A 461,946-nucleotide genomic window follows, 5' to 3' on the forward strand; every position below is an offset into this window, starting at 1 on the left:
GAACATTATAGAAAATTCACATCTCAGTGTCCATAAGTAAAGTTGTATGGGAACACAGCCATAATGAAGCATGTACTGAATACCTGTGGCTGCTTCTGCCGGGCAAGGGTAGAGCTGAGCGGGGGTGACGGGGACCACAAGGCCTCAAAGCCTGAAGCATCTCCCATCTGTACAGAAAACGCTTGCCCTTTCCAGGCGTTGGCCGACCCCAGGTCTGAGCCATTAGACCATGTGCAGGGGGAGAGAGTCCGGTAGTGTTACCATCTTACCTCACGGAAGTTGTTTGTTTGTTTGTTTGTTTCGGGGAAAAGGAGTCTCAAGACCCCAAAACAAAATAAACAGATAATTAGACAATTTGATCCTTATTTTTAAAAACAACTGCTGGGGATCATTGGTAAATCCACCATGTCAACGTCAGAACTGATTTCTCATGAGAGACCAACGGACTCCAAAGAATCTGCCTCTTACTACCACTTGGCAAAGAAGCCCCCACCGCCCGTGGCCACCCCCTCCCGTCTCTCCTTTTTTTTTTTTAAGCGCTCTGAGGGATAGCAAATGTATCTCTTCTGTGTAAGTAACAGTATCATTGGTGAAAACGACTGCTAAAGAGCCAGGACGCATGACCCAAATCCCCGCTCAATAAAACGGTGACTCTGAAAAGGAAATTGCCCTGCTCGGGATGGATTCTATTTCAGCGTCGTGACCCAGGTTGTGCGGGCGTCCAGGGACCGGGGCCTGGCGCTTCCCGGCAAAGCAGCTGCAAAGCCCCGAGGGGGCCGTGAGACGCCCTGTGCAGGGCCAAAGGCGACCCACAGCCCCACCGCCCCTCCGGGCTGCAGCACTCCGCGCTGGGTCCCCAGAACCACCTCCCACCCACGTGACCCCCTCCTCTCCACTGACCGACCCCAGGCCAGGCCTCACTGAGTTCCCAGCCAGACAGCGCTGACTCCGGGCTCCTGACCATCACCATGTTGTGGGGTTGTTGTTTTGTTTTGTTTTGTCTTATCATGTGTGTGTTCGCTGTTCTGCAGCACGGGAAGGAAGATCCGCAAGCACAGGCAGCCGCCGTTGCTTAGACGGCCTTCCGTGCGAGATCCCCAATCAAGCTCCCCGAAGACCACGATCATGGGAAGTGAGTGGGGTTTTGAACGTTTCTCGGAAAGAGGACAGGAGATGCTTGAACGGTGCTTGTTTCTCCCTTCCCGGTTCCCCAGGCGGGGTTTTCCAGAGGCAAGGCCGAGATCCAGGGCCGAGGTGCGAGTTCTGGGCGCCGTGCTGTTGATCATGGGACCGTCTGCCCGTTCGGAGCAAAAACGACGCCGCACATGGTTCTCTCCGCACCTTGCGGAGGGGCACCTTCAACCGAACCCTTTGTTTCCTCGAGGAAAGAGGGGGTGGCGCCAGGAGCTGTGGCCGTCCCTCCTTTCAGCGTCGGGGTGACGCTGCAAGGTGGTGACATGGTGCCCACCACCAGGGGGGCGTCCTCGGGTCCCCACAACATCAAATGCTTCCTGGCAGTCGCTTGGGAAGAAACTTTGTTTTTCATGGTCTGTAAAGGCAGGTGTGAGCAGATGTTTGTCAATATCGATCCATCACTGTCCGTTCCAATGTTGGGCTCTGTAGCAGGGGAGCTTGAAAAGGTGAAACCTTCCCACCTATCCCGTGGCCATCCAAGCGCTGTAAACACACAAACAAATGTTCTTCCAGAACTAGGAGTATTTGCCTTTTCTCTACATTACATTGTACGCTTTCCTTGATATTACTGTTCCGAGGTAATTGGCAGTATTTCGAAAGGGATGCCATATTTTGGGACAGTCCATCTTAGAACCTATCAAGATCAGTGGATCTCTTAGTTTTGTTCTCCAGAAGAGCCGTACGGTGACTGCAGTCAGTGAGAATGAATCAGCCGATTGACACCACAACCCGGCTGCACACAGAACCGCCTGGGGACGTTTCCAAAATGCCACCTGGGCGGCAGTGCCCAGGAGAGTCCCCTTTAGTCACCCAGAAATCGGTCTAGAGGTGGGGTTTTTTTTTCCCTGTAATCTCCCCAGGGTTTCACTGACCACGTAGAGACCGGACCTGAGCACCTCATACTCACCTTTGGGAGAGGACTTGTCACTTTACCCTGGGGTGACCTGTGTGCACATTGCCTCCCTCTCTCTGTAGACGGTGAGCTTCCGAGGGGCCGGAGTTGTGTCTCCTTCATCTCTGAGTCTCGTGGTGGACCGAAGTTGGTTCAACTCCCAGAGCCTGCCACAGAGTGCCAGCCCCGCGGAGGGAAGGCAGAGAGCAGCCCTAGGAGGTTTCTTAAGCAAGCAAGGGTGGCCGGGCCATCTGTACCCTGTGGCCCAGCCCTGGGGGTGTGGGTGATTAGATTAGCCCAGAAATAAGCACCTGAGCTACGGGGGTCCCGTCACCCATAAGGAGGCCTCACGCAAAGCCTCAGTCCAACACCAGCACCTGGTTAGTGCCCCGCAGGGCCGATGAGTGCCTTCCACTAAAGGAGCTTAAATGTGAGACCAACAGAGAGCTGAGCAGTTGGTAGCAGGAGCAGAAGCCAAGGGACACCCGGGGCAAAACAGCAAGAGAGAGAGGAACTGAATCACCTTGGCGGCTAAGCCTGTGAGTAGGGATCGGAGGCAGATGCCTGCAGCTCAGGGGGCAATGAGAGAACCCAGCCGCAGATCCGTATCCTGAATGACCTTCCAGTTCCTGAACTTCAATCCAGTGTTCGTGAGGCCTGGCTGGGTGGCCTTTCCGGAAGGCTTTTCGGAGACACGTGGCTGAGTGGCGGAGATTCCGGTCAGCCTTCCTTCACAGTACACTCCCGCTCCTTAGGGTACACTCCGTGGTGTGTCTGTTCCTCGCGCAGCCCCCGAAAGCCCCCATCCGCACAATTCCCAGGGCCGGGCGAGCACTTTGCCTGGCACGTAACAAGTGCTAAGTCATTTCAGGTGCTTGGACGGCGTGACCATCCCCCCGTGAACATATTTCTGAAAATGAGGGAATCATTCACGGTCGGAACAGGGACCGGCGTTGCCTTCGAATGCCAAACACAACGCTAAACCGGGACAAATAGATGGGGCTTAGGTGTTGCTCCCATTCCCAAGCCCATCCACACCCCTGCCGGAAATGTATCAAAGGGCAGCACGGTGCTTTCTGCAGAGCAGCGAGCATCCTGACTTCAGCTCAGTTTGTTTGGAGGACAGGATTTTCCTTCCGCCTAGCCTTCCATCACAGGGACCTTCGTAAGAGCAATGTGCCTTGCATGCTAGCTTCCCTGAGAAACCTCCAAAGTAGGTGATCTTTGCCTTTTAAGAAGTGTCCTGCTACCCGATCCCCCCCCACACCCACCTTGCCACACACATTTCCCCCGTCTATTGTCTGTATCAGCCACTTGAGGAGCACACGCTCCCCAACACACCGGATGAGTCCTAAAATAAGAGGTGCGTGGATGTAAACTGAGCCTGTTGACGCTTGCCCTGGCTCCAGCTGATAAAGTGAAAGAGGTCCCACTGAACTCACGGCCAGTGGCTTCCAGCAAGCAGGTTTCTGCTGAACACAGACGTAACCGTTTTAGTACCTTATTTTAAAGGTAGAGCTAAGTCCGTGCCCGCTGCCTGGGTAGGGTCATGTGCAGGGTATGTAAGGACTTGCCCTCCTCAGGTCCTCCATCTACCGAAGAAGGCTCTGGCTGCTTCTGGTGGCAACTAACCCCCAGGCAGAATGCCTGGAGGGTCTCCCAGAGATCAGGGACGGGGAGCTGGGTCCCTGCTCCCTGAGAACTCAGCACCCAAGCCACGCTGCCTGCCTAGGTTTCCCATCTGCATTTTCGACAATCTGGATAAAAGCGAGTGTAGCCCAACCTCCCCTGACCTGTCCCTGATGAGGTGACCTTACGCCTCTGGAATTGGGATTTCGAATGTATGTGCCTACCCCGTGTCTGGTGTTATATTACAACAGCATGAAAATGGAGCCTGGGATTGAGGAGCCGGCCAGCCTCAGAAGCCTTCTTCATTGCCTGCCATGTAATACGTGATATGCAAAGCCTCTGACTTCAGCCAGCAGATATTTGGAGACCGTGTTGGCCCAGCATGGGGACTCAACTAATGTGTGTTTAGGTCAGAAAGCGAATCAGAAAAGCCACTGGAGGGCACGTCACGGAGCGAGCGCCCTATAAATCCGTCCCCACTCGCAGCGGCCCCTGGCAAACGCTCGGCCTCCCTCGCTGGCTGCTCCACACCTCTCCTTCGTCGTGCTGGGAGAACTCCCGCCCGCAGCTCCTCTCCTCGCCGCGGCCTTCTTCTGCCCTGCAGAAACGTCAGAGGGCTAGACACCGAGGAGGAAGCAGAGCCTTCGACAGGCAGGCGCGAGGAACGCTCAGTGCCCCCCTCCCCCCCGACAGCGCGCCCTCCTTCAAAGCGCCGGGACGAAACCGGGCGCGCGCGCCACCGTCAAGTTCGGATTGCCCCCTCGGGCTGGACCGCACCGAGCTCCGCACAGTCGTCCGGATCTAGCCCGGGAGGAGGAGGCACGAGCCGGCAGCGTCTCCACGCGCTGAGCGCTCTCCCTGCACCCCTGGGAGGGGCGCCTCGCGTCGCCCACTCGCACCCTGAGCCCCCGCCTCCGGAGCTCCGGCGCGCCTCCTCGCTGCTCTGCTTTCCCTCTTCCACCGCCGCCTCCGGACCCCTCCCCTCCCCGGGCCCCGCGCCTCCCCTCCCCCCACCCCGGCCCCCGGCCCCCCGGCCCGGGCTCTCCAGGACCAGCCTGCGCTCCTGGCGCCCTCATGTCTTCAACCGACTCCCTGCGCTGGTTGACGTGGTGTCTCCTTCGGATTTCCAGGCAAGATCTCAGCTCCGGCGGCAGCATCAGCCCGGCCCATCTCGTGCACCCAGGCGCTGCGCCCCGAGAAGGCGCAGAGCGCGGCCGCCGCCGCTGAGCCGCCCGCGGCGCCCAGGGCCGGCGCAGCCTGGTCACCCCCCACCCAAGGCGGCTGCAGCTGCTCCGACCTCGACTTCTGGGGGTGCGGGGGTCGGCGGGGGAACTGTCGCCATCCTTCACCCTTCTCGCGGCGGAGGGCGCTGGAGCCTTGGCCGCCGCCTCCCGCGCGCCCTCGCAGCCCCGAGCGGCCCCAGGATTGCGAACTCGTCGCGCCCTGAGCGGTGGGGCGGGGCTCCGCACTCCTGCCCTCGGCCCGGATGGGTGTATTGGCTGGGACTTGGGGCTCCTGGAGTTAATGTCCAACTGGGGGTCTGCGGAGACCGGATCCGAGGTAAGTGGAGGAGCGGGCCCGGGTGGAGGGGGCGGGTGGTGCCTGAGTAGCCGGCGGGCACAGCGGGCTCCGGGGCGCCGTCAGAGACAGGGGGCGCGGCTGCACCCCGGGGCAGGCGGTGAGACGGAAAAGAGCAAGGGCTAGAGGGAACCGAGGCGCCGGGCGGACAGAGGGGAGAGAGGCTTGCCTGGCGGAGGGGCGGGTTGCCTTCCCACGTGGGCAAAGATCCTTGGTGCCCCTGACGACTGTAGACCTCGGAATGTTGGAGAAGGACAAACAGTTTCCCTCCCCGACTGCGCGGGGCTCTGTTCTGACCAGTCCCGGGACGGTGCGGGGCTGAGATCATCTTTGAACCCACCGCCACCAGAAGGGGGGGGGGGGGACGTGTCGCTGCACAGATAGCTTTGCCGGGAGTGAAACTTACTGACGAGCTTGTTTGGGTTGGTTCCAAGCAAGGTACAGCGCAGGCCCCCGAGGGGCTGCTGTAAAGGTGCTCGGGAACCTAAAAATAGAGGGCTCACCTCCTCCGGGCGCGGTCTCGCAAAGCTACATTCCTCGCCCTTGTCGGATCCCGGTTGCTCGCACGTTTCAAAGGCCCGCGCCCCCCAGCTAACCGTCCCAGCAGTAAACTCAGGAGAGGGGCTCCCTGGCCAGGTCGGGACCCCCGTCCCCCTCGGAGAGACACTTGGAACTCCCCCAGGCTTCTCCGTAGGCCCTCGAAGTGATCGTTTCAATGACCTCTTTTGTCCCGGACTCGGCCGCCCCCCCCCGCCCCCAGCACCCGCTCCGCTACCTTGCACCACCTCGGGGCAGATTTCCTCGCGGTTCGGTTTCCAGCCCCACTCGGTGCAAACCAGCCCTCATCTTGGTGGGGAGTGGACTTTCGCCGGACCCCCCCCCCCCCCGCTGCAGCCGGTTGGCGCCCCCCGCCCCTAGTTTCGGCTCCGGCAAACGGGTCCGCAGGGCCGACGTGCGCGCCCGGGTGGGCTGGGGGCCGCCCAAACCCCGCGCTGCCTACGTTTCTGCTTATTGGCGGGGACAAATACAGTTCTTCCAGCCCCGGCCGCGGAGGTGTCAGAGCGCGCTGGGCTCCTCCTCAGGGTTGTGAACCCACACCGAAAGTACTCCAAGGGAGAGATGCCGCTTCCAACCTCATGCAAACACCCCTTCCCCCCAAGCCCTTCCAGTGGGAGCCCGGAGGCCCTGCGCTTCCACCGGGCCCCGAGGAGGTCTCGCTCCCGCGGTTTCGCAACGCCTCCGCTTTGGCGGGGAGAGGGGACAGTGTCGCCTCTTCAACAAGCGTTAGGTGTCCGGGAAGCCCGCAGCGTCCCCACCCCCACTCTCTCAAGGGGCTCGGGGAGGCCCCCTGGACCTAAAACCCAGTCTCAGGCCCTTTCACAGACAGACGCCTCCCCGGGCTGTCTACAGAAGCGGGCCTTATTCTTTTTCCTTCCCGGGGTCTTGGGCCCGACCTGGGGACAGTTGAGTCCTCGGACAGTCTAGGACACGAGACACACAGTGAAGCGAAGCAGTACATCTTTCGGCAACTTGCGTTCCCACCCCAGAGGAAAGCCACGAGTCGCAGCACGCACACCCCCACGCGCCTCCCTGTTCTCTCCCTGAGATCCGGATCTTGGAGGCGAAGCCCCGAGAAACCTCCCAGTCTGCCAGGCGCGAGAAGGCGCGGGGGCGCTGGCGGCGGGAGCGCTCGCCGGCTGCGGCGACGCTGTCACCCAGACTCGGGGAGGGGGGGTGTGTGTCTGGGGAGGAGTTCTAGGTGTGGTTTGCGGGAAAACCAGCCCAGGTGCGGTGGGGCGGGAACAGCCAGGGAGAGAGGACAGAGAGGTGGGAGGCTGAGCAGCGGGATGCTGGTGAGGACATCCAGAGGTTCCGGGAGTCGTTTGAATTCTAGAGGATGGTAGGGGGAGTCCTTGTTCCCCGGTTTTATGCACAAAATGACCACGCAGCCTCCCGGACGCGTGGGCGCTGCGTGCTGCGGCGGTTTCTGGTGCCCCCTGGTGCCGGGAACTCAGAAGCGCCCCGGTGCGAGCGGCGGCGGCTGCGGGCGCGCCAGCTCTCCCGGGGGTCCTTTCCGCCCCGGGCCTGGGGACCACCAGGTGCCGACGCCCGCGACACACCCCCTTTGCCCTGCCTGTTGGGTACCAGAAGGGGTACGGAGGCCGATTTCGTGGCCAGAGCTTAGTTACCGCACCCGGCAGCGGTTTAAGAAACTTGGGCGCGTAGTCCAGGCGACAGAAATACGTCGGGCAGAGAGGAGCCGGGAAGCCGCGGGCCGGGGTGGCGGGCGGCAGGGCTCGGAGAAAGCGTCGCTGCAGACAGACCGCTGCGTGTGCCCAGCCCCCAGATCCCCTGCTCCTCCCCCGGGAACTGGGGAGCCTCTCCGGCTGGAGCCGGCCCTAGCGGGGCTCAGAGCGGAGACGGTGCCCTCCCTCGTCCCGGGTGTTGGGAGACCTCTTTTGGGGCCTGCGCTGCGCCCGGCCGGGGGCGGGCTCGGGAGCCGGGAGCCTCCTCTGGCGAGGCGGAGTTTTCCACCGTTTCCTCTGTTGCCAGCTTCGCCACACTTCTAATCCAGGATCTGCACGTCCAATTTAAAAAGCCCTCTGTCGGCCAAGCGAGGGGGGAAAAGGAAACCCCCTCTTAATGCCGAAGAGAAATCGGGTGCCTCCATCCTTCCTGCGGGCGGGCACCGCGACTTGGGATAGTGCGCGTTCACCCCGCGGCCGCCTGCTCCTCGGGGCCGCCAGCCATTTCGCACGCTCCCGGGAGCTGGCACCAGGGCGAGGGGGCGGGAGGCCTCGCGTCCCCTCGTCCTCCCTGCTACCGCGGCGCCTCGCTGCGCTCGCTCGGTTTGCACGGCCCGCGCGCGGTGCTGCCTGGGTGGGTGCGCCCGAACCCAGGGCCTGGGCTTTTTCCCGGGGTTGCAAACTAACCGGCGCGGATGAGGCGCCTGGAGCCGCAGGTCGCCCAGGTTCCTAGTCCCCGCCAGCTCGGGGATCCCAACAGCTGCGTGGCGAACCAACAGACGCCCTAGGGATGGGAAATGCATTAGTATCCGCGGCGGCGGCAGGAGGTGGCGGCCGAATTAAATGCTTCCACGGGTGGCCTGCGCAGGAACCCGGGCAGCAGCTCTGGGTGGAGACCGGGAGGAGAAGCGGCGGCGGCTGCTGGAAGGGAGGCGGCAGGCCTGGTTTTTCATAGAGACGCAAGGCTCCCGGGGTTTTGCATGACCTGGAAACTGTCTCCCCTGCGAAAAGTTCAGAGGTTTTCCTAGGAATCGGTTTTATTTGGAAGAGGGGGTGATCAACTGCACGAATCCCGTGGTCTCCACTTAAGAACTTCCTTTGGAAGCTGGAACCCCAGCTTTGGGTGACAGCCGTAGCCGCGCCCGGGTTCCCTCCCCGCCTCCTAAGTGGAGAGTTTGGCCCGGAGTTGACGGAGCCTTTTTCTCGCCGCCCCCTCCCGCGTGCGTGGCCCTCTCCTCTGGGAGTGCCAGGGCTGAGAAGCCAAACGGAGCCCCTTCGCTGAGAAGGGCTGAGCCCCCCGCGAGTGAGTGCGCGTGGGCGGCCTAGGCCTTCTGGTGCCGGTGTGAACCGCAGAGGCCGGGACCCGGGTACCACGGTCCGGGAGTGACTAGGAAGGGGGGGGGGGGCGGTGAGGCTCCTCTGGGAGGGAAGGGATGTAGGTCGGAATCTCACAAAACTGCAACAATAAAGGTGTCCGGATATCCCCCGAAGGATGAACATTTGTCAAGACAAACGCAATCCCCACCTAAAGCCAATGCCGAAGCGCTGATGGGACGCTTACTTGACGCTCCGCCAGGCTTTTTCATACGTGACTTCATATTCACACCTTCAGGAGGGGGAACCAGTAGTATTTTAAACCGAGCCGATGCTGCAGGGCGTTATGTAACGTAATCTCATGCCGGCCGAAAGTCTGCACGTCTCCACTAACTTCTTGTTCCGACGACGGAATAGGTGGGAAGAAAGAGGCGCGGGCGGCGGGTGGGTAGAAGGTGGCACCGAGCCTGCCCCGCCTCTCTGGGAGCAGGATCGGGACCCCCGGGGCCAGGGTCGCTTGCTTGGGGTGAGAGGTGGTTTTCCGGAGGCCACGAGAGCCGCCGCCCGGCGGGCAGGGGAGGTCTCTGGCTGGGGCAGAGCGCGGGCACAGCGTGGGGGCTTCCCGGGGCCGCCGGAGGACGCAGGTGGTGCGCACCAGAAACAGGGGCTGGTGAGGAGCCCCGGTGTCATCGAGTTGACAAGGTGTCCTGGTGTCGTGGTGTTGGGGACCTGCGCTGGCAGCGGCCCTGGTCAAAAATAAGACCTCCGGGAAAGGGCGACAGGGGAGGAAGGCAGTTGTGTCTGGACACCGAGAGAGAGCGCCTCGCGCTGGGGGCGCACCAGGAGGGGGAGCAAGCAGGGGACTTGGAAGGAGGACGGAGATGCCCGGGGAACCGCCGGGCTGCCGCGGCCTCAGTGGACCGCGGCGCCTAATTTGGAGGGGGCGCGGGGATGCTGCACCCAGGGCGGCGCCCAGGCTTAACTCGCGTTCTCCGGTTCTCTCGCCCGCGGGCGCAGGTGCCGCCGCCGGACGGGACTCTAAGATGAAGTTATGGGATGTCGTGGCTGTCTGCCTGGTGCTGCTCCACACCGCGTCCGCCTTCCCGCTGCCCGCCGGTAAGAGGCCTCCCGAGGCGCCCGCCGAAGACCGCTCCCTCGGCCGCCGCCGCCGCGCTCCCTTCGCGCTGAGCAGTGACTGTAAGAACCGTTCCCTCCCCGCGGGGGGCCCGCCGGCGGACCCCCACGCGCCCCTACCCGCCGCCGGCACACCCCCGAGCCAGCCCCGACGGCAGCACCGCCTCCCCGCCCGGCGGGCAGAGCCGCGCTGGTGCTGCGGGCCGCTGCTGTCCCAAGGCCCGGCCGCCTTGTCTGTACAGGACACACCTGCTGGTTTGCCCCGCTCAGACCGAGGGCATCGAAGCTTCGTCCTGTCCACTTAGCATTCCGATGAGCAGGTAGTTCCTCCGCCACCACGGGGAGCTGCACCTGTGCCCTTTCTCCTCTTCCTCAGCCCCCCCCCCCCCCCCCACACACACACCACGCATTTTTTCTTCCTCCCCAAGCCCTTATCTGTCTGGGCGCGCCGGGCTGTGCTGGGTTCTGAAAACAATTGCGTTTCCATCTGAAACTACCCTTGGAAAGGAGGAGGAGGCCTCGGCCTTCCCCAAACCACGCCAGAGAGTCAGAGGAAATGCAGGGGGGCCTGGGTTTCCAGAACAGGCGTCTGTCTGGGCCGTGTCAGATCTGTTCAGAAAAGTCCTGGTTCTAGAAAGACGGAGGGTGAACCGTGGTAGCAGCGGGTCCTGGGGTGGGGCGGGAAGGGTCGCACTCTAGTTCACTCGGCTCGTGACAATGTTAACTCCCAAGAAAAGAAACCAGGTTCTTCATATCAGAAAATAAATCCGTCATGGTGCTTCTCACAAATGTTTTAGGGGGCACTTTATTAAGGGCATGCTAGCTAGGATTTGATGGAATTTACCCTCCATGCTTCCGTGAACAGAAGTTTGTCTGTTACGTAAGGCAAGGCATGCCACAGCACAAGTCAGAGATCGTTGGGGAGGCATGGAGGTAACGGGGAGAAAATCGGTCCCCAAATACAGCAATGGTGAGCTACAGCCAGTGTGCCACCCTGGCTGCTCCCCCCTCACGCGACCCCTGCAGCTGTTGTGCACTTGAAATACCCTGTAGTCATGTGCACGGTGGAAGCGGTCCCCCAAGTCAGCTGTATGTGTGGCAAGGGGCCCCCAAACCCTGCAGCCTTGGGCTGAGCCCAGCCCAGCAAATCTGAGGCATTTCCCTCATGCTTCATTACAAAAACAAAAGCATATTGTGCCAGAAGTCCCCCAAAAGGAGGAAAAGTCCATTTTTCAAGGCAAATTAAGACTCCGAGAGTGACTTCGGTTAAAAAGAGGACCTGCTTGATTCGTTAAGATTTGAATAACTGTTGCGAGAGCTTCTGTCAATTAGTTGTAATCTACAATCCTATTTTTTTAAAGATTTTATTTATTTATTTTTAGAGAGGGAAGGGAGGGAGAGAGAGAGAGAGAGAAAGAGAAACATCAATGTGCAGTTGCTGGGGGCTGTGGCCTGCAACCCAAGCATGTGCCCTGACTGGGAATCGAACCTGCGACGCTTTGGTTCGCAATCCGCGCTCAATCCACTGAGCTACGCCAGCCAGGGCTACAATCCTATTTTTAAAGGCTTTGGTTTCAACCGCAAATTTCCATCTTAGTCTATATAAATGCTTCTCTAACAGAAACTTAAATTGAAAAGACCCCTCGGTACCATGGCCTTTAGAACCGTATGCATGAGAGCGCTAAGTGCATGTTTACTTCATTCATGCAGCCCGGCCAGAGGGCCGGGACCGGTGGGGGGTAGGAGCTCTCTAACCGGCCGTGCAGGATGGCAGACTGACTGCCTGATCTGGACAAGGCCTAGTTAGCACACTGATGTCCTGTCTCCCTGGGCTGAGGTGGGCCTGGCTCCTGGTTCTGATTCTGCCTCTACCTGTCTCTGTGACTTGGGACAAGTTACTCGCTTGGTGGGAGAACGTTTAAATGAACAATTTAAAAGTGTACGGTAAAGGAAGGCCTTTCCCCTCCAAAACGCCAGTGGGTGTGAGTTTTGCCCCCTGGCCCAACCGCCTCTGGGGAAAGAAAACTCCAAAGAGACACCTGCTCACTGGGACCGCCTGGGAGCGAGAGTGAACGCTGATCCGGGGCCTCACCCTACGAGGTTCTGCTCTAACAGGGTGGGGTGTGGCCTGGGCATCTGGATATCAGATGTGCCCCAGGTGAGCCTCCTGGGGCCGCCAGGGTTCGAGTCCGTCTGACCTGATCGTTGCCCACGAAAATCCGTGCCTCGTGGAAGGGGCCCTCCATCCCAGAGCCAGGCGGCGTTGTCCCTGCTGACTGGGCCGTGGGTGGGGAGCGTGTGTTGTGGGGGGAGGGAGATCACTTCCCTTTCCCAGAGCCGATGCTAGGTCACCGGTGGACAAGGTCCTGACCATGCTATTTACATGGGAACCCATGGGACAGAGCCAGTTCTGTTTGCCCGGTGGGGAGGCCCAGTAGATCCTAGAGGAAACTTGCAAGGGAAGCTGAGCGGCGTCCTAAGCCAAATTGAGCTCTTTCCAGGTATGTTCAATTCGGTAGCAGGCTGTCAGCGCAGGGAAGGCGGTCTGAAGTCTGCACAATGACAGTGTGCAGGCTTCGCACACTCGAGCGTGTCAACGCACCCCTGTCACTGTGCTGACATTTACATCCTGCTCCGCACGCCGTGCAACTGGTCCGGGCTCGTGCAGAAAAGCATGAAGGCGCTTGTTCTAGTTGAGAGTGTGAAGGACCGTCAGTCCTGGCCCCTCTTCTTTTCAAAGGCTTGTCGCTTAGTGACGGAGCAATAGGCCCTTTGATGCCACCCGAACCGTCGTTCTGTGCTGTTCACAGGGGCCTGGGCTGGACCCCACCCACACACTCACCCTGAGGTCGCCTGTGTTCTGCGGGCCCAGTGTCCACGGAACAGCCAGAGTTCTATTCCTGGGGTGAACTATCCAACTGGAAACTGTAACCGGCTCCCTGGCTTCCCATTCCCAAGTGAATGGGCTGCGGCTGCCCCTATACCAACCTTGAACTTGTCCGAACTCAAGGCCTTGTGATTTTCCTAGTGGGGCATCCAAGACCTTTTCCTTTAGCTAGCGTTGTTCTTTTATTTTGCTTTTTTTTGCCAGTGTCTTCTCCAAAGGGCGACTAGAGGAGGCAGTGAGGGATCTAGAAGGGGAAACTCACAGATGTCGTAGTATTTCAGAGCCGAGAGGGAGCCCCCAAAGCAGACTGTGCACGTGCCAGAGGCCCACGGTGGCAGGAGGCAGGTCTTCTTCGGGCGCCGGGGCCAAACCGCTGCAGTGCACAGAGAGAGTGTGATGCTGCTCCTTAGGGGACACACTTTATGTGGGAGGAAGGCCTGCAGCTGATGACCAAAGCCATGTTGCAGAAGGTCACCTGAATGTCATAGTGAATTGCAGTCACTTCCCACATGGCAGCCACGTGTGACGGCTCCCAGTGGGCCTCACCAGGAAACGTACGATGTATGTGCAGCTTTAAAAAATCTGTGGTCTAAAAACATTTATTCACTCAACAAACGGTTCATGTGCGCCTGCATGCACCAGGCACTGTCCTGGGTGCTAGGGACTCCTGGCTCCGCATGAGAGACGAAAGCCCTGCCTTCGTGGCACGTGGTGTCCTGTACACGTGTGACGTGTGGTACAGTCTGGTCGAGTTATAAACTGAAGCTGCACATGAAAACCCTTGGGCTGGTAGAGTGGCTTCTTTTGTGGGCCTGGAGGCCAATGAGGAGAAACACCGAACATTGCGAAACTGCAATTACAGGCCATCCACAATCTATTGTAATTCGACGGGATTATATTCCGTCAGTTTGGTAGCGAGTCACAAAATTGCCTGTGGAAACAAACTTCTGAATCAAGCTATCAAGTTCCCAGGCTAGCCCACGAAAATCTATGTAAACCGGCATGTGACCAAAATCTAACTCACAATATTATTAGGCTAGAGAGAGAGCCCCCTCCTGGGGTGCCAGGTCCCTATGCCTGCAGGAGGGCCTAGAGCGAGAAATCAGGGCGTTTCAGGAAGCAAGAGCTCAGGTTCACACTGTCAGGTGAGACCATGGTTTGGATCCCAGCCTTGCCCCTTCGCCGGCTGTTACTGAGCATCTATCTCTTAAACCTCAGTTTCCTCATCTGTGAAATGGGGATAATGTGCAGCCTGCCTCTCGGGGTGGCCGCGAGGGTTAAATGAGGTGATGCTTTGTAAAGCCCCAGAGATACAAGGACTGTAGTTGTCATCTGTCGCCCTCCCACTCCCAGCGGCCCCTCCCCGGGCTCCTGCCGCAGCCGGCCTCTGCCAAAGACGGGGCTCTAACTGGTGGAATTCCAAGCAGCACGACATAATTTGCAGCGTGAAAGAAATGCAGGCCTTGCGGCGAGGCTATTTTGGGCTCCCCGGTCACTCGGCTGACCGGCACGTAGGCGGGTCAGCCCTGCCTGGGATTCTGCCCCTGGGTCGGCTCCCCCCTGGCTCTTCCCAGGTCTCCCTCCCCCCATCTTCTGAGCCCACATAGTTCCTATGGGATTTTTCCCACCAGACTCCCGTAGCCAGGTCAGGGGGCCCCTCTCCCCTGTGGGGAGACAGGAGCCGGGGCAAACGTGAGCTCCACATGCGGGTGGTAAGGGGTCTGTGAGTCGGAGGCTACCTGTATTGAGATACAGTGTTACTGTTTTGCATGATCACGGCTGGGTATTTAATGGAAGACGTCTCATATGCTCAGCAAAACACTTCTAGGGAACTTCAGTGCAACCCGCTGGTGCAGTGGTAAGCTTCCACACGTGAGATTCTGGGAGGTTGGGCTCAGAATCAATGCAGTGTCCATCTGTTGCTTCCTCCTGCTTTCGGGGCTGCGGGGATGAGCACTGCCGTCACAAAGTGACTGCGTGAGCTGGAAAAGGGCTCCGCCATGTGGGACCCGGCTCTCGGCATCCAGAAATGGCACTTCGGACTCTCGGGAGGCCCTGATTCCTCTCTCGAGCGCTGAGACCGACGTCTCACACTGGCCCCTGCGTGGAGACCTATTTCGAACTGCGGCTGTTTAGAGAAATCTATTTCAGGCTTGATTTGAATTGGCCCGTCTTTGGACCTGAGGCTGATCCAACAGCCAAAGAATTCTGCTCAAAAGATTCTACTTCTACTGATATAAAAATAAAAGGAATATCCAGCATGTTCCCCTCTAGCACCCCTTTCATCTGTGTTTATTTAGTGCTTAAGGGTCCGTGGCTCCTTCATCCCATTAAAACACTGGTTCTTTAACCACTGGAGCTTGATCCAGAAGTTAGTACCAAGTATCTTTCCTGTGCGAGGGGCAATGTGGCATCTGGAAGGCAAAGCCGAACATGAACAGTTTATGATGTAGGTGTAAACTACGGGCGGGTGGGTGGGTGAGGGTCAGCCAGACAGGCAGCTTTGTCTGCTGAGGGGTTGACCTTGGCTGTGGTCACGATAAGAATTCCCAGCAATGAGGTCCCTGGGTCTGGAGATCACAGCAGGGGGGGATTGGGGGCGAGGGAGGGTGTGAGCTGTACTTGGAGGATGGATCTTAGGAAGGGGAGGGAGAGGGAAAAGAGCACATTCCAGACCCAGGAGCAGCCTGGACACATTCATGGCCACCACATGGGGAGGGGGCAGGTGGCGGACACAGGAGACCGGACCCGTCGCCAAGGACTGGGAACAGGTGGCGGGAAGTGGCGGGGCATGGAGGCTGTCTCTGTAGGTGACACCCAGATTGCGAGACGCCGTGCGATGCAGGAAAAGGAGGTGCTTGCTCTGTTCTGGGTGGCAGTGAGCGCCCCGGCACACGCTGTGCCAGCAGGCGACGGCGATTGGGCCCCGGCCGCAGAGCTGTCACGCGGCAAATGTTCGCGAGCGTCAGGCTGCCCCTGAGTGGGGTCTATATAGCACGGGCGTAGTTTTCCCTTTGAAGTGTGGTGCCCTTGTTTTCAGAAACCTTATTTTTAAGAGGCCCGGCTGAATCAACCTCCTAATCCCCTTGCAGGAGAAGGGCACCTCTTAGCTACCCACACGGTAAACCCATTTTTAACAAACAGGTTCTCTATCTTGTCCTAGACTCGGGTGTGTCTGAGCCCCCGCAGGCAAGAGGAGATGTTAGTACCCCTGGTTTACAGATGAAGAAATGAGACCCCCAGAGATGTTCAAGGTCGCAAAGTCAGTGCCGGTGCAGCCGGAATGCCAACCTCCAACTCCTAGTCCCGCAGCCGGCAGCTTAGGTTCAACCCAGGCTGTGCCGCTGCGTCCGTAGATTAGTAAAACGCAAACACTGGCGTGCTAAAAACGCACGGAGTGACCCTGATGCGCAGGTTTCCAGGAAGTTGATCAGGCGAGCTGACCCAACGCCCTTCCTGCCCTTTCCTTGGTGTCCCGTGGGCTGCAGTGGGGCGTGGGCTCCGGGGACAAATGGCCATTTCACAGACCAGCCCAGGGCGTCGGGAGGAGAGAAACCTGGGTTCCTCCACATACTCCTGTGAGACGGATGCTTTTGGCAGTGACAGAGGGCCCCCTAACTGTTCAGGACATAGCGAGGACTCGTCAAGGGTTTCATAGGATGACAGCCTCTGGGAGGCCTTCTAGAAGGTTCTCCTCCTCAGATCGCTCCTCTGCTGCCCGGGGAAGTGGGGAGCTCACGTAGGGAGTCAGGGGTGACAGTGCACACACCAGACAGGTGCCCCAGCGGGCACAGGCGTGGGGTGCTCGGGCAGTTTGGGTGGCCGCTGAGGAATGGCTGGTCAGCTCTGGTGAGACAGGGACCCTCTTTTGCACAACTTCAATGACGGGCGTGGGAAGTCGTGGTTTTCGGTTTTCAAACCGTTCTGCACTGTGAACCTGCACCAGCCCTGTTGTCAGCTGCTGTGCACATCTGAAGTGACCGCTGACATTGCCTTACCAAACGCTTCATGAGTCGCACCAGAGGTAGTTCCCAGCCCACATGGGGACCGCGTATGTGCCTCCCGTGTCTTTTTGGCAAAACTGTGAAGCTGCAAACGGAGCTTATTCAAGTCATTGAAAACTATTAAACTAATCAGCTCAAATAAATTGAATTTTGGGGGTCAGGAAAAGGTCCGACTTCATTTTCAGTTCAAGTTCACCCATGAAAACCATCACACTTCTAGGTCCTCACTAGGAGATGGACAGAGGGATGGGTGGACGGACAGACAGGCAGGGGAAGCGCCAGGCCTTGCCGGCGTGCCTGCCAGAAGGGAACGTGGAACCACCTGCTTCAGTGTCGCGTGGCTGCTCGTGTGGGGCTTGCCCTCAGCGAGTGTCACAGTGCCCTTCGTGTGTGCACCGTGGGCATCCTCGCGTGCCCTCCGCCAAGGCTGACCTCTTGTAAGCACTGTGCTTCACTTTTTTTCTGAATCATTTGAGAAATGGTTGCGAGCATACCATTAAATACAATGGGGATCCCCCAAAACAATTTATTTATTTAAAAAGTGTGTATTTCTTCCATGTTAAACTTCAGTCCCCTTTGAAGTACTGTCCATTTGAGGCAATACACCTATGGAGGTGTTTTTTCCCACTGCTCAAAACAGTTTTTGAACCTCATCAATTTTGATGCCTTTTAGTGCTTCTGCTGGGGTTTTTTTTTGTTGTTGTTGTTCCACTTCTTCAAGTTGGCAAAACATTTCCCTTTCAGGATGTTTTTCTTCAGGGGAAACAAAAAAGAAATGTCGCTCGGGGCAAGATCTGGTGAATAGGGAGGGTGGGGCACGGAGGTCAGGCTGGTTTTGGTCAAAAGCTGCTGAACACTCAGTGCAGTGTGGGTGGGTGCACTCGTAAATCCCCTGTCATGAGATGGGCAAATGCATTGAAACAGCCTTCAGAAAAGTTCACTGAAGCTGAACACAGCCTCTCACAACACCACCAGCGGGTGCACTGAGACAGATGGGTTCCTAGAACACTCACCCCATGGGGGAGGCCTGTACTACAAGGGGCTCACCCTCCAGGAGATAATTCCCTGGTTTTTGGGGGTCCCCCCTCACAGCTCAGGGGTAGCTTCTAGTAACAGGGACATTATCTTATGTAACCACAATCCGGTTATCAGTCCCAGGAAATTTAGCGTTGATACAATACTGTTATCTAATAGAGAGTCCATACTGAAATTTCCCCAGCTGTGGCAATAATGTCCTTTAGAGTTTTTTTCTTTACCGGGGTGGGTCACAAGTGGCATTTGATTGCCATGTCTCTTTATTCTCCTTTATCCTAAAATGGCTCCCACGCCCTTCCCCCCCCCCCACGACATTGACATTTTTTGGAACGTCAGGGCCGTCTGTCCTGCTGTTCTGCAGACTTCTCTTCAGTGCGGGTCTGCCCGTTTGTCTGCACACGACTAGGTCTGGGCGAGCCTCGGTGCCCTGGGTGCGCCCTGCTGAGTTCCCACACCAGGAGCCGCTGACGGCAGGTCGTCCCCGGGGCCGTGCAGGCCTCACCGTCCTCTCCTGGCACCTTCGGGTGTTCAGCCCTGGGACGGTGCCTCCGAGTGAGATGAGTGGGGTGGGTAGGAGGCGCTCCTCTCTCCCGAAGACGGGAGGGCGGCCGCAAAAGGAGAGCCGGCTGCCGGAGTGTGGAGTGTTCATACGCAGACCAGCTGCAGGTCCGACACAGCACCGGGAGAGGGGTGGTGTTTGAGGATCTGGACATTGACCCTCTTAAAACCACCCATTGGCTCTATGGGAGGTGGCCCAGTGGCCCCAGAGGGGCGCGTGCCTCAGTCGGAAGACGCTGGTCTGTGCCACCTAGGACAAGGCGGAGGCACTGCACGTGGGCCGCGGGGTCAGCTGGTGCCCGGGGGGGTTGTTATCGGGCATCTCCAGGCGCTCAGCACGCATTCCCACCGCAGACCTGCTCCTTCTGCACGCAGGCAGCACGCAGACCGCCTGCTGGGCGCCAGGCCCTGTCCTCTGGGCCAGCCAGACGGACGAGGGACCGGTGTCTGCCTCCACGGTACAGGGTCTGCACACCTCTGCCCCCTCCGTAGGTGTCATGGAAGAGTTGTCACGGCCATGACAACCGGAGGGACAGACTTCGGGCGCGGTTTGTTGAATGCTCTCGGGCACCGAGCGGAACACGGTGGCGAAGGTGCGGCCGCCCCCGTTTCAAAGGGGCAGTTGGGGCTCCGTGCATGCAGTGAAGCCGCGGAGCCGGACGCTGGACCCGGGGCAACCTGAGCCCAGCACCTGCTCTTGTGACCTTGTCACACGATCACTTCCTGCCAGCCCAGGACACCGCCACGTAACTCTTCTGGCCACGACAGCAAGTCAGCAAGAAGGAAAACCAGGCATCGGGGTTTCAAAAAGGCGGTCGTTGTGGAATGATACCGAGAGCTGATTGATTATGTGAAGAATCAGAGGTTCCAGTCAGTGGAGTCCTGGGGGGTACAGAGTCCCTCCTCCTGCCTGACCACAAAATCCATCCACCAGGCCTGCTTTGCTGGTCCCTCGGGCCCTTTCCCCCCCAGCTCAGCCGGACCCCTGGGAAGGGCCATGGGAATGCTGGGCCTCTCAGCCCACAGATGGAGGGGGCTTTGTGCGAGTAAGAAGCCGAGGTTCCCCTGCCTCCAGGTTCCACTGGGGTTTCCCTCCAAAACCACCTGCCTTGACAACACCACAAGGACTATTTTCCCAGGCAGCTTTCTGTGCACATAATGTTATCGGGAAACTTTCTCGCCCTTGCCCGAGAAGGTCATCCTGAGGGCAGTGGCGGAGCTCACGGTGCGCCCTCATCAGCGTGGGGCACTTGCCGATGACCGCCCTCCCGTGCGCTCCCACCGGGTGTGCGTGGATTAGCTGGCAAATGGGCGCCCCGCTGGGTGTTTTTCTGGCTTAAAAGCAGGAGCAAGGACAATCTCCCCCCAGGGGAGCCGGGCTCCATTACTGTGAAATCACTAACACGACTGTAATCAAAGCACGACCGACCGCAGTGGTGGAAATCAGGGCGAGGCGGGTGGAGTCTGAGTGCGTGAGTGGACGCAGTCTGCCTCTGCCCGGGCGGGGGGGGTTCCGGCTGTTCGTGTTCATGCAGCAGTTTCCATCACACTCAGGACGGGTTTTCTTCCTTCGGCTGCAGGATGCAGCCTCACGAAGAAGTGTGTGCGGTGTCGGTCCGTGTGGGTGGGGACGGGAAAGAACACGACCGTTGGGTGGGCAGGGCGGCTTTCGAAAGATCACCTGTCACAGCCCCTCTTTCTGAGTCTGAAGCGGTTTGCATTCTGGTTGGCCTTTTCCTTCTGCCGTGAGAGCATCCAGAGATGCCAAACACTGGCGTTTTTACAACGCAGATACTTTTCAGACTAACCCATGTCCTTATGCTTTATGGTCAACCAACCGCGTGGTCGGGGAGAGGACGCACCAGTAGCTCCGGCCGTGGCACAGCGACTTCGGAAACTGCCCCTGCTGGTGATTGTTCTTAGGACACCACAGGCGCCGTGGGCCCCTCTGGAGGCTGACCCGGGAGGAGAGGAGTGTGGGGCCAGGCCGGGGCTCCTCGGCAGGTGCACCCTCAGGCAGGCACGATGGGAAGGCAGGGATGGCCATCACCTGATGTGCATGTGACGCAGCGCTTTCCAGAGCTGAGCGCCTTCACAGGCTTTTTCTTTTTCTTTAATTAGTTCAAACAAGTGGCAAAATTAACACGTTAAATAGTGGCAGACGACAGGACTTGCAGAATTGCTCGGGGAGCTGGAACGTGCTCACGGACTAGCATTACGCACCTCGGGGGTCAGGGAGGGCCCAGGGAGAAGGTGGGTGGACAGCTGCCAGGACAGGCGGCAGGGCCCCCGCCCCCCCACCGAGGCCCCTCCAGCAGCAGCCGCAGGGGGTGAGTCCAGCCTCGGCGTCGTGAGCTGCCCGCACCGCCGCACGCTTGAAGCCGTGAAAAGAGAAATGGATGACACGGACTTTAAGACAGGGGCGCGTTTCTGGGTTTGGCTTCTGGGTGCGGCAGACGGAGGGAGTGCGGCTCGGTGGCGGCGGCGGGTGTTTTCCCAGAGGGAAGCTGCGGGCTGAGGGGCAAGGATGCTCCCCACTGGAACCTGGGTATTTTGAGGCTCAAATACGGGAAGGACCTTTGGGCACGGCTTTTCTCCCCTCCTAAAGGAGGGAAGGGAGGTGACTAGGTGTGCTGAGACACGCCTGGTGGGGATCATCTCAAATGTAACATGAGGTCAACTGAAAAGGTTGAGGACTCCTGGAACCTGCAGCACACCCTGCGGGGTTCCACAGCCCCCCCCCCCCCCCGCCGATGGCAGGGGCTGGGTGGCATGCTGCCGGGGTGTCGGCCGAGGCGGTCCCCTCCGAGAGAAAAGGCACTCGAGCAGCACTTTCCACCGAGACTTGGACCGTCTGTGTCTTAGGGTTTTACCCCTGGGAAGGGCCCCAGAGAGGGTCCGGTTGACCTCATCAGGCTTCAGTGCCCTAGTCCAAGGTCATGAGGCTGGGCAGGCGCTGACCCAGACTGGAATCCCAGGCGCCGTCCTCTCCGGCTCTGCAGCAAGAGCCATTTGGTGCCAGAGTGCGTTTGAGGAGCTTCCGGAGACGGGGCCTCTCTGTCTGAATCTGCCGCCACCCTTGGCTGCCGGTTTTCCGGTTTTACCTGGGAAAACGCCAGATCTGCCTGAGACTGATATGCACGAGCCAGGACACAGGAGAGATGCCCCTGAAGGCCACGGCGTTCCCTTCCGTGGAGACAATGTTCTGAATCCTGGGGCCCGGGGCAGCCTCGTTGTAGCACTCACACTGAATTCTCAGCAGCGAACGCCCCTCTCAGGTCCTGCTCTGAGCTGGGTGAGCACCTGCGGAGGACAGCGGCGCACCTGGCGCGCGCTCCAGGGGGCACTCCACGTGCCCGAGACTCGAAAGCTGCAGGGCAGTCGGATTTTTACTTAAAAACAAACAGCGTCGTGGAGCACTGCAGCCAGGTGGAGCTTTGCAACCAAGTCGTCTTGAGTCCACATTCACGAACCATGTGACCCGGGCAAATACCAATCTTGCCGGCCTCAGTTTCCCCATCTCCAAAGCAGAGATACTGTGCAGTCCCCGCTGGAGCCTGGAGCCTGGCAGGGAAGTTGCTGGGTTTCAAGCTCACGTGGTGCGAGAGTCGGCGTCCCCCCCACCCTCGTGTTGGCCATGTTTTCTGGTGCCTCAAGGAGGCTGTTACGTAAAGTGTAGAATCACGAGATTCTCTCATGTGAGGAATTATACAAGGGAGACTCTGCTGCGTGGTTCTTATCATATTTCAACAGCAGTGAAAGGAAATCGTGCCTGTGCCTTACCGAGCAGTAGAAATAAGCTGGTCTAATGGAGAACATTCTCTGGGAGATGCGTGTGTGTGCATAGATATATATATATCTATGGATATATAGATACATGACTGCATAGATATAGGTATATAAAAAGAAAGAAAGAGAACTTCTCTTTGTCATATACTTGGTCTACAGAGCAATTTGTACTTGAGCTGGGGAATAGGTAAGCAAAGAATATTAGACCACGTGTCCCCCAAACCCCACTTGCCGCCTCTCTGCGGGCAGCCTTGGGGAAAGGGGCTGTCCACGTGGACAGCTGCCCAGCACCCCAGCTGCCCCAGGCACAGCACACCTGGGGGCCAGCCCTCCCCCGCCCCCAGCGCCGGGGCACTGCCAGGAGTGAGGGTGCCCAGGTGCTGGTTCCAGACACCCCTCTCACGGCGGCACTGCCTTGCCCCAGGCAGCCGCTCGCCCCTGTGGACCTCAGTGCATTAGCCCTTGCCCTTGTGACACGCAGGAGCTGAGTGCTTCACAGCAGGGGACGGAGGCAGATTCTCCCCAGGGCAAGAAACTGCTGTGGTCCCTGGACCCCCAAGGCTGGCTCTGGCTTGGCAGGTGGCTCCTCTACAGAGAGCCACTAGGGCTGAGGGTCCGGCCTCCTCTTTCCTGGGAGCCTCAGAGACCCCCTCAGAGCCCACTTCCCTCGGGTAAGGGGTCCTCTCCTCGCCTCCTCTCCTAGATGACCGTGTGCGGCCCCCCTCGTGGGCCCACGGCTTGAAGACAGGCTGCAGGCCGGCTTGGCCCCCAGCCCGGTGGGGGCGAGGAGGGGCACAACTGTACTCAAGTCAAAAGTGACCCCTTGATGGCCATGTAGTCAGCCCGGACTGCACTGGAGAGGAACCTAACGTGGAAGAGACTCTCCCGTGAAGGTCAGGGTCGCTGAGAGGCCGTCTGGAATCACGCACCTTTCAGTTCGCAGTTACGGGGAATCCTCGAGGCCTCACCAGCGTTCCCATAAAAACTCAGCCAGCTCTGCAAAACAGTCCATACCCCCGTCGCCTCCCTTTGTTCCCGAGGTGACGTGCTCTCTCCCCGTCATCGAGTGAGGCAAGGACTCGGCAGCAGCGAACGGCCTGTTCCGAGAGCCGTGCCCCAGCTCGAGGGCTCATTTGTTTACATAAGGCTGTGTATACAGAGGGCACATCAAAGTCAGAACCCTTTAAATAGAATAATGCCAAAATATTTGGTCGCAAACTGAAAGATGGCTTAAAACGCATTTGGGTATTTTGGTTTTTCAAAAGCGGGAACTTTTCGACAGAAGTGCTCTTCCAGCTGAGGTCTCCCCGCGCCCCCCCCCCCCCCACCGAGGTGGTCCAGGGAGTGAGCGAGCCTTTCAAAGCCGGCAATGGTCCTCTTCTGTGGTTGGCAGGGGTGTTACTATCAAAGTCAATACTAACGAGGGCCATTTGTGCAGCTGACGTGCTGCCAGGCTCTTTACCGGATGAAGAACAAAGTGCTACGACATTAAGTCTTCATTTAGGGAACGACTCCAAGCCCAGACGCCTCTCTTCCCCTGAGCTCGGAGAGTTCCTGGAGGATTGAGGCAGCTTTGGGCTTCTTGGTTGGCCCGGGGAGCTGGCCTGCCTGGGCCAGGTTCAAAGCCTCTGCAGAGTTTTTGAGGCCAGGCTCAGTGAGGTGCTTGGCTCCCGCTATCCCCCCACGGCCTCGTGTTGATAAAGGGAGACCTCTCTACTCTGGAACTCAGTCCACACCGATAGGCCCGGGATTCAGAGTTTAGTTGGAAGGAACAGGGCTCCTTGCTCTGTGGTTTGGAAAGTATAAGCTTGCCCTTTTCTGGTTTCCAAAAAATTATATCCAGGTAAAACGTTCAGCATAAATATTTGTATTTGGCTTTTTGCTGTATTTTTCAATAAGAAGAAAGGGGAGGAAGGGAACCTTTCAGCTCAATAAGAAGCGCTTGTGGCCTGAACTTGGGGCTTAAATAAATATGTCTACGTTAACAATGAGGTGTGAGGGGGGTTTCCCATCAGGAGGGGAAGTTCTCATTAACTACACAGTTCGGTTTAACACACAGAACACTCACTGACCGCTTCCCAGGTGCCAGGACGCCTTTCGGTTCAGGGTCACAATGACTTGTTCATCACACCACCCTGAAAAGCCCAAGTGGCCAGTCCATGCACACCGCACCACCCCAAAAAGGCCAAGTGGCCGGTCCATGCACACCACGTCACCCCGAAAAGCCCAAGTGGCATTTGAAATAAGAAAAAGGGACTAAACATTCTCATAATGAAGTACAAGTATGTCCCAATCATTATGAGGGACTGCTTACACTAAAAATGTATTCACTATTTATCTGAAATTCAAGTTTAACGGAGTGCTCTGGGTTGTATCTGGCCAGCAACGCCAGAGGACAGAGCTGTGCAGCCACAGCGTCTTAAAAAGGAGGAAGCATGTTTTTCAGAGACTTTGAAAGTCTGTGGTAATAAATAACATTATAAAGGCTGATTCAAACCATTATCATCACTCTAGTCACACTGAATTACGTAATTTATCATGTGCTATAAGTTAATGAGTCTGTAAACCTGTGTAAGTTGAACTTTTGTAACTCACATGTGTTTAGGTTAAAATTTCAGTAATGTTTCATCCTCGTTTATGACTAATCTTCAGTTGATTCTTCATTGATTTTAGCTTCCTATGTTCCCAGGTTTCTAAGTTAATGATCTATTTGGGAATTCTTAAACCAGGGACCCCATTGTGCGAGTCCTCTTGTAAAACAAAGAGTCTTTTTTTCTTGGAATTTGAAGACTTTTCTTGTATTTTCATTAATCACCTCTACTATCTCAGTTTTAGAAGTTTGAGCATGGATTTTTCAAATTGAGCACACCTAATTTCCTCTTGTATAGCTTATTACTGGAAAAAACCCCACAAACAACATAAGCAACTCATTTTTCAAAGTTTAAGTAGTTCATTTCTTTAAATCGGAGGGATTTAAAGTTTTGTTTTAAGAAAAAAGAAAACTTCCCCAGGGAGTCCCGTGAGCGCGTGCTCAGGGGAAGTGACACATCGAATTGGAGTGCTCTCCCACTCTCTGCCGGACCTCGCAGTGGGGACAGGTGACCCCCAGGGGCACGGCCGTTCAGCACACTCAGGGTGGGGTGGGCCTGCCCGCAGACGCTCCGAAGCCCCAGGAAGCGGGCCTGGCAGGGCAGGTGGGCCTGGAGACGATTACTCCGCTCCGCCGTCAGCTCTCAGGTGGAGAGTGGCTGGGCCATGCTTTAGGGCCTCACAGCCTCCCGGGCGAGGTGCGCTTTTTGTGTTGGAGCCTCCCCGTTTCCCCACGGGGCAGGTCACGGTGGAAGCCCAAGGACTCCTTCCTTCCCCTCGTCATGCGAACTGGTTCCTTCAAAAATTACCGTGGGCCTCCCAGAACCAGACCCTGTTTAAGCCCTTGGGATCCACCAGCAAGCAAGCCAGGCCACCTGGCCCCTGATCCTCGAGGTCACATTCGACCGGAGCGGGCAGGCAGTGAACCACAAACACGAGAAGTCGGCCGCACAGACCCAGTGTTGGAAGGGAGGGAGGAAGTGTCGGGAGGGCAGCCGGGTCTCGATGGGGGCCATGGGGAGGAACTGCGTTCGAAATGAGGGGGGTCAGGGTGGGGCTTGGCGGTGGGGACGGTTGAGCCAGACTTGGAGGGGACATGGGAGGCCAGCCCCTGGGTGCTCTGAGGAACAGGGTCCCAGGCAGGAAGAAGACAGCCCGAGTCCCTGCCTGTGTCTGACCTGTGGTTCTCGGCCCATGACGTTTTGCCCCAGGAGACATTTAGCAATGTCTGCAGGCACTTTAGTCTGCCACTACCGAGGGGCTGGGGAGACTACTGGCATCTCTTGGCTAGAGGCCAGAGATGCTGCCAATCATCCTGAAAAGCACAGGACAGTCCCCCACCTCAGAGAATGAAGGGTCCAGCCCAAAGCCCGAGGTGGAGAGGCCCTGCATTGGAAGAACAGTGAGGAAAAGACAAGGTCAGAGGTGGCAGAGGCTGGGGGATGGGCCGTGGCCAGGTCAGGTAGGGCCTGAGACACTTGTGGACTTTGGCTTTGCCCCCGAGAGAAATGGGGAACCCCTGGAGGGTCTGGGGCAGAGGAGGGGTGTGAGTGTGTGACCAGTTGTGAGCCCCACGCTGGCTGCAGGTGAAAGTCAGGCTGCAAGAGGGAAGGCCAGCATGAGGGAGCTACCCAGGCAGGAGGGGGTGGGGCTCGGAGTGGGGGGAAGCAGCTGCAAACTTTAGACTCTGGTACCGAGGTGCTCTGGGGGTTCACGGGATCCCCGCTCCGCTCATTGCTACAGATCATACATCTCCCATGTGTTATCTGTATCCAGATAGATGGATGGGGGTGCTTCAGTACGTTAGCTGGATTTTGTTTTACGCAGTAGGACACCCGAGGTCTTTTTAAGCAATCGGTTCATGACCAAACAATTAGATGTGGGTTAGGTGCAGTGTAATCCTCTGCTTTAACATGGTCTCGGCCAAAAGCATCGACTCTTGCTGACAACTCTTTTGTGGTACATTTCTCCAAGCCACGAGTAATGCTGAACAGACTAGATGATGTGAAAATGGGATGAGGGGAGCATGAAACGTCCAGTACCTAATAAACAGGCATCGGAGTTGCTTCGCTCTTTGAGAAATGTATCACACTGTTCAAACGGTGCCTCTTCTCTGGTTCAGTCAAAGCAAGGGCTGAAACACAGCAGAAAACCCCGAAGAGGTAGCTAATTCCTGCCTTTCCCCGGAGGTCTCAGGCATCACAGCAGGGACCTCGTCATTCCTCCCTGGGATGTCCCTAAAGTGCGTGTTGTGTCCTGTTTGCAACCCAAGACAGGGGAGGTGTGTGATGGCCTGCAGCAGGGGCCCGCGGACCCCGCCCCAGGGTCAACGGCATCTCATTCTGCCTAGTGCTGTGAAACCTTTTAATGATCAACTCACAGTATTACTGTGTTTTTTAGTCTCATGCTGTTCCAAGGAGGTGGTAAATCAGCGTCTTTGTTCCTGAAAGGTAGGCTGTGTTTCAGCCTCTTCATGCTTTTTAAGGAAGTTTTAAAATGTAGTTGCATTCATGAGCTTTTCACGTGTTCTATCAGAATGATTCTGGCCCCTCGGACCCGTGCGGAGCTGCTAAATGGGGTGGGTTTCAGGGACGAGCACGCGGCGGCAGCAGTGTAGGGTGACCCCCCATCCGTGGTGACCCTTCTGTCAGCATCCCCGCGGCACAGCTCCCGGGTCGGGCCGCTGCGTGGGAATTCCTCCAGGGCTCACTGGCCTCCCCGCACCTACCACTACCACGGAGGGTCGTGCTCTGCTCTGGGGAGCATCCCCGCCCAGCCGCACTGTTCGCCACCTTCCACTCCAGGCTCTGTTTTCAGACGCGAAAACTGGCCTTGGAGGATCGGCCAGCTTGCAGCCACCTCAGTGCAGCCTTGTGAAAAGTGACAGGTGTTAACCAAACGAAAACCACGCCCCTAAAGATCTGTTCTCTGCCAGGAAGGGTGTCCCCCACTCCCCCACCGTGTCAGTCTCCCCCTTCGACGGGATTGTTTTCCTTCCACGGAGGGTGCGTGTCCGCCTCTGCTCTCTCAGGGCGGTGGAGGGGTGGGGGTGACAGTGGCCACTTAGCTGGACAGGTTGACTGTCTTGCTCTGCGTCCAGCCGTGGTTGACTCTGGGAGGCCCTTTGATCTAGAAGATGGCTCGAAATGACCATTGTTGTTGTCTCATGTTTTCTGTTTTCTGTTTTCTTGTCGAACAGCAAATATGCCAGAGGATTACCCTGATCAGTTTGATGACGTCATGGATTTTATCCAAGCCACCATTAAAAGACTGAAAAGGACCCCGGACAAACAGATGGCTGTGCTTCCCAGAAGGGAGCGAAACCGGCAGGCCGCGGCGGCCGGCCCGGACAACCCCAGGGGGAAAGGCCGGCGGGGCCAGAGGGGCAGGAACCGGGGCTGCGTCCTCACCGCCGTCCACCTGAACGTCACGGACTTGGGGCTGGGCTACGAAACCAAGGAGGAGCTGATTTTCCGGTACTGCAGCGGCTCCTGCGAGGCCGCCGAGACGACATACGACAAAATATTGAAGAACTTATCCAAAAGCAGAAGGCTGGCGAGTGACAAAGTGGGGCAGGCCTGTTGCAGACCCGTCGCCTTCGACGACGACCTGTCGTTTCTAGATGATAACCTGGTTTACCATATTCTAAGAAAGCATTCCGCTAAAAGGTGTGGATGTATCTGACCCCCGCTCCAGGGACTGCGGCGTATTGCATTCCTGCTACCGTGCAAAGAAGGGGACCAAGGTTCCCAGGAAACGTTCGCCCAGATGGAAGATGAGGACCAAGGTGGAGAAGGAGGAGGAGGAGGAGGAAGAGGAAGGCAGCCATTGGGGGAGCCTGGTACAGAGAGATCCAGCTGCAGCAAACTGGACAGGAGAGGGAGAAGACAGCCGTCTGGACCCTCCCGGACGGCGGCCGACGCCACAGAAGCTCAGGGCTGGGGTCCCTGGTTGGGTGTTGCCATTGTTCCACCTGACACCGTCCACCGGCCACCGTCCACCGTCACCGGCCTTGGGCACAGTTGCGGATGCACTTGAAACCAAACCAGTGTGTCTCCTGTGGTTTGTTCTCACGCGTCGGGAGACACCGGGGAAACGTGACCCCGGTGTCGTTCCCTGTCGTTACCTTTTACTGCTGAAAGCGAGAAAGGTTTATTTTTCTGTCACTCCGTGGAGACATGCCCCAGAAAGAAGGGGAGGAAAACAAGCAAAGACACAAGACGCAGTAACCTTGGACTCTGAAAGCGAAGGCCTGAGGTTTTACTACAGCCAGCACGTTGTGAACGGCTGGCGGTTCATTTTGAACTTGGTGTGTGGGGTGGGAAGAAGCTGGCTAGGAACCCAAACGGCTGTCCGCGTGACTGGAAACCAACCTGAAGGCATTTCCCTTCTGGCCCTGGAAACGGGAGACCAGTTGTGGCTTTCGGCAGCATTCTTGCAGGAGAGCAAGTGGGGAAGCCCGCCCCCCGCCCACCCGGGGCAAGGAGGCCCGCTGGCCCGCCAGTTTACAGAGAGACAGACGTTACATACAGCCCAGCTCCACTCGTGCGTGGTCACCAGTGACCAGAGAAGCTACTCGATGCAATGCATCCGTTTCAGATACAGAAATATAGAGAAGATATTTATTGAGATTTAAGTTATTGTTATTTATTGCCGTTCACTAATGAGTTTCTCTTTCTTCCCTTATTTATTAAAGTTTCTTTTCAAAGGTGCCAAAGTATATGTGCTCGCAAAATGCAAAGAAGGGTGACAAAGGAAATCTTTAAATTGGGAACAAGGGTCCATGCTTTTCAAAGCATTAAAAAACATTTTTCACTAGGCAAAAATCACTTACTTTACCTTTTTAAGAAACGCCCTCATTAACTCCCCCAGATTTCAGCATTTTTCCCAATTTTTCATTTTTCACAAAAGGAATGTGTCCGAAGGGCCGTGTCTGAGGTGTCCTTTCCAGGAGCGGAGCGGTGCACAGAGACCATGGGCACTCGATTTTATTTCTTCGTTGCTCCAGCTCTGAACAGAAATGCCATATGCTGCATGTTCTGTTGTATTTAAGCTCTTCCCCCGACCATGTGTAGCTGTGATGTGCATAACTGTACACACGAAAGGTTCAGTTCCTTGTGGTAGGTAGTCCTGCATCCCCTGTCGACCTAAAAGCAGGAGTCCTGTCAGGTGGCCAGGTTCCACCCTGACCAGGGACTCTTCCTCCATCCTCCCCACTGCTCCTGAGACACGGGCCAGTGCCAGGTGCAGCCGAGGAGCACCCTGCCGCTGGAACTGGGCTCTGCTGGTGGCCATGAAAGCCCGGGGCTGTCTTCTGGGGCCACTGCCGCCATCCCTGTACACCTGATCCCTCCCCTGGAAGAAGGCGGCCTGGAAAGGTGGGCGAGGGAGACGTGTCTGGCCTGGCCATTCGCCAGCCTGGTGCCAACTTCATGATCAACTGTCTTGGCGGGTGGAGAGAGCCCCTCCCACACAACCCAGGCCGCGGGCGCGCTGCGCCCTACAACAGAGCCCGTTGCGCCTCCGTGGTTACTGGTCCCAACGTAGGGCAGGCTTAGCGAGGCTTACTGGCCTCCCTCCAATCAGTGTTATTTTGACTAAGTAACAGAGAGGCAGCAGTTACCAGGCATCTCCTCCCTCCAGCCCCGAAACACCCCAGTTCTCGCTCACCCTTCCCCTTTCTGCCCTTCCTGCTCCCCTTGCACGGCTGGGAAGCACAGGAACAGGGCCTCCCCTCCCCCTCTGCTGGGGCCGGAAGTGAGGGGACCTTGCTGAGGAGCAGCCCCCCCCCAGCACAGTGGCAGGCCCAGCCGTCTGGTGGTTCAGGTGGCACAACCTGATGCCGCCCCAGGATCATCTGTCTGATTCAGAGACTCCTGGCAGGTTTGGTGGCCGGTGTCCCCGGGTGACAACTCGGTCAGCCCCCAGCTCCCCATAGAGAGTCCCCGCCCAGAGGGAGGGCTCACCGGTTCTGTGGGTGTTGACGACTGGTTCCCAGCATCACCTGCGCACCACAGGCAGGTCTTCACCGAGACAAATCGCTCCACCAAATCCGCAAAAGGGTAAAGTTTGTGATTTTTCTTTATCATTGCGATTACCACCTGATGCAGTAAGGAGTGCCCTTCTTTGGAAGTTCTGACTTCTCTGATCTGTCTTGGTCGTTTGTGTTATTCAACCAAAGTTCTCTACAGACTTTATTTTTGTACAATATCATTTTGTAACTTTTTACAAATAAAGACTCATTTCTATTGCTCTCTGTACTTCTGTACTTCCTCCCGTGTCCAGGGACTACCACTGGGCCAGGCAGCCAGGCAGGAGCATCCAGGAGGGCTACAAGGCCATCCCCGCGGCCTCACAGCTTCAGCCTGCTGGTTGGTCAGTGGCCTTGTCTATCAACTCTCCACAGCCAATCACTACCCAAGGAGGAAAAACCTTCCTTTGTTCAACACAGATACTTAAGGGTGCCCACACTGTTCAAGGCACCAGCCATCCAAAAGTGGAGTTGATGTGTCATTTGAATAGAGGAGGAACTATACAAAAAAGTGATAGTAAGTGCTATAAAGAATCCAAAAAGGGCCCCAGCTGGTGTGGCTCAGTGGACTGAGCACCGGCCAGCCAACTGAAAGGTTGCCCCTTTGATTTCCCGTCAGGGCACATGGCTGGGTTGTGGGCGGGGTCCCCAGTGGGGGGCGTGCATGTGAGAGGCAACCAATCGATGTATCTCTCACACACTGATGTTTCTCTCCTTCTCTTTCTCGCTCCCTTCCCCTAAGTTTGGAAAACTTTGAGTTAAATAAGATCAAACAATGTTTTTTTTAAATTAAAAAGAGAAGTGTGGAGCTTCTCGGAGCATGTATCAGACTAACCACCTACATGACAGTCGTGGGGGTGGGGGGATTGTGACACACAGCATGCCCCAGGTGGGTGGTCCCATGAAACCACCCACTGTGCTTCTGTTTTCTTTCTCCTGACACCTGTTAACTGTCCCTGGGAACTACTTTTGGGCCATATTCCCTGCTCCTTTAAGCATTGGGATGAAGGGGATGGAGCTAGAAATCAGTGAGAGGCAGAACCTACCGGGCAGCTCCCACGGGAAGGACACCTCCCGCACACACACCACTGGGGCTCTGTGGTTTCTTGCTCAGCGTGGTTAACCCGTGGTCAGCGTGGGGAATCTCACTTCCCAAAGGAGACTGCAGAAGGAATTCCTCCAGAGAGGGGGAGGATGTGTTGAAAGCTGGGGAATTCTTAGCAATTGGAAAGGGCACTTCCGCCATGCTTCCTGGGAGACCCCACCAGGCTCCAACGGCTTCGAACAGCCAGGACTTTGGCTGGTCCACTGTCCCCAGGGACCGAGTGCCCCTCGCACTGGTCCCCGGGGGGATGCTGCCTTCCTCGGGCTTCTAGCTCTGAATCCTGCCCTTGCACCCGGCATGGTGTCAGAGCACCGAGCCTGGAGCCCAGACGCAGGGGCTGCCAGTCTCACGTGGACCGCGCCAGGAGATCTTCTGGGGCCGGTTTCTTCCAGGGTAGCCAGTGCTGAGTGGAGTAAAGGTTTAAAAGAACTTTAAAAAGAATCGACCCAGGGTAAAGGTGGAGAGTCAGCATTTTCTGAGCTAAGTCTCAAAAACAGAAAGGCTCCTGACACCCTTCCCATGCAGGGACCTGCTTGAGCCACTGCTGAGTTGCTATTTGACTGAGAATGACAGGGAGGAGGGAGCCTGGGGCCCACACTGTCCCACGTGGCTTCTCAGGACCACGGCAGGGAGGGAGCACTGGCGGCAGCCACGGACTGGGGCTCTGGCGTCCCTCCATCAGGTAATGAGCCGTTGGAGCCCAGGATGTCTTCTTGGGACACCGCTGGGTGAAGAGAAGTGCGACCGTCACCCCACGCAGGAGTTAACTTGACTTCTGTCTCATGACACCACATCCTGAGTGAAATCAAAACCGAATGTTGCCAAGTCATCCCCGAGGGTAACTAGATAGTGAGGGAAATAAAGGGAAAGCACCACTTACTCACATGTGACCACGGAGGCATTGCCACATCCCGCCCGTGGCAGGTGAGGGCACCAATGACGCCAGCGGGGTGGAGGCCGCGTGGTGACAGGTGCAGAGGGTGCGCTGGACGGCCCTGGCAGGTGGGAGGAGACGCTGAACGGAAGAGGGGCCGGGGCAGTGGCAGAGGAGGGGCGCCAGACAACCCAACACCCCCATAAACACGCCCCGTTCCCTCCTGTCGCTCTGTCTCACACAAAACTGAGGAGACGCGCTCTTTGGGACAGACTTCTACCCAAGTGATTACTCATTGTTTATCTGAAATCCGGCTGGGCAGCCTGCATCTTAATTTGCTAAACCTGGCGAGAGAACATGACATTTGAGCCCGGCCTTGAGTATGAGCAGGAATCTGTCAGGTGGACGGGGACAAAGGGTGGAGCTGGGATGAGGGACAGACATTCCAGGTGGAAGGAACAGTGCGACCCGCAAAGGCAGGCGGCCCCTGCATGGTCCAGGAGCCGGGGGCGGAGGGCGGGGGGGTGGGGGGCAGGGCCTGGCTCCGGCACCGCGGGCATTGCACCGGGGGCCACGGGGTTTTCACCAGTCCGCACAAGGTTTGAATTTTGATATTTTTAAAATCAGAAAAAATTAAACATAGCAATAATGAATACACAATAGCAAATCCAGCCTGGATTATATTCCTCCTTCTCTACCAAAGCAGTCGTGTAATTTTCAATACATTTGTATAAAAAACAGGACCCAGAAAGGTCATCGTGCAGCCCTGGGCACACTGCTAATACACTTCCTGGGTCTCTCCTACACTTTCTGTCTGATGTTCCCTGCCTCACTCCATCACCAAAGCCAACCTCCTCTAGAAAACAAAACAAAACCTTCCCACTCTTCAAGATAGTCATCTTGAGATTTTTGCATTGACTTCCTACTCAGGGAAGCACACTTAAGGGCAGGCCATTCCCATTCCAAGACACATTCACGTCGTAGTGGAGAAAGGACAGCATGAACCAGGCAGCCCAGCCCAGGTGCAGGTACGGCGGGAGGGGCAGGTCGGGCTGGGGGCAGGAGGGGCAAGGAGAGAGAAGGCTGCGGGCTCCCGGGGAAGAGGGAGCCAGTGGACAACAAACAAGGATGAGGCGTTTTAACGGGCAGACTAGGTTACTTTAACCTGGGAAATCCCTGTGAAGGGGCTGTGATGTCGGGGGTTGTACTCCTCCCCTGCTCCGTGCCTGGGCCTCATTCGATCAGTTAATTATTGAGTGCCTACCTCCTACCAGGGGAGGATATAAAGGTAAAGCCCTAATCTAGGGGGTCCCAGAGGGACAGAAATAGAGAATTAAAATAGGCATGTGATGAGGCTCCGGCCCGTGGCTCAGCTGGAGTGTCATTGCAATATGCCAAGGTACCAGGTTCAATCCCTGGTCAGGACACATACAAGAAGCAACCAATGAGTGCATCCACGGATGGAACAACAAATCGATGTTTCTCTCTCCCTCCCCCCTTTCTTCTCTACCTAAACTTGATCAATAAGTAAAACATTTAAAATACATGTGATGAGGGCAGTAATGAAAATTTTCCATGATGGGAGTTTTGAGTGAGGACAAGACCCCCAGCTGAGGCTAGGGGGCAGGGAAAAGCATCAGGGTCTGCTTCTGCTCCCCTTCAGACCTCCGCCCCCTCCCCCCAACCACTCCCAGGAGCCCCATCGGTCAAGGCTTTGCCTGCACTGGGCCCAGTCCCCCACAGAAGGCCCTTCCCGGGGACATCTGCCTCCCACGGGGGCTCAGGAGAACTGGCAAGGCGTCGGTCGGGACCAGCCTTCCCCGAACTGCCTCAGGGACGCTGGGCGGTTCGAACATCGGGGAAACGCTGCACGTGCCGGTCCCTTCTCAGGCAGCAGACCACGCACGTTAGCACAGCAAACCAAGCCTGGAAACGGCCCTGTGGAGGGAAAACCTGTTTCGTTCCGTTTAACCCAGCATCTCACATTCTTCTGTGACTGAGTAGCCCCTGTTGACACCTCACAGGAGAGTTCTGCTGCACACGACTCAGAAAATGCTACTTTAGAACCAAAGGAATGAATCTCTAATAGAAGAACTGCAGCCACCAGAAGGTAAGTCATTTCTGGGCGGGGGGGGGGGTCTTTCTAGCCCACCATCAGTACCAGGTACCCTTCCTCGGCCTGAAGAACCATACAAATGGCCACCACGATTTTCTTACATGCTGCAGTGGGACTGGCCCCATGAGCTTCCAGACCCAGCCTTGTTCCTGCTCCTCCTGGAGCCTGAGCTGGGGTAACCAACACTCCTCCTGGTCCTCGTTTTCCAGCCGCCTTCCACCCTAACCCCTCCTGCTGGCCCTGCCATGGTGTGCAATCGCTGGGTGGGAAGACAGGCCAAGAAATTTTCATTTTTGCCACACACACAGAAAAATCCATTGTTGTGCTCATCATCAGTGCTATGTCCCCAACGATTACCGATCCCTTCCCCTCTCGCCTCATGGTTCCCGGGGTTGACAGAGGCCAGTAACCAGACAAAGGCCACGAGCACTCACGACGTGTTTGTGCTGAGCCTAACACTTAATAGCACTGTGAGACTCTGCAGAATCTCTTTCTTTTCTCATGGGACAGCCACCTGTGGAATGCAAGACGGTGGCTGTTCTCCACACTTGGGGCGACTGTGATGAACAGAGCCACTCTGCCAACCCACGACAGTCGTGGCACAGCGAGTGAGAGATGACCTTTGCTGGGGGAGCCACTAGGATCGGGGGGCTGTTTGTTACTGCAGTGTATCTTAGCTTCTTCTGTGGATACGGGCTTTCATGAGGTTGGGGCACACCACCAGTGTGAGGAGGAAGAGCAGTCCGCAGCGGGAGGGAGTGTGTCGAGACATAAAGGCTCAAAGGGATGGGAAAGTCGCAGCAAATGAAGTTGAAGAGGCAGCCGCTGACTGGATCGTGACAAGTCAGGTCAAGTCCTCAGGGCCATGGTAGGGATTTAAGATTTCATTCTGAGGGTTATCAGCGGGGAAGGGGAGGGGTGGGGATGGGGGGAAACATACAGGGAATAAGTAGCATAAATGGTAGGTAGAAAATAGACAGGGGGAGGTTAAGAATAGTATGGGAAATGGAGAAGCCAAAGAACTTATATGCATGACCCATGGACGTGAGCTAAGGGTGGGGATGTGGGTGGGAGGGGCTGTGCAGGGCAGAGGGGAATAAAGGGGGGAAATGGGACAACTGTAATGGCATCACCAATAAAGTTTTAAAAAGATTTTATTCTGAATCAGGCCAAAAGCCATCAGGAGGTTTTAAGAAGAGGAGTGACAGGATCTGACTTGTGACTCGAAAGGGTTGTTCTAGATTCATGGTCAAGCACAGACTGTACAGGGCCAGAAGGAGAAGGAGAGAGATCAGCGAGGCCCCCGTCGGGATCCAGGTGGAGCAACGATGCTGTCCTGGACCAGAGACAGCCACGCCGGGACAGGCTCGAGGAGTAGGGGGCACAGGGAGCCAGAGGAGTGGTGGGGAGGCCAGAAAGGCGCCCAGTCTGCAGCCAAAGCCGTGGCACCTCCGAGTGTCGGAATGGCCCAAGAAACAGACTAACAGAAAAGCCAAACCCTCCATGTCGGGGAGGGTCGGAGGCTCATCTGGATCTTCTCTCGCTGGGAAGGGCACCAAGTGGGAAGACAGACGCCCCTCCCCACACCCTAACTCCGGCGGCGGCAGGAGCTGGCGCAGGGGCGGGGACCCGAGGGAGCCCGCCAGGCCCAAGGTCTGGCACGCTGCCGCTGAAGGTGTGCATGCCAGGCCGCTTGGCTCACGGCCAGGATGAATCCGCATTGCTCCTGCTGACAATGTTTAGCATGAAATAAAAAGTATGGCTTTCCAATGATACCAGCAGGAGATTCTTGAGCAAATATGGCCAAAGACTCTCCGCGGACTGTTTGTGGAGGCTGGGATTCCATCCGCCTCCAGCCTTCTTTCTCCGTCTCGCCCCGCCCAGCCTGGCCCCGCCCAGCCCGGCCCTGTGGGGCACCCAGACCACCTCACCGTCCGCTCACAGGCCCGGCCTCCCGCCCTTTCATCCTCGCTCCGCCCCCGGCTCCCAAAGTCATCTTCCTCGTCCTCCGCCCCTACCCCGAATCCTTCTCCACCTCCCGGATCCCCATCAGATCCCTCACACTGCCAATCAGGGCCTGCACAACTGTCCCAAACACGTCTTTTCTCTAGTTCTGTTTTTGTCCCCCCAAATCTTCCTTTTTGCCCTAACCACTGCCCTCAGTCACTACAGATGACCTACAGAACCTCAAAATACACACTGAGCTTTTCATGCTTTCCACAGCTGGACTCTTGCCCACGCCTTTCTCTCCGCCAGGGAGAACGGCCCTCGTCTCTCAAATGCTCCAGCTGCTCCCCAGGTGACACCCACCACTGGCTCCCTGCGGTCCTCCCGCCGAACTCCTCGTGTGCAGATCCGACTGCTGGCCCGGGCCCCCTGGCCTGCAGGGGCCCTGATTGGCTCATCTTTGAATCCCGAAGAGCCAGCCCCGGGTATGTGCCTTCACCCGTGGCCGGTGCTCAAAAGTCGTCTGTATTTGTCAGGACTTCGGGTTACAAGTAACAGAAACCCAACTTCAGTTGCCTTAAACGATGAAAGAGAATTGATGGGCCCATGCGACTGAAAAGTCCTGGGCCTGCTGGCTCCAGAAAAGGCTAATCCAGGGGGTCGACTGACACCGTGAGGAACAGCCAACCACCCCCACCCCTCCTGCCTCGCTGTCTGCCACTGCGCTGGCCCCATTCCGAGGCTGCCTTCACCCACAGGCTGGCAAAGATGTCCAGTGGGTGCTACAGCCTTAGAACCCACTCTCTTAGACCCTCGGTGGAAAGAGTGAGTTTCTTATTTGATAATCCACCAAGGATCTTATGAGGAGATTCTGATTGGCCAACTAGAGCCAGATGTCAGTTTCTCAACCAATCACTGTAGCCCAGTAGGGCACGTACCCACCGCTGGTACCAGCAGTTGGACAAACCCCACTGACCCACGTGGAGTAAGAACACAGGAAGTGAGATTCTGCAAAGGAAACTGGGTGCTGCGACCTAAAGAAGGGACAGGGGTCCTGAATAGGAAAAAAAGACAGATGTCCACGACAGAGTCATTTTCTGTGATCACATTCCAGCAAAACGATTTGGCACCTCTTTTTCAGCTTGACTTTGACAGCCATCTGCTCAGAGAAATGAATGCGCCCATCTTGGTTTACTCATCCGGCCGTAGCAGCAAGCTTACACAGCATTTCAGACAGAGCAGCAGGGAGTGGGGGCTGTCCGTTAGGGCAAAACTGGGAGAAAAATGAGGATTAGCCTTCAATTTTTTTGCGAAAAAGAGGAAATATCAGCCCTGGCCAGGTGGCTCAGTTGGTTGGAGCCTCATCCTATACACCAAAAAGTTGTGCGTTTGATTCCTGGTCAGGGCACATACTTAGGTTATGGGTTTGACCCCTAGTAGGGAAGCAATTGATCTCTCTCTTTCTCTCTCTCCCTTCCCCTGGGTGAGGATTTAAAAAAAAAAAGAATATCGGTGGGATACATAGATGAATAAATGAATGAATGGAGGAGTATTTTGTTTATTTCACTGTGCCATTTAGTAGATTAAAATCCTGTTGTAATGGAGTCCATGGGAAAGAAGTTCAATGAATAGAAAACCACACTGCAGTGGTTTAAATGGAGGCTTACTTATCGCATGCGACTGAGCATTTGTGAATACTTGTATATATCTGACATGTGCCACAGTAATAATTTTTGCAGAAAGATCTACCACTGGATGTTAAAATTAGTAGGCATATGTTTGAGGAGAAAAGGGTATTTTCAGAATCTGCAAGTCTCTGCCCTAAGATAGTTATCAATTATGAAGGGAACAACAGTAACTTGACCATAGAGAAACTCGGCACTGTGCAAGACACCCCACAGGACACCCTCGCCTCTGCCATCCCCACGTGGGCTAGCAAGGCCATGGCTGCGGCTCTCCGCCTGCTGCTGGGCACAGACTGGTTCCTTCCTGCCTCCCTGGACATGCTCACTGCCCCACTGCACCCCACGTAGTGAGAGTCTTTCCTTACAACTGCCTTGTTTCTCCCCAGACCCTGCATTACAGCCACGAAATCCTCCCAAACCCCTTTGCTCTCAGTGCATGGATCCCACACTCTGGCAAGCACAGCACATTGCCCACCCCTCCTCCTTCTCTGCCCCCCACCCCCATATTCTGAGAAAAGGCCCCTGCTCACGCCCCTTCCCCCTGGTGTTTGCTTGATCCCCTCACACTAGCAATTGTGGGGAGATGATTTCCCCCTTTCCCATCCAGATCCAAGTACTTCAGTGAGTGGTCACTGCTGTCAGCTTGGAATAAACATTAGGAGGTTTTTGCTACAAGCCCAAACTCATCCCTTAGGTGTCTGATGGATAACGTTCTTCAGGTGCACCTTGAGGTTCATTAAGATTCCGTGTATCTCTGGGTTTCGTTTTCATAAAGTTCATCCAAGTTTAGCATGTACCAGAACTTCATTCCTTTTCACAACTGAATACTATTCCTTTTTATGTATATACCACAACTTGTTTACCCATTCACCTGTTGACAGACATTTCTGTTGGGTGTACATCTAGGAGTGGAATGGCTGGGTCACGTGCTAACTCTGCATTTGACTCTCTGAGGAACCAGCAGACTGCACCTGCAGCAGTTGCACCACCACACTCTCCCTCGTTGCCGTAGCCCTTGTGGTCACTGCAGAGCCTGCGTGTGTACTGGGTGCGCCATGGGCTGGACGCTGGGCTTCAGAACAACAGTATGAAGTTGCTACTGAAGGAAACCAGAATATGTCAGCCAAAAATATGCCTCGTTGACATAAAATTATTTTCAGCTAAAAGCAATTAAGAAGGAACAAACTCGAAGAAGAAGCTCTCCCTTTTCTGCCCAAAGACAGGTTATAGATTCTCCTTTTACTGGAGACAGATTCTTATCAGTCCAGAGACACATCAAAGGAATCTTGCAAGCAAACTCCAATAGTTCCCTTCCAGGTATTTAGCTTCCCCCAGTTTGCCTCCCCCTGGAAATGTAAAACTACTTTCCTTGGTCCTATCGTTTCTCTGCAGATCAATTGTTCTTTGCTGAAGAAGTGAGACAACCCAAAATTGTGAGCCCAACTTTGAGTTCCTTCTTGCTCGGGCTTCTCCCACGTGATGAGTACTGCATGGACTAATCAACTGTTTTTCTTTTGTTAATCTTTTTTGTTAAAGAGGCCCAACTGCAAAGCTAAGATGGGTAGAAGTTGTGTCTTCCATACAATATCACCACTGTCTTCATTTCACCGATGAGGAAACTGCAGCGTAGCGACTCACTCGCTGGAGATCCTGTGAACACAAGAACGAAGAGCCGCGTGCAGGTGGCCCGGGACGCACAGGAAGGACAGTTCCAGGGCAGCTCCATAAAAGAGGGGGCCCTCAGCTGGGACTCGGGAGATGTGTGGGCATCTGCAGGTGGAAGTGGGGGAGGAATGGGCGGCCTCGGCAGAGCAGCAGAGAGAACTGAGCTTGGAGCAAAGGCACTGAGCTCGGAGCAGCCTCACGGCCGGGGCTGCCGCATGTGCTTGGAGAAGATGAACCGTAAGGTTCAGGGGGAGAGCGCTGTTTACCACTGTATCCCCAGCGCCTGCCTGGGCCTGGCACACAGTAGGTACCCAACACACATGTACTGAGTGTGGGAGTTAGGGGGGAATTAAAGAGGAAGCTGGAGAGAGAGAGACAGGGCCCAGATCCCGAGAGCCTTGCCCACCTCCGGGAAGAGTCTGGGCGTGGTCCTGTAGGTGACACGCAGCCCAGCAAGGGCAGCGGCATGACAACACCTGGGTTGCAGAAAGGTCACTGCGGAAAGAGTGTGGAGCATCGCTTGGAGCGGAGAGGAGTAGGGGCAGCAGACACATTAGGGGAGAATGGCAATGGCCTGGGAGAAGGATGCGGGTGAAGTTTGAACCAAGGTGATAATAGTCAGGGCAGGAAGGAGAGGAGGCAACCAGTACAATGAATAGAAAAGAAAGATAACCCACTGGATGTGGTGGTAGGTCAGACGTGAGGGCAGAGGGAGAAGGTGGGATTATGACTCATCCCCAGGTGGATGTTGGGTTGATGATGAGGGTGCCCATGCCTGGTGATGCGTTCGCCATGTTGGATGCGGTGTCTTTAGGCTGCCCGGGGATGTGAAGGCAAAGATGGACGGTGAGCAGCTGAGTCCCAAGCCCAGGAGAGGAGAGGAAGGGTTAGAGAATTAAGAGTCACCAGCGCCCGTGGGACCACTGATGCCGAGAAGCAGATGCGCTCCCAGGGGTGCTGGTAGAAGCAGAGAGCGGGACCTGGAGACAGAGCCCTGCTGTGAACTGTACCGACCTACCACGACCCCTGCGCCTTCCCCCATCCTCTGAGATGTGTTCCGCTTAGTTCCTTGTTCTCTACAACGTGAACCCCTCGGCTAGTGGGAATCCAGTTTTCCACACCAAGGACCACCTTCCTTTCTGACCCTGCCCCCACACATGTGGTGGCATCACCTCACGCTTCCTTCTCCTTCACACAGAAAAGACATTTTAAGAACCAGGCCCTCGCCCCGTTTCTTTGCCATCCTGAACAGCTCGCTCATTAGCTGGAATTCATCACTGCCCATCTTTGGGGAGCAACACCCTCACCACTTTGTGGAGGAGAGAAAACTTGCTTTGCTCCTTGGGAAAAAGGATGTGCCCCTCGGACTGGGGGTTTGGGGTCCCTGAGAGCAGAGCAGATGTGACCGGTGTCCTCCCAGGAACAGGAGAGAATGCAGAGACGGGCGGGGGGGGGGGGTGCTGAGGTGCTGCCCTGGGACCTGGCACCTCCCCCAGGGCCGTGGCTTCTGCGTGAGCTCTCCTTAAACTGGGTCCCCGCCACCTCTCTCCGCAACCGCTTCTCCGGAGATCACCCCCGAGTCTGCTGTGCAGTTTTCCTTTAAATGCTGACCACGAAAACACATTCTCATTTTACACCTTCTGGCTGAAACTTCAGGGATGGTGTTTTTAGACTTCGGCTTCAAGACTGGGAAAAAGTCCTCATAAAATGATCGCCCTCAGCTCAGTTGCGTAAGTTCCTCAAAGCACTGTCTCTGGGTGCACTTTTGGTGAAGTCCCAGCTTACAGAAACAAAGCTCCCAAATGGCTTTCAGAATAAAACCATTCTCAGATTGGCAATCAGACTAATTTATAAACATTTCCTCCCATTTGTTTTTTTTAACTTTCCCCATCCAAGTGCAGAGACGGGAAACACGATTTGTTTGCGCACAAGTGCGTTAAGGATGCCGGGCCAGGGGGAGCTTCTGGGACGCTGCCCACCCGCCCCTCCTGCCCCGTGAGTGAGCGCTGCACACACAGCAGGCGTGACACATGACACACGGGGACCCTCATGACACCAGGAGGCCACCCACAAGACTGCCACCGGAATACGATCCATGTCAGCCTGCACACTGGCTCGCTCACCCACAGCCCCAGGGTTCTTCCTGCCCTTCTCAAGAGCCCCTTGCCCTTCCCCACCCAGAGGAGGGCCCTTTCCAATGTTTAGCTCCTCAGCGTTGTTGCTTCGGGCTACTTCTGACGTGAGGGTAAGTAGTGGCCACAGAGTGCCTTCTCTTTCTCTGTGTCTTATCAGAACGACCTCAGTTAATCCCGAACAAAGCTAAGGAGAAGCAGTCAGCAAGTGCAATTTACAGCCAAAAGCCCAGGCTCAGAAGGTTCCTATGAAGCAGGTTGGGTCACCGAGTTGTAAGTAGCAGAGCTGGGATTTGAACCCCAGTGAGGCTGACTTTGAAGCGCCGATACTCCTTTCCCATGGACACCCTTCGACTTCGGGCAGTTTCATGTGACAGGTGGAAGGGGGAGGGGGCTACCTAGTGCGCAAGGAAGAGAAGGAGGCAGAACTTGGCTTCGCTCACAGCTGTGGCTCCCTGGCCAGCCCATTTCTCACCAGCCACAGAGTTGCCCACGAGTTCGTTTGTAAGAAGTGCAGGGTGGTACAGTAGGAAAACCATCTGCCCAAGAAGCTGAGGGAACTGGTCAGGCATTTGCCCTTGTAAGGTGGGTTGGCCTGGGGTGGTGACGTAAGGCACCTGCATTCTCTGTTCTCCTTTTCTCCTCTGTAAAACGAGGATAAACAATGCTTACCCTACCTTGTTCTCCAGGCTTCTGTGAGGATCAGGGAAGCAATAGAAATGAAAGTTACAAAATGTGCTACACATCATGTGTAAATACAAGTTTTCGCATGTATGTATTTCTGCCTCATAAAAGACCATTCGTGGGACATTGCATCCATTCCTTAGCTCAGCTCCTGGGTGAGACATTCAGTTTCTCTTGGACTCCGTTTTCCCACTGGTAAAACGTGGCCATGGGGCTCACTGAACCTTCAGTTTCTCTCTCGTTCTGACGTTCGGAAGGTCGGTGATTTCCTCCTGCCTCCTACCACGCTCCCCCACCAGCCCTTGGTGGCCAAGAACACCCGGAGATGGGGGGTCCCTCACACACAGCCACCTGCCCCACAGCCGACGGGAGGCTGGAGATGGAAGAGCAAAGGACATTTAACTGCAAAAAGTGGAAGAATTGAGTTCCGAGAGAAGTGATACACTTTATCCCCTCCATGACACCGTGACACTGATCGATGGGGGTCAGGTCCCGAGGGGTGTGCTGGGAATGGGGCTGGGCTCCGGGAATGGCCCAGAGTGGGAGGCAGACTTTAAACAAACACACTCCCAAGTGACAGGAATCTGTGACGTGTGCTATGAAGGAGTGGCCTGTTTATCAGATTAAATTATGGGGGGTCAGGGGTGAAGCAGAGGGTGTTTCAGGAGGATTTCCTGAGGAAGTGGCTTTTCAAACTAGTTCTTCAAGGAAGATCTGGAGTTAGCAGTGCAAGGGAGCGAGCTTAGAAGGGGGGAGAGCATGTTCTACCAGGGGCGTCCAACATTTTGGCATCTCTGGGCCACATTGGAAGAAGACGAGTTGCCTTGGGCCACACGTTAAATACATTGGGACACATAATCGCAAGAAACTCTCATAATGTTTTAAGACAATTTATGATGCTGTGTTGGGCTGCATTCACAGCTGTTCTGGGCCGCATGCGGCCTATGGGCCACAGGTGGACACCCCTGTAAACAAATCTAAACAGAAGAAGTGTCCAGGGCAGAGGTTTTCCAACAGGGCAGGTTCTTGGTGTGTTTGAGCTGCGCACGGGGCTGGAACACTGGAAGAGGGGGACAGTGTGGCCCCACGAGAGGCTGGAGACACGGACGGGCACAGGCCAGGCAGGGTCTCGGGGTCAGGATGAGGAATCTGGGCTCTACCCGCACAGCACAGAGACGCCACTGCAGAGTTTTAAGCCACAGGATATGTCCCAAGTGGGTGTCCAGAAAGATCACTGTGGATGTTGCAAGTCTACTGGAGGGCGGAGGAGTGGGGGCAGGGAAACCCGCCAACAGGCCAGTGTGGTGGTCTAAGGCAAGACGGGACAGTGGCAGGGACCAGGATGGTCGCCATGGAGACAGAGAGCCCTGGAAGGAAGGAGGTGAGAGGTACTTAGAGGCAGAAGCCCAGGGCATGGCCAGGCACTGACCCGGTGTGGAAGGGGAGAGACACAGAGGTGATCTATACGCTGTACCTGTTAACCTGTGGGACTGCTGGCGCCATGAGCCCCGACCTCCAGATGAACAGAGGGCACCTCTGAGAGCCACAGGGCCTAGTCCAGACCGAAGGGCCAGAAAGTGAACTTCCCAGAAGTCTCGGCTCTTATGTCATAGTTATTCCAGGTATGCAGAGGCTCTTCCCCCAGGGATTCGTCCGGAGCGCTGTCACTACTGCACGGAGAACCCCGTGGAGGTCCGATTTCATCCGTACTGAATTCCAACCCCACCACGGCGAAGGCCATCGGATGAGCAGGGACTGGGCTGAAGAAGTGACATCATGGGCCGAACAGAGTCGCTATTCAGATGCGCGCCGAGGACTCATTACCCAGCCACCTAATTATAGCTCCCGAGGAAGCACCGTACAATAACACACTGCACAGAGGCCGGGGGCTGGCTGTCCGTGGGCCGGACGGGCCTTCCAGTCTGAGCTGACATTTGGGAGATAATGTGTGACCAGCCTAATGAGGTTTTTGTGTGGGGGCTTTGGCCGAACGGGTCATAGATCTTTCATGCCCCAAAGAAAGGCCTGTCCAGCTTGTGAGCTGACCGGGCTCTTCCAAACTCCGGAACCAGCACAAGTGAAAGTATGCCTGACCTCGGAGCCTTCTCCCCCTCCGTCCCCAAGAAAGGGAACCTAGAGGTCACCAAGTTCACGAAAATACACGTGTATCTGATGCGTGCCAAGACGTTCACGGACCATTGCTCTGCCAACTGCCCTGGCCCCACGTGATCTGGTGAAGACGAAAGTTGCCTTCTTCCCAAATACTGCAATTTTAGTGTCTGTGGTTAAATAACTCCCTCAAGTCCCACAGAGAGAGCAGGCAGGGTCTGGAAATGGAGTCTCTCCGAGCAGAGTCACGCTGCCTCGTGACCATGGGAGCCTCGACGTGCCCCTACGTGCCCCCGAGGGCGGCCTGCCTCACAGAGCTGCTGTGACGCTTAATACCAGGGAGGCGCCCCCCCACCGAGCTCAGCTCACAGCGAGAACTCCACAAAGGGCCGTAGCCAGTTCCAACAGAGCGGTACCTGGGTTCACGAACCATTCGAAATGGAATCTAAATAAGTGATGCAAATAGGCCACTCTGATCCGCCCAGAATGTCTGAGACTGATGTTGGAAGATCACACCCTTAGCTGAGCTACTAGTTCCCAAAGAGCCACAGCAGCCACTTGAACCATTCCAACGACTACGCCTTCACTGGTCCCAGCCGCCGCCCTCCGCTCTCCCCAGATGCCTCGGTCCTGCTCGGGATTCCCCAGGCCGGCGAGGCCTTGCTGCTGGGTTTCGGGTCCCTGAAAGCCGCGTAGCTGTGGACAGTGCACACAACATTAACATCAGTGCTGTTTGCTACCCAGCCTGGGTTTCACCTTCCTTTGGCTGACACTGATGGAGCTTACTGAATTTACTCGCGTCAAGTACAGCGCTGGGTCCCGGCCATACCAGTGAGCAGCACCCTGTGCATGGTTCACGTCCTGGTGGGGAAAGGCCCAGCGAGGACGCAATGCAGTGAGAGCTATGAAGGCAGTAGAGCGGTCCCCTTTGTCCGCGGCTTCGCCTTCTGCTGTTTCAGCTACCGGCGGTCAACCACGGCCGAAATTATTAAATGGAAAATGCCTGAGTTAAACAATTCATGTTTTAAATTTCACACTGAATGAGTTCTTGTGCCGTCCCACTCAGCCCCCTCCATCCCACCTGGGACGTGAATCGTGCCTTTGTCCAGTGTCTCAGCGAGGCTTATGCCCCCGTCACTGGTCACTCAGTGGCCATCTAGGTGTTTAACAGACGGACTATCATGGTATCACAGGGGTTGTGTTCGAGTCACCCTCACCTTACTCCAGGCTGGACTATTGTCCCCCAGCCACAAGAGCAGTGAGCTGGCGACCGGATACGCCGAAGAGAAACCATGAAGTGCTTCCTTTAACTGAGAGGTGCACATGTATAGGGAAAAAGCACAGTATGCATAAGGTTGGGTACTACCTGCGTGTCTTAGAACGTAGGCCTGGTGGATAAGGGGGGATGGCTGTATGTCCCACCTGTCGGGGGAAGGGAGGGGTATTCACAAAGAGCCTGCCTTCCCTTCCATTCCAGAACCTCGGGGGAACCCAGAGGGAGATGCCAAGCATCGGTTAGCCCATTAGCCAGCACAGTAAGAAGTGGGTTTCTGTGGGCACTCGTGAGGAAAAAGAGCTGTAGACCCATGGGACAGAGCCCCAGCTGAGCCCCAGTGACTCAGTCGCCCCGAGTCCCCACCACATAGGACAGGGCAGAGGTGATGCTGAGCTCCTCACAGCCCCGGCTGTGGACCCGGCCAGGGCCCAGCCTCTTCTCCTCGCCTCACCCCGCTCTCCTCGCTGTATCACTTTCTTTCGCCCTATCCTTAGCTCCTGCCACCCAGGAGTTGCTCTCCAGATGGGAGGACTGGCAATCAGCTCTCATCCCCTGCGTGATCAAATATCTCAGCCTGAAGAGGTGCTCAGGTTCCCTGGCCCGCCCTCTGCCCTCTGGTTCGCAGCATGGCACGGAGGAGCCGGCCAGCGGCTGGCACCCCACCGGTTTCTCATTAAAATGAACAAGTGTTTCTCTAGATGCAGAACAATTTCTTGGAGGAGAAACCGCAGGTTCCTGTAAGGTTAGCCTGCGGGTCTCACACTGATGGGCTGTTTGTGAAGGAAAGGCACACGGGCTGGTTTTAGAAAGGACAAATAGATGTACTATTGTTATTTGTTGTTATTATTATTGTTTTAGCTATACTGCTACCTGATGCTGACCACAAAGAATGTGAAAGGACATTCAGTAAGTTGAAAAAAAAATCACATTATCTCAATGGGCTGGGGCTGCAAAAAAAAAATAATTTCCTGTCTCCCTTGGATTGTAAAAGTCCCCCTAACCATCCCCAGATTGATCACTCAGCACCACGCAATGGAAATGTCACAGTTCTGAAAATAAAGCCGTTTTTACAGTGAAAAAATTTTTAAAAGATCAACCCACACTCCAGAGCCGTCCGTGACCGGACACTTCCCCTGCGCAGGAAACAAGGTCACATATCCAGCCAGAGGCCACAGACCTCCTGTGTGCGGGAGTGACACTCAAGGTATTTAACAGCCCCTGCGACCCAGGGCGAGGACCAGGCAGCAGATGGGTGTGAGACCACGTGCTGGCGGAGGGAGCCAGAGGCCCGCAGCCCTCCCAGACTGGGTGGAGCCTCTTCATAGCCCGATTATAGGGAGCGGAACTCGGGGAGCTGCGGGGGAGGTGCCCCCTGCAGCAAGGGGGGCACTGGTGAAGCTCAGAAAAGCTACTTACCAACAGAATAGGAAGGTTCTTACCAATCTAACAGCTGGTTCAGGGGTACCACTCCACCCCCACTAAATACTGGCCCTGCCCAAAGGGAACAGACAAGACCTCAGTGGGGGAACCGCTGGCTGAGGGGTGCCATGCCTCAGCTCCCGCCCACTCGAGGCGAAAAATCTGTGTTTTATTTTGGCAAGTGCTGCACATTAGAAAATAATGCTAACCAAACAGGTTGGTAAGTGACCATTTTACACTGCAGCTGCCAGTGACGAAAGGGGTCAGGGCCACCTGGATGCATGACTTCCACATACGCATGGACCCCCCAAGTTGTTCCAAGAGCCCGAATCTCTCTCCACCCTCAAACCCTTTACCATGACAGACCACGCTGGTCTTCCCACAGCACTGTGGACCTTCTCCCCCGCCCCCATCCCCTGTTATAATGACATGTCCCTCTCACCCAGGGGCTGTGTCTTCTTTATGGCTGTGTCTGCCAGGCCGCACAAAGAGCCTGGCACCCGGTAGGAAAAGAAAGGAGGAAGGAGAGAAGTTTGGTTCAGACACTTTCAGGTCCTTCCCTGTTGTGTCCAACAGTAGCCCCTAATGGCGATGGGAGGTACTGCAACCCAGCTTTATTTGACTTGGAAGAGGCTCACTCGCCAATGAGGAGATTAATAAAAACCGTGATAGCTAACAATTGCATACCATAGGAGAAAACCCCCAAAATAAAACATGTGGCAAAGACATCTGCAATGGCCAGCATGTTAACTCTTTCTTTTAAACTCAAGTACTGAAGGATTTTTTTAAATCATAAAAACAGTGCCGATTCTTCAATAAGTTTTTAGAAAATCAAATGTAAACTTTAGAAAGCTAGTCTATAGCCATTGCTCCTAGACCATTCCATTCCTCATAATTTATGTATATTTCAGGCCTCAGGAGTTGCTTTTAAAAAGAGGTATTTCTTGTTTCCCAGCCTGTGAATGTACTTACTGCAGCTGGGGTGTACACTTGAAAATGGTTAAGATGGTAAATTTCAGGTTGTGTCATTTTTACCACAATCAAATAATTTTTTTTAAAGCAGTCCTCAGCCACCCTCTTTCTTTGAGGGTCCTTATAAGGGAGGAAGCCGGGGCCACCACAAGATAAAGAATTACAGTGAGCCCTGGATGGCGTGGCTCAGTGGATTGAGCGCAGGCTGCGAACCAAAGTGTCGCAGGTTCAATTCCCAGTCAGGGCACATGCCTGGGTTGCAGGCCATGACCCCCAGCAACCGCACATTGATGTCTCTTTCTCTCTCTCTCCTTCCTCCCTTCCCTCTCTAAAAATAAATAAATACAATCTTTAAAAAAAAAAAGAAAGCACAGGGAGAGAAACCAAGAAGGAGCCAGCACATCCCAGGGTCCAGGCTGAGGAACTGCTGTGCCCAGAGGTAAATGGTTTGTTTCTCTCTAGTCCTTACGATCTCATCCTGTCAGGGATGTTCATTCACTCAGTGGGCATTTATTCGGCGCCAAGACTGAGGCTCTGAGGGTGTCATTAAAGAACAGCCCCTGCCCTTGACTTACCCTACATCCAGATTCCAGCGCATGCACTGCCAGTGTCCTGGGGGTTGGGGGTGAAGGAGGTGTCTCCTAAAGCTCAGCCTCTCCGTGACTCGTCAGTCCCCAGCAACAGTCCCGTGCCTGCTCACGAGGCCAGGCGGCCCCGGGGAGCCCAAGCCGGGTTGTCGCTGGAAATGCCCACCACTTTCTCCGTCCCTTCCAGGCATGAAAGCGTCCAGCATCTCTTCATTAGTGTCCTCCTTGCCGCACGCTGCTCTGGCTGCAAGGGGTCCTGGGCTTTTCTCAGGAAGCGAAACAAAAGCTGAAGGCCAAATGAATGCTGGAGGCCATCGTGGGCTTCCGTATGTATTTCCGGTGGACAAGAAAATGTCACCTCACCCACTGCCACGCTTTCCCCAAGCCCTGAACCCTCTGTCTTTTGTGCTCCTGGACGTTCACTAAGCAACTCCCTACCCTCTGGCCGGCTCCCGGGGAAGGCGCCCATTCACGTATCCCCAGCACCCCAGTGGGTCGGCGGGAGTTCGCTCGAAGGAGCGTGGAGTCAAGAAACCTCATTGTACAGGTGAAGAAACGGAGCCTCCGAGACAAGCGTGAACTTTCCAAGCTCACAGGAAGGCCCAGGCCAAGGCTGGAGCAGAACCCAGGTCTCCCAGCGCCCACCATCATGCACAGCGAGCTGAGCGACTGGCCCTGAGAGAGCGGCAGCAGAGCGGCCCGCGACAGCTGGCCTGACCTCAGACTCCGGTCACGTACAGGCTTCAAGGTCGCTCCTGGTCATTTAAAACTCCTTTCGGTAGCTCTCTGGACAGACGTACTAGTGGCAACTCTGGTCTCCAGTGTCCGCACCATCAGTCACGTGATCCTCCATGGACCGTACACACAAGGCGGAAGGCCCGCCCCCCCGGGAGACTGCCCCCTCTGATTGGGTCACGCTGCAGTTCCGGTCTAGGTGCCTGAGAGCTGGGGCAGAGAGGCAGAGAAGCGGAGGACGTCAAGGCCGAGTTCAGAAGACGGCCCCAGCCAAGCCCCACAGCCCAGCACCGTGGTGAGGACCCCTGCCCTGTGGGCTCTCCAGCGGAAGGCTTGAAGGGCGGGGCCCCAGGTCCAAGCTCCGCCCCCTGGCGGACAGAATGACGGGTGTCCCCGTGGGCCCCAGAACGTGCCTCTGCGCCCCAGGGTCTTCCTGGGGGACATACTTTATTGTGAAGTTCTAGCGAGATCATTGTGAAAATCAAAGGTAAGGTAAAAGCTATTCTTAAACTTATTGTGTCTAAGTTTAAAACAACACACTTTTTACCGATGTTCCTCTACCTTCACACAGTACCTTTTGTCTTAGGAGCTCCGTGGACCCGGTGCTTGGTTTTACAGACAGAAAAAGAGATGAGCAAGAGGTCACAGCGCGGCCAAGCCTGAGACACTCCGTGGGGCTCCCCGGGCCAGCCAGCCGTTCTCTCCACTCAGCACCCGAGGCACCGAGTCTCCCAGATGCCCTCAAGCTCAGAATCAGAAGCAGCACGAACACCCCGTACTGCCGGGCAGCAGAGTGCGTGACCTCCCGTGTCGGGGTCACCCGGGACCCCTGTGACAAACGCGGACTCCTGGCTCCGCCCCAGGAACACTCTGCAGGGGAAGGGCTGGGAGTGGGGCCCAGGACGCAGTGATTCTAACACTCGCCCCCAGATGACTCCGAAGCAGCCTAATGTGCAGAATCAGGTTCTCCCGAGACTGGATCGCCAGTCTGCAACAGGACTGTACAGGGGAGGCCTTCACCCGCCGCCGGGGGGCCTCCACTCAGAGAGCTCCAGCTCCCTCCGGGCAACATCCCTGTGGCCACGTGTGAGATGCCACAGGCTGTTGGATCGGGTGGCACGGAGAAGGATGCCGCTGGTGGCATTTGGGGTTTCAGAAGGCAAAGGGTCCAATTCTTGTTTCCCAAAGAATGACAGTTTCAACAAGTGGCTGAGCAAGAGGTTAGCAATGCAGCAATGACCACAGTTATGTCCTGCCCAGACAGATGCTGCCCAGGGGCATGACTTACTCCCCAGTCACGGGTTTGACTTTTGCGGGATCTCTGGGCTGGCATTTTCTGAGACCAGATCACTTTTCCTCTCTCTGAGGGTTAACAGGATGTTTGTGAACACTGCCCCTAAAACACTACACAGGGGTACAGAGACTCTTGATGCCAGGGTTTAGCCACACCTGCTCGTTTAAGTCTAGTTAAGTCCCTGTCCCTTGGTTTCTTTAGAAACAAAACAGAAACTCTTTTGCTGCCTGCCTCTAAGGGGCATGGCTGGGAGAAGAACACAGGGCTTGCAGGAGGCTGAGTGTGCAGAGGACTAAGCTCAGCCCGCCCGCGGGTTCCCCGGGTGAGTATGTGCTCTGGGATTCTCGGCCCCGCCTGAAAACCGGCAGGGCTCCCACCTGCCGCAGCTCTTACTCGAGGTCTGTCTAGCAGCACAAATGAGGGACACAACGGAAGGGAAGCCAGCTGCCCCTTCTAATCCCATACAAGACTTTCTGATGTTTCAGCATTCAAGTTCGTCAGCCTCCCCTCCCACTCGGTGCCCCAGCCTGTGGGGTCCGCTGCCACCACCACTGGAACCCACCAGCCCCGGAGCCTTCCAATGCTGCCACCAAGCTGGCATGCCCCTGCTTCCCGCTTCTGCATCTCCCTCTCAGGAGGCCCTGGGGGGTTACGCCTCTCAAGGCAGCCTTGACATTGTTGGTTTAAAAAAAAAAAAAAAGCAGAGAGAGAGAGAGAGGGAGAGAGAGATCAGGAAGACTATAGAGATCAAGAGTGATCTGCACTCAAAACCCTCAACATCAAAAGTCTTCCGTGAGGACTCCAAGTATTTGGATATCCCCAAGGTCTGTTTTTAAAAAAACAATCTGAATTTTAGGTAGAAGTCTCATAGTAATGAAAAGACTGCAGTAGGACTAATGGTGCCGGCTAAGGTTGGCAAGAACAAGTGGAGGATGTGACTCTGGTTTCTGGAGCTGCAGTGTTTGAAAGGCCAGCCCAGGCCCACGATAGCAGGCAAACCAAGCCGAGAGAGCCACCTGGAGCTGCTGGGAAACTCAACGTAGGCCCAGTTTATGTCACAACAGAGCTACTTATGCGCCCTTTGTGGTCTATTGGCCCTGTGTACGGCCACAACAACTGTCCCCTTCTGAGCACTTACTGTTGTGCTGGTCACCAGTTCGGGCTTTTCCTTACACTCATCTCGTTTAATCTTGACAACACCCCGTGAGTTAATGTTAATGTCTCAGTTTCATGGACGAGACAGCATGCTGTCCAAGGTCACAGTACGCGGCAGAGCTGGGATTCCAGGCTGGGTTGGCCTCGTTCCCATCGGTGACCCCCAAGGGGAGTGGAGCAGGAGGGACCCCTGGCTGCTCTTGAAGACCCTTCCTCCCGCCCCTGCTCTCCCGCCGGCCAGCAGTGAGTCCCGCCGCAGGGGCTGCCCCCCAGGGCTTCACTGTCTCCACTGGGGACTCGGGGAGATGGTCACCAATGTCCTTTCCAGGTCCACCAGTCTCTAATTACAGTTCCCCTCTCCCACGTCCTTCCGGCCACCTCCTGCTGCTTCCTCTGGGTTTGATGACACACGACGGGTCGTAACTGTGACTTCTGGGGTGCTCCGCCCTTGGCCGTCTCCCAGTCACAACAGCGGTCTTACAGGCAAAGGGCAATCTGCCTGAGCAGGGTCTGCTGTGCTACAGGCCACATCAGGACGTGGCGTCCAGGCACATGAGGCCAAGGGGAGGGGCAGCCGGTCGGACACCTCCTGAGATAAAAACTGTAGCCTTTGTGTGCTGTGCTGTTCTGTCTTCCCCTTGTTTGCACCCCCGTGACCTTGTAAAGGGGAAACACGGAAAGCTGACCACCTGCAAATGAAAAGAGTTAATGCTGACTGCTGTGGACCGTTCCCACTGACTGGGATCTTGGAAGAGGCAAGTGGATCAAAGCCCAGCGAGGTGAGGGGCACACACGCGGCCCGGAGCGGATTCACGGGGCTCTTGTCCAGGGCCCACGCTGCCAGAGAAATAATCTCATCTTCAACGTGTAGGTGCAGCCATAACTGTTGGGGGTCACTGAGCAGGTGGGAGCTGGATTTCAAAAGAAAGTTTGCAAAGTTTTGAGGTGAGCGATGGACCCGCAACATGTTCTTCGGGACTGTCTTGTTTCAGATCAGATACGCACATGCCACGACACAGCATTGCCAAGGAATGCCCTGAGCCAGAGCGTCCGGAAAGCCTGCCTACTGCAGCCCGCCGCCTCGAACAGAGAAGCAGCGATGAGAACATCTGCGTAGCATTTTGTTATTCGAAAAGGGCGTTCACGTTGTGGTCCTCAGAACATCCCAAACGGTCACTGAAGTTCCCAGCAGCTTATGCAACTCACCCAGCCCGGGATTTGAACCCAGGTCTCCTTGACTTCAGAGCTTTTCTCTGTGCGCTGTATCTCTGAAGAATAAAATTATTTCCTCTAAAGGAAAAATACCTTATTATTTTTAAAACAAAATAAGGGGACAAAAAACGTCCCTGTACTTTGGAGGCAGATCGCTGCTGGCCATTGGTCACGGTCGGCTTACTGTTCTTCATAAACAAGAGAGAGGCAGCAGCGTCCAAGGCACCCAACAAAGTGAACACGATACTTTTTAATGCTGGGGAGAAACGAGGGTAAAGAAAATAAAGCAGTATCAAAATAGCCTATGAGAAGTGCAAAAGACAACTTTCCCATTCTCCTAAATGTGGACAGGTTTCAACGCTGTCGCCACCAGCACCACAAGGGTGGCCGTGTCGCCCAAGGCCCACAGGGAGGCCCCCCAGGAGGCCGGGCAGGGGCCTAGCGGCTGAATCAACCCAGACCAGAGTCCACCTGAGATCACCGTCATTGCCAAAGCCTGAATAACCTCCACTCTGGATAGCAATGTCTCGGACACACTGAGTCCAATCCTCCCTGTGGGCAGGGTGTCCCATCCACTACCACGATGAGTCTTAATTGTGGGGCTGATACGCATTTGGGCTTGTTGTCTCAGCGTGTGCACTGCATGCACATTCCCTGAGACACTAGTCACAGACAACCACAGGGGCCGGCAACTACACTAGCATTTCAGAGTTCGCCAAGGTCTTCCTCGTTCCCTCCCTCTCACACGGGAACCGCACGCCCCTCTGACACAGGCTGGGCGATCCATGTGGTCCCCATTCTCCTGACGAAGAGACCAGGGCTCCCAGTTTCCGTGACTTCCCTCAACTCACGCGATCAGTGAACAGTGAAGGAGGAACACGAGCCCCAAACTTCTGACTTCATATTTCATGCTCCATCCAAGGTACCGGCCCTACCAACAACGATCAAGCCCCTTGATTAGCAGGGTAAATATTCTTCCATCCTGTGTTTAATCTTTTGCCACGGTCGATCAGATTCACAGATCTGAGGAGCAGCAGCAGACATCCCGTCCTGCCGGCTCCGCCAGGCAGATCCCAGCGGCGAGGCCGGCTGTCAGCCTCCCGCACGTCAACGAGCCTCGCCTCGTGCACAGCCAAGCCATCAGCAGCAATGCGGCCACAGACAGGTCAGAGGGAAGAGAGCTGTGGGCAGAACTCACCCAGACGCTCCCAACCTCACGAAGACTCCAGATTAGGAGGCTACAATGCTGGGCATCTGTCTGTCCGGAGGGTCGGGGACAAGACGGAGCAGCTCAGGGAACCACTTCCAACCACATCAACTTGGGGGGAGAGGGACCAGGGGCAGAGGCCCTGCGGGCTCAGAGGAACTCAGAGGAAGACCACTGTGATTATTTCCTGAGTCCTTCCATCCCGGAGAGACTCCGTTCCCCCCACCAAACCTGTCCCCTCACCTCCGCGCCATCGAGAAAAGCCAAGTGACCTCACCGCCTTAAGAAGTTCTTAATACTCAGGAATTCTTAATTCTTCGATACTCAGAACATAGGCTGAATTGGCTGTCTAAATCGCTGCATAACAAACTGCCCCACACTGAGTGGCTGAGAACAGCCACCATCGTAAGTCAAGTCCATGCCGACTGTTGAGGCCTGGGTGGGGGAGGACAACGGGATTCTGAACATTGAGGTCGGACCTTGAAAGGCTTCTTGTGAAACTTTGTCTTTTCCTGAGCGCTTAATGAATTGTGACATGCAGCGGCACAGAGCCCCAACCTGGATCGGAGTGTCCCCAGGGCTGCCTTAACAAATGACCACACACTGAGGGGGCGGGGTGGGGGCGGGGCTGAGGGGCGGGGCTTAACCCACAGAGATTTGGTTTCTCACTGTTCAGGAGGCTCCAAGTGTGAAATCCAGGAGTCAGCAGGGCCAGCTCCCTCTGCGGGCTCCAGGAAAGGTGCATCCTGGCCTCTCTGTAGCCTCTGGCCGAGGTCCACCCCCTGGGAGGTCCTCCACTTAGCAGCTTCCTCGCTCCAGCGCCCGCCTTCTTCTCCACTTGGTCTTGACCCCTCTGTGCATCTTCACGTGCCCTTCCCAGCAGGATGCAGCCATTGGCTCCAGGGCCCACCCCCCTCCACCACGGCTGCCTCTGAACCAATCACAGCTGCAAAGACTCAGATGCGATCACGTTATGAGGTTCCAAGGGGGCGGGACTTGTGAGGGGACACCGCTCAACCCAGGACACTAGGAATATTTCCCAGAATCATCTTTGACCTCCCCAGCTGAGCACTCAGCGATAAGGTAACTACCAAGGTTATATGAGTCCATCGTTGAAGCAAATATGATTCATTCTTTTTGACACTCCATGATTCCATTTTGATAACCAATTCTAAGAAAAGAATCCTACATACATAAACTTTGGGCATCGAACTTCAGGCAAAGCAGCCTTGCTTGTAATAGCAAATTCTAAAGCAATCTATGTTTCCAAGAATAGGAGAATGGTTAGTATAGGAGACACATCTATAAAATGGATTTACGAAGTAGCTTCTAAAAGTGTATATAAGGTTTGATGTAGACAATTTACATGTTTATTTAACAAGTGAAAAATATACCATATTTTAATAGCTATTATTATTGTTTTAAAAAGACTAAATATATCTTAAAATGATACATTAAAGAAAAAATTATAAAGTATCAGTACTGTCTTTGGATGATCAAATGGCTTCGTCTTTCAGGTTGTTCCAATTATATATTTCTGCATAACAAACAACCCCACAACTTCTTACAATGGCAACAATCACTTATTGTCCTCATTAATGTGCAATTAGGGTAGGGCTCTGTTGGGGCTGGCTCACCTGTCTGCTTTACGCAGCCACAGCTGACGTGGCTCACTGGGCCCGAAGGCCCTGCTTTCCAAGGTGGCTCGGTAGCATGTCGGTGCTGGCTGGTAGCTGGAGTTCGGGTGGGGTGGCCGAGCAGGGGGCCTCCATTCTCCAGGTGGGCCTCTCTGTGGGGCTCCCTGGGCTTCCTACCAGTATGGCCGCAGAGTGACAGGACAGGTGTGGAAGTAGAACCTGCAGGTTCCTCAACGCCTGGGCCTGGTCACCAGCACAGCGTCACGTTCTGCGTGTTCCGTGGGTCGTGCTGTCACAGAGCCTGCTCAGGTTTAAGGCAGGGCGGTCCTCTTATGTCAAGGAACTTGTGGCCATCTTTGAATCTACCATGGCAAGGCAACACTTTCCAAATTTTCTTTAATGAGTGTTAGTACCAGCGGGGCCATGGGAAGTACCTTGAAAATGCTTTTAATCATTGTTTTGAAAACACCCATATGAACTCTCTGATAATCCATAAAACTGCTTAGAACAGCAAATGTCTCTTTGCCCTCAAAGCGCCTTCTCCACCTGCACACCTCTAGACACACACACACACACACACACACACAGTTTCCCATCTTTAGGCACTTTGCTCCTTGCCTGGTCTTCTCTCAGTTTTCTGGTGAGGAAATTATTAAGTAAAACTTACAGTACTGGTCAATGGTGGTTCGTGGTATACCCCACTATGGACAGATACCTTTCCAAAGGTGTCTGTCAACAGCCCCCCAGTTCCTGATCACCTCGTGCACAGGGAGCCCGATGAATGAGTGGAGCCCTCCACCTGTAAAGGGCCCCCGGCCCACTGTGTGTGCGCCTCTGAGCAGGCACCTGGGTGCCTCCAGCCTCCCACCACATCTGCTCAATCAGTGCTTATTAAACACTAAAGGGCTCACAGTTGCCTGATACAGTCATACTGATTCTTAAAAGCTTTTCTCAGATTGGCTCGTGTCTTATGATACATAAGATTTTACATAAGGAAGGGCGCATCTTAGGAAGCTGCCTTCAGGTAATCATGAGGCTGATCTCTTCAGTTTTTGATGGAGCAGAAGGCTAATAGCTTTTCAAAGAATAATTATTAAGATTCAACTACAAAGCGGTAAGATTCACTGCCTAAGATGAAATGGGAACCAGCATATCAGAGGTGTTATGACTTGTTCCATTTGGTTGTGTGTGTGTGTGTGTGCGCGCGTGTGTGTGTGCACGTGTGTATGTGAGTTTTGTCCCGGTTTTCAAGTCTGAGTGGCCCAATTGTATACAGTCCCCTTGGGTGATGACAGAGCTGCCAGCAGTACCCAATATCCTAGAATTTTGACGAATGCTATGGAGCCCCTCTACAGAAGCAGGTACGTGCACACTGGCAAAGTGTGCTGGGTACGCTGGGGGGTTCACAGACACCCTGCCGAGGTTAAGAGAGCCCCAGCTAGAGATACCTCAGCCCTCTGGTGACTCGGGACAGGAGGTGGGTGCCTGAAGATGTCACAGTGGCCTAGGGCTTGCTGGGCCGTGCCGGGAGCACAGACAACTGTGCACCGTCCCGCTTCTTCCCTGAGCCATCACCACGGTGACCTGTGACTCACCCCAGCAGAGAGGCACAGCAGCCTGGATACAGACCGAGCATCGGGATGAACGACCCTCCCTCCCAGCTACGAGGCAGACACGCTTCCCACACCTGACGCTCTTCCGTCCTTTCCCCTGCCCCACACACTTAATGGGCGCCTTCAACCCCCTTCTCAGGGCCAGGGTCAAAAACACACAGGTGAGTGCAATCTGGCTCTTCTCACTCATTCAACTACTTCATTGAACATTCACAGAATCCAACGTGCTTTAGCCTTCACAGTCTGCATCCCACCAGCCACGCGCGCGCACACACGTACAATGCAACCCGAGAGAAGGGTGGAGTGCAGAGACGTGTGAGCAAGGATGGGGGCACGGGAGGGCAGCTCGCCGTCTGCCAGGGTGGGTCACGGGAGGCTGAGTGGACAAGGCGAATTGATACCATATATTTTTTTAAAGGCAGGCAAGGAAGGAAGAAGGGACAACATGCGGGAACGTATTCAGGTAGCAAAGAACACGGTGCTTTCTGGGTTCAGTGTGGCCAGGCCTCAGATCAGCAGGAGTTAAAGCAGGAGGGATGGGAGAGGCTAGGTCTCGCATGGCCTAAGTGCCGTGAAAAAAAAAAAAAGAAGTGCGGACACGGGGCCTCTGGAAGGCTGGGAGCAGAGGACTGAGACGGCAGGGCCGGGTTCAGGAAGCTGACTCTGACGGCGGAATGAAGGGCACATCAGGAGAGGCCCATGTGAGAGACCGGGCAGTGGGGGGAGGCTCCTGCAAGGTCCTGGGCAGGGGCAGGAGAGGGCCTGAACGCCAGCGGGGCAGCAAGGAGAGAGGTGAAGGGCAGATACACAAGATTCAGAAGACGGCACAGACAGAGGCTGGATGAAGAGGGGCAAGAGGGTGAGGGGGGAGTCATCACGAGGACCTCCAGGTCCCTCGTGTGAGCAAACAGAAACGTGGTGGACCAGACAGGAAGCAGAGGTGTGTACAGGTGGGGTCGTGAGGCGTGAAGGGTAGGAGGGGTGCGAGGACAGGGAGACATCCGTCCGGGGGATGGGGCCATGGGCCCAAGGAGTGCCATGACTTGTCCAGTCCCGGTCGAAGGCCCCGGCTCACCGAAATCGAGATTAAAATACTTACGGGTGTCCAGAGTGAGACAGGTCACGTCTGGCAGGGCCACTCGTGCGTGGGTAACAAGGAGGAAATCGTCTCTGTGCTAACTGTGCCTCCCTCCCCCCTTACATCACCGTGATCGGGTTTTCCTTCCTCCAACTGTCTGCAACGCCTGGCTGTGCGAGGCGAATGCTTCCATATGGTGCAATGTTTGTATTAAGACGGGAAAAAAATATGAAATGCTTTCAGTAAATTTTATCCAAGAAGCAATAAATTTACAAAATCCTAAACAGCTGGAACAAAATATTGGCCTGTAATTGATTTTGGACGAAGGTATTTCAACAGGAATAGGAAACTTGGGACAGAGTTAACTGGTGTTCAGGGACCTTGGGTGTCTTCCTCCAGCCCTCCTGAATGTAACCTTGCACAAATTATTACCTATCATGAACCTCTTTGGTCTCATCTTTAAAATACATTCGACAATTTCACCTACTCATGGGGATTTTCTGAGAATTAAATGAGCTACTGCAGGTAACACCTTAGACTAGTAGTCATAAACTAGTAGGTACTCAGCAAAGGTTAGTTCTTCCTCGTGTTACCCATGACCTATGAGCTAGGTGACAAGGGAAGGGATGTGGTGAACGGGGTGGGAGGGAGAGGATGGAACAGTGGCCAGGAACGAGTGTTAGGGCTCTTCTATGGAAGGAGGCCATAATGCCGCCTGGGACTGCCGGGTGAGGGAGCTGTGTGGGCGGGAGTGGTTGTTAAACAAGATTTGGGGGGAGGGGGTGGTCTGTGAAGCCTGTAGAACCAGGAGCCTTCATCTATGTTGGATCCGCACTCACCATTATAATTATTTTATTCACCAGCACAAATGAGATTGTCCAGCAGGAACTACAAGACATGCAAAAACTACCCCACGTCTACACAGAATCAGTCCACAGGATTTTATTCTACTGATTCACTATGACTTCGGACAAACTGCCAGCTTTTGTTTTAGCATCCCAGTCACAAAAGCACAAGGATCCTTCAGAGCGATTCTTAGTGTCTTCTACTTACATGGCTCTTACAAAGCATTTCTACACCAAGTACTGATAAGAAATAGGCAGAGTAGATATCATTAATTCTATTTTAAAAGAGCAGCTATTGAGTGTAGATTTACTGTGCGCTACCAGGAGTGTCTCCTCTAATACTCTTGAAAAATGGACAAGGGCATACGATTATCATCTGAGGCTGGAAGACAGAATTTAGCAACTCTCCCAAGGTGAGCCAGACAGTAAGAGCAGAGGCTGGATTTGAACCCACACTAGTCTGACTTCAAAGCCTGCTTCCCAACTCTGAACCGCTGTATCTGCTGCTGAAGGATCATCAGACACACATTCTTTCCTCGTATGGCAATGCTTGTACTTTGAGCTCAGCCTAATTATTTGCAGTCATGTAAACAACTGTTGTGATATTGCGCAGAAATGCTAGACTTTTGATGCCTGTTTCCACACTGCGCCCTGGGGATCGCTGGAGACAGCTGTGCATGGCGATGTGCAGCCCCTTCCCCAAGGTCCGGGGGTCTGCACAGGACAACAACTGTCGGATCAAGTCTCCAAATACCCGAAGGATGCGGTAATAGGCTAAGAACCTGTTTCTTATTTACTTATAATACAGTTTAATAGTTGCAGATAAGAAAATGTAAGCATAATTTTAGGGAAGGGTAGCTACCAATCTTTTGAATAGTTCAATAAGGCAACGGACAAAAGCTGTTCATAAAAATGTACTTTTCATTTCCTTAAAAAAAAAAAAAAAAACAATTGTCCAACATCCCTCCCATCATGCAAACAGCTCTCATGTGAGATTCTTCAGATTTTACGTTTTTTCCATTCTGGCTCATTCTTTGCTTCCTCATCATCGGATTCAACTTGTGCAAACATGGTTTTGGGCTGAGTCCTAAAAGAAAGTTAAAGAGAAGAGGAAAAACGTAGTTGGCAAGTGTTTATTAGATTAGACTTTGCTACTTTTCATCACGTGGAAGCGCATTTGGAAAATTACATTTTGATTATTAAATATCCATCGTTAAATTTCTGGCGATGAAAAGAATCATGGAAATGTAATGATGTTCAAGAAGACAGCCGAAGAGTCTTTTAAAGGGTTTCCCTCTACAGTTCCAGAATGGTAGCCTAGGGATGCTATCCTTCCCTTGAATACAGTGGAAGCGCATCAAGATCAGCGGCTCCTCACACATCCACAACCACCCTCCACTTCAAACCCGAGCTCACCGGAACCCTTTGGAGGGGTGGGGGGCGGATTATAGTCACCACGCAAGAATCCACACGCTCTTTATTTATAGCTCTCTGGGCCGTCCCTAGACTTAAGTGGTCCAAATACATGTGACCACGGAACTCATGGATGGGAGACTGAGTTAATAGTTATTTTATCCAGTGAGTTTAAAACAGCAGACAGCGTTCACAGCAACTGGAGCACTGCCAGCAAAAACGAAACGAGACAATCGAAGGCACATTCCCTCTGACGTGCAGACCGCCGAGTGGGGAGGTCAGGCGCGTGGGAGACACGGCTGAGGACCACTGCTGGAGCCCTGGCCATGTCTGCGTGAGGACTCACTGTGCTCTGCAAACACCCCTGGTTCAGTGACATTCCTTTCACACTGTTCACACAGGAAGTAATTCCAAAAAAAGGTCAAATGTGCCCCCTTTGGTCGTGCTAAACAGCTCTCTCACCTTATAAGGAAACATTAAAGCATTATATGTGACGATGATATACTTTAGCTTAAATCTTCATTTAGAGTTCAACTCATCATACTGATGTAATTCCAGAATGGTAAATATAATACCAGTGACAATTACTCCTTTTGCCTGGCAAGTGAAAACAGGGATAAAGCCTTACGCTGTGTCTTGCTGTCCCTTTACGGTCCTGGGGAAGAGGCACAAACCGTGTACGTTCGTGCCGTTGTTGTTCTGACGTAAGCCAGGTGCCACGTTTCCTCCGGCACAAGCTGGTCACGGTTCCTGCCTCTCCAATGACCTCACACATGGACCTAGACACCCCAAGCTGTCCCCATACACAGCACAGGTGGTTAAACTTCTTGTTGTCACTTCCAGACACCTACAAACAAGCCACAGCGCTAACATTTCCAGGAGCAGCTGCAGATTTCCATAGGTCATGGTCGCCGGGTCACCGGAAAGCGGGGCCCCGGCTCTCTAACAGGCAACCTGCCACTCCCTCCGTGGGCCCTCCGCTGGCAGTGCCAGCGGCCGCTTGGGCACGCACAACCCATACAGGAATACATGTGTCTGGTTCAAGAAATCCTTCGAATTAGATGGTTAATCTGAGGGCAAAATGAAGAGAATATGGTCTTCTAAAGATAGCGGGCAGTGCTTCATGAGATATCTGAAGAGATCTGAAAATGCTCGTTAATTTTAGTTGTAATAGGACTTGGGATCCTGCTTTTTTGGATATAAAAAAAAAGAAAACAAACAGCAGATCAAAAGAAGGAAGCCTAGAGCTTAAAAAGGTTCTTTCATTGAAGTCTTCAGTCTTCTCTGTTCCACCTACTCCCTGAGCACGTGCAGCAGACCGGGGGCTGACACCGAGGGGCGCAGGCTGAACTGGGGCAGAGGGGGAGCACAGTTTGCAAAGAGGCGCGGGGGAGCCCTGTGGGGGGGACGGAAATATTCTGTCACCCTGACTGCAGTGCTGATGACACAGACATAGGTATGCGTTTGTCAAGACTCGAAATGAGTGCTTTTTGTGCTTCATTGTAGGTAAATTGTACCGTAATAAAACTGACTTATAAGGAAAAACAAAACCAAACCAATGAGCAAGCAGAAGGTCAAGAACCAGGGAATGAAAGGGTGTGCAACTGAACCCAAAACTTAGCACTGAAGTTCCCAGCAGCCAAGACAGAAGAAAAAGATTAGTTTTTCAAAGGAGATGCTTTTTCCCCCTCTAGCACTGAACTCAGCAAAATTCACTGAGTAAATTTGTACATCACGGTCACTTATACTGTGACTTCCTATTTTTATTTATTTTTATTTTTTAAAAGATTTTTGTGGCTTCTACCTTGCTCTTTTTTAAAGCTTTTATTTATTGATTTTAGAAAGAGAGAAACAAAAACATCAATTTGTTGTTCCATTTATTCATGTATTCGTTAGCTGATTCTTGTATGTGTCCTTACCAGGGATCGAACCCACAACCTTGGTGTATTGGGATGATGTTCTAACTAACTGAGCTACCTGCCCAGGGCTTCCCTTTCCATGTTTAGATCACACAATTTCCATTTCCTCTCCAGCTATTTTAATTTAGAGGATATCAACTGGTTTGGAGGGTAGAATCACCCTCTTTGTGAAACTCCACAGAATTTATTTTAAATTCCACTTTTGAACTATTTAACGATACTGTCAGCAAAAGAGTCACATTATGTGTATGTGACATCAGATCATGACACTCAGCTTTCATACAGCCATGCTCCCCTTCCCCAGGTTGCCCAAGTCGAGGCACAAACCAGTGTCTGAATTTTCCCAGCAATGCTTGTTGCCCACCTGTTCTTTTGTTCTGTTGGCCAAGCAGGTAAAAATAAGTGTAAGAAGTAGGCTCCTTTCAATACGTGGTGTTGGCAAAATTACATATTCACATAAAACGAAGGAAAAAACTGGACCCTTACCTTATACCAGATACAATAATTAACTCAAAATGGATCAAAGACCTAAACCAAAGAGCAAACACTGTAAACTACGAGAAGAAAACACAGGGAAAATGTATCCCACCACTTCAAGACAGCATTTCCATTACCCACCCATTCTACTTAATCAGTTTCTCCAGAATTCTGTATTTCCTTTCTCAAGAGACAGGCAGCCATTAACTCAAATTTACAGCTGCATAGCAGATTTATCTCGGTTGCCCAGAACAAAAGCCTATAAAGGGATCAACTTGAAGAAAAAGAAAAGAAAGAGAACATTTCCTTCAGCCAAAGGTATAATCATTGTGGGTACTCAACAGGTTATTGGGATAAGGCAGCCTCAGCAGAACCAGCTCAGCGCCCACCTCACTGAGATCAGCTTTGTCTAGACTATTTATTCTACCATTGGCTTGAGGCCCTCCCCCACCCGCTATTCTCGTTGTTAACTGGAAAGTTACACGTACAGAAGGCTGATGTGAAACTTGTCTTCCAGTCTGATTAACGCACTTGGTGAGTAGAAAACATTTTTCACTTAACAATATGTGTCAACTTGCTTCCTAGGGTTACCGAGAAAAGAAAAGCAGATTTTAGATATCCACACAGTTCTAGATGCTAACCACTCAGTGAACCAATTGGAAGAGGGCTGTAGGGTTTTTCATTCTGTTTTAGCCTCAGTAAACTCCGCATTTGCTAATATTATTTCGTGATGCAAATATAAAAGCTTAAGCAAATGTCTTTCTCGAACTTATAAAGTATGATTATCTGAGACTCTGTGCTAACGAACTTCCCCTGGGAACATCGCAAAAACTGGATTCTCTAAGTTGTTTGTACACAGAGAGTCTCTGCCAGCAACTGTGGGCTGCAGACAAGAGACAGATGCCCCAAAGCAACGGAGTCCCACCTTCAGTGCTTCCGGCCCACGCCACGGAATTTCATGTGCGACAGTCAGTGATGAATCAAGATTTCCCCTGCGACCGTCTGGAAGGGCGCTTGGGGGGCGCACCGTCTGTGCGTGCGGGAGATTCACGCGTGCGCAGGGCTGCCCTTTCCCTCTGCCGCCCTGCCCCAGGCCTCCACACTCCTGCTGCGGCGCTCGGGCCAGGCCGAGGCCTCAGAATGTTTTCAGCTGCAGTGAGAGGTCCGCAGGTCACATTCTTCGTAATTACGGATGTTCTTCTGACATGATTCATTCAAAAAGCATAAAGTGAGCTCCAGGGGAATGCGCATGAGGGGAAACCACTTGTAATAGTTAGTCATCAGTATGTGAGTGTAAACCACAAGCTTTTCTGGCCAGGGGCCCGCTGTTTATTATGAAGGAGAACCTCAAAGCCAAGGCCAATTATAGCCATGACTAGACAATCTGACACACTTGTTAGCCCTGGCAGAATGAAGACAGTCCGACGAACTCTGACCCAATCATCACAATTGCAGAATTATTAAGACTAAATAAAGAGTTTGACCAAAAGATTCCACTTGAGACGGTCCCTTCTTTTTGGTGAAGAGCTAGCTAATCAAAGATAATTTTTTAAACAACGCATTAGAGACACAAAAGAAGAGGAGAGGTAACAAGATGTTTCTAGATAAAGAAAGTTCTATTTTCTTCAGGAAAGGGACAACAATATTTTGGAACATAGATAAACACATCTCGGGCTCACTAACGGGCATGCTAACTCACAGCGGTGCGCACGGGAGGGCGAGGGCAGGGCGAGGGCGGAGACGGGGCCTGGGGGAAGCCCTGCGCACTGGTAACCGAGTGAAGGGAAAAGGAAAACGAGAGAGCCCTCCACAATCGCCCTTCGCTGGCCGCCTTACCACCAGGTGGGTAAGCAAGTTGCAATGGTTAAATCTTTTCTTTTTCTAATTGTTGTTCAAGTACCCTTGTCTCCATTTCCCTGCCGCCGCCACCTGGCCCCATCCATCCCACCCCCACAAATAAGATTGAGTCTTTGAACAGCACATAGACCTGAGACGGCCCGGGCACTACCAGGGCCCTCTCTGAGCTCACATTTACGACATGTTAACTTGTATACTGTGGGTGCCACCATGTCCCTCCAAAAACGCGCACAGAAGCTGAGCAGCACAGCTGCAGCCCTGCTCTGGTGCTCACGGGCGGGAAGGGTCTCGGTGAAGGCGCGTGAGTCTCAGAGCAGCAGCTGAGCCCGGGGCGCCGCTCCCGGCCCTCACGGCTCCCTCAATGGTCTCTCCGGCTTCGCTGCCACTCAGCTTGCCCAGTGAGCACTGTCGGCTGCGCGGCGACGGGAGGCAGTGCCCGCCGTGGTCAGAGAGGAAGTCTGACTCCGAAGCCTGACCACTGTGCTCCAATTCCAACTCTGCCACCCGCAACCTGTGTACCTTTGGTCACGTTACAAGCCTCGCTTTCCTCATCGGTAATGGGGATGATAATATCACTTACCTCGTAGGACTGCTGGGAGGATTAGATGAAAAACATAACATTTTGAAACAAGCCTGGCAAGGTGTAAGTATATGAAAATGGCATTATTATTATATACCTTGCTCTGGCTATTAGGTGCTGCTTACTCTATATAATTGATTTACCTTTAAAAGGTTGTATTTAGAACATATTCAATAAAATAATTTGCATATTAAATATAACATAGTCACTTGCTATTTTTTTTAAATCCTGGGGGAAATACTTTTATTATATAATCTATTTTCAGTATGAATCTCTATAATCAAAATAATCTATTATAAACATTTGAATTTTCTTAAGAGCTAATCATTTGCAGCCTATTTAAATAATTACTTTTGTATTATTACCAAACTTCAGTGTATAAAATAATCACCTGGGGAGACTTCTTTAAAATGCAAATTCCCGACCCCGATGCCACAGGCGCGGTGGGTCCATCTGGGGCAGGGTCTAGAAACCCGAACTTTTAACCTTTCCACCTCCACCCTGGACTCCGACACAGACGCCTCACAAAACCACGGGGAGAGAACACTGGCCGTCGCGTAGGAATACGGTGGTCGGCGACGATCAGTCACCTGAGTACAACCCAGGAAAACAGTTACATTTTCCCCTGTGGGTGTACGTCTCTTGCTGACACAAGTAAACCTTTGCTCACTCCTTTGAAAGAGGGACTCCTTTCAATACTGCCCACTACCTCGACGTGGCTTTAAACGCCTCCTTTAACACACTCGGACCCCCATCTCCTGGGCCAGACAGAACAGGCACACTGAGAGTTACCCGGGCTGAACCAGCCGTGGTGGCACTCGTCCGGCCAGAACGGCGACCGCGGCTGACAGAGCTGTCGGGCTGTCAGGCCCTGGCCGGGGCCCAGGCTCCCACACACGTCTACCCCCGTCTGGTGCGTGAGCCAAGGGCACTCTGGGTCTCTGTTCTGCCCCCTCCCCAGCCAGCTCCTCTCCCCTCCCTCCAGGAACATCTTCTCACGAGAAACTGTAATCGAATCCACCCGTGTGCGACTTGAACAACAGTCCTCCGTGATCCCGCCGTGTCTTAAAGCTGTCATGGCTATTACACAGCCAGTGCCAGAAATGAAGCCGACACACTCGATCAATAGGTGGGAAGCGCTCAGAGACCCTCTGTCCTTGTCACTGGGGAATAAAGGTGAGCGCACATCATGCGCCAGCAGGGAGGTTTGTGTAGGGTCTAACTGCGCTTTCCTGTGATAAAGTACGACACAGTAAATCTTCATTTCATCACTGACAGAAGTCAACTGCAGTGAAGAAAAACAACCAGACACACATTCTCAATTACAGTGACCTTTATGAAAGGATCCTTTTAAATATTAGCTTCCCTTCAAACACTTTGCACTTGGCAGTAAACCGTACACCCTAGCAGGTGAGCACAGGAGACGCTGCCCCGCCGCTCTGGCTAACAAATCACATGCCACAGGCAGACCGTGCCATGAGCGTATTATGCAATAGATGTAAGGTGACAAACTTGGGTGGAAGGAAAGGGAGGGGAGCGAAAGGCGGCAGCAGAAAGGTGTGTCCGAGGAACGGTCACAGTCCTCTGGAGAGCTCAGCCTCTGAGCTTCAGAGTCCTTGCTTGGAAGGGGAGGACAGGCCTCACCAAAACCTGCTCAACCCACTTTGCAGAGCGACCATTAACTAGCATGTTATTCAACTGTAAATGTAACTAAATCGCCTACAACGCAGGAAAATACTGTTAGGTAATGGTCAACAATGAACAAAAACAATGTCCACTTCAACTAATTCTATTTAAAGAAAGCTGACAATCTAGATGAATGATTTTCTAAGAAAATGTTCATTACCAAGCAGATTCAGAAGAGCCAGAAAATCCAAACAACACTACTCACCATGAGGGGACAGAAAAGAAAGAGAAATTAAGGGATTGCTACTCACCCTCCCCTCCACAAAAGCACCAGGCTTGGACAGTTTCACAGGGGAATTCTACCAAGCCCTACAAAGCAGATCGAATGGTATTCAAAACAGTTCAAGAGCCATGACCTTGTGCGGGTCACACAAAGATGAAAGGATGATTCAACATTAGGAAACTCGGTAATATAATTCATCATACTCAATGATCAAAGTGGAAAAATCATATGGTCATTTCCAAAGAGAGACGATGAAGGAATTCAATAAAGTTCAGCATTGACTTCAGGTCAACGTGCCCCTCTGGTCTCCGCGTGGTGCCTTCTGGGCGTGGGATGCCCTCCCCGGGGCATGTGCACAGCTCACTCCCTCACTGCCCTCGGTCAAAGATGACTTTGGCGGGGTTCCATTCCATCTGATCGCCCTATCTAAAGAGAGCACCCTTTTCTCCCCCTGGTGACCCGATATCCCCCGTTTCTATTTCAGTTTTCTTCGTACTGGCCACCATGTAACATTTATGGAGTTACTCATTCCCTCTTTCTGTCTACTGGAATACAGGTTCTTCACACACTGCTGTAACCCTGCAGCCTGGAACAGGACCTGACATCTACTGGGTGCTCAATAAATCTTTACAGAAAGAATGAATAAATAAATACACAAATACATAGATAAATAAAACTATGGATTCTTCCTTAAGTTTCTATTTTCAAAAGTCATCACACTTTATGGGGGAATACCATTAAATTGAGTAATATGAAATTGCTGCTATTTGACTTTTTCCCACCTACAAAAAGGGCAATTCCATGTTTTAACCTAACAGAGTCACTGCTGTTACAGTTCAGGCGAGGAGAGGGTGTGTGCTATCACTGATGGCATTCAATGGTGTCTTGGCCGTCCCCGTCAACACAATTAGACGAGGGAAAGAAATGGTAGGTCAAAAGGAGGAGGTAAATTTCTTATTACTTGGATATGATGTAACTTTAAGTCTAGAAACCCCAAGAAAATGAAGTAAGAAATTATTTAATACAATAGGAAAACACAGTAAATAGGCTGGATATAAAACAAGAAAGAGAAAGACAGAAAGACAGAAAGAAAGAAAGAAAGAAAAGGAAAAGAAAAGAAAAAGAAAAAGAAAAGAAAGATCTGTCTCCACATGGCATTTCCATACACAAAGGAATTATAAATTCAGAAGGAAAGGTCCCACAGCACACTGAGTGTTCAGCAGTTTTTGACCAAAAAACAGCATGATGATGTGGAAGAGGTGAAACAAACATGGCAGAAGCACTGAAAGGCATCAAAATCGATGAGTGCAAAACTGTTTTGAGCAGTGGGGAAAAAATCTCAATAGGTGTGCTGCATCAAATGGAGAGTACTTTGAAGGTGACTGAAGTTTCAACATGTAAGAATTAATACACAATTCTGTATAAATAAATTCTGGTATTTTGCACCCCCCTCCCTTGTATAATAAGAGTAAAGTCATGGAAACCTGCAAGAATTTATAGAAAAATTCTGATAAAAAGAATAATGACAAGGGGCAGCTCTACAATAATGAGAACTGTTTGGAAGTAATACTTAGACCAACAGAACAGAACAGAGGGCCCAGAAATTAGCTAAAATTCCTATGTAAGTCCAATGTGTAAAGAAGTCATTTCAATTCAATGAGTAAAATTAAGCCATCCTATGAAAAACTGTTGCAACACCCGGCTAACCAACTAGGAAAATTAAATTGAGCTCTACTGTGGAACGCTGGAAAGACCCCTTCCCTGCAATGTCTGCCTTAAATCCCTGAAATCTGCGACTGTTACCTTACTTGGAACAAGGTCTTTGTAGGTGTGATTAAGGATCTTAAACTGAGGAAATGATCCTGGATTATTTTAGGCAGACCCCAATGACGTCATAGGTATGCCATAAAGAGAAGAGGAGGCCCACACAAGGAGAAGGCCGTGCCAAGACGGAGCAAGGCTCGGAGTGACGTGGCTACGAGCCAAGGGGGCAGGAAACCTCCAGGGCTGGAAGAGGCACGGCTCGAACTCTCCCCCAGAGCTTCCGTGTGGGGGGCGGCAAGGGCCAGCACCTTAACTTCAGACTCCTGGCTTCCAGGCAGTGAGATAATCAAGTTCTGCTTTTTAAGCCACCAAGTCTGTGGTAATGTATTGCACTGGCGATAGCACATGAAGATACCTACATCACTGAAATAATTCCAGGTGAAGCAAAGACTTAACTCTGAAAAGAGCATTCCATAGAAAGATGGGGAATTTACATAATCTTGTGAAGTGAAATAACAGAGAAAGACAAATACTGTATGTTATCTCCTGTAGGTGGACCCTGCCCCAAATAAATAAATAACCAAGCTCCGAGAGAGAGAAAACAGATTGGTGGTTAGAGAAAAGGGGGGTGGGGAGAGGGAGGAGTGGGTAACGAGGGTTAAAAGGTAAAAAAAATTAAAAATAATAATTTGAGATAGTGGAGGACTTCCTACCTAAAACACAACCTGAGAGAAAAAAATTTCTAAAACTGACTACATTAAAATATATTTTTTCACATGGGAAAAATGCCATGAACAAAGTAAAATAAAAATGACTAAGAAGCATTTTCAGTATATGACATGCAAAGTCCTTGCTATAAAGAGTAAGAACAAGACCAGTCAACCAATACACAAATGGGCAAAAGACATGAATTAAAGTTCACAAGAAAAAGAGGATTTTAATACATGAAAAAATGCTTAAAAGTGCAGAAATGTAAGTTAAGTACAACAGAATACAAGTTTTCATCTATGAGGTTGGCAAAGATAAAAAGGAATACCCTCTTAGTAAGGCTGAGAGGGAAGCAGGCAGCAAGGCATTGGGTAAGTGGGCTAAAAAGTCTCTTTGGAGGAAAACTGGGCACTATCTGTATGAATTTAAAACGCGAATACCCTTTGACTTGGCAATTTTATGTCTCAAGTTTTGAACACGTGGGCAACTACATATGCCCAACGACGTTAACTTCAGTACTGTTTAGGGAAGCGAAAGACTGAAAACAATGTAAATGTCTTTCCATAGAGGATGGCCTTAGAAAAGTATACCCACCAAAGGAAAATATCAAGAAAGTAAAAAGAATGAGCCAGATATGTATGGTTGGAGCTGGTCCAATGTCCTAAGTAAAAAAAAACAACCAACCAACACAAGCCATCTTGTAAAACACGCTATATACTGTGTTTTTAAATAATGAGTGACTCTCAGCATGCACCTGCTCATTTCTACATGGACTCCCTCCCAGAGGAAATACAGGGATCTGCCAGTGGGGGGGGGGGGGGGGGGGCGGGTACATCTCAGTGCAGAATGAAGAAACTGGGGGTTAAAGTGAATGGGGGGCTTTTGAATTTCCACTGTCCACCCCTTTTGCATTGATGGATTTTTTTCCACTGTGTGGAAGGGTAGTATGGGTACCTGCCTAGTTTTCACGCTCAAGAATAGACAGAAATGGTGAAGTTAGAGCCTCAAAGCACCCATTGTTATGCTCTTCCCCATTCGTTAAATCCAGTAACTTTTCTGTGTCAGAAGGCGCGTTCCTTACTTGGAGTATGCCGGAGAGACCCAGTACGGGTTGTCTTCCGCGGCCTTGGCGTGGCGCAGGATGGCCTCCCGGGGATTGCTGTCATCGGTCTTGTCCAGGGCGATGTTCTTCACGATGTACGATGACAGGGTGCCCCCGTGGGTCCCCACCCGGCCGCCGCGGCCTGTTTCAGAGGGAAGAGCCCGAGTCAGAAACTTAACGAGTGTGACAATGTGACACGGCCTGCGTGCACGCTGCGTGTCTGGCAGGGCTGGGCGTCCCTCGGGGCTGCCTCCTGAGGTGGCCCCTCAAATGAGTACCAGAGTGGGTCCGGGCTTCAGATCTGCCTGGTTTCTGTTATTCCCCACGAGATTCCGAGCGCGCTGAGGCCTCTTCGGCCTTGTCTGCGGCACACAGATCTCCAGAGCACTCGAGTACTGTCCTTGCAGCTTTCACTGATGACAATCACCGCCAGAGCAGGAAATCACTAAACCTTCGCTTCCCCGTGACATTCTTAAATCGAAAAAGACATTTTTGTTGGCCCTGAATCAAGGCCAGCAGTTGGCTAAAGGTTCTGGTTTCAAGCAGGAGCCTAAAGCATTGTCTTTCCGTGGTCTGTTGGCCATTTCAGAACTTAGGAAATGTAATGGTCAATTCATTGGAAAGAAACATCTGGGTCGACTCCCTTCCCTCTCTAAAAATGACTGAATAAATAAATAAAATCTTTAAAAAAAATAAAAAATTTCATTAAAAAAAGACATTTTTGAAATATATAGACATTTGTAAATTAAACAACAAAGATATATCAACAAAGATATATAATGACACTCATGTAGAAAGAATTACGAGGAGTTTGCTATGTACACCCCTTTAAAAAATTCCTCGGTGCTGGCCTGCTCATTTGAAACTCAATGAATCAAAATGACCAATATTTGTCAGAGGCTGGTTTGGTTTTAAACACACATGTCTTGGGGCTCACCGTCCTCTGAGCACCGTGTGGGAGAGGAAACCAGCAGGCGGAGCACGCTGACTCACGTCACTTCCCTGCACCGCAGCTGTGCCGGCGGAGAGCCGGGCTCCATTCCCCACCATGCCGGGCACTCAAAAACGGGTGGCTTCTCAGGGAGGTTTTTAAAAAAGACACATGAAAAGCCAAATAACACTAAAAGATTAATTGTATAAATCAAGACATGAAGAGACTAACTAAATAAGGCCAGAAATAATTAATTGCCAAAGAGTTTGTGTGGCCGGTCACGGCAACAGGAGAGAACTCTGCAGGCTGCGCTGGTTGAGGGGGTTTTAGGGAGAGGAGACTCCACGCTGGGGAAGCTCAGAGGAGTGAGGAGGTTGTCTTCAATGAGCAGGACGGTTTCGGCACAAAAATAGAGGAAGGAGAATTCAGTGGGCATTTGGGGGCCCGAGTGAACCCACGGTCACCCCGGGGGGCCAGACGGAGGCGGAGAGCGGTGAGGGGCGGAGCTCCCGAGCGCGGTGACAGTCAGATGGCAGAGAACGCTGCATCTCCGGAGCTGCAACCGGACAGAAGCTCCTGAGGGTGCGGGGGCAGCTGCACAGGAACACCGGAGGAGCCGGCAACGCCAGCTGTGCGCGAGGTGCACCGTGCAGGCGAGGCAGGGAGAGCGCCACCTGAGATAAGCTGCCTGGCTGGAAGGGCTTGTCAATAATCCGGGCCAGAATATTATTTTAGGAAATTTGACCAGGATGGTGGCAGAGAAAATTGTCTTAAAAGTGAGATCGACGTGTGGCATGGTTACAGTGCCGAAGAGGCAGGCCACACGGAGGTGCAGCAGGTCCCGAGCTCGGGTTCAGGTGAACGAACGGGTAGAAAGCCGTAGGTCTGTGAGCCTAGGACAGGACACAGGAGACTGCACGGGTGACAGGAGGAAGCGGGGTTCCGGGACAGGTGTGTGCTGTGCTACCTACCGCCCGTGCTGATGCGCTCTCTTCCAGTCCCAACACGGTTAAAAATTCTAAGGACTTTTGTTCATCTTCCGGGGAAATGGACAGCTCCGTTTTACGACACAGAACTAAATTTCACACCATTTCACACCTTGTGTGAAGCCCGACGCCGCCTGGATTCTGCCCGAAGTGCCCACGTGGCGCACGGAGCTGGAGCTGCTGAGAGCAGCGGTTTGACCGGCGGGTTCCCGGGGGCCCGGGCTTCCACCCGGGTCGCCCACGGGGCTCACGTCGGGTGGCCGAGCAGACAGGCCGCAGGCTTCCTCTCCACTGCAGCGCCCACCGCAGCTCCGTTCTTACCAGCTGCGCGCAGTGGGTCCTGCCTGCCTCGCAGATTTCAGCCAAGGCTTTTGATGCTTAGAAGAAAATGCCTGAAGACACCTGTTTAATGAAATCTCTCCGAAGACAAAGCAGCATCCAGGCCCAAAAGACTGTCCCACCTCTATGGGAATCACCCCACCCTGCCCTCGTCCCCCCCCCTCCCCCAGGTCACCGGCGAGGTCGCAGTCACCTGGGCCCGCCACAGGAGGCTCGGGCTTGTGGGACTTCACGGGGTCCAGCCTGTCCTTCTCCAGCTGCTTCCTGGTGCTGCGCTGGCGGGGCTCGCGGAACATGGGCAAGGCGTGGGCTGCGGGAAGTCACATTAGAGACATTTCACTGAGTGATGATAACAACCCTTCCATCCAGAAACAGGGCTAGGGCAAGACCGACGAAAAGATGCAATGGAAGCCACAACGACAGCCTTCCTCTGATCAGAGCAGACTGCCTTACTGTAACCCATCAGCCAGTCCGGTTTGGGGCCCAGACTCATCACTCCCCCTCCCGGCAACCCGGGCCACTCAGGAAATGCCGGCCAGCACGGCCACGGAGACCCTGGGGAGGCCCCCGGTCCCCAAACCCAAGCCCCGGGTGGCAGAGAAACTGGATTTCCGTGGTTTTGAGGAGAAACACTTGTGGGGCCGCCTCTCCTCTCTCCTTACGGCCTGAATGACACGTGCCTGCCTGTTTCAGGGCCGAGGCTCCCTCGGATGCCTGGCAAGCACTGGAACCACTTCACACGCCTCTGAAATGTGACCACCTCTCAGCCCCAGCCACCGGAAGGCAGCAGCACTCACTGAACTGGGACAAAGGTTGCCCTGAAGGCAGGGGCTGCTGGATCCCCCGCCCTGGGCCCTGGATGGGGACCCATTCCCAAGTCTCCATGTGGGACAGCACAGAACAGCAAGACCAAAGCAGTATTTGTCCAGTCACTGTTGTTTGTTTGCTCAGTGCGAGAACTGCGTGTCAGGGTGTAAAAGAGCGTGTGAATTTAAAAGGGAAACTGACATTCTGGGGGAGAGGGAGGACATGGCAGGGGGCTGAGGGAGGGGTTAAACATCTCCTTTTTGACCCCAAAAAGGCACCTGAATAATTTCTTCAGATGCTTGTGTGCAGACTAAAACCTCTTTTAAAGGGGAAGGCTTTCTCCCAGAGGACCGAGAGAGGCAGGGAGAGGGACCACAGGGCTCTGAAAGGACCTCACAGTGTGTACGGCAGAGACCCCCGCACCGCCTCCAGTGCGCTTCCGGCACCCACCCCCTGCACCCCACTGGCCGGCCTGGGCCAGAACCGCATAGCACCGCACCATGCCGGTGAGACAGGCCCGCCTGGAGTCGGGGGAGCTCAGGAACAGAGCCGCCCGCCCCTCGGTCAGGCAGCACGGCACAGCAGTATTTTTTGGGGGGGGGGGGGAATAGCTTTTCCCTTCAAACGACTGGAGGAATGCAAGTAGGCCGCGTGTAATTGCATAAGCCAGACGGGCTATGACACCGACTCCAGCACTCCCACTCCTGCAGGGAGTGTCGTGGGATCCCCTGACTGGCCCCACGCTCCGAGGGAGTCGGTCTCACGGGAGACCCAGCCCCAGGGAGAAAGCCCAGCAGCCATGCAGCGCCCCCTGGGCTCTGGGCCGAGACAGGGAGAGAGTCCATGGACAGGGGCACCCGCCGAGGACAGTGGCTCTAGCACCCAAGATTTCTTTCCCAGCTGCGACCTCGTCCTGGTAGGACTTCTGGTCATACCCCAGGGAGTTCATTTAATATCTGAGTATCTCTGAGTCGGTCCAGCCCCTGGTCACAGGACCTCGGAGGGAGACGGGGGGACCCTTCCCTCCCGCCCCTGGAGAGTTCGGCTGCCCGGCCACACGCTGCCAGCCAGCAACTGGACTGGACACGTCCAGCTGCCCTGGTTCCAAGGCCAGCACTCTTTCTTGTTTATCCTTGGAACACATTGTTATTCTTTAAAAGGCTGCGATGGAGCAATGCATCAGGCTCACACGGGCTTTTCCGTCTCGGGTTGGAAGTGACATGAAACAACTCTGTCTCCATGATGAGTCACAGAAGCTACGGGGGCGAGCTGGTGCACGACCGGTGGGCCCGTCCACAGGAATGGGGGGTTCTGTAGCACATGCCCGGCCCCGGGGGCCTCTCCTGGTGCTGGAGCCCCGAGACCAACACTGCGCCAGCGCAGGGGAGGGCTGTTCGATGGGGGGGGGAGGCCGAGAGAGCAACTTACGGGTGATGATGTAGTCCTGGGTCAGGGTCTCGGCCTGCTTCGCCTTCCGCTGGGTTTTAACCACACACAGTTTCGCTCCCCTGAGGAGGGAACAAGTGTATTACTCTCCTTCCTGGGTCTCAGGACCATGAAGTCCGTGCTGACAGCATCAGACCACGTGCTGTGCGCGCCATCACCCCAGCCCTCAGTGTTCGGGGATGGCACCGGGGGGAGGAGGGCCCGTATGCGCGAGCTCCCCTGCCGGTCAGCGGCTGCCACAGAGAGAGGGTTCCTCTGGAAGGAACTGGGCAGCGGAAGGCTGGTGTCACACCTTATAGGAATAACCTGAAATTAAAGTCTTAAGGAGATACTAATAACATCAACCGACCTCTTCACCCTGCAGATCGGACAGAGGGTTCAAATTGTCGCGGATGTCCTGGAGGAAAGCCATCTGTCTGGGTGGTCGAGACCCCAGGTGGCATTTGTCCACGTCTCAAACACAAGGGCCCACGTGCCTGGGACCGGGCCGGCAGGGCAGCGTGACCGAGGGGCTGCAGCCCGGGGATGCGTGGGATCAGCCACGCAGCGCCCTCGGAACACGTCACTCCTCCCTCGCAACACGAGCCGTCCGTTCAGGAGGAGCTCACACGAATGCGCGTGCTTCTTAGAGACCCCAAAGGCAGTGCTTCCCAAACGGAACGGGGCTACAGAGTGCAGTTCACCGCGTCCTCGAGGGGAGCGGGCTCCCCCTCGCCCTACCTAGTTCCATTAGCATTTTCAATCCACTTGTTCTTAAACACCTTGATATCTAGCTCTATTCAACAGGACAAGGGCTCCAATCCCAGTCCCGAAAGCTCTGAAGGGAGACCGGACCGTCTGCTCCCACTCAGAGCCCAAGTGTGGTCAACGAGTAAGGGCTCATGAATAAAGGACGGGTGTCCTCTCCCCCTAAGGCTGTGGGCCCTCAAAGCATGTTTATGGGGAGGGGGAGGGGTTCAGTGAAATGTGAGCGTGTGAATTTTAGTGCTAGCTAACCAAGGCTCAGTCTACAGAAAGAACTAGTCAACCACAGTCGCCCAGTAGGGAGGCATCAAACCACCGTTTCCCACGCCCCTCCAGGTCCACCTTTGTGCCCGCAGACAAGGGGCGGACCCGAGGGACCGGCTCGGCCCGGAGTGCGGTTCTCTGAGACACGCGGACGCGCTCACGCCTGGCATCTGGGGTGGGCCTGGGGCCGGCAGAGGGAAGTGTTTGTGCCGTCCTTTCTGCTGGCAGCGGACTGCCACGCTGCCCCACACCCACACCGGTGTCTGATGAAAGGGCAGACAGAGAGGGGACAAAACGGACCAGCCGGTCCCATTTCCTGTGTGTGGCCGGTGCCCCGCTTTGCTAATCCCCGACACGCATCGCCGCTAATGCCGCCGTCCAGGGCAGAATGCAGAGTGGGCAGGGCTCCCCCCCCGCCCGCCACATCTCAGCCGAAGGACTGCAAATCCCCAGGAAACTTGCACTCTGAGTTCTGCAGGGATCAAGGGCGACTCCGAATCCTCTTTCAAGTACAATGCTATACAAGTCTGAGGCGTCACTCTGTGCCAGCTGCATTTTCTGCCAGGGCGGATCCCCATCAGAGGAGGAGATAAATACAAGCAGGGTGAAATGAGAGAAGGCCCTGCCCCCAGCCGCTGTCGTCCCTCCAAAAGAGGCAACACTCCCAAATACCTCTGACTCTTGTTGGGGTCGTAGTAGACTTTGGCCAGTCCGTTTCCGGTCCCCACCATGATCTGGTTCAGCTTGGGATGCCACAGGCAGCGGACCACGCTCTGAAAAGGAAAGGCATGGTAACCAACAGAGGCCGAATGCAAAGTCAGGAAAGCCTGCTGCTGCTGCTCCGACGGCTAGTTTACTAAACTGAACGCCACATGAACAGTCGCCCCAAGTTCTAGGGCATTTTCTTCTAACCCACAAGGTCCTATTCCTGAGGTTAAGCTCCATACTGTCACTTCTTTGGGTGACACCGTAAAAACAACAACAATGTCCCCCTCCTAACATCCCTTCTCCCTGCTCCTGACGGCTGTGAACCCCGCCCCACGGCCTCCGGGGGCTGGCAGCCTGCGATGCCCGGCACCCGGAGCTCGGTCCTGCTGCCGCTGAGGCAGATCTCGGTGGCTCATGCCTCCGCACTCACAACGTGCTGCTCTGCAGAGCAGACTGAGGCCAGGTGGTTACTGTTTTCAGCTCCCAAAGATCCAAAGCTCATAAAGCTTTCTCAGGACCAACGCATATTTGCAGGCACCGAAGGCTCCCGCCCTAACTCTGAGATAAACCAGCAGGACAACTGCAGAAGTAAAACAGAGACTCGGAATGCAGAGACTGGGCAGGGACCTAAATGGAAAGCTGTTGAAGAGAAGGTTCGAGGAAGTCCTGATCCTTTCATTTCGTTCCTTGTGGGGGAAGTGAGTGGTGCTCCGGGCGGGGGGGGGGGGGGGGGGGGGGGGGCGGGGGGAAGAACCAGCGCAACTGCCACCTGGCTTTAATTTCTGTCTGCGGGGAGAGGGCAGCAGGGACAGAACTAAGGGGAGAAGAAGACGCTCGAGGTGACAGGCACAAACACGCGTGCTGGGCCTGCCGCTCTCCCCGTGGCGGGGTAAGAAACGTGGGGGACATCACGGCAACGTTTACTAACAACCTAGCACGCCCCGAGCGGGGCACGAGGACCAAGGGAAAGAGAGTACCACGAGGCCCTGCCCTCTTGCACTCCAATAGTAAAATGAGAATCATGGGGTTTGTCTCCCAGATCGGCCTTGGGTTGAACTTCTTTGGTCCCTTTTCCCTAACCATCTCTCTCTCCCTTTTGTTAGGACAGACTCTCGGGGAATCTCCAAGGTCCCTTTTGATAGCAATTCTGGCTCCCACGTGACCGGCTAAAAATACGTGTGAAGTTTCGACGGCTGCCCGGCCTCTCCTCAGACTCCCGAGGACCCAAGGAGGAGGCGTGAGGGGCCGGCAGGACCCCCGACTCACGGCGGGTGGAACCCCCGAGGGGGGCTGAGGTGTCCTACCGAGAAAACCTCGCCCCAGCACGGCCGTGCTCTCCCTGCTGGGGTGGGGGAGATTAAGCTAGATGGGTAGATTTTCACAACTTAAGTTTTCTTCCCACAGTGTTTCTTAACTCTAACTCGATGGTGCCTGCACTTAAAGGGACATAAATATATATTTAAATATATTCACACAGACAATAGTGAGTGGCTATTAACGGGAAAACTTAAAAGAATCATAACTCACAAAACCATTCGCGGTCTGACTTTTGGGGGAGGGCTGTCCTTGCCGTGCACACGGTCTGTGCGTGTCTCCTACAGAGACTGCCCGGCGGGCAAGCGGGAATGACACGTGTCGACAGTTCGGGGCCTGCACGGCGCAGCCTGGCCGCAGGTGCCCCGCCCCCAGACCGACTGGAGAACCACTCCCGGACCACCGGGACCCCCAGAGGGATGTGGCCAGGCGCGTGGAAACGTGAGGAGAGTCACACACACAACCCCCTAAGCCCTCTGTGGAGTAAGTTCATCCACGCCCATGTTCATCCCCTCGAGTCTCTGCTTCGGTGTTACTGCTGCACAGCTGCACCCTAAACTCCCTTTATTCCGCTTTTTCTCTTTCCATAGCATATATCACCTTTTAACATAACATGTAATTTGTTGTGAATTATGCTTACCGTCCTGCCTTCCCCACTAGAACGTATGTCCCACACGGGCGGGGACCTTGGTCTGCTTTGTGTGACCGTGTATCCCGAGTCCCTAGACTGGTATCTGGTGCTCGGTGAATTTTTGCTGAAGAGATGGATTAGAAGTCACAGTTCACCTGTGCCTAAATGGATTGCTCCACCAACTGGAGTTGGAGATCGTTTTCAAGTTAAAATATTAGTACCTATGAGGTAGTAATCATTTCCCCTATGAGGGAAAATAATTTTATTTCCCCAGGCCATTGTTGTACTCAAGTACCCTACAAATGCACTAGGGTCAGGTCTCTCCTCACGTGGTCCTAAAGAGGAATGTGCCCAAATCAGAGAGCAAGAGGAAACTGGGGGGGGGGGCGCTGGGGGGTGTTCCACGACCTTCAGGAACCTCAGCTACTCACAAGTGGCCCTGGGGCAAGCTTAAGGACTCGGTACTATCGTTATTCCTCTTGCTTGGTTCTCTGGAGGTCTGGCTAAGCAGTCTGAGATTACTGGTTCCCAAATACGTTTTCAAGTGTGTAGGGTGCAGAACTGGAAAAGATCCACAATGCAGGCCTGGTAGATTCCAAGACACCCAGCCAAACGGGCAGTTTCCAGGGGCAGCAGGTTACTGTTCTCTCTCCCTCCACGCAGAGGGTGTGAATGTTCCAGAGAGGCACCTGCCCGGGCGAGCGGACCAATGTCCGATTGCTTTGCTTTCCAGGGAGGCCAAGCCTGGGCAGTGCACCTCTCTAGTCCTGCTCGTGACCTTTGCCCTCAGAGCTCTCACACACACGCACACCTGGCTGGTCCCCGAAAGCTCTCACGGAGAAGCGCATTTGCACTGCTTCTCACACAGAAGCAAGGAGAGGGCAAACAAGAGCCCCGGCACTGACAGTCACCCCGGAGCCACCGTCCACCCACTGCGACAGTGAGTCACCAGCGCGGCCAGCTCGGGCTCTGTGAGCCGTCTGGCTCTAGTGAAGGGTCCTTAAGGCTCAATTACCCTGCAGGCTGGTTATTAATCAAATGCTTCAGGGATTCCAGGGCATGGAAAGAAGAAACAGAATTCAAAGTCAAAGGTGGGTGGGCCTTTTTTGTTTATTAATATTTATTGTGTGTGTTTAGCTAACCTTCATAAACTCTGCAGCTAATGCGGCTCCGTACTCTGCCCTGTCAAGGAAATGCATCTTATAGCAGAGAGCTGGCCCCCTGCCAAACCAAACAATCCCCGAGACGGCGGCGGGGCTGGGGAGCAAGCTGAGCGGCCACGCTGCCGACTTGTCAAACACACGTCCCAGGCTTCACTTTGCAACAATGGGACACGTGCCTGCGAGAAGCCCGGGGAGCCAGGGGAAGACAGATGAGGCTACAGCTACTTCAGAGAGTGCATTCACTCCATCAACCATCCACCCAGCTTCCCCCATCCTCTGCTCTGGAGGAGGTGCTTCTGCAGCCGGGGGTCCGACACGTTCCGACCCGCAGACATACTGAACCGTGCAGCAAATGAAGAAAGCGCATCTGAATGAAAGGACCAGAGAAGAATGCCGTGAGGAGGTCTACAGGGATCAAAGCGAGAGCCTTATACATTGTATCACAGGTTTCAAATGGCAGCAGACCACGGTAGAGCAAAGAACTAGACCCTGAAATGAGCCTGCATTATCTTAACACACCGATGTGCTTAGTTAAACTGCTAAAACACTTTATTACCACGCTTATCTATTTCATCTCACTAAAACACATGAACGGCGAATGTCCTCCTTGGCTGCCTAAGCTCAACTCCATGTGAACACCGAACTAGGTTTATAGTCTTTTCAACCAAAGCCCACTTTCATTTTAGCATTCTAAGCTGGCCGTGCACAGCAACGCCAACCTGCCCCAGAGCACTCAGCTCTCGCGGCGGCAGCCCCAAAGGGACACCGGAGCCGGAGATCGGGAGCCAGATGACAAGGAGGAGTTACAAGCCTTGACGTGCTCAACACAGAGATCTTTCTTCTCCACAGAGACCAGAGGAGGAAGAGGGGGGTGGGCTGGGGCAGAAGAGAGCGCTGTGCACGGATGGTGGTGTCCAAACTCTGAAACGGGAAATTCTGGAACCACCCCTGAGCAAAAGTGAAAAGGCCACAAAAAAAACCCCAAGTAATTTCTTTCTGTGGTTTGGGGGTTTACTTTAAGTGAAATCATGGAAGCAAATAAAGAAGGGGAAATTAAACCAGTGAGAGAAATAAATTCATCTTTTAGGACGCGGCAGGAAGGGAACTAGGAGGTATCTGGACCATTGTTATGTAAAGCAACTGAATCCTGACAACAGCAACACTACAAAATTACTCGACTCATTTCCACTTCACGAGAAAAAACCGGGTCTGCAGGAGGCCGGGCAGCCTTCCCGAGGTCACGGCCCCGCACGCAGAGCAGCTGGGAGCAGCGGGCAGGTTCCTCCAGCTTCAAGGCTTGCTCCCTTATACGACCTAATTACAGCAAGTCCTGTTTTAGAAGATGGGGAGGAAGGGGCGCCGGAGAGTTTATATCATTTCCAAACTGACCTAACCCAGAAGTAGAAACCTTAGCAAGTTTATATTAAAGAGCAGATGGTATTACTAAAATCGCAGAGGAAAAAAGCCCACCACTACCCGGCCCACAAATGTTACTACAAAAGAAATCAATGCCTGCGTAACGTCTTCGGCGTCTGTAATGCACATCCAAACCCCACCCCGAGTCCACTTCACAGGCGGAGAGGAGCCCAACGCCCTTCGTAACTTTGTATCTGAGACACGGTTATGATGAAACACCATTTCCTGATCCTTCCCAGCTGCTGACCCGTCCTGTGAGCCGAACTGCATCTGGTTTTTTCCTGTTGGGTTGGGGTCATGAAGTCCAAGAGTGGAGAGGCTAACTCGGTGACTCTTGGGTTAGGAACAAGCGTCTGCCAGCATTTTCAAGTCAAGGGCCTTGCACCTGCCAGTGCAGGAGACTGTCCCACCGTCCTGCAGACTTGTCCAGGGGCAGCCTCCCAGGCACGGACGTCCTGGCGTGCTGGCACGGTCGTGTGCGAGCGTGTTGATCCCCGGGGCTAAGAACACAGACCAAGATGTGAGTCCAAGACGAATAAAAAGCAGCCAGAGAAAATGGAAAAGTACTGGAGAAAGAGCTTCAGACTTTCAAAGTTGTATTTCACAGAGAAAGAAAACCGCTTCCCACGTGCAAATGCTGGACTGGGGAGGTAGAGGGGTGAGTGAGAATTCTCCAAACTTCTCCAGGCCTTGTCCTGCCTTCCCAGGGCCTTGCCTTCCCCGAACGAACGTGGGTGATTCTGCAGCGCGCACAGGCCGGGGGTCTTGGCCTCACCCCTCCGCAACTCAGGAAGCAAACCTGTGAGCCAGCCGCAGTCTCCAATAAATCAGACTTCCCAACGCCCACCCGCCCCCACAAAGACATCCCTGGCAGGACACAGACTGAAGACAGACCCTTACCCTGCTCCTCCGGTGCGCTCATGCCTATCCTGTCTTCTTCCTCCACACCCCTCCAGCTCCAGGGAAGTCCCCCGCAGGCCCAGGCCTGCAGCGACGGTCGCTCTTTGCTGGGAATCTTCTCCCTCTCCTCCCTTCCCTGGCCCAGCGACTCCTCTCCCCACACACCAGCAGAATCCCAGTGGCGAACAGGAGAGCAGGCCACGGCACTCTCACCGGACGAGGGGCTGCTACAGGGAAGCCCTTGGAGGGCAAGGGTGGCTCCGCCCCTGCCACAGATATCTGGGGCAGACGCACAGGTGACACTTTGTAAAAACTGTCATCTCATGGTCAAGTTAATTCTCACCAAGCCCATGAAAAGTGCATGTGTTAACATCCGTTCACCTACAGCCTCTGCTCTGAAATGAAGGGGAGCACTAAAGCAGCAAAAATCTGGAATCTGGTAGTGGTCCTTGGCCCTAAATGAGTCACATCTGCATCTGACAGCAAACCTGCCTTAAGGATTTCATCACGAGAAAACGTTCTCAGAGAAAATGGAAAGTCTCTCGGGTAAGAAAATTAAACACAATTCTCTTCATCTAATTCAAAACACTAAAATTTTAGTTCGGTCCAATCCTGCTGTTTGAGAAGAACTGATAAAGGCAAAGAGAGCACAGATTACGATTGAAGAAAATCTGGCGATTATTCTTATCGACAAGAGTCTGGGAGCTGGAGTCCATAGACTGGGCAACAGTTGCCCCGGGGGCCCCACGCCGCAGAGATCCACCGAGGAGCAGCACTTCCGGGAAGCTCTTCCCAACCAGCACCCCGGCAGAGCCTCCCACTGTGGGCACCCAGGGAGTTGTGGGCACCCAGGGGGGCTGCAGGTGGGTGCAGACAAGGAGCCCCCGGGCCTGAGAGGGGCCTGGCGTGCTGGAGCCTCAGGCAAGGCGCTCCGGGTCTTGTCTGTCTGTATCCCATTATCTCTTACAGGACAGGGGTGGCAAAGCGTGGGTGGCACTACCTATGGCCACCTCTCTCCATCGATCCACACAGACCCAGGCCCTTGAGCCTTCTTCCTTCATCACTAGTTAAGAGGGGCACAAAGACGTGACCATAAATCCTGTCTTTGTGTTAATGGAACAAAGCATAAATGGATAAAGCTATTAAATCCCTAACTGCTAGATAAAAAATACAATGATCAAGCCCTGGCTAGCATAGCTCAGCAGACTGAGCACAGGCTGCAAACCAAAGTGTTGCAGGTTCGATTCTCAGTCACGGTACATGCCTGGGTTGCAGGCCATGACCCCCAGCAATCGCACGTTGATGCTTCTCTCTCTCTCTCTCTCTCTGTCTCCCTCCCTTCCCTCTCTAAAAATAAATAAAATCTAAAAAAAAAAAAAAGAAAAAGAAAAAAAAAAGAAATACAATGATCAGGGCTTGGAAACCATCAAGTATGTAAAACCAAAAATGTACGGGAAACACTAATTCTTCAAAGACGAGCTTCACAGGCTATGAAGAGCACTATTTACCTTAACACAGGACAGGGAAAGATGCTTCACAGATCAACCCTGTCATCTAGCTCTTTGGAGGTCTCACAACCTCTCCTCACACAAGACCCAGCACTATCGATCACTCCAGAAAAGGAAAAAACACGACCCTGGGAGATGTGTTCATTATAGAGCTCGTTCTTTCCCACATTATATATAAGAGTGGAGGTTTGGCCGGAGTTCTGATGCAACAGCTGGAAAACTTGTTCCCAAAGATCATTCATCACACTCAGGCTGGGAGAGGAAACACGGCCAGAAAAAATTCTGCAAGACATAAAGTCCTTCTCGTGGTCTTCTGTCAGTGGTGGGACACGGTGCCGGGTTATGTGTGCATACATCATGTAAAGAACAGTGTGTCATCTTGAACACCTTCAAACATCTACAAAATCAAGTCCTCCTTTTCTGATGTTTTACAGAGGAGTCAAGCGTGCTTCTTCATCAGGGTCGTATTATCGAGCGTCTGATTCTTCACCCAGTGTTGCCATTCATGGCAGTTATGTCTACATAAGGGAATATGCATACATTGAAACACCAATTAAATAAAGCACTAAACTCTCGTGTAGAGAAGGGGGGCGGAGTTTCTGTTTAACGAAAAGGGAAAATGCTGACGTTTCTACTGTTCCAAAGGACCGGAGATGAAAGCACAAAAGTAGACAGAATTTCTTTGAAACCACTGACACCAAGAAGTGGCAGCTGCCCTTTGCTCCAAGGTGAGATGACACTAGAAGATGGGGAATGGTTAAACGGGACAGCCCTCCTTCTGTCCTCATTCCTCTGCCTTCAGTGACACATGGCTCCCAAAACAGCGTGTGATGGGCACTTTGCCGCAAACACAGCTCCAACGGCGAGATCGCCGCCGTCGAAGGGATGCTCAGAGGAAAAGGCATCTCGCTGCGGGTTTGGGATGTGGATCCCTGCGGTGAACACTTCAAAGAATAGTGTGCTGACGATCAAAATGACCGCACCTGAATTAAAAGTCTCCAGAAACGAAGTGATATGTATTAGCATTTGCCTTCTCTTCTAAGGGACAGTAATGATTGGACTTTTGAAAAAATACAGTGACAAGTTCCAACCAATGCTTTTTACTTCAAAGCAGAGAGTTTTCTGCAGAATAGATCCCGGGCACAGATCATATTCATTAACATTGTAACAACCAAAACACATTATACTCATTAGAGTTTTAAATTAGCAGTATTTTTAAGCATCCACAGTAAATGTGTGCTTCCTCCATGGAACTTGAAACACAGCTATTTTTAGTAAGACTGAAAAAAGGATCATCTCAAGTTTTAAAAAAGCAGGCAAAATAAAATGTGTACTTTTTAAAAACATATATAAATCTAGTTTTGACTCTTATTTATTTATTTATTTATTTATTTATTTATTTTTAGAGAGGGGAAGGGAGGGAGAAAGAGAGGGAGAGAAACATCAATGTGTGGTTGCCTCTCATGTGGCCCCACTAGGGACCCAGCCTGCAACCCAGGAATGTGCCCTGACTGGGAATCGAACCTGCGATACTTCAGAAAATGTGTACTTTTTTAAATCAAATCTAAAATAAAACATTTATACTCTGAAATTCCAAATTAATTTTTTAAAAATCCATTAACAAAAAAAACAAAACCAAGACAGGGTGGTAGGAAATATGCCATTACAGTAAGTCCAATAAGGACATATTAGAATAAAGTAAGAGGTAAAGCAAAACTAACAAACGCATTTTCACCAAACACCTACTACGTGCCATGTATTACGGTGAGCATTATCAGCATCCCTCGGCACCCAAACAGCACCGAGGAGTCTCTTGCTCCAGTTCGGTCCCTTAAGGATCTAGACACAGCTGAGAAGAAAGTGTCAAAGATAACAGGATGTTGAGAAAATACCCCACAAGGAAATGTTAAAAAGAACAACAACGAACTGTGGCTCATTCAGACGAGAGAAGACTGAACAGTGACTCGGTAACCCTCAAGGACACAGAGGATGGTGTTCAGCCGCCCTCTACCTCCATGAGGATGGGAGTGAAGGAGGTGGGCGCTAAGAAGGTGAGGCTAGAAGTAAAGAAAACAAAAAAGATCTGATGGTAAGGGCTTTCCTACATAGGCATGAACTCTTTAGGTGAAATCTTCTGCTAAAGTCAGGCTAACTTTCACACAGGCGAGTTAAGCTGCAGTTCTCAGGTAGGCAAGAGGGTGGACCCTGGAAGGTGATGCCTAGAAATGATGCCAGATGGCAGCTGATTACCGTATTTTGTCATGTATAATGTGCACCCATGTTTTTGGCTCAAACTTTCAGGAAAAAACCTTTCATTTTAATTTTTAATTCAATTTTTATTTATATTTATATACTTTTTTGTATTATAAAGAAATTTTAGCATTTTATGGCACAAGAAATTTCATGTAACAAATAATTACAAAACACAAGAACAGATACACGATATTTCAGGTACTACCCATGTATAATGCGCATCCTTCTTCTTCCCTCAAAAATTTGGGCAAAAAAGTGCTCAATATACATGGCAAAATATGGCGAGCAACAGATAGAAGGTTTGCCTGTGGCACATTCTGTCTTAGTTCCTACAATATTAATGTCTCTGCAAAAGGGCAGCAATCTTAGAAGATTCCTCCTAGCCACATCTGCTGAAATTTGTATTGTTTCATTGTAAGTTTTCCATCCCTGCTGTAATTTTTTTTTAAAATTTAAAAATAGTCTTCCTTGCCCTGGCTGATGTGGCTCAGTAGACTGAGTGCTAGCCTGCAAACCAAAGGGTCACCAGTTTGATTCCCAGTCAGGGCACATGCCTGGGTTGCGGGCCAGGTCCCCAGTAGGGGGCGAGGGAGAGGCAACCACACATTGATGTTTCTCTCTCTCTCTTTCCCCTCTCTAAAAATAAATACATTAAAAAAATCTTTTAAAATAAAAAATAGTCTTCCTGGTTCTGGGTGAGATAGAGAAAACACATGCCACACAGTCTCTCCCTCTGAACACAGTTACAAAACCTGACAAAAGGCATGGAGCACCTATTCGAGGGCTCTGGGGAGTAAACAGTGGTAGGTACATGGGGAATCAGTCCCGAGTTCCATGTATCACTGAAGCGGAAGTCAGTTTACAGTTTTCCCCATACTGGTACTCCAGCTCCTCCCCATACCCCCAGCCCCCAAATCTGTGATGAACCAAATGTCAAAACTTTAAATAAAGACAGCATTAGACAAACTGATTTTTTTCTTGTGCCTGAGGCTTTGATACAGCTTGGCATAGCACTGTTACTGATCCTACTTTTATTTAGAATATTGGTATTTTATTCGTCATTATTTTTGACAGTAATTTTGATTTTTAAATGTTGAATTAAAATATTATTTATCTTCATTACTGAGGGTTTTTTTTTGCATCACCTTAAACTTTGTGCTTGAACCTGACCCTAGTCCTAGCCCTGTCTCAACCTGTAATTCACTCTATTACACAAAATTAGCTCTAAATGGACCATACCCCTAAATGTAAAACATAAAACTTTTATTTTATTTTATTAAAATATTTTCTTGCCCTGGCTGGCGTAGCTCAGTGGATTGAGTGCGGGCTGCGAACCAAAGCATTTCAGGTTCAATTCCCAATCAGGGCACATGCCTGGGTTGCAAGCCACGGCCCCCAGCAACCGCACATTGATGTTTCTCTCTCTCTTTCTCTCTCTCTCTCCCTCCCTTCCCTCTCTAAAAATAAATAAATAAAATCTTTTTAAAATCTTTATAAAAATATATTTATTTATTTTTAGACAGAGGGGGAGGGAAGGAAAAAAAGAGGGAGAGAAACATCAATGTGTGGTTGCCTCTCCCACGCCCCTCACTAGGGACCTGGCTCATAACCCAGGCATGTGCCCTGACTGGGAATCAAACTGGTGACCCTTTGGTTCATAGGCCAGCGCTCAACTACTGAGTCACACCAGCCAGGGCTAAAACATAAAACTTTTAGAAGAAAATCTGTGTGACTTGGGGTCCCTTAGGGAGTTCTTAGATGTAACACCAAAAGCACATTCTACAAAAGAAAAAAACTGATAAGTCAGACTTTATCAAAATTAAAATCTTTTGCTTCATAAAAGACACTATTTGGAAAAAAGTTAAAAAACAAACAACAGAGAGAAAATATTTGTAAATCATATATCCAACCCCCCCCCCCAAAATATCTTGGCACATACAATATATAAAGAACATCTAAAACTTAACAGTAAAAAAATACAACCTGACTTTAAAATGATAAAAAAACAACACCCCTGAATAGGTATTTCATCAAACATGATATAAAAATGGAAAATGAACACATGAAGCTATTCCTCAACATAAGCCAGTAGGAAAATGCTCATTGTAACCATGATGAGATACTACACCACATGTATTAGAATGTATAAGGTTCAACATGCCAACAATAAAAAATATGGGCGAGGATACAGAGACAGTGAAAAATGTATATACCATTGGTGGGAATACAAAATGGCATTGTTTTTCTGAAGACTGGCTTGGCATTCTCCTATAAAAATATACATACACTCACCACATGACCCAGCCAGCCTACTCTAGGGTGGTTACCTAGAGAAGTGAAAACTTACGATCATATACAAAAACATGTATGTGAATGCTTATAGCAGCTCTACCCATCATCTCCAAAAACGGGAAACAACCAAATGTCCTTTAACAGATAAACTGTGCTAGACAGTGGAAACTACCCAGGAATAACATGTAACAAACTAGTGCTTCGCACAAACGGCCTGGATGAATCTCAAAGGCATTCACTCTGTAGAAAGAAGTGGGTCTAAAAAGGTTACGTCCTGCATGAGTCCACTTGGAAGGGGTCCTTAGAAAGGCACCCCTGTGGTGAGGAAGAATAATCAGTGAGTGCTGAGGGCCAGGAGTGGGGGCGGGGCACGGGCTGGCAGGGTGGTGACGGAGGGACGGCACACGAAGGGGACCCGGGGGTGACGGGACTGCTCTGTGTGTGTGCTGACGGTGCTGCGGTGGCTATACGAAACTAAACGTGTGCTGAAAAGCACAGAAATACACACTTTACAAAGAGATCCATTTCACAGTGTGATTTTTTTAAATACTAAAAGAAAAAAAAAACCTTCAAAACACTCAACTGGTGCCTGTCATTCTTCCCCATCTAAGCCTTTTAAGACTTGCTCAGGGAGATACCGGCAGTAAAAACACCATGACATCAATGGTCCCTTTCCTCTGTCCTCTCACATGCCTACAGGCAAGCACCGGCCTGTAACCTTCAAATCCTGAAAACCACTGTCCTGGACACCCATGACCTGAGACCTTCAGAGGCAACAAGAACCGAGAAGGAACTTCATCGAGGTTCGCTGACACCAGCCCCCACTCTCGGGCAGTGTGAAGCTAATTTAGTGAGGCGTCCAGGCTGAATTCCAGCGACTGTTTAAAGTGAGCTCTGGTGTGTGCGCTGCCAGCTTCGGAATATCCCAAGAAAGGTTTCACTAATCTGAATCACGAAAGCGGCAAAAATGCAGTAGTGTTTTTCATCATAGCCCGACGGCATCTCTTTTCTTCAGTGATTAAAGAAAACAATCGTAGGGAAAGCAGTGCTGGCCACTCACGGTGCTTCTTGACAGTGAAACGCCAGCATGGGAGCCAGGCTGGGGCTTATCCCTGGACCCTGGGAAGGGTGGGGCTAGAGAAACCACTAGGCAACTGCTGTGCTGGCAGATCTGCACTAAAACGTCACCACTTCCTCCTACTCCCAGCTTCCCTACCGAACATCCATGCATCTCGGAAGACCGGGTTCAACCAGTGCTCACTGCCCTGCCTTCCTGGTCTCAACGAGCAAACGCTCCGTACACCGCTGATGGGTGTTCTGTCCCACCACCCGGCTGCGGGAAAAGGCGTATTTTATTAAACAGAAGCGTGTTCATTAGGATCTGCCTAGAATGCTCACTGTTTAATCTTCCCAAGAAAGTGAATTACAGCAAATTTCATTAAGTTGATACCTCTTTATTCAAAATGATACATAATTCAAAGCACCTGCTATTCCCCAGTCCATCAGTTGCCTGACTGCTCTTTAATGAAAATCAGATCATGGAAAGCCAGCGAATTCCAAGTCCAGTTTTTCCATCCCCGTGTGCTACACATGAAGAGGGCTGTACCGTATCTGAGGAGGCAGGTCAATGCCAAATGTGGTCTTTGTTTCACGGTCATTTTCGGTTGGCATCTGCACGGCCGGCAGACAGCTCGAGCTCCCTGGGTGCACGGGTCCTTGAATAATCCTGACTGAGCGAGGACCCCACCTGACTCATCTCTAGAAAACGGTTTCCAAAGAGGCGCGGTCCTGCCTGAACTGGGACTCTGCACCCATGAGACAGATGGGGAGTCCGGTCGAGGACGAGACAGGAGCACAGGTGGGTCCAGCTCCTTCAGGGACAGACCTTCACAGGGTGCTTATCTCTGTATTCCAACGCAAGAACAAAGGCACATTCCAGAGCCAATTCTGAGGACTACTGGAATGTCCCTTAACTTGAATGACCTTTCTGTTCTCCTCCATATGCACAAGTAATGGGAGATGACCATCGGGATGGCCAGCATGTCCCCCGACACTAATGAGTTAAGATAAACAACTAGCTTCATGGAGGGTCCGTTACTTAATGGCCCTGTTATACCCATTTACTCTTCCTCTTCAATCTCTTTGGATTTAAAATATCAATATTCTCTCCAAATAAGAACATAAAAACTTTTAATGGGAAATAAAAGTGGCAATACTTTCATTTCATATAGTATGTCACTTTATATGTTAACACATATAATAATTTTCTTGGACATAAAAATGTATTAATTTAAATGTCATATCTGGGAATAATCTATGGGTGATGTGGTTACATTTGATATTTATTTTCTTAATAACCTTTTCTTCATTGTCAAGCTGGGATTTAATATATACTATTTTTATAATCATAAAAATACAATTAACATACAAAAAGCTAATCTGATAATCCTCATTGATATGTATGTATGAAGCATCAGCTCTTATAAGGTAAGGAAAAATAATGTAAACTCACGTTCCCTTCAAAACTTCACCCAATTAAATAAAAAAGAAAATGCCATTGATCTTCATCAAAATTTGGTGTTTTTTCTTTTAATAAATGATTGTTTTATACAACTTGGACCTTATTTTCTCAATATACAAGGTCTGTCCAGAAGACATCCAGCCATGTAGTAGGAAAATAGAGACATTCATTGAAGTATACACAGGATACAAGAAACACTGTACATAGGACAACAATGCCTCAATTCCATTCAAAGTAGGCCCCTTGGGACCTCACACAGTTCTCCCAGTCACTATCAGCTGCCCCATTGTGTTTTCTTGAATCTCATCAACGGTATGAAACCTCTTCCCTTTCAAAGGAGATTTTAGTTTTGGGAAAAGCCAGAAGCCACAGGGTACCACATTTGAGCTATGGGGGGTTTGAGTCACCTGTGTGATTTAATGTTTCCCCAAAAAACTGTGCGGGAGACGTGATGCAAGAGCGGGCGCATTGTTTTGATGAAGCTGCCAGTCGCCAGTGCCCATAGCTGCGTCCTTCTGAGTCATCTGAATAGTTTCCATGGAGGAATGTTCAAGCTTAACGTAAAATTTGATGCAGACATGTTGCTCTACTCACTAAGGCATTTTGCTCGCAGGCCGGCACTCAATCCACTGAGCCACATCAGGCAGGGCTCCACTCAGTCATTTTGAATGCAATGGCCACACAGCTCACATGCTCACTCAGCAGCATCTACTGCCCCCACTGACCAGTACAGTGAAGTCATCATTGTTCACATATGTGCACTCCAGTCCACTCTCCTTGGCTGTCAGGTTACAGCGATGCCCCTCAAACCATTTGTTAATATTAACAATGGCTGGACTTCGTCCGGACAGACCTCATTGTATGTAGTAAGCTACTTCTATAATCAGACATACGGGCCTTAAATAAGAAATTTTCCATCCTTTTGGTAAATATGTAAATTGCAACTTAACGTAATTTTAACAATAATTGCATCTTTTTCCATCAATGCCCATAATAATAAGGGGCATGGATACAGCTTGTATCTATAGTTCTTAAGTAAGCAAGCACATAAATCTGGTAGAAAAACTTCAGGTTCTCCCTGTCTTGTAGGAGAAGTCCCGAGTTCGGACTAACAACAATATAAAAGCCATTTTTATTTCACTTCCCTCCATTTGATGTAGATGAAGATAACTGATAAAATTCCAGGAAGACAGATTCAGAATATGTACCTTCTCTAGCTGCAGAGCTGGCTCCATGAGAAAAAATTAGTAAGATTTCAAACTGATATAGGATACCTAATACTTGACATTCTGAGTGTTTTTTAAAGAATGTAAGTGACATGTGCATAATCTAGATTTCATTTTCTCTCACAGGAAAGGGATGTTCTTGAAAACAAGTGAAAAGAAGCAAAAATCTAATATATCCCTGTTCTTTGCTATCTATTCTCTTCAGAAGTTAAAGAAATGTTCTTAAAGATAATCAAATATCCTTTAGGTAATCACAAATAACTCTTTTTCTTCCTTAAAAGAACTTTACCATTATATGTTGATTCTCAACTTTGAAATGTTTAGGGTAGTCTAGTTGAAAATATCAAAGCAAATTTTCTTCCCCTTCCTTTCAGCTAGACCAATTGTGCTAAATGTTATAGCTCTTTTAAAAACAAAGGTTGTGTTTTTTTATTTCCACTCCTCACTGTGCTCAGTCAGGTTTACAGACACAGAGGGCCCTCGCCAAGTACCTCAGCAAACAAACAAACAAACAAACAAACAAATGGAACAGAAGTCAGGGTCAGGTGTCAAACGCCTGGCTTTTTCCTCTCTACCTTTCTTCTCTTTGCCCAAGGAAATGCCTGGCACGTCTTTCAAGCTACTGCGAAATGCAACTGAGGTAAAGAGGCCACCATCCTGAATAACACCAGGCCAAAACAACTGTTTCTCACTCCACTTTGGTTAAAGAGTATAAATGGTGACATGCTAGTACAAGGTCATAAACAATGTCCCTTGAACTATATCAGTTAAAAAGGAAATTCGGTTAGTCACTCTGCAATAAACTACAGTTTGATGAAAAATTACTTAGCTAATAATAGTTTATGATGTTATTTAGGAGCATTTCCTAAAAAACTAAAATTCCGAAAAAGTTTAAAATTTTGTTTCTTCTAAATATAATTATTTTCTTAAATTTTGATACATATTTTTGTCCATTCTTTTACTCCTCTATTTTTATCACATAAAATAGGGTAATAAATAACTTTTGTACAACATGAAAAGTTTGTGGTGTCCTACACAAAAACAATAGTAAGCGTGCAATGGAATTCATTTTAGAAAAGAGGCTACCGTATTTTTCAGACTATAAGACGCACTCCCCCCTCCCCCCACCTCAAATTTGGGAGGAATAATGGTTGTTAATGCTGCTGTTGAGTTCTGTTTACATTGACATTGGTGAAATATTATGTTATTTATGTTATTAAGTATTTTACCACATTTTTTGCTTCAAAAATGTTTTTTCCTATGTTCCTCCTCTAAAACCTTGGTGCATCTTATGGTCTGAAAAATATGGTAATCACACTCTCAAATTACAAAGAATTAGATATGTAAAGAATATGCACGTGTTTTCTCTTAACTTGAGGAAATACCATTGGACTACAGAGAACACATCTAAAAATAGCTGCAGCAGAATTATAAAATGTGTATAAACATCACACAGTAAAAACAGAGAATGCTAAACACTTGTCATCTCCTAGTGAGGAGGCGTGAGAACCTCAACACTGAACAGAGAAAAAAAATTCAGAGCACATGACAAGGCAGATAGTAAAATTATAGTAAAATTATAGCCAGCTTTTTTCTAAGTTTGCTTCAAAAATAAAAGTGGGAAGTGCAATTGTTCTATCTTAAAAGGCTATTTATTGTGAAAATGATAGGGCAGTTTTTAGTCACTAGTAAATTAATTACACAGAGTCTCACATCCCCTGACTGAGAACAATGTTTGGATCCACATACACGTTGAGCTTGGCCCTCTAGAACACAACTCCAGGAGTCTCTGTTTTCAAAGAGGGTGTGCAAGCACAATCAATCACACCCAGGACAGACCCCAGGCCCCCACTGCCTGTGCTAGTCACACAAGCACAGCACTGAGGTGTCCACCCCTCACCCCTTCCAAAGAACACATTTGTTTATTTTCTTTCATTCCAAGAAGGCTGTCTTAAAACCTGAGAAAACAGATCAAAGAGGCAGTTGGAAGTCTCTCTAACATTCCATTCTACTGTATAAGCAGACAACAATGTTGTCTGATGTCAATAACAATAAAAAGACACACAAACCCTACATCAATGATTTACAAGGCCCCTGGAAGGTACCTGACATTTCTAAGACAATTCAGTATATGGTCTGGTCTGCTGGTTCACTGACCCTTCTCCTTCGCTTGCTTCTCTTCACTTGCTCATCCTTTAAATGCTCAAGTTTCCTACAGGCTCATTCTCTCTCTGCTTTTTGCCTTTCTTTAACCTAACTAATCGGTAACCAACATTTCAACTATGAACTATCAATGCTGCTTCCAAAACTGTCTTCTTTTTCTTAAGCACCAAACCCACCTACCCACCTACCCAGAGGTCCTGCAGGTACTTCCAGTGCAACACACCCACACCAGAACTCACCGTCTTTCTTCCAACACCTGCTTTCTTTCTTTTCTTTCCTTTTCTCAATCACACAGAACGCCGACTCAGTCTCCCAAGTTACAAACTTCAGCCTTCATCTATAGATGAACACTGAATATTTTAAGTCTGACCTTCACACTCCAGTCAAAATTAACTTTTAAAACACAGATCTGAATGTGCCATTCCTCTGCTTAAAAAAAAAAAAAAGCCACAACACAATGTCACCTTCCTGTATGGTCTCCAAGGTCAGTTTGCTTTTCCATCTCTAGACACGTCTCTCGCGCCTCACTCTCCACAGACGCACCAGAGCTCCACAATGCGCGTTACCTACTTGCCTTCCCAGGTACAGTCCTCCCTCAGCACCTGCGGGGGGATCGGTCCCAGGACCCCTGGCCCATGCCCAAATCTGCGGATGTTCAAGTCCCTTTTATAAAATGGCATAGTATGTGCACATCCTCCCACATACTTTAAATCATCTCTAGGTTACTTATGACACCAAATACAATACACCGTAAATACTATGTCGTAAATACTATGTAAATGATTGCGATGCTGTAATGTTTAAGGACCAATTTTCTGCAACTAAAAAAAATAGTTTTCAATGCAAAGTTGCTTGAATCCACAGCTGCAAAACCCATGGATATGAAAGGCCGATTGTGTGCCATCCACTCATTCGGTAAGTATCGACTGAGTACCGCCTGTGTAACAGGCGCTCTTCTAAGCCCTCGGGACATCCCAGTGAACGAAACAGAGTTTCCGCCCTCACAGACTGGCATCCTGGTGGCAGAAGACGGATGAGAACACACACACAATAGGTGAAGGGGTGGTGAGTGCTCTGGAGAAAAAGGTCTACCTGGAAGAGCACCTCAGAGCAACACGGCAAAGAGCATTTCCGTACGCTACAGAAATCCAGCATGTCTTTAAAGGTAAATCATGTTTCCACGCCCCTTAATTTATTATGTTTCCATTTAAATCACAATTTAAAAACATCATCATAAATAATACTGAAATAATACTGAAATGTGTAGTCGCTGAGAGGCATAACAGAATAGCTCAATTATAATCATTTTATTTCTTGAGATTAAAGTTGATAGAATCAAGAGTGTTTTCTCTTTGATCCTAGTGTTTTAGGTGGCTCCTGGATGCACCCCAAAAAAAGTATTGTTAGTGCTGGCACATTTCAAATGATGTCATGAGACTGGGCCCTATAAAACTTAAGTATGCATCTAGAATTAGTCTCATTGTTATTTCTACATTGTCTCTAACTATACTGTGGCTTCGACTGTGGGGCCTACAATTAAGACTCCAAAGTAATGCTAGGACATTAGAGACAGAAGCCTTTTACTGGTGATTTAAAAACAGTTGTTTGATTGTCTGAACAATTTAAGTGCTTAGTATGTCTCAGATATATACAAAGAACTGAAACAACTGGCGAACCTACATAAGAGCACTGTGTAAGACACAGGATATTACTGCTGATTTTGACAATGAGCCAAAGAAAATTTGCACAGACATTAGTTGGCCTGTTGCATACACAGAAAATAACAATGAATAGCACCATCTAAATAATAATAATACATATTTGAAAAGACTTTAAAGGAATTCAGATTATACTCTGGGAATCTTCACTAGTATTATATTATTATAACATGTCCAGTCTCAGGACATGAATAAATGAATAAATAAATGTAGTGCAAATGTTAATCTGTAAAGAAAACTAAAGGAGCTTTTTTTTTCAGATGTGTAAGTTAAATTTAAAATGTCTTGAACTTCCAAATAACTACACAGAAATTAAGTTCATTGTGATGGAGAAAAAAAGTAGCTACCATTGAAGTGTATGGGCCAGGGCTCATGTTCTATTTTAAAACCAAAACGCAAGACAGCCAACAGGCACACTTCACTGCATCCTCAGAGCTGGGGGGGGGGGCGGGGGGAGAATATACATACTGCATCCGTGATGTCTATCTCGTACACCCTTTGGAAAGTCCTGCGCTCGAAGAACACAAGTTTGCCGCTGCCACACCCCCTTTGAACAGACGTGCCGGTGACTATGAGTTTATCATCTGGACTGAAACAGCAGTCGGTCCTGCAGGCAGAAAGAGCGTGTCAGTACGAGCCTGTGGCCCCACAAGAGAGCGGCAACAATAAGTGAGTTCAATAAAACATAAACAAGATCACGGTAATAAGAGGTAACTCTTAAGTAGGACTTAGGAGTCAAGCACTTAAATTAATTCACTTAATCTTCACAATAATCCTGGGAGGTGGCTATTAGTATACCCATTTTACAGATGAGGAAGCTGAGGCAGAAAGAGATTTAGTAAACCTTGTCCAAGATCACAAAAGAGGGTGGTGCGGCTGGGATCCACACGTAGGTAGTCTGGTTCCGGGATCTGTGCTTCTCACTCCCACACACCAGAACGCTTTTCAGTGCAGGGAGCGTGGGAAGACGCCGCACGGACGTGACGGCGTCGACGTAACACACAGACACTGCGTGACTAATGTCAAAGGAGTGATTGCTGTAGCCGGTTTTGGAACCATTTTTTTACCGCCGCCACCACTCAAATAATTTGAGCAGTGTGGAGTCAAACACCATGAAATGAGGAGCAGGCCGCACCGCTGGAACCAAACTGGTGGCTGTGATTCAGTAACTGTTGCTATTAGAGGCCTGGCCACTGCCTGTGAATGATCTAAGCCGTGACCCTAACAAGTCATGGAGTGAGTCCTGCTTGTGGCCGACAGAAGAGCTCAAAAAATCCTCACCGGCTGTGAATTCAGGCGTGCCCATCAGTGTGGTGTGCCGTAGCAGCCCAGCGCCATGGGCTGTGGGCCGAGGCCGCAGGCTGTGTTCAGGTCGGTGCTGTCATTGCACAGTGCTCCTCCCACCCGCCCCCCGCCCGACGCTCCCCGGACCTCCACCTTCTCCTTGCTTCTGGTCACTAGTGAGCACAGACGTGAAATCTTGTTTCTACAGAAACAGAAAATGTGGCTGGGGCACCAACTGCAGGGTACAGATGTCAAACTCCACCTCAGCTGCCTCGGGAAAAAATGTGTACATGCTTCACTCGTCAGCTTAGAAGGATGGAGAAAAACGGTGCTCCCAGAGCGAGAGAGCGTGAGTGAATGGAGGTGACGGAATCCCTGACCGGAAAGGTGAGTTAAAACAAGCAAGGAAATGATATGTAAAAATGCTGCTAACCCTTTGATGGTAAAGGGTTCAAGTTATAAAAGACAACAAAAATGTAAGCCTGCCCTGTCATTCGCACAGTATGAAAAGAACATGTCAGTCCCTTAAAGTATTTCCACTACCCCGAGACCTAAGCACACATCCGGAATACATCCGGGGCTGTCCAAAAAGGATCCAGCCACGTGCTATGAAAAACAGAGGCATTTGTTGAAGACGATACCCAGATACAAGAACCACTGTACACAAGACAATGACCCCTCAGTCCCCTTCCAAACAGGCACCCTGGGACCTCACACAGTCCTCCCCGTCACCATCATTTTTTGCCCCGTCGTATTTTCCTGAATCTCACCAACAATATGAAATCTCTTCCCTTTCAAAGGTGATTTTGGTTTTGGAAAACACCAAAAGTCACAGGGTGCCAAATCTGGGCTGTAGGGGACTGAGCCATTGGGTGATTTGATGTTTTGCCAGGAAACTCTGCACGAGATGCATGAGCTGGTGCGTGGTCACGGTGGTGCTGCCAATCACAGCTGCCCGTAGCTGCGCCCTTCTGAATCTTCCGAATAGGGTCCACAGAGGCATGTTCAAGCTTAAGGCAAAATCTGATGCAGATTCTTTGCTCTACTCGCTCAGTCATTTTGAATGTGATGGCCACATAGGACATGTACTCACTCAATGGTGTCTACCGCCCCCCTGACTAGTGCAGTGAAGTCGTCATTGTTCACGCATGTGCGTTACAGCCCACTCTCCTTGGCTGCCAGCTTACGTCCATGTGGCACAAACTGTTCACTAACAATGGCTGGACTTTTCCTGGACAGACCGTGTGTGTGTGTGTGTGTGTGTGTGTGTGCGCGCGCGCACAAAAACACATGAAAATACATCATTTCAACTTCAAAAAAAGTTCTAAAGTCTAAGAATGTGCAAAATAAAAAGGGAAAATGAAAGGTATTTCTCAAAAAACCTATTTCAAACACTCTTCAAATCCCTTTTTGAGAAGATCTAAAAAGCGTATGATATAAATTAACATTAAGCTGAATAAATTTGTTTTTCATTCTCTTACGCTTATCGAATCCCAAAAATGTGCTACTTACATGGGGAACATGGTCGGAAGGCCTGACGCTGAAAACAGTGGCTTATTAAACTGCCGGATATCCCACAGTTTTAATGTATCATCACCTGAGAGAGAAAAAAGAAAGAAAAAAAAAGACAAAGTGAATTGTGCAATAAGACCTGGTTTCACGTTTGGAATTTGCTAAACTTAGCATACAAGGGGGATCCCCCCAAAACCGGAATTATCTTCTGGAGGGTGGGCCCCGTGTAGTACAAGTTCCCCAAGCTAGGTGAGTGTTCTAGGAACCCATCTGTCTCAGTGCACCGGCTGGTGTCATTGTGAGAGGCTGCGTTCAGCTTCAGAGAAATTTTTTTGAAGACTCTTTCATCAATGCGTTTGCCCGTTTCATGGTGGGTGATTTATGAGCGCACCTGCCCGCAACAAGCTGAGTGTTCAGCAGTTTTTGACCAAACACAGTATGATCCCCGTGCCCCACCTCCCCTATTCACCTGATCTCCCCCCAGTGACTTTTTTTTGTTTGTTTCCCCAGATGAAAACAGTCCTCAAAGGGAACTGTGTGGCCGATGGGGAAGAGGTGAAACAGAAAATGACAGAAGAACTAAAAGGCATCCAAATCAACGTGTCCAAAAACTGTTTTGGCAGTGGGGGGAAAAGGTCTCAATAGGCGTATTACATCGAACGGGGAGTACTCTGAAGGTGGCTGGGTTTAAACATGTAAGACTAAATACACAATTTTGTGTAAATAAGTTCCATTCTGAGCCCCCCCCCCCCACATAACTATCAGAAGGGGAATGAAGGGGAGGAAAGGAGATGCCCACAGGCAGGTTTTACATTTTTTAACTGTTTGGGGAGCTTGGAAGCACTATTTGGGGGAACAGTAGAGGATGCATAAATAACGAACTGGTCTTCTAGAAGTTACTCTCCAGACTGATGCTGCAGCTGCGGTGGACGGAGCCCGAGAGAGACAGCAGACCCTGAAGAGTGGTTTTGGAGCAGCTGCGAGTTCCCCTGCGGCCGGCTTGAGCACAACCTGGCTTTTTAGGAAGATATTAATTTAGCAGCCGTCACGGCTGAGAGTAGCTCAGTTCAGAGCAGATCCTTTCCCCCTCGGGTGTGTCTGTGAGGCTGCCCCTTAAGGTCAGTGAGGGTGAGCCACGGGACCCCCGCCCCTGCACTGTAACTGTCTCTGTGGCTGTCGTCCTTCACTCTGCTGGGCAGCACAACTGCTCCAAGCTAGTTCAAGTGTCGTGAATATTCCTTTAAGAATCACTTCTTCACATTTCTGCAGAACTCCTAATTCCTAACCATGACGAAAGCCAAAACTCCCATCAGAGCGTCTTCGCTGCTCTTTCTCCCCAGCGTCCGCAGCTGAGACCTGCCTCCAGCCCTCGGGTCCACTAAGGATCAGCAACAGGTGCAAGTGAGGTGAGTGGAGAGTTCAGCAGAAACCCCACTCTCCCCAGTGACCCCGCCTCTGAGATGCAGCTTGGGCAGCTGCACTGGTCCACAGTAGGCTGGACTAGGGACCTGCTTATAATGGAAGAACTTTGTTAAGACTCACCTTTCTGCTCTAGTCTTAATAAAAAGGTTACATTTCCTCCCTCACAATTCTCGACCAGTAAGAAAACGTTAACCTCCAGTGAACAGTTCAGCTAACTGGTGGGTTCTGGAGCTAGCAGAGCGCCTCACAACATCCTGGGGACTCTCCTGAGTGGACCTCCTCTGCCGAACTCCACACACCCGGGAAGGAAAACGACGGAGCACAGTACACGTGCTGGGTCGGCAGCCGACTCGTTCCCCGGGAGCTGCTACAGGGTGGAAGGGGAAGGTACGAATCACCACCCAGATGACTGACTGAAATGGGATCCATCCTATACTCCTAAGGGACTGATTATCCACGGGGTCGGGGTCGGGGGGACGGTGAGGTACGGGAGGCTGGCCTCGTGGAGGATCCTCTGGGAAGAATCTTCAAACTACACTCCTCTCTCACTCCTCTCTCCTCTACCATCTCTGCCTTGGAGACTTGGGTATATTAAGCTAAAGATGCAAGACTGAATGTGAGGATTTCTCAGTAGAGCATTTGTCATCGGAGAAACTTTCCCAGGGGATTCAGAGACCACCCCTCCCTGGCCCTGCCTGGGTAAGAACCACTGTTTGTAAGTAAAAGTATATACGGTCCTAATTAAGAATCACCTTAGGACCCAAATACATATTTTGTACGTATCCACCTTTGCCATGTGCACCATAAATAGGAAATGCAGGTACATGTGCTACGGTTTAGTTTAATTATGCAAATGAGAGCCATCCTCTGCATGGAGTTCCGGAGGGTAAAGGCTCCGGACTGGTTCGGCGGGGGAAGCGGTGCCCCGTCTCCCCACCTCCTCCCAGCCTCCTCCCCGCTCCTCCACCCTCTGCACCAGGCTGAGGACTCTTCCAGGGAAGGAGCCCGGTCTCTGATGTTCACAGCGCATACTCATCACGGCGCTGCCTCAGAGTAGCGCTCAACACGTAGTAGCTGCGTAAGGGAACGAAAGACCACGTGTAGCGCTGCTAGATGAACTTGGCCTGCAGCAGGAAGACTAAAGTCCTTTATGTGGTAGTTAAGGCTGTCCATAATACAGCTCCAGTCTCCTTACCTGCTATTGCCTTTCTGTCCCCACAAACGGGCCTACCTGGCGATCCTGGGTCGCCTCCCATACTTCCCCATGGTGCTTTACTCCTGAGCTGCCCTCACTATTCTCTCATTTCTTTCTGCCAACACACAGCTGACCCGTGTGAGAAAGGTTTAGGAAACAACCAGGAACCACCTCTGCTCCATTGTATAAGTGTGGTAAGTAGCCTTACAATACGATCACAAACAACCCTGGAACCATTAAAAAACAACAGCCAGGCATACAACTTTCTTTAAAAACTGAATTGAAAAAAAATAATAAAATAAAAAATAAAAACTGAATTGAGTTAGTGCTTGAATTGGGGAAAAAAAATCAATGGTCAGCAAAGAGAAGACTTTGATATACCAGATGCAAAATTATAAAATGGTATAAAAATATAGACTGTCATCTACAAAATTGCATCAGGTAGAGGCAAAGTCATAACTGGAGGCTTCAAACTCAGATGGAATTTGAAGCTAAAACCAAAACTTAGGTACAAAAGTACAGATTTTCTAAGTTTTACTTGAGACCTTTTAATAAAGGCATATTGCCAGGTTGGGCATGCATTTTAATGAAAAAAGACTGGGCTGGTAAAGGTACGTCAACCAAAGCACAGCTGGCTTTACACAGTCCTAGGATATTAGAGTGGCATTTGTCAGCGTTAAATACGATCGCTTCACATGCAGAACCACCTCAAGGAGGAAGTGTCTAACCTACCTCCGCGGGTGGCAAGGACGTTGCCATCATAGGAGAAAGTCACGCAGGAAGTGTCCGTGCCAGGGTCGTGGGCCTGCTTGTAGTGGAATTTCGGGTGGACCTGTTCAGGGGGACAAGCAAAGGGTCACCATCTCCTCCAGATTCAGATGCAAGCATTGTTGTGGCAAGAATATTTCACTTTATCATCCAGAAAGTGATACACGTTTATCTACATGTAAAATATGATTTTCACCTGATTATGGTTTTCTTTATTTTGGGGGAAAAGGTTTTAAAAGGCTTTTTAAAAACATCCAATTGCTTTAATAAGGGACAAAAAAGAGGTAAGGTGAGTCTTCCTAGAAGACAGTTTTCGGACCGACTGCCTTAGTAAGAAGCCCCGAGCAGCTCAAGAGCACCACAGCACTTAGTGTTCCTACTCTACTAACAACGTGCGTCACGTAATGATCGGAGCCGTTCCCTATGGTTATCTGAGAGGGTAAACATAAGTGAAAACCACACCCGGGTATCACTCACTAAGTGGAAAATGCCCTGCATGCGTGGCATACAGACACCATGCACATGGCCACAGGCCCCAAACCACCTGCGATGTGCCCGTAGGATGGGGGTGGCAGGGGTGGCAACAAGGATGACAGGACAACGATGGTGACAGCTAGCCCTTTCACAAGGCCGCTTATATCCTCGGCGCCGCATCCTTTAGTCTTCCCTGTTTAATTCTCACCATCGCTCCACGCGGCAGGTTCTCCCATCACCATCTCCATTTCACTGAAGCACAGAGACCCGGGCACCGTGTCCAGGTGCTCACCTCACCCAGCGAGCAGTAGAGCTGGGAGCGTGAAGCCAAGGGCCTGCTCTCAAACACCGCGTCACCCTCTTCTGCTAACGGGTGGCAACGGTCTTTTTAACTCCAGTGTCGCTTATGCACTGTTAAAGACTCATAAAACAGCAGCCCTGCTACACTGCTCTGGCCACTCAGTTGTGAGTCGGGGACCAGCACAGGCCAGCACACTAGGGAGTCAATGATCCCAGATGCACCAGGCTGGCTGCCTCCACAGTGAACGCACGGGGACGCTGCTAGTGATGGAACATGTGGGTCTGTCTCTCCCTGGAGTCCCAGGCAAAAGGACACAGGCCGGCCCTCTCCACTGGGCCCACAGAAACAGAGAACGCCTCACAGAGCGGCTCACGCACGCCAGCCTCCCAACAGCATCAGCGACGGAAGCCCACCGCGGAGCTTCCGTCTAAAAGCGTCCAGGAAGGAAGAGTACGCTGCCTCACAAACACAGGCAGGCTCCTCTCTTAGTCCTCCTCCGAGGATTTGTTGTCATTGATCTTAGAGGGAGAAGGCGGTGAGGGGAAAGAGAGAGAGAGAGGGAGAAACATCAACTGGCCAACCAGGGATCAAACCCACAACCCAGGCACGAGGGGGGGATCCCCCCAAAACCTGGAATTTATAAAAAATTGTGTATTTATTCCTACATGTTTAAACTTCAGTCACCTTCAAAGTACTCTCCATTTGATGCAATACACCTATTGAGACTTTTTCTACTGCTCAAAACAGTTTTTGAACTCGTCGATTTTGATGCGTGTTAGTGCTTCTAACGTTTTTTGTTTTACCCCTTCACATTGGCAAAGCGTTCCCCTTGGAGGACTTCTTTAGTCTGGGGGAAAAAACTGCTCAGGGCAAGAACTGGAGAATAGGGAGGTAGGGCACCAGGGTCAGGCTGTTTTTAGTAAAAAACTGCTGAACACTCAGTGCAGTGCGGGCAGGTGCACTCATAGCTCACCCACCATGAAATGGGCAAATGTGTTGAAAGAGTCTTCAAAAAAACTTCACTGAAGCAGAACGCAGCCTCTCACAACAATGCCAGCTGGTACACTGATACAGCTGGGTTCCTAGAACACTCATCCAGTGAGGGAAGGCTGTATTACAAGGGGCCCACCCTCCAGAAGATAATTCCATTTGTTTGGGGGGGGTCCCTCCTTGCACACACCCTGACCAGGGATGGAGCCCACAGCCTTTTGGTGCACAGGATGACATTCCAGCCAATAGAACTACACAGCCGGGGCTGTTTGTTTGTTTTAAATAATTTGTCTATATTGAGTTAAAATTGCCCTCTTTCTTCCTCTGGGTCACACTTTTAGAAATTCGTATCAAAGACAATTATCAGGCTTCTGCCTTTCATAGATACAACTAATTCACTGATTCATCCTTTTTAAAGAAATTAGCCATCAACTGCATGGCAGACACCAAGTTCAGCAGGGAAACACAGAGGCGCCCAGACAAACATGCCTTCCCCCCACAGAGCTGACCGACAGTCCCCTGAGAGGATATGGATGAGCACACAAAGTGACAGGTGGTCACTTTGACAAAGTGACAAAGTGACACTGGGGAAGTACAGAGAAATCCCTGAGCACTGAAGAGAGGTTCCAATCCCCCCCTTGGGAACAGGGGCAAACAGGGGCAGAAGGAAATCGGAGGCCCAGTGGATAGAGTAAGAGCCAGCCGACAAAGCAGCAAGACACGGGGACAGGGAACAGCACCCCCGTCCTGAGCACTGCATTGTGGCAGGCAGGGTTTTGACCCCCATACCCTCTGGCCCCTGGTGTAATGATGCCCATGGATATGTTACTCGATGTGGCCAAAGGGACTCTGCAGGTATAATCAAGGTTACTGATCAGCTGACCTTAGAACAGGGAGGTTTCTCCTGGCGTAAACAGGTGGGAATGAAGTAGTCGTGTGACTCCTTAAAAGAAGAGCTTCCTGCTGGCTGAGGACAGAAGGGGAGGCCAACGAGAGGAGTAAATCGGAAAAACTCCAAGTTGGGAAGTGTGTGACATGCCAGTGTTGACTTAAAGATGTGTCGAGGAACTGAGAGCTCTTGCTCCTGCCAACAACCAGTGAGCTGGAGAGAGGACCCCGCCCCTGAACGAGCCGCAGCCCGGGCCAACAGCGTGGACCAAGGCTGTGAGTTCATTCAGCCTGCTGACACCCTAAGAAGAGAACCGAACCACACCGTGCCAGACTGCTTATCTACAGAAACTTTAAAATAACAAACTGGTATCTTTTAAGTCACTAAATTTGCGGTGGTGATTTGTTAAAAGCGGGAAACTAACACTTGCCTATGGAAAGGCCCTGAGATAAAAGAGCTGGGTGCAGTGGAAGCACGAAGAGGTCAACCCCAGCCGGAGGGGGAGGAGAGGCGGGGAGAAGGCGGGCAGGGCTGGGACCACTGGGGGCCTGTTGGGGTGGGGGGGAGGGCCAGGCTGAGGGCTTGGATTCCATCCTGAAGGCAAACGGGAGCTGCTCAGGGGTTTTCCCAGCACAGTGACCGCACGCGTGTGGAGAACAGGTTGGAAACCTTTTGTTCCTTGGAAAAACAAAACTCTGCTACCAACCTCAGTAAGAAAAATTTGCCACCTCATTATATTTCATCGAAGTCATAAACCACCAAAACCTAAAAAGAAGCTTTTGGAAGACATCACAGCAGTAACAGTGCCAAAGAGTCCTATACTTAAATTCGGCCGCTCGGTGAAATTAACTTAGTTCTTTTTTTTTTAATTTGTTTTCAGTGTTTTGTTTTTAATGCTAGTAAGTACGAATCCACATCCAAACAGAAGGAAGACCCACATTTTGCGAGTGGTAAGGCAATGTGGTATCATAAAGAGAGCACCGGGCCCTGAGCCCTGGCCGGTGTGGTTCAGTGGGTGGGGCGTGGTCCTGTAATCCGAAAAGTCCCTGATTTGACTCCCAGTCAGGGCACATGCCTGGGCTGCCAGCCAGGACCCAGCCAGGACCCCACCACCCGCCTCCCAAGGGCATGTGAGAGGTAACCAGTTAATGTTTGTCTCCCACATCAATGTTGCTCTCCTCTTTCTCCCTCCCTTCCCCTCTCTCTAAAAATAAATAAATAAATAAATAAATAAATATATATATATATATTTTTTAAAGGGAGCATTGGGCCAGGGCCAGGAGATATGAAACCCATACTTAATTCAGTCAAAAACTCGAAGTGTGACCAGAGGAAAATTACTTAGCTTTTCCAGATCATAATTCAGCCTGCTATAAACGAAGTGATTGAGCTAGATGATTGCTAAGGTCACTTACCACAATATGATTCTTAAGGGAAAGACAAACCCTGGCAAATAGATGATATTGTATAATTCGACTAGTGAATCAATATGTATATTTTATTATTAATAGGACAGAACAGATCTTGATTGTCAACATTCAAAAATATACATTCACATGTACATAGAGATGTATACATGCACACAGACCAGTAAAGTGGGAGCGAGAACCTTAAAGGTGTAGATGCCAAAGGAATCCTATCCTGGAAACCACAGCCCAGGAGTCAGTGGGGAGGTCCCACCTGACATCCAGTCCCAGCCCTCTGGCTCCGGGTGGTGGGGTCGGGGAGGGGACAAGATGGGCTGGGAAGCTGCCGCTCCCCAGGTGTGTCTTGCTTCCCTGTGCTTTCAACTGTACTGATTTTAGGTCCTAGCATTTAAAGAAAAATACCACATGGTGATCAAGTAAAGGAAAAGTGATCCGTTGCTAAAGTTAGGAAAAGCTTCTGACAGGTGACTGTAAATTCAATACAATGAACTGAATGCACAAAAGGGATTTTGACCAAACGTGACTGCCTTCATTTAGTAAGAGAGGACTTTACCAGACACTCGTCTGCCACACTTTGAAGTCACCTCACACAGGTACTACTTTAAAGGGCCATTCTGGAGGTGGGGGGTTCCGAAGGTTTTTCAATTCGTTGTTTATATGGCACAAAAATAAAACCCAGCCCGTCCTTCTGACTTCCGTGGAGTTTTTCTACCACTGCCCAGACTTACATCTTAGCACAACACCCTTTAGAGTCACAACAAATGGCTGCATACTGATAGTTAATACTGCCAGGGCAGGGAAAGACTGCACTCAAAATAATCTAATCTGTCCCCTCTCTCACAGGACCTAATGAAATGAAGAGGACCAGGTCTCCCACTGAGACAGGTGGCTCACAGAATGTGTGTCCAAAGCGCTCTGCTGTTGTTGACTTCCCTTGAAGCAGTAACGAAAGCTGATTCCAGTGAAATCAAGTAGACGGCCAGAGGGTGTCTGAAACGTGCACAGCACATCAACACCGAGCAGTCCACACTGACAAAGACCCTCGCACTTCTACCGCAGTCACCCTGACGGAAAACCACTTCTGCCTTAACGTGGGAACCTGAAACCGCACCTTCTCCTTCGCCTGTTTTTATAATCGTCCAGGGCAAAGGACATCGTTCTTCAGGGAGGCTGAGTGATTAGCTCCTTTATAGTGGTTTCCTATTTACGGGAGTGCCTTATGTCACGATTTGGGGAGTATCGAGTCTCAAATATTCACAGTGATGGAAAATGCAAGCACAAAAACCTAGTGTTTTAAAAGCCCTCTCTGAGATCACGCAGTACAAACTCACAACCGGTAAAAGTGTCCCCATGTCCCTTCTCTGCAGAGGGTTATGGAGCCCCTGGCAGTGCAGAACTCACCACATAACAAGCAACGCCAGCCCATTTCGGGTGGCTCCACCTGGGAACACCTTTCTTTTTTTTTTTTTTGTTTAAGATTTTATTTATTTATTTTTAGAGAGGGAAGGGAGGGGGGAGAGAGAGAGAGAGAGAGAGAGATCAATGTGCGGTTGCTGGGGGTTATGGCCTGCAACCCAGGAATGTAGCCTGGCTGGGAATTGAACCTGGGACACTTTGGTTCCCAGTCCGCACTCAATCCACTGAGCTACGCCAGCCAGGGCGGGAACACCTTTCTTAAACTCAGTCCAAGACGCCCTCCTTCTAATGCCTACTTGAGAGTCCCGGCCCTGCCTTCTGTGGCCGTGCGAATTCTCGTGTTTCTTCTCTAATGCAGTCTGCCAAACTCTCCCAGAAAAATATGATGTCTTCCCCAAAGTCTTAACTGTATTTTAAAACAATATTCTACAATGTCTGTCACTTCCTAAAATTCAAAACCTTTCATTGCCCGAAATCCCAGATCATCCAAACATTCTCTGTGGTACCAATGGCCCGTGAGTTTACCTCTGGTGGCGGCCAAGAGCCCGATAATCTCCTGTTGCTCGAGTGTGTGTTTATCAGTGGAGAGGACAGACAGCCCTCAAAGTGATACAAATATGTTCTGTAATTAAGAGAAACCATGGAACAAACTATTTTAAGTGAAAGAATTTAAAGGAATTGCTGGGCTGAAGATAGAGAAAAATTCAAGGAAAGAGTCCTGGTGCTAGAGCCAAGCCAAATTAACCTAAAACTTCAACTTACTGCATTTTAGTCTGAACCTGGTCAAATTACTTCATCTTTCTGTTTCCGACTTTATTAATCTTTACGTGGCATGCTCTACACACTGCCCCACCCCTCCCTTTCTCGCCAACGCCCAGAGAGCGGAGCTGTATTGGACGGCCGGTCTCCCTGCCTCGTGCTGAACCGCAGATTCCTGAAGCCCGCAGTGGGCACCTCCTCTCAGAAAGCTGTTGAGCTACAGTCAGCTGCAATAACGCAAACTCCGGGAGCAAGACGGAGCCAACGCCAGGCTCTCTAGCAAACGAGGGGTAATAACATTGGGTTGTCTTCTCAAATCCCTTCCTAGGACCCCCTCAGTTGATACAAATTTTCCTTCTCTTTCATAAGTTTTTATTTTCATTTCAAGCTTAGTGATAACCAAGCAATTCCAATCAATTCTGCATTTTCTTTTTTTTTTTAAAGATTTTATTTATTTAGTTTTAGAGAGGGAAGGGAGGGAGAAAGAGAGAGAGAGAAAAACATCAATGTGCGGTTGCTGGGGGTCATGGCCTGCAACCCAGGCATGTGCCCTGACTGGGAATCGAACCTGCGACACTTTGGTTCGCAGCCCGCGCTCAATCCACTGAGCTATGCCAGCCAGGGCCAATTCTGCATTTTCAATCATATATTAAGGTTACTTACTATACTAGTGTTAAAAATGTGCCGAAATTTTTTTTTAAGTATCAGGATTAAAAAATGAAATAAATATAGGTCTAGGCTGGATATAATTCCCTCCTGTCTCTCTAATTTCGGAGACTTAGAGTAAAGATAAGGAGGATAATGCACACAGAAGTACAGGAACTCTGACTCCCTATTCCCATGAAGCCTTCATTGTAGACACTGAAAGCTCTCCAATTGATTCTCAAATGTTTCATAATGATATTCAGGTTAATATATTGCATGAAAATATGGCATAACACAAAGAGTACAGACTGTGGAGCCAAACTGACAAGTTCAAATCCAGGCTCCTCCACTTACCATCTATATATGATCTTGGACTAGTTAATCCCCCTACGCACCCCCAGGCCATCTACTGAGTGAGAGTAATAGTAGTGCACACTTCACAAGCTGCTGGGAGAACTCAGTGAGTTGATTGATGCAAGTGTGGCACAGTCCTTTGCAACAGAACTTTGCTGTTCTTCTCAGCGAGATGTGGCACCTCTTTCTCTACACCCTAAGTCTAGGGCGTGTGACTTACGCTGGCTCACAGGACACGGAGACGTGCATGGGTGCCTCCCAGATCGCCCACTGCAGAATGTACAACTGACCGGCACTCCTGCTGCCTCTGCGCCTCCGAGGGGGGCCTTGCCAGGGCTGCTCCCGGCGACGACCGAGCACAGGGGACACAGGGGACAAAGGCCCCCAGTCGGCCTGACTGAAACCGCCTTGGCACTGTGCCACGGTCTGAGACTCCTCATGCACAGCCCCCTTTTCCTTCTTTTCTTTTAATGTAACAGTTTTGTATGAAAATACCGTTTACACGCCATGGAATCTGCCCATTTGAAGTGTGAAGTCAATGTTTTTTAGTATTTTCCGAGAGTGGAGTGAACATCACCACAATCGATTTTAGAACATTTCTATCACCCCAAAAAGAGACTTCACAGACATTAGCAACCACTCCCCAATTGCCCCCAACCCCTCTGCCCTAAGCAACCATTAATCTAGTTTCTGTGTCGGTATATTTGCCTGCCTGAACATTTCACATACATGAAATCATACCACATGTTACCATTTGTGAGCGGCTTTCTTTCACTCAGCACAATGTTTCTGAGGTCCACCCGTGTTGTAGCAAGTATCAGTACCTCATTTCCTGTTATTGCCAAGTAACATTCCATTGCATGGCTGCACCACATGTTACTTATCCACTCATCAGTGGATGGACATTTAACCCTCCTTTCTTTCCTCTCTCTTTCCTAAGGGTGTGGCCTGCATCTTGCTGTGACTCTCTCCTGCTTCTAGGGCCTTCCGCATTTCCCCTCACAGGCCTTTCGCCTTCCATGTGAACTCTCTCTTGGTGCCTGCTTCTCAGAGGACCCAGGCCAGTGCAACCCACATGGTCGGAAGAGAACCTGGGGCCACCTGGCTGGCAGGTGAAGAGGGCACTGTCCCGAGAGGGACGTGGAGCGCAGGTACACTGCAGCACTTGATAGTGGTCCAACTGCTACAGATTTCACCAGAGGCGACCAGAGAAAACCTCCCGGTGCAGAGGAATGTCCTCGTTGGTACAATGTTCTAGGCACTTAAAGGACACGGGAGGAACAATGGCAGAGGAAGTAAGGTTGGCTGGTTACTGCTAAGTCGGCTGGATGCCTGCAGGGGGATAAAGAGAACCTGAGGGCCTCTAACGGTTAGAGACCACGTGGGAGGACCAGAGGGCCACTCCAGCTGCTTCCACGGAGGCCCTTCCATCTGCCGCAGTGGAAGAGCAGCCACAGCTGAGCAGCAAACGGAACAGACCTGGCGGTTAGATTTATAGAGCTCCAAAGACACTGAAACGCTCAGCCAAGGCAGGTCTGCTATTCTAAGGTCAGGGCCGTGGCTGGGAAAGCCTGAGATCCTGAAACATAAGGAGAAGATGCTTGGATGGGCGCCCACGCATGCTGGATCTGTGGACCCCCTGGAACACTCACAGCTTCCAGAGTGGCCCAGCCCTGCCTAGTCAGAGCTAGAACTTCCCTTGTGCTAGAAGATGCTACAAGTCTCCCACCCCCCACAAGGCAGCGGATACCTTCTTTCAGGGTGCGCCCCTACCTCCTGGCTGCTAGGGCAATAACTCGGGTGGAAACCAAGCATCACTCAGCTGGGGAAGTGGCTGGGCCCGATAAGGGAGGAGAGACATTATGCACCAACAGTGATGCAAGAACTAGCTAGCAGCTCCTGGCAGGCGCCATGAATTGCCTTGAGCTGTAGATTTTGAAGATGCTTAATCAAGGAGGCTTCGATATAAGACTAGAGAAGCAGGAGTCATTAATTTGGGGACACATTTTTGAACAGGACACCAGGGGATGGAGAAAACCTGCTGCTAGGGTGCTCTTAGAGGCCTGGAAGAGTGATAGCCAATGTTGAATAAAATAAAAACCCCCCATGGCCCGGGCAGAGGACAGAGAGAGGAGTAAGCAGACAGGGGGATGTGGGCATGCTGGAATGCATATACTGTGTCAAGCCACAAAACACAGAACATTATCTTCCATGGGAGAGCCCAGAGAAAATACCATTCACCAAGGCCACCAGGAATGCACAGGGCAGAGGGAGCCAGCCTCGCCAAGAAGTTCAGTGGCAACTCTCCTCTGCAGTCCCAGACCAATGTCACTGCCAGGCCATGCATGTCCATGCGTAAGATGAGGCCTGAAGTAACAAAATCCAGGTTGCGGTGTTCAGTTGCTAGAAGCCAAAAGGCTACAACTAATAATGACTTTGAAGGTCAGAGAGCCCCCTTGTATAGCATGGGGGCTCTTGATGTGCATAGAGTTGTGGAGATGGCTTTCCTAAGGGCAGGAGAGATGGGCAGACCACAAAGGTATTGCTCAATATGTACAATCAGAGAGAGAAATGGGGGAGCAGGGGCTAAGGATGATCACCCCAATAAAGAGACATGATCCTTTGCTCTCTTTCCCTATTTCAGCCTCATTTCAGAGCAACAGCCTAATGGCTACAGAGGTAGCCAGATTCTTAAGAGAAAACGCTGAGCTACTCAGTGGGACAACACTTCCGGTCCTTCCACGAAGGGATTGTTGCTACAGACGTAAGCAGCCAGAACTGTCGTGCTGCGCTGAGTGGGGCGGCACAGCCAGAGCACATCAGTAAAGCCTTGCAAGACTTTGCTCGAGGACTTCCCATTGGTCTGGCCAAAGCTTCCTCAGAACTGTGTGGCAGCCTTGGAACCTTCCTAGCCAACCCCTCTTCCTTCCTTCCCTCCCTCTTTCCCTCACAGGGGTCCGACTTGTATCACCATCTGACACTCCTGGCCTCCGGTGGTTCCCCACCAACTTTTCTCTTATAGGAGTTTTGACAATAAATCTCTTATGAACCTAATGCTGCCTTAGCATCTGCCTCTTAGCATCCCTAACAGCAGAGCACATTAGCAAACAGGACAGCAGGGAACTGTAAAGGCATGTACATCGGGACTTCCTCTCTTGCTGCTTTTGGAATCCAGCCACCTTGTGGAAGAGCCTGAGCTAGCTTCCTAGGCAACCAGAGTCATGTGCTCAATCCTCCCCGTAGCACCAGCTGACACCCGGCCAATGGCAGACATGTGGGTGAGGCCCCCCGGACTGTCTAGCCCCGCTGTTAGTTAACCGCAGATGCAACCGAGAACCCAGGAGAAATCAGCCAAGCCAGTTCAGGCCAGAAGTACTGCCCAACTGACCTACAGAATTATGAAAAACAATAAACGTTTGTTGTTTTAAGCTACTAAGTTTCAGGGTAGTTTCTTATGCGGCAAAAGTTAACTGATGCAACGTATAAAGAATGGAAATAGTGCCTGACAGATAGGAAACATTATGTGAGTGTCTGTCCCTATTATAAGTCAGATGATACTTTAGGATCATTGATAACAGCCATTTCTTCTATGTATTCTTTTGACACCACATGAGACAAGGATCCCAGCAGACGACATTGGAATGAGAGAAGAAAATGCTTGGAAACATGGAAGGGAGAATTGCATTTAAGTTGCTTTTCCTTATGGTACTGAGATGAAAGCTCTGTCCCCACATTTCTGATCTTTCCTTCAAGTAGGTCGGCCTCCGATCCCTCCTTTCCCAGGCACGCCGTCTGAACTCCAAGAAGCCCAATGAGTTTGGGAGCACAGTGAGGTATGTTACGCATCATGTATCACGGTGCCACGAGAGGATCGTCCTTAATAAATACAGCAAATGAAACTCTGGACTTCTGAGCATGTTTCAAGGAAACCATATATTTCATAGTAGGCTGACAGTTATCCAAGTTTCTAACCTTTTAAAAAAAGATAATTGTTGTTCCAGCCAAGATGTTTTTCCCTTCCCTCCTTCCTTCCTTCTCTTTCCCCTCTCCCTCCTTCTCTTGCTTCCCTTTTTTTTTTTAAAGAAATCACTTAGAGAAAAAAGAAATGATATCTGACAGAGGTTTCTGAAAACTCTGTTCATCATCCCCCATAAAAGTGTGGCGCTGAATTTTTAGGATTCACGTTTCCAACGTCAAGCACGTTTACTGAGGATCCATTACACACGCCACACTGAGGTATATCAAGGGAGAGAAAACGTGGCACTTTCTTCAAATGACGTACAGGTTGGGAAAGGGGGAGAAGCATGTTGAAACCCTTTACTCTTTCATAAAACATTTACTGCATCAACTTAAAGCCGGGTTTAGAGGGCATCACATGACTGAGAATCGGCCTCTGCTGTACGGGAAGCTCCCGGGTCAGAGACAGAGAAGGACCGGCGCAGAGAGCCACCGAGACAGATGGAGCATTTACTTATGACGAGAGCTGAACTCTCTAGCAGAGTTCTCCAGCCTTAGCTCCGGTTCACTTTGTGAGTCCGTGATATCAGAAAACAGCTATGACTTAGCATTTATTTCCCGACTGTGTTCGGCCAAGAGAGAGCCCAGCCTTCATTCGTAACGAGACAATGTTGCAATGACATGCCTGCTTGGTCACCTCAAACCTGGCGACGGCAGTGTGTGACTACCTAGGGCTCTCTGATGACCAGCTGGACGCTGCAGCTGCAGTCACTGAAATGTGTGAGTCACAGGCTGAGCATGACGCCACTGCCCGGGAATCTTCTGGCTCCCCATGTGCTTGCTACTTGAAATTCAAGGTGTTTACTTCAGTCTGTAAAACAGACCCCTGATGGCTAAGGTGCAAGTTCCCCTCACATTCATCTTTCTTCTCGTAAACCCCAGCTGAGATCAGCCGGTGTGCTAGTTAGGCACTGTGGGACTATGCTCCAGAAATTTAGGTGTAAAAAATCGTACAGGCCTACAGAAGACCCACAGCTATGGACTTTCAGGAAGGCATGAAATAAAACCCTGAACTTTCATACTCCTTTATAATCTTTAGACATCATAGAGAATCATGTAAACATGGGCATGTTATTACCTGGTCTGTTTTGCTGCTCTGATTTTAAAGAAAGTATCATTTTCTTGTGGGGATAAAATGAGGTTACACAGAATCTCCTGTGATGTTCTGTGGGTTTCCAAATGAGCATATCACCTAAATCACCAAGAGGAATGATCTAAGAAGAAAATCCTTCCAGAGAGGCAGCCCAACGCAGGCTTTCCCAGAGGATGTTTTGTGTAACATCATCCTATCCAGGGGTGGGGTGGCGGGGGGAGGGGGGGGGGGGTCTTTCTGCAGCCAAGTGAGTCTGGGAAACTAGAGTTCATTTGCATACCATGGCCTTGTCTTGAAGATTCACAAAGCACATCAGTATAGCACAAGGCCGAGTCTCTCCAATAGTAGTCCCAGGATAAATCAAGCTCTTTAACCTTTCCAAAGCTTACTTGACTCTGGAACTTTTTTCGTTTGTTTCAGCTAGTCCTTACTGGACGCAGAGAGAACTGTTTTCTGGACTTTGATGGGGAAACACGACTTCAGAGTAAGGATCAGTAAACGTTCTCTGGGAAGGGCAGGCAGGGAACGTCTAGGCCACTCACTCACGCTGCGGCAGTGTGAGAGCAGTCGCACACAGCACGTAAACAGAGGGGCGGACGTGCGCTCCAACGTGACTTATCCACAAAGGGGGGCGGCAGGCTGGGCCGGCCCGTGGTTCGCTGACCTCCGATCTAGAGAGGACAGAGAGCTCAGGAAAAAACACTCCACCTGTAAAGTCACTGTCACACAACTAAAGCCTTCAATAATAATTTCAACTATGTCACCAACCAGCAGCAGTGGCAACAACGGTGACAATGACAAAGGCACACTTATTGCCGTGACATGGTACTGCCTAGTGCCGTGAAACACTCCTCTCCTAATCCCATTCCTAAAACGAGCTTCCTGAGGCGTGTAACTATTCTGTCATTTCAGAAGCAGAAAACTGAGCCTTAGAGAGGTGACCGACCCGAGGACACAGGACTAGGAAATTGTCACAGCGAATATCCAAACCTTGATCCTCACTTCAGGAACTGCACCTCAGTAAAGCACCTCTATTACTTGTATTATTTTTCGTGTGTGGATTAGGGCACAGTTATATGTGTTTTACATGTGTATAACACACGCACATGTGCGCGCGCACACACACTACCACGCTTTGCTAGACTTCTTTCGGATTTGTGAAGATTATTACAGCGATGGCCCAAAATGAACATGAAACAACTTTTTTCTCCTTCAAGCTACGTAACACGTTTTTTAACATTATTAAGAACTTCTGAAAGAAGAATTCTATTACAAATCCCACCTAAGGCAGACGCGAGCAGTCTTTTATCCATGCACGGGCAGGAAAAGTCGCCAGCCAGTCACCTGTCACACCCCTCCAGTCCCAGGCAGTGGGCTCTGGGCATGACAACAGCTAACACTCACTGAGCATACACTAGGGGCTACACATGCTGTCCTAAGTACAAGGGACATGTTAACCCCTTGAATCTGCCGATGCCCTTAGGAAGTGAGTATTATTGTTATCCTCACTTTCCACGGAGGGCATGGAGGTGCAGAAGGAGAAGGCTCCTTGCCCGGGTCAGGTGGCCAGTGAGCGGCAGAGCCAGAATTTGAACCCAGGCGACCTGGCCCCAGGGCCTGCACTCTTAACCAGCGGTGCACACGCATGTACTCACAGCTCTTCTGCTTTCGGGCTCCCTCTGCCCTGACCCCGGTTTGCACCTAGGCCCAGGCCTGCGCTCTGCCGCACCCTTGCTCCTTCCTGCCCAGGCCAGTCCCTTCCCCGACCACCAGTAGAATGGGGAGGTGAACGGTGCAGAAGTGTGAAGTGTGAAGTGTGGAGTGGTGGGGGGGGCCCTACACGAGTGTCTGGAAACAGATAGAACCGTCGTCCACAGCTAAACACAAGTCCCAGCCACTAGCTACACTCAGCCCAGAAGCACAGGCAGATCGGCCTTCACTGATCACACCAAGAGTCCCTGGAGTAATTTAAAACTTGGTAAGTCACACAACTTACAACTGGCCACGAGGAAATCCCACTAACTGCGTGGATCTCCTCAGCCGCCCTTCGTGTGGTGTTACCTTTCCCCCTCCGGCTTTGCTGTTAAGTTCAGGGTGACAGGGGTTAAGATCTCAGCCCGCCCATGCCACACAAGAAACCCAAACGCGAACACAAGTGCAGCTCTCACTGCAGCCCTTTAATTGAAGAGGAACTTGAAAGCCACCGTGCCAACACCGGAAGCACAGCGCCACGGAATGACCTGCCGAGACAGGAGGGAAAGCCCGGCGGTGCCCCCTTTGAAGTCCAGCTGCCTGAGATTCGCTGGCAGCCGACCTTCAAAGAGAGCCGATGCTTCCTTCCCTCAGCCTGGCCGCCAAGCTTCCCGGGCAGCTGGGCAGATTTAGCCGCTCTCTGCCCAGCTGTCTGTGAACTCTGGCAGCCAGTTCAAGTGAGGGATAGAGAGGTGGTGGAGAGGGGGCGGGGGGGAGGAAGGGCAGTGGGGGGAGGCGGGTGGCGAGCCCAGTGGCGCCAGGGCAAAGAGGATGCTGGGTTTCCTTGGAGCCAACCTCATCAATGTCAGTCAAAGACCGGGCTTCCAAGGGGAGCATAATCCAACTCCACTACAAAGCGACTTCTGAGAGACCAGAGGGATCTCCAATGCATAACCTTCAAAAGCTGCCTGAATCTCAAATGCACTCTTGTAAAGATGGCCCAGTTGCCGCAGAAAACAGTCTAATCTCTACACAGGGATGTGGAGGACAGAGCTAAGGTCAAGATTCCAAAGTGCACGGTCCTTGACTCGTTTTGATTTTCCAGTAGCGTGAGTTGATGCTTCTTGGGGACTTTGGGGGGTTGTTTGCCGCGGCTGTTGTGGCAACCCCTCGGTTCCCCTGGCAGCCGGGGCTGAAACCACTCATCTGCTTCTGCGCCTGTGCAGCAGACGCCTGGAGAAGACCGGCTCCCTGAACACAGCCACGGCCCACGTGCTGGTGGGTTATCCCCCGGAGCCTCCGCGTGGAGCACAGAGAGCGAATGTCACCAGCTGCAGGTGCACGAGGGATGCAGGCCGGTTCTGTAAGTGACAGCGACCTTTCAGAAGAAGTCTCGCTTGGAACAAGATCTCCAGGTTTGTAAAGTGGGAGACTCGGAACGCTCCTAAAACAGGAAGAGGTGGAAACGAGGAGTTGCAGGGTCACGAGCGGAAGACAAAAGCATCAGACCTGCCGTCCAGATGGAGTCGTCCAGTAGCTGCACGGAGATGAAGGGGAGGGAGACTAGAAGCCAGGGGGAAGATAATCATAAATTGCATGAAATCTCTCCTCTGATTCTGGACAATTTGGTTAGGAAGGTGATGTATGGAGGAGCTTACACGATCCACCATGAAAACACGACGACTGTCATATAAAGTCACTAGCCACAAACACACCCTCTTCCCTGCTCTTTACATCTCTTTAGAACTTATGGCATCTCTTATGACACAATAAAAAATAAAAATAAAAATAAAAAAGGTATATGACACAGCAGCCAGCATTAAGTACAGTGATATCAAAGACCAACAAGCCAAAACTTATCCAAATGTAAAAGTATAATGCTGAGCCCACAGAGGCACCACCAATGAATATTTGATAAAACTAGTCCAACTGTTCATTCGCTCATTCTACAAATATTTACGGAGTCCTTGCTACGTGCAAGGCACTATGCTAGGTGTTACAGATGAGTAACAGATCAGGAAGATGGCTCCTTACTCTCCAGGAGATCGGCCTAGAAAGGAAGGCAAACCTAAAAACAAACATTTGCAGTACACAGTGGAATAAATAATGGCAGTATCCACAAACCACACAGTAATCCCACAAAATAATGGTCAACTCGACCACGGCAGCGTAACGCTGATGTGCTGGGAGTGGAGGGAAGAGAAGTCAGGTACGGCCTGGTGACGACTGTTGACTGTGGCTTTGAGGGTTAAGTGGAAGATCACGGGGCGTGTAGAGGAAAGTCGCTACAGCAGGGCCTCCGAGCAGAAGAGACTCAGAAGTGTGACAAGCCCATTGCTTTTGGAGCTACAGGTGGCACTGAGAACAGACCAGTAGCAGGGAAGCCTGAGAAGCTGGGGGTCAAATTATTAGTGGCCTCATATGTCCTTCTGTGGAGCTTGAATTTGTGACCTGTGGGCAATGTTGAGCCTCTACAGGGTTTTGAGGAGAAAGGGGTAGTCTGATTCTATCTGTATGTTAAAAGATGCCCCTGAAGCCATGGGAAAGAGGACTTGGAAGAGGGAAGACTGAGGACAGGGAAATGAGTTAAGGAACATTTGTCCAGGGGAACTAGTGAGGGCTAGAGGCTGAGTAACGAAGAGGATGGCTGACGACCTTTCAGCTGCGTCAGTGACTTCGGTACAGGCCGTTTCAATGAGTCTGTGAAGTGGGCACAGCCAGTACCGTCTACGCTGGGTAGAAGCCTGAAAATAAAAGGAGGAAGAGTTGGAGGCAGCTTTTGTTAAATCAAGTAAATAAAAAGCAGAAACTTGAGCATATTTTCTAGGAGCCAATAGGGATGAAAAGGATAAAAATACAGGAAAGGGAGCGACTGATAGAATTAGGCCTTAGAGGAAGCAGGAAGGACACGATCAAGCAGGCGCACAGGTGGCCGGATTAGTGGGGAGCTAGAAGAGAAAGACCTCCTCGGAGACTGCAAGGAAGGAGGCTGAGAGACCACGGAGACGCGCGTGGTGCAGACGACGGTGCAGAGTCCAACAGAAGTCCGGCCTACTGCCCTTTCATTTTTCCAGGGAAAAGGAGGGGAGCTACAGAGTAGGGATGGGGGATTGTAAGGTGAACAGACAAGAGCTGGACAAGTTTGAAAATACCCGATGAGATGAAATGACACAGATAACTGGACAGGAAAACGGAAGCAATTATCAAAGGCGAGAAGGCCAAGAAGAAGATGTATATCATATATCTGAGTGGAACCACCCTGCAAAATTGTGGGTTTGATAAAGCTGGACTCACAGCCAGAGCAAGGAAGCAAAGGGACCACACGGCTGGGGTTGCAGGGCAGAGAACAAACACACCGTTTAAAACCTTGGGAAATATATATTGCAGAAGTCAAATGATTTTTTTTTGCCTTTTCTCCAAGGACTATGCCCCAGAGTTAACTGGTTTAAATTTGTGTTTTTGCCCCGAAAGTCAAAGTTGAGGTCAGTGAAATGTAACTTGAACTTGACAGCTCACTGACCCAATAAAACATTTCTCCTTTTTAAAATGTATACTTTACTAGAGAAAATGGTTTCACAACTAAAAATAATAGTAATAGTGTTTTTCTTATTCTGAGCATAGCAGAAAGCAATTTCAAAAAGCAGGTGTTCCAATTCCGCTCACGTAAGAAATCATCTTGAAGGGGTTTCCAGGGACAACTGTGAAGGACGCAAGGGCGGAATCCAGGAGGCGGAGGAATCAGGGCAGGGAGCTGGGGAAGGCTGGGGTGGCGGGCAGTGGTGGGGGGGCAACGCAGACACCTGTACGTGAACAACAATAAAAGGATTTTTAAAAATAAGATAAAATAAAAAACAAACAAACAAAGAAGTCAACTTGAAGCACACACTCGCTGGCTGACTTCCGGGTCCCTGGCATCATGCCGTGCTGCAGGAGCACGGGCGACAGCACCATCCCCGCCTGCAAGGTGATTATGCTCTCGTTGATATTCTAAGAGTTTTAATAACATTTCTCACTTGTTAAAGTGTGCATTTCCCCAAGTCACCCCAACAGATTGTAAAACTTGTTTAAAAACTTCTGACATTTTTTTTTTTTGCTCATTATATTTGTTAATGATCCCGGTGATGTGATCATTAACACATCACCTGATTTTTTCACCTAAAACCACAAAAATGAACATTGGCCAAGTAGTAACTATCAGAGGAAAACTATTTTTTTAAGTATTTTCATTTATTTATTAATTTAAAAACAAGGGAAGATGGGAGAAACAAAATTGTAAATAATCTACAGGCATTCAAGAAGGTGCAGCTTCTCTTAATAAACTAAAGGATCGGACAGCCCTTATTTTCACCCTGCAGGAACAGGCTGACGGAGCACGTGCCCGGTGGCTGGGAAACCCGCCCTGTCCCACCCACGTTCCTCCTTTCCTGCGGACACTGAGCACTGCCCTGTGACACCCTGGGCACCAGTCGTGTGGAGCTTCTCCCCACCCGGCAGTTCTCGTGACACCAGCTCCATCTCCCACAATTGAATTCACTTCTTGGGTCTTAAATTAAACGAAACAGAAGCCATGGCTGGCGAGTGGTTGGCAGAGGGAGAGCCGCTAGCCTACCACTCTTGTCAAACACCTGAATTTTGGCTATTCACTCATTAACTGGTCCACGCTCTAAGCCCGTGGGAACTCACAGTGGGGTGTAGGAAGAGAGTCCGAAGGGCCCTCACCCAGGCAAAGAGGGACAGGTGTGGCTAATTCTGCCCGGGGGCAGGGATGTTTTTACTGGGGTAAAATGCCCAAGGAGTGTTTTGAAGGAAACTAGGTCGTCAGACAGAAAGGGGCAAGGCGTATTCTAGCAAGAAGGAAGGTTATTATCTGAGGCAAAGACTAGGAAAGGGCACAGTGTGTTTAGCAATGACGAGGTAGCCTGATATTCACGCTGACCCTTCTGGCTACCATCTAGGACTAGAGAGTTGATTCCATTTGAATTTCCACTGAAGCGCATCTTCTGTGAATATGTAAACCTTATTTACCAGCACACAAATGCTTTATGGGAAAACAAGAACGTGTGTACCTAAATATTTTCCATGTTCCTAGTAAAAACAGAAATAGTGTGGGAGCATTAACTATCATCACATCAATCCATTTTCATACTTTGAAGAGACCGGGTGATCCCTGTTAATTAATTAAAAACAAGTCACCCAAACAACAAAACGCACAGTTAGGCTTCCTGACATTTCTCTACACGACTTTTAGTCCTAACTCCTCTGCCATCACTTGGGCATAAACAGGTCGCTCGGGTAAAGACAGTGAGCAGCCTGTGTGACGTGATTAAGGCGCATGTGCCTCGGTGTTTGCGAGAGAGTATCCGAGTGAAAACGGGGCAGTAGTTTATGAAGGAGACCAAGCAAAGTATTATCCTCTCAGTTTGGATTGGAGGACACTGCGGTTTCAAGGGAACAGACCCGAAAGTTGCTGCTGCTCCGTACTAACAGGCGGCTCCTCAGTCCATATAACCAGTCGCTGAGCTCCCACCGCACAGGAGGCACTGCGCTCGCCCCGGGGGAGCAAGATAGCTGCGACGGAGGCCCTGACCCCAAAACCCTCCTGATCTTGCAGAGGAAACAAAAATGCATACAAGTATGCAATTTCCTATTTCTATGAGGAACAAAGAACTTACAGTTACAAGACATAATGATCACCATAAATAGACGGTGCCATGCCAGGGTAAGTAAGCACCATGTCTGACCCTGGAACTTGACCTCTTTTCTATACCTGACAAAAACCCGGTGGACACAAAGAAAGGGACGGTTATTTCTCTCCTGGCGGACCAGCTGCAGCTTCACAGAGACGCCATTTGACCTGGGCCTCGAGAGGAGGGCGGTTTGTCCGTGGCCGGAGAAGGTGGGGAGGAGTCCTGAGGCCGAGGAACTGCCTGCTCGGAGGAACGGAGCGGGGAGAGTCCACGGCACGTTCGTGTGGCCAGAACACAGAAATGCAGCATGCACGGCGGGGGAGGACTTACTGGGGTCAGACTATCTGGGCCTTCGTGACAGGCGTAACCTGCTCAGTCCTGCCAGGTGGCCCAGAGGAGGGGCTGAGGCTGCAATACGTGTCCTGTCCCCAGGGCCACGTTCGCTGGTTCTCATCCTTTTTCACCATCACACCGACTTCAGTGTGTGGGGGGAGGGGTGTCCTTTCACCAACCCGGCCCCCAAGTCAGCACAAGAAATGAAGTGGGAGCGGGGACGTATCCAGAGATGAAAAGATGCCCTTTCCCCTTTCAAAGCCGGGAGTGATAAGTAGCCAGTTACCTCCTTTAACACCCGCCCCTATAAAAACAAGCGCGTTTTGCTGACTGATGTTCTGAAAGCCCTCAGGGAAGTTCTGCTGCAGGAAGTGTTGCTGTTTCAAGATGGTAGTCTAAGGAACAGCAGGTGGATGAGCAGTGGAGGGGGTCAGAGAGGACAGTCTCAAAAGCGGGAACAGGGCACCTGAGGGAGAGCTGGGAGGGAACAAACATCCGCATGGAGTTGCCTTGAACTTGCCTGCTTTCCCCTCCACGCCTACTGCCCCAGAGCTCAGGAATGCACAGGCTCAACGACCTGCTATGCAAATGACCCCCAAATTCTGTCTCACTCTACTCCATAACTTTCTCTGCAGAAAAGCCTTCCATGTCTAACACTACTGTCATTTCCATTTACATACACGAACATCTCTTCCAATCAATAATCTTAGAATGAAACTCATACATTTTTACTCCAAACCTGCTCCCAGTCCCGCCTTCCTTATTTCGGTTAACCTACTACACTGTTCTCAGTCACCAACCATCATCTTTGATCCTTACCAAGTATCCCTCTCACATCCAGTGCCTCTTTTCAGTAACTAGTACGATGGCCCACATCTCCTGAGCTGCCAATCAATCAATCCCCATAGTACAGTAAGTCACATCAGCCTGAATGGATACAAGCTGCACAGTTTACAAAGCACTTTCACATGTGCTCTCACATCTCATGCTCACGACAACCCAGTGAGACCACTAGGAAAGATGTTTTTATTCTATCCATTGTCCGCACGCAAACCCCACACGGATCAGAAAGGCTCATCAACCTGCTCCAGATCCCGAGTCCCACCTCTCATCGCGCTCCTCTGCTTCACCCCAGCTGTCATTGTGATAACCACTTAAGGTGAGCAGAGGTCTCCTCTCTTTCGTCCCAGCCGTCTATATATCCTCGCCAAGTTAACCTGTCTCACACTTTCTGCTGATCGTGTTACTTCCACATGCACAGACCTTTGAGAACTGACACTGCAAAATAAGAGAGTAAGTAAGTAAATAGTTAAGAAGTGAGTGAATGAATGAATGAATGAATGTCTAAAATCAGGCACCACAACCGTTCATGATCCTCCAAGGTCTGACCCAAACATAGCTCCCTGGTCTCACTTCCTGCTACTCCCAATGAAACCCTTGGCTCTGGATAAACTCAGTCGGTCTCTTAGAAGTCCCTCCTCCACGTTACTACGCCTTTGCCGGGAGGACTAACTCTCGGCCTTCCGCCTGCTCTTGCCCTCAGCCTGCACTTCTCTGGCCAGGCACCCTGTGCGACAGGACGCTTTTCTAAAGCACACACGGCACTCTTCTTAAAACACCTTTCGAAAAATTCGATGTGCTTTGATTTTTATAAAGTTGGGCACAGGACTATTCTTTCAGAGAGTTTATCATTGAAAATTCACACTGTTTTGTTTTGTGTCATTTCTAAGGGATTTCTAAGGATCACTTCAAAAAATCATTCAGAGTCCACTGACGATGTTAATAACAGAAAGCAAGTTAAAGTCTTAAAAGTAAAAGTCAACAGGATCACAAGGAGCAAAATTCAATAGGATTGATGAAATTTAGAAGAGAAAAAATGGCAGAAAAATTCTTACTATGACATTTTTAAAGATCAATTTATTTAAACTAAAGAACCATGAAACAAAAACAATTTGCCCATTTTCCCCACCCCTACCCCACCTCTGGCACACGGTAATTGTCTTTCTCTGCCGCACTTATTTCACTCAGCATCATGCCCTCAAGGGTCAACACATTCTCACAAATGGCAAGGGTTCATTTTTTATGGCTAAATAATATTCTACTGTGTACAATAAGTTGTACACAATTTATCAAAAAAAATAAAACACAGAAATAAAATTATATTTGAAAAGCCCAATTACTTTTCCTTTCATAAAGAAAACACACTTATTTATGCTATAACTCAAAATCCTGTGGATAACAAACTACAAGGAAGTAGCAAACGCTCGATTTCATGGTATTTTTTCATGAAAACCACAGAAATACCTCCAACCGCTATGTTTATAGACAAACTTCAGATGACAAAAATTTGGTGCAGAAAACTGAGCTTGTTCGTTGGTGTTTTATTTTTAAGTGACCTCTAACAATTTAGCTTCTGACAGATTATCACTAAAAGAACAGCTTTTCTCTCTGGAAAATTTAATTTTTGGGGGAGCAAATTTTATTCTCTGAAAGAAGTAACAAGCTCAAGTCCATACTGTGAGCTGTGAAATTATAGCCTCATATGACGGTAGAGTGGCTTTGTTGTAAATTTACAGAAAAATGGAAGCTCCACGTGCCTGGAAGACTACGCCCTTTAGAACAGAACGCAAGGGCTCCTCGTACGTGGCAGATACCATCACCACCTGGTCAAGCAAGTCAAGTAAGAAAAGATACTGAAGAATAGGACTTATTAGTACATCCTTTCAAAATAAACATTTCCATTTGATCTCTATATATATTTACTGAGGAGCATTTTTTTAAATATGGGGGTTCCTTGTGGGGAGAAAACTGGAAAGCAATCTGTTCCCATGAAACAACTATTTCATATGTTGGAAACGTCTCTTTTACATACATTTCAGGCTGTGAATCATATTTATTGTGCCTCCCGTGTGGGGCAGTCAAAGCTAAAATGCAAATTCTTCTCATGAGAAAAGTATCAACGTTTAGCATTTTGTGTCACGGAGCCAGCGTACAGACGTGTGGCCCGAGTTGATGTACGACAGCGTGAACTTGGGAAAAGGGCCAAGTGAGCTCACAAGTGCCACGGGCACAGCACAGGATCAAAGACACTGAACTCACTCTACTGACTGGCACAGTTTTTTAAAATAAATTTCAGTTGCGCCTCAGCTCACTTAACACGGGGCACGGTTCAGCGAGGCTGGAAATGTCACAGGTTATCAAGGCGTGCAGAGCTGTGGTTTTTCTTTGGTAAATTATGAGCTACCTAGAAGGACAAGCATCAGCTCTGCTTTCAGATCCCATGAGAAATTTCCCAGAGTCCAGGCGGCCGCTCGCTGGCCTGGCCGGGTCTGGTCCGGTCTGCGCAGCCTCACGCTGCTGGGAAAGGTCCCACCGAACCTGCCTCCTTCTCTGCGAGTGCTGCGTGGCAAGCGGCCTCCGAACAGAGCTGCAGCCTCAGGCTGGAGAGGGAATCGTCTCTTACTTTGTCTTTTCATTTGCGTGAAGGTTAAAAGATTTTGGAAACTCTGAAGATTATTTCCCAAAATGCCTAAGGGAGTCATGAAAATTAAAGCTCGACAGTGTTTTTGAAAGTATAATGTTCATTTCCCTAAAGAAGAATGTTTATTTCTCGTCGAATCCTTATTTGATAGAAATAAGACCTATCATTACAAGTTCAAAGGACTTTGGATTTATAAATTAATTAGCAAATAAGCTTTCATTCTCTTTAGGTAACAAATCACTTATTGCTCACCCAAAACAAACAAACAAACATATATGCATAATTCTGGTCTTCAGCTTTAAATTGTTTCATACTTGGATCTGGCTCATAATCTTATAAAATAATGGAACTAGCAGCAAGTACTTGTTCAGTAAACATTAGTTGAACTCAAAGTGCTGGGTTATTTTCGCTCTTTATGAACCTCTGATGGAATTAATAAGAAGCCAGTGGTAAGAAACTGGAGGCAGAAAAACAGCTACAGGGTGAGTTTGTATTGATCTCTCCCTCTGTGCTCGTCTCTCCCCCACGCACCCTTAGGTAAGCGGGGCTGAGCCTTTCTGCCCCAGCACTCTGTGGGTCAGCATGAAATGCATGCCCGGGGGTCACTCCTAGGCACGGTGCCTCCCACGGGGCTCCTGGTTCTGATTCTAACTCTACTTCCCCGAGTCCTGGTTGTCATGAGCACCTGGTATGTGTCCTGTCTGGACAGTTTTGTGCTGGAAATACTGTCTTGGGAACAGCTCAAATGGGACCCTTAAATATCTGGATATAGGAGCATAATCCATATGTTCACTTTCAAATGCCTCCTCTGCATTCCTATTTTAAGTCTTGGCAACAGGAGTCACGATTAAAATGTCAAAAATAAATACCAATAGGACAAAGGATATAATCCTTCTTTTCTAAATTTAAAGAATGTGGTTAACTTACTTTCTGTAATAAGATGGTAAAGAAACGGAGGGGGGTAGAAAGAACTCTACGAAGCATCTTGCAGGGAAAACTACAGGTAATATAGATTAGAACAGAAGAATAGTCAGTTAAGGAACTAAAATGTGAAATAAATCACTACAATTAGCTGACCTTACAATAATGCTTGTGAACTTTACATACCCGCAGCAAGTCCATTCCAATAAAGGCAGACCTACTCTAAGTAAACAGTTACCACACTTTTAGTAATCATGCTTTCCAACTCCTACTGGTATATTTAAATCAAATATTCTACTGAAAGTCGCTAGATCTAGAACACTTAAAGTAATCTTTAATTATACCTCCACCCCGGCCAGTTTTCTCTGGCCATACACAGGCCTTTCTAAAATAGTTCACATGACTATACAGAACAACAAAAAACAGGTTGTGAAAATCAGTATGTCAGTGATTACTTCCTATAGCAAAGAAGTGAACCCGAGGTCGTACTCTCTGGAACTAGGCAGAATTGGGCGGGAGAATCTGGGAGAGAAATTCCAAGCGTAAGAAAGTGTGCTATGAATCAGAGAAACAAAGAGGAAAGGCTAAAGGTCATGTTCTTCAGTGGTTTGTGGTGGTGGTAGAACTGAAGAAAAACAGTTCAGAAGACCCACAGCAATTCTGTTGTAATGAACAGAGTATTGGAAAACAAGTGAAATGTCAATCATGCTAACTCAGCAAAGCAGGCTATGTTCAGGGGAGCCCTCAAACACTCTCTCACTGGCTTTACTCTGCTTAATAAAGGTAATCCTAAACAGAATTTTAAGGATGCCTCACTATGTCTCTTTCATTCAAGTGAGCATAAAATTCTGTGATTTTATACTGCCTCGTATTTCTAGCTTAAATGGCGGATTGAAGAAAATTCCAACTCTTCAAGCAGACAAAACGGAAAAGTATAAACTTGTTTCTTTAATTATCTCCTTTAAGTGCCTAAGTGATTTTTCATTTCATAGAGTATTTCCAAATTTGGAAGGACAACAGAATTTACTGAAGTCAAGAATAAGTGCTTTAAGATCAAAAGGTAAGCTCACACAGAGAGCAAGTATCTGTCAGAGTTTAAGCCCAAAGTGTGACCTACTTTTAAGACTTTATAGCCTAGGGGAAAAAGTCTTTAGATCTAAATGTCAGCATGTTCTTTTAAAATTATTATTGTGATTATTTTTAACTCCATCATTCTCTCAAAGAAAAAAAAAAACCCACACAATAGCCTATTTATCAAAGACTGGTGAATACGCCATCAGAAAGGCTAAGACATAAGACACAGCTATAGAAGAATTATTATGGAAACACAAAATGTATCAACACTGACAGTTACGATCAGGAATGTTCACTCCCACAAAATAGCATTAACACAGGTTTTGCGAGGTTAGACAAATGGCATAAGATGTTTTTAGAATTATTTTTCCCTAATCAGTGAAGACAAATCAGCGAGATATACTTGTTTTTCAATGGTTTGGTATTAGAACTATGGTAACTCCCTATAAGCATTCTATAACAAAATATAAATATATATTACAGAGACACAGAAGAATCAGTAGCATGTGCAAAAATCCAGGGGATGCAAGAAAGGACCGAGAGACAGTGACTGAAAGCAGTGCCTTTGGAGTCGACAGACCCGAGTCCTTGGCTTTACCACTATTTCTGACTGTACACAACAGAAGAGTTATTTCCCTTCACCGAGCCTTCGCTTTCTCATCTGTAAAATGGGAAAACAATACCAATTTCAGAATTAGATGACATAATAAATGTAAAGTGCTCAAACACACTTCTGGCACCCAGACAATGATGATGAACAAGAGCTATTGTTTTGTTTTGATATGACCCAAGCAATTGGAAAGCAGGTTATTAAGAAACTGTTGCAATATCATTAAGTCTCAGACCATGCTAAGCAGAAGTCAAGAGTATATTCCAAATCAAAGGAGCAAACTACTTTATCATCAAGACAACCATCAAAAGTGTCATCCAACCCCGGCCAAGAGTCACTGCCCTCAAGGAGCTTATAATCCATAACCGAGACACTGGCATCGATCACCACGTGAAGGGCCAGAGCCGCTGACAGAGAATTAACGGTACAATGAACTCAGACCCGAAAGAGCTCAAGAACCAAGAAAGTGAAAGAGTTTTTAAGACAACACACCACGCATAAATAATGCTCATAGGTCAGAGTTCGTGGATCCACAAATGGCGCAGAAAAAGTATTTAGAGGGCAATTTTAACTTTTTCCAGTCCCACTCGCAGCCCAGTGAACTCTCCGGCTTTCCTTTAAATAGACTGCTAACTGATTCCAATAAAACTCGGCTGATTCCAGTAAAACTCGGAGAAAAGTTCCGACGGGTCTTCACAGACGGGTAATGACATCCGCATCCACCGGGAAAGAATCGCTGTCATAATGATTAAAATCGCTTCACTGAGTCGTAATCACAACGTCAAAAAGTGTAACGTTGTAGGGAAAATTTTTCAGGTTTTCTTCCCCCTCGTATTAATATGATAATTCTTAAAGGAAAACTCACTGCAATAGGCAACCAGGGGAAGCATTTCAAAGGCTCCACACAATGACGCTGTTGTTCCTTATTTAAACGCATACCCCTCTGGGGCTGTTTTTCTGTTCCCCACTTCTGATGTTCTGACTTGCTCCCCCCTTGGGCAGCCAGTGAACTGCTTGATGTTATCCACCCAGCTAATAAAACTCCATTTAATGAAGTTACAATTTTAAAGTGCCGTGCACATTAACTTACTCTAAAATGGTTAAAGATAATTCTTTGAAGCTAATATTTTGGGTGTGCTTTTGAACACAACAAACATTTCTTCCTGCAGTTGGGCTGGCAGTTATCACTTTCCACTGTGAGCGCATCAGCCTACAATTCACAGGCTGTGTGGATTCTAGTAACTGCCAGAGCCAGAGTTGATTCAGAAACAACCAATTCACAAAACGTGATCTGCAATCTCAGCATCAGTGTGAACTGTCTTCTCTCACACATGCTACAGAGGTTCACCAAGAGGAAAGGTACTACGGACAAAAAGAGGGTCTAAGGCATCACATATTAAGTCAATCAGAAAAAAAAACAACAAATAAACTTCTGAACTGATGAGCATCAAAATAATAACAATAGCTAATACTTAAATAGAGAGCTTACTAGCAGCCAGCCTGCTCTAAGTGTGCGTACACAGACACACACACACACTGCATATATACATACACATATGCAAGGTCTGTCCGGAAAGTTTCCAGCCGTGCGCTATGAAAAATAAAGACGTTTACTGAAGAAGATACAAGATAAAAGAAACATTGCACACACGAAAACGACACCTCAGTCCCCTTCAAGGTAGGCACCTTGGGACCTCACACAGTTCTCCCAGGCACCATCAGCTGCCCCGTCATATTTTCCTGTGTCTCATCCATGGTCAGAAATCTCTTCCCTTTCAAAGGTGATTTTAGCTTGGGGAAAAGCCAGAAGTCTCAGGGCATTAAATCTGAGCTGTAGCAGGGCTGAGTCTCTGGGGTAATTTGATGTTTCACAAAAAACTGCACGGGACGTGATACGTGAGCGGGCATATTGTTGTGATGAAACCGCCAATCACCAGTGGTCCATAGCTGCGGCCTTCTGAATCATCTGAATAGTTTCCGCAGAAGAATTCAAGCTTAATGCGAAATTGGATGCAGATTCGTTGCTCTACTTGCTCATTTTGAATGTGACGGCCACACAGGACACAAGCTCACTCAGCAGTGCCTACTGGCCCACTGACTAGTGCAGTGAAGTCATCATTGTCCACACACACGCATTCCAGTCCCCTCGCCTTGGCTGCCAGGTTACATCAATGTGGCACAAACCGTTCTCCTTATATTAACAATGGCTGGACTTCCTCTGGACAGACCTCCTATGATACACACATACATACATGCACATGTAGCTACACATATAAATACATTCATTTAGTCCTAACAAGCCCAGGGGACGGTGCCATTACACCCCTTCTTATAACTGGAGAAACTATCATTCAGATAATAAATGGCAGAGCCTGGATTTGAACTCAGGCACATCCAGAGGTGCACTGTTAATCATTTCACTGTAAGGATTCTCAAATTCAACTCTCTAGCTCAACATAACACATGTAAAGCACATAAACCTTGAAGTGCTAAAAAATACATACATGCCTGAACTCTTGCAACATAAACTCATTTTAGTGTCCTAACAGACAGGATAAAAAAAGGTGACGACAGTTTCAAGTTCCAGGGATCTCTATTAGTTAACAGGAAAAGTTATTAAGCCCGTTAAACACCTACTGGATTCTGTCTTCCTCCTCAATCTTGACTAACATCTAAACGTCAGTAGAGCTGCACATGCCGGTCAGACTTCTCGGCTGTAGCCGGAAATGAATGACCTGAGACGGCAGCCTTGAAGCAGCACGGCACAAGGCCCGGCCCGGCCCCTTCCTCCCCCACACTGCAGCGCTGTGTCCTCTCCGGCCCCACGAAAATGAGCGCAGGGGGGACACGGAGACAGTGCCACCTCTGTGAGCGATCGCTGTGCCCCTCTCTCAAGCACACACATCCAGGAGGGGTTCTGATCCGAAGCTGAGAGAGACAAGCGGGGAGCGGGTAAGGGGCACAGTCAGACGTGGGCCAGAGGCCCTAAGCAAAGTCGTAAACAGGGACAGCGGGCAGAGGGTCAGGGCACGGACATTCGATCAGCAAAAACAAGGAAATTAAGGTAGGAGATCATAAAGGAAAAAAAAATCAGTGAAGTTTTGGAAATAGAAGTCCAGCCTTAAGACAAAAAGTGAGGGCATTTCTCAGTCAAAATTCAGGGAAAGAGAGCAATGGGCATGGATACAAGTAATCAGTCAATTCCTTCATTGTTCAACTGAGCTGGAGATGGAGCTGAAGATGTTTGACTCAACACGCCCAAAACTGACTTTCTGGCGGGCTGCCCTTCCCCCTCCGCTCCCTCAGGCAACTCTCCCTGCCTGGGTCAGTGGCCTGGGACTCCCGTCACTCAGCCTCATCAGTCCCTCTCCTTCATTCCTCAGATACAGACACCTACCAGCTTACATGTGCTTTACATCCTAATAACGTCTGATCCACGTCTCTGGGTTGGTCTGCACTATCATTCCACACACTCGGCTGAGCTCCTCCCCACCTCTCCTTTGGGACTGGACCCACACGAAAGCTCTTAACTGAGCCCTCTGCCCCCCTTAATTCCCTCTGATTCACCTCCCATGTGAAGAAAAAGCGATTCCTGGAAAACTTAAGGCTGATCATGCATCTTCCTTGCTAACAGCTATGAAAGGGGAGAAAGCAGGCCACCTCTTCCACATCGCCCCGTCCCAACGCCACCGAGGGGGTCGTGGCAAATTACTGTGTGGGGCAAGGACAGAGATTCGCTTGAAAAGCATATTCAATGTACCCACTGTTTCTACAACAGAGTACAGAACACAAAGCTTAACAAAGTCTTCTAAGCTAACTGGAAAACACAGAGTGTGTACTGGTGTTTCCAATACTGAGAAATACTCTCCCGTAAGATAAAACAGAAGCATCTGGTCCAAGTCTATCTTTGGAAATGGGAAACCCCATACAAATGAGCAATCACTATCAAATTCAAACAGTCAAACACACACACATACACACACACACACACACCCCTACTGTATCCGTTTCAGATTTATACAAGAGGGTCACTTTCTAAGAATGTGGATTCAGGGGTATGACAGAGAATTATTACTTATTTATTTGGCTTATCGTACCTAACGAAGGTACTCTTAATTTATCAATATAAAATAATAAGTCATCATGTATTTTGCTATAGCCTCAACCTAGTATTTCAGGGGAATGTCTAAAATACCCTTCCCTCCTTGAGATGCACATTTTATGTGTGGGAAAACACTCAAGCCTCGTGCGAGTATCTTTAGCGTCTCCATATGTTTTAACTCACAGCATTTGGAAAGTCTGCTCTGCTACGGAATGGTTTATGGGCAAATCTTCCTAGATTTAAAAATAAAATAGCAAAATGTCATCTGCCTACTAGATCTAGTCAATGGCAAAGAATTCCACTTAAGTTATGGCCATTTAAATTTAGCAAAATGTTTAAATTTTACGCCACTTCTTGATTCACTATCTCAGTAACAAAATACGTAAAACACACATATAACACAGAATGAACTGCTTCTTCAGTTTAGGTGGACTCCCACATTGTTTTCACACCAACGGAAATCCGAATACCATTCAGAAGTAATTCTAACGCGGCCCATTTAGGTGGCCGCACTGGGAAGCAGAGCAAAGGGGGAGAGACTCCGGCAGTCACTCCCCGCCCAACTGCGTGAGTCTAAACTCATGTCTTCCTCCACCTCCTCTCCATTGGGTCCTGGTCAACTGTGATGGAAGGGCCCGGGAATCCCCCACCCGTCCCTTCTCTCCCAGTGCCTCTCCCCACGCACCCACCTCGGCAGGCCCTCTCTGGAGAGACAGACAGAAGCTGAATCTTTTCTGTGTGAAACAAAGCCTCTATCAGACAGTTTCGCCCTCGGTAATACGTAGCTCCTGGCTTCTGACAACCTTCAGGGGAGAAGGAGCCCCCCAGAGTCTCCTCTGTGGTGATGGTCCCTTCGGCTGGCGTGGGAAACTAGGGAGCCACTCTCCGAGAGAGGCCCAAGAGATGGTTAAAAGCACAGACTGGAGCCAGACCACCTGCTCCTTACTGTGTGTCCTTGGGCAAATAGCTCCCCTCTGTTCACTTCTCGTTAAACTGGAGACAAGAATACTGACCTTGCAGCTGTATAACAAGCAAATGCATTGAAAGCATTTAGAAAAATTCCCGGAACACAGTAGGTGGGCAATGCTAACTCCTAGTCTAATCATGATAATTCTTACTAGTCCTGCTCTCACCACCACCATCACTAATGCTGGGGAGGCAGCAGTAACAGGGGCGGATCCTCTGGCCCGGCGCTGCAGGTCACAGCGGAACGATGCTGGCTGAATCACGGGGCCAACAGTCGTGACGCAGTTCCACTAACGCGCTGGAGAGACTATACGTATAAATGACTGAAGGAAGAGTGAATACTTGTTTACCTGCCACCAAGTGCCAGGCGCCACGCTGGCTGGGCACTTTCACAAAGGGCACCTTATTTCATCCTAACTTTCAGGTGAAGAAAACGAGGTTCGGGAGGCCGGGGGCACCTGTTGTCACACCGGAGCTACGCCGGGGAGCATGAAGAGGAGCACAGAGAGATGAGCCACACACTGGGCTAACACAGGACTACCCCCAACAACAGCAAAGAGTAATATTAGTTAGAGGAAAAAGTGCACGAGTTTCCGAATAATTTAGAACAGTAGACTTTTAGAATATAATCCACTTGTCTACTGACTACTATGTTTTATTTTTTAGATGTAATTGTGCATAAGGGTAATTTCACAACAAAGATTTGTATCATTTGAGTGTAGTATCTGGTCTTTTTCTTTAAAGCTCCCAAATCATCTAGGTCAGTACCTGGTAAATACCTGACCTGACACATCAAGACAAAGAGTAGGCGACAACCACCGTACTTAGGAGAAAACCGCTGACACCAGGGGTCCAGCTGTAGAAAACCCTGGGAGTGATGCCCGGTACCTTTACCAGTGAGGGAAACAAGAAGGGCTGGGGGGGTGGAGGGTGAGTTCAGCTTAGCAACACACATTGTGGGCGGTGCCAGGGAAGAGCATCAAGCAGCAGCAAACATACAGCAAGAAAGTTATGTTTTTAAATTTCTTCCTTCACTTCTTGCATATCGTACCAAGCAGAAATCGTGATTTAGCACTGATTTGTCTTTGATACCCTCCGTATCACTTGCTATATCTCTTTAACACAGAAAAATTTCAGACACGGCGCCTTGCCAGACAATAGTATTTCTCTAGTATTTAAATTGTTTTACTTTAACACAACTGAAAAAAAACACTGTTCTATTTATAGCAACGCTGGCTTTTATTTACGGTAGTGTGGTAAGTTTCCTCAGGGACGGGGAGGGCTGGGGTGGGCAGTGACCACTGAACGGACACCGCACGCTCTCTCAGGGCGATGGAGCAGTCCCGAAGCCGGAGAGAGCCTGGCCGTTGCACAGCACTGTGGACACACTGCAGAGCCGCACCACTGCACATTCTGAAATGGCCAGGTGTATGCTATGTGCAGTATGGTCCATTTTCAAGTGTTTATAATTTTTAAATAAGTTTTTTAAAATTTTTATTTACTTTTAATTTTTTTATTATTTTTAAAATCCTCATCCAAGGACATTTTTTTCCATTGCATTTAGAGAGAGAGGAAGGGGACAGAGGAAGGGAGAGAGGAAGGGGGAGAGAAAGGGAGAGAGGAAGGGAGGAGGAAGTAGCATCGATTCAACAGAGAAGCACCGACTGGTTGCCTCTAGGACGCTCCCGGCAAAGCATCCTCTGCACCTGCCTGCCTCCTGCTTGAAACCTCTGCAGCCCCTCCCTCTCCCCACCATCCGAGTGCCCTCTCTGTTCCCGATGCCCTCTGGTCACGTGATGCTCCCAAACCAGCATCTCTTCTTCGTCAGTCACAGCTTCTCTTCATGAAGTGTCAGCTTTCACTACATTTGAAGAATGGATATGAGTCTTTCCTACCTCCCAAGGTTGTTGGAAAGATCAAATTATATTGGGACATGCCTTAGAAGTATTTTTGCAAACTCTAGATTCTAACTGATTAGTGGGCCCATAAAATCAACTGAAGAGATGATGGTCAGTACATTTTAGAAATGAAATGAAATGAAAGAAAAAAATATTTAAGAATGCATCACAAATTGCAAAATTGGGACTGCTAAGGTAGACATCTCTTTCAGTTCGGGCGGCCTGTGTGTGGGGCATGCGTGTGCGCAGTCAGCCACAGTGTGAGGGATGCCACGTGATGCACACAGGAACGGGCTCCTTGGCCGCCTGTCCGTGAAGCATCCGTTTTTTTCTGCCCACCAGGGTGAAACTCTGCCAGCAAAGAGTCCCATCAGTTCCCTCTTAACCAAAGTGTCCCTCTCCAAGGTTTCGATGACCTGCAGGTAACCGTGGCACGAATATGAAATGGAAAACTGCAGACATAAACAGCTCCTAACTTTTAAATCTGGCGCCGTTCTGAGCAGTGTAATGAAATCTCACGCTGTCCACTCTGTCGCACCTGGACGTGAACCATCCCCTTGTCCAGCCCAGCCGCACCGTGCACACTGCCCGCCCGTTACTTCCTTAGCTGTGTCCTTGGCAGGTAAACGGTGACCCAACGCTACTTCACGGCACCTCTCGTCCACCTTACTGCCTCTCGTCATCGTCTCATCTCCTGTTGTCATGAGAGGAAGCCCGAATACAGTGCAGTAAGGTATTTTGAGAGAGTGATCACACTCACATCACTTTTACTACAGTATAGTTATAACTGTTCCATTTTATCATCCGTTATTGTTGTTAGCCCCTCACTGTGCCTGACTCATAAATTAAGCTTCACCGTAGGTATGTACAGGAAAAAACACCGTACACATAGGGCCCCGGTGCTACCTGTGCTTTTGGGCCTGCCCCGAGGAAGTCCTGCAATTTGTCTCCTGCAGACAAAGGGGGGACTACTGCACAATCCTTTAGCAGACAGCTTACAGCGAAAGTAATTCTTCACACTACACCTATAAACAATTTTAGGCAATAACTTCGAAAATACTGAATTAAGGTCTGATCCTCACATCACTTTGCAGAATAGAGTTCTGAAAGCCACAAAAACGGTGATAAATCACAAGACGGGTAAATATTTAAAATGTTCTAAATTGCTGAGGTTTAACAGAATCTTACACTGTTCTTCCATCTGGATCTCACATACGAAAAGAACAGTTTCTGCGAAGCTGGGAGAAATGTGGAAAATCACTAAGGCCTGGGGAACCAGCAGGAGGAGGAGGGGAAGCAGCGGCCAGGGTGGGCTCCCGGGAGCGCCCGGAGCTCGGGGGCCAGTCACCACGGGCTGCACCGCTGGTCCTCTGCAGTGAAGCAGAGTCGGCTAAGAGCTGCCCGCAGACCAGAGAAACGGTTCACATTTTTGGCTCAGACGTTACTTTCTGTATATAAAAGCCCTACTAGTAACTCTATTGAGGGAACATTTAACATCTACTATTTTGTTTATAATGGTTAGAACAGTAATGTTTGGCCTTGTCAGCTTACAAAATAAATCACAGCTGTCCCGAAGCGGAGAAACAGGGCTCAGGAAATCGCTCGCCTGGAGAGAGGCATCCCTTATATAGGCTTTGCAGAGACTGCTGCCATCCTGCAGAGAGAATGGTCATTTCGGAAGACACCACAGTCCTATGGAGGCGGCTACAGAGGACGGCACTTGTGCTATAGAAAACACCAAAAGTCTTCAGAATTTGGGACCATTTATACCACACTGTCAATGAATACAAGGTAATAATAGAAGTAAAATTAGCTGTTCAGAATTTGCTAAAATAGCACAACACTGAGGTAGGCTTTCATGCAATCCAGATTCTCAACTCTCAAATAGCCTACTCACCATTGGAAAATCCGGTGCCATGAAATGTAACAATGTGTTTTATGGAATCATTTTCCAAATTAAATTATGCATATTATACCAGTGAACAACTGTTTTAAAAGGCATAATTTAAAATACTGTGGAAGCCCTGACTGGTGTGGCTCAGTGGGTTGGGGCTTCCTCCTGTGGATCAAAAGGAGGTCATGGGTTCGATTCCCGGTCTGGGCACATGCCTGGATTGCAGGCCCGGTCCCCAGCTGGGAGCACACGAGAGGCAACCGACCAATGTTTCTCTCACACATCGATGTTTCCTCTCCTTCTCTTTCTCCCTCCCCTCCCTCTCTCTAAAAGTAAATAAAATCTTCTAAAAATAAAATACTGTGGAAAAATTACCTTTATGTGAAATTGTACCCATTTGTCAATTCTAGCTTCAAAAACTCTTCACAGTCCAAACATCACCTCCACTGCAAGCACCCTCCTCAGGAAATTACCTGGACTTCTGCAGCCTCCAAAACCCAGCCAGTCTCCTTGCTTCCACCTTTCTCCTCCTATAGATTCCCCAGGCAGAATGGCCAGAGTGACTCTTTTCAAAATGTAACCTGGACGATGGCCTTCTTCTCCTAAAATCTAATGGCCCTACTGCCCCAAGAAGAGTCTTCAAACCCTTTTACTCAGAGCCTCCAAGGCCCTATTTGCTCTGACATCCTCTGCCCTGACCTTTCCCCACCCACTCTTCCCTGAGAAGGAAGGTAGCTTCTTCATCCGACCTGTGAATGTGGGAAGAACTCACTGAGAATGCTTGGCTCAGCTCTTAGGCAGTCATTCTCTGCTCCTCCGAGCCCCAAGTCTTCCTGGGGCAAGCCTGGCCACATTCAGGGTTGGATGAGACTAGGGGGAGGCAGGGAGCAAATCCGTGCAATTCCAGGAGTTCGCCAGGAGGCTCTTTCGGCTTTCGTCCACCTCTGTCACCTGCAACAAAGCTGGACTCTGGCCTCCATCTGCCATGCTTTAGTGATTTGTCTTACTTCTTAACTCGCTGAGAAACCAGGTAGGGAGAGGGGTGCTAATTATTGGGTCTAGTAAGAACCCCCAAACATGAAACACACATGCAAGGCACACACACCTTACATGTGAGTACAGGAAAGGATCTAGAAATGCTCATCTCTGGGTGGTGTAGTTATAGGTGACTTATTTTCTTCATATGCTGTTCTACTTTGGATGAACATCTTTATATATAACAATGGATTACTTTTATACTCAGAAAAAAATAGCCAAAATTAACTTTCGTGGGGGGTCATTTAGGAAGGTAAAGCTTAGGAAATGGTTTTTAGAGGAAATTATGAGCTATATTTTGGATACATGTCTAATGAAATTAAAAACAGACTAACAAAATGACTCCATAATCATGAGCATGCACCATGCAGATAAAAATGTCTGGCACTTTTTTACAAATATTTCATAATTACTTTCACTTTAATACCCTGGCTAAATTCAAGTCATCAAACAGTGATAAAATTATATCATTCTCTTGAATCTATACAGCATCTCTTGTCTATTTATTCAATATAAAGGAAACATAAGATTATACTAACTGCTAACTTATAATGTTTATACGTTTGACTCCAAAACAGAAGCTTTTCTTCATATATTTTACAGGTTTTTGGTTCATGACAGGTTCCCATTTTTTTCTCTCCTAAGTATCAGCATACGCATATTCTACCCTTACCACATTAGGGAGAATTCTTCTATATCTGCTTATGAGTCAAAATGCTTTAAGAGTACTTGTAAAACCACAGTGAGACACCACCTCACAGTCTGCCATTGTCACATTATCAAAAAGAGAAGAAACAAGCCTTGGTGAGAATATGGGGCAAAGAGAACCCTCGTGCACTGCTGGTAGAACTGTGAACGGGTGCAGCCCTTACAAAAACAGTGTGCAAGTTCCTCAGAAAATTAAAAACAGAACTACCACATGATCCCACAATACTACTTCTCGGTGTTTATCCAAAGAAATCCAAAAATTAATTCAAAAAGGCATATGCACCACTATGTTCACTTCGACATTATTTACAATAGCAAGAATACAGAGGCAGCCTAAGCATCCAACGACAGGCGAATGCATAAAGATGTGCTACATACATGCGACAGAGTATGATTCAGTCACAAAACAGAATGAAATCTTGCCATTTGTGACAGCACGGATGGACCCAGAGGGCATTGTGCTAAGTGAAATAAGGCAGACAGAGAAAGGCAAACACCGTGTGATTGATTTACCTCCCACGAGGAATCAAAAAACCAAAGTAAACAAAACAGAAACAAACTTACTGATACAGAGAACAAAGTGATGGTCACCATATGAAAGGGGGGTTGGGCAAAAGGGTGAAAAAGATGAAAATGACTAAGAGCTACAAACGGGCAGTTATACATATAGTCATGGGGATAGAAAGTACAGCTGAGGCGACACAGTCAGTAATATTGTAATAACCACGGACAGTTTCCAGGTGGGCACGTGAAATACTGTGGTGATCACTTCCTAGGATACATGAATGTCCACTCACTGTGTGGTACACCTGAACCTAATGTAATACTGTATGTCAACTATGATTGAAAAATTAAAATACTTATAAATCTTTAAGTAAATATGTAACTCAATTTTAATTTTTCTTCAAGGTTCAATGAGCAACTTTGATCTATGTATAATCATCTAAACCTAAAAGTGTCTTCACACATTATTCTAATCAGTCATATGTTTTTCCTCGTATATGCTGATGTTAAGTTTTGCCTTTCTAAGGCTAAGGCACAAAAGTTGTACTTTAGATACAGTTTTGAAAAGACTATAATCCACTTTAAGAATAAAAACAAAAACTGTTTATTTTCTTTAGCGGCGTTATTGAAGTATAACTTAACACTATAAAATTCACCCATTTTAAGTATGTAATTCAATGAGTCTTGGCCAATTTGCAGCTGTGCAGCTCCTCACCGCACCTACTTTGGAAAGCAGTGCGGTGCGTCACCGTCACCGCAGCTGGGAGCGCGGGTCCTACAGCAGCCTGGCTGGCTCCGCAGTTCAGCTGCACGGCCTCGGGCAAGTCGTTAAACCCTCCTCTGCTGTGCTGCAGTTTTCTCACCTGAAATATGCTTAGCGGGAGTGCTTTCTCACAGTACTACCCTGAGGGCCAATAAATTAACATATATATATATATATATATATTTATAAAATATATATATATAAAAGTACTTGGAACAGTAGCTGCCACAGAGTTTCAGTAAATATTAGCTATTATTATCATATATTATTTTTTAAAATCTATTTATTAGAAAATAGGCTGAAACAGTATTGATGCAAATAAGCACCACTCACTCCATACTGAAGGCTAAATCAAACAACCTACGACAACACATTTGATTATGATGAAACTGGATTAACAGTGATTTCAAATTTAAAAACAAGAGTAACAATAATTAAAAACCAAACTGACTCAAGAGAAAACCTATGATGCTGTGACAGCATCCATTCAGCCATTTACTCAACAGATACTTACTCTGGACATGTACTCTATGTCCTGTCCTCCTTAGACACAGGAAAATGGAAATAAGATTAAAAAGTCCCTGGCTTATCAAGCTTAGGGGGAGACAAAAATAAATGAGCAGGCCAATAAAAAGTAAAACACAATAATTACACAGCGGGAAGGGTTATCAATACAGTAAAACACAGCGAAGGACAGAGCCACAGAGGCAGGAGAAAGCAGGGGCGCTGCCCCAGCCCATTCAGGTCAAGAACCAGCCTTCCCACTCTGTACTCTCAAAAACTACGCCGCTTCATGGTTCTGAGATGCCATTTCACCAGAGGCCAGAATGAGAAGTCAGCAGCCACATCCAGGGCGATAACCACGGCAAATTCATGCAGCCAGCAAGAATAACAAGTACAAAGGCCAAAGGTGGGACAAGGCCTGGTAAGACTTGAGAAGCAGCGAGGGGTCAGCTAGCTTGGACTTGAGTGAGCATGAAGAATGAAAGATGGGGTTAAAGAGGGAGGCAGACACCTGATTGCTACATTATTTCACTATTTGAATCACCCCTTTCCTAGCCAACACCTTGAGCCGCTGTTAGGCCATTCACTGGACATTCCTGAGGTCTGAGGAAGCTCACTGTCACCATGGGTCCAACCGTGGCAAAGAACTCCTCACTTATTAAAAAGATGAGATTTTAGCACTTCCATTCAAGATGGCCATGTACGTAGACATGGCTTGCCTCTTCACACATCTACAACAAAATTACAACTAAAATACAGAACAACCATCTCTCAGAACTGACAGAAGTCTAATTGAATAGAAATCTGTCAACTACGGATTTAAAGAAACCACATCCATCCAGGCTGAGCTGGCAGACGGGTACCATATGTTAAGATTTCATCAACCCACTAACACTATTTTTTGATCCACCTTGGACATCCCCAGAAACTCCAACCCACCCAGTTTATGGGCCCACCCAAGCTGCTTTTCCAGATGAATGACTGGATTTGGCTCAAACTACACAACTTCCTAAATCCATTCACACAAGCAGCAGCTGGCCTCCGTGAGCACCAGGGCCAGGATTAGCAGCCTAGATTCATAGCTTGCTTCTCCTGGGCATCTCCAAGCCCAACACAAGTAGCAGCCATCTCAGATTTATAACTCAGGCAGGGTGACACTGGGCAAAACACAAGTGGGGGCTGATCTTGGCCTGAACCACCCAGGAAACCCCAGGACCAGCACACCCAGTGGGCAGCTACAGACCACGGAGCACCACCACCCTGCCCCTGTACAGCTGATCCTCCACAGAATGTGGAGGTTGCTGGTCAGTGGTCACAGCCAGTCCTTGCCCCTGACTGGCCTGGATAAATCCCTCCCATTGATCTGCCAACAGCAACCAAGGTGCAACTACAAGAGGAGGGTGTACTCAGCCCACATGAAGGAAGTACCTAGAATAAACACCTTGGGTGATAGGGGAGGCTGTGCTACTGGACCCTACAGAACACCTACTACATTAGGCCACACTGCTAAGACACAAAGTCAAAGCAGCTCTACCTAATACATAGAAACAAACACAGGGAAGCTGACAAATAAGGAGACAAAGAAACATGGTCCAAATGAAAGGACAGATCAAAACTCTAGAAAAAAAGCTAAATGAAATGGAAATAAGCAATCTATCAGATGTAGAGTTCAAAACACTGGTTATATGGATGCTCAAGGAATTTGGTGAGGACTTCAATAGCATAAAAGAGATCCAGTCAGAAACAAAGGACACACTAATTGAAATACAAAACAATTTACAGGGAAACAACAGTAGAGTGGATGAGGCTGAGAATCGAATCAATGATTTAAAACACAACAAAGCAAAAAAAAAAAAACAATCAAAACAACAAGAAGAAAAGAGAATCCAAAAAATTAAGATACTACATGCAGCCTCTGGGACAACTTAAAGCAATCCAACATTCACTTCATAGGGATGACAGAAGGAGAAGAGAAAGAAGAAATTATGTATTTATACATTATTAAGGATATGCCAAAACTTACCTCAATATCTCTCCCTGTCATATTCTATTTCATTGTGTTTTAATATAACTAAGGTAGTTTTAATGCTACTATATTTGACATTCAGCATTATTTTATATTAGTTTCAGGTGTACAGCATGATGGTTAGACAATCATATAATTTACAAAGTGATCCCCCCCAATATTTTCAAGTACCCACCTGGTACCATGTTTAGTTATTGCAATATTAGTTTTTAATGCCAGTATTTTTCAATGTCTTCTTAGAAACACACTGACAATCCCACTTTATGTTACCTTTTTAGAATACACTCTTTTCACTCATTCATGCAATAAGTAGTTATCGAGGATCTGCTACATACTAGGCATTGTTCTTTGCTCTGGAAATAACGCAGGGGGCAAATGAGACTATATTCCTCTCCCTCGTGGAGCCAAATCCTACCAGAGGGAAACAACCAGCCAATGCATAAACATCCAGCAGAGGATGCCGTATGGGGGGAAGTGAGAGGGGCAGACAGAGTGCCGCTGGTGGGGTGGAGGTTGCAATTTTTACAGGGTGGAGTGGGAAGGGCCTTGCTGCGGAGGACACTTGAGGACTGCACGGGAAGAGGCGAGGGAAAAGCACCCAGGAGGAGAGAGCTGCAGGCTGAGGGGTCCCACGTACAATGAGGCCCTGAGGCAGGTGCGTGCTGCTACCCATCCGGGAGCACCCCCCGCATGTCTGCTCCTCTCTCACTTGACGCCCATCGGGCGCAGGCCTCCTTGCCGTTGCTCAGACACGTGCCGGGGAGAGGGAGTGGGACGGGGGAGGCAGTGTGCGAGCTCCTCTGAGAAGCCACCGCCTCCGGCTGAAAGGCAGGCCATCCCCGTGACTGACGGGGATGCTGGGCAAGCACTTCTCGTGAGCAGCGCTGTCTCACAGCACTTTCTGCAGCGACGGGACTGCTCTCTACCTGTGCTGGCTGGTGAGGGGCGCTGGACCCACGTGGCTACTGGGCAACGTCACAAGTGGCTAATGTGACGGAGGAGCTGAAATTTTCACTGTATTTTAATTAATTTATTGAATAAATTGAAAGGGTCAAATGTGGCTAGTGACTACCACACTGGCCAGCATGAGTCTGGAATAAAGGTAGGTCTTGAGAATGTAGGAATTTATCATTAATAGACAGACACCTTGTTTCTTAAAAAAGATATTTAATTTGCGAAAGTTCCACTTTGCCCATTAAAAATTCTATGATTATGGCACTTGTGATAGCTTCACTTGTCATAAAACTTGTGCTAACAATTATTCACCATGTAATTCTTTGACTACTGGCTAGAAAACCTATTGCCATTAGGCTTTCTTGCCTCAGCTTTAGTGTTTCCCTGTGGGTGATTTATTATTGCTAAAGTAACAGTTAAATTTTTTTTAAATCTGTTCATTTTTTTATTAGCAACAATTCGATTTTTGTTTATTTATTTTTAAGTTAAATGTGTTGGGGTAACATAGGTTAATAACAGTACATAGGTGTTAGCTGTACAACTCTGTAACATACCATGTGGGCCTACCACCTGAAGTCTAGCGAAAATCTGTTTTTAAAATCAAGCTGCATTTCCTGACAGCGAGCTTTTTCTTATCAATTTGATATTTCCTCAAGTGACACAATTACATGCAAATGTAAAAACATGAATGAAATATAATGAATGGGATGTGGTATATAATAAGCTATACATTCATGTATTACTGAATTCTAACAAAATAGAATCAAAGACTGTGGTTAGCAGAATGGCTAGAAAAGATAAGGGGGCCGGGGAAGAACTGGCCTTCAAACAGCTTTGTTTTCTACAAACCTGGAAGCAGAAGATACTCATGACTTCGAGAGATACGTAAGGCCAATCTTTAACATCTGTATTCAACTTTATAAAAATATAAAGATTCTAACAGGAAGGCATGCATACACACACATATAAATGACATATATATCATACTAAACGTACCATTATTAAAGCTACACAAGAAAACTTCATGGTTTAGAATTTCTATGTTTAAGTCAACAGCACCAAGAGTCGATGAAAGCCAGTTACTAAAAAAAATTATTGCTTGGTTAAAACTCAGTTTACAATTCAAAGGATTTTAAAAATCTCTGTACTGTGATGATGCTTTACGGGGTTTTCAGTGAAGATGAAAACAGAAATAAAAAGATCTGACAAACAGAAGGTGCCAAAGACATTTCCAGCATTATAAACATGGGACCTTTTTACCTTATTCCAAGGAAACTGACTTTAACTCATCTGCCCAAAAGGAGAACTATGATTCCTGAGATCCCTTTCAAAATGTAAGTGTTTGATGGCAATTTTATTTGAAAGACATTATTTTTATAATTTTTTTTAAAAAACTAGAATGTAAACTTCGTGAATCAGGGATTTTTGATAATATGCAATATTTCCAGTGCCTATAATAATGCCTGCCATAGAGTAGGTACTTAATAAATATATACTAGATTAATAATTAGACCACAACATTTTACTAAGATATCCAAACTGTATTATAACATTAGTAACATACAACCATTCCACTTATCAAAATTCTCGTTTTACCACCTACACATACAAAGCCCTTTTTAAAGCTTATTGGTGCCCTGGCTGGTGTAGCTCAGTGGATTGAGCATGGGCTGGGAACCAAAGTGTCCCAGGTTCAATTCCCAGCCAGGGTACATTCCTGGGTTGCAGGCCAGAACCCCCAGCAACCGCACATTGATGTCTCTCTCTCTCTCTCTCTCTCTCTCTCTCTCTCTCTCCCTCCCTTCCCTCTCTAAAAATAAATAAATAAAATCTTTAAAAAAAAAAAAAAAAGCTTATTGGTATTTCACAGAATTAGTCAAAGTCTAGAATTCTACAGTTATAGAATTCTATGATCCTTTCCAATTCAAATTTTATTTATTATAATAATGACATAAACTGTAAAGAAAAAATCTGAAACCTATTCAAATGGAATATTAAGGCAACATATTATTGGAATTACTACAGAAATAACCACAAAACAACTGATGGAGCATCCTGACATTTCATGGTTTTCTTAAGTCTTTTCTTCCAAGAAACATTTTCTAGTTGTCTGTGTAGTCTTGCTTTATAGGACCCTCAAATCCTTCATTTTCAAAATCAAGTATGTACATTGAAATGTCATATAGTAAACTGCACTGTACTTTTAAATTCTACACCAAAAGGCCTAGTTTATTTTAAAAACAAAATCTAAGATGCACTGGGAAGTACCACTGCTGGGATGTGGGCAGCAATGCTGTTTACTGCAGAAGTCCCAGTGTTTTAACAACTAACACTGAAGTTTACGCTAGGGATAAACTCAGGAGATTCATCTTCCTAACACCTTGACATGTCTGTCTAATGTGTGAGGTGGCTTCCTTCTAAGAAGCATGGGCACAGGGGTCCGAGACTCACCGTCAGGTTCCGGTCCCAGATCTGCACGCTGCCGTTCTGGCAGGCGGCGGCCACGAGGCTCCCGTCTCTGCTGTAGGTGCACGTGGTGGGCACCACCTTCTTGCCCTGCATCGTCCGCGGCTTAAACACACTTTTTTGCTTCTTTGGATTTTCGACTTCCCACAGCCTCACGGTCCTAAAAAGCATAAGGAGATTTTCACGTACCCCAAAAGAAAGGAGTTTCAAATACAAAAGAGCCCATTAAGACTGCTTCCACTTTTAAGCACAGGAATTTAATAGTTATATTAAAAATGAAATGTGCACGGTGAAACATTCTACAGTTATAAATGAGGTTATTCACTGAAATGAAGTCAACCAGCTGGATCGTGTTGTCAAATCAAAAGGCAAACGGCAAATTCTGCTTCAAGTCTACCAGCTGTCAGTCCTGACCCTTGAAAGCAGTGGCCCCCAAACAGCTCTGCCTCTACACTCTGATCACTGAAATTGTTGAACAACCCTCCCCCCCACATACACACATTAATTCACAAATCATCCGCCTGTGTCGATGCACTCCTGTACCACACGCACTAGGGACACACTGAAGAACTCGGTCATTAAGAAAGAACGGTGTCCTGCTCCAGGGCCCAGGCAAAGGTTTCGTGCCTCTGGGGGAGGAGTGAAAACACTGCCGTCAGCGCCCGCATTTTCACATTTTTCACTCCGTAGAAAGCAGCCGCAGTTAGAGCTGGAGTGGGGGCAGGACACCCTCCCGCTCGCAGCCTTCGCCAGAGGAGCCCTGGGCCTGAGGGGGGCTAGGAAACAAACCTCCCTGCCGGGGTGGGGGGTGGAGTATGCACAAAAACAAAGATGAGTTCAGAGCCTTCCAGACAGAAACTGTCCGAGCCAAACCACTAGGGAACAGCATCTTTAGCGTTCTGAAAGAAAAAAATGTCAATCGAATATTTTATAGCCAAAGAAAAAATATTTCGAAATGAAGACCTTTCCAGAGCAGCAAAAGCTGCTTCCATAGGACAGGCAAGGAAGAAACGCTGAAGCCCTCCCTCCAGGAAGAACAGGCGCGGCCCAGCTGCACGTCTGAAGCCACACAAAGACACAGAGCGTGCTGCTAACGGCAAAAATAAGGGTAGATTTTAAAGACGTTTAAGTCTTTCTAAAAGACAAATGGCTGTCAAGAAACCGAGTAACACCCTGTGAGGTTTATGATACATGTGCCAGCACACTGTGTGCCAGCAACAGCACGGAGGCTGGACGGGACGGACGGAACACACGGTTTTATACTGTGCTTGAAACGGTGCAGTAGTACTTGATGAGGGGGAGACTCTGACGCATTAAGGATATACATCACACACCCCAGAGTAATCCCATGTTTGTAATGTATATGTAATAATAGAGATAAAATGGAAGTAAAAAATGAATCCTCTAAAAACAGGAAAAAATAAAGAGCCACTATGGGATAAATATAAAACAAATGGCTACACAGTAGGTTTAAATTCAACCTCATTAATAATCACATTGGTTGTAAATGGCCTAAAAACTCTAATTAAAAGGCAAACTATGTCAGACTGGATTAGACAAAAGCAAGACTCAGCAAATTCTGTCTTTAAAAACAAACAAAAACCTTTAAATATAATAACTTAGCTAGGCTAACAGCAAAAGGATAAAGAAAAGATAGGCTTGTAAACATAATCAAAAGAAAGCTAGAGTGACCATATTAATGTCAGACAAAGTGGATTTCAGAACAAAGAATAAAACTACAGACAAAAAAGAATACTTCATAATGATAGAGTCAACTATCAAGAAGACATAATAATCCTAAATACATATGCCCATAACAACAGGGCCTGAAAACATGAAAGCGAACTTAATAGAAATAAAAAAACAAATCCATACTGAGAGCTGCACACTTCAACAGTCCTGTCTCAGTGCCTGAGAGACAGAACAAGACTGCTCTCCCCACACACACACACACACACACACACACACGCAGTTGGGAGATGCAGGCGCTCAGAAACCCTACCACACGCATAGTAATGAACACTCATGTAACCCTTTGCCCAGCAACAACTGAATGTGCACTCCCTCCAGCCATACACTGGTCATTTACCGAGACAGATGACATTTGGGGCCAAAAAATAAATCTAAACACGCTAACAAGAAATAAAAGCATACACAGTATATAAACTGTCAAGAATATATAATTAAATAAGCAACCGATAACAGAAATGTTTCTGGAAAAATATCTTTTCCAAAACATTAAGAAATTGAGAATATAGCCCTGGCTGGCGTAGCTCAGTGGATTGAGCATGGGCTGCAAACCAAAGTGTCGCAGGTTCAATTCCCAGTCAGAGTACATGCCTAGGTTGCAGACCATGACCCCCGGCAACCACACATTGATGTTTCTCTCTCTCTCTCTATCTCCCTCCCTTCCCTCACTAAAAAATAAATAAGTAAAAGCTTAAAAAAAAAGAAATTGAGAAGACAAATGTAAATACTCCATCGGTCAGAAAAACATATCACAAGAAATAAGAAAAATACTTTGAATCCAACAAATATAAAAATATAATACATCAAAATTCACGGTATTAGGCTAATGCAGAACACAGGGGACAAATACAGAATTAAGTGTATATATTTGAAAAAAGAAAAGCCTCACATCAATGACCTAAGATTCGACCTTAAGAAACTAGAAAAAGGAAAGAAAATTAAATCCAAAGAAAACAAAAGAAAGGATATAATAAAAAATGAGAGTACAAATGAATAAAAAACAGAAAAACAGTAGAGAAACCAAAAGCTGGTTCTTTGAGAAGGGCAATAAAATTAATAAACCACTATCTGGACTAATGAAAAAAACCCCCACCAGAAATGGAAGACACAATATCAAACACTAATAACTTGAATGAAAGAAAGGATATCACTACAGAGCTTACCAACATTAAAAGGATAATAAAGGAATTTTATGAACAAACTTATATACATACATTTGATAATTTAGACGAAATGGATAAATTTCTTTGAAACATACAAACCTCCAAAGCTCACTCAATAAGAAATAAATAACTGGAATATTCCTGTACGATTAAAAAGCTAAATACATAGTTTAAAATCCCCCTACAAAGAAAACTCCAGAGGGCTTCACTGTTGAATGCTACCAGACATCTGAGAGAGAAAGAACCCCAGCTCTGTACAAGCTTCCCCTGGAAACAGAAGGGGAAACACGTCACGACTCATGCTCTGAGGCCAGCATCACCCAGGTGCCAGCCCCAGTTTCGCTGCATTGGATACAAGGACCCGTACACCCAGTGAACACAGACGAAAATTCTTAACAATCAGAAACTGAAGCTAGCAGTGCATAAAATGATAGTACTTCTCGAGTAAGTGGACAATGGACAGGACTGAAAACAATATAATGCACCTTTTATCAACAGAGTATAAAAGAAAAAAGATACACAATCATGTCAATTTATGCAAAAAAAGAATCAGGAAAAAAACCCAACATCCACTAATGATTTAAAAAAAACTCTCAGCAAACTAGGAATAAGATGGAACTTCCTTAACCTGATAGAGGACATATATGAAAAAGCTACAGGTGAAATACTAAATGGAGAAAGGCTGAACACTTTCCTTTTATGCCTGAGAACAAAGCAGTAATGTCAACTCTCACCATTTCTTTATTCAGGAGTTGCTAGCCAGTGCAGTAGAGTGAATGAAAGAAATTAAAGGCTGGAAAGAAGAAATAAAACTGTCTTGATTCAGAGAACACAGGATCATCTACACAGAAAATCCCAAGAATCTACACAAATTCGATTAGAACTAATAAGTGAGTTCAGCAAGGTCATAGAATACAAAGTCAACAATCATAAATCAATTTTATTTCTATTAACAAGCAACAAACAATTTGATGCTGAAACTATGAAAATCAGGGAGGGGATAATGGGGGGTAATGGGGGTAGGTTTCTCAGGAACAACTATAAAGGACTCATGGACAAAACCAAGGGGGTGAAATCAGGAGAGGGAGGTAGGGACGGCTGGGGTGGTGTTGGGAGTTCTGGGGGGAATGCAGACAGCTGTACTTGAACAACAATAAAATAAATTATGAAAATCATACCACTGATAACAGCACGAATAAACATGAATCTGACAAGAAAATATGCACCAGTTGCACAGTGAACACTGTAAAACATTTCTGAGAGAACTGAGGGGTCTACGTGAATGAGAAGACATGCTGTACTTATGGATCAGAAGAATCAACGCTGTTAAGGTTTCAATTCTCCCCTAACAAACATTTTGGTGAATACAATCTCTACCAAAATGCCAGCAGAGGTTCTTTGGCATATAAATCGGGTAAACTGATTCTAAAACTTGTGTGGAAATACAAACAACTTGGAGTAGCCTAAACAATTTTGAAAGAGATCAAAACTAGGGAGCTCCACCAGGTTCCCACATTCTAACCCCCACACTGTAACACCCATCATGTGAGTTGAATCACACATATTAACATCTCTTCCAAGCCCTGGCTGGTGTAGCTCAGTGGATTGAGTGTGGGCTGCGAACCAAAGCATCACAGGTTCGATTCCCAGTCAGGGCGCATGCCTGGGTTGCAGGCCAGGTCAGGTCCCCAGTGGGAGTGCACATGGGAAGCAACTGCACATTGATGTTTCTCTCTCTCTTTCTCCCTCCCTTCCCTCTCTAAAAATAAATAAATAAAATCTTAAAAAAAATTTTCTTTAAATCATCTCTTCCTTCTACAAAAACAGCCCCTCAAGAGCAAGGGCTCTCTCTTTCTTTTTCTAAATCTTTGTGTGCCTAGGGTCTGCACCATCTCTTTAGCATAACATACTGGGTCCTCAATAAATGTTTGTGAAACCAATGAAACTCGCTACCTATCAAAGCATTTTATGAATCAACTTCGAGGTATAACAATGAAATATGATTGATTTTTAAATGTAAATGCTTCAAATAGCCAGCATTTTCTGTCAAATACTTATGATTTATTCCGAATGAAGGATTGTTATCAATAATTTTTGCATGGTTTCCCCCCACACTTCGCTTGGGAAATCAGTCCATTGTGTGGCATTACTGAGCTCGAGCTTTCAGAGCTGCCAAACCCAGCGCCTGAGACCGCACAGAGTGAACTTTATGTGATTCCCACAAATAAGGGTTTGGAAACGGCCGCACAGGAATAACAGAACGGCACCTTGGAACTCAAGGGTTTAAAGTGACCTAGTGGGGAGCCCGAAGACTTAACTCCCATGTTATAAGACACCTGGACAGCTGGAAGCCACGAGCAGTGTGACAGATGTTGCTAGCAGCGCACTCCAACATCCACTCTCCTTTCTTCCCAGGTCACGCCTGTATTCCCCAGCCTCTGCTGCTGCTAGATGCGATGAAATGTGGCAACTAGGCTTTGACCAGTGCGGTGTAAATGCAGGGCCAGCGTGGGCTTTGCAAAAGTCTCTAAAGAAAGTTCAGACCCTTCCCCATCCCTTCGTGTTCGCTCCTGCCTCTGCGGCGTCTGGATACGACGCTGCATCTGGTCAGAGCAACAAACTGAAGGCGCCCCGGTCCTTGGCAACACCAGAGCCGCCCAGTCCAGTCTGGGGTGCCTGTGTCTGCTGCACCTAGAGGACACAGATGAAAAAAATCCCCCTCGTGTTGCCTCCTTGTAGAAAACCCCTCCCTTCCCCAGCTTTAACCGTTGGCAACTGTTGACCTGTTTTGTATCTCTACGTTTTTTCCCATATTATAAAGTGAAAATCACACTGTGCGCAGCCTTTTGAGTCTGGCTTCTTTAGCTTAGCGTAATGTATCTGGGTTCCTCTTCTATGTATTAGCGGTCCATTCCTTTCTGTGGATGAAAGACGGTCCCTTGTATGGACATCCATTCCACCTTGTGTTTCTCCATTCACCAAATGAAGAATATTGGTTGTTTCCAGGTGGAGGTGATTATGATTAAAGCCACTATAAACATTCATATACAGTTTTTGTTTTGTAAAAATAAGTCTTCATTTCTCTTGTCTAAATGCCTAGAAACAGGACTGCTGGACATTCGGGGAGCATATGTTTTAACATTATAAGAAACTGCTCACCTGCTAACTTTTCCAAAGTGACTGTCCTGTCGTGCATCCCCACCTGCAATGAGAGTTTCAGGGGCTCCGCACCCTTGACAGCACTTGGCATTACAAGTTGCTTTTTTTTTTAAAGCCATTCTAACAGGTGTGCATTGGCACTGTGATTTTAATTCACATTTCCTAAATGACTAATGATGTTGTGCATCTTTCTAGCTATTACCCATTGTTCTTCATTGGTGAAATATGTCGTCAAATCTTTTGCCTCTTTTACAATATTTAGTTGTTTATTTCCTTATAGTATGTTAAGTGTTCTTTAGTCATTCTAGACACAGTCTTTTTTCGATTTTATTTATTTATTTATTTATTTATTCGTTTATTTGTTTGTTTTTTAGAGAGGGGGAAGGGAGGGAGAAACAGGGAGAGAAACATCGTATGCGCCCCAACCGGGAACCAAACCTACAACTCAGGCACATGCTCTCACTGGGAATCTGGTCTTGTAAAATTAAAACTGTGTTTCATGAAAAATATTTAAAAATAGAAGAAGTACCTGCCTGGGCCTTCCTGGAAGCACAATGAAAACACCCAGAAGACAAGGAAAAACCTCAGGTGGGCTCATTACACTGCCTCAGGCACAAATGCTGTGTCTTAAAATTCTGAATTCTTCCCAGACACAAGCTCTGAACTGGCTGGCGTCTGCTGCATGAATGCACCACAGCATTTGGCCAAAGCCAAGGGGAGCGCTAATTCTGCATGGAAATCCCTTAAAAGATCTTGGTTTAGTTTTTCCCGGAGAGGCTACGCCAGCAACGAGAGTGACACGTGAGTCTGAAACCCGCTGGCTCCCTCGGTGGAGCAAAGCCAGCGGGAACGACCTTCTTCCCAGAAACGCCCCAAAGCTAAGGTTCCCCAGAAATGGGGAGAATGTTCTAGCTTCCACATACACTTGCAGTGATCTCTATGAACAACCACGGTTCACACACACACACAGAACGCCATGGCAGCAAGAACACTGTTTCACTTAAGAGAGGCGTTCTGTACTCATATTTTGTAGTTACAATTATTAAAATTAGGCCTTGCAAAATCCAACATCAAAGTAGGGAATGAATACTGCAGTAAATAAACACTTACACTCGTACATTGATGGCCAACTGACTTTCAACAAAGATGCTGAAACAATTCAGTGGAAAAAGAATGGTCTTTTACAACAATGATGCCGACAACTGGATACCCATATGCAGAACAATGAATGTGGACCAGCTTTTACTTCACATCATATGAAAATTAACTTAAAATGGATTAGAGACATAAATGTAAAACTCTTAAAACATGACCCTGGATTAGGGAACGACTTCTTAGATGCAACACCAAAACCACAAATAATAAAAAGAAGATAAACTGGACATTGTTAAAATGAATAATTTATCTGCTTCCAAAGATACTATGAAGAAAGTTTAAAGATAAGACATAGACTTGGGGAAATAGTTATAAATCATATCTATGATAACACAATGGTATCTAGAATAGCTAAAGAACTTGTATAATAAAAAGCTAAGTGACCCAATTTTTTTCAATGGGCAAAAATTTTAAATATATGTTTCACTAAAGAATGTATGCAAATGCCCAATAAGCCTGTGAAAAAATGCTTGACATTGTTATTAAGAAAATAAATGCAAACTTGAACCTAATCAACAAAACAAACAAGTAAGCAAAATATAACCCAAGACACTGAAATAGAGAACACGCTGACAGTGACCAGAGGGGAGCGGAGAGGGGATAATGAGGGAAAAGGGTGAAGGGCTTACAGGAACAATTATAAAGGACGCAAGGACAATAACAATGGTGGGAGGTGGAAACAGGGATGGAGGTGGGGAGGGCTGGGGTGGTGGGGAGGGGGAGGGGGAAAAGGCAGAAAACTGTACTTGAACAATAGAAGAAAAGAAACGCAAATCAAAATTACTTTGAGATACCACTTCATACCCACTGCAGCTATAATAAAAAAGGCAGACAACAGCAAGTGTAGGTGAGGAAGTAAAGAAACGGAAACCTCATACATCATTGGTAGGAATGTGCAGTGGTGGAACCACTGTGGGAAACAGTTTGGCAGTTCTGTAAAATAGATTCACCACGTGGCTCAGAAATTCCACCCCTAGGTATCCATCCAAGAGATCTGAAGAATTTCCCCATGTAACAAATTGAACACGAAGTTCAGAGATGCACTAAACATAACAGCCAATAACTAGAAACAACCCCAATGTACATTAACTGATGAATGGATAAACAAAATATGAAACTGCCACACAATGAAAAACTGGCAATAAAAAAGTGATAGACATATATGAGTAGATGGCTGAGGCTGCCATAACAAGTAACTACAGACTGGGTGGCTTAAAACAACAGAATTGTCCTGGCTGGTGTGGCTCAGTGGATTGAGTGTGGGCCTGCAAACCAAAGGGTGGCCAGTTTGATTCCCAGTCAGGTCACATGCTTGGGTTGTGGGCCAGGTCCCCAGTTGGGGGCGCATGAGAGACAACCACACATTGATGTTTCTCTTGCTCTCTCCCTCCTCCTCTGTCTACAAACAAACAAACAAATTTATTCTACCACAGCTCTGGAGACTCTAGGGGAGAGTCCCTCCTTGCCTCTTCCACCTTCTGGAGCCTGTCAGCATTGCTTGGCTTCCTTGGTTTATAATCTCATCATTCCCATCTCTGCCTCTATTTTTACATGGCCTTCCTCTCTGTGTATCTCCTTCTCTATCTCTTACAAGAATACCTGCATTGGATTTAGGGTCCACCTGGATAATCCGGGATGATCTCATCTTAAGATCCTTAACAATCACCTCTGCAAACACCCCCGTCCCAAGCAAGGTACCATTCACAGGTTCCAGGAATTACACAGGGAAATATCCTTTGGGGAGCTACTATTCAGTCCACAGCTCCCTATAACATGGATAAACCTCAAAACACGTCATGCCAAGTTAAAGAAGGTAGACACAGAAGATCGTATGTTGTGTGATCCCATTTATCTGAAATGTCCACAAAAGGCAAATGCACAGACGGAAAGCAGATCAGCGGTCGCCTTGGGCAGGGGTAGGAATGGGGAGTGACTGCACACAGTCTCCTTTTAGGGCGATGGGGATGTTGGAAATGTGATGGTTGTGATGGTTGCATGACTCTGTAAACACACTGAAAAGCTCCATCCTCTTCTAGTTTTAGCTGGAATCTGTATAGCTGAAAGTCCCATTAAATTCTTAGAATAACTGTCAGTAATTAAACATTTCTGACGAACACTGTAGGAGACTTCACATGGAGCAGTTCATCAGATGGAATTAGAAGAGATTCTCAATGTAAAATACATGCCCATACTCTTATTAGACAAAAATTACTCCCTGTTCTTATAAACCAAATAACCCTAAAGCTGTTTACAAAATATTTTTTAAATCTTTTATTTCACTAAACCACACAAGTGAGATCAGGGTCTGGAACGGAGAGTAAGTGAAGAATCCTGAATCACACAGAGAGTGCTAGTCCGAGCGACCCGGGCACCACTGCAGGTGAAGCGGGCAACAGCTTCGCACCGACATTAAATTAAACCGCTAGGCCCCATGTCAAATGTTCAACAGCCTAAAGGTTTGTGTACAAGTAAACAATATATAACATATAAAGATATATTATATATTCACACCTACATCTCAGTAAGCGGCCTTAGATAGAGGAAGAGGGAAGGGAAAACTCAGATGTGGCAGTAGGTTCCTTTTTCCCTCCTTCTAAAACCTTTATTTTAACCTATCGCAAAGCTCACAAGAAATGCAGTAGAGTAGTCTAAGAGAACACTCCAGGTAGATGCTGAAGACTGTTCTGCTCAAACCTGTGGCAAAAATGCTTTGCAAGTATGTCCAAAGAATATGTGGAGACCTTCGCACATCTTCTACGACACCAAATTACAACCATGACCTTCACACATCTTCTGTGATGCCAAATTACAACCATGACCTTTGCACATCTTCTACAATGCCAAATTGCAGCCACGACCTTCACACATCCTCTACGATGCCAAATTACAACCGTCCAAACAGATACCAATTTGGGTCCTTTTATTCTCTCAATATCTAGCATTGTTTTGTCCACATAATAGGCTTGTAATGAAAGTAAAATCCTATATCACGTTTATATAATTAAACACATATTTATATAATTAAAAACATACATATTTAGAATATATATCATTATCTATCCTTCTGTACTGTTCTACTCTTGAGTTCTCTTAAAATGTTCTTCAAAATAATTTGCTCCAAGCAACTGTTCAAACGCATGAGCACTGTTCCCAGCTCTGAAGAAACGAGGACTGACTAGGAACGGGCCTCCGCCTCCATGGAAATCACAGCTTGGTTGGCGAAAATAACAGACAGGCAATAAGCCACAGAGTCACAATGCAACAAATACATGTTTCATACTTTCTATAGGCGAGGGGTCTCGGTAGACACCTGGGGACACAAAGGTGCCTGTTCTCCAGCAACACATAACCTATTGGAGGGAAAAACTGGGGGAAAATGTCACCAGGTCATGAGGCAACAGCCCAAGAGGAGACAGAGGAGAAGGATCTGGGAAGGATTCCACAGATGTGTCTATTTTGGGGAGAGCTGAGATTCTGCAGGTGAACCGCACAGTTGTGAGGGGAGGGGTGAACCCTAGAAATTGGTGTAGGAGATGCGAAGATCAGGAGGCTCGCAAAAGCAGAGTTTATTGTAGCTTGTTTTGCTTCGATAAGAGGATGAAGCGCCGGTGGTCCTAACAGGAGATGGGGGTGCAACAGTCACTGGCAATTTCCAGAGCGTAAAGGATACCCTTTGAGATGTACCTGATTACAGGCTTTAGACTCTTGGAGATTACGGAGCCACTAAACAGAGAGTGGCTTACTCTATATAATCAGACCTGCAGTTTAGAAAACCGCTTGGGAAGACTACTTGGAGGGGACAAGTCTGCAGGTTGAATAGCCGAGATGAGAAATGACCAAGGCTCAGGCTAAGGCAACAAGGTGGGGAAGGTGTAAAGAAAAGTAACTCCAAGGGCTAAGGAACCAGTGCTATTCACTCAGTGCGGGAGAGATGAGGAAGGTGTGGTGTAAGACAAAAGACAGTAATAGCAAAGGAGATAAGAGCAGGTTAAGGTTCAGACACTTGTGTGACAACAAGGTGGGGAATCTAATCTTGTAGGTGAAAGGAATCCAGTTAAGAGTCATTAGGTGTAGACAGCGATACAACTATGGGATCTGCGGAACAAATTCTTAAGGAACAGGCAGCAAAAAAGGAAGGAGTGAGATAGGAGACAAGAAAGACTTATGAGAGGTGGGGGGTGGGGGCAGTGTTAGGAAAGCCAAAAGAGAAAGTTTAAAAGGAAGGAATAAGCAAAAGTGTCAATTCCAAAGAGATAGTAAATAAGATGAATGGAAGGCCTTCACTGGTCCCTAGAAAGGGAGGTCATAGACGAGGTCTGCGAAAGCAATTCTGGTAGAATGCTGGGGGCACGAGTCAGAAGGCTACGGAATTAGGAGCAGGAAGTGATAAGGGGGAGAGAGCAGGTGCTCCTGCATAAAATGCCATTTAAGTACAGATAAGAATGCCATAAAACCTGGCTAGGATGAAAAGGAATGGAACTGAGGGAGACAGGCTAAAGAGAGGGCACAACATCCAGTTTGGCTCCTAAATGGGAAGAAGGGGTTGTGAGGTAGAGGCGAAGGAGTGGATTTATGGCAGAAGGAATACCATGAGCAAAGGAAGGAATGGTGACGTGACTAGGCTGACATATTGCGTGTAATTGTGTGTGTGTGTGTGTGTGTGTGTGTGTGTGTTTGCAGGGCAAGGGTGCACATAGGACACATCTTGAGATGAGGATGGAAACGGGCTAGGACTGCAATGGGAAGGGCCTTGCAGACCAGCCAGGGAATGCGCACCACATTCTGTAAAGTCTGGGAAGCAACAGAAAGTCAGCAACAGTAAGGGGTTTGGAATCATGGAGGGCAGGCCTGAAGTCCCCTCCCAAGCAAGTGGTGTGCCCCCAATTCGGTCTGGACCGATGCTCCAGTAAAAGGGCTGGGCTCTCGGCTGCAGAGTATGGAACCAAGAAGGAACGAAGACAGTGTCCCTGACAAAGGTCGTGGACAAAGGAGAATGGTGCTGTTATTAATATAAATGGAGAATTTGAGAAGATAGAAAATGAAATTGAAATAGTGAAGATCCAGTGCTTCTAGTAGGATATATTTCCGACCGACTGGGAATGAACATGAAGAGGTCACTGATGGAAATCAGCTCTTCTGGAGAAGGCACTGAGAACAGACGGAAGAATCCTATAACTCTCCAACCTCATTTCCACGGATGCTGGACGAGGGAGCAGGAAATTCACAGGGAATCCCCCTGGGGCGTAAAGCAAGTGACTCAGTGTCGTTATTCTCACGACATGTATCAAGATAAGAAATCGTATGGGAATTCGGCCACAAAATGTGGAGAAAGGTGTAGTGTGTCTGTAATTACAGATGGCTGTTTAGGTTATGTTAAGAAGTGGTTACTGCCTCCTGACAAGAGCGAGACAGGGCACAGTGGGTGGAGGTGGAAAACCAGGACATACGGGGGGAAAGGGAAGAGATTACAGTGGCTAGCACAGGATAAAGTGGGTATGACAAATCTCACAGAAATCTGCCTCCACCCACCCTCCACCCGGGTGCTGCCAGGGCTCGAGGGTATTTCTGGACCCACTTCTCCCTCAATATTAGCAGGTGCAGGCAGGCTTTCCAACAAGACACTGAAGCATGGAGCCTTTAGTCTTCAGGATTACAGCCATTATCTTTCTTTTTTTTTTTTTAATGCCTCTAAATGCAATACATACATGAAACTTGCACTCAGCCAACCAAGGTTTAAAGCAGCAGACTCCACATCTGCAAGACAGATTCTAGGAGATAAAATTTTATGTGCCAAAGAGTGATTCAGTGCAAATGTGAAAATGAGATAAATATTCCTCTTTTGAAAGAGAATGGATGGTTTTTTCCTGACTTAAAAGTTAAACAATGCTTAATCAAGTTGTAGAGTTAGGCAGTGAAGTCAACGTTGCTTTAGAAGTTTACACTGAAGATAGTGAACCTTTTCAGTATCTCTGACAAATTCATCTACAACGGAACTCTTGCACTTGAAGGATTATCTCCAGAAATCATGAATGCCAAAATGTGCTTGATAATGAATTCTGAATATTGAACTAATAATCTGAATAAAAGCTACGATTTGAACTCAGAGTCACAAGAGCTAACATTTAAGTGCTCATAATGAAAAGTTCTAAGCACTCTGTCATTTAATCCTCACAAATCTATTAAGAAGAATAGTATTATCTCTATTTTACAAAATAAAACTAAGGCACAAGAGGGATAAGTAATAAATGTCAATATTCAGGTAAGTAGACTATTCGACAACTAATGTACCTACTGCTTCCTCAAGTTTCATAGTCATCCACATGGATCCATGAAAACAGGCAAGTCACAATTTTAGATGCTATAAAATACTGATGGTCCAAGTAATAGTTTTACTTGAGAAAGATTACTGTAAAATTTCCATGTCTATAAAATTAATGCAAAATAAATCTGAATATGATTTGTATTTTGCATCTTTTAGAAATAAGCAGTGACTTTGAAAGCCTCACTGTTGTGAAACATATTACGTTACAGACATGTTGTCCTAACTATTCAATAAAATAAATGCCAATGCTTCTCCTCCGAGGGAGAGAATCACTGTGGGAACTCTGTGAAGAGGACGTAAGGATAAGGGACCTCCTTGACTCTGATCGCCTGACCCTGCTCCCCGCCCCTCACACGTTGCCCTGCCTCCAGACCTGTGCCACATTTATTTGTAAGCAGGCATTCCCCCTCCGAATAAGGCCTGCTGGGCACTCTTTCAAACATTTAGGGGATCAATTTTCTGTGTGGAGGGGAGAAGAAAGAACATGAAGAATCAGCAGCAGCTGATGCACAAAGTTCAAGCAGGGAAATAAGGTGAATCCAGGGAAAGTTTTAAAACTCACTACCCACAGTGTGTAGCCTTGCACGTGGGCTATGTATGAACTACTAGGATGGACAGAGCAGGGGAACCACCCCAGCAGCATTCCGCCATCAGGAATGGTGGGCTGAAAAAAGGCACCGTTTCACACCAAGACAGCCCACGCGGAAAACAGACGCTGAAACTCAGCAAGCTCTGCAAATGCTCTCCAGCCCTGATGGCTTCACAGTTACATACAGAGACAACACAAAGAGAGGTTCTCTTTCTGCAGCATTGCCATTAAGTACAATGATGTTCTAAATGCTAAACATGTGTGAAGTCTGTAGTATACCAGCACTATACACATCTTATCTCGTTTTAAGCTCAATCCCGAGGTAGGTACCCTTATCATTGCCATTTTTCGGATGAGGTGTGTAATTTAAGTAATTTGTGTATAAGTTGTCCATGATCACACAGCTAGTGGCACAGTTAGGACTCTAACCCAGGGCAACCTGGTCGTGGAGGCCCTGAACACCTGCAGGGCAGTTGTGTCTAGACCTCTGGTTGTCTAAATCTTTGTACAAAACTGGGACAGACACTACTACGTGAGCAGAGCAATCTTAGGCATAGTGCTAGACGTCTGATACAGGGGCTCTGAAAAGTACTGCTTACAGCCTTGTTAGTCTAGTTTCCAGGGACATTTACTACATGTCTCCCTACCGTGCTAACAGGTTTGACTTCATAGTCTAGCTTTCACCTATCCCTACGGTTAATTAGTCTGAATACAGCAGTCAGCACAACCACCAAATTTAATCCAGGAGAAATGGGGACCAGAGTACAACGGCTAAAATGACCCATCCTATAGTTGAGCAGTGAGACCACCAAAGGTCAAATATCCTAGCAAATTTAAACAAATGACTAAATGTTTTCATATACTTCCCCTGCCACCAGGAATTGTCTAATGTCCTGCGAGATCTGGAATTTAAAATCTAGTAAAGTGTCCCTTGGGTTATGACTTAAGAAAGGACAAGCCACCTAATACTGAAGAGCCAGTTACTGCAGAAGAATTTGTTCACAGCTAGCACACTGCACATTTGCCGGAGTTGACCTTTGGCCTCGGCCACCCAGCCCCAGATCTAGGGACCAGTTCTGCGGGGGAGGTCTGTGGGTTGCTTATAATGTACCTATGTGTGCCTCTTCAAGAAAAGGTCTGTGACTCCCCCTACATCATCAAAGAGACCCAACACAGGTTAAGAAGACAGTTCTAGACCATCTAAATTTCACCCCTGGTCCAAGTCAAATCTTCAGAGAGCCGGCTGTAGACTTAGACTGCAGTGCATCCATCTCCTCTTAGAATGACTTTCCTTGAATTACGTTTTTTGGTTCTGCCCTTGACTTACATTAAGGGGCGCGACAAAAACACAGTAACAGGAACAGAGCACAGCAGAATAATTACGGGCGAGGACATGGAGTCAGGTCTGCCTGTTTTTAAGTCCTCTCTCCCCACTCACTATGACTGTGGATAAGTCAACCTCTTGGGGCCTATTTCCTAATCTGAAAATAATTCTAGGAATTCATCAAGAAAATATACATAAAGCACTAAGCACAGTGCCTTGTCCACACTAAACGCCCACTTACTACCAATTTACTGCTATGTTTATTGCACGGATATTGTCTACATCATCCAGTTCACTGTCTATGAGGGCCCCTGGGGGACAATTATCCTTTACACTCTTTTGAAAGGAAAACTCAATGTTTACATCTTGGGGATCCTGGGACTCAACTGAGCATGTCTGCACCTTTGCTCTGGTCCCTGGCAAGTTTAGAACTGAATCTACAATTTAACTGTACCCACTGAGCAGCAAAACCCACTCCTAATGTTTTTTTCTGAACTAACCTTATCCTTTCCCCCTCACTTTCCCATGGTCCTGGATGCTTTCTTTGTTTTTCATAATGTCCGTTACTATCATTATTTTGAGTTCCTTTGAATTCTTGTTTGAAATGAGATAAGACGCATAAAAATAAATTAACAAACCAATTAAAATAGTACTGTTTTTGAACTGTTGATAATTTGAGTTAAAAAAAAGGTTTTTTTTCTAACTCATGGATATATTAGTTACAGAGTCAGGAGAAAATTTAATTCTTTTTACTTCCAAAAGCAGGATCTGCCATAGACCAATGTAGACTCTCAAAGAAAAATCGAATCACGAGTCAACAGTCAAAGAGCAAAATGACTCCCCGGCAGGATAACGAGAATTTCACGTGAGGAGGGTAGCGGTGGGCTATGCCTCTGAGGCAAATGCTTATATATTCTGAAAGTTAAAGAACTTCTAAAATTCAATGAGGGACATTCCAAAAATATATACAAATTCACAGTCACGGGCTTAACTGTATCAATTCCTAGAAGAACTGAAAGGTTTCCTGCCCCTAACTGCACTGGGCCCACGGCAACGGCAGGTGATACTCAGGCTGACTTGAAGGTCTCTCTGTTTCCTGACCCAGAGGAGTGGAGTGGGCCACGGCTGTCGTGTGTAGCGCAGATGGGACACCAAAGGAGCTGAGCTGTTGGCCAGAGACAAAGGGGGAGAATCGAAATGTAAGCAAAGAAGCTTTCCATGGCTGCTTGGCAATACGGCTTCTAAATAAACTACATTAATTTGATTCACATGTGGGGAGTGGAAAATCAAAAACAGGGCAGTGAAAAAAATTACACGAATTCACTAAATAGATGAACTGACGAAGCAGTTTCACTAGGACATACGTTATCCGGATTATTGGACTTTCTGGAGATCTCGTATCTATACCTACACAAAGTTACATATTGTTTGGGGCATACAACAGATGAGAATTCTTGAGAAGCAAGTGTTTTTCCAAGAAGAAAAGTACGACCTCTAAAGAATCAATGAGATACAATAAAATCCAATAATTTTTAAGTGCATTCTCTGAAAAACTGAGGACAAAACTCAAATGGGGTGTTAAGGAAATATAAAAGAGAAGAAACTTGAAGACAAAGGAGAGATGATCTTTTACAAAGGGGCGCACAAGGAAGCATTTGGGGGTCTTGTTTGTAAAAGCTGCTGTCTATCCCAGAAGTTCCACTGTGGGTGCCCAGTCCATTAAATCCTGCGAGTAAGAAAATGATTCCATGTTGGATAATTCTCAATAATGAAACAGACACAAGATAATATGTTGAGATTCAAACTTCTTTCAGACTGTAATCAAATCTGTGACTGTTCTAAACGGAGCTGGATTTCTGTCCTTTTGCTTTCTTTGCTCTTCCCGAAGCGAATATATTGAAAAATTCCCTTCCTTTCTCCTCTTCCTCCCTCCCTCTCCCTCCCGTTCAGCCAGAGGGGATCCGCGGCCCTGCCGACGGGCCAAGCACCACTCTAAGCGCTACAAACACGGAGCTGAAGGAACAAACACCCGTGCCCTCGTGAGTCAGCTGTTCCTTCGTTTCAACATCCCCTCATCTTGTGCCTGTAAGGAACACGGCACTTGGAGAAAACATACTAGGAATTAGAGAATCAAAACTCAATAACAACATCAGGCTTAAGCCGAGGCAGGAAAATGAAATCTTCAAATATGCCATTTAGGTGAGAATAGAAATGGGAGAGAGGAGGGTCGGTCAGGTCAGGGCCCACCTGGGGAAGCAGCCCCTCACTTCTCCAGGCCACATTTATCACCTTTTCCGCGTGTCTCTGAGGCTGAGTAGGATGTTACACACCTTTCACAACACCTGACCCAGCATGCCGTGTTTTACACCGTGCATTTTCTGCCTGGCTTTGGACACTGACCGCCTTGAGGACAGAGGCTGGTTTCGTACACCTGGGCGTCCCCCACACCCAGTGCTGTGCCCTGCAAATAACCTCAAATAAGTTTACTGATTTGATGGCATTTAATTATTAGGAAGAAAATTACCCAAAGTGGTATATCTTAATCATTAAATGAAAAAAAACACACAACTTAGTTTGGCCTTCAGTAAAACTAAGAACCACAAGGTACACAGCTAAGCACTCAGTAAGTTATGAAAATTTCATAAATAGGGCGCAATTCCAGCTGGATGCTCAACCACTGGAAGGCTGCTCCCATGTGTTGACGACACTGTGACTCTGCAACTTTCCAGCACTCACATGGTCCCCACTAGTAGCGGGTGTGTTACACTTAGAACTACAAATGCAGTGACAACGCTCTGGTCCAGAGCCTGAAAAAAAGGCAAAGCAAAAAAAAAGAAGTTGATATGTCTATAATTATTTAAATCATTGGCTTCATTCCCCCTGTCTCCTCTGCCTGTATCGATAATTCCCGACTCCACCTCTGCACGCCCCCTCCCTCCCACCCCAACAGCCCTTTCACGTTTTCATGCAGCCCTGCCCTTTGTACGTTTCTGAAACTACATTCTTTCCTCCTCTGCCCTTAACTTTTCCTGTCTCTTCTGCTGAATTACATCTGAGCTGTGCCTTTAAAAAGCTGGTGTTCCTCAGGGACTGAAGTAATTATACAAAGCCCTATGGCTTCAACCACCACCTATATCATGATTCTCCGGCCTAACCTGACTATCCACGTATCTGTTGCCTGGGATATGATTCCACATTTCCAACTACCAGACAGGCATGTGCTTTTCCTGCAGGCACCTAGAACTTAGCATGTCAAAAATAAAATGCCCTGGCTGGTGTAGCTCGGTGGATTGAGTGCAGGCTGCAAACCAAAGGGTTGTCAGCTCAATTCCCAGTCAGGACACATGCCTGGGTTGTGCACCAGGTCCCCAGTGGGGGCCACATGACGGGCAACCATGCATTGATATTCCCTTCTCTCTCCCTTCCCCTCTCTCTAAAAATAAATAAATAAATATCTTTAAAAAATAAAAGGTAATACCTTCCCCTGCAGACTGGCTTCTCCTCCTACCTGGCCTGACTCACTTAGGAGAATCAGCGTTAATGCACCTGCTTGAGGAAGCAGCCTCCCTGACCACTGGCTCCTCCCTCCCGCCCCAAGCCCACACGCACACGTGCCTCCTTCTGTCTAGAGCATCGCTTTGCTCCGTGGTTGTTTCTCTCTCCTTCTCTGTTGTCCCTAAAATGTCATCTCCTTAAAGGAGCCTCCCCTGACCTCTCTTAATAATTATCACCAGCATCATCACGATGCCATACTATCTGACCCCATCTGTTTGATTCTAAGGACTGGCTACAAACTACCCTTATGTATTCTTTAGCGTCTTTCTCCTCCACTAGACTGGGAGCTATCTTGCTCCCGGATATCGACTCAGACCCAGGGTGAAACACAGAGCTGGTGTTAATGACTTATGGCTGAATGAATATCATCAGATGATAAGTTCTGAAAAATGCTATTAGGATTTTAAAGAGTACAGCAGGGGAACCTAATTGAGATTGGGCAGGAGATCTCAACGTAAAGCTTACCAGAAAAAGAGGGGGCAAAGCATTCCAGGAAGAGGGCAGAGCAGGTGCTGAAGCCGAGGAGTGGGAGGGCATGCGAGGTGCTGGAGGGCAGAAAACCAGCTGCTGTGGCCGAAATAGGGACAGCCAGGGCCAGATTATGCGAGGTCCTGTGGGAAGTGATACAGGGGTGGGCGAAAGGAGGTTTACAGTGGCGATAAAAACAAATGATACAAGAATAAACTCTTCCATGTACTGACCACTGTAAACCTACTTCTGCCTGCCCCAGCCTTTAGGCTCCTAGCCTAAAGCCTACAGGTTTTACGCCGGGGAGTCCACATGACCTGTGCTGGGACTTTCAGAAACCGTTGCTGTGTTTGCAATGGGGCGAAAACAAAAGTGAAAGACATTGAGAGTGGATGGTGATTTGAACACGGGCAGTTAAAAAAGATTCATTCATTTGAATCATATTTAACAAATGAGAGAAATGAATGGGCTCAAAACATACCTTCACAAGTAGAATTTACAGGACCGGTGCAAATGGGGTCAGGAGGAAGGAAGCTATCAAGGACCGTTCCTAAGGCTCTGGCTCAACCAACAGAGCAGAACTGGTTATGACACCCAGCAGAGACGCACCAGCTTCTCAGAGGCCCCACAGGCCATGCATATCTATATCCCATAGCCCCTTTTCCTGGGCATACCAAGTCGTGCCCTGCCCCACTCCAACACCATAGCCCCAAAAGACACAACTGTGTGACACCACGGCAGTGCACAACATGGGTTTACACAGCGCGTTCCTCCTTCAATGCTCAACTATCTCATTTTACGCCTCAGGGAATGGATTGCCTACTAGAGTTGGAATCCGGTCATACATATTAATGCTGCTCTCTTGACCTTTACGTATAATTTTACACAGATTTCAGGAACAGACCATCAGTTCTCAGCCCAGTGATTTATTTATAAGCAGTTTCCACTGGCTTCTCCTTTTGGCTTTTCCTGAGAATGAGAAATCCTTGTTTAACACGAGCTCAGAGCTAGTCCCTTCTTTCTCCTTTCATGCGAGACAATCACTTTAAACTCCACACGCCGGACCGGACTGTAGCACTCCTCAGCCTCTCGTTCCTTCACTGCAGAGGCCGCTCTTTCTGCTCCTGCAGTCAGTTCCGAACACCCTTTACACAGAAGCATAGAAAATGAGCAAGCCCCTGTCATGCCTGCAATATATATATATCAGCAAAGGTATATTTCAAGAAAGAAGAATTTGAGTAAATCAACTACACTTAAGTTACCGGGGAGGAGGGGAGGATATTACCAAGTTTCAGAGTCACAGCTAAAAACGTACGGCATGCACACACGTGTGCATGTTACCACTGTGAGTGCTGCGTGCTGAGCCAAGCCAGCTATCAATCACCCCAGGACCCCAGTGAATTTTAAGAGCAACTATCTTCCAAAGCAAACCCTTGGGGCAGCTGAACCATGCAGCAGGAAGTGCCTCAATGTGCTTACCCCACATGGACACACAGACCTGAAGTTACCCACGAAAGTTACCAAATTCATTCCTAACCTGCAGACAGGAACTGACTACTTGACTGACTCTTACATATTTTCCACTGTCCGGAAAGATCATTTTGGATCCAGAAGCTTCTTAGAGGGAACAGATCTAGTCCATTTCTGGCCAAATACAGACAGCGATCTATCGACCCCTTTCTCCAAAGTTATATTAATAATGTATCTTACGGCCCTGGCTGGCGTAGCTCAGTGGATTGAGCGCGGGCTGCGAACCAAAGTGTCCCAGGTTCGATTCCCAGTCAGGGCACATGCTTGGGTTGCAGGCCATGACCCCCAGCAACCACACATTGATGTTTCTCTCTCTCTCACTCTCTCTCTCTCTCTCTCTCCCTCCCCCACCCACCCTCCCTTCTCTCTCTAAAAATAAATAAATAAAATCATAAAAAAAAAACCCTGCAGTCTTCAATATAATAAAATTAAAAAAAAATAATGCATCTTACAAAACAGGATTTAATTTGTATTGTGAATGTTATTAGAGAAAGGATCATATGATAAAGTTTATCCAGCAGGCAGCACTATTTAGAAATTTTGGTTCTGAAGTAAATGTAATGCACAATTTCAAATGTTGCTTCTACCCGGGATTATATTCAAAACCAAGCATTCGACTCCACAAACATTTATCAACAACACTTACTTGCTAGGCACTGCAAAGAGTATTAAACAGCTAAACATAAGTAATACCAGATCCCAGTCCTAAGGGAATTAATACAAACCCGGTGAGCTCAGGAATGTGCTATCTTGGCAGGCACACGGATGAACCCGAGTGCATCTGTGAGAACGCTCATACGTGCTGCAGTGGCTATGAGGGCACCGCAAGGCAATATGTTTTGCTGGGAGGAGACCTTTCACAGGAGAGAGGGCATGTGAGGAACACCTTGAAAGAGGACTGAGAGTTGAACGGAACCCCAACACAAAAAAGGGAAAAGAGCACCCCGAGCGCACACTACAGCTTGTGCTCGGACACAGAGGCCATGTCCCTAAACCCAAAGGACATCCTTCAGACCTCACTTCATTTGATCTCACAGGAGCTTCTGATCCTGCAGACCATTCTCACACCTTTAACACATTCTCTTCATTTTGTGACATTCCACTCTCTTGTTCTCCTCCTCTCTCTCTGGCTGGTCTTAGTGCTCTCTGAAGGCTCCTCTTCGTCTTCCTTCCGTACAGTGTCATTTCCTCCGAGTTTAGTCCCAGGTCCTTTTGCAGCAATAAAGTGCCCCCTGCCCGGCTGCCTCGTCTCTCGTCCACGCTTTCAACTGTCACCTACTCACGACTCTCAAAGCTGCGTCTCCAGAATGGACAGCTCCTGAGTTTGAGAGTCAAGTCACTGCTGTCTTCTGGACACTTCCTGAAAATTTCTCAAGCACCTAAAACTCAACACTTTCGAAGTTAAATTGCCTTCCTTCCAAACCGCCATCCCTCGTGGTGCCCCTCCACCTCAGGGAAGCAGCCAGCCAGCTGACCGAGCCAAGCCCCTACACGCGACCCTCGATTCCTCTCTTCTCTCCATCACACTCACCACTCATTGAGTCCCTCTGTCCTTTACCATGAATTTGCCTACGTCTCTTCAGCCCAGCCGCTGCCGTTCTACTTCAGGTCCCATCATCCCTTGCACAAGGCACTGCAAACCCTGGTCACGAGACTCCCTCACCTCAGTCTCGCTCCCCTCCGATCTCCCCTCCGCAGCATGTCTTACAGCATCTGGCATGATCGAGTTCCTGGTTACATTCTGGATTTTTTCTTGCCACTAGTTCCCACATATTCTGTTTCCTGCCATATTCCACCATTTCTCTGGTCTTTAGGTCTTTCTATATAAATTTCCCATACAAACAAAAAGTGATTTCTGTCCTCTTTTCTGGCTAATTCCCACTCACCCTTTAGACCTGAAACCATACAGCATTTCCCAGGGGGGCCAATGGTCTCCCAGGGGCTTCCCCTTTTACCTCTTTTTTTATTTTTAATGGGGCCTTTTTTTTTAGTTTCTTTTTAACGGTATAATTGACAAATACAATTTTTATAAAGTGTGCAATGTGATGACTTGATATACATATTCACTGTAAGTTCTACCCTCTCACCGAGTTTCAATTATACAACCGAGTGTTACTGAGTGTAGTTGTCATAGTATACGTCAGCTCCTCAGACTTTATTCATCTTGTAACTTAAAGTTTGTACTCTTTTTACCAACCTCTCCTTTCCCCCACCTCAGCCCCTGGCCACTACCATTCTGCTCTCTGTTTTTTATGAGGTCAATTTTATTTTAAAGATTCCCCGTATAAGTGACACCATGCAGCACCTGTGTATCTCTGACTGCTAACCTCACTTAGCCATGCCCTCCAGGTCCATCCACGCTGTCACAAATGGCGAGACTTCTTCCACGACTGAATCATATTCCACTGCATGTATGTACATATGTATGTATCACTTTTTCACTGTCCATCATCCAAAAGTGACGGACACGTAGGCTGTTTCCATAAGGTAGGTGTTGTGAATGATTCTGCAACAGATATGGGCGTGCAGAGAGTTCTTCAAGATAAGAATTTTGTCTCCTTTGGCTATATATACACCCAGAAGTGAGACTGCTGGATCGTAAGGCAGTTCTGTTTTTGATTGTTCAGGAACCTCCACCCGCTTTCCACAGTGGCCGCACCGGTCTCCATGCCCGCACCGGTCTCCATGCCCGCCAGCAGTGCACCGGGGCTCCTCCTTCTCCACAGCCTCGCCGGCAACCGTCACCGCTTGTCTTTCTGAACACAGACGTCTTAACGGGTGTGAGGTGATGTCTCATCACGGTTTAGATGCGCATTTCCCTGGTGAATGGTGGCACTGAAGCTGCTTTCGACGTACCTGCCCACGTGCTTCCTCTTATGTGTTCCTGTCACAGCTGCCCCTGCCCCGCCTACAGGAGTTCCTCCTTTGTCACGGGGGGACGTTCAAAGACCGCAGTGAACGCCTGCTATCGTGGACAGTACCGACCCCTACATATAGTGTTTTTCCTGCACATACATATCTATGATACAGTTTAATTTATAAACTAGGCAAGAGAATGACAGTAACTAGTAATAAAATTGGACAGCTGTAACAATACACTGTAATAAACATTATGTGAATGTGGTCTCTCTCTCAAAACATCTAACTGCACTGCACTCACTTAGAGGGGATGCTTGAGGCTTCTCTCGGGCATTTCCAAATTGCCAGCATCACTACTCTTGCACTTTGGGGTCATCAGTAAGTAAAATGAGAGTCCACAAACTCTTGAGCACAAACACTCCAAGGCTGTAATAGTCAGTCTGACAACCGAGATGCCTCCTGAGTGGCTGACAGACACGTAGCACACACAGCCTGGGGATGCGGAACGAGGGGGCGATCCACGTCCCCGGGGGGACAGAGCTGAATGGCACACAATTCCCTCCCACTACTCAGAACAGCATGCGGTTTGAAACTTAGGAACTGCTGATTTCTGAAACCTTCCATTTAATATTTTCAGACCACCTAGTTCACCACAAAACGGAAACCACAGAAAGTGAAGCCGTGGGTAAGAGGTGACTCTACTGTATTTTACTGTGCTGTTTACCGGTCAGTTTTCCTAGACTGGAGGCTCACAGAAGCCCTTGGCCCAGGGCCTATGCAGGGGGTAAGGGCTCAAGAACTATCTGTGCTGTCGCTAAACAAATGATGCGGAAATCCTTAACATGCCTCCTCTAAATGCTGAGCACACAGAAAACTGAAAAACAAAGGTAGGATGACAGGCGCATTCCTGTGGTTACCCTTCTAACAAGGTTAACAGAGCAGATGATAAATGAAGTACTATTATCAAAGGATATCAAAAACAATGAAAAAATTATTCGAAAGAGGGTCATTCAATCCAGCAAACCCTTGGGGGTTGCCAACAACAAAGGAAATAAGCTGCCTTGTCTTTGATCCACTGATTTTGCAGAAATATCACTCAAGACAACTTGTTGAGAGAGCAACAAGCGACCAAAAAGGAAAACTGAAGCTTTTTTCCCCCCGTAAAGAAATATTTTCTAAGACCAACACATACACAAGTTAGACACTGCTGCATAACAACCTACCCCAAACCCAGGGGCTTAAAACAATGAACATGTCTCACTCTTAACTCTATGGGTCAACTGGCAATTCCATGCTGGCTGTGCTTTGTCATGATTTCGCAGTAGTCTGACAGGTTAGCCAAGGCTGACTGGCTTATCTGGAGTGGCTTCCCTCACACTCATTGTGGCTGGCTGGCCCCTGGATGCAGTGACAGGTGTGATGGGGACGCAGCCAGCAGGCTAGCCCAAGCTAATTCTCATGGCAGCCAGACAGGATTCCGTGAGCAAAAACACATAAAACCTCTTGTGGCTTAGCTTCATATTCGATACACCATCACCTCTGCTACATCTATTAGTCCAAGCAAGTTATAAGGTCAGCCCGACTCAAGAAGTAAGTAAATAAACTCTCCCTCTGCAGAGTCACATCGCAAGGGGCACCAGGAAAAATCAAGACCATTTTTACAGGCAATCTCCCACACACTATTTGGCCCTACACGTGCATCTACCTGTAAGTAGCACAATTCAGTATATCATATTGATAATAATGATTCTGATTCAGCAAGGAGTTAAGTAACACTTAGTGTATTATAGGCAGAGATGTATATTGTAAAAAGCCTTCCAAGATAAGAAAGCAGGTTAAAAGACTTCCACTACATAGCTTACTTCCTTTTGGTGTCATTCCCACTGACTTCAGAGAACTGTGTTTTCCCACAGTGCGTTCTGTGTGTTCACTGTGAGTGCTATCAAAGGGTTTGAAAAGTAACGGGACAGTCCATTGTATCACTGGTGAAAGGAGTGAATTAAAACAAGGGCTAGGCGGCTTCCGGTCAAGATGGCAGCATAGGAATACATGGCACACCTCTTTGCTCAATCACATCAAAACTACAACCAAAACTATAGAACCACCAACACTCAGAACCATCAGAAATTGAGTTGAATGGAAGTCTGACAACTACGGCATTAAAGAAACCACATCCATCCAGACTGGTAGGAAGGGCGCAGACACAGAATGGGCCAACCCACACCCACGTGTGGTGATTAAAAATTCAGGAGGTATATCTCAGGGGTGCCAAGTCCCAGTCCCACACCAGCCCCCACTCCCACCCAGGGTTCCAGTGCCCACACTTCCCCACATAAGTCCCCACAACTTCTGGCTGAAAAAACAGGGACTGAGTTGGTGGAAGAAACTTCTAGAGCCCCAAGCAGTTCCTTTAATAGAACCCACACACGGACTCACCTACTCAGACTTTCTACCTCTGGGATCCAGCACTGGGGTAGCAGCTTGGAAGGTGCTAGTGGCATGCTGGAGGAGACTGAAGTGTCTGGCATTGGGGCAAACAGAGACCATTGTCCCTTTTCTGGGCCCTCTCTGCACAGAGCCACAAAGCTGCCAAGCTGGTACCTGAGACTCCATCAACCTGGCTAACACTGTTTGACCACCTTGGAGATCCCCAGAGACTCCACCCCACCCAAATTACAGGCCCTCCCAAGATGCTTTTCCATGTGAATGACTTCTCTTGCTCATGCTTCACAACTTCCTAAATCTTCTCAAACAAGCAACAGCTGGCCTCAGTAAGCCCCAGTCTAGCAGCAGCCAGCCTAGATTCACAGCTTGGCTTCTCATGGGAATCTGCAAGCCCAGTACATGTAGCAGCCATCTCAGATTCCTTTATAGCTCAGGCAGGGTGGCCATGGGGAAAACACACAGGTTGGAGCTGACCTTGGTCTGCACCACCCAGGAAACCCAGTGGACAGCTACAGACTACTTTGGAGCACCACCACCCTGACCCTGCACAGCTGATCCTCCATAGAGGGCGGAGGTTGCTGGTCAGTGGTCAGAGCCAATCCTGGCAGCTGAATGGCCTGAGTAAATCCCTCCCATTGATCTGCCAACAGCAACCAAGGCTCAACTACAAGAGGAGGGTATGCTCAGTCCATATGAAGGGCATACCTCAAGTACCCAGCTTGGGTGATAGGGGAGGCTGTGCCACTGAACCCTCCCTATAGGACACCTAATACATTAGGTGCTATAGACATGGAGTCAAAGCAGCTCTATCTAGTACATAGAAACAAACACAGAGAGGTTGCCAAAAATGAGGATACAAAGAAACATGGCCCAATTGAAAAAAACAGATCAAAACTCCAGAAAAAGAGCTAAACAAAATAGAGATAAGCAATCTATCAGATGTAGAGTTCAAAACACTGGTTATAAGAATGCTCAAGGAACTTAGTGAGGACCTCAATAGCATAAAAAAGATCCAGCCAGAAACAAAATAAAGAACAATTTACAGGAAAACAATGATAAAGTGGATGAAGCCAAGAATCAAATCAATGATTTGGAAAATGAGGAAGCAAAAAATAACCAATCAGAGCAACAAGAAGAAAAAAAGAAATCAAAAAAGATGAGGAGAGTATAAACAGTCTCTGGAGCAAGTTCAAGAGGTCCAACATTCACATCATAGGGGTGCCAGACGAAGGGAAAGAGCAAGAAATTGGAAATCTATTTGAAAAAAATAATGAAAGAAAGCTTCCCTAATTTGGTGAAGGAAATAGACATGTAAGTTTAGGAAGCACAAAGAATCCCAAACAAGATGGATGCAAAGAGGCCCACTCCAAGACACACCATAATTAAAATGCCAGAGGTTAAAGAGAAAGAATCTTAAAAGCAGCAAGAGGAAAGAAGTTAGTGACCTACAGGGGAGTTCCCATAAGACTGTCAGCTGATTTCTCAAAAGAAATTTTGCAGGCTAGAAGAGATTGGCAAGAAGTATTCCAAATCATGAATAGCAAGCACCTAAAGCCAAGATCGCCATACTCAACAAAGATATCATTTAGAATTGTAGGGCAGATGAAGAGCTTCCCAGACAAAAAACAAAAAAACAAACAAAAAAAACACTAAAGGAGTTCATCATCACCATACCATTATTATATGAAATATTAAAAGGACTTATTTAAGAAAAAGAAGATCAGAACTATGAACAATAAAATGACAAAAAACAATCTGTCAACAACTGAATCTGAAAAACAAACTAAGCAAACAAGAACAGAGACAGAATCATGGATATGGAGTGTTTTGATGGTTGCCAGATGGGAACCAAGTATGGGGGAATGGGCGAAGAGGTGGGGGGGTAAGAAGTACAAATAGGTAGTTACAGAATAGCCATGGAGATGTAAAGTACAGTATAGGAAATGGAGAAGCCAAAGAACTTACATGTATGAGACATGGACATGAACAATGGTGGGGGGAGTGCCTGCAGGAGTGAGGGGTGCTGGGTGGAGGGGAGCAAAGGGGGAAATATCAGGATAACTGTAATAGCATAATCAATAAATACAATTTTAAAAATAAGGGCTAAGCCCAGGTCAGATCTTTTTTAATACACAGAAAAACCTGTATTTATAGAATTCAGGAAAAGGACCAGGCCCTGGACTCTCTTCCTAAACACCTGACACACAGAGTTAAAATTCTTAAAAACACGATGGATCCCTCACTGTACCCTTGTACCACAAGGAGCTGGGTGAGTGGGTGGGTAGGGCTAAACGAGACATTCTTACAGTAAATACACATAAACCTGGCACCTACTAGAAAGAAAATAAGACTAAAATGGAAAAAATATATTCATATGTGCAAGCTGATATCAGTATTTTTTTTTTCAGCAACCACAAAAACTCTGCTGGGCTTGAATAGGTAAATAGAAACCAGACCAAATTACAGATAAGCTTAAAAGCATGCAGACCTTCCAATCCAAGTGATATTACTGGGTGCACTTGATCCTCAGACTATGTGGCCTAGTTTTGCTGGATGACCCTCTAATTTCTGAAAAGTGCTACAGGATCCTCCTGACAACCACCTCTCCTAACTCCAGCATAGGAACTCGTAGCATTTCCGATGTGGCTTTCAGAGACAAAGATAGAACACCGAGACCTGCCAAGGCTGAAAAGGATATCACTTTCAAAGGTTAAAAAATCCACCCCCACCCCACCCCCCGCCTTTCTGATGACTACCCAATTACACAAGCCAGGCATGATAACTGGGGCCGAGAAAGAAGGCTTCCACAGGATGGGCAAAACTGCCCGCTCAAACCCCATGCCCGCTCAAACCCCGTGAGGGAAAGAGCCAGGAAACACACAGCAACAGAGTGCGTCTTCAGGGGGCTGCACGTGGGAGCGAATCTAGCACGAAAAAAAGTTTAATACAATATAAAACACTGAGAACCTACTTACAATCTTATCAGGGCCTACGTCTGTGATAGCTAAACAGATAGCTTTCACCTTTTTTTATTTTACGTAAGAGCATCAGGTTATACAAGAGATTTACTCTTAAAATTCTGTAGGCAGAACAAAACTCTGTAAAGTGAAACCCATTCTTCCTCTGAGAGCTATTATAAAGCCCAACACATGCATCTATATATAAGCACGCTCCTGAGACCATGGATTTGGGGTGTATTTTTATGTGCCACAGTGCAAGTTGTGGTGTGATGTCCACTCGTATGACAACACTCATTGTCCACCTGCCCGGTCGATTTAGGCTCCGGGCATCTCTTGTCCGCATCCAGCCACGGCATGTTTTAGCCCTTTTGTTTATTTACAGCACAAAAACAGTATTTTGATTTTACACCCAAAGGAGACACCTGAGGCGTGAATTCAAGAACGGAGTACCTACTCAGCGTGGGGGTTCTTGTGTCGGCTGCGGAGGGCGTCTGCCGCTGCTTATTACCAGACACCGTGAAAACCAGTCTTTACAGGAATAGTCCCTGTCACCTAGACTCCGGGTCCTGTCCCCACTTCCAAGCAGAGCCAGGAAAGCCTTGCTAGGGTGATGTTCCTAAATCAGGCCTTTCCCCCGGAATCCTTATATAATCGGTTTCACAGCCTCTCCCCACTCCACGCACATGTCGGAGGTTCACACACTAACAGTTTTAGGGGGATTCTGACAGTTGTCAGCCGAAGTAAATCCCATGTGAACTCCAAAGCGGCTCTCTACACTATGAGAATCCTCAGTACACCTGCGATGTCAGAAAATCTCCCCTTTGCCCCTCACCCTCAACCCCTGATTTAAACCAGGCGAAACTAGGCTAACCTTTCAGGATAAGCAAACACTTGTGGTTATCAGTCCACTGGTCGCTGAAACAACCAGGTGCCCAAAGTCACACGGCCAGCGAGGACTTTAAGAGTCTGCACTAGTGAATAAACAGGCATGATTTAAAAAAAAAATGTCAATTGCTTGTGTACAAAAGTGGGATGTTTCTAAGACTGAGAGAGTGCGAAGTTTATTTTAAGCTATTTTAAACAATACTTCTAATATAACTGCTGTCTAAAATAGTTATTTGTCCTGTGAAGAAAAGGTATTCTAAACAAAGATAAATACAATTAAGTTCATGGTATTTATCCGAAGCTGTGGGTTAAAGGAAAGAAACGTTTATCTCAAATGAAAAGAGAGGTAACTCAGGCACACTAGTGCGCCTTTGAGCACGCAGTGACGATCAACTCTTGTTTGCAACTTGAGAAAAATAAAACCTTAGTTAACACGTGGCTACAAGTATCAATGACACATAATTTAATTACGTAATTTCATTAATATGAAGGGTCGGTGCTATTAAACTATTATTTAATTTAATTGCGATACATCATTTTAAAATTCAAAAAGTTAGAAAAAGTAGGTCTGTGGTTGCCATGACCGAGGGACGGGGAAAATGGGGAGTGACTGCTAAAGGGTACAGGGTTTCACTTGGGGCAATAAGAATGTTCTAAAATTTAGATATATGATTGCACAATTCTGGGAATATACTAACAACCAATGAATTGTACAGGTGTGGGCAAAAGTAGGTGTACAGTTGTGAGTACACAAAACAGTTTATTCTTGTATTATTACCTATTAATTATTGTATTATTTTCCCTACAAACAACCGTAAACCTACTTCTGCTCACACCCGCATACTTTAAAAGGGTAAATTTTATTTTTTTTCTCGCACCCAGCCATCTTGACAGCTGCCCCACATCCCAGGCAGAAAGATGGTGGCTGCAAAAAAAGGTGAAAAAGTCATTGGAGTTGACCGACTCAAGGCTCCAACTGGGACGAGTGGAAAGTGCGTGCTGGGATGCAAGCAGAGTCTGGAAATAATCAGATGCGGCAAAGCGAAACCGGTCGCCCTCGCCAGCATCTGTCCCGCCTTGAGGAGATCTGAAATAGAGTACTAGGCCATGTAGGTCCAGACGGGCGCCCATCACTGCAGTGGCGATGATACCGGGTCGGGCACCGCGTGTGGAAAATACTCCGGTGCGCGCGCACTGGCTGCCAGTGACCCAGGTGATTCCACTACCATTGGAAGCGTGCCAGGACAGCCTGCCTGGTGAGAGAAGTCGACTATGCAAAATTTTTCTTTAACACAACTGGCCAGAGCTTTTTTTTTTTTTTAAAGTAAATGTCATAAGTATGTGAATTATAGCTCATTAAAATTATTGTAAAAAGAACCCTGGCTGGTGTGTCTCAGTGGACTGAGTGCCAGCCTGTGAACCAAAGGGTCACTGGTTCGATTCCCAGTCAGGGCACATGCCTGGGTTTCAGGCCAGGTCCCCAGTGGGGGGGTGCCTGAGAAGCAACCACACATTGATGTTTCTCTTCCTCTCTTTCTCCCACCCTCCCCCTCTCTCTAAAAATAAATAAAATCTTTTTAAAAAAAGTTAAAGAAAAGAAGTAATGCTAAACATTTTATTACCTATGTGAATTTCTAAAAAGAAAATAACTATTTATTTCAGGGTCATAGGCTGAGCACATTCAGATCTCCAATCTGCAGACTGCTTTGTCTGTTATTTTCTAGGAAATTATGTCCCTGAATGGTTAGTGTAACATCCAAAATATCGACAGTCTGTAACAGCTTGTAACTCTTAACAACGTTCTACAGTCACAGGCTTCTAACAACTATAAAACACGGAAATGACACGAACTACTGAAGAGTCTGACAGACTGACCCATTTTTTTTAAAAAAAAGGTTTGAATTCCAGTGGCCAACATAACATAAAGACATCTGTTTTCTTGAGAATTAACAGTTATAAATGCAGACAACATAAGTAATTTCACACATCAAGCTTATGTGTAATGAAATAAATCCACTCAAGGTTCTTCTTTCAACAAGATAAGACTCCAACAATAAATGTCTATAGCTCATCTTGTTAAGATCAAAAGGGAATGACCTCAGCAGCAAAATATGCCCAGCAGCCCAGCTATTTCACCAGCTCGGTTACTAACAACACAGAAGCAGTCTTGCACCAAGCAGCAAAAAGAAAAAAGAAAGGATTCTTAAAAGACCTGACTTGTTGCGTTTGTAAAATGCTTTGCAACTTTTATTTAGACTTTAGAGTTTTATGTATTCAGATGACTATCTCTGAGTTGTGCTGACAAGCAACACGATAAACTTTCCCTCAACTCGTAAGCTGTCTGCAGATATTTCAAATCCACCAAAACCACAGCAGCAGGACATCAAGAAAAAGCAAGATCTGTAAGATCATTTTCTGTGCCATCAGATGAAACGCCATATAAAGTGGCTTATTTTTATAGTGATCCTAATTCTAAAAAAGCTATAAAATAGTTTATTTTGTATTTAAATTTTAACTACACGAGTTACTGCAAGTGTTTATGCACAAAAACACGAGCTGCACTTAGGTTGCCTTTGAAGTAAAACAAACACAATTAGAAAAATGTCAACATCAATAAGAAAAAATCTTTTGTAAAACTATAACTCAGAAATACTGCAATAAAAAAGGTAGACTTATTAGTGAAAACCTAACTGATAATATAAACAGATAACCTCACGTTTTCTGTATCATAAATTTTATCAGTATCATATCAATTGCAGCATCACAATTTCACTGCAAGAGAGAAAAGGGGGATTTTTCTTCTGTTTCCAGTCTGAAGAGCTAAGCTTTCTCTAGTCTAACATGCCCACAGCGTGGTCAGGGAGGAAGCTGAGCCTCAAAGGTATTAACTTGTAGGTTTCAAATTGTAAGTCTTCTAATTTTTCTATAACATCATCTTAAAGAACAAAGAAAATTTTCCAACTGACTACGGAAAATCTGAACGTGACCTGGTGTCCCCTGCTCACATGGGGTGCGGTGTCTCGGGTGCCTATCCCAGGGGTCCCAGGAGGGCCTGCTCTGCCCCCTTCCCTTCAGGTAACTCTTTGTCCTCCCACTGTTTCTTTCAGCTTCAGGTCTCTAATCCATGAGTTCTTTCTTCCTTTTCCGCACGAGCACATGAAATGATTTTCTACATGTAAATAGCAGATGGGCTTACAACTTCAGATGCCATCTTTATGTTAAATCGACAGAACTCTCCTAATTTATTACTAAAAAAAAGCAATATGTCATAATATAAACGACAACAAAAATAATTCTACCCACCAGAGGATTAAGCTTTGCCAAGACAATGAGACCCGCTTTATAAAAATAACCCTCGTGGTGATACGGCCAGGGGCTGAGACCCTCCTACGACAGGTCCTGCCCTTGTTGGGGACAAAACAAGCTGCAGCGCCATGCCAACGTGACAGCTGCCGACACGGAATTCTTCTGCATCCTGCAGAAGCGGCTGGCCTTATCTGCTGTGACCGCGTGTTTGATCATCTATCTCCTACAAATATTCTATACAGTTTTAATTAAACAGTTGTTTTTAACACAGTGTATGCCGTCCCTCTGGCATCAATCAGTGAGAAAGCCTTTATTTCCAAAAGGATTAAAAATATATGAATTTTGAGGCTGACCAAAATAACCTTACCTTTCTCAGTCTTCTAGATCCGTTAATCCTGTACTACCAGGACTTTGAAAGAGGCTACGGAGGTTACAAGAGGTGTTAAAGGCTCCAGCCTTCATGGCACTTAAGTAAAATGTAAAGAGATAATATTAACAGAGTGGAAAATAATAGAAAAAGTTAAGCTACCATAGACTGTGCTTCCCGATGGTCTCCCTCCTGAGGTGAGGCACGGTGAGCCTGCCGCGCTCGTTCACGGGCATCCTTCTCAGGACTCTCCCCCGGCGGCAGGTATAACGGAGCACCCATCTCATGCAGTGAGAGGAGTGTGCAACTGGCGCAGCGACAGTGACTCCATGCACGCATGAGTCTGCCAGTCACAGGTACCATGACCACGGGCTGGCTCAGCCAAAGCCAACACCTGACTAGACAAACAGCTTTGACATGTACGTTTTCTCTCAACACTGTCTTCTGTAAGCTTGTTCATGTAGTGACATAAATTACGAGTAGCTGGTCGAGTGTCCTGGGAAGGCCAAGTGACTCCAATTGTCGCAAAGCTTCTAACACATAGGACTAGTTCCTATTGTTTCTTTTTTTTATGATTTCATTTATTTATTTTTTAGAGAGAAGGGAAGAGGAAAGAGAGGGAGAGAAACATCAATGCGTGGTTGCCTCTCACACGCCCCCTACTGGGGACCTGGCCCACAACCCAGGCATGTGCCCTGACTGGGAATTGAACTAGCAACCCTTTGGCTCACAGGTCGGCACTCAATCCACTGAGCCACACCAGCCAGGGCCTGTTTTTTATAACGAACTATTAAAGCACCCCAGACAGATTCATTTATAACTTGAGATACGCAATGGCCCCATTTGAATGAGCTATTATAGAAATCAGCAATAACTAAGAATACAAATTCATGTTCTGTCAAAGGCATGTATTTATTAAGATTTGAAATGGCACAAAAGATAAGAAGGAAAGGTGTTAATCTGATATACACAGATAGGTAATAACCCCTATTTGGCTTACCAGATAGAACCTCATTTTTTACTTTAAACTGCGAGTTCTGGGGAGGGGATATACTGTAGCTTATTAACTGTGTATCTTAAGAGAAGGAGCTGAACTAGTGGCCCACCTGTCAGTGAAAGTGCATCACTTTAACCACGGGAAAATATATGGCACCACAGGTCAGAGAGACACCTTTGCCAGAGTGAAAGGGAAGCAACTCCTCATAGGCGGTGCTTAGTCTATAATGACATAAAGAGTGTCTGGCTCTGACCTAGTCCCAAACCACCGCGACATTAGCATTTTACAGTATTTACATTTTTTTAATCATTGTTCAAGTACAGTTTTCTCCCTCTTACTCCCATTCCAGCCCACCCACCCATCCCTCCCCACTTCTTTCCCATTACCACCCTCCCCCGAGTTTTTGTCCATGTGTCCTTTAAATTTGTTCCTGTAAACCCTTCCCATTCTCCCCTGAAATTCCCTCTTCTCTCCCCTCTGGTCACTGTCAGCCTGTCCTCTATTTCAGTGTCTTTGGTTATATTTTGCTTGTTTCTTTGTTTTGTTGATTAGGTTCCTGTTAAAGGTGAGATCATATGGTATTTGTCTTTCACTGCCTGGCTTGTTTCACTTAGCATAATGCTCTCCAGCTCCATCCATGCTGTCACAAAGGGTAGGAGCTCCTTCTTTCTTTCTGCTGCATAGAATTCCATTGTGTAAGTGGACCATAGTTTTTTGATCCATTCATTTACTGATGGGCATCTAGGTTGCTTCCAGCACTTGGCTATTGTAAATTGTGCTGCTATGAGCATTGGGGTGCAGAGGTTCTTTTGAATTGGTGTTTTAGGGTTCTTAGGATATAGTCCCAGCAGTGGAATTGCTGGGTCAAAAGGCAGATCCATTTTTAGATTTCTGAGAAAATTCCATATTGTTTTCCACAGTGGTTGTACCAGTCTGCAATCCCACCAACCGTGCACTAGGGTCCCCTTTTCTCCACAACCTCTCCAACACTTGTCGTTTGTTGCTTTGTTTATGATGGCCATTCTGACAGGTGTGAAGTGGTACCTCATTGTGGTTTTAATTTGCATCTCTGTGATAGCTAGCAATATTGAACATCATTTCATGTGTCTTTGGATCCTCTGTATGTCCTCCTTGGAGAAGTGTCTGTTCAAGTCCTTTGTCCATTTTTTAATTGGGTTGCTTGTCTTCTTAGAGTGTAGTCATGTAAATTCTTTATATATTTTGGAGATTAAACCCTTGTCTGAGGTATCATTGGCAAATAAGTTTTCCCATACAGTTGGTTCTTTTTATTTTGATATTGTTTTCTTTAGCTGTGCAGAAGCTTTTAATTTTGATGAGGTCCCATTTGTATATTCTTTCCTTTATGTCCCTTGCTCTAGGAGACATGTCAGTAAAAAAGTTTCTGCGTGAAATATCTGAGATTTTCCTACCTACGTTCTCCTCTAGGACTTTAATGGTGTCACGGTTTATATTTAAGTCTTTTATCCACCTTGAATTTATTTTTGTATAAGGTATAAATTGGTGCTCTAATTTCATTTTTTTTTTTTTTTGCATGTAGCTGTCCAGTTCTCCCAACACCATTTGTTGAAGAGGCTATTTTTACTCCATTTTATGTTGCTGCCTCCTTTGTCAAACATTAATTGACCGTAGAGACTTGGGTTTATTTCTGGGCTCTCTGTTCTGTTCCATTGGTCCATGTGCCTGTTTTTATGCCAATACCAGGCTGTTTTGATTACAGTGGCCTTTTAGTATAGTTTAGTGTCAGGTATTGTGATCCCTCCTACTTTACTCTTCTTTCTCAAAATTGCAGCAGCTATTTGGGGTCGTTTATGGTTCCATATAAATTTTTGAAGTGTTTGTTCTATGTCTGTGAAATAAGCCATTGGTACTTTAATAGGTATTGCATTGAATGTGTAGATTGCTTTGGAAGTATTTACATTTTTTAAAGATGTAGTATGCACCTCTCTATCTTGAATTATATAAACTCATAATTCAAGCTACTTTGGGAACACTCAGTCATTAATGGCTTTTCTTGGCTTAAAATTTTCCCCATTACTAGTTTTGTTTAAATTGGCTCATTAAAATCTCAAAATTTCATTCTACTATCAAAAAGAAAGTATAAAAAACCTAGAAAAGTTATCTTCTAGAAGTTACAAGCATAAGCAATAAATACAATGAAATAAATTTCAAAAAAACCCCAAAATAATTAAAAAGAGGTTAAAATTTTTTAATGTAAAAAAATTTTTATATAAGAAAAACAAAGTAAGTTTAGTGTTATAAAGCATAACACTAGCCCTGACTGGTGTAGCTCAGTTGGTTGGGCATCATCCTGCAAGACGAAAGGTTGCTGGTTCGATGCCTGGTCAGGGCATATGCCTGGGTTGCAGGTTCTGTCCCTGGTCGGGCACATATGAGAAGCAACCAATTGATGTTTCTTTCTCATATCAACATTTCTCTCCCTTTCTCCCTCTCTCCCTCCCCTGCTCTCTTAAATAAACAAAACCTTTCTTTAAAAAAAGATATCTTTTTAAAGAAAGAATAATATTAAATAAATAAATGTTATAAAACAATAATTTCCCAAACTTTCAAAAAGCCTTTTATATTTATACTGATTAACACATTCTGGCAATAAACTAACACCCAAATAAATTAGTATTTCTAAGTGACTTTCTAGGAGTATACTCTTGATTAATAATTGTTGTTGAGATTAAGGAAGAGGAAAAGTGAAGGAAAACGGGAGGAAAGGGGGAGGAAAGGGGAAGTGAAGGAGGGAAGGAGATGGAGGAGAGAGCGAGGAAGAGTGGAGAAGGAGGAAGGATACATGAGAAGTGGTAAGTAATGACACACCAAACTAAGGGAAAAGCTCAATACATCTTGCTTAAGAACAGGGTAAGAATACCCATAATTATGAGAATAAGTATCAGAGAAAGACAAATTATTAATATGCTAGCTAAGGAGTGGGGTGGAGGCAGGTGTAAGGAAAGAAATTAAAAGCTAGGCCTTCTAGCCTAAGAATGAGATCACTGCGGAGCCACCTGCTGTAATCCACAGAGGAAGTAAAACTGTATGAATAATACAGACAGGGCTGAACGGAGAAATAATACACATTCACCAAGCAGGGGGCATTTATGAATCAAAGAAAAAAATGGTAAGTATGCTAAGTTCAAAACAAAAAATTTAGGGCCAACAGACAGTAATATGGTAATTACAGTACATGCAATTCAGTAGCTTTAAAAAGGAAATAGCAATCTATGTCAGAAAATCTAGACAGATTACATCATAATAACTATTCCTAAATAAGTGTCTGATATCCCTTTTAAACTTTGCATTCAGAAGGGCTTTGTTTGCATCTAAAAATGACTGAAATTCACAGAATGTTACCACTGATGGAACTTGAAGAGCCAAGGCAATTGACATATTTAGAGTAAAAAGGAGTGGTCATGCTAATTGTTATAGGACTTGTAATATCCTTCAATATTATTAATATTAAGAATACTATAGTATTAAGAAATTAATATAACTATGAATCGATATTTGTAATATATTCCAAAATAAATTCCTAGAGGAAATCTAAATTAAATATCCACACAATGCAAATAATTGATTTTTTATTTGATAGTCAGCTCTCGTGGGGTAGATTACCTGATATATGGATTTAGTCATGGAATATATGTTTGTTTATTTAATAAGACATTTAGAATTACTTAGAACCAGAATAAAATTCTCACTGAAAGAGGCCTAACATCTGAAACTATATAGTTACCAAAGACTCATCACTGACTCTACCGTAACTCGGAAACTTCTCTTTTACCGCTAAGACTACAGCGCCTCCCACTCTTTGACTCGGGGTACGCCCAGAACAAAGCAATGGTTTCAGACTCCTGCACAAAATGAAGATGAAGAAAAGAAGGAAAGAAGGAAGGGTCTTGCAATTGCCTGGCCTGCCTGGTGAGATAACTAAATGGGTTAACACATACACAGCGTTTGGAAGAGTGCATCTGGCATGTAGCAAGCATTCCGTATCATTGGCCATTGCCCTCGCACAAAGACAGCGTTGTACCAAAGTCCCAGTCTCCATAAACTCTCTAGGAAGAATAAATAGCCCATATTTGGTAAACTCATGGGTGCTCTGTCCAGGGTCACTGCCCTGCCAATGCTCCTCAAGTACCATAGGCATTAATTAGAATAGCTACTTGGGTGGTCATTAACATCAGTGATTTTGCTAAGCTTTTTTTTTTTTAATGAAGTTCATAATGTCACGCACTAGCTCTGCCATTTTGAAGCACCAGCTAGCTTCTTTTCATGTCATTCTATAATAAAAGTACCACCAGATAGAGTCGATTAAAGTTAGCTGATCATTTCTTTTGGAAGTTACTCATGTGTCTAAAAAACAAAATCTTGGTGATTTCATTTCTAACATATGATTCCATTTCAAAAAGAAAATAAAAATATTAAATCCAGTGAAACCCTCAATAACATGCCCTTCCTGAACACTCCTCTGGGTATACAGCCACTGGCGGCTGGCTCCCACCCCCTCCAGCAGGCTCCCCGCCACGCCATCGGTCTCACGGGTACCTGGGTGTGTGTAACAGCACCCCCGACTTCCCACAGCTGAGTATTTGCGGCTCCTTCTGCAGCGCCGTGGCAAGGTTTCCACATCAGAAACTGACACACGACATGACTAAGTCTGAAGTCTATGTGAAGGAATCACTTTGACTCTCACACTTAGTCACTGTCATCTGGAAGTGGGCTCCACTCTCCCTGCTCCCCAAGAACGACCAGCCCACCCTTCCTACCGCGCTCTGATTGCTACTGCGATTTCCCACAGTCCAGGGCATCTGCCTGGGGAAAGGGAAATTAACAGGTACTAAAAAGAAATAGTAACATCTGACTTAAATTGTAAGTGAATTAAAGGGTCATTAAAAAGCGCGTTCTACTGAAAACCGTGAGGTGAAGGAGGCATCTGATATTTCACACAACGTCAGTGAGTCTGCTGAAGATCAGGGACCTCTAGAAGAGAACGTCACTTGCAAATAAAGATCATATAAAGCACGTTTATTAGGATTCAAAGATGTAAACTAAAGAGTTTCCTCCCAAGTGCTAGCACAACAATCAAGTAATTTAAATCTTTTTTTCCCTGAATCAGTAAATTATCTAGGTTTTCCAATAAAATTTTTATGCCCAAATCAGGTTAATAAGAGAACCCCAGTGGAATGCCCGCCCAGCCTTCTGATCCGCCGTGTATTGCAGGGCACAGACTGGAGGGTAGTAACTACCACAGCACTGGTCCAGTCACATCATGCAAAGAACAAGCACACAAAAATAAATTCTTTGGCAAGGAGATTCTTATTCTTCCAAATATTCTTTCTGCATCTAAATGTAAGCACTGCTAGTAAATATACTTTTAAAAAGCTGGGGTGGGAGGAGTAGAAAAATCCAAAATATAAAATAAGTTGCATGCATAAAATATTTATCACATTATTTATAATAGATAAAAACTAGATAACAAAGTGGCTTTGTAAGTTATGGTACTTAAAACTGAATATTATGCCACAACTAAAAACTATAGTAATAAAAACTACACAAAAGCACAGAAACGATTTTGGGATAAGGTTACACAGCTTTTGATATAAGGTTAAGAAAATAAGGTTTTGTGTCATCTGTGAGTACAGCTATGTTCAAGGACATTTACAAATACTCTAAGGTATTTCCTCTCCTCCAAACGTCAGCAGTTACATCACGGCAACGAGAATCTACGTGTGAGGGTCAGCTTCTCGCGCCTGCCTCAGATTTCTACAGTGTCGTCACGCAAGTTCACGAGCATGAAACACGGACTTTTTACAAAGTAAGCAATAAGGAGATACAAAGGGCACTAGAAGGAATGGCATGAATTTACAATCTCATAACTTTGAGAGATTCACTTGTCAACCCTAAACACTTGAGAACTTCATGCCTTATAACGTTTATATTATCAGGATGTTGTATGATGAACTTGGGATAAGATATAGTTAGTTTCATGATTATGGTAAACTATTAATAATTATTAATGTAAGTGTTTAAGGGTTCTGTGAAGAAAGATTACCGCATATCCTTACTTTGTACTAATTATTCTTTGAACTGGGTCAAGCTTTTGCTGTCAAGTCCTGTGAATTTTTCCAGTGCATGTACTGCCTGCAATTCTGGCAGCTGCCATTAGGTGGTGGCTGCTAATGGGAGCTCAGGCCCAGGTAAAGAGTAGAGGTAAGGCACAGAATACAATTCTACCAACAAAAGAATAGTTTATCAATAATCATAATAAAATACAGCAAATTATTCACTAAAAGGTACGGTTGGCTATATAAGAAATATAATTTAAAGAAATACAAACAAATAATTTTCTAACATATTCAAGCTTTACTTTTTCCAATGAGTACTTATAAAAACCCGTCACTGATATCCTGGAAGGTAACAACAGAGTTTGTTCTGTTCACTCATTCCCCTTCTTCTTGCCTTTCTATGACCTTTTTAAGGCTTACAGGCTTCAGAGCTCGGTATGAACTCTTACTGGTGCCTGGAAATATTTTCCTTTAACTACTTTCCTAGAAGACTTCTACCGATCCCTCGACCCCGAACTCAGATGTTCTTTCCTTTGTGAAGGCTTCCCTGAACACCCAAGCAACACCTTCCTCCACACCTGTCGCAGACCCTGAGGCAGGTGGACCTAGGGATTCCGCTTATTTAGCCCGCTACAGCACAGCGGACCGGGACGTACACGTATATTTTATGAGCTGGCAATGCTGGCTGGCCCACGACCAGGATTCAAGCAGCCTGCAAAGCGAGCCAGTTCCTCCCAGGCCAAGATCTGGCAGAGTCGGGCTTACAATTTTCCACAATAACTCTTAAACAGACACATGCCTTAGTAGCTGCCTTTGGGGGCGCTGGCCAAATAGGAACAATTGGAATGTATAAAAAAAAGGAGTATTGCACTAAACCAGTGGCAAAGTTAGCGTTCGTGTAGCATATGAGAAGTTTGCAACAAATTAATTTCACCAAATGAATCAGAGCTATGGAAGGCTGTTGATAAAGCCCTGTGTCCAGAACCCCTCTGCGAGAGAGAGAAACCTTTCAGCAATACTAACAATAACAACAGTAATAACAGCGAGTAACTCACAGAGCGCTGCTCTGAGACAGACACTATCCTGAGCACCTTAGGTATGTAAATCCGTCGAACGCTCACACAACCCCACTTTACAGAAGATAAAACACGGGCAAGGAGACACAGAATGACGTGCCAAAGGTCATACAGTCCAATGGCAGAGCCTGCATTCAACCCTGAAAACCCGGCCCGAGAGTCCATGCTGAGAACTAACTACTGCATTTTACTGCCTTACAGCGTAATATGGCCTGTCTCCAAAGCCTGGAGAAAAGACTCGATGGTGACCTGGTCACCACACAGCAGGAAAGACATTATACTAAGGCCAAGCACATGCACACAGCCACTCACCTCTCCACTCGCCCACTCACACGACCGAAACTGAAACCTCAGTAAACGGTGCTACCTGTGGCGCAGTCTGACAATTTCTACTTTCTTTTGTTTTGTAAAAACTGCTGGCCACGACCCAAAAAAGGGTCTCACGATGCAGTTTGAAAAACAGTGCACTAACCCCAAGATCAGCTTTCCCATCATTCTACCTATTGCAACCACCTACTCTAAAGGAAGGCATGGGAAACAGGATACAGATGGTTATGGGCTCAGGCAGACCAGAGCTGGGGAGGGAACGCGATATAATGGAGCCAGACAGGAGCCTGCCTCACCACCACAGAGATGTGCGACCAGCAAGTCACTTGGTTCTTCAAGCCAGCAGCCAGCACTGTGAGAGCTGAGACAGAGTGTGCAAAGCTCCTCACCCATAACACAGATAAAGGAAGGGTTGTTTTCTCCCCCCATGCCAACTCTTAAGAGTTCACTCTGTGGGTCATAAAAGCAGAGGTTGGGGTTATTTTGAAATGGGAAAGGATCTAGAAATTGCTATTACGATTCGGTGAAGACTAAAGCAACATCCCATCTGGAAAAAAACTTTCTCTTTCCCAGGTGAATCTGGGCTGACTCCCAGATTGAAAAGTATCAATAAGAAAACTCTGCTCTTGCGCTACGGGACCCGTTTCTTAGCAAACGGGGCTTCGTGTTCCTCTAAAAGGGGGGAGCCCCACTCCCCACCGCAATCCCCTCGCCGTAAAACTTGGTTATGGGTGTCCAATGGTCCCACAAGACTGGGGGCATCCTGGAGAGTAAGGCCCAGGTTGTACTCATTTCTGTGCAACCAGCTCACAGCTGGATGCCTAATGCAGGGCCTGACCCACAGCAATAGATATAAAATAAACGTTTGCTGAGCTTCACAGAAGAAACCCTCCAAGTGGAAATCTGCACCATGTTTCATTTCTGCATGACTCCGTTCGGCCTCTTCCTCCTGCATTCCCACAGCAGCCAGTTCTCCCGGTGACATCTTCACACTACCCATTGCTTTCACTCCTCCTTCCTCATCCAAGTCCACTTACCACTGGCTTGCTTCTCTGCAGTTTTAGAACTGCTCTTCGTGCAGATGACTGGTATTTCTTGACAGGCCACAATTAAATAAATGTCATCTAAGGCATCTGTTTTACAGATGAGGACGCTGGGCTAGGAAGGGCACGTATGCCGCCTGAGCTCTAACAGGCAGCTAGTGGACAACAGGTGTTAAACTGACCTGTGGCCCAATTCGGCTCTACAGGAACAGCAAACTTGGCCTTGTATATTTAAGTGCAGCCAGTTGAAGGGGGAAAAGAACAGAATAAGTGGAAGTAAACTTGCGTTGAGCACCAACTGTGTACTAAGCGCTGTGCTTTCTGTGCGTCATCACACTGAACGCTCACAACACGCCTACAAAGTCGTACAAATGTTTATCTTACAAATTCTCTGGGTGAGTGATGTAGAAAAAAGAGCTTTGAAGCTATTACAGCAATCCCTCTGTCAATGCCTCCTTCCCTGGGCTAACTGTGCTGGACCGTACCAATTGGGGAAGCCCGATATGAGTTGCTAAAAATGCTGAGGTACATATTTTTAAAAATCTAGTAAATACAGAACTTCGAATTGCGTGTCTGTAAAAAAATTAATTATGTAATGGGTTATAAAAAACAACCATAATCTTCTGCCTATTTGGGACACATAGGTAAAACTGCCCAGGTGAGATCATGAATGCCAACGACAACACACTTACACCGTGCAAACCAAAGGCTGCCCCACCCCTTCAGTTATTTGGTATAGAGATAAAGCTCTGTAACCAAATTGTTGTTGGAAAGAAAGTCACGGAGGAAATCAGCCTTATTTCCTCCACGAAGACACAGCTACTGACTGATGGTCCAAGACAAGTGACCACGTGAAGCGCCATTAAGCACGTCCGTGCTGTCTTTGCTGATAGGTTAGCACAGCTTTCCCAAAATGTCACTTGTTTTACTTTCAATAACAGGACCCAGCCCGTGCAGGGAACACACATCAGAGGGGACCCTGTGATCAAGAACCCATGGCATGTCTCCATCTTTATAATCTGCTTCTCTTTTTACTGCTGTGACGACGGCAGGCAAGTGTCATTAAGGGAAGGGCAAACTTTTCACTTGGGGCACATTTTTAAAAGTAGTAGCAAAAGCTAACGTTTTCATCAAGACAAATTTCAAAAGTATTATCACATGAAAGGACTGTTTATAAGACAGAAATGGGTTCACAAAATCGTGTAAACTTACAAGATTTAGAAAGGGGCACCGCGAAAGGGCGACTCATGATTCACACTTCCTTGCGCAGTGCCTGGGAACGCGCCTCCCTAACCTCATCGCTCCTGACGACGTGGAACTGCGGAGAGGAGGTGACGCCTGCTTCCCAAGTTGGGAACGGGTTCAACAAGCGTACACACCATGAAAGAAAAGAAGGGACTCTGAAACAGTATATAAATTTGTCAAGCCCTGGCTGGCGTAGCTCAGTGGATTGAGCGCGGGCTGGGAACCAAAGTGTCCCAGGTTCGATTCTCAGCCAGGGTACATGCCTGGGTTGCAGGCCATGACCCCCAGCAACCGCACATTGATGTCTCTCTCTCTCTCTCTCTCTCTCTCTCTCTCTCTCTCTCTCTCTCTCCCTCTCCCTCTCTCTCTCTCTCCCTCCCCCTCCCTTCCTTCCCTAAAAATAAATTAAAAAAATAAAAAAAAATTTGTCACGTAGTCACAGAGAGTTAGCAAAGAACTGGAAAGAATGATTTAAAAAAGAAAAACCGCTTACTGTAGCTAAGTCTTTCAGAAAAAGAAAATCAAAACAAAGGATCACTTTATTTTAATTCGGAGTGTCTAGAATCGTAAAATCCACAATATGAAGACACTTTTTATTCTCATTTCTGCAACTAAGTTCAATTCACCAGCTTTCACAGGAACAATATCCTTCTACATTTACGACTACTCCATTAAGAGCCACCCAGGCCACCACCCACCACAAGACGACTGGTGAGTTAGTCATACACACGGATTCACTTAGTCACGCATGGAGTGGGCTGATTGTACTGATGCTACCTTGCCCGACCTAGAAATCCCCAGGAGAAATTCAAACTGCCCTCTGTCAAATCCTCAGTTAGGGATGCCAGTAAACAAATAAACCCTTCAACACTTGGAGACACCCATATTCTTCTTGAAAAAACACACACAAATATATAAAGGAATGAATCAAATGTTTTAAAAACTGCATTGCTGTAACAGCTAAGAGATGTACTGATGATATGAACAATACGTTTCTATGGATTCAAGATAAACAAAGAAAATACTCAATAGCACCCTCTACGGTTTATAATCCAGACATAAGAAGCATTGTTTGTCACTGATGTTTCCATAGCCAAAATAAATGGCCGGTTAACAACTGTAAAAAGTGTGTAAATAAAGTAAAACATAACAAACTTAGACTTTATCAAAATTTCCTCCAATGTTTTTAAAGGTGTGAACATCATCTTGTTACACACAGCACACACAAAGAACATTCTGCATAAAAATCACATAAAACTTACATAAAGATTAGTATGACATTAAATTTTCTTACAATTCATAGATATATAAGGTGAAGTTTTATACTGTAAACATATGATAAAAAGTATGTCTAAGTAAGTTGAAAGCACTGGAAAAATTATAAATCAAACAAAAGCTATTCAAGCATAAACAGGAATTTGAAAATTAAAATGTACAAAAAAAATTAAAAGGCTTAATTATAAATAATTCTTTCCTGTAAACTCCCCCAATATGATTTTATTCATTTATTTTGAGATACAGAAGATAAATGACCACCATACTTCTGCGCACACTTCATTAACAACACTGAAAAATCATGCTATAATTTAAGATATATATTAGGTTGTTAGTGGGCCACATTATGTCATCAATAAACACAGTACTATACAATTCACCTCTGAGGTCAAGCACCAAAATCCTTCTCGAGTGCTTTGACTACTTTAGATCAGCATCCAATTACCTTAAATCACCGCAGAACCAAAATAAAATAAATCTCTACACTGTTTTGATGTGTTGTTTTCAAATCATCTTAAAATTTACTGATTAAATAAAGCCGTATTTTATCCTCTCACGAAATCCTAAGGGAAAACTAGGTCCAAAACACCAAACAATGCACGGTTGTCTGTAACTGTCAATGTCACTTTCCAGTTAGAAGAATACGTTTGCAGGATGTTACGGTTCAGAGTATTCTGTTTCATGATCAACACTGAGAACAGTGACATTTTCCCATTTAAAACAGAAGGGACAAACAAGCTACCAAAAACCCCACCCTCAGCCTTCAATGTAACAAATGAACTCACATGAAAATTAACAAAAATTCTTTGTATACTTCATCACACATTGGAACTCAGGCACAAACTTCAAGGATTCCAACACTTGAATTAAAGGCAGAGAATTCAAATTACAATGACCACACATAAGTCTGAATGGTGATAATAATAGGGCAACCACAGTCATAAACGCTAGTTGTAAGTTCTAAATCTGGCCTTTCAAATCATTTATCCTGGTAGCTGTGCAATGGGTCATTGTTATTATTTTTTAATCTTACAGACCTATTGTGTGTTTCTCAAAATAATAAAAATAAAATAAAGCAGCATAAAAGCAAACTACTTTGAGAAGGAAGTCATATGAACCACATGAATTGATGAGAAAATTAAAAGATCTACATCATTCCTACATTCAACAGTTTCTCAACAGAAGGTTGATCAAACTAACACCAAATATACACATCTCAATGTCAACAGTAATTTGAGAATAAATTCTCATTACTCTTACAGCTCATGAAGAAAAAAGGGTTTAAAAAAACCTGAGTAAATGTTGCCTTTCTAAGTACATTTTACCATAACCACCAAGTTTGAATGGCAATATTTAACAGGAGTTGGGCTCTACTGCTAAACCCTAGTGAATTTTTCAACGAAGTTATCTGTTTCATGTAAAAGTTTCTATTAACGAATGCTTTCAAAATGGATATATTTTAATTACCCACACAGCAATAAAATCAAAGCTATGAATTTTTAAATGCCAGTAGCCAGCAAAAACACTTTAAAAGGCATCCTCATGGTTTTTAAATGAAAAACTGGAAAGTATATTAAAGGATAATTAAAAGTGGATGAAATGAACAAACAATTAAATGAGTTACAAGCAACACCAGATACTGCAGAAGCGGGGTCCGCACAGTGTATTTTGTCTCTGTGAGGGCATCGCCGAGAAAGAACCGTGAGGAATAAAACCACGCCGCACTTACGTGGCAGCAGGGACAGTACAAAACTGCCCAGAACCAGAAAGTGAGCAGGAAAAAGTCCCCTGGCAGCTAAAGAATATGGTAAAATTAATGTGCTGAAAAAATGCATACACTATACTAACGGCTCATTCCTTCTTCTTCTGTACCAATTCTAAATGCCTGGACCACCCTGCCCTGCCCCAGTCCACAGCTTATTAGAAGCACAAAACTGAGAAGAGAAACTGAGGTACTTATATAAATTATCACACCAACAGCAGCAGAAAATAACAATTTACAAAAAAGGAAAACCAAAAAATAAAAGCAGCAGTCTGAGAACCCAAAAAGCTATAAATATACCTACATGTGCCAAGACTTTCTGAGGCATATCATGCCACAGTGTAATAATTTATAAATTATGACATTGAATTATATTCAAAATGCTTATTAGTAACAGAGGAAATGAATGTAATATTTTAAGTTTCCAAAAAAAATACTTAAAATAGGGGAAAAGATCCTGGAGTTATACAAAAGTTTACTTTGCGGGGGTCCATTTACATAAACCACCATCCCTTGGAGGATTTTACAACTGTGTTCACAGATGTTGCTGATTATGGAAATCAAGTGAGCTCCGCACAGCAGCCTTCCAGCAAAAGCCTGGGAGCTCCAGCCTGCCCTGCACTCGCTCCCACAGAGGAGCCGCTCGGCAAGATGTGACTGAAGCTCTACAAAAAGCTAAGGACTGAACACTGTGTGCAGCCTTAGTCCAACTCAAATGAGCCCAAGGCTAGCGCTGCACCTGAACGCTGACTATGCACAAGGCTTTACATTTAGTCCACACTACGATCTTGTGACTCAAGTACTATCCCATTGTGTAGGAATCGGAGACTCAGTGGTCAATGACTACTAGCTCAAAGTCACGGCTGGTGCTGGAGTGCCCAAGTTCCTCTAGGCCTGTACACTGTACACTACCATGCCATGACAACTTTGCCAAAAAGTTCACTGTATAATTCATCTTTACAAGGTGCAACAGATAAAAATATTTATCATCTACTGAATCCCACTATCAAAAGCGTTCACTAGTGGCCATCTTCATTTTCCAAAGGGTATTCCTGGGGACACTACACCCAGAGTGTTACAGGTGTTGTTGGCTGTGGAAAGAGAGGGGGTTGTGGCGATGTATCTGGAAAATGCTGGTTTCTTTTGTTCATGTATTCCTCAGAATCTTTAATGTACTGAGTCTTTGGCTCTGTGACCCTCCAAGGTTAGCAGAGGGCTGAGTGTGAGCAGGTGGAAGATGGGCCCCGGGCGGGAGAGCAGAAGCACCCCCACCAGATCTCCCATTTGCCAGCGGCACAGTCAGAGCCTGATCGGACGGCGATGCCGTGTTTGCAAGAGTGAGGAAGCATGCAAGGACCCTTAAGAAGCCTCTGCTTAATATGTAGGAGTTTTTGTTGTTATTTTCTCTGTAGTATTACAGATAGCACAATCCTGTGAATGATTCTTAATACTAAAAATGAATCATACAATGACAATACCGGAAAAAGCTGCCCAAATATTCTCTGTAGTATTCTTGAGTCTCAGGCCAAGAGATATCATGGAAAAGAATCTTAATAACCATTTAATCAAATTTTTCAGTTATTACTGCCAAAAAACAATCAACAATAAACTTATAGTAGCTATTCGACTCAGATGGAAATGAGTTTTTTACTATAAAAAGCAACAAATTACCAGTCAGAACTACAAAGTCATTTAAGTCCACTTAATCACATCAATCTGATCCATTGTGCCCCCTAATAAACTCTACAGGAATTCACACTCTTATTTGCATAGTTTCCATATTTATTCAAACAAACCTTACACTGTCAGCTCAATTCAAAGTAAAGAACAAAAATATGTCAACATCAGGATTCCCAACACTCTATCTCCTACTCTACTGGCAGGACGGTTACAATACACATGTGGAAGGAAATACTGAAAGACATGAATATTAGATGAACTATCAACAGTACTTACGCGTCATTGGAGCAAGTCATAAATTCTCCCTTTATTTTGGGATGCCATGAGCCAGTATGTAGCATTGCTGTGTGACCCTTAAAGAAATACAAAGAAAAAAGATATTTAACAAATTTTAAAAAATAAACTAACCAGAAACTGAAATGTTTAAAACTTTTTAGTATTCCCCAAAGCACACTATTTTAATAACAAGCCGATATTATTTTATCTCAGTTTTTTAAGATGTTATTTACTTTTAGAGAGAGGAGAGGAAGAAAGAGAAGGAGAGGTGTGAGGGGGAAACAGTTGCATCCTGAAAGCAACCCCCCCCCCCCCCCCCCCGACAAACCTGCAACCCAATCATGTACCCTGATCAGGAATGGGACAGGTGACCTTTTGCTTTGAGGATGACACCCAACCAACTGAGCCACACCCGTCAGGGCTTTATCTCAGTTTTATTTCATAATATGCATTGTTTATTTCACTTTGTTTGTTTTCTATTTGTTTAACTCACTGTGTAACGTGCCCTGCCCCTCCCCCATTGCCCATGAAGTAGCACAGTGCTTACACATAACAGGTGCTCCATAAGGAAGGAAATAGAGGGGACAATGACAGCCTCTCTTTAAGAAAAGAAAGAGAAATAGGCCCTTCTTTAGAGATTCTTTTCTCAATGAAAAGGAATTTAAAAGAATAGAAAGTATTTACAAATAATCAAGGCGATACAAGAGGTTGGGGATAAAAAAATCCGTGCTTCTTAAAAATGTGTCAGCAATCTTGATTCTATTATACATCTGGAAGAATAAACATGTGAGGAACGGAAAGACATCTTTAAAATTATTCAGGAAGATAGATCTTACTAAGCATAACACAAATATATTGTAAAAACACTTTAACTAAAACAAAGTGATGCTGGTATGAGAACTGACATACGCACCACACCAACCACGGAGTACCTATCAAACATCAACACACACACACACACACACACACACACGCACTTCCCTCCTAGGCTGCAAAGTCAGCTGGAGCGCTCCCCTACAGTAAGTGAGGTTCAGGCAAGGCAGAAAAGAGCCTAATATTGTTAGTGTAATAATGGTGAGGTCTCTTATTCTGAAAGGGCCAAAAACTCAGCTATACTACAGGAAGCAAACTGTGCACACTAGAAGGAAAATAACTGTGGTTCCATGGAAAGAATAAACTGGAACTGCAGTGCCCACATGTGGGCCTGGAGACCATCTCTCGTCCAAGTTGCCTACGATGCCTCAAGTTGCAGCTGGCCACACCCTGACATTCTGCTCATGTTCCCGGGATGCAAACAGGGACCAGAACCTCTTCTGCAGTAGGGGGGGGATGGGTCGTATTTACTTAGAGGGCCAGGCAATACTTATTTAAGTAAGTGTAATGTAAACTGAGATTGAAGGAATGGGAAGAAGCCAGTCATGCAGAAGCAGAAAAACGAGCTTTCCAACAAACAGATGGAGAAGCGTATGAGAAGGTCCTGATGCGGGAAAAGAGCTGGGCGCGTCGGAGGAAATGGAAGGCGGCTAGTGGGCTGTCGCATGTTGTGCAGGAGAGAGCACAAAGCAAGTGGATATGCAGGGACATAGGAGTCAGAATATGGAAGTTGTTGTAGTCTGTAAAGAGGTGAGAAAGCCTATAGAGGCATTTTAGAAGCATATTTTTAAAGGACTCTATGGACTGCTAAAGAGGCAAGAGTAAAAGTAGAAAAGTGAGCAACACATCTGTTACTGTACATAACAATTGGATGTAGGGGCAGGAGAGAATTTTGACTCATGCAATAGCAGTGGTGAAAAGAGGAAAGTGGACAGATGTGAGGTGTACCGTATTTTGCTGTGTGTAATGCACATTTTTTGACCCAAATTTCTGAGGGAAAAATAAGGATGCACATTATACATAGGTAATGCCTGAAACACCTTGTATCTGTTCTTCTGTTTTATGATTTTTTTTTAAAGATTTTATTTATTTATTTTTAGGGAGGGAAGGGAGGGGAGAGAGAGAGAGAGAGAGAGAGAGAGAGAGAGAAACATCAATGTGCGGTTGCTGGGGGTTATGGCCTGCAACCCAGGAATGTACCCTGACTGGGAATCGAACCTGAGACACTTTGGTTCCCAGCCCCGCGCTCAATCCACTGAGCTACGCCAGCCAGGGCTTTGTTTTATGATTATTTGTTACACAAAATTTCTTGTACCATAATATGCTAAAATATAAATGTTAAAATTTGTTTATAATACAAAAAACAAGTATCTAAATATAAATAAATAATTGAATTAAAAGGGACAATTTTTTTCCTGCAAGTCTGGGCCCAAAATGTGGGTGTACATTATACAAGGGAGCACATTATGCATGGCAAAACAAGGTACTTTGGATTGAACAGACCGGGCTATTTAGTGGACAGGCATCTCAGTGGGGCTCCTATAAATCTGGGTGGGGAGAAAGAAAGGGTTTTAGGGTTATGCTTGTTGGAGTATTTAAGGATTACTCCCAACTTCATAGATTTAGCAGCTAGAAAAGAAGTTGATAGCAATTTTTTAAAAGATTTTTATTTATTTACTTTTTTTTTTTTTTAGAGAGGGAAGGGAGGGAGAAAGAGAGAGAGAGAAACATCAATGTGCGGTTGCTGGGGGGCGTGGCCCGCAACCCAGGCATGTGCCCTGACTGGGAATCGAGCCTGCGATGCTTTGGTTCGCAGCCCAAGCTCAATCCACTGAGCGACGCCAGCCAGAGCAAAGTTGATAGCAATTAAAGTGGGCAGTAAGAATCAGGATTTCCCGACTGGACCTGTTATGTTTGAAATGCCTATGATCTGCAAATGGAAATGTCAAGGTGGTAGTTGAATATACAAATCTTGAACCCAGGAGAGGAAAATAGGAACATGGAATCTCATGGAGAGAATGGTGTCACCCCCCTCTACACAAAGATACGTGCACATCCTAATCGCCAGACCCTGTGAACGTGACCTTATTTGGAAAAAGAGTGTTTGAAGATATAAGAATCTCAAGATCACTCTGCATCATCCAGGAGAGCCCTAAATTCAATGACAAGTACGCTAATGAGACAGAAAAGAAGACAACAGAACAAGCTCAAGGCTCTGTGAAGAGAGGGCGGAGATGGGAGTTACGTGCTGGCAGCCACAGGCCAAGGGACGCCTGGGGTCGCCAGGAGCTGGAAGGGGAAAGGAAGGGTCCCCTAGAGCCACTGGAGGAAATGTGGCTGTGAGAACACCCTCATTTCGGAATTCTGACCTCCACAACTGTGGAAGAATAAATTTGTGTTATTTTCAGCCACCAAATGCATGGTACTTTATTACAGTAGTAATTCTAGGAATCTAATGCATAGTCTCAGCCTAAAGACCAAAAAGAGCTGTAAATAAGTACAGAATTTTAGTTAATACATTTGTTTCTTTGTTACAGTGGTATGCATTAACAATTATGAAACTCCTAAGAGTATAAGGAAGAATTAGCAACAAAGAAAATATGTTGATAATAAAGGGAGTCAAGCTTTTCACTGTTGGAAAACAGTTACAAAGTGAAAAGAGGGCACTCCCTGACTTCAATATACTACTAGGTGACAATAATCAAAAAAGCATGGTACTGGCAGAAAAACAGGCTTGCAGACCAATGGAACAGAATTGATAGCCCCACAATAAATCCACAGGTGTATGAGCAAATAATTCTCAACAAAGGAGCCAAAAACATCCAATGGAGAATAAAAGAAAACCTTTTCAATAAATGGTGCTGGGAAAATTGGAAAGCCACATGCAATTTGTTCCCATGTATAAAAATTAAGTCGAAATGGATCAAAGACCTAAAATATGAGACGTGAAACAATAAATCCCATAGAAGAAAGCATGGGTACTCAACTTATGGACCTTGGTCTTAGAGAGGAGTTAATGAATTTGATTCCAGAGGCAAGGGAAGCAAAGGCAAAAATAAATGAATGGGACTACTTCAAACTTAAAAGCTTCGGCACATCAAAAGAAACCGCCAACAAAACAAAAGGGCAGCCAACCAAATAGAAGACGGTATTTGTAAACAAAAGCTCCAACAAGGGGCTACTATCCAAAATATATAAAGAACTTGAGCAACTCAACGCCAAACAAACAAATAACCCGATTAGAAATGGGCCCTGGACCTGCACAGGCACTTCTTCCAAAAAGACACTCAAATGGCCAACACATAAATGAAAAGATGTTCAACTTCACTAGCTATTAGGGAGGTGCGAATCAAAACCACAATAAGATACCACCTCACACCTGTTACAATGGCCATTACCAACAAGACAACTGATAACGAGGGCTGGAGAGGGTGTGGAGAAAAAGGAAGCCCACCGCATTCACTGCTGGGGGGAATGTCGACAGATACAGCCTGCATGGAAACAGTGTGGAGACGCCTCAAAAAATTAAGAATAGAATTATCATACGACTCAGCAACTCCTCTTCTGGGTATCTACCCCGAAAGTTTGAAAACAGTATTCACAAAGATATTTGTACCCCTGTGTTCACTGCAGTACTACTCACGGTGGACAAGAGATGAAAACAACCCAAGAGACCTTCAGTAAATGATTGGATAAAGATGATGTGGTAAATATATGCACAATGGAACGCTACTCATCCACTAGAAAAGACGAAATACTGCCATTTGCAACAACATGGATGGATCTTGAGAATACCACGCCTAGCAAAATCAGAGAGAAAAAGTAAGAACCATATGATTTCACTCATATGTGGCATTAAAAACCAAAAGCAACAAAAGAACGAACAAAAACTCACAGACCCAGACGACAGTATGGTGCTTACCAGAGGGCAGGGGGTAGGGAGGACAGTAAATGTGGTGACAGAAGATTTGACTGTGGGTGGTGGGCACACAATGCCATACACAGATGACATGTCACAGAACCTGTGTAGTTTTACCAAGCGATGTCACCCCAACAAAATAGAGCACTCTCCAGAGGTTCTGAACACCTCGACAATCCAGGACATGCTGGCCTTCAGGGGCTCAGCTCCCAAAGGCACGGCTTCCTCCATCGTGCCCACTGCGCAGCACCTCTGCTCCACTCGGCTTCAATGCCCCGCCCCCCGACATTGGAACTGACCTCTCTGCCTCACCCCTGACTCTAACTCGCAGGCTGCCTGCCTCCCAGGCAGGTCCTTACTTCCCATTTTTCTCTCCCACGTCCAGACTCAGAAACTCTACATACGGGTGCTGCTCAGTTCAGCCCTTAGAGCCTCACTCCTGTCCCTTGTCCTAACAGCAACCCAACAACTAGCCCAGACCAGGAAGGTCTTGAAGGCAGGCCCCAGGAAACAGGTCTGTCACTGATGTTTGATTACAGTTGAAATAGCATCTTGGAATAGACACAATATTTTAAGAGGACCACAAGAGAATGAGCCCTATCACAAAGGGCATTAAGATAAAAGGCCATGTGGTCACCCTGGCTGTTGAGTACCCAGAATATGAACCAACAGTAGGTTACACTGAAAAAAATCTAGAAGACTGTGAATGCTGTTTCTTGTTTGTAGAGATAGAAGCATGACAAAAGCAACAGGAATGTTAAGTACCCTTGTGTTAAAACAGTGACCAAGATTAGTCATAACAAAAACGAAGTTCAACTAAGGATTCTTAAATGGACCTAAACACAATCAGTACCATGGCTAACATTAGTGGAAAAAAAGTTTAAAGTGACACCTATTACAGAACAGGCAGTGATTAAAGCACTTTTTCATCAAATAAACTAGTTTTTTCACTTTCTCCTTTATGTAAACATAGGCCTCCTGAAGGGGAAAAATTCCTTTCTCTTATTCAACAGCCTTAACTGCAAACAGCCTAGAAGACAGAATTAAGCATCTATGGGTTCCTCATACATACTTTGCAAATAGAAAGGACATTACTGATCCATGACCACTACTGGCTTCCTCTACACACACACACACGTGTGCTGATCTGCACTCATCTGTCCAGACTCTTGTGGCTGCCCCTACGACGAACCCGCAAAAACAGGTGCCCTGCCGCAGTGCCACCTGGGGTCACCGAAGGAGGTGAGGCTCTGGGACCCACAGATTACAAGTTCCCCGGTCTCTGGAATAATGAGCTAGCTCTGAAACGCAGCAGGAAATATACTAGGAACTTTGATCCAAAAGTTCTTCTTGACCAGAGTCCATTCACAGGTTTTCAGGAATCACCAGCTTCCTGAAACTGTCAGCAACATTTTTATGTGCACACACTTTTCTGGAGAAAATGTTCGGAGCTTTAATTTGCAAGCTGGCGAACTCTTTCCCTGGAGGTCCCCACAGTAAGCATTTTAGGCCTCGTGGGCCACATGGTATCTGCTGCACCACTAGACTCTACCACTGTAGCACAAAAGCAACCACGGACAATAGCAAATGAATGGGCATGACTGTGTTCTGATAAAACGTTTATTTACAAAAACAGGGTGCAGGCTGGACTTGGCCCACAGGCTTTAGTTCGCCAAGGCCTGTTGTGTAATGCATCACTTTCTTAGTCATTTCCTCCTGTGAATCAAAGGATCTGAAGTCCAAGTCTTTCTAATTCCTGAGCAATTTTAAAATCCATTTAAACACTTCAAAGAGAGAAATGCATTCTTCTTTGATCTACTCAACTCTAATGACCTCTTCGAAGATATTTCGAGCAGCCCCAACTAAGGCCAAGTCTTCTGTTACCATACATGATTCCTTTTCTGAAACCATGAACTTCCAATACTTATTGATTCAACAAACACTTATCACCTGATATGCCCCAGGCTCTAGATCCTCCACTTACTAGTCATACAACCTACCTTCCGGTTCTTTAACCTTCTTTATTGTCAATATCCTAAACTTTACCACTCTCTCAGCATAAACCTGGATGTCCTTTTGCTGTGCCTACAATGTACAACTTCTGCTCTGGAATCAGCTCCATCCTCCCCATCACTGTCTTCCATTCCAATACCCAGGCTCCTAACTAAGACCCAAGAATATCACACAAACACGCAGCCGGATTGTTCCTACAAGTTTACATTCTAGAGCTGTTAACGCCCCCACCATTCTCCTAGGGATTTTTTTCTCTCACAGCCATCAAGGGCTGTTCTAAACCTCTTCTGTCCTACTGCAGGCCTCATCTCAACATCTGCAAACACGACACTAGGAAATGACCCTGCCAGTATAAGGGGACACCTTCACCTGCCTGCCCAAGGCCCGCCGTCTCTGAACACACCTGCAAGAGAGCCTGCCCCACCCCTCCTTTTCCTCCTCACACTCAGGGCTGGCTCTTGCTCTTGGGCTTGATCACAGTCACTTCCACCTTTTCAGGAACTTTCAATCTTACTAAGAATTATTTTTTGTTTGTTTTTGCAGAACTGTATTAATTTTCTATTGCTGTATAACAAATTACCAAAAATGCTGGGGCTTAAAACACCTCCGCTTTATTAGCAAACCGTTTTTTAGGTCAAAAGTCCTATCACCATGTGACTGGATTCTCTGCTCAGTCTCATGGGCTGAAGTCAGGGTGTCAGGGGGTTGCATTTCTTTCTGGAGGCTCTGGGGAAGACCCTGACTCGCAGCTCACTCCGGTTGCTGGCTGAACCGAGGGTCCTAGTGCCTGTCTCCATGCCTCTGTCTGCTGAGGACTGCTCTCGGCACCTCGAAGCCCTGTGCCTGCCTTGCCACCTGGATTCCTCCATCTTCGAAACCAAAGCCAGCAAACGAGCAATGCCATATTGAATCGGAATTAGTCAAAAGCCAGGAACCTAAGTCTCCACAAAACAATCCCTTCTTAGCCTTGGCTGGAGTAGCTCAGTGGATTGAGCGTGGGCTGCAAACCAAAGTGTCGCAGGTTCGATTCCCAGTCAGGGCACACGCCTGGGTTGCAGGCCATGACCCCCAGCAATCGCACATTGGGGAAAAAAAAAATCCCTTCTTTATCTATGGCTCCTGTTGAAATGGATGAGGAATAATGCTCTTCTTGGAGGTCCGCTGGTTTGCTTGAGGAGATCCATGAGGCACACACTTAATGTCTTTAGGGTAACTGCATGCTCTGACTTTTCTGTCTTCCTCAAGTTTTAGCCAGAGGTTACACATACAGCCACTCCCTTGGCTTCTTCTCTATGCCACACTTCCAGGAGCAGGGTTTGTTTTTTTCATTTTAACAATCTTTGCCATCTGTATACGGTCAAAATTAAATAAATCATCTACTCTTGGTTCCCTTGTAATAAGGCTTCTTTCGATTGATCTTTCTTCTCTCACAGTTTATTATAAGAAGCAAAATGATATCTGGCAGTACCTTCAACGCTTTGCTTGGAAATCTCCGTCACCATTTTTCCAACTTCATCGCTCAAATCCTGCTTCCATCTTCAAAGTCAGCAACACAGAATAGCCCTCCAGTCAAATCCCCCCTGCCCCAGACTTTGACTCTCTTTTGCCAGGAAGGTCTCAAGCCCTTCTAAGGGCTCACCTGAGCCCTTAGGCAGGATCCACGGAGGACAACCCTCCTTTCTTCGCACCAGTCGCACCTGTCACTATGCCCTAATCAGAGGAGCATCTCGTGGGACTCAGGTGCACATCCACACGCAAGGGGCGGGGCAGGGAACCCTAGGGGATATTGTGAATTCTGTCTGTAACAGGGGCTCCGGCTACAGCAATTCCGGAACCACCTTCTATGTATGATGCCATTGAACAATGAGTAAGTGTAATGGTGATGTTGGAAGCCAAATTTCTCACTATTGGAGAAGTGAAATACAAATGTGGAATGGTTGAATGCTAGGAAGTTGAATTAGGATTTGATGTAGCAGTGTGAACTGCTGATTTTTTAAATGCATTTTGTTTATTTTTACTAATTGGTTGCTCGATCTCCCCACTGCAGCTCGGTCTCCTGAAACAGTCTAGAAGCAATGACACCTCCGCAGCGGTGACCATATCCAGTGCCCAGATCTTGGTTTATAAACAGACCTCCCTGCTGAAGGGAGCCGTGAATCACGAGAAGAATGGGTAATGTCGGAGCAGGAAAAGTACAAAACGAGCTTGGAACATTCTGTTGTGCCCAAATGTAAGAAACTACCCCCAAAACGATGCGGATATGTCAGAAGAACAGAAACAAGTGTGAGGAAGTTTCTATTAGATAAAAAGATCTGGAAATATTCAGAAATCGGAAAGAAACACAGTGTACTTTGAACCATTGCACTTCTTAGCGTTTTTATTTGCAGTTAAAACTGCTTAAAGAAACAAAAATATACCTAGATTCACAGCTTAAAATGTTTTACTCCTTTGGAAACATTATTTACTATTAAAAGGACATGACTAATATATTTCCCCTACAAATATAAGGGCAACTTTTTAGAGTGGCTGAGTATCAGAGTAACTATGTGTTAGAACTCTTCAAATACAAACAAAGCATTTGAAAACATTTCCCCCCAAATTCCTTCGAAGCTTCCAGTTTCCACAACCGAAGTACACGCACGGAGGACTCTCCCACCAGACAGACGGGAGAGCCCGCCCTCTCCCACTCCAGTCGCGTACCCCCCTGCGCCACGTACCGATGGGGGTGCACTCTGGAAATGCGTGGTCTGGCGTCTCGTCACTGCGTGAACGGTGCAGAGCACACTCACACACACCGAGATGGCAGAGCACGCTCCAGCCCTGGGCAGCAGGGCCTGGCCGCTGCTCCTAGACTACAGCCCTAAACAGGACAGTCTGCACTGAATAATGTGGGCAGTTCTAACACAGTGGTAAGTAGCTGTCCATCTAACCATATGTAAACACAGAAATGGAACAGTGAAACCACAGTGTGAGAGATAAGAAACGGCACACCCGCACTGGGCACTGACCGTGAATGGCGCTCACAGGACTAGAAGTTGCTCCGGCTGAGGCAGTGAGAGCACGGTGAGTGCATGTGAAGGCCCGGGACACCAGTGCACAGTGTCGAAGGCTTCACAGACGCTGCGCACTCAGGCTACACTGTATTTACAAAACGCTGGAGCAAATCAAGCACAAGAGAAAATGATCAGTCAAGAGCCATGGTAAGCACGAGATGGATGCAGCTGCTACTGGTATAGCGTGGCATATGCTTTAAACCAGCAAGCTCTTTTATAAGCAGAAGCAGTACACTCTAAAATAACGATTAAAAGTAAACACATAAGCCAGTAACAGCCGTTTATCATCATTGTCAAATACGACGTACTGTACACAGTTGTATGTGCTTTACTTTTGCACGACTGGCAGCACAGGCTTGTTTACACCAATGCCACTGTGAACACGCGAGCGATGCAGTGCACCGAGCTGTTACAACGGCTGTGATGCCACTACATCACGGGGTGACAGGAATTTTTCAGCTTCATCAGAATCGTATGGGGAATTCCAGCCAAGACAGAGGCAGAGGTAGAAACCGTTTCTTCGCTTCCTCTCACAACCAAAAGGAGGACAACCACCAATCTAAAACCAACAGACAAAAGCACCAGAAAATCAAACTGCATGGAACTCTGACAACCAAGGAATTAAAGAAAAAAATCAACCAGAACCACCAGACGGGTGTGCCAAGACAAAGAAATAAGGCCCAAATGAAAGAACACAGCAAAACCTCAGAACTAAGCAATGGGGACATTGCCAACCTAACTGATGGAGAAGTTAAAGCCCTGGTAATCAACATGCTCACAGGACTGATTGAGCTTGGTCGAAAAATGAAAGAACAAATGAAAGATACCCAAAATGAAATAAAGCAAAATATTCAGGGAACCAACAGTAACAAGAAGGAAACCAGGATTCAAAGCAACGATTTGGAACAAATGGAAGAAATAAATATCCAGAACGAAGAAACAAGAATCCAAAAAAATGAAGAGAGGCTGAGGATTCTCTGGGACAACCTGAGACATTCCAATACCCGAACTATAGGGGTGCCTGAAGGAGAAGAACAACAGCAAGAAATTGAAAACTTATTTGAACAAATAAGGAAGGAAAACTTCCCCAATCTTGCAAAGGAAATAGACTTCCAGGAAGTCCAGGAAGCCCAGAGAGTCCCAAAGGAGTTGGACCCAAAGAGGAACACACCAAGGCACATCATCATTAAGTTACCCAATATTAAAGACAAAGAGAAAATCCTAAAAGCAGCAAGAAATAAGGAGACAGTTACCTACAAAGGAGTTCCCATCAGACTGTCAGCTGATTTCTCTAAAGAAACCTTACAGGCAAGAAGGGGTTGCAAAGATGTGAAGTCATGAAAGGGAAGGACCTACATCCCAGATTGCTCTATCCAGCAAAGCTATCATTTAGAATGGAAGGGCAGATAAAGTGCTTCCCAGATAAGGTCAAGTTAAAGGAGTTCATCATCACCAAGCCCTTATTATATGAAATGTTAAAGGGACTTGTCTAAGAAAAAAAAAGATCAAAATATGAACAATAAGATGACAACAAACTCACAACTATTAACAAATTAACCTAAAAGAAAAGAAAAACTAAGCAAACAACCAGAACAGGAACAGAATCAGAGAAATGGACATCACACAGAGGAAGTTCAGTAGGGAGGGGGAAGGGAGGAATGGGGGGAAAAGGTACAGAGGAGCAGCAGCATAATTAGTAGACATAAAATAGACGGGGAAAGATAAAAAATGGTATGCCCTGGCTGGCGTAGCTCAGTGGATTGAACGCAGGCTGCGAACCAAAGCATTGCAGGTTCGATTCCCAGTCAGGGCACATGCCTGAGTTGCAGGCCACGGCCCCCAGCAACCGCACATTGATGTTTCTCCCTCTCTCTCTCTCTCTCTCTCTCTCTCTCTCTCTCTCTCTCCCTCCCTCCCTTCCCTCTCTAAAAAAATAAATAAATAAAAGCTTAAAAAATGGTATAGGAAACAGAGGACTCAAAGAACTTATATGTACAACCATGGACATGAACTAAGGTGGGGGGAATGCTGGAGGGTTGGGGGGTAGGGTGGACAGGAGATAAAGGGGGAAAAATTGGGAAAACTGTAATAGCATAATCAATAAAAAAATACTTAAAAAATTTTATGGGACAACCATCATATATGTAGTCCTTGACCAAAATGTCATTATATTACCCAACCAGATTCCTTTCTTTTTGAAATTTTCTTGGCCAAAACCTACATCAACAAAGGCTTAGTCTCTGTAATTAAGAAATAAATGGCACAGAACTGTTTTGATGGTGAAAGAGATTAAGACAACCCAGGGCAAACGCACTTAATGATATCGACTGGAGATGAACTGACAGAAGTTTACTAAATGAGATGAGAAGACTGGTACCGTAGGCATGCCCTTACTAATAATCTACCGAAACCTTCTGAATTTAACTTAATACTGATTTGTTACAGAGTTTTGAGGGCTAGAAACCAAATAGTCACACGTTTGAGGGCTCTAGGCCAAAGAGCCCTATTTGAATCTCAAATAAAGACTGCGCCTAAGAACTGAAAGCATGGACAAAAACTTGGGGGTGGGAATGGGGGGGAGCACTGCGGGGGGGGGGGGCTGGGATGGGAGTAAAAGACAGAAAACTGTACTTGAACAATTAAAATTTTAAAAAATGTTAATAAACAAATAAAGAAAGAACTCAAAGCAATAAAGGGAAACATTCTCTGAGTGGAAGTAAGAGACCAAAATCCTGGGGTAGAATGAGTGAGCCGTGATGACAATGTAGCTGCAGTTTTTAAAGTTTTAAAGGCTGATTCCCGCTGATCCCTCTCCTGCTGCACTTTCCTAACCACCTAAACCTGAACAAGATGTAGGTCATGTCCCAGTTCCTAATAAAGTAATTTTCATCTTATTTATTTTATTTTACTTAAAATTATCTCAAAATGATATTCTAAAGGAGCAGCAAAACCTGATTTCAAAGGATAGTTTATGGAGAACTGCAGCACACATCAGGGACAAGATGCACATTTCCGTGGCTGACGTGGAACCCCGAACCCCCAGCCACCACCACTGGGGGCCTCTCCTCCCCCCCAGCGGCAGCCCAAGGCGTTTGCACACGATCCCACGATTCTAAAGAACATGCAAACTACGCCTCCAGGCAGTAAGAGCAAAAGTTCTGGTGAGATCAGAAAAGAAAGACCTTCCAATGCATGAGGAAAAAAGACAGATGCAAATTAAAATGGTAATAGTGATTATATTTGGGTAGTAGAATTATGAGTAATTTTTCTTCTTTTTTTATTTTCCAAATTTTCTACAGTCAATAGGAATTACTGTTAGAAACCAAATACTTCCTTTTTAAAAGGTGTAAGTATAATTACTCTCCCTGTAATGTATTATGCTATAGTGTGTAACACAGAAAAGCATTTCTGTAGCAATATAATTATACTCAAAATATACATATGTGTATATATACACAAAAAAATTACTTAAAGATTAGAGATACAAATTTAACAAGATAACAATTTGACAATATAATTAGAAAGGCCTGTTTATACTCAAAGTACGTAATATTTTATCATAACAGATCAGATTTAATTATTTTCTTTAATAACCTATTCACTGAATTTTCCAGTAAAGCCACAAGTTAGTAATTGCTCTTGGAAACAGAAAAGAGGTTAAAAAGTTAAGGGAAAAAAAGTGTCCTATGAAACCCACTACTTTCAAATAATAATTCTTGCATTTCCAAAACCCATCATTCAAGCCAAAGACTGCAATTTAGATATCAGTAACATTTCCTGGACAAGTAAATAATCAACTAATTATATTAGCTTCTGGAAAATGAAGAGAGTAAATATTAATCATGATTTTGAAATCAAAATAAAGATAATATTAGGTGGATGGGGGAAGCTACAGTGCAGTACAACACTGGCAATTGGTATTTTAGTGTCCTGTATTTCTCCCTGGATTTGTTTATGCAACCTTATCCCACCTTCCTAACTACCTCACCGTATGTACTATATGCATAAGTCTCGGACTATAGAAATAACCAGACACGGACCCAACCAGATTCCTTTCTTTTTGAAATTTTCTTGGCCAAAACCTAAATCAACAAAGTCTTAGTCTCCTTATAATTTAAGAAATCCTGAGTGACTGTAATCATTAAGAAGAGCTCAGTGGCAGGCAAAAACTTCTCTTTCTCACACTTTTTAAGGAAAAGTGTCGTAAGTGCAAACTAATAAAAGAATTACTTACATGGGAGTTTTTAAAGCTTTCATTTCCACAAACCAGTTGTTTAAGTGAAGTTCTGAATTCTCAGAAGCTTCACATAAAACAGATGAAAACAGAACTCTTTGAGTTTAAAGCAAGGAGAGCGATCTGGAGACCCATCTGCTTTATGTCCATCCTGCCCTTCTCCTCGAGCATCTTTGGGGAATCCCTCAGGCAAGGGTTTGAAGGGGAGAGAAACGAGAAGTCCCAGTGGAATACATGAGAAGAAAAAAAACTACTCAAACCACCACTATAACTGTATATACTTCTATGTTAAGTTATGTTTGACTCACCTAACACACACTGAACTCTCAATAAACAATTAGTCAACAAACAAAAGAAAAGGTATCAGATTGTGGTCCTCATTCGGGACGAGAGGCACTTCAAGGGTTCAACAGAAGGCAGTCTGAAACGCGCTGGACTACTTTATTCCCGTAGCCCAGCCAGAGCACCTAAATACATCACGGTTCTCATTCCTCACAGTAGTTACGGCCTTCAAACTTCTGCAAACACTGGATTATCGAACAGGATTAGGTTCCCGGTCATATATTCATCATAGGATCAATACAAAACTGTGTTTTATGTATGTTTGTGTTTCAGGGCACTTACTTTACACATATTTGATTCACTAACATTGAACGCAAAGTCAACAACACTACCGCTCATTTCTGAGCAAAGATTATCTAACACACGTGTTCTCTCTGTAAGGCACATCACAGGCCCCTCGCACTAAGAAACACTAGACGGAACTACAGTACTTCAGCACTGCACTTAGGGGCCATTTTAAACTACAAAATCCCCAACAAAAAGCACAAAAACAAGAAAAACGTTAAATAAACCACAAAACAGACACCTGATGACAGTACGGGAGCTGACACAAGAAGGCAGATGATCACCCTGTTCAAATTCTTTTTTGTTGTTCCGTGCAAGTGCCTGTCTGCTGACTACTGTGAAAATGCCGTGAGTGTTGACTTTGGGGTTACAAAACAATTTTCCTAGCAAGCGAGTCTGCAAATACAGAAATCATGAATGAAGAGTATAAACTGTATTTTCTTAGACAATCAACTTCATAAAATATTTTGATATAGGCACAAACCATGAGGATTAGTGTATTAGAAAAAGTACTAAATGGGGAGAAAGTGTAAAAGTCAGAATTAAAATGAAGGCTCAAAATTCTGCATCAACCATACCCACTGACCTTAATGTATCTGTGGTAGATTACACTGTTGTTCGCAATCCATCGACCCTCCCCGGATCCACAATCTTTGACAAGTGACACTACGGTTCCTCTCCATAGAGACCAGATATAGTTCTGTGCTGTACTGATGTTACATACAGTCATGTGATTTGCTTTGACCAATGGAATGCCCCTGGACATCATCTGAGCAAAGGCTTGAAATGTGCTTCCGGAGTTGGGGTCTCCTTCCTGTGTCTCTCCCATCCCCATGGGAAAAACACGCCTGCACATGGTCCTCCGACGTCAGGAGGACCGGGCTCTATCTGTAGCTTAAAGCCAAACCCAGCCTACACATACGTTAGCAATTATAAATAAGCCATTAAGTTGTATAGCATTATTGTGGCTATAGCTAATTGATACTTAAAAGAATTATACATGAATTTTAAACCACCAGCACCCTACTAAACATCGTTTTATAAAAATGGCTGATGAGCCCCTCATTCCTCCTCGTCCACAGAGGTCTGTGGGGGACTGGGTGTCCACCGCTGGCTCCGACTGTGTCTCCCAGCCCGCGAGATACTCCGAATGAGAGCTTGTCATCTACACATCAGACGATGGCGTCTCTCTCCTCTCTCCCCAAACTTGGACTGTCCCTACCATGTCACATGACACTTGAAGCCAGACCTTAAGAAACCCCAAGTTTCCATGTCATCCTCCATGGAACTCAGGCATCAAGCAAGACGTCAAACCCCACTAAGTCTGCCACACTGTGAAAACCCCCAAACCAGGCATGTGAAAAGCAAGGGGGAGGGAAGGGGAGAAGTGAGGGAGAAGAGGGAGAGAGGAAAAGATGCCATGGGGTAGAGTTCCTACCATCAGCCCATCTGAGTACAGCCATTCTGGACTTTATAACCATCTTAGTGCCCCAGGCGACACCATGTGAAGCGTAAGAATTTCCTGACCAGCCCGGGCTGTTGTGCCTCAGTGGACTGAGCACCTGACTGCGTACAGAGGCTCTCTGACTTGACTCCAAGTCAGGGTATGTGCCTGCGCTGCAGGCCAGGTCCTCGGTTGGGGGGGTGCAAAAGGTAACCAATCAATGTAGCTCTCACACACTGATGTTTCTCTCCCTTTCTCCTTCCCTTCCCCCCTCTCTTAAAAAAAAAGTAAATAAAATCCTTAAAAAAGAAAAGAATTTCCTGATCAATCCACAGAATTGTGAGAAATAATAAACTGTTTAAAACAAGATACTAACTTTTGCCATGAATTATGGCAACTCAAACTGTCAATAAATGTGTGCTGAATTAATTAAATTCGCCCAAATAATCTGCTTAATGCTTACCTTGGTGTTGGCCATGTCCACAATATACTGGTCTCCTTTTATACACTCCATTACTTCAAAACCGTCTCTGTCGATCACTTTGGCCTGAGAGCTTCCAGACACAACAAGAATCATGTCTCCCGTGTTACTGTACTGCAGTGACTTGATCTGGTGGCTACGCAAAGGAAAAAGAAAACAGTCTTGTAGGACACTAAACACAGTGTTTACACTTGAACCACATTAAGCACGGCCAGAGACAAAGTCACACAATTGCACAAACGGACAATTCTACCAGACCAGGAACGTCGACCTCGAATGCGCCCTCACCGCCGGTGCCCATCCCGTTAGTTCTCCCTTCCCACGCTCCTCGGCAATCTATTAAAATTTTCTTCACTTACTCTAAATCTTTAACCCAGCCAACTCCCCCTCTGCGGGAGGAACTCCATCCCGCAGAATTCCTCCTGTGCGCCACGGATGAGAAATACATCATCCTGGACACAGCCCTGCTCTTCCAGCAGGAAAGGGGGTGGCACTTCCCTCCAGTCGGGAACGCCAGCTGCCGATTCTTCCCTCTCTTCCCCAGAAGAAACAACTAAGAGCTGCCTCAGCTTCCTCCCATCGATGGTATCCAGTTACTTGCATCTGAACTCTCTTCTTCCTTCTCTGATCACTGTATGGGAAATGAACCACTTCCTGCATAAGGGAAATCTACCAGCTCCATGCTGGGTCCCATCCTCTCCCGACTCCTCGAGAACTTCCTCCCCTCCACAGGTAAGGTGTCTGAACGAGTTTTCATCTCCTTTTCCCCCCCAGCACTGTAGTATCCTTTCCACCCGCACCACCCCACAAAAACTGATCTGGCCGTTGTGGCTGTGTCAAATGCTGTGGTGTGCCACCCAGATCTACCCCTTTGGGGCCTGCGTACTCATTACCCCAGCTTCCAGGGTTTGGCCTGCGGATGGCTAACAACGGGACCCTCAGGAATGTCCCTAAGTGGCAGGGAACTCCCTCACTCAAAGCAGCCCACGTTCAACGACTGGCTGACGGGCAGTAAAACGGTCCAGCCCTCTGTTTCAATGGGATGCATCTTGGAAGGGTTACTCTAGCTTCCGCTCTCCCTGGAAGAGTCACTGAGGCTGTTCTTGCGATTGCACGGCAATTCAGTTTCTCCATCTTCCTAACACTGTTTCCTTTTTACCTTCTCCCATGAGGGCTGATCCCAGAAGCCCTCCTTGACAAATCTCCTGCATGCCATTCCTGAAGTTTCAAAGTGTGTTCTGGGCAACCTGACCTGACAGAGGTGGTGTCAAAAGCGGCCTGTGAAACTGGCTCCCAAACGAGAGTTTGGAGCCTCATCACTCACTGACCGGCCAGCAGTAAGACATCGGCACTCACGGCACACAGTGCTGACATGCTGCGGCAGCGCAGCAGTCGTTTCTAGAGTTTGTGGGTGAGATGGAAGGCACTGGCTGGTACAGATTTTCAGGCTTTTGAGGGACAGCGGAAAAGCAGTAATTAAAAGGATTATAAAATGGGATAGCTATTGCTAGGGATAGCAATACAATGAAGACGGCGAAAGGCTGAGGATGATTAATCACCAACTAAGGACAACCGTGTGAAAGCCAGAGGCCCTCTTCGGCAGGATGTAAAGACAGGGTTACTGGTCTCTGTCAGCCAAGCAGTACGCAGTCACTGATCTGGAAAAGTGTGTTTTTCTACTCCTATTAGGCAGGAGAACCGGAAGCCATTGACTTTCACGTGTGACCAACAGCAGTGCACATTTACATGCTTGAAACAAGGCTATGTTAATTCCCTGATGCTTTGACTTAGTCCAGTCCCAAGGGCCCTGGACCATGTGGACAATCCAAAGAAATTCATTCTAGTCCATGATATCCATGACATCATACTAATTGAATGAGGTGAGCCAGAAGTACCAAGTACATTGATAAGAAACATGCTCTCCAGAAAACGAGAGATAAACCCTAGAAAAGATCAAGAGGGTGGAGAGACTGAGCAAAAAGGAAAAAGCACTCATGGACACGGACAACAGTGTGGTGACTGCTAGGGAGGAGGGGGGTGTAAAGGGACTAAATGGTAATGGAAAAAGACAATAAAGATCAAATTCTTAAAAAACTAGGTGGGAATAAATTAGAATTGTGTGTGTGTATCCTCTTAATCTTTTCACTGAAAATGTAAAAACTGTATTTGGAGCATGTTAATCTTATTTGAATAAATCGTGTTATTGGTTCAATTTAAAAAAAAGAAATGGAGACACGGAGACGCTGGGAAGGGGCACGTGGATGAACATGTGAACGTGGACGCCGAGTGTCACATGTTAATCCCAGGGAGCATCAACCTCCGAAGACGGAATCAACCACCAAGCCACGCAGCTGGCGAAGCTTTTGGCATCATCTACCCCACGGTGAATGCGATAGGCTTGCCAATGAAATAGTGGTGGTAGAAAGAGTAAAAAGTATGCAGGGCACCAAGGCCAGCTCCAAAGTAGACCTGACTGTTGCTGCTAATGAAAGTCCAACACAGGCCCTTAGAGAACCTCCCCACCAAAACCAATGCTACGCTGATGAAAAAGTAAAACACGTAATAGGAAACACTGCAGTAAATCATGGAAGGAAACAGAACAGGGAAAGCAGAGAGCGTGTACCAAGGGGCAGGGACAAAAACTCTAAGTAGAGTGCCCCAGACTGGTTGAGCAGGTTATGAAGTAAGTGAGGGAGAAAGCAAGGGAGATATTTTGAAGAAGAGTGTTCCAAGAAGACAGAACAGCTACTTGAAAGGACCTGGCATTTTCCTGGCGTGGCTGTCACAGCGTGAGCAAAACGAACAGGAGATAAGGAACAGGGGATAAGGTCAGACTGCAGCAAGTGAGGCGGTAGGTCCCAGAGAGCCATGTAAGCCACCAAGAGAACTGTGGCTTCTCCTCTCTCTCAGAAACATGAGAAAACCACTGGGGCGTCGTGAATGAGGAATGATGCAATCCGACCTGCACTGTAACACCATTTTTTGTGCCTGGACCACTTTGTACTCTGAAGTCTGTGGACCCCTTCTTATTTATTACGTTTTTAAAACACATTGAAAAATACATTAGGCATAGAGTAGAAACCTGTTATGAAAAATATAACTATAAATATATATTTTTTAAAGATTTTATTTATTTATTTCTAGAAAGAGGAGAAAGGAGGGACAAAAGACGAAGAGAAACATCAATGTGTGGTTGCCTCTCACACTCCCACAATTGGGGACCTGGCCCACAACCCAGGCATGTGCCCTGACTGGGAATCAAACCCATAACCCTTGGGTTCACAGGCTGGCACTCAATCCACTGAGCCACACCAGCCAGGGCTATAAAAATATTTTTTTTTAATTTGTGACATAATATCTGAGTTTCTGTACTAATGTATCAAGTAATTATGCCTAGAGGCAGGTCTAATAACTACTATAATTTCAAAGCAGTGATGAGCATACAATACATATATATTTCAATATATCTGTTACAAGGGTAATGTGATATAAAAGCATCTGCAATTTGCAGGTATGCTGTGACTTCTACTTTCATAATTAAAGGGAATGCTAAGTTTCAGCTGGAGGGTAGTGAAAAGAAAAAAAATATCCAAGTTCACAGAAATTGGGAGAACAAGATTTTGATCTTATGAGCCATGGAACTTAAAATAACTATAAGAAATTAAACACCATGGCAGAACATTTATGCACAGTATGGAAGGTCATAAAAATATGCAGATACTCTAGAATGAAAAATACGACTAAAATTTAGAACTAGTGGATAGGTTTAACAGCGGAGAATGTATGGTTAAAAGATAATTTTTAGGCTGAAGCATGGTGAGAAAAAGTGGGAATGCAGAAAAAAATACATACAAGATGGTGCAAAGGTCTCATATCGAAATTGCAGAATAGAAGGAGAGAAAAAAATGTGAAGAGGTAATTGTCAAAATTTTGGAAAAATGATAAAAGACACTAACCCAGAGGTTCAGTAAGTACTATAAACCCCAAAGGGTAGCAGGAAACCACAGCCGGCACATCAGAATAAAATTGCTAAAAGTCAAAGACAAAAGTAAAGCCTTAAAAACAGCCAGAGTAGGAAAATTAAAGTTCCTTCAAAAGAGTAAAAATAAACTTAAGAGAAGAAACAAAAACCAGAAGATAATGCAATGATAACTTCAAAGTTCTGAATACAAATAACTGCCTAGATAGAATTATAGATCCACTAAACATAAAGGAAAAATAAATGTTTTCATAAAATATAAACTAAATATGTTTATCAGCAGCCAACTGTATTACTGCCAAGAATTCTTCAGGAAGAAAAAAAAATGACCCCAAATAAAAGCACAGACACAGTACGGTGTGAGGAAGAACAGAAAGGAACACTATATAAGTAAACGTCAATGAAGATTGATTGCGCGAAACAACACTAACATCTCATGGGATTTTAAATGCACATACACACACGTGTAAAACTGAAGTACAGAAGACACTGCAGACGTGTGAGAGGGGATAGATGTGGTTACATGTGGGAAATGTTCTAAGGTTTTGTAAGGTTCTAAAGTCTAATTTTAAATCGACTTTAAGTCTATTATTGGGATATGTTATAATCTTTAGGGTAAACTCAAAGAATAGTAAAAGGCAATAACAAGCTAACAAAGAGGAGAACATATAATATTAAAATTAACTCATGCAAAAAAAGGATAGCGGGGAAATAAAATAGGCTGCACAAATATAAAACAATGAATAATATGAATGACTTATGCTCAAACTTACCAGCAATTACATTAAGCATAATTAAATCAAATATTCCAATTAAAAGTATGTAAGAGTGAATAAAAACTTTTGCACTTAGAAGAGACACTTTATATATAGATAGACATTGTAAAACTAAAAGAATGTAGAAACATAATTCACAAATACTGACTAAAAGAAAGCTGGTGTACCTTACTATCAGGTAACTATCAGGCTACTAAAGAGTAGTCTTTAAAAAGCAAGGAAAATTTACTGGAGATAAAAAGAATATTTCATAATGATCAAAGGCTCAATCCATCAGGAAGATATTATAAATATACTTGTACCTAACGATATACCTCCAAATACATAAAGAAAAAAAAGACAAAACAAAAAGAAGGAACAGGCAAAATCCACAGTCACACTGGGAGATTTTAACATCTCTTTCCCAGTAACCAATCAGCAAGCAAATTAAAAAATCAATAAGGGGCTCTGGCTGGTGTGGCTCAGTGGAATGAGTGCCAGCCTGGGAACCAAAGGGTCGCTGGTTCGATTCCCAGTCAGGGCACATACCTGGGTTGCAGGCCAGGTCCCCGGTAGGAGGCCCGTGAGCGGCAACCACACATTGATGTTTCTCTCCCTCTCTTCCTTCCCCCCTCCCCTCTCTAAAAATAAATAAATATAATCTTTTTTAATAAAAATCATTAAGGAGAGACATTTGAACAATACAATTAATAACCTTGCCTAATTTACACATGTTGTACCACCAATGAAATACATTCAAGTGTGCAAAGAATGTTTTTAAAAAATGGTTTTTACTGGTCTATAAATCAATTCCAAACAAACGCCAAAAGTCTAAATCACATAGATTATGTTCTCTAATTCTAGTGGGATTAAATTAGAAAGCAATTTTTAAAAATAGTTCAGAACCACCAAATGTTTGAAAATCAAGCAATATACTTGTAAATAATGCCTCAGCCAAAAAAAAAAAAAAACCACACACCACACAAAAGAAATTAGAAAATGTTTTCAATTGGATGATAATGAAAATAGAATGGTTTAGAAATTGTGGGATGCAGCCAAAACCATATTTAGAAGAAAATTTACATGATTAAATACATGTATTACCAGAAAAAGTTTTAACTGATTATCTAAGCATCCATTTCAGAAAGCTAGGGGAAAAAAAAGCAAACTATATCCAAAGATGTCCAGAAAACAAAAATAGTAGGAGTGATTTATAAATTTTTTCATAAGGATAAACAAGGACATTATAAAAAGAAACATAACAAGCCATTATCTTTCGTGAACATACATGCAAAAAGTTCCCAACAAAATACCAGCAAATTGAATCCAGCAATATATTTAAAGAGGAGTATATCACAATCAAGTAAGATTAATTCCGGGAAAGCAAGAGGGATGTAATATCCAGTCTATTCATGACCTTTTCTACAGTGACAGGCAGTGAGGGACCCCAGTTAGGAGGGGCGGACCCCGAGACTTCTTTACCGGCTGGAGGCCAGCCTACCAGCAGGATGCTTGGGGACAGATGCGGTCCCCATCCCAGCTATCCCAGCTACGGACGGCCACACGTCAGAGTCACATACTATTATGGAGACAGAAGAAACCCACAGAAGTACGAACTAAAAAAGGTTCTCCAGTACAACCTCACTCATTTGTGGGACACAAAACAAAGGCAACAAATGAACAAACTCACTGACACCAACAACTGAAAGGTGGTTACTGGAGGAGAAGGGGGTGGGGGGGGGGGACGAAGAGGGGAAGGGGTCAGAACCAAGGTGATGGTGGAGACCAGACCTCGGATGACAAGCACACAACAGACCAACGTCGTATCAATATTGTAACTATACACCTGAAATTCATAAAATGTCATCAACCCATGTTACCCCAGTACATTTCATTTTTAAAAAACCCATAAAAGGAGGCGGCGGTTCTCAAGCGTTTCTGGGAATGGAGCTGTGTGACTCGCCTTCTCCGGTTTGTCACCTCCCCCAGCGCTTAGCACCCCCTGCTGGTGCACCGGCCTGCGTGCACGGTGGCCTTCCCCGGCTGGCACGGAGCCCCCCCCCCCCCCCCCCGTGGACTGTGCCGCGCTCCGTGCTCCAGCCTGAGACCGTGGCTGGCACAGAGGAAGGGCTGTCCATTTGTCAAGTGGATGTAAATTTTAGAGAAACTCTACCTGCATCTCCAAGATATGTACAAACATTAAAAAGGAGGGTACAAAACAGTATGTACAGAGTGGTCCTAATTTTGTGAAATAAAGTATTTACATGCATGAGTATAAAAAAACTAGAGGGCAAATACCGTGATGTTAATAGAGGTCATCTCCATGTGGCAGAAGTACGTGTAGTTTGAAAATTATACACACACAATTGTTAGGGCAAAATACGGTATGTATTATTTTAACCAGAAAGAGTAAATTATAAAATTCTCACAGAGCCTGAAAAGTTATTATTGGGACTGTAAAATGACAGATCCCTCCCTCAGAGAGGAAGGAAGCCACCACACCAACTGCTGCAATGCAGGGCGAGGTGGAAGCAGGCTGACATCATTCCTGTGGAAAACACAATGAGTTCACCACGGTGTAAGGATAAACTCTGTTCCACGTACTCACAACTGCAAACCTCCTCTTCCCCCATGTTGTGTGTGGCTCCGTCCCCTTCGTGCATGCCGGGACCCAGCAGTGCCCACCAGAACGCTCTGTGATGATGGGAGTGTTCCGCACCTGTGCTGTCCACCACAGCAGCCACTGGCCAGCTTAATTTTTAACTTTATTCATTTTTAATTGAAATGATCTCATTACCAGTGGCTAGTGCAGTGAGCAATCTGGCTGTTAAGAGTATGAAATAATAATAAAACAATCTCAACCTTGAAACAATGGAAGATTCTTACTACCTCATAAAAGAGATGAAAAAGTACAATACTCAGTTAAGTAAAATGCTGATTTAAAACAAAAGAAAAAAACTTACATGAAATGCATAGAAACCCATTTGGACAACAATACTACCAGTAAGTACTAAAGAAGTCAGCATGTAAACCCTAAATGTGACTTTCAGTCATAAATCTAGAGAGACTATTGAAGTAAACTCCTTACATAAAAATTTCTCATTCACTTTGCTAAAAAATTAGTATAGAACATTTTTCATAGATGGCATGGTACACTATCACAGCAGGGCAATCTTAGAGGTATGTTATCACAGGCGCTGTGCTCTTAAAAAGAAATCTCCAAATCACTATGAATGGAAAGCAAGAAATTATGTAGCTTAAATAGATATTAATAACAAACCCATAAAGAATTATTATGAAGGACCAACTTAATTATCAAAGTCCCAAACATAACATTTCTCTATCAAAAATAAAAATGAACCTCTGTCTTCGTAGCTTCCTTTATAATTTATCCTAACAGGCCAATCTCAAAATAAAATAAACCCCAGCAATAAGACAGTTTTAACAAAATGTTAGGCTATTTAGTCCAATTTACTTTCTAAATCTATAATTTCAAGGCTGAGAAACAAATGGGTATTTCAGAAAATAATTTCGTTTTCTAGAAAGAGAACATACATAAAAAATTAGAATTTCTGTGTGTCTGGCTAGGTCTTATCTCAACAGTATTATTCTTCCTGGCCAGTCACCAAAGCCAGACCAGATACCTACCAAGAACACTGCCTTTCTGCACAGCCACGGCTAACCAGAAACTGCTGTTCAAAATTTACGCTGACCACTTCCCTGCAAATGCTGAAATTCTAGCTGACAGTTTTGGGAATATTTATTGTTCAAAAAGTCATTCTTCATGTACTGATTCACAGTCCCCCTTCTGACAGCAAAGACAACTCAAACAAAGGTGTGTGCGGGCTCTGAGGTTAGGATGAGTGACAATGGGAAGAACTTCACCACCAGGCCCGAGATCGGAAAGGGTCCAGGCAGATGAGACACTGCAGCTCCCACACCAGACGTCTATGAAAAAGCAACTCAGAAAAGCCAAGGTGGGGATGCTGCCCGGGCCCCCCCACTCTAACTGAGAAGGGCCTCTCTGGCCACCTTCCTCTGCAAAATTCTGACCAGGGTCCCAAATTTAAACGTGAGTCTATATAATATCAAATTAACTGTTCGATCCAATGTTCCAGCCATCCAAATACTGCCTCTCAGCTCCAAATTCAACCTTCACTGCCTGCTCTGCAGAAACGGATTCGGGCCCTTCAGATGTCTGTCCTTTGCCAACTGGCGGGAAGTTCGGTTTTGTGGGTGGGGGCATCGCAGATCCAGTGTTTCTCTGCCTGGGCTGTGTGCTCCTCCTGGCGGGCTCCTGCACCACCGCACACAGCCTCTCCGGGGCCTGGCCGCTGTGGCTGTGCCGCTTCTCCGAGCACTGCCTGGCTCCTGAAGTGCCCACTGCCGGGCTCCTGCAGCAGGAGCCTCGCCCAGCACCGCCTTCGTGGTTTTGCAGCAGAGGGACCCTGGTGAAACAGGTTTCTGGCAAGTTCTACTGTCATAACAACCCAGCTACTTCCTTACCATTCAGGGAGCCACAGCCTCGCCCTCTCAGATGAGGTCTGGGAAAAAGGGACGCCTCTCTCTTGAATGTCCTACCCCCTGCACTAGGGGTATTGGCTGTTTCTTTTACCTGTGGTGCCAAGAGTCTTTAGAGTTTTCTTATTTCATACCAGCTAGTCCCTCGTTACTCCGATCCGCTGTTGCAGCCAGGAATTCTTTATTACAAACTGTTCCAATTACTGTGTGACTTCTCTCTGCTAAGCAGACACTAACTGATAAGCCAAATTTCGAGCAATGCATTAGGAGCCGAGAAAATCAGAGGCTGCTTAATCCAAAATTTTTATATATAAACAAACTAATCTTTGATAATTAAATAGTCCAGATCACTAAATCAAGGTCTCATAAAGTAGAGGGGAATGACCCAGTGAGTCCACAGGGTGTATTTTTGTTTACAGTACTCCCATCGGGGGGAAGTCTTCATTTTCTTCACTCACTAACTATGACAGATCAAGCACTGTAAGTGATCTTTTCACTTTAGTGATACCATCACTTTTTTTGTCTGGTGAATCATTTTAATTTCCAAAAGGGAAGGAAAATCTAAAACAAACAAAAAAAGCAGTGAACTTTAAGAAGACGTGGTAGTAAAAACGTCCACGGCTCCATTTCTCTGGCTATTGGCTCCACCGAACTGCTCCCCTCGCACTTGGGAGGAAACCCAGACTCTCAGTGACCCCACACTCACATCCACCTGGCTGCTTTGGCGTTCTAGGAAAATGCAGTGTTCCCACCGCCTCGCTGCCTTTTTCAGGCGGGCGCTCTCCTTGCCAGCATGAAAATGAAAGGCTGGGCCTGCAGCTCGCCCTTCCCACCCCACTTCCATCCCATCCTGCCGGCCAGAGTTAAAAGGGCGGGATGAAGAGCTATTAGACTCAGCACGAAGGAGAATTAAAGGGCTTGTTCAAGGGGCATGGCATCTGCTCCTCAGATTCCTGCCTAAACAACTAAGATTCTGATCAAAGGGAAGAGAGGGGAAGCCAGTCCTGAGGAGGCACTGGAGTCGCGAGGAAGTGGGTGTTGTCTCTGGGTGTCACGCTGCCACCAGCGGAAGGCTCAGTGACACCGCACAATTCTCCCTGTGAGGCTGTTCGTGGGGGAGCGGGAGTGTGTGAGTGCAAGTGGAAGGGAGTGGAAAGGTGAAGACTGAGGATCCTTTTAAGTAGTTTCTGCCCCGCTAGCAAAACAAGCTGAGACATGCAAGACAGATAAACACAGCTGCTTGGGGCTGTCACTTGGGGCTCAGGAGCCAAGGTGTCCTGGTGTAGTGAAAAGCGCAGCGGAATGCGAGTCCGGAGGCCAGGCATTCAGGCCCTCGCTCTGCTGCTAACTAGCTGCGGGACGTTGAGCAGGCTTCTCAGCGCCACTAGCCTGAGAAGGAAGAATTTTTTTTTTTTGGAAAATCAGGAGACTAGACCAGAAGGCAGACCATACAGAGGTGCTCCTGAGACACTTTCATACAGGAGCTGTGCAGCTTCACTGGTCCTGGTTCCCTCCACTGAAAAAGCAGGAAAAATAACATTTATAGGACCGAGTGAGAACTGAAAACAGTACACACAAAGGCACTGGCCACGGCACATGAAACAAGGAGTTGCCATTATTATTACTTATTTCCATCAGAGGTCTCCTTTCAGATTGTCTGAAGGGAGAAATATCAGAATTGAAAACTGAAAGAGCAATTGAAAGGTAGAAACTATTCAGAAGTGTCTATTAGAAAAGGACCAGAGTGATCAGAAAAACACTTCCTTAAAAGGATGCAACGGCCTCGTGGGAAAGTCTCCCACAAGCCACGAAACCCTGGGGCAGCCGGGTCTCCAAGGAGAAAGGCCACCCTGTGGAGACCGTTGTCACAACATGGGACAGCGGGCGGCTGAGAAGCACGTCCCACAGAAGACGCGGGGTTGACGAAACAAAGACGCACCAGCCGGTCAGAAACCCAACAGAACGGCTTCCCCAAAGCACAGTGCCCACCACACAGAGGGGGGCCCCCCTCAGGTCACTCTCAGACCCGGCCCCTGGAACCCCCTCTGGCCGCAGCTCCCTCCACCAGCTACCGGGTTCAGGGAAGGGAGATGCAAGAGGAACCCATTCGGCCTGTCTGCCCCCAGGCACAGGCGAGTCAAGTCCCAGGGGGTTGTGAGGAGGCTGCACAGTAGGGGTCAGCAAATTCTCCATAAATAGTTTAACCTTTGCAGGCCACGTACAATCTGCTGTGTATTCTTTGTTGCACTTTGGTTTACAATCCTTTCAAATTGTCAGGTTCTTAGTTCCAGTGCCACACAAAAAGATGGGCCATCAACTGGATTCGACCCTCTGGTCATAATTCACTAGTCACTGTTCTAGAGCATTAAGGACAAAGACTTTAGCTGTGAATGTTTGCAAGGAAAAAAAAAGATATTTTTAGACTGCCATTGTTTTGTGCTAAAAATAAAATTCAAGGAAATATAAAGTTGGTATTACATACAACGCTCCGATAAATAGACTTACTCCTTGTCGCTCCCATGGGTGGGGATATCCGAGAAGTTCCCAGATGTGGGTTACCGGGCCAGAGTACCCGTGTCTGTAATTTGGAAGATGAGGCCGAACTGCCCTCCACAAATTGGTGCAATTTACATTCCCACCCACAATGCCTGAAAGTGCGTACTTCTCCAGACCCTGCCATCACAGTTCACAGTTTACAACTTAACAGATACTGTCCAGTCGTTCTGTGGGGAGAAAAGCTCAGTGACTGGTACCCCACCCTGCCGCCCGCCCACACTGGACAGCATGGATTGTTTCATCATTGCCAGGCCTACAGTTGTATTTCTTCTACTGCCTGTTAATTCACTTACTTGGACCAGTTTTAATTTTCCGATATCCCTTTCTTTATTGGCTTGTAGAAACTCTAGGTGTTATGAACAGTTGTCTATTACTTTCGATTTATATTTCAACTTTTTTTTGAGCTTATAGTCTTTTAATTTTGTTTACGGTGTCTCTTGTTTTCTGAAGTACATCTTTTTAATGAGGACAGCAGCTCACACTGCCCTGCCACACCATGGAAAAGAAGGAAGGGGAAGTGCTCCCTCTCTCCCACGTCACACACGTGCACCCCAGGTGTGACTCCCCAACTTTCCCCAGTAATTGAAAAATACAGATATGCAAGTTAGATATTACAAAATGGGATTGGGGGGAATTATTTTTCATTTCATAAATATTTGTAGAAATCTATCTAAAAAAATACCAATTTTTTTTTTGCATGTAGCTGTCCAGATCTCCCGACACCATTTGTTGAAGAGGCTATTTTTACTTCGTTTTATGCGTCTTCCCCCTTTGTCAAATATTAATTGACCACAGAGACTTGGGTTTATTTCTGGGCTGTCTATTCTGTTCCATTGATCTGTGTTTCTGTTCTTATGCCAGTACCAGACTGTTTTGGTTACCGTGGCCTTGTGACATAGTTTGATGTCAGGTATTGTGATCCCTCCTACTTCGTTCTTTTTCAAAATTGCTGCGGCTACTCAAGGTCAGTTATGGTTCCACATGGGATGGGGGAGCGTGGTGGGAGGAAAATGGCGACAACTTTACTTGACCAACAATTTAAAAAATGCCATTAAAGAAAAGAGAAATGTCAAGAAAATATGGTTTATATACTAACAAACAGAAAATGGGTAAGGACAAAGAACAATATTTAAAAGTACATTAAAGCTGCTCTTCAAAAGACACTATTATGCAAATGAAAAGCAAGCCAAAGGTTGAGAGAAAATATCTGTGGTACACATATCTTATAGAGAACTTTATCAACCAACCTAAGGGGGGAAAGAAAACAATGTTAAAGGGCAAAAGATTTGAACAAACACTTTACCAAAGAAGATAAATGTAGAGCAAATAAGGATATAAAAGTAAGCCCAACATCACTAACAATTATGAAAATTAAAACCCAATTACATATCGCTATACACCCAAAAGAATGGCTAAATTTAGAAACATTGATAATGTCAAGTGCAGATAAGAACATGAAGGAACTAGGACTCATACGTTGCTCCTAAGAAAGCAAAATGGACAGCGTTTTGTAAAAGCCTGGCAATTTCTTATAAAGTGAACACACACACATACTATACAGCCCAGCAATTAGCTTCTAAGTATTTATCCAAGATAATTAAAACATCCATAAGAAGACCTATATGGAAATATTTATAGCAGCTTGATTCATAAAATCTAAAAGCTGGAAGTAACCCCAATGCCTGTCAACTGATGAACAGATAAGCTATCACCCATCTGTAGAAGGGAGGAGCACACAGTGGTATAAAGGTGGGGAACTACCAGTAGAGGCACCTACAAAATCAGCACAGTGGTGGCCTGGGGGCCAAGTGAGGGGACTGACCGCAGAATGGCTGTAAGGAGCTTTTAGGATAACGAAAACGGCCGTAATCTGACCGTGGTGTTGGTAATGTGACTGCATGCAATGCTCAAAACCACAGAACTTAAAAAGAATGGACTGTGCTATATGTGAGATTATACCTGCATAAATGTGATTTTCAAAGCATTCATGAAAAACAGTAAGGTACTGAATTAACACAGCAAGAACTTCTGGAATGGAAATTCATTTTAACATTTACAAGTCAAACAAACAGCAATTGCTTAAAGCAAGAAACACCTGATGAAAAGCAGTAGCATTCATCCACTTGAAAAGGGTGAACATTTGACACAAACAACTAAGAAATTGTTAAAAAACATATCACATGGTAATAAAAACTGCAAAAATTTTTCTCAAAAACAAATAAAATCAATACACAATACTTAACACTTACTGCGTATGTGGCCACAGACGCGGGCCACTGTGTGGGAATGCCTGTGGGAGTGGGGGAGGGCTTGGTGGAGAGGGGAAGGGAGAGAAATGGGGACAACTGTGCTAGCATAAACAAAACATTTTTAAAAAGCAAAAAATAATAAAAAAAATAAAACCATACTTGTTGCATATGAAATTGTGTTGCTCTGACCGAACATTTGGTTGGCTAAATTATCCCCCAAATTAAAGCAAATCACCTGCCTTATAAATCTCCAAATGAATCATTAACTTGCTAATCGGCCAGCAGACCAAAAGATCAGAGTAGAGACATATAATTTATTTTTTACAATAAAGAAATTGTTTATATGTGTACAATTGAGTTTTTAAAAAAAAATTCATGTCAAATACAGGAAATCCTTGCTTTGTGTGGTTCTGCTGTGCATGAATTTCAGTTATATAAATAACAGCAGGCCCCAGGAATATAGTGAAAATTTAGCTACTATAGCATGTTAACTGAGTAGCTGCATGAAGCACGAACTTTCCTGCTAGCTCTCCAGTCCACCGTGTGCATCCTGATCAGAGAGCACTCACGTGGCTCCTTCCCAAGTCCGGTGCTGGCTGGGCCTGTGAAGGTGTTACTCGGTTCGAGCAGAGATGGCAAAGCAGGCCGCTGTGCTGCCTCCTGGCCCCCCAGAGACAAGCCAGGTGGCATTCCACAAAGCGGACAACTGAAAGAGGGCCCTTTGGCAACGCCGAAACCTTCAAGCATGCACCGATGGCACTCCACTTCTGGCTATCTGTCCTTGAGAAACACTCAATGGTACAAAGATAATCATTTCGTCATTCATTCGCAATAGGGAAAAAGTAGCCACAATGCTAACGTCCATCCATGAGAGAACAGCTAAGAAGTATGCTGGTTCTTAAAGTGCGTCCTAAGAACAGGTACACCGGGCCACCTAGGACCTTGTTAGAAATGCCAGTTCTCGGACCACGCCACATCCACCGTTAAGTGCGTAAAAGATCGAGAATCCTTAACTTGAGTTACCTAAGTGATCAAAAAGTGGTATTTTATGAAAAATGCTACTCCGTCTACATTTTCTCTCGTGTAGAGGTGTAGAGGGTACATCCGAAGGAAGAGTTTGTGATCTCAAGGATCCTCACTCACACCTACATTTGTTTGTGAGACTCCGTGAGGAAACACAGAGGGAAAAAGAAGAGAAGACCCGCAGGCCGCAGGCCGGATCAGAGAAAAGGAGACACTGGTTCTCATGAAACGGGACAAAGGAAGACTTTAGAAGCTAGAGATCAGCAAATCTAGTATTGCTGCTGGGCAAAAGCTCAAAACAAATTATTGGGCAAACTTCAAAACACCAAAAATGGAAGATGCGTCGCAGTTCTCGGCAACAACGAAAGAAAAGCGCTTTTTAAGGCTCTGATTTCCATAACGGCAGATCAAGAAAGCATTTAACATCGGTCTTTTTAAGGTGCCCAGGGGAGTGAGAGCAAGGCCAAACACACCACAGCACCCACAGTGCTTTGGAGAAATTCACCAGAGGCACCCAACCCACGACACCCGGCCTCAGGCTCACCCCCGTACTCAGGGCTTCTACCTTCCTCGCTGAATGGCTACGGGGTCCCCTGGGTGTGAGCGCCTCGCTGACACCCACTTATTCACCACGATGCTGTCTCCTGGATATCCGCCAGGTTCTGACAGCTGCTATTGCAGGTGAGCAGACCGGTCTGAAAACAGCCTCCTGTGCCTTTATATTTTCAAGACAGTCAACAAATTTCCGCAAGTCTTTCTGGCAGATGACACAGGAAAAATGCAGATGGACGTGACAAAAAATTACGGAAGAATTTAGCTTGGTTATAAGTATGAATGGATTCTCATATGGGGGAATCGCTTAATCAAAAAGTTGTTTAAAAGATCAATGCAAAACAAAGAAAGGCTTCTAACAGCATATCGAAGTCTGATTTCACCGTATTCAACAGTTATCAACTGAAGGAGAACTTACTCCACATTTATCAAATTTGCGATTAGCAAAAAAAAAAAAGGAGTGATCACTGATCTGTTGGATGCCAGAATCAAAAACTGGAAAAATGAGCTAACAAAATAATGACAACGTAACTGAACAAAAAATGTGAGCGCCTGTACTGCACCTTTCGCCTTATTTAAAAAATTAATGTAAAACCAATTTAATATTATATAATACAGACAGGCACACAGAGATAAATCCTAAGAGATCATCTGCCGGCTACAAAGCCTAAAATACTTACTCTCAGACCCTTTTCAGAAAAACTCTGCCAACCCCTGGTTTTGACCAGTAGGTCTTTCCTCAAGAATATGCTCTATCTCTGAATTTGAGTACAAAAGTCAAAGACATGAAGTAAACATTCTGTACGTTACATTTAAATGGGAACAGTGCCACACATTTACAAGGCTGAAACTGCACTACACGTGCACTGGGGCTGAACAAATACGTGTATGGACGGTGATGGGAGTCGGGTGTCTCACCGGCGGAAAGGTGAAGGCTCTGAGGAGGAAGAACAGGACAGGCTAGAATGAAACAGTGTGTCCTGGATTGGAGTCAGACACATGAGTATGAATGTCTATTCAGCTTAAAACAGATGCAAAAGGATAGAGAAGCAGTTCTAGGTACAGTGCACACGCAGGTGTGGTACACATGCACACGCAATGCTTCCAGCACTGCTGTCTGAGGTCTGAGAGTCGTGACGGCCCAAGAGCAGGAAGTGCATTGTAGCCCTGGCTGGCATAGCTCAGTGGATCGAGCGTGGGCTGCAAACCAAAGTGTCGCAGGTTCGATTCCCAGTCAGGGCACATGCCTGGGTTGCAGGCCACGGCCCCCAGCAACCACACATTGATGTTTCTCTCTCTCTTTCTCCCTCCCCTCTCTAAAAATAAATAAATAAAATCTTTAAAAATAAATAAATAAATAATATTTTTTAAAAAAGAAGAAGCGCATCGAGAACTTAGCTCTTGTTTTCTGATGCCCTTCTCCTAGGAGATATGACTGATTCTAGAACTGGGGCAGGAGGAAACATCAGATGAGTCTAGAGCATCTTAGAGTACCCAAAAAGTAAGGAAGCACTGAAAAAAAAATAAAGAAAAATTTAAAAGAGGCATATCAAAGAAAGGAACGTAAGAGCCAAACTGAAATAGCTCCCAACAGTCAAAACTGAAACAATCTGAGACAAAATACCCGTATTTTGCCATGTACAGTGAGCACTTTGTGCCCCAAGGTTTTGAGGGAAAAATAAGGGTGGGCATTATGCACGGGTAGTACCTGAAATACCTTGTATCTGTCCTTGTGTTCGGTAATTGATCCATAAAATTTCTGATACCATAATATATTCAAAACTAAATGCTAAAATTCCTTTATAATACAAAAAGGAAGTATAAATATAAATAAGTAAATAATAGGATTACAAAAGATGTTTTATTTTGCTGAAAGTTTGCATTATACATGGCAAAATGCAGTAAGTAACACGGTATTGGCTTACAACCTAAGGAATAAAATAAATGGCCAGTAGAAGATACTGGTAAAAAACAAACTGATTGATAGATAGATAGATAGATAGATAGAGAAAAGAGACGATTCTTCCTTACGGAAGAATTCCAAGTAGTTTATGTAAATACCACTTTCTCCTGGACATAAAGCTTATTTTTCCCACTCTCCCAAGTGTGAGCAGCATTCGTGAACACATGGGAAGGGGAGGACAAAGAAACTTCTCAGCGGAGAAGCCTTAAACACGTGACAGCACATGCCAGTGACACATGATAAGCAGGGCACTTCACCTCTGTCACGTTCAGGCTCAAAACCCACAGCCCCAGTCTAACCATGAGAAAAACATCAGAGAAAAAAACATCAAGGCACATTCTACAAACCAGCTGACTAGGACAACTCAAAAATGTCAAAGTCATGAGAAACTATCATGAAGACTAAATGGAATGTGGTATCTTGGAAGGAATATTAGTTTTTTAAAAAAGGAAAAAGAAGGGGAAAAAAAAAAGTGGTGTGGCTCAGTTGGTTGGGCTTTGTTCTGAAAAGCAAAAGGTCACCGGTTCCATTCCTGACCAGGGCACAGGCCTGGGCTGCAGGTTCGGTCCCGGGTCGGGGCACGTACGAGAGGCAACCAATTGATGTTGCTCTGTCACAGCACGACTTCTCTCCCTCCCTTTCTCCCTCCCTTCCCCATACTCTAAAAATAGATAAATAACATCCTTTTTAAAAAAGTGAAATCCAAATTAAGTTTACTTAATAGTAATGCGCCAACATCGGTGTACCTGTCACAAATGGACTGTGATAATATAAAGTGTTAATAAACAAAAGGAGAAACTGTGTCAGGGGTATACCTCAATTCTGAACTATCATCGAAGCTTCCCATAAGTTAAGAAATATTCTGAAATTAAAAGTTTACTGAGATTTTGAAATGGAAATATCGATACGATCTTGTCATTTAAATACACGTGCATGCCCACATATCTACCTATATTTTCCTCCTCTGTCCACCGGGAAGGTCAAGAACTCTAATACCCAATGCCAATGAGCATGTGTAACATCTAGATTTGGTCTCCAAATACCATTTCCACTTAAAAAAAAAAAGAGAAAACATGTCTCCAAGGGACACAGTGACTCCAGGACTTGGACAGGAATGCACTAGAAAGCCTCCCTCATGTTGTGCTAAAAAATAAGTTAAAGCTTTTTAAGACTAATGAGGTCGTGTCAAAACTACCCAGCAATCAGAGGCTCCCACTGGCCTAATCGGGGATAATTTGAACATCTAAAAGAATAATGACTGCAATTGACTGAAACACATGAACATTTTAAAATCATAAATACTGATACTCAAAAAAGAAAACGCAAAAAAAAAAAGCCATCACCACCCAATAACAGCAACTCATTTATCATCACTAACCCCTAAGCTGAAAATGGGCAATTAAAGGGAAAAAACTAAGCATTCATTCTGCCACTCCAGCACAAACTGTATTTTAGGGGAAAAAAATCATATTAATTAATGAGGGAAAGTTCTTTTAGAAAAATGCCAGCAAACACACACAGATGAAATAATAGAATTAGAAAACCACCAACTGGCAACCCTCACTGAAATCATTGATTTAGGTACAAATAATCAATAGATACTAAACTTATTAAGTGAAGGGATGGCAAGAATCTGGATATTTACTTTGTACCAAAGTATCTCCCCACAAAGTATCTTGCCTATCTCAAGTATATCATCTCAACTGTACGATGGAGGAATCAGATGTATTAGTAAGAATTCATCAGTTACTTACTTGTCATTCATAAGTAAGTCGTTAATACATTTTGAGTTTATTCTTGGTATGGTGTAAGCTAGTGGTCTAGTTTCATTTTTTTTTTTTGCACATAACTGTCCAATTATAAAAATGTCTTTTATTTTTGAAAGATATAAACTGGAGCATTTCAAAGTAAAAGTTATATCTGTCTTTACTTTTAAATACTTCAAAAATTACAAAATGAGTGAAGCAAATACAGAAAAATGTTTATAACTATTAAATCAAGGTAAAGGGCTGATGGCTGTTAAACTATCCCTCTGTTTTTCTCTATGTTTGAAATTTTTCCCAGTAAAAAGTGGATTACAGATGTAGACAGACATGTTGATCAAAAAACCATTGTCATAAAACGTGGTCACATTATTTGGAGGTTAGAGGCAAATATGGCAAAGTTAAACAGTTCTCATGATTTAAAAGAGTAACATTCACATAATGTTTACAGTGTCAGAGTTTACATTACTTTTATATGAATTGTCAGAATTCTTTCTTCCCAGCTAATATTTGATAGCTCACTATTATATACAAGATGCAACAATTATAGGAGAAAAATAAGCTCATTCTTGGGCTTTTCTGCATTTTCAATTATGAGCATGCAGGGCTGGCATAGTTTAGTAATAGGGCACTGGCCTGAGACTCACGAGATGTGGTCTATTCAGAGAGGACCATTACCTCTGTCAGGGCTGACAGCAGGGGGCAGTCCTGAGCAAGTCAGCGGACAAGTGTAAAGGGGAAGGAGAGCCCAGTCCCCATGTGAATCAAGACACCATCCCGTGGGGAAAGGGATTAACAGCATAGTTTATGTGCATTTTTTTAAAGGTCAACATACTAACTCGAGATAACACGCTATTATTTTAAATCAAGAGAGCTATTTTAAATCTAGACATCATTGGAGATACTAGTTTTTTTTCCATTTTTTTTCCATTTCCAATTGATTATAGATCTGCTCTGTTCATTTAGGGAATTCTCAAGTCTTTTGTAGGCGCTTAGGACTTAGGACTTCAAAATTTACAAGTCCGTATGATTTGTTAGAAAACTGACCAGAGCCACTTTAGTCAAAATGGTTACTTTGATCGATAACTGCAGCTGCCAGAGAAACCTGAAGTGTCAGACCCAGTTCTGATCTATAATACACACAGACACTTATCATCCAAGCATTTATTAGCAAGTAGGCAAAAACAATTCATATGACCTGTTGTTCAGCCTTCAGAAAAATCTCCGCTCTCTAGCCATTGAGATGCCCCAACTACCACTTTCATAAGTAATGGGAGCAAACACCCAATAGTCTAGAGACAGAAACTTTCTCCATATAGTTGACGGACCCTGGAGTTAACAGGTGGATATTAAGTTAAACAAAAACATCATCCTGCCCTGGCTGGAGTAGCTCAGTGGACTGAGTGTGGGCCTGCAAATCAAAGCGTCACTGGTTCAATTCCCAGTCAGAGCACATGCCTGGGTTGCAGGCCAGGTCCCCAGTAGTGAGCATGTGAGAGGCAGCCACACGTTGATGTTTCTCTCCCTCTCTTTCTCCCTCCCTCCCCCTCTCTCTAAAATTAAATAAATAAAATACTTTTTAAAAAAAACACAATCATCCTTAACAGTTCAGATTAAAAAGCAAAACTAGATTCTTAAACCCCACTCATGCAAGAGTAGAAAAGTGGGTTTAAGTAATTTCAGCTAATCCATTTATCTTCACCACCTCTAAATGTCCTCAATAAGAGCCCATTTCCAACATACATTATGCAAGTTAACTAGACTCCAACTTGACCAATAAAAATCCATATTTTTTTTGTATCCAGTATGCTAAAAGATCAAATATGGTCAAAAGTAAGGAATAAGGGGATGGCTTGTGATAGCAACAGGTTAAGCGTTTTCTAGTACAATGCTAGCTGACCACACCCACACAACACAGCACCCATGAGCACCTGGGTGCTGCTTGGCATAGGTCGTACACACACACATAAGATTACCCAGCAGTTATGGGATGTTTCACACTAAATTAGACAAGGTAGCAATTTCTAAATAGAAGTATATTTCTAAAAACAACAAAACACAGAAAATGTCTTCAAATGTAGGTTGATGAAACTAAACGAAAAAAATTAAGATGCATTTTACTTTCATTTGAATAATGAAGGTCTGTATTTTGGTTCAAACCATTATTGATGGAATTCAGGCGACAAGAGCACCCCCTCTGCCTTCCAATGTGAAGGCATCACGGTGAAAGACACGTACCATTCACAGGGCTGAAGGGACCGGAATGCCTTAAAAGAAGCGTCCATTCCAGCAAAATCCCAAAACTTGACATCATAGTCATATCCTCCAGTCACCAAGCGGGCACCTGAGGGGTCCAGACCCAAAGCAGAAACCTGGTTAAAAAAAATAAGAAGTCATTGGAGAAGAGCTACTTCAAGTTCCTTGTGACCCCCGACTCCTTCCGCTCCCCCATCTCCTGTCTCACAGGCACCGGAAGTGCAGACCAGCGACTGTTCTGCTTCTGGGCAGCGAGAGGGGACGGCACCTTCTTCACTGTTTGACTTTGGCATCGTGAGTATAATTTCTTTTCAAATAATAAAAATAATTTAATGTCTCTCATCGCTAGCCTTGTCCCAGCTTATCGACCATGTACCCAGAACAGCTTTCATTGCAACTCCACATGACAAACTCAGCTGCCTTAGTATACGAGTAGAAACCTCATGGACAATTCAGCTCTCTCCGTAAACAATTCCGAGGAAAACTTTCAAGGTAGTTTACCACCAAATAAATGAAGAACACATGAACCTAAAATTACCAGAGTAAGTAATGCCAATGGGCACTTTAAGAAATCTACTTAACAAAGTCGGACAAATAAGAAATTATCTTGTGCATATGGCATAGTCACATTAAACAATTATTTTTTATCAAATTTACCTAACCGTAATGACAGCTCATAAGATGTTTAATGAATTAGTTTTGCTCTCACATTTGAACATTTTTATTTTGTATCTCATTACAATTTATTATTTTAAAAAGAATTGACTATTACTAACTACTCATTAGTTTCTACCCCTAAGTTATTAAAATAAAGCCCAGAACTTAAATCCCCCCACAAATAGCACTTATATTGGTTCCATAAAATATTTGCTTCCACTGTGAACTTTCCTCAGTCCAATCCACGTGTGATGTCCAGTGAGTAAGTCACTGCCCTTGAGCAACACTGAGCATTCCGCCAAAGCAGGAGGTCCCTGGACCTACGGCCCTCTCAGGAGGGAGGAGCTGCAGTAGGAATATTTACTGTGCTCACCGTGTACATGAGAGGCAGCGAGAGGATCGAAGTTTTATATAAAGTATGCTACCCTACACCAGTTCTAATACATTCACTTGAAATATAATTAAATGCATCAGAATCACTGCAACTTACACCAGATATTGACAAAATAATGGACATTCATCAACTGCTACTGCAAACACTGATTTCAGAATACAGCTGGCCCTTGAACAACAGTTTTGAACTATGTGGATCCGCTTACATGTAGATATTTTTCATCTTGTAAACAGACAACATAAACTTACAGTATCAATAAATACAGTATAGTACTGTAAATGTGTTTTCTCTTCCCTATAGTTTTCTTAATGACATTTTCTTTGGTCTAGTTTACTTCACTGTAATACAGTATATAATACATATAACATACAAAGTATGTGCTAATTGACTATTTATGTTATCTGTAAGGCTTCTGGTCAGTACTAGGCTATTAGTAGTTAAGTTTTTTAGGAGTCAAAAGTTATACATGTGCCCTGACTGGTGTGGCTCAGTTGCTTGGGTGTCATCCCACAAGACAAAAGGTCGCTGGTTCGATTCCCACTCTGGGCACATGCCTGGGTTGCCGGTTTGGTCCCCGGACAGGACACATTAGAGAGGCAACCAATAAATGTTTCTCTCTCACATTGATGCTTCTCTTCTTTTCTTTCTCCCTCCCTTCTACTCTCTCTAAAATTTTTTTTTAAAGTTATACATGAGTCCTGGCTGGTGTGGCTCAGTGGGTTGAGCACTGGCCTGTGAACCAAAGGGTCACCCATTCGATTCCCAGTCAGGGCATGTGCCTGGATTGCGGGCCAGGTCCCCAGTAGTGGGCACATGAGAGGAGACCACACATTGATGTCTCTCTCCCTCTCTTTCTCCTTCCCTTCCCCTCTCTCTAAAAATAAGTAAATAATTTTTTTTAAAAGTTATACATGAATTTTGACTATGTAGGGTCAGCACCCTAATCCCACATTGTTTAAGGGTCAATTGTATAAGAAAATTGTACATAAATTAATTAATAACTTGTTTAAATTATATATGTACTCTAAATATATTAAAGAAAGCATATATATGAGAACTAAGTCATTTTTATGCCTGAACATGTCTTGAAACTTAAAACAATCAAAATAAAAATAAACAGTAGCTTTAAAGTCTAAAAAGTGACTTCTGCTCCCACCAACTCCAAACTCACCTGCCTCCACGCCCACTCTAGCCTTCCCTCCTGTTAAAACGGAAGAGGCGTCCCTCCAATGTTCCCTCAACTCAGTGCAACCTGAAACTGCACAGCCACTTGTGGCTGGTTGATCTGTGCCGGTCCCCCCTCAGGAGGAAGTGCCAGTCCCTCCCTACGACCACCGTGGGAGCCACAAAGGCACAGGCCTGGAGTCAGGGTAGGAGGAGTAATGGGGAGCTGCAGGCCTCCTCATCGTGTTCTCCCGGGGAGGAGGGGAGGCTCGATCGGAGCCTGCAGCGTCCAGCTTCCTGGAGTCATCTGGAGTTCAGTGTCAACTGGGAGGAACACACGCAAAAGGGAAACCTGGGAAAAAGCTGCTCTTCACCTAAAACATGTTCTCTTTGTCTAAGATGTAAATTCTTTGGTTGAGAAACAGAATTACCATTATTTTATTATATTAGCAAAAAGACATGTGGATGTGATTCATGATGCAGAACCAATGCGGAGCCTAAAAACCATGAAAGTTGGGAGTGGCTTCCTTGGGAAGAACGGTCTCCACCGGACCGGGTTTGCTGGGAGCTCCGCTGTTTAAAGGAACGAGGCTACGACCCATCACAAAGCAAACACTTGTTAGGTGAAGAGGGGAATACCATACAATTTACACCTGGAGCAGCAGAAAACAGCAGTACTCTGACGTACATAAGTCTAGCATCCAACAAGTTACGGAGGCTATCTTGGCCCATAATACCGAGGATACGCTAATACACACAGATAAACATTTGTGAACAATAATAGTCTGTTGACTTTCTTAAAGATAATTTTCCAGTGTTGATATACTGTTCACATTAATCTAGAAAAATGAAAGTGAAGAAGTAGTGTTTGAAACTATACCAGTATCCAACAATTCCTATTTCGTGTAATAAACAAAAACCGGTAACATCGAACCACACTACGTGATCCCGCTCACTGGAAATGTTCGGTTGACTATCACGCAGTAAAACACAGCTGACCACAGCAAGTACATTCACCGAACAGATACATTTCTTCAACGTCAAGGAGGGAGAGGGAGAGCAGAGCTGCTGCAGATCCAGAGACGTGACAGACGATGATGACTCGGCTGAGAGAGCACCGGGCATCGTTCGGGTACTGATGTGAACACACTAACTGCAGAAACGGGTACGGGACAATTGGAGAAATGCAGAAATGGGTGCGGGACAATTGGAGAAATGTGCACACTCATGGGATTAGATGATATTAAATAATTACTGTAAAAAGTTAGATGTAATAAAGGTGCTCTGGTTATGAGAAAGAAGGGAGAGAAGAAGGAGAGAGATGGAGTAACCTCCTCTCTCAGAGACTCATTCTGAAATAGTTAGAGGTAAAATGATATCAAGTCTGGAATTCACTTCTCTAGAATCCCACAGAGTCGATGCATGGAGGTGCAGGCAGTGGAGTTTACTAGAAAGGCAAAGTATACGGGGAACAAGACTGGCTTTACACACATCATTGTTAGGGCTCAGAGACAAGTACTATGGGGATCTGTTTCAGTACTCTCCTTACTGTGACTGGGTAAGTATTTTTACAACTACTAGTGGGGAAAAACACACAAGAGAGTCCCTTTCCTAACAGCTGATGTATTTCCGGGGAACTGAAATACATGCAGGGCAAAGGCACAACTCCAAAAAAAAGGAGTTAACCTAACAGTACAATTAGAAGCACTAATTGATTTTTATTGTGTAAAATAACTTGCATTATCTTTAAATATTTCTTTAAATATAAAATTTTCCCTGGTCAGTGTGGCTCAGCTGGTTGGAGCATCATCCTACAGACCAAAGGGTCACGGGTTTTTTATATTTTGTTTTGTTGTGTTTTTATCCTCCTCCAAGGACACGTTTTTCCTTGCCTTTGGGGAGGGAGGAAGGGGAAGAGAGAGACATCGACATGACAGAGAGGCATTAACTGTCACCTCCCATACACACCCGAACTGAGGATGGTACACACCAGAGATCACACCCACGACCTAGGCATGTGCCTTTTGGCAAAAGAACCCACAGCCTTTTGGTTATGGGACAACACTCCGACCCACTGAGCCACACCAGCCGGGGCTGAAGAATCACGGGTTTGGTTCCTGGTCAAATCCCAGTTGATCCCGGGTTGGTCCCCGGTGGAAAAGGCACCTGATCAATGTTTCTCTTACACACTGATGTCTGGCTCTGTCTCTGTCTCTGTCTCTCTCTCCTTCTCTCTCCCCCCACCCTTCCTCTCTCTCTAAAAGCAATGAAAAAAATGTCCTCAGGTGAGGATAAAACAAACAAATTAAAATATAAAGTTTGATTCAAAAAATAGAAATATTTAAATAAAACATATAAAACACACGAACAATCTCTCAGTTGTAAAAACTGAACTGAAAGGAAAGGTTCCTTTTCAGTACTATCAGTCTACAATTATTGTCCTTACGCCTAAAAACATTAGTATCGGTGAAATAGTATCGCAATTTCAGAATACAGATACCAGAAGTCTAACATAATAAAATATAATACCAACAACTACATGGAAATAACTCTTTAAGGCAATAATAGTTCTCAGCCACTTTGGTTTCAAGACATTTTACCCTCTTAAAGTCCACTGAAGACCCCAAACAGCATTTGTTTATGTGAGCTATATGTATCAACATGTATCATGGTAGAAATTAAAAATAAGGCATTTAAAAATATTTATTGTTCATAGTAGAAATTAAAAATCAGGCATTTAAAAATATTCATTTAAAATAACATTTTAAGTAAATATTTTTGTATAAATCATATTTTCAAAAGCAAAACATTTAGGCAGAATGTTATTGTTAACATTTTGTCTATTAGAATTCTACTGTTTGTGTCATTTCTAGGTCTATTTCTATTGGTTGATGTTTTTGCACTCATTATAGAACATATTTTCTTTCTTCTTTACACATCAGACAACTAGAAAAAGGCAGCTTAATTGTAAAGGGAAGCAAGACAACTTTATTCTTTCATTTATTCATAAGCAGATTTCATTCATTCAACTACCACTTTTTAATGGTTTAGCAATAAGATACAACAATTTCATCTCGTATCTCAAAAATGTGTTATTAATCTTCAAGTACAATAAATATAAATACAAAATCTATACATCTAAGTAATCTAATCTAAAAGCAATAATACAGTGACTATATTATATTGAATTCTTATCTTAACATTCATCTAAAAAATGAACTCAGGCCTTTTACTAATAGAGAAACACAGCTAAGAATAATGAGAAATTTTCCCACACCATAAAAAAGAAAGCTGTACTTGCGTTCCACTTCTTCCTTTCATTTGTAATGTTCTTACAGCAAAGAAAACGAGGTTTTAAAGCCAACAATAACAATGACAATACTAATTGTTCCTATTTTAAAGGAAACCCAATGGCTGTTTTGGCTGAAGGGAAAAATAACCTTTCCTTAATGTCTACAGAATTTGTGTTATCAGGGGACTGTGTAATTAGCCTTAATACAAATGTTAGCGTACCAGCCCACTTTTCCAGAAGGGCCCCGTCACGCAGAGAACAGAACCACACTTTTAAACTCACCGTCTTAGTGCCGTGCTTCAGCGTGATCTCGTGCGAGTCCGGAATCCTTCGGACAGGGTTCTGAAAAAGGAAAATCCCACGCCACTGGTGAGCAATGTAACGTATCTGGGGGGAAGCACGTATACCACATTCACAGGAAAGACAGTTTTTAAAAACCGCATCACTGATGCTTTAACACAAAGCTTTAAAAATCAGGAAATTAAAAAGGTGAGGATATCTTATTTCTGCACATCTAGATAGATTACAATTGGTTATTTTGAGCTGGGAATGAATTTATCTTCAATCTCTAATGAGACAAACCTAAAAATTTCTCTAGAGCATGTGAAACCAGAAGGCCTTCCCAGTGCCCAAAATATTGAAAGTCCTCTTTTCACTGGTACTCGCGCATATCTTAAAGTACGTTTGTACTTACTTTACAATAGAAAACAAAATGTGTACAGGGTAGATATTACCTTTTAACCCATAAAACCTTAAAAACAAAAACGGTCTGCTGTTCCAATATGGTGTAAGTAAGGAACTGAGCCACTGATTCACAATTCAATAAACATTTATCACAGGGAGACTGTGCCAGATGCTGAGTGGAATTAGACAGAGCCGCTGCTCACCCCCTCCTGGGAAGGATGCGGCCTGAGGGGGGCTATCGATTGATGCCTCTGACCAGTGTAACAACTGCCATGACGGGCAGGGGAGTGGACAGAAGGACCGAGAGAGATAGAAGATGGACGGCAAAAAGCAAACGAGGTCGCAGTGACCCTCTGAATAAAAAGTTTTGGTTAGTCCAGTCTCCATTATCCAAGAGCAGGGCAATTGTATTAAAATTCCACGGCCATTACAAATTCATGTTAGTACTGTCTTGTAACCTCCCTAATTCAATACGCGCAATCTAACAGACTTTGGTCCCTGTCCCCATTCTTTAGGACCTCTGATGAACCAGATCAATCACCAGTTCTTCCTAGTGTATCTTAAATCTTTCCCCTACTATGGCTCTGTCTCCTCAGCATGTGACAATTAAAGTGCTTCTCATATTAAGCGCGTGCACACACACACACACACACACACACACACACCCCGCACAGTTACAGCTGTATCATTGTCTTCCTCTGCAAGCAAGCATCTTCGCCCTAGAGTTTGCGCTCAGGGTCTCTGCTTTCCTCCACCCTTCTGCCTCTGCACTTTGGCACTTGTCATGTAATTCCTAAGGCCAAGCACAGTCCATGGCACTTAAAGAGACTCACAGCAACCATTTCTCAAATGAATAAACAAGTCACTATGAATGCCCCTGGACACTTCAGAACTTAACTGCACACCTGACCTTCCAACAGCGTGAGACGACTACTCAACCGTTCCCTCCATCGTGGGAGGAGACGGGGTTTTTAAATGCCTCTCACGGACCCTGCCACCGGCTCGGGGGAGTCAGGACTCTCGGTTTCCTCCTCGTTTCCACGCTGAGGGGAATGGCGCCTGCTCCTAACTCAGAGTTCAGTGTGAAGTCGGAGCTCAGTAAACGACAGCCACCGTTTATTCTAACGCTCACCTCCTAGCTCTCCGGTCACACCCTCTTGGTCCACACCCGGGCTTCTCTTCCCCTTCACCTGGCGGACTCCTGCCTGTCCTCCCAGACTCCACCCAGACGTGGTCTGCTCCACTTCCCAACACTCCCAGCTCGGGCCACCTCTCCTGGTCTCTAACACAGACTTACCGCGATGCACTGTCCTTTCCGACCCGTCTCCCTCCCCGCCACGCCCTAATCAAAACGCACAACGGACACTTCTCGAAGACTAGGCATCTGACTATCATCTCTGGATCTCTAGTCCATAAACCTTGTGTGTTGGGGGCAGGCACAACCAAAGGTTTCCAGAATGAATGAGTGCCCCAAGGTCCACTTTATACTGTAGAGCACATTAGACTGTAACTTTTAACGTACCTTCAGATATGAGTGTTTATGTCCATACAGAAGGGCAGGCGCTACCCATCAGGTGAGCCTGGTGAGTGAGAGTCGGGGGATAACTGAAGATTTCCAAAAAGCGAAAACCTCTGAAGACCAAATGGCCATACCCTCGACTAACAGCAGATTTAAAGGTGCAAACACAGGGAAGTAGAGGCAGTTTTGTTTTCGACCGTTTGCATCTCAGAGGTTCCTGAAGTCCGCTGCCAGCCCAGATCAGCGAGGAAGGCAACTAGGAACCAAGAGACACTGAACAAAAACCCTTCCCGCAGTGACCCGAGGGACCGCTGGAGAGTGTCCAGTGTACTTCCAGACCGGGAGGTCATGGTACGGTGTACCGTGGTACACTATTTCAGAGGTACCAATATTCCAACACAAATTCCAAGATAACTTAAAAGGTGGACGAGGGAATTCTGGACTACCCTTCTATTAAATTATTTAAGTCACTACTCCATTTGCAATAGACAATATTTGTAAGCAGTAAAATCTCATGCAGAAGTCCTAAGTATTCTTGCAAGAACCAGGAGAACAGTTCAAATGTTTCACTTAGAGAAGAATCCATTATCGTCTGTGTTTCATTTCATAATTAATTACTTTTTATTCAGTCAGGAAACAGAAACAGTCACCGAAAGGAGGGATGAAGATTATTTCACTGAGTTCAATGCAGAGTGTGCCTATATATAGACAGCTTCTGACATTTAAAGAAAAAACTTACAAGAACACAGAACTCGGTATTTACATTAGAAGTAAAATAAATGTTTAAATAAATGTTGTTTACATTTAAAATCAAAGTTTTACTGGAAACCACGTAGGGCATAACTCATAAAAAGCACGTATAATTGGCACAACTACATCATCTAAAACAGCAGCAATCCATCTCTTGGTAGCGTATCACTCAGTGGCGACTGTTCTTTTTCCAGAACTTTTACTAATGACGCTTTGAAATATGGCTTGAGGCAAAATCTGCTATAACAGTGAAATATTTTCAAGGTTTTCCTGCCAGGGGACATCATAAACTACAAGGCTTCGCTGGAGTCATTTATTACCAGGATTCATAACAAGAGCTGCAGGCACCACTGGAGAGGGGGAAAGATACCAGTTGTTGTTTGGTTTGGTTCTCCGCGCCGAGCGAAGGAGGATTTCCCAGGCTCTTCGGTTCACTCCCACTGACAGCGGCGATGGCAGGCACATCTGAGCAACGTGAGCAATCCCACCGACTTACGTCCCTGCAGTGTTTTCAGAGGGCTTGCGAGTCAGAAATAGCCTTTCCGGGGTATAGTTGTCATTACTTTAAAAAGCAATTTATGGGGGGGGGGGCGGGGTGGAAATACCAGTACTTGAACAACAATAAAAAAGTGAAAAAAAAGCAATTTAATTCTGTATATACAGTATGTATTTTTTACTGCATACCATATATAGTATGGTACTATAAACCACAGTAAAAAGTCTACTTAGTAACACAGATCTGCCACAAAGTGGCTGGGGGCTAGAGGGAAGGGGGACCACCGGCCAGGAGCTGCAAGATGAGAGCTCCTTCCTCCTAGAAACTGTTTGGGAAATGGTTTCCAATGCAGCCAGAAGCAGAGTCTATTCTTGGGTCACTCTGGAGATCCAATGAGGTTGGCTTCACATTAGTTCACTTATTCATTCACTCACTATTCATACACTCCCTTAACAAACACTTACTAAGTATTTCATTTCATACCACATACCAGGAACTACAGTTACATTGAAGATAAAATGACCAACAACAAAGGCTGTTCACAGAAGACTGTCAGTGCGCTAAGGCAGCAACAGACCGCGAGCCACACAGGCAAACTGGAGTGTTTCAGGTGCCGCGAGAGAAGGGCACACAGGTTCAGTGTGCACTCCCACTCTGCCCAGCGAAGCTCGGTGCGATTGCAAAAGGTTTCGTAAGAAACGTTTGAGGTGCCTTTGGAAAAATAAAGGCTCTCTGGGTGAATGTGGAAGACATCTAGAAGAGAATAAGACGAATCTTGACACTTTCTGAACTGCAAATAGTTTTGCATGGCTACAGTTTAAATTCCTGGGCAGGAAAAAGGGAAAGGGTGTCATGTGTTCGATGTACATGTATGTGTACAATGTGTATACGTATATGTATAATACATAACATGTATATTATTTATTTACATTTGGGGCAAAAGTAGGTTTGCAGTTGTTCATATGAAAAATAATCCAATAATTAATAAACATTATAAGAATAAACTGTTCTGTGTACTCACAACTGTAAACTTACGTATGCCCCACCCAGTGTGTATATGCAGATACAGATCCACAGAGTCAGTTAGAAGCCAGATTTTATACAACGTCAAGAATCTAAAATTTAAGTTGTGAGCCATGTAATTCGATGTGAGTTTTCAAAAAATCGGCAAGGCGCTGGTGCATCAAAGACACAATCAACACAGTGGAAAGGCGACCTACAGAACAGGAGAACATTTGCAAGCCATGCATCTGACACCATCTAGAACTCCTACAACTCAACAGCAAAAACCTAAACAACCCAATTCAAAAACTGAGGAAGGACTTGACTAGATATTTCTCCAAAGATATACAGATGGCCAACAAGTATACGAAAAGGCCATCAACATCACTAATCACTAGGGAAATAAATGCAAAGATAAACCACAATGAGATACCACTTCACACCCAATAAGGATGGCTATTATTTTTTAAAAGAAAGAATACAGTAGAAAAAAGAAGTGTTGGCAGCAGTGTATAGAAAATGGAACCCTTACGCACTGCCGGAAGGAAACGGTACAGCTGCCATGGAAAAGTATGGTGGTTCCTCAAAAAGTTAAAAACAGAATTGCTACATGATCCAGCATTTCCACTTCTGAATATACGAGGTCTGTCTGGAAAAACTGCAGCCATTGTCAATGTATCAAGAACAGTTTGCACAGCATCAATACAACCTGGCAGCAAGGAGAGTGAACTGGATTGTGCATGTGCAAACAATGATGACTTCACTGTACCGGTCAGTGGGGGTGGTAGACACCACTGAGTGAGCACGTGTACTGTGTGGATGTTGTGTTCAAAATGATTGAGAGAGGAGAGCAAGAAATCTGCATTAAATTATGTGTTAAGCTTGAACATTCCTCCACAGAAATTATTTGGATGGTTCAGAAGGCTGCAGCTATGGGCAAGTGGTGACTGGCAGCTTCATCACAACAGTGTACCCACTCATGCATCACATCTTATGCAGAGTTTTCTGGCAAAACATCAAATCATCCAGGTGACTCAGCCCCACTACAGCCCAGATTAGTTACCCTGCGACTTCTGGCTTTTCCCAAAACTAACATTACCTTTGAAAGGGAAAAGATTTCAGACCTTCAATGACATTCAGGAAAATACGATGGGGCAGCTGATGGCAATAGGGAGGACTGTGTGAGGTCCCAAGGTGCCTACTTTGAAGGGGACTGAGGCATCATTGTCCTAGATGCAATGTTTCTTTTATCTTGTATCTTCTTCAGTAAATGTCTCTGTTTTTCATATTACATGGCTGGGTATCTCCTGGACAGACCCTGTATACCCAAAAGAATTGAAAGCTGGACCCTGGAGAAATGTTCGTACACCCACCGCATTCAGAGCAGCATTAGTCACGACAGCCAAAGGATGGAAGCAACCCCAGAGTCCATCGAGGATAAATGGGGAAACCGGAAGTGCAAGGGAATATTATTCAGTCTTAAAAAGGAAGGAAACTCTTATACATGCTCCGATACAAATGAACCTGGAGGATATCATGGTAAGTGAAATCAGCCAGTAACAGGAGGGCAAATACTGTATGATTCCACTTATAGGAGGTATTTACAGTAGTCAAATTCATGGAGACAGAAAGAATAGCAGTTGCCAGGACTAAGGAAAGAGGGAAATTGGGGGATATTGTTGAACTCATATAGTTTCTGCTTCACACAATGAAAAAGTTTCAGAAATCAGTTGCACAGCAATGTAACACTACTGAAGTGTACATTTTCAATGGTTAAGATTGTAAATTTTATGTTATGCATATTTTACCAAAACTAAAAAAGAATGGCCTGCTAAACTTTAGGTAAGCTCAAAATAAACCATTTATCAAATGTTTAACATCTTTCTCCACAAATGTCAAGTTACATGTCTAAAATATTGCGGAAAGAAAAGACAATTTCCTATCTCATTCTCACAGCTGATTTCAATCCTTCCATGAGTAGCTCTTCCCAAACCGCCTCTGAATCGCCTTGCACAGAGCAAGCTGCAACCTTGGAGAATATTTCTCAGTAACACGACTTAAGAGTACATTGTTGAATAACTTTTCATACTTGTATGAGGACTGAGAAACTCAAGACACCTGTCAGTCTGTTCCATGTATCCATGCCTCTATTCCTATTTTGTTCATCAGTTTTATTTTGTTCACTACATGCCATGCATAAGTGAGACCATTCGGTTGTTTTTCTCTGACGGGCTTATTTCACGTAGCAGGATAATCTCTAGGTCTATCCATGCTGTCACAAATGGTAAGATTTCCTTCTTTTTTATAGCCAGGTAGTATTTCATTGTGTAAATGTACCACAGCTGTTTTATCCATCCATCTACTGATGGGCACTTGGGCTGTTTCCAGATCTTGGCTATTGTAACTAATGCTGCAATGAACACAGAGGTGCATATATTCTTCAAGTGCGTTGTTTATCCTTACTAAACTGGACAACTGATGTGCCTTTGCTGTCTTCTGTCTTCTTTAACATTTAAAGGAGTACAAAAACTAATTACATAACCCTTGTTCTTAGGAATACTTTCTGGCTGGAAAGGCAGAAGAAAATAAAGCCAGTCAATAAAACAACCCTAAGTAAAATTTTAACATATTAAACTGAGATTGAGAAATAGGAAAAAATTTTAATTACACTTAATTCAGCTTTTTTTTAAAGAAGGGTTTAAGATAAAATTAAACATGGGTGAAACAGAGCCAAGAAGTGAGGGATATATTGGAAGACACAAAAAAAAAACTGGAAAGAAAAGAAAAAATAAAAGCAAAAGATAAAAGGAGAAGATTCCACATAGATAAGTAACACATGAAAGACTTTGGAAGAGCCAATTACAATACTATTAATAGAATTATGAAGTGTGAATAATTCAAACCTCTAAACCTAAGATCAAAAACATAAAGTGTGGAGGGGGAAAAACTCAGTGTAGTGAGCAAAGAAGGGGAAAAAAAGAGTAGAAAGATTTCATCACTTTATAGAAAGTATTTGGTTGGCCAAAGAGTTCATTCTGTTCTTTCCATAAGATGACTCTAGTAGTGCTTAGGTGTCTTTAACTTCATTAGAAACAATCTTGTTAGATTGTATTGTGACAGCTTTCATATCAGCATAAATTTTTTAAAGATTTTATTTATTTATTTTTAGAGAGGGAAGGGAGGGAGAAAGAGAGAGAGAGAGAAACATCAATGTGCAGTTGCTGGGGGCCGTGGCCTGCAACCCAGGCATGTGCCCTGACTAGGAATCGAACTTGCGATGCTTTGGTTCGCAGCCTGCACTCAATCCACTGAGCTATGCCAGCCAGGGCAAGCATAAATTTTTTAAAAAATCAAAATTGGTAAAATTTTTGTGTAGCCATTTTAATACTGAAGATGGAAGAAAATAAGCAACATTTTTGTCATATTATGCTTTATTATTTTAAGAAAGGTAAAAATGTAACAGGAACACACAAAAAACTGGTTTGTGCAGTGTACGGAGAAGGTGCTGTGACGGATTGAACAAGTAAAAAGTGGTCTGCAAAGTTTCATGCTGGAGATGTCTTGCTGGATGATGCTCCACAGTCAGGTAGGCCAGTCGAAGTTGATAGCGATCAAATCGAGACATGAGAACAATCAATGCTATACCATGTGGGAGATAGCTCAAAATATCCAAATCGAGCACTAAAAATCATTCACCCCATCTTGGTTATATTAATCGCTTTGATATTTGGGTTCCACATAAATTGAGAGAAAAAAAACAAACCTTCTTGACCTCATCTCCACATGCGATTCTCCACTGAAACGTAAGAAAGACATTCCATTTTTAAACCAAACTGTGATGGGTGATGAAAAGTGGATACTTTACAACTACGTGGAATGGAAGAGACAGTGGGGCAAACACAATGAACAACCACCAACCACACCACAGGCCAGTCTTCATCCACAGAAAAGGATGCTGTGTATATGGTGGGGTTGGAAGGGAGTCCTCTTTTATGAGCTCCTTCCGGAAAACCAAGTGATTAATTCCAACAAGTACAGCTGCCAATTAGACCATCTGAAAGCAGCATTCCCCAAAAGCATCCAGAATTAGTCAACAGAAAACACAATCTTCCACCAGGATAACACAAGACCGCGTGTTTCTGTGGTGACCAGGCACACAGTTTAGCTGGGAAGTTCTGACTCATCCGTATATTCACCAGACGTGGCACCTTTGGGTTTCCGTTTATTTCAGTCTTTATAAAATTCTCTTAAAGGGAAAAAAGAATGTCAATTCTCTGGAAGACTGCAAAAGGCTCCTGGAACAGTTCCTTGCTCAAAAAGATAAAAAGTTTTGGGAAGATGGAATTATGAAGTTGCCCGAAAGATGGCAGAAGGTAGTGGGACAAGAATGGTGAATACATTGTATAATAAAGTTATTGGTGAAAATGAAAACTGTGTATTTTATTATTACTTTAAAACCAAACGAACTTTTGGACCAGCCCAATAGTAATGATGGGGAGGGTAGGTAAAAAAGAGTAGAGAGATCTCACTACTTTATAGCAAGTACTGGGTTGGCCCAAGAGTTCATTCGGTTTTTTCCCATAAGATGGCTCTAATAGTGCTTAGTTGTCTTTAACTTCATTCAAAACAATTTTCTTAGATTGTACTGTGACAGCTGTCATATCAGCGTGCACTTAAAAAAACATACTAGTACTAATGATAGTAAACACTAATGACAGTAAACATCCCTGGATAAAGGAGGTACTAATGATAGTAAATATCCTTGGGTAAAGGAAAAAGGTTTTGAGAAAGAAGTAAACGTACCAAGGGACTTTTTTTGAGAGATGGACAAGGTTTCTGTGAATCCAGGAGATAAAGCCTATGGCTATAAGAACTAATAAAGGATACAAGGAGAACATAACATTTTCTCATAATTACAAGAAAAGTAGTCAATTGAAAAGGAAACCCAAATTTTCATATAAGAGGGGGCATTAGAAAAGATTTGATTAAAATACCTCAAATATATGGGAAAAACTAAAATAAGTATTTTTTAAATACCTCGGAATAAATTTTACATTTATTAGTGCAAGTTTATTTAAACTTCAACAAAATTTAGGTCATAACCACATCAAATCTCAGAATACACTAAGTCTTAGAATCCACAAAGAATGAGTCAGGTATTATATTGTGGGAAGTATGCAGTAATTCTTCCAACTAAAACTTGTAACAGTTTAACATGGCATCACAGACTTTATAGACTGACTTTAGCAGGAATATTAACAGGGATGTTTTGCAAAAAATATTCAAGGTCTTCATCAATTTTCTCACAGGCTCTTAATCCTATGCTATTCAAATCATTTGTCACCCTTGCCCATTTTCTCCTTTTCAATTAAGAAATAACTCCAGTGAAAGACAAATACCATGTGATCTTCCTTGTAGTGGAATCTAATGCACAAAAAACAAAGGAGCAAAACAGAGTCAGAGCATGAAAGCATGGAGCAGACTGACAGCTGTCCGAGCGGAAGCGGGAGGTGGAGACCGGCAGAAAGAAGGCGAAGGGAGCAGCCAAAGAACACACACGCAGGACCTGTGGACCTGGACGACAGTGCGGATCGCCCTGGCGTGCCTGAGGGAGTGGGGGGTGCTGGGTGGAGGGGGGCAAAGGGGGGGAAATTGGGACAACTGTAATAGCAAAAACAGTACAATATAATTGAAAATAATAAACAAAGAACTCACTAACTCGAAACTAGACCCTCCTTTGGCAATGGTTTTGGGTGCAGAGATGGCTCTGGGTGGAGTGCAAGACACCCTTAACATTCATTTCCATAGATGTAATGAAAGTTCACATCTGCTGGATTTGCAACTCACTACATACATATCTGAATCTCCAGATCTACATTTAGATAGATCTATGTATAGATACCATATTGACAGTTTACTTATAATTGAGGAAATTACAATCCAACAGTCAGATAAAACATACCCTCCTGCCTTCCTCACTGCACTTAAATCACGCTTTGTGTCGTCTGCATAAACTAGCCCAACTTCCCCACTACACACTAATCACTGCAAACAAAGAAAACAGCCCAAACCAGCAGTGTCATCCACATTGCAGCTACACAAAACGTTGAACAAAATAAAGGCCGGTGCTCAGCTGCAGGAAGGACCCATGCTACAGACTGTTCCTGGCAGCTATCTGAGAGGACACAAAAGCCCCAGTGGCAACAGGAGCTATGAAGCAGACGGCCTTTTGACAAGGAAACTGTGGCCTGGAAACGTGGGGGTAAATGCTAAATCCTGACTCTCTAAAGGTAACTGTGACTAGATCAGAGGCTAACCTGACTCAGTAAAAAGTTCAGGAGGACAAGCAATGAAGACCACAGCCAAGGATGGCTAATTCATTCAACAAACATTTCTTAAGCCTTTCCTACACAAACATTTCTTAAGCCTTTCCTACGTGCGAGGCGCCTGTCAGGCCACCAGGGATACAGTGATGAAAGAGACAATGGAATGGCCCTCATGTAACCTGCATTACTGTGAGGACAAAGACAACAAACCAATATACACAACGTCAGATAAAGCAGTGACAGGCAGAACAGTGGTGTGTGGGGGGGGGGTACTTCTAGAAGGTAGTCAGAGAGGCAACACTGGCACAAAGACCCAAATAAAGCGAGGAAGCCGTGTGAAACCCTGAGTGTCACTCCGCAGAGGACCCAGTAAACAGAAAGGCTCTCAGAGGGCACAGGCACAGGGGCTGTGCAAACAGAAAGGCGGGTGTGGGTAGACAAGAGGGGAAGGGGCTGAAGTCAGAGAGACCCGAAGGGGCCAAGTCATGCAGGGCTTTAGAGATCAAGGCAAGAAACCCTGACCGCTTAATAACGTGATTGGGAGAAATTGGAGGGTTTACAGACAGGAAAACAACAAGGGAAGCAGGGAAGTAACAAGATCTGATATGTTTTTAAAAGATTGGATTACTCTGGTGATCAGAGAAATAAACTTCTTCTCCTTACAGGCTTAAATCTTAAATTATAAAGAGGATACCCTTGACATGCCTGCCATTTAACTTATCCTACGCAGGAAGCTGTTACTGCTCTAAAAAGCGTTAAGGTTTTTTTTAAACTATAAATATATTTGTTATGATATTGTCAGATCATCAAGAATATAATTTTTCTGCATTATTCTTTTTTAAAAGTAATTATTCTAGAATTAACTTTAACCTAAACCTCACTTGTTCCAATTTGTAGAAGATATGGTTTTTAGGTTTTTTTCCTTCCACTGTAGGCAGGAGACAAGTTGAAAAAAATGGATGCTTTCCAAAGCCAAAGTGCCTCTATTGCCCCCTAGTGTCCATCGTAAAGAATGAAGACCTTCACACACCAGCACTTTGGAAATGGTAAGGAACACATTCACTAGATTTCGGCATAGAGCTTCTAGCATCCTCTGCTGACAGAATCTTGCAGCTGTAATTCAATTTCTCTTTTAAAGAACATCAGTTTTCTCTAAAGTTAAAATCATTAAGCTTCTTCAAAAAATTTTTTTAAATTATTTTTCTTTCCAGTAAGCTGCAATTAAATTAAAACTGGTCATTAGTCAAATATTGGTAATGAATGGTAATGAAAACTATGATAAAACCCAGCAATTCTGAGTGCTTGGTGTGTGTCTACCCCGTATGTTTGGCGTATACATGAGTCATCTCATGCTCATATCAACTTCCGAGAACTGAGAGGAGGGTCTTTTCCACTTTTAATTCTTAAACCTTTCCCTACGCAGGAGGGGCAGAGACTGACTGATACAGGTGGTTGGCCATGACCAAGGTCAAGGGGATAGAAGCCTCGGCACAGGAGTCACAGCAGTGCAATGGTGGCCCAAACTGAGACTCTCCACGACAGAACGTGCCAGCCCGGGAGTCAGAGGGAGGTCACGAAAAACAGGTGCTCACGACTGAAAAGTCCCTGCTACATCTGGCCTTTAGTTACAGTCATGAACCGCAAGTCTCCATTTTCCGTAGTAATGGGAAACAGGATAGCAAGGGTAATGGAAATCCTCGATAATCCCAAAGTCTCCATTTAATTGTAAGTTACAACCTTCTTTACCTTTAAAAAAAAAATCAGAACCATGTGGACATTATAGATATGACTTAGATTTGATTTTTCACCCCTTTTCTCTGAACCCTACCCACTTGAATTTTTATTCACTTATCAAATTCAAAGAAAAATAATAATAAACCTCCTAACACTAAATACTTTGAATTATTTAACAGTTGGTGTAATTTGACAAAGTTTAATAATGGTTTGCATTCCATTTGCATTTGCATTATATTTGAAAGAATAATTTTATTACCACTGCATATAAGTGGCATAAAGTAAGAATGAGAGAAAAGCAAGCTTGTTATCGAAAGAAATCATGACATAGGACATTAATATCTGCAATCCCGGGACGTCAGCAGTGACACCAGGGCTACTACTGAGCAGCAACTGAAGTAAAATGCATAGAAAAAACAATCATCATAAGCAGGCAGTATAGTTCTTAATGTGCCTAAAGAACTACTTGGGTGATGGAAATGTCCTACATCTTGTACATAAAATTGTCAAAACTCATCAAACTGAACCTGTAAAGGTCCGTGAACATTATTATATGTAAATTACACCTCAGTAAAAACCATCATATTGTTAAAAATGTTTGTGAGACTGTTCTAAGATGAGAAAACTACAACTATTTTGGCCTCGTTTGACAGGGAAGTTCATAAGCGGTTATGGCTCATACAATTAAATTAACTAATTAATGTCACTGGACTGTGGGGCAGCTCTTATAATTATGTAACTGTCATCTAAATCATAAGCTCAGGACAAGGCACATGGACTGGTTCTGCCAGAAACATCCATCTAGTCACATTTCTACGCTCACGTTTCCTGCGTTCCCTCTCCCACCCCTACTTCCACTTTCCACCTAAGACTGGGAATCGACCCGTCACAAAGGGAAAGCACTCGCCAAGGCCATAAAACAAACTTTTCGATTATAAGAACCCAGTTCGCTCAATGCCGCTTGACAGATACTTACTCTGTATGTTCTACACGGAAGACACTACCCTAGAGGTTGTGAGAGTTTTTAAAAATCACGCACTGTTTATATACAAGTCCTTATACTTGAGGTCATCACATCCAACAGCAAAGGGGCCACAGAGGAGTGAAGACAAGCACACAGATATGCTTGAGGAAGAAAAGCAGCACGAGTTTGCTGCGGGGGGCGGAACCAGGCCTGAGAGGAACACAGGCAGCTGGGTGCGGAGACGGTGCCTAGAGGAAATCACGTTTGAAAAGGTCGCTAAGGGCTGAACGGACTTTTAACGAGCAGAGACTGGAGGGATGAGCAGCAAGCACTAAAGTTTTGATCAGTATCTACTCAAAGCTAGCAAACTCCTTTCTCAGAGAATATGAATGGGCAAATAGGAATTGGTGAGGTATGATACATTTACGAATCACACCTTCAATATGTTGATTAGCCCATGTTGATGAAATATGAGACATATCCCTGAAACACATGTTCTGAATTACGGATAGGGGCAGTGTTAAATGGGGGACAAGTCATATGTAAGTTGTGGAAAATAATAAAAGAGAGCAGGGAGCAAGTAAAAACACCTTTAAGAAAATAGTATCATCAACTCAACTGAGGGAAAACTGCTCATTTTGTTTACAGGTAGAACTCACTTCACTGAGGGGGTCCGCTCCCCTAAAGTGGAGCAGTTTAAAATGCACTTCCTCGGTCAGATTTCTTACCGGGAATCCTTTTGTAAAGTTTATGAAGTCATTTTTTACTCCTCTATTTCCCTTATGAATATTTCAGTGATTCTCTATATAAATGAACTTGACAGATATATAGTTGAACTTGACTAAAATCTCATCCAAGACTAGTTTTATGGAATCTTCATTTAACAAAATGAACCAAAAAGATTAGAACTCATTTCTGAAGCAATAAAAACAACAGAAAAGCTACTAAACAGTAGGACATAAAAGACACATAGGAATTCAAATGAAACCCATGCCTGCTAATATTGTAATCAAATCCTAAGAGTTTAAAGATTGCATTAGTATCCATAAACTTTGTCTTTTATTATTCCTTTGGGAAAAGGCAACTAATATGTCCACAACTAACAAAATAAAATAACATATACATATATGTTATGTGTTATGTTAAAATAACAATATACATATATGTCATGCAATGTCAAAGGACTATACACAATGGCTAAAATGACCCCTGAAAAAGGCAAATAAATAACTTGTCGTTACTGTAACTGCAAGTGCTAAACACTGAGTACAATTTTTGCTCACTACATAGTTGCTGGTTGGCTCCCAGCATTATCCGTCCTTCATCATGGAAGCACTGACCTCCAGCTAGAATCCTGGCTTCCTAAAGTAAATACTGTATCTCTCATGTGAAAGAAAGATACAAAGTTCAAACCAAGTAGCCTTCTCTATCCCTCCGCCATCCTGCGGACAAAAATGCAATATTAATGGCTGTCTGCTTGAGCATCCATCCTGGTGCCTGCGTGGTGAGGATGGCAAAATAAAGGCAAACAAAAAACCAGAAGCAGCCTAAATCTGTGATATCCTGGGCCTGCAAACTAATTCTGATCCATTTAACTTGATTTCACTTCTGTGACCACCCCCCCCCCCAAAAAAAGGTTTAAGCTATTGTCATTTCCCAGTTTGTCAGCAGCTGCCAAATCAGCAATGCTCGACCCCAGGCGGAGCTTGGCCACTCAGAGCAGGCCCCGCCCCGCAGACTCCAGTGGTGCGGAGGGAGCGCAGCAGGGCAACAAGCACGGAGCCAGGTTTGAGCTGCAGTTCTGCCACTTAATATCCAGATAAGGGAGCAAACAAGCAAATTGAGTAAGTTATTTGACCTCTATGGGACAAAAGATGAAGAAATCAATTGCTTAGTTAGTGGTAGTTTTTTGTATTTTTGTACCAAAATGTTTATAGTTTTATTTATACTCAGACACATGTCTCACTTGCTTACTCCTAATCTGCAGTTGTTTCTCCTATTCCAAAACAGGTACCTTTTTTCATTTTCAATTGTTTAAACTGGAAATTACTATTAAATTAATCTGTCATAAAAGTTCTGAGGAGTTCCTTTTGGTTTTAAGTAGAGTCATATTAAATGCGACAATATCTAACTTCTTTCCTAATGTGTAGTCTTGTATTACTCCCGTTTGATTTAATTGGCAAAAATGTCTACAATAATAATGTGACAATTACCATCTTTATCGCATTCCTTACTATTTTTAAGATTTTATTTGCTTTTAGAGAGAGAGGGAGAAGGAGAGAGAAATGTGGACGTGAGAGAGAACATGGATTGGCTGCACCTCTTGCAGGCGCCCTGCCTGGGGATGGAGTCCACAACCCAGGCGTGTGCCCTGACCGGGAATCGAACCTGGACCTTTCCCTTTGTGGGACAACACCCAACCAACTGAGCCACACCAGCCAGGGCCGTGTCCCTGATTTTAAAGAGAACACCCCTAATGTTCCTTACTTATAACACTGACTACTGGTATGAAGCATGAATAAATTATTTAATGTGATATAAAAGTTTCCTTTTAGTTCCACTTTTAAATGTTTTTCTTAGCAATCACACTAAAAATTTTTTTTAAAGATTTTACTTATTTATTTCCAGAGAGGGAAGGGAGGGAGAGAGAGAGAGAGAGAAACATCAATGTGCAGTTGCTGGGGGCCATGGCCTGCAACCCAGGCATGTGCCCTGACTGGGAATCGAACCTGCAATGCTTTGGTTCGCAGCCCACGCTCAATCCACTGAGCTACGCCAGCCAGGACTGCAATCACACTAAAAATTTTTAATCCACATTTTGCTACATATTAAAGTAGATGACCATGGGGTAATGATACACAGCAGGCACCCTCCGAAGGGTTCCACATACACTCCTCCACTCATTTAGTGGCCCGCACAACTGCAGCGGATTAGCCCCAGGTCACAAAGGAGAAAGAAAACAGAGCGGTCACGCCACTTGCCCAAAGGCGCAGGGCTGAGAGCGAAGGAGCTCCGTCTGGCCCCCAGTCCCACCCTCTTCACCACTACTCTGCATTACCGCCGTGTCTCTGTTTTCCCTCTTCGTGCTGCCTGGGTCACCATGACAGTTCCCAGCTGACCGTGGGAGCTGGGAGACCACCGACCAGTAGCATCGAAGTGGCATGGACTCACTGAGGGGCTGGCAGTGATGGAGATGGAGAGACACGGGAGACCTGGTAGAAACCCCGGGGACGGAGCCAATGAGACCAGCTAGTGCGTCCGAGCCGGGTGTGGAGAGGAGGGAGACAGGGACCAATGAGGGTGGCTGGGTTTGGGGGCCTACCCACAGCAAACGTTCAGAACTCTGCCTCCCACGTATCACATTAACTGTATGTTCCCTGGGGTTTTTTTCCTTTATTTGTAAGGGAAAAATGGGAAGTTTCCTTTATTCCTCCTAATTTTTGCTTTCTTATAGCATTTCATTATATTAAATCCTTTTGGGAACATAGGAAGATATAAACTTATTCACTAGTACAGTACTTACACTTATTTCCGATAGGTGTTCGATACTATTTCAGGTTTGTTTTTTCTACCTGTTCTAGATTTTTAACTTACTATCTGAATTGCCTTACAGTGAAGGACTATAATCCTTCACTGCTTGTAAGCCCATTATTTGTCTGTAATGACAGGCACAGTGTATGATCAATGTGGACACTGGAAAATAAAAAAGCACAAGGCAGGAAAAAAGCCTTATCCTCACCCCCACAATCCGGAAGCAAGCAAGGGGCACGTTTTTCCACGCATTTGTATCAGTGCCGTCCACACAGGTTTGCCTCCCTCCCTAGTGCCACTGAAAACTCTTACTAAACATGTTCAATGACCGCAACATATTTTTATGACTATATAATTCACATATCCTTCCCCTATTATTAGATATTTACTTACAGAATTTCTAATTATTCCACAATTTCCATACATCATTTATTGTCAAACATTTTTTGGACATGAAAGCTTTCTGTCAAAAGAAAGCTCTACCCCTGGCTGGCGTAGCTCAGTGGATTGAGCGCGGGCTGTTAACCAAAGCATCGCAGGTTCGATTCCCAGTCAGGGCACATGCCTGGGTTGCAGGCCACAACCCCCGGCAACCGCACTTTGATGTTTCTCTCTCTCTCTCTCTCTCCCCCTCCCTTCCCTCTCTAAAAATAAATAAATAAAATCTTAAAAAAAAAAAAAAAAGAAAGCTCTGAACAAGCCTAATCATTTTTTTTTTTTGCGGGGACCATGACATTTGTTTACATTTTGCCTTTAAAAGCCAGAACAAGCTCTGGCCAGTGTGGCACAGTTGGCTGGAGCACTGTCCTGTAAACCGAAGGGTCACAGGTTCAATTCCCAGTCAGAGCACATGCCTAGGCTGTGGGTTCAGCCCTGGCTGGGGCACATGCAAGAGGCAACTGATCGATGTATTTCTCTCTCACATCGATGTTCCTCTCCCTCTCTCTCCCCCTCCCTTCCCCCTCTCTAAAGTCAATAAGCACTTCCTCAGGTGAGATAAAACACACACACACACACACACACACACAAGAAATGCTGCTCTCTGGGAAGTCACCCCACCAGAAATACATGAGTGCACTGAACGCACTGAAGTCGGAATCTCAGCACCACCAGTGAAGCGGCCAGGGACATGCTCTCCTTGGCTCCCCCGTGAAAACTCGCAGGAGGGATCCCATTCCACACCTGCCGCCCCCAAAGCACGTTCCCCGGGCCACGTTCCAAAACCAGTATTATGAGGACTGCTGTGATAAGGAGGACTTTGTGCATAGAGCTCTTCCCCACATTTCCTCAGGACAGAATCCCAGAAGTGATGTCACCGAGTTTAAAGGAGACGAAAACTTTTTTAAGGCTCTTGATACTCGGTAACATCGTTCCAATCATAAAAACAGCTGTGAGAGGAACTGGCTCAGTTCCTAGAATATCTACCTGTTCGTAGCTCTGCAAAGAACATGACGGTGATGATTAACAGACATAATTCAGGAGAGGCCTAAAATGCATAAAAATGAGCACACTTCAAAAGGCCGGGAGCTTGCCGCCTCTCCACGCCCTCTTCGGAAGCCAACTGAACACTGACCCTTCTAGAGAAACCAATTTTCACGCATTATCAAAGAAATATTTGCCACAAAATAATAAAATTACTCCTAAGGTATTTGGGAGAAAGAATATTCTTATATACAGTTTTCCGTGTAACCTTCAAAGTGGCTTTGCCGTCACAGAGGGACAAGGCAGCGATTCCACGGCCACCTTCTGAAGAAGCAGCACTATGTCAGCCACATCTCACGTCCTTCAGTGTCCACGATGCGTGACACTGATCCTAACTCGTGGAGGCACACCACCGCGGCTGACCGACGGCCCTGCACTAGCTGTGACCGTCTGGGTCCGCGGCCCTGTGCCCGCCTTCACTTCAGCACAGACTGCAGGCGTCCAGGCAGGGCCCACCCCCGACCCACCACATCCGCCTATCCTGCAGGTGTCCGAGCCTGAGCGCGCTTGGTTTTTCAGTGACCCCAGATGATTCTTACAGTCAGGCTCAGAACCACTGGGTTTTTAAAAAGCTATTTTTTAAAAAATATTTTCCCATTAATTTCAATAATACTTGCTGAAATATTTAGCCTCTCAAGTATGTGAACTTGGCTGCTTTCCGGCTCCACAGAATGTCTCGGGGCTTTGCAAGTTTCTGAGCAACAAAGTAATCAAATTGCACTCAGGAGTCCCCAGACGGAGCCCTGCCCACTGTGGAGGTCTACTCTCACTCACTAGGTAATGAGCACTATGCATCATTTGCAGTGGGGCCCGTGTTACAAACAGTTTGATCTTGAAGCAGTGAGGAAAAGGGGATTGAAATGAGAGATCCTAGAGGCCTTTAAAGAGACAAGCTAAGCAGTAGAAAATAAAAGTTTGATCTTAGCTGTTGAATTGAGAATACTGTTGGAGCTTAAATATGGACGTTTCATGAGTGGTTAGAAAGCTGGACCTGAAGTTCAGATGAGATGCTCTGAGTGAACAGGAGTCACGAAAACAAGAAGATGTGAGAAGCTCATCTCCGGCCAAGTGTGAAATGATAAGGTAAACAAGGGTATGTCCTCGGGGAATGCTTACCGTTAGGGAAGCAGGACAGAATATGAAGCAGTAAAAGCGACTCTAGCAGAAACGTAAGCACCACCAGAACAGGGATTTGTCTGCTTCATTCATTGCGATGTCCCCAACACCCAGAGAGTACCTGTCATCGAAAGGTCGCAGGTTCAATTCCTGGTCAGGGCACATACCTATGTTGGGGGTTTGAGGCCCTGGTCAGGGCTCATGAGGAAGGCAACCAATCGATGTTTCTCTCTCACACTGATGTTTCTCTCTCTCTCTCTCTCTCTCTCTCTCTCTCTCTCCCCTCTTTTTCCCCCTCTCTAAAAAAATCAATAAAACATATCCTTGGGTGAGGATTGAATGAATGAATGAATGAATGAATGAATACAACTGAGGCCGTTATTGGAACACATCACCAACAGCCTTGCTTTGACCTACATATTATTTTATCAGCATTTTCTCTTTACTATGTTTATAATAGCATGACATTATAAAAAGACAATGATGTATTTCCAAAAAGAATCAATGCATATAATCCTTTAAAAAAAAAGGCAAGCTGTTGCTCAATCTCCTGACAGACACTCATTCATTACAGCCAGGACAAGTGGGTTTCTGAGCCCCGCGCCCAGGATGGGTCGCCTCCTGCATCGCTGCACTTTAGTAAATACTACACACCAGTCCAGGTCAAAGGTCTGCCTGTTTGTTTATCAACTTTCTATTCTGGACAACCTGAATTCTCCCACCACCCTGACTCTGCGCTTTCACACTGTGCCTTTGTTCCTGCCATTCGCTCTCCACAGACAGGATGTGGCCTCCCCCACCACCTGCACCAAAACGTCACCCTCTAGGAGGCCCATTCAAATTCCACCCCCTCCGGAAGGTATTTCTCCTGTGTACTGCTCTGTGACTGACCTCAGCAGCCTCATCGTCCCACTTGCCCCTGGTGAGGACACTCAGCCACACGCTGATCACGTGACATTTCACCGCCGTACCGTGCGCTTGCGTGGATTTAGGCCTTTGCTTTAGCAAACGTTTTCCTGCTCGCAACACCTGTTTCTTCCGTTCTCTGTCCCCCAGACCCTCGTTAGCCTTGCAAACCTGAAGCAGTCCGCTCAGGCTAGCCCAACAAAACACACAGGCTGGGTGGCTTAAACTTGGGAAATTTATTTCCTCACAGTTCTGGAGGCTGGAAGTCCACGATCCAGGTGTCAAGAATTTGATTTGTGATGAGGACATTCTTCTTGTCTTGCAGAGGGCAGCTCTCTGGTGCCTCTCTCCTCGTAAAGACACTAATCCTATCGTATCAGGACCCACCCTTATGACCTAACTTAACATTAACTACTTCCAAAGAGGCTCATCTGCACATACAATGACAGTGGGGGGGGGGGTTAAGGGTTTCAACATACAAATTTTGGAAGCACACAAACATTAAATAGATAACATTCTCACATTTAATACATCAACCTAAATATCACCTAATCTGTGAACTACCCAAAGTTAAGTATATCTTTCTCATGTCCATAGCATGTTGTGGGAAAGTACATGATAAATTTGTGTGACCTGGGTGTGTGCTTCTTGTTGCTTCTGGTCACCCACATGCACTTGAAAAGAAAATGACAGATGAAGGTTCTGTATATGTTCAATAGATAAAACATACACATTTGTATGGTTCAAATCTTTACTCGTACTAACTGTGATCTTAACAATTTCTGAATCTCCCTTTACAACTGTAGATTCTCCATTTCTCCTTATAATCCTACCAATTTTTGCTTTGAGTATACTGTGTTAAACACACAGAGGTTAAGGACTGCCAAATGTTCCTGGAGAATACATTATTCTTTTTACCATCAGGTAATGACACTCAATTTGCTAATTCAGATTATGAATTTAAAGCTTATTTTGTCTTAAATTGATTTTATGATACTAATCAGTTATCTTTGGATTGCTATTTTCCTGATATATTCTCTTCCTTTTTCGTTCAACATTTCTGTGTCAATACATTTTAGGTGTATCACTCACAGAGTACGTGTGAATTTCTCCATCCAGTCTGAGAACTGCTATCTCTTAAGTGGCAAGTCCATATGCATCTATTGTGAATAATGACGCATTTGTATTCATGCCCACCACCTTAATTTGTGATCGCTGTTTACTGGGATTTCCTGCTACCTCCTTTGTCTCCTCTCTGGTGATGTACTGGAATGTTTGCATTTCATTCCATGGCACATGGATAGCCCTGCCGTGAATGTCGTGCAGACAACAAGAGGATGCATTTTCCGCAGGAATTTTAGAAACAACAACAAAACAAACTAAAGGTGGGTCTGCTTTATACAATCACCATTACTGACAGTTCTAGAAATCTCAGTGTAGAAATTTATATTTTGTTATGTTTGCTATTAGTGCAGTTTTAACAATATGTGCAAACTTGGAGTTAGCATATTTTTACCTTTTAATGCCGCATTCAACATGAAGTTAATTTGAAGATTCTGTTATGCAGTCTGCACGACATACGGGCACCACATACGTGCTCGACTACACGCGTTTTCGGATGTTTTCAATGATTCGAAATCATTCGAGCTTATTTCAAGGCTAACTCCACACCCCCAGTCCCTGTTGTACCGCACACTTCTGCATGTCAACAGCGGGCTCGGATTCAAAACACTGGTTATTGAGACAAAGACAAAATCTGAGTCCCTTCCATGCATAACTTCCACAGAGTAACAACTCTCTGACTGCCAGGGTTCAAAACAGAAGACGGCGGAATCCCAAAGGGCCACACGTGAACTCCCCAGCAGACGGCGTCAAAACCATTCTGGAGCAACGAATCATTTAATGCCAGTATTTGCCACGATTCAGACATTTTCTCTGATTCTCAGAGATGAAAACTTAATAGTTTTTACCAAGTATATTAGAAAGTGAGGGATTTTCTATAAAATAGATTTTAGTAAAAACATTTCAAAGACAGAGATTTTTTTTAAGCCAGTAAAATTCATGTTAAAAAGGAAAAAAAGTACATTCAACACCGCAGTTTTGGAAATTTATTATAAAATACGATGTTTAATGAAAATGCCCAATTTATTCTTAAGTACTTCTTTTCCTAATATTATATACACCCAAGCACATACACCTGTATGCATGTTTGTACGTATGTGTGTGTATGTCATTTCATGCAAAAAACCTTTTTCAAAATTGAGATCAAAAGCTTTCTCTGATCCACTGCGACGAACACAGATGGGCAAGTCTGCTACCCCAGGTGGGTGTGAGTCTGCAGGGAATGCCCAGTCTGTGATGTTGCTGACACAGCTGCAAAGCGGTCAGTTTCTCTTCTGACCATTATCTGTGTCACTTCTTAAGTACTACCAAAAATAACTTACCACACAGAGGGAGGTGGTATTAAAAAATAATCCACTCCAGGTATCAAATACGCAAAGTAAACCAGTGGTTTCCTTTGTGTTTTTTCCTTTTAGTACTTTTGAGGTTGTACAATTTATTTCTATTCTTTGACCAATTACTCTTAACACTGTAAATTACACGCTCAGCTTAAACTAATCTGAAGTTAATGAATGTCTGTAGCCTCCTCCAAATAATACAAGTTCTTCAAAATGAATGAACTGATTCCACTATCACAGTTTTCACATTATTTTTCACAAAAATTGGAGATCCACTTGGTCTTTAAATCCCATATCATTACCATTATCCCATTCATCATTACCATTATTTACACTCCCTGCTTACAAAGATTTAATAAAATATCTATTAATCAATTTCTTCTTTAACACACTGCTTCCGGCTCTCCACGCATTATTTTTGAATTCTATTCCTTCATTTCTGAAGTGCATCCTTTAGAGCTGAACTTTCAACAAGGGCCTTCAGCAGTAAATTCAGATCCTTTTCTTTTTAATTTAGTCTCACTCATGAATAACAGTCTAGCAGGGAACTGGTAGCTACGCTCCTCTGAGCTACCCCACTGAGTTCCTAAATTACCACTGAAATACTTACTTCTTCCTCTTCGGAATCACTGTCACCATCATCATCTTCTTCCTCTTCTTCCTGGAGAGGGGGCGGTAAGTGGCCGATAGCTTCCTCCACGCGATGGACCGGCTCTTCCACCATCTCCGGGGGTAGAGGAGGGCCAATCAGCTCGTCGTCGTCGGAAGAGTCGGAGCTCTCTTCGCTTCCACTGCTGCTCGTGTCACTGAGGACAGAAACAGGGCTCTCTGCCTCTGCCCCGAGGGAGACCACGCCCCAGGGACAGCGGCCCCCACTCTCCTCCTGAGGCCTGATGTTAACATTGTTTTTGTCTTAAGAGAGCAAAACACTTCATTTATCCACTTACCTTACCTAGGCATAAGTGAGAGTCAGGAATAAAGGCCCATTCCGCACCAGAGGCCCGTTAGATCACCCTCCCTCGTGGAGGGACAGCGGGACAACTGGAACGTGCAAGGAAAACCACAAAAGCACGACACCCACAAAGGAAGATCACTTGACCATACTTGAATCCAGTCACTGTTTGCCACAAGGGCAAAGAAAGCCAGTCACGGAAGAAGGTTAGTATTACTCCCAACATGTCTCAATATGATTTCTGAAATACAAATTACTTCTCAGTTCTAATTCAAGTTTGCTGAGTTGCTAAAATGTTCAGTGCCACATTCCTGGATCCTAAAAATATCTTATTCCAGTGAGTGTCATATTGATTCTGGACTGGTTTGCTGTCCGGGATACCTGAGGGAGGACTGATGCACACTCTCATTACGGTCTTTACCAAACACCTCCAGCCTCCTGGAAGCCGCCACCGCCACCATCCCCCGACCTCCTGCCCCATCCCAGTGAGTCGAGAATTGCCTTCCTAATTGTAGCGATGAATCTAGCAAATATTTTATATGACTCCAAAGTATCACAACCTTCTAATTAAGGGTTTCTGGTGTGCAATCTCAAGAAAGCATTTCTGTCCTTTGTGTTCCTTGCTGTGTCTCTAGCATCTAGACGATGCCTGACATATCTGTTACAGAAAAAAATGGGATTCTCCTTGCTATTTTCATCTCGCTTCACTCAAAAGGAATTCATTCTCACATGCTACCCTCACACAAGGCACTACCAAACCTCCACACAGAGCGTTGCCCTTTGTTCTCGAGATGGTCCTGCTCCGGCCCTGTGCTCCGGCCCCGCAGGCCTCCGTCCTGGCTCTGACCAGACAGGGCCAGCCCGGCTCAGCGTGAGGGCCTTTGTACCCGCAGTCGCTTTGCTGGCACTGCCGTCACACGGGCTCTTTCTCGCCCCTGGGGTCTCCTGAAAAGGCGCCTCCTGAAAGAGGCCTTCAGGGCCCCCCTTTCTGAACTTTCAAAAACATCCTTGCCCGTCACTACCGCCTTAATTGCCTCACTGTGATTATTAACTACATACATGTGGGTTATCCCATCTGATTGGTTATCAGCTGTTTATAACCTGTTCTCCCTCCCCTCCACCCCACAACGATGGGAGCTCGCACATTTCAGCCGACTTGCGTCCCCAGAGACAGTCAACAACATAATAAATAACAGCTGAAAGGCTGAATAGATTTGTATTAAAGTATCACACTCTCAAATGTCCTCCCTCATGATTAAGTCACACATTTCCAACTGCACTGGTTTGGAAGTCAGACTGTATCCATGCAAAAGGCTTTGGGCCACAGAGAATTGGACGTTGAAGTGACGGTGGCCCTCAGAGCCCGCGCTGTAACTGAGCAAGCCGGTTCGGAAGCCAGCCCCCAGCCCGGAGCCGAGGACCTAAGGGAGCCCTGCTGATCTCACCACGGCTGACTCTGCAGGCCGCAGCCCCACCCGGACCTGGGTGTGCTTAAGCCAAAAAATAAACAATCTTTAACATATTTTCAATAGTCTGAAAAACAAAGTCCATGAAATTATGTCCAAAAATGTCCTTGACAGAAAACAGAACACGTTTCATGTTTAAAATATGCCTTTGATTCAATGTGGTGCCAAAATACGAACCAGAAACTGAGAAACAATATGTATTAGATGAAAAGACAACTAAGAATCAAATCCAGCCCTGGCTGGTGTAGCTCAGTGGATTGAGCACGGACTGGGAACCAAAGTGTCCCAGGTTCGATTCCCAGTCAGGGCACATTCCTGGGTTGCAGGCCATAACCCCCAGCAACCGCACATTGATGTTTCTCTCTCTCTCTCCCTCTCTCTCCCTCCCTTCCCTCTCTAAAAATAAATAAATAAATAAAATCTTAAAAAAAAAAAAAAAGAATCAAATCCTAATATTTTTCTCAGCTGAGTTTTTCAAAGAAAGACAGCTTAGCTAAGCATTAAAAAGATGTATAGTTGTACAATTTCAATTTAGGAATTAAATTCATAAGCAAATCCATTTTTTCCTGACACTAATTTCTTAAAATGAAATGCAAACATCTGATTCCTGCCTTACAAATTTAGAGTATATCAATATTTCTCACCTACCTTTTAGCTATATGTAGCTACACTGTATGTGTAGCTATGCTGTATGTAGCTACCTTGTAGCTATATGTAGCTACATTATGCATTCACTGCATAAATGACATATTTCTTCCTAGTATTTGTATTTCATTGGCAACTTACATCCATATAACATTTATTCAAAGTCAATAAAAGTGCTCCTGTTAGATGACTGTCTTTCTTTAAAACAAATTTTAACACTGTAGACTTTCAAATAATTATTTGTATGTTTTGTGAAACAGACTCTCAACATATCACAAAGGAAAAAACTTAATTAAAAAAATAGTACTGAAAAAAAATACAGCCAGAAGAGTAGAAAAGCAAATCCCAAAACTGAACTCAAATTATAAGAAATTATTTATATGTAACAAGTCTGCATTAAAAAACAATGAAGACCTGGCTGGTATGGCTCAGTGGACTGAGCACCAGCCTTCAAACCAAAGGGTCGCCAGTTTGATTCCCAGTCAGGGCACATGCCTGGGTTGGGGGCCAGGTACCCAGTAGGGGGTGCACGAGAGGCAACCACACACTGATGTTTCTCTTCCTTTCTTTCTCCCTCCCTTCCCCTCTCTCTAGGAATAACTAAATAAAATCTTTAAAAAAATTATTAAAAAATAGTGAATAAAATGATTACCATGAAATAAGTGCTAAACATATATGAAATAAAACAGGAAACTACCCTAGAATCATACCTTACATTACACATTGGAATAACCAAGATGAGCCAAAAAACAAAAGAAGTTGGACCCCTACCTTGTAACATATATAAAAGGAACTCAAAAAGGATCAATGACCAAAGTATAAGAGCTATGCATGCATGATGCACAAAGGTGGAAACAACCCAAGAATCAATCAACAAATGAATAAACAAATAATGGCATATGCATACAGTGGAGTACTATTCAGCCACTTAAAAGCATGAAATGCTGATACAACACAAACCTTAGGAAAGACATTATGCAAACAGGATCCAGACACAAAAGGACAAATGTTATATGATTCCACTTATTGACATACCTACACTCGGCAAATTCATGGAGAGAGAAAATCTCAAAGGATAGGAGATTATCAGGGGCTAAGGGGAGAAGAAAGTGGGGAATTATTGCTTAATAATTCTAGTTTCTGTCTGGAGTGGTAATATTTTTGGAAATAGATAGTGGTGATGGTTGCACGATATTAAATATGTTTTAATGCCACTGAAATTGTACACTTTAAAATGTTTGAAGTGGTAAATTTTATGTCATAAAACCTTTTTCATAATAAAAAAATCAAGACAGTAGCAATAAGATACAACTTAGAAACACGGCCCGGCCAGGTGGCCCAGGTGGTTGGACGTCACTCCGCACCCCTCACCCCAAGGCTGCAGGCTCCACCCCGGTCAGGGGTCAGGGCACACGCCCAGGCCCCGGGTTTGATCTCCTGTCAGGCACGTGCGGGAGGGAACCCGTCCCTGTTTCTCTCTCCTGTGTCTCTCCCTCTCCCCCTTCCTCTCTCTGAAATCAATGAACATATCCTCAGGCAAAGACTCAAAAATAAAATAAAATTAAATTAAAATTGTATATCGGTTTACAAAATTTCAAAAGAGTCCCCTCTAACTGTGTGATCTGACCCCAGGGTCAGCAGGTCCCTTTCCAGGGTCAGTGAACACGCTGCTCACGGCGCTAACACACGCTTGTGGTGACCAACGAGGAGGTTGCCGCTTGCTTTCTGCCTCTGGGAAAACTAAAATCTGATGGTGCTTACTTGCTTAATCTCTACTTAAAACTGAAGGTCTTTGAAAATATAAGGAAAATAGTCTTCTTAGAACAAAATTAACTATCTTTATCTGGTTTCTTTTTTCTTTCTGACAGATAACTACCTAGTTTCAGTACCTAATGTAAGATCCTAAATGGGAGTGAAAGAAGTCAGCTAACCAGAGCTATAAACAACTCCTAGACTGTTGCATCCTTAATAAATCTGAACCCTGTCTTAATAACAGCCTTTATTTATTAAACCTATAGAATACTGCCTGGCCCACAGGCAAACTTCCTAATTTTTTCTTAAAAACAATTTGTAGGCAGGCAAAAAGTCAGCAGTGTTTTGTCTGAGTCCATCATCAGCTCAAACACTGACTTCAATGGCAAAGAAATACATTTTCATGTGTCTCCTTAATATGAAATATGTTAGGGGCACTGATTCACTAATGCTTTGCATAGAGGTAAAAGTTGCAGCCCAGTCAAGATAACTAACTAAATACTCAGTTGCAGCCAGATGGTTCCCACAATTCCCAAAACACGACCCTATTTCCAGCTCAAATCCTTGTTCCCTGAACTGGAGCTCTGGGATGAGACAATCCCAAAAGAACACTGAACTGAGCTCTAAGCCTTCTAGGAATCATGGCAAAAAAGAAATAGTGTTCTATGTATCTAGTAAGAAAAGCTCTTAGAGAAGAGAGGGATTTTTTTTTTGTCCTAGCATTAAATTAAAAAAATAACTTATGCCCTGGCCAGTATGGCTCAGTTGGCTGAGCACTGTCCCACAAAGCAAAAGGTCGCTGGTTTGATTCCCAGTCAGGGCACATGCCTGGGTTACAGGTTTGGTGCCCGGTCGGGGCATACATGAGAGACAACCACTCGATGTTTCTCTCCCTCTCTTCTTCTCTCCCTCCGTGACTCTAAAATAGATATTATATGCACTCTAATATAGAAAATATCTTGGATTGCACCTTGTTATAAATAAAGATGTTCTTAATATAGCTACTTACTGAAACAGACTTCCAAGTTCTAATTAATTTTAGCCATAGTCAGGTTATTTTATAAGTAAAATGATTCAATGCACAGAGCAGCCTAAAGAACCCGCTAATAGATACAGGAAATGAAACATAAGCTTTGATGAGTCTATTCATCTGCCGTGGATTATTCACTTGAGGTCTTCTGAAACCGAGTTAAATAAACTTCCACTCTTTGATCAGTGAAATGGAGTAACGTTCTATTATATTCTCCTTGATGATAATTTCTGTATACTTTATAATTACGCTGTCAATAGTAGTTCTTGAATTTTAATCACTAATGACAGAAGTAATGCTTGGGTTTTGTCACATCAATAAAATGTATTCCCAAGACCAAGAGTGCATGATCTTTATCTTTGGGTTTTAAAGTTCGCATTGCAATAGCAAATGGGGAGGCCAAAGGACTTATATATACAACCAATGGACATGAACTAAGTGGTGGGGGTGGGTACTGGAGGGTAGGGGGTACAAGGAGGAGGGGGATAAAGGGGATAACAAAATTGGGGCAACTGGAGTAGTATAATCAATAAAATATACTTAAATAAATAAATAAAGTTTGTGTTGCAGCAAAATACAGAATCAACAGAACTACTGAAACTTAAATTTTTCAGTTAATGGAATCATTATGTTTGTAAAAACCTCAGCAATAAAATGAATTCCCAAAAACACAACAGTAGTTTTTAACATCTTAAATCATCCCAGGAGTAAGAAACTAAAGGTAAATATTATGTTAAAGTACCCCTCTTAGGAAAAGGAGGGGTTTTCTCTGTCATACTGACACCCAGGGCATGTGTGTGGTTGACAGCCGACACGACACCATGGACAACGCAAAACTGAATGGGTTGACTGGTATGTAAAGGAATGATGCCCTGCAACACAGGGCAGCAAACTTTGGCCCAGTATTTGTTTGGTTGTTTCTTTGTTTCTTTGATTCTCTCTCTACCTCTCCCTCTCTCTTATTGACTGATTTTAGAGAGAGCAAGGAGAAGGGGAAGGAGGAGGGGAGAGAGGGTGAGAGAGAGCAAGAGAGAGGGAGAGAGGGAGAGAGATCCATTTTGTTGTTCTACGCATTCATGCATTCACTGATTGATTCTTGTTATGTGCCCTGACTGGGAATTGAACCTGCAACCTTAGCGTATCAGGACAATGCTCTAACCAACTGCGCAGGGCCCCGGTGCATGTTTCTTAAAGATTTATTGGAAGGCAGCCAAGCCCATTTATTTATGTATTGTCTACGGCACAGCTGAGTAGCTGAGAAAGAGACTGTGCGGACCCCAGTGCCTAAAATAGTTACAATCTGTCCTTCATAGAGAAAGCGTGCTGGCGCCTGCTCTTTCCCAACGTGCACAAAGACGTGCACACGCCTCAGAGCCTGAGCAGACCGTCAGGCTGCACTGCTATGAAAACGGGCTTGTAGTCCCACGTAGATATGCCCCCTCCCTACAGAGACAGGACAGAAAAGACCGCGTTTATAAAGCGGTGAGAGTCTGTTCAGGAGCCTAGACTGAGACACCAAAGGTCCGCACCAGGACGCGGAGGAGCAGAAAAAGAAATGACACATTACAAATGGTGTTCTGTGTAGTCAGACATTTCGTGTTTTTCTGCCGTGAACAGAAGGAATGTCTGTCCAATGGTAGATTTGCCAGGAAGAGTTTTTTATGGAGCCGATCTGACAATTACAAATACACCCAAACAACATTCGAGTTCCTGTTTCACTCCATCCAGATTTGATATCTATATCCTATTTATGTCTCCTAAAGTTCTTAGCAATTAAGTTGCATAGTATTAAATTTCATTCTAAAGTAATTTTAATGGCTGTTTTCTCTTTATAATGTGCCTCCTTTTATATTCTTTCATTTTTCACTCCTCACCCAAGGGTATGTTTATTGATTTTCAGGAGGCAGAGAAAGAGAAACACTGATGTGAAAAAGAAACATCTATCAGTTGCCTCCCATGTGTGCCCCAACCAGGGATCGAACCCCACCTAGGCATGTGCCCCGACTGGGAATCAAACCCACAACCTTTTGGTGTATAGAATAATGCTCCAACCCAACTGAACCACCTGGCCATGGTCACTTACATTCTTTCTGATTATCTATATCTGTAAAGAATCCCTCCAAATAAGGTCATCATGAATGTATAATTTTGGAGAAGGGTACAAAAGACGTAAGTGTCAAAATAAACGTGACGAAAATTACAAACTTGTCAACATCTGACCAACTTTATATAGTTACGCTCTGCAGTCAAACGGCACAGATTTATTTCCACACTACACCTAGAACACTTGACGAACCTCAACTGACTCACCGTGTGACACAGGACCATCTCGAGACCCCAGGGATGTGCTACAATACACTACTGCCTGAAACGGAGAACTTGTGCCGGCTTTGAACACCACAAACTTTGCCGAACACGCCATAAACACCGAGACGATGGCAGTTTAGTAGAATCCTTTCGAACAAGTCAAGTACCTGGAAGACGACTTAGAGCAATCTCTGACCGCATTTGAGCCTGAAGATGTTGGTTCGATATCTTCACTTTGCCTTCTTAATTCTTTCTCTCTGTTCATTTCTTCCTCTTTTTCTCTCGCTTCTGAAAAGGTGAAAATGAATTTTTAATAGTTAGACCTCAAAATCTGTCAGTTTTAAAAAGGATGAAAATGAACAGTCATAAAGATGTAACAGCAAAAAAATGATCACCCTAAATGCCCAATACTGGGAAAATAATTAAATTACTGTGTATCAACAATCTAAAATAAAACCAATAAAAGTAGTGATGGAAAATGTACAAATCTGGGGAAGTATTAACAGATATGCTAAACAAAATTAGATGTGAATAGAATATGAACCAGGATTGCACTCTATAAAAAGATGTGGGCCCTGGCTGGCGTAGCTCAGTGGATTGAGCACGGGCTGGGAACCAAAGTGTCCCAGGTTCGATTCCCAGCCAGGGTACATTCCTGGGTTGCAGGCCATAACCCCCAGCAACCACACATCGATGTTTCTCTCTCTCTCTGTCTCTCTCCCTCCTTCCCTCCCTTCCCTCTCTAAAAATAAATAAATAAAATCTTAAAAAAAAAAAAAAAAGATGTGGAAGGTGCTCTGGCTAGTGTGGCTCGGTGGACTAAGTGCCAGCCTGTGAACCAAAGGGTTGCCAGTTCAATTCCCAGGCAGGACACACGCCTGGGTTGCAGGCCAGGTCCCCAGTAGGGGGTACATGAGAGGCAAGCACACACTGACATTTCTCTCCCTCTATACCTCCCTTCCCCTCTCTCTAAAAATAAATAAATTTTTAATAAAAAAAAAAAAAAGGATATGGAAAGCGGTAAGTAAAACAAGTATTCAAAGGTAAGATTTGATGTAATTTTATTATTTTTTAAATTACAATTTACATGCATTATTATTTTGTATGAGTTTCAGGTATACAGCATAGTGGTTAGACAGTCATAAACTTTACAAAGTGTCTCCCCTGGTATTTCCAGCACCCACCTTACACCACAGTTAAGACAATATTATTGACTGTATTTCCTATGCTGTACTTTACATCCCCACTTAATTTCATTTTTTATTTTTAATGTTTTAACCCTAAATTCAGTCCTTTGTTCATTTCTGAATTTTCTACCCTAGATTTTTGGTCAGAAAAAATTTCAATTACATTAGGTTCGTAGAATTGTCTACCTTGGAAAGACAAAAATGTATCCAATGAAACTAAATCTTTTTCTCATTCTACAATAGGGGACACACAGGAAGTAAATGAGTTATATGAATAGTCCGGTTCTCCATCGCTACCATCCTCAATAACCCGAGATAATCTTTAACATTTTTTTCCTTAATAATGAAAAACAATACACCCAAAGTTGAGCGATATCAAAAGGCACTTATTAATGAGACTGTTGTACTTTTCAGGGCCGTTCCTTGCTGGGACATGAAGGATGAAAACCAAGCAGACAACAAGCAAATGTCCACAAGTAACTAGTCTATTTCAAACATGGAAGATAAAACTCTCCGGGAAGACATAAGGCCAATGCTATAGCTCTAGTTCACATTTCTGTGTTTTGGGGGGGGGGGTTGTTATTGTTTTGTGGTTTGTTTGTTTTTGTTTGTTTTGTGTGCTCTCCACTAGGCTGAGACAGGTTAGGACTCAACGATCCTCTACTCTGGTAGCAGGAGGACAGAAGGATAATGTCCAAAGTTGAGAGTGGGCCTGCTTGGCTCCTATCCTCACCCAGCTTCTCCCATCAATGCCTCCACGCCCTCCAGGGCAGGGGCAAGGTTGGGGGCAGGGGCAAACAGGACACTACATCTGGACACCTGGACTCTAGCTAGGCTCAGGTCTCAGGGACAGTTCTGACCCTGATCAGGGAACAATACCAATACATACACTATCAGCCACCTACCCAACAGCCATTTGGCCCTTTTCCCTTGCTAAGAAAGCCCGTTTTCTCCAGGTGGGAGGCAGCACTGAGCTTCAGGAGATGCTGGGCCCCTCCCAGCCCAGAGGAGTGACAATCGATTCCAAGTCAACCACATTGCTCTTGCCAGGGGCCATTTTTGGAACTGGTGTGCCGCACTGTTACTAGAGTCAGTAAGATGGGAAGGGAAGTCAACTGAAGGTACATTTGGGAAAAGCTTTCTTCCTCCTAAACAGCGATGTACAAAACAGTTCCCTTGCAGCCTGCAGAAGTGGTCATCTGCATGTAACAAATTCTGCTGATAACTTCAGGTCGGGAGGACAGTCAGCTTAGGACAAGCAATACCCTAAAGCTGGCAAAGCAGAAAAGGGAGAAATAAAGTTCATGTTCTCTGTGCCAAAACTCAGAAGACGGAAGAGCCCCATTCCAGAGTTCTTGTCACGAGTGATACTACATTCTTCCCATCTGAGCCACCGGTAGCTTTTCTGTGACTTCTTTGCAAAGTAACCAAAAGCATCTTAATATCAGCCTCAATTTAACAATAATTGTAGCTAACATTTCCATGGAACTTCCTATGTACCAGGTACTGTTTTAAGCACGCCCTGTCGTCTTTAATCTTCCTAACAGCCTCTGAGGTAGGTCCTGTTGTTCTCAGCTTCGCCGAGGCATACTTGACAAATAAAATCCGAAGACATGGTAGTGTACACGATGATCTAATTTACGAAGAAACAGTGAAAGGATTCTCCAAATGGAGTCAATGAGCACCCGCATATTCACCCTTTCTTCTTTATGAGAGAAGACACTGAAGCTCGACTCTCCTAGTAAATTCCGATGGTCTGGTCCAGCAGAAGCAGGTCAAGTTCATTACCCGCACTCCACAGCCGCAGAACCGGAGGCGCAGAGAAGTGGAGTGAGGGCTGCGGAGTCCCAGGGCCACGCGGTGAGGCTCCGACACAGGATCGTTCTTTGAGTTGATCGGGCTTTCTGGAGACTGGAACTGGAGCCCAGCCCGCACTCTTTCAGCCTTGTTCCCATCCACGACGGCCTGTTAACCAACACGTTCCTGCAGGAAAACGGCCTGTTTGCTTAAGAATTCCAGGAACTGACTTCGGGAGAAGCAGACCCAGACCTTCAGGCACTCCAGCTCCGGGAGACTCGCTGGCCTCAGCCAGTTATCTGAGCAGACTGCGTGGACTTGCGTGCAGTCCCCTCGGCAGAGAACGCTCAGCTCCCTCCTTCTGATTCCCTCGTTCTGGTTTTTTTCTTCCTCCTCCCTCCTTACAGAAACCCGTGCCTGTGTCAAATGAAGATGGTCTTTGCGATGAGAGTTCACCATCTTCTCAAGCTGCCAGCTCTTGAGTAAACCGCTTTTTCCTTCCACCCAGCCATCTCTGGGTGGTTGGCTTTTGAGCAGCAGGCAGCGGAACCTGCGTTTGGTATCGAAATTACCTAACAAGCACCACCTACCTCACAGAACAGTGAGCCTGCAGCCTTTACCGCTGGCTCTCACCAGACTGTCTGGGCATTGTGACCCAACCCCCTGTCTCACTGGAGTTGTCCCATCCTTGTGAAGCAACTAACTTTTCAATGTAAAATTTTAACTCTTTTTTACACTAGCAAGAATTTTTTATTCCAAGAGGTGCTTATTACCTGCTACTTCATCAAAGCAAGATGGTAATGGGGGCTGTGGCCAGGAGAAAAGAAGACATTTTAGAGGAAAAAAGATTTCTTCCTCGTTGTTGACTAAGGACAAAAACCAAACCAAACAAAAAAGAATTCAGCCCTGGCTGGTGTGGCTCAGGGGACGGAGTGCCGGCCTGAGACCTGAAAGGTCGCTGGTTCAGCTCCCAGTTGGGGCACATGCCAGGGTTGCGGGCCAGGTCCCCAATTGGGGATGTGCAAGAGGCAACAGATGGATGTTTCTCTTGCACATCGTTGTTTCTCTCCCCCTCTTTCTTCCTCCCTTCCCCTCCCTCCAAAAATAAATAAAATCTTAAAAAAAAAAAAAATTGAATAGACTGTAAATCCCTGGCAGAGGGGATTGTTTGTGCATTTTCACCAAATGTGGAAACGAACACACTGTAAACGCTGTAAAATATCTTCCCTTAGCAAAAGGGAAGTAACCTGCTCTCCAACACAGTTATTCTTTCAAGCCTCTCATTTTATTGTTACCTCTTTACTTTCAAATAGCTACCAGTTTTAGATAACCACTTCTGCAAAAGCACCCCAGATGTATGGGACGTTTGCCTCTGTTAACTGCAAACTATGCAAAACTACCAGGTCCCATCTGGCCTGATTCACATAAATTGCAGATTCAAATGAATGTAATTTTGCACCTATAATGATCTCATAGCCGATCATTATAGCAACCACTTAACTTAAAGGAAGAAATTAGAGTTAAGATAAACAAATGTAAAGGAAATAAAATTACTATAAATATAAGCTAGAATAAATGTTTTCTAATCATGACATTCTTTTTATCTAAAATTAAGCATTTTAAATATTATTAAACATTTATCTAAATATTTGTTATTCTAATTTAAACAATTCTGTAGCGTACCATTTCATGCAAATTTACATTTAATGTTAAATGCTTAATGTCAAAATACTAGAAAGTAAAAAGTAACAGTTTAATGACATTAGTTGCATTTCTCCATTAACTATTTAGAAATGTAACTACTATATACAAAGGTCTGTGTTCTCCACTGTAAATATAAAAAATATAAAAAATAAGATTCTTATCCTCGATACATGAACAATATTAAAATAAATTTGTAACATTTTTAAAGAACTATAAAAACAAAGGCAGGCAACAACCATTATGTCCAGAAGGGTTCTGAAATAACACCTGGAAAAGGTGACATGTGAGTGAGGCCTTTGAGGGTGAGATAGGGTATAACTGGAGAGGAACTCTGTTTCAAGTTTTAAAAAATTGAAGCTTTTCTCATTTCTAAAATCTCTGGGATTATCCTTCTTTCCAGGGTCATTAAATCATCCATTGAAATCGTATTCAATCCTTCCTTAGTCATTTTTTTTTTCAAGGAAGCTTTTCCCCAGCAGAGAAGGTTTATAATCCATCCACAGCACAGCCATGCCCAAAATGAAAATTTGAATTTAAAAAAAGTGTCTTCCCCATTTTTCTCCTCATAGTATACCAGTTCTAAAAAGGGTCTCTCATATGTCCAAGGCACACTTATAGCTTTCGGGAACATAAAAAAAAAATTAAGAAACAACTTGTACAATATTTCCTGATATTTTACATAACATTTTATTGAGGTTTTATAGTAATTCATCCTTTCTACCACAGCACTTAAACCACAACAGTCTACATCCATATACACAGACGACTGAACTTGCCATTAGAAGGGACCACAGGGACCAAGAGGTGCAGATCGGCAGTGACAAACAGTCAGGGGGTGCACAGTGCAGCCTGGGGAGCACAGCCAGTGACACTGCAGTAAGTACCTCTGGGTGGTGCCACGTGGGCACCAGACCTATCGGGGAGCGGGGTCATTTCATAAGTGATATAAACGTCTAACCACTATGCTGTACACTTGCAACTGATATAATATTCAATGTCAACTGAACTTGAAAAACTTAAATTAAGACAATTTTTTAAGGACAAACACAAAAATGGGGGGCAGGGGTATAACCTAAGTTCTTATTTTCTTCAAGCTGGACGTCAGTGCCCAGGGAAAGACTCCTACATCATGAGATAATTAACACCCATATCAGAACTTTTGAAATTTTCTTTTAAGAAAGTGAGTCCAACCTTGGGTTTGTGTGTTTAGAGGTCAGGGGTGGAAACAGCGGTCCAAGGATATAATACCAAATCAAGAAAGTTCAACACATTTAATTCTTCCACTAATATCACAGAAGAACAAGGTCTTAAGGTAACATTTCAAAAGTTTAAAAATGTAACAACTCCCTTGAAATTCCTCTTATGTGCTAAATGCAAACATGTTTTATGAAAAAAAAAATAGGCATTAAAAATGACACTTATAAAGTACTTTACTGTCCAAAAAATACCCAACACCTTAATCCCCTCAAGAACCTTCTTGAGGGAGGTCTTACTCTCATGTTCACCTAGCGGATGGAGAAATTTAGGGTCTGAATTTGGAAATCCACCCAGTGTTACTCATCTAATAGAATGTGTGGCTGACCCTCAAACCCAGGTCCTCCAACTCCAAATCCCAAGCTCTACATAATGGATCCTACCACTTTAAAACACTCTCCAAAACAGAATGCTTTTAAAGCATTATTACAGTTCTACATGTTCAATCCAATCTTCTCAAATATACATTGAGAACCTCTGGTGCAGGGCATGGTACTGGACACTACAAAACTTACGTAGCTGAATAAGATAATCCCTGTTCAAAGCATTTTGTATCACATAGTAAAAGAGGTAAATACAAAGATGCTGTAACAGTATAAGCATTCACTAAAATGCTAAAAAATTAAATGTTAAAGCATTTATAAATATGCCTCTGACAGCACACCATTGTATCTTGTTTGATATTAAATGACCTAATATTTTTAGGCATGGTAATAGTATTCTAGTTAAGTTTTTTAAAAGGGTCCTATGGCTACCAGACCTATCAGGGTGATCACCGTGTAAGTTACAGAAGTGTCTACTATGTTGTACACCTGAAATTAATATAATATTGTATGTCAACTATAATTGAATTTTTAAGTTTTTTCAAAGAATCCTTCTCTCTTAAAAACACAGACTAAAATATTTTTAGGTGAAACATAAATATCTAAAATTTGTATCAAAATAATGTGAGGGAAAGTGAATGGAAATAACACTAGCCATGAATTATTACCGTAGTTAAATCTGTGAGAGGGACATACAATTTTTTACTATACTTCTGTATTTGAAATTTCACATAATAAATAGTATCTGTAGAGAGCTATTTTTCACAATAAAAAAAGCTGTTATTCTTCCAGAGTCCAAAAATATTTCATGTGAAGCTCATATCCCAATATTAAATATTACTGCTATGTAATTTATCACTCTGAAACCAACAACCACAAGTACCAGGACAACATTCACTTAAATTTTTCCAGGCGTCCTGTCTGATCTCTAGCCCCTTCTGCTCCATCAGGTCACACCTATCCCTTCTCTAGTGTGAGAACGAACTGGAGCGGACCCAGAGGAAGCAGGAGAGGAGTCAGTGTCCTTCCAAGACCCTGAGGTGGCACCTAGAATTGGCAACCACCTGATATCAAACCAGACAGTCTGGAAATTAAAGCCTTCATTAAACGTCTGATACAACTCATTAATGCAGGGGTTCAACAGCAGCAGCCACATTCACTGTATGTCTCAATTTTCTATACTGTCTGGGTCAACAGTCAGTGGTGTACACAGCTCTGAGAGCCACCTCTCGCCCAGCCTTCCAAATACTGGTTCCGCTGTAAGCAGGAAAGAAAAAATGAAATGAGAATCAGATAGAGGTGGAGGGAGAGGTAATAGAGAAACTGCTATTCTGATTCTTATATATTAAGATTTTAGCACTCGGACCTTGTTACCCTATTTAGATGCGACTTTTACCATGTTTAAAAAACAAAACAAAACAAAACCCTCTGCTTCCCAAGGAACCAGCACATATGGTCTTCTAAGAATTTTGAACTTGTTTTCAGTCTTATACTCTCTGTCAACACCCTCGTGTAAGGTATACACAATATCTAAACCAATGAAACAGCAAATAACTGAACTTACCCAGTGTTTTCCGACTTCTTTCCACAGCTGTTCTCCGAGTTTGTTCAAACATTGCTTCCAAATCAAATGTGCGAGCTTTTTTCCCTAAAATAGGAATAAGTAGCAGACTGTGATCTTCTTGCATTAAGCTGGCCAAACTTTAAGTAATCAATACTTACTGACTGATCAATACCCACTTCATCTGTCTAAGTTACAGCATGGCTACAAGACAACCATGAAATATCAAGGAAGAAAGAGTTTACTTCCCAGTGAATTCTGAATGACAATCTCATCACTAGTGCCATTAACCAGACAACTTTCCCATGTTCCTCTAACTCATCTAGACACTATCCATTAAAATTACATTGATATGGTAGGCAGGATGGAGAATGTGCATACCCTAATCTCTGGAGCCTGTGAATACGTAACACTACATGGCAAAAGGAGCTTTGCATATGTGATTCAAGTTATGGACCTCAGCCCCGGCTGGTGTGGCTCAGTGGACTGAGTGCCAGCCTATGAACCAAAATGTGGCAGGTTCAATTCCCAGCCATGGCACATGTATGGGTTGCAGGCCTGTTCCCCAGTTGGGAGCCTGCAAGAGGCAACCAACTGATGTATCTCTTGCACAATGATGTTCCTCTCCCTCCCTCCCACTTTCTCTAAGAAATAAAATCTTAATAAAAAATAGAAAATAAAAATAAATAAAGTTGTGGACTTTAAACTAAAGAGATTATCCTGGCTGGCCCAATCTAATCACAAGAACCCTTACAGGCAAAGAGGCAGAACACGTATGGCAGAAGTCAGAGAGACCTGAAGTAGGAGAAGGACTGAAGGTACTAGGGTTTGTTTGAAGATGAATGCAGCAAGACAACAAGTAATGCAGATACATTAAGAAGCTAAAAGACTCGCACTTATAGCTGGCAAGGAAACAGGGACTCAGCCCTAAAACCGTAAAGAACCAAATTCTGAATGAACTTGCAAGCAATTTTATGTTTCTTTTTTTTTTAATAATAATACCTACTCTATTGGTAAGAAAATGGTAAAAATAGCATTCTTACCTAACATTGACTTTGGTGTAAATTGAAACAACCTTTCTGAAGGGCATTAGAATGACATGTATTAAGAAGTTTTAAAAAAATACACATCCAAATTTTTTGTTACATTTTAATTTTTTCTTTTTATTAATGTAATCCGCCCTGGTTGGCATAGCTCAGTGGACTGAGTGTGGACTGGGAACCAAAGTGTCGCAGGTTCGATTCCCAGTCAGGGTACATGCCTGGGTTGCAGGCCATGACCCCCAGCAACCGCACATTGATGTTTCTCTCTCTCTCTTTCTCCCTCCCTTCCCTCTCTAAAAATAAATGAATAAAATCTTTAAAACAAAAAAAGTAATCCCTCTAGAAATCTACCCTATGGAGTTACACATAAAATTCCTTTTACAAAAGGTGATAATTATTTATAAAAACTATTCATTATTGATAAAAGAATTAGAAACTATGTAGGAGAAAGCTAAAAATATCAAAAATTATGGCCCTTATATTTAATAGCCTACTATCACCCATTAAAAAATCAGGTTTGGGAAGAGCATTCTATAATATGGGGAAATCCTCACAATATGAAGAATTAAATAAATTATGTATAATTAATAAAAATATAAAATTTTACATACACATGATCTTTACTGTCCTTAATAAATGCACATGAGAAACTTTTAAGCCCTGATTTCAGATCATGAGATTATGAATGATTTTACTTCCTTCTTGTTTATTGTGTTCCTTATATTTTCAATATGTTCTGCTACTTTTGTGTGTTATTTTTGAAGTTAGGGAGAAAGCTATTTTAAAGAATTGATGCAAAAATAAGCAGTATATTTCCATGGAAGTCTATAGCACTTTTGTAGATACGAGCATCTACAAGATAGTAAAAAATGTGGCTCAAGACGTTACCAAAATAAATAAATGTGTGAAAGAATGAACACAAGACGTGGACACATTACCCTGACATCTGTCCTCTCCAAGACCCTACAGACATGGGGAGAGAAAACAAGTTACGTTTGTTTTTACTAGCAGTGGTATTTTCAATAGCTGACTTCATCTGTTTGCGACCTTTTTACCGTAAAGCGTGCCAAGAGCAGGCTCTACAAGAAAGACTGAAGTGGCGACTCTAGAGATGAGAGACTTGAATCAAAAAGAACTTAAAACCGTTATAACAAGACTTAACGTCCCATTTGTTGCCAAAAGGGCCATCGTATTACAGACCACTGTCACGGAACACAAACTCTCTCCACCAAGCAGCACCCTCCACCACGTGGGTCACAAAGCAAGCTTTCTTTCTCACAAGTCTTCCCATATGTGGCCCTTGAGCTACTCCCGACAAATAGGCCGGAGTCAGAAAACAGATGGTGAAAAGAGTGTCCAGAAACTGCAAGATGTACCTACAGCAAAAGTAATCAGGACTCGGCACAGCGGAAGGCGCGGAGCAGAGGTGACAATTCGGCCTCCCCCCAAACCTGAGGATCTTAAAACCCCAGCAAAAGGAGACGGCGTTACGCCTGTGCTGTCACTCACCGAAACCCGTGAAGCCCATGGTGACCGCCAGCTGCGGGTCCGGTCCCGATGCATCTGAGCCTGTCACTAGCACAAGGGGAGAAGAGATAAGGGGGCCTCGTTAGTGCGGCGCCCCCGGAGTCCCCGGCCCCGTCCACCCCACCCGGGCTCGCCTCACGGAACCCACCTTCGCTGGGCCCCGGGCGCTCCATTGCCGGCCTCCTACCGCAGAACGAGCATCAGCTGCAGCTCAAACAGCTGCAGCAGGTCCACAGCAAACCCAGCAGGAAGTAATTCCTCGGAGCGTCAGAGCCGCCGCCAGGGCCAAGAGCGGTGCGGCCCGCGGAGGGACCGCGGCTTCCTGAGCAGCGCCGCCCTAGCGGCCTGGAGGGGCACGAGCACCGGAGGCTGCCGCCCGACTCAATCCCTGGATGGGAACTCACCTGGGGTCTTGTAACAACATCCTGCGCATTTTAACAGGTGTTTACTGCCACGGTGATGCTTAACCCTCACAGAATTATAAAGAGAAGCCAAAAAACTCCCTTTCTTTGCATTTTGTCCTTTCTATGAGGAAATTCCCACAGTTTCCCACCTTTTCAGCATATTTTTTAAAAGAAATGCGTATTTACTACATGACTGAAAAGTACTCACACGCCAAAAAGACCTGAGTAGTTGAGAGTTGTCAGAAAATGCTCTAAAGCTTACACTCTTAGCCCGAACCTCCCTCTATTAGCCATGCTTAGTCATAGTTTCTCAGTCCACCGCCAGGGTTCCCAAAGCACCTTATTCCCTTCATTGTATTTTCCGTTTTCATTGTTTTTTAATGTTTTAAAATTTTTATTGCATTTTTATCCATTACCATTTACCCATACACTCTTCCACCTGCCCCACCCCGCCCACTGGCTTTAATTACTTTACAACACGACTCCCCTGTCTATGCTGTGAACTAAGGGCATATTATTTATCTATATATCTCTGAATTCTAGCAAAACCATGTGTAAGCCTAATGTTGTTGCTGGATGCAAATATTTTCATGAGGTTACTTATTAGCACCACTTCTATCTTAATCTATCTCAAATTATGCTCTATCTATAAACCCTAAATGATAATGATCAAGTTTAATAACCTCTCCATTGCTCTTAAAACACAAAATTAGCACGGCCTCCAAAGTGTTCTCAACTTGTTTCTATTTTCCACCGCACCAGTCTTCTTTCAGTTCTGCAAGCAGCCTCAGAATATGACGTCCTGAAGCTCTGACTCTTCACCAACCCCCATGCCCTCCAGTTAACCCTACTCATCCTAAAGGCCTCAAACTTCAATCCTCTTGTAAGCATTTACAGACCCTGACTGACCTCCGAGTTAGGCCCCTTTGTCTATCATGTAACCTCTTCCTCAGTTGGGCACTCAGGGCTTGTTAAGTGAATAAAAGAGTGAATGGCCCTGACCAAAGTGGTTCAGTCAGTTGAGCCTCTTTCCTAAACTGATAGGTCTCAGGTTCAATTCCAGAGCAGGGCAAATGCCTAGGCTTCAGGTTCAGTCCCCTGTCCGGACAAGTAAGAAAGGTAACTGATGGATGTTACTCTCTCGCATTGATGTTTCCCTACCTCTCTCCCTCCCTTTCCCTCTTTCTAAAATCGGTATGTCCTTGGGTGAGGATTTAAAAAAAAAAAAAAGGAATGAAAGAATGAGAGAAAGTAGGTGTGAAGGCAAAAACTACCTCCCCTTATTGCAGGATGTTATATAACGTGGCACAACCAGGTTTGGTTTCATCCTTATAGATGATTGAACCACAAGTGTCCAAAGTCTATGTGAACTCCAATAAATAGGGGTAACAAAATAAGTTATTATTAGTGCCACTGTCTCTTTTCTGAGTACGATAAACAGGCCTTAGGTAGTAGAATAGAACTTCATGAACACAGCTCACTATGTAACCCATACCCCAAGCTTATAAATAGCTGTTTCATCTCACCTCCTTTGTAGTCAAGAACTTGTAATGGCTTGAGATGATATATAATTTTTTTCTTTTAATTGAGGCTTTAATTTTAGAGCAATTTAAGGTTCAGAGAATAGAAAAAGGTACAGAGGTTTCCCATATACCCCCGCATCCGCACACATGCACAGCCTCCCCCATTATCAAGATCACCCACCAAGTGATACATTTGTTATAGCTGATGAACCTACATTGACATAATCACCTTAACTACACAGGTTTCGATCATGGTGTTGTATACCCTATGGGTTAGGACAGAAGTACAATGACAGGTATTCGTCTTTATGGCATGACATAGAATATTTTTACTGCCCTAAAAATTGTCTGCTCTGCCTATTCATCCCTCTTCCCTACCACCACCAAAGCCCTGGTATTTGTATTGTCTCCATCGTTCTGTCTTTTCCAGAATATCGAGTTGGCATCATGCTACCATATGTAGCCTTTTCAGATTGGCCATTCTCAGTAATATACATTTAAAGTTCCTCCATATATTTTTATGCCTTAATACTCATTTCTTTAGCACTGAATAATATTCCATTGCCTGGATGTACCACTGTGTACTTATCCATTCAACCTTGAAAGAACATCTTGGTTGCCTCCAAGTTTTGGCAACATGAATAAAGCTGCAGTAAACATCAGTGTGTGGTTTCTAGTGTGGAAATAAGTTTTTAGCTCCTTTGGGAAAATATCAAAGAGCAAGAATGCCGGATCATATGTTAAGAGTATGTTTAGTTTTTAAAAAACTGAAAAACTGTCTCCAAAGTGCCTGCAACATTTTGCATTCCCGTCAGCAATGAATGAAGGTTCCTATTCTCTGAAGCTTCAGGAGCATTTGGTGTGGTCAGTGTTCCAGATTTCAGCCCTTGTGATAGGTGCACAGTGGTATCTCATTGCTGGTTTAGTTTGCATTTCCTTAATGACATAGGATATAGAACATCTTTTCCCATCCAAATTGCCGTCTGTTTATCTTCTTTGTCAAGGTGTCTCTTTAAGGTCTTCGGCCCATTTTTAAATCACCTTTTCTTATTGAGTTCTTTGCTTCTTTTGGCTTGTAGACCTTTGTCAGATGTGTTTCCAAATCTTTCTCTCAGTATGTGGCTTGTCTTCTCATTCTCTTGACATTGTCTTTACCGAGCAGAACTTTTTAAGTCTACCTTATCAATCATTTCTTTCATGGATCATGTCTTTGCTGTTGTATCCAAATAAAAGTCATCAATTTACTCAAGGTCATCTAGGTTTTTTCGCTATTTCTCTTCTAGGAATTGTATAGCTTTACATTTTACATTTAGGTCTGTGATCCATTTTCAGTTAATTTTTGTGGAGGGTAAATGCATTGTGTCAAGAATTTTTTTGCATATGGATGTCCAGCTGTTCTAGCACCATTTGTTGAGGAGACGCCATTGAAGCTGTATAAAATTTTAACCTACTAAGTGCTAGAGGGAAAAAATGGAAAATGGAAACCACCAACCAGTGGGAGTCAATAACCATACACATTACAGAAAAATCACAGGAAGATATATTTGCTTTTGGTAAAAGATAGAGGGAATAATTGTACTAATGGAGACTTCCACATTAAATTATTTTTTCCTGGTTTGTTTGCATGAATGTCATAATATAATTGTTAGGTGTGCCAAGGCAGCTTTGATTTTTTGAAGCACAGTAAATTTATTCACAAATTTGAAAGGCAGAAGAGCACAGTGTTAAGAAAATGAGTGTCAGAGCTAGAATGTCTGGGTTCAAAACCTGGTTCTGATGATATAATTTAGGTGAGTTACTTAGAATCTCCGTGCTTTAAAAACCTCATCTGTTAAGTGGATAATAAGAATTACATGAGGACTGCTGTTTGAAGAAAAGTGCTTTGATCTCACCACTCAAGTTTCCTTCTGTATGAAATGAAGTTTATCTCTCCGCTCCCCACTTAACTTCTCCTCTTTCCACTGCAGCTAATACCTACCACAAACAAAATTGATGGTGATGTACTTTACTGCTTTGCTGGTGTGCCCCTGCATGAAGCACCTTGAGGACAGGAATGCTGTGTCAATTTGATATTCCTGGCACTGGGCACAATGCCTGGCACAATTAAGAATTCATTTTCAAGTAGTGGTGGCAAGTCTGAGAAAGAAGAACAAAGTAGGAGGGATCACAATACTTGATATCAAACTATATTACAAGGCCACCGTAATCAAAACAGTATGGTACTGGCATAAGAACAGACACACAGACCAATGGAACAGAATAGAGAGCCCAGAATAAACCCAAGTCTCTGTGGTCAATTACTATTTGACAAAGGGGGAAGAAACATAAAATGGAGTAAAAATAGCCTCTTGACAGCTGGTGTTGGGGGATCTGGACAGCTACACGCAAAAAAATGAAACTTGACCACCAACTTACACCATACACAAAAATAAATTCAGGGTGGATAAAAGATTTAAGTATAAGTTGTGACACCATAAAAGTCCTGGAGGAGAACATAGGCAGGAAAATCTCAGATATTACACACAGTAATATTTTCATAAATATGTCCCCTAGAGCAAGAGACATAAAGGAAAGAATAAACAAATGGGATCTCATCAAAATAAAAATCTTCTTCATGGCTAAAGAAAACAACATTAAAATGAAAAGAGAACAAACCGTATGGGAAAACATATTTGCAAATGATACCTCAGTCAAGGGTTTGATCTCCAAAATATATAAGAACTCACGTGACTCCACTCCAGGAAGATAAACAACCCAATTAAAAAATGGGCAAAGGACTTGAACAGACACTTTCCCAAGGAGGACACACGAGGATCCAGAGACACATGAAAGGATGCTTTGCATCACTAGCCATCAGAGAGATGCAAATTTAAACCACAATGAAATACCACTTCACACGAGTCAGAATGGACATCATAAATGAAGCAACAAACAACAAGTGTTGGAGAGGATGTAGAGAAAAGGGGACCCTAGTGCACTGGGTCCAACAGGTGGGAATGCAGACTGGTGCAGCCACTGTGGAAAACAGTTTGGAATTTTCTCAGAAAACTAAAAATGGATCTGCCTTTTAACCCATCAATTCCACTGTTGGAATTATACCCTAAGGATCCTGAAACACCAATCCAAAAGAACCTATGCACCCCAAAGTTCATAGCACAATTTACAATAGCCAAGTGCTGGGAGCAACCTAAGTGCCCATCAGTAAATGAATGGATCAAAAAACTATGGTACATTTACACAATGGAATTCTATGCAGCAGAAAGAAAGAAGAAGCTTATACCCTTTGAGACAGCATGGATGGATCTGGAGAGCATTATGCTAAGTGAAATAAGCCAGGTGGTGAAAGGCAAATACCATATGATCTCACCTATAAGTGGAACCTCATCAACAAAACAAACAAGCGAACAAAATACAACCAGAGACATTGAAATAAGAACAATCTGACAGTAACCAGACAGGAGCGGGGAGAGGTATAACGGGGGGGGGGGGGGGGGGGGCATCAAGGAACATGTATGAAGGACACATGGACAAAGCCAAAGAGGGCGGGCTTGAGGGTGGGAGGCGGAATGGGGCGTGGAGGGTGGCGCAGTGGGATGAAAACGGAGACAATTGTACTTGAACAACAATAATAAAAAAAAAAAGAAATTCGGTTTCTGCGGAAGGACTGAGTGATCTGCTGGGTGACGTCTCTACCAGTCCCTCCACTATGAATTAGAGCCATCTGCTCCCCTCTCGGTGATGAGAAACAATGCAAGGCAGCAGCCCCCTTGCACGGAGCGAAACATTCCTTAAACACCCACATCTTCACAGTACCGGTCACAAAGTCAAACGGCAGCGACACACGAACAGAAAAGCCTGACGGATTTTGGTTTACACTGAAGCCCCTAAGAAACGTGGTGAAACTCTGGTTCCTGTGGAAATGGTTCCCGACCACCAGCTACCGACTGGCCACTCTCGAGTCATTTGGAGCAGCGAAGAAACCGACGCGCACCCTCTTAGGCAGCTGCAGTTGGACCCGGGAAGCTCGAGGCGCCAAGATCCAGCGCGCGCGCTCAACCCACCCGCAGCGGAGCCACCGGCGCCCCCACCGACGCGGCGCCCACGCCCGGCTCCCGCTCACCCGGTCCCCGCCCCTCCTCCCTTCCCGCCACCCACCCTTCCCCACCTCGCCCCGTCCCCCTCCTTCCCCGTTCCCCGCCCCCCCGTTAAGCTCCTCTGATTTCCCCCTTCCCCGCCGCCGAACCCCAGCCACCCTTTCAAAGCTGCCTCCCTCTCCCCGGCTCCGCCCCTAAGCCCGCCTCCCGGAACCGCCCCCCCCTCCAGACTCCCAAAACGGAGCCTTCAAACTCCCCGCCCCAGGAGCCGGAAGTGCGTCAGGCTCAGGCGCCGGGGCGCTGGGTTGGCGCGCGCGCCGCGAGCCTCGGGGCTGAGCTGGGCTCTTGGGTGTTTGCACAGTTCGCCTTGGCTTTGGACGTTTTCGGGGCACTGCTGTCTTCAATTTCCAGGATGCCGTCTTCCCTGCTGGGCTTGGCGATGCCGGCATCCACGTCGGCCGCGGCCCTGCAGGAAGCTCTGGAAAACGCGGGGCGGCTCATCGACCGTCAGCTGCAAGAAGACCGCATGTACCCGGACCTCTCCGAGCTGCTCATGGTGTCTGCCCCGAGTGAGTGATCGGTGCCCGTTTGGTGGCTGGTTTCTCAGTCCTTCCGAAAGGACTCTCGCCGGTCTCTCTAACTAGGTCCTTATCCCTCGAGGGGACCCGGCGAAGGCATCTTGAAATTTAGGACAGTTTCCTACATGTTGAAGAGCCAAAAAGAGCCTATGTTCATTTTTTTTTTTTTGGTCCTGTCCTTACTTTCTTCGTTGCAGATACTTGAGAGGGTAGAGTGAAAAACGCACAAAGAGGCAAAGACCCCAACCTAGACGAGCTTCTTCACTGCCTCCGAGTGTTTATGGCTCGGGTGAGGAGGATCGCCTGGTCCGAGTCTCATCCTTGTTAATGACTCGTGTTAGTATTAGAGTAAAACGGAAGAGCGAACGAAGCGAATCGGGAAATTTACCGTGTTCTCTGAAAGATATGCTTTATTATGTGTAGAGTTAGTGTCCTATGAAGTGCTGGGAGGTGTTCAAAAGAACTGCCAGGGAAATGAAGAGAACAGATCAGCAATGTTGATGGACAGGGAGGGTAGCGCAGAGTTATGTGCCAACAAGAGCAGTGGCTGGAAAATGCTTTGTTAACAGTCTTGAATTATGGCTCCTCGAGGCATGTGGAATTACATTAATTGCTAGGAAAAAAAGTGACTCCTTTATGAGATGGAAATTGGAGAAAAGCAGAAAAGTGTAAGTGAGGTAGAGACAAGATTTTTGGTAAGCAAGAACCAAGATTAAATAACCAGGATAGTCTATGCATTGTAAACCTGGAAGACACCTCTGGTGACTTATAAAAATTGTGGAGTGGCCTTGTAATCACAAGAAAGACAGAAACATAGCAAAAATAGTATTTGTTCATGACAGCTACTTACCATTGGGTCTGTCTCAGGAGAACTGAATGGCCCGTTAGCCATTCATTCTCCTCTTGAACAGCATTGCTCTCTTTGAACTCTGCAGGTTTGAACACGAGATATAAACACAGTGCACACATTCTGGTCCTTTCATCACATCTGACCCAAACCCTCTCAGTCCACCAGCACACACCCCCACCTCTTCAAACTCATCTCTTCCCCCTTGCCCGTTCTGTTCTCTGTCCCTGTTACAGCCACACTGAATTTAGCATGTTTTCCATAAGAGGACCCCTCTCCGGTGTTTTTTATTTTTATTTACTTATTTATTTTTTAAATTCACCAATTGTTATAAGTTTTTTTACCGATTTTATTTATTTATTTTTAGAGAGGGATGGGAGGGGGAGAGAGAGAAACATCAATGTGCAGTTGCTGGGGGCCGTGGCCTGCAACCCAGGCATGTGCCCTGGCTGGGAATTGAACCTGTGATGCTTTGGTTTGCAGCCCGCACTCAATCCACTGAGCTACACCAGCCAGGGCTGGGGTTTTTATTTTACATGTACTCTTCATGGTTTCTGGAATGTTATCTCCTCTTGACAAGTGATTCTTCCAAACTCCCTTAAATATTTCTTTGTGAAGGCTTTCCTAACTATTCATGTCTTCATCAGTCATTAATTGCGTCCCCACTGCCATTTAACAGGTGCGCTGTTCTATTAAAATGTGTTTTAAGATTAAGTGGGATGTCTGGGATTTGCTTCAGAAGATCCATTAGGGAGGGAGCAGATAATGGTATAAATGAAACATGTTTGGCCATGTTGTGGGTAATTGTTAAAGGTGGGTAATCAGTACATAGGGATTGGTTGCAATTTTCTCTCTAGTTCTGTATATTTTAAATTTCTACAATACATTTAAAAGTTGTGTCACATGCGAGTTTTCCCCAGCATCTTTGTATTTCAGAGAGCCTGAAAAGGTGCCAGAGCTAAGTAGGTCATCAGATCTAAACAACACCTTGTTCAGATCTGAATGCACAGGCCTGAGAGGCCAGCCTGCTCCTGCCCTTGGTGTCTGGCTCCTTGGGCAACAGAAAGGTTGCCAGGTGAGAAGCCTTTGTAGAGCAGTAAAATGCTGCCTCTGTGGTATTCGTTGTACTTACCTTGTTGGTCTAGGGGGGAAGTCTAATGGAAAAGGCATGAATTGAATCTGTAAATGTTTAAGTGGGAGAGGAAATAGCTATTTTGGGGGGCGAATAGCTATTCCCCAATACCTATTGGGGAATCGATATTTTGCCCACAATTGTTTGATCTGAGAATCACAAAGCAGGTGTGTGTGTGTGTGTGTGTGTGTGTGTGTATTATATATATATATATATATATACATACATATATATTTCAGATTAGTAAAATAATAGAAAAATACCAGATGCCCTAACCAACCAATTTCTTTTTACAAAGTATCTGGGAAAAATAACCTTGTTAAGTGCCCCACCTTAGCACTGGGACTTCTCAGGTCTCCTTTGCATCAGGTCAGAGTGACTTTATTCTCTCTGTAGCGTTAGAGCCACCAGATGCACAATTTTGTTTGTAGCTTGCAGTGCTTCTGTATACCCAGCTGATGCCCAGTACGTGATTGATTTTAATTAAATGCTTTACTTTATTTTTTTGTAGATAACCCCACTGTTTCTGGCATGTCAGATATGGATTACCCTCTACAAGGACCTGGTTTGCTGTCGGTGCCCAGCCTCCCAGAGATCAGCTCCATCCGCAGAGTTCCTCTCCCACCTGAGCTTGTCGAACAGTTTGGACGTATCCTATTGTGTTGTGTTTAGCACTTTAAAGCTGTTTTTAATTGGTAGTCTCATTATTGTACTCCCTGTCTCATGTTGGATGAGTATTGTATATAAGTTCATTTAAAGGTTTTATTTAAAATACGTTTAAGTACATAGGTAGTTTACCGTGTGCCCAAAATTTTTATATAAAATTTAATGTTGAAAATTTGAGTCACATTTGAATTGTTTTGGGACACTGAGGAGAGTAAATTGTTTACAAGAAACTCTGCATTTTTAAATATTATTGTAAAACATTAATTTCCAGTTAAGTGCTATATAAGAAAGTTTTTATTTTCAGACTTTATTAGCTCAAAGACCCATGATTTTTAATTTCATTCTTTTCCTCATATTTTAACATTTTAAACCTGGGATGTGGCTCAAAATACATTTAAAAACAAACAAAAATTGCCAGGTATTTTTTTTCTCCCCCCAAAAAAGTTTTTGTGTGGCTTTACATTTACTGGTGTCTTAGAATTGAGGTGTCTGTATGATTTCATTTCTAAGGATCACGATAAGAATCTTTATAAAAAGATGTTAGAAATTGATATGGGAATGGCATCTTCATAGATTGAGTAGCTAGAGGAGTTTTCTTACCTTTTAAAAAAAGAGTCTGTCTGGTTTCCTTAATGCATGGTATACCGTAGAAAAGCACTAGATTTCTTTTCTCTTTTTTTGGCTAAGATTTTATATCAATCTGTAGCTCTCGTAATGAAGTCTTCAAGATGCTACCTTAAAATTTAGTGAGACTTTTAAAAGTATATTAATCTCTGAAGAATAAAAGGGCCTCGCATTTCAATACAATGATTGAGAAAAAGAAATGGAAAATTAGGAAAAATGCTTATGAAATAAGTAGAAAAGTTAGTAAAATCAAATATATATTTTCCCTAAAATTTTGCTGTTTCTCTGAGACTTTGTAAAATAGTGTTATTAAATATATAATCCACCATATCCCTTGCTTAGTTTCTTAATATTCTTCTTTAATCCTCTGATCATACTATATACTCTGTAAGAGACATTTCCTTTAGGAAATTAATTTCTTTTCACAATTGTTTCATTGTCTTATAACTACATAACATACATCTTGGCCTATTTTTAAATTGCATTATTTATAATGTAAGAGAATTGCAAATTGTCACCTAACTGTGACTAGCATACCATGTGCTTTTTTATCACTCTTGCTCTTACACAGTTGGAAAATCTGATTCAGTAAAAGAGCTTTTTTGATGTCAGCGTTCAAGGGTGTTGTTATTCATGATCAATATTCTTTTTAAAGTTTGTAATGGTATACACACACACACTACATTTGTCCAGATATATTTCAAACAGTCAGGTATCATTATTAGGGAATTATAAATTAAAGTTTTTCTGTCATACACCGTGGCTCTCATTAAACTCATTGAGGTATTTTACTTGCTCTTTCTATTAAAGAGTGGGCGGGTCATGATTTTTTAATCATAAATTTTATATCGAGGTCTTTGGGGAGAAGTTTAGAGTAGATGCGACTGCAGTCTGTCTGCCTTACATCACCGACCTCAGACATGCAGTGCAACTGCATGATGGGCGTGTTCCCCGCCGTCAGCAGGGCCTGGCTCACCATCGACAGCGACATATTCATGTGGAACTATGAAGATGGGTATGCACTGAAGGCCGCCGTGCTTTAGCATGCTTACAGTTTAGATGATCTTTATTGCACCTCGTATTCTGCGTATTCTGCTTATTAAACATTGCCTGATTAATCTTCCATTCATCTAATGTCCAGCGCTTCCCACTGCCAGTGTCAATCATGGGGAATGGGGTTAAACTAGGGAATCTGTGATAGCAGTTCCAACTGAGGTTCCAGAGTGCATTTGTAGCAAGCTCCCGGGTGATGTTCCCAGTCTAGGTACCACTCTGAGTAGTGGGGTCTAGGTCCTAAGCTCTTTATCCTTCCGTGAAGATAGCTTGTCAGTAATTCTTTGAAAGATGGTTTGACATTTTTATTTATTTATTTTTTAAGATTTTTTTTGTTTATTTTTAGAGAGGGAAGGGAGGGAGAGAGAGAGAGAGAGAAAAACATCAATGTGCGGTTGCTGGGGGTCATGGCCTGCAACCCAGGCATGTACCCTGACTGGGAATCGAACCTGTGACACTTTGGTTCACAGCCCGTGCTCAATCCACTGAGCTACACCAGCTAGGGCTAGCTGGTTTGACATTTTTAAAGACTTCAGTTTTCCTTGCATTTCTATTGAATGGGAGACTACTGATTTATAGAAATAACTGTTTTATAATTCTGGTCTTGACCTGTGTGTAAATTAAATGTATATAATGGAGTCTGAGGGAAGACCCAAGGCATTTTTGCTTAAATTTTATTGATCTGGTGATCTCACTCTTGGCTTTTTGGAGGTAAATTTAGGCTTCCTTTTCAGTACTTCAGGACATGTTAACTTTAGGTGAGGTGTGGGATAGGAAGGCCGTGTTACTCTTGTCTCTGAGTAATTGATGCACTTATTATGTATACACACACTCAAAACATTGTATCACTGAATCAAAATTGACACTAAGTGAGAACATATAGCTTAAATGAAACCATTTTGTTTGCTGATCTTTTAAAAAAATTAGACCCACCTTTTCATAGGCGCTTTTATTGTTGAAATGTTACATAGTCATAAATGCAGTGGTGTCTGCTTATGATCTCCATACACTCTGAACTTTGCCCCAGTTTGTTATACCACTGTAACTTACTCATTTTGATACTAAAGAATAAAACCTCTATTTAGGCATGGGTCTCCTCAAGAGAACTAAATGCCAAAGGTTTTCAGTTCATTGAAAATTTTTGTATTTCCATTAACATCTGACATACTCATTTAACAAATATATTGAGTCTGTCATGTATTAGTTTTGTGCTAGGAACAGCACTCAATGGGATATGGGTGGTCTCTGCCCGCAAGGAACAGTCCCACCTTACTGTGTGTCCAAACGAGAACTCATTTAAAGAAAAATTACTTGAACACCGTGCTTATTGGAAAAGAATCCAGGCACCAGTACTGGGTATACATCTTTCATTCACAAACTCAGTTGTGCAGAAACCCGAGGCGTGGTTTCAGTTATTCCTTTAGCTTTGTATTTTACATCCCATCTCCGTACGGATGATGCAGACAGTCTTGTGCGATTCATCGCTCTCCGACCCTCAGCTCTCCTGGAATCAGCCTCGCCCGGGAGGGAACCCGCTCTCACGGAGCCTGGGATGCCAAGGTGGCAGGAGAAACAGGAAGCCTGGCCTGGCCCACATGAGTGGCGGTCCAGGTGTTCTCAGTTCTGTCTGCATAGCTAGCCCCTTTCTGGGCAACCAGGAGTTTTCTTCAGAGTCTGGATCGTATTTTTTTTTTCTTGATATTTGTCTTGCTTGGTGTTCTCTGTGCTTCTTAGATCTTTGTTTTGATGGTTTTCATTATTTTTGGAAATTATTTCAGCCATTATCTTCAAATACTTGTTCTGCCCCATCCTGTCCCTCTTTCTTCTGAGATTTCAGTTATACTTTTGTGAGATGGTTTGGTATTGTACGGCAGATTTGGGGCACTTTGTTCTGTTTTTGTTTCTCTGCTCTCTTTTCCCTTTTGGTTTCAATTTGGGACAGTTTCTGTTGGCCTCACTTCAGGTTCACTGATTTCTTTTCTTATGTGAAGTCTGCCAAAAAGTTCTTAAAAGACATTCTTTCTCTGTGCTGTGCATTTTATTTCTAACATTTTCATTTACTCATTTCTTTCCATTTTCACCTCTGCTGAAGTGCCTTACCTGTTGATGCCTGGTGTCCACCTTTACCCTGAAAGCCTGTACCGTGTCGATCGTATTGGTTCTACATTTCCTGTCTGCCAGGTCAGACACTGGGCTCACAGCTGAGTCTTGTCCTGCTGATCACTGTGTCTTCGGACAGCGGAGCTCTGTTTCTCCTCGCTGTTCTGTGCCCGTGCTCTCGTCCTGAAAGCCGGGCATTGTGTGTGGGACAGCGGATACCGAAGGAAGCAGCGTTTGTCCTTAGAAATGGGTGTGCGTCAGACCGTGTGATTTTACTCACACGTGGGGTGTAAAACAAAGAGAAGTAAACTCGTAGACACAGCAGAACGGTGGGAGCAGGATGAAGAACGTCAAGGGGGTCAAGTACGCGGTCGTGGATGGAGACTAGACTTCAGGGGTACACAGTAGAGTATATGGATGTATTATTAAATTGTTCAGCTGAAATTGATGTGATGTTATTAGCCGTCATAACATCAAATTCACATTTATAGTAACATTTACACTACATGTAAATGTTAATGTTACCCCAGTATATTGAATTTTTAAAAAAAACTTCATGGAGGAAATCAGCAGGCTTCTTCACTTGCTAGAGCCTAGCAGTAGGCCTTTATTGCGGGCGGAGATGACTTTTCCGAGTCAGGACCTGAGCTGCGTTCACTCTGTTGTTCCTGGGGCTGCCCTCAAGGCACCAGAGGCTTCACGTTGCTTCCGAACTACCTTGCTCTTAGGGTGCAGGTGGGTTGCGCTCTGTTCCTGTTTCCCTGTGTTTCTGAAAAGGTCCCCTGCGCTCCTGTCCCTCTCCCCACAGTAGATTGCTGTGATTTGAGACTTGCAGCCTGGGCAGGGGGTGGAATGGGGAGTAGCACCCCTGTGTTCTGGTGTACATACATTTGGCCTTGGGCAGGCCCCTGCCCTGCACCTGGGTCTTGGAACCGAAGCAGTTTGTTTGCTCATTCACTTTTCATTACATATAATAGTCATAAAGACTATTATAAGATAAAACCTTTTGTTTACGTGTATAACATGTTTTTCTTCAACCGCTGACAGGGGAGACCTCGCCTATTTTGATGGACTTAGTGAGACTATCCTTGCCGTGGGGCTCGTGAAACCAAAAGCTGGTAAGAAATAAAAGAATATATACGGATTAAGTTAAGTTTGTATGTACACAGACTTCAAATGTTTTAGAACCAAATGACAACACATTTTAAGTAGTTGAATATCCTACTGAAGTTTTGTTCGAAGTCCTTCTAATCAGAAATAAAGTAATTAGGAATATTTAACAGTTTCCGCACTTTATAATGGTATAAGTGAGTCTGCCTCTAAAATTGTTAAACTGTATAGTTCCTGGATTTTATCTGGCTTGCATTTTGTTACTCTTAATTTCCCTGAAGTTTTTGGTATTATACATTTTTCATCACTTGCTATAAAAACCATTTTTATCTCTGCGTTTTTTGTTTGTTTGTTTGTTTTAGTTTTGATAGACCGGGAAAGTGAGAACACAGTTCAGAATAAGTCTTAGAGAAGTCACAGGCGTTGTTTAGCTCACAGTTCTAACCTCATTATACCACGTCTTTTACCAGAGCTACTGACAAGTAGAATTGATTGATTTAAATTTAAATGCATCTCTTTTTTAAAAATACACAATTATTATTATATTTTTATATTACCATTTAGTCCCCTTATACTCCCTCCCCCCAGCAATCACCGCACTGGTGTCCATGTCCATGAGTCCTCTTTCCTATTCGCTCAGTCCCTCCACGTGCACCTTCCTGCCTACCAGAGGAAGTAGTAGACAAATTCCCTTGTTTGCAGGGCCTCAGGAAAGCTCTTTAAAGGTCACGGCCACTTTGAAATTACCACAATTCACTTAAGTACAAACATGCAGTTTTAATGCATTGTTTATATGATTACTTTGGGAATGTTATTTTCTTTACATAGATTCTCAAAAGCATTCTTTACCCTGATGCTTGTTTCTCTCTTATTGCTTAAAGTTTATTTATATGAAAGTTAATAGCTGTTGCTGCCCCCTATTTAATAAATATACATTGTCCATCTAAACCAAGAGTAAAATTTTGTTTTACTTAAATATAAATTTCATCGCAAATTAAAATTATGGTGTAGGCTTTGATATAGCAGCAAAGGTGTCATCTTTGATAATTAAACGATTCTAATTTTGCTGTCAACAAGTCCTGAAAATTCTGACTCAAACGTGTGTTAATGTTAACAAGGTCCACATTTTACTTTGCCTTTTGCAAGGAAATAGTATTCTTCAATTAAAGGAATTGTTTCCTAAGTCACTCAGACTTTTGGGCAAAAGTCTGCCTTGTTGATGCTTCTATGTAAGCAAGATTATGAAACCATGTTTCAGTGTTATGCTTCGTTGAATAAAACAAGAATTCTGGTGTGTTTTCTAGCATGCGGGAATTTTTGCCTTATGCCTACGGAAAAATGAACAAGGCTTAAGCACACGTTTTGAGTTCAAGGAAGTGTTTCTCAAGCAGTTCTCACCGTTTCCCAGCTTCAGTCTCATCTCGCAGGGCGATAACTTAGCCGAGAGATCGTGCTGCTTTGGAGCAGTTTTTATAACAGTGAGGATGTGACTGTGAGCCACAGTTTGTTTGCCTCCTCTGCACGGCCCAGGAAAGCTTCCCCCAAAGTCACACCGTGCAGAAGCTCCTCCCTCCGCGTGATTCTTGGAGCGGTCTTTCCTTGTCTCCAATAAAGTAAACCCGCCTCGGGTTTAATCGGCTACTTGTGCAGAGTCTGAACTTCTGAATGGAAGAGAATTACTTTGTATTTTTCTGTTTCTGGACAAAAATCTCTTGAAAAGGCACCAATTTATACTGGCGTTGAAATTGCATTTGAAGTTGAAGGTATATTGGCAAAGTTTTTGGTGCCAGGGCATGCATGACTTTGTAAAAAAACAATGATTTAGGGTTCTGTTGAGTTTCTTTGTCAAAACAGCAAAAACAGATGTGTCGCAAAGGATTGTAAGTGCTCATATTTATACACGAGTGTTAAACTTTTTATTGGGCAGTGAGATTTTGAGCCATTCCGAAGACCTAAAGAAATATGGCAGTTTCTTAAAAGTGCTGAAAAGGTGCACTTTATAGGTAAAAAGTGAGTTGACTAAAGTGAGAAAAGTCGATTATTTGACCCTATTGCATCCTGAAGGGGAGTGGCTTTTATTTTTACCATCTATTGCAAAATACTGGAACAAATGCATGAAAGATTTTTTTTAAAGATTTTATTTATTTAAAGAGAGGGGAAGGGAGGGAGAAAGACAGGGAGAGAAACATCAATGTGAACATCAGTCGGCTGCCTCTCACATGCACCCCGCAACCCAGGCATGTGCCCCGACTGGGACTCGAACTGGTGACCTTCAACTTTGTGGGATAAATCCCTGTTGTAGTGTGCCAGAAGTTTTTTTGTTTTTTTTTTTTTAAAGATTTTATTTATTTATTTTTTTTAGAGAGGGAAGGGAGAGAGAGACAGACAGACAGACATCAATGTGCGGTTGCTGGGGGTTATGGCCTGCAACCCAGGAACGTACCCTGGCTGGGAATCGAACCTGGGACACTTTGGTTCCCAGCCCGTGCTCAATCCACTGAGCTACGCCAGCCAGGGCAGAAGTTTCTTTCAAAGGCTGAATAATACTCCATCGTGTGTCTGTACCACATTTTGTTCATCAGTTCATCTGCTGACGGACACTTGGGTGGCTCCCACCGTCCGGGCGCTATGAGTCATGCTGCTGTGAATGTGGGCCTACAAGTAGAAGTCCTCACACATTAATAAGCCTAAAGAATTCGGTAGTACAGCACTGGTTTTAAATGGCATTGAATATTGAAGTGTTTCTTTTCGAAGGTGGCTCTTTTCTGCTATTTACTTTTTGCTTTTTTATTTCATCTTATTTTTTTAGAGAGAAGGGACAGGGGGAGAGAGAGGAAGTGATAGAGGCAGAACCATTGAATAATTGTTCCACTTATTTATGCGTTCATTGGGTGATTCCTGTGTGTGCCCTGAGATCGAACCTGCGGTTTTGTGTTGTCGGGACAATGCTCTAACCGAGTGAGCTACCCGCCAGGGCTGCTGCTCACTTTCTTAAATGATCAGAGGTAGTACTACTTTAACATCAAAACAAACTAAACTGGATTCAGACTTTTCATATAGCATGTAATGACTAGCTCATTGTAATGGTAAAACCTTATTCTGTCAACGCTTAAATACTGGAAATTTTTGGAAAAAATAATCCCAGACCCATGTCTGTTTTATCTTAGGCATCTTTCAGCCTCATGTCCGACACCTCCTGGTTTTGGCAACCCCTGTGGATATAGTGATTCTTGGACTCAGCTATGCTAATTTGCAAACAGGTATAGCAACCCACGTGTTGTGTTTTAAAAATGTATGTATATGTTGGTGAGTTTAATGTTGTAATTTAAAAACTAACTTTTTTTACTAAGTTAACTTTCCAGGCTATTTGCTTGTAGACAAATCATATTTCCCTGTAGATTTGATATCGTTCAGGACAGTAGCTCCACCAAAAAAATATTTTGGATGTATTTACCATACTAATGTGCACATTTTAAATGTACAGTATAAAGGGAGGGTAGTAGAAGGAGAAGAATCCATGCTAGTGAGATTTTCAATAATGCCTTCAATTGCTTTGTTTCTGGTTTACTGAATGGCCATTTTAACGTGGAACCCTGAAGTAAGAAGCCCTCAGTCACGATCACATTCAGTGGTTTCTTTTGTGTTGTTTTGGGTGAAATAATGCTGAACCAGTGACTCAAAATAGTTACTATTACTACCACATTCATAGGCTCATTTCCAAAATTTAAAATTTGAGTTAGTTTTTTTATTGATATGTACAATGCTATATGTTATATACTATATTTTTATATATTTTGTATATGTACTGTAGGTTCTATTTCACCTGAGTTATTAAATTGTATTAGATTTTCTGTAGATGTTACAGAAGCTTTGGAGTATGTCCATAAGAATGCAGTAATAACATCATTTCTAAAGATAATGCAGTGATTGTTCCAAATATTGTTTTAAAAGCCGATAAACTGATTCCTGTGTTCTTTCTTTAAAAATAAAAAAGGCACTGGAGTTCTGAATGACAGTATGTGTGGAGGAATGCAGTTGCTTCCAGACCCTTTGTATTCTCTCCCCACTGATAATACTTACCTTTTAACAATAACTTCCACCGACAACGGCAGAATTTTCTTGGCTGGAAAAGATGGCTGTTTATATGAAGTAGCATACCAGGTAAGCCTGGCATTAATGAACTTTTCTTTCTCCCTTTTGATGAAGTAGGGATGGATTTTGGTTTTTATTCTGTAATTATATAAGCATGTTAACATATTCATTTTTTATGATTTAAACCCATATGATATATTTGCATTGGTCGTTTTTTTTAATATATATATATATATATATATATATATATATTATTTTTAGAGATGGTAAGGGAGGGAGAAAGAGAGAGAGAGAGAGACATCAATGTGTGGTTGCCCCTCATGTGGCCCACATTGTGGACCTGGCCTGCAACCCAGGCATGTGCCCTGACTGGGAATTGAACCTGCAATGCTTTGGTTCGCAGTCCGCGCTCAATCCACTGAGCTATGCCAGCCAGGGCTAACATATTCTTATAGAAGGTACTCAGACATACAGTTTAAGCCAGTGGTCCTGCACTCCTGTGCTATTACACCGTGCCTGCAGAACCCAGTCCTCTTTCCAGGGGTAAAGCCTGTATCAGTTCTGAGTATGTCCTTTTAGAACAGGATACACACATTGATACATACCTGTAAATATCTATACCTATGTATTTATGTGTGGATACACATATACCAATACATCGTGTATGTTAGTATTTGTTTTTACTTGAATTATTGCTTATATTTTGTTACATAATTGGCTTATTTACTTAACTATGTCTTGAAAGTCTTTCCTTGTCAGTATCTGATGATAGATAGATATGTAGATACATAGATAGATAGATGTATGTATGTTATGCTTGGTAATTGATGCATAGTTGTCCATGAAATGGACGTACATGGTTTACTAAACAGTTTCTTCCCTGGTGGACGTCCAGGTGTTCCGCTTTCCTTTTCAGAGTAGCACAGGACGAGTGTTCTCTTGCAGGCCTCCTTGTACACATGACTAGATTTTTTTTGTATCGAGCCTTAGAGTTCTAATAGTTGGGTTCTAATAGTTTGGGTGCCATGTTTTGCCGTGTTTACTGCGCTTCCATGTATAATGCACCCCTATGTTTTTGATCCAAACTTTGAGGAAAAGATCTTTCATTTTAATTTTTTTATTCCATTTTTCATTTACATATAAAACCTATTATCGTATTCCAGGGTATTACTTTTTATATGGATGTCATTATTGCTTTCTAGAGTTATACTTTTAACACATAAGCATAAATAAAAGAATTAAAAACATTTATATAGATATGGAATTAGTACTAGCCATGTATAATACACATCCTTATTTTTCCCTCAGAAATTTGGGCAGAAACGTGCATTATACACAGCAAAAAAAAACCGGTATATGCATTTAATGTTGGGCAGAAGTCAGGGGGTGGAGCAAAAAGGAAACAGAACTCATGGACTTGGACACAGTATGGTGGTTGCTGGGGGGAGGGAGGAGTAAGGGGACTAAATGGTAATGGGAAAAAGTCATTAAAGGCACAAAAATAAAATTGTTTAGTATTTTCATATTGCCCTATAAGAATTTCAGACTCTTAACAGACATCTATGAATGTATTTCACCAGCACCAGTATTATGCAACTTGTTGATATTGGCCAATCTTGATGGAGGGAAATAACTTTTTTATAACTGAGTTGATAATCTTTTCATGTATTTATTGGTCATTTATGTTTTCTCTACTCTGAAATGCCTTTTCGTGTCCTTTTCTCTGTGTATCTTTTCCCCTCCGTATTGTTGCGTTTTGCATAAGGTAGACTTTATGAAACTGATAAAGTCATATTCTGGTAGGCTAATTAGTGGCAGAACTAGGTGTAGAACCCAGGTCAGCTGTGTTTTTTATATTACATTGTACTTCTTTCTTGCTCATTTTCTGTTGGCCTTGTGCATTACCACAAAATGGTTTTGTAGGGCAAAACTCAGTTGTTGAGAAATACAATGTAGATTATGATGGTGGTGGCTGCTCTTGTTAGAGTCTGCTTTTAGCAGAAAGGGCATGAGATAATATGAGTACCTCAATCCTATGTACTTTGGTGGGCACTTGTAAACCCTGCTTATTGTGTTCCTTATACTTTCAAATAGTTTTTGAGAGAATCAAAATATGAGTTCATTAGCATAACACTACTGAGATTTCTGGAATAGACATAGCTGATTTTGTTGAGGGCAGTAATTTAATTTGTAGTTAACTACTTGTTTATTTTAATTACAGGACCAAATTCAGTACTGCTTTTGAGTAGTATGCCTTCACTTACAATTATTGGTATTTTGCTAAGATTTGAGGATTTTTGTAAACTTGGGTATAGAGTAGTTGCTGTGACGGAAGTACCTACATTTACAAGTCTTCTCTCACTTTCCTCTTTAAAGGCAGAAGCAGGTTGGTTTAGCCAAAGATGTAGGAAAATCAACCACTCCAAGAGCACACTTTCCTTTCTTGTTCCTTCGTTGCTACAGTTCACATTTTCAGAAGATGGTGAGTAGAAAACAATAAACTTGGCAAATGAAAATTCTTAACAGATCATTGACTTAACATTTTCTTAAGAAATTCTCCTTCTCAATTGAAAGTTTGTCTTTTTAATTACATTTCTGATATATTCGTAAGGTCTCTAAAAGGAAGAAGGGACTATGAAACAGAAACATTGTGGGTTTGTTCCCAAGTTTCTGTCCGTGTAGCATCGTGGAACATGTGTCTAAAACAGCCACACGTAAGCTCTGAAAGCAAGATGTGCGCATGTGCGCATGCACACACGTGTGAAAACCAGTCAGACACCTAGTGTGTGTTTTGCCTGCTCTAGAGCAAGTTCCCAAACGAAATGAATATATAAGAGTTTTTAATAAAATGAGAGGTGCCGATGAAATAATCTAAAAACACTTCAGTGAAATAAGGTAAATTAACTTGAAAAAGTTACTGTGACTACAATAGATGATTTCCCTTCACACAGTGACTCAGTAGACGAAACTGGCGGTTTCTTGAAGAAATGGACTGAGCATGAGTGTGTCACGGGTTTCTGGCACACGGCAAACGTTCGTTAACTGTTTACTTGTTGAATGGAGGAATGATCTAGACCTTGGTTTTGGTTTGGCTTAAAATTTATTCAGAGGCTAGGATAACTTGTTTTTCATGCTCTCCACCCAGTCACAGTGTCTGGTGTCTGCCCTTTTCTCGCACGTTGTCCGGTCTGAGTGCTTCTGGGCTGTGTCCTCACGCAGACCCGTAGGCATCCGCAGAGGAGGAGGAGAGCCCCTGAACGAAAAGTTCTGATGCAGCAGTTTTAACTTAAGTTGCCACTGTATTTGGTTTGTCCATCTTGGGTGGGTTTTATTTTATTTATTTATTTTGTCTTTCAGATCCTATTGTTCAAATTGAAATTGATAATTCGAGAAACATTTTATATACACGATCTGAGAAAGGAGTAATACAAGTAAGTATTGATATTATACTACTATTTAAGGTGGGAATAGCATCCCTGGGGGGGTGTGTGTGTGTGTGTGTGTGTGCGTTTATTGATTTTTAGAAAGAGAGGAAGGGAGAGAGAAACTTCGACTGGGTGTGCCACTAATTTCTGTATTCGGTGGTTGTATTTTGTATGTTTTCTGACCTGAGATCAGACCCACAACCTTGGTGTGCAGGGATGTGTCCAACCTGCGGCCCAGGATGGCTGTGAATGTGGCCCAACCCAAAACTGTAAATTTACTGAAAACATTATGAGATTTTTTTTTGTGATCATGTGTCACAATGTATTTAATGTGTGACCCGAGACCGCTCTTCCAATGTGGCGCAGAGATGCCAAAAGGTTGGACAGCCCTGGCTAGGACAACGCTCTACCCATCACAGCCCTGCATCCCTGCTTGTATGAAAAAAGGTTCAGTCACTCAGACTTTTCCTATGAATTGTGTGCTTTTTAAAAAATATCCAAACCATTTTTTAATGAAATTTCAGATCTGTGAATGTTTTTATTTCTATATGAAATACCAAAATGAAAGGATCCCTAAAAAGGAAAAGTCTGTTTAATAAACTCATAAAACGTAGACAGATTGTAGCCGTGTCTCAGTGGGTACAATGTTTCGCATGCAGGTTTACGATCTGGGCAGCGATGGACAAGGAATGAGCAGGGTTGCCTCGGTGTCCCAGAATGCTATCGTCTCTGCTGCGGGAAACATCGCGAGGTGACGTGTCCTCTACTGTCCGATGTTTCATTTGCAGGCATAATTACACTGTTTACATGCAGCATGGTAAAATTGTTTCCTTCCCAAAACGTCTCCAAAGGATGAGGGATGTTGAAGGAAGTGACACCATAAGTTATGTTTGATATAGAGCTGCCAGAGACCTTCATTCTTATATTAGATGTTTTAAAACGTAAGGTAGACTGGCTTTACTGTGTAAATACTGCGTGACGTGTGTTTTTCTTTGAAACTTTACGTGCTCTGTGCAGGCATTTACCGGTGTCGTATGGAGGAAAGTTCCCCTCTTACAATTGTTCCACCTCTTTGAGAGGGAGGCCTACACAGTGGGTTTAGCTGGTCTGATGACTGACAGGAACACAGTTTGGAAATGCTGAATTTACAGTTGTGCTGTCCGCGTCGTTCCCTCCCCCCTCGCCCTCTCCCTTATTTTCATAGGCGTTTATTTGAGCCAACCTGACAAGCTCAGGAGCGAGATCTCAGATGTTTCCCGCGTTGTATTCATGTGGAAACAAACCGAAGGGTGTTGTGATTTGTCAGAAGTCCGGCTCCTAGACAAATGCTGGAACTCAGGCTAGACGCTCAGTCTTCTGACAAAATACGCTGCAATTCACTTATGTCACAGCTGATTTAGCTCAGCTACAAAAGGCTCTCACACAGCAAAGGCCTCAAATTTTCAGCATCTGTTATCTGTGTGCTTCGGTTATTTCTACATGCAGATAGCCTAGTGAAAAACCAACATTTTCTTTGCCCTTCAGTGACCAAAAAAAAAATCTCAAGGCAGATACTCTAAAACAAAGGGTTTCCTTTTTCTTCCCCAGCGTTTTCTGGGAAACTTTTCAAATCCACGGAAGAGTTGAAAGGGCAGCGTGGTAAAAGCAGATGTACCCTTTGTATAAACTCACCAGTTAACACTTTCCCTCATTTGCGCACTCTCTCTCTCTCATGAGCCGTTTGGAAAGTGAGTTGTGGAAATCATGACCTTCTCCTAAGTTTCTTACAAAAAGCAAAATAAACAATTCCACACTTAAAAAATGAATAATTTTTGTAACATTATCTCATAATTATATAGTTCATACCGAAATTACTTTATAGTCCCCAAAATTCTTTTTTTTTTAAATCCTCACTGAGGATATGTTTATTGATTTTAGAGAAAGAGGGAAGGAGAGAGAGAGAAAGAAACATTGATCACTTGCCTCCCAAACACGCCCTGACTGGGGATCCTGCCCACAACCTTTTTGGGTGTACAGGATGATGCTCCAACTGAGCCACCTGGCCAGGGTTCCAAAATTTTTTATAGCTTTTTGTTTTTTCCTTTGTTTTTCTCCAGATTATCAGAGCTCATGAGTTGCATTAGTCATTAGTCTTTTCAATATAAGAACAGAACTTCCACGACCTCTCTTTCAAAATACTGACGTTTGGGAGGGTGGGGCAGGAATTTTCTGAATTTGTCTTTTTTTCCTTACTAGATTCAAGATAATACTTTTTAAGCTAATATTACATAGCTAATGTGAATTACCTATAGCATTACCTCAGGGGGCACTTAATACCAGTTTACCACTGTTGAACAGTTGGTCAAGCTGGTGTTTGCTAGATCTCTCCATTATAAAGGTTTATTTTTCCTCCTTTTTAATGAGTGGTAACTTTTACAATGAGAACTTGATGCTCTAAGAACATCTTGTTCCCCACTAGTCCTTTACCCAGTGGATTTAGCTTCTTTTTGTGACCTTTGAAAACTGTTACTCTTAATTAACAATATTAGGTAATGTAAACAACACATAATATTCGTGGGTTTTGCCAGTTCTTAACTGCTGCTGTTACTTTCCCAAGAAGTTAGTTGTAAACTAGTTGAACAGATTTCAACACGTAAAATTGTTGGTGGAAAATGTTCCTTATTACTCAAGTGACACGTTTAAAAAATATACTAGGTTTTTTTTTTCCCCTTCCTTTTTAGGACCATAGATCGCTCTGTTTTTAAACCAATTGTTCAGATAGCAGTGATCGAAAATTCTGAGTCACTGGACTGTCAGTTACTGGCTGTCACACATGCCGGTAGGTCGTCTCATTCATGTTTGCTGTTGCTTTTGTAACTTTTCATGCTCCTCAGATTTGGAAATTTGTGATTAGAGCCATGAGAAATTTTTCCTTCTGCATCAATTGTAAAGCCACGTTAATAATTTATAAAATTAGGGATTTTGAAAATTGGGAGATTCCTCGGTTCTCTCGGCTCATTCTGTAGATGTAAAGCCAGGCCCTAAGGCTAAGGTGGCTACTACCATTCCCTGACACGGCCTGAATGGGAACGGAGGCTGGTGTGGCTCACAGTTGAAGGCTCTTTCTAGAAGGTGCTGTATGGCTGTGACAGAGTTCGGCATTTCTCTTTGGAATTGGCTCCAGTTACAGCGTGTGTGCCTCAGGCCTTTTGTCTCCTGTTACTGATCTGTGATTTTACCCCGTCGTCAGGGGTCAGGTTGTACTTCAGCACCTGTCCGTTCAGGCAGCCATTAGCACGACCCAACACACTGACGCTGGTTCACGTCCGCCTGCCGCCTGGATTCTCGGCGTCTTCCACGGTGGAAAAGCCTTCGAAGGTACATAAAGCTCTCTACAGTAAAGGTGAGTTCCAAAATACTCTCACACTGAGTGCTGGATTCTTCAGGTTATTAAGATATGGGTTCTGGGTTCTCAGTTTTATTCCTTGGCCTGTGTCTGCCTGTCCTTATGCCAGTAATTCATACTCTCTTTCGGATGTAAGTTTTTAAATTCTGATTTTTTTTCTTTTTTTTTTGTCAAGATTGTTTTGACTATTCTGACTCTCTTACATTTTCATATGGATTTTAGAATCCATTTGTCAATGTTATCTTTTCTTTTTTTTTTTTTTTAATGTTTAAACAGGCTTTGTGTTTTAAAAAGTTATGTCAGCTTTAATTGATCGTGTCTGTCTTACCTGACTGTATTGTGGAAACAGACAGGCGTCGGGGAACTGGGAGATAAAGGCTGTCAGTTCTTTCTTTCGGCTAGCAGAAGGAAAGCCTCTAGAGGTGGTAATCTCCGCACCCTCTTGGGTACAGGGAATAGTTCAGTGATGCCAGAAATATTTATTGTTTGTCAGTTTTTTCAAAAACGTCAGGTGGGATTTTGATAGTTGAAAATATAGATTACCCTGAGGGATATTGCCATTTTAACAATGTTAAGTCTTCAAATCCATGAACATGGAATATGTTTTTATTACACCTTTAATTTCTTAGAATATGTGTACACTGTACTATGTATAAATCTTGCACTTAAATGTATTCCTCAGTATTCTTTTTGATGCTATCATAAATAGATTTTTATTTTTTAAAAGATTTTACTTATTTATTTTTAGACAGAGGGGAAGGGAGGGAGAAAGAGAGGGAGAGAAACATCAGTGTGTGATTTTTGTCTCATGCACCCTTCCTACTGGGGATTAGGCATGTGCCCTGACTGGAAATCGAACGGGCGACCCTTTGGTTCTCAGACTGGTGCTCAATCCACTGAGCCACACCAGCCAGGGCAATACACTAAGTTTTAAAGCTAGAACTGTATTGCAGAAAAATTACTTTGGTTTTTGTTACGTGCATGATACAGTGAAATTCAAGTTTTTCAAACTTTTATACGCTAAATTTTAAGAAACCTTTTTCTACCACCTTGATATACATTACTCTCAGTTTTTCACAAGCTGGTTATGCATTTTACTAATTAATTATGGTCCCATCACCTACAGCCATCCAGTGGCCTTCAGACTGGTATCACTGAAGTCAGTGTAAAGAGAGCAAGTTAGTGGGAGGAGCTGGAATTGAACACAGTTCAATTGAACTCAATTGAACAATTGAATATATTTCAAAATCAAACTAACATCAGCTAGTGTTGCTGAGATAATGCTTTTATAGTGTATTTATCTCTGCCGTTCCATTGCAAACTTCATCATTATTATTTATGATGTATTTGAATTAACCAATATGTCAACTCTACTTATTGAATATTAGGCATTGATTATAAGTCACAGCATTTTTTGTATATTACACATGTGTTTTAAAGCTAATAATTAAGCTGATAAATCCACTGATGGTAAAATATATTCTAACTTTAGAAATGTTAAAATGTGGCCCTGGCTGGAGTGGCTCAGTGGCCCTGGCTGGAGTGGCTCAGCACCGGACTGCGAAGCAAAGGGTCATTGGTTCGATTCCCATTCAGGACACTTGCCTGGATTGCAGGCCTGGTCCCCAGTAGGGGGTGCACGAGAGGCAACCACACACTGATGTTTTTCTCCCTCTCTTTCTCCCTCCCTCCCCCTTTCTCTAAAAATAAATAAAACCTTTATAAAAAAAAGAAAGAAATGTTAAAATGTGAAAAAAAAAATAAGTGTTCACTTGAAAGAATACAGTATGAGATCTGGAACATTTAATGATCCTACCCTACCAAAAATTTTATGTCCTTTTAGGGGATTTAGCTTTATTTTTGTAACTCGTTTACTTATAATGATTAATGCTGTATATATCAATGTTATTACTGTTAAGATTATTGGGGATGCATATAATTTGGCATCATAAGATTGTGTATATTAAACTTTTAGGCATTCTGCTTTTAGTTTTTACTTTGTAACTTGCTTACCTGTAACAATTAATGCTATATGTATATTAATGTTAATAATGAATATTGTTAAGAATATTTGGGATGCATATGATTTGGCATCCTAATATTTTGTGTATTAAATTATTAGGTGTTCTACTGATGACAGCCTCAGAAAATGAAGACAATGACATTTTGTGGTGTGTCAACCATGACACATTTCCTTTCCAAAAGCCAATGATGGAAACCCAGGTATAAATTGTCAGGGTAATTATATAGAGCTTTTTATATTATTTTAAGTGGAGAATATAATTGTAAGAAACTTTATCTTCTGATTTATTACCGTTTGCTTATTTAAAAAAAACCTCATATGATTAGAAAGCATATTGAAAAAAGTGTATTCTATTCTTTGTTTTACTTCTGTGATGTTACAAGTCACAGTAATCATTAAAACTCTCTTTAAAATAAACATTGAAGCCCTTGTAAAACGTTTTTTATAGTATACTGAAAATGCATATATCTTTTTAGAAATTGTCTTTGTCCCATTTAAATGTATTGTATTTTTAGTTATTATGAGGCCACCCATTATAGTTATGCCAGAATTTTATTCTAATGATCTCTATAGTTAATTGTTCTCCCTAAATTAAAAAAAATTAAGAATAGAGCAAATGGTGACTTGAACCCCACATTAATGAATTAGCAACACTTCCCCCATCTTATTTCCTCTCTTTTCCCTACGTACCAAGTGTGCACACACAAGCACATAATTGTGTTTTAAAAGTAAACACCGCCTTGTACTTCATGATGTAGAGGTTCTGGTGAGGAGTGTGTGTGTGTCCAGCTGTCCTACCCCAACCCCACAGCTGGGTGACCCATCCCCACCCATGAGGACCTGAGGGGAGGGCCATCAGCTTCCTCCCCTTGGTGTGCCTTGTCCTACCCCTCTCTGTCCTCCCAGATGCCCCAGCACAGTCCATGCTGCCTGCCCCCAGAAGGTGGTAGCCAAACCAAATTAACCAACTCCAACTAGCGTGTGAATGTGTGATACCTTTGGAGCCATTTCTGTGAAGGCATCTTGGTTCCAGCTGTCACTGGCCTTCTGGTTATTCTGCAGCATAAACCCTTCTAGTTAGGGCGAGTGGGAGGTGTGTAGATGGGAGGAGGAAGAACCCAGCCCCAGGGGATGGGTGCATGGTTCGAATGGGCTCTTCCAAGTTGCCGACATGGACCAAGTTGCTGGGGTAGGGGCAGAAGTTTGGTGAGGAGGCAAGGAGCACCTTTCTTGAATTCTTTATTCTCTGGACTTTACTGAGCACCTGCTGTGTGTCTCATCCTGTGATAGACTGGGGATTCAGAACCTAATACAAACCCTGTCCTGATGGGGTGCAGGGTTCTGGCTCCATTCCTTTCAAGCTGTGCTTCAAAGGACTTCACATGTCTCTGGTCCTCAGTTTCCTCGTCTATAATAGTTATCACAGGACCTCCTTAAGTATTTTAAGAGGTTAAAAGACTTTTTTTAAAAAAAGAAATAGCTTAGAAAACAAGTACAACTTCAGAAGAGAGCAGATCTACATGTTGGCAAAACCTAAGCACCGAGCCCACCAGTGCAGATCAGCCTGCCCTGGAAAGGTGGTGGGAAGGAGTCTGGTTAGAGAAGGAACTGGGATCTAGTAAACGCTGTTTAGAGTTTATCTCGGGGAAATTTTTCCTTTAGCCTTTGGTGTGGATAGATTGTTACAGTAGAGGATGCCTGACTGAAAGAACTAGACAGTAGAAAATTAAATACAGACTTTTGAGAATATTTGTTACTGTATTAATTTATTAAATCCTACGTTTAATTTCAGATAAAGTCTGTACAACTTTTCATTTTCAAGGTTTTCCTTAATACTGTAGGAAAGTTGAAAGAAATTTAGTTCGATTTTTGTAATTCAGTGACTTATAAAGATTAATGCCGTGTATACCAATGTTATCAGTAGTGTCAGCATAAGAAGTTGGTTTCTTCTCTGTAGACGACGACCCGTGTGGATGGCCACTCCTGGGCTCTCTCTGCAATAGATGAACTGAAAGTGGATAAAATAATCACGCCCTTAAACAAGGACCACGTCCCCATCACTGACTCGCCAGTTGTCGTGCAGCAGCACATGCTGCCCCCGAAGAAGTTCGTGCTCCTGTCAGCGCAGGTGGGTGCGCACGCGCGGTGGCGGCAAAGGCAGAGGGAGGCGGCGATCGGTGCTGGTGTGTTCACAGTGCTTGCTTGGCCGAGTGGTTCCTAAGTCAAACTTGGGGATGCTTTCTCTTGGAGCGTTCTCAGGAAAGAAGTATTTGTCAATCCCAAACATTCAACAAAGAGAACTTGCTTTCTGTGATGTTATATTTCTAAGGCTCTCCTACCACCAGTGTTCAGTAGCATGAAATAATGAACGGAGTTTATTTTGTATCGTTCTCACTTAAGTCATTAAAAACTGCCCTGGCTGGAGTAGCTCAGTGGATTGAGCGCGGGCTGGGAACCAAAGTGTCCCAGGTTTGATTCCCAGCCAGGGTACATGCCTGGGTTGCAGGCCATGACCCCCAGCAACTTCACATTGATGTTTCTCTCTCTCTCTCTCTCTCTCTCTCTCTCTCTCTCTCTCTCTCTCTCTCCCCCTCCCTCCCTCCTTCCCTTCCCTCTCTAAAAAAATAAATAAATAAATAAAATCTTAAAAAAAAAAACCTTTAGTTTAAAAAAAAATCATTAAAAACTTTACCTAACGTTTATTTTTTGAGTAGTAGTGCACTGACAAAATTCGAATGGTGTAACCAGGGCTGGACCAAGTGCCGTCTCCCTCCCACTTCAGACTCCTCCCCCACAGACCCGAGTCGTCGGCGTCTGTGCCTCTTCCCAGAGATGCCTTACAGTCTACAAACAATACACACACATTTCTAAAGAAGTGGTAGCATGTTGTGTGCACTGCATTACACTCTGCTTTCCACATTTCAGAGATACGCTGTAGAGCTCCTTTCCATATCAGTATAGAAGGACTTTACCAGTCTAGTTTATGAGTGAAAGGTATTCATTTATGTGGATGTACCATATTTAACTAGGCCTCTGTTAATGGGTCATCTTCGCTGTTAAGAGTAATTCTCCAGCCTTGTACCTGTATCATTTTGCATGTAGAATTGCCTCTGCCAGGCCAAAGAGTACATGCGTTGTAATGTGGACAGGTGTTGCCAGATTACCCAGTGTGCACGCATGCACTCACTGTTGTGGGTGTGGAGTGCCTGTTCCCTTACACCCTGTCTGAGTACAAAATGCCAGCCTAGGAGGAGTCAGATTGACTGTCACTTTAAGTGCTTATTTTTCTGTGAACTGTCTATTTCTATTTTGTACCTTCTGTTCTATTGAATTGCCCTTTTTATTTAATTTACAGAAGCTCTTAGTGTATCAAGGGAACTAACTTTCTGTGATATTATATAGTTTGAGTTTTCATAGTTTGTCATTTGATTTTATCTATTAAGATTTTTCCATATGCATAAATTTACAAGCGGTTGAAATTTTCAAGTTATCTTTTGGAATTTATGTAGTAGTAAAAAAACAAATGTCTCACTTTGAGGTTCATAAAAGAATTCACCCATAATTTCTTAGTACATTTATAATTTTATTTTGTCCTTTAAATCTCTGATCTATTTGGAATTTATCCTGGTGTAAGGTATAAATAAGAATCCAGCTTCGTTTTTTTGTTTTCTAAATGAACATACTTGTGCCAATATGATGAATGGATAATCTAACTTGAACCTTCTGGTTTGAGGGGAAGCTCTTATCATGGTCTAAATTCTAGTATTTACTTGACCCTGTAACAGAACTTTCTAAATTAATAAGGAAACACCTCTGCCAAAAAAAAAAAAAAAAGATAAGTAAAAAGGCGCCGGCTTTCTTGGACAGAATACCATGTAAACCTTCGTCTTGTGTGCAGCGAGAGCACAGGCTGCGCTGGTGCTGTAGCATCTGCTGGCGCGGTGGTGTCTGCCAACACTGTGCTTTCTCGTCAGCTTGTTTTCAGGAAGATGACATGAGGGTGTTTGTTCACGGTGAGAGCACAGGCTGCGCTGGTGCGGTCGCATCTGTTTGCTTGTTTTTTAGGGCACACAGATCTGGTACGTGCCCGGAGATGACTTGGAGGTGCTCCGTTTCATCAGTGTGCTTTGTATTCTTGAAGCTATTTTTTTGTTTGCTTGTTTTATTGATTTTATTAAATAAAATAACAGGGTCAGTTTTTACCAGCTAAACTTGGTCAATTTATTAACTCACCTTACTCTTTTTAAAACTTCTTAGGGGAGTCTGATGTTTCATAAACTTAGACCTGTAGATCAGCTGCGGCATCTGCTCGTGAGTAATGTGGGTGGAGACGGAGACGAGATTGAAAGATTCTTCAAATTACACCAGGTAACTGTTTGTGCTGTTTTTTAAATGTGATGATAATTTGAGTAAGAAAATGGGAAAGATAGCTGAATTTTATGTCAAGACCAACAATACTGTAATTAACAGGGAGCCTTACCAGTCTTTCTTGCTTTACATCAACCACCATACATGTACTGATATTTTTTTTTAAGATTTTGTTTATTTATTTTTAGAGAAGGAAGGGAGGGAGATAGAGAGAGAGAGAAACATCAATGTGCGGTTGCTGGGGGGTCATGGCCTGCAACCCAGGCATGTACCCTGACTGGGAATCGAACCTGCGACACTTTGGTTCACAGCCCGTGCTCAATCCACTGAGCTACACCAGCCAGGGCTTCATATACTGATATTAATAGTGTTTGTTTTTCCCTTTTCATGTCAGCCGATATCATTCAGATAGCAAATATTTATTGAGCCCAACTATATGCTTGGCACGGATTTAATCTCTGGATACAACATTAAACAAAACTTCTTCTTAAATGTTTATGCTTAATATAAGGGAAAATATTCCTTTTCCACAGGAAGACCAGGCTTGTGCAACTTGCCTTATCCTTGCTTGTTCCACTGCGGCCTGTGACAGAGAAATATCTGCCTGGGCTACTCGGGCTTTCTTCAGGTGTGTGACAGTTGTCCTTTGCCCTTGGCCACTCTTTTCAGTGGTTGCATTGGAGAATGGGATAGTTGAAGGGCTTGCCAAACAGTAGAGGTGAAATCTGCGAAAAGGCGAACTCTGGGAAGGTGGTAATGCTAAGGAAGTGACAGTTGATGCCGTCACCCACTCTTCTGTCTCGTCATCTTCCTGCCTTGGCTGCCACCTTGTCTCTGTTTTTATTTCCCCAAATGCTGGGTCACTTCTACTTTATGCCTGTCATTGGTGCTGAGGGATTCTGAATCTCTCCAAAGAAACTTAGTATCAAAAAGATATTTTACTTGGAAACTTTTTAACTAAGGATAAGAATTTGAGACATGATTTGTTTAGTTTAAAAGAAGTTTTAAAAATACCTTCTAATCATACTCTAGTATGAGAATTACAATACTATGTACACATTAAGTAAACTGTATGCCTTGCTGACCTTTTTAAAATAATTTTTAAGATTTTATTTATTCTTAGAGGGAAAGGGAGGGAGAAGGAGGGAGAGAAACATCTATCAGTTGCCATTGGCATGCACCCCAACTGCGGATCGAACTTGCAACCCAGGCATGTGCCCCGACCAGAAATCAAACTGGCGACCTTTCACTTTGTGGAGTGATGCCCAGCCAACGGAGCCACACCAGTCAGGGCTTTCTGTCCATTTTTCAGAAATTGCCAGTTCCTTATAATACTTCCTGGTAGAATTCCAAGTCAACTTTTACTGAATTAGTTTTCTATAATGTATCTATATATAGGATGGGGCAAAAGTGGGTTTACAGTTGTAATACAAATACTAATACAGTAATTAATAAGTAATATTACAAGAATAAACTCTCTGTATACTCACAACTCTAAATCTACCCCCCCCCACTCTGTTACACTGTAAACACAATGAATTAAAGTCTCTAATGTTTAAAGCTTTATTCTGAGAGCTAAGCAGGACTTGAAACAATTCCAGCTGTTAAGGCGAATAGTTTCACTGAATAAACTAAGTCTGTGTTCTTGCGAAAATAGGTACGGCGGTGAAGCTCAGATGAGATTTCCAACCGCTCTGCCCACCCCGAGTAATGTTGGTCCCATCTTGGCGTCTCCCGTCTATGCCAGTGAGTATGACGTGTTGAATGAAGCTGTTTTTAATAGAGTTTGCATTTTAGAAACCTTGTGGCGTACTTTAAGGGACAAATCTCTTCGCTATATTTACTTCTACTCTTTTGGTGAATAATTTTAAAGGTATCTGACTCCTAAAAGTGATGAGTTCTTACTGTATATTAGGAAACAAAATAAGATGTAACCATTGTAGTATTTACAGAACTCAAGTGTTACTTATTCAGAAGGAGGCACATGGATGATGTAATAATAAATAGACGTCCACCGCAGTGTTTGCCAATGCAGGGATTGTCAGGAGATGGCTGGGGAATGCGCGGAGTCCCCGCCTGTTGGATACATCAGGAGTGGTGCCGCTGCACACTCGGATGCTTAGGAACCGCTTCTGTGTCTGATTTTGATCAGACTCAAAAATTGGGAGTTATTTTATAAATCTTATATTCTTACCTCCTTTCTAGGTTCTCCTCTTCCTAGTGGTGGTCCATATCCAAATCCATCCTTTTTGGGAACACCAGCTCAAGGTACCTCTTCTCTTTTTCTTTGTTTTTGCTCTTCTTTTTTTATGACTACTACTGTTCCTTTTGAAGAGCTAACATTGTGACCTACCTTTAATGCTTGGTGTGGAAAAGATCAGCTTGCCCTATTCTCTTGATGTAATTTAGCCCTGACGGGCTGCATTCAGTTGGCTGAGCATCATCCTGCAAAGCAAAAGGTCGCTGGTTCCATTCCCGGTCAGGACACATGCCTCGGTTGTGGGCCCAATTCCTGAATGGGGCGTGCGAGGGCGCCCAATCAGTGTTTCTCTCACACATCGGTGTTCCTCGCCCTCTTTTCTCCCTCCCTTCCCCTCTGTCTAAAAAATAAATAAATAAAATCTTTTTTTTTAAGATTTTATTTATTTATTTTTAAGGAGGGAAGGGGGGGAAGAGAGAGAGAGAGGAGAGAGAGAAAGAGAGAGAGAGAAAGAAACATCAATGTGCGGTTGCTGGGGGTTATGGCCTGCACCCCAGGAATGTACCCTGACTGGGAATCGAACCTGGGACACTTTGGTTCCCAGCCCGTGCTCAATCCACTGAGCTACGCCAGCCAGGGCTAAATAAAATCTTTTTTAAATATGTAGTGTAATAGAAGCGACATCCAGGACAGTACTGGCATTTGGCTGTGAATGCCTTAGGAGCACCTTTAGTAGTGCCTGGAAAGCCCCTTATTTGGATTCCAAGATCTAATTGTCAGCCCAGAAATCTGTGTGATTGGTTCACTTTCACTTCAGTCGTTAAGGAGCAGTGACTGCAAACTGTCTTTCCTTTTCACCATGCATTGCCAATATAGGACAACCTGTCTGGGAGAAGCCATTTAAGTCTAAGCCTCTCTTTATCTGTTTATTCCAATAATTTATTCCTGCGGGTCTAGATTCCGCAGACTGGGGTTGTGGGGAATTCTCCACGTGTCTTCTTACGTGGTAAGGTTTGTTTTTCTCTTTGTGTCCAAGGCGTGCACCCTCCCGTCATGTCCACCCCAATGCCTGCAGCAGGAAGTCCAGCCGTTCCGGGCCCAAGTCTGGGCTACATGGCGGGACCAGAGATTGTGTACTCGGGAAAACACAATGGCATATGCATTTACTTTTCTCGAATCATGGGGTAAGTTTTCCACGGACCAATTGACTGTTGCTCACCTTAGCCTAGTTTGTGGCATGGAATATTTTTAGTTCTATATTTAGGATGTCACTTATTCCTGTTAAATTGTACCTGAATTTTAGTTCCCTTTCCATTAAGATTGTTTTCCCTCATTCAGCTTTTTTAGTATCTAACCATCTGTATTTTATGCATCTTCAAAATGTATCTCTATACATATTATATGTAGTGTTAAAACCACCCCATGACTCAGTGACTTGTGTCTGCAAGTCAGCTGGAAAGTTCTGGGCTTGGCCAGGCTCACCTGTGCATGCACAGCCAGCCATGAGGTTGAAGAGAGCTGTGTCATCTTTAGATGGGTTGTTCTCCACGTGGCCTCGCATCCTCCGGCAGGCTGGCCAGGGACTGCTCACCGGGTGGTAGCAGGGTTCCGTGACGGAGAGAGCAGAACTTGCAAAGCCTCGTGATGCCCCTTCTCAGAACTGTCCTACCACCGTGTCCACCTCATTCATGTGGCCAACCCAGATGCACGAGGTGGGAAATAGACTCCTCATTATGAGAGCAGCATCAAAGGCATATTGTAACGGGTGGGTGTAGGGAGGGATGAAGAGGAACAGCCACTTTTGCAATCCATCTACCTTGTTATCTAGTTAGTTATCATGCCTAGTACATATTTTTCTTAGGTTTTCTTAGGTTTCTTAAGTACATATGTGCTTTCCTTCTATTTGTTTAAAACTTTGAAACTGTGCAGAACCCCTTTGAAAATTTGGTTTTGCATTATAAGCTTCTTGGTTTACAGTTCATTACCCAGAGCCTCTTGATTTTTCTTCAACAGTATTTTATTTAGTTAAATAACTTAGATTTATCAGATTTTGAAATTTTCCTGTTTTCCTTTTTTTTTTTTTTTTTTTTTTTCAGTTAACATGGTAAAATGGTCAATGAAACCATTGCTACATTTTAACAAACACAGAGAAAGGAATATACTCCATATTTAATTATTTTTATTCATACTCAGCCTAATTATGAAAACATTTCTGTTCCAGAAACATCTGGGATGCCAGCTTAGTTGTGGAGAGGGTGTTCAGGAGCGGCAACAAAGAGATCACCGCGGTGAGTGTGCTGTGCAGTGGTGGCCGCCACTTGTATGGGACCAGGTGTGCTCTCCGTGGACGAGTGTGTTGTTTCACATTTCCTGGTGGCATAGACAGGACACAGCGATAGTATTCTCTCATGTGCGTGTTTGCGTACTTGTCCAGTGCACTGTCCAATTCCTGGGTTAAGTCTCTGCTCTGACACTTACTAACAGGTGAGCAAATTTCTTAACATTTCAGAGCCTGATACGCCCCTGTAAAATGAGGGTGGTATATCTCCTACATAGGTTCTTGCGAGGGTTAGAGTGAGTCCTAATACTTAATCTTGCTCAAAACTACTATTTAAATATTTTGTTTATATACCCAAAAGTCCATGGACCCAGTACTAATTTCCACATACTTCCACGTATTCTAGAGTACTTTGAGAAAGCATTTTATAGGACTTTGTATCATCATAAATTCAGGTAGTAAGATTTGTATGAATGTGGAATATGAACGCAATTTATTTTAAGCATTTTCCCTTTAAAATGAAAAGATATCAAATATCTTTGCAACTCTGACACTAACTCTATAAGTTCACATTTCTAAGAATAAGCATGTGTTTACTTCTCATAGTATGATTTCATTTATATGATGTTCAAGGCCAGGCTACACTGCTCTGTAGTGATAGAGGTAAGAAGAGTGGTTACCTGCAGGATGGAATGACTAATGGGGCATTAGGGACCTTTCCTGGGTGTAGGAATATTCTCTGTTGTGGTCTGGCTGTGACTGTATCAACAAGATGTCACTTAAGATTTGTGTATTTCACTGTCTGTAAATTATATCAAAATCAAACCAGAGTAAGAGAGGAGGGATGGGATACCTAGCCCTTCATTCTGGTCATCAAGTGTGAATTGACATAAGAAGTATCTTTACTGTTTATGAAGTTAGGGTACTTTAAAATTAACATTTATATGCAGTTATAGAAATGCAGAGTATGTTTTCTATATATACACCTTGTCACTGTTTTTAAACTTTTAAAATTGCTTTTTTTTTTTACCAGATTGAAAGTAGTGTTCCCTCCCAAATGCTGGAGTCAGTGCTACAAGAACTGAAAGGCTTGCAAGAATTTCTGGACAGAAACTCCCAATTTGCAGGAGGGCCATTAGGAAATCCAAAGTAAGAATAAATAGGATTTCTCTACTCATTTTCCCCTGAGGTATAATTCACATATTATAAAATCCACCCTTCCAAAATATACAGGTCAGTGGTTTTTAGTATATTGTCAAGGCTATGCGGTCATCACCCACCACTGTCTGACTCCAGAACGTTTTCAGCACGCCAGCAGACACGCCCTGCCTTAGTTCGGGCTGGAGTAACTCAAGCACCGTCAGCCGGCCGACACAGCGGACGCTGGTTTCCCACAGTCTGTAAGCTGGAGGTCTGAGGTCAGGTGCAGCATGCACAGGTTCTGGCGAGGTCGCCGCTCCTGCTTCAGGGGCAGCTGCTGCTTTCTGTGTCCTCAGATGGCAGAGGGGAAATGAGAGTGCGTGCTGTCTGGAACCTTCTCATGAGGGTGCCGAGCTCATCGTGGGGCTCCACTTCCGTGGCCCTCGTCGAAACCTGATTAGCTCCCAAAGCCCCCACCTCCAAATGCCATTACTCTGGGGGCAGGGCTTCAACACAGGAACGCCGCGGGACACAAACGCCTAGTCCTTAGCACCCGTCGGTTCCCACTCGTCTGCCTGACTCTGTGGAGCTGCCTCAGTGGGAGCAGTTCCCCGTGTCGGGTGCAAGGCTCTGCGTTGTAGCCTGTGAGAGGGGCTCCCTCCAGCTTGGCCACTGCTGACAGTGGAGGTTTTTACTTGGTAACATCATCAGCCTACAATTTTAATATTTCAGTCTCTTGCAGGGTTGTTGTTTTTTTTTATGCAAAATTTTTCCGTATTTTGCCCCTTCAGATTGCTCTTGAATCATTTGACAACCGTCTTTGATAGCTTCTTTGCTTCGTGGTGTGATAAGACCTCCCAGGCTCGTTTGGTACATACAGTTCCCGCCATCGCCCTGTACTCAGCCGTTTCTCCCACAGGCCCTGGTTTCTTTTGTAGAAAAGGGTGTTGGAGACTATAGCTAGGGCTCTTTGTTGCTCCTGGTCAAGCTGTATGTTGTTCTGGTTTTATTTTTTAATAAAACAAAATTGTGAGTTGTACTATGGCTTGGGTTGAGATTTATGAATACAGGGTATTTCACTGTCTGTAAATTGTTTTAGGGTATATTTGTATTGCTTTTACCCTAAAAATTGTATTTTTTAACAACATTGATACAACCACTTACTGGCTTTCTCCTACAACGTCCCCATTATAGCTTTAGTAGTCTCATACAATTGAAGTTTAAAATCTTAACCTGCATTTCACTGAATATCGGTTACTAAATAGAACCTTCTCCTGAAAGTTCAACGTTTCAAAATGTTCTTATTTGCTCATTTCCCTCCATGGTCAGTATTTTCTTATAGCAGGTGCTTTGCTTTTTATTTTTGTCCTAAAGCAGTCTCACGTGAAATGGAATTCTTAATAATGCTTACCTGCAGAATTGTTATATTAAAGTAAAGGGACAGGCAAGAAGCAAGTGCTCAGTAAAAAGAAGGTATTGTTACCCTCCATCTACTCAGTGAAACCTGAAGCATCTAAAAATTACAGTGCTTCCAGTTTTAAAACATCATCGATTTGCCAGTACTATTTCACTAATCTACAAGGGAAAAATATTTACAGCACATTCCAGTTCATTTATATGAAATATTCAGAAAAGGCCAACTTAGAGACACAGAAAGTGTCTGGGTGGATGGTTGTTCCGGGTAGAGGTGGGACAGAGGGGAAGAGGAGATGGACCGCTAGTGGGAAGTGTTGTGAAATTAGGGTGAGGTGATAACTGTGCAGCCCTATGAGTTGTTCACGTTAAGTTGTTGAATTGTGTGGCACACGAGTTACATCTCAATAACGCTGTGAAAGACACAAATGCCCACTCTGGACTTTCTGTTTTAGCACCGCCGCCAAAGTACAGCAGAGGCTGATGGGCTTCATGCGTCCTGAGAATGGAAACACCCAACAGATGCAGCAGGAACTGCAGAGGAAATTTCATGGTAATTGTTACTTCTGATCACTTAAATGTACATGACTGTAGTAAAGAGTTTAGTGGTTGCGTTGAACATAATGCGCATCTCTCAGTAAGATCTAGTTTGTGGTAACAGTTTTTTTTTTATTGAAATATCTGTGTGACTGAAGAAAGTGGGGCAATGTGGACGTCATGTATTTCCATAACTTTCAGCCCTAAAATTTTTCCCATCCTCCCTAGAGCACGTGATACACACCTTTTTAAGTGAGTTTTTTATTGTAAAGTAAACATAACATAAAATTTACCTTTATAACCAATTTTAAGGGTATAGGTTAGTGGCATTTAGTGCATTCATGTTGAGCAGACATCACCACTATCCATCTGTAGAACTTTTTCAGCCTCCCAAACTGAAACTCGGTAGCCATGAAACAATAACTTCCCCTTTTACCCTACCCAGTCCCTGACAATCACCATTCTTGTTTTGTCCTAGCTCTGAATCATAGTACCTCCTGTAACTGGAATCACACAGTGTTTACCCTTTTGTGATTGGCTTATTTCACTGAGCGTAATGTCTTCAAAGTTTATCCATGTTGTAGCTCGTGTCAAAATCTCCTTCCTTATGAAGATTGAATAATACTCCACTGTATAACACCACATTTTGTTTATCCATTCATCCCAGTGGATACCAGGATTGGTTTCACCTTTGGCACATTTTGAACAAATTCTTCTATGAACATGGCATACAAATATAAATTTGAGTCCCTGCTTTTAATTTTTTTTGTTACATACCAAGAAGTAGAACCTCTGGATCATGTGGTAATTGTATTTTCAGTTTTTTTGAGGAGCTGACATACTGTTTTCTATCACAAATGCAGCACTCACATTTCCACCAGCGGTGCACAAAGGGTGTCAGTTTCTCCACGTTGCACCAGCTGTTCAGTGGTTTTTACGCCCATTCCAGTGGGTGTGAAATGGTATCATTGTGCTGTGATTTGCTTCTTACTAAGGATTAGCAGCACTTTTTTGTACAGTTAAAAATGTGAATCAAGTTTTTCTTGTGTGTTTTTTTTTTTTCATTATAAGTAGTAACAACTAAAGAAAGAGTAAGAGGAATCAAAAAGTTCTCATATTCATCAATTATCCCAGATATGAATTGGAATAATAATACTGTTTAAATTTTGCCCGTAATTCAATTTTTTTTAAGATTTTTTTGTCTTCTATTGTTTAAGCCAATTATTCTGGCTGACTGAACTTGGCTAATTAAGACCCAGCCATTTACTTTTGTCCCAAGATACTTTCTTCCCTTCTTCCCTTGGTTTCTGCTCACTGTTTTGTATGTTCTTTTTTTCAGTACTTCAGTTAGGCTGTAAGCCTCACACTGCAAGCACAAACAGCAGTGTTCAAATTGCAGGCGATACTCTTTGAAATGACTGCTTTGTAGAGCAGTTTGATCATACCTAGTAAAAGCTTAGAATGCACATATACACAAAGCCCGCAATTCCACTTCTAGGTATTTCGCTTCCAGGTATACACCCGAGAACAGTCAGTCGGTCAGATTTTTCTCTCACAGTCGGAGACACATTTTACATTATGACCCAGACATTTAAAAGCATACACACAGCATACACACAGGACTTCTGGCCAAGGTGGGGGCGTAGGTGGATATACTGTGCCTCCTCGCACAACCAAAATTAAGGACAACAAACATTTAGAAACAAAAAAACAATCAGAACAGACAGAAAATTGAACTGTACGGAAGTCTGACAACCATTCATCCAGACCAGTAAGAGGGGCTGAGTCAGTGGCTGGCAGGGAGGGGCCACAGCAGTAAAAAGCAGTGGCTGGCAGACCCCAGGCGCACAGGTGGCGGCTAGCAGACCTTGGTGCAGACCCTGGGTGCGGGAGACAACAAGCAGACCCAGTGAGGCGCGCAAGGCAGCTGGCTGTCTGCAGTCACACATTCTCACGTAGATAAACCAGGTGAAAATGGGCAGTGAGACAGACCACACAACCCAGGGCCCCAGCGCCGAGAAATCAAGCCTAAGAGCACTGTTTGAAAACACTTGTGGGGGTTGAGACTCCCAGCCTCACAGGAGAGTTCATTGGAGAGACACACAGGGTCCTGGAACACGCACAAGCCCACCCACCCAGAACCAGCACCAAAAAGGCCTAGTTTGCTTGAGGGAAGGGGCAGAGGGGACTGAAATGCAACAGAGAGCAGAGCAAACACCATTGTTCCCTCTTGGACCCCGCCCCCACATACAAGCGTCACAACCCAGTGACGTGGGTTGCCCTACCCTGGAGAACACCTGAGGCTCTGCCCCTCACTACATACTAGGTACGACCAGACCCACCCACCCCCCCCACCCCCAAAAATGGCTCAAATGGAAGAATAGATCCAAAGCTCCACAGCAAATACAACTAAGCGACCAAGAGATAGCCAGCCTATTAGATGCACAGTTCAAAGCACTGGTGATCAGGATGCTCACAGAATTGGTTGAATTTAGTTGCAAATTAGATGAAAAAATGAAGGCTATGATAAGTGAAATGAAGGGAATGCACAAGGAACCAATAGTGATGGGAAGAAAACAGGGACTCAAATCAATGGAGTGGACCAGAAGGAAGAAAGAAACAACCAAACAGGAAAGAATGAAGAAATAAGAATTCAAAAAAATGAGGAAAGGCTTAGGAACCTCCAAGACATCTTTAAATGTTCCAACATTCGAATTATAAGAATTATAGGGATACCAGAAGGAGACGAGGAAGAACAACAAGTGGAAAAGTTATTTGAACAAATAATAAAGAGAACTTCCCCAATCTGGCAAAGGAAATAGACTTCCAGGAAGTCTAGGAAGCCCAGAGAGTCCCAAGGAAGTTGGACCCAAGGAGGAACACACCAAGGCACATCATAATTACATTAGCCAAGGTAAAAATGAAGGAGAGAATCCTAGAAGCAGCAAAAGATAAGGGGACAGTCACCTACAAAGGAGTTCCCATTAGACTGTCAGCTGATTTCTCAAAAGAGATGTTACAGGCAAGAAGGGGCTGGAAAGAAGTATTCCAAGTCATGAAAGGCAAGGACCTACATCCAAGATTACTCTATCCAGCCAAGCTTTCATTTAGAACAGAAGGGCAGATAAAGTGCTTCCCAGGTAAGGTCAAGTTAAAGGAGTTCATCATCAACAAGCCCTTATTTTGTGAAATGTTAAAGGGACTTATCTAAGAAAAGAAGATAAAAAAAATGTATAGTAAAAGGACAGCAAACTCACAATTATTAACAACCACACCTAAAGCAAAATCAAAAGAAACTAAGCAAACAACTAGAACAGGAACAGAGCCACAGAAATGCAGATCACGTGGAGGGTTATCAGCGGGGATAAGGGAAAAGTACAGAGAATAAGTAGCATAGACGGTAGGGAGAAAACAGGGAGGGAGGGCAAGAGTAGTATGGGAAATACAGAAGCTAAAAAACTTATGACACATAGACATGAACTAAAGAGGGGGAATGTGGGTGGGAGGGGGTATACAGGGTGGAGGGGAGTGAAGGGGGGAAATGGGACAACTGTAATAGCATAATCAATAAAATACATTTTAAAAAAATAAAAGCATACACATACAACTGAAACAAAAATTTGGGAAATAACTACCTATCTTACACTCTTAATAGTTTTTCCTTTTTTTATTCTATTTTATTTCCTCTTTAAAGAAAAAAAGTTTTCGTAACTGACTGAGTTGATTTTATAACTCTCCAGTGCATCCTCATCTAGGGTTTAAGAAACTCAGTCCTAGAGAAACCTGACTGCACTTTCTGGGAGACCTTTTTTATGGATATTTATTGCTATTATTGTTTTAGTAGGAAAACAGAAAAGAATAAAAACGTTTGTCCTTCAGGCGGACCGCGTTCCTAATTGTAGCGTACTCACACGGTGGAACACTCAGCAATTTAAAAAGATGTATTACATTTACATTGTATCAGTCTGGATCATTTGCAGAAATGTAACTGGTGGAAAAAGCATGGCACGAATGATCTAAAAACGATCATCTTTACTGTTTGAGTGCGCACACACACACACACACACACACGCTCATCTATGTAATCCTGAGAGGATGAAAACACGGACTCCACAGCTTGTGCTCACGGCTGCCTGTGGTGGGGGAGGAGGTGGACAGTGGCCGTCTCGCCTTGAGGGTTGTTTTCATTTGGGTAAAGTGTTGTTTTACTTGACATAAAGCCACTCAACCTATGTTGTTTAATAAAACTTCATTAATTGCGTTTTGTAATCAGAGGCTCAAGTGAGTGAAAAGATTTCGCTTCAGGCGATCCAGCAGTTGGTCCGGAAATCATACCAGGCTCTGGCTTTGTGGAAACTTCTCTGTGAGCACCAGTTCACTGTCATTGTAGGCGAACTGCAGAAGGTAGGCTACCTTCGTTCCCTGAAGACCGTGCTGTTGATCTTGTGTCTCAATTTTGTCATTTCAAGTGAACTTGAGTCTTACACTTTGGCCGGGGAGGGGGTTATGTGGGGGAGCAGTTAGGCTCTGATAAAGCGACAATGTTACAGGAAGACTGCACAGGAGATTGGGGGGTTCGCTTCGTCAGAGTCACGAGGTTACACAATGTTTGGAGCTTTGGCTGGTATGGGGATGGAATCTTACTTTGCCAGAAGTACTTTTTGGCAGTAACTGGTTTGTTTTATAAAACAATAGATTGTAAATTTTATGTAGGCTGCAAGCCCTTTTGGGAATCTGATCAAACTGTCTCTTTTCAGCCTCAAAGAATGCATACCGTCACATACATACGTTTTTGCATGTGATTTCAAGGAGTCCATCAACCTTAATTAAACATTCATACTTTAAAAAAAGATGCTTCCCATTGTGGGAAATGAATGTCCGTATTTATCCTGCTGTCCTCATTTGAATCCTTTTAAATAACAATGATAACTTCCCCTCATCTAAGTATTAGACAGACTTACTTAGAGGGAATGTATTCCTACCCATTATTTAATGTGAACATTTTGAAACATATATGAAAAAAGAGCAATACTACAGCTAATCCTCATATATACTTGACTGGTATTCAGCATTTTCAAGATTTTACTAACTTTGCTTAATCCTTTTTTTTCTTTTACTTTACAGAATTATTTTAAATTAGATCCAGACATCGTGATATTTCATTCCTATGTAGTTTAGTATGTACATCTTTAAAAAGATGGACATTTCCTTGAATAATAATGTCATTATCACACTCGGCAACATTAACAGTTCTTTGTTAGCGTCTAAAACAATGAAATCTCTCTGATTGGCTTAAAAATATCTTTTTACAGATTGGTTCACTCAAATCACATTTTAAACAGTTGGTTCACTCATTGAATTTTATTGTTGTGTCTCTCACATCTCTTTCAGTTTAGAGCTATTTTCCCTTGCTATTATTGCCTTGTAGATATTGGATGATTGATCAATCCTGTGGAAAGCCAGCATTCGGAGGTTGTCTGTACCTTTCTCGTAACTAACTTGTTTCTTTATTCCCTTCATTTTCATGGAAAATGGAAGTGACCTCTACTGAAGCTTGATTAAAGTTCAGGTGCATCTATTTAAGGAAGTATAAATCGCTCCATAGGCGGCAGTTTGTATGTCAGGCTGTGTTTGCTAGGAGACACAGGAGGTTTACTTATGCCTTCAGTGATTCTGAGGTTGACTGCCAGATTCAGATGGTAAATCTAATCCTTCCGTTGGGACTCTCCACCAGACTTGCCTTATCCCCAGCTGTTCATTGCCTGAATGGCTGAGTTCATTTAGGGTTACAAGATGGTAATTTCCCAAATTTGATTTCTTCCATATTAATACAGTGTTCTCTTACCCACCAGGACTGTTGGTTACCCTGAAATGTTTAGTTCTTGACTTTTAAGTACAATTTTTAAAGTTAAAAGGCATTCCCCTAGTTCTTTTCTGTAAAGGCCAAAGAGTTGTATTATTGCTGATTTTATTTCTTTTAAACACATACTTAAAAAACAAAACAAAACAAAAAACCTTGCCCTGGCTGGTGTAGCTGAGTGGATGGAGCGCCGGCCTGCGAGCCAGGGGCTCACCGGTTTGATTCCTGGTCGGGGCACATGCGTGGGTTGTGGGCCAGGTCCCCAGTGTGGGGCATGTGAGAGGCAACCACACATTGATGTTTCTCTCCCTCTCCTTCTCCTTCTCCTCTCTCTAAAAGTAAATAAGTCATTTAAAAAAAACCCTCAAGCTAAAATGTTTAATTATGAAAACCTTTCCATACCAAGCAGAATACATTTTAGTGGGTGATAAACATAATGTAGTTGTTTTAGCCTCTGCATCTTTCTGGGGATCCGTCTTCAAAGCTCTGTCCCTTGAATCACAATTTTTATGCTTAAGGAATACAAATTATATAGTAATACAAAATTTTGGACCTAGTATATTTGCTGAAATGTATTAAAAAATACCAGTCAAATCACTCAGCATTTTACTCTAATATAAATTACAGTTGCTTCATTAATTTAGAACTCTATTTTACCAAGCACATTTGTTCAACACAAGATTAAACTTCAACATTAGAAGGCCTTGAATAACAGAATTCCGACATTATTTTAGGAAAAAAACAGAAGCCCACGATGTTTTAATGCAGCTAATTGATTATTCTTGTCCGGTCATAACTACAGTCAGGAGCCCTGGCTGTGAGTTTGGCTTTGCCTGGGCTCTGCCGTCCTCATTTGTAAAGTGAGAGGTTTGAACCAGACATACTGCGGGTTCTTTTTCAATTCTGTATGACTCTAGGAAAATTTCAGAAGTGTGTTAGTTTGTATAGTTTTAGTATATTTTCTCTTTTCAGTTATAAAGTCCGTTTATGTTTTGGTTATATTATTAAAGAAATTTTATTCTGTGTGGAAATGATATTCTTACATATTTGATAGAAGAAAAGTTTTTTTTTTTTACACTCCTAGGAATTTCAAGAGCAGCTGAAAATCACCACCTTTAAAGACCTGGTGATCCGGGACAAAGAACTGACCGGGGCCTTAATTGCTTCCCTCATCAACTGCTACATCAGAGATAACGCTGCTGTCGACGGCATCAGCCTGCACTTGCAGGACATCTGCCCGCTGCTGTACAGCACTGATGACGCGGTGTGTTCCAAGGTACGGTGCTCCGTCAGCTCCTCCGAGTCCCCTACAGAAGAGGAGGTTCCGTGGTGTGGTGAACAGCACGCCAGAGTTGGAGTCAGGAACCACCTTTTTGTACTCAGTATGTGACCTGGACAGGTTTCTGAACCTCTCCTGGCCGTAGAATCCTCGTGTGTGTAAGAAAGGGGTGGGAATACATGATTTCTTAAAATCCATATATATTTAAGTTTTTCATAAAGAATCTTTGGTGGTATTTCTAGGCCTTATTTACAAAGATAATGGTTTGCCCTGGCTGGATGGTTGCTCAGCGGATTGAGCGCCGGCCTGAGAGCCTAAAGACTGCAGGTTCGATTCCCTGGCAGGGCACGTGCCTGGGTTGTGGGCCAGGCCGCCAGTTGGGAGCATGTAAGAGGCAGTTGATTGATGTTTCTCTCACACATCGATGTTTCTCTTCCTCTTCTTCTCCCTCCCTTCTCCTCTCTCCGAAAATAAATAAATAAAACCTTTAAAATAAATAAATAAATAAAAAGGTAATGGTTAAATATGCCTCTCCTTAGAAGTTAAGGAAAATCTCTAAAACCTAAAGTAAGTCTGTAATGAATCAGAGTTAATTGGGCAATCTTTATTGATCCTTTCCTACAGGTGGAAGGAATTTAAAAAATCAGTATCGCGTGGACTGCCTGCTGACCAATAAAGTATTGATTAGGCAAGAGATTTGCCAGACACAAAGCTATCATGCTTAACATGTTTGTGAGAGGAATTAAGAATAGCTAGGATTGTTTGGTCAAAAACTTTTCTGCCTAAAATTAAGAAGAAGTAAGTTTGTAGAGTTGTTTTTATTATTGATTATAATTAACCAGATGTACATTTAGACATAGACTAAAACTTACATTGACAGCATCACCTGCGTGCTCGATTTTATGTCTTTTTAAGTTCTTGTCGTTTCTACTTAGGCAAATGAGCTTCTCCAACGCTCCCGACAAGTTCAGAATAAGACCGAGAAGGAAAGGATGTTGAGGGAGTCACTGAAGGAGTATCAGAAAATCAGCAATCAGGTCGACCTCTCCAATGTTTGTGCTCAGTATAGACAAGGTGAGAAACAAAACATTCTTCCTTTTCTTTTCTTTTCTGTCCCAGATTACTTTATTTGAAGGAATGGCACAAATGAGAGACATAAGTGGGTGATTTGGTACAAGTTCTGGGAAAGGGAACCCCGACACGTGTGTGCTACTCTGGTGATCAGGGATGTCCCCGCCGTGGTCGTGGGAAGGCAGCCGGTGGCCGAGCTGTCCTCACTGTGTCCCAGTGTGTGCTTGTCACGGAGATGCTCCGCCCTGCGGGCTCGGGCCCCCAGCCTGCGCACATTAGTCACGTGGTCACCCAGTTGTGTGACGGATTTCACCTGCGCATCCAGGTGGCCAGTCTCAGTGAAGTCACACAAATGAGGGTCATTTTTTTCAGTGGCCAGTTTATGCAAGCCCAGTAGTGACTGTTTCACACTTATTCCATCACGGTCAAAGTAGTGAGACATGGACAGGTAGACAGAGGAAGCGTGAGCTCCAGGATGACCTGGTGGTTGCTGGTGGCCTCCAAGTCCTGGTGGCAGTTCTGGCACACCCATGAGGTGGACATGGTCGTCATGATGAGCAGCTGAGGACAGGCGGCTACGGGGCACTGGCGCGTTGGCGGGGGCCTTGGGGTGGTCTTAGGCCCTGAGGCAGTGGCAGAAGGATGGATCTGGGCTGCTGGCTGGGATGGGGGTCGAGCACCAGGTTCTGTTCAAGCGCCATCGAAGCAGGAAACTACAGTGACTCTCAGTGAGGACTGTCCATCCTAGCTTCTCAACTGAGGGGGCAAATGACCGTGTGACTGAAACGAGCTAGTGATGAAGAAGAGCCTCTTCCCAGAGGCAAGTCTTCTCCAAGTTCACTGGCCCAAGTACGTGGCACAGGAAACTCATCCCCTGTGCTTTACTTTGTGGCGACTGCGCTGGCCCCCACAAAAGCTGTGGTGCCTTTTCACGTTTTCAGATGTGTCCCTTTTACCGTTGTGTCTCAGTCCTGGTTCGGTTCAACTCCCGTCTGGTTGAGACTGCTTGCCGGGTCACATTTAATTGTAAGATGCTTAAGAGCTTTTGTTTAATTATCAGTATACTACCTGATGTAAAATATTATCTAGTCAAGTTTAAAATTACTTTAAAATTAAATCTAACATAATATGAAAGTAATGACTCTTATAAAAGATACTGTTTTGAATCTGAAGACTTTTTTCAACAATTAACTCTAACTCTCCTGTTTGTTCTTTTATTTTTTTTTTTTAAGATTTTATTTTTAGAGAGAGGGGAAGGGAGGGCGAAAGAGGGACAGAAGTGTTGATGTGCAGGAGAAACATCGATTGGTCACCTCTCAGTGCCCCCCCCCTCCAGTGGGAGACCTGGCCCCCCACCCAGGCATGTGCCCTCACTGGGAATCGAACCGTGTCCTTTGGGTTCACAGGCCAGTGTTCAGCTCCCTGAGGCACACAAGCCAGAGCATCCTGTTTGTTATTTTAAACAGAAAAGTTTTTTCCAGTGAAGAAAATATATTCAGTAGCTGCCATTTAGTCATGTTAGGACCTTGTTCTCTGGGGACCTTGTTCTGTGGTAAACTCCTAAGAAATATTTTATATGATATTGTCACCAGGGTAACTCATGTGCAAGGGAAATCGAATAATATTTGATGGGTATTTTTATAAGCCAGATAAGAGGGAACATATCCAGCTTAAAAGCAAACCTTGAGTCTTCGTCCTTTGTCTTTCCCATGAGTGCGTTTTTATGAGGGCGTGGTGGAGCTCTCTCTCACGGCTGCTGAGAAGAAAGACCCTCAGGGCCTTGGACTCCATTTCTATAAACATGGAGAACCAGAAGAAGACGTCATAGGGCTTCAGGCTTTCCAGGAGAGGTGAGTTTTGTCACGTTAGCAGACTTCTCTGTGTGTCAAGTTTGATCGATAGTATTAGGGAAGTAATATTTCAAATACAACGCTTACAAAGTTCAATTGTGCTTTCACGCTTTTAACAAATCTATGCTTTCACTTTAAAGTGACTTGTTTTATTAAAAGCCTGTATCGGGATTATAATTCCTTGCCTACAGGTAAAGTTTTCATCTGCTAAAAATTCCTAAGTACTCACAAATGTTTTAGAAGTTGCTTCTGTGGTTTTTCTGAGACTTTGTTCATGTCCGTTTTAAATGAGGTAACTCGGAAACAAACCTGGCTCCTCCCCTGCCTCCTGATCTGTTCTTCTGGGTGAAGTATGTTATTTTAAAGGACGGTTTTTAAATGTTCACGAATTAGCAGAGACACAAGAAGTAAAGTGCCGCGTCCATAAAGGAAATACGTACTCTACCTAAGATGTGGTTTTCATTAAGACATTCACTTTTGTGACATCACCCTTTTATGTTTAACCAAATGCCTCTCAAACCTACTGAAAAATTATATGATCTCTGTTACTTTTAATACCAAATATATACATATATTTATTCTACAAAATAGCCTTTAAATTCTTGTATTTAAGATTAGATAAATCAGTTACTGTCTAATTAACGTAATTGCTCCTTTCCCCTTCTTCTTCAGACTAAACAGTTACAAGTGCATTACAGACACACTCCAAGAACTGGTGAATCAAAGTAAGGCTGCTCCTCAGTCTCCCAGTGTCCCCAAAAAACCGGGGCCTCCTGTGCTGTCGTCGGACCCCAACATGCTGAGTAATGAGGAAGCAGGACATCACGTACGGGACAGCGTCTTTTCGCTCTGAAATGCATTGTGCTTGGAACTTCTGTGTGGTGGTGGTGGTAGCATAGTCATCTTGGGAAGGGTAATGAGTAGCTCGTAGAACATTTAAGGATACTCAGTTCTTTCCAGGGGCTAACAAGGCCGAGGGCTCATGACGTCCGGCAGTAGAGCCTTGACCTGTGCTAATTTTTCCCACTTTCTTTATTTTAGTTTGAACAAATGCTTAAATTGTGTCAACGATCCAAAGATGAGCTCTTTAGTATTGCCCTGTATAATTGGCTAATACAAGCTGACCTTGCAGATAAACTGCTACAGGTAAAAAAATGGTTTCTTATTCCAATATTGTTAATTTCGATAAGTAATGTAATATTTTTTCCTAGAGTACAAAACAGACCATTGCTCCACTTTTCTTGTTATTTACCAGCTGATTGGCATGTTTATATTGTGGGGCGGGACTCACTGGGTTGTGGACTAGGGGACCTGAACTTTGTTCCAGCTCTGCCATTCAGTCACCACGGACTTCACACGTCTCCTCCCTCCCTGGTCTGTGTTTCTCAGCCTGTGAAATGAATGGGTGGCATTTGATCATTTCAAGGATGCCTTTGAGCTCAGAGTTTAGGACTCAGTAGCTGTGGTCTCAGCATTTATTAAAAGACTTATAATTGGATCATAGTAAATTATTTTTATCAGCCTAATGCAAGTATCTGAGCAACTCTGTCGTCAGCTGTGGTAAAACAAAAAATCATTTGTAATGAGAAAATCGCCCTCTCTTGGGTCTGTCGTTGGATTACAGTTTTGCTTATATGCGCATAAAGTAGGGCACCTCTGTGGTTATCTTTAAAGTGTTACCCTCGCTGTGTAAAGAGCAAGTGGGTGGTGAGGAAATGTTTCCGGGTGCCTGTCCCACTTCCAGGTCACTTCCCCATTTCTGGAGCCACACCTCTCCCGAATGGCCAAAGTTGACCAAAACAAAGTTCGCTATATGGATTTGCTCTGGAGGTATTACGAGAAGAACCGAAGCTTCAGCAGCGCCGCCCGCGTCCTGTCCAAGCTGGCTGACATGCACAGGTACGGCAGCGTGGTGGCCCAGCCGCCTCCAGGTCCATCCGGGCTGCGGAGCATAAATGAGACTCCGCTCAGGTTCTGCGTGTGCAGAGTTTTTGTGCAGAGTTTTATTTGGATTCATCTAAAGTTTACCATTCTCTCTTTCTGTTTGTTTTGTTTTCAAGAATGTATAGGAGATTCTAAAAGAATGCATAAGGCCCCTTTTATTCAGACTGTCTTCTAAATCCTTTTCTCTAAGATATGTCATTAGATTCTTCCTACTAATGACAATTATTTGCTATTCTTGACTAAAAGGACAAAAACTACTTCTGAAAGGTTTTCAATGTTTTGCCATTTCCTGACTAATTTTCTGCACCCTGACATTGGGTTAAATGACTGCCAAGGTCTTGGAGGGTTATCAAGAATCCTGTGAAAGGAAACACTGGGGTTCTAATTAGATTATCCTGTCAAAAAGACAATGTAATAAAGCCAGGGTGCATGTGTGTGTAAAGCAAATGTGTTCCTAAAAGGTAGAGAACTTCTGGATATTTCATAACAAAAAATTAATAATAGTTTTACAGGTGAAAGGTTACTGTCCGAGGAAGGAATGCGGAAGGAAAACCAGTGGGGGGGAGGTGGTGGACTGGGGGGCGTGGAAGGGGAGGGGGCTGGGGCGTCGGTGGAGGCCGTTGGAGGGTTTTAGGAGGGCATGTGAGAGCGGGTTCTTGTGTTTGAGCGGTCACTCCAGCTGCTCTGCAGAAGATGAAGGGTAGTATTGACCCCGTTAAGGCAAAGACATGAAAAATGTGAGGAGCAATAAAGAATATTCTTAATTTAATTTTAGAAGAATCCAAATTTTAATATCCTGAACTAACGTTTTAAAATAGGAAGTAGCTCTTTTGGACACAAACATGTCTGACTTTATTTTTTTGCCTTAAATTGTGGCTCTCTCTTACCAGAAATCCTCTAATAATTTTTTCAAGTTTCAGGTGGTTTTTTGTGTCCATTTGGTATAAAATGGTACATCATAATTGATGTGTTTGTATCTTGGAACCGTAAGAATTCATACAAATAAAAACGAGTGTTTTCCCCCCAGCACAGAAATCCCACTTCAGCAGCGACTGGAGTACATCGCTCGAGCCATTCTCAGCGCCAAGAGCTCCACGGCCATTTCCTCCACAGCTGCAGACGGCGAATTCCTTCACGAGCTGGAAGAGAAGATGGAAGTAAGTGATGATACTAAGCCCTGGTCACACTGAGCACTTCTGTTCTTCCTCTAGTGAATGATCGGTCTGTAGCAGTCAGAATTATTCATTCTCGTCTCGTCTGCCCATATTTTTCATTTATTTTCGTGTGTAGATATAAGTCGTGGAAGACTCATGATGCAGCATTTGGGTCACACTGTGGTTGTAATTTAAACCTTTTCTCTGTGGCACTTCTAAGGTTTTCCTGGCTATTCCAACACAAAGCAGATTACATCACATGCACCATTTGTTCTGGGAGCTAAGAAGTAGACATAGGGAGTAGAGGGGACCACACCGCCTTAACTGAGAGACCCCAAAAATATATAGCAGTCCCAACACAAAAGCTTATTTCTCAGCCGCAAAAAGCCAGAGTGGGTATTTCTGACAGGTGGCTTTCTTCCACTTGGTTGATTTTTGCAACCCAACTTTTATTTTCTGGCTCTCCTGTTACCTTTGGCCTTATTTTTTTTTTTCCTTTAGTCAGAGGGAGGAAGGGGAAAAAGCATGTAAGAAGCACATGCTCTCTCCTAGAAACCTCAACTCGGAAGTGACATGCTTGACTTTCACTCATGGCCCTTTGCAGGGAAGTTAGTCTTCTGTCCACACCTCCCTGCGGAGGGGGGGGCTGGGAAGTGTGGCCTGGCCGTTCGTCTGGCTGCCGCCGTGCGGGGGACAGCTAGGGTGGGCAGGCAAGACGCTGCCACAGTACCTTTCCTGGGAAATCTTTTACGTTGTGGGGGGGAGTTGCTAGTCTGTTATGACAGAAGTCTTTATTACTACATTAACTTCAAGAAACTTAAGGTCAGGTACTAGCAGTCATTTCTTTGAGTACCTATTGATTTTTCATAATGAAATCAACACTCCCTTTTGTCCACCCAAACTAGGTTGCTAGGATCCAACTGCAGATACAAGAGACACTGCAAAGGCAGTATTCCCATCATTCTTCTGTACAGGACGCAGTTTCTCAGCTGGATTCTGAGCTAATGGATATAACTAAGGTAATGAAAAAGCAAGTGGAGTTCCCGCAGCCGTCAAGCAATCACCTAATACCTGCAATTCATGGTGGGGCATTTTGCATTTTATTTTTTTGTTTCACAGGGAAGAGTAATCTACTTCCCCAAAATAAGATCAGCCATCCTTGGCAGCATGTCCGTGGGCTGACGAATCACTGCTGTGGTGTTTGCCTTGAGAAAGAGCTAACTAGGTTTCTCTTTCCAGGCCAGTAACTGTCGAGAATCTATCAGCATCACGTGGGGCTTGGTTGAAACTCGTGCCAGCTCTTTTATTGCCTTGCTTCTTATTTTGAAAAACTAACATCTTTGCTTCGCTCTCCAAGCCTCTCTGTATCTTTCTGAGCAGTTCTTTCTTCAGTTATCCTTGGACATGGCCTTAGTGTCCTTAAGCACCCTGAGATATGTCCGTGTTTCCATGATCCTTCAGACCCTGTTTTAGACAGTACTGATTCTACAAGAAAAGTCATTGGGACATCTACCAGCTGAGAGTAAAGGCACACATCATCCAGTCTACCTGCCTGGAGTTAACCATTCATTCACCACTCTGACCCAGAGTTATGACCAGTCCTACACATCTTATATTTTTGTGTCACACTTTAGGAACTTTAGATAAAATCTTTGGTTTTTAACTTTGAAGTAGTATTTCACTATTAGTTTCTGGACACTGACCTCTGGTTGGGTGTATGATGTTGACATTTTCTCCTACAGCTCTACGGGGAATTTGCTGACCCATTTAAGCTTGCAGAGTGCAAACTTGCAATAATTCATTGTGCCGGTTACTCAGACCCAATATTGGTGCAGACCCTTTGGCAGGACATCATAGAGAAAGGTAAGTGTCCGAGCCCCACTGCCAAGGTCTTTTCAGGCCACGTTACTTAGTGACCTGGCAGAGGAACGAACGCAGGCCGCTGGAGGCTCGCATATCCAGGGCTCAGGAAAATCGTCTGCTCCTGCGTGGAGGGTGGTCCCCTGGAGAACTCACCATGTTGTTGGAGACGACTCTCAAGGCGGGTCATTGTGGGGTTCGTGCTGCTTACGGGAGACTGAGGCGCTTCCCTCAGAGCCGCCTCACAGGGCCCCGGTGAGAGGAGAGTACGAGTACGGCAGACCCAGAAGGGCCTCTCCTTCCGTTAGTGCGAATGCTGGCTCCTTGGCTCCGGGCATTTTATCCCTTGAAATGGTAAAAGAGCCCATTTAAACTCTTCGCCTTAAAACTAACCGGGGTCCCCAGAGACACATCTTCTCTTACAGAGCTGAATGACAGCGTGACGCTGAGCTCCTCCGACAGAATGCACGCGCTCAGCCTGAAGATCGTCCTCCTCGGGAAGATCTACGCCGGCACGCCCCGCTTCTTCCCCCTAGGTGAGCGCTTCTTCCCCCTAGGTGAGCGCTTCTTCCCCCTGGGTGAGCGGGGACCGCGGGCCACCGCCCTGGGTTTTCCCTTTGGGTGGTTCTCTGCTTCACTGACGTGGAAACATGATCAGCTTTAGAGCGAAATCATTTCTTTGTTGCTATGAAGCAGTTTAATTCTGCCTCTGCAAAAAGAAAGACCTCCAGAGAACAGCAGGACTTGTGGATGAATAGTTCAGAATAGAACTTCCAAGTTTATAGATGTGTCTCGGGACAGTGCAGACCAGCAGACCGCAGTGATAACATTGTTGGTAACCCACCCCGTACGTATTCGTAGGGAGAAACGGCCGGTGGTTTTGTGAATGGTTGGTCTGTGATTGATTCCACCCCTTTTGTTATATTGAGGGCATGTTTTTTTTTTTTTTTTAATGGCAGGCACTCATCTTAAAAATGCAATAGGCTAACTATAATGGTTATATAGGGGACTAATTATTATAAATCATTTGCCAACCTACCATGTTTTCTTCCATTGTAAAATAATACAATCAACATAAATATACTGATAAAGTAGAATGTAAACCACTTTGTGTTTTGAAAAACATGATCATGCCTATAATAATTCATTAAATTCTTTACACATCAGAATACAAACTTATTTACAGACCATCTCTGATTTAGTATTTATTCCCCGAACATGCCAAGAAATGAAACCATTATAATCATACCATTATTTCTGGTAAGTACAATACTGTGCTTACCTGCTGTGCCATTTCATTGAGCAGAAAAGTAAAGAGCAAATACATACATTTTATAAGTATGTGAAAGTTGACAATTCTAATAGTAAAGAAGCCACATTCTACACAATCGCTTTTGAGAGTGTTTCTGCTTTGACTTGAATTTTTCATTGTGGACTCAGAGAGGTCGAGGGTGGAAGAGGTCTGCCTTTTCCTGTCAGGGTGTCCGCGGCGAGCGGGCCACAAGAGACCGCAGAGCAGGACAGGATGGGGTTTTGTTACCTGGCCAGAGCCGTCGCGTGGTTGTCTGCAGGGGAGGTGCAGGCTCGGCGGCAGCGTTTTCAGGGACTCTTCTTACTCGTGGGTGTTCACGTCAGCCAGTCTCGGGTTTCGGGATCATAAATGGGAATTTGAATGTCACTGTTAGGGTCTAACTTATGATTGGCAGTCAGTGAAAAGTAAAAATGGGTTAGCACACTAAAATGATCAAAATAAATCATTTGTGAGTCCTTGGGAAGTGCATTTTAAAAACATATTTAGTATGTCTAAATTCAGGATGCAGTAGCCTTTCTTGCCTGAAAAACTGTTAAATCAAGGATATATTGATTGTTAAAGAAATATCATCAGTGTTCTCCCCAACAGTGGGGTTGTGAACGGTCTCTTTTTTATTGTACCTCCCTATATTTTCCAAATCCAGTAAAATGCTGTTTTTTTTCTAATAGTTTTGAAGTGTATAATTCAGTGGCCTTAGCATATCCGCAGGGTTTTGTGACCATCGCACAATTAAACTTAGGTGGCTTTCATCACCCCAGAACGAAACCATGTCTCAGCCACTCCCCACTCCTCCGGCGCTAGGCAGCCACTGATCTCTACTTTCCATCTCGAAGGATTTGCTCGTTGACATATCTGTCTTATTTTTATTAAACTTTTTTTGAGGCGCAAATTGCTCAGTGGTGAGAGCACGTCTCCTGCAGTGCTCATGGCTGCTGCGCCACCTGCCCCTAAGGAGGGGATGGTGGCGTCCCCGGCACCAGGGCAGCACCAGGATGTGCTTGCACTGCTGCCTGCTGGCCCTGACACTCATTGGCGGGTCTATAGCGCAACAAGGGGCTCTTGGTGCAGACCAGTGTGTCGTCCTTGCATAAAGCATGAGCTCTGGGAGCCCAGCCCAGGGTCGTGCCCCTACCCAGGTTCACCACGGAACTGGTGACAGAAAGCCTAAAGCGACCCCTGTTGGAAGAGTGCTGTTGCCATGGCTGGGGTGACTGGGCGAGGATTCCGCCACTTCAGGCTGTGTTTGACGGGAGGAGCCAGGTCCTTAGGGGAGGGAGGGATGGGGGAGAGAAACTGTACCGGCTGCCTCTCACTGGTGCCCCGCCAGGCACCAGGCCACAGGATTTTGCTGACAAACTGCGCACCCTGTGTGGCGTTGGGCAGATCCTGAGAACTCCCTGCATTCACCCGTGTGAGCGGCTGTCAATTTACTAGAGGGAAAACCTGCCTTGATTTGGGGGGAGCTTAAATGTCATTTATCTCTCACTTCTTCACTTTGTCTCAAATAAGTACTTGGTTTTATTAAAAGGATTTCCCCTTATAAACTGCTCACTTATGAATGAATAAGACCTACTTTTTAATATCAAGAGTTAACAATCCTACAGCGACAACAACACGGCAGTTACGTGAGGTGACAGGTGTGTTATCTAACGTGATTGCAGCGAACATTTTACAGTGTGTGTGCGTCCCGTCGTCGCGTTGCACACCTTCACCTCACACACTGTCACGTGCGAGCTGCGTCTCAGTGAATCCGCTGGGGAAAGAGTTGGCAGCCCTGTGTTCCGACCCTCTCCCCCCCAGATTTCGTCGTGCAGTTCCTAGAGCAGCAGGTCTGCACCCTGAGCTGGGACGTGGGCTTCGTCATCCGGACGATGAATGAGATAGGGGTGCCCTTACCTCGGCTGCTGGAGGTGTACGATCACCTGTTCAAGTCACGGGTAAGCAAAATACCGACTGAAATGAAATCATTTATTTAAAGTTACGTAACTTTTTCTAGACATAGGAGTGGTTTATTCTGTTGCATGTTTGTAAGTCTCAACGTGTAATAGATCAGAAATTTGCTTCATTGATTTAGTATCAGAAATTACAAGTCAGACTTTTAAAACCAATAATGAGAGGGGTTTTGCTGTATATCGTGACAAAAATCAAATATACTTCTTAATATTAACATAATATGTTTTATTCTTGGAATAGGCTAAATGCATTGCATTAAGAGTCATCATGTACTTTCAAAGAACCAAACAGCTGCATTACCTGCTACTTCATCTAAAACACTCATGCTTAAAGGTCTTCCTCACCATGTTGCACCTTCCTGGAGCAGCAATTTTCAACCTTTTTCATCTCACGGAAGATGTAAACTAATTACTAAAATTCTGCCACACACCAAATAGTATATTTTTTTTTGTTGATCTGGCCAAGCAAAGGGTGTATTACTGATGGATTTACCCAAAAATAAATAATTAAATAATAGTAACTGCCTACCCTTTTTGCTCCAAAGTGACTTTCTAAAAAATGAGGTGCCTGTGCTTGCACATAAGGATCTCTGACCAAGAATTACCCGGTCAGACACACTTTACTGTGCAACGGGACTGGCAGGGTGCAGCTCTGTGACTTTTGCATTTATGGTTCCAGACAGGGCATTCGCACTGGACAGCTGCTGTTGTGTTGTCTGTCGTCAGTTTTTACTTGACAGCCTAAGGGAAGAGAGGTCCGTGCCCCTGACTAAATAGTCAGGTATTGTGTGTTTTAAAAGTTCTTATGGCACACCGGTTGAAAATTGCTGTTTTTAGACTATATGTTGTAATTTTTACTTTATCTGTAATAACAGATCAAAGTAAAACTTTGTTGAACTAAGTCGTGTCACTTATGGTAGGTAGCGTCATCAGAGTGTCCATAGTGTTTTAGAAGGTACCTGAGCGTCTCATGTAAGCCTCCCAGTGAGCCTGTGACGGAGCAGGAAGCAGTGTCCCCTCTTCTACTCCCTCTGACAAGGGCGGGATGTTCAGTAACCTGCCCTGCACACATGGCTTGTGACAGGTGAGGGCAGAGGCAGAATTGAGGTTCTCTGACTATTGATTTAGTCTCTTATTTACGACATCAGACTGAGTCTGCATAGGCTCTCAGTAAAAGTGATGTCCCAGATGATAAGAAGAGATGGATTTTTTTCTCTTAACCTCTGGCTCCTACATAGGAAATGTACATGATGCTCTACAAAGTAGGTTGGTATCATCAAATATTCCTCATAAATAACATCACACTGCAGTTGTCAATATTGTTCAAATATTAATCACCACCAGATAAGAAGTTTGGTAACACATAATATTCAGTACCTATTTTAATGTCAGTAAGTTTTGCTACGGACTCTTGAGGGCTGTTTTAGCTAACATCAGTGGTTGAAAAATCAGTTGACAATGGTTTGCCTTATAACTTACAATGTATATTTTCTTAACAGGATCCATTCTGGAACAGAATGAAGAAGCCACTGCACCTTTTGGATTGTTTACATGTACTGTTGACGAGATATGTCGAGAATCCTAGCCAGGTTTTGAACTGTGAGAGGTAACTGTGAATTAAATATTGCATTACATAGGGGAAGCTTTTAAGTGATTCTAATAAATATCTGGGTAACGACTTTGGACAGAATGGGGAAAGATATTAAGATTATAAAGAAGTACAGGAGATTTAGGCTTTTTGTGTTAACAATAACTATTTGAATGATACTAATTGACATGTATATAGGGTTAGATATCCCTTCTACAAGTGAAAGGATATCATTTATGAATTACTTCTAAACTCCCTTTGCTTTGAATTAGTGATCAAGGACAGTTTAATTATGAGTTTGTGATATTATTGGCCATTTTAAGGTATATTTGTTTGAAAAGGCCAAAAGGGTGTAAATAATTTAATATTCATTTAAGGGATCATGCTTTACTGCCTCTTCATTCTAACAATCTTCAAAAGAAGAATGGCGGTTTCGTAGTACTCCATCTACCCCCTCCCCCCGAGTGTCCTCCTCTTTTCATTCCTTTGCCACGTACTTCATCACCTCATCCTCGCCCTCCAAGGGAGCATACGGCCGGCGGAAGTTGGGGGGGAGCCCTGTGGGAAGGAGTGTTGCACGTACATGGACAGTTGACCTGGAGTCTTTTCCTCCTCAGGAGAAGATTCACGAACCTCTGCCTGGACGCCATCTGCGGGTACCTGGTGGAGCTGCAGTCTATGAGCTCCTCCCTAGCAGTGCAGACCGTCACAGGGAACTTCAGATCACTTCAGGCAAAATTAGAGCGGCTTCATTAATTACTGCGATGTACTCTTTCCCATCCATTTTGAACTGTAAAATAAAATCTCATCTGGGTCCAGATATCAAGTGCTCTAAATCGAAGCAATCAAGACAATCTTAATAGAAATATGTTTTTCATAAGTGGCTGGTATCTACAAACAATGCATTTGCCAGATGAATTCTTTTTTTTACTACTGCTTTGTTTAATAATCAGGCCTAAAAACTAAGATTTTTTTTATCCTCTTACTAAAACAAGGATAAGGAATATTTAGAAACACTTATTTTGAATTTCACCACAGGCAGAAATTTTGAATTTATTGTATTCATTTTTAAGTTAATTCAAAGATAGTTGATACCAAATTTAAATAGGCTAGCTGAGCAGTCATTCCCATAATACTGGATTCTAGAACAATCCTTAAAAAAGCAAACATACACCATCTCATAAAACTTCCTTAGGTATTGGGTTTATCCTTGGAAAGAAATTTCCTCCAGCTACTACTGATGTCAGTTACAGTCCTTGAAGAGTAATCCATACCTGCTTGTTTTTTGAGCAGGTGATAGGTACACTTATAACTAATAATCTATGTCCTGAAAACCTAGACAGGGAGATGACTGTGTTTCCTGGTGTCTGCCTAGTTCTTTGGCCTTGTGACTACTGATTTTATTAGAGCAAAGGCTCTCAAAATGTGTACAGCAAACCAGCACTTGAGCATCATCTGGGAGTTTGTTTGACATTCAGATCATCAAGCTCGTTTCCACACCTGCTGGATCCATAACGTGGGGTGAGGCCAGCACCCTGTGCCCTAACAAGCCCTCCGGGAGCATGCTGGTCCGCATCAAGTTCGGGGACCACTGCATGCCTGGGCACAGCCAGTCTGCACTGAGCTCCCTCTCTGGTTCCTCCTCCTCCCTCCCCAGGAGTGACCATAACCTGCAAGGTTTACCCAAGACACCCGACACGTGAAGCAAAGCTGTTAGTAGTGTAGTTTTCAGGCTTTAAGAAAATTGGAATAACCGAGCCAAGGGCCCCAAAGTCATGGCAGCGGGGAGGGAAGAAAGGGGCGGGGGTGACCAGAACTAACCAAACGTGGGGAACAGGGCTCCTTCCCGCTGGCTTTCATGCCCCCAAGAGTGACTGAGCTGTCGCCAGCGAGTGTCTGATGGTTTCTAAATTACATCCGGAGATAGATTTTCTTCCACTTCTATTTTTTCCCCCCAAGACCATAGGTTGCCCTTTCCTTATTTTTTCTCTTAGAATTTGGCTTCCTTTCTCCTATACTCTTTACCTTACAATATTCAATAGAATGTTAAAATACCACTCATTAGTTACAACTACCTCTCATATTTTTCAGATTGTCAGTGAAGTTTTTTAATATGAAAAGTGAATATATGCTATACTTTGCTAATTCTATAAATTTAAATTTCTGTTGTGTCTACTTAAAATGGAAGTCTTGCTTAAATGTTACAATTGAGCTGTAACTCCAGTTCTAGATACATTTATAGTTTTGTTTTATATATGTGTGTGTTTTATATATAAATTATATATAATATATACTGATATAATACCCATAATATATAAAACATATATAACTATGCATTATAACTATAATGCATATAACTATTATAACTATAATGCATAGTTATAACATATATAACTATGTTTTATATATTATGTATTATATATGATTTAATATAGTATATATGAGTATATCATATTTATACAATATAACTATATAGTTGTTTTAAGTACATTTACACACAGCCACATTAATACATATATGCTCAGTGTACTCAGCTCACACTACTGAAGCTAATTCTTTCAAAAGGGCTGCAGGCTAGCGTGGCTTAGCGGCTTCTAGGGGTCAGAAACGTGAGCCCTGCCACTCTCATTCCCGTAGTTCCTTTTGAGAGGCTTTAAGAATCCCAGCTGCCCGACAGACACTTTCAGTACCCTGTGGGGAAGTAAGGTCCATAAAAGAAAAGAGATTAGATCTCCTCACTTTTAGTCCTCCGGACAGTGTTTCTAAAACTCTAACATTCACAAGACTCACCTGTACAGCCTTATAGAACAGGTTAGTGACTTCCACCTCCAGTGTGATGCTGATACCCATGGTCAGTGGCTAAACTCGGGGTAGCACTGTTCTTGCACGTACACCCACTGCATCAGTGTATATACTGTGTACTTGGCATTTGCTCCACACATTTTTATAGTGACTATTAAACATACAGGCAATGACGAATGACTAGAACATGGCTTACGAAACAGTGTATTATTATTCGCTGTAGTCCGTGAGGAGCCACTTGAAGGCCTTGATTGCCACGTATTTACATTTTAGGTAGATCACGTCAGTGTGGCCATGGTGAGGAAAGAGGAGAAAAACCTATGTTGAGTAACTGTGTAAGGTACGGGATGCTGACCTGGAAATGCATGTGATGCGTGTTCAACGTTTTTTGGTTACACCACACAGACAGACTCCCCCCACTCCCACGTATCACAGTCACGCTCACCGCAGGACTCACACAGACCGCTCCTGTCTCCCTCGGGGCGCTGCCCGCCTCCATCTGCTCTCCTTGTGTTCGTCCGAGGAAAAACCATGATAATGGGACAGCCGTACCAAGGAAACAAAGAACATTAAATCTAAAGGTCTTGAAAGGGCACCTAATTTCCTTTCCGTTTCTATCGGTTTCTTCGTTTAAATTCTCTGAACAATAAACCTGTTTTCAGACTGGTTTTGAGTCCTGTAGTAAATCATTTAAACTCTTCCGAGTTTGGTGTCCTCACCGGCAATTTTCCTTATAAGCATTACTTCTGCTTCATGGTATGTTAGAAATTAATATTTGTTTTAAACCTCTTAGATATGCTTTCGGCATTTTAGCAATTCCTATCAGCCAGAAAGCCAGCTCCCTTAAGATAAATCAGTTTAGCATGCGGGAGCCAGGACTATCCCATCTCCAGCCCACACCTGAGTGTCCGTCCACCTGTGTGGTGAACACTTCCACCTGTGTGGTGAACATTTCCACCTGGGTGACCTCCGAAGCTCCTCAGTCAACACGTGACCAAATGCCCCCCCCCCCCCCCCCGCCTTCTGTCCACTCCTGTTCCTCCTGCTTCATTTTCTTCCACAGCCTGCATCATCTAGTTATTCAAATCAGAAATACGGATACAGTCTTAAAATTCTCCAAATCCTGTCACCAATTTTTTTTGGTCTTTTATTAATATAGTTATTTGCTCCATTTTTAATAGCTCATTTTGTTTTATTTTTTAAAAGTATTCTATTGGTTATACTATTATAGTGGTCCTGTTCCTTTTTCTCCCCTTCTGCCCTGCACCCTGCTCCCTCCAGCACTCCCCCACCCCCTTTAGTTCATGTCCATGGGTTATACATGTAAGTTCTTTGGCTTCTCATTTTCTACACTATTCTTAACCTCTCCCTGTCTATTTTCTGCCTACCATTTATGCTATTTATTCCCTGTACCTTTTCCCCCATGCTCCCCCTTCCTCCTCCCCGCTGATAACCTTCCATGTGATCTACATTTCTGTGATTCTGTTTCTGTTCTAGTTGTTTGCTTTGTTTTGTTTTTTAGGTTCAATTGTTGATAGTTGTGAGCTTGTTGTCATTTTACTGTTCATAGTTTTGATCTTTTTCTTAGGTAAGTCCCTTTAACATTTCATATAACAAGGGCTTGGTGATGATAAACTCCTTTAACTTGACTTTATCTGGGAAGCCCTTTATCTGCCCTTCCATTCTAAATTAAAGCTTTGCTGGTTAGAGTAATCTTGGATGTAGGTCCTTGCCTTTCATGACTTGAAATACTTCTTTCCAGCCCCTTCTTACCTACAAGTTTTGGGGGTTGTTTTTTATGTTTGTTTTTGTTGTTGAGAAATCAGCTGGTAGTCTTATGGGAACACTCTTCTTTTACTGCTTTTAAGAACCCTTATCTCTAATCTTTGGCAATTTAATGATGATGTGCCTCCATGAATTGGAAAACAGCCTGTTAACACATCAATTCTCACCAAATTGATATACAGATTTGATGCGTTCCCAACCAGGTTTCCAGCAGGGTTTTTTTTTTTTATAGAAATTGACAAACTGATTCTAATATATATATATATATGGAAATCAGAGGTCCTAGGCTAGCCAGAACAGCTGAAAAAGAAAATATTTGGAAAGCATTCTACTGATTTTAAGATTTTTATTATAAAGGTACATTAACTGATAATGTGACATTGGTATAAGGATATACATATCAATGAAACGAGTACAGAAATAGATACACACATATGAGCACTCAGTTTTCTTCAAAGGTGCTCAGGTAATTCAATGGGGGAAATAATAGTCTTTTCAATAAATGGTGCTGGAACAGTTGAATATCCACACAGAAAAATACCCTCAACACTTACCTCATACAAAATTATCTTGATATGCATCATAGACCTAAATATAAGAGGTGAGCCCCGGCTGGTGTAGCTCAGTGGATTGAGCATGGGCCTGTGAACCAAAGGGTCACTGGTTTGATTCCAACCAGGATATATGCCTGGGTTGCAGGCCAGGTGCCCGGTGGGGGGTGCACAAGAGGCAACCACACACTGATGTTTCCCTCTACACCCTCCCTTTCCCTCTAAAAATAAATAAGTAAAATCTTTTTTAAAATCAACCACATCTGTCTTAATTAATTAATTTTAAAAGGGTGAAAGTATGAAACTGCTGAAGGGAAACTGAAGAAAAATAATGACCTTGAATTAGGCAGGTGTCTTAGGACACAGAAACCCCGAATGACACCAAGTTGCTAAATTGAACATAAAAATGTAAAACAGCTGCTTTTCAAGACATTTAAAAAATGAAAAGGCAGCCCATGCCTTCATGGTCAATATTTTTGACAAAGGAGCAAGAACACACAATGGAGTACAGATAGTCTCTTCAATAAACGGTGTTGGGAGAACTGGACTGGTACATGCAAAAAAAAAAGAAAAAAGAAAAAAGAAACTAGACCAACTTACACCACACACGAATTAACTCAAAATAGGTAAAAGACTTAAATGTAAGTCACAAAACCATAAAAATCCTAAAAGAAAACAGGCAGTAAAATTTCAGACATCTCACCGAGCAGTATCTTTGCTGATATATCTCCTAAGGCAAGGGAAACAAAGGGAAAAATTAACAAATTGGACTAATTTTAAAAGCTTTTTGCACAGCTAAAGGGACCTCCAACAAAATGAAAAGGGAACCCACTATATGGGAGAACATATTTGCCAGTAATATATTGGATAGGGTTTTTTTTTCTAAAGATTTTATTTATTTTTAGAGGGGTAAGGGAAGGATGGATAAGGGTTTTAATTCCAAAATATATAAAGAACACCAAGAAGACAAACAATCCAATTTAAAAATGGGCAAAGGACCTGAATGGACGGACACCTTTCCAAAGAGAACATACAGATGGTCAATAGACATGAAAAAAAAATGCTCAATATCACTAATCATCAGAGAGATGCAAATTAAAACCACAATGAAATAATCACCTGACACCTGCCAGAATGGCTACCATCAATAAATCAACAAACAAGTGCTGGCGAGGATGTGGAGAAAAGGGAATCCTCATGCACTGTTGGTGGGAATGCAGACTGGTGCTGCCACTGTGGAGAACAGTACGGGATTTCCAAGCAAAATTATTTGATTCTTTGCAGACAGTTAGTTCAGCTTTATTCACAGAGAAAGTGGCTCTCTAAATTTCTTGTTATATGAAGTCCGGCACAAGTAACTCCTTTTTTATTACAAAATCATAAGCATGTAACTGTAACATCACTCACTCTCAAGCACACCATATAACATTTTAGGTGAAATGTTCAAATTAAAGCTATAAATTATCACACTACTATTATTACCTACCAACTACACTCAAGCAGGCGTTACTTCTGCCAGACCCTGTATATCAAACGCAAACCACTGTGTGAATACGCAGCTCCACCATAAGCCACGGTGTGGGGACAATCCAGAGAGGACTCGGAATGTACATTAAGAGGAGTACTACTCAGGCAAGATGAGGAAGAAGAGAACTCTGACTTAGTGGGGAAAAGGAATCAGATATACATGTATTTCAAGGTAAAATCTCATGGAGGCAGAGTTGAAGAGTAAGTTGAAAGCAGAGTAGCTTTTCCCAGTTATTGGAAAATATTGTCTTTTAGGATGCTCCCTCGCCCCCAGTTTGGGTGATCCCAGTAGAATAAAACAAAAGGTGATGGGAACATTCCTGACCTGCTGTCAGTTCTCAGGACAAGTTTGTTGAGAGCAAGAGGACCCCATGGTACAGGCAGTGGAGTGGAAGAATGAAGGATGTGTCTGAGGCTTCATGGACACTGTAGCACCATCACCCAGAAGATTAGAGACTCACTACATGTACCACATTAGACACCAGTGCAACCGACCCAGGAGCAAGCATCAGGCATCCTGAAGCAGTGATGGGTCAGCATACAGAAAACAAAGTTTGAGTGAGATCACTCTGTCCACCAATGTTCTGAAGGCACAAAAAACCCCTCCTACTACTATCATCATGAGTCCGCTCTGTCGATTAAGTAGAATGAGAATGAGAACATCGGCAGGCTAGAGAATTTGTTGGAAACTTCACCAAAGGAGAAATGGGAGTAAAATTACTTGTCAAGATAAAGACTTTCCTTGTTACCCATTGAGGTGGAGGCTCATGAAAATGTTCAATTACAGAAAAAAAATTGTAACTACATGTTCTTTGTTAAATAGGTGTAAATCTGCCGTCTTGTCACTTTATCATTAAAAAAAAGCCAGTCTGATGCGTGAATTAGAAAAAATGGAACACACAAGACCTGCCTGGTCAAAACCTGCAAGACACCTGCCGAACTTGTGTTCAGGAGCCACTCAACTTCTTTTGCTGTTCAGCCCAGTGTGTGTGAAATTCTCTGTTGTTTAAGATCTTTAATAGGCTTATAGGTTGGCAATTTAAATCACGCATAAAATCACAGAGTCGAAGTTGAACATAGTTCGTGTAACATCCAAAGTAGGTCCCAGTCACTACAGTTGATTGCAAAGGTAGTTCAAATGCCATTCCCTCTGTGGGGTTTGCTGAATCTGAAATCGCCTGCTACTCAAAGTATGGTCCGAGGCACGGGTTGGCATCACGTGGGAGATTGTTAGAAAAGCAGGTCTCAATCCCCAACCCCGCCCCCAAGTGACTGAATCAGAGGTTTTGACAAGAGTTCTGGGGGATTCATATGTAAAGTCTGGGAAACAGTGCTTTAGGCCATTCTTTTTGTAGAGTTCTCAGAGCATGTTCCTAATTCATTGCTAGTTAAGTACTCATCTATCTCCTCACCAAACCTGTGATACCCTCGAAGTCAGGAAATGTGTATTATTATTTTTTGTATTCTAACCACACGCTAAAAATCCTGCCCATCAAAAATCACGTTGAGTCTTACTGGGTACATTGCTAAAATACATTTCCCAGCTTCCCTTGCAGTTAGGTGTGATCCCCAGATTAAGTTCTCTCCAATGCAACATAAGCAGAAACTTTGAGTGATATTTGTGGGCCCAGGTCTTAAAACTGGGCATACTCTTTTCCCCTTGCCTTTGGCTGGAAGTCCTTGTGGCCATTTTGACTATGCCACAAGACACTGGAGAACGACAGAGGAAACGTCTTAAAGGAATCTTTATCTCTGAATGATTGTGCAGAGCACAGCAACTCCACCAAACCGAATACTCACCTTATAATAGTTACACAAGAGAGAAATAAGCATCTACGTTATTTAGGCCACAGATGTATCAGAGGGGCTTTTTGATGCAGCAGTCTAGTCTAAATAATTCACCACTCCATCTTATCGTAGACCTCAGCCTATAATGAATCCCTGGTGGAGGAAGAGTGGACTCTGAAACACAGACAAGCCCTCAGCAGCCACTTCTGTACTCTCTGGTCCTAGCCATAGCTGACTGATCCAGGAGTGAATCTCGCCCAAACTGCATCACGTGCGTGTTCCCTCCAAGAGAGCTGCGATTTTCAGCTGAGGTAGAAGCTGAGAATAACTGCAGCTGAGCCATGTTAGTGGGCAAAGCTTTGAAGCTGCACGGGGCAATGCAGGAACCACGAGCCACATGTGGCTATTTGAATTTCATAAAAATAAAATAAAAAAAACCCTCCGTGTCTCATTTGCACTGGCTACATTTCCAGTGCTCAGTATCACTTGCAACTTGTGGCTCCCGCACTGGACAGAGCAGACAGAGACCATTTTCATCAGTACAGGTGTTTCCTCTAGACAGCGCTGCTCTAAAGGGGACACCCACCTCCTCTCCTGGTCCCCATCTTTCCCAAAGACTGGTCGTTGAACCCACTCCTTAGATTCTGTGGGATCCACCAGAACCTCTACAATACATCCCCTGCCCCTTGTTCCGGCTAGTCAGATGTGATTTTATTAGCTGCTACCAAAGGTCCTCAGTTATTACATATCTGGCGCTATAGCTACAAAACACCAAATCTGATGGGGAATCCTCAAGCTTGTTTTATTTGAGTGCACTCGGATTGAGTGCACACGGTTCTCTTCCACCCCTTTCGCATTCACATAAGAATTGATGTTTTTTACTAAACTCATCAGTATACGTGTGTATGTATTTTTTCTTCCAATTTTATTTTATTATTTAATATACACACATTCCCACTGTACTTGAACAATGATTAAAATAAAATTGAACGTGTGTATGTTAAAGAAAGGAGAGCTTTAAAAAGTGCAGGAAGGGCTGAAGGGGAGACAGATGCTTAGGTTCCACATCCTATTCCCTACAGTCCTCCCCCTGGGTTTCTGAACCACATTTCTAATCGTTCACTACGCAGTTCCACCTGGGAGTCCAAAGGCACCACCAGATGCACGTACTTCACACTGAACTGCTCTCCATTTAAAACCTGGCTTAGAGGCTTCTGACCTGCCCATCTCTCATTCTGGTGGCAGCATGAAGAGTGCATTTTGCCACCATGGAATTCATCACTGCACTGTAATTCACATGCCTATAAGTGTTTTATAGGGACAATATTATCTACCTTTCTTCATATGACAGAGGACCCCAAGAAAACCCTGGAATAATCTGCTGGAGCGGGGGGCCCTTGTAGTATAGGCTTCCATTGCTAGGTGAGTGTTCTAAGAACCCTCAGTGTACCAGCTGGTGTTGTTGTGAGAGGCTGCATTCAGCTTCAGTGAATCTTTTTTGAAGACTGAACGCGTTTGCCCATTTCATGGTGGGTGATTTACAAGTGCACTTGCCCACACCGCACTGAGTGTTCAGCAGTTTTTGTCCCAAAATGACACAACCCCCATGCCCCACCTCCCTATCCACCCAATCTTGCCCCGGAGAGACAATTTTTTTGTTTTCCCAGATGAAAAAAGTCCTCAGAGAAAAATGTTTTGCCGACGTGGAAGAGGTGAAACAAAAACCAACAGAAGCACTAAAAGGCATCAAAACTGACAAGCTCTAAAACTGTTTTGAGCAGTGACAAAATCATCTCAATAGGTGTATTGCATCACATGGAGAGTACTTTGAAGGTAACTGAAGTTTCAACATGTAGGAATAAATACACAATTAACAGATTTCATTTTCTGTGTACACCCTCGTACTCAGCATAGTGTCTCACACATTATAGACATTCAATTATTTTAGCATATTGTAGTTATTCCTGTAAAATCTAAAGAACAGGTAAAGGCATTGAACAGTTAATTAATTCCAGAATAACACCAATACCTCCAGGTCTTACAGCCATACAGCAAAGTCAGCCACAGTTACCCTATTAGTATCACATCTTGAAACCTAGAAATGAGAAGGAAAAAAACTGTGGGACTGTGTCAGGATTTCTTAGTTCCTGAAGGTTTCTGCTTGAGATGTTCTGTGCTCATTCTAGTAAGCTCTTCCTGACTTTGGGCGAACTTGAAGCATCTCAGTTCTCTAAGCTTTGAGATAAATGGGTGCTGAGTTGCCAGCCTTCCAGCGGCCTGTGACCCCACACCCAAGCAGAGGGATAGGGGTGGTTCAGGATGCTTCGGGGAGTTCTCCTGCCCTGTATATCTCGCTTAGTAAGAGAAGCGAACCTAGCAGCTCTTCGCTTGGGAGGGCTGGGCGGTTTACTCAGCAGAACATGTTGATCCTAGCCAAGGGTAACAAGGCGAAGGCTTTCAAACCCCAGGCCAGTGACGTCAGCACGTGAAGAGGGGGCAAACCAGAGCAAGCCACTGCCTAAAGCCTGCACATTTAAGCTACAGAAAAATGCGTTTCCAGGCCAAACTCAGCCGCAGAGCTGCTGTTCGTGACCGTTCCCAGTCGGTGGGCTGGACCGGGGCTGGGGCGAAAGAAGCGAGCACAGTGCGGGGAATAAACAAGCCGCCAGGATTGCGAGGAAGGACGCGGTTCTCGGAGCGCTTTCGGTGGCCGCGATCCGCGGAGGGCAGTGAACAACCCCTTTCCTTTGGGGTCCGTGGCGGTCTCCACTAGCGGGGTGACACCCCGTGACTTACGGTACTCAGAGGCCTGTTGTTAGACGGTTTCCTGGGAAGCGTTGCCCAACTCCCAGGCACTCAGAAGCCGTGAGTCTGAAGCTCCGCCAGGCGCAGGGAAGCCTGGACCTACCACAGCCCGGGAGGCACGGGCGGGTGGGCGGGGCGCCGGCTGAGTGGGCGGGGCGATGGGGTGGGCGGGGCGCCGGAGGGAATAAAAGCCGGCGAGCGCGGGCTGGAGAGCGACGCCAAGGCTGTGCGAGCTGCGGTTACGGTTGCGGAGGACTGAGGCGGGAGCCGAAGACACCGGGCGGGGCTGGGAAGGAGGAGAAGGAGGAGCAGTGCAGATCCCCGTCCGCGCTCCCGGCCTGGTGCTCCCGTCTCCTCCCCGCCTCCCGCCGTCGCCTGGCCGCCGACTCCCGTCTGGGCGGCCGGCTGGGCCCGCGGCTGCCGTCCTCCCGCCTCCCGGCCGCGCCGCCCGCTCGGCCCTCCGCAACGCCGCGCGGTTCCCGCCCCGGAGGGGCCCGGCCCTGGCCGAGGTAACTGCCCGCACATTCCTGCCCCTCAGAGTCCCACCGCCTCCTCCGGCCGAGGGGCCTCCCGCCTCCTGCGGCTCCTCGGTCCCCTCTCACCCGTCTGTCTTGCATGTCCGCGACCTCCCCAGCCCCTCCGCTCGCGGCCCCCCTCGTCCTTTCCTTCCGCCCCACACTCGGCCTTCCCTCCTCCTAGGCCTCCGGCCTGGTCCTCCCGCCGCAGCATCCTCGGGCCGACGGAGGCGTGGGGCTCCCGGGCCGGTCCCCCAGCTCCTGTCCTGTCCCCCGCGGGCACCTCCCGCTGCCGAGCCTCCTCGGCAGGGTCGGGGGTGGGGAAAGCCTCGGAGGAGCCCCTGGGGAGGACTTGTGCCAGGTGGTCGTGCGGAGACTCCCCCCACGTCTCTGACCTGTTTAACGTGTTTGACGATAGTTGATGATGAGTTGGTTGAACCTGGCGGGACGGACGTGATTTCTTACGACTCGTGTGTGTGGTGGAAACCACAGAAGCACTTTGAGTGTTGCCCTTAAATTGCATTGGCCTGTGTATTTTAAATGAAGATACTTTTTTTTTTTTTGCGTAGACTTAATATTTTCCCTTCCTAACATTTTGTGTGTTGAGGTTATATTTATTTTTTTTCTTTCATTAAAAATCTTGTTTGGTGATGTTTGTTATTGTCGGCTACTGTTTTGAGTGACAGTAGCCGAAATCATCTTCGCCTAATAACAGGCGGTGGAAACATCAAATCCTCTAGGGCTCCATCCTCACATCTTGAGCTACCTTTACCCTTTACCTTTTAGTTGGAAAGTTTATCTCCGAGTACACATCTGGAGTATTTAAAGGACATCTGTGGCATAAATGCTTAAGTATATACTGTATTCTATATCTAAGAGAGGTAAGGACCCTTAACACACACCCCCCCCCCCCAAATCTATAATATAATTACCACATATCACCAAAAATAACATTAATTTCTTGATGTTATCAAATACCTAGATTTTCCTGTTGTCTTTTTTGAATTTGAAATAGTTTCAAGTTTACAGAAAAGTTCCAGGAAAAATATAAAGGACTTCTATTTTGTTACCAAGACTGACCACTTCATGTTTTAATTAACATAATTCCAAAAGTCAAAACTGTACAAAAAGCTATTTTAAGAAATATCACTCCCTTCCTAGCCTTTCCACTTTGTTTGCTCCACCCTTGGTAGTTAACCTATTTCATTCATTTGTTTTATTTTCTGTCTTTTTGTAAAATTCAATGATATATTATATTCCTCTTTTTACACTCTTTTGCACTTTACTTTTTTCAGACAAGATCAGGCAAGTTCAGGGTGGTATGGCCGTAGACTGTACTTCACTTTTTTCAGTTAACATAGTCCAGCAATCACAGTTCACAGAGCTCTCCCTTATTCAACTTTTAGCTGCTGCTGAATGTCTTTTTCCAACTGGTTTATTTGAATTGAGGTCCAGAAAAGGTTTTCATGTATTGCATTTGGTTGTTACTCTTTCTATCTGTCTGTGCATTATTATATGTAAAATATATGTATAACAGTTTCTCTCCTTCCTCCCTTTTACAATGCCATGTTTTTTTGCTGAAGAAATTGCCTCATTTATCCATTATTTTCATCAAATGCTCAAGTTTTCCACTTAGAGTTATATGACTTCATGGTTTCCTATTTTATTTCACGGATTTATTCTGTAGAATTTCTTCCATTCTGAATTTGGTTGACTGTATTCTCCTGGTGTTTTCAGTATGTTCCTTTACTCTTTGTTTTTTATCAGCTGCTGGTTGGATTCAGACACAGATTTAGGCTCAGTTTTTAATGTTTTTCTTTGTAAGAATATTTCATAGAGGTTCTGTGTACTGCCGATCTGTGTAGCAGCATATCAGGAATCTAATGTCTGTTTCACTGTTAATAATTTTAAGATCGAATAGGGGGCTTCTGGCATATTTGTCCATCTCTTTTCGAGTTCTCCATCTATTCTACTTTCCCCTAATAGCTTTAGCAGCCACCGATACTGTTTGACTACGTCTGTTAGGTCCTTAGGAGCTGCAAATGATGCTTTTCTGATGCTATCATTACTCTCACACTTGGTTAGCTCTTTTAAAATAATTTCTTATTTATACTCTTTATATTAAAAATGTAGAAACATAAATGCTATCCAAGGAAGTAGTCATCTAGAATATTAGGGTTCCGAGTAACTGGAAACACTGTAATAATACAAAACAATGTGTAGTATGAGGATGGCTAGCACCTTGATAGGTCATTCTGTACTATGCTTGAGAATAGTCTTTCTTTTAAAGCTAATTTTATTTTTATTTATTTTATTTATTTTTTTTAAGATTTAATTTATTTTTTAGAGAGCAGGAGGGAGACAGAAAGAGAGGGAGAGAAATATCAATGTGTGGTTGCCTCTTGCACGCCCCCTACTGGAGTCCTGGCCTGCAACCCAGGTATATGCCCTAGACCAGGAATCAAACCGGCAACGCTTTGATTCCCAGGCGGGCACTCAACCACTGAGACACACCAGCCAGGGCAAGCTAATTTTAGTTTTTAAAATTAGCTATTTTCTTGACTATGGTATCAATCATACAAAGGAAATTCATTTTTTTGGATTTCATAAACTAAATAGAATTAGGAAGATAAAATTAAAAGTAAAAAAAGAAGGCAGAATAAAGCTATGAGTGAACACAATTCAGGCCAATGACCAAATACCATCTTTGTTCAAGATGTCACAATTGTAAAAATAAAAAAATAATTTGAAATATTAATTTAGACTTACAGGAAAACTGCAAATAGATTACAGATAACTTTTTTTAAAGATTTTATTTATTTTATTTTTAGAGAGGGAAGGGAGGGAGAAAGAGAGAGAAACATCAATGTGTGGTTGCTGGAGGCCATGACCTGCAACCCAGGCATGTGCCCTGACTGGGAATCGAACCTGCGATACTTTGGTTTGCAGCCCGTGCTCAATCCACTGAGCTACCCCAGCCAGGGCAGAGAACTTTTTTTTATGAACCACTTGGGAGTGAATGACAAGCTGATGTTCTCTTATCCTTGAATATTTTTATTTTTAAAAGGATTTTACTTATTTATTTTCAGGGAGTGGGGGAGGAGGGAGAAAAAGAGGGAGAGAAATATTGACGTGTGATAGAACATCCATTAGTCAACTCCCTCATGCCCTCAGCTGGGGGACCCAGCCTGCAACCCAGGCACGTACCCCCACCAGAAATCGAACCAGTGACCTTTTGGTTCACAGGCCAGTGTTCAGTCCACTGTACCACACCAGCCAGGGCTATCCTTGAATGCTTTAGTGTGTATTTTCACAAACAAGGACATTCACTTCCATAACTGCATGACAAACATCTAGATCAGAAAATGAACATTAATACATCACAGCCACCTATTTCTCTTCCTATTCATGCTATTCTGGTTGTTCAGTGTTATCCTTTATAATGAAAGGATGAAAGTTATAATTACTCATTGTGTTTAGTTATCAGCTTTTCTATTCTCAATCTTTTTTTTTTCTTTTTGTCCTCACCCAAGGACATTTTCTCATTGCTTTTAAGGAGAGAGAGAAATATCAATGTGAGAGAGAAGCACCAATTGGTTGCGTCTGCTATGTGTCTGGACCTGGGATCATATGTGCCCAGACCAGGAATCGAACCTACAACCCAGGTATGTACCTGACCAGGAATCAAACCTGCATCTCTTTGGCTACCAGACAATGCTCCAGCGAACTGAGCCATATTGGCCAGGGCTGTTTGCAGTCTTTTCCTGACTTTCATAACCTTAAAACTTTTGAAGGTTACATATCAGGTATTTTGTGGAATGTTCCTCCATTTGGGTTTGTATGGTATTTCCTTGTGACTCTGGTTATGTGTCTTTCACACACGTGGCACAGATATTTTTCTCATTTGTCTATTGGTGGCACATGATTTCCATTCGTCCCATTACCGATCATTTTCATTTTGATCCATGGATTAAATGGAGTCTGCCTGGCTTTTCCATTGTACAGTTAATCTTTTCTCCTTTGCAATTAATGAGTATTTTGTAGGAGGTACTTTGAAACAATATAAATGTACCATTTGTCATCACATGTTCAATTTATTTACTTTTTAAAATGCATATGGAGTCAGTTTCCTGCTTTGTTAAATGGATTTTAAATCTGTTACTGTAATTAGTTTTGATGCTCCAATTGTCCTCGGTTTGGTCAGTGGGATCCCTTTCCACAGGGCTTCTGTGTCCTCGCTCAGTTTAAGTTCCAAAGCTCTGTGGCAGGATGTCCCACAGTGTGACCATCCTCCTGAAAGTCTCCCAAGAATGGACCATTTGTCCATGACGACGCTCTCTGCCCCTTGCCTGGGCTCTGACACACTGTGGTTCGCCTCACTGTGACTGCCCTCACACCCAGCACAGGGACTGGCCGGGCTTCTTCCCTTCGTGTTCTCTCTGGGCCTCATTTCTATGTGGGCTCGTCGGGGCTTTCGTGCAGCCCGGTGAGTCGGGGCAGCTGGACTGCTGACTCGGTGACTGCAGGCTTCAAGAGCGGTGATTCCTGAGAGTAAGGTGGAAGCTGTGTCGCCTTTTGTGGTCCAGCCTTGGCAAGTGCATCACTTCCACTTGATTCTTGGTTAAAATAGCCCAGATCCCATCCTGTTCCAAGGGATAAAGCGTAGACCCAAGAAGTGACCTATGAGAGAAGTGCCAGGGTCACAGTGTGAGAGAAGCATGTGAGGTGGGAGATACTTTTGTGGCCGTCGTTGGAAAATACAGCCTGCCACTCTGAAGAAGACAAATCATGCAGAAACTGCATTGTCCGGATCTTTTCCTGGTTCCCGTTTACCTTCATAGTGTGAGAAATAAAACCTGTCAAAAAAGCTGATGCATCTGCCAGACCGTTGAAGACGTAAGATGCGATGCTGAGTGTATTGTCAGTATCTTCCCTGAAAAAGAGAATCAGGCTGTTAAAGAAGTAAAACACGCAATCTTTGTGTAAATCCTAAATTAAGATCCTCAGTGAATATTATGGGCTATCTTTATTATTATCATTACCTCTGCTTTTTGTAGCACCTTGTGACTGTTTTGTTTTTACTTGACTGGTCACTGGCATCCTAACAAGCATGGAGATAAGATTAGAAGTTTTGACATCCACGAGCATCAAGCAGAAGAGACCCTGGCCGCGAGTCTCCTGGCTGGGACAGGTCGGTGTTTCTTTGTTCATACGATACTAGTTGTACTGTGTGTTAAACGGGTGTTTTGCCTCTGAGATTGAAGAATGTCCAATGGCATTTAAACAATAAAATCCATCTTTAGAAGGATCACTTGCCCACTGAACAGGGTTTTGTTTTTATTACAGTAAATTAGCTTTCCCAGAAAGTTAGTCTATTTAGAAGAAATGTTTTACTTGCAATTTTTTTTCACATTATGTTTAAGATGGTGGAGATGGCATTTGTCAACAGGGAATATTTAATCTGCTGAACCTTTTCCTACTGGAACAATCAGTGGGTGTTCCCTCCATTGCGGTTTTCGTGACTGCGATAAAGCGCCCCTTAGACCCAGAAAAAAGATGGGTGACAATACGCAAGCAGTCTGGGAATGCTATTCACAATGTATGGAATAGGTTCCCCATCTCAGGGAAGGTGGGCAAACCTGTAAAAGCCTCTAAGACTCTATTATAATTATTACAATTAAGAAATTTGGTGTGGTGTCACTGCCTGTGAGAAATTATACCATTCATTTACCTGTTCTAGAACCGTGTCTCATGAACTTGACGATGGTCAGAATCATGTGGTGATCTTGTTAACACAGTGCTGGGCCCTGTCCCAGAGTCTCTGACTCAGTCGGCCTGGGGTGGAAGAATATGCATTTCTGACTGGGCCTCAGGTGTTGCTGCTGACGTGGCTGGTCAGGCAGGACTTTGCAAACCACTGCCCTAGAACACGTGAGGACAAAGTTAATTCAAACCAGCATACTTTTTCTAGGTAATAAAGAGTGATCAGAGCTGGGGAGTGCAGAAGCCGTATCTATTTTAAATAAATGATTTAAAAACTTGCACACACTACTGTTCAAATCGATGGCCCGGTTTTGGCTTAGCAGAGTTAGAAGACACTCCTGTAACTTTAAAATTCAGAGAAATCTAAATTGCAATCATTAGTTCATTTTACAAAGTAATTTTAATGAGGTATTTTAAGAGAGACTGAAAAAATCTTTAGGATACCTAGTCAATCTTATTGTTCAGTTTATGGTTTGTGGTACAAATGTGTAATCTTGTTAAAATGTCACCTTGTTTTCCTCTTTAGGATATTATGGAGAAGAGTTTGAATTAACTTGTGGCACCTCCTTATTCTCTCACATATTTATTCTCTTAGGAAAATGAAGCTGTTTTTCTTCTGGATGACAAACTCATAAATGAAATTAACCTGCTCTCAGGGAGGACAAAGAAGAAAATCCCTCATCTGCAGCCTTTCCTGAAGGATGTTGTTGTCCTGACAACGTCCAGTAATGGTGGAGTAGTACTGATGTTTTCCAAAGGATAGCTTAACTGAATTCTTTTAATAATTTGGGGCAACAATTTGGGAAAGCATTCGCTTGTAAGTATCACATTTTCCTTCTGGAAACAGATGCGTGGCTGGCTGGGCTGCTTACCACAGGGGAGCTTTTCCTTTGGAACAAGGATCACGATTGTTTGAAAACCGTGCAAGCAACTGAAAAGCCCAAGGAAATGATTCAAGCTGCGATAGGTGAGGATTTATTGGTTTAAATTGGTTTAAATTGGTTTAACTCGATAAACAGGAAAAGAAGGTGAAACATTTTTCTATTACTATTTTAAAAATCTGTGTGTGTATACGTATACTCATATATATGTTATATGTATATATTTTTTTGGTGGTGTTTATTCATGGTAGTACTTACTAGGTTGGCCAAAAAGTTTATTTAGTTTTTTTTGTATGGTGGCTCTAGTAGTGCTTAGTTATCTTTAACTTCGTTCAAAACAATTTTGTTAGATTGTGTTGTGACAGCTGTCATAGTGTGCATTTAAAAAATACTTATCAAAACTGGTGAATTTTTGTGTAGCCAATTTAATATTGAAGATGGATGAAGATCTTCTTTTGGCATATTATGTTTTATTATTTTAAGAAAGGGAAAATGCAACTGAAACACAAAAAAAGATTTGTGTAGTGGATGGAGAAGGCGCTGTGATGATCAAACATGTCAAAAGTGGTTTGCAAAGTTTCTTGGTACTTTTGACATTTTGGCCAAATAATTCTTTGCTGTGAGGCTGTCTGATACATTGGAAGATGTGCAGCAGCACCCCTGGCCTCTACCCACTAGAAGCCAATAGCGGGAGATAGCCGACATGCTCAAATATCCAACTCAATAAAGTTACTACTGGTGAGAATGAAAAAATGTGTCTTATTTTATGGAAAAGCGAAATGGACTTTTTGACCAACCTAACAGATTCATCTTGGAGTCTGATATGCCTGACATAGCTGATAACAATGGGTGACTAATACCACATAAATATGTGATAAATGTTACTGTTTTGTACATTTATTATTTAATTTATTACTACTGCCTTATTTGTACATCCTTAATGGTGATATCATTGAGGTTTCAGAGTAGATTGATTATGTACTCTATGGAGGGAATTCAGACTTCAAGTTTAATTACTGTTCTGTTTTATTTTCAGCAAGCTCTTTGAGACTGTATCTGTATGTATCTGGAGATGGGAAAAGAGTTCTGATTATAACTCCTTCTGGATGCGTGTTTCTTTGGGAATATTTGGAATTCAAGAATATCTTATCTTCCAAAAGCTCTTCACTGATGGGCCGGTGGTCCCAGATCCTGCCCGAAGAAGCAGTGCGTTTGCCTTCCACCGAAGATAAAGAAGCTGCAGTACATGCTGTTTTTGTAAGAAATGAGGTAAAGTCCGGATCAGACCGTGTCGAGGTGTCGGGCTCTGAGGACGGACGCTGTCTGAGAAGCCATTGAGCAGCCTGGGCCACGGGCGGGGCCGCAGACCCTGGTCATCAGCTGTCGCAGTCTCTGAGATCACTATGGAAAATACATTTTTAGATTTCTTGGTCACATTTTAAGAAATGTTTATTAGAAATGGTTTGAAATTAGAGCTTCCTCTTTCCCTGCTTCTAATTTTCCCTAGTTTTAAAATATAACTACCTAAGTGAGCTGTTTAATTCCCAGGAAATAATTCATTCATGAACTTAAAAAACATTTTATGTAGTGGCATGGTGCTCTTAGTGTGCATGGATGAACATTCTATTACTCAATCCACTATTGTTAGAAGTTGCATTTTGAGGTTTTATTGTTTTCCTCTATCTCCCCCCACCTCCAAGGGTAGTGCCCTAATTAAATAATATGTAACTAGAAATGAAGAGGAAAATTACTACGTAAGAATCTTTGTAGTTATAGCCCCAGTTAATGGCAGTGTTTTCTTAAGAGAATAAACTGCACCTTGATTTCCCATTTGAGGTATGCCCCTGGCTCAGAAATAAATTAGTTAAGTCTTTAACTTAATGTTAAGAATAAAAATATAAGCAGGATCTAGATTTATTTCATTTATTTATGAGGAGAAATATATATGTTTTATATATCTTGATTTATTTTCAGATTAATTCTATATTAAAGTATATTAAATTTATCTACAGTTATTTGGAGACTGCTGCTTGTGTTCATTTACTTTTTATTCTGGGGACTGCCTGAAGGTGACATTTCTAGCAGTGCGGTGGCATGAGAATGTACTTATACCTATAAGGTGAGGTAAATGTTTCCTTATTTTCTATCCCTTTTAAAACATTATTATCCTTTGGCTTATAAATACCTAATAAGATTAGTCAATGAACTATGACTTCCAACTTCGAGACTTTGCAAATCCTCTCTTCTTAAAAGTATTGCTTTCTTTTTTTTTTTTTAAGATTTTATTTATTTATTTTTAAGGAGGAAAGGGAGGGGGGGAGAGAGAGGGAGAGAGAGAAACATCAATGTGCGGTTGCTGAAGGTCATGGCCTGCAACCCAGGCATGTACCCTGACTGGGAATCGAACCTGGGACACTTTGGTTCCCAGCCTGTGCTCAATCCACTGAGCTACGCCAGCCAGGGCTGCTTTATTTCTTTAGTTTTCATTTTTAAATTCATTATCTAGAAGGTTTTTATATTTTTAGTTTTATTTTTTTTTTCTTTTGTTTCCCTTCTTGGAAGCGAGACCATGTAAAAGTTAAGGCAGACTATGGTTTACTTATTTTAAGACTAAAAAAGTCTATTTTGGAAAGTAATTCAATAGAATTTTAAGAGGCCCATAACTTACTTGCATTTACTATTGTATCAAATTTAAATGCTTTAGAATTTTTTACTTAAAAATAGTTTTATTCTAAAAAGCCCAATAAAATAGAAACAATGCATTAAAAACATAATGTTTAAATAAAATTTACTAAAATAGTGTGTCTTTTGGTTGTTTTTGTATTTATTTTATTATGCTAAAAATTCCTTATTAAAATGTAATTTATATATAGTAAAATGAATGAAAAGTGGACTATAATGAATATGCGTGTATGTACCTGTTTTCACATCAAGTATGGAACACTATCCTGAAACACCCCCTCTTCTTTACTTATTTAATCCCTTTAACAATATTAGCAGTAAGGTAGAAATACATATGTCTAAACCGTAGTGGAAGCGGATGTGCTGGGGTTGGCTATGAACTTGCTATTACTAACAACACTCTGACACTGACCAAGTTTAACTGGTGACCGCCCTTTGGTTACCTGGGTGAAGCTTCTGAACGGTCGGTCGCTCAGAGGCCCCCTAACGTATGTGCACATGCAGGAATTTGGTTGGACTCTACTTTTTAGTAATGAACTGTGTTTTAATTTAAACGTTACTATACTTCCCATTCTCAGTTATTTCATTACCTTCTCAGATCCTTACCATACCGTGTTCACTGGGCACAGCAAGATTGCCTTCTGGGTAGTCTGATTCCTCCGTGTGAACCAGTAAAATCAAGGGGAGCTCTGATTTCTGCCTTTTCCAGAGATGGCCTTACCCTGGCAGTGACTCTCAATCAGAAGGACCCGAAGGTCAGTGACGTGTAGTCTGTCTCGACGGTAACCTGTAGAGAGAGTTTGGTCCAGTGCTGAGATGTTTATTTCCCTGGGAGATAGTTCCTTATGTTCTTTGAATTGATGTTTTCTGATCCAACTTACCATTGCGAGTTGGTAAGATTATTTAAATTAGCTGCCATAGTTTTTAAAACTTGGCGTTCAGAAGCGAAAAGAGATTACCAGAAAAGGAAGAAAGAAAGGCAATATGGTAATTGATGTTCTTAAAATACAGAATTAAAGAGAGAAGAGTTATATAAGTGGTCAGTATTTTTTTTTGCCATTTGGGAAAGACCCCTAGATATTTTACTGATATAACAATAGATCTCTAGGTCTCCAGAATTATAAGTGATGATTAAAGTAAAATAATTTTAGTGGTTTTGTTGTCATTTTTTTTCTAGGCAACTCAGGTATTATTTATAAACACACTGAATTTTGTTACTCTCTGTGGCAGCCTTAAAGGGTGTAGCAATAAGAATCCTGTGGTTCCAGCTACACTTGTCAGGTAAGAACGTTTTTGTATTTCCAAATAGTGTTTTTCTTTTCTTTTCCAAGAGTTTGATAAGATTAGGTCTCTGATGATTCAATTGGTATCCATATAGGTGTTTAGATAGATAACTTATTTTCAGCATTTATGCTTGATAGATTGTAAAAATTCCTTTATATAAGGAAACCCTTGAGTACTTCAGGGAAGGGTCTGGTTGGGTAGAAGATACATGAACATATTCTTTTTTCCTTTTTAATTTCTTTCTACATTGCCCAAGGAGGAGTAGAATCACGAGTGGTAGCAAAATATTGGGCTTAATTGGAGAAGCTGAAATGGAAAACCGTGGTTGGGAAGCCATTATGCACTCAGAGGCCGAAGTGCTTAGGGCCTTTTAAACAAAGCTCGTGTTCTCTGCACACGGGTCAACAGCAGCACCAGTGGTGGCTGGATGGCCCTAGAGCTACCGCCAGGACCTATGGGGAATCATAGATTAGGAGGATTTCCTCTCGGATCTCCTGATTTCCCTTTTTGAACACTTTTCCCTGCTATTCTCTGAATTTTCAAAGTTTTTAGGTCGACCCAGCCTTGTCTGTTCTTTCCCTCCCCAAAAGTTCTTTCTGAAAGTGTTACTGGTTTCAGTCCAGCAGTCTGTTTGACTCAGGGCAGCCCTCATTCACAGAAGGGGGAGCTGCTTTGTGTCTCCATGAACCATGAAGGTCAGGTCACCAGACGGCTAGGGAGCAGGGGTGGTGGCGCTGTGAAGAGGGGGTCTGCGGTGGAGTGGGGCTCTAGCAGGCTGCGGAGACCCCAGCCCGGTGCAGACCTCCCCGTCTGTCAGTGGGTCTTCATGGTGGCCCCCAGGAGGATTAAAAACCATACTAATTAACATGTGAGCGATTCAGGAGCTTAACACTTCTAGAGAATGTTTTGATTTTATGAGTTGCTTGTGAGCCTAAATTTGTGATTGCTACATTGTAGGGAGTAAGTGTTTATGAGTTTGCTCCTTTTCCCTGGGAAAAGAAATACACAAAATGTATGTGACAGTTGCCTGCCATCCATTCCTTTGCCCTTATTTTTTGAGGGTTTCACCCCTGCTTGGCCATTATAAATTGTTGGAGACACTGTGTAGAATCCTTTCTAAACATACTGTCTTGCTTTCTCTAGGTCCTACTGGGTGGGCGATGTCAGCTGGACGCCGGATAGCCTTCTTCTGGCCTGCGTGTTGAAGCGCGGCTCCCTGCTTTTACTGACTTGCCAAGGGGAATTGCTGACACTCATCACTTCCGGGTGCTCTATAGAGTTCGGGCCAGCAGAGTTCATTCCTCTTCACCCACTCATAACATATAGGTGAGACACTGGAATTGTTTTAATTTGTTTGTAGGAGTTTTTCTCTTTTGGCATTACTTTACCGTGTGTGTGTGTGTGTGTGTGTGTGTTTATAGTTTCATCTTTCAAATTGTCATGTTTTTTCTTTGAGTCTGTCATGACAATATCTGTTTATTTATAGTTTTTTTCATTTCTTTTTGTGGCTTAATCCTGGTGAAACTTTGACATTGTGACTATGTAAGTATAAGTTATTTAAATACTCTATAATAGCACTAAAATTTTATTTTCTTTGATATAAGAGTTAATAAAAGTATGTCCTTTGTCCTTTATTTTAAAATGAGAGTACTTAAATAAATTAGTAACTCCATATAACTTGGCACATGGGTTCATCTACTTTTTTCCCAAATGGAAAAACTTTGGGGAAATGGATAGAAGACTTTAGAAGTTAGCCAAATTTAAATTTTTAATTGTGAGATGGGGTAGCAATTGGCTTTGAAGTTAGATCAAAATTCAAATCATGGTTCTTCTACTTATTTGTTGTGTGGCTTTGGGTAAGTTGTTCTTTGAGCCTCTTTCTTTTCCTGTGAAATGAAGAAAATAATAATTGGTTGAAGAAATAAAGGATGATGACAAAAAAATTGCAAAGGCCTTTGAAAATTGATTTATCCCCCTTGCTTTACAGAAGAGGTGTATGCCCTTGATTAATATTTAGCAAAAGTTGACACTTAATTTTTAGCAATAGAAAATTCTAGTGGAAAGATTTGTCATTTCCTTTAGTGAGAGTATTTTTCCTTAATTCTTATGGTCTGATTCATAATTGACTTTTCTCACATTCTTCCTTAAAATTAATATTTGGGGACTTCAAAATGTATTTTTATTACAAAAATAATATTCATTATTTTTAAAAAACCTTAAAAATCAAATGTTACAAAACTAAGATAATTAACATTTTAGTGTTATCCCCAAATGAAAAATTATATAACTTTCTATTTAAAACAAAATAAATGATATATGCTGTTTTCTATTTTGCTTTTTTGGTTTAACAGTATATCCTATATATCTTCTCATGAAGTCATTTTTAACGGTTCTGTAGATTTGTGGTGTAGTGTACACTTTATAATCAGCCAGTTTTCTGTTGACCATTTAGCCAATAAAATCTACATTTGAATACTTCCCTAACCCCCTAAATCATAATATATTTTGATTGTTCTTTTTATATTTATAAAGCCCCAAAGTTCATAAGCAGCAATAGTGAATAATCAGAACCAAGCACACCACCATAACAATAAGTACGTTTATGTGGAAATTCAGTCAGATCAATCTTAAACTGATAAAATTTTACTCAGCCCTATCATCTCCAGTTGTTCTTCTCAGTTTTTCCCTTTCTCCTCCATAACACACGCATAGCTCATAATTATATTCTTACAAGTATATTTCAATGTATGGTAAAGAGAAAAGTTAAATATTTAACTCTCTTTAATGGTAAAAATGAATTATATTGATTCTTTTCTGAAATAGTTTGTATAAAACTAGAAATTAAATAGTACAATTTAGGGAAAATTTAAAAAACACATAAAGCTGTATGTTACATATCACTTAAGTTTTCCTTATAGATATTACACATGTAATATTTTTGTGCTTCATTTGCTTGCGTGTTCATCATTCTGTAACTCTGAATAGTTGTTTTGCTTTTTCTTTGGAGTAATACCATTGTTTTCTCTAAGATTTCTCTCTAATTCTTGAATTTCCATGTTCGTTTGCTAGACCGCAGCAGTTTATCTTTAAAGATTCAGAAGGTTCTGTGGATTCGTCGGCTTCGGAAGGCGACCCCATGCGACAGCGGTTCTCCGTGAAGGCACACTCGCGGCTGCCCTACCTCCTCGTTTCCGACGGGTACATGGTCACGGCGCTGCGCTTCCTGGGTAACCTGTCTCCGTCGGTGCTCGTGAGGTCCCTGCTGCTGGATTCCACCCAGAGGCTGGAGAAGACATACCAAAGTGTGAAGTTGTCTAAGGTACAGAGACTTTAGATATCACTAGTAAAGACTGGCTTATTTTTTAAAAATGTGTCTACTCTTTTTTTTTTAATATTTTATTTATTTCTTTTAGAGAGAGGGGCAGGGAGAGAAACATCAATCTGTGGTTGCTTTTCATGTGGTTCTCACTGGGGACCTGGCCCACAATCCAGGCATGTGCCCTGCCTGGGAATCGAACTGGTGACTCTTTGCCTCACAATCCAGAGCTCAATCCACTAAGCTACATCAGCCAGGGCAAGATTGACTTATTTTTCTCAAATTTAAAACTATACTTCTCTGGATGCTGTGGTTCAGTGGACTGAGAGCCAGGCTGGGGACCAAGAAAGGTCACCAGTTTGATTCCCAGTCAAGGCACGTGCCTGGGTTGTGGGCCAAGTCCCCGGTTGGGGGCCTGTGACAGGCAACCTATGATGTGTCTCTTACACATTAATGTTTCTCTCTCTTTTTCCCTCCCTTCCCCTCTGTCTAAAAATAAATACATAAAATCTTTTTTTTTTTACTTTATGTATGTATGTATTTTTGCTGTTTTTTTATATATTTTTAAATTTTAATCATTGTTCATATACAGTTTTCTCCTTTTTACTCCCAATCCAGTCCCCCCTCTCACCCTCCCCACTTCCCTCCCATTACCACCCTCTCCTTAGCTTATGACCATGTGTCCTTTAAATTTGTTCCTGTAAACCCTTCCCACTGTCCCCTTAAATTCTCTCTTCTCTCCCCTCCGGTCACTGTCAGCCTGTCCTCTATTTCAGTGACTTTGGTTATATTTTGCTTGTTTCTTTGTTTTGTTATTTAGGTTCCTGTTAAAGGTGAGATCATATGGTATTTGTCTTTCACTGACTGGCTTGTTTCACTTAGCATAATGCTTTCCAGCTCCATCCATGCTGTGGCAAAGGGTAGGAGCTCCTTCGTTCTTTCTGCTGCATAGAATTCCATTGTGTAAATGTACCATAGTTTTTTGATCCATTCATTTACTGATGGGCACCTAGGTTGCTTCTAACACTTGGCTATTGTAAATTGTGCTGCTATGAGCATTGGGGTACATAGGTTCTTTTGAATTGGTGTTTTATTATTCTTAGGATAGAGTCCCAGCAGTGGAATTGCTGGGTCAAAAGGCAGATCCATTTTTAGTTTCCTGAGGAAGTTCCATACTGCTTTCCATAGTGGTTGTACCAGTCTGCAGTCCCACCAGCAGTGCACTAGGGACCCCCTTTCTCCACATCCTCTCCAACACTTGTTGTTTGTTGCTTTGTTTATGATGGCCATTCTGACTGGTGTGAAGTAGTATCTCATTGTGGTTTTAATTTGCATCTCTCTGATGGCTAGCGATATTGAGCATCGCTTCATGTGTCTTTGGATTTTCTCTATGTCCTCCTTGGAGCAGTGTCTGTTCAAGTCCTTTGCCCACTTTTTAATTGGGTTCCTTGTCTTCTTAGAGTGCAGTCTTGTAAGTTCTTTATATATTTTGGAGATTAAACCCTTGTCTGAGGTATCATTGGCAAATATGTTTTCTCATACAGTTGGTTCTCTTTTAATTTTGATACTGTTTTCTTTAGCTGTGCAGAAGCTTTTAATTTTGATGAATACATAAAATCTTAAAAAAAATTTTTCTTGGGTTGTATACAGTTGTCTATAGAATTTTAATTGCTTGGAATAGAACCTCTGATAAAATTTTGCTCCTGGAAACCTTCTGTAGCCGAAAGGCAAAGGGCTGAACTTGAGATCACTGGATTCCCTGAGGCTGATCCTCTTAGAACACCAAGGAGTGGAGCGTTCGGCTGATCCTGCTGTCCCCAGGTTCTTGCAGGAAGAAGAAACAGTGGAGTTACATGGAAAACCAGCAGACTTGCAGGTACTTAGTGGCAGTGTTTCATTCGCTTTGAACAGTTACTTATTGATGTTATGCCAAGAAAAGATTTTTTGTTTTTCCCTTGTTAAAGGAAGAGAAATTTGAGAACACCAAATGATTATATTTGTAAGGTATTAAGTATAATTTTTTTCATTCATGTTTTAGGATTTTGAAGCAGAAGAAACTAACGAAAGCACATACTTTCCAAACAACTTATCCTCTTTTTGGAACCGGAAAAACAATCCGTTGTTTAGTAGTGCTGAGGAGGGAAGACTGGAATTTGCGTCTATGTTTGATACGATACATGCAAAGGACAGCACCGAGGAGTCAGACAGAACCATTGCAGAACTGCATTCTGTCCAGAAAAATCTTCTTGCAGCGTGGACTATTGGAATTTCAAAAAATGTGAAGGAGAAACATTTAATGTTAAATTACACAGTAGTTTGCATTACTCATTTTTTCTACATTCTTCAATTTATAGAATGCCCTTTCCCCAAACTTGACCTTTATTTAAGCAAAAGCCCAAGACAAAATGCATGGGTGCTTTGTGTCTTTCAACTCCTGCATCAGTGCTTATCGGCCCAGCACTGGGCCGTGGGGTCCGGACCGGCGGTGGGGCCCGTGCTGAAGCTGGCCGCCAGCGCTGTGCAGCTGCTGCTGCCTCGGCCGCGGTGGGGCCCGCTGTCCTTGGAGCGGCTCTTAGCCTGTTTCCACTTGCTCAGGATGGTCGCTGATCATTTAAACGGCACGTGTTGTCTGCAGCCCGAAGTTATTTCAGCATCGAATCAAGACTCATTGGTGGTACCCATTTTCCAAATACTTGAAGATAGTCATTCTCGGGGAAAATGGTCTTGGTGCTCATCTTTAAAGACTCCTCCGCAAGCAGTAACTCTTGTTCCGCAGCCAGGCCACAGGTATAATTTCTTTCATATCGGGGTACCGTCAGCATTAGAGACTTTTTCCTTTTTAAAAAAAAATTGAGCTGTAATTCCCATACTATAAATGTCACTGTTTTAAAGTTTATAAATTCAGTGATTTTTAGTATGGTCACCAGGTTGCAAAACTATTAGCACTAATTCCAGTGTATTTTTATCACTCCCGAAAGAAACCTTGTATCCATTAGCACTCAGCACCATAGATTTTATTTAATCTAAAAATATTTTAGGACTTATGTCAAATGTTGTTCGACACACATTTTATTAGCCTTGGGCAACTAGGATATTGTTGACAGATTTTGGTTTAGGTAAGTACTATAGAAAAATGACCACAGGTACATAAAGCATTGGTGAAAATTTAAAAAATATTATTACATATAAGAAGTGTATATTTGATCAGTGGACTTTGTGTTATATTTAAGTCCGATCAGTTTGTGTACAAGTATACTTGTATGCCATGACATCAGCGAAGAATGCAGCAACCGCAAAGGCTAAGCAGGAGGCTGTGCTGCTTCTGATATCCCTGGTCTGAAGTGTGGTTTTGGTGACTGTCTACCTTTGTGTGCAGATTGCTGGTCCTCTGGAGAGCACTGTATAAAAAAACTCTGTGGTATCAAACACAGTTAAGTCACAGAGTTCCTACAGGTGACAGGCAGTTAACCGAAAAGATGGCACATGAAACAGCTACTGTCCAGTCCTTGTTATGTCACATACAGGCTGCCCTGCAGGCCGCCGGAGTCTGCCTGGACCCGACCTTGGAGCTCAAGTCTATCGAGGGTCAGTATCTTTATAAACACATGAATAAGCTAACTACGTGAATAAGCAATGCAGTATATAGCTAATCTGGGCTTTGATTTTATCGATTGGTTACAGTTATTCATTTTCCAAAATTTCTGGCTGAGCTGTATCCACTGAGTTTTAAAGTAAACTTTCATAAAGTAATGTAATTAACCATAGCTAATTTTTGGTTAAAAACTTTGTAGGTGAAGAGTGTTTCCTGTTAGGATCCTATGAAAAGTCTGTCCAGCTGTGGAAGGAAGCTCTGCAAGAAGCCCAAGAAAATGGTAGGGGTGGGGGATTGTTTTAAAATAATATTTGCCGTAACAGTGGTAGGAATGCAGTTTAGCACGCTCTGAAGCTTAAAACTGATGGAAGCTTTCTGAGTGCCCCGTGTTTTCCTAGTGCTCAAATAGAGTAATGTATTGTGGGAACCTGACTGTCCGATTTACTTATTTAAAGTTAATCTTAGTCTTGGATTTGTAGAACCCAGGGGTTTTTGTTCTCTACAGATAAGGCAACTTCTGTCCCTTTTTATTGGTTAGTGATGGACCATGTGATTGATTGTTGATAGAGGGGAAATGAGATTTAGATCATAAATAAAATAATGTGGGTTTGGGGTTTTTTTGTTTGTTTTTTCATTTAGAGGGGCTGCAAATACCTAAATGAGACACTGGGTCAAAGATTTTGTGACCTTTTACAGACTTAGGGAAACATGGAGCTCCGGCTGTCTACCCTGAAATAACTCAAACCTAACAGGTTCCTGTGTGCTAGTCTCACCGTTGGGTTAAGCGTGGGCTGCATGGAGTTCCTGCTGAGTGCAGAGGGGTGTGGAGTCCAGGACCTGGCGACAGCTGCTGTGCTGCAGGGCCGAGGGTGTGGCTGAGGCTCTGAGCTGGAGACCTTGGAGCTGGCCCTGACTGCATCCGCTGCGTGGTCAGGTTCATCCAGTTCTTGAGTACATTTTCTGACGTGTGTTTCGTTCATTCATCTACTGAGCCAGTCTTTGTTGGGGGCCCACCCTGTGCCTCGTACTGTATTAGGCCCTGGGAATCCGTGAAATAAACAACTTTACCTGCAGGGCAAAATTAGGTTTTAATTTTGCCCACGGTCTGCAAGAGGGATTATGTAAACAAGGAGCGATTTTGTCACATCCCGTGGCAGGTGCTGGGCACTGGAGTCACAGTGGACGGATAGTTAACAGGTTTGATCAATCGGACTTGTAAGAAGCCTCACGGAGCCGTTCTCAGGTCTGGGGATTGTCCAAGTGGACGAAGAAGAGTGGCCCCCAAGGAGTGAGGAGTCTGAGGAAGGGTTTTCACAGCGACTCCGTCGGGGACCTCTTCGTTCCCACCATGTCCCTGAGGGTGGCTTCTAGTTCTGGGCACTGAAAGTAACAGTGCTGCACAAGGAGGGAGTTTGTTTCTCTTTCTGCTGAAAGCAGGACTGAGTTTCTCTGCCCCATCCTCCTCAGTGCACTGCGTCCTACCTGCAGGTAGTACCGCACACTACGGCAGGTGCTGCAGCTCGGCCATCGCCCCAGCCTTCCCGGCAGCAGAAAGGAGGAAGGCAGGAGCAGGTGTTCCCTCTACCTGAGTTTTCCCTCTTTAAGAAGCTTTTCTAGAAAGTTCACAGTATTATTTCTTGGTTCAGAACATAGTCACATTTTCACATGGTCACATCTGGCGAGAAGTTATGATGGGGTGCACTGAGACCCCAAATACAGCTGGAATTGTTTTACTCAGGAAGAGTGGGTAAGGGACCGGCAGCCAGCTGTCTCAGTCCCAACTGCCCTCCAGGTGTGGCCAGGATGCCTGTCTTACTGGTTAGTGTCTCCCCTCCTTTGGGGAGTCTCTGTGGCCATCTGTTTGATATTCGTGGGGTTTCTTGGGAGTTGGGGGTCACTGTGTTCCCCGTTGTTTCAGGCGATGTGTACTTGAGGCAGGTGTTAGTGAACCTTAGTGCTGAGATGAGCTCATCTCTCCTTGGGTACATCCTAGGGCCTAATGAGAGAAAATATGGCTGTTCAGGACTTAAAATGTGGACTGACAAAGTATTGCTCACCTAACTTTTAAAGAATCTTATACTGAAGTATGAAACAGATACAGAAAGGTTCACGTAGTGCGAGTGTACAGCTTGATGAATTTTCACAAACGGAACACTCCCCGAGTGTCTACCTAGCACCCAGATCAAGAACATGACCTTGCAGCAGGTTTTTAATGTACGCTTAATTCTTTCCACTTTAAGGAGGAAGAAGGACCTGTTTTCTTCAGACACGCTATTACCTTTCTCTCTTGTACTGCCACCTGTACAGCTATAACTTAAATGATGCTCAAGGATTGTGTGATCAGCTAGTAAGAGCAGTACTGACATGGTCCCACCTACCCGTAAGAGAAAATGAAGATAGTTCGGGTATGTGCTTCAAAAATCAGTATGTTTAATCTTACCGATTTGTATTTATAGGTTTAGGTAGGAAATTGCTTATACATAAAATTTGGTGGTTCTGCCCTATTGGGTTTAATTTTGGACTGTCAGCCTCTCACCAGCAAGAACCTTCTTTTTCTTTTTTTTCCCAATCGTTGGATTTCCAGGACTTAGCAGCAGTTGCCTGCTGAGCTAATCTAATTGTTTTCACACAGCCACGTTTGTTAGACATAGTAACCAAGTATATTTCCTTAATAAATGTAGACATAAATGTTGTTTAAGGTGCATTGGTAAAGTGATGAAAATCACTTAGTGAAGTGTTCTGAGCCTTTCAAAAATCTGTTCAAGAGGCTGCAGAGTATTTGGATTGCCATCGTAAAAAGACACGCGTTTGATTGAGCAAACCCAGCATGAAAGGACACACAAATGAACGCACTGTGCGGGTCAGTGCATCTGAAAAGGCCCACGCAGCCCGTGCCGGCTCAGTATCTTCTCTCTTTTTTTTTTTTAAGATTATTTTGTTTTAGAGAGAGGAGAAGGGAGGGAGAAAGAGAGGGTGAGAAACATCAGTGTGCGAGAGATACATCAATTGGTTGATGTATCTAGGCACATGCCCTGACTGGGAATTGAACGGGTGACCTGTCATCTCAACAGGCTGGCACTCAGTCCACTGAGCTACACCAGCCAGGGCCAGGGAAACTTAGTTTCATATGGTTTCAGTCACTGTTTATAGATTTCTTACTCTTTGTGATTTTAATCTTTTTAAATTTTTGTGTTATGGGAATAATGCATGTTTATTTTAGACAATTTTGAAGATATGGAAAAGTACAAAGACAAAAAACAGATCCCTTATAATTCTTTCATTCTTTGTCTATATACATTTATATGTGTATACTTTTATACACGTTGTATACTTTTATAGAGTTGTATATTGTTTTGTAACTTTTTTAAATTATTGATTTTTTTAGAAGAGAGAAACATTGGTTTTGTTGTTTCACTTATTTATACATTCATTTGTTGACTCTTGTATGTGCCTTGACTAGGGATAAAATCTGTAACCTTGGCTTATTATAACAACACTCTAGCCAACCAAGCTAGAATGTTGAACAGAATAGCCAGGGTTCTGTTTTGTAATCTTTTAAAATTTCATATTATGATAAATACTCTCCAATTAAATATTTGTTGTATCAAATCCATTAACCCTTTTTTAAAAAAGGTTTTATTTATTTTTAAAGAGAGGGGAAGGGAAGGAGAAAGGGAGAGAAACATCAATGTGTGGTTGCCTCTCGCATGCCCCCTACTGGGGACCTGGCCTGCAACCCAGGCATGTGCCCTGACTGGGAATTGAACCGGTGACCCTTTGGTTCGTAGGCTGGCACTCAGTCCACTAAGCCACACCAGCCAGGGCAACTTTTTCTTGTTATTGCCCATTCAGGTATTTGCCATGCCACCTATTTGCTGTTTTAAATAATGCTGCATTGTCCACAGCTTCCTGTGAGCATTACTCATAATTTCTTTAGGATAAATTTCTAGAAGTGAGGTTCCTGGATTAATGGGGATCCATGGTTTTAGGACTTTTGATGCCTAGTATCAAACAAAGCTCTTCTAGCTATATATGAGCAAAAGGCTTCTTTAAACGTAGAGTGACCAAATGAAAAATATTACTTAAAGGCTAACAAAATTTTCTCAAGATTCCTTTTATATATAATGATTATTAACAATACTTTTGAGAGCCTACCACATGCAAGGAGGGGTGGCGGGTGCGGGGGTATTGGATAGAAGTGGCCTCTACTCACATAGAACTTTGTGTTCTTGTGACTGACTGTGCACCAAGGGACTCATGGGAAGCAAAGGTATTTTACTGTAGTTGGGGCCATAAAATTCATAAAAATTGTAGTTAACTTAGTATTTTTATATATTTAAGTTTTTAACTATTTCAGATTCCTGAATGCCAGTTTATATTTTTGAGTTTTGATTCTCAAATAGGGATGATACATGTTTGCTCCTGTTTGTTTATATGAGAATCGCCCCAGGAATCCTGACAGAAGTCCCAGTCCCTCAACCCCGCCCTCGCCCCCCCACCCAGTCGGTCCCAGTTGGAGTGCATACAAGCAACCGATCAATGCTTCTCACCTCAATGTTTCTCTTCCTCTCTCTCTCCTCTAAAAAAAAAATAAGCAAAACCTTAAAAAAAAAAAAACCCTAGTAACTTAAAGTCATAAAAAGTTCCTAAGTGTATGTGCTCATACTTATGAGCTAATTATTTTTGTTCTGTTGTCTTCAAGAAGTACAGATACCTATCATAAATTAACTTGTACAGGCCATGGATGCTCACCTAAAAATTTAATTAAATTTTTTTCTTTTATAAAGTCGGGAATTTAAATATTATTGCTTTTGATCATTGATCATAATCTCCTTCGGTCACGTGCTGTCTCCCTTAGCTCCCGAGCAGCCTCCCCACGGGCTGGGGGTGGCCGGAGCGGCGCACCCGGCGGCTGTGGTGCGGGTGATCCAGTGCATGGCCCGGTTCATGGCCGCCTACTTCACCAACCGGCGACTCTGCATTTTGCCGCCTCACAGTGTGAACGTCCTTCCGCCCCTTCATATTGAAAGAGGTAATACAGCCAACTAATAATTTTCTCACCTTGCGTTTGCTTATACTATTCAAAATAATATTATACAGGATACCAGTTTAGAATTAATTTTCATTTGGGTTGTTTGCTTTTATAATTTTAGTTGGATCATTCCCTTGGCTCTGTTTAATCATTTCATTAACAGGGTGAGAAATGGACCTGATCTGCCTGTGCCGGGCAACTGCCCTGCCCCATGGAGACAGACACGCGCACAGATTCCCGAGATAGCCATCCGTTCTGCTAACTCCCCTCAAGGGCCCGCTCTGTGCTGAGCAGTGTCCTAGGTGCTGGCGACACGTTAGCTTGCACCGTATGAAATTAATGATACGAAAACATCTAAACATCTGTAACTCTTGCTTGGACACTCAAAGCAGACTTATTCTAACTGCCACGAACAAAACAAAGAACGTATGTGTTCTTCTATGGAGTTCATACCTGATAAGTTGGGACAGAAAGTTCCGTAAGTGAATATATGAATAAGATAGATCAAATAGTAACAACAGTCGTGCAGCGAATTGAAGTGGAGCAATGCATTGTGACTGGGAGGCTGTTTCAGATGGTGAATTTAGGGGCGAGCTATTTGAAGGGGGGCCTTTAGGCTGAACTCTTAGTGATGAGGAAGAGCCAGCCATGGGCGCATCAGTACTTACAGCATTGTAACGTGAGCTTGTGTGAAAGCCCCAGAGGAAGAAGAGACTTGACGTGTCTGGGACAGTGAAAGAGAGACTCGGGTGGCCGGAGCGCAGAGGACGAGGTGGGGCGTGATGTGAGACGGAGTCCGAGGTAGACAGGCCAGGGGATGTCAGCCAGGAGGAGGAATCTGAATCTCAGGTACAGCAGGGAGTTACTGGAGTGCTTTAAGCAGGAAACAGCAGGAGCTGATAAATAAGTATAAGCAATGCGTGGAGGGGTTAGAGTGGGGCAGGACGCAATGTGATTAGAAGCTTGGCAGAACTTGGAGCAAGCAGTCAGCAAATCTAACCAATCATAGATGGTGGCACGTTGTGTTCAGGTCTTCTGTTCTGTGACTGTCTCGGGCTGTGGGCAGGAGCAGGGGGCGACCCTCACCCGCTGGGACGCTTCAACAGGAGTGTCAGTCCCGAGTCTCCCCTGGGGTTCTTCGGGAGGTTCTGGCCCCTAGAGAGTCGTGTGTGAGGCAGGATCAGAAGGGAAATTTCCTGATGGTTTAGTGGCTCCTTGTCTAGTAGGTCCCTGCTTCCCTGGGACCACCTTGACCTGCTCCTGACCTGCTCGTGGCTATTCTTAGGAAGCTGGTGTGAGCAGAGAAGCTGGACCTGGGTTTCTTCCAGGACCAGGCGCTTGCTCCCCGGCGCCCTCCCCCGGGCCCTAACTCCCCTGGGTCCTAACTCGGACTTGGAAGCTGGAGAACAGCCTGGGCTGTGTTCGCTCACTGTCACGCTGTGTCTTCCGAGGCTCTCAGAAGTGGGTTCCTCACTCCCCTGTACCTTTGACATTTGTTGTTCTCGGAGTGGTTTATATTTAAGTCCTCTTTTTTGTGACAACCTGGGTATTGATCACACATTGCCCATTTGCGGTATTAATGTTTCCGACAACAAATTGTACCCTTAATCCACATTATTGTCCTGAAAAGGAGAGTTAGTACTCCATTTTAGAAAAATCTGGTGTGGGGGGACAGTAAAATCCTGGTACTTAGAAAATTTGTCTCAATTTTTTTTGTCTTTCCTGCCCTGCAATGTTTATAGGACTTGCTGTTTGTTCCTGACCTTTATCTTGTCTTAAAAGAAGATTTTATTCCTTTTCAGAGAAAGGGGAAGGAAGGGAGAGAAACATCAATGTGTGAGAAACCATTTGGTTGCCTCTCATACACCGCCAGGGTGGAACTTCACCCACAACTCAGGCTTGTGCCCTGACTGAGAATTGAACCAGCAACCTTTCAGTTTACAGGCCACTGCTCAACCCACTGAGCCACACCAGCCAGGGCTCCTGATCTTTCCCTGTACAGATCACTTTACGTACTTAAGGAAGACTGATCTTTATCATACTCTAGGAAGACAGGGATAGAATTGTTGAATTGTTTTTGGACAGATTCATACACATTCATAAAAGCTGAGGGGCACACTTTTTTATACACTGTATAGATATCTTCTCAGTGGGAGAGAGGGTAGGAGGCAAAGCCTTCTCTTCCTATGCTTGAGACTGTGATTACTGAAAATTTAACTATCTGAAACTTTGTACATATCCATTAGTTTATTTGATCTTCTTGTATCTTAAAAATGATATCAGCAGGCTCGACTTAGAGTACATTTCATGGTAATCTTTCTAAGCAAAACTAGTGGGTGAATGTATTGGGGATTTATTTGAGTTGCTTATTTGGTGTGATGTTTGCTGTGTGACAGTCACATTTGCAGAAAATTAGGTCATTCAGATTCTTTAATAGTACAATGCCTTGCTCAGTGAATAAAAACATAGGGATAATCTAGTCAACCTGCTGGCCGTCTGCCAATGCAGAATCAAACATTCCAGTGCTGGACTGAATGTTTTGTTTCTACCCAAATGTGTCAGAAGCTAATAAAAAGTTAGTGCCTGGGGTGGGCAGAGCCGATGTAGGGCTGTGAGAAACCAACCACTTCACTTCAAGGAGCAGAAACCCACATCTACCAATTTTATTTTGTTGGAGGGAATGAAAATGTTAGCAATATGCATTTTTACAAACATAGTAGTTCTGTTGTCATATTTTCAAGGTGCTTATTTAAGTTGCTTTAATTAGAGAAAAGTACAGAAGGCTGGGGAGAAGAACGTTGCCCTTATTTAATTCTAGGCCGGATTTGTGGTTTAGTCAGGAGTGTTGAAAACCACACTTTCCAACTTTCTTAAAAGCATTAATAATATATTGAACACTTCATATGCTTGGGCATTACCTCAAAGAAGGTTTTTACTACATGACATTCCGAGGAAAATTCAGTCTCTGCTCTCCAAAGTTCATAATCTACTAAGAGAAATAGACATGTATCTCAGAGCAGCCCAAACCAATCGATTGTACACTGCGACCCAGTGCATTTAAATGTGCCTACCTTTGTTTATATGATCTGACACGAGAGTGTTGTTACACTGTATTTGCCTTTATTTTGTGTAATATACTCTGATACTGTCTCTTCTGTCGCTACTCTGTTCTGTTTCATTTTTTTAAGAATGCTGGGACTTACTTCGTGACATACTAACAAGGCACTTTCCTCCATGTTAACATATTCGAGAATAGCTTTTTAAAAAACTATTATTTTAGCCCATTTTGTGTCTTCCCTGTTGTGGTTTTGTGTAGAAAATACTGATTGGAGAGTTACGTGTATCCATGTAAGGAGGTGTGAGTTCTGATATTTGTAACTGTGATATCCATTCTCTTTACCTTACAGAGTGGCCCCTCCGGCTTATCCCTCTGCAGCACTCGAAGGTGGCCAGTGCTGTTAGAGACCAGAATCTTTCCAGTGTGTGGACAGTGGAATATGCCCTTGAGTTACTGTTTATTGGGGGCCTGGTTCCGGAGGCTGTGTGGTTGGCACATGAGCTTGGAGACTGGAAGACATCTGTTTCGATTGGTGTGGCCTTCCAGCTGTTCTGTAAACTAGACCCCAGTTTCACGAGGTATGTATTTTCAGGCAAACTCGAGGAATAGTGTGACAGTATCATCTAAAGTATTTTTTACTTCTTTTACACATTCTGTGGAATTCTTAGTTTAGCATTGTCCGGTAGAACTTCTTCAGCGGTAGAAATGTTCTGTGCATGCTGTCCAGGGTCGTACTAGCCCCGAGTAGCTATTGAGCACTTGAGCTGTGGCTAGTAAGACCAAGGAGCTGGATTTTTAATCTAGTTTTAATTCATTTAAATTTACATAGCGACATGCAACTGGTGGGCACTGGGTTGGACGGCTCAGCGGCTTACTTATTTACATTAAAATGTTTATTGACAACATGTATTTGTTAGTAGTGCTCCCGAACAGCTTGTAGTCAGTGGGAGAGTTTGTCCCAAATAGGATTTAAGGGTTTTTTAAAAGAAGATTTTATTTATTTACTTTTAGAGAGAGGGGAAGAAAGGGAGAAAGAGAGGGAGAGAAACATCAGTGTGGGAGATATCCATCAATTGCTTGCCTCTCAAATGCCCCCAAGTGGGGAACTGGCCCACAACCAGGCATCCGCCCTGACTGGGAATCAAACCGGCAACCTTTTGGTTCACTGGCCGGCACTCAGTCCACTGAGCCACACCAGCCAGTAGGGCAGGATTTGAGTTTTAAGCTAATTGAACTAGTCCCTTTATTTTAACTTTTCTGAATATTATGGAATTCCTGTGTCTTTTATATTTTTCAATTCAATAATTACACATACATTTACTTATTAAGTAACTTTTCTATGCCAAGCTGTATACCAGATGTCACAGTGGGTATAAGGTGGTCCATAGTTTATATGCTTAAGGTGTTTATAGTTGAATAGAGAAAACAGAACACAGCATTATTATAGTTCATGCGCCGCAGCAAGGAGCGGCCAGCGGTGCTGTGTGTGGGGAGAGCAGGAGTCCCGGGGAGCGGGGCAGTGAGGACGGACACACTTTACGTAGAAGGTGTTATCTGAGGTGGGCGTTGAAAGGAAGGTAGGACTTTGACGGAGTGAGTAGTTGCAGGGAGAGAGGACATACCAGACGCAAGCAAAGGCATATGGCAAACACCAGGTTGGGTTCTGTTTGGCTGGAGTACGCATGTAGGGCAGCAGGGGAAGCCAGGGCGGGAGGCCCGTGAGCACTGTTACGGTGCAGAGCCACAGTCCTCGCCTCCATGCGGCATTTCCTGATTATTTCGTTCTCAAATACGGGATGGATATGACCGTGAATTTCACTGTTTCTTAAACTTTATGTTTAGTTCTCGATATATGAATGTCGCTTTTTTCAAAATTTGGAATTGTTTCTCCTAACTCAATGTGACTTTCAGGTGCAAGAAAAAGGGCCAGAATCTACCATTAAACATGACTCCAGCACGGATTTTCCAGGAAAAGCTCCAGCGTTTTTTAGGTCAGCCAGCTTCTTTGGGAGCGAAAAATGAAACGGGCTCAAAATACAAACAATTTACAGGTACATTACCTTCATGTGGTCTGATACATGTATCAGGTTAATTAGTGTAAACCTGTGGACCCTGGCTAGGGTGGCACAGTGGATTGAGCCCCAGCCTGCCGGTTCAATTCCCAGTCAGGGCACATGCCTGGGTTGCCGCACAGGGCCCAAGTAGGGGGCATGTGACAGGCAACCACACACTGATGTTTCCCTGTCTTTCTTCCTCCCTTCCCCTCTCTGAAAACAAATAAAATCTCTATATAAAAAAAGAGTAAAGAAATTAAGTGAAATCCAGGGGTTAAAAAAAAAGAAGTAAAAACTCAATGTATTCCATCCCTGGATGTTTACCCAAGAAAAATAAAAGCACAGGTCCACCCAAAGACCTGTATCTGAATTTTCTTAGCAGCTTTTCATGCTAGCCAAAAACCTGAACAACTGAAATGCCCATCAGCTTGTGAATGGATAAATATATATCTATACAATGGAACACTAAATAATAAAGAGGAGCAACCTGTGGATAACACACTACAGCATGGGTGAATCACGGGCCCTTTATGCTGAATGGAAGAAGTCAGCAATGAAGGCTACTTACTGTATGATTCCATTTCTGTGACATCTTATAAAAAGCAACACTGTAGGGTCGGGACACAGATCAGCGGTTGCCTGGGAGTAAGGGGGAACTCGACGGCACCGGGGTGTAAGGCAACCTTTTGAATGATGGAGATGTTCCTTCAGGGTTGTGTAGATTTGTGGAAACTCATTGAACTGTGTACTTAAAAGGATGAACTTGAGTGTATGTAAACTTAGTAAACCAGTTTAAAGACAACAAATTCAGCAGATGGTTAATGAACTGGCAAATGAATTTGAACTGTCTGTACAAACACACAGAGGATATGTAGAGAGATAAATCAAATGCATAAAATATAGATACGAAGAAAAGAACTGGAAAATACGACAGTAGTTAGGCCTCAGAGGGTATAAACAGAAAAACGCAACCCATGAGTGACAGGAGTTCCAGGACATCCTCACCGAGTTCTGGCGCGCGGCTGCCTTCTGAGAAAGGGAGCGGAGTAGGATTCATACATTGACGTGTCAGCTATATCTGCAACATTTTATTTTTAAAAAAATATAATTTGAATATAGCAAAAATGTTAACATCAGACAAATATGAAAAGTCAGTATCTGAGTGTTTTCATATTATACTCTGTGCTTTAAAGTATGTTTAAAATAGTCTAAGTCATTGTTTTTAACTTCTGTAATAAAAGTACTATGATGAACTAATAAGAGAAACTAAAAAATCACCATTACTCTCCTACTGCCCTTACACAATGTTGTATATTTTGGTGTCTTTCTTGACATTCTTTTTTGTACTAATTTTTTTATTTATTATTTTTGACTCAGGACTGTATTTCAAAAATTTTTTTGTTATATAGTTGTTATTACAATGTCATATAATCTTGGAAAAAGTATTTGTGCTCTTTCTGCCTATAATCTTAAAGTAACAGAATGGTTGTTAAGTTTGTCTAGAAGTTCGGATGTGTGCATGCCAACCAGTAGGTTCGTGTCTAACAGTCAGCTTCTTCAGAGTGAGAAGTACAGTGTTAATTGTGGTTATTTTGCCTAATTCTGTGTCGGGCAGACCCCATCGAAGAGGAAGATGTGAGTCAGCTGTTGGGCGCATTGCAAGAAGTGCTGAAAGCCGCAGTCATGGCCGACGCAGACGTCCTCTCGGGGACGTTTCAGCTCCTGGTGACCTCGGCCAAGGACTTCAGCAAGAGGCTGTGGGGCTTGGTGCCGGGCGCCTTGTACCTGCCGGCTCCCCCCCTGTACTGCCCTCAGCCGGCTGTTCTTAGCGAGGTAAGCTGCCCTTTTCACTTAAAGTGGATGTCATCCAGTTTTTAAAATAGTCGACTTGATAATAAAAAAGCAAGGTCCAAAGACAAACTTCTGGATCCCAGCTTTGCTGTTTATTAATTCTGTAATTTTACAAACTGTTTAAGTAAACTGCAGATGATTATAAGGCTTCCAGTGAAGTGAGGATTAGGTGTGAAGGTCTTTCACCTTAGGCCCTAGGATGTAGTGGGTATTCAATAAATGTTACAATTATTGTAATAATAAAACAAAATTGAGAGACATTTATCTAGATCCAGATTTTAAAACCATAGACATTTGTTTAGGGTAACAAAGTAACAAATGTCGGGATTTGGAAACCATACACTGTTTCAGCCTTGTATTTTCCTCATTGTCTTTGCCTCTTCTGAAAGACTGACTTTGATTTCCCTTTGATTTGAAAGGTCTTTTTTTCTCCCACACTATTCAACTGGTAGTTCTGTTTTATAAATAGCAATACTGTATTCTTCTCAGTAACTTTTCCTCTGCTCTTATTGAAAATCATAATATTACAATTAGCTGGTTTTAAGCTTTAAAGTGTTAATGTAAATTATTTACATTTAAATTATTTTAACATTTGGTTAATATTTCGAAGTGGTTCTGGTGTTGTTTCTTTACTACTCATTGCTGCAGTATTAGCAACTTTGTATCTACTTTTTTCCTTTTTTAGAGTTATCGTTTCAATTGCTGTATTTAGAGTTATGTTTCAATAGGTTAAAATATTTCAAATGTAATATATTACAAAGAGAAGGAATGAATAGTTCATGGTATTTCTCAGTGATTCTTGTTGCCTCTCATATCTGAGGCTTCAGCATTTGGTGTGGAAATTGGAATCGCCTTGAAGATATTTTTGGATATGTTATACGGATACTAGTTGGAGTGGTTACTGTCCTTAGTAGTGCTTCATTCTATCATTTTTGTTAAACCTCAGTGGTAGGATTCCTACTCTTTGTCCCTCTGTATCCGTTGTATCCGTCAGATTCCCTTAGGTTGGGCATATGCAGTAGAAAACTTAGTCAAGGTCGACCGGCCTCACTGAGGAGCCCAGTGCTGGGGCAGCCCTCTGACTCGGTCATGCCACCAAAAACGGGGGTTCTTTCTGGTTTGCTTTCTAAGGTGCCAGCTCCCAAGGCTGGCTCCCTTCGTGGGAGCAAGATGGCTGCCAGCACCTCCCAAGGACACCTTGCCCATGGCCGTGGAGAGGGGAGGGGTAAAAGAAAAGCTGTGAAAGAATTTCTCTCCCAGCATTCCAGGCAGGACTCCTGAGAGTCACTCTCTTGAGACTGAGGTCACTTGCCTGTCCTTGAGCCAGTGACCTTGGCTAGGGACAGTGCAGTGCCTGCTGAGCCTCCCCAGAAGCTGGGAATCACGCGGGCTGTGCAGGGGAGGGGCAGATACCCGGTTAAAAACAGAACGCTTGCGCAGTGGCCGCAGTGGGAAGCAGATGTTTATAATACATTATCCCGTTTTCGGGAAGATTAGTCTTTAGCTACTGACTTGAATGGTGTATTTCAACACGCGTTTGTTGGACCCTCCTCCTACATGCTGGACTTCATTCTGTGTACTGCGATGACACGAAGACACAGAAGGCCTTTGCTCCAGGGTAGTGCTCAGTGTCGTGGGAAACATGCGTACAAAATGCAGAGTGAGTTAGTGAAAGCTGTAAGGGAGACGTCTGAGCAAAGTGCCCGAGTGGCACCGTGGGAGGGCTTCACGGAGGAGGTGACACTGAAACACGAGAACGATTTTCCCAGGCAGAGGGAGGAAAGGGCATTCTCCTTGGAAGGAGCTCTCCCTGTAACTTTCTGCCTGGGGAGTCAGGGGTGGTGGCCTTTCACTGTTGTGGGGGAGGGACTGCGGTCGGGGTCGATTAGCCCCTCACATTGTTTGAGGGGAGAGAATTGTGTTCTTGGCACTAGGAAGAGCCGTAGTCGAAATCTCAGGCTGTGCCTCAACATCGTTTATATAAATCTCCAGGAATGTTCTGGTTTGAGAAGCACTCTCTTATTTTCACTTTAACGCTTTACATTCTCATATGGTTGGCTGTACAATTTGGTGGTTTCATTTTCTTCTTCAGGAAGATGGGGATGATCTCCTTCTAAAAGCCGAAAAAGAGAACCGCCAGAAGCTGTCCGGTGTCCTCCAGCGCCTCCTCCTGCTCTTTCGGGCAGCATGCTGCTCCTTCCCCGCAGCCCAGTGGTACCTCCTGCAGCTGCGGCGGGCCCGCAAGGTCATGCAGAAGGTACGTGCCCGCTCAGCCTACTTAAATAATCCGCTACTATCTGTTAATATCGGTGAGAGTGATGTTTCCCCAAGGGGCCCTGCGCTATAGATCCATGTTGAGACTTATCAGCAGTGAGCACTCCAGACAGACCAGGTTCCTTCTGCTGAAAGGTGCGGACTCCGAGCAGGTCTCTGTTAGTCCCATCCTGCCTGACCGTGGGAAGTCTAAGCCAGTCCGCTAATTTCAGGTAGTGTCAGTCACATTTCTCCCCCCCCCACCGCCCCAGTCACTGAGGATAAAACTCAGCTCATGGTTTTCTCCGACTTCTCCCCGAGGGATTGCCTGTGTTCTGTGGTGCTTGCATGAGGTCAGACCGTGGAGGCTTCGAGTTAGCTCCTGGCTCTGTCTCCCCTCAGCGGTCTCCACCCGCCAGTCTCCCCGGCTGTCCGCTGAGATGAGCGGTTCCCTGGGACTCTGGGGCCATCGGCTCCCACGCTGACCGCCACCCGGCTGGAGCTGCATTCTTCTCTGCTCTGCAGCCAGACGGGACATCTGCGCTGTGCCCCTCGTCCAGCTGCAGGCCCTCTGTGGGCCTGGGGCCTGTCTCTCCGTGAATGTGGAAGTAAATATTAGCCCCGAGGATCCTTAATTTGGCCCTTGATTATTACCTTTAAGACAAGAATCTATGACTTTTTTTAGTAGGACAGACCCCCTAGGGAGGCGCTGAGAAGTTGTTTATCAAGTTGGTGTTGAAATTAGTCTTTTTTTTAGAGAGAAGTGTTTGTATTCATCCTATAACTTATCATCCCCCCAATTTTTTAAATATGTTTACTAAGGAGAACAAAGAGTTTTCCTCTATTATTGAAAAAGATTGGTTTTAATCGTTTCAATATATTGAACCTGAATGTTTGTTATAGGAAACTTTATTTTAAAATTGTATATTATAGAATACTATTTTAAAATTTATTTATTTATTTATTTATAGACAGAGGGAAAGGAAAGAGAAAGAGAGGGAGAGAAACATCAGTGTGTGGTTGCCTCTCACACACCCCCTGCTGGGGACCTGGCCTGAAACCCAGGCATGTGCCCTGACTGGGAATCGAACTGGCAACCCTTTGGTTCATAGGCTGGCACTCAAATCCACTGAGCCACACCAGCCAGGGCTATTGTAGAAAACTTTTTTTTAAATCATAAATTATACTTGCATTGCAGGTTGATCTTGCCAACAACTCCTGACAATAATCTCACCTAACCTAGTTTCAGTTAATCAACCAGCATGTAAAGACTGTGGACTCTGCTAGAATTGGCACCACAGCTAAAGACATTCCTCCTTGTAAAATCTTTTTTTACAAGTACTAAATTACTTGTTAAAGCATGGTGCAAGTGGTAGTCAGAATGCTATTAATGCCTTAATGTGGTATGATGGACCTTTGCAGATGGAGTTAACATTACTAATTGGCTGACCTTAAAATAGGGAGACTATCCTGGTTTATGATGTTGGCCCCGTGTAACCACAAAAGCACTGAAAGAAAGAAGGGAGGCAGAAGAGACATCCAGCGAGACCAGTGCAAAGGGAAGACCAGGGAACGGAGGCAAACGGGGAGACTAGAGGAGTGAGAAGGACTCGCTCGGCCCACCTGCTGGCTAAAGGGGATGGAAGGCCCGGCAATGAAGGCAGCTTTTAGAAACGGAGAACTCTCCCAGCCTGTAGCCAGCGAGGAAACAGGGGACCTCAGTCTTATAACCACATGGAACGCAATTCTGCCAACAGCCTGAATAAGCCTGCTGCGTGTCCTAGTGTAATTCAAAAGAGCTAGCGAAGGTGCAGGGAAAATGGCGAGTAAGGTCATCGAAAACACTGCTCTTCTCCCAAAACAATGGGAATATTGGCACAGATTGTCAGGGTTAAGTTTTTCAGGACTCTAGATATTAACCAAAGACTTGCAGCCATCCAGAGAACGTTTATTCAAGAACTTGAGAGTATGGCTCATACCCGTGGGGAAAAAGCAACCAGTAGAAACTGTCCTGGAGGAAGCTCGGATGTCAGACTGCCTGGACAAGGATTTTCACCAGCTGTCTTAAATATGTTTAATAAAGAAACCATTTTTAAAGAACTAAAGGGATGAATGAGAATGATGTCTCACTAAAAAGAGGACAGCAATAAAGAGATAGAAGTTCTTTTTTAGAGAAGACCAGGTAGGCATTCTGGAGTTGAGAAGTAGAATATTTGACTTGAAAAGTTCACGGGAGCGGCCCCACGGCAGACCAGAACAAGCAGGAGAGTCCGCCCACTGGAAGATGGGTCCGCTGAGACCATGCTGTCTGAGGAGCAGAAGGGAACAAGGACGACGAGGAATGAACAGAGGCTGGTGACTTGTGGGACATGCTCAGACGTACCACAGTACGCAAACGGGATTCCCGGAAGGAGAGGACAGAAAGGGACAGAAGGAAACTTCAGAGAAATGATGGCCAAAAATGTCCCAAATTTGATGAAAAACATCAGTCTACACTTCCAAGAGGCCCAAACAACGCTGAGTAGGATGACTTCGGAGACCCATTCTTAGACATGGCACAAACTGTCGGAAGTCAACAGCCAAAAACCAAAAGGAAATCTGGAAAGCAACAAGAGAAGCCATTCACCTGTACACGGGATAAGATCAATGGCTTATTTCTCGTCAGAAATCATGGAGGCCAGTGGTAATCAGGAGTTAGGGAAAGTAAGTTTCCCTCTCATCCTGGACTCCCAGTCCCCAGAGGCAACCACTATACCTATGTATCCTTCCTGAAATGTTTTGTACGTATAAACATGACCAATTTCACCAGCTCTCCCCAGGTCATAGATTCTCATTTGACATAATATTAGCATGAAAAAAAATTAATGATGTATGTATATACATTTTAAAAGCTTTTATTTACCAAAAGTACCTGGCTAAGTTTACTTAGGATGTAGACCAAGAAGTAAAAACTAAAATAAAAAACCAAAACTGAACAAGAGGAGTCTGAGAACTGTCAGAGCCAGAAGTTCCTACAGAGACATAATGTCTGAATGGAATGTGGTGTCCTGGATGGGATTGCAGAATGTCAAAAAGGCAGTGAGTGAAACTATAGAAATCTGAGTAATGTGTGGTCGACAGTTAATAACGTATCAGTGTATCGGTCCATTAATTATAACAAAGGCACCGTACTAATGTAAGTTGTCGATGATAGAGGAAAGTGGATGGAAACACCCTGTGGTACAATCTTTGCACTTTTTCTATAGATCTAAAGCTCTTTTAAAATATCTTTGATTAAAAGCTATATAGAACAACTACTTCCCTGGTAGCATAAAAAACAAGGCATGAAAATGTGGGTCAAGTGTTTTGTAAAACTTTTTGTTAAGGAAACTTAAAAAAAAATTTTGTTAAGGAAAGTAAAAAGAATCTATCACCAGATTTTAATTTTCTTAGATATTGTTCCTTGGATATTGTTTCATCTTTCCCCAGTTTGCTTTCTTTCCATGTGTATGTGTGAATACATGCATATGTGTGTGGATGTGTTTTCGGTATTTTATTTTTTTAAATATATTTTTTCAATTACAATATACATGTGATGTTTTGCATTAGTTTCAGGTGTGCAGCACAGTGGCTGGACGATCACATACTTTACAAAGTGGCCCCCCGATCTTCCTGGTCCCCACCTGGCACCACACGTAATTGTGACCGTATCTCCTGTGCTGGACTTTGTATCCCCGTGACTGTTTTGTAACAGCCAGCTAGTGCTTCTCCACCCTCCCCCTTACATCACTGTCAGTGGTTGTGGGTGGATGGGTTGGTGAGTTCGGGTCAGCCCCACCAGCTGTCACAGGCACCGTCAACCACCACCTTTTCCCTAATTTAGCATTTGCTGATGGTCCTCGCTAGAGTCCTTGTTTTATTAGGAGTTGCCAAAAAGATGACTTTCTAATTCTGTCATTTATGATTAGTTTTTCAAAAGTTATGCATGTAGATCTACCTTTCTTTTTCTGTATTTGATTTAGGTACTACGCATAGTTTTATTTTAGATGAAATTTTGTTAAATTTATTTTCCTTATCATTCCTTTGGAGAAAGGAAAAAATATTAATCTTATACAATCATAACTGAGTGACAAGTAGGTAATTTGATTAAATCTTTTTTTCTCTCTTGAGATTGAACCTGGTGAATTTCAGAATTAAAATTGTGGGCCCTGGCTGGTGCGGCTCAGTGGATTGAGTGCCAGCCTGTGAACCAAAATATCACTGGTTTGATTCCCAGTCAGGGCACATGCCTGGGTCGCAGGCAGGTCCCCAGTTGGGGGCATGTGAGAGGCAACAGATATCTGTCACACATTGATGCTTCTCTCTCTCTTTCTCTCTCCCTTCCCCTTTCTCTAAAAATAAATAAATAAAATCTTAAAAAAAAAAATAAAATCGTTTTTAAAAAACATTTTATTTATTGTTTTTCAGAGAAAGGGGAAGGGAGAGAGAAAAAGGGAGAGAAACATCAATATGTGGTTGCTGGGGGCCGTGGCCTGCAACCCACGTATGTGGCCTGACTGGGAACCGAACCTGCGACACTTTGGTTTGCAGCCCGCACTCAGTCACTGAGCTATGCCAACCAGGGCTTAAAATCTTAAAAAGTTAAAATTGTGAGGTACATTTCTGAAAGTGAAGCCAATTGATTCCACGGCTGTTTTCCCACATAGTGTAGGAACTGCGTTGTGCATCCCATTCTCTGTGGTATGTCTTTGCCTGCCATTGGTTGCTTTAGTTTCCTTAAAAACCGATTTATATTGACACTGTATTCTGTCATTCTTTACTTTCAGATTCGGATGAAAGGGTCCCTTTCTTCGCTGAGTCCTTTTCCTCAGTCATTACTTAATTACTGTGTAGGAGGCATAGCATTCTTTCGACCTGGAGCAGCCGGAGACAAGAAGCTTGATGAAGTTTCCATTAAAGCAATAGGTTTGTCCAAAACAAACTGCTTGCTTAGGAATCAGGCCCTAATATTAGTAATGATATGTTTTACATGTGATTTGGGAAAGTTTCCATACTCTACTGGCAATGAAAAGACTGTATATTACCACCATGGAAAGATATCCAAGATATATTAGGTGAAGAAAAAAGAAAACAGCGTAATATGGTGTTATGTATCTTTATGTGTGTGTATTGCTTTCAATAAAGAAAATGATTTGATATTGGAAATTGTTTTAGTATTAAATGTTTAACCTTAAATGCTTATCTATAAGTGATTTTCAAAAAAATGAACTGTGCAGTATTAAGTACAGCTGTTCATATTGGCTTGAAAAGTATCCACAACATACTATAAAGTTTAAAGCAAGTGAACTACTAGTAAACACATTTATTTAGTCGTTATCTATGTTTTCAGCATTTGTATGAAACTGACATGCACGAAATATTCTAGAATAATATATTGTCTGTAAAAATTCTCCATAACTTTTACGTTCCGAAAAAATTCTCCATAACTTTTACATCACGAAATATTCTAGAATAATATATTGTCTGTAAAAGTTCTCCATAACTTTTACGTAAGGTGTTGATCATGACCATATGCTCCTTTTACAATCAATGAAACGCATTCATTTTGGAACAGTCCCGAGCTGAGAGAGGCAGGGCCGCTCCGGCAGTGCGCGTGCTCACGCAGCCTTCTCTCGTATTTGCACTCCTGGTCCAGGCTGCTTCCGGGAGCTCTGTGCCGTGTGTTGGATGCTGCACGTCCGGGACCAGTTATCCTACAGTTGCAGACAGTATCAGAAGGCAAGAGAAGACGCGGTAGGAAGGAAGGTAATTTAATTTGCCCCCGTAAAAGGATCAGGGAACATGAACAAGAACGACTTGTGAAATTATCGCTTGGTAGATTTTACTGTTTGTAGCAAATTTTTTTGAATTTATCCTGGTCTGCCTGTCTAAAGTGAACGAACGGGAAATGAACTCGCTCCATGCCCGTTTAGGGTCTCCAGGTGGAGTTTGACTCCCGCGTGGTGGAGTGCTGCCTCAGGGCCGTGGAGTGGGCCTGCCGGATGCTGCCCTTCTCCCGGTTCGCCAACACCGAGGAGCTCACTCAGGACCTGATTCTGAGCCTCGTCGCCGAACTGCCCCCGATCCGGCAGGTGACAGGTGACGGGGGTGGAGGCGGGTGCTCACTGAGTCAGAATCAGAGACTTCAAAGGGCTTTATCTTGATGAAGAATGTTGTTGCTCATACAACCCACTTCTGAATTTTCCTAAAGGTAGCAGAGATTTTTGTGAGAGCATTTCCCAATCCTGAGGACATCAGGGTTCCTTTAAGAGAAAAATACCACTCTCTTCAACAGAGACTCAGGCAGTGTGTCGTGAAAGGTACTGTCGTTTCTTTAATATCTGATAGAACTGCTGAAGATTCTCGTATTTTTAATTGATTGATTCTTAGGGAGCGAGGGGGAAACATTTGTTCCACTTACTTACGCACTCAACGGTGCTTCTTGGATGGGCCCTGACTGGGGACCGACCCTGCAGCCTTGGTGCGTGGGGATGATGCTCTGACGGAGCTGCCGGGCCAGGGCGGGCCAGGGCGGGCCAGGGCTCGTCGTGTTTTGACAGGACCGCTTTCCTAGTGCTTGTGCGTTTCGAGACAGGGCTGTGAGAAGGCGGGCACTTTCCCATCACGGAGCGTCAGACAAAAGACCTGGCTGCATATCGGGGCTTAGTCATTGAGTAACTAAATTGCTCCGTCTCTCTGGGCCTTGTTTCCTTATTTGTAAATGACTGTATTAACAGTGGCTTTACAAATGTGTACTGAAAGGATTAAATAAGATAAAATATATAAATGCGCATATAGTGCTTTGCATGATGTCGGTATTATATTGAAAACTAGTATTCTTCCTTTCTCTTTTTTTTTTTTTTTTTACTTTTTTTTTTTTTATTTCAATCATTGTTCAAGTACAGTTTTCTGCCCCCTACTCCCGTTTCAGCCCCTCCACCCAACCCTCCCCCCTCTTCCTTTCTCTTAATAGTTACTTATGCTTCTAATTTTATCCTATGCATTCCATATATCCTTATGGGAATTATTTTTTATTGTGGTAAAATATACATAATATAAAATTTACCATTTTAAGTGTAGAGTTCAGTAGCATTAAGTACATTGACCATGTTGTGGAAATTTTTAAAGAATTCAAATCACCCACATTTTTAGAACTATAATCTAGTATTTAAGTCTACTTGTGTCCTATGGTTGTACATTATTTCATTAATATACTTATATTTGTGATTTATATTTTTCTTAGGACTTTGACATTATCTAAACTGTTTTGTTTATGTATTAATGTTTAAAATTTAATAGGCAGCCTTGAAAACTTTCCTCCCTATTGTTTCCCATTAGTTGGAGTTGGAAAGGTGTCCTTGTTTCTTTGGCTAAAATTATACTCGTTTTTCTCTTATTTATCACTGTGGAACTAGAAAACATATTAGTGATTCTTTTTACAGTCATTCTTCTGGTTTTTGAGGTGGTTAAATTACGTCTTAATTTTTGTTTTCAAGGGCACACTTTTTATAGTCTGAGTCGTGTCCATTTTATGTATTTTTTTTTTTTAATTTTTAAAAGTTGGTTTTAAGAGGAAGTAGGGGGAGAGACACAGAGACAGAGACAGAGACAGGAGCATCGACCTCTCGTCCCACCCATCCCCACATTCATTGGCTGACTCCTGCCTGTGCTCTGGCTGGGGATCGAACCATCAGGATGTAGCCCCAACCAATCAGCTGAGCCACCCGGCCAGGGCTGCCCTTTTTGTTCTTTAGCAGACCTTCTCTAGCCTCTGCAGTTCTACCTTAAAGCATGGATGGTGGCTTTCCAACGAACACTGAAAGCATGACCCATGAGAATGGGGAAATAAAGGCTCCGTTGTGTCGGTTAGATTTTATGTCCCCGGGAGGGACCAGAATTGGGTCCCCTTGTGGCTTGCGTTGGGGCCTTTCAGTGAACTGTGAAGCCTCTTGTTCTTTTCCTTCTAGGTCCCCACGCTGAGGAAGCGATGTCGGTCCTCATGCACTCCATGGACAAAGTGAGGGTCAAGGCCCTGAGGCGTGTGCAGAGAAACATAGGAGCTTTCGAGACGCACATATGGGAGCCGGCCGGAGAAGAGCTGCTGGCCGAGGGCGCAGGTTTCGACAGGTTTTCCCTGGGGACTAGCTTGAGCAGGAGCACGCTCACCGACCTGGGCAGCTCTCTGGTGCACAGCGACGACGCGGATACTGTCTCTGAAGCTCTGTCGGTGGGAGAAAGAAGGAGGACACAGTTCTCTGAAAGGTACGGTGGAGATCTCCTAATAGGAGGCATTCACTTCCTTTGGGGGAAAAAACGGTTTCAATATTTTCATGCAACTGATGAGCTGATTTCTAGTCCCAGCAACTCACCGATTGATTGTACTAGCAACGGGGAGAAGTGCCCCCCGCCCTCCCGCCTCCTCCCGCAAAATGAGACTGTGCACTTGAAAACCTACTGAAACCATTATTGAGAGATGAAGTAGTTTTGTCACCTGTATAAAGTGACAAATTGGATGACTAGATTAAATCCAAGAGTTCACTGGAAGACTTTTAATTCTTTAGTAATCTTGAGACTTAAATAATTTAGGGTTATTGGGTTAGCTATGTCATTTTTTTTTTAAGTTTCCAGGGAAGGAAATTGCACATTCATTTTTGGAACTTACCCATAAATTGAGAGAGTGTTGTTATTTAAACCCCTATTACTGTGAATTAAGCAGATTTTTTTCTTTATAATTCTAGTATCTGAAATGCAATTTATCCTTCTCACAACTGAAAGACTGTATAATTGACCATAATCTTGCTTAAGTGAGGTAATTCCATCCACTTCAAACATCTGCTTCAACCACATAAGTGGTGTGCTCGTTTTACCAAGCAGCTTCTGTTTGGAATGCCCTGGAGGCTGCCGTTGAGCATTGGTAATGAGGAGAGACACAGAGGTGGCGACTTCAGCCCAGTGCCTAAGGACCCTTTTATTTCTTTCTCTTTTGGGGAACTGGGGGTCTGTGTTCTGCCCCAAGGACCACGTTGAAAGAAAACAGATTTAAAAATAATTATGGTTGGCAGTTAATGTGCCTGCCCAACAGGTTTAATAGCAGTAGAAAGTGTTTAACTCCCCCTCCCCACGCTGTTGGTGGTAAGGGGTCCGCGGCAGTCCTGCTCGCTCAAGCACCTGGTACAGTCGCTGGGGAGGGTGGACGCCAGAGGGGGCCGAGAACCACGCACTGACGTGTGTTGGTGCCGTGTGGTTTTTATTGCATTTGTCTTCTAGCCTATTAGGACTTTTTCCTCCCAGAATAACATTCTTTTTTTTTTTTAAATCCTCACCTGAGGACATTTTTTCATTGCTTTTAGAGAGACAGGGAGGGGGGTGAAAAAGAGAGAGGGAAAGAGAGACAAACCATGATGTGAGAGACAAACACTGATCCACTGCCTCTGTGTGAGGCCTGTCCGGGATTTGAACCCACAATCTAGGGATGAGCCCTGGCCGGGGTTTGAACCCGCAAACTTTCAGTTCATGGGACAAGGCTCCCACCAGCTGCTGAGCCACGCTGGCCAGGGCAGCGTTCATGTTTTTTAATAGGGAAATTTCTGTGAGCACATTTTAATCTCTTGTAACACAAACTTTCCCTTTTAATATGAATGTGTGGTATTTTTTATATTCAGGATATTCAGCTCTAGAGAACACTTAGAGATATATCCTTTAGTCCAACCCCCTGATTTGAAAGATAGATCATCGAGGCATGAAAAAAAAGATATGACTTAATCAATGGAGAGAATTTTTATTGTCAAGAATTTTAGTGATTAAATGATCGTCAATATTGTCCTTTCTAATTTTGTTTTGTTGTAGAGATGCCCCAAATCACATAGAATTTGCATTGATTGCTAAGCCCAATGATAAAAAGAAAATAGGTAATCAGAAAGAAAATCTTAACAGACAAGAAGATCATGAAAAGTTATTACAAAATGAACTTCCCGTAGTAGGCGTTTGGGAGTTTGAGCGTGATGATGATGAATATGTGAAGTTCCTTGAACTCTTCTTGAGCTATGTCCTTGAAAGAGACATGGGTGGTTCCAAGGATCCTGGCATTCCATTTCTAACCAGTTTTTCCGCACATCTTAGAGAGCACGAACTTAACCCTTTGCTCTTTGATATACGCACAACACTGAAAGGACGTCAGGGCACACCCGGAAGCCAGAACGTGTTCAGAGCCGGCTCCTGCTTTGCTGCTGCTCCGGAGCCAGAGCCGCGTGAGTCTGCACAGCCCGAAAGCCAGGCGCTTGCAGCTCCCGTGGAGGGTAGTCAAGGGGTCGGACCTTCTCTAGCAAACCCCTGGAATGAGGGTAATAGGGGTGAAGGGAAGAGTGGATTGTTTGGTTTAAAACAAAGGTCAGTCTACAGAACACACGACGGCAACACGGAGAAACCTGTGATCCAGAGACTGACGGACTCTGCTCTCTGCACCCCCAAGCCCGTCAAGAGGAGAAGGTGTGTTTTCGAAGTGATTCGGTGCAGCGATACTAACCCCGCGGAGGAGCTTCCACCAGCGCTGACCAGCACCCCGGGCAGCCTGCGGAGGCTGCTGGAGTGGATGGTGCGCTGGGCCGACCGCAGGCTGCCCTGCGCCCCGCGACCCTCCGTGGCACCCTGCGGGCGCAGCCCTGTCCTCCGTGTGCGGACCTCCACGGCCGCCATCCTCACGGCACTGTGGCTTTCGCAGCAGCCCTACCTTGCGACCTACAAGGCGAATGATGTCGTTATTAAGGTAAGTCCTTGCGTTGTCTATTACATACAAAGGAGAATTCTCTTTTTAGATTAACACTATGTTTATATTTCCCCATCTATGGAGGGATTACTAAGAAATGGAGTTAATGACAAGTTTGATTATAATTTGTGTTACACCTATTTTTTTTTTTGCTTCCAGAGGTTCCTGTAATTTTTTAAAAAGATTTTTATCTATTGATTTTTAGAGAGAGGGGAAAGGAGGGAGAAAGAGAGGAAGAGAAAGAGAAACATCAATGTGTGGTTGCCTCTCACACGCCTCATACTGGGGACCCAGGTCCCTGACTGGGAATCATACCAGTGACCCTTTGATTCATGGGCCTTCACTCAATCCACTGAGCCACAGCAGCCAGGGCAAATTTTTAAAAGTAATTAATTAGAGTAAAAGTACTTCCATAGAGGCTTTTAGGGTTTGTGGTTTTGTGTCTGTTGATAAAACTAAGAGAAACGAAGATTATTTTAAGTGCTATTACAAGGTCTGTTTCTGGAGATTGGTCTCGTTCATTTGTGTGCAACGTGGTCCTTAGGTCCCTCATCTCCTTGACCCTCTGTTGACTCCCGCACGTTAGATGGAACAGCACCTCCCCCGGGCCGGCCAGGGCGGCCTTGTGTAGGAGAGGCAGCGTGTCAGTGTGCCTGCCAGGGCTTTTGGTTGTCCCCAAAACCTCGGTGATTGTCCAGGCCTCCTCCTCTGTGCCTAGCGGCTCCAGGGGGCTCTCAGTGTCCCGGGGTGGATCACCTTTACCACCTCGATACCGGCCAATGGGAAGCCAGACCCTCAGTCAGCACGAGTCAAAGTCTGTCGTGAAGGCCCTGCTGTGGAGGAACAGGAGGTGGGTGTCTGCCAGCTGTAGACACTGGGCCCACTTCTGTAGCCACAGGGGGTGCCCTTGCTCCCACTACGAACTGCTGCTTGGTTTGCTGCTGCCTTGCGGGACTCCTGAAGGCGACCCCTGCTGGCTTCAGAGACAGGTGACCTGGGAACCCGTCCCTCAGTCAGCAGCTGCAGAAGTGGGTGCCCGATGTGTATGCAAACTCACTCCAGGGGGATCTCGGCCACGTAGGGCGAGGCGGCGAAGGCGGGGTGGGAGGTGGCCATCAGCTTTCCTGGTCCTGGGAAGGGTCCGAGCCAGCCCCTAGGTGTGTGCTGAATTAGAAGCCCGGCTCTCAGGCAGCAGCGTGCGTAGTGTACAGGAGGACCCCTTCCAGGAGAAGCCAGGGGTGGGTGTCCCTGCCTGCCTCTCCGGGCTGAGCCCGGTGGGGAGAGCTGCGGCGATGCTCACGCACCTGCTGAACTGGCTTCTTGGTTTTCGGTGGTCTCGTGGGGCTCGTGGACGCAAGCCTCCCTGAGTTGCACAGCGAGGTGTTTTGGGGGTCCTGTCCCTCAGATGGGCGTCTTAAAAGTTTGGGTGTTGCATGTGGGGTCCAAACCTTAACAAAGGTTTGGGAGAGAAGCAGGGAGTAGGCCCTGTGTCTGGGGTGGAGTGTGTGGTGTGTGCAGCCCAACCTTGCCTTCCCGTTTCAGTGAGGGTGTTCGCTCAGTCGCCCGGGGCGTAGGAGAGCGCTGCACTGTGGGTTTCTTCCAGCCATTGCTGTGCCTGTGGTTACACATTTAGTGTGTCCGCGGGAGGAGGGGAGGGGAGCTCAGCAGCCTCTCTGCCACCTTGGTTAACCTCCCCTCCATATGCTCCTTCTGCATTTGTTCTAGTTTAAAGTACTCTCATTCAAGAATAGTTTATTCTAGGATGAAGGGTGTGTGTGGGGGGGAGGTGTTTTATTTTTTGAGAGTTTTTTTATTTGCAGGTTTTTAAAAAAGATCAGTTTCTGTTACCCTAAGGTAGTTTTTAAAATAGTGTGTTATCTGTTGCTGAAATTTGTGTTTCTGGGTAGTGCATACCTAAATATGTAAAAAAGAGATAAAAGATCTACATCCATTGTATTTTTAGCTCTCTATGTATTTGCCTACTATGTCATTTTGAAATGATTATTTGATGTCTTTATTATATAGTAAAGAGAAGTCAATGAAAACCACATTGCATTTTTCCACACTGAATTTTTACTGCTGTTTTTTCTGAGGCCTGAGAACACTGCTGATCACCTTACAAGTTTGCCAGGCTGGTCTCTTTCGGGTTCTGTGTAGGTGGTCAGGTTTGTGTTCTCCAGGTGGAATGAAGACTCGACCGTTGCTTCGATATCAGGTGTGAGCTGCAGGTGTGTGCTCTGTGCTTGATAAAGGAATAAGAAACTCAACCAGGAGAAACTATGGAAAATATTAGTAATGTAGACACAAAATGAGAGTATGGGGTTCAATAATGAACTCTCCTACAAATGGCTTGTGTCAGGTACCAGAGAGCCCTCCCACGGGGTGTCAGAGTGGACCCAGAGCTGAGAGTGGCCCCAAGACCGACGCTGGCTGCGTGGCGGCAGGACCCATGCACGCTGGGCCCGAGGAGGGACATGGTCACGATGAAGCTGGTCGAAGCATCTGGAGGTAAGTTGCCGGTCACAGGCTTCTGTTCCGTGGATGACACCTTTCTTGATGGTGTTTGGGCTCGAAGGGAAGAATGGAAGGAACCCTTGGACGTTAAAGGAGTAAGTGTTCTTGAACCGGGAAGCCAAGAAGTGAGTCCTTTCAGAAGTGCTTTAACAGGTCATTGCAAAGTGTGTGTCTGCCCTGCTGGTCTGCCTCCCACCTTCTGAGAGAGGCGTAAATTCACCCCAAGAGAGCCCTTTATCGCATTGAGTGATTGTCTCACCAGAGGACGTGGAGCTGACCGGTCCATCCATTCCTACACTGAAGCAAGGCTCGAGCGATGCCTTTGAATCCCAAGTCTGGGAGAGTCCTGTGTACCAGTGGCAGATTTAGATAAATTGACCTTATTCTAATATTTGGAGTAAATAACAATGGGGACGTTCAGCCATTCATTGTGCAGCCTTTCGTTGAGCTTCTGCTGCGGCCCAGACAAGGGTAGAAACACACAAGACTGTGTAAATATAAAACTAAGTCTGTTCTTTTTCAATGAGTGGAATCAACTGAAAGCAAGCTTTTTGTGTCCAAGAATGACTTATGATTTTGGCTGCTTCATTTTTGTCAGTAGGATGCCCGCTGAAGCCGAAGCTCCTGAAATAAAAGAGTGCAACCATATTACTTCTGTCACCAATGATACTGAAAAAGAATTTATAGATATCGATGCAGATCTTTTAGGAATAGAAACGTTTACACAGGAGGAAATGAATACATACCCATCAGACGATGAAGGTTAGTTTGCATAGCTAATCGTTTTGTTTGGCTTTATTAATTTGAAATTGGTGAATAATCATCCTCAATAACTTAGTCATATCTAAATCAGTACATTTATAATAACCTAAAGCCAAAAATTAAAACACTTTAATACTTATGAAGTATTGAACACATTAACTCCTAACCTGAATTTGAATGATTAGGCCCGGTGCCCTGCTCCTGTGACTGCTGTGGGCCTCTGTCCTCCTGAAAGCTGGCTCTGCGAACTTTCCCCGGGCAGTCTCCCCAAGACAGGAGTTCTTGGGGCTTTACGAGTTGCACACACGCATCTCAGGCCTCTCAGGGCTTATCTCAGAATCGCTGGACGAAGAGGGGTTATTTCTAGGTGTTCTCAAAGAGTGTTTCTGTGGGGAGAACATAAAATATTTCTGCCATTAAATATTTTCCTGTAATTGCCCTGCCTGGTGTGGCTCAGAGGATTGAGCACCAGACTGTGAAACAAAGGGTCACCAGTTCGATTCCCAGTCAGGGCACATGCCTGGGTTGTGGGCCAGTGGGGGCTACGTGAGAGGCAACCACACATTGATGTTTCTCTCTCTCTTTCTCCCTCCCTTCCCTCTAAAAATAAATAAATATTAAAAAAAATTTTCCTGTAATATCCCTGAACCACCTAAAAAATCAAATGGTTATCTTTCACATGGTCAGCTTCCCTTCCTCCTCGCTCCCCTACAGAAGATGCTGAAGAACCTGTGGGATGTCTCCGAAGTCCCGCTGTGAGCACCGGCATGCAGACCTCCCCACAGCTCTTAGAGGAAGTAAGTCCGGGACTATCGGGTGAGCTGTTCCGGCCGCACAGCAGTGTTCCCGCTCAGAACGCCCAGCCATGCCCCCAGGAACGGTGGAGCGCAGCTGTGCGGGCAGCGCTCGTCTTTCGCAGCGGGTCTGCGGTTGGTGGGCTGCCTTCTCACTTCAGGCAGGAAACTCTCACCTCCCAAGGTGCTGTAGCACATCAGTATACCCAAGAGTGTGAAGGTAGTCTTTATTCAGAACATACAATTCAACTGTAAGGTGCCGTTTTTGCACATAAATGCACTTTTACGTGCTGCGAAGACACTGGATTTCCAGGTAGAACACAGACATTTCCATTTACTGAAACAATTCCTTTGTAGGTGTTTTCACAACATCCCCACTTGGGCAGTGATGGCTGCATGTAGTGTATTTGTAAATACACCGTACCTGAGCATGCTTGGTGGCCCAGGGTGAGGGCCAGGAGAAGTCACACAGTATAAAGACCTGGTCGGGGCAGGACCGGGCCTGCGTTTTGATGCTTTGGTTTCTCACTCGTTTTGAAACTGCTGTCACTCTGAGTGAGTGGCTTAACCGAAACTCAACATACCTATGACAGTAACACTGACTCGTTTCCCCTCTTTTCCTTTGGGCCCCGTCAGTTCTACCAGCACTCCACCGGGGAGGGCCGGTGTCTGAGGGAGGAGCCCCTGGACACACATGTGGAGGAAGGACCTACTGGACAGAATGGGTGAGTGGGGAGGGTGCGGGTGGCTCCATTGGACAGGCAGACGGTTTTCTTGTGGTCTACAGCACAGACGTCTTGGCGGCGCTGTGCTCCTAGGGATGTGGTATCTTCAGTGTAGAGCGGTGGGGGTGCTGATTTTAGTGAATGTTACACTCCCGAACCTCAGCAGAGCGCGGTGAACAGCTGTCTAACGGGCCTTCTCTTCTCCTGTCACCATCAGCCTTGGTAAAGTGAAGTGTAGCTGTGAGTAGACCCGGGTTTGCTCAGCAGCTGGGCCGGGGGCCACCCTCGCCCACTGATTCCACTTTTGTTGGATCGAATGAAGGGCCATTATGGGTCCCTTTGTGTGTATAATCTCCCACCGTTGTGGCATGATTACTGGACGCCGCCCATGAGGCTCCGATGTTCATACACTCTCCTCTGCTGGCTAGTTGGTCGTTTCCAGGAGAGCTGGAGTTTGAAAATCGTAGACTTTTAGAATTACCTTGCGTAAGAGAGGCAACAATTAGATTTTGTCTTCATATACAAATTTTGTCCAGTTATTCTGTGGATAATTAACAAAAAGAATATATTTAATGTCGTGTGCCTTTACAAGTAATGTAGGTATTTCTCTTAATCGAAAACTTGTCCCTACGGTTTTGGACGCGATGCTGGGCTGTGTCGTGTTCTGAGCAGGGGGCCTGTGTCTCCCCGGGGGCGTCCCAGCCAACCTGGCCTCCCCAGCCTCCCCTGCGGTGTTGCCATCTCTGTGGCTGAGCGGCCAGGCCAGCCGTGCGCAGGTCGATACGTTACGCTGTCCGGACACAGCCTTTGCTTTGGTTTGAATCTGTGACTAATTGCTATGGAAACAAATGTCAATAGATTGTAATTGTGAGCTAAACATCACAGAATTAGAGGATGTTTAGATTCTTAGATGGCTGAGCATTAAATCAGTTGTACCTTAGATAATGTGAAGAATATCTTAGTTCCTGAGCAATTATTAATCCTTAATAATAGTATGATTGAAGACTTTTCAAATCCTGAACACACCATTCCTGATTCATTTTGTGTAGACACAAGTTCAGAAATTTCTAGGTAAGCATTTTTGCATACTGTACCCATTTTATCCTGTTTTATAAATGGATAAGAGAATGAAATGATGCCTACTGTACCATTTTGAAATAATTACTAAATGTTTTCACCAAAAGCTGTGGGAATAAAATGAAAACAACATGAAGCATTGAAAAAGCAATGTAGGTACACATGTATGACACCTTTAAGTTTATTATTGAAACATGTTCCTCTAAACAGGTGTGTTTTAAAAATATACAGGAATTGTTTTACAACAGTCTTTTCTGAAAAAAATGTAGTTGCTGTATTATTGAAAGGTGTGGTTGTTGCTCACTTTCAGCCTCTAAAATATTTTCATATAAAATGCATTCCCCAACCCCCCGGCTGGTGTGGCTCAATGGATTGAGTCCTGGCCTACAAATCAGAGGATTATGGGTTCGATTCCCAGTCAGGGCACACACCTACCTGGGTTTCAGGCCAGGTCCCTAGTAGGGGGTGCGTGAGAGGCAACCACACACTGATGTTTCTATCTTTTTCTCCTTCCCTTCATGTCTCTCTAAAAATAAATAAACAAAATCTTTAAAAAAATAAAAATGAAATCTTTAAAGAAAATACTTTTTTTATTTTTATTTTTTATAATCCTCACCTGAGGATATGTCTATTGATTTTAGAGAGAGAGAAACATTGACTGGTTGCTTCCCATACGCCCCCTGACCTGGGGTTGAACCCGAAACCTAGGTATGTGCCTTGACCGGGGGTTGAACGTGCAACCTTTCGGCGCACAGAACAACGCTCCGACCCCCAGAGGCCCTCGGTCAGGGCTCAAATGCTGTTAATTCTCATAGGACAGACTCATCCAGGGCTGTCTTTTGAATTTGGTTTACAGAGGTTGAGGAGTGTGCTTAGTGCATAGAAATCGTGCTGAAAAAGGAGGATAGTGTAACACAGCTTTCCTTTGAAATTACCCATAATTAGAATTTATCGTCTTGCTACTTGATGAAAGCAAGAGCCAACATAAAGTCATCTTAAAACAGGCAGGTCAGTTGTAATGCCTCTTTTTCGTGGATTTTCCAAGTAAAGTTTTGTTGTTGGTGACATTAGATGCTTGATAAAAGGCAAATATTGCTGAAAGGAAATGAGAGTAAGCCCAAGTAAATGTAAATGCAGTTTAGTAGGTTCTTTTCTTTTTAGAGAGAGTGGTGACTTTCTTGCGATGAGATGATGCCCACTCCTGACTTAGTCTGTGAAGCTGACTCGCTCAGAAAACACGGGCATCTGCTGTGTGTGAGCATCGTCTCCAAATGATCATTCTATTTGCAAAAGTGAAGAGCAGCCCTGACCAACGTAACTCAGGTGGCTGGGCGTCGTCCGGCAAAAAAGTAAAATACACACTTGATTTCTTTTATCGGCTAGGGTTTAGTTATAGTTATAAACTCTGCTTTGCTGGGAAAGGACATGTTCACAAACTTATTTTACCTCTAGTGACGATCACCAGGACTTCCTGTCCCCGTCTTAGAATTACACATCTTTTTTTTTTTAAGATTTTATTTATTTAGTTATTTTTAGAGAGGGAAGGGAGGGAGAAAGAGAGAGAAACATCAATGTGCGGTTGCTGGGGGCCATAGCCTGCAACCCAGGCATGTACCCTGACCGAGAATCGAACCTGTGACATTTGGGTTCACAGCCTGCACTCAATCCACTGACCCACGCCAGCCAGGAGAGTTACACATCTTTTTAACCTATACGTTTCCTATTTTCTTAACTCCATTCTGGGTCACTCAGTTTAGTCAAAGAAAATATTCTCAGACCAAACTACACAGTCTATACAGCTAATTCGAGTGACTGCACAGGTTTCAAACGCAGACCCTCCGGGGGCCAGGCGAATAAAACGCAAGTGTGGCCTGTCCCGGCCTGCAACCCCGTGGGGGGTGTGTGTGTGTGGGCTGGACGGCGCTGTCTCTCAGTGGAGGCACCGCGGTGTGTCACTGCTGACCACAGGTGGTTGGTGGGCGACAGGTGTGAGGGGCACGGAGAGGTGGGCTTCGGGGCCTAAATTTCCCGAAAACTCTCAGAAAGCCTCGAAAGTAGAAGACAAAGGGAGGATCACAGTGTTTGGATCATAGACTTCTAGTTTTTTACTGATTAATGTGTGGTTTTCGTTTACATGCTCCCCCGTGCAGCGCTCGGCTCTCCGCATCGTGGAAAGAGACGCCTCCCGCAGACCCACCTCTGGTGTCCGATGGAGCCAGGGCCGCTTCACGCTCGCCCGTGCCCGCAGCCCCCGGGCCCCCGAGAGACGGGCCCAGGGCCCCAGATTCTTCCGGTTCTGTCAGGCAGATGCTCCAAGACGAGATGTTCATGTTAGTTCAGGTACGCACACCTAACGTAAATACATAAATACGTGCAGTAAGTCGACATGCGGTATATCTACGTAGGAGTTTTAAATGGAAACAGACGTCCAGAAGGGATGAGTGGACGATAAATCAGTTGCCCGGTGTCTGCGCTCAGCGCACCCTGTGTCAGTCAGGAGTTCGGAGCTCCACGGTCTGGAAGGCCCGGAGCCCGGGCTGGGCCGCCCGCTTCCCACGAGCACCTCTGTCCTGTGCACAGGCACGCAGGTGGAGATGCGGAGGTGCACCAAGGGGAGGTGGGGGGTGGTCAGAGCAGCAGACCGGCAGACTCCTGCCCGAGGGTGCCCAGAGTGGTTTCTGACGCAGCCCCTCATGCCACAGTGCTTCCCTTCAGACCTGGCTCTGGCTTGTGTTGAAACCGCCGGCCGCACCTGCAGGTGCCTCTCACTGGGACTCCCATCCCCTTGTTCGCACCGGGCTCTCCTCTTCCCTGTCCCCCGAACCTTTGCCATGACTCTCCTCTCCTGCTTTGCTCCCCGAAACATTCATTTCCCTCCCATCTAAGCCTCCACGCACGTGATGTAATGTGCCACCTTTACGGGTGATTCTTGATTTCTTTGAACTACGGGCCCTGATGAGAATACTTTTTCCACAGGTTCCACTGTCCTGTGAAACTTGCTGAAACTGACTTTCTTCTTCTTCTCCCCAGTCTTTTTGCTTTTCCATTTAACAACACTACCTGTTTTAACAGCTTCAGGTTTCAGATGCAGTTCTCAAACTTGTGTTTTAGATTACCTGGGGACTTTGCTGGTCCCTGGCCTGTGTATTTAACAAAATCTGTAAAGAATTCGGAAGACCCAAAAGATTTTACGGATCGCGTCTCAGAGTCATCCCTGCCTGCCTTCCCCGCCGGTGTCCAGTGTATTGGGGGGCACTGCCCTCTTGATTCCCCTGCCCACAGGTCAGCACCGCACTTGCTATTTCTATCGCTGTGGCCAACCTTACGTAGAGTCTGAGGACTTCACCCTTCCTTGGTCTTCTCTGTGCATCTTCTAGGACATTCTTCTTCAGATGTTGTTTTAATACTGTATTCTTCTGCTTAAATGTCAGGTACAAATTTGTATACAATTTGATATATTTTTTTTAAAATACAAATAGTGAAATACACAAAAATATCAGCTATCTTTTGGGATAGGTTAATGAATGGTTTTCATTTTTACTTTTTTCTGTAATAAGCATGCATTTCTTTTATAATTGAAGGGAACCTAACCTGTTTTTAACCTGCAGTGTTTCTCTGTTGGTTTGTTTTACGAGGTGCAAGTTCTTGTGTTGGGCATGAAAAACCCCTCGACCAGCTCTTACCTCCCCTCTTTTCCCGTCACACCCTCTCACACCCTTGGGTCCTCCCTGTGTGGTCCCGGAGCAGTCACCATTGCCCAGGTGTCAGAAGTACAGATCCTCAGGCCCCCCCCCAGACTTACCGACTTTAGCAGCTCTGGGGGTGGGGTGGAGCTCAGTGGAGCGTGCGGCGACAGGCCCTCCCATGGTTCTGATGCACGCCAGGGTCTGAGGACCGACCGTGCACTGACCTGCCGCCTCGTTACAGCTGCTGCAGCTTTCCCGTTCTGTCGGAGCCAGTGGCTGATAGGGGTTCCCAGGCTCTTCTGTACATTTAAAGCACCTGGTTATGCTTTTTTCCCTCTAATTTTATCATTGTTTGACAATCAGCAGCGAGTTCTCATCCACATTAACTGTAGCTTTTTGAAAGTGGTGACAGGTACGTAGGTGACCCACGTATAGAGCCTGTTTGGTGAATCTCCATCCGCACTGTTTTCTGGACAAGCGCACCTGGTCACGGTGCGGGACGTCCCTAATTCCTCTGGTGCAGACGGCCGTGCTGAGCCTGGTGTCAGTGCGCACATCCGCAGTTCCCATCTCCTTCAGGGCAAATTTCTGGATCTCTCTGCGTGCCTGAGGGTCACGCTTCTTGAAGCGCACTCCGTGGATGTGCTGGTGGATGCTGACGGTGTATTCGCCGCTCACTACCTCGTCAGTAGCAGAGCGGCCCTTCCTCTCGCCTGTCTTCTTGGTAGGAGGCATTGTGTTGGGCCCAGGTTGGGAAAAGCTACCTGGTCACCTTAAAACACAGGAACCCTGGCTCCCACTCCCAGATGTCCTAAGTTTGCTGGTTTGGGTGTGACCTGCCCCTGGGATTTAATGCTGCTCAGGTGATCTGGTGGCACGCGGCAGAGTTTACCCACCGTGGCGCATGCTTTCACCATCCACCCTGTCGGCCCTTCCCTAGCATCTTCCTCTCCCTTTCCCTGAGTGCCCTTCTCTGCTGGTTTGTTTCCTGAACACCTGTTCACACACATGCCATTTTAGGGTTTCTTCAGTTACTCCCACCTCGCTCCATCCGTCGCTCCTCCACGATCCCTGGGACGTTTGTGTAAACTGCTTCACAGCTCGTCCCAAGTCTCACTCGTGAGTGCGTGCTCCCAGCTGACAGCTCCTTGAAGGCAGGAGGCTGTTCTTTTCTTCCTCATTTAAAAAAAATCTCTCCCAGCCCTGCTTCCTGCTCAGCATTCGTGGATCCTACAGGTGCCGAGACAGCGGTCTGACTGTTGTGGAGTACTCAGCCAATGGCTGTTGATTCTTTAGGTTTTCTCTTCATTAGAGTTTCAGCTGTGTCTTTAATTTTTATCTCATTGTAGCTGCAACAGATCAACTTCCTGAGTCTGATGCAGATAGTAGGGTCGTCCTTTGCTAACCTCCCCGGTGGACACCTGTGTGCTCAGCAGTCTCCGTCCGCGCCGCTGGTGGGAAGCCAGGCGTCGCACCTGGCCAGAGGGAGTGGTGATGCTGAAGACCCCGGCGGGAGTCTGAAGGAGAGGCCGTTCACTAAACCGCCGTCGGTGGGAGCATGCACAGGAGACCCTGGCGGGAAGAGCCCACCCTCTTGGAAAGGAATCGTGCAGTCTGATCAGAGTGGCAAGGCAGAGTCACAGGTAACGCGCCCCAGAATGCCACTGGAGGTGTCCTCATTGGATGGTGGTTTTTTGTTGTTGGAGTCAACAACATTTTTGGCAGTTATTACATCCCAACTCCTCCAAGACATATGGAACATCATTTACAAAATAAGGGGTCTGTGATACATAATAGCTTTCATTTTCTTCCAGAATGTTCCACATGGGAATATTCCTGGTCCATTGGAAGGCCAACCCCAGAACAGCGGCCTGCCTGCAGCATCTGAAAGCTTACCAACGACTTCCTTTCCCCCAGCCCCTGCTGCAAATGCTCACCTCCAGCTTTTGCTCACGTCTGCCATTACGAACACGCATAGATTTCTCCCAGCTGCAAATGCTTTTAGACCGGATGGTGGTTTTCCTTTGCTTCAGTTTCAGCCTAAACACAAATTTAAGCCCCTTCTCCTCCCGGCAGGAAGAGCTCTGCAAGTTCCCTGCGGGCCTCTGCCACAGCCAAGAGAGGCCTGGGGGCCTCCCGCTTCCTCCCAGCCGCCTCTGCCCCACGGAGCAGTGCACACTCCTGCAGTGCCCCATCCGGATCTGAGCCAGCATAACGTGGGAGCCGTGCCAAAGGCCGCCGAGCAGAAGAGAGGGGCAGAAACGACCAGTACAGAAGCCTCTAAGCATGTGACCTTGGACCAGCGCATTGGACAAGAACACTTGACACCCCAGCAGGACTCTTCAATGTTTGTAAAGCCAGAGAAAGTATTTGACGTGAAGCCAGGGCCCCTGGAGACGTCTGCTCAGAACGCCTGTGGATTTCCACTATTGCACCTGCAACTTAGGCCTCCTTGTGCATTTCCCTCCGTCTCAGGAGCACCAGTCCCAGTGCCCTCCGCGCCTCTCAGAGCCGCTGCAGAAGGCGGCAGACACCCAGGGCTGCCGTTACTTCCCTCCCGCCTCCTGCAGGAGGACCCGGTGAGCGCTTCTGTGGGGGGTGCGGGAGCGCGGTCCTGTGTGTGTTGCACGTGCATGCCGCACACCCAGGGAAACGCTGCTGCACGTTTCTTTGTAAAAAGGCTGCTGCTCTGATGGGTGACGCTTAAACATCCAGTTTAAGATAATAGTTGGGCATTTTAAAGGTTTTAGGTCTTTCTTGTACATCAGTACCAGTTTTCTGAGCTCTTTCACACGCATGTCTTCCACACACAGAAGAAATAAGCAGTGAAACAAACGACCAGCGCATCTCTCCGCGCGCATGTGCATAGAGGGTAGAGAGTGTTGTCTGGGGTTCTTAACAATTGTGGCATGATTGCCTTCGAGTCTGTTAGAGGTGAAAGTTGTTAAATCGACCCAGGTCTGTGTTGCACGTGTAAAAATGATGCCTTTTTAAAGCACTTAAAACATGGAGATGCACTGTTGGTAAACCCACCAAAACCTTCGATTTATGAAATTCAAATTGTGTAGGTTCTAATTTTGTAAGTTGTCAGTACATGGGAGGAAGGTCATTGAGTGGTTTGTTTCCTGGTGCACGTCTGATATTTGAGGACGGTCCTGGGAAAAGAAATGGTCATTTCTCAGAAAAAGTGCTCCCATGCCTTCTTTTCTTCTGAACATATTATGAACAGGAAAGACAGGAATAAGGGAATACAAAAACAGAGATTTCCACAAGAAGTTACAGAAATGCTGTTAGAGTAGCATCACGAATCCCTGGGGTTCCCACCCGCAGCACCTGCAGCACCTGCAGCACCTGCAGCACCTGTGACAGGCTCCGCCCAACTCCCCCCCCCCCCCCCCATCCTGCCACTGCCCAGAGTGCTTCAGCCCAGGCTAGACACGTAATCTCATGTGTGAGAGGGAAGGTCTTCAACATGGGAAATAAATTAGGAAGACGAGGACTTCCAGCTTAGTTTTTGAAATAGGACAACCCAGTTGAAATTTCCAGCACTCCAAAATCACTTACCCTTTAAGATCAGGTTATTCATCTTACCAGTCTAATCAATTCGTTTTCTTGGACAGGTTCCATCTCTTGGACATCTTAGTTTAACTTAAACAAATGTTTTTCTTAGTTTTTTTAACTTATTGCATGATTGAGGCGTGTAGTTTTAAATTGATATGGTTTCTTTCTTATAGTACAAAGCCCCATGTCCTCCAGTGGAAAACCTCTCTGAGTTTGGACAAAGCCGGCTGAAACCAGCACGTGGCGTACCTGAGCTGGGCGATCCTGGGACCCTTCCACTTGTCAGGGGCGCAGCGGGACCTGCTGAAGCGAAGCAAGGAAAGGACGGCAAAAAAAGGCGAGTTTCAAGTGACATTTGATTTGAGACTGTCACATGCCTGCAGGATTTTGTTACAATAACACAGATGTAGGGACGGAAGTTGACTGATTCGACCTCCTACCCAAACACAGCTTCAGACTTGCCAGGAGTCTTGCTTTGGAACGCATCTTGTGATGAGGAAAACTCCTGTGCTGTGAGAGACAAATGCTGTCATTTTCCCCATTTTATTAAGTTCTTTCCTGGCCTTCAGGGGCTGGCGGATGCGCTCGCATCTTCCCGTAACAGGACGAACAGTTACCTTCGCAGCACAGGCGCTTGCTCGCTCGTGCAGTAGTCCGTGTCCTCGGCAGGACACCGGGCGGACGCGCATGGTCACTCATCTTCCCCTGTCCCCCGGCTCTTGTCCCGGAGGCAGGAGGGGAGTACGGGAACTGCCTCAGGACACTAGGGAGTGTGCACGTGAGGAGGAGGCCGGGACTTACAGCGAGGGCATTTACAGTCTTGTGCTCCTAGTGGGTGTTGCCCACGAGTGCTGACCAGTAGGTTGTTTCCGAGTCTAGGAGATGCTCACATTTATCAGACCCCACACTCTGCTGTCAGTGCTCTCTTTCCGGAAATGGCTCCTTCCTTCCACCCTCCCAGGTATTCCCTCTTCTAAGGAAGTCCTCTAACTTTTTAGGCCCTCTTCCCTGCCCCTCCCCCCTCTGGGATTTCACTGAGAGGACTAAATGTGCTTAACTTCCTCCAATGGGCAATGGAGGCCTCTGACAGGGCCCCTGGGGCCAGCTTAGAATCTGCAGGAAAGGAGTTTGAAAATCCCCTGCAGGGTGTAATTCTGACCTGAGATGCCGGTGACTTACCCAGAACAGTCAGTTCAGCAGTAGAGGAGCTAGCAGTAACGCTCACGTGTCCCCGACTTTCACTCTGTTTGCTTATATTGTGGCAGAATAGCTTGCTAATTTAACTAAATGCCATTGAAAATAGTTTATTGAAAATATTTTCATAACAGTCTCCCTATATAGCATGATACAAATGAAAAATAGATGTTTCTAAAACAGTTAAAGTTTATTTGACACTTTGCCTGTTGTTTGTCACAGGCGGAGACGGCGAGCTGAGAAGGAGCTGCAAGAACAGCCATCAGAGAAACTAGGGACAAAACCGGGTGTGGCTCTCCGGCCGGACGAGGATTCAGAAATAGCTCCACAACCCAAGGTACGCACAGTGCTGCCCGCCCGCCCTCTCCCGGTGTGCACCTGCCGTGGGTCCAGTCCGCTGCTCGCTGGAGACCTCTGCCCAGTTCTTTGCATCCTGAAGTGTAGACAGAGCCCTCCCGGGCCCCTCCCTCCGGGAGCAGCAGGCACGCAGTCGTGAAGTGGAAGCAACTTGAGGGTCAGTCCAACTCTGTGCTTTAGGGCAGCTGCCCGGGTAACTTCCTTATCCTTGAAATCACTCTGCTTTTTTCTGTGACATCTGAATGCACATTATATTGTGCACATTATAACGCACATTATGTGTTATTTGGGTTTCTCTTATTTCAGTGAAGTTATGTCTTTCAGGTTCCTCTAAGATGTCCCCAATACGGGTTTATTATGTAACCAATGTTTTATTTTATTTTTTTATATTTCAGAAGTATATTTACATTTTTAAAACCAAGTCCATATATCTCACATTCCACTTTGTATTTGTAAATCATTGAGGTGATACAGAGGATTATTTTGGTAAATAATGTGGTTAATTCGGTATTTTATTTTATTTTTAAAATTTTATTATATTTTATTTTTTATTTTATTTATTGTACTGTTGTTGTTCTCTTACAGTTGTACCAATGTCCCCCCTTTCCTCCCCTGCCCCGCCCCCCACTCCCACAGTCAGTCCCCTCCCTGTCCTGTTGTCCACGTCCGTGGGTCACTTAAACCCGTTCCTTCACTAGACCCTGCCCCTTCTTTCCCCACATGCTGTATGTAACCTGTATTTTTAATCAAATCTTTTCAAGCATTCCTTCTAAATTTGGCGACCCTATTTACCTATTTTTGCAACAACAGATTAAACTGAAACAGTTTTGTTTACATGAATTTTTAAAAGGTCCACTTTCTCATGAAGTCCTCCAAAGCGTGTCTGCAGGCTCAGTTGCGTGCGTGAATAGTTCGGTGCGACGGGGGTCCTGTCTGGGTGTTAAGACTGCTCGGCAGCAGAGGACTGCCCTTCGGAATGTAGTTCCCGCGTTGAATTGGGAGAGCTCTTTTTTCTATTGCTTGACTTGTGTGTTTTGTGAGCTCCTTCGTAGAGTTACTTTGATAGAGTAAATAACTTGATAGAGTAAATAAATATTCCTAGAATTAGGAGATTTGAGCCTATCCCTAAGAATTAATGGTTCTCTTAGCTGTTGTGTATTTTTTTCAAAATAATAAATGCCACTGAGTTCATCTTAGATTGATCGCTTGGGGATTGATTCATTTAGGAGCAGCAAGAACAGCGTGGTTCCCAGACCCTGGAGGACTTCGAAATCCCCCTTGGTATGTATATGCATGATCCGTGTAATGTCCGAGTTCGGCGTTAACCTCCGCTTTCCAGAGATGTAGACATGTGTAGACGACCATGGGACCAAATGTTCACAGTATCGCTGATGAGATGGAGTGTGTGTGCTGGTGCGTTCCCCTTGACCAGCTGTGGCCCGAAGGTGGGATGCAGACCGTGCCTGTTTTCCGAAGCTGAGTTGTATGGAAACACAGCCGTGCCCTGTAGTTTACGGCTTGTGTGACAATGCCCGGGCTGCAGTGGGACTCCATCATAGCAGAAAGGCACCACATGGCTCACGAAGCCTGAAACACCTCCTGTCTGCCCCTTAGAGAGCCAGTTGGCCAGCCGCTACCACAGAGCAATGCAACCAGTTAGGATCCCACCCTGGTGCAGACACAGAGGCCTGAAAGGGATTGTGGGAAAACGTGCCCAGGGGCGGAGTTGTCATAGAAAATGCACACACATTAAAGTGAGGCAGTCAGTTCAGAAAAGGTGACTTGCTTACGGATGGTAGATAGAAAGAAAGTAATTCTCTTTCTTTGATTGGTCCGTTTATTTCCTGCCACTGAATGAGTGTGTGTATTCCCCAAGGCTTTCTCCTCGGGCGTCTTCACACACGTACCCACAAACACTCCTGTGCCCGGGAGACCGTTCGCTCTTGTGGCGTCAGCTCCTAAGTTATTTGGGTGACACTCGGACACACACCTGCCCTCTCTCCTCTCTCTGTTCTACTTGCACCTTGAATTCCGCACATCCCGATTCTAAGCTGACGTCTTCCCGTGAGTGATGCCGCCTTCTCCTCTTGGCTGGGGGAGTCAGCCCCGATTCATCTGCCACCTCCGTTGCTCCGTTTCTTCACTTGGACCCCTGACCGGGCTCCCCGCGCCCCCCAGTGCCACTGCCCCGCACCTGGCCTTTGCTCCAAACCACACGACTGTCCGCTAACGAACCTGCCCGGCTCCCGTCCCTCAGCTTCCTCGTCCGCCTGCATTCTCCTTTCCCCCTCACTCGTCTTAAAGCCCCTGTTCATGCTTCATAACATTACTTTGTGCTTGTTAAAGGTAACCCTTGTTCACTGGAGAAAATTTAGAAAACACACATAGGGAATAAAAAGATATTTAAATCTCCCACAGTCCCTCTGTCTGGAGATAGCTGGTGTTACATTCTTTAGGGGTTGTTTTCTGAATGCCCCGTTCACATGCATCTGCAAACACATCGACGTGTGTGTACGTCGATTAGCACGCACACCAGGCACTAACCAATTGCACCACTGGGCTCCTGTGTGCAAAGAATATACCTCTTCTACTGGTTTATACATTACTTGTTTTCACACACTAGTAGTCAGCTGGATGATATTCTACAACGTCCTGTTCGACTGCACAGTGCCCCAGTGAGTTCGTATTGTGTCATTCCAAACAGTAATTCTCCAACTCTCTGATACCAGCCGGGTGTCATACAATTAATTCAGTTTCATTCCAACACAGACCCCACGGATTCAGGGCTCAGTCCTGAAAGACTCCCCATTTCAGATACATGGCTGCCTGGCCAATTGCAAATTTGGGGGTTCCCATGACCCCCTCTTCCAGGTTTGCTAATTGGCTAGAACAACCCCAAAGCTCAGGATGGGGACTCATTTACGATTGCAGTTTTGTTATAGGGGATACAACTCAGGAACTTCCGGATGGAAGAGAGGCGTACAGTGAGGCGTGGGGGGTGGGGACGGAGAGCTCCCACACCCTCCCAGCCCCTCCACTTGCTCATCAACCTGGAAGCCCCCTTAGCCTTGTTGTTTCAGGGTTTGTTTTTTTTAAGTTTCATTATATAGGCATTATATATAAGCAATGGCCAAGGCATTGCTTACAGCCTTGGCCATCGGTGATGGAACTCCAATGGCGGGGTGGGGCGGGGCTGATTGTTGTAACCCTCTGACCACGTGGTTGGTCCTCTGGGCTGGTCCCACCTGGAAGGTCTCCAGGGGCCTGCCAAGGGCCACTGCAGTAGCATGCACTCAGCTGTGACCAGCTGTATCCACTCATGGTCAATACCAACCGAAAGACACTCCCATCGCTCAGGCCTTTCTGATGAGGGCTTAGGGGACTCTGCTTGCAACCAAGCACAAAGGCCAAATGTGTATTTTTTATTATATTACAGCATAACCATAATCGATACTGTCTCTTTCTGCCTCGTCTCCCTGGGTGGTCACCCAGGAAAACCCACACTAAACCCGAACTCCCGTAGTAGACTTTGGACTTGGATCCTACTTCCTGCTGAGCTCTCCCTCCGGCTCCTGCCTGTTCTCCCTCCGGTGCTGGGTGCTGAGGCGCCCTGTGCAGCAGCTCCTTGTCCGAGAGCCTCACTCCAGTGTCACCCTTGCAGAGCCACTGTGCCCGGCCGGGGCCGAGGCAGTGTTTCTAGGACAGCACGCTCCCCTGTCACCTCCCCCCCCCCCCCCCCCCCCCCCGTGACCCTTGGGCTGTCCTCAGCCAGAAGGGTGTCTGTGTCGAGGTTGGGCCCCCGGGCTCCTTCAGGGGATCCTTCAGGGCTCTGGGTGTGGTTCCACTGAGCAGCTGCCTTTGTGAGTCCACTTAGAGGCCACCTCTTGTCAGCAAGTCCCCTTTGGCAACGCTTCGGCTTCCACCCCCCGCCTCCCGGGAGTCAGGACCCCTGGGGGGGCTCCCGGTAAGCGCTGGCTCTCATTGCTCCCGGTTTCCTGTTCTGTTCAAGAAATGCTACGAAAGGACCTCGCCACGCCGGCCGGGCTGCACTTCATGGCCTGCGTGAGGCGGACCGCGCTGGGGCGGCAGGACGCGAGCACCAACACAGACCCAGGTAACACAGACTCTTTCGCTGTCGCTGTAAAAAGGCACGCGTTTGCAACGTCTGATATGTTTAGACATTTTCTTGACAGTGACGCAAAGGGAATTTTAAATTAAGGGGTATCGCTGACTCGTCGCAGGGTCTTGTCCCAGCCCTGGTGTAGACTTCACACAGTGTAAACTTAAAGTCAAATTTCAAGTGGAATTTATGGTAATTTACAACATAATAGAGGAGTTTGTCCGAGAATGCCGTGGACTGTGCCCTAACTCGGCAGAAGCGATGCCCTGAACTGGGGCCCTCAGTGTCCTCCGTGGTCTGCCCTGTGAGGACACTCACACATGTGTGACTGAGAGGCCTGGCCCCGTGGCTGGCCAGCGGAGGCCGGAGGCCGGCCAGATCGTGCCCCCCCTGTGGGGAGGGTGTGTGACTGTGCCCCAGAGCAGAGGCACTGGGTGTGGGAGAGGCTGTCTGGGACGTGGTCGGGCACATCTCTGCTTTCACAGACTCCTGTGCAAATGCGAGTTCTCTCTGCCCTTCGTGGCATAGTGATTCTTACATACGTGTCTGGGACTTCGTGCCTCTTTAGACCTCTGATTTTATATCACTGTAGAGTATTTATTGGTTCTGAAAATAATGTGTGATCATTGTAGAAGGGATAATGTAGCAAGCTATGAAGATGAAATTAATTGTAATCACACGACTCGGAAGTAGTGTTTTGGCGCTTTTTGTCTTGTGGACATGTCGCCTAGACATGTGACTACGCAGCACCGTGAACCCCTCACCGCCTGCTCACCCAACCCCTGGGGGCACCACTGTTCTCCCCGAGGGGCTAGCCCTCCCAGGCCCCAGGGTTGTTCCTTTTCCGGGTGCCTGGGACACTTCCCACTGGGAGTGTATTCTTAACGTGTTATTTCATTATTTGTTCACTTTATGGTATTATACTGGCCAAAGGGGTCATTGGGTTTTAATTAAAAATAAAAGACACATTTTTCACTTCACCCATAACTTTATTAAACAACATATTCACTGTTTTGTCCCACTACCTTCTGCCGTCTTTGAGGCAACTTCATATTTCCATCTTCCCAAAACTTTTGATCTTTTTGAGCAAGGAGCTGTTCCAGGTGCCTTTTGCAGTCTTCCAGAGAATTGACATTTTTTTCCATGAAGAGAATTTTGTAAAGACTGAAATAAATGGAAGTCTGAAGGTGCCATGTCTGGTGAATACGGCAAATGAATCAGAACTTCCCAGCCAAACTGTAGCGGTTTTTGCCTGGTCGTCAAAGAAACACGTGGTCTTGAGTTATCCTGACAGAAGGTTATACGTTTTCTGTTGACTCATTCCGGACGCTTTTCGTTGAGCACTGCTTTCAGTTGGTCTGACTGGGACCAGCACTTGTTGGAATTAACTGCTTGGTTTTCCGGAAGGAGCTCATAACAGAGGACTCCCTCCCAGCCCCACCACATACACAACCTCGCCTTCTGTGAGTGAAGACTGGCCTTTGTGGTGTTTGGAGGTGGTTCCTTTCACTGGCTCCACGATCTCTTCTGTTCCACAGTATTGTAAATACTTTTCATCGCCTATCGCAATTGGTTTTAAAACCGGAACGTTTTTGTTAATTTCAGTGAAGAATTGCATGTGGAAATATGGTCAAGAAGGTTTTTTCTCACTTAGCTTATGTGGAACCCAAACATCAAAGTGATTAATGTAACCAAGCTGGTGCAAATGATTTTCAGTGCTTCCTTTGGCTATTTTGAGTATGTCAGCTATCTGTTGCAGGGTATAACATAGATCGTTCTCAATTAATGTCTCATTTTTGTTTTTGCTTTTTAAAAGATTTTATTTATTTTATTTTTAGACAGAAGGGAAAGGAAGGGGGAAAGAGAGGGAGAAATATCAATGTGTGGTTGCCTCTCATGTGCCTTCCACTGGGGACCTGGCCCGCAACCCAGGCACATGCCCTGACTGGGAGTCGAACTGGTGACCCTTTGGTTTGCAGGCCTGCGCTCAGTGGACTGAGCCACACCAGCCAGGGTGTTTAACTGATTTCTTTTTTTTTTTTTTTTTTTAATTTTATTTATTTTTAGAGAGGGAAGGGAGGGAGGGAGAGAGAGAGAGAGAGAGAGAGAGAGAAACATCAATGTGTGGTTGCTGGGGGTTATGGCCTGCAACCCAGGAATGTACCCTGGCTGGGAATCGAACCTGGGACACTTTGGTTCCCAGCCCGCGCTCAATCCACTGAGCTACGCCAGCCAGGGCAACTGATTTCTTATTGTTGAATGCATTAGTGGTTTCTAGTATTTTTCTCTGATAAATAATGCTTCAGTGAGTTATCTTGTGTAAGAGCCTTTTTTTGTCATCACTGTGATTTAGCTCTTTTGTTTGAAAGGCCAAAGAAAGACTTTTTTAATTTTTATTTCTTTCTAAATGAGCTTAAGCATGTATAAGATGTTTTGTGATGAAATAATGAGTATGTATTTGAGACATTCTTTTTATTTTAATTTTATTTTTTTCAATTACTGTTTACATTCAGTACTCTGTGTTAGTTTCAGGCATGGTCAGACAGCACAGTGGTTAGACAGTCACGTGCTATACAGAGTGTCCCCCTGATGATTCCAGTGTCCGCCTGCCCCCCCCCCCACGTGTAGCTGTTACAATGTTACTGACTCGGTTCCCTCACTGTACCCTGCTGCCCTGTAACTATTTTGTAACTACCTATCCGTACTTCTGAATCCCTTCACCTTTTTCACCCCTCCCCCTGCCGGCCTTCCCTGGTACCATCGGTTCTCTGTATCTGTGAGTCCTTTCTGTTTTGTTCACATTGTTCTTTAGATTCCCTGCATAAGTGAAATCCTTTGTTATTTGCCTTTCTCTGACTGGCTTATTTCACTTAGCATAATACCTTCTAGGTCCATCCATACTGTTGCAAATGGTTAAGATTCCGTTCTTTTTTTATGGCCAAGTAATATTGTATTTCATATACGTGCCTTTACTTTTTATCCCCTCATCTGTTGATGGGCACTTGGGTGGCTTCCGTAACTTGGCCATTGCAAATGACGCTGCAATGAACATAGGGGTGGATGTATTCTTTCAAAGTAGCGTTTTGGGCGTCTTTGGCTGTATACTCAGAAGTGGGATTGCTGGGTCATACGGCAGTTCCACTTTTAACTTTTTTAGGAGTCTTCAGCCTGCCCTCCACAGCGGCAGCACCAGTCTGCCTTCCCCCCAACGGTGCCCGAGGCTTCCCTTTCCTCCACATCGTTGCCAGCACTTGTTGTTTGTGGGCAGCCGTTCCGACAGGTGTGCGGCGACGCCTCGCTGCAGTTTTAGTTGGGCACCTTCTCGTGCGCCTGTCGCTCACCTGCGAGACATTCCCAACAGACCTGCGAGAAAGCCCCTGTTCTCCATGGCCGGCTCAGCCTCCGGAGCCTGCCGCCTGCTTGCTAGGGTCCGGCATTCATCCTGGCCATCAGGCCCAGGATCCAAATAATAACGAGATCTGAAATTATCCTTAATTTTTATCATTAATTTTTAAAAACTAAAATTTTAAGGTGTCAATCTACTTTTTTACTGCCTTTTTTGCCCAGTATCTAAAATAATCTGCATTTATATACTTAACTCTTTCTGCGTTTGTGAAATCCTTTTTCTCTATTTTCTCTTTTTGCCTCAAATTTTCTAACTGGTTACAAGATAAAGAAGCGGCTTCTCAAGAGATTGTTTCTGATTGTCGTGAAAACCAGCCACCCATTTCTTCCATATCAGGTGTGATTTCTTTCATTTACATATTTTCACTTTTCTTTTCCCTGGTTTTATGGTTGTCATGTGGTTTGCATTCAAGTCCTGGTACTGAGTGTCTGGTACTCAGTGTGACAATGAGTTGTATTTTGCATATGAAATCTGAAAGGAATGCTCTATTTAAAAACAAAATGCTGGGAAATGAGATTAGAGTCCAGGACGAAAGGCGCAGCATTAGACTGTCTACTGGTCTGCTGTGACTGGTCTCTTTATTTTACTTTTTAATAAAACATTAATGAGTTTTATAAACTTGAAATGGTAAGCATTTTAAATGGTAAAATATGGCCACGGGCTCTGGGAATTGACCAAAAACCATTGAATTACACCCTTTTAAAGGATGTGAATTGTATCTCAATAAAGCTATTAAAATTAAAAAAAAACACAGATAAACAGTGTTGAAAGTAAAATAGAAATTAGTTACAGGTTAATTTCCTAAAATCTGACTTAATTGAAATTCTCCTAAATAAACAAACATGACAATATTATCTGAAGTGAAAATAGGAAATGCAGCATTTCTTGACACGACTACATAATTTATCATTCTTGCGCATGACTCCGCATGAGGAAAGCAATAGTCGGCATGCATTCGGTTAAGAGTCACTCTGGCCCCGGCTGACTGAGCGCCAGCCTGCAGACCCACAGGTCTCCAGTTTGCTTCTCCCACTTGCTGCTCAGGGCCAGGCCGGGGCCCAGTGGGGGCGGGTGAGAGCAGCCCTCACACCTCAGGATTCCTCTCCCTCCCTTCCTTCTTCCCTCCCCTTCTCTAAAAATAAACAAAATATATATTTTTAAAGAATTACTCAGGCCCTGGCTGGCGTAGCTCAGTGGATTGAGCGCGGGCTGCAGACCAAAGTGTCGCAGGTTCGATTCCCAGTCAGGGCACATGCCTGGGTTGCAGGCCATGGCCCCCAGCAACTGCACATTGATGTTTCTCTCTCTCTCTCTCTATTTCCCTCCCTTCCCTCTCTAAAAATAAATAAACAAAATCTTTAAAAAATTACTCTAGAGTAAATTATACCTGTGAAAAAATCTACTCAGATTTTCAACAAATATGTGTTATGTTGTTTGTTGCCAACTTGTTGTTACAAAGTTAATGACTTAGAGCTATTTACAGATTTTCTTACATTCCTGCTTTTTTTCTTTTTTAATTTTCAGAACGTGAGCCTGCAAACACCCCTCCACCAGTGGCTCGGGAGGGACCTCTGCATCTCAGACTCCCTGCGGGGACAGCAGAGAGACCCTTGTCACCTTCGGCCTCGGGCACGGTGCTGGATCAGGTCTGGGTTTTATTCAGAAGTTTTAGTAACACCTTTATGCTGAAATTCATTATGGCCATCCTCATTAGTCACTTGTGTAGGTGAAATGAGACTACAAAAGCACCTGTGTAGCTTTGCTGAAAAGGCCAAAAACTTAAGATTTCAATATTATGCCTCAAAGTATTGTAAACTCAGATCCTACCACGGCAACTTCCCCTAAAGGAGGCCCACAGGAGCTCTTGCCTTCAGAATTAAACCTTTTTACGGGCGGTGGGGGTGGGCAGAGTGGCCGTACAGAGTGAAAAAATGTAGCCGTCCTTGGTTGCAGGCTGAGGCTCGGGTTGGACACACGTACCTAAATGTGATCGACATTGAAGCCAGTGACCTCCAGGAGTTACCTGTCAAAGAGCCCTCAGGTGATAGCCCCGTCAGGCAGCGCCTGGACGGCCCGTCCTCTGCGGAGCTGCACTGCATGGCCTCCTCCTTGGTCACGGGTGCTGTTCCCCTGCGCAATTTTAAGAGCCACGGTAATACATTTTTCTTACTTTTTAAATAAATTTTTAAAACATTTTGAAAAATTATTTAATATAACATTGTTAACCCTCCTTCCATCTCCTGGCTCTCCTGAAAATCCACTGTACTTTTGGGTGTTTTGGGACATAGTTAGAAATGTTCTGTAATCTTCCAAAACCCTTCATTTAGAATTTTAGAATCAATTTTTGTCTGCCTTTCGTATTCTTGCCAGAGCCTGCCCGTTCGGCCGTGGACTTGCTGTTGAAACCTGCAGAAGTGTCTGCATCCGGTTTGGGCGGGAGAAGCTGGGGAGCAGGCAGTCCAGGAGCGGCGGGACCTGGCGTTACCCCACCTGCGTTGTCAGACAGAGAGCGGGAGGAAGGTGAAGGCCCTATGTGTCCCCCTCGACTCTCCCCCCACTCCCCCGTCCCAGGCACTGCTGTACTGGGAAATAAGGACAAAACTCGGTGATAGCAAACTAAAGCAGAAAAAGGCTTTTCCCTTGCTAAGGAGAATGGGGACAGGAGGCAGATGAGAGAGAGTCGGGCTTCAGGTCTGGGGCCCAGGGATGTGCTGCAGGGAAACACAGGTGCATTTGTGCCTCTGTCTTTCCTCGGTGAGGTTAGCAATAAATATCCTGTGGGATTTCCTGAGTTTGAGGTGTTGAAAAGGAATTCTTACTTAAAAAGGTAGGAAATTCTGGAATAGCACATAGAAGCAAAAAAGGAATTCTTACTTTAAAAGGTAGGAAATTCTGGAATAGCACATAGAAGCACACAGGCACGGTGGCCAACAATACTTTGTTAGTAAAATATTGAGTTTTACACTCATAAATCAGGTTGCATTATTGTAACATGTTTGGGAGGTTTAATGTTTGCTTGAGACCCCCTGAAGAGTGGTCTGACTTCTGTGTGATGCTCGTTTTCAAATAGTTTTAGAAAGTCAAAAAGACACTAAAGTTGCCTTTTGATGAAGGATATTTCTGTAGCAGAGGCTAAAAGTAACACTCACACTGCCTTGTATGTGGAGGTTGGCGGTCACACTAGCCCTGTCGCAGATCCGTACCTCCCGGCAGACAGGTCTGGGAAGTCAGGAGGCTGAGGTGGTGTTTCCAAGTGTGTCGGATACAAACTGGTTTGGGAGGGAGTGCTGGGCTGACTGCAGCTGAGACCTTCCCAGGCGTGAGATCCTCAGCATTTGCCTCTCCCCTAACTACAGTCGATCCTGACATTGCCCTTGCTAATGTTCAGATATGCCAAAGCCAGGCGTGCAGCGCGGAGAGCAGAGCTCGCAGCCAGGCGCCGCGGACAGGGATGAGCTGCGGGACTACCTCCTGCAGGAGCTGCTGCTGCGGGGCGTCTCTGCGGCTCCCCCCGCCCCCGCCCCCGGCGCTGCCGCAGCCGGCCGGCTGGGGCGGCTCACCGCCCAGCTGCGGAAGATGGACGCGCAGCTGCTGGCCATCGGGAGGATCGCCGCGGACATAGAGCAGGACTTCCCCCAGCGCGGACTGGCGGACCTGCCGTGCGATAAGGTGGGCTGTCTTTCTGTCAGTTTTTGCTTATTACCACGGTACTAGCTGGCTGGGTGTGATATGATTTCCCAAACACTGATTTTTCAAGAGAATGGGAAATTCCGTTTCTCTGGGCTCGGGTCTCCCAACCTCAGCGCTGGCGGTGTCTGGGCGGATGATTCCGTGCTGCGGGAGGCTGGCGGTGCGTCGTGGGTGCTCACGCGCATTCCCGGTCAGTGCGCACCCCGCCCCCGCCCCCGCTCCCGCTGTAACAGCAAAAAAGGTCTCCAGATGCTGCCAGACATCCTGGGGGGTGGGGGGCTGGGGGCGGCTACAGCGCCTCCAGTCAGGAGTCGCTGCCTGAGGCTCTTAAGAAGTGCACTTGCGCTTCCTGCTGGGGAGAGAAATAGATGAATGATGAACAGATGTGGGTTAAAGCAAACCCGGTTCCTAATGATCATCTTCCACAGCGAGATTTGTATCTTATAAAAATTGTATTGTCCTTATATTTGGAATTCCTAGTTCTTTTAAATATTTTATACAATGGGTTAGTCGTTCTTAGAAGTTTTCTCTATCTTTAAAAAGTATCTACAATAAAAAGAGTAATGTTTATGTGCATTGGTATTTCATGGTAATCAGACAACTAAAAAGGAAGTTCCAAACATTAATTTATTACTTTGTACAAATATCCTCTTTTTTAAGGAAGTAAAATCTATGTGAAATAAAGATTAAGAAACAAATAGTGAAAAACAGTTTGAATGTCTTAAAGCTGCATGTTGGGACATGCAAATCGGCCTGCGAGAGAGAATTCCATTGTTGACCTACCTGACAGACACTCCAGGTGGCTGCTGTTGACCTGTTAAAGCTGTGTTTACCGGGTTTATCGTGTTTCTTCGATCCAGATGCTTACCGCACATTAGAAAGTGGAGGTTACACAAATGAGAAACCGCACTGAAAGGTCACGTGGGGTAAGGCTGCCGCCGGCTGCTAGGTCATGACCGGGGCTAGTCGTCCACGGTGACCTCAGGGAAGGAACCAGCGTTGCCTTCGATGCCAGGCGGCCTCTCGGTTGAAGACCTTGTCCTGCTGCCGTGAAGCGCACACAGGTGCCAGGATTTGGGCTGGCCCTTTGTAGCTGAGAAAGCAGCCTGCGGCCTGGAGCAGGCAGAGGCGCGCTGTGGACACGCATCGCCTCGGCCGGAGCCTCGACGGCCTGGGTTCAAGTCCATGTCCTGCCTTAGAGAGTTGCTGTCTGTCTCCGGGCCTCCTTCTCTCGTCTTCGCAGTAAAAGGTTTTGTCCAGGTGCTAGTTAGCCTCGCTCCCCATTCTAAATTCCGTGATGCTTTTCCCCACCCCCACCCCGCTCCCCGCCAAGCCTCATAAAAGGCTAAACCAGTCAAACTGCAAGTAAGTAAATCCCATTTCTTTCACTGGTTGCATCAGTGCAAATGTTCATAATCTACGTAACATTGTTTACAATATTTTGCAATTACCACACTGTAAAATCTGTGACGGTTCCTTTGTGGTGTGTGTCTGCCTACAGGTTGAGTCTGTGGGTCACACCGAGTTGTCTTCGGGCCCTGAGTCTGAAAGGACATTGGCTTCCAGAACCATCAGCCTTTCCAAAGGAGGTTTGTGGGGACTTGGGGGGATTTGGGGGGGATGGTGCATGGTCCGAAGCCTTGTGTTGCGAGAATAAGCATGTGTGAGCGAAGCCCTCAGCCCCCCAGTGTTTAGACTGAGGTTACTTTTGTGCTGACGTGACTGGCTCCCACAGCAGGCCTGTTTTCCCCGAGCATCCAGTGCCGTCACCTCCTCTGGCGGGCAGTGTGGGCTGGACCTTCGTTTTCGTGAGCGCACCTGCCGCTGGCCGCACTGCGGGTGCTGTCCATGCGCTGTCCGTGTGCTGTCCATGTGCGGCAGCTGAGCTGGAATGTGAGGCTTTGCTTACATGGCTGGGAAATGGCAAAATGTTAAGCTTTTGCATTTCTCATTGGAAGGATGAAAGTAGGTTAGTTATTTTTAAAAATTTCTATGCACCTAGAGTTGTTTATATGTACACTTTCTCTCTGATTCGGTCTTGTCAGCAATTTAATGTGTTTTTAAAAAGCAGGCTTTGGTGTTCTGTTATTTCTTAATTTTCTTTTTCATAAATTTCTGTTCTGAGTTTTATTCTTTTGGTCTGCATTTGGGAACCGTTTGGTGTTCTCCTAGCTCCCTCCTTTCTTTTGGCAACACACGCCTGTGCGGTCGGGCGTGCTCCTGCGGGCCTGACGGTGTTCTCCGGCGCCGTTGCTCCGTGTTGTTCAGACCCGAACGTCCGTCGTTTGTGTTGAGAGTTCTCCTTAGCGCATAGAAGGGGCTTTTAGCTTCCACATTTTGTGGGGTTTGGACTATAGTTTTGTAATTAATTTCCACTTCCATTGTGTTATGATTCAATGAGCATATGATATCCATTCTTAGATATATTTGTAGCATGAATGTACAGCTGACCCTTGAACCACACAGGTTTGAACTGCTCGGGTCCACTTCTTCTATGCGGATGTTTTTCGGTAGAGACGGCACAGTTTCTGGCCCACGGTTGGGAGGACGTGGACACAGAGGGCCGACTGCACGCACCGTCCGTGCCGTCTCACATGGGGAACCGGGTGTCTGCAGATTGTGGTGCCTGGGGGTCCTGGAACCAGTGCCCTCCCCCCACCCCCATGGAGACTGGGGGACATCTAAGATTGGGGGGAGTCCAAAGTCGTACTTGGATTTTTTCACCGTGTGGGTGTTGGTGCTCCTAACCCCTTGTTATTCAAGGGCCAGCTGTGTCTGTGTTGTTTTTGATGCTTTTTGTTTTTAAAAACTTGTTACCGATGTCAAACCGGTTTCAGTAGAAGACGGAATAGTGTAACCAACCTTAGTGTACCCAGCTCTCTTCCCATGCACCCACTCATTCTCCCCGTGCTTCCTGGGTTTGAGGCAAATCCCAGACAGCGAATTAAGTTTTTTTTTTCTTTTATTGATTCCAGAGAGCGGGGAGGGAGGGAGAAAGAGAGGGAGAGAAACACTGGTCAGTTGCCTCTTGAAAGCACTCTGACTGGCCACGGAACCCACCGCCCGGGCCTGTGCCCTGACCGGGAACCCAGCCGCGCCTTGTGGTGTGCCGGACGACGCCTGGCCCACCGAGCCACGCCGGCCAGGGCCCGCGGCACGCTGTCTTACCCACAGTGCTCAACACGTGTCTGCGAGAGATGAGGCTTCTCTTTAAACACAGGCATGCGTTTAAAACAGAATATTCACTCTGTACTTAAAATCTTACTGCCGCCGTGCGTCTAATCACTTGGCACCAGTTGTCTCCTTTTAAAAAGTACGTTTTTTTGTTCTAGTTGGAATCCGAGTGTCATCCACTCATGGCAACTGGTTGATGGCTTATAAGTCTCCTTTAACTTCGGGCTTCCTCCTCTCTCTCCCCGTGCAGTTTCTCTGCTCAAGAAACATGGACGTTTGCTCCTGAGTGTGTTGCAGAGTCTGATTGTGTTGACTGAGTTTGAGGTTATTCAACGTGCTCCTCCATCCCGTGTTTTCTGTCAGTGTGACAGCCCTTCGCTTCACACGCAATGACAACGGTGTGACTGTGTTCAGCTGTATCACCAGATTCCATGTTTTAAAACAATTAGACGATTTGTGTTTTTACTCATCAACTATAATCAGTTCCCATTCACGGTAACCACTGAGTTACGAGGTTGGGCTAAAGTAGGCGTGCAGTCGTTCACGTGCAAAATAGTACAATGATAGGTGAACAGTGATACGGGATGAAACAGTGTGTCGTGTACTCACAGCCACAAACCTGCCCCGCCCGCCCTGTGTCTGTGTGTGTTTCTCTCGTCTTATTTTGGGCTTTTTATTCACTGTGTATTTTTTACTTCTGTCTTTTTTTTCTTTCCATCAGATTTGATTTTTTTGTATTTTCTCTCTTCCCTTCAATTATGCATTATATTTTTAATCTCTTAGTGATTGTTCTTGAATTTTCAACACTCAGAGTCACAATTTAAGGTGAGCATGTTTACCTCCCAAACAGGGTAAGAGCTTTGAACGCTGACCTGCTCCCTCCCTCCTCAGCTCGTTCTTAGTTCTACCTTGTCTTTAAGCCTCCCGTTCCTTCTCCCACGTCTCTTATTTGTTAAGTCCATATGTCTTTGAGTGTGTCAGCACATTTGTTGCCCTCCATTGCTTCTTTTAAAAAATTGTACCTTAGGTCCTGTACATAGGTAAATACGAAGTCTATAAAACCAAAACACAAGTGTCACGGAGCAGTCCTTAACCTGGGTCAGGCTCGGCGTGGAACGCACCCCGGCATCTCTGTCCCTGCTGCCGCCGCCGCAGTCGCTTCCAGTGCCCGTTTCCTTGAGGACGGTCCCCTTCTTTCTTCCTCATTAGTTCTCTCGTTCAGTGAACCTGCGAGTGGCATGTGCTCCGTCCTCACAAACAGCTTTCATTTTACTACCGTTCACAAGCAGTGGCTTATAGCACAGTATTCTGTGGTAGGGCTTGTTTTTTCTGTGGCTTTTTAAAGATATTATTCCACTATCTACTGATATGTCTAATTGCTGAGTTTATACTACCTGTCTGCTATCTGCTACCTGTCAGCTACCTGTTTGCTGTTTTTTTATCTCCAAGTTTTTAAGAGATTTTTTTTTTTTTTTGCGGGGGCCTTATTTTGCATTTTGATGTAGTTTTTCTAGGTGTATGTTTATTTTTATTTGTTTCTCTGTGGGCACAGGGATGATTCTGCAGCCTGCAGGTTTCACACTGGGAATTTTTCACCTGTTTTCTCTGGGAGCACTGCTTCCTCCCCGTTCTCTCTGCTCTGGTTTCCGAAACGCCTGTGAGAGGTCCGTCGGAGCCTCACCCTCCCTTCCCTGTCTCTTCACCACGTCCCAATCCCCCCCTTTTTACTGCTCAGCGACGGGCTCAGGGGTGGTCCCCTCAGGTCTGTCTGTCAGTCCTCCACCTCTCTTCTGCCGGGTGGCCTTTGCTGTAGGGTTCTGATTTGTCAGACGTTCTGTTTCTTCTTCAGATCTATCTGTTCTTTGGATATACTGTCCTGTTCTTCTGTTATGGTTTATATACCTTCTTTTTTTTTTAAGATTTTATTTATTTTTAGAGGCAGGGGAAAGGGAAAGAGAAAGAGAGGGAGAGAAACATCAGTGTGTGGTTGCCTGAAACCCAGGCATGTGCCCTGACTGGGAATCGAACTGGCGACCCTTTGGTTCCCAGCCCGCACTCAATCCACTGAGCTACACCAGCCGGGGCCATTTACCTCCATTTACCTATATCGTGACCAGTAATGTTTTATGTATGCCCTTTCAGATTGCTTTATTTCACACGTGCATCTTCTCAGTTACTGACTCTACGTATTGACTCTTTCGTGGTCATGGCTTTCTTTGTGTGACGTGTAATTTTTAATCACATTGGTGGGGAGGTTTGCCGAGTTGTGTGTGTGTGTTTTTGGAGTGGTTTTATATTTTCTGTCACTGACGTAGAAAATTTTAGGACAACTTTTTGTATGCAATTTTTGGCTAGGAATTGCTGTGCTACATTGATAGTGTACATTCAGATCCCATGCCTGCTTGCAGCAAGACAGGATTTTTTTTTAATGATTTTATTTATTTATTTTTAGAGAGGAGAAGGGAGGGAGAAAGAGGGAGAGAAACATCGATGTGTGGTTGCCTCTTGCACGCCCACAACTGGGGACCTGGCTTGCAACCCAGGCACGTGCCCTGACTGGGACTAGAACCAACAGCCCTTTGGTTTGCAGGGCTGCTCTTAATCCACAGAGCCACCCCAGCCAGGGCAAGACGGGTTTTGATTCCTCAGAGCCGACTTTATTTTTTCTTCCGTCACCATGCAGGCCGACGGAACATGTCTTTGCTGCTTCTCCAGGGCAGGGTTCTTCTCGCCCCACTGAAGGGCGGAGTGGCCCGTCAGCACCCGAGGCCACATGCAGCACTCGGGGGCCCCCTCACAGCTCAGTCTCCTGCTCCTCCGGGGCCCTGCCAGCGTCGGCGTCCACTCACCGCCCAGCTTCGAGCCCCCGCTTCCTTCCTGGCACCAGGGGGTTTTTTTATGTACAGGGTTTTGTTGTGTATTAACCACGTTTTAAATTTAGCATTTCTTCTGTGTTTTTATAACATGCAGGAGCCTCTCCATTTTAGGAAGTCTGTCTGCCATGTTTTCTGAAGTTGATAACAAATGTAATAGTTTTTTTTTTTTACTACTGAGGACTGTAAAATTTAGGCATCAAATTATTTCATTATACAGTAGGAGGCCATCCTTGTACGTTGCAAACTTCTGATACACCTGTTGCCGCGTGGACCCGTCAGCTGTGGTTGATACTGTAACAGGGTGCAGCCAAGAGGGTAGCCTCAAATAGGGATCTGTAATAAGATCCAGAAGAGCCTGGAGATAATTGGCCCCACACCACAGGGCCACACCTGCCTGGAATCTGGCAGCTGTAGCCAATTGTGAGAGTGTAACAGGGTGCAGCCAAGAGGGGAGCCTCAAATAGGGATCTGTAATAAGATCCAGAAGAGCCTGGAGATAATTGGCTCCACACCACAGGGCCACACCTGCCCGGAATCTGGCAGCTGTAGCCAATTGTGAGAGGAGCCGGAAATGGGGCTTCAGAGGAAGATTGGCGCCGGGATTTAAACCGAGACGGACGCAGCAGCCATTGGAGGGGGAGAGCCATGCGCAGCCCTGCAAGAGAGAACCCCACAGCTTTGGCAGAGTGAAGACTCCCTGGGCCCTGAGAGGAGAAGGAGAAGCACGCGGACTTGACGGAGTGTAGACTCCTGCAGCCCTGAGAAGAGAACACGCGGCAGTCCTGAGGAGAGAACCACACGGCCTGGCAGAGTGGGGACCCCCACAGCTTTAGAAGGGGGAACCACCACCTGGTTTTAGCAGAGATCCCGGTGACTCAGCCGAGGGTGCCAGGGACCCAGGGAGGTCTCCCAGTCAAGAGGGAGTACTAACTGAGAAGAACCAGAAGACTACCTAAGCCATGGACTTCTATTTCCTTCCCTGAGATACGGTACTCTGGACTGGGCAAAGGGGGAAGGAAGGAAGGACTGTGTGTTTGTGGGTGTTTTAAGGGATTTTGGGATTTTGGTGAAGACATTAGGTCACTACTTTAAGTTAGTATAGCATTAAATAAACGTTTCCTTTCCTTTTCACAAATCTCTGGCATTGAGAGACGTCTTTCCTCTGGCGGCGGACATAACGGACCCAGGGCCTTCTTTCAATAATAGTATATCATCCCAGGCCCCCCTTGTTGTGTGTTCTGTAACAATACCTTTCCATGTGATTTTCCCCTCTGCTCTTTTCTTCTCATTGCAACACAGACTCCGGATCAGTGCATTTCCTGACTCACGTGGATAAGGACCAAAGTGACACAGAGCTGCCTTTCGAAGCTGAATTTTCAGTAACAGAAATTCACTCTCATCCAAAAACCTGTGTGTTTCCTTTGGCCGATTCCACCGTCAGCCTCTCTAGTGACCAGAATGCAAGTTTTCCAGGTACTGCTCTCTGCTTCCTCCGTCCCCACCCCCCGGGCAGCCACTGAAGGGTGCATCACAACCGGTCCCCCTGCTCCTGCACCGTGTTTGTTGGGGCTGTGGTTATGAGGGATGTGTGAGGCCCTTTTGCAGTCCTTACGAATCTTGGACGAAGGGAAGTTAAAAAAATGCGCCATTCCTATGAAGAACTCTGTCATCTTGTCACCTTTGTTAAGATGCGAGAAAGCATCTTATTAATGTTAAATATACACCCGGAGTAACTAAAACATATGGTTTTTACAAAAATTGAGACATTCAGACTTTGCCAAGTATGAGAACGTGCGTATCAATTCACGGGGCCTCTGCCGGTGCCCAGGGTTGCTGGTGCCCCTCCCCCGCGCAGCCCGCGGCCCCGCCTTACAGGGGGGGACGTTGGGACTTGGAGAAGCCGGCTGCCGCTTCTCATTCCACTCCATGTGGAGCTGGAAACCGAATGTGCTTCCTCCGTCCCAACACACACATTTAGACATGTGAATAAATAGGTCATTGAAATGCAACGGTTGAACCATTGACAGTGGATTTGAAAATTTTTTAATTTTTTTAATTTATTGATTTTTAGAGAAAGAAACATTGATTTGTTCCATTTATTTATGCATTCGTTGGGTGATTCTTGTATGTGCCCTGACTGGGGATCGAACCCACAACCTTGGCTTATTGGGATGGTGTTCTAACCAACTGAGTGACCAAGCCAGGGCTTGAAATGGTTTTTTTTTTGCCCAGGATATTGATGGCCAATAATGATGTCTTTACTGAGTGATATAATATGCTTTATTACCATTGTTAAAGTAATATAAGTACTTAAAAATGGTATTTTTAAATGGCATTCCTGTCATTTTTTAAAATTTTCATTTATTTTTAGAAAGAGGGGAAGGGAGGGAGAAAGAGAAGGAGAGAAACACAGTGTGTGAGAGAAGCATTGATTGGTTGCTTCTCGCACATCCCCAACTGGGGACCTGGCCTGTGACCCAGGCATGTGCCCTGACTGGGAATCACACCAGTGGCTTCAGCTCGCTGAACAAGCCCACGCTCAGTCCACTGAGCCACACCAGCCAGGGTCATTGCTGTCAAAGTAAAAGAAAGGCTATAAAGAAGATGTCATTAAATCTTATAACTTTTTTCTCTTAGTAAAGCTGCCTTGGGTTTAACTTAGATATTTTCCAAAATGTATTACTTTTAAACCATCAGAGGGGTTTTTTTTGTGTGTGTAATTGTTTTAATAAATTGCACTCCAGTATTCTCAACTGTTCTAAGCACAGAAAGATTGTACCTCCTAAATGATATCATTCTGAGTACTGTGGATACAAAAGTAATCATCTTGAAATGTGGACAATATTTACAACCAAGTAGCATATTCAAGAGGAGGATAAATACGGTATACATATATACCTTTAAACCAATTTGAAAGTTTAAAGATATTTTAATTTCTGGTTATATAATTTCTAAGTCAGGTTAATACTTGGAAGTAGAAATATAACTGACCTGAAATTTGTATTAATCATGTTTCTTTTTTTTAAGGTGTGAATAACAGTGATGAGTTATTTGAGAGGTAAATATCTTTAAGAATTAATTCACAATTTTACTTAAAGTTGGGTATAAATTCTGCCCTCTGGGAACTTGGTGGTTCATATGGATGTGGACTTCTACAGGACACTGTTTTTGTGGCTTGAAGGAATATAACTAATTCCCACTGCGAACGGGGTGGCTGAAGAAACCGAGCAGCGTTTAGCGCAGGCAGTGAGGGTCCCGTAGACCTCGCTGGCTGCCCCTTCCTCCGCCGCCTGTGTGTGAGTTTCCGCAGGCAGGGCCCGTGGCAGCTGTCTCCTGGGCTTTGTGTTGCCTTTTGTAAGGGCGCACACAAAACCGTCAGTTACTGACGGCCAGGCTTTTCCAGCGAGAATTACTGGGAGGAAGGGGTGGAAGGGACAGGAGCTGTATGTTTGTCATCTCTGTGCTCATGTCCCGTGTCCTCGCTTGCTCGCTGCCGTAGTCGCGATCCTGACTGCCGTCTCTCCGCTTGCGTTTGCGAGCGGAGCGCGTCGGCGGACCCGCTGCAGGAGTCCGGGCTCGCGGACATCGCCGACATCATCGAGGACCTCCTCACCGAGGGCGGCGTTTCCAGGGAGGAGCTGGGCCTGACGGAGCAGCAGGCCAGGAGCATCTCCAGGTGACCGGGGGATAATTCGGTTTTAACCCATTTGAAGTGTTTCCAGTTCAAGCGTATTCCAAATTGGCTGCATTTCAATGTGATTTTTATGAAACAAATTCAAAGCTTGGAACAGATTTTTTCCTTCCCAAACACATTTAGTGAAGCTTATGGACCATTCTCCCTGCCCCAAACAGAACACAGACTCATTGGCACTTACCCGGTGGCACACACGTACCGTGCGAGTGTCCCAGTGTCGTCCTCGAAGCACGACACAGATCTAACTCTGTGTCTTCCTAGAAGTAGCTGATGGTTTGGTCCCTAGTAGTTTATCCAAATATTAATCCTTGGAATGCATTTTAGATCGTCTTGTCTTGGAACATTAGGTTCAACTGTTTTTCCTGGCAGCCTCTTCTGGGCCCAGACTGGCTCCTGATGGTGTGGAGGCCGCCGCTCGTACCCGAGCTCCCTGCAGTGTGTGCACCCGGGCCTGCCCCTGGACGGCGGTCCGCACCGTGAGCGGCGGCCGTCCCTCCGCGGCTCCTGGTCGGCTCCTCTCACTGCCTCGTGGACAGACGTGCAGTCTGTCATCGGACTGACAGGGCTGTCACCAGAGACGGGGGGTACAAAATCCCTGCTGACTGGCACTTATGCCTGGAATGATCTGCCGTATTATGGCCTCACGTCACGACCTTGTAAACCATAACTCCCTTTTAGATGCCTTTGTCCCATGTAGAGGAATTTTTGTTCTGTTTTTAAGTTAATGAGCAAGCAATTAATATGTCATCAACAATGCATTACATGTAAAAAAATTGGAGTAAAAATAACGTGGTTTCTACTCTTGAATGGAGATAGAACTGTAAAAAGATCGACACGAAACCAAATTGCATCAGTGCGCTGCGGGAGCTCGGTGGGGGAAGAGAGTCCATCAAAGATGACGGCATCACCAGTCATGGTGTTTGAGCCTTATTGCAAAGGATCAGTAGACTTGCATGTGGCTTACAGCGGGAAAAAAGGGCATTCTCGGCAGCCAGCATGTAGCACGCAAAGGTGTGATGTCAGTGCGGCGGGGGGAGTCAGGTGTGACCAGAGCCCCTGGGTCGGAAGGAGGGAGGGCCCGGCTGGGTGTGCTGACGGCCAGTGGGACCAGAGGCACTCGGGGTCACTGCCACTGCGGGCGGCAGAGGGGGCCGCAAAGGGCTTTAAACCAGAAACGGGAGCCGATTGGAATTTCGGCCTAGTAGCCTGGGTGTGAGCCGGCCGGGAAGAGACCATGCAGAGCGGGCAGCAGCACGCGTGACCCTGGGGCTGATGGGGGCAGTGAGGAGGGTCCTCTACTTGGGTGACTGAGCTGATGGCATTTCTTAGCCAGACGGAGATGGATGTCGTTGCAGAGTTAAGGTGCCAGGAGAACATCCAGCTGGTGGTGTGCACTGGAACTCAGTTGTAGGTCCTCCCGGAAGTGGATGCCAAAGTGGGCTTCACATGATGAGCAAGAGATTTATTTGGCGAGACGCCTGTGAGGGGGGGAAAGGGGGAGGAGCCCCAGGAGGTGGAGGGAGCTGCCGGACTGGAGTGCAGGTGTGGCTGTGACCTGTGTAAAGGGCCCCGGGACCAGCCCAGGCTCAGTGGTCCACTGGGACTCTCAGACCTCCACTGGCCACAGGCACAGCCAGGACTTACTACGGCACCAGGAGACAGAGCAAGACCGGCGCAGGGAACAGGTGCACGGAGTAAATGCTGGGGCGACCAGGCACGCGCTTCCGAGCATCCTTGCCGGGGAGCCACACAGGACACATTCAGTTCCTTCAGCCATGGACTGGGCCAGCACGCGTGAAGTGCGGTGTGCCCGGGAGGCCCGTGCAGACTCAGTGCCCGGAGTGCTCACCAGGCTGGTCAGGGGGCGCACTCTGCCCGGGACACACCGAGTCCGGACTCCCAGGCGCAGGGAGGTGTTCAGTGCAAAGCACGCCGTCTGTCTCCATGACCTGCTTACACTTGGGATGGTGCCCTCTTTGCATGCTGGGCGATGAGTCTGCCCCAGATCCCCATAGCACACGTCCCATTTCCTCGGCCCACTGGTTAGTTATCCTCCGAGAGGCAGAAGCCAAGATGGGCTTAATGGACATGAGAAGTCCTGGGAAACGTGCTTGTGGGGCGGGGGACTGGGAGTCGGGAGAGGCCTCAGACCCCAGTGCAGGTCTGCCCCCCCCCCCCCCCAAGGGGGAGAGAGGCATGGGCAGGGGCAGAGTCGGGAGGACAGGAGTCCAGTGTAGGTCCAAAGGAGTCTCCCCGGGTCAGTGAGGAAGCGGCAAGCTGGAGTGGCCCATCAGAGGCATCCTGCATCTCCTCTCGCAGGAGCTGGCCAGCCACAGCGTCCCCGTGGGCCCAGTCCCTGGCTTGGGCCGGCCCCTCGTGGGAGGCACGGGCGGGAACGAGGGGCTGGATCCGGAGGGCAGCAGGCTCCGAGGTCTCTCTGTACTGAGAGTTTCGGAAGCGATTGAGAGGGTCCGGAAATGATTCTAGACGAAGAAGTCTGAGCAGAACCGTTGCAGACACTGCTGTGGAGGGGGTGAGCACGGAAGGAAGGGCCAGAGCAAGGTGCTGCAGAGAGTCTTGAGAGTTAGAAAAGACCCAGGTAAGAGAGGGCTTGACGCAGAAAGGAAAGGCCCGATTGCCAAGTGCGACCGAGTCCGGCAGCATGGAGCGTGCAGAGGCCGCGGGCCAGGATGGATCATGCAGAGGCCGCGGGCGACCTTGTGAGATCGCAGGTCGGAGCCAGGTGACCAGAGGTCCTGAGCGTGCGCCGCTTCTTGGCATAGGACACTGTCTTCCCAAGCAGACAGTGTTCACAGTTAGGTGACCCCCTGCCCGTGAAATTTTTCAGAATTCGCCGTTCTCCGGATAGACGTCCCCGCAGGACTGAGAAGGAGAGGAGAGAGATCCAGGTCTGGATGAGAAGAAAACGGAAGGAGAGGACGGCGGAGTACCTGCGTCAGCTGGCGGAGAAGAGGGGCCAAGAGCACGACCCTTTCTGCCCCAGGAGCAACCCAGTGAGTCTGCAGACCCGGGGACCTCGCAGGGTGGGTGGTCCCTACCCGGCCAGAGCAGGGGACGGGTCACCGTGCTTGGGACACATTCCTCACTCGCCAGATAGCTTGCTTCAGTCGGGCAAAGGTAAGAAGTTACAGCAAAATACAGCAGGGTATCTGTCACACAACCCGCGTCCTGTTGAACTGTCTTGAGTATTTTCTCTCCCCATTACGGGTCCAGATGTGAAAGAAACGAAGAGGCTGAGTGATCGCGGGATGGCCCGAGTTGTTTCCTTAACGTTCACAGAGGGCCGGTGGCGCTGGACGCCCGACTGTGTGTGGGGCGAAGGCATTTGCAGAGTCACCTTCCCGTCCATAGTCACACACCAGCGGAACAGCGACCCCGTGTGTGTTTCCACTGCCCTCTAGCCGGTCACGTGTTTCTGAGCTCGACTATGGGCAGTCCCAGGGCTGCGTCTGAAGGTGAAACAAGGCAATGTCCCTTTAATAATCACATTACTACGAAATTCCCATTTAGATTACACTTTTAAAAAAGATTTTATTTATGTATTTTAGAGAGGGGAAGGGAGAGAGAAAGAGAGGGAAACCTCGACCAGCTGCCTCTCTCATGCCCCCAAGTGGGGACCTGGCCCGCAACCCTAGCCCTGACTGGGAATCGAGCCAGTGACCTTTCGCTTTGAGGAATGACACCCAACCAACTGAGCCACACCAGTCTGGGCTAGATCACACTTTGATTACAACTGATCTTTGACTTTCTAATCTGAAATAAAATAAATAAAATCTTCATTGTTCTCAGCACCATTAGAGGAACACATTTTCTAAGTGAGTTCTCCAGATAAGGTTGTCACACTCAAGCACCACACGTGTGATGTACTTAGCCGTGTCTGGAGAGAGCGTGCTGATGTCAGTCAGACACTTCGTCGATAGCTGCAGGCACAGGGTGGCGACCTCAGGGCCCCCAAGGTCCAGGACGAGATTCTTAAGGTGCGAGTGTGCGTGCTTGCTCCCCACACTCGGGGTCCGACATCACCTGCGCTGTCAGCCGAGCTAACGCCCGAGCTGGCCCGACTGTGCCCAGACTCAGAGTAAACTGACCTGAGGGTGGGGGGACTGTTGGGTGTATAGACTTTGTGACACAGCCTTCAGGATCGCAGGCGTTTTTCTTTGGTTTTAGCTTTTACTTAACCTCATCAGTGACTCAAAGGGAACTCCGTGTTCTGGGGTGACATGTACGCAGCTGCTCTTGGCTGGGTTGACTCCTGGTGCACGAGTTCTGAAGAGTTTACAAGTCCCAGCGAGCTCACTGCAGCACGTTTCTGGTGCACATTTTAGAACATCACGAGGGTGGTTTTAAACATCGGGCGCGTTTCCGCTTCATCGGCCAAGTTCCCAGTGAAATTAACCCCAAAACTGAGTACGACGTACAGGTGTCTCCATCCTTAAAATGCTCTTCCTGTCCCTTGTAAATGCAGCTGATTAGGTTCTCTCCTTTTCGGAAAATACATGAATTTAGCCACGAAAATCGATTTTGCATTCCATTTACTAAACTGGATTTTATGTAATTACACGATGCTTTAATATTTTCACGTTTTGCGCTGGAGTCAGAAGCTTCATCAAACATGATGGTATCTTGCACTGTTTCCCAAATAACAAAGTTATTTTTTAACCTGTTACAACTGATTAGTGGAATTTTTGCCTTTTCCGTGGACTATGATGGTTCAGTGATCTGTACTGTACAACAAGGACTAACTGGGCATGTCTTGTGCAGTTTTACGTGACTTCGAGGGATATCAGGCTGAGACAAAAGATGAAGCACGAGAAGGACAGGTGAGTGTGCTGGCTGCACCCTGCCCGGCCCCTCTGGCCCGCTCCCCCAGGTGCACATCGCGCCTGGGCAACCCCAGTTTCCACGGGGGCCCCCACTTCTCCGCTACAGGAGGTGACGTGCGACTCCCTCAGCCTCCTTGGGAGTTTGCTTTCAAGTAGTCTTCACTCCACTCAGTTTCGTGACTTGTTTCGTTTCTGCTCCTGCCCTCCCCCTTCCGGTCCAGGTCTGTGTGTGCATTCTGAAGCTGCCCCAGAACTTCCTAATAATTTTCAGACAAATGAAATTTAATACTTCATTTGAAGTGCATTTGAAAACCACTGTAAAATAAACGCAAGGGGATCTTCAAATACCATGTTCCTTCTAGAGAGGTGAACTGAAAGGGATTCTTGTGAAACGGTGGCTAATTCCTTCTCTGCAGACTGCTGCTCTCGGACCACTACAGTCGTCGCATCTCGCAAGCGTACAGCCTGATGAACGAGCTGCTGTCTGAGTCGGCGCAGCTGCCAGCGGCCGCCCAGAAGCCCCCGCCCGCTGCCCCCCGAGCCGCCTGCGCCTCTAGACTGCAGCGCTCCCTTTCTCCCAGACGGTGAGTTAGGGTCTGGCCTGTCATCTGGCGAGAGGCACTGTCGGGCAGGAGGAGAAAGGTAGCGCTTTGGTGGCCCACGCTCGCCGTGTCTGTGCCTGCCCTGTTCAGAATTGTGATGGTGCAGGGCAGGGGGAAATGGCCCTGACGGTGAGGCCTTTACAAGTTTATGGAATTGCCACGGAACAAGACAGTGGGGTTAGATCTCTAACTGAAGAGGTAACACAGCACTTCAGCTCACCCCATGCAGTTTTGATACCCGTTCAACCTTGTTTCTCTTCTGTCGTTTTTCTTACTATTTGTCACTTGCTCCAAACTGCTCTCCACTGGGTTCTCTCTTGTGGAAACAGCCCCAGCAGCCACCCCTTCCCCTCTGCCATCTCCTCCTCCCTTCCCAGGGGCTGCCGGCTCCACTCTAGATTCGGTCACACAGTTCTTCTGCAGTAAATGGCCGGCAGCAGGTTTGGATACGTGTAATCGTGGGTGTACTCAGAAGACCAGATGCCCCCTGACTATTTTCTAGAGTAAAGCAGGGTCTTAAGATACATAAATAGCTGCCAAATACAGAGAGATTTTAAATGGATAGAGAGAACAAAAGTGGTTTCTTTGAAAAATGAAGTTTGAGATACGAGATACAAGGAGTAATTTGTTGAGAGTTACTACACACGAAATACATCACTGAGGTACAGAATAAGTGACTGTATTCATCTGGGGTAGAATGGGAGTTTTTTGAAATATAGTTTTATCACTGGTGTGAGATTGTAGGAATATATAATAATAATTTCTACTTTAGAGAGACTCCATGTGGTCACAGTTTTCCAGTAAATCGACCTGAAAAAGTCAGATACACACGCAAACCCAGTGACGGCCCCACAGGGCGACCTCCGGAGCAACCTCGAGGCTCGCCTCGGCCACGCGGTAAGGCTGAAAGCTTTTTTATCTTGTGTAGTTTGGACCTCTTCCTTCTTGTCTATAAAGTTGTACTTTCATTGATAAAAAACTAAATCTTAGTGAAAAGCAATACGTATTTCAGTAGAACTCAAGAGATTCACAAAGACTTAGCTGTACTGGTATTTCATTCTATTGCTTAGAAATAAGGAGACCCTACGAATCTTTTCAAACCAAGGGTCTTTTTGTAATAGGATTTGAATGGTCAGTAAGTAAGATACGCCTTACTTGAGATCTGTTTCTCGTGTGTTTGGCTAAGGAACTTGGTTTTACAAGTCACGTTCTGCAGTGGTGTAAGTACAGCAAGGGTGTGCATGCAGTCAGTAATATTGTACTAACTAACTGTGTATGGTGCCAGGTATGTACTAGACTTATCCGGGGAAATTACTTTGTAAATTATATAAATGTCTAATCACTATCTGTGTATCCAAACTTAATATAAAATAATGTTGAGTGTCAACTATAATTGACAAAAAAAAGTTCCGGTAGATCTCCGGCTGAATATGTCACAGAAGAGGAATACTGAGAGGCCCAGACTGAAATAATACCATGTTTGTACCCTTTGAACATCCTTTTCCACATTTAAAGATAGATGTTATTTATTGGTAGCCTTCCCTTGAATTTTGCCAGAGTGGGGTTTTGATCGCTAAAGTAAAACATACTTATTTGTGAAATGATTACACAGTAAAGTGTACAATCATAGCTAACATGGAGTTATGGATATGCAGCTAAAAATGTATAACAACTAAAACTAACGTAACGAACACGCCAGGGAAGCGCTTAATGCCAGCCCCGTTGGGTAGGCACGAGTGCGTTCCCATTTTAAAGATGAGAAAATCAGGGCGGAGACGGTGGAAATGACAGTGCCTAAGACCAGACAGGGAGGAGGCGGCAGAGCCCGCACGACAGGAACCCCCGGCTCCGGCTCCAGCTCCGGCAGCTGTGCCAGGCCCAGGAGCTGCCGTTTGCGAAGGTCCTGGTCTTCCCGCTGAACCTTCATGGTTTGGTTCCTCTCAGTTTTGATCCACAAATTACAGTGAGAAAATACTGTTCTTTTATTTTAAAACTGAAACTTAAAAACAGTAAACATGTTTTTTCTCTTATAAAACTTTATTGCATACCTGATACATATTTCAAAATTCCAAAATATTAAAGATCGGCACGGGTTTCTTACCACCAGATGGAAAAGTCTTAGGGTATGTGGTGATATGTCTTTCTCCTGTCCCACGTGCGACCCGTGTCGTTACCGGGCACTTTCCTGGGTTGAGGCCTCAACCCTCCTGGGGTCCCCTCCCTTGCTAGGCTCTGCTTGCTGGAGTTTCTGCTGCTTCTGGTCCCAGCAGCTGTCCGGGCCCCACCCGAGCAGGTGCGTCCTGCCCCTGCCCCGGCAGGCAGTCACCCCCCTCCCCGCTGCCTCAGCCCTTGTCCCCGTGTACTGCCACCCTGGGCTGTGCCCCCGTGCTCCCTGCCGTTCTGGCCTGGAAATCCTCCCCACACTGTGAACGCTGCCCCTCTCTGTCTTGGAAGACATCCCTCACCTTAATTCTTTAGTTCCCCCAACCTTGATGTAATGACTGGAACACCCGTGCCTTCATTTTAAACTGGGGCTGATGCTTCTTCACTCACAGGGTGGCTGTGAACAGTAAGACAAATGGCAGGCGTGGGACCTAAAACCGTTTTGTTTTGTCCTGGGTTTTTCAGTTCCCTGAACCCTCAGTCACGTAACACGTTCCCCTTGAGGCACTGCCCCTGCAGGCCTTCCCTGGCAGTCGCCGTAAGTTGGGGCCCACGCCACTCACCTCATCTCGCACTCACCGGGCACGTGCGAACACACCGGGTGTGGCCTCCGCCACTGCCCTGGCTGCACCCAGAGGCCTTTGGTCCCCGGTGTCGTGGGGACGTCCCTGGGCAGCGACACAGATCACCTGGGCCCACACACAGGCAAGTCCAGTCACTGCACAGATGGGGAATAAGGATTCATTGAGATTTTAAAATTCACTGCAGTTCACCTGTAAGAATAGCTTTTCCGAAGATACTTGTGAGAGTGACAGCATGTCATTACCTATCTTGTAACGACAGTATGCCGTTTTCTGCTAATTTCTTCAGTCCTGTCTGCAAACGATTAGACTTTGGGGTCCTTTGTTTTGTGCTTAGTTACGTCAAAAACAACACAGAGGCTACACTGGTGAGTAACTGAAAGGCGTCACCAACCGGGAAGGTCTCGCTTTGGAATCCTCTAGGCCTCTGCCCCAGCTCTGTTGCTTACTTTTTGCCCTCGGGTGTGTTATTTAGTCTTTTTTAAAAGATTTTATTTATTTTTAGAGAGAGGAGAAGGGAAGGAGAGAGGGAGAGAAACAACAAGGTGTGGTTGCCCCTCCCACCCCCTACTGGGGACTTGGCCTTGCAACCCAGGCATGTGCCCTGACTGGGAATCGAACCAGTGGCCCTTTGGTTTAGCAGGACAGCACTCAACCCGCTGAGCTACATCAGCCAGGGCCTTAGGTGTATTATATAAAACTTACCTCATAGAGTTGCTGAAGATTGTAAGTACCACATCTTACATAACATAAACATTAAATGTTGCTATTAATTCTGGAATTTAAGAAACCTTAATCATTCTCTTGACAGGACCTAACTGGGCATTTTGCCTCGGAGTTTACAGCTAGGAGGGCCTGCGCCCGACCTGTCCAGCGGCCAGCGGCGCTGTCCGAGTCTTCCACTTGCTCTTTGGAAAAGGGCCGCAGTGGGGCTGTCAGGACGCCAAGTCTCAAAGCAGTTTCCCTTCCTTCCTCTGCACTTTTGTCTTGCTTTGTTCGTTCAGGTCAAACCTGCCTACCAAAAGGTTTCCGTCCTTCAAAGATCTTACGGACTGAGCTGTGAAAAATCTTGTCTTTGCAGGAGCTGCCACTGTCGCCCAGAAAAAAACTGGGGGAGCCCGAGTGGCCACGAGAAGGGCCGTGGTGCAGTCTCCGGTCACCTTCCCAAAAGGTAGGAAGTAAGGAGTAAGTTCTTGAATTTAATAATACTAAATCTTTTTTTTAAAGATTTTTATGTATTTTTTTAAGAGAGGGGGAGGGGAAAAAGAAAGAGAGAAGCATCAATGTGTAGTTGCCTGTCACGCGCCCCCTCCTGGGGACCTGGCCCACAACCCAGGCATGTGCCCGGACTGCGAATCAAACCAGCAGTCCTTTGGTTCGCAGCCTGTGCTCAATCCACTGAGCCACACCAGCCAGGGCTAATGCTAAATCTTTAAAAGTCATAAATCACTCTTAAGAAATTTCAAGTCTAGATTTCAGAATGAAGAGTGTAGCTTTGTGGTCAGAGCAGAGGCCATGGAGTTAGGCTGGAATCCCAGTTTGCCACTTACTCTTCAGCCCGGGGCAGTTCCCGGGCCATTAGCGCAGGCCTCAGTGGTCTCACCTGGGAAACAGGTGGGGCAGGGTCTGCCTCGGTGCTGAGCGTTACCTGCTCTCCGGAAGGGGTTGCGTTAACTGTCACGGAACACAGGCCTTGTAAGCTTAGGCCTGATTGTGCTCCATCTCTGGATACTTGTTCAAATTAGCCGTGCTCTGATCAACAAGAGGGAGGGGAATTATACCGAAGGACCTACATTCCTAATGACTCCCCCTCCCCTCACCCCATGCTCCTCCTCACGATTTAAAAAGTACTTTGATGTTCCTTCTCCTGTTAGCTCCCTGGAACGACCCTGGTAGACAGTAAGGACCAGGGCCCGAGACACTTAGCTCTGGTTAAGTTAAAGGGGCTGGATACAGGTGACGCACTTAGCCCACAGAAAATGCCAGAATGTGCTGTTGTTACTGTCTTGGTCGGCGGGGGCTATTTGTTGGATGTATCCTTACCTTTGGGTGTATGAAGTCAGGAAAGCTGCAAAAGGCCAAACTTCACCACTGCTACCTCTTCTTGCCCCTTCTGGGAGCCACGTGACTGCCTGTCGGGACCTGTGCTTACCTGTCGCTAGACCCCGTGTCCTGGGGGTCCCTTCAGGTCACCGTGGTGTGGGGCGGCCGCGCCGTGGCACGGGCCTCGGGGCATCAGGCGTGCCAGTGCGGCACACCCCGCGAGGGCCGTGGGCAGGGGAGTGCGACGTTTCCTTTCCACGGACCGGGACACTCAGGAAGGAAGGAGGGGGCCGCGCCATGTCGTCACTGCACTCACCTGACACCTGTGCCAGAGGCGGGTGGCAGCACGAAGCCTGAGAGGAAGGCGCCCAGACCGGCAGGCTGGGGGGCCTCCCCAGGCCGCCCACGGGGGCAGGAAGGGCTGGCCGCTCGCACCCACCCTGCTCGGAGCCGGAACTGCCCCGCAGCTCTGCGCCGTGGGCCCTCCGCCCTGCGCCCTCTTGTCCCAGAAGTCACCGTTGACTTTCAGAATCAGAAGAGTAGCCAGAATTTAGCTTCCTCCTTTCTCACCGACAGAACAGAAACTGGTAGAACTCTCAGGCAAACCCCATCCAGACCTTGTATTCAAAATCAGGCACACGGTGACTGCCACGGGTCTGATGCTGAACTTACAATAGACTTCTAAATGAGGCGGTCCTGACGTACGCCTTGTTCTCTTCCCTCGAAAGGCTCTGCCGCTGTGTGTCGGGGGCCACATCATGCAAAAAGGCACGGCGGTGCGGGGCCTGCCCCTCCGAGCAAGCAGGCGTGCGTGGAGGACCGGAGGGCGGGGCCTGCGGGGAGGCCCTGGCCGGTGCCTCCGGGCGTCCGGGAGATCCTGCTTGGCAGTCGCAGCTCCCTCCTACAGGTGAGCCTGCCGGCTCCTCTCCGTTCCTCCGGGGCTTGGGGAGGGGACGGGGGTTGTTCGTGTAACTCTGGTTTTTCTGTGGGAGGGAGAGATCCAGACAGACAGATCAGTTTGAAGTAGAGATTCGAAGCAACTACTACTCAGCGTTTATCTTTCAGAATTTTCTGTGACTTTGTGTTTTTATCTAAACACCACCACAGTGTAAAAACCACCACAGTGTAAGCACTGTGCAGATGTAAAAACCCGTCATGTCCTCTTCAGATCAGGTGCCACCACCTGGTCGTCAGGTGACCCGGGTGGGCCCGGCAGCCGCCGCCCCACCTCCCTCCCCACTGCCTTCGCCGGCTGGTGGACGAGCGACTCTGGAGTCTGTGGTTCATGGTCCGTTGATGGTTCTTCCCAGGCTAGAGCTGCCCCTCACCATCTTTCTCCCTCCGACAGGACCTGTCACCGGCTGAAGAGGAGCCGGAGCCTCCCACCGGGGCGGGCGGCCTGGACGGCGCGTCCGAGAGCACCGGCAGCATCCTCAGCCAGCTGGACTGGGGCGCCGTCGAGGCCATGGTGGCCGGCGTGGACGACAAGAGCCCTTCTGTGCACTGGGCCCTGGACCCGTGAGGCCTGAAGAGCGCCCCCTGCTGCCGGGCCGGCACCCCAGCCATGTCGTTCCGAGGGACGTGGGTTTGAGGGACAGAAGCAGGGGAAGAAGTGAGGTCACTGTACCACCTGGAGCCATATCACTACCTGAATAAGCCATTTCAGCAGGGAAAATAAACATTTCTCAATGACTCAGCCCTCATGGGAAAGGGTTCTTTAACTGTAGGTGTATTATATGTTTTTGCATTTGATTATCTTTAGGCATAATTTTTTAAGTGATGAAAAATAAAACGTACCTTTCAAGTCAAGTTTACATGAAATTTAAGGTCCTTTCAGTAAAAATCTTCTATCTTGTCACCTCCTTTACTTCCCCAAATTTGAAGAAGAAAACTTATACGGGTACACCTGACAGGAAAAAGAAGGGAGAAGAAAATCAGTCTTACCTGAGACACTCGGCAGTGAACTCCACTTTCAAACACACCCCAAAGTTCACCTGTGCGGGGCCTGGCCTAGGGGAGAGGAGGAACCAGCAGCCTCCCACCGACCCTGAACTTGTGAAGGAAACTCGCACGTAGGCCCGACGGTCCCCCTCCCGAAAAGCTGTCGAGGAAAGCGGGGCTGGATGCTTTGGGTGGGGGAGAAAGGGACGACCACTCCCGACTCCAGAAGGATCGCGGCAACTTGGTGAAACCACGGAGCCCGAGGATTTCTGGTCCAGACGGCAGAGCAGGTGAGCACTGTGCTCACCTCCTCCCATGGCCACACCGTTGTGACGACTGAATTACAGAACAGCCCTCACCACTGAGAACCACCTGAAGACTAGCTGAACAACAGGCCTACACGGACACAAAGCAGCAGCCTCGGGGGGGTGGGGTGGAGGAGAGAGAGATCTTGGCTCCAGAGGCCCCCTCCCCACCCCACCCCACCCCTGAGGAGCAAGGGAGTCCCGGTCCCACGCTGCATTCCCCCAGCCCCTGGCTCTCGTGCCAGGAAGAGGCACCCCATCACACCTGCCTGAGAATCCAGTGCTGGGGGTGGGGGTGGGGGCTGGGGTGGGGGCGGGGGCGGGCCGGTGATGCATCCACGTGGGAGGGAGGCCAGCTGGAGACCCAGGCGCTGCAGGGCCCGTTGCAGGCACACAAGCACACAAGCCCGCCTGCTCCAGGCTCCAGTGCAGAGGCGGCAGCTTGAAAAGCATCAGGCCCACACAGGAAAGCACTACAGTGATTGGCTTCAGGGCACGGGCGGGACAGGAAGGATTCGGACAGCTCTCTCCAGGGATGGAAGTGGTAGCAGGAGCCATTGTTTCTTTGTTGGGCCCTCCCCCGACCCGGCCAGCCCAGCACAGGCAGTTGCCAAACCTGAGCTCTTCGCTTCCCTGGCTAACGCTAACGCTGGCAGTGGCTGGCCTTGACTACCATGTACCTCTGCCAAGCTACTCCCAGTCTGACGTAAGCAGAGGCTGTTTTCAACTTACATGTTAACGCCCATCAAGTAGCCCCAGGCCAGCATAAGCAGTGACCACTCTGGGCTTGGAAAGTAGCCGCAACTAGGTGGCCACAAACCTGGCGCAAATGCAGCTGGCCTCGGCTCACATGGTGGTGCCCCCCACAGGGGCCCAAGCCCGTCACTACCAACAGCCAGCCCTGGTTCACAGAACAGGCTATACCAGGCACAGCACAAGCAGCAACCAACCTCAGATAACCTTGCAGAATTTACCAGACAGCCCCAAGCTGGGCACAGGTGGTGGCTGACCTTGACCTGCACGGGAGCCCCTCTGAAGAAGCTCCAGAACCGATAACCCAGTGGCCACATTCAGCTCACAAGAACACCACCCAACCTGCTCCTCAGACTGCAAACACACACCTAAAGGGCACACCTGGCTGGCACTAGAGCCCCACAAAAGCAACTCCTGCTCACGGGGTCAGCCCCTGCAGAGCAGTTTGTCGGGTGCAGCCACGGCCAGTCAGCCTGGGCGTCAATCTCACCCACTGAGGTGCCAACAGCAATCAAGGCTCAACTGCTGCAGGCGAGCACACACAGCCCATATGGGTGGTACGCCTGGAGTGCCCAGCTGCGGGATCGGGGAGGCTGTGCCACTGGGCCCCACAGGACACCTACTACATGAGGTCATTCTGCCAAGAACAGGAGGTACAGCAGATCTACCTAATATACACAGAAACAAACAGGGAGTCGGCCAAAACGGGGAGTCAAAGGAACATGGTCCTAAAATGAAAGAAGAGGACAAAACTCCAGAAGGACTGAACAAGATGGAGACAAGTGATCAGATGCAGAGTCCAAAACACTGGTTACAAGGGTGTTCACTGAACTCAGCAGAGGAATGAAGTCACTGAGAACCTCAACAAAGAGGAAACATAAAAATGGGAGTTAGCAAACAAAAGAACTAGTTAGAAAAGAAAAATACTCATAAATGAAGAACACATTAGAGGGAATCCAAAGCACATTAGATGAAGCAGAGGACTGCATCAACAATTTGGGAGATAAGGAAGCAGAAAATACCCAATTAGAACAGCAAAAAGATAAAAAAAGAATTTTTAAAAATAAGGACAGTTGTAGGAGCCTTTGGGACAACTTCAGGCACACATACCAACATGCACATCATGCATGTGCTGGAGGAAGGACAGCGAGCAAGGAATTACAAACCTATTTAAGGAAGTGGTGATGGAGACTTCCGCAACCCAGTGACGGAAACAGACACACCAGTCCAAGGAGCACAGGGAGCCCCAAACACAACGAACCCAAAGAGGCCCACACCAACACATCATAATTAAAATGACAAAGGTTAAGGACAAAGAATCTTAAAAGCAGCAAGAGAAAAACATGCTTACAAAGGAGCTTCCACAGGACTGTCAGCTGATTTCTCCACAGAAACTTTGCAGGCCAGAAGAGATTTGTACAAAATATTCAAAGTGATGAAAACCAAAGCCTGCAACCAAGACTGCTCTAAAAAAAGCAAAAAGCTATCATTTAGAACGGAAGGGCAGATAAAGAGCTTTCTAGATGAGTAAAAGCTAAAGGAGTTCATCCACTCAACCAGTGCTATATGAAATGTTAAAGGGTCTTTTTAAAAAAGAAAATAAGGATAAAAAATATGAATGATTAAAAGCTGGGTAGCTTAGTCTGTTAGGAGTGTCATCCTGATTCACCAAGGTTGAGGGTTTGATCCTGGTCAGGGTGCACACAAGAAAAGCAACCAACTTAGTGCATAAATAAGGGGAACAATAAAACTGATGTCTCTCTCTAAAATCAATAAAAATTTAAATATGAAATAGAAAGAGGCACTATATATATCTCTCAATCACCAATTACTTTAAATTCAAGTAATTAAATGCTTCAATCAAAAGACACAGGCTGGCTGAATGGATAACAAAACAAGATCTTTACACATGTTGTCTACAAGAGACTCACTTTTCAGTTGGAGAGGCCCACAGGCTGAAAGGAATGGGAAAAAATATTTCATGAAAATAGAAAAGACAAAGAAAAAAACCTGGGGTAGCAATACTCATACAAGACAAAATAAACTTTAAAACAAAGGCCCCTGGCTGGTGTGGCTCAGTGGAATGAGTGCCGGTCTGTGAACCAAAGGGTCACAGGTTCAATTCCCAGTCAGGGCACATGCCTGGGTTGTGGGCTGAGTTCCCAGTTGGGAGTGCATGAGAGGCAACTACACACTGATGTTTCTCTCTCTTTATCCCTCCCTTCCCCTTTCTCTAAAAAAATACTTAAAAAAAAAAAAAAAACAACCACAACAAAGGCTATAACTGGACAAAGGACCCAGCAATTCCACTTCGAGTATTTAATCTAAAGAACCTCAAAACACTGCATAAAAAAGGTATATACATCTATACATTCATAGCAGCATTATTTACAGTAACCATGATAGGAGGCAACCTAAAAGTCCATCAGCAGATGAATGGATCAGGAAGAAGTGGTGCATCTATACAATAGAATATGACTCAGCCATAAAAAGAATGAACTCTTGCCATCTGCAGCAACATGGATGCATCTAAGGGTTTGTGCTGAGAGAAATAAGTCAGAGAAAGAAAAATACCATATGATTTCACTTGAAATAAGTCAGACAGAGAAAGACAAGTGCCATATGATTTCACTTAGACGAGGAACCTAAAAACCAAAATAAATGAAGAAGCAGAGCAGAAACAGACTCATAGATACAGAGAACATTTCGGCAGCTGCCAGATGGGAGGGTGACTGGGGAGACGGGTGAGAAAAGGGACGGGATTGAGAAGTACAAGTTGTTAGTTACAAAACAGACATGGGGATGCAAAGCACAGCATAGGGAATACAATCAATGGTATTGTAATAACCATACATGGTGTCAGAGGGGTCCTAGATTTATTAGGGTGATCACAGCATAAAGTTATCTATGTCTAATGATGGGGTTGTGCAGCTAAAACTAATATAATATTGTATGTCAACTACAATTGAAAAATGAACAATTATTTTAAAAGAAAAACAAATGTAAAATGTAAATGGACTAAATGCTCCAATCGAAAGACATAGGGTGGCTGAATGGATAAAAACCAAGACCCAAAGGGGCCAAACACAGTCTCTTCGATAAATAGTGTTGGGAAAACCGAACAGATATGTGCAAAAGAATGAAACTAGACCAATTAAAGACCTAAGTGTAAGACCTGAAATTATAAAACTCCTAGAAGAAAACATAGGTAGTAAACTTTCTGACACTGCTCTCAGTAATGTTTTTTGGATACGCCTACTATGGTTAGGGAAACAAGAGAAAAACCAGTGGGGCTACATCAAAGTAAAAACTGTTTGCACAGCACAGGAAACCATCAACGAAACGAAAAGACGGCCTACTGAATGGGAGAACATATTTGCCAATGACACATCTGATAAGGGGTTAATATCCAACATTTGTAAAGAAATCTTACAACTCAACGCCAAAAACAACACAAAACAAAAACCAAACAGTCCAATTAAAAAAATGGGCAGAGGGCCTGAATAGATAGTTCATTCACCACAGAGGACATACAGGCGACCAACAGGCATATGAAAAGGTGCTCAACAACGTCATTAATCTCCAAAGAAATGCGAATTAAAACCACAGTGAGCACTGACTCATGTGGCTCTGTTGGTTGAGATCCTCCTGCAAGGCAAGGGTTTAATTCCCCATCAGGGCACAAGCTTGAGTTGAAGGTTTGGTCTCTAGATGGGGTGTGTGTGGGAAGCAGCCAATTGATATTTCTCCTGGACATTGATGTTTCTCTTCCTCTCTTCCCCTCTCTCTAAAAATAAATAAAATCTTTAGTAAAAACCCACAATGAGCCCTGGCTGGCATAGCTCTGTGGATTGAGCTCGGGCTGCAAACCAAAGTGTTGCAGGTTCGATTCCCAGTCAGGGCACATGCCTGGGTTGCAGGCCATGACCCCCATCAACCGCACATTGATGTTTCTCTCTCTCTTTCTTTCTCCCTCCCTTCCCTCTCTAAAAATAAATAAATAAAATATTAAAAAAAAAGAAAAAACCCACAATGAAATATCACCTCACACCTATCAGAATGGCTATCATCAATAAAGCAACAAACAACAAGTGTTGGCAAAAACGTGGAGAAAAGGGAAGCCTCATGCACTGTTGGTGGGAATGCTGATTGGTGCAGCCCCTGTGGAAGAGTGTGTGAAGTTCCTAAAAAATTAAAAATGGAATTATCACACGACCCAGCAATCCCACTTCAGGATATTTATCTGAAGAAACCCAAATCACCAATTTGAAAACATACAGGCATCCCTATGTTCCTTGCCGCGTTGTTTACAACACCCAAGACGTGGAAACAACACGAGTGCCCATAAACAGATGGATAAAGAAGATGTGGCATCGTACATACATACAATGGAAAGTTTCTCAGTCATAAGAAAGAATGAACTATTACCATTTGTGACGACATGGACGGACCTTGAGGGTACAATGCTAAGTGAAATAAGTCAGACAAAGACTAGTACCATATGATTTCACTTACACGTGGAACCTAAAAAACAAACTAAGCAAACCAAACAAACACACAGATACAGAGAACGAACTGATGCTTGCCAAACGGGATGGGAGTGGGGAGCTGGGAGGAAAAGGTGGAGGGATGATCAAGTACAAATTGGCGGTCACAAAACAGTCACGGGGACATGAAGCCCAGCACAGGGAACACGGTCAGTATCGGTGTCATAACCGTGTGGCACACATGCCAACTAGCTGTATCCGGGATCCCCTGGGTGTGCCCGGTTTGTCTGTGTCCCCGCACGAACACAAGCTCTGCAGGGTCCTCGGTGACTCTGTGCGTACCAGGAGAACAGCACGTGTGAGGCCTGCTGCCTCGGGCCGTATGAACCCTCCCTCACCAGGCTGCTCTGTTCTCCCACCGCTGCACACTCCACAGGTCACCCCCCCCTCTTCACAGACGAACCGGGGTTACAATAGTGCAATTCCTTTCACCCGCCCTCTCCTGATTTCAACACTGTCACTTAAGGACATTGTCGCTCCCAGAACTTTTTAATTTTTTTCTTGCAGATCCAAATTTCTAGCGTTCCCCTTCAGACCGAAGATCATTAGCATTTCTTACAACACAGATCATCTGGCTGTTCATCGGATTTCATTGACCAAATGGTATCTTTATCTCACCCTCATTCTTGAAGTATTTTTTTAAGATTGTGTTTATCTTTAGAAGAGGAAGGGAAGAGAGGAGGGGACATTGATGTGGTCATGCCCCCCAGCTGGGGACTGGGCCCACAACAAAGGCAGGTGCCCTGACCAGAAATTGACCTGGTGACCTTTTGGCTCACAGGCCGGTGCTCAGTCCAGTGAGCCACAGCAGCCAGGGCTGAAGGGTATTCTTTCTATCCCTTATTCTCAGACAAGGTCGCTACCTCTAAGATCAGCTCTCTGCTGGAACTGGATGCTTGGAGAGGCAGCAAGGTGTCAGCCACATCTCTTCACTCCTCTAGCTGGGCGGGGCCACCAACCTCCTCCAGCGCTCTCAACCTCCAGGACCTGTTCTCTCTTAGCCTCTTGTAACCACATGCAGCTCAGCTCTCATCCAGGGGGACACAGACATTTGGGGGTCCTCTCTTCACAGCTTTCTTTTGGTTTTGCTCTACTCTGGTCTCTGCCTCCTCAGCTCAGTGGGACCACTGTGGTCTGCTTGGGCTCTTGCTCATTATTCTTGGGTCAGGACAATATCCATAGGCAGAGAACTAGGCATTCATAGACTCACCTCATGAGCTCTTCTTCTCTTGAGGATCAACATCCTCTGTGTGTTGATTAAGTGTCTAAAAGCAGTTGCCTCCCGGGCCTGACCAGGTAGCTCAGTTGGTTAGAGCATCGTCCCGACATGCTAAGGTTGCAGGTTCGATCCAGGGTCAGGGCACATACAAGAATCATCCCATGAATGCAAAAATAAGTGGAACAACAAATTGATGTTTCTCTCTCTCCTCTTCTCTCTCAAAAATAAAAAAAAGTTAAAATAAAAAAAATAAAAGCAGTTGCCTCACATATATTTTGTCCACTTCTATGGTGCAGGCAGGCAGGTAACCCAGTGACTGCTACAGCTTGAAGCAGAGGTCTTCTCTGAGTCTCCATGAACTTCACCTCCATACAACAAACCTGGAAATGAGGAATGGAAGAGGGCAGAGAAATCAGCAGAGGACAGATAATCCTAGACAGGTCTTTGCCTCAAATAAGACCTCCTAGTCTTCAAACCTGCACTATGACGATTTTTCCTAGTGTGTCTGAACACAGAGCAAACACCAAATGAGTGTTTCCAACCCTTCTATTTATAAGGCAGGGTCTGGATTTCCTGCCCTTCACACGTGGATTAAAGGAAGCCGTTTCTGTATATAAACTTTAAGTGCTGACCGCGCTCAGGAATACCCCCGATCAAGAGTTCCCTAGTTCCTCAAAACAATCTTATTTTGCTCACCTTTTCATTAGAAAATACACAGCACTTAGTGTAGTTTATAACTCAACCAAAGCCACACCTGTGCGCCCTACTCTTTTATCCTGGGTGAGTTTGGAATCCGTCAGCAAAGGAAGCCTGAACACAAAGCTTCGGCCAAGTTTTCTCTACCAGCCCGGGTGAAAAACACTGACTTCAGCCCTACTTTCCCATTTCAGCGCCACTTTCTAGCCTATGGTGCATACTCAACCAATGTCTATGTACTAATGACAAATCATTATAGCTCGTACCATTTTCTGTGTCAACCAAGTGAATAATTACGTTTGTGCCCGTGTCCCATTTAGCCTTCCCAGGAGAGGGCGGGCCGTGCTGAGGACGCAGGAGGAAGGGAAACGCACTTGGTAACTGCACAGAAGTCACGCTGGCGGGCCCCCCGGAAACCCTGCTTTGCTGCGAGCCTTGCTTATCCTCTGTGTGTGCGCGCTCCCCATCGGGACTGTGGTCCTGAGCCACTGGAGAGATCTTCATGGAAATGGAAATGCTTTTGTTTCCATAAGCTTATCGAGAACCTAGGGAACACCTGGCAGGAAAAACATCCCGTTAGCTAGGCTGGTACGTTACATGGGCCAGCCTGTTCCCGTGTCTGCAGGCCTTGGGCCAACTTCTGTGGTGAGAGCTGCCTAGCACCAGGGAAAAAGTTTATATAGGGTTTAAAAACCCATGATACTATTTAAATTGTTTATTTATTGATTTGAGAGAGAGAGGCAAGCATAGATTTCTTGTTCTACGTATTTCTGCACTCACTGGTTGATTCTTGTCTGTGCCCTGACAGAGGATCGAACCCTCAACCTTGATATATCAGGACAACACACTAATCAACTAAGCCACCTGGCCAGCGCATGCTAATTTAAAAAGAAGTATTTAAAATATTTTCAAAGCCAGTACATGTAAAAGCAAACTAATTAAAATCACCACAGTATTAAAAGTTTAAAAATGGCTCCTAGATAGTGTATTGATAAACTATCCCTTATCTCTCTTAAGACCCAGGTGAAAGGAAAATAAGGGAATTTTTCAATGGGTAATTCAATGCAAACCAAGAGAACTGTAGGGGATGGGAGAAGTAGCAATAGTTGTATGAGGGTAGAGGAAGCCATAACATAATTTGTGCAACAGAGGAAAGTGATGAAGAGCAAACTTAAGACTCAGCTAAGAAGCCCCAGAGGGGGCACAGTGGGCCAGCTGTTCCACGTCTCACAGAAGAACAGTTGCAACTCTCCATCCCTGCACCTTGTGTGAAGAACTGCCTGCAGCTGTGCCCCAGGCAGGATCCAGCTTCCCGTCTGACCCTAGAGCAGAGTTCAGCAAATCCAGCCTGCTCTCTGTTCTTGTAAATAAGTTTTACTAAAACACAACCTGCCCCTCCTTTTACATACTATCCAACTGCATAGTTGCTACATAGACCCTATGAGCTGCAAAGCTTAAAATACTTTTCTGTCCTTTTCCAGAAAAAGTTTGCTGACCGCTGACCACTGCCCAAGAGTGGAGCCCACCAGATAAAATCCACCTATACACTCTCAACTTAGAACTTTTAGTACTTTATTTTAAAACCTAAAAGGACAGTTAGGCATCACCTGACACTTGGAGAAAACCCTAATTAAATGGGCAAAATAATACAGAAAACAGGTCACTAAGAGAACAGAGGAAATGGTATTTTAAAAGTAAAACAATTTGGAATGCTCAATGACAGAAGAAACACTATTCTCACACTTCCACGAGGCTGTTTGGGTTAAAGGGGATTTACGTTTCAGGTGAGTTGTTACGAGTGAATGCCCATGTTTAAGAATGAGTGCAACACATGTATTAAGAACCAACTGGATGTACAACTTCCTTCTCTGTCCCTATTGGTGCCTGACGAGTCAGGGGTGGCAATTTGTCTTTCCGCAAGTAGGCTAAGCAGATTAGAGTGCTGGCCTTGCTGAATACCCCACGCAGCTGCGGGATCTCAAGGTCTGGATTTGGGACAGATGACAGCACGCTTCCCTGTAGTCAAGGATCCAGGCTACAATATGTCCCCACTCCAGCTCTACCAACAATAAAGCTGTTAATTCCATCTCCATCTGTCTGTCTCTAGTTTATAATCCTAGTCAGAACTCAAGAGTGAGGAATGGGATTTATAGCCTCCGTAAGCCTGGACACACGACACACTTCCTGTCACTTGAGCGCTCAGGCCACCAAATGGCAAGGGAGAATTCTACTTCTTAATTTGACAGATAGATATGAGAAGATGTTGCGTTCATAAAATAACACCAAGTGACTATATGAGAAGAGCATCAGAGAATAAAAAGAAACTCTCTGAAATGTGAAATAGAGCTGAAATAAAAATTTAATGAAGAGTTGTAAGATTAAGCTAAGCTAAAAGACCAAACAAAAGAGTAAAAAACTGAGAAGAGCAGTCTAGAAAGAATAATATCTAAGAGAACATTACAAAGAAACTAAAGGGACTACCAAAGAAAATTCTTCAGAGTTAAGGACACAGATTAAAAGAAGTCTATAACCAGCCCCCTCCCCCAAATGAATTTGTATTACAAAGAGATCCATGAAGAAGCATCATAGTGAAAGTTTAGAATAAGAGAAATACAGAAAACAACGGAAAAAGCTTCCAGGAAGGTAAAAAGCAGGTCGCAGACCAAGGAACAATGACCAGGACAGAAGGAGCCATCTAAACAGCAACAGCACAAGCTCCATTATGGTGGAAATGCTCTTGAAAGGAAAATTTTCAGCTTAGAATTCTGGACCCAGCTATTGATCAATAACGAGGTAAGACTAAAGGCATCTTCAGACATCTGACAATACAAAAGTTTTGTTCCTACGTGTCTATTCTTAGGAAGCTACTGTGGGATACACTCAAGCAAACTTGACATGACTGGGAAGCATGGGTTCCAGACACGGGGTCTGGGTCCAGCCGGAGGAGAGACGAGAGACGCCCAGCACAGCACCTTTGTGGCGGTTCCGGACACCCAGCTTAGACTGGTGCAAGACGACAGGTCCAGAAGCAGTTTCTTGATGAAGGAATTGGGGAGGTGGCTGGAGGGGGAAGGGAGACGAGACTCAAAAGAATGAATTCCATGGAATAATACTCCAAAAAATTTAAACATTTCTACGTGGAAATTGTGAGTGAAAAAGTAAACCAATTCCAGTAAAAGGAAAATAAAGAGTATATGAGAAAGGAAATGTATGCATTCATATTACACTGAATGTTGGCTCTGAGTGAACAACCTTCACATAGTTTTATATACATAAATGCTTGTTAAATACAGAGGTCTCCATATTGGAAGGAGCAGGGAGCAGTGTAAGAGCCAAGTCCTTATCATAAAAAAGTCAACAGGGCATTAATACCACTCAATGTATAAGGTCTAGAATAGATCATAACAGTATGTTCTTGAGAAATATGGATAGAACTACCAAGGAAAGAACTAAAAGAGCTCAAGTCCTTTATGAACAAGGGATTACTTCTTTAAATAAGAAAAAATAAGCTATTAAATAATAGAACCTTTATTATTGTATTAAAAACCTGTCTCATTATAATTTTACCTTGGAATTACTTTGAATTGTATAAAAGGCAGTATTTTAAGAGTCAATGGACAGTTTTCAGCTACGCAGAAATCCACCAAGATCCCTTTTCCCTTTTGGGGGTGTCCCATCTTTTGATTCCTTTCCTCACCTCAAATCACTGCTACACTTCATGGGCCACCCTCCAGATAATCCAAGGGTAAGTCACATTGTCTTCTACTTGAATACCTCTCTGGGAATACCTGTCTCACCTACCAAATCTTACTAAGGAAATTCACAACCGCTCTTTCCTTGTTACAATTGTAATAGCTGGCCAGAGCTCGGTGACCAATGTAGACATCCTACACTGTTCTACAAATAAGGCTACTTCTCTCCTATTATCACCCCAGCCCAAGGTACCATCTTTCACATGGAACATTCTGTCCCCCTCCTCTCCAAACACTGTATAAATTGTAGCCAGTGATCTTTTAAAAATGTAAATCTCATGTCATCAATGCAAATCCCCATTCCACTCCCACTCAACTTAATTTCTTTAATGGCTTTTCATTGCTCACAGGAATGAACATGACTTAACATGACCTATTCATAACATGACCTACAAAAGTATGAGATTTGGCCCATCTACTTCATCAGCTTCACCATTCCCTTTGCTTTCTGCCGCTCACAGGAACTGTGAAGCTTCTAAAGGGGATGTGCTCTTTACTTCAGGGCCACTGAACACTGTCATGTGTGTCATCAATTTGCCATTTTCCTTGCATCCTCCTCCTCCTTTCATTCCCTCTGACTTCAGAGCTCAACCATCATGTCCCTACGGAATAAATTACTGGAACTAAACAATTATTTCCCATTTCTCAATGGTTCAACCAACACAATCTGGCACCTCTTACATCTCTACATGTCAGGCTTTATCTGAGGGCTAGTTTCACTTGGAGAAGGACTTTCTGCTCTGCCCCCGCCCTCCAGACTACTTTAGTGCTGCGTACTCTCAGGATGTTACTTTCATTTCCAAGCACTCATTTCAGCTGCAATTTGATGACTGAATACTTGTGTACTTTGTGGTTCACTTCCTGGCTCTCCCACTAGAACACAAGCTTGTTACTGCCAAGGATCCAGCACGGTTCATTGCTCACAGTAGGCACTCAGCAACTGTCAAACGATTCAATCTGTCAGAACTAAAAAAAAAAAAAAGGAACTATGGTCAATACCAAGTGATATACAAGACCATTAATATGAGAAGAAAAAAAGAATGCAGTGTTTTAAGTTCAGGAAAGGAGTGCAGGCTGTAGCCTGTGACTACAATCTCTCTGATGCCCAACTCAGCCTCCTCACTTCACTAATGAATTCCTATGGTCACGCTCTGCACTTCGTTTCCCGAACCTCAGAACCACACACCAGGTTCCCTTCTCTGACTTCGTCATCCCGTTATTCCACTTCTGCTACTCACATTATACATCCTCTACTTCATCGAGACTCTGAACCTTGATCCTGCCATTTTTTTCTTAATCTAGTTCTTCAACGATACTCCAAACTCTCAATGCTGGCTCAATGAAACATTACTGTTTTTGTTGTGGAGCTGAGCTCCATGGAGAAAAATAATACATACAGTTTGGCATTATCACAACTGTCTACATGGTAGGCAGTGAGGGATCTTTCTGACCAACAGCCCAGAGCATACTGCACCCTAAAGAAAGCCCTTCCAAATTCGTGAATATGGGAGACTTCCAGTCAAATGGAGGCATAGGTAGATACAGCTCACCTCCTTGCACAACCACAGCAAGAATTACAAAACCCTATTACCCAGAATCATCAGAAAATTGAGCTGTATGGAAGTCTGACAACCAAAGAATTTAAGAAGTCACATCCACCCAGGTGGGTAGAAGGGGCAGAGACATGGAATGGGTGGTCCCACACCCATGTGTGGTGCTGGCCATCAAAACCAGTGGGGGTTGGGGCAGCAGAACAACTGGGGGATTCTCAGGCATCTCCTCTTAAAGGGCCCACAACTGTCTTAGGTCTTACGCAGACTCACTCCCTCTGGAGTCTAGCACCCAGGCAGCAGCCAGAAGGGCACCAGTGGCATATGGGAACAAACTCAAGTGTCTGGCATCAGGATGAGTGCCAGGGAACAGCTTCCTCCCAGACAAAATCCCAGAGGCCAGGCAGCGTCCATTGCCCCTTCTCTGAGCCCTCCCCCACACAGAGCCATAGAGCAGCAACACCATAACTGAGATTCCCATTAACCTGGTTCATATGGGTTGCCCTGCCCTGGTGATCACCTAACGCTCTGCCCCATCCAACTTATGGGTGTGCTTTTCCACAATAGGCCATGCTACTAAGACAGGGAGTCAAAGCAGTCCTCTAATACATAGGAAACAGAGAGGCTGCTAAAATGAGGAGACAAAGAAATACCGCCCAAATGAAAGAACAGAACAAAACTCCAGAAAAAGAACTAAAGAAAATGCAGATAAGCACTCTATCAGATGCAGAGTCCAAACTTTTTAAAAAAGATTTTATTTATTTATCTTTAGAGAGAGCAAGGGAGAATGAGGAGAGAAACATCAATGTGTGGTTGCCTCTCGCACGCCCCCTATTAGGGATCTGGCCTGCAACCCAGGCACGTGCCCTGACTGGGAATCAAACTGGCAACCCTTTGGTTTACAAGCTGGCACTTAATCCACTGAGCAACACCAGCCAGGGAAGAGTCCAAACTCTTGAATGTGGCTTTTTAGGACCTTTATCAGCTGCTTTTCTCTCCAGCTTCATTATTCAGCATTTCAGTACTCTGTTGTTCCTCTGTTCTGCCCAACTACTCTCTCCTATGATTCTCATTCATCTCTCAACTCAACCACAGTCTGGCTTTCCTCCAATCCTCGTTGAAACTACTCTCCCTCAAGGATACCATTTACATCTTCAGTGGCAGGATCAAGCATTTTTAGTCTTCATTTTGCTTCTGGGTTTCATGTGTTGCTCTTCAACTCTCTTGAAACTCTAACCCGTTCGATTCTTCCTATAGTCCTCTAATCATTTTCCCTGTCTCCTCCACAAAATCATCTCTCTCTCACTGCACCTTGAACGCTGGGTGTCTCCAAGGTCCTCCTCTGGGTCTGTGCTGCTTACTCTGTAGCTAACATGCTGATGAGTCCCATGTGCAGCCTCAGCCCACACTTCCCCCTGGAAATGTCACGCTTGTGCACGTTCCCACTTTCTGGGCATCACCTGAACAGCCCACAGGTACTCCACACATGTAAAACTGAGTCCAGTCACCCAAAGTGGAGAAGTCTGAAAGATATCCCCGAGGTCTGTTTTCCTTTGGCTAATTCAGTCAAGTCCTGTCATTTTTATTTCCTAAATACATCTGAAACCTCTCCAATATTCTATCTCTACCACTAGGACCATCCTTGTTCAGGCTCTCAGCATCTCCGAGACTATTCCATTAGCATCATCTTTCAGATAGCCTCAAATCACCTACATAGCAGCCCGAGTGAGCTTTCATTAGCCTCTTGCTGAAAGTCCTCCTCTTCCTACATATTAAAGTCTAAGTCCTCCAAACTGTATGCTCCTCTCTCCTACTTTCTAAAGCCTCATCTTTTGATGCTGCACTATCTACACCCTGTGCTGACCAGACTTTCACAATTCTATCCCCCAGCTCCCTACTTCCCCATTCTGATGATCCAAATAAGCACAAAAATAATTACAAATTTTTTGAAATAAGCTCCCGCAAAAAACATGCTAAGTGATTTTATTTGCCAAACTTCGTATTACACGTAGTTCAAGAACACATGGCTTCAGACTATGTCTCCTGACTTCCAAGTTAATATTCTTTTCACCAATCCAAGTTCTGGCCTTCTACATCAAGCCAGTTAAAAAATAGAATTAAAATAAAAATAGAACACATAGAATACTATATTTTACCTCTCCATTTATCAAATAGGATAGTAGGCATCTCAAAATCTGAGAATATGAAAAGTGGATCTTTCAAAAAGGTATAAAAGAACCACAACGTTTAGTCATTAAGTAGTCTAGGTACATTCACATTTCAACAGGTGACTGAATAAGGACTTTCCAGATGAAACCTTCCGTATCGAGCAACTGACCTGGGAGGGAAGATCCTGAGGGTGCTCTTAGCCCCTGGTACTAAGGAGGTATGCAGTTTATGGAAGTCAATTCACCTCGTTGAGTCTCAATTTCACCTTCTTAAAAATAAGTGTTCGGCACTACGCTGTAAGCTTGAAACTAAGACAAAATAATATTAAGTGTAAAAAATAAAAAATTAAAAAATAAAGGGTTTGGATTAGAAGGATCACTTAACCTGATATAGTACGTGGATTTCCAAGTCAAGTTATACATGGAACTGGGGTGTGAATGACCACGAATCCCTTGGAATTGTATGCACAGTTCTGGGTATGCATTTGTTCAGTTTTTTAAGGAAAGATTTCATGGCTTTCATTAGACTCTCAAAGAAGGCCATGAAATTCAGTGGCTAAGAACTCCTGGTTCCATGATTCCTCAGCTCCCTCATGTTACACGATTCTATAAACACAGGGTGGAGCAAAAGTAGGTTTACAGCTGTGAGAACACAAGTGTTTATTCTTGTATTACTTCTTAATTATGATATTATTTTCCATATGAACTGTAAACCTACTTTTGCTCCACCCTGTACTTTTTGAAACTATGGAATGTTGAGATCCACAATGAGTTAAGCTTTTATGACAAATGTATTATAATTACTTTTTCCTATTCTTTGTTCCAGGATCTAAATCTAGTAAGGTTAAGCCCTAAATTATAAGTTATGATCAAGACAAACTTACACAGAAGAAAGGCTATTGTTAATGACCAACACACTAGAACTATTTGACAAAGTAACAAAAAAATAACTTCATTTCTAAGGTTCTAAGTGACTGAAATTAAACAAAAAAGTCACAAATACAAAGACAAAATTCCATTAAAAAGCTGTAATGCCTATCAACTATAAAATAAAAATAATCACAGCCTGCAGTCCACTTCTTTCATGCAGCAGTTAACAGAAATTTCTAACAGATCTTTAATCACAGCAATCTGTTATTTAAACTTGTTTCCCTACTTCAGCTCATCTCTAATTGCCTGCTCGGCATTTGCCAACTAAGATTCAAAGGATTAAATGTTTATCACAATCTTTCTGAAAACTGAACCTACCTCACTTCATTACGTCCACAGTGGTACCTCTTTTCTGGTTATGCCGGCTCCAGAAAAATACATGACTTTGGAAGAGAGACAGTGCCTCTCAAGCCCACAATAAATTGAGGTAAGGGAAAGGATTACAAGCCAGAAAATAACTGTTGTATCTCGGTCTAAAATCAACAATTTTCTTAAGAAACCAAGCATAAACAATTCAGTTTCTTCATGAAAAATTCACAAATAATAAAAGATGAAGAAACCTATGGATTAAGACCTAAAAATAGACATTTTGAGAAAATTGAAAACACTATTTGATGTCAAGAATTAATATTTAATGATGTATTTATAGGTGAAATAATATAATGTCCAGGATTTGTTTTAGGAGAACACGAGGGAGAAAAGTGCGTAATGTTAGCTCAAATAAACTTGGCCAAATTTAGAATGATGGAAACTCAGTGAGATATATGTGGTGGTTCCATAAAAAAAATGAAGATAGTTTAAATAATTCTAATGAAAAAAATAATTTTGTGTGTACGACATTACTTTGAGCAATGAAGCCACATACAAAGGGAGTCTTTCAAAGGAAGGAGGTGGATGTTATGCAAAGCACAGGGGGTTTTATAACCACTTGGTTAATAAACTATGCAAACTGAAATTTCTTTGGTCAGTGACCTTTCTATCATATCAAATTTACACTCAACTGTTTCTCAGATAGGGCCAATAGGACAAGAAATGCATTTAGAAAAAGCTTCAAATCAATAAAAATAATGTATATTCGTGTAATAAGTAACATGCTTCCTGTGACCAAAATCTGCTAAGGAATCAAACTTTAATTTTAAAATGAGCAAGGCAAAGAGTGAAAGGCTCAAACAAGAATTTCGTAGAGTAAAAGTTACTGATGGGTTTTATGTTCACAAAAGTAATGTTTTTTCCAGTTTATATTAATACTTCTGAAGATGCAGACCATCTGGACATTGGGATAGTAACCTGAATGAATTCTTTGTGTAACTAGAAGTGGTATGTGGGGAAGGGATAACCATACTTCCTAGTTAAGTTTATTTCCTAAATGAACATATGATAAATTTGCTTGCTGTTCATAAAAATCTACAGTGCACAAAAAATTTGACTTACCTGTATTCATGATAGACTAGTCATCAAAAACTGTGTGCTTCAGTTACCTGCCAACAATCGCAATACTCAACAATCGAACAGAGTAAGCTGTATATTACTTGTCTCTAAAACTTCATAATTTCTTCTATTAGAGATGAAATTGTTTTCTGCATTTGTATTTTGATATGGATTTTTAAACTACCCATTTTTTTGTCAAAATAATAATTTAAGTAAGAAAATACTAGGCTTTCATATTAATATATTAAAGAGGTACTTGGAAATTTTTATATCAAATATAACAACTTTTCAATACAAGTCAATAAAGATGATATGGCTTACCACAGTATTAACAAACTATAGATCAAGAGAGAACTTTGTAAATCTCCAATATACTCAAAAAATTCAATTGTGTGTATTTGACAGCCAAAGCTTTAACTCAATTTTGTGTTAAGACCCCAAAAGTCATATTTGAGAAATCTACTTTTTGAATACTTTGGTTTATATATCTAAAGGTTAAGGCTTATGAGTTATATCAGCATTTGGCTTATATTAACTAAAACATTGAAACTTAGAATATATGGAAAATTCTTAAACACGGCAATTCATCTGCAACCATCATCTGTGACACAGCCTTACTACTATTGTGTGTCTACCTCCTAATGCTCACTCTAAATAGGATCCCCAAATATTTACACTTCAAGGTTCCCTAGGAACATGCTTGCTTTCTATAAAGACCACCTTCTTTATGCCTGATGTTCAATTTGCTTCGAGTAATAGGATGCATTTACTCCAACTCTAAACTTAAATCTCTATTATAACATTTATAAGCAAATTACTGAACCCTTCTGAGCCTCAGTTTTCTTTACCTACAAAATAGGTATAAAATATTTAATCAGCAGAGTTTTTGTAAGAATTAAATTATGACAAGCATCATTACATGTTAGGCTCATGGCATTCAAAATTGGCTTTTTTACCCACATTCTTTATTCTTTAGTATTCTATATGCTAACTGGTATTTTACTTTTTAATAAATCATATTGTTTTCACAGCCACCTCAAATCATTTGCTGATAAAACAAACTCCAAGGGGGGAAAACCCAATCTAGTTTTGTCCCACAAAATTCACAGTTAAAAAAAAGTATTACCATTATTGACATCACTAGAAAGAAATTGAAGCATACAAGGAATAAACTATAGTTTCTTTTTATATCAAAATGTACTCTTGAAAATGTGTTTGGCACAGTGCTAAATCATATATAGTTAATACTAAATATTGCAGGATACA

The 461,946-nt window shown here is 45.3% G+C and overlaps 4 protein-coding genes and 1 non-coding gene across 7 annotated transcripts; 4 read left to right on the forward strand and 1 right to left on the reverse strand.

Annotated features, from left to right (window-relative positions):
- Positions 1 to 4,215: 4,215 nt before the first annotated feature.
- Positions 4,216 to 30,329, forward strand: GDNF (glial cell derived neurotrophic factor). Of its 2 annotated transcripts, none has more exons than XM_028524507.2 (3): positions 4,216 to 5,275; positions 9,871 to 10,050; positions 28,049 to 30,329. In XM_028524507.2, the coding sequence occupies exons 2-3, from the start codon at positions 9,897 to 9,899 to the stop codon at positions 28,531 to 28,533; spliced, it is 639 nt and encodes a 212-aa protein (XP_028380308.1). In that variant the 5' UTR covers positions 4,216 to 5,275; positions 9,871 to 9,896; the 3' UTR covers positions 28,534 to 30,329. The 2 variants fall into 2 exon arrangements, with proteins under 2 accessions (XP_028380308.1, XP_035876093.1); XM_036020200.1 differs by having other exon boundaries at positions 9,871 to 9,969; positions 28,049 to 30,328.
- Positions 30,330 to 61,127: 30,798 nt separating this feature from the next.
- On the reverse strand, positions 61,128 to 282,636 carry WDR70 (WD repeat domain 70). Of its 2 annotated transcripts, none has more exons than XM_028527092.2 (18): positions 282,496 to 282,636; positions 282,330 to 282,395; positions 279,781 to 279,864; positions 272,119 to 272,239; positions 264,410 to 264,605; positions 241,113 to 241,172; positions 235,306 to 235,439; positions 213,689 to 213,842; positions 197,063 to 197,139; positions 147,436 to 147,610; positions 103,432 to 103,531; positions 100,083 to 100,167; positions 97,755 to 97,893; positions 78,146 to 78,246; positions 76,448 to 76,527; positions 74,406 to 74,522; positions 71,936 to 72,098; positions 61,128 to 61,314 (listed from the first exon to the last, which is right to left on the reverse strand). In XM_028527092.2, exons 1-18 carry the CDS (start codon positions 282,518 to 282,520, stop codon positions 61,227 to 61,229), a joined length of 1,965 nt encoding a protein of 654 aa, XP_028382893.1. In that variant the 5' UTR covers positions 282,521 to 282,636; the 3' UTR covers positions 61,128 to 61,226. The 2 variants fall into 2 exon arrangements, with proteins under 2 accessions (XP_028382893.1, XP_035876094.1); XM_036020201.1 differs by having other exon boundaries at positions 282,330 to 282,389; positions 282,496 to 282,622.
- Positions 72,452 to 72,588, forward strand: LOC114514490. The gene has a single exon (XR_003686067.1). It is a non-coding gene; the product is annotated as a small nucleolar RNA SNORA2/SNORA34 family (small nucleolar RNA).
- A 6,013-nt stretch (positions 282,637 to 288,649) lies between the features above and the next one.
- NUP155 (nucleoporin 155) lies at positions 288,650 to 342,162 on the forward strand. The gene is made up of 35 exons (XM_028525288.2): positions 288,650 to 288,937; positions 291,437 to 291,574; positions 293,134 to 293,230; positions 296,416 to 296,486; positions 299,646 to 299,738; positions 300,473 to 300,639; positions 302,947 to 303,052; positions 303,928 to 304,001; positions 304,655 to 304,746; positions 306,716 to 306,813; positions 307,225 to 307,377; positions 309,503 to 309,603; positions 311,361 to 311,531; positions 313,661 to 313,771; positions 314,305 to 314,399; positions 315,429 to 315,517; positions 315,977 to 316,039; positions 317,008 to 317,155; positions 318,193 to 318,259; positions 319,283 to 319,398; positions 321,258 to 321,355; positions 325,613 to 325,743; positions 328,284 to 328,475; positions 329,414 to 329,552; positions 331,264 to 331,399; positions 332,072 to 332,225; positions 332,441 to 332,545; positions 333,144 to 333,298; positions 334,371 to 334,500; positions 335,403 to 335,516; positions 336,240 to 336,360; positions 336,783 to 336,893; positions 339,470 to 339,606; positions 341,121 to 341,227; positions 341,827 to 342,162. The coding sequence occupies exons 1-35, from the start codon at positions 288,781 to 288,783 to the stop codon at positions 341,963 to 341,965; spliced, it is 4,176 nt and encodes a 1,391-aa protein (XP_028381089.1). The 5' UTR covers positions 288,650 to 288,780; the 3' UTR covers positions 341,966 to 342,162.
- Positions 342,163 to 357,947: 15,785 nt separating this feature from the next.
- CPLANE1 (ciliogenesis and planar polarity effector 1) lies at positions 357,948 to 443,205 on the forward strand. The gene is made up of 53 exons (XM_036020063.1): positions 357,948 to 358,173; positions 359,341 to 359,476; positions 359,593 to 359,712; positions 360,663 to 360,895; positions 361,639 to 361,745; positions 362,907 to 363,063; positions 363,486 to 363,589; positions 364,736 to 364,918; positions 366,662 to 366,911; positions 368,629 to 368,784; positions 368,947 to 369,695; positions 370,285 to 370,493; positions 370,700 to 370,780; positions 372,741 to 372,905; positions 375,359 to 375,532; positions 378,940 to 379,168; positions 380,502 to 380,641; positions 382,260 to 382,477; positions 384,588 to 384,752; positions 389,554 to 389,692; positions 390,423 to 390,532; positions 390,700 to 390,858; positions 390,978 to 391,086; positions 392,734 to 393,028; positions 394,613 to 395,528; positions 397,888 to 398,036; positions 398,641 to 398,804; positions 399,519 to 399,601; positions 400,244 to 400,323; positions 401,317 to 401,394; positions 403,551 to 403,740; positions 406,436 to 406,729; positions 406,901 to 407,665; positions 408,821 to 408,984; positions 410,064 to 410,178; positions 411,425 to 411,479; positions 414,208 to 414,312; positions 417,476 to 417,771; positions 417,910 to 418,060; positions 419,249 to 419,370; positions 419,678 to 419,876; positions 421,113 to 421,393; positions 422,916 to 423,003; positions 428,764 to 428,937; positions 430,492 to 430,522; positions 431,009 to 431,140; positions 434,007 to 434,172; positions 435,941 to 435,999; positions 436,419 to 436,586; positions 437,377 to 437,501; positions 440,430 to 440,519; positions 442,120 to 442,298; positions 442,740 to 443,205. Exons 1-53 carry the CDS (start codon positions 358,093 to 358,095, stop codon positions 442,911 to 442,913), a joined length of 10,062 nt encoding a protein of 3,353 aa, XP_035875956.1. The 5' UTR covers positions 357,948 to 358,092; the 3' UTR covers positions 442,914 to 443,205.
- The last annotated feature ends 18,741 nt before the right edge of the window (positions 443,206 to 461,946 follow it).

This window comes from Phyllostomus discolor, chromosome 3 (assembly GCF_004126475.2).
Source record: "Phyllostomus discolor isolate MPI-MPIP mPhyDis1 chromosome 3, mPhyDis1.pri.v3, whole genome shotgun sequence".
In the NCBI taxonomy this organism is placed as follows: Eukaryota; Metazoa; Chordata; class Mammalia; order Chiroptera; family Phyllostomidae; genus Phyllostomus; species Phyllostomus discolor.

Bases quoted from the DNA above. Each gene is read 5' to 3' on its own strand.
- CPLANE1 (XM_036020063.1), top strand. From the start codon at position 358,093: ATGGAGATAAGATTAGAAGTTTTGACATCCACGAGCATCAAGCAGAAG. The intron at 369,696-370,284 runs GTATAATTTCTT...CTTTGTGTGCAG, and splicing joins GTTCCGCAGCCAGGCCACAG to ATTGCTGGTCCTCTGGAGAG. The intron at 400,324-401,316 runs GTGAGTGGGGAG...CCTTAATAATAG, and splicing joins GGACCTACTGGACAGAATGG to TATGATTGAAGACTTTTCAA.
- GDNF (XM_028524507.2), top strand. From the start codon at position 9,897: ATGAAGTTATGGGATGTCGTGGCTGTCTGCCTGGTGCTGCTCCACACC. The intron at 10,051-28,048 runs GTAAGAACCGTT...CTTGTCGAACAG, and splicing joins CTTCGCGCTGAGCAGTGACT to CAAATATGCCAGAGGATTAC.
- NUP155 (XM_028525288.2), top strand. From the start codon at position 288,781: ATGCCGTCTTCCCTGCTGGGCTTGGCGATGCCGGCATCCACGTCGGCC. The intron at 300,640-302,946 runs GTAAGCCTGGCA...TCCTCTTTAAAG, and splicing joins TATATGAAGTAGCATACCAG to GCAGAAGCAGGTTGGTTTAG. The intron at 333,299-334,370 runs GTACGGCAGCGT...TTTTCCCCCCAG, and splicing joins AAGCTGGCTGACATGCACAG to CACAGAAATCCCACTTCAGC.
- WDR70 (XM_028527092.2), bottom strand. From the start codon at position 282,520: ATGGAGCGCCCGGGGCCCAGCGAAG. The intron at 279,865-282,329 runs GTGAGTGACAGC...TTCCTATTTTAG, and splicing joins CATGGGCTTCACGGGTTTCG to GGAAAAAAGCTCGCACATTT. The intron at 103,532-147,435 runs GTGAGTCTCGGA...CCCCCTGAACAG, and splicing joins TCTGGGACCGGAACCTGACG to GTCCACCCGAAATTCCACTA.